This window comes from Pan paniscus, chromosome 1 (genome assembly GCF_029289425.2).
Source record: "Pan paniscus chromosome 1, NHGRI_mPanPan1-v2.0_pri, whole genome shotgun sequence".
In the NCBI taxonomy this organism is placed as follows: domain Eukaryota; kingdom Metazoa; phylum Chordata; class Mammalia; order Primates; family Hominidae; genus Pan; species Pan paniscus.
Genome location: NC_073249.2, coordinates 169,995,603 through 170,572,318, shown reverse-complemented (window position 1 = coordinate 170,572,318; position 576,716 = coordinate 169,995,603). Strand labels below are relative to the sequence as shown.

Below are 576,716 nucleotides of genomic sequence, written 5' to 3'. Positions count from 1 at the left end.
GTGCACTGTACTCCACCTTCCCTCTATTGAAGTTCTCTTCATCTGATACAAAAGCAATGCCATGACACCTTCTCTGTGGAAGTTTCCCTGGTAAGTCTCCCTTCCTCCTCTGAACAAATCTCTCCTCCCTTTCTGCTTCTACTCCCCATGTTTATCCTTCCTTTTTGTGCACACATGATTCTGCTTAACATCATGGTTTATATTCCTGTCTTTCGGTAGCATGTGAGCTTCTCCAGGTCAGAAGCAGCTCTGAAACTCTCCTAATGTAGAATAAGCCCTCAATAAATGTTTGCTGAATTGAATGACCCCTGATCCATCCACACAGGAGATCCACTTCTGTTGCCCTTAGCTTCCCACAGTGGGCCCCTACAAAAGCATCATGATGCCATCCTCTTGAAAACCAGACTTCAGCCTTCACTTCAACTCCTCTAATTCAATTTACTTATTCATAAAATAGTTATTGAGCACCTGTCATATTTTAGACACTCTTCTAAGCACTAGGGATGCAGAAAATAAATCTTTGCTCCTATGTTTACTTATATTTAAATGGGTGAAAGACAAATAATAAATAAGTTAGTATAATATGAAGTGCATCAAGTTATGAAAAATACTATAGGGAAATAGCATAAAAGGAGATAGAGTATACATTTTGTGCTGGGGGAGAAGGAAGGTGATACCTTAAGGAGTGTTCCTCCAAGACCTCTTACGGAAGTTGCCTTTGCAGTAAAGACTCAAAGGAAATAAAAGAGTGACTAGAGGGATACCTGGTGTAAGGCATTAAAGCAGAAGAAACATCGAAGGCCCAGAGGTGGCAGTAATGTTAAGGGTCCAAGTTAGAAAAATGATCATCTGCTACAGTCAATGGCCTGAATGTATCCTCCCCAAATTCATATGTTGAAACCCTAACCCCCAATGTGATGGTACCAGGAGGTGGGGCCTTTGGATGGTGATTAGATCATGGGGGGAGCCTTCAAAAATGGGATTAGTGTCCTTATAAAAGTGACCCCCAGAAAGCTCTCTTACTCCATAGGAGTATATAAGAAGTTGGCTGTCCATACCCCGGAAGAAGGCACCTACCAGAAACTGATCAAACTGCCACCTTGATCCCGGACTTCCAGCCTCCAGAACTCCTGAGAAATTTATTGATCGCAGCCCAAAGTGTCTAAGTCACCCAGAGTGGTGTATTTTAGAATCAAGTCTGATGCAAGTGTAGGTAGAGCAGTGTAAGTGAAGGAGATGGTGGGAGCAGATGAGGCCAGCGATGGGAGGTGAGCGTACAGAGCATTGAAGGTCATTGTAAAGATTGACCTCTTCTCTGTATGGGATGGGAGGCCATTGGAGATTTTGAACAGCAAAGTGAGATCAACCGGCATGTATTTTAAAAGCATTAATTTGGTTGTGGAGTTGAGAAGAGTCAGCAGGCGAACCAGAACAGAAGCACAGAGACCTATTGATGAAATCATTTAGGCACTAAACAATGGCGGCTTAGCACAGAATGAAGGCAGTTGTGGGATAAGAGGTGGGCAAATGCTGGGTGTATTATGAAGGCACTTGCTGACAGATTAAATGTGGGGATTAGGAAAAAGAGAGGACATGGGAAAGGCAATAAGTTTTCTGGTCTGAGCAGCTAGATGAAAGGGGTTAGTGTTTATTAAAATGAGGAAGACTGTGAGAAAAACAGATCTTGTGCAGGGGCAGGGGGATGCTGGAGTTCAGTTGCCGGAAAGCTGAAGTCAGGTTCTTTTATCACCCAGATGAGGTGTCAAATTGGCATTTGGAAGAAGAGTCTAGAATTCACAGAAGAGGTCCAGGGCTAGAAACATAAATTTGGAACTTGTCAGCATAACAATAACATTCCAATCAATGAAACTGGATGACATTGTCAAAAGGGCGGAGAGAGACAAAGAAGATGGGGCCTGGGACTGAACCCAGGTACACTTTGATATTAAAAGGTCAGGGAGTTATAAGGAGCCAGCACAAAGGAAAAGTAGCCAGCAAGCTGAGAGGAAAACCAGAGGAGTGTGGTATATAGCTAAGTGAAGAAAGAATCAATGAAATCAGCTATTGGACCAAATAAAAAGTGAGCAGACAATTGACCGTTATGTTCAACCATGTAAAAATTGGTGACCTGGACGATAAAAGTTCTTATGAACAATGGGGTGAAAACCTCATTGGGGGAAGGCTCTAGAAAGAATGGGAGCAGTAGAATTGGTGACAAAATATAAGGTTGCCATTTATTTTGGTTCACCCATGGCAATCTCAGTTTTCACCCATAGTCCAGTGTTCCATGCAGTTAATAGTTTCTCTGCCTGGGTGATATATTACATAACAGTTCTAAGTCTAGATAGCTCTGTCTAGATATACATTAAATACTGCACGCTTTCATCCATGCAACAGTACACTTTTCCATTTCTAGCTTTCCTGATGTAAATAAATGCCAAATCTCTCCCAGCCCAGAGAGCAAAGGCCTGGGAAACTCTCCCTAGGATGATCTGTTCTCAACCAGAGCTAAACAAAGAGAATCACCTGAGAATCAGGACCCTGCCCTTAATGATTTTGATTCAGTTGGTCCGAGGTACAGTCTAGGCCTGCTTCTCCTCCTGGAAATTCTAATGTTTAGCCAGGGATAAGACCACTGCCCTAATTAATGAAAAAGCAACAGGTCAGTCTGGTGGAGGTTATTATAGATCTCACTTTAGCAGTCTCTCCAGAATTTTCCTCCCTGTCCATCCCCATTGTCAATGCTCTGGTTCATATGGTCATTTCCTCTACCTTGGACTATTGAAATTGCACTTCAAATAGTATCTCTGCCTCTGGACTCACCTCCTTCAATCCATTTTTTCTCATTTTACCAACCGGTTCTTTTCAACAGACTCCATCCTTCCTTTGAAAACTTCTGATGTGTCCTTATTGACTTCAGGTTGAAATTTAAATTTCTTAAAATGTCAACTGCAGTCTTATCAATACACATTCAAGAAAGGGTAATGCAGGCAGACTCAAGAGATATTTGCACTGTGGAGTTTGAGTTTTCCACTTTTATGGGTTTCTTTAGCCAGGAAGATTCCTGGAAAAAAAGGTGAGGATATCTCAGAACTGTGATGATATCCATTTTTATACCAATTATAGGTGTTCCCGTACTGATATGGTGCTAGGTGGGTGTGTGATTTAATGTGTTAATGAGCATATAATGAGGTCCTAGGTGAAAACTAGATCAATTCCAGTGCCATGTTTTGTCCAGTCGGTCTTAGCCAGCTTGGTCCACACCCTGGTTTTTCACAGTCTTATCAGCCTGTAGCTTCTGCAGCTATTTTAACAGTTTCCTTTTGCTAGTCATGTGAAACTGCTGCCTGGAATTTTCTATTCTCCTGCAACCACCCTGTATTATTCCTGTCTCATTTTCCCCACTGCAGAGATTTCCATCCCTTTATTCTTAAGGGTCAATGAGGGAGAATGTTAGTCTTCTGTATCTACTTCCTGCTGATTAGGGGTGATGGCCTTGCCTAGTGAGGGCATGGAAATCTCTGTCTGCCTGGTCTATGTGTTCCCAGCAGGGGTCATCAAAAGAGTCTGAATCCAAGGCAGCAGTTAATTGGAATCCTTGCATGACCACCATTTTGACATGGAACTGTTGCCACCTAGAAGACACAAACTACAAGGAAGCTAAACAAACAAGGACCAAAGATTAGTAGGAATAAGATAGCTATTAAAGGTCCCAGGAAGTTAGGAACCATGTTACACTTGGTAGGTACCCTTTGATGGAGTCCCAAATGGCTTGAGTAGTTGGGGTTATTGAAATTATGTAGCCAGATAGCCTGTTGGTAAATCTTTTGAACTTGCAGTTCAGCTGACCCTGATTGTTAATATAAGAACAGCAGGTATGGTTTATTACATGCAAACCCCTCCTAGCAGTTCATGCTCTGGCTCTGCTAGGGCCTCATACAATGGCTTAGTAATAAGCCCAAATCCTGGGATCCAAATCCTGCAAAATCCTGCCATACCCAGGAACGTTCTGAGCTGCCTCTTTATTTATGGATGTTTCACCTTTAAGATAGCCTCCTTTCTGAATGGGTAGCTTTTAAAGTCCCATTCGAACTTTAAGAATTTCTAAATCTATGAGTGTAAGGAATTTCTCATTTAACACGTATATTCCTGAGCACATTTTGCTCAGGCAAATATTTTAGTAAAGGGAAAAGAGGGAAAAAGTTGGGAGTGAGTGCCCACATCTCTCTCTTGTCTTCACCTCATCTTTGCCTACACCCCAGTCCCACTCAGAAACTGTGTTTGTTTCTCAAACATGTTATGCTCCCTCACCTCCAGGGTTTTACACATATTATTTCTTGTCCCTGGATTACTCTTCCTGGATTATTCTTCAACTAGCTAATTTCCTTTCATTCTTTAGATCTTAGCTAAGTGATAAACTCCTCTGACAAGTCTTCCCTGCCACCTGTCACCTCCATCTTCATGACCCCCACCAAGTCTGGATGGAGGGCCTTTCACACAGCATCTCATAACTCTCTGGGCTTCCCTCACTACAGCCCTCATCACACTATATTTTACTTGTCACTTTACAGGCCAATGTTTCCAACTAGACTGTCAGGGCCATATCTATCTGTTTCAAGGCTCAATAATTCTTTGTTGAATGAACAACAAGGTGAATTCAATCTAAAGTGTTATGGAAATACCTTTTAAAACTACTAAAAATTCACAGGTGCAGAACTCTCCTTTAAACTGTGGCAGCCCCAAGGATGTCACATGTATTTCCCACTTTGCTTTGCCCCCATCCTCATTGATGGACATATGCTCCATATTGGCCTTGGTGCCTGCAGCTTGTGATTCATGCTGAAAGCACATCTGAAACCCTCATCTTTATAGCTCTTTTCTGAGAAAATTACCCAATCTGGCAATCTGTCTGGCCCCAAGGATACTTGACAGATCAAATTGAACCAGGCCAGATGGAAGCGGGAAATGAACTCCACCATCAAATTGTCCAATGCCTGAAAAATGTTGGCTTTGAAACAATGCAGGTCCTCTCGTGCATTTCCTAGAATCAGAGGAAGGTGTTCTCTGCTGGGTCAAGGCAGTGAGGCCTCTGTGTTCCTGGCTGAGGCCCCCAAGTGAGCTCCGTGTCCACAGCAGAGCTCCCTGCCAGGTGGAGTGTCACAGCTGTGGAATCAGAGAAGTTGTGCAAGAGGAGAAGGAAGTTTTCCAACTCAGCAAAAGAACAAGTCTTGGAGAACAAGCTCAGGGAGAGTGGGAATCGAAAACAAGGGCAAGAATTATGAAATAATGTACACGTGGCAAAAACTAAGGCTCTTTAGTAACTGCAAGATCTAGAGGGAAGTGAATGAGCAGAAAGTTGGGAGGAAGAATGAGAGTGGTCAGGAACACACAAGGAATTGCAGTGCTTTCTTACAACCTGGCATTTGTTGCGAAGTTTTCTACAGCGTTAAATTGTATGTTAATGTATTCACCAATCATTTATGCAGCTTTTGTGCTTAGCATAACTCTCTGGATCTGCACTGCTACCCTAGGTTCTATTATTATTCCCATTTTAGAAATGAGAAAATTAAACTTCAAAGAGGCCCTCAAGTGGTCAGGTCAGGCTTTATGCCCAGGACCTGTGTTATCCAAAGCCCCTGTTCTGGATTTGAGCCTGCCCTAAATTATCTTATAAGCTGAGCAATCCTGAGCAGTCTCTTTCCTCACATGCAAAATGAGAGTGTTATAACCAATGACATAGTTGATATTAAATGATTTCAACTATAAAGCACTATGCAAATTTGAGTTGCATGTATTTGTTTATTTGCTTGCTTGCTTGTTTATACACTATTTTATTTCACAATAAGGCCTGAGTGAGACCACACACGGTAAAATAACACTGTATGATAATTTGAATATTCATGCAAATAGAAGTACAGAGCAGATACGATTTTCTGCCTGACAAATCTTCATGCAGAGTCTATGCACACAAACAAACATAATGACTCCAACATGCAATGCAGAATAAAACATGCTGCATGGCCTCAAGAATCTCAGATTCTACAAGAGAAAACAGAGCAATAAACAGGCCTTTTTAATAGTACATTCAGCACTGTTGAAAAGAAAAACAGAGCAACTTGCAAGTTTGGGGGCTGTGACAGGACATCTAACCCAAGAAAGCACCCCTGGGATTTCTGAGCTGTTTCCTGAAAAATGGACTGGGTTACAAGGCTAAGCCTGGAAGTGAAAGAGGAGCAGCGTATTCACACCCAGGGCAAGAGGGTGTGCTGGCTGGCAGGGCTGTGGAACTGAAAATAATTGGCCTGACTGAAACTTAAGTTATAGAGGCAAGTAGGATATATATGATAAAGTTACCTGACCTGAAATAATCCCTGGCTCTGCTCACAGATGTCCCCATTCCAGAACACACTGAAACATAGTGGGGTCTTCCAGAGCCTGATGCCTCACTCAGATCTAGTCTCTTTTCTAGTTGCTCCTATGTGTACATCAACCTTAGCAACCTCTTACCTACACCACATCTCATTTCTCTTATAAGCAAAGACAAGATACCTAAGGTTTAATTAGGCTATGCCCATTTCTCTTGTTTCTTGGGAAGCTTAATGCCTAATGGTTCAGGTGTTAGGTTCTGGAGTCAAACTATCCCATCATCAAAGTCTGACCTTGGCAATTACTTGCTGCATAACATTGGGCAAATCACTTATTGTTTCATGCCTCAGTTTCCTCATCTGTAAAAATGGGACAATAATATCACCTACCACTTAAGGTTTGTGTGAAAATTAAATGGAAAAATGCATGTAAGGGACTTAGAACAATGCCTCACACATAGCAATTACTCAATAAGTGTTATTACTTCACAAATTAACTTCTATAATACCGGACACTTTATTTCTTATTTCAATTATATCCTATGACTGGGTTCATTAGCATAAAGAGTAAGAATGAGAGAAAATATACATAAGAATCATTGATTAACGTGGGGAAAGAACACAGAGCCCAAAAGCCCACACCATAAAGTCTCACTTGCTGCGATGGTACAGTTTCAAGTGTGACTTCCAGTTTCCTGGCAGCCAAAGCACAAAGGAGAGCCAATCCATAATTATTTCCCCAGGATAATTCTAAAAGAATTTCTTCCATGGGCTTCACACAGGAGGCACTGTGTGATATAGTCAACAATATTCACAATGGTGTCCCAATGTGGGACAGAGGCCATGAAGACACAACGCAGCTTGATTCTGCACAGTTCACTGATCTTCGGATGGCTCCGTTTGATTCCAAAAGGGAACCTCAAGCATCCAGAGGGGCAAATGGACTGTTTACCTTCCAGGATCCTTTGGAAAGACCACATCCCTCAGCCAGTACTGTGAGGTAAGGATAGGTGGAGAGAAATGAAAACCCTGCTCCCCAGTGTGAGCCTGGAGTGGATGAGGTCTTGAGTGATGGTTAAGGGTTTTAAAGTAAATATTTTTACCAATGTTGCTCCAGCAGTAGTGTATGACCAAAATGAAACGGGGAAAGCAGTTAGGAAAGGGTTGTACTTACCTAGGTAAGGGATGCGGACCGAAACCAGGCTGTGTCTATGGAGACAGTTGCCAGGAGATGGAACTGCCTCATGCAACCTGCTTCATGGCTACAGTTTGAAAACGTCTCCACTGGGTTCACACTTGGAAAGAGCTGGCAGAGACAGCGAATGAACGGGCTCAGAGAAGAGGATTCAGTCAGCAGGAGACTGCGTTAGAGCCTCTGGAATTAAGACAGCCAGCACCTGTTTTGCCTCTCATTTGCTGGGTGAGCTGCCCACATCACATGTTCTCCCACAGCAGCAGGTGATGTGCCTGTGCAAGGATCACCGCGCCACTTTGAGCCTCTACTCCCTGCTAGCCCCAGTTTTATGCACTGTTCTTAACATTTTTTCATTTGATGCCCAAGTAGCCCTAGTCATTTGATATTATTATCCATATTTAAGGATGAGAAAAACCGAGGATCAGAGGAGAAAATGGGGTTACCCAAGATAAGTGTCAATTATCATTGTCAGAAATATTTATGACTTCATGTTTTTATGTTGCCCAAACAAACCCTCCAATATGTTTTTAGGTCAATCAGCAGTTACTGACACAAAATTGTTCTTGCCCTCTTGATGGCTGAAGTCCCCTGAAACCATTGTCCTGCATGCAAGCACCAGAGGCCTTAGCCTGACTGAATTTCCATAAACAGAAATAAGACAGAAAAGGTGGCAAGCTGTGAGTAACACCAGGGCTTCAACACCTCCCATACTCCTTTTCCTCTGGTCTTTAGCTGGCCTTTTAAAAATAATCCCAAACAGTGGAAAATAATGTAGTAATAGTCTTGCCAGCACCCATGACGGGCAACTCCACAATGACCCACTGTCAAGTCCTAAGAAAAAGCAGGCTGAGACCACTGGCAGTGTGGGTCCCTCACAGAATTCTCATTCCCAGAAGAAAATGTCCATCACTTTCAGCCCTCAAAAAACCGGCTACTGTCCCAAGTCTTGAAGTCCTCTAGAGCAACAGCACCTGTTGGCTGTTTTCCTGTGAAATACGAAGACAGGAATAGGGCTGGAATGGGCTGTTAATTCATTTAACACTTAGGTGCTGAGCCCCAGCTCAGCAAATATCCTGAGCAGCACAGTGGTAGAAGGAGCAAGGACATCAGAATTAGGCTAAACCTGGGTTCAAATCCCATCTCTGCTATCTAGTGCCTCTATGACCTTGAGTGAGTCATCTACCCTCTTTGAACCTCATATCTGTATCAAAAAGTAAAAATAGCAATGCTGAAAGGATGGGGCTGATCAAGGAATATCTCCTGTTGGAGTAAGGCAAACCGAGGGTCAGTATGCAGAGGCAGAAAAAGGTAGGGTTTACAATTAAACTGACTAGGGTTCAAGTCTCAGTTTCACTACCTGTGAGCTCCAGGCCTTGAGATTTTACTTAACACATCTGACCCTCCATTTCCCCACTACAAAATGGGTTAAGAATGCCTGCCTTCCAGGGTTGTTATGCCGGTGAAAAGACACTTTTGCAAAGCACCTGAAACACAGCAAGTGCTCAAAAAGTAGTGATTCTTATGGTTTACCAGATGCCATGCTAGGCACTGGGAATGCAAAGATGAACACCCAGTGATGCACCGTACCATCAGAGCGAACTAGTTAAGTCACATCTCTGCCTTTCTATTTCCTTATTCATAATGTAGTGTAACACTCCCTTCCCTGCCTTACCAATGATAAAAGTAATAACAATACAACAATAGCAATCATAATACCTAACACTTATTGAGTAATTACAGTGTGCCCAGGCATGTTACCAAGTGTATTACATGCATTATTTCATTTAATCTTTATGGCAGGCAGAATAATGACCCCCAAAGATGTTCATACCTTGATCCTTAGAACCTGTAAATATTACTTTACATGGCAAAAGAGACTTCGCAGATGTGATTAAGTTAAAGATTTTGAGGTGGGGGGTTATCTGGATGGGCTTAATCTGATCACACAAGACCTTGAAAGTAGAGAACTTTCCTCTAATTGGAAGTAGGAGAGAAGAGGCAGAGGGGGAAGTCAGAGAGAGTCGAAGTGTGGGAAGGACTTGACATGTTGCTGGCTTTAAAGATGGAGGAAGAGGCCACAAGCCAAGGAATGCAAGTGGCCCCTAGAGGCTGAGAATAACTCCTGGCCAACAGTCAGAAAGGAAACAGCAGCTTCAGCCCTATACCCACAAGAAACTAAATTCTGTCAACAACTTAAATGAGGCTGGAGGTAGACTCATCCCCAGAGCTTCCAAAATGGAGCACAGGACTACTGACACCTCAATTTTAGCCTTGTAAAGCCCAGGGCAGAGACACGGCTAAGCCACAGAGCTATGAGATAATACATGGGTGTTATTTTTAAGCTACTAAGTCTGTGTCATTTATTAGAGCAGCAGTAGAACATAGAAAATCCTCGACACAGCCCTGTGAACAAAGAATCATTAGAATTCCCATTTTACTGAAAAACTAAGACAAAGAATGGTTAAATTCACCACGACCTTACAGCTAGTAACTGGGAGAGCTTCTTGATCCATTCTGACTCAAGACCCTTTGTTCCAGAAGACAGTCGATGGAGGCTCATAGGAAGTGTTCAATAAATATTTGTGAAATAAATGGGTGAATAAATGGATGGATGGAGAAATACTGGGAAAGAAAATGTTAAGGACATAGAAAGAATTTTCAGGCTAGGCATGGTGGGTGATGCCTGTAATTCCAGCACTTTGGAAAGCCGAGGCAGGAAGCTCACTTGGAACCAGGAGTTCAAGACCAGAATGCACAATATAGTGAGACCCTGTCTCTACAAAAAACTTTAAAAATTAGCCAGGTATGGTGGTGTGCACCTGTAGTCCCAGTGAGTCAAGGAGGCTAAGGTGGAAGAATCACTTGAGCCCAGGAGATTGAGGCTGCAGTGAGCCATGATTGAGCCACTGCACTCCAGCCTGCGTGATAGAGTGAGACCCTGTCTCCACCTTCTCTCCAAGAAAGAAAGAATTGTCACTTTTGTTTCATTAAACAGAATCCCCATCTGCCATTTCAAGAATAACCTGAGAAATAAGAGGCAATTTGAGCAAAAAGCACTGGACTAGAAGTCAGGCAGCCTGTGCTCTGTTCCTGCTTTTACAATTCACTTTCTCTGTGACTTAGACCAATATCTGTACCGCTCTGATCCTGTTTTCTCATCTGTAAACTAGAAAGTATAAACCTGGTACAAGCTCCTTCTCATGGGTGCCATAAGGTTCACATGGGACACAGAGATGGAAAAGGAGTAACAGTGCTGTACAACCCATCACTCTACTTGGTCATTCAGTGTCTTCTGAGTGCTTTCCCTTGCCAGGCAGTGAGAGAGGTGCTGGGGATACAGCAATGGGTGAAGCAGGGAGCTTGTCGTGGCAACAGATGCCGAAACACGTCACTAAGGAACACATGCTGGACAAGGAAGACAATTCTGAACCAAGGTGGTGGATGAAAGAAGGAAGTGTGCTAAAGTCTAATCTACATGGTGCTTAGTGTGCATTTCCCAGGTAGCTGTGGCAGTTTAAAGCCTCAGGAACTAGATGAGGTGTTCAAGGTCCTATTCAGTCAGGACAGTAGTATGACCAACCCTTCACAAGGTATGTATGTTGATGGGGTGGGTAGGTAGATGGGATCCAGAAGGACCTTCCAGTAAAAGTTACATTTGAGCCACCTTCTAAAAGAGGGATAGGAGTTGGCCAAATGTATGTGGGAAGGGAGGATCTTTTAGCCAAAAGCAATAGCCTGTCAAAGTCATCTATGCCCTGTTCAGAAATCCACTGAGTTAATGGGTAATCATTAGGGATGGTCATGAATACACCTCATCTCCTCTCCTTTCAAGCATATGTTAAGACAGCACTATCCGGCTGTTTTAAAGTTAGGTAGGGCCTGGGACTGGCTTTGGCTGATGAAATGTGAATAGAAGTGACAGCTGTCATTTACGCAAGGAAGGCTTTTAGAGTCAGTACCCACCCAGTATGTGACTAGAGATACTAGCACTGTCCATTGGAAATATAATGTAATCCATACATTTAATTTGAAATTTTCCAGTAGCCATATTAAAATAAAAGGTAAAGAGAAATAGGTGAAATTAATTTTAATAATATAGAAAATATATTAACTCAATATATTCAAAGTATTTTAATATGTAATCAATATATAAATTATCAATGAGCTTTTTTTTGTACTGAGTCGTTGTGAGATGCTGTGTGTAATTTACACTTACAGAGCATCTTAGTTTGGACTAGCCCCATTTCAAGTGCTCAGTTGCCATATGTATCTGGGAGCTACTGTGTTGGACAGCACAAGAATAGCAGGTAGAGATCCTGCTACCTTGGGCACATGAATGAAAGACACATGGAGCAGGGGCCCCAGCCAACACCCAGTGAACATGTAGCATAAGCAAGACATAATCCACTGAACTTATGTTTGTTATTGCAGCTTAACTCCTCCCAACCTGCATACACCTGATGTTTCTAAAATATAAAGCAAACCAAGGGAGCCTGCAGAGTGAAGCAGGAGTCAGTGCTAGCCTTTTATGAGACACTCAAGCATTTGGATTTTATCCTGAAGGAATGGTAATGGATTTTATGACATGATCAGATTTTGAGGGGCCATACTTGAAGCAGGGAAAATAAATAGGGGACTGGTCCAGGCAATAAGGCTGAGTACAAAGATGGAGGAAAGCTCAAGTAGAAAGGCTGACATGCAGTTCCCCATCAACCTGCATAAGAAGGGGACTTTTGTGATCAGTGTGAGGGGACCATCAGCATGGCCTCCTACAATCTGCTGTGGCTTCAGTTTCATTTGTAGCTGTTGGCTACAAGGAATTATTCCACAGGTCCCCCATGGTAGATGGCATGGCTCTCATGAAGTATTCTGAATCCATTTTCAAGGTCATTTTCCTCTTATTTTTCTTCCAGCCCAGGCCAGACTTCAAAACCTGCAGATTTTCAAGCATCCCAGATGGGGTGGAGATTTTTTCCTCCTATAATTTTTCCCCACAAATGATGTGGCTAAAGAAGAGACAAAGAATAAAAGCCAGTGATTGTTGGAATAATTCTGTACCATCTATAGAAAGGGGATCAGAGACAGGGGTGGGTAGGGAAGACTGTGCAGATAGATTGGTATTTATTTGAAGTCATGATGTCAAAATATATTCCATGGATCTTGATCTATTGTATTTTGACAATTCCAATTGTTTATCTTTGTATGTGGGGTAGAAGTGAGTGTGGGGACAACTCAAGACTGCTACAGGATGTTACCATGAAGAACTCCATAGGAAACATTTTGGTGAAATGAGAGTAATAATCACAAGAAAAGCTCTTTTAAAAACTACTTTGAGCCTCTTTTCTAAGATTTGTGTATTAGAATGCTTTCTGTCACAGTGATTTTCATATCATTTAATCAGGCTTGATTGTGAGCAAGTCATAGTAATATGGGGACAAAACCCTTGCACAGGCTCATGGGTATCATAAATCATTTGTTAACTGCTATGTAATGATGCAGACCTCTGAATGGGGCTGAGTTCTACCATTTAATTTCTGTGTGATCTTGGGCAAATCTGGTAACTTTCTGAGCCTTGGTTTCTTCATCTGTAAGTTGAGGGCAATAATCCCTATCCTCTGGGGTGGTTGTAAGGATTGAGTGGTAAAACTGTCATGTTATTACATCTGAGTAAAGAAGTACATGGATTTGGAGCCAATAGACTTAGGATAAAAATCCTGTTCTGGCACTTGCTGATCACGTGATCTTGAACAACTCACACTCATGATTTGTCTATATTCTATAAAATGGGATGACAGCACTTCCCCCAATTAAACAACATGGTGTATGTGACATTTAATTTAGACTTTGCCCTCTAGAAAGTGGTCTGAGTTAGGGATCAAAGTGCTGCTAATTCATTTTGTGGGTTCAAGCCAGGCAAGGCCAGTGTGAGAAAGAAAGCAGAAATGAGGGAGAAATGTTTGGATGAATGTGAGGTGTGCATGGATGTGATGCAGCTCTTCACAATCAGCTGCAAAGAGATGCTCATTCTACAAAGGTTTGTTCAGTTCTTCAGCAGATATGACTTTCCAGAAGGTTTTCAAGCAGACACCACAATTCAGAGCACTCTGCAGAAGGGATAAAGGAAAGAAATGCATCTGCCTTCCTCATCCTGGTCTCTTTTTTCCCATTGGTCAAGTTCACCCGGTAGGGAGCTAACTCCCTACATATCTGGGTTGTGTCACTTAGCCCCTAGACAGCTGATCAGGGAGCATTTCATCTCTCTCAATGGAGAGGTGCCTCCATGTGGCTCAGCCCAGCTTGTGGGCCATCTGGGCAAGGCAGGCCTGGGATTCATGACCTAAGATGGCTCAGGGAGCTCTGCCAACATGGCTGGACCCAAATGCTCCAGCTCCTTCATACTGTGTTCTATCCTGGTGCTAGGGAGGAGACAGCATCCATAGCATAGTCCAAGAGAGATTCCAATGTTAAGAAGTACTTTGGAAGCTTAAATGTGTCTCTTGCATCTTACAAATGAGGAATTGAAGGCCCACGGTGGGAAATGGACCTCCCTGAATCACCCAGTTGCCATTGGAAAAGTCCCTTAGATCTGTGCTCCTTAAACTCTAATGTGTTCCTCAATCTCCCACAATCTTGCTAAAATGGAGATTCTGATCCAGTTGGCCTGAGATGAAACAGAGATAGTGCAGCAAGTCTTTAAACTGCCATAGCCACTGGGAAATCCACACTAAACATCATGTAAATGAGACTCCAGCACACTTCTCTCTTTTATGCACCACCATAGTTCAGAATTGTTCTTGTCCAACACTTGTCCCTGATTCTATCCTGCTACTACTACTGACTTATTATTTTCTCTTTGCATTCTTTGCCTTAATAGATTGTCTTAATGCTTCATTCTTCTTTTTGGCTAATATATTTCTTGGCTACCCTGGACAGTCTCAGTATCACTTAAGCTATGCTGCTTCAAGTTTTAAGTAAATACCCTTGCTCCACAACTTGGGGCCAGAATCTTCTAACCCCAAAGCACTCCTGTGGTCAGAGCCTCTGATGGGCTTCCCCCAACTTCTCATATGTGAAAACTAAAATGATGAGGGCCCAAGTCTTCTATGCACTTCCCCTATACCACCCAGACTCAATTCTAAGAGTTAATGAAATCAAAGGAGATTGGTACAGTAGTGGAATAGTAGTTGGGCTTGTTCTTAAAAAACAAAGTTTATATTTAGTTCACTTGTTTCCTAAAAATACAACAAAAATAAACCTTCTTTCCAGTTTAGCCTACATATAAATCAGATTGTCTTCAGAGTTACTGGTTTACTGAATAAATGATTACAAGTAGATCTGAAAGTATTTATTAAATTTCTACAATCTTCAATAGCAAAGCATAGAGAACAAAATGGATTAGGTTTAGTCAGTACTGAAGGAGAAAGAAGTGGTAGGTGTGGACTGAAGAGCCTTGGATATTAGATTTCTCAACCTCTTTTTCTATGACCTAGAGCAGATGGCTTCATACAGGCACTGTTTCTTCATGGTTGAGAGTAGAAGCTCTACAGCCTGATTAGTCTATCCAAAGTCCAGCTCTACCACTTACCATTTGTGTAAACTTGAGCAACGTATTAAACCTCTTGGTTCATTGGTTTCCCCAATTCTAACATGGGAATAATTACAGTACCCATCTCCAGGGATTGGTGTGAGGATTAAATGACTTAACAACTTAAACATGGGCCAGTTAAAATTTTCCCATCGCTTAATACGCACCTGAGAAATATTAGCAAGCATTATGCCAGCTGGAACTTTCCCCCTTTGACTCCCAGTTAAGAAATTATATTGGAATGCAAGTGAGAGTGAAAAGAGAATAAGAATATATTATGGACATAACATGTAAGGACTTATGCGAATTTTATCAAGAACCAAGATTTTCAGTATGGGAGAAGAGAGATCCAAATGTAAATTCAATAAACAAGTTAAACCATATATTGCTATATTTGAGTTGAAAATTACTAGTTTAAACTCGTGAATTTTTAAAAATAGATATTTTCTAGCTCTGCCTACTAAAAGGGCCTAAAAGCAATTACAACCGCATGGCAGTGAGCATAACTAGCACCCAAATTGTGACTTTTAAATGCTATTCCTGTCCAAAAGAAACAGGAACTTCTCCACGACTCAATGATGATTAAGGTCTGGAAAGAGAAAGTTCCAGGAACTTCTTTTACCAGAAGATAGGGAAGTTATCAAAGACTAGCAAGGATGTAATAAAAGAACTCAGGGCCAAAATAATGATGACTGAAATGTATTGAAACACTGCATATAAGACCCAGGCACTCTTAATGATAATAGGAAAATAAAATAACCTCCATGTTCTCAGTGTTTATCATTAGTTTTAGTTCTTTTGTTGTTGGTTGTTGTTTTTAAGACAGGGCCTCTTTCTGTTACCCAGGCTGGAGTGCAGTAGTGGGATCCCACTAGGCTCAAGTGATCCTTCTGCCTCACCCTCCCCAGTAGCTGAGACTACAGGCATGTGCCACCACACCCAGCTAATTTTCATATTATTTGTAGAGACAGGGTTTCATCATGTTGCCCAGGCTGGTCTCAAACTCCTGGGCTCAAGCGATCCTATTGTTTTGGCCTCTCAACATGCTGGGATTACAGGCATGAGCCACCACACTCAACCATCATTAGTTTTAACTAAGCACAAACTCTGTGAAAATAGGCATTTAATTGCTGATTAAAGGCGAAAAAAAGTATCCTATTTTTGCTTTATAAAATATGTTTGAGGGTAATCAGATATTCATAGCTGTGAGCATAATGGCTCTTTACAGAAGAATTATAGCCAATAAATGTAAAAGGAATTAGAATTAGAAAGATTGTCATTTTTCAATCCCTAATGAAATAATTGACTCAAGCAAAGATTACCCATAGATGAAACCATCTGATGAAAGATTAAAGGGAAATTTTAGAATAGAGATACCAGACTGTCACCACCTGAACCCTTGATTAAATTAGCATCCTGAAAAATGGGACAACCAGACTTTATGTGCTCTCTAATATGATGCAACAAGGAAGTACACGGCCCTGACAATTAAATATTCTAGGAAATAGACCTTGGACTTAAATCAAATCAAGACTTTAGAATGAATTTCTAAAGTTTGCTACAAATAGGAGAGTTAGAGAACTCAGTTAAATGAAACCCCAAAGAGACAAACAGAAAATTCAGAATGTGAGTCTTTCTATAAGACATGGTTTTGTCAATAAAAAATAGAATAAAAATGGAGGGATCGGGGAAAGAGGGCAAGGAGGACAGGCTGTTTTAGATTCCAAGAGACTTAAGAAACACAACTAAATGCAATATATGTGGATCTTGTTTGATCCTGATTTGAATAAGTCAACAGTAACATCACATTCTTGAGATAACTGGAGGAATTTGAATATTGCACCAGGCATTATAGTGAGTTTCTTTAGATGTGATCATAATCCTATGGTTAGCTAAGACAATGTCCATATTCCTAAGTGATATATCCTGGACTCTGTATGATGAAAGGACATGAGATCTGGGATTTGAAAAGGCAAATAATTGGGCAGAACTGGGGGTGGAGGGGTTGATGAAGCAAGGGAGAAAAAGTTCTTATGTATGTATCGGGTGTATGGAGTTCATTACTCTATTACACAACACTACTATTATCATACTGTAGTTATTCTTTCTACTGTTGTTGTTACAGTCATACTGCTTTTGTGTATGTCTGAAAGTTTTCATAATAAAAATATGCTACCATAAGAAACCTTGAATCTGACTTAATGTATATTTTATTTAAAATAATTAATGAACTTTGATGTTTTTAATCAATAGCAGCAAAGTTCCTGTTCCATCACTCACCATCATGTCTTGAAATAGTGCTTATTAATCTAATGAGTGTGCTTCACCCCTACACTTATCAGTTTGGATAAAATGAGTGTGTTCATCTGTCACCAACAAGACTGTGGCTTGGGAGCCAGAACTAACTGTGTCTCATTCAACTTTGAACCCCAAGCACTGGTACTCACGGTACTCAGAGTAGATGCACATAATAGGTGAATATTAATAAGAATCAACCAGAGATTAATACGCTGATACTTGGGCATTAAATCCAGAAATTCTGATGCAGAAAGTCTGTGTGGGGTCTGGGGAATCATTATTTTGAGTAAACTTTCCAGTGATTCTGATGTGTGTATGTGTTGGAGTCCACACCTTGAGAAACACTTGTTTAGCTGGACTACATGAAACTAACATGTGGTAGAGTTTCATAGGGAAACTAGAGAATAAGTAAAGTTAATAAACAAATGGATGGCAGGTATGCAGTTCCACGCATCAGTTTCAGCGGCTCTGGTTTCTGAGGTTAAATAATGAGAAGGGCTGATTAGTAAATGACAAAGAAAGCAGAGCAGCTCGAAATGCAGCATTTGATTTCAATTTTATTTTTATTTAAATGAAAACTGCTGCAAGAGTCAAAGGCAAAGCTTCTGGATTGCAGACGGTGCAACCATGGATAAATATAAATCCTAGTTTTCCAGGCGGCTTTGTGAGTGGGATAAGGAGCACACGGCACTAACTAAAATGATTATACAAGGCATGTGCTTGCAATAAGACTTAAACGCATATGGGCTTCTTCAGAATCCACTTTATAAAATCTCTCATTCTTTCCCATCAGCCCCACTGGAATCTGTTTGAGTCTTTCAGATCATTGGTTGGGGCAATATTGTTTCCATACAATTCCTCATCATATGCCAATATATTGTTATTGAGTGGTTACCTTGTGAGCTGAGAATTGCCCACCACTAGAGGAGTTCAAGTAGAGGACAAGGAGAGGATTCTTTAATGACTATGCTTCCTAAGAGATCTTGCATTGGGTCTTGGAGAGAAAGGGCCCTAATTCCTGCTAGTTCTCTTCCGCAGTTTCCTCTAAGTCCTACCCTGCCTCCATGCTTGGCAAATGTTCTGTTTCTGCCTAAAATGTCCTTTCCCATGTCTCTGCCTGAGAATCCATTAAGCCAGAGCCCAAGAGTCAGCTCTCGTAGGTTTCTCTGATGCCAAGCTAATGTAGAAGGCCCCTTCACTGTTCTCTTGTAAGCAGCTCCAGCTTACCTTCATCATAATATAATCAACTGTTTAGTTTTGTTATCCCTGCCTAAACTATGAGGACCACATCATTATTCATTGCCGTTTCCCAAGTATCTTGCACAAAATCTGACATATTGTAGATACTCAACAAAGGCAATAAACTGAATGAATGGATGAATGCTTAACTAGAAGATTAAAGTTATTCAACTAATCCAGTTCAAGTGAAATCTGTCCCTGAGTTGAGATATTAGAAACACTTTCAGGACTTTTTAAAATGTTGAAGGGCTAGAGAAATGCCACAAGACAGGAGATGGAAAGTGTTTGTCTTCTAAAAGACAACTAAGGATGAATTTAAAAGACTATGGGCAGACTCACTGATTACTAGCAAAATTTAGAAGCATTTTAAAAATAAAGTCATTTTGGGATATAAATGATTCAAATCACAGATGCTGCCAAACTCTCTCTCCTGCTCAAGCATTTGACAAATCTCACATAACGTTCACGTGAAAAAGATAGAAAAAATTAGCAGGAAGATAATGCCATTTAGACACATTTGTAGTTGATTAAATTTGTCAATGAATGAATAGTATTAATGAATAAATTAAAATTATTCTGGAACAAAAGCATCATCATCACTTCTTTGCCTTTTCTCTTTAACAACTGTACAAATTACTTGGTGAGGATTTACATGGTAACTCTATACGATACATTTATTCATTCAACAAACTACTGTTGAGAATTGTGTGCCTTGAGAAAGTCACTGCATAGTAAATAACTAATTATAACACAATACAATGAGATGGAGCTATAAACAGATTCTGAGATAGAATCTCCAGAGGCATGCCTACAAATCATTGTAAATAAGAACCCCGGGTAATCCTTGTCATCAGACATCATTTTGGAAACCATGATAGATGACAAAATAAAGTTTAAAATATCTCCATCCAAAAAATGAATAAAACTAATGAAAATAAATTCAGAGCAAAAATGTAAAATATCTCCACTGGGAAGATAAATGGGTTAAAAACCTAAAAGAATAAGTGTGATGATTAGTAATATTAAAATGTTGCAAAAATTAGGGTTTACCAATTATACAAGAAAATAATGTATGTGACCTAGTTCAATAAATCTGTTAAAGGAAGGTATATCCATATACTCTCCCACTTACCATTTTTACAATGGTAGTAGGGAAAAACAGAAGATGACAGTACCAATAAGATTCTTTTCTGATCTTCAGTGACTGCATAATAATAGGACCTGCTATTTAGAGTTGTGTAGGGTCTCCAGGTATGGCTATGCAGCAGAAAACTAAATGAGATTACTTGCTCATCAAATATTTATGGACAGTCTATTGCATCCCTGTGATTGGCTCTGAATGCATGCAAAGCACTTTGCACCATGCTTAGCACATAGTATATGTATAAAAAAAGATAGCCATTGTTACTATTAATTATTATTATTATTAAATGCAGTTGTAACTACTCTAGTTATCCACTCTGTCTTTAGAGACAGAAACTGCATCTGCTTTTCCAGGGGTTGCAATCCTAGTCTCTGATAAAACAGACTTTAAACCAACAAAGATCAAAAGATACAAAGAAGGACACTACATAATGGTAAAGGTATCAATTCAACAAGAAGAGCTAATTATCCTAAATATATATGCACCCAACACAGAAGCACCCAGATTCATAAAGCAAGTCCTTAGAGAACTACAATGAAACTTAGGCTCCCACACAATAATAATGGGAGACTTTAACATCCCACTGTCAATATTAGACAGATCAACGAGACAGAAGGTTAACAAGGATATCTAGGACTTGAACTTAGCTCTGGACCAAGCAGACCTAATAGACATCTACAGAACTCTCCTCCCCAAATCAACAGAATATATATTCTTCTCAGCACCACATCACACTTATTCTAAAATTGACCACATAATTGGTAGTAAAAACACTCCTCAGCAAATGTGAAAGAACAGAAATCACAACAAACTGTCTCTCAGACCACAGTGCAAACGAATTAGAACTCAGGATTAAGAAACTCACTCAAAACTGCTCAACTACATGGAAACTGAACAACCTGCTCCTGAATGACTACTGGATACATAACGAAATGAAGACAGAAATAAAGATGTTCTTCGAAACCAACGAGAACAAAGACACAACATACCAGAATTTCTGGGACACATTTAAAGCAGTGCTTAGAGGGAAATTTATAGCACTAAATGCCCACAAGAGAAAGCAGGAAAGATCTAAAGTTGACGCCCTAACATCACAGTTAAAAGAACTAGAGAAGCAAGAGCAAATACATTCAAAAGCTAGCAGAAGGCAAGAAATAACTAAGATCAGAGCAGAACTGAAGGAGATAAAGACAAAAAAAAAAAACCCTTCAAAAAATCAATGAATCCAGGAGCTTGTTTCTTGAAAAGATCGACAAAATAGATAGACCTCTAGTAAGACTAATAAAGAAGAGAGAAGAATTAAATAGACGCAATAAAAAATGATAAAGGGGATATCACCATCGATCCCACAGAAATAGAAATACAAACTACCATCAGAGAATACTATAAACACCTCTACACAAATAAACTAGAAAATGTAGAAGAAATGGATAAATTCCTGAACACATACACCCTCCCAAGACTAAACCAGGAAGAAGTTGAATCTCTGACTAGACCAATAACAGGTTCTGAAATTGAGGCAATAGTTAATAGCCTACCAACCAAAAAAAGTCCAGGACCAGATGGATTCACAGCCGAATTCTACCAGAGGTACAAAGAGGAGCTGGTACCATTCCTTCTGAAAGTATTTCAATCAATAGAAAAAGAGGGAATCCTCCCTAACTCATTTTATGAGGCTAGTATCATCCTGATACCAAAGCCTGGTAAAGATACAACAAAAAAAAGAGAGAGAGAGAGAATTTTAGGCCAATATCCCTGATGAACATCAATGCGAAAATCCTCAGTAAAATACTGGCAAACTGAATCCAGCAGCACATCAAAAAGCTTATCCACCACGATCAAGTTGGCTTCATCTCTGGGATGCAAGGTTGGTTCAACATACACAAATCAATAAATGTAATCTATCACATAAACAGAACTAACGACAAAAAACACATGATTATCTCAATAGATGCAGAAAACGCCTTTGACAAAATTCAACAGCGCTTCATGCTAAAAACTCTCAATAAACCAGGTATTGATGTAATGTATCTCAAAATAATAAGAGCTATTTATGACAAACCCATAGCCAATATCATAGTGAATGGGCAAAAACTGGAAGCATTCCCTTTGAAAACTGGCACAAGACAGGGATGCCCTCTCTCACCACTCTTATTCAACATAGTGTTGGAGGTTCTGGGTAGGGCAATCAGGCAAGAGAAAGAAATCAAGGGTACTAAGTTAGGAAAAGAGAAAGTCAAATTGTCTGTTTGCAGATTACATGATTGTATATTTAGAAAACCCCATCATCTCAGCCCCAAATCTCCTTAAGCTGACAAGCAACTTCAGCAAAGTCTCAGGATACAGAATCAATGTGCAAAAATCACAAGCATTCCTATACACCAATAATAGACAGAGAGCCAAATCATGAGTGAACTTCCATTCACAATTACTACAAAGAGAATAAAATACCTAGAAATCCAACTTACAAGGGATGTGAAGGACCTCTTCAAGGAGAATTAAAACCACTGCTCAATGAAATAAAATAGGACATAAACAAATGGAAGAACATTCCATGCTCATGGATGGGAAGAATCAATATCGTGAAAATGGACATACTCCCCAAAGTAATTTATAGATTCAATGCTATCCCCATCAAGCTACCACTGACTTTCTTCACAGAATTGGAAAAAATTACTTTAAGGTTCATATGGAACCAAAAAGGAGCCCGCATTGCCAAGACAATCCTAAGCAAAAAGAACAAAGCTGGAGGCATCACACTACCTGACTTCAAACTATACCACAAGGCTACACCAACCAAAACAACATGGTGCTGGTACCAAAACAGAGATGTAGACCAATGGAACAGAACAGAGCCCTCAGAAATAACACCACACATCTACAACCATCTGATCTTTGACAAACCTGACAAAAACAAGCAAGTGGGAAAGGATTCCCTATTTAATAAATGGTGCTGGGAAAACTGGCTAGCCATTTGTAGAAAGCTGAAACTGGATCCCTTCCTTACACCTTATACAAAAATTAACTCAAGATGGATTAAAGACTTAAATGTAAGACCTAACACAATAAAAACCCTAGAAGAAAACCTAGGCAATACCATTCAGGACATAGGCATGGGCAAGGACTTCATGACTAAAACACCAAAAGCAATAGCAACAAAAGCCAAAATTGACAAATGGGATCTAATTAAACTAAAGAACTTCTGCACAGCAAAAGAAACCATCATCAGAGTGAACAAGCAACCTACAGAATGGGAGAAAATATTTCCAATCTACTCATTTGACAAAGGGCTAATATCCAGAATCTACAAAGAACTTAAACAAATTTACAAGAAAAAAACAAATGACCCATCAAAAAGTGGGCAAAGGATATGAACAGACACTTCTCAAAAGAAGACATTTATGCAGCCAACAGACACATGAAAAAATGCTCATTATCACTGGGCATCAGAGAAATGCAAATCAAAACTACAATGAGATACCATCTCACATCAGTTAGAATGGCGATCATTAAAAAGTCAGGAAACAACAGACGCTGGAGAGGATGTGGAGAAATAGAAACACTTTTACACTGTTGGTGGGAGTGTAAATTAGTACAACCATTGTGGAAGACAGGGTGGCGATTCCTCAAGGATCTAGAACTAGAAATACCATTTGACCCAGCAATCCCATTACTGGGCATATACCCAAAGGATTGTAAATCATTCTGTGTTAAAGACACATGCACATGTATGTTTATTGCAGCAATATCAACAATAGCAAAGACTTGGAACCAACCCAAATGTCCATCAATGATACACTGGATTAAGAAAATGTGGCAAATATACACCATGGGATACTATGCAGCCATAAAAAGGATGAGTTCATGTCCTTTGCAGGGACATGGATGAAGCTGGAAACCATCATTCTAAGCAAACTATCACAAGGACAGAAAACCAAACACTGCATGTTCTCATTCATAGGTGGGAACTGAACAATGAGAACACATGGACACAGGGTGGGGAACATCACACACCAGGACTGGTCAGGGGGTGGGGGACTGGGGGAGGGATAGCATTAGGAGAAATACCTAATGTAAATGACGAGTTAATGGTTGCAGCAAACCAGCAAGACACGTGCACACCTATGTAACAAATCTGCACGTTCTGCACATGTACCCTAGAACGTAAAGTATAATGAATAAATAAATAAACAAACAAACAAACTGCATTTGCTTTTCAAGGCTCAACAATAGGAGAGTCTATCATGGGCTACTGTAGTTAGCACATAGTGAAGCTCTTCAAAGCTCTTTCCTTATCAATTGTCATTGAGCTTTCCATCCAAAGACAGACTTTCAGGATTGTGTCTGCTGCTAGACTTCTTAGGAGAATCAAGTATTTTCAACATCAAGTCACAATTTCTCCCTGAAAGCACACTGAATTTCATTGAAATTCTTTACCTCTGAGTTTCTGAGCATTGTTAGTCTATAACATACAATGCAGCACTTAATTTTACCATCTTGGTGTTGAAAGTTTTAAATTGTCTTAAAATATAGTGGTTAAGAGCATTGACTTTTTGGAGTCAGACAGCACTATGTTCAAATCCCTAATTGCCTGACCTTGGGAATGTTATTTTGTTTTGTCATAAATTAAATGCAGTACGGTGAAGCTCTAATGAGATTATGTACCTGGCAGGTACTCACTGAATAGCAGTGGTCAGTAGTATGACAGCTACTGTCATGATCTGTTTTTATCTACTACCATCATAAAGATGGTAAGTGGGATGTGTCTTTCTTTAACAGATCTATTAAACCAGGTCACATACATTACATTATTTTGTTGTATAATTGGTAAACTCCAATTTTTACGACATTTAACATTACTAATTGTTGTAGACAAAGATAGCCTGCTCACTGATTCACAATTTGTCATTAGAAAATGCTCCATGTAGTTCTCACTTGTAAGTGGGAGTTGAACAATGAGAACACATGGACATAGGGAGGAGAGCAACACACACTAGGGCCTGTTGGGGGTGGGGAGCAAGGGGTGGAAGAGCATTAGGACAAATAGCTGATGCATGTGGGGCTTAAAAATCACATGACAAGTTAATAGGTGCAGCAAACCACCATGACACATGTATACCTCTGTAACAAATCTGCATGTTCTGCACATGTATCCCAGAACTTAAAGTAAAATAAAAAAAAAAAACCTAAGTCCATTATATAAAAAAAATAAAATAAAAAATACTCCATGTATTAGGCCAAACTTTTTTTTTCTCTAACATGGTTCCTTTCAGTGGTCTAAAACCTGCCCTCTGAAGTTGCATAGAGCCAGTTTAATTCCTCTTTCTCTATGAAAGTTCTTTACATAGTTGAAGATAGCAATTATGCCTCCCTAGGTTGACCAACCATCCGTGGTTTGTCCTGGACTAAAAGGATTTCCTAGGAGAAAGGACTTTCAATGCTAAGATTGAGAAAGTTCCAGGACAACCAGGAGAGTTGGTCACCTACCCTCCTCTCTGTTCGTCTCCAGGCTGAAGATCCTCAAGGTCTTAAAACTTTGTTTCATGACATATTTCATAGCCCTGTCATCATCCTACTCGCTTTCCTCATGGGCATTATTTTTTGTCAATGTCCTTCCTTTTTTATTGCACAGAAAAAGTTTATACTGCATAATGATGTGGTGTTAGAGATACTTAGAAGTATTTTATCTTGTGATATATTACATTGGTTCTCTTTCCCTCCCCCATCCCAGGTGCAAAGATTTTTATAAATCATTCTCCTAAATTCCTCAAGAGTATGTGAAAGGGCTTCTTCTTTATTTATTCTTTGTTTCTGCATTCACTGCTTTTGTTTTTCTTCCCCAATTAGTCACTCATTCTATTGCAGGAAAGATTAAATAAGGATGTATGTCATTTTCAATCATATCATTGTCTTTTATGCCTGTGTTTCTCAATTTGAATAAATGGCATTATGCTATAGCATCATCTTTTTCTTTTTTAACTAAGTGCTGTTAAGATCTGTCCATGTTACTATGTGGAAATGTGGCTCCTTGCTTCTAATTGTTGCATAGTATTCTTGAGTGTCCACCCATCTCATTTTATAAATTCATCCCCTCAATGCTGGTAAACAATGGCCTCTAACTCCCAGCTACTGCATGTAACATTGTAATAGACATCCTCATTCATATCTCCTTTAAAAGAGGTTCTCCTTAATCATTTGAAGTTGTCAGAATCTCCTCCACCTAGTATAACCAAAAAGATATCTAATTTAGAGAATTCATTATTTTTTAATTACTATTATTTTTGATTGACAAATTTTTATATACATTTTTGGTGTACAATGTGATGTTTTGATATATGTATACAATGTGGAATGATTTAATCAAGCTAACGAACATATCTATTATCTCATTTACCAATCATAAAAAAGATTGCTAAATGAGATAATAGATATGTTCATTAGCTTGATTTAATGATGCATTAGATATTTACTGTCTTTGGCAGGGTGCAGTGGCTCACACCTGTAATTCCAGCACTTTGGGCGGCTGAGATGGGTGGATCACTTGAGGTCAGAAGTTCGAGACCAGCCTGGCCAACATGGCGAAACCCCATCTCTACTAAAAATAGAAAAATTAGCCAGGCATGGTGGCCTAGGCCTGTAGTCCCAGCTATTTGGGAGGCTGAGGCAGGAGAATCACTTGAACGTGGGAGGTGGAGGTTGCAGTGAGCAGAGATCACCCCAGTGCACTCCAGCCTGGGCAACAGAGGGAGACTCCATCTCAAAAAAAGAAAAAAAAAAGAAATTTACTGTCTTTGTTTTTTTGAAACGCAGGTATACTTCAGAGATACTAGCTTTGGTACCAGACCATTGTAAAAAAAATAATAATAAATAAAACCACAATAAGATGAGTCACAAATTTTTTGGTTTCCTAGTGCATATGAAAGTTATGTTTATAGCAGAGTGCAATAGCATTATGTCTTAGAAAACAATGTATATCTCTTAATTTAAAATTGCTTTATTGTGAACAAATGCTGACAATGATCTGAGCCTTCAACGAGTGGTAATAGTTTTGCTGGTGGAGGGTCTTCCCTTGACATTGATGGCTGCTGACTGATTAGGGTGGTTGTTGCTAAAGGTTGGGGCAGCTGTGTTAATTCCTTGTTTTTCATTAATAATTGTCTATAGTGATACACATTGAAATGATAACATTTTAGATATATTGGGTAAACTAAAATATATTGCTGTAATTCATTTTAACTGTTTCTTTTTTGCTTTTTAAAATGTAGCTGCTAGAAAAGTTTAAATAAAATACACAGCCCACATAGTATTCCTATTAGACAGTGCATTTTTTCAGACTCTTTTAAAATAGTTTCAACTTTTATTGTAGATTCAAGGGGTATATGTGCAGGATTGTTACCTGAGTATATTTCATGATGCTAAGGTTTGGGGTATGATTGATCCCATCACCCAGATACTAAGCAGAGTACCCAATAGTTTTTCAAACCTTAGTCCCCTAGCCACGCTTCCCCTCTAGAAATCTGCAGTGTCTATTGTTTTCATCTTTATGTCTATAAGAACTCATTGTTTAGCTCCCACTTATAAGTGAGAACATGCCGTATTTGGTTTCTGTTCCTGTGTTAATTTCCTTAGGCTGATGGCCTCCAGCTGCATTCATGTTACTGCAAATGACATGATTTCATTCCTTTTTATGTCTGTGGTAATTTCTTAAAATAAGAACAATGAAGTTTGCTGCTTCAATTGATTCTTCCTTTAATAAAAGATTTCTATATAGCACGCAATGGGGTTTGATAGCATTTTACCCACAATAAAGCTTCTTTCAAAACTGTAGCCAGTCCTTTCAAATCCAGATGCTACTTTATCAACTAAGTTTATGTAACATTCTAAATCCTTTGTTGTCATTTCAACAACATTTATAGCAGCTTCATCATGAGTACATTGTATTTCTTTGCTTGTCCGTAAGAAGCAATTCCTCATCCATTCAAGTTTATCATGAGATTTCAGCAATTTAGCCTCATCTTCCAGGTCCACTTATAATTCTAGTTCTCTTGATTCTTCCACCACATTGGCAGTTCCTTCCTCCACTGAAGCCTTGAACCCCTCAAAGTCATCCATGAGGATTGGAGTCAATTTCTTCAAAACTCCTTCTAATGTTGCTATTTTGACCTCCTTCCATGAACCATGAATATTCTTAAGGGTATCCTAAAATGGTAAATCCTCCCCAAAAGTTTTCAATTTACATTGCCCAGATCCATGAGAAGAATCACTATTTATGGCAGCTAAAGTCTTATGAAATGTATTTCTTAAATAATAAGACTTGAAAATCGAAATTACTCCTTCATCCATGGACTGCAGAATGGATACTGTGTTAGCAGGCATGACGACAACATACATCTCCTTGTACATCTTCATCAGAGCTCCTGTGTGACTAGGTGTATTGTCAAAAAGCAAGAATATTTTGAAAGGAATCTTTTCATCTGAGCAGGAGATCTCAATAGTGAGCTTATAACATTCAATAAACCATGCTGTAAACAGATGTGCTATCTTCCAAGCTTTTCTGTTGCATTTATAGAATACAAACAGAGTAGATTTAACATAATTCTGAGGGGCCTTAGGATTCTCACAATGGTAAATAGGTGGCTTCAACTCAAAGTCATCAGCTGTATTATCTCCTAATAAGAGAATCACCCTGTCCTTTAAAACTTTGAAGTTAGACACTGACTTCTCCTCTCTAGCTTGAATATTCCAGGTGGCTTCTTCTTCCAATAGAAGGCTGTTTCTTTTACATTGGAAATACAGTGTTTAGTGTAGACACCTTCATCAAGGATCTTAGCTAGGTCTTCTATATAACTTCCTGCAGCTTCTACATCAGCATTGCTGCTTCACCTTGCACTTTTATGTATGGACATAGCTCCCTGCTTTAAACCTCATGAACCAACCTCTGTTACCTTCCAACTTTTCTTCTGCAGCTTCATCACCTCTCTCAGCCTTCATAGAATTGAAAAGAGTTAGGGCTTTGTTCTGGATTAGGCTTGGGCTGAAAGGAATGTTGAGGCTGGTTTGATCATTTATCGAGACGACTAAAACATTCTCCATATTAGCAATATAGCTGTTTCTTTTTCTTATCATTTCTGTGTTCACGGGGGTAGCACTTTTAATTTCGTTCAAGAACTTTTCCTTTGCATTCAAAACTTGGTTAACTGCTTGGCATGAGAGGCCTAGGTTTTGGCCCATCTTGGTTTTTGACATTTCTTCCTTACTAAGCTTAATCATTTCTAGCCTTTGATTTAACATGAGAGATGTGTGACTCTTCCTTTCACTTGAACACTTAGAGGCCATTGTAGAATTATTAATTGGCCTAGTTTCAATATTGTTGCATCTCAAAGAAGAGGGCGGCCTGGGGAGAGGGAAAGAGATGGGAAAACACGGGGTCAGGGGAGCAGTCAGAACACACAAATTTATTTATTTATTTATTTATTTTAATATATTTTTTCTACTATATTTTAAGTTCTAGGGTACATGTGCACAACGTGCAGGTTAGTTACATATGTATACATGTGCCACGTTGGTGTGCTGCACCCATTAACTCGTCATTGACTTTAGGTATATCTTCTAATGCTATCCCTCCACACTCCCCCCACCCCACAACAGGCCCTGGTGTGTGATGCTCCCCTTCCTGTGTCCAAGTGTTCTCATTGTTCAGTTCCCACCTATGAGTGAGAACACATGGTGTTTGGTTTTTAGTCCTTGCGACAGTTTGCTGAGAATGATGGTTTCCAGCTTCATCCATGTCCCTACAAAGGACATGAACTCATTCTTTTTATGGCTGCATAGTATTCCATGGTGTATATGTGCCACATTTTCTTAATCCAGTCTATCACTGATGGACATTTGGGTTGGTTCCAAGTCTTTGCTATTGTGAATAGTGCCGCAACAAACATACGTGTGCATGTGTCTTTATAGCAGCATGACTTATAATCCTTTGGGTGTATACCCAGTAATGGGATTGCTGGGTCAAATGGTATTTCTACTTCTAGATCCCTGAGGAATCGCCACACTGTGTTCCACAATGGTTGAACTAGTTTACAGTCCCACCAACAGTGTAAAAGGGTTCCTATTTCTCCACATCCTCTCCAGTACCTGTCATTTCCTGACTTTTTAATGATCGCCATTCTAACTGGTGTGAGATGATATCTCACTGTGGTTTTGATTTGCATTTCTCTGATGGCCAGTGATGATGAGTATTTTTTCATGTGTCTGTTGGCTGCATAAATGTCTTCTTTTGAGAATTGTCTGTTCATATCCTTCGCCCACTTGTTGATGGGGTTGTTTGTTTTTTTCTTGTAAATTTGTTTAAGTTCTTTGTAGATTCTGGATATTAGCCCTTTGTCAGATAAGTAGATTGCAAAAGTTTTTTCCCATTCTGTAGGTTGCCTGTTCACTCTGATGGTAGTTTCTTTTGCTGTGCAGAAGCTCTTTAGTTTAATTAGATCCCATTTGTCAATTTTGGCTTTTGTTGCCATTGCTTTTGGTGTTTTAGACATGAAGTCCTTGCCCATGCCTATGTCCTGAATGGTATTGCCTAGGTTTTCTTCTAGGGTTTTTATGGTTTTAGGTCTAACATTTAAGTCTTTAATCCATCTTGAATTAATTTTTGTATAAGGTGTAAGGAAGGGATCTAGTTTCAGCTTTCTACATATGGCTAGCCAGTTTTCCCAGCACCATTTGTTAAATAAGGAATCCTTTCCCCATTTCTTGTTTTTGTCTGGTTTGTCAAAGATCAGATGATTGTAGATGCATGGTATTATTTCTGAGGGCTCTGTTCTGTTCCATTGGTCTACATCTCTGTTTTGGTACCAGTATGATGCTGTTTTGGTTACTGTAGCCTTGTAGTATAGTTTGAAGTCAGGTAGCATGATGCCTCCAGCTTTTTTCTTTTGGCTTAGGATTGACTTGGCAATGTGGGCTCTTTTTTTGGTTCCATATGAACTTTAAAGTAGTTTTTGCCAATTCTGTGAAGAAGGTCATTGGTAGCTTGATGGGGATGCATTGAATCTATAAATTACCTTGGGCAGTATGGCCATTTTCACGATATTGATTCTTCCTATCCATGAGCATGGAATGTTCTTCCATTTGTTTGTATCCTCTTTTATTTCGTTGAGCAGTGTTTTGTAGTTCTTCTTGAAGAGGTCCTTCACATCCCTTGTAAGTTGAATTCCTAGGTATTTTATTCTCTTTGAATCAATTGAGAACGCACACATTTATTGATTACATTCACCATTTTATATGGATGAGGTTCATGGTGCCCCAAAATAACCAGAACAGTAACAGCAAAAATCACTGAGCACAGATTACCCTAAGAGATATAATAATAATAAACAAGTTTGAAATATTTTGAGAATTACCAAAATGTGACACAGACATGAAGTGAGCACATGCTACTGGAGAAATGGAACCATTAGACTTGGTTGCCATAAATCTGTGATTTGTACAAAATACAAAATCTGCAAAGTACACTAAAGCAAAATGCAATAAAATGAGGTATGTCTATATACAATACATTATTATTGACTATAGTTACCATGTTGTGTAAAAGAATTATTCATTTTTAAGTGGCCAAAACAAAGTAATATCTTGATGAGCTTCCAAGAATAACCCCCAGAAATACACAACTAAACTGGTACACCAAGAAGCAATGGCCTCTGCCACCATTGGAGGGCTATGGGGCTTGGAAATCAACAGCACCTCTACTGCCATCACAACTAGTAAAAGGGATGTCCAATGTCCAGCTTCTCAATGCCACCATGTTAGAAACAGACACTAGAACCTTTGCTACATCTTCCAAAAAATAAATTGCAGCAATTTAAAGTCTTTGTGATTATGCATACTAGCAAAAACAGCAGAAGCAGCGAAGGCAAGGTCTCTGCCTCATGATAATCACCTGCACTTTCCAAACATCCCATGCATGCATTTGTACAACCTTAGAACACAGTTTCCTGCACACTAGGGGATAAAAGGGTAAAATTCAATAAATGGACCCTGAGCAATAAACACATCTGGAGAATATTGATTTTTACCTTTGTGTCCCCTAGTGTGCAGGAAACCATGTTCTATGGTGAGGGAGAAGGAAGTTGGGTGAACTAATTTGTAAAATTTGCCACAAACCAAGGGTGAGACTGATGAGTGATGGGCATACACAAATTCACCTGTTTAGTAGTACCAGACCGTTCTCCAGAATGACTGCACTACTCCCCACAGCAGTGCATGAGGGTTCCCAACCCGCCTTTCCCTGATAACACATCACATCACACATCAAATTTCTTACCAATCTAGTTATAATGCCAGAGGAAAAAGTACATTTTTAGTGTCCCATTAACCCATTGGAGTGATTGAACTTAATTTCTAATAATTTTGGAGAGTGCTTCTGACATGAGCTGCTACCAAATTAATTCACTTCAAGCCAGTATTTCTATTATGTATGTGAATTCCAGACTTAATATTTATATATTTATTTTATCATTATTATTTTTTGAGACAGATTCTCACTCTGTCACCCAGGCTAGAGTGCAGTGGCGCGATCTCGGCTCACTGCAATCTCCACCTCCTGGGTTCAAGCCATTCTCCTGCCTCAGACTCCCAAGTAGCTGGGATTACAGGCAAGCACTACCACACCCAGCTAATTTTTATATTTTTAGTAGAGACGGGGTTTCACCATGTTAGCCAGGCTGGTCTCGATCTCCTGACCTCATGATCCGCCTGCCTCGGCCTCCCAAAGTTCTAGGATTACAGGCAAGAGCCACCACGCCCAGCCAATATTTATCTTTTTAAAATTTTATCTAAATAGTGTTAGTCCAGTGCTCCAGCCTATCAGGGTTATTTAAAAATCTTTATTATTTTTATTTTTTAATTTCCTCTTTCAATTTTGAAAGGATAGAAGGAAAGCAGAAGGGTGTTCATTTTCTATTTTACACATGGCAAACTGAGGCATAACGAATCTAAGTAACTTGCTCAAGGCCACCCAGTGAGAGGGAGAAAAGACATGATGTGACCAGGTATGTCCGAAGCCAAAGCCTTTCACACACTTTCAGAATCATATCACACTTTGCAAAGCCATCCAGTGTATGGGTTATCTAAGGACTAATTTGGGCTGTTTTTAATTTTAACAATTAAAAACATTGTTTTCAGAATTAGAATAGTCCCTTTTCTGGCCTTTGTAACTAAATCGTAATGAAAAACTATCAATCATGGCCTTACTAAAAAATGTTCAAGACCTCAAAAGTTATCATTGCAGAAATGATTTTCTCAGGTCAGGTGCAGTGACTCATGCCTGTAATCCCAGCATTTTGAGAGGCCAAGGCAAGAGGATTACTTGAGCCCAGGAGTTTGAGACCAGCCTGAGCAACATGGCAAAACCCCATCTCTACAAAAAATTAAAAAATTAGCCAGGCATGGTGGCACACACCTGTGGTCCAAGCTACTTCAGAGACTGAGGTGGGAGGATTGCTTGACCCCAGGAGGTTGAGGCTGCAGTGAGCTATAATTATGCCACTACATTCTAGCCTGGGTGATAGAGTGAGATCCCATCTCAAAAAAAAAAAAAAAAAAAAAAGATTTTCTCATTAAAAATGGTACAAGATGGGGGAAAAAAACTGTTTTTCTTTGACATCCACACTTTTGCACCTGCTGTTCACTGGGAATCACCTTTTTTATTTTAATCCGGACGACTCTTACTCTTTCAACTCTCTATTCAAGTGTTTTGCCGGACCTGACTCATAAGATTCAAATATAGGTACTGTGACTCTTTTTGACCCCTATAAGTATAAGCTAGTGTGGGAAGAAACACAAAAACAAACACATAATATGAAATGGTTCATCTTATAATCACTTGTCATATCACGAAGTCACAAAGGGAACATAGAGGAAGAAGCAAGAATCATGAAAGGTTTGCAGAGGCAATGTCTTGATCCGGCTGTTGAAGAAGGAGCAAGATCTGCCAGGTAGACGAGACAGGTGGAGAATTTCAAGCAGGAAGAACAGCAACGGCAAAGGCAGGGAGCAATGACAGAGTGTCTTTCCCCTAAAAACATGATGCATTCTTCCCCTAAATTCAGTCAAATACAAGGTTTAAGAAATTTAATAAATCCAAACCTTGGAGGTCATCTGTGTCAAAAATATGTATTTTACTCACACAGAGACAAAAACTAGCTTCCTAAACACCAATCATTCAGAAGTGCAGTAAGCAATAACTGTGTTTCCCCAAATTCCCTGATGATAGGAATTATCAGGGCCTCTTATTAAAAACACAGGTTCCTGGTCCTCCTAGAGCTTCTTATTCAATGGGTCTGGGATGAAGCCAGAAACTTGTAATATTTAACAAACACCCTCAGGAGATTCTCATCATCAGAGAATTTTGGCAAACAATGATCTTTGGGCCCTGATGTTCAGCACTCCTCCAACAACCCTTTGCAGAGGAGGGAGATTCCAGCACCGTGGTCAGCCTCCTGGTCAGTTAACAATTAAACCGTGGGAACTGTTGCCCTGGGTTATGCAAGGAGATCTTTTACTAAAGAATGTTGCTTGTACCACATTTTCCTCTATAGACCCAGAGCCTGACAACTTTCCTATGTTCTCCTCTAATCCCCTTAACAATCCTGCAAGGTAGATCGTTTCTGCATTTTACAGACATGGAAAACTGAAGCACAAGAGGTTTGGAAAAATTGTAAACTGTCATGTACCTTATAATAAGTAGCCGCATGGGAATTTGAATCAGGTCCATCTGAATCCAGGCCCAAGCTCTTCCCAGAATCCTAGCATCTGGAAGGGTCAATGGTAGATTTGGCCCTCCCACAGCCAATCTATACGAATGGCTAGCCATAGTTGAAATCTACAAGCCTCAACTTCAGGATCTTTTCCATTTTAGGTTGACCCTTCACTGACCTCCACTTCCTCCACCCCACCTGCTTCACCCCAAGAAGCCATCCTGTTTGTGCCTGGCCACTCTGTTGCAATTTTCCACCAGGATTATTTGTGGTTATAACAAGCAAGGCCACGCCAACGTCTGGCATTAAAAGAAGTTTGAGCCTTCATTCCTGAGGTAATGAGACCATTTTTTTCAAGTTCCTTCCTCTAAAGTTCATGAACTTAATAAAAAATAAAATAAGGCCAGATCTATTACAGCCCAGATCTGTGCTGCAGGAAGCCAGAGCTGATTGGGTAAAGGCAGAGCCTGGATGAAAAAGAAAATGTACTTATGAACTAACTCTGTCTTTACCTTCCACTGAATCCAGAGAAAGCCACAGTGGGAGGCACCACCACCCACATCTGAGCTTCCTGGTTACACACCACAGGCAGCACTAACATCACAGGAGCAAAGTGGACCTTGATATAAAGATGTTTACAGCCTTGTCTCCCTTTTGGAAACTGAGCTTTGGAGAAACCTGACACTTGGCTCTTCAAAGTGAGGATTCACATCCATCCTACCCCTGTGTACACCAACCACCCAGAAGAGTGTGAAATACTCAGGAAATGAGTGGAAGGAGTCACCCCAGGCTATGCCCTCTTTAGCCTCTTGCTCCTCAATGCCAGGGGCCATTGCCACATGTCTCTGCAGCTGCCCGGCTCATGACCCCACATTGGTTCTTGTCATCATTGCAAATGTCTCCCCCTCTAAGACCCTTAAAGTCCACCATTCCACTCTAGAATCTCAACTCCTAGCAGCTCACTCTCAAAACTAATGCTTTAAGGCCTGTTAAAGAAAAGTTATTCAGTGATACTTGTTAAAGATTGGTAAGGCAGACTTTATCCAGGACAATTACCATACGCATAGAGGGACCACTGCAATGGGATGTTGCAGTAGGGTAGAGAGATTGGGGTCAACTCCTAATACAGCAGGGGCAACTGGGAATTTATAGCCAGAAAGCAGGGTGGCAGTCATGCCACCTGATGGAAAATTGCTAAGATGGAAAATTGCTAAGCAGAAACATCAAGGGTAAGGGGGATTTCTGGCAAAACTGACCTAACAGGATTCTTGCTGAAGATAGACTACAGTGGTCAGTCATCACCTGGTGGTGCAGGATGAGGAACCTACCAGATATCAAGAGGGACCAGGTATTGAGGGCAGGGAGTTCTTTCAAAACTGACTTAGTAGCATTCTTGCTAAAACTAGATTTTACAACAAAGAGCGCAGATAGGCCTAGGAGAAGGTTTAGAAGACTGATTAAAGTGTGGCCAAATGAAGACTCTCTGTTAGACCCCACTGGATCCTCCAGGACCTTCCCTGTCCACCAGCCTCCTGCTAGCATTCACACATCTATTCAGAAGACATATTCTGAGTGCCAGTCACTCTCCAGGCAGAAGACTCACCTTAAATAAGACCCATCCTTGCTTTTACAGACTGCCCTCACTCCCTCTCCAACCTAGGCCTTCCTCTCACCAGCCTACAGATCACTCATTCTGCACCACCCAGTCACTCATTTTCCCTGCTTTGGCTGCCAATTTTGCCTAGTAATGCTGCATTGCACCATAACAAAAGTAACAAACTTGTCTTAGCTTCAGTTTCTGCATCACAAGGTTGCAATGAGAAATACACAAGAAAAAGAATCTAAAACCCCTAATACATTGTGTAATACAACTAGGCGTTCAATAGGTACCATCACCACTCACTCTGCTGTTTGAAATCAGGCAGACTTACATTTGAATCCCAGCAATCCATTTAATTGCTGTGCATCCTGAACCCCAGCCCCCTCATCTGTAAAATGAAAGCTAACCAATAGCCAACTCTTAAGGGTATAAAGAAGATTTAGAAACAAACATGCCAACAACCCATTAGTGATATTGTGATTTCCCCAAATGAAAATGGTATCTATGGGCTTTGGATCCTACTAATATTGCCTAACTTCTAGGTGATTTTGTCAACTGCAGCTACGCCCTGTTGGATCAGAGGAGCCCGCTGATGACAGGTTTAAGACCTGCTAGGCTCCTAGAACTTGTGCAATTGCCTCCTAATTCTCAGCTAAGACCCCTGGGAAGATTGTAGAGATATTCAGAAAAAAAACACTCAGGAGCTCCCAAAGCCTGGGAAGTTTATGCAAGGGAAATGTAACATTTTTGTGTCTGAAGCTCAGTATTCCCAGGCCCCCAGACCCCATCCCAGATGTGGTGGGCAATCATGATGAGGAGTGTGTTGCATTTCCTATGAATTAAGCCATCGAGCCTGGAGAACAATGTCATCATTGATGGGAAAAGGTCGCTGAAATTCCAAGGACACTTGAGGCCTTTCACTGGGCTGAGACAGAGATGCCTAATATTAATCCTACGTAATACGAGTCTCTGACAACCCACTTTCTAATGGACCTGCTAGTGGTTCAATTGACCATTCACTGTGATTCAGTGCATCCTCAAGGAAGTGCTTTGAAGGGGGGAAAACTCTAATTTTTTATCTGTGATCCAGCACTTGCCAAAATTTATTAGCAGAGGCCATTCTGATTCTTGGGGAGAAAGTGTTTTACTCCATTAGAGGTTTACTTAATTTGGGGGGATATGGTGGTTCAAACGCCAAGCACAGTGAAATCAATACTCTTTCATTTATTAAACACACATTTTGGGGGCATAGAAACTAACAAATGCATAGGCTATTGCTGCTGCCCTACTGACAGTGGCTTCTGGCCTGTGACTTTGTATGGAGTGGCCATCTTTGTTTACACTCACTTTAGAGTGGTGCTCTAGAGTTCATTCATTTATTCAACAGATATTTAATGAGTGCTTCTCCTGTTTCAGGCACTACAGTGAAGGATAAAATGACAAGCAAGACACAGCCATTCTCTCTCCTTTATGCAGCTTATAAACTAATAAGGAAGTCAAACCATGGCTTATACTCATGACTACTAAGCATAACAAGTGCATTGCTAGGGGAAGGCAGGACCCCATGAGGAAATATAGCCAGCACTCTAACCTGTAAGAGGAATTTTAGAGAATCTTTGAAGAGGATCTTTGGAGACACTGGCCTTTCAGCTGAGACTGGACAGAAGCTGAGTTAGCCAAGGGAAGGGAGAGCAGGGAGCAAGGGGCATAAAGGGAGCTCAAGGTAACTGGGTCCCAGAGGATGTGGAGTGAGTGGGGTGAGACGTGACTGCAGCAGAGCCAGGTTATGCGGGGAGGGCTGGCTGTTCCACTCACTTCCAACTTTCTACACCGCACAGTTTTCAGACATCCTTCGGCTCCATGCTTTGCAACGTACAGTCCTCAGTGAGACCCTAGCCCTAACCCACCTTCCAGAGTCCCAGTCAAACCACAGCTTCTTCCCAGGAACCCATTTGTCAAGTTGAATAATTCAGACCACACTTACCCATATCTCCACAGTCCAATTATTGTGAATAGAAGAATCAGGGTGAATTGGGAATATGAAGGTGGCCTACTGATTGGGACCAATGGTGTAATGCTTAGGAAATGGTGAGGGGAAATTGAATCGCCCCACTGCTTTTTCTTCTCTGGCCAGGAAAATCGTCTCCGGGAGATTGGGGTACTATAAGTGAACGCTTCATTTTTCTAATTGAGTTCTCATACCTTGGCTGGTATTGAACTCCATCCCAAAAATGGGGCTTTGAGGACACACAAAGAGTGAGAACATCACGAAAGGATAGGAACTTAACCAACATTATTTTCATTTCCAAAAATGAGAAAAAAGTAGTAGACACAGCAAACTTCAACAGTGGCTTTGACATTGGGACCAAGCAATGATGCAGATGAGGTGATCAAAGGGGAGGTCTGAGGATATCAGAGAAGGAAGCAGAGGTGACCAGGAGATGGCATAAATGTGCACAGAGCATGCCACAGCAAACTCACTCACCTGCTGCCTTTCTGTGAACAGTTATGGGTTGTCAGTTTAGTGGAAGTTCTTAGCTTCTCTGGGATTCAACAAAACATGTGCCAAACACTTCTTTAGAAATCCCTTAATACACATTCAACAAATAGATGCTAAATGGAATATGTCTGTAGAGTTGGGCCAGGATGTTATAAAAGCATAGAGAGGTGTTACCTACCCCTGCCTGTGGCAGGTCTGAAAGGCTTCCTGGAAGAGGTGACACCTGGGCATATAAAGTACACCATATGGCATATGGTATGGTACAGATTGAAAGAGTGTAGTGTAGCATGGTGCAAACTCACTTAACCCCACTGTGCTTCCATTTTCTCCTATATAAAATAAGACGACAATAATACATAGTTCACAAGTTTGATGTGAGAATTTTTCCAATGAATTAATATGTGCAAAGTGCTTAGAACAGTGAATGGTATGTGGTAACTGCTATATAAATGTTAGCTATTATTAAGATGTGTGGTTCATTTTTTATTAATAAACTTTATTTTTTGAGGAGTTTTAGGTTTACTGAAAAATATAGCAAAAACTACAAAGAATTACTGTAGACCTCTTTCCTTTCACACATAATTTGCCCTTTTATTAGCATCTTGCATTATTTTAGTGGGTTTGTTATAATTGGTGAGCTAATATTGACACATTGCTATTAACTAAAATCTGTAGTTTACATTAGGGTTCACTCTTAGTGTTGTGCATTCTATGGGCTTGGACAAATGTATAATGATATGTACCCACCATTATGATACTCTACAGAGTAGTTTCACTGTCCTTAAAATCCTGTGCTCTGCCTAATCATCCCTCCCTCTCCTTGAATCCCTGGCAACCACTGATCTCTTTATTGTCTCTACAGTTTTGCCTTTACTAGAAAATCATATCGTTGGAATTGTATCAGGTGTAATCTTTTCAGGCTGGCTTCTTTCACTTAGTAACATGCATTTAAGTAGTCTCCATGTCTTTTCCTTGGTTGCATTTTTAAAAGGATAGGTACATTCATACCAAGTCAAATAAGGATACTCGAGGGAAGCTGAATAGAAGATCTCTACCTTGTCATTCTGGAGAAAGTTCTTTGAATCTTTGCCTTTGGAACTCTGCTTGCTATGTCATCCTCCACTAAAGTCCCACCCCTAAGGCTTCTTGCCTCTAATTAAGTGAACCCTTTAAAATGCAAATGTTTCTGGGAGGTCACATTTTAAATATTTCAGACCTGGGACATAACATTTTTCAGCTAGAAGAAGCTTGAGCGTCACCTGTTTCCAAACCCGTATTTAGAGATGGAAATCAAGAGAGTGGCCGTCCTGAGGAACACACAGTCAGAAATGAGTGAGTGACATGTGATTCATTTACCATGTCATTTGAATGCAGGTTAACCATACACCATGAACTAAAAAAATAAAACACAAAGTTCAACAAAGTTCTTGTGAATTTCATCCAGAAACCTATACAGAGAAATCCTATTTGTTTATTTAATGTATGACTTTTATCCAAAATAACATTAAAGTACATCAGGACTATTCATTTTACCAACATATATTTACTGGGCACCTATAAAACGTATGATGATAAGTTAGGTGTGAAGGTATGCAGGTAAAAGTAATATGAGCTCAGCAGAAAGTAGGTATCCATGATGGCAGGCTTCCCCAAAGAAGTGACATTTGATCAGGCCTTTGAAGGATGCACAGATATGTAGAGAAAGAAAGGGTGTGACAGCGAACCTGGGACAGTGTAAGTGGGTTGTTTCTTCAGGGATGGTGAGCCATTTTGCCTGGCTCGAAACAAGGCACACTGGGCTGTGGCAGAAGGAAGACTGGAGACTCCCAGTTATAAGTCAGGATGCAAGAAGACAGGGCTGGTGCTTCACCACCATTCCCAGGCCAGACTGCTCGACCAGGAACTCCTCCTAGAGCACAGCTCCATGAACACTTGCCAAAAGGCAGTCTGCAGTAGGTTCTTAGAGAATTCAAGGACTCCTCGCTTCCTCCCTTGGCTGCTGGTGTTCTCATTGTGCCTGCTAAGGAACAAGTTTCCTTGCATTCCTGAAGATCAGACAATAGAATTCTTATGAGAGGGTTTTCTCAGGAATGAGCCATCCTGCGGCAGCCCTAATGCAGCCTGGGTGGTGGAGGGCGGGCTTTCCTTCCTGGAAATTCATCTCACTAACAAACTGCCTCCCCACCCTTCTTCCGCCCCTGCTCAATGCCCTGCACTTCCAGCTGCTGCTTCCTCTGCTTATGTAACAGCTTCCCAATGGCACTTTCAGCCAGGATGGGCCTCAAATGACTTTCTGCACTAAATCCCAGACCTTTGTGTAATGCAGTCATTTTGCAACCAGCCTCCCCAAGCTTGCCAGAGCAAAGAAGGCTCTAGGTCTGCAGTCCACCTCATTCAAGTAAACACCCAATCAAGTAAATTCCTGTCAAGGAAGAGTTAAGAGTGCCATTGACAAAGAAGGGGACTTGGAATAGTGATGACTGTGGGATGATCTCTCACCAGTCCCATCAGCACATATCTGGCTCCTGATTGCCTCCTCACCTCTGTGGATGACCACACAGAGACATACACATACACACACATGTGACACCTAGCCCTACGGTTCCCTGTGCTCTTACCATTATCTCCCTACTGCCAATCTTTCCCTCCATGTCCCCATTAATTCTTATGCCATCACGCACCTCAATACCACAATGACACAGTGGGGATGGAGTACACAAAAAGGGGCTATAAAATCAGACAGACAGGGATTGAATCACAGCTCTATTAACTATTGTACCACCTGTATAAACCCTTCTCCACCTCATTTTTCTCACCTGCAACCCAGAGATAAAGAAAGCAAAGAGTTATGTTGACAATTAAAGGATATCACATATATAAACATTGTAGAATAGTAGCTGGCATGTAGTATAATCCCAGGTTATTTCCCTCCTTCTTTTTTCCTTAACAAATTAAATTTGATTGCATTCAAATAAGCACAGCATTGGACTGTCCCTTAGCGATGATAGAGAGGCAGTATGATAGGAAGAGCAAAGGCTCAGTAACAAATCCTGTCTCATATTGGGGGAATTTTCATTGCTAAGAACAGAAACCCAAACTCCAGCTGGATTGAAGGAAGAAAAAAATAATTTATTGTTTTGACAAAAACTGATCAATACCCTCAAAAGCTTGACTCCTTTTCTTTCCTTTTGTAATAGATCATCATGTCTCCAAAGACCCAAATGTTGTACTCATCTCTTTCATACACACTCCAGAGTCCACCTTTCCCAGCCTGCCCTGCATCTAGGTGTGACCATGCTGTGGAATTTAAATTAAAGAGATAAGTGCAATTCTCAAGCCACTGTCTTTAAAAGGGAAGCTGATAGCTTTCCAGTTCTTCTTTTGCTGTTCCCATTGGCTGAGAAATGGGTCAGCTGGGGCAATCACTATGAACCTACAGATGCCAAGCCATGTGTTGCAGATGGCAGACTTCTGGACTGTTATGTTAACAAAGACATGAACTTCTATCACATTTAAGTCCCTTTATTGAGGAGTCTGTTATAGCAGCATAGTCTCTAACTTACTAACACAATTCTTTCCAGTGGACTTGATCCAGAAGTTTCCAACAATGCCACCAAAGATGCAATTTCTTTCATTGTCTCTGGTCTGCCTTCTATGGTGTCTGCCTTATTCCAAGACTCTACATGTTCTCGTCCCCCAACTGCTCTGTATGGCCCCAGCCTACCATAATCCCAGCCCAAAAATTGCTTCAGGGGCTTCACTGATAGTAAGAAAAATTGCTGTAGTGGGTACAGACCTCAAATCCTCACATATCACACTCTTAGAAAAGGGTGATATTTTCTTCTATTGAAAAATATATTGAAATATTGCATTTAAAAATGGCAGTAGGGAGACCAGAAGACAGAATGATGGCCAGCAAACTGAAATGGCCTATAGTTGTTCATTTTCTTCTTTGAATGTCTTGCTTAACTGTTGAGCTAGAACCATTATATCAAAATTTACACTGAGTACAACAATTGACTTTAGATTCAAGCTCTGATATTCAGTGTGTCCTTCCAGGGCCCTCTCAGGTTTCTATTGTGGGAGGCAAGGCACCTATTTCCCACACAATGTCCCACCAAGACACACAATGGTGTAAGCTAATGAAATTTCCCCAATGAAATTGAGTGCTGTTAGGAAGTAGAAATCAATGCTGGGAAGCTAAACAATGGCAAATGTCCACTCCATCACTGATGCTGCTATCGTCCCAACTTATAATTCCAACCAGAACCTCTCTCCTTTACCTCCTATGGAGCTGGGACTACAGTGAGGTAAGCAAGGCCCCTAGGGTACAATATTTAGGGAGACACTCATTCTCACATGCTAACCTGTGCTTACAGGACCCTGAGAGTGAGTGCCTCCTTAAATTTTGGTCCCTGTGTGCCTGCTTGCCTAACTGTAGTCCTGACACTTAACCCTCAGGCCTGTGTATTGGCCATTGATCCATAGGCCTCTCAAGTTCATCACGATTACAATGGATCCTACCACCTTCCACTGACAACCTTGTCCTCTTATACTCCCGATCACAGGGAATGACACCACCACTTACCACCTATCTGTTTGCTCCAGCCAGAATCCTAGAACTCATCTTTGACATGACTGTCTCTTCCCCTCCCTCCAGTGGATCACAATTCCTAATCACTCAACTCCATACATATCTCCAGAATTCACCAACTTCTCCAATCCTTACCACCCCTAGACACGAAACTAAGCTGCCATCATTTTTCCTCTGGACATCAGCTACCATCTCCTAACTGGTCTTCCCACTTCCACGCTCACTTCCCTCCAATACCTTTTTCTTACCATAGCCAGAATGCTCTTTTCTAACTTGGCTTACAAAGAAGTCCTCCATCATCTAGCCCCATCTACTTCTCCAGCCTTAGTTATCACAACTAGGACCTCCCCACCATACAAGAGCTCTATTGATCTCCTCTTAGCTCCACAACCTCTCCAAGCCACCAGGCATTCTCAATGTGCTTTTCCTCCTCCCACCCATCCTCCATTTCTTATTTATTCTTCAAGTATTGGCTTAAATTTCATTTCCTCAAAAAGGCCTTCCTAAGCCACAAACTAGATAAGCCCTCCAACCTCATGCTCCCATAACACAGAGTTCTACTTTTAAAACACTCATCAGATTTTTAAAACATACTCATTTACTGTCTGCCTTTCCTGATTGGCTACAAGCTTCTTAGGTTGCTTATCATAAGTTGGATGAATGTTTAAGGTAAGAATCAACCCTGAAGAGCCTCAAATTACCACTTTGGCAACTCATTCATTTATTCGGCCATCAACTTCTAAGGACCCAGAATGTGCCAGGGCTTTGCTAGTCATTAAAGCTGCAGAGACTAAGGAGACATGATTCTCACCCTCTGGGCACTTAGAATCTACTATACTACTAAAGAGCCCAAGCTTCAGAGTCAGAGACATTGGTTCCCTCACGTGTAAAATGCGGCTATCTGTTATGGCAGAGGCTATCTGCTATGGCACCTTCATCACATCCTGTTGACCTACACCTTGTTCCAGCCGCAGCTGTGATAGATATTTCCATGCCAGCTCAGAATCACCTTGTACTATCAGCTTCCCATATCAAGCAAGTAGCTCCCATCTTTCAGCATTCTGTCCCAGGACTTTCTCCAGTGTTGCCATAATCTGCTTGACTTGTGTAGGTAAGTTCAGCCCAGAAGTGCAGGGGCATTAACAACTCCCAGCCCTCAGGACAGCTCCTGATCAACAGGGCATGGTGGCTGATGAGTGAATGCACCAGCCTCCCACTCTCCTAGGAGACAGAATTTAACACCCATTGCCTACAGCAGTGACCTCAAAAACAAAACAAACTTATTTTATCTTTTCCTCCTCCCCCGTCTCCCTCTCCCTGTCCCTCGCTCCTGCTTCTTGAGATCCCCTGTACCGGTTCCTAAATCCTTGTATCAACCTTCAATTTGAGGGAAATTCAAATTAAGGCATCAAATTTACAAGGTTATGGCAAAGATTAACTATGATAACATGAGTGAAATTCTTCATGCATTTCCCAGCACATTGTCAGTGCTTAACAAATTATAGTTATTAATGGTAGCTATTATATTTTTGATGGGGGAGATGGATAGTATAATCCAAAAAGATAGATGCAATGATGGACTTACAAAGAGTTGAAAGTGCAGAATAAAAATGGGTAAAGAAGCCCTCAAGTTTGGAGGAATTAAGGCTGCTTCGCAGAGGAAGTAACTCTTAAACTGAACTTTCTTAAAGGCCCAAAAATCAGTAGAGAGAATTCCTAATAAGAGAGATGACGAAATGGAAAACCTGGCAGTATGATGGAACATGGCACACTATGGGAAGCACACACAGTTCTGTATTATAGGAGAGGAGAGACAGGATTTAGGAGGGGTCCATATTTAAGGCACAGATACTGGCCTAGTCTCAAGGAACCCCTGCTAAGGCAAAAGTCTGAGGCAGCTACAGAAAGAAGCCACTGAAGGCTGTCTTGCAGACAGCCACACAAAGAGAAGGACATGCCATCCACTCTCCATTCACACATGTGCTCTCCCCTCTTGCTTATTTGCACTCTGCTTGGCTGTATGGAATCAAGGCACAACTCATGACCCACCCCTTCAGCACCCTGCAGAGATGGGGAAGCAGGGAACATCCTTGTCAAGTGCCAGATGTTAAGCAGGGGCCTAAGGCCTGCTAATGGCTTTGGAGGTGAAACAGGAAACTTTTCTGGGGCAGGAAGCCTGGAAATGCAGAAGTTTGCTGAATGAAAGACAAGCAGTTTCAGAAAAGTGGTGGATGATGAGATGGAGTGGAGTCAGACACACCTGGGGTCTAAACCTAGCTTGGCTCCTTCCTAGCTGTGTGGCTCTCAACAAGTCCCTTCCTCAATCTGAGCCTCAATTTCTTCAGCTTCCTAGTGTCCCTTCTAGCTCTGAGGCTCAAGAACTCCATGAGGCAGAACATGAACCTCACTTGGAAGGTTCAGAAGGATTTTGTTATCCCCAAAGCTCCTCTTTACTTTGAATGAGTAGACAGAATAAAATGCCTTTGAACTAAAAGGAGTTATTTAAAAAACCAAAAATGCTCAAAGGTCTGTCCACCTGCAGACTTAGAGTAGACAAGGACTTCAACCGCAAGACAGGACGTAGGAAACCACAGATGGACTCAGGGTGTTGGAAAGAGTCAACCTGGACATTTAGAAATGCTGCTTAGCTAACTTTCACTTTCCTCTGGTTCAAAATTGGTAGCTAAGAGCTAGCACATTTTTGCTCAAATTTTTGCCAATTCCAGGTCCCATTCTGCATTCTACTCCAGATGTGTTGAATAACTTGCTCTGTGTTCCCCTAAAGTGCCCTTATCTCCTGTTTCTTTGTCTTTGTTCATGCTGTTTGTCCATTCAACATTTGCTGAGCTCCTTCTCTGACCTGAGTTCTGGTTAGGGTAAAAAGAAGGATATGGCCCCTGCCCTCATTGGACGTAAGGTCTAACATTAACTGGATAAACTAAACAGACATGAACTAGGAAATGGTACAAAGAAATGGGAACTTCAGAGATGGTACATGCTTCATTGGGGAGGAACATTGTTTATGAGAGTAATGGTAGAAAAAGTTGACTTGGTTATGGAGATCAGGGAAGGCTTCCTGAAGTAAGGAATACCTTTATGTCCTTCCTTTTAACGAGAAAATCCTATTCAGCTTTATGAGGCAGCTTAAATATTTTCTCTGTGGAATTGTCTGTATCTCCCCAAGCAAGACGGTCACTCTTTTCTCTGGGATCTGTAGGATTTTTTTGTTGTGAACACTAACATAGCTTTGGGGGCACTGCATGTTTATTTTTAGTTGTGTTCTAGTCTATCTTCCCACAAACTGTGAGCTCCTGGATAGCAAGAATGCTCCAGCACTGTGCCAGATGCAAAAGAGATGTTCGGGAAATTTGAGTGAATTAAAATGTATTACATTATACATGTAATACAATGACTGCAAATTCAAAATTTTTCTAAAAATGAGTAACTTATTTCACAATTAGCAATCCAAATAATCTTCTGGTTCATGCTTCCCCCCACCCCACCTTAATAAAACAGATACTTTTCTAATGAGTTTGCATGGACATTTTATACAATTTGTATAAATAAACCATGTATGAAAATTCTAGACCTGCTATTCAAGTAATGGATCATAAAAGTCTTTCACTGGATTTTAAAGACATTCATCTGTAATTTCTCCATAAGCCCAAAGTCTGGCTGCCAAAGTGACTGGAAGCAGTGAGGTTTCTTATTTCAAATATGAATTTTTATGATGTGGTCTATCTAGGTGGGCAGGAACACTTCGGAAAAGGCAGGTGGGTTTCTGAGCATTGAAACAGAACTGAAAAAAACTTGGGACTTGGTGAAACTGTGTCTCAGAAGAAAAAACATCTGTTTTCTACTCAATGGGTGGAGTCGTTACAAAACGGGCCAGAATTACAGTATTTGGTTTGGTATCACTCTGGGTAGAAAAGCATCTTGGACTTTGCCCATTCAATTGCCTCCACCTGAAACCTCTTTTCTCCTATCAAAACCCTGTGCATACTTCAAGCCTCATCTCAAACATATCCTTGTTTATTTTACCAGTGATTGGATGTTGGAATTTGCCTACAGTCATAAAACATATCAGTGTCAAACCTAGAGAAAAACAGGCCTTTGGCCACCATCCTCTCCTACATTCTTTCCTCCATACCAGGGCTGTCCAAAGTACCTGAGACGCTGAGTGGGAAATGTTATCTTCTACCCCTTTCTAGAGAAGTCTTGGTCCCTATGAACAATAAAAGCCTGTAGCATATTCTATAGTTTTACTGCAATTGGGAAACAATTTATTTTTATTTAATAAAGCATTTTCCAACTCATTTGAGCCCTTTCCCCCATTACACCCACTAACTTGCCCTTGAATTATTGTTCCAGAAAACACAATTTGGGAAATACTGCTCTCTATCATGATTATGCTAACTCACTTCCCCCTCATCTTTATACATGGGGAAGCCAAAGAAAGACAGTTATTATATAGGTGAAGTGCTAAGATATTTGGACAATCGCCTCTTTTCATGGCTTGTAAGAGAACTCTATTTTCAATATAAATAAAAATTTTATCCAGAAAAAGAGGGGCCAAAGGAATAAAAAAGCAATTTATGAAAGAAGAAACAAATTGTCAATTCATGTATGGAAAGGTGTGGGAGTCTCCCTGAGTATTCAAAGCAATGCAAATTAAAACAATAAGTGATGGTTTTTATGAACCAAATTGTCAAAGGTATTTTTTTACTACTAATGTCATGCTAAAATTCCTAAGATTTTGTCTCTTTTATTCTTTTTTGTATTTCTCAAATGTTCAACAAGTATTCATTTTCAATTTTAAAAATATTTGAAAATTATGAAAATTCAGTTATAAGGCTGAGCACCTCTTAATAAGAATTTGCAGGTCTGAAACTGGGAAAATGTGTCTTTTACATTTGTAAGACTGGGAAACTATTACTTTAAAAATCTTTACCAATAACCTGTTGCTCTCCCAAATTAGCCCTCACAGGGGCCTAGGGTCATCTGCTCTTCTGTATAACCAAATGAGGAGGTCCACCCCTGGTTGCTGACTTAGTGTTAAGGCCTGGCCTATGAACTAAGACCTGGACCATCCCAATACCCAGAGATACAGAATCCCCACCACTGAAGTTGCAGTGGTCTCCTCGAGAGGTTCAACGGAAAAGCAAAACCAAGACAGAGGAGGCAGCCAGGGTCCCGGGAAGCCACGGGCTTTGTAATCCATTGGACCAGCCTGGCTTTGAATCCCAGCACTTCCTTTTCCTTGTGGACCTGAAGAAGTTCTGTACTTTCTCTGAACACAGTTTATTTCTTTTGAAAAAAAATGACCGGAGTGAGAGATTACAGGATGGTCAGGAGATTTAAACCAGATGAAGTAGGTAACTCAGGTGTTGGCTGGGGCCTCTGTTCCTTGAGACATCTAAAAAAGATTTCCTGGAGCCCCCAGTTCCAGACACTGAAAGTCTAAACACACCCCTACACAAACACACACACACATACACACACACACATACACACACATTTCTGCAAATTCCAGGGGCATTTCTTGATAGTATGTATATGGTTCTAGGATCCCAGTTTAAATTTGTGGACCTTGTTTCACACAGTGTTGAGCCAGATACAAAATTCAGGCCCTTCTTCAATTTCCAATAACAAAAACAACAACATAATCATACATTGTTTGTGAGCATAGTAGTACTTACTGACATTTTGGAGGGAGAAATTTACATTTAAGACACAAATAACTTCAAATTGAAGTGAAGGTGTAACCTGCTCTCTCATGCCCTTGGCCTCCCTGCATTCCATCTCTGCCCCTTGCTCCTGCTTGCTGGCTTTCCCACCCATGCTGCAGTCTCTGCACGTCTCCCTCCCTTCTCCTTTTCTAGAGCGAAAAACAAACTCCTCTCACTTTCTCAGGCAGAGAAGCTTGACTGTTCTTTTGTTGCTGAAGCTCTTGCTAAAACTTTTATTCCAAAATAGTTTATTGAGGGTTTTGTTTTGTTTTGTTTTGTTTTGTTGAGACGAAGTTTCACTCTTGTTGCCCAGGCTGGAGTTCAATGGCACGATCTCAGCTCACCGCAACCTCAGCCTCCCGGGTTCATGCGATTCTCCTGCCTCAGCCACCCGAGTAGCTGGGATTACAGGCATGCGCCACCACGCCCAGCTAATTTTGTATTTTTAGTAGAGAAGGGGTTTCTCCATGTTGGTCAGGCTGGTCTCAAACTCCTGACCTCAGGTGATGCGCCCACTTCGGCCTCCCAAAGTGCTGGGATTACAGGTGTGAGCCACCACTCCCGGCCTATCGACGTATTTTAATAAAGAAAGATAAGGCTGGGCTTGGTGGCACGTGCCTGTAATCCCCACTACTCAGGAGGCTGAGGCAGGAGAATTGCTTGAACTCGGGAGGTGAAGGTTGCAGTAAGCCGAGATCGCACCACTGCACTCCAGCCTGAGAGAGCGTGAGACTCTGCCTTAAAAAAAAAAAATTCTGGGACTAGCCATTAAGATTAAAAATTCCTTTTTTACTTCATTACACAAGTATCCAGAGGCAGTATTGCATGGTAGAAAGCATAGTGAGCTGTATATGTTGTCTAGCTGTGTCATCTTGGACAAACTATTTAAGCACAGTGTCCTCATATGTAAAATGAAGACTGTAATAGTACTAAGCTTATAGAGTGCTATAAAAGTTAATGTAAAAAAACTTAGAATATTGCTTGACACATGATAAGAGCTCATCAATATTATTTATCACTTTTCTTAAACAAGTTATTACTGCATTTTCTATGAATCTTTCTCCTGCTCCTAGGACTTTTTCCCACTTGAGTCACCTACTTAAAATGCAGTCAGCATCTATAAGGTATTACCAAGAAGATGTACCATTTTGACTTCTGGAGTTCATTATTGTGAAAAACTTCTAGCCAGTGACATATGACTAGAGACAATGATGTGAGTATACAAAAGTAATGCACTGACTGTATAGCCTCATAATTTGGAGTCACATGTCCTGGGTTCAAATCTCAATTATGAAATTTACTTGTAGAATAATCTTGGACAAGTTGCTTGACCTCTCTGAGCTTTGGTTTTCTTGTCTCATAAATGCAAGTAAAAATAAAACTTTACAAAGTCAAAAGGATAAAGAGACATACACTGTAGGAAAAAATTGTAGATGCCTAATAGATGGTACCCATTCAATAAATTCAATGGTGGTGGTGATGATGGTGATAAACAAACAGCATAAAATATATGTTTAAATGGTAGGGGTCCCGTTCAATGATTTTCACTTGGGAAGTTGTATACTTATCTTAATGATATTACCAGCTCCCAACTCCTATTTACAAATGATCTTTGGAACAGCCTGAGAATATCGGTCACCCACAATGTCATCAACAGCAATAGCTATGAATAAGATTTTGACATCTTTGTTTAGTTCATATTATTTTTATATATTATTGAATCATTTTATATAGACATTTTATATCCTATTTTTTCACTTAACATATTAAAAGCATGTTCCTGCACCTTTAAACTTTTTGTATATTCTGTGTTAACAACCACATAATATTCTATTGCAAAGACCTGCCATATTCTTTTAACAACTCTTTTGTCACTGGGCATTTAGGTTGTTTCCAATTCTTGGTTATTATAAATAATGCAGCAATGGATGTTTTTGGCCAGAAGGTTTTGTCTGCATTTTGGATTATTTCCTTCAGCTAAATTCCTAGACATAGAATTCTCAGGCCAAAAACTATGAACTCATGATACATAGTGCCATATCGTTATCCAGATCCTCCACATATTTGAAGACGACGATCATACTCCCAAGTCTTTTCTCCAAGATAAACACGCACATATCCCCTATCACTCCTCATATGACTCATTTCCCAGTGTGGTCACCATTCTTGCCCCTTTTCCTCTGGAAGAAAGCACAAACTCCTAAGCTGGCATTCAAAGCTCTTCCACTCTGACTCAACTTCATCTTTGCCCCTTCATCTCCTGTAGTACCTCACCTCCCTTGTCAGCCCCCTCCTCTCCTCTCAGTCGCTGCTCCCTACAAATGCCCTGTTCCTTCACTCTGCCATTCACTTATTTACTCTGTTCCTTCAGTCCAGGATGCCTTTCATACTTTTGATGCCTAGGAAACTCCATCTCATCTTGCAGTACAGGGCTCCAGTGCCGCCTCTTCTTCTTCTTGATCCCTTCTTCCCTGCCCCAGGCAGAACTAACTTTTCTGTGCCGCCTACTCCTGTGCCACTTTGTACAGAGTAGTCAGGGCCCCACCATGAAATGACAACCTACTCAAATTTGGACAATGCAAACAGGATTTAATAAAGGATGATTTAGGAAGATGTGTGCAGAATGTAGAGAAACCACAAGGAATAGCATCATACTCAAATGCTAGCAAGGCTTTTAACATCTCTACACCTGAAGGAATAAGGACAGGAGGGGTTACTGGAATGCAGAAGGAAAGAGTTTTGTGGAGAGGGCCACCTTAAGAGAAGCTATGACTTCCATCAAGGAACAAAATCAGCCCAAGGTAACACCTCAGGGAAGCACCCAAGGGAATAAATACCTTGACTTCACTCTCCTCTCTCCTTTCCATCTCCCTCCTTTCCATCTCCCTCCTGTGCTTCTATGAGCAGAACCCAACTAGACCCAGAGGGATAGGAAGCCCATCGGAACAGTCCATACAGGTCATCCCCCTGGGGCACAGAGCATGGTGAAGAGTGGAGAGAATGATTTGAGGAGCGAAAGGAAGAGCCCCAGCTCACTGTATTAAAGCTCATTACCCTGTATTATAGTTAGTTGTTGGCAGCTGCACTTCACTCTCTGGACTAAATATTTATTGCCCCACTCACCTCTAAACCACTTTCTACACTGTAGCATGACCATGTTGCTCTTCCACTAATATGATTCAGTGCTCCACCGTGTCCCCTCATTGCCTACAGAGCCAAATATAAATTAATTAGCATGACTAATGCCCAGAGGACTTGGCCCTTGTCTTCCCCCAAGCCACCTCTGCCTTCCCTCCCACTTCACAATCCAGCCACGTGAACAACTTGTCATTCTCCAAACACAGAATGCTCTCTAAAGGGTCTATGCTTCTGTCCTGAACATACTTCCCCCTCTGGAAACTGCCTACTCATTCTTTAAGACTCAGTGCAAGGCCTACTTCTACTATAAACTTCCCCTGCCTCTTCCAGACAGACCCTGGGGCTCCTTCTCCAAAGCTCTTTTGCAGCTTATAGCACTTTATATTATAGATGTTTATAACTCTGTCTCCCCAAATAAACCATAAGCTCCTTTATGGCAGGGGCCATGTCTTATTTCATCTGTTCCCCTAATACCTGGCAAAGTCTCTGGCACATAGTAGACACCCAATATTAAACTAATGAATGAATCATTAAGTCAGATATTTGCAATTAATGTGGATTCCTCACTTGTGCATGTGTTTTTCTAATGTATGCTTGTTTCAATGTATTCACTTCTTAAGTGTGAGTGAATGACAGAGAACAGAAGCTTATATCCTGGGCATTTCAGCATCGGTTGGCACTGGATACCATCTGCCATTGGTAGAACTGCTGCATGAAGGCAGGCATCCTAGAGAGGTCAAGTTGGAGACGGTCCATATGTAGCCTACCCATTGTGTATCCATTTGACAGACCCTGTTAACAGGTAACTTGCCAACAAGCCCTTAGGAGCTCTTCTGTCTGCTTCCTAAATCCATTTTGGAGCAAAAATCTATTTTATTAGCTGAAGACAGAATAGACCAATTCCAAATATTTGGAAAAGCTTAATCTTGCAAATTAGCTAGCTGTCCTCTGGCCACATGGTGGCCACTTGTGTGGGAGGAAAGTAGGCCCATCTCAGGACAGACCTTTCTCTGTTTCTTGAGAAAACACAATAAAACACCCTTCCTCTTTCATCCACATCTGGCGGCTGCAAAAACAGTGACCCATGGAATTCACATTTTCATACTTGACTATGGCAGGCCAGTGTCCAGAGGTTATTCTTGCTGTGTTTATGAAAGAGTGAAGCCTGTCAGGATAAGAAGGCTTCTGATAGAGTGCTTATTGAGAAAACATGCAGAGGTTTCTGTTTCCCCAAATTAGAGAGGGAGCTTATGATAAGAATCCTTTTCATTAATTTCTTCTCCTCAACTGCTTCCCTGCTGTCCTGTGGCATAATTAAGAGCCTTGAGGTTCAGCCTTGTGAAGAAAGTCCTAGAGAAAATTCCCCAAAGAACAGCTCAGGGGATCCTGTCAAAATTTTACAAGACTTCAAGGAAATCATATTATACCCATAATAGGGCCACCATGCTAAGAGAACTGAAAAGAATTTTTCTTACCACCATTTTTGGCTGGAGTTGTATCAGTTCATCATGCTCGTATTATAAACTGAGTGCTGACTGTTCACTCATCTTCCTTGGGTAAGCAGGAATGGCCTAGAGAGACGAGAATGGCACCTTCCAAAAGTTCCAAATTGGAGACTGATCCATCCCACAATGAAACGGCACATCAGTCTGAATAGGATTCAGCAAAGAAGTTATAAGGACAAATAAGCAGACGGGGGAAGTGATGAGACAGAAGGTTCCAAGTGGACAATGGAAGGGATTCTTGGGCTATAGCATCTTAGAAGCACTAACATCTAAGGGAAAACTGAAAGCCAAGAAGGAGTTGGTCAGTACAGAAGGAGAAACACCATTCTAAGCACAGGGAAATCCTAAGTGAAGGCCTGAAAGCAAAGATGTCTGGGTGGGTTGGGGTGCCGCAGTGAGGTTGGGGAGGTAGAAAGAAGTCTGACACATTGGGTACAGGGTACACCACTTGGGAAATGGGTGCACCAAAATCACAGAAATCACCACCAAAGAATTGACTCATGTAAACAAACACCACCTGTTTCCCAAAAACCTATTTAAATTAAAAATAATAAATAAATAAATAAAAAGAAGTCCTTGTGTAATACTAAGGAGCTCAGATTTATTTCCTCTTCACAAGGAACAGCCAGTGCAGGGTTTAATCTGGGAATGGCCTGGCCTGCTTTGCGGTCTAGAAATCTCTGCCTGTAGAGTATCATAGATAAGAGAGTGTCAGTTACGATATAAGCACTTCCAAGTCCATGGTTGAAATACAATCAAAATATCCTAAAACGGCCATCACTATTCCTAGCATCTGCTTACTCTAGGACCTCGAGTAAGTTTCTTAAACTTTCTGAAGGTCCATTTTCTCATGTGTAAATGAGAGTGTTGGTAAGAATTTATTTAAAAAATAATGTATCATTGAGTGTTTACTATGGGCCGGACACTCTTCTACATGCTTTCCAAAAACAGACTTATTTACTGCTCTCAACAACTCAGTCAGGTAGGTACTATTATTACTCTCTTTTACAGAGGATAAACTGAAGGCTAGAGAGGTTAGTAACTCGTTTAAGGTTTACAGTTAGTACTAAGTGAACCTGGGATTGCAAACAGGGAATCTACCTTTCAGGCATTTCTCCCCCACTTCCCTCACTACCACCCCATACCATCTAATTAAATAATATAAGCATTTAAAGTATTGAGTACAGGGCCTGAAACACATAGTGTAAGAAACCTGCAAAAGTATCATACAAGAGAGCTAAGCATAGATGTGACATTAATAAAGCTATGCTTCAGAAATACCAGACCAGAATGCCACCTCTTCTTTCAAAGTTAGACCTGAATTACCCTCTTTAAGATGTAGGAAGTTAGAATATAAAACAATAAATTAAGACCATAGGATATAGATCAGGAAGGGCCTTTACATGTCAGCTGGTCCAGTCCACTCTTACTCAGATAAGAAGGAGATCCTCTAGAGGCAGGTACTGGGGAGGGCCAAAGGGCAGAAAGCAAGTTAGCAAGGTTCCCAGGTGCTATCACCTAAGTGCTGGTTCAGTATTCATACCAATTGCACTATGCTTTCTTGCTGATGCTTGGGGGCAAAAAAAAAAAAAAAGTAAAACCCAAGCACAGTAATCATTGTGTTCACAGTTCATAGAGCCCACAGGCACACATCTCAGCCCTTGCTCTCCCCTTCAGAGTGCTCATCAGCCTTTCCCTGAGAACAGAGGTACTTCAAGGACATCTGCTTCTGACTCTCAGAATAAGAAAAACATTTGAGACAGTGCTGAAAGCAGAGTAGATACAATGCTCCAGTTTTGTTTTGTTTTGTTTTGTTTTTTTGAGATGGAGTCTTGCTCTGTCACTCAGGCTGGAGTGCGGTGGCACAATCTCAGCTCACTACAACCTTTGCCTCCCGGGTTCAAGCAATTCTCCTGCCTCAGCCTCCTGAGTAGCTGGGATCACAGGTGCCCGCCATCACACCTGGCTAAGTTTTGTATTTTTAGGAGAGATGGGGTTTCACCATGTTGGCCAGGCTGGTCTGGAACTCTTGGCCTCAATTGATCTGCCTGCCTTGGCCTCCCAAAGAGCTGGGATGATAGGCTTGAGCCACCTCTCCCTGCCTTGATATTTTTAATCCCTATTGTAATCCAATCCTACTTGTGGAGCCCTGCAAACCCATCGGAATCCTCCTATTTTTCTGCTCCCCATTTCCCTGCCTCCTCTTCTTCCCTAGCCATTTCCGGAAGCACCAGGGCTTTAGAGACAGCCAACTTGGGTTGGGATCATAACTTTGCCACTTCATAGTTGGGTGGCTATTGAGCAAGCTACTAAATTACTTAATTTACCTGAGCTTCAGTTTCCAAATTTATAAAATAGGCTAGATATATCTTCCTCAAATAGCTGTAGTAAAGATTAAATGAAATCACATTCGCGAAGGACAAAGTTTGTGAATTCTCTATAAATTATTCTCCTCCCTTTTTTATAAGCCTGAGCAGTGTACCCCCTATATCAAAGTGGAGAAATAGAAGAACTAAAATGCTAACTTATATTTTTATGGTGCTTGAAGTTTACAAATTACTTTTACTTGACATTTCACATTTGATTTGATTTACTGATAGGTTAGTAACATTCCATTCCCCAAGTACCTGTTGAAATTTAACAGTACCTATCTCACAGTACTGCTATAAGAATTGAGTGAATTAAGACATTCAAATGTTTAGGGGAGAATCATATATTATGATTTATAGACATACCTCATTTTATTGAACTTTTGCTTTAGTGCACTTTGCAGATGTTACATTCTTTACAAATTGAAAGTTTGTGGCAACACTGCCTTAAGCAAATCTATCAGCACCATTTTCCAACAGCATGTGCTCACTTTATATCTCCATGTCACATTTTGGTAATCCTCACAATATTTCAAACATTTACGTTATTATATGTTTTATGGTGATCTGTGATCAACGCTCTGTGATCAGATGTTACTGCTGTGGTTATTTGGGGGTGCCACGAACCACATCCAAGATGGTGAACTTAATTGATAAATGTGCATGTTATGACTACTCCAACCACTGGCCATTCTCCCTTCTCTCTCCCTCTCCTCAGGCCTCCCTATTCCTTGAGATGCAACAATATTAAAATTAGGCCAATTAATAACTCTACAATGGCCTCTTAAGTGTTCAAATAAAAGAAGAGTCACACATCACATCTCTCACTTTAAATCAAAGACTAGAAATGATTAAGCTTAGTGAGGTAAGAATGTCAAAAACCAAGATGGGGCCAAAGTCTAGGTCTCTTGTGCCAAAGAGTTAGCCACGTTGTGAATGCAAAAGAAAAGTTCTTGAAGAAAACTAAAAATGCTACTCCAGTGAACATACAGGTGATAAGAAAGAGAAACAGCCTTATTGCTCACATGAAGAAAGTTCCAATGGTTTGGGTAGATAATCAAACCAGCCTCAACATTCATTTAAGCCCAAGCCTAATCCAGAGCAAAGCCTTAATTCTCTTCAATTATATGAGAGAGGTGAAGAAGCTGCAAAAGAAAATTTGGAAGCTAGCAGAGGTTGGTTCATGAGGTTTAAGGAAAGAAGCTGTCTCCAGGTGAAGCAGCAAATGTTGATGTGGAAGCTGCAGAAAGTAATTCAGAAGATCTAGTTAAGATCATTGATGAAGGTGGCTATACTGAACAACAGATTTTCAATGTAGAAGTAAATGTAAACAATCTTCTGTTGGAAGAAGATGCCCTCTAGGAATTTCTTACCTAGAGAGGAGAAGTCAATGCCTGGCTCTAAAGCTTCAAAGTACAGGCTGACTCTCTTGTTAGAGGCTAACGCAGCTGGTGACTTATGTTGAGCATGACCGTTTCCTAATGCTAATGCTTATTTACCATTAGGGAAATCCTAGGGCTCTTCAGAACTATGCTAAATCTACTCTACCTGTGTTCTAGTAATGCAACAACAAAGCCTGGATGACAGCACAATTTATTCACAGAAGAGTTTACTGAATACTTTAAGCTCACTGTTGAGACCTACTGCTCAGATAAAAAGATTCCTTTCAAAATATTCCTGTTCATTGACAATACACCCAGTCACCCAGGGGCTCCAATACAGCTGTACAACAAGATTAACATTGTTTTCGTGCCTGCTAACACAACATCTATCCTGTAGCCCAAGGATCAAGGAATAATTTTGACTTTCAAGACTTATTATTTAAAAAATACATTTAATAAGGTTATCGCTGCCCTTGATGGTGATTCTTCTGATGGATCTGGGCAAAGTAAATTGACAACCTTCCGGAAAAGATTCACCATTCTAGATGCCATAAAGAACATTTTCAATTCATGGGAAGACGTCAATAATTACTGGGAATTTGGAAGAAATTGACTCCAACCCTCATGGATGAATTTGAGGAATTCAAAACTTCAGTAGAGGAAGTAATAGCAGATATGGTGGAAATAGAAAAAGAACTAGAATTAGAAGTGGAACCTGAGGATGTGACTAAATTGCTGTAATCTCATGCTAAAACTTGAACAGATGAGAAGTTGCTTCTTATGAATGAGCAAAGAAAGCAGTTCATTAAGATACAATCTAATTCTGGTGAACATCCCATGAACATGATTGACATGAAAACAAAGGATCTAGAATATTACATAAACTCAGCTAATAAAGCACTGACAGGGTTTGAGAGGATTGACTCAGGCCCTTCCAACTGCAGAGCTGGAGCTACTGAAAGGTGCTTATGTTAGTGGCCTGTTTCACATTGGCCTACCCAGATGTTTTAATTCAGAATTTCCCGTGTGGTAATCAGTCTCATCATGTTATTTCCTGCCTGCACTTCTAACCTCCCTCATTTGGGATCATTTGTATTGCTTTTCTGTGCTGCTCATGTTTACCCAGGGCCTGATTTAGAATCATCTGCAAATTTCATCAAAGGGCATTTATTCACCACCTACCCAGGGAAACATCAGGGGCCAAATGAAATGCCAATGGCAGAGCTTGCATTCTGATCACCTTCTTCCTTTTCACATTTCTCTAAATAACTGCCCTCAAAGTAGGTTAGCACTATCCTGAAAACCTGTGGCTTTGGGTCAGAGAGACCTGGGTAGGAACCTTGGGCAAATTACTTAACCTTTACATAACCTTTCTGAACTTCAGTTTCTTTCTATCTGGGAAGCAGGAATAATTACATCCACCCCAAAGGTTTGTTTGGGGTGTTAGAATTACATGTGGCATGTGGAGCAGTCTAATACAGGGCCTGGAGCAACCTACTCCCTGTCCCTGGCCCCCTCTTTAAAGGCTCTGTGAATAGCTCTCTAGCAAACAGAAGTTTTTGCTTCTGAAAAAGGTTTCTTTCTCTTTATCTGAATAGCATCATAAGGAATTTTCCTAGCAATGACATAATATTGCCCATGTATTTGTTAACACACCTTTATGTATAGAATAATTACCTTTGGTGTGCAAATAAAGAGGGAAAAAGAAAGCATAGGTCTCTGATGAGTGACCTTGGGGGAGTTATTTAATCTTGCTAAGCCTCTTTTTATTTAGCTTCTATAAGCCTTTATATTTTACATTGCTTTCAGGATTAAATAAAGAAGTGTGAGTATAATGTCAGGCTATAATAGGTGCTCCATACATCACTTGGTTCTGAGTTTGAATTCCCCTCTTCCATTTACTAACTTAGAGACTCCTATGAGATCTAATTTCCACATCCATCAGATGGACATAATACTTATCTTTAATGTGGTTGTGAGTGATGCAGGATAGACGAGCCCAAAAGTGGAGCTTAGCCTACAAGGGTTCTTGGCTTTGCCCAGGGAAGAATTCAAGGGCAAGCCAGAGGTAGAAGAAAACAGCTTTATTGAAGAGGCACTGTTACATCCCTGGTGGTGTTACAGCTTCATGACTGCCCCTGCAGAGCAGGGCTACCCCACAGACACAGGTTAGCAGCTCAGGGCAGTTTTGCAGTCATATTTATACCCACTTTTAATTGCATGCAGATTAAGGAGCAGTTTATGCAAAAGTTTCCAGGGAAGGGGTAGTAGTTTTCGGGTCATAGGGTCATGCAATGGAGAGAGGCAGTAACTCCCAGGTGTTGCCATGGCAAAGACAAATTGACATGGCACACTGGTGGGCATGTCTGATTGCAAAGCTGCTTCCACCCTGGCCCTGTTTTAGCTAGTCCTCAGTCTGGTTGGGTGTCTGAGACCCACTTCTGGCGTTGAGTCCCACCTCCTAACTCATGAGAATCTATGCGATAATATTAGTGGACATGCCTAACATACAGAAGGCACTCAGTATATGGTAAGACCTATTCCCTTTCTTTTCATGAACATTTTTGTGTGGTGTTGTCATTGTTAGGGACAGTAAATAATCACCATGATACAGTATAATCCACAAAGGCAAAACAGTGAAATGTATTTCTTTCTTTGCTGGGTTCTTAAGAGTTAAACTTGGGATGTGGCTGAAACATCAAGATGGTTCTGCATAGATAAAACCTTTATTAGGCGATCACATTTGTTTCATATCAAAATCACTCAGATCCAAATATGCATTCCAAGCAGTTGACATCCATTTCAGTTGGATGCTAATCCAATTTTTAAAAATCAAACCAAATCGACAAGAAGCTGATATTATGTATGTTACCAGGACATCCTCCTGGGAATGAAGTGGGTAGACAGGCTGTCAAAACAGAACTGAAGATGCACCTTTTTCTCATTTCAGCTAGAATCTGCAGCTTCAGAAAAGATGGAAACAACCCGATGGAATCTCGTAAATTACTCCAGCCACAGCCTTTCTGCCATTCACTTTACATTGACTAAAAACCAACATAGCTCATGTTCTTTCTGTAGTCATTTGATCCTGGAACCCCAGCACTGGAAGGGCCCTCAGAATGCTTGCCCCCTTTCCTCTCCAGCAACTCCTGACACCAAGCAGCCACCAAACCCTGCCCATTCTAGCCTCTTGCCATCACTTAAATCTGTCTCTCTCTCTGCATCCCAGCCCATACTTCCCTGGTCAATCCCTCATCACATCTACCCTGTACTACTGCATTCAAGTCCCAAATCTTCGGGACTCTGCCAGTCCATCCTCTATATTGCAGTCGAAATCTTTATATCAATATGATCATGCCACTCTCTGATTAAAACCTTCTGGTGTCTCAACTCAGGATAAAAGACAAGTGTTTCCTGGGCTGCCAATGCTCTTGGTATGCTCTAGCCCCTTCCTATTTCTTAGGACCCCTCCCCTGCCACTGCCCCCATTATACTTTACACCCCAGCCATAATTAACTTTGAATTTCTCTTTTGTTTCTGGAAGGCTCTAATATACCCAATACTCCCGACAGCTCCTATGCGCCCTTCAAAACTAAAATAACATAACCTTGGGCCTTTACTGACCTCTATACCCACCCCAGGCACAGTTATCTGTTCTCTTGCTTGTGGGCCCATACACTTTGTACCTGCCCTATTTACACTGTCTGAAGATTATTTGTTGTCATGTCTGTTTTCCTCCATATGCCTTGAATTCCTTGAAAGCTAAAGCTATATGATGCCATCCTTGATTCCCCATGTTTATTAAGTAGGTGTGCATGCATTCAATCTGGAAATATTCATTGCACATCTACTATGTGTGCAGCTCCAGAGATCTAAAGATGAACATGTAACCTACACTCAAAGGCCTTATAACCTGGAGGTGCAGCCACTACAGAGAGAGTCAAATAGTAATGTGATGTGGCATGGTAAACAGAAGCACAAGGTGCTCCCATGGGAGCCCCAACGAGGGGTCTTGACCAATCTGGGTGGAGAGGAGGGGAGAAAAAAACTCCTTAATGGAGGAGATACATGTTATTTCCTTCAAATTGAATAGTGTTTAGACTTTTAGAATTTCAGGTTTATGGTTCAAGATAGCAGATAAGGCAACCCACTCATATAAGAGCCCATTAAACAAAGTTGTACAAAATAGAATACATAAATCATTATTAGTTCTAATCAAAAAAAAAAGAGCATGATACCCACACAACAGAGATTTACTCGGGTTTCCATGGAAGGCAGAAAGCAAACGGGATCATTGAGGCTTAAACTGGAGCGTAAGAACTCAGTGCAAGACACAAGCAGAGGACTGTGGTGTGTGCACTGTGTCACCTGATGGAGCCCTGGAAAGCTGTCAGCTAGGGAAGGTCATGAGTGTGCTGATCTTATTGAAGAAAAAACAGGATAGCCAAGAAGGCTATGGAATGGGCCATGGTGAGGGAGTCAAGCCTAGGCTGGAGATGGCCCATATTCTGGACAGGGGCTATGGATGGAGGCAGAGAAGAGTTCAGCGTAAATCCCCAACCTTTCCTTGACCTGAAAAAAAAGAGGAAGGATGCTTCTATCAAGAAGGGAAACGTGCTGCAGTGCTCCAACCCAAGGATCAATTCAGTGTGGACACTGTGGGGGTGCAAGCAAACTGGCCTGCTCCCCATCATGCACAATAAAGACAAGCCTGCCACTCAGCAAGACACACTCGTCTGCACAGAGCTCACCATCAGCTCACCAATCTAGAGAAAAGGCATTTTGGGTAAACAACCTGCAGGATTGCAGGATTACAAAGGGAACCTATGCCAGCTACGTATGCTATCAAGCAAGAGATTCACAAATAAAAGGAAGTCAACTGGGTCCACCTTTGAGGAAAACTGATGAGAAAGAAAAAGACAAACATTAAGAAAATGCAAACAACAGAATCTGGAGGAATAGAAATAAGCAAGAAACAGAAGATAATTTTCAAAATAAATTTAATGTGTAATCTCTGAGAAATTTGAAGTTATTGTTGCTATGAGAAAGAGGGAGTCAAGGGTTCTTGGAAATGTAAACTATGTTTGTCAACATTTTTGAAATTTAGTGGAGGTGCTAAGTAATAGATTAGTTATGGTTAAAGACCAAATTAGTAATTTGAAAAATGAAGTCAAAAATATCTCTTGGAACATGTAGCAAAAGGTGAGGAGAAGGAAAATACAAGAAAATTAAAACTTAAACTAAATGGAGAATAAATCCAGAAGGATCAGCATTTCTTTAATAAGAGTTTCAGACATGAAAAAACTAGGTGGAGAAATTAGTGAAGGCTGTGAGAGTTCCAATGTTATCAAAGAAAAAACAGGAAGAAAATATTTCTTATCTTAAATAGAGATGCAATTCTTCATGTTGAAAGAGCTATTCCAATATGACATGTGATGGACGTAAAAAACAAACAAAACAAAAACCCACTCCCAGTCGTAGTCTGATAAAATGTCAAGGAGACAGTCCTAAAAGCTGTCAAAGGATGTGAGTGTAAATGTATTTACAAAGGACAAAAATCAGACTGCGCTCAGATCTTGTTTCAACAATACTAGACCCCAAATGACAAAGGACAAGTGTCTCCAAAGTTCTGAGGAAACATGTTTTTGAACCTAGAATTCTATAAGCAGTGTGAAGTTTAATTAAAGAAATTCCAGTATTTGGGAGGATTCTGAAATGTTAGGTCGTAGGAAAAACAAGGCTCCTCTTAGCCTCCACCACGGATAAAGTTATCCACATTGTATTTCCAGAAAACTGTGAATATGTTACCTTTCATTACAGAAGAAACTTTGCAGATGCAATCAAATTAAAGACCTTGACATGAGTCATTAAAAGCAGGATACTTTAATACCTTTGTTAATTAGCTTGATTTAGCCATTCCACAGTATACACATATTTCAATACATCATTTTATACACCACAAATATATACCATTTTGATTAGTCAATTAAAAGAATCAATGTCTTCTTTAAAAACCAATAAACCTTCAACACTGTGGTTAGAGGGAAATGTTACTACAAAATCATGGTCAGGGACATGTAATGTTACTGGTGTTGAAGATGGAGGAAGGGGCCACAAGCCAAGGGATGCCAGTGACCTCTAGAAGCTGAAAAAGGCAAGGAAACAGACTTACTCCAAGAGCCTTCAGACAAGAGCTCATCCCTGTGGATACCTTGATTTTAGCCTAGTGGGATGCATATCAGCCGTCTAACCTACAGAACTGTAGATAATAAATCTGAGTTGTTTCAAGCCACTAAATTTGTGGTAATGTGTTAGAGCAACTAGAGTTACCTCCAAAACTCCACTTCAAAAAACAATTACTTAAGGATATAATCTAGCAAAATGAAAGTAGAAGCTAAGAAGGAGAAACATACTTGATACAAGATATGATGGAAGTAATTCAGAAGTAAATGTAAAGACAGGGTTGACAGCTATGCAACAGATCTAACAAGCATTCCACCAAAATTAAAACAAAAAGCTAAAGGTTTTGTGAAAATCTTAAAGGAGAAAGTAAATTTCATTTCAAACATTATAGGTTTGAGAAGTACAGGATCTTAAATATTTGATGAAGACATTTATATCTTCTATGAATTAAAAAAAGATTAATTAGGGACTTTGGGTAAGATTAGAAGGCATATACAAAAGTCATGCCCCAAATATGTATGATTTTAAGCAATTGACAGAGTTAGAAAAGCGAATCCATTTACCCCTGACAACAGACATGTTGCCCTTTATGCCCATGGCTTAGAGTTATCATTTCTTCTCCATGGGTTCAATCGCATACTTAGATTCTGTAGTAAATATTGCTCGCCCAATTACAATATTTGATATGGCTTCTTTGGAATATTTAGAATCAACCTATAGGCAAAACAATTAAGGTTTAGTAATAATGATAGTACATGATGTAATTGGTATAAACACTGAAAATATAAAAATGATGTTGGCCATCAGGAGTCAGGAAAGGTGGAAGGAGAGGGGAAGAAAGTGCAGTCCAAGAGTGTCCTCTCACTTGGTGGGAAGTCACTTGATGCTGTCTAAACTGCTGACAAAAAAAAAAAAGTTTAAATATATATTTTTTAACTTGTAAAAATAATTATTTATTTAACAAATATTTACTGAGTGACTATGCTAGGCATCTTTCTAGGTATTAGGAATATAATAGTAAACAGACAAAACCCCTTTAATCGTGGAGTTTACAATTTAGTGAGGTGAAACATACAATAAACAAATAAATGATTGACTTATCTATTTATAGTAAGTCAAATGGTGGTCAATACTACAAAGCAGGGGTCAGCAAGCTTTTTCTGTAAAAAGCAAATAAATAGTAAATATTTTTAATTTTTCAGGCCATAAGTCGTCTCTGTCACACACTTAACTTTGCCACTGTAGCAGGAAAGCAGTCATAAACAATATATAAACAAATGTCTGTGACTTTGTTTTAATAAAACTTTACTTACAAAAACAAGCAGTGGGCTCAAGTTGACCCACAGCCCATGAGTCATAGTTTGCACACTATTGCTATAAAAAATAAAATAATAATAAGCAGGGATGAGGACTAGGGAAAGCCATAAAGAGAAGGGTTGCCATTTTAAACAGGGAGATGAGAGAAGGCCATGGGAGAAATGGATATTTGGACAAGGAGCTGAAGAAGGGGAGGGAGTGAGCCTTAGATCTCATGTCTGGGGGGGAAAATGTTCTGGGCAGAGAGAACAGCAAGTGCAAAGACTGAGGTGGGAGCATGCAACAAAGGAACCACGAGGCTGGAGCAAGAAGAGGGAGGAAGAGAGCAATGGGGGGCAGACCCAAGGCTGGATTTTGCAGGAGGATTGCAATTGCAGGTCTGAGCAGGAGATTGTGTAGTCTTGCAATACAAGTGTGGTCCTGCAACCAGCAACATCAGATCCCTTGGGATCAGAATCTGCACTTTAATAAGATCCCTAGTTGAATCCTATGCCCATTAAAGTTTGAAAATCACTGGTATGGAGCCCCCTGGGCCATTATAAAGACTTTGACCTTTATTTGAATGAGATAGAAAGTGATTGCCTGATTCTGAGCAGAGGAGTGACATGATCTGACTTTCATTTTGGAAGAACCACTTGGGTTACTATTTTGTAATTCGACTACAGGAGGGAAAAGGAGGATGCAGAAGACAAGCTGGACTATTTCGATATCCATGTGAGAGGTGACGATGATTTAACCTAGGGCAAGTTAGTATGAAATGGTCGGAGTCTGGATATATTTTGAGGCAAAGTCAGCAGGAGTTTTCATCACTTTGGATGTGAGATTTGAAGAGGACAAAAAGGACTGGAAGATGATTACAAGATTTGAGAGCTGAGCAACTACACAGATGAAGTGGCATTCACTGAGCAGGGAAGACTAAAGTGGAGACAGATTGGAGAGGGTAAGTGGGATAAGGCAAAAGACCATGAATTTAGTTAGCTGGGGACACTTTAAGTTTGAGATGTTTATTAGACTGCCAGGTAGAGATAGCAATCAGGCAGTTGGGTATGAGTCTGGAGTTCAGAAGAAAGGAACACCTACTTGAAGATCTAGAAATAATAGCATGAGAGATGAAGAGTGTAAAGGAATTTTGGATGTGAGGTAATTATGCTAAATCTTTCGTTGCAAGGAATTAACAAATACTGTTTAAGTTTGAGAGGTTAAGTGACATGATATAAGCATATAATTAGAGTTATGGTAAAAATAGTTTAGTACCTAAATAAAAAAAAAGTCAAAAATAAAGAAAATATAGGTTAGTACCTAAATAAAAAATAGTCAAAATTTGTTTATGGTAAGTGAAATAAGTCAGTCACAAAAAGACAAATATTATATGATTCCATTTATCTGACATACCTAAAACAGTCAAACTCATAGAGACAGAAAGTAGAGTGCTGACTACCAGGGGCTAGTACCAGGGGAGAATGGGAAGCTTTGTCCCATGGATACAAAGTTTCAGTTTGGGAAAACGAAAAAACTTGTGGAGATGAATGTGGTGATAGGTACAATAATGTGAATATACTTAATGCCACTGAACTGGACACTTAAAAGTGGCAAATGGTAAATTTTATGTTATGTATATTTACCACAATAAAATTAAAAAATATATATTTTAACTCACATACTAATCACACACACAAAGAAATAAATTATTATCCCATGAGACAGGATGAGAAGGGAGGGAGGAAGAAAGACTTGCTCTTTTTATTTTGTACTTTACTGTAGTGTTTGCATTCTTTAATAATATGCACACATTATTTTCATATTTAAAAATAAAATATTTTAAAAGAATGGGTATGAAAGGGAAGAATTTCAATCCATGTTTCTGTTTGACTTGCACTCAAATTCTCAAAACATCATTTTATAGAAACTGATTTCCAAGAAGTCATCAAAGCCCTTTTTATTATTATTATTATTACTAGAAGCCATTCCGTTGGAATCAAACACTTGTGTTTTTCCGATGGAGCTGGAATTCAAAGTCTGAGAGGGTAAGTCCATTTGGAAACCTACTCAGCACAGCCTTTGAACTGCTGTGTTTTCCAGGGCTTCGCACACATCCCTCATCCAACTGGCTTCCCATCCAAGACATCGTCAAGCAGCCAGTATTTACTGACCTGCCCACAGGGGTGCCCTGAGCCTGCTGGAACATGCCCAGTAATCGAAGCCTACCCACCAGTGAAGTCGACCTCAGGAAAATCCCAGACTGCAGCTGTCTGTCACCTGGGCTCCAACCAGCAAGCTGAAGGATGCCAATATGGAGGCCTCGAGGAAGGCCTTCACATCTCACAGAATTTACTAGAAACTCTAGATTCCTGTCAGAGGACTCTAGCATGTCAGACTTGGAAGAGATCTCAGAAATCATGTTGTAAAACTGTTTCATTTTATAGAGGGAGAAATGAGGCCCAAATATGCACCATCATGGAGCCCAGACCCAAACATAGGTGTGAATAGCAGGAAACATGCCACGTTCTAGATTTAAGTCTGAAAGCGTCTTCCATAGTGTCAGGCCTGTCCTTTTTCAGGTTAGGTTGAGTAATAGATGGTGGTTAGGGAAATAGGAAGAAGTGAGGAGGCAGGAAGGAATACACATAGTTTTAGTTACCTTGGCAGATGTGATAATAGCATGACAAGTAAGCCAGAACTCGTAGATTGGCCATGATGTCATTCAATTGATGGATGAGTTCTTTGCTCTGCCAGACGTTGCTTTACGTACTGTGGATGTGGAATTGAATCAAACATGGCCTTGCCCTTGAAACACTCATGGTCCAGCCGACCAGATGGTAACCAGGGTTGCTAATAGAGACAGTTACAGCACAGTGTGATAAGCATGAGATAGAGCAGTATTTCCTAAACTTTTCTGATCATTAGAATTGCCCACCTCAGACTTACTGAGTTAGATTGTTTACGAGAAGGAGCAGATAATCTGCATTTTTACCAGGACGCACTCTCCCAACACCCCAAGTGATTCTCATGATCAGTCACACTGGCTTTGAAATTGTTTAGAGCTGGATCCAATTCTGGTTCAGGCCAATGGTGTTAACTCCCTAACAAAATTGCTCCCTGGACATTTATCTTTTTTCTGTTCCTAGATTCCTTAAGACTATACCTTTCCATCCCATCAAGACCCAGGACCACTTTGTACTGCTGTATAATTATGTTCAGCACAGACACATTAGCTGAGGAGCTGAATGCTTGCTGAGATCCGGTCCACACTGTACTAATTCTTCTGCTCAGAAGAATTTTTTAATCCAAACACTCAGCCTTGATTCTTTTGAGCTGTGTTCTTCCAGAGGGAGTAACCTTACATGATTCATCTGCCCAAATGGAGCATTTTTTTCTAATTCATACAAAGGCACCAAATAGACCAGCAGGACCCTGAAAGAACCATTTCCAGATATAAGGTCCTTAACACAGGTGTGTGCTGGTACTTGTACCTACCACCACTCCCAGATTTTCGTGCCACACTGGACTACTTCCACCTCTTCAGTGCCTGCACCAGCCTAATGTGGCGGTAGCCCCTGATCTGAGTCCTTGCCCATCCTCTCAGACCTGGAATAAAGAAGGGACTATCCCAAATACTGTTTGTTCCATGCCTGGAACAAGAGGCAGTGTAGTTTGTCATTAACAATATGAGCTTTGGAGTCAGGCCTGAGTTCAGTTCTCAACTTAAGCTTTACTGTGTGACATGAACAAATTAAGTATATCTGTATAATGTAGATTTAAATTTCCTATGCATAACTTTATTGTAAGGTTGAACAAGATAATGCATGTGAAAGTTCTTAGCGCATAATGAGCTTCTGTTTTCTGGGTGCTATCTCATTCAATATGAGCTTCCCCTCAACACCTTTAGATAGCTATTATTATGATTATCCCCATATTACAGATGAAGAAAATGAGTGTTGGAGTGAGATAGAGGAAAGTGTTACAGAGCTGATCCCTAAACCCAGTTGTAATTTTCCAATCCCTGTTCTTTCTTTCGACTTTTGCCTCTAGATCCAGACATTAACTCTTATCAGGGTTCCAGGTCTAAGGAGTGAAAAGATAAGATTTCACCCTCAATTTATAAATGTACCCAGGTTAGGCCTAGCAACACAGGTATTATGCAAAATAGGCTTTGATATCTTGAATGCCAACTCAAATCTGTTAGTAATTACTGCCCAGAGGACCATGTTACGGAGCATCACAAGGGCAAGTCAGGGTTCATAGAGCATCATGATTGATTAATGATGCCAGCCATGGGAATGGGATCCAGGAATGACACCAGGTCCTACAGAAGACTTCCCATCCCTTTAAGATTTCAAAGTACACCCAAAGCCAAGCATGCTTGATAAAAAGGGAGATCTAAGGGCACTAAATAAAGCTGTTAAAGACCATTAGCACCTTATTAAGACCCTTTCCCAGATGCAGCCAGAAACAGTCAAAGAACATAGAATGGGGGAACATTTTGGAGAGAAAGCATGGAGCTGTCTGAAGCATTTTTTTCAAGGAGCAAAAACTCAGTTCTATTTTCAAGGCTTTAATTCTAAGCTCCATCTACATGAACATTAGGTAATGGAGGGAGGTCATTGTGGAATTTGGAAACCTACTTCTCACTAGAAGCTGATATGTGACCTTGGGCAATTAATTTAAGCTCTCAAAACCTCAGGTGTTTCATCTGTAAAATGTGGATAATAATCTCTATCTCATAGTCCTTGGCAGGTATTAAATAGAATAAATAACGTAAAGAAGCTACAAAGAACCCCACCCAAAGGAGATGTTTGAAAGCATTCATTCCCCACTCCTTTTTCTCCCTCAGAAAGAACATGGTGACACATTGTTTGTAAGTCAGGCATAATTTACATATAGTAGTAAGATTCATACATTTTAGGTGAACTGTTCTACAAGTTTTGACAAACATATGCAGCCATGTAACCACTACCACAGTAGATACAGAATGCTGCTATCACCCCAGAAAGTCACTTCACACCTCTTTCCAGTCAATCCCTTGCACCTACCTCCAACCCTTGGCAAACACTGATCTTAACTCTGTTCCTATAGTTTTGCTTTTTTATTACAACCCATTTTAAAAGCATAAATCCAAACAGCAAATAATTCTCCAGAGTTTTTCCTTCACATCCTACTCAAAAATAGCTCAGCTCTGACGGCAAGCTCTCTGTTCCAGGAAAATTCTTCATTAAATAAATGAATTCCATGTGCATATTAAAAAGACATTCTGCTTCATATTCCTTCTATTTATAACCAGAGTTCAACCACTGGGGGCCCCAGGAGCCTGTCAGGGTCTCTGTGTGCTCTTTAGCTCACACTCTCTACTCCCTGCTCCAGCCCAACTGCATATCTGGCTCCAGGCCCAGGTGGCAGGAAAACCAAGGTGCCAAAAGGGGCTTGTGGAAGTGTGTCCTGAGGAGGTATGCTCCCCAAACTTTTGGTGCAAACTTCAGGATGTCCTGCAATTCCTTGGGGAATACGTGCCATATATTAATTACTAACAGCATGGAGAAGAAAGGAATCAGTCTAGAAACAAGAACAAAGAGAGGGGTGGAAAGGGTTAGGTGGTTTCTAAAGTCTTTCCCTGCGGAGAAGTCCCATGACCCAAGTAGATCATACAATAATTCCTGCAGCCACTGCCCCCTCCTCACCTTCATGTGCCAAATACCATGATCGGCACAAGAATTAAAAGTGAACAAATAGAAAAAAATAATAATAATTATACTTAATTTTTGCCCATAGATAACTTACTGCCTAATCGAGAAACAAAACATGCACAGAAGGATGTGGTTGAGTAGGGGAGAAATAGCATGGAGTATTGAACTAGAGGAAACAGGGTTTTAACCTGACCAGTCATTTGCTCGTTGTGTGACCTTGGATATGTTGCGTCTCTCCTCTGAGCCTCAAAGTTTCCATCTATAAGCTAGAAATTACATCCACCCTCAGAGGAGTGTTATGTGGACTAAATAAGGTTATGGCTATAAATCACCTAGCCCAGTACCTGTCATGTTTTAGCTCAAGAAAGGGTAAGTTGCTGGGTGCGGTGGCTCACGCCTGTAATCCCAGCACTTTGGGAGGCCGAGGCGGGTGGATCACGAGGTCAGGAGATCGAGACCATCCTGGCTAACACAGTGAAATCCTGTCTGTACTAAAAATACAAAAAATTAGCCAGGCGTGGTGGCAGGTGCCTGTAGTCCCAGCTACCTGGGAGGCTGAGGCAGGAGAATGGCATGAACCCGGGAGGTGGAGTTTGCAGTGAGCCGAGATCATGCCACTGCACTCCAGCCTGGGTGACAGAGCGAGACTCTGTCTCAAAAAAAAAAAAAAAAAAAAAAGAAAGGGTAAGTTTTTGTTTGTTTGTTTGTTTTATTTTTTACCACCTATATTAGTCTGGGTTCTCCAGAGAAACAAAACCAACAGGAGATAGATGGATGGATAGATAGATAATAGATAAACAGACAGACAGTGTGTATGAGTGTGTAAAGAGACTTATAAGAAATTGGCTCACATGATTTGAAAGCCAAGAAGCCCCAAGATCTGAAGTCAGTTAGCTGGATTCCCAGGAAATTCAATAGTGTGGTTCTAGTCTGAGTCTGAGGGCCTGAGAACTAGGAGAGTGAATGGCGTAAGTTCCAGTCTGAAAGCCAACTCACGACTCAGGAGCTGAAGAGCCAGCTTTTCAGCTGGAGCCTGAAGGCAGGAGAAGATCAGTGTCTCAGCTCAAGTGCCAGGCAGGAGGCGTTCCCTCACTCAGCCTTTCTGTTCTGTTCAGGTCTTCAATTGATTGGATGCATTCTGTCCGCTTTAGGGAGGGCCATCTACTTTACTCAGGCTACCAATTCTAAAGTTAATTTCATCCAGAAACACCCTCACAGACACACCCAGAATAATGTCTGTTCAAATATCTGGTCTGGTCAAGTTGATACATAAAACATCACAACCTCCAAGAAAGGAATTGGTATTCTAAAAGGGATTCGGAGAGAGGCCTATAGCATTTTGAATGAAAAAAGGTTACTTCTGGCTGCGTGGTGTAGAGGAGTTGATATTCGAACCTTTTTTTTTTTCCATAATTGCAGCTATACCATCTACCAAGAACCTGCCCATTCTAGAGGAAAGGCCTGGGTTTAAGTCTCATTCACTCCTTGTCAGTCTCAGCTTCATCTCAACATGCGACCCCTCATTTTTTACCTTGCATTATAGTCCCTGTTTCAATTCTACTAGTCTGTAGTCTTGATGCCACTGTCCATGATTGATGCAGGCTCGGTGTTTTTTGTTTGTTTTGTTTTGAGACAGAGTTTCGCTCTTTTTTGCCCAGGCTGGAGTGCAATGGCACGATCTCAGCTCACTGTAATCTCCGCCTTCTGGGTTCAAGTGATTCTCCTGCCTCAGCGTTCTGAGTAGCTGGAAGGACAGATGCATACCACCATGCCCGGCTAATGTTTTATTTTTAATAGAGACGGGGTTTCACCCTGTTGGCCAGGCTGGTCTCGAACTCCTGACCTCAGGTGATCCGCCCACCTCAGCCTTCCAAAGAGCTGGGATTACAGGTGTGAGCCTCTGTCCCCGGCCTGGCTCAGTGCTTGACACATGGTAGAGGTTCAGGAGATACTGGTTGAGTGACTGAAATCTAATTCAACCATTTCATGCAACAGATAAAGCAACTAAGGCTGCAGTCCGGTGTGTTTGTTCATTCAGCATCTGATGAGCCCTTTCTATGTTCTGCAACAACCTATCAGGGTAAATATGTAGAAATAAGCAAGACATCATATATACCCCATGAAAGCTCAGGCTGGCACAAGGGAGGCAAATGAGAAAGGGGGAATGCCCATGTGCAGGGCTCTTACTTATATCACTTCACCTTCTATTCCTAATGTCCATTCATTCATTCATTTATCTAAAAATATTTATTGAGCATTAACAGTTCTAGGAATTGTCCTAGGTTCTAGGGATACTACAGTGAACAAATGAGGAATAGCTATCATTATAGAGTTCACAGTCTGGTGGGTGACACAGACAAACAGAATGAAAAAAAAAAATAGTCAATTATGAAAATGACAATATTTGCAAAATGCAGAGGAATCAAGAAAGGAAAAAAATATATAATCTGCCTGGGGAAGTCAGGAAAAGTTTAATAGTAACTGATCTGAGAATTGAAGGAAGAGTGTGTGTTCTCCAATCAGACATATAAGGAATACTGTGGATACTGGATATGCATCTTAGGCCATGAGAATGGCCTATACAGAATCTTGCCAACATGGGAAAACATAAACAAATAAAAGCTTTTGTGTGTGTGTATTGAAGTTCTTTACAATTTAATTTTTCCCAAAACATTATGTTAAAACATATGACCATAAACCTTTGCACACCACAGTCGAGCTCTGATTCTTTACTTGCAGACAGCTGGTTAAGTGTAACTCTTTGTGTCTGACATTCAACAGCTTTCAACATTCATTGTCAGAAAATCATGTCAGGTTGGGATATAACGGCTGGGTCAAGGAGTGCTGGTGGGCAGAGGAGACTTCTTCACCACCGCTATGTATATCTTTATGGCCCTGTGGCTATTTGCCTCAACCAGTCATTACGACCTCTCTTGGATGAAATCCTGCTTTCAAGGATCATAGGCATGGAAAACTATCTGAGAGCTGATTTGGAGCCTCGGTGCTGCTCCTTACTTGTTCTGTTACCACATTCAAAACAACCTCATTGACCCTCAGTTTTATCAATTAATTTTTCACAGACATGGAAACTGAGGCCTAAGAGTGATAAAATGATATGCTCAGAGTCACACAGATAGGATCAGAATATGGTCCAGAGCTCAGCAAACACAGCTCCTCACTCTATCAATTCCCTTCTAGTATCAGGGGTAACTACAGTTCAACTGCATTTAAAAAAGGATGTGTTAATATTAATTAGGCCATTAAGCCTTATTCTGCTGTTTCTAGACTTAAATGCTTCCTCAGTTCCTCCTTCAACAACCACAAAATAAAATCCCTTCTACTTACATGGCATTCAACATTCTTTACTCTCTGTCTTCTTCCTACCCCTTCAGCCTTAGTGACATTCACCCCCCAATCTCAACACCAAATATTGCATGTTTTGCCCCTTAAATCCCAAATTATCTACTGTAGATAATAGATGTATAGTTCCTCAGTTGCCTAATCTGTAAAAATAAGAGGTTTGACAAAGGACTAAAAGAGTCCTAAAGAAACTATGGAGATATCTACTTCTGGCCAAAATGGAGTAAGAGGGACCAGCTTTATTCTCCTACCTGAAACAACTGAAAAATCAAACAACAACAACAACAACAAAAACAATGGTTCTCAAGACATTGGACACTTAGGCAATGTAAGATAATGATTCCTGCAAGACAGCTATATTAGGCTGTTCTTGCACTGATATAAAGAAATACCTGAGACTAGGTAATTTATATGAAAAGAGGTTAAATTGGTTCATGATTCTGCAGACTGTACAGGAAGCGTAGCAGCATCTGCTTCTGAGGAGGCCTTGGGAAGCTTCCAATCACAGTGCAAACCAAAGGGGGAGCAGCCCCACTACCTGGCAGGAGGAGGAGCAAGAGAGAGAGTGGAGGGGAAGGTGCCACACACTTCTAAGTGACCAGACCTCATGAGAACTCACTCACTATCATGAGGACAGCATCAAGGGGATGATGCTAAACCATCCATGAAAAATCTACCCCCAAGATCCAATCACTCCCACCAGGCCTCACCTCCAACATTGGGGATTACGTTTCAATATGAGATTTGGGTAGGGTAAATATCCAAACTATATCAACAGGAAAAGAAGGTACGTCTTATGATTGCCCCAGTTTACAGCCTTGAGTGAATTTCTAGGCCACAGCATAGGATGCGGCACCCAGATGGAGGCTAGTGGACACCCTGATTTGAGGAGACAAAACTGATAGTCTAGGCAGACCAAGGTGACTAGGGTTCGAGGGGTAGTATTCTAGAAAGAAAGGCCAATGAGAGAGGGAACTCCTGAGATGTGCTCTCAGTTCCCCTTAAGTATTCAGTTGATACTGCATCTTAGGCCATGAGAATAGCCTATATAAAATGTTGCCAACAAGGAAGAACATAAACAAATAACAGCTTTTTTGTGATGAAATTCTCTACAATTTAATTTTTCTTTACAAGCAGCATGTGCATGTAAAGAAAACTATCTGAGACAGGAGGAAGGGACCTCAATCTATTATGAGAAAAAAAATCAATCAAATGACAGTAACCCAGATGACAGAATAAACAGACGAGGGCATTAAAACAGCTATTGAAAGGGTATTCTGTATGCTCAAGAAGCCAGAGGAAAGGTCAAACACGTTGAGACATGAAAGATGTAAAAAGACCCAAATTGAACTATAACATCTGAGCTGAAAAACGAACTGTGTGGTTTAATGGCAAATCCAACCCTGAGAAAGACAGTGAATATGCAGATTATCCAAAACAAAACATAGAGAGAAGAAAAAACTTTAAAAAAAAATGAATGAATCATCACTAAGTTATGTGAGAAGACCATTTAGAGAATGGAAAAATAAACCACAGACTAGGAGAAAATATTTTCATAATTTATAAAGAATTCTCAAAACTCAGTAATGAAAAAAATCAAACCAGGCCAGGTGTGGTGGCTCACACCTGTAATCTCAGCACTTTGGAAGGCCAAAGTGGGTCAGCCCAAGATTCGAACCAGCCCGGGCAACATGGCAAAACCTTGCCTCTACAAAAAATACACAAATTAGCCGGCGTGGTGGCATGTGCCTGTAGTCCCAGCTACTTGGGAGGTGAAAGTGGGAGGATGGCTTGATCCCACGTCGAGGCTGCAGTGAGCCATGACCACACCGTTGCACTCTAGCCTGGGTGACAGAGAAAGACCCTGTCTCAAAAAATTAAAAATAAAATTATATTTGAACACTCTACCAAAAACAAGATATACGAATGGCAAATAAGCACATGCAAAGATGCTCAACATCGTTAGTCATTAGGAAAATGCAAATGAAAGCACAGTAAGATATGCTAATCACCTACTAGAATATCTAAATGTTTAAAGACTAACATACCAAGTGCCAGAGAAAATATGGAGCAAGTAGAGCTCTCATACATTGTTGGGAGAAGCATAAAATGTTACTATCAGTTTGGAAAACAGTTTGACATCTTTGTAAAGTTAAACACACCTCTGTCATGTGGCCCAGCCATTCTACTCCTAGGGATTTAACTAAGAGAACTGAAAGCATATGTCCATACAAACACTATTGTTCCTAATAGCTTTATTTGTAATGTCTAAAATTTAGACACAATTAAAATGTTCATCAGCAGGTAAATGGATCCGTGAATATGGTATATCCATATAATGAAATAGTATTGCAATAAAAAGAAGGAACTATTCATACATAGAATAACATGGTAAACCTCAAAATAATTATGCTGATTAAAAAGAGCAAAATGTAAACAGAATATTTACTGTTTGATTTTGTTTATGTAAAATGCTAGAAATACAAAATAATCTACAGTAACAGAAGGCAGATCCATGGTTGCCTGAAGATGGAGATGGGGATGGGGATGGGGATGAGGATGGAGATGGATTTGGGGACAGGGATGGGGGTGAAAATGAGGACAGGCTGGGGAAGCGGATGGGGATGGAGATGTGAATGGGAGTGGGGATGGGAATGGGAGTGGGGATGCAAATGGAGATGCAAATGGGGATGGGGATGGGGTGGAAATGTAGATGGGGATGGGAATGGAGATGAAAACGGGGATGTGGGTGGGGATGGGAATGAGGTTGGAGGAAGCAAGTAGAGAAGGACAGGAGAGGACCATCAAGGGGTACAGGGAAGCATATGGGAGTGATGGATATGCTCACTATTTTAATTATTTTTGATAGTTTCATAGGTGTGTATATACATGTATCATATTGTATGCTTTCAATATGTGCAGTTTATTGTACATGAAGAAGAAGGAAGAGGAGGCAGCAGGGGATCAGGAAGAAGCAATAGTAGCTATGATGCTAAGAGTCGCTCTTCTGCGTCATCCAGAGGCAAGCAAATAGTGTCTTCTGCCTTCTTTATGGCTCTCAGCTCCAGGCTAAAATTAGAATAATAGATAAAGCAACTATAGAACAAGGCAGTTGTCCAGAATATTGATTTGGCAAACACTTTTCCAGTGCTTTCTGCTTGCCAGGCTCTCTACTAAGTGCTTTGCATTACTTATCTCACTTAATTCTCTTATCAGTCCTCTGTGGTAAGTACTTTTACTATCCTCGTTTTACAGATGAGGAAATAGACCAAAAGTGTTAAGTGCCATGTCCAGGGTTATATGGCAAAGCCAAATTAAATAAAGTTATATAAAAGCAACTCATAGGGCCCAGGACAGAGCAGGCACTTTATAAATATGAGTTGAGACCACTCTACTTGGTATATGTCGGTGAAGGTGACCTTGTCCAGTGATTGAGAATGCAAACTCTGAAGTGGAACAACTTTGGTTCAAACCCATTCACCAGCTATGGGAACTTTGGCTTAGAATTTCACTTCCTGTGCTGTTTCCTCATTTGTAAAACAGGGCCTGATTTAAAGGTTTAATGGAGTAATATATATAAAAAATATGGAATGATGGTTGATAGGCAATAAATTCTCAAAATATGGCACTTATCACATTAGTTGAGTCTTGGTTTGTGCAGCATTTGTTGATTGATTGATGAGAGAAAACACATAGCAATGTTGTACCATCCTCAATAAAATCCACTTGAGAACTCACCAAAACGGTAGTCATATTCTCATTTACTATGCTATTCAGAGCAAAAAAGAGATCTATCTTCCAAACAAAACCCATCATTTGTGTCCTAACAAATTTACTTCTCATCATCAATTCCTCTCTGGCCCTTCCTGGCCATCTCAGGACTCCCTCAACACCCTGTGAGTGAGCCTTAACCTGAGGTCACTTTCTCTTCCTGGACAGACTCCCATAAGCCAGTGCCTCTCTGCCTTCCACTTCTTCTCTTCTTGAACATCCTCATCCTTGGGGCTCTTAAGCTCTCGGGATAAATGGTTCAGAGCCATCTGTGGTATGCTGTCCTCTTTGGACAAAGCTTGTAGCCTAACATTCTACTTTGCTCACCAGCCACATTAATGAGATGACTGTATTATTTTTCCATCCAGTAGAGATGCTTTAGGGAGTGCAAAATAGCCCTATTAATAAGGACTCTGGGTTTAAATGGGACTATCCCCAGAAAACAGCCTATATCCTGTTCATATGACCACCTTCACAGACCTTCTCTCCATTCTCGGTTTGTGCAAAACTCCTTTGCAACTTCATGCATGCTGCTTTACTTAAGCAAGACGCCCTTCCTCTCCCCTTTAATTCCACCACCTATGACTCATCCCATTTCACTTTCAATGACACTTTCAGGCACAGGCCCTCACATCACCCTATATTCCTTTCTTATAGTACTTTTCATAAAACTGTTTCATAACTTATATAATGGCAAAGAACCCTGGCTTGGTGGCTCTTAGTACCAACCCTGTGACCTTTGACAAGTCACTTAATTATTTTCAGGCGCAGTGGCTCATGCTTATAATCCCAATGTTTTGGGGTACTGTGGTGGGAGGACTACTTGAGGCCAGGAGTTCAAGACTAGACTGAACAACATAGCAAGACCCCCACCTCTCCAAAAAATAAATAAATAAATAAATAAATAAATAAATAAAAAGTTACTTAATTCTCTGGGCCTCAGATTACACATGTGTTAAATGGTGATGACAATAGTGCCTATTTTGTGGGGTAATTTTGAAGGGTAAATGGAAAAAAATTTCCATAAATCACTTAACACAGTCCTTTGGTAAGAAGAAAGCTCCTAACAAAGGTTTTTCTTGGGTTTGGTTGTTGTTACCACTATTGCATTTTCCAGTTCGCAGGGCCCTTTCACATTTGGTGTCTTCTTCCTGGTAAAGGACTAGGTTTGTCCTGTTAGAGAGTTGTCAAATGGATTCTGAGAAAGTGAAGTGGCTTTACTCAGGTCACAGCTGGAAGGACCAGGGCCTGAATCCTAAATACTGATGCCACAGTGGGTTTCATTGCTGCTATTTTGACGTCCGTTCTAGCACTCAGTTCTACTGTTTCATAGAGTAGGGAGATGTTGCTGTGAAGGCTTCAATTTACTTCAACATGCCTATATGAAAGTTGGCTAAGTGCTCAGAAAAGAAGTAGCTTTTGAACAGAATGCATTTATAGCTAAAGGCTTCCACACTGGGAGTCAGTGTCAGAGAGATTAAATACCTAGTCTTGGGAATGACATCTGGCTTTAAATCAGCACTCCGCCACTAATCATCATGTGGCCCTGGGCAAGTCCCTTGATCTGTACAAGGCTCAGTTTCCTCGTATATAAAATGGAGATTGCAATGGCACCTCTGTCTTCTAAAGCATATTGCATAATACAGGCATGTAGCAATACTAAATAAATGTTAACTAGTATTCTGATCTAATTTTTAAGCTCCAGTTGGTGCCTACTGCTCTTGAAGTAAAGACCAAACTCCTTAATATGATCTACAAAGCTTGGATCTATCTAAGTGAACCTGTTTAGCCTAACATCCCACTTTGCTCACTACACACCAGCCACATTAATGAGATGACTACTATTTCTCCATCCAGTAGAGATGCTTTAGGGAGTGCAAAAAAGCTCTATTAATGAATACACTGGGTTTACAAAGGGACTATCCACAGAAAACAGGACCATATGGTCATGTTACACATTGACTTTCTCTCCGTTCTTGGTTTGTGCAAAACTCCATTGCAACTGCATGCATGCTGCTTTACTTAAGCAAAATGCCCTTCCTCTCCCCTTTAATTCCACCACCTATGACTCATCCCTCTAGTTTCATTTTCAATGACACTTTCAGCCATAGGCCCTCACAGCACCCTATATTCCTTTCTTATAATACTTTTTCATAACTTTTGTTTGAACAACTACTTCTCCATCAAGATTGATTTATATCTATCTCTCCCACTAGACTGTAAGCTTCATGAGCATAGACTATGACTGTCTTATTCATCATTATATCAAGTTTCTAGCAGTTACTGAATGAATGAATAAAATTATTATTATATATGACTTGCACAATAACTCTGTAAGATAAAGAAGTATTATCATCTCCATTTTATAGATGTAAAAATGAAAACAGAGAAGTTAAGCAACTTGCCCAAAGTGACACAGTGAGTGAAGTATTGAATACAAGGGACTCTGACCTAGAGTAAGACTCCCAGCTCAATACATTTTCTGCTACTCCATATTGTCTCTTAATATCCTATCTCCATGTCTTTTGGATCTGAAAAACTCAGCCTCTATTACCGACAGCTAATGAATACAAGAGAGATTTCTCTGAACACAGACAAGCCCTCTATCCCTTCTCTTTTAGTGGGGGCTGTTGGAAAGGAAGCTTACTTCAAGTAGATATAAGAAATAAACATTTTTGCCAGCTTGAATGCAGCCTAATCCAGTGGTTATTTAGATTAAAACCCCAGGGCAGTGTCCAGGCTGACCTCATCTCTATGTGGCAGAAGAGTGCCACCAGGTTCAGCCACACTCAGGAGCCTCAGCCCAGGAGAAGTACATAAGGAAATAGTTCAGAATCCCAGTGCTCCAGGGGAGCCTTGATGACTGAAACTTGAGAGGCCTCCTGAACTTGGAAGAGAGGTCAGGCCACCAAATGCTCCATTGTCCATTGAATGTTACATCCCGTGCAATTCCAGATAACTCAATACTACAGTATTCTCTTACAACTGAGAGTATTATATTTTTCAAATGCTTCCATAAACAGCTTTGTTTTCCTTTTAACCTATCAACAACTAAAAAAAAATCTGGGAACAAGTAATGCAGTAAAAAATGGTTAAGTGCATGGGATTTGGAGTCAGACAGGTTGAATCCCATTTCTGCTGCCTTCTAGCTATGGAACTTGAATAAGCCACTGAGCCCCTGTGAGCCTCCGTTTTCTCATGTGTAAAATAAAGATACTGTATTACATACAGAGATATCATAGAGTCAGTCAGGTGATGTATGTAAAATGCTTTTCTCAGAAGTTCAATATTAATAGTACTTAAGTCAGAATTTCTGGACTCCACTTTGTTGAGTGGGATTTCTTTACAGTGAGGCCCACCAGCAAATATCCACCTCCTAGTTCATCTCCATAGTTAAATAGCAGGCTGAGTAAATATTTGTGACATGAATCAATAAGCCAGTGAACCTTTGTCCAGTTATGGCACCAAGAAACCTTTCCCTCTCTCCTGGTTTTGGGCCTAAATGCTTCTGGAATAATGAGCTGTCATGGATTGATGAATCACAAAGCAGTGGACTTACAATGCCTTCCAAGCAATCAGGTTTAAAGAAAAATCCTTTAGGGCACATTGATGGGGGGTGAAAGAGAGCGAGGCTGGGTCCTGATGAATCCCACACGCAGCCTGACAGAGTGAATGGCAACCTCTTCAAATCGGTTCTTGGCGGAGGCACTCTGGGAGTTCTTACTTACCAGCCTCTCCGGACCTGTCTGTCCGTCCACCGCAGACTCTACCTCTGATTGGGGAGGCCTGAGTCAGGCGACCAGGGGATCCTGCTGATTGGAGTCAGCTCAATGACTCGTCAGCTGGAAAGAGGGGGATATTGAATTCATCAGTCATGTTGACAGGGGGCGTGGGGTGGAGAGTGCAGGGGAAAACCCAGTGTTGGGCAAAGCTGTGAAGAACGCTGGGTTAGACTTGGGCACGATAACCCCTTGAACCAAATTAATGACCCACAGGCTCCCATTGTTTTGTTTCAAATTGTACTGAATGATGGATAATAAATGTTAACCCTTGGGTCTCACTCAAATATCTAAGAAAACAGTAGGCAATTTCTTAAATTTTTTTTCCGAGTGTTTTCATGTATCTTTAAATGTTATACAACATTTATATTTCAGTAATTGGACACGCTGTTACTACCTGGGATGGTAGCAGCCAATTGGGATTTTTTTTTGTTTTCTTTTCTTTTTTTTTTTTTTTTTGAGACAGAGTCTCACTGTCACCCAGGCTGGAGCACAGTGGTGCAATCTCGGCTCACTGCAACCTCCACCCTTCAGGTTCAAAGATTCTCATGCCTCAGCCTCCTGAGTAGCTGGGATTACAGGCATACACCATCACACCCAGCTAATTTTTGTATTTTAAGTAGAGACGGGGTTTTGTCATGTTGGCCAGGCTGGTCTTGAACTCCTGACCTCAAGTGATTTACCCGCTTTGGACTCCCAAAGTGGTGGGATTACAGGCGTGAGCCACGGCACTTGGTCAACAAATTGGGATTTATTAAACACCTATTTTGTACTATATATATATATATATATATATATATATATATATATATATATATATGTTATTTTACTCATTTCTCTGAGAGGGGTGCCTACATAGTTCCCAAATTATAGATAAGAAAACAGGGAAAGACAGGGGACTAATTTGCAGAGTCACTTTACAAGACAGTGACAGAGGCTGAACACAGTGGCTCACACCTGTAATCCCAGCATTTTGGGAGGCCCAGGCAGGAGGATTGGTTGAGACCAGAAATTTGAAACCAGCCTGAGAAACACCAAGGCCCCATCTCTACAAAAAATAACAATTAAAAAATTAGCCAGGTGTGGTGGCAGATGCCTGTAATCCCAGCTACTTGGGAGGCTGATGCAGGAAGATCACTTGAGTCCAGGAGTTGAAGGATGCAGTGAGCTATGAATGCACCATTGTACTCCAGCTTCGGTGACAGAGAAGGACCCTGTCTCTGAAAAAAAAAAAAAAAAAAAAAAAAAAACAGTGACAGAACCAGAATTTTAACTCAAAGCTATGCAACTCTAAAGTATATCAGTCCATGCCCTGCCCCTTTTGCCTCTGCTCCAAGAATCAGTAGCAGGGGTTGGTTTGGCCCATTGCTCACCAGTTGATACCATGTACCTGTGTTTCACTGGTTAAGTTTTGAAGTGAATTGTTTCTCCCAACAGCCTTGTTAAGTGACCAAGCTAAATTTGAGGTCAAGTGTCTTTGGTGTCAAGAGAAGCTCTAGTCCAGCTGGTCTCTGTAAGAGTCCCTCCTAGAACTTCCTCCCTGACTGGTCTACTCCAGGAGCCACCAAGATGTACCTTTTTCCAGATATTCAGAGCCAGAACAGTCCTTGAAATTCTTCTTTTTCAGATTGCTGGGGCTGTCCTAATTAGCACAATGGTAATTGTTGGGAGGGGAGTTTGACAGTTGGCCCAGGGACCTGGGCCAAGGCCCCCTCTGGCTATGATGTTCTGAGATTATGTGAATTAAGGGTTCCCTCTGGTTCAGAATCCATATTCCACACTCTGCTCTCTCAGCCTGGCTTCCATGTCCAGAGATTATATGCTAGCTTTAGTACTTTTAGGCTAATGATACTGAATCACAGGTTTGGAAGGGACTTTAGGACTGTCAGGTCCAATCTACAATTCAATAGTTGGATCTCATCTGCAATATCCCTGCCAATTGGTTTCCCCTCTGCTTACCCTTCTCCAGCAATGAGGAGCTCATTACCTCATTCCTTCTTTGGATAATGTGGCTGTTAGAAAGTTCTTTCTTTGCTTTAAGTTGTTTCAGGCAGAAGGGACAACATGAGCAAAGATGTGGAGGAGAAAACAGCTTGCGTCACTCAATGAGGATTTGGAATCAGGAGACTAGGGTCAAGACCCACATCTCCTACTTCTTAGCTGGTGACCTTGGATAGGAATTTAACCCTCGTGAACTTAGGTATTTCTTTTCTTAGCTATGAAATAGGGTTAATACCTGCCCTATCTACCCCCAAGGACTTGCTGTGAGGATCAAATGAGAAAATGAATAGCTACTTTCAGAGAAAAAGGGTGTGTACATTTGTAACAGGATAGTTATTATCATTGACAGTTTTTTTGTTTGTTTGTTTGTTTGTTTTTGAGACAGAGTCTCACTCTTTCATTTGTTTGTTTGTTTGTTTGTTTTTGAGACAGAGTCTCACTCTTTCATCCAGGCTGGAATGCAGCAACATGATCTCAGCTCATTGCAACCTCCGCCTCCTAGGTTCAAGTGATTCTCATGCCTCAGCCTCCTGGGTAGCTGGGATTACAGGCATGAGCCACCATGCCTGGCTAATTTTTGTATTTTAGAGATGGGTTTTACCATGTTGGCTAGGCTGGTCTCAAACTCCTGACCTCAGGTGATCTGCCCACCTCAGCTCCCCAAAGTGCTGGGATTACAGGCATGAGCCACAGCACCCGACCATCACTGATAATCTTTTATCCAACTTTTTCCACTTTAAATAAGAAAGGAACCAAAGCAGTTGTCTTTGATTTGTTTTGTTACTATTTGCAAGGCAAGAGGTTTGACACTTGCCATAAAATGCAGGAGTAGCACTTGCCCAAATTTTGTCCTATAGTGGACTCAATATATTTTCAGACAGCATCATGAAATGGTATCTCACTCATGCCCAAATCTCCTTCCCAATTCAGGCACATTGTTTGGGTCTCCCTGGGGAAAGGGCTGACACTTGTGCTCATTTGCACCCAAGCTGCTGAGGGCTTGCACTGACAGAAACAGATGTCAGCAGGGTGAAACCAACACATTAATTTTGCCTGATGACCTAAGCCAGATGTGGATAGAAGTCTCCAGAGGTAAGAAAGAGGGCGAGAAAAGATTATGGCCTCTCCCTGCTGTACCACAATCCATTCTGATTTTTCAAGATTATCTTTCAGCCATCAGCCCCAAAACTGACTAAATATCTCATGCAGCCTTTCTGAGCCAGCATCCCCAGGCTCTCCAGATTTGACCATCTCTGAATAATTGTGAGTATCACCTTTTAGGAAAGACCTCCCTGACCATTTCAAATGCCACAGTTCTTGATCTAGATGATATATCATTTCATTCTCAAAATAGTCCTCTGTGGTAAGTTTTATCATTTCCTTTATTTAGATGTGGAAAGTGAAGCTAAGAAAGGTGAAAGTGCTTATTTAAGTTCACAAGGATAGCAGAACCAAAGCTAAAACTAAAGTATTTTAACTTTAAAAGAAAAAGAATTATTAAAGACAACTTATCATAAATGTATGTTTCAACAAAGATGCCAACATTAATTAAATTCCTTCTCTGTTCAAGACTCTACATGAAATACTGGAAACGAGATGAGGGTATAGATGAGTATTTCACTCTGTTGAAGAATAGTTTGGGGAGAGGTTTCCTTTTGTAAGCTATAAAGTATGTAATTCTTGGGTCTGCTCATTCAACAAGTATTTAATGGTATCCACTAAGGTGCCAACCAAGGCACTTGATGGCTCCTGGAGTAGACCAGTCCGGGAGGAGATTCTAGGAGGAACTCTTACAGAGACCAGCTGGACTGGAGCTTCTCATGACACCAAAGACACTTGACTTCAAATTTAGCTTGGTCACTTAACAAGACTGCTGGGAGAAACAATTCATTTCAAAACTTAACTGGTGAAACACATGTACATGGTATCAACTGGTGAGCAATGGGCCAAACCAACTCTTGCCATTGATTCTTGGAGCAGAGGCAAAATGGGCAGGGCATGAACTGATACACTTTAGAGTTGCATAGCTTTGAGTTGAAATTCTGGTTCTGTCACTCTTTTTTTTTTTTTTTTTTTTTCAGAGGCAGGGTCCTACTCTGTCACCCAAGCTGGAGTGCAACGGCGTATTCATAGCTCATTGCATCCTTCAACTCTTGGACTCAAATGAGGAGTCCAGGAGTTGGATAATACACCATTATAACTATCTTTTTGCAAATCCAGAGATGAATAATCCATGTGCACAAGATGAAGAAGAAAGATTAGAAGGAAATCATTTCACATGGTTAAAGAAATGCAGCAATCAAGGTCTATAAAGAGCAAACTTGTCCAACCTGCGGTTGATGGTCCACGGTCCACACGTAGCCCAGGAAGGCTTTGAGTGCAGCTCAGCACAAACTGGTAAACTTTCTTAAAACATTATGAGATTTCTTTTTGCAATTTTTTTAGCTCATCAGCTATTGTTAGTGTTAGTGTATTTTATGTGTGGCCCAAGATAATACTTCTTCCAATGCGGCCCAGGGAACAAAAAGATTGAACACCCCTGACACAGAGTATATGGAAGCACTGAACAAGCCTTATGTATCCCAGATCCAGGGAGGTGGGGATGTAGGAGGGTGAGGTCAGAAAGCCTTCTGGAAGGAGCTCTCATGTGACTTAAGTCTTAAAATTCAAGTATGTCTTTGCCAGGTTAACAAATGAGAAAGGGATATTCCAGGGAGTAGTAATACAGCTGACAGGGTGCTGTGCATACCAAACCACAAGCTTAAAGCCTGATGAGAGAGTTGGCAAGTAATGAGATGGAACAGAACGGCAAGGGTTGGATCATGAAGGATCTAAGGAGCCAGGCCATGGAGTTTGGACTTCATCTCAAAAACAATAGGAAACCACAGAAGGGTTTTAAGCCATGGAGTTAAATTACTTGACCTAAGTGGATTATTATTTATTATCTTAGGATATAATTACATACACAGAGACTCAGGAATGCACAATGTTTTGATTTGAGATAGTTTTCTTCTCCAGTCATAATGTGTTTCTAAAAATTGATTGATATTCATGATGGATCCTAAGTTAAATTATTCTGTTACAGGGGAAATTTTTGAAGTTTTAACAATTAAAGCTATTTAATAAACCAAAAGACAGTTGCCAAAAAGCAAAATTGGAGCTAATGGCTAGCCTCTCAGCATCACTCTGGATTTGTTAATACATCTTGAGCACCTACAATGAGCCCTGTACTGGCAGGGGGGCACATAGAATTTTAGGGTACTCTTGCCTTCACCTGGAAAAACACGGGTCCTGAAAGAAGAGGAACCTGGTCTGAAGGGAAGGAGGAGAACTTAATTCTCAGTATCTGCCTTGTCACCTATCCATCATGGAAGTCCCTGGAGTCTAGACTCTGACCTTTAAAAAAAAAATCAACTTCATTGAGATATTTATATACAATGAAACACCCATTTGAATAACACAATTTGATGAATTTTGACAAATGTATTAACTCATAAAACCATCACCACAACCAAGGTATAAAATATTTCCATAATCCCAAACAGTTGGCCTGTGCCCTTTCCAAGTTTCCCTTGTAATCCAGGCCCTCAAGATGAGGAACTTTCCTACCCTGTTCCCTGCATATGCCCCACTCCCACATGCCATGTGACCACCAATGTTCCTTCTGTCCCTATCAATGGAATAATACAGTATGTGTCCTTTGTGTACATTATCTTTTGCTTAGCATGATTTTTAGATTCTTCCATGTTGAGTTGAATACCTCAATAGTCCCTTACTTTTTATTGCTAACTAGTATTTCATTGTATGAATTTACCAAAATTTGTTTATGCATTCATCTGTTGATGGATATTTGGATTGTTTCTAGGTTTGGGGTATTATGAATAGAGACGTTATGAACATTTGTATACAAGTCTTTGAGCTATGATTTCTTTTCTCTTTTTTTTTTTTTTTTTTTTCGAGATCAAGTTTCACTCTTGTTGCCCGGGCTGGAGTGCAATGGTGCAATCTCAGCTCACTGCAATCTCTGCCTCCTGGGTTCAAGTGATTCTCCTGCCTTAGCCTCCCAAGTAGCTGGGATTACAGGCATGCATCAACCTGCCCAGCTAATTTTTTGTATTTAGTAGAGATGGGGTTTTACCATGTTGGTCAGGCTGGTCTCGAACTCCTGACCTCAGGTGATCCACCCACCTCAGCCTCCTGATTTCATTTTTTTTTAGGTAACTACTCAGGAGTGGAACTGCCTAGTTGGCAACACATGTTTAACATTACAAGAAACTGTCAAATTGTTTTTCAACATGGGCGTTCCATTTTACATTCCAGCCACTAATAGACAACAGTTCCAGTGCCCCACTTCCTTACCAACATTAGGCATCATCAATCTTTTGAATTACAATCATTCCAATTGGTGTGTTGTGGTATCTAATTGTTGTTTTATGTTTTCCTAATTACTAATGAGTTTGTCTGTTTTAACAACTACATGAGAAAAAAATTTTTACTGACTGAATAGGTAAGATCCATGGCTATAGCTCAACACTCACATGATACTGCTTTACTCATCTTGTGTTTTTGCAAGACACTGTGGTAGAGACTAGAAAACTTGGGAGGACTTGCAAAGAAATCTTGGAATAACACATGAAGGATGATGTGAAAAGTGATTCCGAAGCAGACCACCCTTTCCTGTGCTTATTACTCATTTGTACACCTTGTTTTATGAAAAATCTTCTCTAATCTTTTGCTCACCTTTTTTATTAAATTGGTAATAATATTATTGAATTGCACAAGTTCTTTGTTCTGGATACAAGGCCTCTGTTAAATATATGTTTTGTAATAATTTTCTCTTAGTCTATGGCTTGCCTTTTCATTTCTTAACAGTGTTTTTGGAGATACTCTTAAGTGTTTTTGAGTGTTTTAGTGAAATTAAATTCTCCTTTTTTTTTTTTTTGAGATGGAGTCTTGCTCTGTCACCCAGGCTGGAGTGCAGTTGTGCAATCATGGCTCACTGTGGCCTTGACCTCCCAAGCTCAAGTGATACTCCCACCTCAGCTTCCTTGGTAGCTGGGATCACAGGTACTTGCCACCATGCCCAACTGATTTTTTAAATTTTTTTGTAGAGACAGGGTCTCCCTATGTTGCCCAGGCTGGTCTGGAACTCCTCATCTCAAGTGATTCTCCTGCCTCAGCCTCCCAAATTATTGGGATTATAGGCGTGAGTCACTGCACTTGGCCTAATTTCTCCTTTTAAGTGTCATGCTTTTTGTTTCCTGAGAAACCATTGACAATCCTATTGAAAAAATATTCTCCTTTCTTCTAGAAGTTTTGTAGTTTTAGGTTTTACCTTTAGGTTTTTATCCATTTCAGTTAGTTATTATGTATGGTATAGTGAAAAGAGCAAGGTGAATTTTTCCTCATATAGGTAATACATGAGGAAAAATTTTTTCAACACCATTTATTGAAAAAACTATCTTTTCTCCCATTGAATTACCTTAGCACCTTTATAAAAAATCAATTGATTGAAAGGAGAACAGAGACTTCAGCAAGATAGAGAACAGAGACTTCAGCAAGATAGCTAATTAGGGTTACCTGGTGCTCACCCCCTTCACAAGACCAAAACAAATAAACAACTATATTTCATGCTTTCTTAGTCACCGGAGTGACTGAGAAAGCATGCTGGAGAGCACCAGGGGAAAGTTGATATCACTGTGGAGCACAGGAAACCCAGGACAGCGTCACGGAGAGGGGAGCAAGGCGTTCTGCCTCTGCCCACACTGCCTCCTCCATTGGGATAGGCTCAGGGTTAAGGGGACTTCTTACAGGGAAATGGTAAGCTGGAGATCCCCAGTGGTCTTCATTGTCACTACCAACGCCATCCAACCTTACTACAGGAGAGTCCTCCAGTCCTTGCAGGCACTGAATTCCATCTGGAGAGTAGCCAGGAGTTCAAGCAGCAGCCTTGCATCATAGTAGGAGCCTGCCTTGAGCATCTCCCACCCTGTGAGCTAAGCTGCCACAAACAGCTTGGCACCATCTTGAAACTGGAACCACTACTAGCATCAGTCCCCTGGGGATTAGTAGCAACTGACTGTCTCCATCCCTGAGGCCCCACTGTCATTCCATCACATTCACATGGTTGACTGCTGGCTGCCTAGAGCCTAGGCCAGATATAATGACCAAGACCCTGGTGTCTAAACTGATGCAGCACACCACCACCCCAGGGACAAGGCAGACCTGCACAGCGGAAAAGCCAACACACAGCCACCCAGCATTGTTGCCTGCCCACACCCACACCACAGGCAGGCAGCCCACCCAGTCCATGTGTGCCCGTGACTAGCTAGAATGCCAGTCCAGCCATCACCCTCACCCTCGGGAAAGACTGCCACAGGGCCACCTAGCCCTGCAACACCACAATGGCACAACAGCTGGTCAGCAGCAGCCTTGCCTTTCTTGACAGACCACCACTGGGCTACCCAGCATCATGCACCCATGCACACCCACCTGGCCCAACATCCAGCTTAGTGGTAGCCCTGCCTCCCCAGAGAGACAGCACCACAGCTGCCAGGCTGACTGTACCCTTGTGCACCCAAGCCTAGTTTGACAAGAAATTTAAACTCAATAGCAAAAAGACCCAAAAACAACCCAATTAAGAAATAGACAAAAGTCTTCAATAGGTATTTCTCAAAAAAGACATACAAATGGCCAAAAGGTATACAAAATATGCTTATCACTAATAATCAGGAAAATGCAAACCAAAACCACAGTGAGATACCACCTCACTCTAATTAGAATGGCTATTACCAAAAAGACAAAAGAAAACAAGTGTTGGCAAGGATGTGGAGAAAAAGGATACCGTTGGTGGGAGTGTAGGCTAATACAGTCATTACAGAAAACAGAGATAGAGATACAGGCTAATACAGGCTAATACAGTCATTACAGAAAACAGTATAGAGATTACCTCAAAAATTAAAAATAGAACTACCATATGATCCAGTAATCCCATTGCTGGGTATATATCCAAAGGAAATCAAATCAGTGTGTCAAGGGTATATATCCAAAGGAAATCAAATCAGTGTGTCAAAGACATACCTGCACTACCATGTCTATAAGCAACACTATTCACAATAGCTAAGATATGGAATCAACCTAAGTGTCTAACAACAAATGAATGGATAAAGAAAATGTGGGCTGGGCATGGTGGCTTACGCCTGTAATCCCACCACTTTGGGAGGCCGAGGTAGGCGGATCACCTGAGGTCAGGAGTTCGAGACCAGCCTCACCCACATGGAGAAACCCTGTCTCTACTAAAAATACAAATTAGCCAGGCTTGGTGGCACATGCCTGTAATCCCAGCTACTTGGGAAGGCTGAGGCAGGAGAATCACTTGAACCTGGGAGATGGAGGTTGCGGTGAGCCGAGATCGCGCCATTGCACTCCAGCCCAGGCAAGAGCAAAACTCTGTCTCAAAAAAAAAAAAAAGAAAATGTGATATATATACCCAATGGAATACTACTCAGCCATAAAAAATAATAAGATCCAGTCATTTGCAACAACACTTATGAACCTCAAGGACATCATGTTAAGTGAAATGATCTAGACACAGAAAGACAAATACTGCATAATCTCACTCATATGTGGAATGTTAAAAAAAAAAAAAAAAAGTTGATATCATAGGAGCAGAGTAGAACAGTAGTTACCAGAGGATGGGGAGTGGTGAGGGGCGGGGAGGATAGGGAGAGGTTGGTAAGTGGGCACAAAGTTACAATTAGGTAGGATGAATAAATTCTGGTGTTCCATTGCACAGTAGGGTGAATATGGTTAACAGTAAAATATTGTATATTATTAAATAGCTAGAAGAGAGGCTTTTGAATATTCTCACCACAAAGAAATGATAAATGCATGAAGTGATGGATACACTAACCACCCAGATTGGATTATTCTACGATGTAGATATGTATTCCTGGACACAGGAAAACAGTAAAAGAGGAATCCCCAGAACTCTGGGAGAGACCCTATACCCAAGAGGCCTTTGTTTCCGACATGTGGAGCTACCTAAAGACTGCACAGGGACATTGCTTCAGAAAGAGAACCCACACAAAATTCCACAGGTATTCAAGCCTAGGGCAGCCTCAGCCAGGTGCCATTTGGAGAGTCTCCACGTACCAATGATCTACAGACATGGCTGCAGCCACTGTGTTTCTCCAAGGAGAGAGAGAAGAGAACAGGCACTTCCACACAATCCTTGGAGGGTCCCTGCCACCCTGCTGTGACCTGCTGTTGAGGATGAGACATTAATGGAACACACTCCCCACAGCTTCTTGTTCACATTGCTTGTCTGTGTGGTGCCCCACCCTCTCCAGTCCCAGGCTCATGGTACTACTTTGAGAACAACCCTTGGCCTGAGTTTAGGCTGATATGGCTGCAACCACCACCCAGCCAAGGAGGGACAGGGAAGCCAAGTTCTCCTATGCATACATAGGACAATGCCCAACATCCTGCTAGGAGCTGCTGTGAGACTGAGACTTTAACAGATCACACTCCACACAGTTTCTTGCCCATGCTGTTTCCACCTGAGAAGGGTCCCACTCTTTCCAGTCACAAGCCCACATATGGCACTCTTTTGAGAAGTTAGAGATATTGTTTGGCCACCTGGCAGCAGCAGCCACAACAGACATTTTAGTCTTGGGCCAGAGATTGGAGAACTTGCTCTGGAATGGTGGAAGGGCCCCCATAGCCAGAATTTAGCAGGGAATGTGGAGAGTGGCCCAGCAGTAGCTGTTGAAATTAAGTCCTCTCCCATCACAGGACTGGAGCAAGAGGAGAGTTGCTGAAGCTGAGTTTTTCCTGGGCAGTGAGACTTGCAGCCAGGGACAGCTTTATGACCTGGAACCCATCTGTGGGTGTCATTGCTGGGGGCCTCAGCCTTCTCCCTAGCTCTTTTGAGGGACAGGGCCCCAGCAGCTCTGAGAAGAAGGAGGGGCCCCACTCCCCTGGAGATCCAACCCTCAGTGCAGTCTGCCCCTAAGGACAGGGGAACACAGTCTACCAAAGCCCTCCTTAGGTCAAAGAAAAGGCGAGCATGGCATCAGCTACTGAAGGCAGCACCACCAAAGCCCAGGAGCAGATGTGGAGAGGGGTCATATCTCATATCCGAGCCCCTTCCTCAGTACACTGTTGCTGACTTGGCGTTGGCTCTTCCTGTCAGGGCCTGGGGAGTGTAGGCTGAAGGAGACTGCTTCTCGGGCTTCTCCAGTGGCTCCACCCCCACTGAAGGCAAACGCATACCTGGGGGAGGGTATGCATTAGAGAAAGCCACTGCAACTTATTTGCAACTAAGGAACCTGTGCAGAGCATTGGTACCTTGAAATCACCCATAAATGAAGCCAATCAATCTTGCAAATATATACCACAGCCATACTGCCATAAATGAAAAAATAAATAAATAAAATAAAATAAAGAAGACCCATCCAAACAATATCAAATTTTTTAAAAGTGTCGGCTTTCTCAAATGAGAAGAAACTAGCACAAGAACTTTAACAATACAAAAAGGCAGAGTGTGTCATTGCCTCCAAAGGATCTCAGTAGCTCCCAAGCAATGGATCCTAACCAGAATAAAACGTCTGGAATGACGGATATAGAATTCAGAATATGGATAATGAAGAAAACAAGATCCAAAAGGAAGCTGAAATCCAACACAAAGAAGCCAAAAAACAGATCCAAGATTTGAAAGATGACATAGCTGTATTAAGAAAGAACCAAACAGAACTTCTGGAATTGAAAAATTTACTACAGAAATTTTTAAATACAGTTGTAAGCCTTAATAACAGACTAAAGCAAGCAGAATTTCAGAGCTCAAAGGCCTGTCCTTCAAATCGACCCAATCAGAAATAAACATATAATAATAATTTTTTAAAATGAACAAAGCCTTCAAGAAATATAGGATTATGTTAAGTGACCAAAGCTGTGACTTATTGGCATGCTTGAGAGAGAATAAGAGAAAGTAAGTAACTTGGAAGACATATTCAAAGACATAATTCAGGAAAATTTCTCCAACCTTGCTAAAGAGGTCGACATGAAGATACAAGAAATCTGAAGAACTCCTATGAGATACTATACAGTATGACCATCCCAAGGGCACACAGTTATCAGATTATCCAAGGACAATATGAAAGAAGAAATCTTAAAGGCAGCTAGAAAAAAAGGGTCACATTACCTATAAAAAGAAACCCATCAGACTAACAGCAGACTTCTCACCGGAGACCTTACAAGCCAGAAGGAAGTGAGGGCCCATTTTAGCATTCTTAAAGAAAAGAGATGCCAGCCAAGAATTTCATATCTCACCAAACTAAACTTCATAAACTAAGGAAAAATACTGTTTCTCAGACAAGCAATCACTAAGGGAATTCATCACCATCAGACTGGCCCTAAAAGAGATGCTTATGGGAGTTGTAAACATGGAAACAAAAGAACAATACTTTCTACCATAAAAGCACATGCAAGTGTACAACCCACAGATCCTATAAAGCAACTACAGAATCAAGAATGCAAAGCAACTAGCTAACAACATTACAAAACCTCACATAACAATATTAAACTTGAACATAAGTGGCCTAAATATTCCACTTAAAAGACATAGAGTGGACAATTACCTTAAAAAAAAAACAAGATCCATTCTTCTGTCTTCAAGAGACCCATCTCACACATAGCAACACCTGTGAGCTCAAAGTAAAGGGATGGAGAAAGATCTATCATACAAATGGAAAACAGAAATAGAGTAGAGGTCACTCTTCTTGTATCAGATAAAATGAACTTTAAATGAACAACAGCAAAAAAAGACAAACAATTTTATTTTTATTATTAAATAATAACAAAGGGTTTAATTCAACAAGAAGACTTACCTATCCTAAATATATAAACACACAACATTAAAGCACACCTATGTATAAAACAATTACTTCTAGACCTAAGAAAAGACTTTGGCAGTCACATAATAATAGTAGGGAGCTTCAACACCCCACTGACAATATTAGATCATCAAGGCAGAAAACTAAAAAAGAAATTCTAGACTTAAATTTGACACTTGACCAATTAGATCTACTAGAATACAGAATACTCCACCCAACAACCACAGAATATACATTCTTCTTATCTACACATAGAACATACTCCAATACTGGCCACATGTTTGGTCATAAAGCAAGTTTCAATAAATTTTTTTAAAAAAGCAAGCATTTCTTGGACCATGGTGGAGTAAAAATAGAAATCAATACCAAGGGGAACCCTCAAACCCACAAAAATACATGGAAACTAAACAACTTCTCCTGAATGGCTTTTGGCTAAAACAATAAAATTAAGGCAGAAATAAAAAACTTATTTGAAGCAAATGAAAATAGAGACACCATTTATCAAAACTGCTGGCATGTAGAAAAAGCAATGTTAAGAGGAGAGTTTATATTGCTAAACACATACATCAAGAAGATAGAAAGATTTCAAATTAACAACCCAACCTCATACCTAAAGGAACTAGAAAAATAAGAGCAAACTAATCCCAAAGCCAGCAGAAGAAAAGAAATAACTAAAATCAGAGCAGAACTAAATGAAATTGAGACCCCAAATACTATACGAAGAATCAACACAATGAAAAGTTGAGTTTTTGAAAGAGACTAGTATGAACATTTCTATGCATACAAAGTAGAAAATCTAGAGGAAATGGATAAGTTCCTGGAAACACAGGATCTCCCCAGTTTAAAACAGGAAGAAACAGAAATCCTGAACATACCAATAATGAGTAATGAAATTGAATCTTCATCATAATGTAAAAAAAAAAAAAAGCTACTGTCCAAAAAAACCCTGGACCAGATGGATTCACAGCTGAATTCTGTCAGACATATAAAGAAGAGCTCATATCAATTCTACTGAAACTATTCCAAAAAATCAAGGAGAAAGGGCTCCTCCCTGATTCATTCTACAAAACCAGTATCATCCTGATACCAAAACCTGGCAAAGACACAACAAAAGAAAACTACAGGCCAATATCCCTCATGAAGATAGATGCAAAAATCCTCAACAAAATACTGGCAAATCAAATCCAGAAGCACATAAAAAAGTTGATTCACCATAATCAAGGGGGTTTTATTTCTGGGATGCAAGGGTGGTTCAACATATACAAATCAACACATGTGATTTACCACTTAAAAATAATTAAAAACAAAAGCCATATATATGATAATCTCCATTGATACAGAAGAAAAGCATTTGATAAAATCCAATATCCCTTTATGATTTAAAAAAAACCCTCAGTAAACTAGGCATCAAAGGAACATATGTCAAAATAATGAAAGCCATCTATGACAAACCCACAGCCAACATCATACCAAATTGGCAAAAGTTGGACACATTCCCCTTAAGAATTGGAGCAAGACAAGGATGTCTAGTCTCAGCACTCCTATTCAACATAGTACTGGAAGTCCTAGCTAGAGGAATCAGGCAAGAGAAATAAATAAAAGACATCCAAATAGGAAAAGAGGAGGTCAAATTATCCCTCTTCACTGATAATATGATTATATACCTAGAAAACTCTAAAGATTCTGCCAAGACTCCTACACCTGATAAGCAACTTCACCAAATACTTGGGATACAAAATTAATATGCAAAAATTGGTAGCATTTCTATACACCAATAACATTCAAGCTGAGAGTCAAATCAAAACCACAATGCCATTTGCAATAGTCACACAAAGATAAAATAAAATAGTTAGTAATACATGTAACCAAGGAGGTGAAAGATCTCTAAAAGAGGAACTAAAAAACACTACTGAAAGAAATCATAGATGACACAAACAAATAAAAAAGCATTCCATGCTCAGGGATTGGAGGAATTAATACCATTAAGATGTTTCTACTGCCCAAAGCAGTCTATAGATTTAATGCTATTTTATAAAATTTTCATCATTTTTCACAGAACTAGAAGAAAACTATTCTAAAATTTATATGGAATCAAAAAAGAGCCTGAATAGCTAAATCAATCCTAAGCAAAAATAATAAAGCCAGAAGCATCACATTATCTGACTCAAACTATACTACAAGACTACAGTAACCAAAACAGCATGGTACTGGTTAAAAAAAAAAAAAAGAAAGAAAGAAAAAAAATGACACATAGACCAATGGAACAGCATAGACTCCTGAAATAAAGCTGCACACTTACAACCAACTGATCGTCAACAAAGTCAACAAAAATAAACAGTAGGGAAAGGATATCCTATTAAATAAATAGTGCTGGGAAAAATGGCTAACCATATGCAGAAGAATGAAACTGGACCCCCACCCCCATCCCACCTCTTACCACATACAAAAATTAACTCAAGCTGGATTAAAGGCTTAAATGTAAGACTTCAAATTATAAAAATCCTAGAAGAAAACATAGGAAATACTCTTCTAGAGATTGGCCTAGGCCAAGAAATTTATGACCAAGTCCTCAAAATCAATTGCAACAAAAAAAAAAATCACAATTGAGATCTAATTAAATGAGAGAGCTTCAGCACAGCCAAAGAAACTATCAACAGAGTAAACAGACAGCCTACAGAATGAAAGAAAATATTCGCAAACTGTGCATCTGACAAAGGTCTAGTATCCAGAATCTATAGGGAACTTAAACAAATCAACAAGAAAAAAACAAATAACACCATTAAAAGGTGGGCAAAGTGAACAGACACTTCTCAAAAGAAGATATACAAGTGGCCAGAAAACACATGAAAAATTGTTCAACATAACTGATCATCAGAAAGATGCAAATTAAAACCACAATGAGATACCATCTCACACCAGACAGAATGGCTATTATTAAAAAGCCAAAAAGTAACATATGTTGGTGAGGTTGAAGAGGAAAGGAAAAGTTATACACTGTTGATGGGAATGCAAATTAGTTCAGCTGCTATGAAGGGCAGTTTGGAGATTTTTCAAAGAACTAAAAATAGAACTACTACCGGCTGGGCGTGGTGGTTCATGCCTGTAATCCTAGCACTTTGGGAGGCCAAGGTGGGAGGATCATGAGGTCAGGAGATTGAGATCATCCTGGCTAACATGGTGAAACTCTGTCTCTACTAAAAATACAAAAAATTAGCTGGGCATGGTGGTGGGTACCTGGAGTCCCAGCTTCTAGGGAGGCTGAGGCAGGAGAATGGCATGAACCCGGGAGGCAGAGCTTGCAGTGAGCTGAGACTACACCACTGCACTCCAGCCTGGGCGACAGAGCGAGACTCCATCTTGGAAAAAAAAAAAAAAAAAAATATATATATATATATATATATAACTGCCATTCACCCCAGCAATCCCATTATTGGGTATATACACAAATGAAATAAATTGTCTACCAAAAAGGCACCTGCATTCATATGTTTATTACAGACAACACTATTCAAAATAGCAAAGACATGAAATCAACCCAGGTATTCATCAATAGTGATATGAATTTTTTTAAATGTGGTATATATACACGGTGAAATATTATGCAGCCATAAAAAAGAATAAAATCATGTCTTTTGCAGCAATGTGAATGGAGCTGGAGGCCATTATTCTAAGCATATTAATGAAGAAACAGAAAACTAAATACCACATGTTCTCACTTACAAGTAGGAGCTAAACATTGGGTATACACAGACACAAATATGGGAACAATAACTATCGGGGATTCTGAAAAGAGGGAGAAAAGGAGGAAGGCAAGGGTTGAAAAACTACCTATCAGGTACCATGTTTACTACTAACCTCAGCATCACACAATATGCCCATGTACAAACCTGCATATGGACCCCATGAATCTAGAAAAAATATATATATAATTGAGTAACATGTTCCAGCTTTGCTCACCTTTTTTAAAAAATATGAATCTATTCTAGGTCCTTTGCATTTCTATAGGTACTTTAAAATCAGCTTGTCAATCTTGATAAAAAGCCTGCTAGGGTGATTGATTGTGCTAAATCCATAGATCAATCTGGGAAAAAACATATATCTTAACAATATTGAGTTTTCCTTTCCATAAACTTGACGTCCCTATTTATTTAGGTCTTCTTTAATTTTTCTCAGTAATATATTTTTTATTGTCCAGGTCTTATGCATATTTTGCTAAATTTCTCCATAAGTATTTCATCTTTTCTTAATGCAGTTGTGAATGGACTTCCTTTTTAATAATCTGTTTCCAGTAATTCATTGCTAGTATATAGAAATACATAACTTCTTTATATATTGATCTTTTATTCTTGATACATTTACCTTTTGTTCTGTAAATTATTTATGATTTTCTACATAGACAATCATATACTGTATGAATAAAGACACTTTACTTTTTACTATACAATCTGTATGCCTCTTATTTCTTTTCTTTTCCTTATGTTATTGCACAGTACAGGAACTCCAATCCGAGGCTGAATAGAAGTAATAAGACTGGGTATTCACTGTTCATTCCCAATCTTGGTTGGAAAGTGTTGTCTTACACTTTTACATAGCTGTAAATTTTTCATATATTCCCTGTCTTAGCCAGTTCAAGCTGCTACAATAAAGTGCCGTAGACTGAGTGGCTCATAAAGAAAAGAAACTTAATTATCTCTCTTCTGAAGGCTAAAAATCTGAGGTCAGAGTGCCAGCACAGTAGGTTCTGTGAAGGCTCTCTTTCAAGTCACAGACTGCTGACTTTCCATTGTATATAAATATGATAAAAAGAGATGGAGTTAGCTCTCCAAGCTCTTCTTATAAGGGCACGAATCATGAGGGTCCACTGTCCTGATCTAATAATTTCCTAGAGGCCCCACCTCCAAATACCATTACACTGAGGATTAGATTTCAACACATGAATTTGGGGCAGACACAAACATGTAGTCCATAACATGCCTCTTTTCTCCAGGAATAATATTGTTTTTGGAGTCTTTTTCATGTTATATTAAATAGCCACTCCAGCTTTCTTATGCTTAGTGTTTGTATATCTTCATCTAATCTTTAAATATCTGTGTCCTGATATTTAAGCGGATTTCTGTGAACAGCATATAGTTGTGTCTTGCTTTTTTATCCAGTATGGCAATCCTTGCCTCTTAACTGTAGCATTTATACTATTTACATATATTGATATTGTTGGGTTTAAATCTACCATCTTGCTATTTGTTTTCTACTTTTCTTCTCTGTTTTTGTGTCTATTTTTCCCTATTTTCCTGGTTTCCTTGAATAATTTGGGGATTTTTATTCTATTTTATATTCAATATTAGCTTCTTAGCTAAACCTCTTTAACTTTCAATATTTTAACTAGGGTTTCCAATATGCTTCTTGAACATAGTATAGTCTACATCCAAGTAATATACCACCTAGTATATAATGTCAAGACCATTTAAACCTTTAGTTTCATCCCCCACCCTTAGCCCTTTATGGTACTATTGTCATGCATGTTGTTTTTCATATTCAATTTCCCTATTTTTAAAATAAGAAAAAATGTATGTAATATATATCTATATATTTACCATTTCTGGTATCCTTCATTTCATTGTGTAGATCTATGTTACCCATCACCTGATACTTTTTTTCCTGAAGAACTTTCTTGGACTTTTTTAGTGCAGGTTTACTGCTAATAAATTCTCTCAGCTTTTGGTTTTTGAAAACTTTCAAAATTTTACCTCAATTTTTGAAAGACATTTTCCGGGAGGGGGCATGGTGGGTCAAGCCTTTAATCCCAGCACTTTGGAGAGGCAGAGACAAGCAGATCACTTGCGGTCAGGAGTTCAAGACCAGCCTGACTAACCTGGTGAAACCCTGTCCCTACTAAAATACAAAAATTAGCCGGGCGTGGTGGCATATGCCTGTAATACAAGCTACTCGAGAGGCTGAAGCAGGAGAATCACTAGAACCCAGGAGACAGAGGTTACAGTGAGCCGAGACTGTGCCACAGCACTCCAGCCTGGGTGACAGAGTGAGACTCTTTCAAAAAAAACAAAAGAAGTATATTTTCACTTTCAACATAGAATTCTAGGTTTACTACTTTTTCTCTTTCAGCACTTAAAAAATGTCATTTAACACTGAAAAATACATAGCACTATATTTTGGTGTCGAAAAGAAGTATGCCGCCATTCTTATCTTTGTTCCTATATACATAGAATCCTTTTCATGTCAGTGCTTTGAAGATTTTTTTAATCTCTGGTTTTGAGCAATTTGATTATTATACACCTTGGTGTGATTGTGTGTGTGAGTATGTGTGTGTGTGTGCTCATGCGCTGGGGTTCTTTGATCTTCTTGAATTTAAACATTTAGAGTTTCCATCAAATTTGGAAAATGTTGACCATTACTCTTCACATTTTTTGTCCCTTCCCCCACCTTTTATTTTCCAGTACTACAATTACACATTTATTAGCCTACTTAATAATATTCCACAATTTATTAACACTCTGGTTTTTGTTCCTCAGAGAATTTTTCTCTCTGTGCTTCAACTTAGATTCTATTGCTATGTCTTCAAGTTCATTCCAAGTTGACATCTTTTTTGTCTAATATTTAATCTATTATTAATCATGTTCACTGAAATTTACATTTTAGATATTGGGATTTTTTTTCTAACTTCTAGAAATTTCATTTGGGTCTATTTTATATCTCCTCTTTCTCTCCTTAACTCCATGTTTGCCTTTTAATACCTGTACATAGATATAATTGCTTTTTTTTTCTCGAGACCAAGTCTCATTTTGTCACCCAGGCTGGAGTGCAGTGGTACGATCTTGGCTCACTGAAACTCTGCCTCCCAGGTTCAAGCAATTCTCATGCCTCAGCCTCCCAAGTAGCTGGGAACGCAGGTGCCCACCACCACACCCGGCTAATTTTTTGTATTTTCAGTAGAAATGGGAGTTTTGCCATGTTGGCCAAGCTGGTGTTGAACTCCTGACCTCAGGTGATCCGCCGGCCTCAGCCTCCCAAAGTGCTGGGATTACAGGCATGAGCCACCGTGCCTGGCCCTTATAATAGCTATTTTAATGTCCTTCTCTAATAGCTCATAATTGTCTCTGTTATTTCTGGGTCTGTTTCTACTAATGGATTAGTATTTGTTTGATTTTTTTTTTCTACCAGCTGAAAGTCACATTTTCTTCTGTCTTGTTATGTCTTGTAAATATTTTACTAGATTCTAGACATTTTGACTATTATGTCAATGAGGTTCTGGAGTTTTCTGTTTTCCTTGAAAGAGTGTTGTGCTTTATTTTGACGAGTAGTTAAATTATTTGTGGATCAGTTTGATTCCTTAGAGACCTGTTTGTAAGATTTTCTGGTGCAGTTCCAGAACAGGCTTTATTACTGAGGTTGTTCAGCCTATGACTATGGTATGATTTCTCTGGGGTTTTCACTGAACGTCTCATATGATCACCAAGGCTTGCAATTTGACTGGCGGAAGCTTGAATGTTCCTCTGCCTTCTGTGACCTCTGGGAATAGTTCTGATTACAACTCCTGGTCATTCTTTGCCTGGCTTTGTGTCACCTCACTCTATACAAATGTGACTTTTTGCTCAGCAAAGACTTAAGGGGACCCTATGCAGATTTCTGGGGATCTTTCTTTACCTAGATCCATTCTTTCTATAGCTCTGCCTTAGAAACTTTGAATATCTCAATTTCCTCATCTCTTATATGGTCCTCAAGTGGGGTCTCCAGGCTCCTTTCAGGTTCTCCCTAAGTTCACAGTTTAGAAGTTACCTGCAGGCAGAAAGCTGGAGCCACTTTAGGGCTCACCTTATTTGTTAACTTCTTTTTAAGGATCATAGCCCTGCACTACCTATTGTCCAATGTTGGAAATCAGTTCCTTCACCTAACTGATCCTGTTGTTTATTGTTTATGAGCAGGTTAAGTTCATGTCTTGTTACCTCATCAGGGTTGAAAGTGAAAACACTCTATCTACCCTGGTCTTTTACTCTCTGGCCCTCTTGCTCACATATTCCCCTCCCTCACTTTCCTGACTCAAATCAGGTCCGTGATTCTGCAAACCACTTAAAAGTTTCCTTCCTACCCAAATTTCTAGTATCGTCAGTGTAAGATGACCTTTGCTTAGGGCTATTTTTCTCCTTTGAGGAATATTAGGGCTATTTTTCTCCTTCAAGGAATATTCTATGTGATTTATTTTTACTTTCTCACTTCCAATTCATGCTTTGATCTAAAACAATTTGAATTTCACTAACACCACTCCATGATCACTGCTGACCCTGTGGACAGAAACCAATAACCTCCTCACTTTCAAATCCAGCGGAAGCATTTCTGCTCCATTTTATTTTGGTTCCTCTGCAACATTTGATGCTTCTGACTCCTTCCTCCTTCTCAAAATCCTCATTCCCTTGCACATAACATTGTGGTTAAGAGTACAGACTTTTAGTCAGAGACATTGTTCCAATCCAAGTTTGCCACTTATACAGATATAAGACCTTGGACGAATTACTTTCTTGTTTCTTATTTTCCTTGTATGTTAAGAGAACATAATAATATCTATGTCTTAGTATTGTCGAAAGATTAAGTGGAATATATTTATAATGTGCTTAGCCAAGTGTCTAGCACATAGAAGATGCTTCATCAATGATAGCCATGATGATTACCTTTCTTCTAATTTCCAAGACATTCTTCCATCCTGGCTGTCTCTCTGGCCATTGGGTGAGTCCCCTTTAAAGGTTCCTTGTCCTCTGGTTACCATTTAAAATGTATTATGCCTGACAGTTTAATCCTCCTTTATTTTGTTTTTCATCTGTTTGTTTTTACATTTTAGATTGTTACTTTAAAAAATAAAATAGTAACAAGTATTAAGTAGAAGCAAAATAAAATTTATGAAATACACGTAGGATATAAAAGAAACATGAACAACTTGCACCCCTTTTCCTACCACCCTTTTGAAGAGATAGAATATTACATTCATCTTTGAAACCTCCTGTGTACTGCTGGGATCCTATCCCCAACCCTTTCCCAACAGAGACAACTGCTATCCTGATTTTTGTGCTTATCTGTTCCTCACTTATAAGTTTTACCACACGTGTTTAGTTTTGCAAGCTTTTGAACTTTATATAAAAAGAATCATCATGGACATTCTCTTCTGCAACTTTATTTTTCCACTTAACATTATGTTCGTAAGGTTCATACATGTTGTTTCTGCAGCTCTGACTTACAATTTTTACCACACGTGTTTAGTTTTGCAAGCTTTTGAACTTTATATAAAAAGAATCATCATGGACATTCTCTTCTGCAACTTTATTTTTCCACTTAACATTATGTTCGTAAGGTTCATACATGTTGTTTCTGCAGCTCTGACTTACAATTTTTTGTTGCTGGATTATTCCATTGTATGAATACTCCACATTTCTTTAGCTTTTCTATTGTTGATGAATATTTGGGTTGTTTCCAATTTTTTTTGTTGCTATAAACGTCTCTTCTATATCTTCTTTGAAATTTTCTAGGCTATATATCCAGAACTGGTATTGCTGGGTGAGAGTGTTTGCACATCTTTAATAGTTAATTGAAAATTGTTTTTCAAAATAGTTGTATCAATTTGTACTTCATCATCATTGCATAAATATTCCAATTATTGACATCCTTACCAGTACATGACACTGTCATACTTTTCTTATTGATTTTTTACTCTATCCACTCTCCCTTAGCTCCGTCTACCGCTTCTGAGCTGATGACCACCAAATGTTTATCTCAAGCTTATATCTTTCACCTGAGCTCCACATCCATGCATTCGACTGCCTATTTGATATCTGCTCCTGTTTGTCTTCAGGCATAGCAAATGTAACATGTCTCAAACTAAGCATATCTTTTTCGGTGGATTGTACCATCTTTACCCCATCATCAAAATGAGGAATCAAGACATCATCCTGGACTGGCTTGGGCAATGAAACCTGTGTTAATAGGATAGATGTCATTACCAAGCAGAAGTTGTAAGACTCAGTGTGTGCTTCACCATGGCCTATACCCCCAGCCACAATGAATAGGGCTTTACATCTGGTGGAGCCTCTGTCAGCCTCAACTCCTGAGTGAAAACAACATGGAGCAGAACCCTGCTTGCACATAAGCAACATGTAGCATAAATAAAATAAAATGTTTGCTGTTTCAAGTCACTGGAAGTTTGAAGTTATTTGTAACTACAACATAACATAGATTATTCTAACAAATATATCCTTATTTCCATCTTCATGGCTGCTGAACACATACAAGCAGCAGGGCGGAAGAATTTTCCAGTTCTCTTGGAGTCTACTGCTACTAGATTTGATTTTTTTTTTTTTGCAACTTCCTGAATATACTCTTATGTTGGCATACAAATAATAGCCTTTGAATGCCCAACTTCAGAGTGTGCTGAGTTCTTTCCAAGTGGCATTAGTTGAGGTTTTGGCACTTTCTTTCAGAACACAGCTATCCTCTATCTGCATAAAAGTCAGCTGTTATCTTCTTTCCAAAGCCATCAAATCCCAAAATAGCATGAGTTGGAAGTAGGTTAATATCTTCCTGGCAAAGTCTAGTGTCAGGTTTCAAGGGCACCATTTAACATTCAGCTGACTGGGGGACATAACCTAGACTCTGTCTATAATTCTCAAAGACCTACAGAATTTTGCTTTTAAGGAACTAATCGAATTGAAGCCATATTATGACATTAACCAAGTAAAAGGAAATGAACATTGAGCACCTTCAAGTGCCAAGCATTTTGTGTATACCATCTTGTTTAATCTTCAAAACCACCCTGTGTGTTAGATATTATTAGTCTAGCTGATAAGTCATTCCAAGAAAATAGATTCAAAGTGAGTGAGCGACTGGCCAAGGTCACAGTAAAGATTCTGGATATAAAGATATAAAGGTCAGAACATAGGGCTTCTTGTAAGGTGTTCTTTTGAATTCAGCATGGACTCTTAATTGTGTCACTTCATTTAGTGTAAGATTTAAAAATAACACAAATGCAGCCAGATGAGTTGCCTGAGCCTTGACTCACCCGTCTAACAAACATTGCCTTTTACTTAGTCTGTGTGGATAGCAGTGCTAGAGAGAGAAAACACAGAAAAAGAAAAGATAGAATAAATTAGAGGAACAAATCCCTACCCTCAGGGGCTCACGATATACAGTGGTATACAAGGTTACACAGGCAGGCTAATTACAATGTGATATGATAAATGCATCCATCCATTCATTTCCCAAACATGTACCAAGGGCTGAGGATTTGGAGACAGAATCACAGCGTCTGCCTTCAAGGAGCGCAGAGCTCCACGTCACAGGTGGAACAAGGGAAGTCTATTGAGTGGAAACATCAAGGAAAGCATGGCTGCTTCTCTCAGAGGAGTCAGCAAAAACTTCATACCTGGGATAATTCTGGAGATGGATTTTGAAAGATAAGTTGATGACAACCAGAAAGAGAGCATTTCAGGACACTAGAGTGGCATAAGCAAAGGCCCGGAGGACAAGGTTGTGAATTCTGTCCTGGAGAGCAGGAAAAGCTTCCCAGAGGAAACTCCGGTGCACTGAGACTTGGAGGATGACTAGAAACAGATCTAGCTGAAAAGGTGCAGAAAGGCACCATGAGAGCAGACAGAACAGCAGATGCCAAAGCATGCAGTCTTCTTCAGGGAAAGTGCAAGCAGTTGAACATGACTGTGGGGCAAGGTTCACATGAGGAAGTGGTAGAAAAGGAAACAGGAGAGCAATGGCCAGAGATGCACTACGAAGAATGTTGAATGGTTTGTAAGGAAAACTGATACACCTTGTGAACTCCAAATATCTGAAACAGGTCTCAGTCAATTTAGAAAGTTTATTTTGCCATTGTTAAGGATGAGCCCGTTACACAGCCTCAGGAGGTCCTGACAACATGTGCTCAAGGTGGTCGGGGTATAGCTTGCTTTTATACATTTTAGGGAGGCATAATACATCAATCAATACATGTAAGATTTACATTGGTTCAATCTGGAAGTGGGGGGACAACTCGAGATAGCAATGATTACTTTAAATGATTGTCTTAGTCAGCTTGGGCTGCTATAACAAATACCATAGACTTCAAACCACGGAAATTTAATTCCCACAGCTCTGAGCCTGGAAGTTTGAGAGGGAGTGCCTACATGGTTGGGTTCTGGTGCGGGACTTCTTGCTTTATAGACAGCCACCCTCTCACTGTGTCCTCACATGGTGAGGAGTCAGAGACAAAGACAGAGAGAGTGAGAGAGAGAGTGAGTGCAAGCTCTGTGGCGTCTTTTCTTACAAGGACACTAATCCCATCACAGGGGATCCACCCTCTTGGCCTCATCCTACACACCTCCCATGGGCTCCACCTCCAAATACCATCTTATTAGGGATTATGGCTTCAATATAAATTATGGGGAGACACAAATATTTAGTGCATAGAAATTATCATTTAAAAAAGGCATTGTAAGAAGGAAACAACATGGCCACATTTGCAGTTTTAAAAAATCACCCTGGCAAATGTGTGGGATATCATGAGCAAAGCCCCCTCTTCCACACTGGCAGTCACTATTCATGCTGGCAGATTTGATCCAGCTTCTCCTTTGAGCTTCCTCAGCACCTCTGCTTCCCTCTCTCATCACACTTAGAACATGTTTGGTGATTACATGCTTGTATGCTGGTGTCTCACAAGAGTGAGTTTCCTGAGGACAGAGATTGTATTGATCTCTGTGTCCTCAGAATTGTCTGGTAGAAAGTGTGTATTAAAAAATATTTAAATGAATGTGAATCTATTACACGACCACACATCATAGCAGCTGGTCTCCACTTCACTTGGGAGAGATTTTCTCTTTTCATATTCCACATTCAAGTGCCTTATCACTGAAGCCTGACCTGGTCCCAGGCCTATGATGTCATGTTTCAAAAGTTCCTCCTTGGACCCTGGGTGGTATGCATGGTGTCCATGTCCCCCTCACTTCCCAGAACTATTCACATCCAGTTTCCAGTTTCTTTTTACTTGCCTTGAAATTGACGACAAATGAAATTTGCAAGCCCATCTAGGAAATGACCTCAGCACCCAAGTCATTTCCTGGGGCCGTTAATATTCTTAAATGTATGAAGAAGTTGAGGTGTTTTTTTATAAATTCCCAGGACCACTGGTAAACAATTTTCACCCATATAAATGGATAAAAGATGATGTCACAGCACAGGAGAAGGTCTTGTTGCTTTAGCCCTCCCTTCTTGTTTAATGACTACCTCAAATTTCTCTGACTTTGGCTCCCTTCTGGAGGCTGACATGCCAGATCACTGGGGCTTGTCTGAGACCTTTTGCCACTTGAAACGATGCACGTTCAGAGAGCTCATGGAAGGAGGGATTGATTTTTCAATATCATAGCATTAGGCTGCACATCCTCTGACACATCCCAGATGGATCCCTTAGCCATTCATTAGTTCAAGCAATATTTATAGAGTTCTTACAGTGGACAAGCCTGTGCTGGATTCTGCAGTCACAGAGGTGAGAGAGGAGGCAGAGTATTTCACTGGTTCCAAGTTAAAACAACCATGACTAAGACCTGCTTTACTCATATCAAAGAATTTTCAGGGTAGGTAAAGAATATGTATAACCACGTGGCTATGATACAATTAATATTGAGGGTAGCAAGAGCTTTAAGAAAAACAAAATATATAAACACACATACTTTATATTTACCATATATAAGCGTATATATTATATATATCTCTCATGTATAGTTATATAGGTATTTATAACTGTGTATGCCTATTCTATATATTTCCTATATATTATATATAAATGTATATCTTATTTATTCACTATAGTGCTTCCTATAAGCCAGATCCTATTTTGAATGTTTTTACAAATTAATTCATTTTTAAATTCTCACAATATTGCCATGAAATAGGTACTATTATCATCATCTCCATTTTATACATAAGAAACTTGAAGCTTAGATATTTTAAGTAATGTACTCATGATCAATTAAGCTGCTGAGTAAAGATTTGAATCAGGTAGAATATCTCCCATGGCTATGTTATTAATCTCTGTGCTATAAACTGCACAGGGGATTATGAGGGGAGGCTGCACTTGTGTGCAGGCATTAAGGCGTGGGCAGAAATAGCTTGAACAGATCCTTTGAGTTGGGGCCTTGGCAGACTATTCTCAATGACTGGCAAGTAAAATAGCATGGTTTGATCATGATGTAGTTTGGATGTGTGTCCCTGCCCAAATCACATAATGAAATGTAATCCCCAGTGTTGGGGGTGGGGCCTGCTGAGACGTAGATTTCTTATGAGTGGTAGAGCACCATCCTCCTTGATACTGTCTTCACAATAATGAGGGAGTTCATGTGAGATCTGTGTGGCACCTCCCCTGTCGCTCTCTCCTCCTGCTCCGACCACGTGATATGCCTGCTGCCGCTTTGCCTTCTGCCATAAGTAAAGTCTCCCTGAGGCCTCCGCAGAAGCAGATGCTACCATGCTTCCTGTATAGCCTATACAGAGTCATGAGCCAATTAAACCTCTTTTCCCATAAATTACTCAGGCTCAGGTATTTTTATTTATTTATTTATTTTTGAGACACAGTCTCACTCTGTCACCCAGGCTGGAGTGCAGCGGCACAATCTCAGCTCACTGCAACCTCCACCTCCCGAGTTCAAGCGATTCTCCTGCCTCAGCCTCCCGAGAGCCTGGGACTACAGGCACGTGCCACCACACCCAGCTAATTTTTTGTATTTTTAGTAGAGACGGGGTTTCACCATGTTAGCCAGGATGGTTTTGATCTCCTGACCTCGTGATCCACCCGCCTCAGCCTCCCAAAGTGCTGGGATTACAGGCGTGAGCCACCACACCCGGCCAGGCTCAGGTATTTCTTTATAGCAAAGTGAGAATGACCTAATACTGGGCATAAGAAGATGATGCCTGTCTTCAGCTCTGTGAAGGGGACATATGGAAGAGGGGTCACATTCTCAAAGCCATCATGAAGGCCAGTAGGTAGACAGTGCAGGCACATTAGAGGCTGGCTCACTGGTTGTCTATCAGTGAGGCCCACACAGGAGTGAAATCATCTGCCTCTTTTTCACCCAGCTTGGCTGTTTAAATGGTCTAGCCTGCATGTTTATCTTGGTGGTTAAGGACATGTCTCTGGGATTCCATTAGGTTGAATTGTTTAACTCAATCATACTAGAACTTCAGTACCATCCTCCTGTACCTGAAGAGACCAGCAGTGCCCACAGCTGACAATAAAGACACTAAGTACCTGTTTCAGTTGTCTAATTCTGTGAAATAAACTACCCAAAATGCGATAGTGTAAAACAGCAACCATCTTATTGTGCTCATAGACCCTAGGTCAGGAATTGGGAAAGGGCATAGCAGGTACAGTTTGTCTCTGTTCCAGTGTCTCAGGCCTCAGCTAGGAGACTCAGGCTGGGGTAACTTGACGGTAGGAGCAGGAATCCTATGAAGGCTGCTTTACTCACACATCTGGAGTTGATGCTACCTGTTGGTGAGAACCTCAGCTAGGGCTGTCAATTAGAACACCTACAAAAAGCCACTCCATGTGGCTGCCTGTACTTCCTCACAGCATGGCAGCTGGGTCCCAAGAGTTACCATCCCAACAGATGCATATGGAAGCTGTATTGCCTTTTATGACCTGGTCTCTAAAGTCCCATAGAATTACTTCTACTATAGTCACAAGATTCAAGACAAGGAAAGATTCAAGAGAAGGAAACTAGATTCAAGAGAAGGAAACTAGACCCCCCACAAATGAAATTGCCAAGAGATGAAAACCAGACTCCCACAAATGAAATTGCCAAGGCCATTTTGTAGAAAGGAAATGTGGGATAGGAGATATTACTATGGACATATTTGGAAAATACAGTCTCCCACATTCAGAATTCATAACAGTTGAGGCCAGCAAACTCCACTGCAATGGAGCTTGCTAAGAAATGCCAGAGGTCAGGTGTGGTGGCTCATGCCTGTAATCCCAGCACTTTGGGAGGCCAAGACAGGTGGATCACCTGAGGTCAGGAGTTCAATACCAGCCTGGCCAACATGGTAAAACCCCATTATCTACTAAAAATATGAAAAATTAGCTGGGTGTGGTGGTATGCCTCTGTAATCCCAGCTACTTGGGAGGCTAAGGCAGGAGAATTGCTTGAACCCAGGAGGCAGAGGTTGCAGTGAGCCAAGATCATACCAATGCATTCCAGCCTGGGTGACAGAGCAGGACTCCATTTCAAAAAAAAAAAAAAAAAAAAGTATGATACACAGAATACTGTGCATGATTGCATGGTTTTTTCAAAAATCTAGAAAAGGAAAATACTACTTCTTAAATTACCTCTCTGGAGAATTTCAGGTGGGTGGTTCAATGTATTTTACTATGAATTCCCTCATATGGAATTCTTTTATCTTAATAAGCATAGCTAAAAATATATAATGAGAATTCACACAATATAACATATTTTTTATTTATATACTTATTGTCATAATTGTTTTACATTTAATATATTTATATAATATACAAATGATTTCAATATTTATAATATTAATTTATATTTACATTTTTAAAAATAAATTGTATATGAATACCCATATTTATAACAGGTATATAAAATATAAATATGTAATAAGATATAATAAAAGCTAAAAATGTTTGCTCATTCCTTTAAGTATTTGGTTTTTCTTAAAGACTTCACTTTTTTTTTTTTTTTTTTTTTGAGACAGGGTCTCACTCTGTCACTCAGGCTGGAGTGCAGTGGCACAATCTCAGCTCACTGCAACCTCTGCCTCCTGGGTTCAAGCAATTTTCCTGCCTCAGCCTCCCACGTAGCTGGGATTACAGGCATGCATCATCATGCCCAGCCAAGAGTTCACTTTTAATGAAAAATACTGTAATTTATATCACAGTGATACAGAAGTCTATATTAAAGAAATTATAAATAGCAAAAACACTAAAAATGGCTCACTTGAATTAAATAAAACCCATCAGTTTGAAAAACATCAAACACAAATAAAATAAAAAGTCAAAGAGCTACAATAGAAATTTATCTTCATGCACTTCGTTCACACGTTTCTTATTCTCTGAAGAGAGGATTCAACAAATATGGAGCCTCCCTGAAATACATGTACTCTTTTATCCAAGATTCTTATAAATGATCATCTCAAAGAAGAGGGGGCTCTTGCATGAAATACACTCCCTGAGTCTTGTCTTTCCATCTGGCCTCCACCTCCCTAATACACACACACACACACACACACACACAGAGGCACACACATGCACGCACACACAAGCACACACATGCATTGTCCACTAATGACGGAGCAGCACTCATTAGTCACCTGAAGGTGCACTGACTTAGGCACATCAGGTTTTACCCAGCATTTTTCACAGGAGTAAAATTATATTCACCCACACACCAGAAAGGAGGTCTGCTAGGAATCTTTTAAAAACCGGGTGCTTAATTTATATGAGACGGTGTCTAGACATTTATTTTCTGGAAATATTTAACTTGGATAAGACACGTGGCCCCCAAGATGAATGCAGGATTGAAATATTTCACTTGAAAATCTGTGCAAGGAAACGTCTGGTTGAGTGCAATGAGGTTAAACATAAAAATATTTTCCTAGGATGGAAAGGTCATCCTGTTTGCTATGTGCTAAAAGGACATGGCATCGGAATACTCCTAGTTTCCAAAGCAATAACTACTTTTGCTATACCTATATTTCTGTAATTATATATTCATTTACATAAGTCTATATGTGAATACACAACTTAGTTATTGGGGGACAAATACTAGAGATAGAAATTCCAGAGATTATATACAATGGGGGCTTTATTTGACTTTGAATTTGAAATTTTTGCTTTAATATCCTAGGCTATAAGGGGACAAACACATTTTTCTGTAAAGGACGAAGTAACAAATACTTTGGGTTTTGCAGGCACTACAGTGTGTCACAACTACTCAGCTCTGCCATTGTTCTATAGAAGCTGCCAAAGATAATACGTAAAGATAATATATACACAAGTGGGTATGGCTATGTCTCAATAAACTTTGTTCACAAAAACAGGCATTTGCCACCCTCTGTCTTAGATCAGCAGCTTTAGAATCATTTTAACTGTGACTCATAAGAAATAAATTTTATACCATCACCCAGAATAGACATCTATATGTGTCTGTCTGTGCACTCACAAAACAATACCTACCTTTATAATGAGCATGGGTGCGGTTATTTTCTACTCTATCCAATTTGATTATAAATCATTTTTTAAATGCTGACAGCCACCATCTCAACTGATTTCAGGACCCACTAATGGGTCATAACCCCCAGTGTGCAGAAGACTATACTGGGCCAACTCTACGCTTGTGTTTAAAGTGAATAGCGTGCAAACAGCTCGAGGCAGACAAAGAATCACTGTCCCTCTGTTAATGAATAGGAATGCTTGCCCTTAGTCTGAAGCTTCTGCGCCTGCTTGGGTTTTCACATCTCTGGAATCTGATAAAGTTGTGACCCAATAACTAGAGAGAGCATGCATTGCTGAGAATAATGAGTATAAAAGGTCTGGGTAAAAGCCAGAGGACAGGAAGCTGGATGCTTATCTTTTTTAATGGGGAATAGGGAAACAATCTTTTCTCTTCAGAATGAGTCTAGTAGAGCTAGCAGAAATCTTTCTCTAAATGGAACCAAAGTGGGCAAGAAAACAAAGGGTAAAAACCTTTCTGATGCAAGGGATTGAGCCCCAGAGTTAGAATCAGATGTTGTAGTCCCAGTCCTGCTGTGGTCACTATCTAGTTGATAGCCTTGGCAGGTCATTCCTCTCTCTGGTCCTCAATTTCCTATCCTGCTAGCTGGGTGAATTTAGGCAAGTTCCTTTACTTTTCTGAGCCTCAGATTCCTCAAATGTGAAGTAGGGTGATAACGTTACCTACTTCAGAGGATTGTAGTGAGGATTACGGAAACAAGTTAATGAATGATGTTCATGAAGTATTTGACACATGCCTAAAACAAAGTTAACATTTGGTATATAATACCTGCACAAGGATATATAAATACTTGATACATAATACTTGCTACTGTTTCCCCCATCTTTTTATTTTGAAAACTTTCAAACAGAAAAGTTGAAAGGATAATCCAAGTAACTCCTAGTTTTCCTAAACTTAGATTTACTTAACTGTTAGTATTTTGCCATGTCTTCACATGTTCCCCCCATCACACACAGTCTTTCCCTCCCTCATTAATCAATCTGTCTATATCTATTTACATACATATGTTTTTGTGAACCATTTAAGAATAACTTGCAAACATCAAGACATTGCATTCCTAAATAATTCAACATGAATCTCTCATCTCTTACAATGATATTCTTCCTTACAATATCATTATCAGACCCAAGAAATTTAATTTCATAAAATATTATTTAATATTCATTCCATATTCAAAGTTCCCCAGTAATGTTCAGAATCCAAACAAGTATCACACCCTGCATTTGGCTGCCAGATCTCCTTAGTTTGATCTAACACAGAACATTTCTCCTGCCTTTTTACTTTCTTTTTTTCATGATATTGACAGTTTTAAAGATTCTAAGACAGTTGTCTTGTTATGTATATTTGGACTAGGACAAAAAATGAGTAAATATATTGACTTTAATTGGAAACCATGATTCTCACTGTAAAAGATGGGAGATGTAAATATCAGTGAGGAAGGTGAGCAAGAACACGGTATTGTATTGTTTCAGACTTTGTATTAATCAGGATTCTTAATTAGAAACAGAACCAATAGGATTTGTATACACGCACACACACACACAAATATATAGAGAGAGATTTATTCGAGGAATTGGTGTACAGGATTATGGAGGCTTCCAAGTCCAAAATATGCAGGGTTGGCCAGCAAGATAGAGATCCAGAGAAGAGCCAATGTTGCAGTTTAAGGCTGAAGGCCATCTGCTGAAGAGTTCCCTCTTGCTTGGGGGACATGAGTCTTTTGTTTTATTCAGGCCTTCGACTGATTGGATGAGGCCCATTCACATTAAGTAGGGTAATCTGCTTCATGTAAAGTCTACAGATTTAAATGTTAATCTCATCCAAAAACATCCTCAAAGAAACCTCCAGAATAACGTTTAACCAAATATTTGGGCACTGTGATCCACCCAAGCTGACATATAAAACTAACCATCAGAGACTCCAATAGATGAAGATAGAGACAGAAATACATACACATACATTTATTTATTTTAGCTCTGTAATGGAAGGGCCCAGAAGCAATGATACCCCAGTAGCAGAGAGCACATATTATGTCTACATCTTGATTTCTAAATACCATTCTCCACTAAAAAGAACCACTGCCTCTTAGAGAAACAGCTGATTCTGGCTCTGGGGCAAAGAAAATATAAGGTAAGTCGAGAATCTCTTGTTGTCAGAAAACAAAGAGGTACTCAAAGATTGATGGCAAAATATCAAAAGAACATAGGAATTGGTTTGAAGGAATTCCCACCGGTCAAATCAATTGGGAAATCAAAAAGAATAGTGATAATAATTCACAGTCCACTTAAGAATAAGAAAGAAAGAAGAATCCATAAGATCATGATAATAAATATAAAATTTAAAGTAGGAAAGAAGGAAGTTGTTCTTAGAAATAGTTACTACTAGGAAAAGGAGGAATATTGGGTTCAACTCTATGGTCTTCAAGTTTTTTCTTTTTAAGTGAAAGCAAGTTTATTAAGGAAGTAAAAGAATAAAAGAATGGCTACTCCCTAGGCAGAGCAGCCTATGATCTTAAAGTTTTAATGTCATAGAACTCCAAAAGGAGCAAAAATAGGCCTGTCTTAAGTACTCACAAATAAGAGCAATTTTTCTTCCTCCATAATACTAAGTTCTTTTTAAATACCTTGGTCTTTTCTCCTTTTTCTAATCAAGATTCTTCATTTGAGTTAGAAAACCCAACTGTATAGGGTGGGCAAATTTTAAGTCATATTAAAAGATTCAAGGGCTTTAGTTGATAGGAATAGTAATATATGATTTGGCTGCTCCCAAAATTGATGAGACCTCAGACTGCACTCATAGGAAGAAGGACTCCAGAGAAAAGGAGGTGATCTTTCTGCTTGTCTCTCAGTTTGGTAGATTTTATCGGAATGCTGAGACTAATTCTTGGACAGAGATAAACCAAATTCTCACCCATAGGAAACTGTCCCAATTTGGGCTGGGGAAAGAAGGAAAGAGGGTAAAAGAACAAGTTATTGAGAAATGGCTGAAAAAAATTGGAATGATGCTGCTGCTGGTGGTAATAACTATTCTTTATGGAGTGAAATGCCAAGAGTGCTGGTCCCACTGAGTCCCTTTGTACACATTATGTTATTCGTTCTCCCAGTGACACTCTAAGAGAGGCAATAGTGACCCAAGCTCAGAGAATTAGGTGGGGTGTGTAAGGCCACACAGACACTAAATAGCAAAGCTGTGATCTGACCAAGATCTGTCCAAATCCAGTGCTCATGCTCCTGTCCCTAGCGTACACTTGCCTTTGACTTAAATATGAGGTTAGGTAACCAGGAGCAGATTCCAGCTCTATCCCTACAGGACACTGGATTTATTACTCTCCTTCTCCGAACCTTGGGTTCCTCAGCCTTTTCTCAGAACTTGGGCACCTTTGCCCTCCTGATTCTCTTCCACTTTTCCCTGACTCCACTCCACCCTCACCATAGCTGCAGACCCTTTCTAATGAAAATCAATTCATCTCTACTCCACCTGACCAGCATTCCCAATCAGCAAAACAAAAGCAGGTGTCAGGAGAGACATGCACTGAAACTCGAGAGTTTAACATCTTCTCTTTCATTGCTGTTTCCAAGGCCTTAATGAGGACAAAATTAGATAAGGTTTGGGGAAGAAGCTCTGGGTTAACGAGGTGTTTGTATGTGTATATCCTGTATACTCAGAAAATATCCCCCCCACACAGAAAAGTTCAAAGACAAGTATAACAAACGCATTGAACGCACCACCTGGATCTAACAATGTTAATATTTTGCCATGTTTGCTTCAGATTTTTTTAAATTAAAACATTTAGTTGAAGATCCATAGAAGTTCCCTCGATAAGCTTTCCCTACCTCTACCCTAGAAGTAGTTATTACCATCTAGAAGCATGTATTCTTCCTTGCCAGATCTTTATGGTACATAAAGAGTTAATTTTAAACTTGTGGCATTGTTTTGCATTTTTTAAAATATTAAGTCCCAGGGTACATGTGCATGATGTGCAGATTACATAAGTAAACATGCGCCATGGTGGTTTGCTGCACCTACCAAACCATCACCTAGGTATTGAGCCCGGCATGCCTTAGCTGGTTTTCCTGAGGCTCCCCCACCTCCCTGCCCTCCCCTAACAGGCTCCAGTGTGTGTTGTTCCCCTCCCTGTGTCCATGTACTCTCATTGTTCAGCTCCCACTTATAAGTGAAAACATGTTTTGCATGGGTTTTTGTTTTTGTTTTTTTGAGACAGAGTCTCGCTCTGTCGCCCAGGCTGGAGTGCAGTGGCATGATCTCGGCTCACTGCAACCTCCGCCTCCTGGGTTGAAGCGATTCTCCTGCCTCAGTCTCCTGAGTAGCTGGGGCTACAGGCATGTGCCACTATGCCGGATAATTTTTTTTTTTTTTTTTTTTGTATTTTTAGTAGAGACTGGGTTTCACCGTGTTAGCCAGGATGGTCTCAATCTCCTGACCTCATGATCCACCCACCTCAGCTTCCCAAAGTGCTGGGATTACAGACATTGAGCCACTGCCCCTGGCCTGCATGGTTTTATTTATTTATTTATTTATTTATTTATTTATTTATTTATTTATTTATTGAGACAGAGTTTCACTCTTGTTACCCAGGCTGGAGTGCAATGGCGCGATCTCGGCTCACCGCAACCTCCGCCTCCCAGGTTCAAGTGATTCTCCTGCCTGAGCCTCCTGAGTAGCTGGGATTGCAGGGATACACCACCACGCCCGGCTAATGTTTTTGTATTTTAGTAGAGACAGGGTTTCTCCATGTTGGTCAGGCTGGTCTCGAACTTCTGACCTCAGGTGATCTGCCTGCCTTGGCCTCCCAAAGTGCTGGGATTACAGGCATGAGCCACGGCGCCCGGCCAGCCTGCATGTTTGTAAATACACATAAATGATATCTTGTCTGTGCCTTTCTGCAACTTGGTCTTTTTTATTCAATAATGTTTTAGTGATTTATCATATTGCTAAATGTAGCTCTAATTTATTCTTTTAGTTGCTATTTTATGTTGCTTTATTTTTGCTATTTTATGTTCTATCTAAAAAAAGATCCATTTGTTTATCCATTCCTCTATTAATGTACTTTTAGATTATTTCCAATATTGCACTATTATATACAATGCTAACACTGAACATTATTGCACATCTCCTTTGGCACATATGCAAAAGTTTCTCTAAGCTATTACCTCATAGAGGAAGCCCTGGTTGTGTATTCATATTGACTGCTACTATGTATTGCCAGTTGCTCCCCAAACTGTTTTACCAATTTATAGTCCCACCAGCATGGTATGATAGTTCTCATGTCTCCTTATCCTCCTCAACATTGGGTATCTCAGACTGTTATTTTTGCCTATCCGACAATGGGAAATAGTGTCTTACTGTTCTCATTTGAATTTCCCCAACAGCTCATAATGTCAAACATCTTTTTATATGATTATTGGCCATTCCAGTTGCCTGTTCATAATCTGTAGATTTTTCCATTGTTTGTCTTTTTCTTATTGACTTGTATGAATTATTTATATATCCTGGGTAATAATCTTTTAAAACTTGAATGTATTGTAAATATTGGGACAAGCTTTGTAAACTTCAAAGCAGCACCAAAAAAATGGTTTTTATTAGTGTTCATTTTACTCTTACATATGTCTTATCACCTAAACCAGAGCCTCCAGAGGACAGAGAATGTGGCTTCCTTATGTTTATTTATCCAGAGTGAGTGTTAATAGGAAGCAGCCTGGAATTATGGGGGAAAATTACGGCTTTAAAAATAGAAATGGAGTTAATACTGCCTCTGCCACTGAGTAGCTATGTAAGCTTGTTCAAACCACTTAATCTCTCTATTTCCTTTGTTCTAAAATGGGAAGAATATCTCACAAGGTTGTGAAGAATAGCATAAGATAATGCATGTAAAAGTGCTTGGTGTAGGGGCATAGCATATACTAGATTCTCAATAGATATTAGAATAGAAATATTGATAAATATTTGTTGGTGGTTAACTTAATTCTTCAATAACTGGATAATAATAGCTTTATTGACCATTTCTTATTTCTAGACACTATTCTACACAAACAGCTCCCTCTACTATATTTTTATCTTTTTTTTTTTTTCTGTTTTGAGATGGAGTTTTGCTCTTGTTGCCCAGGCTGGAGTGCAGTGGTGTGATCTTGGCTCACTGCAACCTCCGTCCCCTGGGTTCAAGAGATTCTCCTGCCTCAGCCTCCCGAGTAGCTGGGATTACAAGTGCCCACGAACACACCCGGCTAATTTGTATTTCTAGTAGAGATGGGATTTCACCATGTTGGTCAGGCTGGTCTCAAACTCTAGACCTCGGGTGATCCACCCGCCTCGGCCTCCCAAAGTGCTGGGATTACAGGCGTGAGCCACTGCGCCTGGCCATCTTTTTTTTCACAGATAAAGAATATGAGACTAAGAAAGATTAAGTAATTTAGACAGTTATACAGCTTGTAAATGGTGGCTTTAAGCTACAAAGACTGATTTATCTTAGTCTTGTCACAAAAATGTATTCATCCATCCAACAATATTTGTTGAATGTCTACTATGTTCCAGGTACTCCACTAGGCACTCGGCTGCATTGGTGAACAAGATGAACAGACTTCCTACCCTCAAAGAGCTTATATTTTAGTAAAGGACCAAAACAGCAACCAAATAGGCAAATAAATTGTGATATATTATGAACAAATGCACAACTAAGATAGAATATGGCAAAGAGCTTGGAGATTCTTTCAGGGAAGTGATCAAGAAAGCATTTGCCAAGGAATGACACTGAAGCCAAAATAAAACAGATGAGAAATAGCAAGCTGACCATTTGAAGAACATTTCAAGCAGAAGCAACAATATGCAAGTTCAGTTCCAGTCCATAATATGAACTAGACAGAAACTATTTCGATATTCCATATCTCCCACTTGCGAGTCCTGCTCACTCTTTTTAGCCATGGCAAGGAAGAAAATACTGTGAGCCCGAAGCAGCTGGTAAAACCATCATTCTACCCTGAGCCCGGATCACCCCCAGCTGGGCAGCGGCCATCTGGACATCCTCCAGCTGCAGCCACTCTTCTCCTACCAACTTCCCTTCCACGGCACTGTTCCATCTCCCAGGCCCAAGCCTGTGAACTTGGCCAGATAGGTTTGGCTTTGTTTCTCAGGTAAAAACTTTTCACCCCAGCATTCCCCACACCGTCAATAATGGTGCACATTTGCAGATTGGTCTGTACGTGCGTAAGCTGAGACCCTAGAGGATTGATTCAAGTCTGGGAGGGTGCCAGGTTTTCATTAAACCCCTTATAAACCAGCACTGCAGTTCTACAGGGCCACATCTGCCGAGGAAGCCATCTGTGATTCGTATCTTCGTGCTCCAACAAAACGCCAGCAGTGTGAAAAACTCTCCCCTCTGCTCTGCAGTGAACTGGAAAAGTAACATTAGTAATCACTTTTGCAGGCTCCATAATGACATAATGGGCATTGGCTTAAGTCTTAAACCACAGCCAATAGCCCCTGCCAACAATCTGGGTGGATCCAAGCTGTCCTAAAAATATAGGTCATCACTCATGCCCTTCTCGAACTAAGAGAATAAAGATAAAGAATTTGCACTTTTAGATACAGGGAGAAAAAGTAACTAATGTTTAATGAGTGTCTGCCAAGCATCAAGCACTTTGCAATGATGACAACCTTAAAAAGCAGGCATGATTGTACTCATTTTACAGAGGAGGGGCCTAAGGTCAGAGATACTAGATGGCTTACCCAAAGCCACACAGATCAGTGGCATGGCGGAAGGTTGAACTCAAGCCTCACAATCCCCAAAGCCTGTGAGCTTTCCACCCCAGAAGGAGAACCTTGAGGATGGCATGCAAACTAAGTGTTTGGATTTTTCTACAAAAGCAATTCAAGACTGCATTAAAAATTAAGCACAGGACAGATAGAACATCTTTCACCTGTAGTAGCCTGGATCTGGGTAAAACCACTAAGTAATAGAACTGCACATGGGTTATTTAAATCCATAATACTCACTTTGAGTTAGATGAACAGAAAGGAGCTCGCCTTCTCTGCTTGATTCTTGCTTCCTCCTCCCCCAACCCCAGCCCATCCTGTCAAAAAAAAAAAAAGAAAGAAAGAAAAAGAAAAAGAAAAGATACTGCCTGCTCCTAATGTCTGAGCCCACATCCAAAAAGAGAACCATCCAGCCGGTGTTCATTTCATTAAGAGTACCTTCCAATAGGGTGCTTGCTTGCATTTTCTGCTAAAGACCTTTGGAGGTCCCAAGCAGTCTTAAAGCGAAAAGTCCTTTTTCTTCTGAAGATGCAGGATCTCTCTGGGGCTATCCAGGACAAAAGGACGGACTCCTTAAACAAAGAGGAAACAACTGCTCCCCTCAGGAGACTGCAGACTCAGAAGCAGGGAGAAGAAGAAAAAAAAAAAAGCCTGGGCTTTAGGACCAAGCAGGCTGCGGTTTGAATCTTGGCTTTCCTGCCAAATCATTGTACGAACTCAGACAAATATTTACCTTTCTGAGCATCCTTATGTGGAAGAATGAATCTAATGATACCTACCATACGGGGTTACTAGGAGGAACTGAGAAGACAATACATCAAGACACAGGCACATGGTGGGTTTCAATAGAAGTTAATTTGCTTTCCTTACCTTTTACATTTATCTTCTGTTTGGCTAAAGCTTCAAAGAAAGATTCAAAAAATGTTGAAAGGGTTGATAGTTTTCTTTTGGAAGGATAGTTTTTGATATTTCAGATTCTGTTGGATTGCCTAAAAGATTAACTCTCAGCAGCTTTTCCTCTTTCCTCATATAAACACCTAGAAATAATTTCCTGATCCATGTCCCATTGATGCCAAAGAGCAACAGGACAAAGAGAATCAAATCATGTTTAAATCACTTAGTGGAACCCCTCTTTCGTAGATTTCCAGGTTAGCCAAAGTTTTAGTTTAAAAAAAAAAAAAAAGTTGGGGGAAGTTGGGAAAGAAAAAGCACTGACAATGAAGGAACCCTGCTGCTCTTGGAGAATTTTAGACCTGACAAAGATTTATACAATTTAATCATCATGTCCATATTCATATGGTAACCTTTGCTGAAAGAACCTGGTTGGAATTCTGGCTGTATCACTTGAGCAAATTGCTCAATGTCTCTGAACTTCAGTTTCCTCAGCTCTGAAGTGGAGACTAGAGATGATAATCACTACCTTGCAGGATGATTAGGGGATTACTAATTATATCCATACAGCTACTAGGCTCAGTGCCTAGTAGAGAGCGGGTGCTTAATAAATGGCTGTTTTATTACTCACAAAACACTCTTTTGATATCCACAACAACCCTGTAAGGTAAGAATCACTGAGCCCATTTTTTTTAGATGAGGAAATGGAGATTCAGAAAAATAAAACATGACATTCAAGACCCCCCAGCCCTGGCTTGCACTGAGAGGACCTGCAGATTTATTTGACTGCAAAGCCTGTTTTCCTTCCAGCGTGCATCTGCTGCCACGTCTGTTCCTGCAGATGCAGAGAGGGGAAGATTTTAAGCACCTTTCGTCTCCATCTGAGTTGCTTCCTCTCCTCTGACTCGTTCCTGCCTTGGCAGTCCTGGCTGCCGTCTTCTCTATGCTGCCAACATCCCCTGACCTGACTCTTGCCGCCAACTGAGGCTTTCACCCAGCCAAAAAGGCATTTGGGAAACCACATCCCCTTCCCTCCCCGCTGCGTGCCTTTGAAGTGAGCGTGTCATTTGACCAGTACCTACTCAGGCTACAAATTCCAGACTCCTTTCCTACCTGGAGCCCTGGGTCCCCCATGGTTCAGGGCAGACATTAGGCGAGTCTACCTTATTTTTCACAGTGCTTTATTTCAACCCAACCTGAATTTACTAAGTACCTACTCTGTGCCAGACACTAATCTTAGTTCTGGAAAGAGAGAAATGGGTAAAACACAGGCTCTGCTTTCAAAGAATCCATGGAATATGACAGAATCTAATTTGGTTCAGTTTAAATAATTGCTAAGCACCTACCATAGGCCAGACCCTGTGCTAAACACTAGAGAATACTAAGATAAATAAGATGTCAGTCCTCTGGGAAGAGCTTACCATTGAATGGAACAATATCTTGATTAGTGTACTAAGCAGGATATCTGGCAGGTTTTACTAGGTCGGTGCAAAAGTAATTGCAGTATTTTTCCATTGAAAGTAATGGCAAAAACTGCAATTACTTTTGCACCAACCTAATACAACCTGCCAGATATCCATAACCTACTATGGGTTTCACATTGTGCTTCATAGGCATTCTCTTTAGTCCTCAGAATAAAATAACTTTTGAGATAAATGTTTGAAAGGGCAGAAAAATTCCTCTGTCCAAAACTAATCATGATGATGAGGATTCTAGATTTTAGGTCTGCTTTTTGTCTCAAAAGCTGCTGGTTTCTTGGCAGGATGGTAGCAGATCCATTTTCCTATTATTACCTCACATTTGAATGGTGTACAAGGATTTTCCAAAGCATATCCCTCCATTATCTCATCTGAGCACCAACATATCTATCCTGAATAGTGCAGGGTTTTCTGGGAGGCCCAGAGAGGGCCACGAGTCAGGGAAAAGTGGACGACCAGCAACAAACCCTGCAAGGGCATTTAACCCTTACAACACCCTGTAAAGGAGGTCACATATTTCCCTCTCCCCATTTTATACTTGAGGACTGATGCTCAGAGCAGCTCTCCCAAGTTCATAGTGCTAGTCAAAAGAAATCCTTTGTTTGAACTCGAGTCCTACAGCAACAGTGCCTCTGACAGCCGGGTCTGTCCTCGAGACAAACCAACACTGTCATCACTGAGCTGGGATTTCAAGCATGACTTTGTGGGACCTCAGTTCAAGCATGCTCCTTTGCCTGTATGACTTTCGGGGACTCACCCAGTTTCTCTGGGCCTCAGTTTTTCATTTGTCAAGAGGCCATGCTAACCTCTGCCATCTGCATCATAGGTTCTGTGAGGGGCTGGTGAGATGCAAAATAAAAGGGAGAAAGACTTTGGAGGAGTTAGAAATGTGAGAGATCATTGTTAATAACAGGTCTTCCAACATGTTACTATGGAATCAGAGGTTCAGGAGACAAATGCAGACAGGCCAAGATCCCCTCTGGGAACCCTGCCCTGAAACCAGCACCTGCTCCTTAAAGGACTCCCAGCAAGGCCCACTCCCAGCACAAACACCCTGCCCTGATGATTTGCCTGGCTCTGCCCCTTCAGCCAGGCTCAACTAGCAGACCCGGGAGGGGAGGGGCTTTCACAGAAACAGATGGATCTGGTCACAGGGTGACAGCGTCCATGCCAAGAGCCCACTTTGTTTTAATGAATGACACCAAACATTTAAGCCATAAACTCTTCAGATTGCTGTGTCTGGCAGTAATTACAAGCCTCCCATTAATAAATCCTATTTCTGAATGGTTTACTGCATCCCTTTCTGCAAACACTGCAGGCTGAAACCTGTCAGATGGAGCCAGAGGCCGACTTGTGGAGAGAAGGCAAATAAAGTGGGATGGCTTTCTGGACCTAAAAGGGTGACAGCCACAGGAGGAAAAAAGCAACAGGATGTCCTCCAGCGCCCAGGTCCCCAGAAAGCAGGGGTGTGCCTACCACCCTCACATTCGACCAATCTGACTCATAGATTCTGACCCCATAATTTATCTTGATGCCATCTCTATTGTCACTGAATCCTGTAGATTCTGACCCCCTAATTTATCTTGAAGCCACCTCTATTGCCACTGACTTGGTTGGAAATCCATGAGCTTCACCTGGAATATAGTGACTGTCATCCCAACCATCCTCCACATGCTGCCAGGGAGATCTTCCCAACATAAACGAGTGACCATGTCACTCTCCTGTGTGAAAAGTCCACAGCAGTCCTCAGCACTCCAGGGCAAAGTCCAAACACTTCTGCACTCAAGGTCCTTCAGGATTTGAATTCTGCTACCTGCCCACATTCATTTTCCAGAAATTACCCTTTCTACTACACTTTGCCACAGTGGTTTTCAAAGTGTGGTGCTTGGACCATCAGCAGCAGCATCACTTGTGAACTTTAGAGAAATGTGCACTCTCAGGCCCCATCCAGAGCTACTGATTCAGAAACTCTGACATGGAGCCCAGTGATCTGTTTTTGTTGTGGAGGTTGTTATTGTTGTTGTTTTTTAACAAACCTTGCAGGTGATTTGATGTGTGCTAGAGTTTGAAAAATGCCTCTTGCCCAGTTTTTCTGAAACATTAACATGCATAGGAACTACCTGGGGATCTTATTATAATGTAGATTCTGACTTAGTTGGGCCAGAGGAGAACACCAGATTCTGTTGTTCAGCAAGTGTCCGGGCAAAGTCAATGCTGCTGGTCCACTTATCAAACCTTGAGTAACAAAGCTCTGAAGACAGTTAATTACAAACTCCTTGCCATTTCTCAAGCACACTTACTACTCCTTGTTTCATGCCTTTGTGGATGCTGTTCCCCCCATCTTCTTTCTTTCCTCTCTTTCTCACCTCCCTTATCCATCAAATAATTCTATCATGTATCAGAAGTCAGCATAAAGAGCCTCTGCATGCTTCCTTAACCTCCTTCTGCTGCCACATGATTTTGCCCACACACCCCCAACCAGAACACTGATCCCACTACACTATTTGTCTGTCTGTGCTTCCTCACCCACAAGGAACAGGACCATCACTCTACCTCTTGTATCTCTGTAACCATAGCACCAACACAGTGCCTGGCACGGGAACAATGGACAGTGAGTGAATGAATGAATGAATGCATTAGTCTGTGGATGAATGAATGAATTAATCCTTAACAAACAGTTCTACAGGTGGGTAGACTAGCAAACGAAGTATTTGTGAGTGGAGCTGTGCCCTCACTAGCAACCTGATTTCTCCCAGGGGACTTTTGTTGACTGCTAGGTTGCTTTTAAAGCAGGTAACAGCAAACTCTTGTTTTCTAAACCAAACCAACTGCCTAATCCTAGAAGACACAAAACATAGAGTTGGTCTCCCTGAGCCAGGAACCCCAGAGAAAATTTCTAAGAGGAAATATTCAAACAGCAAGTATACACATATAGGTTTCTCAGATAGGAAGACTCTACATACTGAAATTTCACAAAGAAAGCTCCTTCACTTATTAAGGTATGTATTACCTCCACAAACATTCATCGAATGTTGACTATACAACAAACGCTGTTAAGAAGTAGGGATATAAGGTAAGTTGGATATTGTTCTTGTTTCTAAGAGGTCAGTGCAGTGGGGGAAGTAGATATGAAAACAGATCAGGACCATGCAGAATGGCAAAGGCTGCAACTTGGGTGTGCACAGATCATGGGACAGATGCTTTTAATTTTGCTAGGAAAGATGGGAACAAGCACCAAAGAGAAGATAATATTTGAACTGAGTCTTGAAAGATGAGTTTGTTTCTCAGGAGGAAAATAGGGGAGAAGGATACTTCTGGCAAGGGAACAGTACACGCAAATGAGCAGCAGCCAGGAAGAGTGCTGGACCTGGCAGAAGCTGCAAGACTCGGACATAGTTAAGTGTATGTGGGTTGGGATAGGGGTTGACATTAGGAAGTTGAGCAGAACCAGATCGGTCATTTAGCAAACATTCACTGAGTATCTATTATGTGCTTGGCACTGAGGGAGGCCCTGGTGACACAGACTACAGTAAATAACATAGAAATGGTTTCTGCTTTCCTGAAGCTGAGCATTCACAGCGGGGTAGGGGTAGTAGGGGAAAAAAAAACACATAAATAAAACATTTGCACATTTTGATGTGCAAGGAGCTGAGCCAGAAAAATAGTGAGAGCTTTAACTTTAGATAAAGTGTCCAGGGAAATGCTTTCAGAGGCAAACTTAATCAGAGGAAGGAGAAAGGAATGGGAGAGAGAAGAGTATCCGCAGCAGAGAGAAAAGATTGGGTAAGCCTCTGAGATGGGTGAAAATGTGGCAAACTCAGAAAACCAAAAGTGGATGAAATTAATGAGTGAAAGGAAAATGATGCAATTTGACAAGAGATCAGAAGGGGAGACAGGTGAAGCCACTTGGGCTTGCAAGCCATGGTGGGTGTCTGCATCAATGCTAAGTGCTATGGGAGCCTTTGGAGGCCTCATCAGCAGGGCAGTAACGTGACCTAATTTGTTTGAGGAATTTTCAGCTCCCTTTTATTTATTTATTTTTTTCTAAAAGGTAACTCTATTAATAGTTCCTTTACAGAAAATGAATTGGAAGCAGACTGAAGGCAGGTCCTCACTTAAAAAGGAGGCTATATAATGGTTCTGCAGAGAAAAAAAGCCAGGGCTAGAACTAATATGGTGGCACTAAGGATGAAAATTCACTGGACTCTCTCCCTTAGGAAAATTCTGCACTGGAAGCTCCCCAAAAGGGACTTCCTAAACTTAAAGTAAATACACAGCAATTTCTCTTCCAAGAGGTATCCAGTGAAAAAAGCACCTTTTCTTTTTGCAACATGCATACCAGCAGCCCGAATTCTGGGTTGGGGCACCCACAGATCCATCCTTCATCTGGCTCAAAGCATGAGGACGCTCCACAGTTGCCATATTCCTGGCTAACATATGCACTGCTTCTGGCAGGCACTGAAATAGGCAAAGGTAGCTCATATATCTTCCACTTTGCCACTGTTGGGCTACCATAGAGAATGACCTGGGCTAAGTTTCCTGGAAACTGCCCAGCCAGGTGTTCCATCGAGCTGAACTGCTGAGCAATTAGAATCTGTGGAATATTGGGGTAGGGGCTGGTTCCACAAAGAAGATGGCGGGTTTCACACAGCAGGCATGCATCTGCTTCGGTTTCCTAAATCCTCTGGAACACCTGTGCTATGAAAAGCACATCTTGACATTTAGTAGCATTTTAGGAAGGGGATTATTTTTTTAACTGAGGCTTTTAGACCTTTAGACAAATTCTAATCTTAGATCTAAAATATCTCCAAGGATAATTTAATTCAACCCGATTTTTGACAGATGGGCAAACTAAAATCCAGAGAAGAAGAAAGAGGGAGGGATCTGTCTAAAGTTAGAAGGCCATTTTTTTTTTATTTTTTATTTTTATTTTTGGCAAAACTGTAGCTGCAATGCTGTTCTCCTAATTCTTTTTAATTTTTTGGAGATGGAGTCTCACTCTGTCACCCAGGCTGGAGTGCAGTGGCGAGATCTCCGCTCACTGCAACTTCTGCCTCCCAGGTTAAAACAATTCTCCTGCCTCAGCCTCCAGAGTAGGTGGGACTACAGGTGTGTGCCACCACACCTGGCTAATTTTTGTATTTTTAGTAGAGATGGGGTTTTACCATGTTGGCCAGGCTGATCTCGAACTCCTGATCTCAAGTGATCCACCCGCCTCAGCCTCCCAAAGTGCTGGGATTACAGGCATGAGCCACCACGCCCAGCCAGGTCTCCTAATTCTTGATTCTGGGCCCTTTCTCTATGACTCCACACATGCTTCAAATTCAGTGAATAACCTATTGAATATTTACTACATACTGGGCTCTAAATCACCACACCATTATAGAAGCGAAGTTTTAAAAGATTAAAACATACATACCTGCAGCATTTTTAAATGGAGGGCTTGGCTTGTTCAGAATCTTGAATATAATCATGGCCTCTGCAATATTCTGAACTCCTAAGAGCAGGGGAACTGCTTATTTATCTTGACATACCTAGTCGAGGAAATGGGCAGAGAGTAGACTACCAGTTAATGAAGGAATGCATCTTATGCTTGTTTGAGGATTGTTCAAACAATCCTGATATTGAGTGCAGATAGTTCCAAGCAGCTCTGCTTTCATGGTGGGACTCAACGGAGACTCTGCCGGTAGTGGGTGGGTGGCGATGATTGTTTTTCCCTGGCTGGTCAATTGCCTTTTCAGGTGGTCTTTATTAAGCCATCAATCTTTTAACCCTGACAGTCACTGTGACCCAGTGCAGCTCAGGAAAGGAATCTTTCTTAATTACTAGCCCTTTCTTGCTCCCTGGAGATCCTTGAGTACTGCACCAGCTGGAACTGATGGATGTAGTCTGGTTCTACCAGCAACTGAAGTATCTTATTTGCTCAAACCTGAGGGCTTAGCTTGCAATCCTGGCGTATTGAGAGGTGAGACTGGCAAGCCACCTACGTTTTATGTCTCCAGGAAAAGACCTCTTTGCTCCAGCATTTGGAGTGTTGCTGAGGGGTTAATAACACAGACTTCAGAGTCAGACCCATAGAGCTTGGATTTCCATCTCTGCTACTCACTGTGAAGCAAATGGCTTGACTCCCCTTGCTTTGATTTTTCTCATGGGTCGTAGGTTTCCCTCACCTGTGCCATGTTGAAATGCTACCAGCTTAGTCCTCGGGCCACTTCTGTGTTCTGTCTGTACTCATTTCCTTGGCGATCTTACCCATGGCCTTAAATATTATTTATATGACAAACAGTAGTTATATGCAAAAGGCTTCCAAATGTTTAGCCCAGACATCTCCCCAAAACCCTAAGCTCTGATATTTAAGTACATACCTAACATCTCAACTGGACCATTAATAGACATCTCAAATTTAACATGCCCCAACCAACCTCTTGATTCCTGCTCCACCCTGTGTTCCCCATCTTAGAAAATGGCAACTCCTATGCCACCAGTTACTCAGGTCTAAAACCATCATACTGTATTTACACCCCCACCTTCCAGTCCATCAACAAAGCCTGCCAGCTCTACCTTCCCCAACCTGACCTCTTCGTGCCACCCACCCCATTAGCACCGAGATCCACATTCCCATTATCCCTTGCTTAGATTACTACAACAGTCACCTCGCTGGTCTCCCTGCTTCCACACCCTCACCCTTAAAGACTTTTCTCATGCAGCAGCCATAGTGACACTTTGCAAAGTCAGATCACGTGTCACTTCTCTACTTCTTATTTCCCTCAGTAAAAGCTAAAGAACTCACAATGCCCTGCAGAGCCCTACTAAATATTTTCTCCCACAGCCAGTACTTCTTCTCTCACCTCTTCTCCCACTGCACTCCCTGTCACTCACTCCATCCCAACCACAATGCCCTCCTTCTTGTGCCTCCAACCAGTGCGTTCCCACCTCCGAGCCCTTGCAGATGCAGGGCCTACTGCCCGGAGCGTGCCTCCGCGGGTTATCAGCATGGCTCACTCTCTCACTAATTTCAGGTCTCTGCTCAGATTTACACTACTGGAGGCCTCCTCTGATCCGCCTTTCACAGAAACAGATGGATCTGTATAATAGCAGCCTCCCCCTGTTCTGCTCTGCTATCTTCCATGTCCTGCTCTCTCCTCCCTCATAATCTTATCACCCCTTGAAATAGTCATTCACTTACTTGTTGCCTGTCTCCTTCAACCTGAATGTAAGCTCCATGAGAACAGGGGCTTTGCTCTGTTCACCAACATCTGTGTCTCCAACATTCCGAAATAGTGCCTCACACGCAGGAGGTGCTTTATAAATATTTGTTGAATGAATAAATGAATCCATAAAATGGAGGGTAATAATTTATCTAGTAGGGTGGCGGACAGATTAGATGGGATGGCCTGTGTAAATCATCTTGCATACTTTGTAGGCTATCCTTCTGCCAGAGGAGCTTCCAACACAACTGCAGGTCATGATCAGTGCTAGGGTGAAATCACCATTGCAACCCCTTATGTAATAAGAGCTGCCATATATGAGGTGCCTTCTTTGAGCCAGTTCCTGGACTAAGCTTTTACCTTCTCTCTACCATTTATTCCCATGGCAAATCTACAAAATAGGCATTATTATTTCTACTTTTACAGATACAGTAACTGAAGTTTGGAAAGATTGGAGAATCTAGAGTGGTTAAATGTATATAAAAGAGTTTATCATATAATAAGCACATAAGTGTTCCATCCAAAATTCTGCCTCTGACAAGGAATTTAGGAGCTATTGGCCTGCTGAGCCTCATTAGAACCCATCTATCCCTATAGACCAAATTTTTAAAAGGCTAAGAAGAAATGAAGGAGCCATAAGAACAGAATGAGGCTCCCCTTTCATAAATTGAGCCTATGAAGAGAGCTTCCCTTGAAACTTTAATTTTTCAATAATGGAAGTCAATAATAGAAGTGTTGAGATCAGTCCGACATGAACTTTTTTTTATCACTTTTTTGGAGAATATCTACTAGATTACACAGATTTTCTTCAAAGAAGTCACGATGACTATGAGCACACACATGAGATTTACCTTGTGTTTGTCCTTCCAGATCTAGCCAAGTTGCCCTCCGCCAGTCAGAAGCACATGATAACAAATAGAGTCAGGTTTAAAAAAAGACACAGAAATAACTGTGGCCAACTGTGTGGCTTGGTTCAGATTCCATAAGGACTCCCATAGGACCTTGAAGATGTGACCCAAGGTCTCAAGTCTCTTAAGCAATTCTGAATAAGGAAGTGCAAACAACTGCAAGATCAAAGGCATTTGAGCTGTGAGGGAGAGTGACAGGGAAAGGGAAGGAAGGAAGAGCAAGAAATTCATGGTTAAGAGAAGAAAGCTCAAAAGAGACACTATTATATAGAGGTGTATGTGTGTTATATTTTCTATACAAAGAGGGAGAGAGTATACAATGAAATGTTAAAGGATTGTCTGAATGGTGGAAATATGGCTGATTTTTATTTCTTTGTCCTTATTTTTATTTTTTTCTGCAATGAACATACTTTATTTGTGTAATAAAAAGGAAAAAGAAGATATTAACCAGAGGATAGCAAGACTCACCACTTTCTGGACAGCACTGAAACAGGTTCCAAGTATTCTACCAATGACTCCTGCCTCCCCTCTGTTTGTTTAGGCTGGGGGTGGCCTTTCTTCCAGTTTTCTAGGTTCAAAAATCTCCTGGTCTGCAAGTTTACCCCCTCTTTGCCCCGTTATGTACTTCATTTATCCTAACATGCAAATGTTTGTTTTGAAAAAATTACACTCACCAAAAAGTTTTTTAAATCATGAAAGAGGGACCTCGTGAGAGAAAATGATCAATCCCAATAATAAGTAAAAAGATGCAAATTAAAATTCACACAGTCTACCATATTTCCCTAATAAATTTAACAAAAAAATAAAAATAAAAACACACAATGCTGGCAAGGATGTAATTAAATTCATAGCCTCCTACGTTGTTCAGGATACTATAAATGTGTTCAACCCTGTGGGAAAAGCAAATTGGCAATATGAATGAAGAGCCATGAAATTGGCCACTCTATTTCATTCAGTAATTCAACCTCAGGAAATGCATCTTTAAAACATAATAAGAGTTGCTGTCAAAGATTTGTTTCCCAAGGTGTTCATATTAGCAGAAAAAAATAGTTCTAATATACCCACTTAATGAAATATTAAACCAACATTTAAAACTATAGTCATGAAGACAAGAAGCAATATGCTCCTGATATATATAAATGCACACCATGATTGCAATTACATATAAGTAGAGAGTAAAATAATCTAAAACACTCTCAAAGAAAACGCACCAACATAAATTGAATATAAGAGAACCGTAGAGATGGAAATCTTTTTCGAATTTTCTATAATGAGAGCATGTTTCTTTAAGGACTTTTTAAATCCATTTTAAAAGTAAATTTAGGTAGATGCATGCATTCTTTGCATGCACCTTCACCTGGCTGTGCCTCAGTTTCCTTACTTCCAAATACACATAAGAGCAGCTTCCACCTCAGGTGTGATGTGAGTACTGGACAAGTTAATTCATCTGATGTGTTAAATGAGCTCAGGCTTTAAAGCATTTAGAACAATGCCTGGCACATAGGAAATACTCAGTAAATGTTGATGGTTGTTGTTTCATGCCCTGTCCCTACCTTTCCCCTTCATTCTTCTACTATATCACAAGAATTTCTCTTCTCATGTATGTCCTTTAAGTACCCCCAACCTGGTCTGCCTCCAGACTCTGATTTATTACCTATCTTGACCACAATTTTCTAAAACAAATGAACAAACGAAAGTAAACACAAAAATTATTTCTTTATGTCTCACAAACCACCAACCTTTCCCGGTTTGGGGACACTATTCATACTCCTTTATGCTTCATGACTGGTGCTAAGCTTCCTTATAGACTTTGCATCACAAAGCCCCTTTTATGGTTGAAGAGCAAGTACTAATTTATCTTGAACACCTAAAATCATCTGGGAATGGGCCAACTATGCTGTTGACATGCATAGTGACATTTAATCCTTGCAACCACCTTGCAGTAGCTAAGTATTATGCTTATTTTAAAGAAGAGGAAACAAGCTGAGATAAATAATTTGCCCAAAGTCATATAGCTAGTAAATTACCAAATGGAGATTTGGATCCTATCCACCCCACACAAACCACCCCTGGGCCTGTCTCCTTCCCCCTTCCTGCTCACTGGCTTGCCTCATGAATACACCTTCCAGCTTAGGACTTCAAACTCATCATTCAACAAACATACCATGCTTCATGCAAGGCCCACTTAGGTTATTGCCTCCTTCTGGAATGGCCTAAGCACACACACACACACACACACACACACACACACATCTTTCCCCTCTACACACATGAGCATGCATGCACACACACACATACACACACACATATTTAATTATTAACCTCTCTTCTGAACACTGTTCCTCCTTCTAAGACAATTTATTTATTTTAAAATTAGCTTTATGACATACTTTAACGCAATAAAATTCACCAATTTTATGTACAATTCAATGAGTTTTGACAAATATGTACAATAATGTAACCACCAACACAAACAAGATATAGCACACTTTCCTCTCCCCCAAAAGTAACATCGATACTCTCTTACAGTGAATTCCCTACCATAGCCAGTCCCAGGCAACCATTCACCAATTTCAGCTGCTATGGTTTTGCCTTTTCCAGAAGTTCATCATTATTAGAATAATTTTGTATCTGGTTGCCTTCCCTTAGCATCATGTTTTTGTGATTCATCAATGCTGTTACAAGTATCAGCAGTTCCTTCCTTTTTATCACATTAAAATTGTTATCCAATTGTTCCAGCACCATTTAATTAAAAGGCCATCTTTCCCATTGTATGGATGCACTGAAATGTATTTAACCAATCACCAGGTGATGGGCATTTGGATTGTTTCCACTTTTGAGCTATTGTGAGTAAAACTGCCATGAGCACTCATATACAGATATTATTTTATTTTTCTATGCTTTCATTTTTCTCTTGAGTAAAAGCTCAGGACTAGGATTGCTAGGTCCTATGGTAAGTGTATGTTTAATTCTCAAAGAAACTGACAAATAGGTTCCAAAGTGCTGTACCATTCTCCATTAGCACTAGCAATGCATGGAAATTACAGGTTCCACTTCTCTGCCAACCCTTGGTATTATTTGTCTTTTTATTTTTAACCACGCTAGGGTGCAATGGTATCTCATTGTGTTTTATTTTATCTTTTATTTGTATAAATTTATGGGGTACAAGTGCAATTTTGTTACATGCATAGATCATGTAGTGGTCAAGTCAGGGCCTTTAGGCTATTCATCACTCCAGTAACATAGATTGTACATTTCTTTGTCTGTTCTCACGCTGCTAATAAAAACATACCCAAGACTGGGTAATTTATAAAGGAAAGAGGTTTAATTGACTCACAGTTCCACATGGCTGGGGAGGCCTCACAATCACGGCGGAAGGCAAAGGAGGAGCAAAGTCACATCTTACATGGTGGCAGGCAAGAGGGCATATGCAGGGGAACTCCCCTTATAAAACCATCAGATCTTGTGAGACTTATTCACTACCATGGGAACAGCATGGGGAAAACCAACCCCATGATTCAATTACCTCCCACCAGGTCCCTCCCATGACATGTGGGGATTATTACAATTCAAGGTAAGATTTGGGTGGGGGGGGGGCACAGAGCCAAACCATATCAGTACCCATTAAGTAATTTCTCATTATCCACCCTCCTCCCACCTTCAGACCTTTCCCAGTCTCCAATGTCCATCATTCCACACTCTATGTCCATGTGTCTATATTATTTATCTCTTACTTACAAATGAGAACATGTGGTATTTGTCTTTCTGTGTCTGATTTGTTTCACTTAAGATAATGGCCTCCAGTTCCATCTGTGTTGTTGCAAAAGACATAATTTTATTCATTTTTATGGTTGAATAGTGTTCTACTGTGTATATATACCACATTTTCTTTATCCAATCATGCATTGGTGGATACTTAGGTTGATTCCATATATTTGCTATTGTGAACAGTGCTGCCATAAACATATGAGTACAGGAATCTCTAAGACAATTTAAACCCTTCCTCTTGCATGACCTCTTTCATCAAATTTCCACTATTTTAATAGATGGTTTACCTGCACACTTGCATCACACTTTTGGGGTTTTATTTGTGCACAACAGTACAATACAATAGGATGGTCACAAGGTTGACACTCAGTATTCAAGTCTCCATTCCACTATTTGCTGAAAGAATTTAAGAAAGTCCTTTCTGAGTCTCAAGTTCTTCACCTTAACAAAAAAGGAAATAATAATACTTAATGCCAGGGCAATCATGAGAGTTAATAGGCAGATATGTGTGAACATATTTTTCATACTAGAAGGCTGAGTAAAGATTAGTTATTGTTATTAATATCAGTTACTATGAATTATCCAAACATTAGATTATTACTAACTTCCAGGCATTGAGCCCTTGAACTAAAAATTTCTGTTTGAATATGTATTCAAATATTTTTGAATGAGTCAACGCAGGTACTGAGATTCCTGAGTGGCTTGAAAGGCCAGCCAAGAGGTGACAGGCATGGTTCCACATTCAGGAAACTTGCAATCCCGCAGCTAAAACTCGGAGGTGCCCTAAGGAGAGTCAAACTCCCAGGAGAAAACAGGGAGGGTGGAGGGGAAGCATTTTATGGGAGTGAGAGTGGGCCCACAACCTCACTAAACCTGTTGTCCCAGATATGTGACTTCTTCCCTTGGGGCCCCAGTCTCTTCCCGTATAACCTGGTATTAATGACCAGGAAGTCCTCTAAGTACTCCCATTACCACCCCAAGCCTAGCAAAGTCTCCGGCACACAGTAGGTATCCAATAAATATTTGTTGAATAGATGAACTCTGATATTCTAGGATGCAATTTAAGATTAGATCCAGATATGTGGAGAAGAGAGAAAGAAAAGTTCTTCTGGAGAGGAAAAGGCCCACCAGCTTTAGGCTCTCAGGAAATGATTCTTGGTACAGGGGTAAGGGATAAACCTTCTCCCCTTTCCCACCGGATCCAGCCCAGGTTTTCTCTGAGACCCTGACTTTCTTAGGCAGGGAATGTTTAATTATTTGTCTGTGAGTCCGTACCCCAGCTGGATAGAGTTAATAAACCAGCCAGGTCTTTATCTTAACAAGAAGTCTTAGGATCAAATTCTCCCCTCATTAAAGGCCCAGAAATCTCCCTGACAGCAGTGGGAGTTTTGCAGGCAGCCTGAAAGTGGAATTTAGTCTCCTAGTGAATTCCTCCATGGGCACAAGCCTAGAGAAGTGGGAAGAATTATATCATTGGAAGGGAAGGAAGGAAAGAAGGGAGTGAGGGAGGAAGGAAGGGAGGAAGGGAGGAAGGAAGGGAGGAAGGAAGGGAGGGAGGGAGGGGAAAAAAGGAGGCAGGAAGAAAAGAAGAGAGGACAAGCCCACTCCCTTTTCCTTAAAACCCTAGCCTAGCACAGTGCCAGGTACCCTGGAAATGTCAGAAAATATGCCTGGATGTTGTGTAAACACGTCTCCTTAGAGCTTGAGGAAGACACTACACCCTGGAGTGTGAGTTGAATGGAGCTGACTGAGTGGCCAATTGTTTTGTTCTTTTATTTTTTTTAATTTACAAATAATAATTGCAAATATGTATGGCATACAGTGTGAAGTTTGATACATTTTTACATTGTAGAATGATCAAATCAGGCTAGTTAACGTATCCATCACCTCACATACTTACCCTTTCTTTGTGGTGAGAACATTTAAAATCTACTCCTTTTTAGCATGCCGCGTTATTCACAAAAGCCAAGATATGGAAACAACCTAAGTGGCCATCAATAAATAAATGGATGAAGAAAGTGTGGTATATGTACACAATGGTAAACTATTCAGCCTTAAAACAAAAAAAAAAAAAAAAAAAAGAAGGAAATCCTGTCGTTTTCGAAAACGCAGATGAACCTGGAAGTCATTGTGCTAAGTGTACTATTCTTTACCTTAGTTACAGCTCCTGGGGCTTGCAGGGACTCAGTGAGATATCTCTGGGGTCAGGAGACTGCTGAGGCTGATTGGGTCCCAGGCACAGGCCAAACCAAAGCGACCAGAATTCAGGGTTGAGAGGAAACCCCAGTGGTGGCAAACAAAATAAAGATGATTTTCAGGGTCAAAGGGCAGGGTAAGTCCAGAAATTGAAACGGAAGCAATGGATTTGAAAGCAGCGTGAAACAAAAGTAGTATGGAAAACAGCACCGAATGGGTCATACCAAGTAGCTCAGATCCAACCCATGAAACGGAAGCAAACAGTGAGTTTCCCCTTTAAAGCAGTGCTGGGGACAGGACTAGGCTTAGGGAGACCGCAGGGGAGATGCTTAGCGTGTTTCCGAAATGTACCTTTAATTATTAAGTGAGACCCGTGCACCAGCCTATGAGCCAGGGCTCAAAAAAGATTACTTCACTATAAGCGCTAGGGAAAAGGGCAAAGCAAACCAGTAGTATTTTTCATCTTATATAATGCAGTCCCTAGTCAGCCTTAACTACAAGAGAAATACGGTTTAGGTGTTCCCTTCTGTCATTCGTGCTTGCTGGAAAAGGAATCTTTGGTGTTTCTGAAAAATTGGACACAGCTAAGGAAGCTGTGCACTGGCCAGAAGACACATTGTGCCAGGGAGTGCTGAAAAGGTGGGACTGTGACCATCAGCAGATGGTTTGGGGCCTGGGGGTGTCTTGGGTCTGGGTGAGCTCTCTTAGCCCCTTCCTCTGGCTCTTTCACTTCTAAGACAATGTTGCGGGGAGATGGCTGTGGCTACATCCTTGTCTGTGCTCCTCTCTCAAGCCTTGCATCTTCATTATCTGACGGCCACAGGAAAGGTGTTCTGGCTAAACCAGAAGTTTTTGGTCCAGCTCTTGCTCTTGCTCCCTTGCCTGCCAGGCTATAGGGAAATTGGGAAAATAAAGCTGCCACAGTCATGCTTGTATCTGGGTATTCCACGAGTCCTTGGGGAAATGGTACCATGAGAATACAGCGTAGACTTAGACAAGCGCTTCTCAGTTTGCAAAGTTCTTCTGTCTATCTATCTTAGTGAGAAGGAGGCTCTCTACACTTAGCAAGTGAGCCAACTAAAGCCCTCCAACATGCCCCTCCAGGCTCATTAGAGACTACACTCCCCTAGCACACACTAGGGACCAGCTATAGTAACTTTCCCCTGTTCCTTGAGCACTCCAAACTCATGCCCTCCTCAAGGCCTTGGCAGCTCCTGTTCCCCACTCCTGGAAAGTGCTTCCCTCGGCTATTCACATGCTAGCTCCTTCTTTTCCCTCAAGTCTCAGCTCAAATGTCATCTTCTCAGAGAGCCTTCCGTGTTCACTCTCAATCAAGTAACCCCACTTCCTTCAGAATAAAAAGCACCAAAATTCAAAGCCAGACCATTCTTCTTATGAAGGAATGGGAGGGCCATTGGGAAAGAACCCAATGGTGAGATCCAATGGGAAAACTTGTTAGTCCTTTTTAACCTTATAAAGTAAGAGTGAATTTCCCAGTTACACGGTCACAAAAATTTGAAAACTGATCATCTACAATTGCCTAAATTAGCACTGGGCGCCACCTTGATGGATAAGTGAGTCCCGCTTCTGAATGGCATGAGGGCAGTAGTGTTTGCGTCCCCTGGATGCTCCTACCTAATGGCATAGGGTGCTGACGGAGAGGCGGCAGATAGCATGAAGCTAGTGGAGGAGGCTTGTGAGGAATGTTCTGATTAATTCTTGCAAGAACGCTTTGTCTAAGACCAAGAATTCTGTGATGAGTTAGGTGGGAGAACTTTTAGGCTGTTGCCTGAAGAACGTGGTTTTAGTATTCTAAGGGTGGTGGTTGTAATCCGGAATCCTCTCCCACATAGCCAGGGTGGAGAGCAAGCAAAGGGAGACTTCTTGTCTCAGCATTTATCCTACATACTTGCATTTGTCACAAAACATCCACACTCAGTGGTGAACTCCTACCTCCTGGCCACCCATACAGGTCCTCCATGCCGTGCCTTTTACATGTGTGCACAAAAGAGGGAGCCCATCAGGTCCCTAGAAAGAGCTAACAGCTGAAGAGAGGGACATGCACTGGATTGAGAGTCAGAGGACTGGGCTTGGATTCTAAATCCACACCTTCCTAGCTGAGTTATTTAAGCAAACCATGTTAGCCCTCTGAGCCTCACTTTCCTCACCTATAAAACAAGGGCTTGAATCTAACCTTAATCTGCAATTCTAGATTGCTCAAAGAGCAAATGAGATAATATACTCAAAAGTCCAAGGTAATCTGTAAAGAACTACACCAATATGGGATTCAAAAAACAATTCTACTTAATAAAAAAGAAAGAGTGCCAAAGAGTTTCTGAAGATATACAAATAATCTCTTTCCTTTAAGAGCCCCTGGTGATTTGGTAGCACTGTATAATAATCAGTAGCAGCATCAATTTTACAAAAAGACTCACACTGGGATACCTGTAAATAAGAAACCTCCTCGAGGTTTTGAGAATGATTTGGTTTGGAAATATTCAGAAGCTCTATTCACCCTATATCCCTAGATGCATAAATTGAGCATGGTTCTATCGTTATAAGTGTATTCTTTATTTGTCCTTTTATTTGATAGTTGGCCTTCTGCCTTCCTTCCACCTCCCCAACCATCTGGGAGCTGTATTTGTTAGAAAGTTATGACTCTTCAATCAGTAACTACCACTTATTGACTTTCTAGAAGGTGCTGAGCAAAGTACTAGCAGTTTTCATTCATTATAGCTTATCCTTGCAATGACCTAGAAGGTGAGTACTACATGTATCTCCATTTTACATAAAAGGACACTTGTCTCAGAGAAGTTAAGTGACTTTGCCAGGGTCACACAGTGCTGAAGTGACAGAGCAGGCTATTTTGGCTCCTAAGCCCTCAGTTTATCCACTGCCTGGGAAAGACAGCAGGGTTTCCTACCAACACAGTGTCTTCTGCTTCCTCTACCATAGACTTGTTCATGAAGTGCTATCGTACTCTCCCACCCATCCCCGGCTCCTCTTTGCCAGTGGCTCCAGGCCCAGACCCATGCAGCCTTCCACGCAGCCCGTTCTGACTTCCTCTGAAGTCAGCCATCCAAGGAAAGTTCACTTGAAGCAGAACAGCAGGAGTTTCCACTCCGCAGAGGACTCCAGTCTTGCCAAGTTCTCCACCAGCCAGGCTCCTGGAGGTGGGCCTCGTGCATTCCCATTGCATAAGTGTTATTCCAGCTAGTTCCTGGAATTGGAAACATGGCAAACCATTCACCTGGTGGGGAAACTCTTGCCTGGGAGGGATAGTTGTTTGGTTAGCTGTGCCTTCAGAGCCCTTTCTAGGAGACCAGTTTGTGAAAAGATTTGTTTAGCAAAGCCCATTTCTTAAGTCAAAGTTGTATTATTTTCCCTATTCTTCAGTAACCCAACACATACTTTCCCACCCAGTGAGCTCTCAATCCACATTAGCATCTTGGGTCCTAGTTCAGGCCCTCCCCACCTCTGACTGAAATCACACCATGGCCCGCTTGCTGGTCTCTGAGACAAGACTTCCTGCTTCCTGTACCGTGCAGCTCTGGGCCAGCCTCCACATGGCAGCCAGGAAGATCTTTCCAAAGGCTAATCCTATTACACGAGGCTCTAGCATAAAATCCTTCAATGGCTCTCCAGCACCTGAAAAAGAAATATGTCCCTACTGTTTGAATTGTTTGCAATGAGAATGTATTATTGTTATAATTTGAAAGAAAATGTTTTAAAATGCTTATTGAGCTATGCTCCCCCTTTCCTAGACTACAATTTTCTTGAAATGGGAAAAGCATCTTTTTTGTCTCTATATCTGTAGAACACAGTTCAGTGCCCTACATATAATAGATAAGTACTCAAGATATGTTTATTAACATTCAATAAACTGATACCAGTTAATCAGAGCTCATGATGAGTAATGAGATATTCAGTGTAACTAGACTGGATTGATATAATTCTAGCCAAAACAGTTTAGGCAGTGTGTGCAACACTATCTGAGATAAAGGTATATTTCCTTTATAATTTTTGATATTGAAAATGGTTCTGCCAGATGCAGTGGCTCATGCCTGTAATCCCAGAACTTTGGGAGGCCAAGGTGGGAGGACTGCTTGAGCCCAGGAGTTTGAGAATGGCCTGGACAACACAGCGAGAACCCATCTCTAAAAAAAAATACAAAAAAATTATCCTGGTGTGGTGGTGCGTGCCTGTAGTCCCAGCTACTGAGTAGGCTGAGGCTGGAGGATCCCTTAAGCCCAGAAATTTTAAGGTTACAGTGAGGTATGATCATGCCATTGTACTCCATCCAGCCTGAGTGAGAGAGTAACACCTTGTTCCAAAAAAAATTAATTGTTTTAAAAAAAGAAAGAAAATGGTTCTTAGACCTTCTCTGTCAATTCATATTAGACTAGAACTCTAGATTAGAGTTCATTAATTTCTCCAAGTCACTCTTTTACTGATGAAGGAGTTAGTGCTCTTCACATTGCCTAGGGCCTCTCATTTTTATGAGCTCCCAGAGCAGAATCAGGTAACGAATGGAAATTGCTAGGAGAACAATTTCAGCCACATGCCCTATACGCTCATCTATTTAGATCTTCAATTATAGTCTTTCCAGCAGCTTATATCTCAGGGGGTCAAATCTACATTCTGCCCTACTAGCTCTGTGACATGTAGCAAATTACTTCTCAAGACTTCATGTTTTCATCTGTTCATGGGTTAGTTGCTAAAAATAAATGAAATGATATATATAAAATGTTCCCTATATTGGCTGATGCATTCTAGGAACATAGAAAACCCTTGAAATTATCAAAATTACTTATGCACAAGTCTATTTCTGTATTGCAAGATTGGGCACCTGAATTGGAGGAACAGTGTTTCTCTCATCCTACCTTCCTCTTCACCTTCCTAGGTGATGATCCTGAATTGATTGGGTATTCAGCTAATTATTTTGGAGAGGAATTGACATAAGGTTTGGATGTACTGCACCACTGACCTTTAGCAACAACAAGGCCAAGGCTACAGGAATAGCAGTGAACCCTAATTTAGGCTTGCATCTGCCAGGCAAAGAAAACATGCTGCCAGGAGAAAGCAGTAGATGGTTTAATCTTCCAAGAGGTCTTCCTGAAGAACATTTTATTCCATTTCTTAATGAAATTGCCCAAATTTTGGATTTATCCTGCAGTTCCAGAGGCTCAGAAACCTGACTTGATCAGCCTCCAAGAGCTGTTTCTTCTCTCCTACACACCAACAGTAATCTCCTGGAAGCTGTATTACTCAGATGTTACTACACAGTGAGATTAAGAAGCTACCAACACATGAACGTGGAATCCTCACATTGGCCCAGCCAAGGCATTCTCTCACCCTGGGCTGCAGTGCTTGAGATGTCACGTTCACACTCTGAAGGTTGCCAGGTGAGTGAGGTATCAGCACAAGAGGAGTTACGTAAATAAACCATCTAATAGCACCCAATTAAGATAGCAGCACGTGATTCCTAGCTCACAGCATGGATAAAACACCAACATTTCCCTCCATTGGACTCTGCTTTTCTTTTTTCTTCAAATAGATTTAAGATCTGTGGTTGGATTAAGATCAGCTGACTCTCACCGACCTGGGAGCCATCCTGTCTCCTCACTAATCCTCTTGTCCCTATCTTAAACTTTAACTCTCAGAGGATAATTTTGTCACATTTCCAAGGTCTCTCAAGAAGTTCCTTGTGATCCTGCATACTGGTAACAACGGTTCTCCTTAAAAATAGTCTGCTACAGTGAAATGAACATAAAAATCTATAGTCTAGAAACCCAAGTTAAAAATAAACTCAGACACTTTGACTTTGATAAAATGAACCTCATCATCTGTTAAATGAGAATGAAATGCTAATAACTACTCCTCCAGCGTAGCGTCAAGGGTCAAGTGAGGTCAGGAGTGTTGTCTACCCCATACAACATGTTAGGCATTATTTTTCTTCTTCTTATAGTCTGGGAATAAGAAAGACACAATTTGACTCTCATTAAAGCAGTTTGTAATTGACGCAAGCAGAAAAACCACCCTTCAAATATGAGACAGGATGAAACACTCAGCCACTAAGGATCTGTCCTCTTCCAGACCATCCACATCTCTTTTGTATCTGAAATACTGGCCCCAGAATTCCCTAGAGGATATGTCTGAGGAAACATCCAATTGGATGAATTTCCTAAAGACCCGTCTGGGGAGAGGTTCAATGTTTTTGCCCCATCTTGCATATAAACTTGAAGTTTCAGAGATATGAAAGCCAAGAATTGGGTGGAGATTCAACCAGAAAATAGCCAGACTTTCTAGATACCAGAAGGAGTTCACTTGGGGTTGGACTGATTTAGCCACCATGTAGTAGCAGACACGTGGATTTTTTTTAATGAGTACTAACCAGCCCACTCCTCATAGAGTATGAACAGTATTTGGCAAATGAATCTACCAGCTAGATGGTCATCATCTGGGGTCAGCTTGAAAGTGGCCACCCAAAAAAAAAAAAAAAAAAAAAACGCGAGATCCTTGCAAAATAGCAGCTGTTTTTAACTGCAGAATGGTATGCTGTTGAAACCAAAGCAGATGTTGTCTTATAGCTTTTTCATTCTATGACCAGCATTGACTCTGATGCCTCATACTTCCTAACATTGCTTCAGCAAGATAGATCTTGTGACCATAATCCCCTGGTGCCAAGATCATTTTCTGTCTTCTTATCTTTGCTCATCCTGTTATCTGTCAACAATTAGCAGGGAAGGAGGGAACACAGTGTCTTATCTATAAATCCCTAGTATCTAGCATGGTATCTAGGGCAAGAAGTAGCTTGAGTGTTGGGTGGGTGAATGAGTCAGTGAATGAATAAATGGCAAGTAAACAAATGACTAAATTAGTGAATGAATAAATTAATAGAAGCCTGTGCTTTCCTTCCTCAAATATAAACTAATTGACTTTCTTATTTTATTCTACTATGGACCAGACTGTGTGATTTTGATCACACAGTAGGAAAACACGTCATTGAAACCTAAAAGATCAAAACAAGTTTTATATTTATTGGGTTTAATTCCCAACTGTCCAGTGATAGCCTAGGAAACCTGGCCCCAGAACTAAGCTCTAGGTACACTGATTAGGTATGAGCTCTGAACAGCAACCCATTCCCTTAAGGTGATGGATTGATTTTTAATCAATGGAGACATCAGGCTGTGTCTCCATGATGAATGACCTAAGTCAATGCCACTTCTCTTCTTATGTCAGAACAGGATCCACAGAGACAAAAACAAACTGATATTTTTCAAGTGCCCAGATCCCTGTGCTTTTCTGACAACTGCTGTGTAATATAAACATCGTTATCCTTCATTTTACTACTGAGAAAGCTGAGTATTCAAGAGATGATGTGACTTGCCCAGAGGCACATCCTTAGTTCACGGATCTGAGGCCCCAATCTAGACCTGTCCTTGTTCTTTCCACCCAATACTTGAGACAGCTAGGCCAGTGATTCTCACATTTGAGATACCTGGGGGTATTTTTAAAAACAAATTTCTGAACTTTCCCCTCAGATGTTCTTATTTGATAGCTATGAGATGAGGATGAGAATTTGTATTTCTAACAAATTCCCCAATGAAGGTAATGATGGTGGTCCAGGGGTCACACTTTGAGAGCCATTAGCTAAAGTGTTAGAAAGAATTATTAACTATAGTTAATAGAAACCAAGTGGAAATAATGTGAGCCAAAAGGAGCATTTTATCATAAGAATGTAAGGGTATGTCCTGAAACACAAAGCAAGGAACATAATTTGGGTCTCAAGTAGGTTCTGGAACCAGAAACTTGTCTCTAACTCCATCTTTCATTTCTATTTCTCCGTGAAATGTGTTTCATTCCTTCCCCTGCACTTATACTTGTTTCCAAATCTGTCCTCCTGTCCAGATAGACAACATGACTAGCAGCATCTTCTAAGGTTATACCATTCAGAGCCATCAGCCCAAAGGAAGTCTAAGCCTCTCTCACTAGATCACTTCCAAATTCCCAGAGACTGACCTGAGTTCTTGACATTCTTGTGCACCCAACTATGGTATGAATGGGATTGTACAAAGTAGCTACCAGAGTCTCATCACTGTAACCATATAAGTTGATAAAGTAGGATAGCTGGTGGAGAAAGAGATTAGATAGCAAACCCAATAGCTACCCACGGGGGCTGGGGTGCATGAAGTATGCATACAGATAAGTAAGAAGTGAGGGAGTTCTCCTGAGCCAGCATACTGACTAGAACACAGGTGAACAATGGCTAGGAAGCCTTTCAGAACATGGTGCTATAGGCTTCAAAAATAACACTTTTCTCTTGGACTAGAGGAGATGCCATAAACAGTAAATCCATCTGGTTTGCAAATTCTCTTAAACAAGCCTACGCAGACAATTCCTAGGGCTAAATAGAGCCAGTTTTGTTTTCTTAGAAGGAGAACAATGGAATGTGGAATGTCAATCCAGTGCTGCTAGCCAAGCTGGGTCACGGAAAAGGCACAGAATACATTCATTAATGTTCTGCAAACCCACCCAATCCCCACCCCCTCCTTGCCGATCTTCACTCCACCCTGCAAGGGAAAAGCCTGAAGTTGCTAAAGAAGGGTTGAAACTGAACTTGAGGCAGATCCGGTCAGATGTGCAGTGAGGACTCACCACACAGGCACCAGCAAAGGCCCGGTACTCCATTTCCAAGAAGGAGGCATTTCCACTAGATGCTGCTCTGTGTGTGGCTGAGCTCGGATTTCTTTCCCTGGGTTCCATAGAATAATAGCTGGGCAGCTCCTCTGAGTCACAAGTTTACTTGCTGGGAATTCCCATATTGGGAATCTGGAGAAAGAAAAGTGCTTGTGGGAGGCATAGTGGAAAGAACACTGAACTTAGGATCAAACCTTGGTAGATTCAACTGCTGGCCCTGACAAACCAAGAGACAAGAGACTGTCCCAAGTCAGTCAGTTAAACTCTCTGCACTTCCATCTCCTCCACTGAAATTGGGGAGCATAATTCTCAATGTCCGTTTGATTCACTAGGTTGCTGCAAATAGCAGATGTGATTGGCTGAGAATGTCATGCATGAGGTTTAGCTGCTGGCCAACACAAGACTACCACTGGCATATATGAATTATTTGAATTAGTAAAAGAAGCCCCTTTCTACATGTCAGGGCTCATGGCTTAGCAAGCTGAGTGTGGGCTGCATTTCACCTCTCAGCTAGGCACCCTTGCACAGTGTTAAAAGATAAACTGGGGCACATTAAAATAGTAAAGAGTTTATTTGAGCAAGCAGCAATTCATGAATTGGGCAGCTTCAGACTACAGGTGGTTTGTGGGCTCCACCAAAGTGGCGGAAGGGGAAGAATTTTATAGGGTGAATGTAAGCAGAGCAAAGAAATATATCAATTAGTTAAAGTTTAAACAATTGCCGTATTTGGACTACCCTGGTAGGAAGTTCATGACAACATAACTAATGCCCAGTTGGTCACCTGTGATTGACTGAGCTTGAGTTTTGTTTTCTTTTAAATTCTGAGTTAGGTTTCAATTTGATTATGTAGGAACCTGGAGCATCAGAGCCACCTAGTCTAATGGCCTCCCATGTAATTATTTTAACAACACCTCCACAGTCTTTATGGTGGCCCCTGGGTCACGGTGCCTTCTATAAGAATAAGATAAATCTTCACAAGTATAGAAGCTTCAAGGAGGTCTCAATCAGCCAAGGTGGTAGCAAGAGGCAAGGAAAACAGTCAAGACAGCCATACCACTATTGTCCTGATCCAGGTTAAAAACATTTGTCCAGAATTCTCCCCAGGTAGAAACCCACCCCTGAATCAAAGGAGAAAGGCAGAGGAGAGAGTCATAAATTTGCTTACACTGATATACTTAGCTGGAAATTTCTGAGCCATCAAGAAAAAACATGGTCCTTTAGACCTTTCAAGGTGGCTGGTTTGAATTTGCATGTTTTCACAAAACCCCCTCCAGCATCTCCTTCCTGGGTCTTACTATATTAGGTCTATACTTACAGTTCTTTCGATTATCATGTCTATATCATGTGGATAGGAGTTTAGTGTTTAAAATTATGTAGGAGCTATGTATTCCCAGCATCTAGAGTCCACTAACCCCAGTGGGTGTTAAACCTACTTATCTTTTTTTTCCCCTTTGGACACCTATTTTCTTTTTACTTTCTTCTGCTTCTATCTTTGTCTAAAACACAATTAGACCTATATTTCTATTTAAATTTATGTTCTATTCCAATGCTCTACATGGTTCTATTAGTCATGACGCCTGAACCTAGTACATGGAACCACAAAGAAGGGGCACACAGCACAATCATGTTCTTTGTGCACTTAGTTCTGAACTCCTTATCTTTTCCCCAAACCTCACTCTGCCTTGCTCTTGACCTAGATTCTGACTTTATTGCTTCTTTTTTATTTTTAATTTTATTTATTTATTTATTTATTTTGAGACAGAGTCTTGCTCTGTCGCCCAGGCTGGAGTGCAGCAGTGTGATCTCGGCTCACTGCAGCCCTCCACCACCTGAGTTCAAGTGATTCTCCTGCCTCAGCCTCCTGATTGGCTGGGATTACAGGTGCATACCACTATGCCTGGCTAATTTTTGTATTTTTAGTAGAGATGGGATTTCCCCATGTTGGCCAGGCTGGTCTCAAACACCTGACCTCAAGTGATCTGCCTGCCTCAGCCTCCCAAAGTGCTGGGATTATAGGCTTGAGCCACTGCACCCAACTTATTGCTTATTTTTCATTTATATCTTCACCTTTCTAATGAGCTTGATCCTCTATACCTTCCCCACTACTAAAGATATTGATATCACCTCCCAGATGACATCATACTAGTTCTCTCCTCACAGGCTGATTTTTGGGTAAATACCTCTCCTGGTTTGGCTGTGCTCTGGAGGCCTCCCACATTCATCAAACCCCCTTCTCCAATGAGTTATATGCCCAAGAGGCCACTTACCCTCATAAATAGGAAGAGAATAAGTAGAACTTAGGGGAAAATCTTGGTGAAATTTGGAAGGAGGAGGAAGGTGTGCCTGCTTCATGAGGGGAGAACCCGCACCCATATCCTTGGGAAGAAAGAGATCATGAACTTCCTGGAAGTAGAGCCTGAACTCTATACTAGGAGTGGACTAGTGGAAAGCCCTCCACCATAAGACAAGTTGTAGGAGGCCCAAGAGAGATGTAAATATGTTCCATATAGAATCAAGTGAAAAATCAATATAGGTACTCTTTAAAGATTATCTGGCTGGGTGTGGTGGCTCATGCCTGTAATCCCAGCACTTTGGGAGGCCGAGGCAGGTGGATCACTTGAGGTCAGAAGTTCAAGGCCAGCCTGGCCAACATGGTGAAACCCCATCTCTACTAAAATACAAAAATTACCCAGGCATGGTGGCACATGCCTGTAGTCCCAGCTACTTGGGAGGCTGAGGTACTAGAATCACTTGAACCTGGGAGGCAGAGGTTGCAGTAAGCTGAGATCATGCCACTGCACTCCAGCATGGGCAACAGAGTGACATACCATCTCAATAAAATTTAGTTTAATTTAAAGGTTGAATTAAACTAAAGAGTTTTTGCATGGCAAAAGGAACAGTCAGAAGAGTAAGCAGACAACCCATAGAGTGGGAGAAAATCTTCACAATCTATACATCTGACAAAGGACTAATATCCAGAATCTACAATGAACTCAAACAAATTAGCAAGAAAAAAACAAGCAAATCCATCAAAAAGGGGCTAAGGACATGAATAGACAATTCTCAAAAGAAGATATACAAATGGCTAACAAACATATGAAAAAATACTCAACATCACTAATGATCAGGGAAATGCAAATCAAAACTACAATGCGATACCGCCTTACTCTCACAGAATGGCCACAATCAAAAATAATAATAATAAAAATAGATGTTGGCGTGGATATGGTGAACAGGGAACACTTAAACACTACTAGTGGGAATGTAAACTACTACAAGCACTATGGAAAACAGTGTGGAGATTCCTTAAGGAACTAAAAGTAGAACCACCAGTTGATCCAGCAATCCCTCTACTGGTTATTTACCCAGAGGAAAATGAGTCATTATACGAAAAAGATACTTGCACACACATGTATATAGCAGCACAATTCACAGTTGCGAAAATGTGGAACCAACCCAAATGCCCATCAATCAACGAGTAGATAAGGAAACTGTGGTGTATATGTATGTGATGGAATACTACTCAGCTATAAAAAGGAATGAATTAATGGCATTCGCAGCAACCTGGATGAGATTGGGGACTATTATACTAAGTGAAGTAAATCAGAAATGGACAATCAAACATTGTATGTTCTCACTCATAAGTGGGAGCTAAGCTATGAGGATGCAAACACGTAAGAATGACATAATGGACTTTGGGGACTCAGGAGGAAAGGGTGGGAAGGGGGTGAGTGATAAAAGAATACAAACTGGGTGCAATATATACTGCTTAGGTGATGGGTGCGCCAAAATCTCATAAATCACCACTAAAGAACCTACTCATGTAACCAAACACCACCTGTTCCCCAATAACCTATGGAAATAAAAATAAAAATAAAAGTTTTGACTTCAGAAAAAAAAAGTTGATTGTCAGTTAATGCTTTCTGGATTATGTCGCCTATATCTTTTTAAGCTCTGTATGTCTTTCTTCAATTCTTGACTGTTTCTGACAACTGGGATTCTCCCTGCTTCCAGGATTGTTCCACTCAAATTCAGCCTCAGAAGTAGCCAGAGAACTTGCTATTTGCTTGCTGAGAACCCATCAGTGGTTTCCTGTCTCCTACATGGTGAAGCCTCAGCTCCTTGGTCTGGACACACGCCCTGCAGGATTCAGGCCTGCCTACTTGTCTTATTAGGCAGCTGTCTCCATCACAAGACTGTCAGTCCCTTGAAAGCAGGGACTTAATCTTTTTCATTTCTGTGTTCCTATCACTGAGTGCCACACCTGACACATAATGGACACTCCAAATGATGATTGTATCAATTGATGAATTAATCGGTATCACACAAAAGTGCTCCCAGTCGAAATCCAATTCTGAGTATTTAATGTCTCATCTTTCTGTGAGAAACAAATCAAGGTGCTTCATTGTTTTCAACCCCATCAGTGGGCCCGGACCTTGCCAAAGCAAACCACAGGCCTGAGGGATTCTGCCAACAGGACTCCCTCCCACATCCATGTCTGTAAGACTGAGGTCCTTGAAAACTTAGCCTGCTCAGCTGTAGAAGTGGAAAATATCTAGTAGCCACTAAGAGCCTGCAGCCAAGGAGATGTTTTTCTAGTCTGAACCCACACACCCAGATAGCCCCAGGGGACACTGAGGCCAAATGAACGTCCACTCACACAGGAACTTGACTCCCCATGGAGGCCACCCTAACACCAAGCCCACCCCTGTCTTACTGCCCAACACCCGGTGGTCTCACACCCACTTCCTCTTCCACGTTCCACAACAATGAGATCTCCTGCAGTCCAGTCTAGCTTCTGTTCCCACTTGCCTTCATTCCAGAATGCCTCATGGAATGGTTTCTGTTTCCAAGTTTTCTCCCAAGAATGAGAAAATACTCTGCTGTCCAGCAAAGCCAGTGTCTTTTACTGCACTCAGCAGGCTTTAATTGAAGAGTTCTCTCAGTGGTTCACTGCTCTGTGAAGCTGGTAGCTGCTTTCTTACCATAGATCCTCCTTACCTCTCCAAGGCTCAAAATAGCCCAGAAAGGGATGCATGAAGCAAACATCAGCCAAGTAGACACTTGTCAACCTGGTGACATTTCTGCCAACTTGTGACTCTTTACAGGGGGAAACCTCTCTGGCAGGCAGTTGGAATGGGGATGCTAGGGAAAGGCTATATATGTGCTAGAAAGAGCAAGGACTACAAAGCCAGGAGGCTTAGGGTTAGGTTCTTGCAACTGGTTGTGGAATCTCTAACAACTCATTGAATCTTTCTTTGTCTCCTTTGCCAACAATCTACGAAGTTAGGCAGAAAGTAATCTGCCACATATTAGCAAGTAGAGGATGAGATAGGCTATGTCTTCCCTGGCTACCAGATCCTTTCTTCATAAAAACTAGAATAATTTTCCCTTGAATCGTCTCAGCAACTTTCTGAGATTTAGAGTGGTTTAACAACTTTTCAAGGTCATATGTCTACTGTATAGAACTTGGATGGATCACTATTCTATCTCATTTCCAAACCTCATCTCCCAAGTTTCATGTTTTCAAAGTAAAATAAGATATATCCATAATCTCTGCCTTCAGTGAACTCAAGTTTCGGAGGAGAAAAGCTACACTTGCATCTAAAAGTGAGTGTTTTGTGCCTCTGTATAGTTAGGAGAGTCTTCTTGGAGGAGATGAGATATATGGGCTTTGAAGAATGAATTTGATCCACCCCTTTTTTTCCTGACTACTGGAAAAACCGGATCAAAATCTGCGGCTTCCCAGTAGCAAGTATAATGGACTTGTTAACATCTTTAATATAAGTACTTTTCTCACCTGCCTATAGCTTTTTCCTCCTTTCCTATGTTTTGTTTATCTTCTCTTTGCTACACAATTTTACTTGAAGTGTACTTTATCTTGTTGTTTTGAGTGTATTGAAAGTAAGCTGCATTTGGCCCGGCACAGTGGCTCATGCCTGTAATCCCAGCACTTTGGGAGGCCGAGGCGGGCGGATCACGAGGTCAGGAGATCGAGATCATCCTGGCTAACACAGTGAAACCCCGTCTCTACTAAAAATATTTAAAAAATTAGACGGGCATGGTGGTGGGCGCCTGTGGTCCCAGCTACTCGGGAGGCTGAGGCAGGAGAATGCAGTGAACCCGGGAGGTGGAGCTTGCAGTGAGCTGAGATGGTGCCACTGCACTCCAGCCTGGGCGACAGAGCGAGACTCCATCTCAAAAAAAAAAAAAAAAGTAAGCTGCGTTCAACTATTTTGTAAACCAAGTAGAGGAGAGGTAAACAAATTATTCACAGCATGAGAGTAGTTCCCTACTCCACCCATACCTGAGTGTAGACAGGCAAATATAGACGTTGCTTAGCCAGTTACTGGTTTCAGTGCTTACTTTTTGTCAGCCCCCTGCCTTCAAAGCCTTCTCATTTCTGCAGTTGGGACCATTTGCCCTTGCCCACTCTACCTATAGCTCCCTAATTACAGATCTTGAGGCCCCCTGATGTGGGCAGTTGGGGTTTGGAGGAACAAGTACATTAACCTGCTAGGCCTGCTATGAGGATGTTCCCACTTTCAGTGAAAGCATTCATAGTGCTTCTTTCAGGCCACAGCTCAGCCCTATCAGAAGTGCTGGGTCCTCAGCTATCCCTGGACCTAGCGTCTGCTGAGATTTCCTGCCCAATCCCCAAATTCCTCCTGGATTAGCATTTTACTCTTGCCAGACCCCATCCTGGAGCCTTCAGTCCTAGCACCAACCCAAAAGCCTTCAGCTGTGGTAGGATATGAGCACAAAGTAGCGAACAGGAGACATCAGGCACAAACTTGGAAGGAAAGGAGTCAAGGCTGTGCTAAAAGTTGACCTTTAAAATCAGTGGGTCAGAGCAGAGATATCCAGTCACCTGAAGAACACAGAAGGACTCCTCGACACAAGAGGCTGAATACCCTCCATGAGAATGTCAACATTTCTGAAGAAACATGAGTCATGTTGCACAGGAGTTGGCCCACCATTAAAAAGAGAAGGTCATAAAGTCAAACCAAGGGGCTCTGCCTGTAGAGAAGATTTAGCCAAACAACTTATATTGACAGCCCCATTGGTAAGACCATCCCTACTATGTGATAATTGAGATGTCTTATTCAGATGGCATTAAGCATTTCACATATCCATTTCTCCTTGTTCCCATTTCATGCTTGTCACACAACCTTGCATACAGGTTTTCGTTTTCCCAGTAGGTCTGATTTCAAGGAAAGCATGAGTTTTCAGGCCAATGGGAGACTTCCACCTCTGGAACCTTGATTTAGCAAGCTAATAATTTGGTTTCTGAGATCTCCTTCAATCTTATGAGCATAGTCTATCCCTCAGAAGTTATCCCTGAGTCACACTGCCAGATACATCTACTCACAATGGAGATGTCTATGTCTAAAAGCCTGCAGGAGTATGGAGAATTCACCAAGGGACTGAATGTCAAATTGTGGAACTCTTTGCCAGCTGAGTCATTTGGGGACCTTGGGTAGGACATGCAGCTCCCAAGAAGAGCACCCTTTCCTACATTTGAGATTCTATTTCTCCCCATTTCTTCTCCCCAATTCCTGTGGGCTGCTGCCCACAGGAATGGATGTCTGCTCCCTACTGTCTGCCTCCTGCTGGGATGCCAGTACACCTCTTTCCCGTGATCGACCTTGCTCCCCTGGTGGATTTCTTAGCACCAGCTCTCTGTCTGGACTGCCCAACAGAATCTCCAGGGAGCAAGCACACTTTGGCAGGTGAGTCCTGTGTAGTTGGACCACTCTCTAACCAGTGCGTGAGCACAATTACCAGCACCCAGCCCCTCTCCATCCAACCTGTCCTACTGCCTCACCAAACTCAGACTCATACCTTCCCTCCCACCTGGCTCCCTCACCACTTCTACCCAACTCGGCTCAGGCAGGAGTGGTTACCTGGTTACCTTGGGTAACCAACATATTAAGACTTTTCATATCCTAATACAGAGCATTACTCAAACTGGATCAAGAGGCAAGAAAGTGAGATTGAAAGAATATGGACTTACTAAAACAAATATTTTGTTTGGCTATCCAACAAGCAAACATCTTTTTATACCCACTTTTTGTTGAAGGTGCAGGGAAACAGGAATATTCACACACTTGTAGTGGGAAATAAATGTTTATAAGTTTCCTGGGGGGTGGGGCAAGTTGGCAATATAGTATATTGAAATGTCTTTGAAACCAAAATGCACTTTTAATCATCAATCTCACTTCTAGGAATTTATCCCAAGGAAGTAAAAATACACACAAAGATTAAACTACAAGGATGCTTACTGCAGCATTTTTAATATTAGTAAAAAGCTAGATATAACCTAAATATTTAGCAACAGAAGATCAGTTAAATAAACAGTTCATTCATAAAATGAAATACTATGCAGTCTTTTTAAATGATACAGAAATACGTTTATAGATGCAGAAAGACATTTATGATATATCGTTAAGCAGAAAAGCTGGTTACAAATATATACATGGGGAAAAAAAGTCTGGAAAGACATACCAATGTGATTGTAGCTCTTATATCTGAATGGCAGAATTTATGGATAATTTTTATTTTTTTACTTATCGGTATTTTCTCAATTTTAGATAATATGCCTTACTTGTGTAATAGAAAATAAAATAAAATTTGCTTTTTTAAAGGGTAGGGACATGGTATTCACACAGACTTGGGTTCAAATCCCAGCTAGACCACCAATTAGCAGTGTGACCACAGAGACATTACTTACATCCCCTGAGCTTCAGTTTCTTCATATCCAATATGGGTATAAGGGCACTTTCCTCATGAGGTGGTCTTGAGGTTTACATGTGAAAGCATTAATCAAGTGCTTGACGCAGGGTAGGTACTGAGCTACATTTTTCCCCTTTCTTCCTGGATGTCCAAAAATAACTGAGGTAACCATTTACAAGTACAACACGGTCAAACACGCCAAGTCATGTAAAATGTAGATCCGGAAATTATGAGAGACTAATATTTAGTGCTTCAGCCTAACTCTTCTCTCTCTGATCTCCCCAGCCCCATACAGTGCGGCGGCAGATGCAGAGATTCCCGTTATTAACCAAGGTGTCTTGAAGGTTCGGAGGCCATCCAGGTGGAATAAAGCAGGCTGTGTTACCCAGCCCCATCAGCAGGTGGGGCCAGTCTCACCTGGTGTCTTCATTCAGCCTGGCACATCTCCTCACCAGGCATCAGGCTGTATGTCATAAGGGGCTATTCCGTCAGTTACTGCACATGTTTGAGACTCTCACTCTACCTGCTCCCACCTCAATCCAGTTCCCGTTTGTGCCTCCACCTCCACTTACAGTCTCACTCTTACCACTTAGGATTTTAGCCTCTTCATAGGGGAACTTCGTTGTCTATCAGGAATGTCTGGAATTTGTCCTGCCTTCCCCCAACTACTCATTCATTTCCTCACCAAACTTTATGACCACCTAATGGGTGCCAAGCTTTGTGCTAGGACTCAGAGATCAATCAGAGACAGCAGACCCTGATCTTGGGGGAGCCACACAGCATGCCCCAAGGCCTCAGGTGGGGAAAACAGACTGGAACACAGACCATAACCAATAGCTATTATAACACAGCACTACAATGCTGTGTTATAGTAACTATTATCATTAGAATCTTTATATAACTCTTGTTATATACCAGGAGCTGTTCTAAGCACTTTATATATGTTAAGCTTAATTATTACAACTTATCTATAAGAGATAGGTTAAAATTATCTCTATTTGATTGATAAAGGAATTGAGGCACAGAGCAGTTAAGTAACTTGCCCAGGATAGCACAGTTGGTAAATGGCAGAACCAAGATTTGAACTGAGCCTCCTTTACACTCTTAAAAATGACAGGATTCTAAAGAGGTTTTGTTTATGTGGGTCATGTCTAGTGATATTTATCAAGTCAGAAATTAGAGAACTTTTAAAAACATTTATCAATTCCCTTAAAATAACAATAATAAATCTGTTACATGTTAATCTAAATAATAAATTTTAATGAAAAAAAATCCGTAGCAAAATTAGTAAGAAGAATGCCATTGTTTCACGTTTGCAATATCTTTAATGTCTGACTTATTAACATACAAAGCAGATTCACATATCTTTTGCATTCAGCCTATTGTCATGTGTTATTTGATTAAAGGATATGTGTGGCCTCACACATCATGAAGTTGAATAAGGGAGAAGTATTTTAATAATCTATTCAGATAACTGTGGACATTCCTCTTTGATAGTACACCAAAACTTGACAAGTGGTGGATTTTTAAAGGGTCACTGCCATGTGGAATCTGAAACCAGCTCACAGTGAAGGATACAAGTTTTCCAAAATCCCAGTTTTTCATTTGAACTCTCAAATTTTATAATTGGCCGTACATACTGTCATTTGTTTTCCTCGAAGTAACAGCTCTGACTTCATCATTTAAATATATATATGTGTGGGTGGATGTGTGTGCGTGTGTGTGTGGGTGTGTGTAGGTGGGTGTGTGGGTGTGTGTGAAGGTGTGTGTCTGCCAACTACCCATGGCTGAATAACTGCAGTGTGTCTGTCAATCGTTCTTTCCAGGAAAATGGTTTTCCATGGAGAAAATGGCTACTTCAGCTCCCAACTCACTCACTCACTCCGGTGCTTTTCCTTGAGACCACCACTGTGCTTTTGTAGGCAACAGAAAAGCTTTACCCATACTCTTATCTCATCACACCAATCATTAAAAAGACAGGCCAGACACTCGAAGGCTGAAGTTTAATAAATTTGATCATTTTTATTGCTTCATCAAGGACATTAAGTGAAACTGACTTTTTTCTTCCTACCATGCACATGTGGTGGTGAATAATACAATGATAACTACTGCAGTTTGCTACCACTACCTTGATCCAAACTAAAGCACCAGCTGTTTACCACTGTTGCTTTTACACCATCAGTTTAAACATCAACCAATGAAAAGGGAAAATTACATCTTAGTAGCATTATAAAAATAGTTCTGATCTCATGAACCTCTAAAAGTACCTCAGGTTCCTCCAGGGTCCTCAGGCCATGCTGAGAACCATGGCTCTATAGTATACAATCCAGGATAAACCTGGGGCTATGTCAGCTTCCTCACTGATCAAAGTTCAGATTAAAGCCCAACCCTGAGCCCAGAGGCCTTGGGATCTGGACAATCTTTCTTTGGCCAGCCCGTGTCCCTCCTCTCTCAGAGCTAGGCCGAGTCTCTTGAACTCCAAGCTCTAGCTTAGATTCTCACTGAAGACCATCTTTCCCTCAAGTCAGACCAACCATAGGCTAGACAAAACCTCAGTTCACCTCACCCTTAAGACACTCATTAGACTTCTAGCCACTCAGGGAAAGAAAAGAGAGGAGAACTCCCATCCGGAGCCCTTACTGCGTGCCAGGCATGACATTCTTTAATTCAACTCTCATCACCTCCACTCTGCTAGCAAAGAAACTGAGGCTCAGGGAAGCAGGGTGCCCACGCAGATCTGTCTGACATGAAAGCTAAGCCATGGTGCCGCCTTCTGGTCAATTCCCACAGTCTCATTCCTGGCCCTGCCTGGACTTCCTCCCCTTCGTGTCTGCTGGCTGGTAAGGTTCCAGCATGCCTCACAACCAAAATTTCCTGAAATGAGAAAATTCCCAGCACCAGCGGTTTTAATCATCCAGTGTCTGAATTCCTAATAGTCACAAATCACTCAGATGTTGGAAACTATGAGACACACCACTCTCCGGAACAGATCATTGATAAAGTCTGAGCTGGGTTCACTTCTGCCATTGTTGGAGACCAGGCGGCGCAGGCTCTCCTTTGGGGAGTATTTCCACCGAAGCTGATGGTTCGTCATCTCTGTCTGTGTCCTGCACACGGGAGTTGACATCCTCTGGCCCCTGCCTCTTCCTCAGCACCAGGGGCTCCCTGGAAGAGCCAGGGCCCATTCAAAAAAGTCACAAAACAACTCCCCAGGATGTGACCAGGATAAGAATCACATCCTAAGATTCAGCTTCAGGAAAGTTTATCCCAAAATAAACCCAACACTGAAGTAAATAAAGCATTAGGAATATTTTGGGAGAGCAATTTCACAGAACTACAAAAAAGGAAAAAAGATGCTATTGTCAACAGCCTTTGTTCAGACATTCTGTATTTCTGGCACATCTTGTTAAGTGGCGGTTTTGTATCTGACATTTATGCAAGGGGGAAATGACCCATGTTTATGAAAATTATACCATTTCTTCTAAGGGTAAGAGTGTCCTTTAAGCACTGGTTCGAGATAGGCAGAGAGTTTGATGAGGATTCAAGGTTGTGATGATTAAAGCCAGGGTAGGAGGAACATGTAATTTGTGCAAAAGAACCCGGAGAACAACAGCAAAGGGAGAACTCTGTTGAATATATACAAAGGGGATGCTGCTTTGCAGTCTTGTTTCCCTAGGAGGAAGAGGGAACACAAACAGAAAGTTTTTATGATTTCACAGAACAAGAGAAGGCTCAACACTTGGCATAACAAAAGGTAAAATGTTTGGGATAATGGACACCAACTAAGCCTTATCTCCACTTGCACATTCAACCAAAACAAACAGATTCTATTAGTATCACCTTCACTAACGTGATTGCATTCATCCATTCATCCAATATTTAACAAATACTGTGTATTATACCCCACTAAGCATTGGGAATGCCACAGTGATGAAAACACAGTCTGTGCCCTCGAGAAGCTCCTAGGACAGCGAGAAAAACAGATCTGTGAAGAGGCGATGATAAGAAGGTAATGAGTGCTCTAAATTTTGATGGGAGGCCGGATGTGGTGGCTCACACCTGTAATCCCAGCACTTTGGAAGGCCAAGGAGGGCAGATCACCTGAGGTCACGAGTTTGAGATCAGACTGGCTAACACAGTCAAACCCCATCTCTACTAAATATATATATATATATGTATTAGCTGGATGTGGTGGCATGCACCTGTAGTTCCAGCTACTCAGGAGGCTGAGGCACGAGAATTGCTTGAACCTGGGAGGCAGAGGCTGCAGTGAGCTGAAATTGCACCATGCACTCCAGCCTGGGCAACAGAGGGAGACTCTGTCTCTAAATTAATTAATTAATTAAATTAATAAAATAAAATAAATGTTGATGAGGAAGTAGGAATCCAGGGAGACTTCCTAGTGATAATGACACCTGACCTCAAAATCCCAGAGAGGATGGTGGCTGGGGTTTTCACAGAAGGAGATGGATGCTGATGGTCATTCCAAAGATATCAATCAACAACTTTCTTCAGTCTTTTATCTTCAGTGCATTTATCACTCCATTTAAATTTTCCAGAATTGGTAAAACTTCTATGGGTCTTAATTTAAATATGATAAGCAATAACTTGTTACATTTGACTTAGGAAAACTGCTTGATCCAGTGGTGACAAACCACAGGTCTGGGGATAGGCAGACCTGGGGTTGAGTTCTGCTACTGCCACTTGCCAGCTGTGGGCACATCACTCACCCTGTCAGATCCATGCCCACCTCACAGGGATGTTACTAGAAATAACATGAGGCAATTGAAGCATCTGGCACCTAATAACATTCTGTTCTTCCCCTAAGATCCTGTGACCACATCACAAACATCCCCCAGTTCCACGGGTGACTGTTTATCATAACCCCACAGCCTTCCTTCATCCCAGCTGCCACCATCTCTCACCTGTACTATGTGATAGCCTCTGGACTTTTGTCCCCACTTCCTGCCTCATTCCGCTTTGGTCTGTTTTTCACAAAGCAGCCAAAAATGCTTGAAAATGCGTGGTGCTCATGCCTTTCCTCTGCTTCACACCCTCCCACGATTCTCCCTTGACCTCTGATAAAGTCGAAACTTTAGAACAGCTTTCATGGCCTTAATTGTTCAGCCCCTGCTCCCTTTTCAACCTGGTCTGCCTCCCGCTACCCCATTCCACTCCATGCTCATGTTTGTCCACAGACTTCTGCCTGGAACACCATCCCTGCTGCACACCTCTTCTGCATGCTAATGCCTCTCCCTTCTCAGTGCTTCCTGGAGGAAGCCCTATGCTTTGATGCTTCTTCCAGGAAGCAACCCATGATTTCTGACCACCACAACCACGCCAAGCAACACTGGATTCAGTGCTCCCTCTCTGTCCTTCCTACCTTCTGTTTTTTCCCCATTTATCACAGTCTGTTACAATCTACTTCTCCGTATCCATCACTAGATAGTCATTTCTTAGGAATAGCTTTTGAAGCTTTTATCCCATATCTGACCTATTTTGAATGAATGAATAATCTCACAATGAATGAATGGCAGGGATGAGATTAAAACTCAGGTCAATCTGATCCCCAAACGTATGCGTTCCCATCATCCCAGTTGAAACCTAACTAAAAACTGAAGTAGTGCCATCCCCCCTCCACTGCCCCACACCCGCAATGGGTCTGCTCCCACCAGCCCCCCACCCTGCCCCCCACCACACACACACACACACACACACACACACACACACACACATCCCTAGCTTAGGGTCCCTCTATTTGGCATGGACTCATTTTCTTCCAGGAATGCATATCTTCCTTGCAGGCTGAGGCACTATATGGACTGTACTAAAAACACTCAACCCACTGATTCTGGTGAAATTATTTTGGAGTGACAGGGATAGGCAGGGGCTTTCCTGGGCTCAGGACTCTAGCTGGGGAGTGGCAAAAGCCACAGTGCAACTCAACTCAGGAGAAAATAAATGCCTGGAAATTTGAGCCAGCTGTTTTTTTCTTACTCATCAAAGTGCATTGAGTCAACCCTTGATCTTTTGTCAATATTTGCGGACTGAAAACACGACAAACCACCCCCTGTGCCACTCAGAGTGTAGACACTGACTGATGGGACCAGGTACAAAATCCCCTGGGACAAAACAGAACTTTCATAACTGGCTGTAGAGTTATTGTTTTTGCCTTTTGGAAGCTTCCACCTTGTGACGGGAAGAGCACTGTCAGCCCAACACAGAAACTCTGCCACCTGGAGTCACATGGATCCAGATGCGAAGGGACTCCAATGTCATGCTGAGGAGTTTGGGTAATAACAATGATAAAATGCACTTATTGAGGTAGTGTTTAATGTGTTTAATGTATCTTCTTTACACGTGTTTAATGTATCTTCTTTAATCCTGAAGGCTAAGAATTTGTACAGCCATATTACAGATTTGGAAAATGATGTGAAGAGAAGCTAAGGGATTTGCCACTGCCACTCAGCTGCCAAGGATCAGAGGCAGGATTCTAGTCTGTCCCCTTTGTTCCATCACCCCTGCCTCCCCCTGGGCCCAGCCACCATCACCTCTCCCAGGGGGAGATCCTAATTGTTCTCCCTTCTTCCTCTTGTGCCCTCCTCCAAACTATCTCCAGCCAAAGTGATCTTTAACAATGTAAATCCAGTTATATCACTCTTTCCATTGTAACAGACATTACTTCTACTTCTCAACGTCCATCCTCCAACCATTGTCCAGTGATTCAGGCAGAATTCCCTCCTGCTCAGGAGGTGAGTCGACCCAGTAGTGCCACTGGCTCTGCAACAGGAATTGGTTAGCAGGGCTTTGCATCTCCTTGGCCACAGACGTTGGGCAGGTGTGGATAAAGGCCATCAGCTAGATGCTCAAGATTGAATTCTGAGATTGTGGGGGTGATGCTCTTGCTCTCATCCCTGTCTGCAGGTAGCCATCCTGTGACCCTGGAAGAAACCAGCCCAAGGAAGGTGCTAACCTACAGAAGAAGGACATGGCCAGGGTAAACACATAGACCCGGAGTTGAAGCCCTGACTGCACCACACCCGAAGCCTCCCCACCTTTCAACCTCTCAGTGATGGTGAACCAATAAACTCTTTTTATTGTTCAAGCCAGTGTGAGTTAGGTTCACTATAACTTGCTGCAGAAAGTCTCCTGAGTGATTCAGATGCCTGTTGGTGCTCCTGGAATTGCATCCAGATGCCCTACCTTAGTATTAAAGTCTCACTCAACTCTAAGATCAATGAGTGGGGAGGGTGAGGGCTAGATTTTCATTGACCCTGGTGTTGCCAGCCCCTGCTAGACATCAATCTGGCGCAAAGCAGACAATGTTAATTTTTTTTTCCTTGAAGGAGTAAACCCAGGTCTCTCTCCAGTGTCTTATCAGCTTCCCAAAGGCGGGGAATCCCACTGGGGTCCCTGATCACCTTCCAAAGCCACCTCTCTGCAATCAGCTGCATTTTGCTAGAATCGGCCTTGCTGTCCACCTTCCCCATCAGCGTCCTCATGGAGACCACCATGAGGGAGGGGCCAGCGGGTCTGAACTTGAGGCTATGTCTAGCAGTGTGTCTGAGCTCCAGGTACCCAGGAGGGGGCCATGGCCGAGTGATGCCCAGGGCACAGGATGGTGCAAGCAAGATGTAAACAAGATACAAACAAGATGGTGCAAGGAGATGCAAACAAGATATTTGCAAGGAGATGTTTGCAACAAGATGTTTGCAAAGAGATGTTTGCAACAAGATGTTTGCAAGGAGATGCAAACGAGATGGTGCAAGGAGAGCCTCCAAAACAGCCTGGAATTCACACAAGTAAATGGGAGGGGCCTCAGAGCCACTATGATTTGGGCAGCAATAAGTATGACCAGCAGGGTGACCAGTGGACCATGAGAAACATCCACATGTGGGTCCAAAGAACATTGCATTCCTTTGTTTATCTAACCCACATCCTCCTTCCTGTCTTAGGGCCTTTGCACTGCCCTTTCCTTGGACTGATTACCCAGTTACTCTACCTCATGACCAACCTCTGTCTTAATTCTCTGCAGAGTGCTTATCAATGGCTGATTGCATTTGTTTGCTTTTGTTTCTCTGTCCATGACAGCAAGGACCTTGATTGTCTTATTTATCACTACTTCTCTCATATCAAAAATCCCTCCATAGTCCTGGCTCAGCAGCTCTTGCCTATAATGCCAGCACTTTGGGAGGCTGGGAAAGGAGGATTGCTTGAGGCTAGGAGTTTGAGACCAGCAACATAGCAAGACCCCATTAAAATAAAATAAAATAAAAATTAGCCAGGTGAGGTGATGTGTGTCTGTAGTCCCAGCTACTGAGTGGGGCTGGGGTGGGAAAACCACTAGAGCCTGGGAGGTTGAGGCTGCAGTAAGCCCTGATCACAACGCTGCATTCCAGCCTGGGTGACAAAGCGAGACCCTATCCCCCCCACCAACAAAAAACAAACAAAAATAAAAACTCCCCCTATAAACACACATTAAATAAATGAACAGCCCTGCCCCCTCCCACTCAGAGGCCCACCCCCTTCAATTGCGAACTTGGTCCCATCAGTCAGGTACCATTCAGATGTGACCTCCACACAGGGGCCTCCACCTCCCTCATCCCGAGTAATCCCTCCTCCCCCAACTCACTTATTTCCTTCATGCCCTTTATGGCAATATAAAATCATCTCATGTATTTGTGTTTACTTGTTCGTTATCTGCTTTCTCCTGTGAATGTAAACTATATCTTTCCTTGTCCCAGGGGAGATCACTTCCAGTCTTTAAGTAGGTGCTCAATAAACTTTTGTGGCCAGAATGAACAGCAAGGGAGAAAATGAATCTCCAGGGCTCTGGAACCAGTGGGCATAAGAAGATAAAGAAAGAATCCTAGTTGATTTCAGAGTAATTCTGTGAGGTAAACAGGGTGGTTTTTTCTACCATGGCTGTTGAGAGATGAGGAAGGCAAAGTTTACAATGTTGTGACCTCATCAAAATAGCTTGTCTGGTGAAGTCCACATTTGAACTTGAGTCTGATTCCTTTTCCAGCTCCTTTTCTTCTGAATCATGCAGCTTTCCTGTTGAAACTCATCTACATAGATACTAAAAGTATCAGCAATCTCCTCTCTGCAAATCGCTCCAAATTCTCGCAAGGTGGAGCCCGGCTGTTTGAGAAGCCATCACTGAATCTCCTGATGTGTTGACCCTCACAGTGCTGCAGTTATATCGCTTTCATGAGGCACCAGCAACCAATAGCAGCTTGGCATTGTAAAAGTTTCTCCATGCCTTCATGCTACAGCCAGGCCTCTGGTTTCTCTCTTTCTCTCAATTATTACCTTAACCATGCCCTGGAGACCTAAGGAGCCGGTTTATTTTGACTGGGAGATTGTTAAACTGCAGGAGGCAAACCAGAGACAGTGTCAGGCTGTGATTTCCATTGCTCCACATGGCCAGGGGGTGCTGAGAATAGCCAAGGACGCTTCCTGCTGGAGGAGGAAATGGCAGTTTCCTCAACTCCAGGAAACCTTACTTCCTCTCTGGTGCCTAGCTCCGTGTTAACCAATTAGACAGCTTCTTCCCACCCCAGACCCCAGAGACCTGGCCCAAGCCTGGAGAAGACATCCTGTTTCCCCTGAGGAAGTGGCCCAGATTGAAGGAGCCACTAGGGTATTTGAGGGGGGAGTGAGTAGGAAGTAGGGCAGGAAGGGGCTGACAAGTAGTAATAACAGTGGTATCCAGTGACCGCTAAGAACCGCGCCCCCACTGCCACCCCCACTGCTTTGTCCTGACCCTCGGAGATCTCAATAAACTTGGCAAACTCTTACTGGCCTTTGGAGTCCAAAGTCTTCCCATGATCCCATCTCATCCTCAAGCTGGCTCCTCCATCCACCATCTCTCTTCTGTATACCATCCCAGTCCAAAAAACAATGCCGGCCCTTTCTTGGTTTCTGCAGAAAACAGGCTCACACCACACATTCCAGGAGTTTAGAAACGTTGTTCAGCACTAAATGGGCACCAGGCACCATCACATTGCCTGGCAAATATCCTCATGGAGACAGCTCTGGAGCCAGACTTCCTGGGTTCGAATCCTGCTTCATATCCTCTGTCCCCAGCTAGCTATGCCTTGTCGGGTGCGTCATTTAACTCCTCTGGGTCTCAGTTTTTCCTCTATTTCCCTCTATCTATGGGAATAGTGGTAACTAGCCCTTCAGGGTTATAGGAATATGCAATGAGACAAAGCCCTGGGCTTGTAGCTCAGTACTCAGTGATGGCCATTATTGTTTTACTCTGCTTCCTCCTCCGTTTCAGAAGCAGGGAAAAAAACCCACAAAATCCTTTCCTTGTCTCTTGAAGAATAATAGTACCCTTTCAGGGGAAGGGTACTAATGAAATAATCTATTATCTCATTTTTTAAAATAAACTTCATATCTTAGAATAGTTTTAGACTCACAGGAAAAATTGCAGAGGTAACAGAGAATTCCCAGATACTTCACACCCAGTTTCCCCAAATCTTAACATCGTGTGTGAATGCGGTACATTAGTTAAAATTAATGAACCAATATTAATATACTATAATTAACTAAAGCCCATGGTTCCTCCTTAGGTTTTACATAATGTCTTTCTTTCTCTCTTTCTTTTCTTTTCTCTTCTCTTCTCTTTTCCTTTCTTTTTCTTTCTCTCTCTCTCCTTCCTTCCTTCCTTTTTGAGACGAAGTCTCCCTCTGTCACACAGGCTGGAGTGCAGTGGTACGATCTCAGCTTACCGCAACCTCCGCCTCCCAGGTTCAAGCAATTCTCCTGCCTTAGCCTCTCGAGTAGCTGGGATTACACCGCCACCATGCCCAGCTAATTTTGTGTATTTCTACTAGAGATGGGGTTTCACCATGTTGGTCAGGCTGGTCTCAAACTCCTGACCTCAGGTGATCCACCGCCTCAGACTTCCAAAGTGCTGGGATTACAGGAGTGATTTCTGTTCCCAGATCCCACCCAAGATACCACATTGTATTTAGTTATTAAGTCTCTTCAGGATCCTCTGGCCTGTGACAGCTCCTTGTTTTCATGACCTTGACAGTTCTGTGGAGTATTGGCCAGGTATTATGAAGAGTATCTCTCAATTAGGTTTTGTCTCATGTTTTTCTTTTGACTAGATAGACTGGGGTCTGGGGCTGAAATGAAGAACACCACAGAGGTGACATTTTGGTACATACTATAGACATGACTTATCACTGCTTATGTTGACCTGATTACCTTGCTTAGGTCATGTTTGTCAGGTTTCTCCACTAACGTTACTTTTTTTTTCCTCCATCTATACCGTATTCTTTGGAAGGAGGTCACTATGCACAACACACATTTAAGGATTAGGGAGTTATACTCCATCTCCCACAGGGTAGAATATCTATGTAAATGATTTGAAATTCTGCTGCACAAAAAAATTGTATATTCTCCCCTATTAGTTTATTTCTTTAATTATCTATTTATATCAGTATGGACTCATAGGTATTTATTTTATACTTTGTATTATAATGCTACATCATTATTATTATTATTATTATTATTATTATTATTATTTGGAGACAAGGTCTTGCTCTGTAGCCCAGGCTAGAGTTCAGTGGTGCAATCTCAGCTCACTGCAATCTCTGCTTTCTGGGCTCAAGCAATCCTTCCATCTCAGCTCTGCCAAGTAGCTGGGACTACAGGGATACATCATGATGCTCAGCTAATTTTTCAATTTTTTGTAGAGATGAGGTCTCACTATATTGCCCAGGCTAGTATCAATCTCCTGGGTTCAAGCCATTCTCCTACCTTGGCCTCCTGAAGTGCTGGGATTACAGGCGTGAGCCACCATGCCCAGCTACCTTATTTATTTTGTTGTTCAAATGTTCCAGCTTTGGCAATTGGGAGCTCTTTCAATTAGTTATTCCATCACATTGATACACCCATATCATTGTTTTTGTTTTGCTTTGCTTTTGAGAAATTTCTAACTTTCTGGTACTAGGAGATGCTCTAGGATCGTCTTATAAACGTCTGGCCCCAGTCATAGATTCAGCCATTTCTCCAAGGATTGCTGGTTTCTTGTACTGCACCATAGTACTGAAAACCAAAATATGGATTCTAGGTATACTTGCAGCTACTGAGATGTCATTGCTTCTAGGCTCTCTCAGCTGCCAGAACCAGGAAATATATATGTGTGTATACTAACCTGTGTATATATCCATGTCTATACATTTTCTATATATAAACATCTGTATCTATATTAAGCTAAACATGATTCACACTGTACCTCCAACTCGAACACATTATCATGTAGATCATTCTAGCTTCCTCCTCTTGCTTATCTATGCACTCCCCTCTAAGAGTAAAAAACCTGGCTTCCACCATCCACCGTCTTTGTATTTATTTGTTCAGTCCCAGCATACCTGTACAGCAGTATCATAATTGTTAACCCATATCCCACAGGAAACAACTTTTCAACTAGAGTGCAGTACTTATATATAGTTTCTTTTGCCTTTAATTTTATAGACTCTATTTCCAAAATTACTTAGGTCCACAACAATTTCATCCACCCCATTGCTGTGGTTGTTTTATACATTTGTGATACAATTAGATTGTTTTATCACTTTATGCATCTGGTCCTGGGTTCCCTTGACATCCTAAATGGTTATTTATTTATTTATTTATTTTGAGACAGAGTTTCGCTCTGGTTGCCCAGACTGGAGTGCAATGGCGTGATCTCAGCTCACGGTAAACTCTACCTCCTGGGTTCAAGCAATTCTCTTGCCTCAGCCTCCCGGGTAGCTGGGATTATAGGCGCATGCCACCATGCCCAGCTAATTTTGTATTTTTAGTAGACATGGGGTTTCTCCATGTTGGTCAGGCTGGTCTCAAACTCCTGACCTCAGGTGATCCACCCACCTCAGCCTCCCAAAATGCTGAGATTACAGGCATGAGCCACCGCGCCCAGCCCTAAATGGTTTTTTTAATTCATTTGAATACAAAAGGTTCACTGTGTGCTGTGAAGTTCTATAAGTTTTCATAAATGCCTGTTGTCATATATCCACAATTGCAGTATCACGCATAATGGTTTCACCACTCTAAAAGATTCCCTGTACCTCATCTGTTCAGTACTCCCCCAAATCCCTGACAACTGCTTATCTTTTTACTCCCATTACAGTTTTGCTGTTTCTAGAATGGCATACACTTGGAATTGTACACTATGCAGCCTTTTCAGACTCTTTCTTCATTTAGCAATACACATTTAAGATTCATTCATATCCTCTCACAGCTTGATAGCACCTTATTTTTTGAATCATGAAATAGTATTCCATTGTGTATACGTACCACCATTTGTCCACCAATTCACTTATTGAAGGACATTTTGTTTCGTTGTTTTGTTTTGTTTCAGTTTTTGGCAATTATTAAAATAAAGCTGCTATAAACAATAGTGTGCAAGTTTTTGTTTGAACATTTGTTTTCAAATCAGTTGGATAAATACCTAGGAGCATATTGCTAGATCATAGAGAAGGATTACATTTAGCTTTGTAAGAAACTGCCAAAGTGTTTTCTCAAGTGGCTATACCATTTTGCATTCCCACAAGCAATGAATGAAAGTTCCTATTGCTCCACATCCTCATCAGCATTGAGTATTGTCAGTGTTTTGGATTTTGGCCATTCTAATAGGTGTGTAGTGATATCTTGTGGTTGTTTTAACTTGCAATTCCCTAACGACAAATTATGTTGATCAACTTTTCACATGATCGTTTCCCTTCTGTACATCTTATTTGGAGAGGTGTCTGATTGCACCTTTTGCTCACTTTTTAATTGGATTGTTTGTTTTCTTATTGTTGGGTTGATGTGTCTTTTGTATATATTGGATATAAGTCCTTTCTCAGACATGTGTTTTGCAAATATTTTCTCCCATTCTATGGCTTGCCTTTTGACTGTCTCAATAGTGTCTTTCACAAAGCAGAATTTTTTAATGTTAATGAAATCCAAGTTACCAGCTTTTTCTCTCATGCCTTGTACCTTTGGTGTTGTAGCTAATGGCTTATCAGCAAACCTTGAATGATTTTAAATACATTATCTTATGGAATTATTACACCACTGCTCTTGGGCAGGGGATGTCATTTTCATTTCATAGAAGAAACAGCTTTCTGTCACATTTATCTCTGCAGGACCTTGAAACAGGGAAAAAGAGAGAATGGGTAAGCACCAAGAGAGAATATATAGGCAAAAGTAGGCCAAGGCAAACATTAAGAGGCTTCAAAGCTCCCTGTTCAGCCTTAAAATTCATGAGCATTTGACTATCTCTTCCACTAAATAGCTGTATTTGTTTGAATGTAAATATTATATTATTATTGCCAAGGTACACACACACACACAACCACCACCACCACCACCAATGTTTTGATAAAACTGGTGCTTCATTAGCAAATGCCATGTTTATTGATTGAGTGACTTTATATCCTCCAGCTGTGACACACTTCTCTCAGGAATATTTGTACCTCAGTTTGGAAAGCAAACTAGACTGAAGGAAAGGGCAAGGTTGAGCACCTTGTCAAATGTCACACAGCTAGCAAGTGGCCGACCCAGGATTTGAGTCCTGAGTAAATACAGTATATCTGCCAGCATACAGTGTCTGTGTCCTTGACCAGACACAGCCTGGCTCAGGGAGGCTGACACCATCTCCATTTCAAGGAGGCACACTTCTCCCTTCACCATTGACCTGGCCTTCCTCTGGCCTTCACAGCCCCTAGCGTCATACCATATCATTTAGGCTTCCCTCTCTCTTCAAAGCATGAATTAGGAAAGGGGGGAAAGCAACCCCAGGATCTGTCTGTCACGAATGTGGGAAAGAACCAGCCCTAGGGGGATGATAAAGACCTTGAAAAAAACAAACAAACAAAAAAAAGATTTTTCTTTATAATAAAAAACTTTTTATACTCAAACAATTTTTTGCTGAAATAACAATGCACATCACGAAACCTATTGAGGGAATGTATAATTATGCCAAATTAAACTGTGTAGAAGCGTCTCCCTGGCCATGAGAACCATTTATTTCTTGGTTCAGTTGTGTTTGATGGCTGGGGCTGGAGTAGCCACTGTTCTAAAAGAAGGAGCTTCTTGAGAGAAAGAGGTCATTCTCTCAGAGGAATGGCCTTTGCCCTCCAGAGCTGGGATCTGACTGGCTCCTCTAGAAAAAGTGGGAGCTGCAGGCATGTCTCTGTGAGCACCTGACCACAGAGTCTAGCACTGGGCCAAGCAGTCTCTTTGCCCCCACCCGTCTCATCTGGATCGTATGCATTCAGCAAACATGCCCATGTATTGGGCATGAACCCCCCAACTCTATCCTCCTCCTAAGGGCTCAGTGGCCTTAGAAGTGTTCCGTTTGTCCTACATGCTGTCCTGGAGTCCAAGCCCTAAATTCAAGTCTCTTCTGCAATGATTAATTCTGTGATCTTGCTTGACATCTCTGCACCACTTTCCTCCCATTCATCTGTGAAACATGAGAGAGAGGCTTCCAGGTGGGCATGGAACAGGATGCTTTCACCTACATCATTTTAAGGAGATTGCTATTCTAGCAGAAAAAAATGACAAGGAAGTGACTATATCATCAAGACGAGTCTTTGAAGCTTACTGCAAAATCTTCATGTCCTTTGGTGGCAAATGTTTCCTCTCAAATGTATGTAAATTTGCTATGCTAGGCACAATGTGCTAACTCAGTCAGTGTGGATGCCCTTTCCTTCCCTTTTTTTGCAACTGCTTCAGAGAACCCCCACCCACTTTTGTATGCCTCACTGCCTGGGACAAGGCAGCTTTACCCTGTGCCCCATTTAAGCCCTGAATCTCAATGCATCTTCAGGGAAAGCTTCAGAGTGACTGCTGCCATTCACTTTTCAAAGACCCCAAAATGGGGCTCCAAGCCTCAGTCCAATCAGCGTAACTAAGGGAAGGAGCTGGAACAACAGGGATTGTGGGAGATTAACCAGCTCTCCCACTGAGAGGCCAGGCAACCTATGTTACTAAATCCTTCTACCGGATTAAGCCAGAGCCCACAGATCACCCACAGGTTTGAACAGATGTGACACAATGGGGCACTTTCTGGGCCTTGGTCCAAGGAAAGAGCTAAAAGTAGATGGTGCATGGGCACAAGGCACTTGTCACTCTCTCCCTTGTAGAGGCAGTGGGCTGTCTCAGAAAGAACATGAGTCAAAAGACCTGGTTAGCCCAGCTTGGCCATGTGCCAGCTGTTTGACCTTGAGTGAGTCACTTCACTGCTCTGGGCCTCCGTTCCTTCAATGGAAAAATGGAGCTCATTGTATGGATTTCACAGTCATGAAGGATTATGAAATAATCAATCCAAATTTTATTTCTTCAAAGACCATCAAAATGAAACATGAATGGGATTGTCTCTGGCAGGATAAAGGCCTGGCTTTAAGGATGAATCATGTCTGTGGCTTCCCTAACTCCTCCCCTCCTTCCTCAATGCTCCTCGGTGCCTTGCACATGCTTCCCCCGTAACACTCTGCTTCAGGAGTTCCTCTCCTGTAATTCGGCTTCTCGGAAACAGGGATTCTGCAACGTTTATCTCTGCTTTCCCACACCTGGCCACACATGGGTTCCTAAATATGTATATCCAACTAAATGCACTTTGTAAATGATGCAACCCTCTGATCATTATCTACAGTCTAGGAGGGGAAATGGAACATATCCATAGATATTAACATATCTGTCAATATTAGCATATCAATGAACATATCTATTAAAATATTCCATTTTCCCTCCTAGACTGTAGATACTTTGAGAGCAGGGGTCAGACCTACTTCATCCACGTATCTACCACAGCGCCAAACTAGACACACAGGTAGTGTTCAGTGAGTATATGTGGAAAGCAAGGAGAAAGATGGGTATGTGGAAAGCAAGGAGAAAGATGGGAAGGGGAGAGAAAGAAATAGAAACTCTCCCTCCCCAACAGCAGCAGCTAACCCAGCCAGTTCACCCACCCACTCAGCCACTGGGCAGACCCATACTCTCACTCCTCTTCCTGAGACCAGAATTGAGATGGTTTTTAGTCTTCCTGGCCCAAAACTACAAAATCCACAAGGGCCAGCTATAATTTTTCTTTCCACCAAGATTTTCCTGTATGATGTCTAAAGACTCAACAGTCACCCAAAGGTTCTGATTGCAATGGATTGTCAGGGTTACAGATCCCCTGTAGAATTTCTCTACTAAGATGGGTGAGAAGAAACCATCTTCCATTTGTTTGCCCTAGACACAATGCTGTTTTCAACCCGTTTCTTTGCCCATGTTGTCTCCTTTTGTCTAAGATGCCTTTTTTCAACCTCCAAACCATATCGTCACACTCTACAATTCCTCCCACCATCATGCTGACGGCAGCCAATTTGCCCAGTGGACTCATACTTACCCTTCAAGATGCAACTGAAATGGAACCTCACTAGCATAGGAGGTGGTCTGCACAGGGGACATACAGAACAGTTGCTAGGAGCCCTGACATTAGAGTTAAATCTCAACACTAGCCCATACAAGCTCTAAGACCTTGGGAAAGTCACTGCCCATTTCTGAGTCTCAGTTTGCCCATCTGTAAAATGGACAGAATAGCAAGCACCTTCTTCATAGGGTTGCTATAAGGAGTAAATTGGAGAAATGAATGTAAAGGGCTTGGCACAGTACTTGGCACATAGAAAGCTGTGAATAAATGGCAGCTGTAGGTGCATATGAAATATTCCTTGTCTCCCAGATTGGATTAGGCACCCCTGCTCCCTACCCCCATGGCAACGCTGTGCTTACTCCTGTAGTGGCCATTTATCGAACTGTTTTCATATCTGCTTATACTTGTGGCCCTAAGCTATGGAGAACTCACAGGCAGGAATTCTCTCTGTCTCGTTATCCCCATGGTCCAGTACTAGGGCTGTTTATTGCATGAGTGAATGAATTAGTGGAATGAATAAATACATGAATAAATAGAGTGGATGAATATATCTCTAGGCTACATGGAGAGCAGTGCTTACTCTAAGCTCCACCAGGGCTGGAGATGGGGCTGCCAGAGTGGCTTAGGTCTGAACCATGCCTAGGATGCCACAGGAAGCCCATGAGGCCAAAGACCAGTGGGGACAGTGGGACTTAAAGGTAAATTTTTGTTATGGCTGAGCTTGCCCCTGTCACCCTCTCCCAAGGTCTGCCAGGTGACTAACCATCAATAAGTATTTGGTTGGAATTCAGAGATGCATTCATTCATCCAACTAATATGTATTGAGCCAGACAATGTTCCAGGAAATAGGGCATAGCCATGGATAAGATGGGTGTATTTCCAGGAGAGATGAAAGAAAGTGGTTGGGTGTGGTGGCTCACACCTGTAATCCCAGCACTTTGGGAGGCTGAGGCAGGCAGATCACAAGGTCGGGAGTTTGAGACCAGCCTGGTCAACATGGTAAAACCCTGTCTCTACTAAAAATACAAAAATTAGTTGGGTGTGGTGGTGGGTGCCTGTAATCCCAGCTATTCGGGAAGCTGAGGCAGGAGAATGGCTTGAACTCAGGAAGCAGAGGTTGCAGTGAGCGGAGATCGTGCCACTGCACTCCTGCCTGGGTAACAGAGCAAGGCTCCATCTCAAAAAAAAAGAAAAAGAAAAAGAAAAAGAAAACAGAAAGAAAGAAATAAAATATTATTCCCTTTTGGATTATATGATGAGAGGTAACACAGGCCAATATCACCTATGGCTGTGGAAGTTGGAAGAGAAAAGAGGAGCAACAGACAGGGAGTCAGGAAACCCAGATCCTTATTTTTGCTGTCAGCACAGTCATCTCAACCAAGTCACTTGGCCTCTCTCTGCCCCTGGGACACATGACTTATACAGGGATGACCTATCTGCCCTACCCACCACAAGACCAGATATTCATACTGAGGATGATTGTAGAAAATGCTCTGGAGTCATGGAAAGAGGACAACTTTTTGGCTCTGTGAACTCAGATACATCATTCATATCTCCAAAGCTCTACTTATTCATCTGTTAAATGGGGATAGCCATACACGCTTGGTCTGCTTTGCAGAGTCACTGGAGGTATTAACCTAGACCTTAGAAGGAAAAAAGGCTTTGTAAGAAATAAAGAACACTGACAGTGTAACTGTCTGGTGTAGACCTGTAGTTAATCTACTCACCCCTCAATTTCAAAGACTGGCTCTTCCTCAGGTGGTTCACTTAGCCTCTCTGATCCTCAGAGTCCTCATCTGAAAAATGGGGATAATAATCACAGCCTAGCACACTCTGTAGTGTTGTGAGAATTGTATGAAATAATAGATATGGAAACCTTTGTCAATGTTACCATGCTATATAAAGTAAATATGAGGGGTGATATGGTTTGGATCTGTGTTCTCACCCAAGTCTCATGTTGAAATGTAATCCCCAGTGCTGGAGGTGGGGCCTGGTGGAAGATGATTAGATCACAGAGGCAGTTTCTCATGGTTTAACCCATCTCCCCTCACCTCCCCACCACCCACCCATGCCGCCACCGTGACAGTAAGATCTCATGAGATCTGGTTGTTTTAAACTGTGTGGCACCGCCCCCTCACTGTCTTCCTCACGCTCCAGCCATGTAAGATGCCTTCTCTCGCTTTGCCTTCCACCACGGATTGGAAGCTTCCTGATGCCTCCCCAGAAGCAGAAGCCACTATGTTTCCTGTACAGCCTGCAGAACCATGAGCCAACTAAACTTCTTTTATTTTTTATTATCATTTTTTTCAGATGGGGTTCCGCTCTGTTGCCCAGGCTCCACCTCTCAGGTTCAAGAAATTCTCCCACCTCAGCCTCCCAAGTAGCTGGGATTACAGGCACCGACCATCATGCCTGGCTATTTTTGGATTTTTAGTAGAGACGGGGTTTCACCATATTGGCCACGCTGGTCTCAAACCCCTGACCTCAGGTGATCCACCCACCTTGGCCTCCCAAAGTGCTGAGATTACAGGCATGAGCCACCAAGCCTGGCATAAACTTCTTTTCTTTATAAATGACCAAGTCTCAGGTATTTCTTTATAGCATGTGAGAACGGACTAATATAGGAGTGATTATCATTTATGTCATCATGAAGAATTATGCTCACCATAGTAGATTTGGACTGAAACTCATGTCTCTGACTCCCCATGTAGAAAGAAAGGTGCTGTGGTCTCAGTGCTTCTGTGCCTCCAGATTTCACATGTTGAAATTTAATCCCCAGTACAGTGGTGTTGGCAGATGGGATATCTGAGAGGTAATTAGGTCATGAGGGAGGAGCCCTCGTAAGTGGGATTAGTGCCCATATAAAAGAGGCCTAAGAGAGCTTGTTTGCCCCTTCTGTCATGTGAGGATTCAGCAAGAAGCCACTATCTATGAAGAACAGGCCTTCACCAGTCACCGAATCTATCTGTGCTTTGATCTTAGATTTCGCAGCTTCCAGACTATAAGCAATAAATTTCTGTTGTTTATAAATTGCCAAGTCTAAGGTATTTCGTTATAGCAGCCTAAATGTAGGGAGGCAAAAGGAAAGAACAATTAAGATGGTCTCCATTTATCCCAAATACATGTGGAATCTCACTTGATTCTTGAGGTGACCCATGTATTATGCAGGAAACAAATTTCTTTCACCATGAGAGAGGAAGGTAGGAGAAAAGATTCTAGGCTGACGCTGTCATACCCACAGTGTGACCTTGTGCAATTTGCTTTTTCTCTCTGAGCCTCATTCTTCCCATATGTCAAATATGGAGCTTAGATTCTAGGTAAGTTAGGCTGCTTATGGCTGCATAAATAAATAAATAATAACCAATAATAATACCTATTATTTCACATAGCTAGTAGTCCAGATGGAGGGGTCCCACGTTGGGTATTGCAGTGTCGCAAAGGTGTCAGGGTCACACACCACTTTCAGTGTGATTCTTTGATGTGTCAAGATGGCTCCTAAGGCTCCAGACTTCACACCCTCACAGTAATGCCCAAAGGCAAGAGGAGGGAAGTGTTGGTCTTGGACTTCTCCTTAAGAAAAGAATAAGGAAAACTTTCCCAGATGTGCCCCTGGTATTTCATGGTGGTGGGGGAGGTGCTGAGGCAAGAAAGGAACCACAGGCCTCTACCTAAACAAATCAGAGAAAGAGAAAACGAATTACAACAAACAGCAGCAGAATCAGTGTTCTGATAAGCAAAAATGTGAAACAGCTGTTGGGTAGGCAACCCTCAGTGTCTAACACAGACTCCATCTAGGTTCTCTAAAATCCATTCAAGCCTCAAAGTGCAATGAGCTGAGATCAGCCGAAAAAGTCATAGACCATCATGGGAGGAACTGAGACACGAACCCCTTCTTCCCACACCCACAGTGTCCAAGTTCTACCCTGTTCCTATTGGATACAGCAGGGTCTTAGGTGGTGCTGATGAATGATCCAGGAGCTCCACGGCTGTGAATCATTCTCAGACCTGCAGGACACCCACTCAGCCAGGCTCCACTGCTGGCAGCTTTCTGGATTGTATTTCTAAAAACAGCCTCGGGCCAATCACACCTATAATTCCAGCACTTTGGGAGGCCAAGGTGAAGGAACACTTGAGGCCAGAAATTCCAAACCAGCCTGGGCAACATAGTAGACCCCATCTCTATGAAAAAATAATAAATTCATTGGGTGTGGTGGTGTGCACCTATAGACTCAGCTACTTAAGAGGCTATGGAGGGAAAATCGCTCAAGCCCAGGAGCTGAAGGCTGTGGTGAGCTATGATCATGCCACTGCCCTCTAGCCTGAGTGACAGAATGAGAGTTGGCCTCTTTAAAAAACAACAACAACAAAGTCTCGAAGTGAGCAATCCAGGACTCCATGGTCTTTAGGAAACTGAGTTATTTCTGTCTTTCAGCTTCTCCATTCTCAGCACAGGTCCACCTTCAAGATTACCTCATGATCCAAGATTGCATCTATGACTTTATCACTGTGCCATGTTCTAAAAGGAAGAGAGAAGAGAAGAGAACAGAAGAGAAGAGAAGAAGGAAGAAAGGAGGGAGGGAGGGAGGGAGAGAGGGAGGGAGGGAGGGAAAGAAGGAAGGAAGGAAGGAAGGGTCTGCTGTATCTGCCATCTCCCCAACACCCTCTTTCTCAAGGTGGTTTCACCAACATTCCACCCCAAAACTTTTTACATCTCATTGGCCAGAACTTAATCCCAGTACCATACCTTGCTGCTAAGGAGGCTAAGAAATGTGCTTCTTAAACTGAGCACACTGCAAGCCCCAATTCATTTACATTAGTAAGCAAGAAGAGAATGAATATTGGCAGGCAGCTACCAATCTCAGCTACAATTCTAGGGCTGATACAGAACAACATGAGTTCTGGATGAAAGATCCGGGTGGTTGAGCATTACAAAGTGTTGGGGGACAAGGGACGTTAGTTGCTGTTGTTGCTTATTTCATTTCGCTTTGGCTGGCTTTCATCTGGCTACTTTTGGGACTTTGCTCATGTCACTTCACCTCTGTGAATTTCATCAGGGCTAATATGGAGGGTGGGACTACTAGATCATCTGTGGTAAAAAGAATCTAAGGACAAGATACAGTCCTTCATTTGTCCATTCATTCATTCAACAAGAATCTACTGAGGCACCTTCTGTATGCCAAGTGCTGTCATAGGCAGAGAATTCAGAGATTCATACAAACCCTGCCTCTGGGAGTTTGTACTCCATTGAAACAAGCCCAGGAAAACATCCATTATAAGAGATGGTGCTAAATTCTATATTAAGGATAAGCACAAAGAAATTGGAGGTTGGAAAAGGAGCACCTAACACAGGCAGAGATCCTCAAAGCCATCTTCAGATTGCTTAAAAGATGAACAGGAACTTGTGGGTAGAGGAGGTTGGAAAGTACAAGGAGATCAGCATGTGAATAGGGATGAACCCATGAAAGAGCATATCACGTTCCGGAAATATTCTCCACCCAACACTGATCCTCAGGTAGAGGCTCTGGTTTCTGAGCTTTTTCTACTGGCTTGTATTGTTTATTCTGTTCTTTTGAACTCAAGCAGATCTGGGATTGGATCCACCACCTAAGAATGTGAACTCAAGCAAAGAGCTTCATCTCTCTGAGCTTCGGTGACTTTGTCTATAAATCCCCTCAGCCACTGGCGGTAAAGACTAAATGGGACCTCATGTATCAACATGCCTAGCATGATCCTAACACACCAGGAGCTTTCAATGCTCCCTCCCTTCCCCGATGGCTGCCCAGAAAGCCTAATTCCTTTCAGGGAACCAGAGAGACGAGACAGCACAGGTAAAGGGCTTAAGGAGGGCAAGAGTGATTTCTGTGTTGGTGGTGTTTTTAAATGCTAACTGGAACAGGAAAAAAAAAATCAGGTGAGAGAGAAATCACAATGCCTGCCAAGGAGTAGCCTGCATTGTTCACCCCTGGAAAAGCTGCTGGCTTAGGGCTTTTAAAGCTGGGGAAAGGTCAACCCCTAGCAAAAGAACAAACTGCATGGCCCTGTGACTTCCCTCCTCTAATTCCCATAACTCCCTGTGCTGGTTGCCTCCTCTGGAACGTGGGAAGGTGATCCCTGCCCTGCCAGGGCTGTTTGGGCTGTGTGCTTGTGCTTGCAGGGCTTTGTGGATTGGAAAGTGTAGGCAACCTAATGAAGAGGGTTGTTTCTGTGTGCTTAGCTCTGCCAGCCTGGCCTCCTGACCTCCCATGCTGTTTGCTCAGCGCTGCCCATGTACCTTCCCTCAGGTCCTCCTCTACCCACTGCTCCCCCTTCTTGATTTCACCTTCCAAATCCTCCCATCCTTGATAACTGCATTTCCAAGAAGCCCCTGCTGGTGATGTCGGTCATGCCCTCAAGATGTCTTCAGACTGGATGGCACCATGAGAGTCGCTTTCTTTCTTCTGTGTTTTGTTTTCTTTTCCTGTTGTTTTTTTCTCACCTCTCTCAGCAAGGACCACCTGGTCTCCCACTTCCCCCATATTATCATTCTCAGAGGGCCTCCCCCCATCTGCCCTCACCCCCACCTGTTCCGAATCTAGCCACACTTTCATGCCCCAGTCAAGGCCACTCCATCTGTGTGCACCACCCTGACAATTTCAGTTCCCCAAATGTGCCATGCTCTAGCTTTCCTTCCTCATCTTCCTACTTCAGGTCTCAGTTTAGATGTCACCTCCTTGATCCTCACCTCCAATTCCGCTCAGATGAGGTGCCACTGCTATGAGTTCCCTTGACACCCTGTGTTTCCCCCATGACTGCACTGATTCCTGCTGAAATTAACCAGTCTATGCCTTTCTCCGGCTCTTGCAAGAAACTGTCTGTGAGCCAGGGCTTGTCTCTCCCATTCTTTAGAGAGAGATCCCCAGCACTCAGGACAGTGCCTCCCCAGGGCAGCTGCATGAATGGCCTACCGTGGATCATCCTACTCTCTACTGCTTCACCCAGCACCGAACTCATAACAAATGCACAACAGACATTATCATGGACCCATTCTGTCCACAAGCATTTATCCAGTGCCTACTATGTGTCAGGCCCTGGCCTGGGATAGAATGATAAATAAGACTAAAGTTCCTACTCTCAAGAAGATTCCAGGCCAAAAGAGGCAAGAAACAACTGCAGTATAGGGGATGAAGCCATGAGTAGAGATACAACCTTATTGCTGTAGAAGTACAGGGAAGGAAGCTAAAACTTCATTTAGGAGTATCAAGGAAGGCTTCTCAGAGGAGGTGGCAGTTGATAGGTTCTTTTAGAAAAGGAGTTTTCCAGGTTTAGAAAAGAGGACTGGGGTTGCCAAGGTAGAAGTAGCAGCACGTGCAAAGGTAGGAAAAGAAGAAAAGGACCACTGCATTAGGGGAAGGATGAGAAGCTTGTGGCATGGGATAAGGAGTCCAAGAGGGGAATGTAAACCATGAGGCTGGGGACGAAAGCAGAGCCCAACTGGTAAGGCAGTGGGAAGCCAGGGAGATATTTGAGCACGTGAGTCATGTCTCCAAGTTTGAGTTTTAGAATGTTGACTCTGAGCATGGTATAATCTCATTTCTTATCCTTCCGTCTCACAAGCTCCACCCACCATTCTTTCTTTCTTCCTACACACCAGTAGTTCCCAAAGTGTGGCCCTAAACCAACAGCATCACATCATATGAGATCTTGTTAAAAATGCAAATTCTCCAGCCCTACCCTTGGCCCCGTGGAATCTGAAAGACCAGGGTGGGGCCGGCAATCTGTACTTTAACTAACCCTCCAGGTGATGCCAATATACCTCAAATTCAAGAACCACTGTGCCTGAAAATCTATCTTCTAAGAAGGGAAAGGACAAAATACCAATGTGCTTCCTTTAGCTCCAGAGTTCTCCTGAAACACACCCACTATGAAGCTCCCCCATCAGGGTGTACTTATTCTTTCCTCCAGTAAACTTTAAACAGCACCTACTGCATAGAAACCAGAGGCAGAAGTGTTCTTCCCCAGTTCATTCTTTAATTCATCCACTGATATGTCTGTAGCCCATGCAAGGTATGTTTCACACTTGACCTCAGACACACCTGATTTGAATCCCAGCCCCACCGTTCTTTGCCAAGAATGAAAACGTGGTGAGACCAGGACTCCCATGGAGAAGTGAGGAGAGCAGAGGGGATCAGTACCCAGTTCTGCCTGCAGGAGGTGGGCGGGTCTGGCGGGCCCCTCTCTAGGTGTGTATAGTTCCATCCCCCTGCACAGGGTTCCTGCAGATGGGGCTCCCAGCTGTGCAGGGAAGGGCATGGGGTAGGGGCACTCCCACAAGCACAAATGACATATGTTTCGTATTATATGCACATTCTTTGTGGGAGCCCCAGTGAAAAATACACATGGCTAACCATCCCTTTCTCAGAAGGAGGGGCCCCAGGAAAGGAGATTTTGACTGCTGGCTTTATCAAGAGTCAGAAAGAGTGAACACTCTGAGTCTGTTAGAAAAACAAACTGACTGTGCTTGGGCTTTTAATTTTAAGGATCAGAAGGTCTGGATGTCAGCGGATACCTTGAAGAGCCCACCTGGGTCTCAAGACAGTGGTGGAAAGTGCAAGAGATTTGGCATCTACCCAGCTCCCTGACTTCCTTGCTGTGTGGCATTAAGAGATCCACCAGGTTCGCTGACCTTCCATTTCCTCGTCTCTAATCTGAGGATAAAAACATTTCAACTCACAGGGCAAGCATCATGGCATTTGCAAGAGTTCTTTGTTAAACATATTACATACAAGGGACTCTTATCATTATTACATTTTAAAAATTCAGAGGGAAATATTGATCAAAAAATTATCTAGCAGCATGATATATAAGGAAGAAGATGGATTTAAAGTCATACTGAACTAAATATAGATCTCACCTTCACCACTCCTAGCTGTGTGGCCTCAGGCAAGTTACTTGACTTCTCTGAACCTCAGCTTTCTCATCTGCAAAATTGGGGTAGAAGTACCCCCCACCCATTAGGGTTGCTGCAAGGCCTAACTCTGATACCCTCTGTAAATGCCCCTGGCTCGTACAAAGTACTGGATATAGGTGAGTAACTCAGCCCAGGGGTGCCCAGAGCAGCATGGCCCACACAATCCAGATTTGGGGATGCTCCAAGAGCCAGCTCTGCTCTGCACATCCCCTAGCTTGAGGGAAGAGGCTGCCTCCTCCCCTGACACTCCTCTGAAAGCTATTCTTCAGGCTCACAGCTCTGGCAGCCTCCCCTCTGCCTCGATCAAGTTACAGACCCATTTGTTTTCCCCTCACAAAGCCCTGCAGTCTGTGAAGCAACTCCCCCTCCTCCTCCAGCCTGGCAAGCTGGGCCAAGAGTTCAGCTCCGGGTAGTACAGCCCCAGCACTTCTCATTAAGGCACACAGAAAATGTCACAGCTGGCCCCATGTTCATTCCCTTGTATGTGTCTTCATCAATTTCCAGGCCCCTGGAAGCAATTCCCAGAATCCACTTCTTTTCAGCTAAGTTCCCTAGAGGGGAGGGGGAGCTTCTTAAGCCCACTCACACCCAGCAGGTGTTGGTGAGGGATCTGATCCAAGGCAGAGGGGGTGGGAACTAATATTTTCAGGCCATCTCTCATGGACCAGGCTCTTTTTATCCATGTCTTTCAAATCTTAACATGAGCATTGCTTTTCTGGGGGCGCTTTCCCTGATTGTCCCACCCCCAGCCAAGACTCAGTGAAGTCCTGTCTCGTAGCAAGCTGTATTTCTTCTTGCAATACTTACATGTGCAAGCATATGTTTAATGTCTTCCTTCCCTTGTAAGCTTCATGGGGTGGTGGGGGTGGGGCACAATCAAGTCCATTTCATTCTCCAATGTTTCTTTAGTGCCTGGCACCTACTCTGTGCCCAGGCACTAAAGAAACATTGGAGAATGAACTACACAGTGCCTGACACGGAGTAGGTGCTTAATAGATAATGAATGAATGAATGAATGCATCAACTTCATTGCAATGCTGTGCAGTAAATAGTATTATTTTCTGGATTTTGCAGAGAAAGTAACTGTGACTCCAAAGGTGAAATGTCTTATCCCAGGTGACACAGCCAGTAAGTGGTTCAGGTAAGATCAAACCTAGTTTTTTACCAGGACTTACTGCACTTGATTTATACTATGATTGAGCTGGAAACAAAACAATTTTTCAAAATAAAGAAGCTGAAAGTGCTTGCCCACAATTCTCTCTCCACCCCCAACCCAGCATGATTTGTACTGAGCAAGAGGAATCTAAGGGCTTTGTGTAGCCCACGCAAGGCAGAGGAAAGGGTACAGGGGCTGCCCTTGTCCCCCAGCTGCCAGAGACTGGATCCTCACATGGAGCCCCGCCCGGCTTGTCCCCACCAGGGCAGGACTTGGATAAAAAGTCTCAGGAGAACAAAGACCACATTTTCCCCTGTGAAGCAGAGAGGCCACTGCCGGGGAAACAATGGCCTTGCTGCGGATCAAAGGAGCTGGGCCTGTGCTGGGGACAAAAGCTGAGTCCCTGCTTGATAAGACTGACAACCGGCTCTTCCCCTCCTTTTAGAAAAGTCTCCAGAGAGTCCACCCCACCTTCCCAGCCTCACCTCCCAACTCCCCTCCCCTCCCCCACACAGCAGAGCTCCAGGAATGCAGGCTAATTGCTCTTCCCCCAGCGAGCCTCGTTCTTTAACATGCTAGGCCTTTGCTTAAGTGTTTCATCTGCCTACCACGAATTTTCCCTCCTTCCCCCTTAAGTGTACACTTACTCAGACTTCAATATTTTGCTCAAAAATTGCCTCCCCTCTGCCCTCCCTGATCCTTTGACACCTACATGGATTGCACGCAGCTGTGCATTTGCTCAGACCCCCAGCTCCTGCCTGGAGTTAGAGCACTGAATTATTACTACCACCTCCAATGCCAGCCTCTCCCTCCAGGTCGTGACCACATGGAGGCCAAGATAATTTCTTAACAATGTTGTAAATGCATTGCCAGACACAAGAGAAGACTGATGGGCAAAAAAAAAAAGTATGTTAATGAATGTTGTAGAGTGAGCTCTCCTAAGCCCTGGAAATTCACTTGGGTGACATGTCTTCTGGATGAATCAAAACCTCCCTATCTCCTTACTTTAATTGTTTCAGTTAATATTTTTTAAGTGCCTACTATTTTGAGGACACTGCTAGGTGCTTAGAATGGAATGATGAGCCAAAACAACAATCCTGCCCTCATGGAGTTACAGTCTAGTGGTTGGGGTCAGGTAGACAGACATTAATCAGCTGCATAATTTTAAAACTATAAGGACTGTGAAAGGAAAGCACAGGACAGGGCAATAAAAGAGGAGATTAATTTATGCACCAATATATGTTGAGAGTTCACCATGTACTAGGCTGAGTTTGAAGCTCTGGCAGAGATGCATCCTTTCTGGAGCTAACCTATCCTATAACAGGGGAAACTGGTCCAGGCTGGGAAGGCTTTCCAGAGGAAGTGATTGCTGAGCCATGACTTAAGGGATGAGTCACCATTAAGGAGGCAAGGGCAGAGGGTGGGAACAATGAACGTTATTTTATGATTGGTAGTGAGATGGGGTTGCCTACAGGAAAATAGAGTACTTCACTAAAATGCCCACAGAGAACTTGACAGCAGAAGTTGGCAGAACAATCCAAAATGTGTGAAGGTCGGATTCAAAGGCCCAGAGAGACTCTGTGATTTGCCCAAGGTCACCCCCATGCCTCTGGTAGATGGAGAGAAACAGAGTCCTAGCTCCAAATCGCTGCCTCACAATGCCTTGCAACTCTTAGATTATTTGGGAAGACGCTCCCTAACCTGAAAAGAGGCCCCTGGGATTAAAGGGCAAAGTATCCCCAGGAAATGCCCTTCTAGAAGAAAGACCAGGTTCAACCTGGAATTTCCTATAAAGAGAATGCTACTTTACCATAGTAGAAATAAGAAGCAATGCCTTCTGATGTTGTGTTCGTTCAATAACTATTTACAGTTTGCAATGCACTTTCACATAAATGGTCCCATTTCTTCTCAGAGTAAGGGTCAAGCCCCAGGCTTTGGGGTCAATGAGACCGAGTTCTAATCAAAGTCTTCCTATTAACTGTGACTTTGGGCAAGTTATTTCACCACGCTGTGCCTGAGTTTCTTCATTTGGGACCAGTGGTCTTTCTAGCAAGGCTATGGCTAAAATGGTGCATTAGTTTGCTAGGGCTCCATAGCAAAGTATCACAGACCTGGGTGGCTTAAACAACAAAAACTTATTATCTCACAGTTCTCCAGGCTAGATGTTTGAGATCAAGGTGTTGGCACTGTTGGCTTCTTCTGAGCCTTCTCTCCTTGGCTCATAGATGGTTATCTTCTCCTGGTGACCTACATGGTCCTACCTCTGTGTCCTAATCTCCTCTTCTTATGAGGGCACCAGTCGTATTGGATTAGGGCCCACTCTAATGACCTCATTTTAAATACCTTTTTAAAGACTCTTTCTCCAAATATAGCCACATTCTAGGGTACTAGGAGTTAGGGCTTCAACATATTTATTTGTGGGGGAACACAATGCAGCCCATAACAGATGGAATCAGGTTTCTACATTTCTGCACAGTGCCTGGTGCACAGCAGATACTGGGTAGGTGATAGGTGGCATTGACATTGGCATTTCTGGGAGGGACTGTGGAACAGATGACTGCTGGTTCTCCCTCTTGTGCTCTAAAGGACAACCGGGGCCAGGCACGCTTGGTTCTAATCCTGCCTCGCTGCCTGGATGACCTTGGAAAGATCTTGGTGCCTTCTGTTTAGTAACAACAAAGGAGATGCACCCCATACTATCTGTGCTCCTTCCCTTCTCACATAGTTCCATTGTAAGGCCCCAAAGCTTGCCACTCTAAGAGCAAGACAGGAAGGAGGCAAAGGTCCTGCCATTTTCAGTACCATTTACTCACAGAAGGTGCAGCTTGCTGCTGCTGTTTCTGTACATGTGAGTGGAAGCAACTTCAGAAAACATTCTCTTACCTTGCCTTTCCCCTACTGCCTTTCCCAGAAGGTAGGAGACAGCAGTTTTCCCAGAGGCAATCAGTTAAAATATTTTTGGACACAGAACACATAACTTAGGGAGACATCCTGATAAGACCCATTGTCCCCGGATTACCCACTGGCATCTTAGGCCAGATTCATTCATCTGGCAGCCTGCCCTGCCCTGGCATGCCCGGGACAGCTGATGCTCCAGGAGCAGGTGAACACGGCCAGAATATCACCTTGGAGGTAATTTTCTCCTTGTGCTCCTTATTCACTGAGATGTTAAAGAGGTTGTTGGTGTTGTGGGTTTTTTTTTTAAAGACTATATCAGCACATCCTATTTGTAGCATGAACCCAGGCAGTTCCTAAAGACTGGCTTTAGTCTATTGTGTTTGCTTCCTCTTTGAACCCAGTCAAATCAAGATAGTGAAGCCAAAAGAGATGAGTGAGCAGAGGAGAGACGCTGAAATGGCACTTTGACACTGCAAAAAAACAAATGAGTTTTGAAAAGGCACTAATTGATCTTTAGGCCAGTGAGGCCTTATTTGGGGGGTGTTCTTTGTGCTCCACTCTGAGCCTCATATTTTGCATTGATTTTCAAAAGGACTCATGCTCATTGCAGAAAACTTGGAAAATAGAAAAATGCAAAGAAGCATAATATATATATACATATGTACACATGCACACACATACAACCCATAAGTCTGTTGTCTTAAGATAATTATTAAGATAATTGCTGTTAATGTTGGGATATTGGGATATGTTTTACTCTAGTCTCACTTCTTGTGAAGTTGAGATCATACTAGAGATAAAGTTTTATATCTCTGTTATTTTAATTTTCCTTCTATCAAAGGCATTTCTTTTCAAGAAAAACTTTAATGTCTGTATAATATTCCAGTACATTGATGTACTGCTGTGACCTAACCATTCTCTTGTCGTGGATATTTACGTTGGTTCTGTTTCTCTTTTAAGGGATAGTTTCCTCTGATTTGTTGGGCTTTTATAAACAATGCTACCTGGACATCTATCTATTTTTATCTACCTTTTTCTAAGAAAATATCACATCATTAATTTCATATGCTGCATTCTTTTTTTTTTTTTTTTTTTGGAGACAGAGTCTCACTCTGTCCCCAGGCTGGAGTGCAATGACGCAATCTCAGCTCACTGCAACCTCCACCTCCTGGGTTCAAGTGATTCTCCTGCCGCAGCCTCCTAAGTAGCTGGGATTACAGATGCCCACCACCATGCGGGGCTAATTTTTTGTATTTTTAATAGAGACGGGGTTTCACCATGTTGGCTAGGCTGGTCTCGAACTCCTGACCTCAAGTGATCCACCCGCCTCGGCCTACCGAAGTGCTGGGATTACAGGCGTGAGCCACCGTGCCCAGCCATGCTGCATTCTTAAAACAACCTTGAGAATTAGGTAGTATTTGCATGTAATGAATTAGGCTCACAGAAGCCACGTGATGAAAGAGAGCTATTAAACTCCAAACTGCTGGGCACGGTGGCTCACGCCTGTAATCCCAGCACTTTGGGAGGCCAAGGTGGGCGGATCACGAGGTCAGAAGTTCAAGACCAGCCTGACCAACATGGTGAAACCCCGTCTCTACTAAAAATGCAAAAATTAGCTGGGCATGGAGGCGCGTGCCTGTAATCCTAGCTACTCGGGAGGCTGGGGCAGGAGAATCGCTTTAACCCGGAGGCAGAGGTTGCAGTGAGCCGACATAGCGCCACTGCACTCCAGCCTGGGTGACAGGGCAAGACTCCATCTCAAAAATAAAAAAAAATAAAAAAAATAAAAACTCCAAACTGAAAAAGAGCCCGCTTTATTACACCTCAAGCCCCATGCTCTTTCTACCGCTTTATGCTTCGTGTTAAAAGGTGAACAGTGGGAACATGAACCATCCGACAGTTGATCCCATTATGAAGAGATGGAGGGACTGGAAATTCTGCACCTGGAGGAGAAAAGACTTGGAAGGCAAAGATGTCTTCTGGCATCAGCCAGGTGGACACACTGGTGAAAAAGCAAGCAGGCTTGTCCTGCGCTTTTAGAGGGCAGAACTATGACATCAATACGGCAATTAGAGATGATTTCCATTCACCACAAGAAGGAAGTGTGAGGCTATGGATAAATACAGGAAGTTTGTCATATAACAGACTTGAATGTGAACCCCTGCTCCATTCCTTCCTGATTGGGTGATGTTGGGCAAGTCACTTGAGCTCTATAAGACTCATTTTATTTAAATTTAGACCATGTGAAGTTGATCAGAGGATTCGAAGCAATATGATTGAGTATATGGGTTGGTATCTATTAGGAGTTCAAAAAATGGTTACCATTACTTTTAACACTAAATTATGGCTGTCCAACCCTGGAATGGGCTACATTGAATATTCAAGTAGATGGGATACCCATCTGTCCAATATGTGGTGGAGGCAGACAGAAGTTGAACCAAGTGATCTCTAAGTCACATGATAGGAAAAAACTGAGACAGAGTTAGGCATCCTGAGCAAAAGACCTTATTCTATTACTTAGTAGCTGAGGCATAAGGACAAACAACTTACTCTTTCCAGGCCTTAGTGCCTAGTTCATAAAGTGGGGATAATAACAATGCCCTCCTTATGGGGCTATTAGAAGGGAGAAAAGAGATTGTGGATATGTAAGCTCTCAATATAGCTGCAAAACTTTCTAACAATATCCATTAACTTTATGATTGTTCTAAATCAATAATGTGATTGCTCTCCTGGGGATGCACATAGAAAATAAATTGTGCTTCTGATAAAACTGCTGCCATCCAGCCTCCAGGGCCCTTCACAGCAGTCACTGTATGGTACAGTGTTGTTTAAAGAGCGAGCTGGCTAAGATGGCCAGTGCATGCCTGGAGTTTGGAGGGGCTTAGGATGCTGCCTGTGGAACTGTCTTTCATCTCCCAAGAATGTCTGCAGTATTTACAGAGCAGACAGGGCCTTATCTCCACTACTGGGTCAGGGACTGTGAAGACCCTTCCCCAGCCCCCTCATCTCTGGTGGAGGGCATGCACAGGTTTCGGACAGCTGACCCTCTGGGCTGGAATGCTGTGAGCTCAGCCTGACACATCTTCCATCAATTTCCTTGGGAAAGAAAGATCCCAGAGAGGCAGGCTGCACCCATCCATCTGATCTCAGCCATCCTTGTGTCTTCAGGGTTTTATCTCTTTATTGAGCATAACAAGTAACTGGTGCACTTCACTCAAATGCCCATTACATGAGGCCAGACATTCCTGATCCTCACTGCATAGGTTTCTATCCATCATTAAAGAATGGACAGGAATTGCATTCAGAGGAAGTGGTGGCTTATAGCAGCTTCACCCCATAAATTCTGATTAGGTGCTTTCTTAGCCAACATGACCTCTCTCCCATTGAAGACTTGAGATTGTCTTCTTTAAAGCAGAATCAGACCACTGAAAACCCCGAAGCCAGATAAGCCTGATCATAAATACCCGTTCTCACATTTATTATGTAACATCAAGCTGTTATGTGAATTAAATGAGATAGTGTACATTAGGGTCTTAGCCCACTGCCCAAGACATAGTGAACCCTCTATTAAAGTTATCTGGTACTTAGCTGTTGTGCTGGCTGCATGATTTTAGGCAAGTCAGTTCGCTTTACTGAGCCTCGGTTTCCTCATCTGGAAAAGGGGAGCATCTAAAAAAGGTGGCTGAGAAGGAAGCAAGAGGTTTCAAACTCAGAGCAGGCTGGGCTCATTTTCTACTTCTTTCAGTTGGTAAACTATGTTTCCTTGGCACACTGTTTATTGGTTTAATGTCTCAGCACTTTGAGTTCCTTATTTGTAAAATATAGATAATAATGCCCATTTTTCAGGGTTGCTGTGAAAACTACAGACCATGTCTGGAAAGGATATTGCATGAAAAACAACTATGACATGATTTCTAATAGGTGACTGGCAGAGTGATTACCGCCTTAATTTTGAGTGACAGCAATTTAAATCTGGTGTCTGAAGCCACTGCCTCCTTCAAAGGGTAAAACAAGATGGTCACCAGCCAACCCAGCAGCAACAGGCACTGAAGTAGACACTGAGGATGCAGGTGATGAGCCGTGTCCATGAAATCAGAACCAGGCTCAAATGACCCAGGCAGCCACTAAGTGCTTCTGTTGGGGAGATGAACACTCTCCCATCTGTCCCTCCCAGCTGCTTCCTGCCCTGCTTTAGGGGTTGAGGGTTCCCGTAGAACTGAATTCATGAGATAGTCAAAATCAAATGGCCTCTTGGCCTCTAGCTTTCATCTCCTCCTCAACCCCCACATCCACCTGGTCGTTCATGACCTAAAAGCAGCTATGTCATATGACACCTTGCTCAAAGAGCAGAGTGGATCCCTAATATCTCCTAAATAAAAGTTCAGACTTAAAGCATAAAGTTAAGGTTTTCTGGAACGTTCCACAGCTTATCCTGATGAGAGCTCAGGACATCGTAGAGTCAGAGGGCTCTGGACTAGGAGTCCAACACACCTAGCTCAAGCCTGGCCCATGCCACATAGTGTCTAATTTGTGTGGAGCAAATTTCCTGTGGGAAACGAGTTAATATTCTTCAGGCACTATAAGATAAGACAGAGTTAGGCACTTCTTCATGTTTTTTCAATTAATTCTCACAATAACCCCTCTGAGGGAAAGAGTCTTATTGTCCCTGTTTTGCAGGTGTGGGGACAGAGCTGAAGACCAAGCAACACAGGTAGCACCTCTGAGGTTGGTGGGGACCCCAAGACCACCTACCCACAGGAAGTAGGACTCCCTCCTAACCGTGTGAGGTACAAAGCTTTTGCCAACATCAGCTGGGCTTAAGTATCGGAACTCTTTCTGGCTTCATCCTCCTTTCTTCTATATCTACAGCTAAGCTATAAAGACCAGCATGGTGCCTGGGATTACTATGGATTCAAAAAACTTTGCAAAAATATTTTGGAGCCTGGACTCATCACCAGGTACCCATCATAAGGTAAAGAACAGGCAACCTCTACGAAGCCTCAACTAGAGCAGGTCTCGCCATTATACATAAGTTCCATTGCATTTACCTTAGAGCACTCATAATTATACCTATTGGGAAGATGAAGCCTGTAGAATTCATGAGGGTAAGAATAATGCCTGATTTGCTCACCACTGCATCCTCAGTGTACTTGATTTATACTTATTGAATAAATAGAAGAATTAATAGGACTGTTTTACCTGGAAGATGTGTGTACAGTATAAATTGCAACAGGAAGGAGTATTTGAAAGAAGTCAGGTAGGTACACATTGGGGAAACTCAGACCCCGCTGGCCAGGATTTGTTAAGTCCATACAGCGATAAGGAGACTAAGGTAAGGTTAGTTACAGGCTCCCACGAGAGCAAAGCTCCACCTGAGTTCCACCTCCACCTCTGCCCCAACTCACATTGCATAACCTTGGGAGGTGCCATCACCTTCCTGGCTCATGTCTTCCTCACCTGAGATGTGCAGAGCTTGGATCAGGCTCACAACTTGCTTCCAGATCTGATATTTACATTTCCCTATTGGCTAATACCTCTTGGCTAATACCTCTTCCTCCAACTTTTAAGGACATTTTGAAATAGTTGAAACTGTTCTAAATATTAGAATATTGAAGACAGCTACTGAGGGTATAACACATATTGACCAACCTCTACCTCAGAATGATCCAAAGACTAAGGTAATTCAAAGGGGAAGAGAAGTCCCAGATATTAGAGTTAGGTGGCTTAAATGCCATCAGAGGGACTTCCAAGTGCCCTCTTGTGAGCGCATGCGTGAACTCTCTCTCTCCCTTTCTCTCTCTGTCACACACACACACACACACACACACACACACGCTAATCTTGCTACACCCATCTGGACCAAAAAAAGAAAACAAACAGACCTAGACAGTGAGTTGCGAGAGGGATTTGCAATTTACTATTCTATCTATTCCCTTCTTTTCAGGTCTTTATTCATTCAAAGCCTTGATCAACTGAGCACTAAGCATCACCTCATCAAAATCACCTGGAGTGCAGTTGGAGGCTGCAGTGAGCTATGACTACACTACTGTGCTCCAGCCTGGGTGATAGAGCGAGACCCTGTCTCAAAAAAAAAAAAAAAAAAAAAAAATCACCTGGAGGAGTAATAACAAGTTCGTTAAAATGCAGATTTTAGGCTCCCCCAAAGATCTTCTAAATCAGATTTTTTACCCATACCTCACTACCCCCACTTCTTTTTTTTTTTTTTTTGAGACAGAGTCTCGCTCTTGTTACCCAAGCTGGAGTGCAGCGGCGCAATCTGCTCACTGCCACCTCCGCCTCCCAGGTTCAAGCAGTTCTCCTGCCTCAGCCTCCTGAGTAGCTGGGATTACAGGCACCTGCCACCACGCCTGGCTAATTTTTGTATTTTTAGTAGAGACAGGGTTTTGCCATGTTGGCCAGGCTTGTCTCAAACTCCTGACCTCAGGTGATCCACCTGCCTCGGCCTCCCAAAGTGCTGGGATTACAGGCGTGAGCCACCACACCCGGCCTCAGCCCCCATTTCTTAAGCCTACTAAAGTTTTAGATTATGTAAAATGCTTAGCACAGTTAAGAGACTGTTCATATATGCCAGGCACCTTATCTAGTAGCTGGAAGCATACGAAATTGCCAATTGCCAATAGTCTATCATTTTTGACCTTTAAAAATGGCAATTTCATATGGCTCAACCTAATGCATTGGCTAGATCTCATCCCAACCTTCCAAGCAGACATAGTTATTCCTAGTTTACAGTAAAGACCATGAAACTCCAAGGGGTTAAACATCTTGCTGAAGGGCACAGCTCTAATGAAAGGCACAGGTGGGATTCCAGTGCAAGTCTCTTCTGCCTGCAGCCTTGGTTCCTCCCTCTGTTCTCCAGCAATCCACCACTGCTCCTCAGGACAACTGCAAACACCAGACGGAAGTGCATCATTTTGGCCACAGTGTCCCAGGTCGAAACACCACCTCTGACTCCAAACAGAGCCATGAGTTTGTCCCTTGAGGCTCGGGCTATGTGCACAAGTTTTCAGAACGCCTTGTTTCTTGTCAAAAACTAAACTGATGTTTTTCCTGGAATGGCTTTTGGAAGGGAGCATGATTGCTGATTAAATATGAAGTGGTTTGAAACCTAAGTGTCTCTCTGAATAACGTAATGTTTACTCCCCACAAGGAAGGCATGCCAAGGGGCTGTCTCATAGGGGTTATTTATGTGTCCAAGTCTCCAACAACCCCTCTGGAAACTGTTGCAGTGATCCTTTTTGGGTTTGACACCCCCTGAGGGATCTGTGTCCTGAAGTGGCCTGAGGGCTGGAAGGGAGTGTCCTGTCCCCAGCACCACCAGCTCTGCTGATGAGCCCTGAGCTGGGTACACTGTACCTGCCCAGAGAGGCTAGAGACTTGCAGACACATTTCCCTGTTCCCTTAGCTCAGAGTAGGGAACCCTAGCCTGTGAGGCTGCAGAAGGAATCCCGGAGGATAGTGGAAGGAAGGAGAGCAGCGTTGTCTAGGAGGGCTCCTATGTGACATCTGTCATCTCTGATTCCTCAAAGACCCTCAACGTGGTTGTTCTTGTTGCCATTTCACAAATGAGAAAACCAAGACCCATAAAAGTTAATTCTTTTCTCAAGTTCACACAGGATTTGAACCCAGGCCAGTCTGATTCCAAAGCCCCTCTTTATTTCAGGAAGGAAGGAGAGGCAGGAGGAAAGGGGAACTTATTTTATGCCAAGTATATGCTAGGGGCTTCTCTTTCCATTATCTTTTCTATGCTTTCTGCTACTCCTGGGAGGAAGGTATCATTACGCTTATTTCACAGGTAAGAAAACTGAGGTCCAGGGTATTGGAGTTTTTGCCCAGGATCACTCAGGTGATAAATAGCAAAACCAGGCTATAGCCCAGGCTGGTTTACATTTCCTACTCCTTCACGCTGACTCTTTAGTGATGAGTCCCACAGTCTGGGTCTCTTCCCAACCGTGACACTTGACCTCAGTTTCCCCTTCTGTATCATGAAAAGGGCGTAAGCATCTCCCAGGTTTATAAACCTGATATAGCATAGGCCCATCAGTACAGTCTCCCCAAGTTGGAGAGACAACATGGCTCCTAACTGAATTATAAAATAGTATTCAAGTTGCTGGCCTTTGAATTGTCTTTCAGAGAAAACATATCTCAGAAGATATAAAAAGAATTAGCCTCATTCCCCAAGGAAAGATTGAGAGAGGGACTGGCAAGAAGCTTCCAGAATTCCTTGGAAAGTCCCTGAAATAGCTCATATGGCCACCTCTCTCAAGCAGAGCAGGATAAGTGTGGCAATTTGGGGCTGTCCTGAAGTGATTCTCAGCTTGCTTAGAAGCTGAGCAATATTTTCTACCCACCTGCCTGTAGCAAGCCTACTCTCAGGTCATCACCCCCAATTTCATCATCCTTTTCCATGCTCCCATATCAGCAAGAGTTGGGGTTTCATGAACCCCTTGAAAACATTCAGCTCTGGGGCCATGAGTCATAGTAGAGGCTACACTAGACTAACCCCCAGAAAGAAAAGGACTAATAAAATGAAACTCCCAAAAAGAAAGGACAGTCACTAATTGGTCATCGTCCTAGTATATGCCAGGTGCATATTCAATAATCAAAATAACCCATAGTGCAGTACTTTCTTTTACAAAATAAGAAAAAATAACAATGAAAAGGATAATAAAGGCAATAAGAATGGTGGTAACAGTAACCAACATTTGCAGAGCTCTTTCTTTGTGCCTGTGTGCCAGTCTTTTTGCATGCATTAGGCTGATCCTTAAAATAACCAGATAAAATATTTACTATTACTGTGCCCATTTCACCAATAACACTCTTGAAGCTCGGAGAGGTTGAGTAACTTATATCACACAGCAGGTAGCTGGCAGATTGAGAATATGAACCTAGGTCCGTTTGATCTGAAAACTTTGGCTCCTCGTCATTAAACCATGAGGCCTCCTGGAGAAACTGGATTCACAAGTATTACCTTCATTGAAGCATTTATCCTCTCTGAACCTCAGTTTCCTTATCTGTAAAATGGAGTTGTGTGGGGAACAAGGAAGATGCTAGATCCAGTCATGTATTTGGTCCGTCATTCCACAACCACTGGGACTCCTTTGGGTTATCAGGCACAGAACTGGGTTCTGGGGTTCAGGGGTTAAATGAGAATCTCCACTGACAAGTACAAGAGGCACAGATGTGACTGATCACAGAGTGCAGCATGCCGAGTGCCATCAGAGCATGCGTGCACTCCCGGAAGCACCAAATAAACGTTCTTAGTTATGACAGACCTTAAATAAATTATTATTATTATCATTGCTATTCATTGAAACATTAAAGGCATATTCCCTTCTGAGTCTCACTTCCTGGGGTTCTCCCACTAGCTCCCGCTGGTTTCCCAGATGGACGCCTGGGTCAACTTGCGACACATTGGACTTTTGTTTTTAACCCTCCAGGACCTTATGGCCCGGAAAATCCCAAAGGTGACTCAGAGACTTTCAGGGAAAGTGATCAAAGCTGAGGCCCCTAAGGGCACTGGATTCTATACTCTGCAGCTTCCCCTATCCCAGAGCAGGAGAACAGGCTGGAGCTGAATCCCACCAGCCTCCTCATACCCTGGGGCTGCTGAAGGAGAGGCTGCCCAACCCTCAGAAGAGGGCAGCCAGCTAGGGGGTCTCACTTCCCAGGTTCCATGTGTCCCTCAGCTCTGTGTTAATTGTGGGTCTCTGGGCAAGTCCCTCCAAGCTTTAGGGTCCCCATCTGAAAAGTGGGAATAGAATTTCTGCCTTCTGTCCCCCACAAGGCTGCTATAAAAACTAAATGAGAAAGAGTATTGTGCTATGACATACCTATTAGACATAATTAAATCATTCTCTATTCATCGAGCACACACAATTTGGTGTCACAAACTGACTACATACCTAACATTTTCCATGTAGTAATCCCATATGTAAAACTAAGTATTTTATGTATATGAGCTAATTTAATCCTCACAATACTATAGGTAGATATTATCTGTATCCCCATTTTACAGATGAAGTAACCATTCATACAGAGGCTAAGGACCTTGCTTAGGGCTACACAAACACAGCTGATGAGTGACAAAGCGGGTAGCCTCGCTCTGGAGTCTGTGCTCTTCACCTCTCCTTTCTCTGAAGGTGAGACATGGTTCCTGTCCTGCCCACAGGGGGTTACAGTCTGGTAGGAAAGACAGAGTAAGCAGACAATCATAGTATATACGGTGCATGTTGTGATGGGGAGTGCAGGGGATCAGAGCCAGAGAAGGGGCTCACACCCAGCCCAGGGAGATTAAGGAAGACTTCTTGGAGGAAGTCAACACAGAGAAATGAAGTCATCCTGGGCAAAGCACTAGTTGCGGGAGAGCTCTGGGTTGAGAAAGAGGCTGTTGCCTTTGAATAGTGGAGAGAAGTTGGAACACTGGGTGCAAGGGCAAAGATAGGCCGGGGCAGATCCTGTGGGACTTTGTAAGCTGTTGTCAGTCAGGGACCCAGCAGCAAAGAGATGGCATGCTCACCTGAGTGGTTTAAGAAAAGTTTAGCAAAGGAACTTTGCACAAACTGTGGGCAGGGAAGATGAGAAGTAATAATGGATGCTGCACTACTCCTGGGCTAGTAGCCATTACCACCCCGAAGCCTGGAGGGGCAAGAGGAGGAAGCAGCATAGGGAACACTATGGCAGGAGCTGTGGCCTCCAGGTAGAGGGAAGACCAGACAAGAGGGAGGCAAAAGGTAAACACTGACTGCTCTCCTCCTGCCCTCCCGTCTCTTGCTGGGCTTCACTGGCTGAATCCAACTGAAAATGCAAATGTGTGTGGGTCCAGGAATGCACTCCATACAGGTCAGAGTCTTGGGGCACACAGCAGGGTGGGGAAGGGAGGACAATGGACCTCTGCCAACAGTCAGAAGATACTCTTACTCAGAGGCTTATTTTTTATCCCAAGGACAGGGGGAGCCATCATAGTGATGCTATCAAATCTCTACTGTCTTTTTTTTTCTTTTTTTTCTTTTTTTGAAACAGACTCTTGCTCTGTTGTCCAGGCTGGAGTGCAGTAGCGCAATGGGCTCACTGCAACTTCTGCCTCCTGGGTTCAAGCAATTCTCCTGCCTCAGCCTCCCAAGTAGCTGGGACTACAGGCGCGTGCCACTACACCCAGCTAATTTTTGTATTTTTAGTAGAGACAGGGTTTTGCCATGTTGGACAGGCTGCTCTTGAACTCCTGGCCTCAAGTGATCTGCCTGCCTCGGCCTCCCAAAGTGCTGGGATTATAGTCATGAGCCACTGTGCCTGGCCTCCATTTTAGAAGGATGACTCTGATCACAGCAAGAGTGAAGGCAGGGGACCAGGGAAGAGGCTGGTACAGGTGTCCACGTGGAAGGGGTGTGGGCCTGAGCCCTGGCAGGGAAATTTAAGCTAAAGATACTTGGACATGTCGTTGGATAAGGCCTTACCAAACCTCAAGAAACTGCAAACCATCCCTCTTTCTCCTTCCCCACTGACACTGTAACACACCCTTATACACACACACACACACACACACACACACATATTACCACCACCACCACCAAACACCCCCCGCTCTTTGGCCTGCCCTGGTGCTGTCACAGGCCATAGCCTCCTGTCTTCTGATTCTGATTCCACTCACTTCAGCATCCTCATCGTAGCCAACACTGTGCCATTATTCCATTCACACTATCTGCAGATCACAGATCTGGATACTATGTTCTCATCTGACAAATGAGTGACAAGAAGGACAGAAAAATCCACAGACTCATCCAAGGCTGCCACAACAAGTGAGTGTAACATAGCCAGGATGTGAACCCATGTCTCACCCAAAGCACACCATACTCTGACTGTATGCAGAGGAAACCACCTCCTCTGCCCCTCCTTTCTTTTACTTTTCCCTCTTCCCTGCCATGAGACAGTGTGTCTTAGACTTTGACCCCAGAGAGTTTTCCTTAGCAAGACGCCTCCTCCCTGTACAGTCCTCAATGGACAGAGTTGGTTAGGTACAAAGTCCTCTTCCCCCTGCCATAGAAAGCCTGGTGCATGACTGAAGCCTCGCAGGCTGGCCATCCCCACAGCAGAAGCGCTGCTCCTCCCATCCTCCTGCACAGAGGGCATTGCCTGCTCTGGAATGGGTGAGCCTTCATAATGTGTTATGGCAATTTAGTCACATAATGGCTTGTACTTGGAGAGCATTTACTTTATGCCAGGCATTATTTTAAGTGCTTTACATTTAATTGTTACAAAACCACATGTGGTTAGTCTATTCCCATTCTACAGATGAGAAAACTGATGTGCAGAGAGTTAAAATAAATCACCCAAGGACACAAAGACAGTGAGTAGCAGGGCTGGATCAGAATTCAGGCAGGGTGGCTCCAGCATCTGTTGGCTTAACCTCCTCATATGCTTTTTGTCTGAACTGGAAAGCCCCAAAGCACATTCAATACTACCCCTCATTTTGAAAACAAAGAAAATGAGGCCCAGGGAGAAGAAGTGAGTGACTTGCCCGGGTCAGTGACAGAGCCTGGAATACAGCCCCTGACTCCCAGGCCAGTGCTCATCTCATCTCCTGACACTGCACTTCCCCAGGACTCTCTCCCCAAACTCTGCATGTCCTTGGCTGCAAACAGGCTGAGTTTCTCACTAACAGCTCAATTATACTGGAGTGAGCACTCCCCTCCAGGAAGCCAGTTTACGGGACATTAAAATCTCTTACTAATGACCTATATTCCTCACATTCAAACTGGAGCTTGGCCATGTACTCCAAGCAACTCCTTGCAGGAGTCACAAAGCTTTTGGCTGGGGAATAACCAAAGCCAAATATTTCTAGAGGCAGGAAAACCCCTAGGGTCCCATTCCTCAGCTCCTCCTCAGCCCACAAGGAGGTTGTTCTAATGTCAATGGAAGATACTTTCTTTTTTCTCTGAAACTTTCAGAGATGATAACCTGGTGAGCCTGGGGCCACTATCACCTCCTCATCACCCCCACCCCATATTTATTCTACAGATGAAAAACTTCAGGATGGGAAATGTCTCTATTCAACCCCCTTGTTGAACCAATGGGGAAACTGAGGCCAGCAAGAAGACTGGGCCATGCTCCAAGGCACACAGTAGGGCCAGCAATGGCCAGAGGCAGGGCTGGAACCCAGATCTGTCCACTCTGAATTCTAATTCTTTCTACCACCCCTCACAGGGTCCTCCCAGCACCTTGTTTGTCTAGAGTACATAGTTCTTTTAAAAGTGGTTTGTATAATTCTTAAAATCCTGAAGAGTTGTAAACAGCCTTTGTATAAATACAGAAAAACAGTTCGGGGAATAATTTGTCTCTTTCTTCCCCTGCTTAATTTTTTGATCTCAGGATGACAAGGCCAGTGACCAATCTGTCCTCTTCCTTTCCCCCTGGGGGCTCGAAGGAGGTAAATCTAGGGCATATCAGTGAGTTCGGTGAACTGATGTTTGTGAAGTGCTTCAGCTGACACAGTGATTTCGTGTGCCATTTTCAACAGCCCTGTGAGGTAAACACATGCCTATTGCAAGGGAGGCCATGTGGCCTGCCGCGTGGCCACTAGACATTGGAGTGAGGTCAACCTGGGGCTGGATCCCAGCCTCAACACACACGTGTGAGCTCAAAGTTACTTATCTTCTCTACTTTCCTCATTTATAAAATGGGCATTATACACACCTTGCAGAGACATTAGGCAGATTGAATAAGGTGAGGCATCCGGGACTTTACAGCACTCAGTAAATGTTAGCAGACATTATCTCTGTACTGTCCTCTACCAGGGAGTGCATTACAAAAAAAAGTAGTTAACTCCCGGGGTTTGTTATTCCAATACAGGCAGAAAGTATAAATTAGCATCAGAAAGGCTTTGATAGACTCCAGATGACAAAGCCACAGTGGGAGCTAGTATGCTCAGGACTGGCTCGGTACTCTGGTTAATCTAATCAGAGTGAAGCCAGGTCGTGTGTGGGAGCTAAAGGGAAGATGCAGTATTTTTTTCCTCTAGATATAAACCTGGGGAATGCAGGCCTGGAGCTGCTGGCCCATCCTGGTGCTATGTGGAAACTGAGACTGAAGCCAACATGGAAGAAAGGAGTCCTGAGAGAGGAAGAGAGATCATGTGAGACCCCTCCAGCCAGTCCCAGCCCAGGATCTCGAAACTGTATGAACTGATACATTCTTTTGCAGAGCAGGGGTGTGCGTTATCTATCACTGTTGTCTATCACTTGCTCGTGAAAGAGTTCCACTCTCTTCAAGGGTTGTCGAAAGAGCCAAAGAGATACTAGCCTGCTGGTTGATGAGGGTTGGTGCACAGGACTTTTCAGAAGGGCTGTGGAAATGTTCTATTTCTTCAACTGGATAGTGGGCGTACCACATTTATTTATTTATTTATTTATTTATTGAGATAGAGTCTTGCTCTGTCGCCCAGGCTGGAGTGCAGTGGCGCCATCTCGGCTCACTGCAAGCTCCGCCTCCCGGGTTCACGCCATTCTCCTGCCTCAGCCCTCCAAGTAGCTGGGACTACAGGCACCCACCAACACGCCAGGATGTTTTGTATTTTTAGTAGAGACGGGGTTTCATCGTGTTAGCCAGGATGGTCTTGATCTCCTGACCTCGTGATCCGCCCGCCTCAGCCTCCCAAAGTGCTGGGATTACAGGCGTAAGCCACCGCGCCCGGCCTTAAGGCATATCACATTTCTTATGCTATTCTTCATGCTTTGAATGTATAACATATATATATGTAATTACATAAATATATAATTCTACCTAAGAAGTATAGCTTGGAACAACTTTTCTAGAGACAATTTGGCAATACCTATCCATTTAAAATGCACAAATCTTTTAGCCTTAAAATTCCTCTTCTTATCCTAAGAGAATATTAAATTGTGCACAAAGATTTCTATACCACAGTGTTTATAATTTCCAAAGAAATTTTGAGTTTTGTCAATAAAGAATTGAGTAAATTTTGATAAATCCTTGCAATGGACTATTATGAATATTATGTTATTAAAAAGAATATGGTAGATTTTTTATGCATTGACAGTGGAAAATATCTATAATACAAATTTAATTTAAGAGGGCAGGAGGACTGTGTATCATTTAGAGATTGTATCCAAGTACCAAGTACAAGTCATAGAAGACCTGACCACAGTGACATAAAATCACAGAGGATTATTCTCCAGTGATAAGGAAGGCCTGAGGAAGGACAATCAGGTCTGGCATGGCTATTCCATTAAGTTATCATGATTCATGTGCCTTTCCCTCGGTGTCCAGTGTGTGGTTGCCTCCTCAGGGTCACTTCATGGCTTAAGATGATTGCTTCAGGCTGGGTGCAGTGGCTCAGCCTACAATCCCAGCATTTTGGGAGGCCGAGGTGGGCAGATCACCTGAGGTCAGGAGTTCGAGACCAGCCTGACCAACATGGAGAAACCCCATCTCTACTAAAAACACAAAATAAGCTGGGTGTGGTGGCGTATGACTGTAATCACAGCTAGTCAGGAGGCTGAGGCAGGAGAATCGCTTGAACCTGGGAGGCGTAGGTTGCAGTGAGCCGAGATTCAGCTATTGCACTCCAGCTTGGACAACAAGAGCGAAACTCCATCTCAAGAAAAAAAAAAAAAAAAAAAAGATGATTGCTTCACATCTGTTCTGTAGTCCAGAAGAAAGAGGGCAGAAAAAAGCATAAAAAGACAAACCTCTCATCCAAGAAAGCTACTTCTATGGTGCTCCACAACATGTCTTCTGTTCTGTCAACGGCCAGATATTAACCACATGGACACATCTAGCTGAAGGGGAGGCTAGGACATGTTGTCTTTATTTTAGGCGGCAATGTATTCAGCTAAAAGTCAAGACTGCACTAAATGTGTGTGTGTGTGAGTGTGTGTAGAAGGCAATGCAACATATATGCTTATATGAGTATAGAATAAAATCTAAAAGCATATATGCATAAAAGATGGTTATATCTAGGAAGTCAAATTAGAGGGTATTCTTTCACTTTCTACTTCATAGCACAGTGAGTTCATAAATTATTTTTGGCCGGGCACGGTGGCTTACACCTGTAATCCAAGCACTTTGGGACGCTGAGGCAGGGGGATCACTTGAGGTGAGGAGTTCGAGACCAGCCTGGCCAATATAGTGAAACCCCATCTCTACGAAAAATACAAAGATTAGCCGAGGGTATGTACACCTGTAATCCCAGCTACTCAGGAGGCTGAGGCAGGGGAATCGCTTGAACCCAGGAGGGAGAGGTTGCAGTAAGCTGAGATTGTGCTATTGCACTGCAGTCTGGACTACAGAGCAAGACTCTGACTGAAAAAAAAAAAAAAAAAAAAAAATCAACAAAATTTTATTATTCTTAGAACCAGGAAAAAATAAATAAAGCTATCTCAATTTTGAAGAAAAAAAGAGATTATGGTGTTAAAAAAAAAAAAACCCAAAAGTCCTATAATGTAAACCAGAGTGCATTATGTAATTAGCAAGAATATTTTATGCCAGGGTTTGAGTATATAAATACAGAATCATTCAATTATTAAACATTCTTAAAGTCTTCAGAGTGTGGCAGACATTAAATAAGGAAAAGACCAAATGCAAGCAACATGAAAACCTCTTTTCTAATATAAAGAAATTAGAGACCATTGGCAATACTCTTATCATGATTCACTGAAGACTTTTTTTTATAAACATGTGCTCTCTCCATGAAGATTCATTCAATGACATTAATTGAGTATCCATCTGGGCCACGTAATTTATTAGACCCTTTCTATATTTTCTCATTTAACTCTGGGGAAAAAAACGCTATTGGGTAGATACTATTGCCCCATATTATAGATGAGGAAACCAAGGCTCAGACTGGTGAAATTAGTCACTCAGCCAAGTTCAGCTCGACCCTAGATCTATCTGACTTCAAAGCCCACGGGGGATGCTTTTCAGCTGAATCAGCCCCAACCCCTCCTCTGGAAGCCAAGGCTGAAAAATGATAAATAATCCTCACCCGAGTTTCCACGTCTCATACCTTAGGAGCCTCAGAGTCTGAGTCTTTCTAAAATTAGGTCGATCGCTTCCTTCCTTACGTCGAGCCAGTTGTAAATATAGGCTCTCCTATCCATCTTCCTTGCTCTGCTATGTTTCCTCTGCACTCCATGGTCCATCAGATCCCAGTAGTATTTTTCCTATTGCCTTTTAAACTTCCTTTGGGTGTCTGATTTGTTACTCATTTTGGACCCACTATACTGGGAACTTGTTCATGGTTCTCCGTCCCTGTCAGCTCTGACGCAAGTCAGGAAAAGCCTCCCAGGTATTAGTCATCCCTGCTCTGGGATGTCATGCAGCCCCTAGAAGGTGACCTCTAGCTAATTTCCTGGAGGCAGCAGGTATGATGGAGAGAGGCTGGGCTTTGGACTCAAACAGATTTGGATTTGAATCTTAGCTGTGCCATACTTCTGAGTCTTACTTTCCTTGTTTCTAAAATGCAGGTGAGAATACATCTTTTCCAGGCCAAACATGAGCATTATTGAGATAATCTAAGTATTTTTATAACCTGGAACCTGAGAATTGTTTAATAACTTTTAATCACTTTTATTATTTAGCTTGTTTCCGGTTTTCTTGACTGAAAAAGTCCCAAATGTTTACCTTGTAGCTAGTGAACATTCACATCAATTATAATTATGGCTACAACTACCTAGCATAACAGTTAAATGCACAAGCTCTTAGCATAGACTGCCTGAGTTGGAATCTCAGCTCCACCACTTAGTAACCATGTGATTTTAGGCTTTTACTTAAACCCTCCAAACTTGTTTTGTCAACTGCAAGAAGAGTTTTATGATGCGCCGACCTCAAGGGTGAGCAATCGGAATAATGCCTTGCCCATTATAATCCCTCCATTGGTGTGAGCTGTTATTATGACTGTTACCATGCATTGAGCTCCTTCAAATGCCAGGCCCTATGTTAAATTCTCATGCATTCTCCCATTTTCACAATGGGTTATATTATTCCCACCTTTGAGCAGGGGAAACTGATTCACAGTGGGAAGGTGACTCGCCTCAGATCCCACAGCTAATAGGAGGAAGAGGCTGGATTCATGTCAGGCTGTGTCAACACCAGAGCCCCTTTTTCACTCCACCATTAGGTTATCTCTCCCGACTTCCAGCTCATTCTCCAAGGAGCCCCCTTGGCTCCTTCGCAACTTCCTATCCTGATATCCAGGGACATTTCCACATTAATCTCGGTTTCCTTTGCTATTTATGTTGTTACCTTGCCCATGCTGTATCACAAGGGTTATTAGTCAGAAATTGTGTGTCAGTGGTTATGACCCTAAAGGAAACATTCCGGAACTCCCACCAACCCTTCCCTGATCTCAGCTCATGAATAATAGACTATCAGCGGGCAGAATACAACCTATTGTTGGAGTATAAAGGAACAGCGACCAGGTTAGAAGGCCTCCGTACAAGATGTGTGCCTCAAGGACCTGCTGAGTAAGCTGGTGAACACGTGGCTTTTGGAAAACAGGATGATGCCAGCCCAAATTGCTGACAGGTCAGCCCCGCTTGCTGTGAACTGAGTCTTCTAGGAGCAGGAATGCATTGCCCCAGAGAGAGTCATGCATTCACCTAATGACAAGTAAAAATGAAAATTGTAGCAGCTACCATCTGAGTGCTCCCCATGTGCCAAGGAGGCGCTACATACACCTCCAGGTGTCAGCCCTCACCACTCCCTGCCTTGCTCTTTTTGAGCCAAGAATCCCAAACAACCCAGAGCCCTCTACAGGCTCCCTGCTAGTTCTTGCCTCCGTGCCTTTGCCCATTCATTCCTCCATTCAACAGACATATTTACTATGTGTCGCTTATGGGTTGAATTGTGTCCCTCCAGCATTCATATGCTGGAGTCTTAACACCTGATATCTCAGAGCATGATCTTATTTGGAAATACAGTCATTGCAGGTGTAATAAAATGAAATATGCTGGGCCCCTAATTCCATATGAATTGTGACTTTATAAGAAGGGAAAATTTGAACATAGACACACACTCACAGGTGAAATGTCAATGTGAAGATGAAGGCAGAGAGTGGAGTAATGTGACTATAAGCCAAGGAACACTGAAGGAACCACTAGGAGCTAGGAGGGAGGCAAGGAACAGAGTCTCCCTCATGGCCCCTAGAAGAAACCAGCCCTGCCCACACCTTGATCTTGGACTTCTAGCTTCCAGAACCGTGACAGTTAATATTGAGTGTCAACTTGATTGAACTGAAGGATGCAAAGTATTGTTCCTGGGTGTGTCTGTTAGGGTGATGCTGAAGGAGAATAACATTTGAGTCAGTGGAACGGGAGAGGCAGACTCACCATTGATCTGGGTGGGCACCATCTAATCAGCTACCAGCAAGGCTAGAATAAAGCAGGCAGAAGAATGTGGAAGAGGCAGACTTGCTGAGTCTCCCAGGCTTCATCTTTCTCCCATGCTGAATGCTTTCTGCCCTTGAACATCAGACTGCAAGTTCTCCAGCTTTTAGACTCTTGGACCTACACCAGTGGTTTGCCAGGAGCTCTTGGACCTTCGGCCACAGACTGAAGACTGCACAGTCAGCTTCCCTACTTTGAAGTTTTGGGACTCGGACTGGCTTCTTTGCTCCTCAGCTTGCAGATGGCCTACTGTGGGACTTCACCTTGTGATCTTGTGAGTCAATTCTCCTTAATGAACTCCCTTTCACATACACATCTATCCTATTAGTTCTGCCCCACTAGAGAACCCTGACTAATACAAGAACTATGAAACAATAAATTTCTGCTGTTTGAGCCACACAGTCTATAGCACCTTATTACGTCAGCCCTAACAAACCAATACACTGTCAGATCCTAAGTGACAAGGATATCGCACTAAACAAGACAGATAAGGTCCCTGTCCACATAGAGCTTACGTTTCAATAGGGAAGACAGACTATAAGTACACAAAGTGTATATAGTATGATTTCAGTGATAAAAAGGACACTAAAGCAAAGTAAAAGGATGGAGTGTGTGACCAGGGTGCATAGAGAAAATGCCTATAATGAGACGACATTTTGAGCAAAGGCCTGGAAGAAGTCAGAGGCAAGCCATGTGAAGTTATGGAGGAAGAACATTCTATGCCAGCCCTTTTTCCTGAACAGTGGTTCACTTTTCCGATGCCCTGCCAAGCCCCACACCTGGCCGACTCATCCTTCAGGTCTCAGTTCAGTGGGTACCAAAAAAAAAAAAAAAATTAGAAAGAATGAATAAGACTTACTATTTGATAGCACAATAGGGTGACTATAGTCAACAATAACTTAATTATATACTTTTAAATAACTTAAGAGTGTAAGTGGATTGTTTGTAACTCAAAGGATAAATGCTTGAGGGGATGGACACCCCATTCTCCATGGTGTTCTTATTTCACATTGCATGTCTGTATCAGAACATCTAGTATACCCCATAAATATATACACCTCCTACATACCCACATAAATTTTAAATTACAATTAAAAAGTCTCAGCTCAGGTGCCATCTCCTGTAAGGAGCCTTCGACGACACCCCCCAGGCCCCCAGGCTAATCTAAATGCTACTCTCCCTTGGGATCTCCCATACCTCCAATGGAGGTGTTTCCCTGAATTCTCATGTTCTTTTATAACTTTTTGGTTGGTTTCGTATCTCCGTGCCTGGATTGTGCTTTCCTAGAGGACAGGATCATGTCTTATTTTTGTATCCCCAGAACTCAGCATAGAAACAAGGGTAAAGAACAAGGTTCAACACAAATCTATGGGTGGATGGATAGATAGATAGATAGATAGATAGATAGATAGATAGATAGATTGACAGATGGACAGATGGATGGAAGAAGAGGCGGGTGGAATTATGTTATTTATTACTCACCACAGCCTTATAAGATAGTTACTATTAGACTTATGGTACAGATGAGGAGATCTGGGTCCCCATGAAGATGGGTCCTGGTTATTTACACACTGCCCAAGTTCTAGGCCTCCAGGCACAGTTCAACTGGCATAAACTGGTGAAGCAGATGTCTGGGTAAAGTCACCAGTTAGGTGCAAGTTCCTTGGAAGCACATAGCCTTTTACAGACTAAACTTTAACATTTCCATTTGATTCTCACAACAGCCTACAATGTATACACACAGGATAATTGTCCTCATTTGAAAAATCAGAAAATCTAGATTTAGAGAGGTAAAATGAATTTCCCAGGGTCTCAAAGCAGTCACATAGAGCAAGAACTCCTGACCTACTGCTTTTTCCATTCATGGTGGTGCCTCCTCAACTAACTGACGCCTAGAACCGTATCTTAGATGCTCAGGACCGAGAGGACCTTCAACTTCATCTAGTCCAACCTCCACCAGACCAGGAAGAGGTGTCTCAGGATTTCACTAGCTCCAAAGAAATACCAGAGATGCTGTTCTGCCCCAAAACACCAGAAAACACCTGCCCTTTAAAACAAAATAAAGAGGCAAAAAGAGAAAGAAAAGGAAACCAATATCTAGACATAGCCCTAAAATCCATTTTTCCCTGATAGCTGCACTTTATTCTTCAAAGCCCCTTTTCCTTTAAGACCATAAGCTCTTCGGTTGGATTGAGTTGGAGGAGGACAGAGTGATGATAAATCTACCAACAACGCCAGCCCCTTCTATCAGTCGTTTAATGAGAAGCACGTGGAAGTGGAGGGGAATGAAGGCACGGATGGGCAGAGTTCAAAAGGTTCCTCCCCCTTCTGGTGTAGAGGGGGATTTGTTGTGTAACCCAAACATCCCAGCATTCCTAGCGGGAAGAGGCAGAGCGCAGGAGGCCCAGCACAGCCAGCCTGCAAAGTTACCAAAGGCTCCTCTCAGTCTGACAGTCCCTGTGACTTCGATCCTGGCTGTCCACGTTGCTTAATAGTCTACGGTCTGCCCTGAGCTTTTGTCCCCACTTCAAGGGTATAGATTCAACCCCCAGAGGACAAGGTCAGATCCAGGAGCTGCAGTCAGCCCCATTCCCTGTGTGAAAAACATCTTTCAAGCTTACAAAGCATTCTGGGGTATAATATCTCAAAACTGGTTTAAAATTAAAGGTACTCACTCATCATGCTCAGCTTGTTTCCGCACCTGTGTTTTCAGTAAACCACACTGATTTTCACCTGTCATTCAGCTAGAAAAAAAACCTCACTATCTTTATTCTACCTCCGTGTCATTCCTACATTCAAATGATGAGCAAAAGCAGCCGATTCTACTTGAGAAATGTCTTCCCAGTATCACTCGCCAATATCACTTCCTGTAATCTCCCTGGAGCACCTGCCCTAGTTTAGGCCTGTTCCTCGCTCTCTGGGCCTTCTAATTGCAGCCAGCCCTGCTTCCCTTGCCAACCTTCTTTACCTGTTATCATGATCTTCCTGCAACAATTAACCTGGTCAAATCAGTCCTTGCTCAAATTGTTGGATCACTATTTCCAATGGGATAAATCCAAACTCTTTATCAGGGAACACAAGGCCCTACATCATTCAATCTCCTCTCCTCATCCCCAGCCACTTCTGCATTTCATTTTTCTCTCCTGCAGCTCTGACTTGCTTGTAATTAAATGCAAGTCAGAGCTGCAGGAGAGAAACCATGTATCACCCCCATTCATTGCCTCATGTTATTCCCTTTCCCTGGAATGCCTCCCTTTCCTCACCATCTCACACCCCTTGTTGCCCTGCCAAACTCCTACTCATCCTTTGAGGATCAGCACAGGCATCACCTGCTTGAGGGAGCTTTGCTCGACCTCTGTCACCCCACCCCACCCACCATCGTTGGTGTAGGTGTCTTTTCCCATGGTCCTCTGTTGCTGCACTGTGCACCAAGAGTGACAGCCACCTGTTCATGTGCATTTGTTCCCATTTGACTGTGAGCTCCTCAAGGGCCAGGACTCTGTTTCACTCATCTCTATATCACCTGCTGTTAGCCAAAGCCCTGGCAAAAGGAAGAATTAAATAAATATTGAATCAGTGAATGAATGGTTGATAGACTTGGTGTAACCTATGAGGGAAAGTGTAGAGTCTAGGATAACTTGATGTTTGAGGATACAGTGAATAGCTGGATATGAATGCTCTTCTTTCTTTCTTCTACTTCTTTTGTTTTTTTTTTTTTTTGAGATGGAGTCCCACTTTATTGCCCAGGCTGGAGTGCAATGGCATGATCTCATCTCTCTGCAACCTCCGCCTCCCAGGTTCCAGTGATTCTCCTTCCTCAGCCTCCTGAGTAGCTGGGATTGCAGGTACCTGCCACCACACCCAGCTAATTTTTTTTGTATTTTTAGTAGAGATGAGGTTTCACCATGTTGGCCAGGGTGGTCTCAAACTCCTGACCTCAGGTGATCCACCCACCTCGGCCTCCCAACATGCTGGGATTACAGGCGTGAGCCACCGCGCCCGGCCATGAATGCTTTCCATAAGCATGGGAAGTAGAGAATGCATGAAAGTTTAGGGAGCAGATGGCCACTCCTATCAGGTAGAGATGTCCACTAGCTGGATCCATGTACACATCTGGAGTTCAGGATAGAGCTCATCTGGATGAGATACGTCATTTGGGGTATCGCTGCTGTGGAAAAATTCCTAGAGAGGAGTCTAGAGTGAGAAAAACCGTGGAGGGAACCCTGAGGAACACTGGTATTAAAGAATGGGCAGAGAAAGACAATCTCGTACAAACAACAGAGGGGAAGCATCCAGAGAGGTAGGAGCTGCTCCATTGAGGGGAGTGCACTCCAAACCAGGGGAGGAGTGCATTCCAAGAAGTGACCAGTGTTTCCAAATGCAGCAGGCATGGCCACCCTTCTTCAATGATGGGCAAGACTTCATCCCCTCACACTGTGGGTTCCAGCCTGTCTGCCTGGTTTAGGGTTCCCTGAACAGGCCACACCATTCACCCTCCCATACCTTTGCTTAGTCATTCCCTCTGCCAGCAAGTTCCACAACCACACACCCCCAAACTGTCATCATCCATCAAACACCATTTGAGCTTTTCCTCTCGCAAATCCTTCCTAACCTGCCCCTGCCCAGTGGTGAGTTGACCACCCCCTCCTCTAGACCTCCACTTTTCTATGAACTTGGCTCTTATGCATCAGCTGTAATAATAGTTTTGTTTTCATGCCTATTTTCTCCACAAATTTGAGTTCTCTGGGGGCACAGCTTGCCTTATTTGTCTAGACAATGCCAAGACCAGACACAGGGTCTGCCATAAAGTCAGAAGTCTATATATTTTACTGAGAGAGAAAGAAAGAATAAAAGACTTTGCACATCAACCTCACTCAGAGAACAAATCAATAGAAGTGCACAACTCAAAATCCGATTAATTGCCCATCTCCTCTGTTGGTTTTTGGTTGACTGAGGTTCCTTGGAAATGCCTGGGTTAATATTATACAAGATGCATTAAGTGGCTTTTGCCCTGGCCTCTATGAGCTCCTGAATGTAGTTACAAATGAACTCATCTGGGTGGGAGGGAGCACCTTCGGGGGTTATATAGAAACATCCGCTTGTGTTGAAGCTGCCAAACTGCCTTTCTCTTGCCCCCACTGCAGCAAGGGTGTCTCATAAATGTTAAATAATCATAATGACCATGCTCAAGGGGGTGTCAGTGGTCATAAAAGCTAGTTTTTATGGATGCTTCCCTGCGTCTCCTGGTGGGTGGTTAGAAATTGAGCAGGACTGATGGCCAGAGGTCTCCATATAGCCTGCATCTGAGAGACCTATAAGCTTGGGTGGCAAGAAGGAGCTCCAATCACAGGCCAGGACACTCAACTATTGATTGATAGAGGAAGGCCACCCACACCGTGCCTTCTGGAATCCATTGGTGAGTCACCAGCCAACGGATTATGTGTTCAATATGGGCCATTGGGCCTGATACCAAGGCATTTCCTGCTTACAGCTTAGGGGAGCTGTCCTTAATGAGGGTGATGACCTATAGGTCCAAGAAATAACCAGATGAGAGGGAAACCCTGGTCTTATTTACACCTCATGGGATGTGGCTTCCTAGGCCTTTTCTGTTTGATTCTGTATTTTCCAGGACCTCACTTTATATTCATTCCATCACTTATCTGTTGTGTCCATTAATTCCGAGGCCATTAATTAAGCACCTGGGCAGGATGCCGGAAATAAAAAGATAGATAAGACATGGTTAACACCTTTATTGGGTCAACTTTGGAGAGATAAAAAACCAATTCCTTTGTGATATTTAAGTATTTACAGCCATAGAGGTATGTACCAAAGGAAGAAAGAGCTGTCATGGAGGTAATATTTGTACTGAGTTTTGAAGGATCAATAGAATTTCACCAGGAAGGTACAAAGGAGGAAGGAGGATGCCCAGGTACTCAGTGGGTGGAGGAGGCACTTTACACAATTAGACACGTAGAGTGAGAGGAGTGCTAAAATGAGGGTCAAGAGCAGGGCCTCCACCTTACACAACTCCAGGGGAGCACCAGTCACATGGGAGTGTATGGAGTCATGCAGGGCATAACCTGGTGGCCGTGTACCCCAAGTGGCCCTAGTCAGGAGACCTGGGTTTGATTCCTGGCTCTGATATTAACTAGCTGTATGACCTTGGATGATGTTTTTCACATTTCTCAGTCTCTTTTTTTTTTTTTTTGAGATGGAGTTTCACTCTTCTTTCCCATGCTGGAGTGCAATGACAGTCTCTTTAAGTGTGGAATAAAGAGGTTGGACTGGATGGTTTCCAAATATCCTCTCCTCTCTAGTGTCTTCTATGAGTCTACGCATCCAGACTGAGATAAAATGGGACTTGGAGTTAAAGCTTGTCATTTCAGGAATGAATTAGGCATTGTCTTTGGAAATGAGACCTTAATCTTCCCCTGACTCTTAATCTCTGTGCATTTTTTATAAAAGTTAGTTAAACATTGGCACATGGAATATTAACACTAAAAGGGAAACTAAAGATCATTTAACCCAAGTGGTTCATTTTTGAGAAGATGAGACTGAGGCCAGAGACAGTAAATGATTCAGCAAGTTGGGTCAAGACTCAGGTCAAGACAGAAGTGTTCTTTGCCCCAAGCCAAGTAGTTCCCAAGTTTGACCTCAACTCTCTCCAAGATATTGTAACCTCCTTCACCCAAGTTTTGGGTTTATTGAAAAAAAAAGAAAAAACACAAAGTACGAGGCAAAACCAGCATCCTATTAAGAAGTGTAATGTTGCTAGGAAAGCCTGCCAGTAGATCTTCTCCCACACCTCCCGGCCATCCTGTTTCTACTTTGCTGGCTCCCAAACAGCACAGCATGCTGTTGACCTGCAGATCTAGGAGAATAGCACACCTCCACTTGATAGTTCTTTGAAATATGAGAAATCCAAGCTCTTGTCCTAACATAAGTAAATGAATTCCATGAATATATTTAAATCATTTTAGACATAGGTCAGAATATTCCAAGCACTATCCACCCCAGGTACCCAAACGAGGAACCCATGTGTTGTTCTAGCTCTTCCCCTTCTCTTTCCCTTGCTCTCATTCCAGTTCCAAAACATAGCCCTATCTCTATCCCCATGACCTACTTCAGGGCCACACGCTTTCTTACCTGAGCTCTTACATTAGTCACCTAATTAATCTCCCTCTTCTCACCCAGACCCCTTCTGCCACCATGAGGATTCTGACTCTCCCTCTGCTTAAAGGCAAATCAGGTGCACCCCATACCTATCAGATAAAGCCCAAATTCTTCAGCCTGGCATGCCATGCCTTTTGTGACTTTTCCCTGCCCGCTTGTCATCATTCATCTTTCAGCCATTCCTGCTCTGCCTTCATCCTCCACAAAAATACACTATTATTTATGGTTCCACAAATATATTATGTTCTCTCAAGTCTCCCTACCTTTGCTGGGGCTATTTTCCCTGCCAGAATTGCTTCCCCCATCCTCAAATCCATCCGATTTGTATCACTCTGCTTGGGTTGCCAGAACAAAATACACAAACTGGGTAGCTTAAACAACAGAAATTGATTCCTTCACAGTTCTGGAGGCTAGAAGTTCATGATCATGGTGTCAGCAAATTCAATTCCTGCTAAGGGCTCTCTTCCTGGCTTGCAGACAGCCACCTCCTCCCTATGTCCTCACAGGGACTTCCTTCTTTGTGCAAGTGTCTTTGGTGTCTCTTCCTTTTATTTTAAGAGCGCTATTAAATTAGGGTTATAATTAAAGTTAAATGTGACCTCATTTAACCTTAACTATCTCTCTAACAGCCTTATCTCCAAATGCAGTCACATTAAGAGTTAGGGTTTCAACATATGAAGTGGGGCAAGGGAATAATTAAGCCTGTAACACTTCTATTATAGCGTTTATTTTTATGTATTAAGTTTATTTGTTTTCAGCTGGGCTCAGTGGCTCACGCTTGTAATCCCAGCACTTTGGGAGGCCGAGGCAGGCGGATCGCCTGAGATCAGGAGTTGGAGACCAGCCTGGCCAGCATGACGAAACCACGTCTCTACTAAAAATACAAAAATTAGCCAGGCACAGTGGTGGGCACCTGTAATCCCAGCTGCTTGGGAAGCTGAGGCACAAGAATCACTTGAACCTGGGAAGTGGAGGCTGCAGTGAGCCGAGATCGTGCCATTGCACTCCAGCCTGGGTGACAAAGCAAGACTCCATCTCACAAAAAAAAAAAAAAGAAAGAAAAAAGATTATTTGTTTTCACATCTGTCTCTTCCACTGGCTTCTGAGGGAACCTGGAACGCCTTTGAATCTGTAGCTCAGTGAGGGTCCATCTAGATTTTGTGAGACCCATCCTCCCTACCCCAGGCTTACAAAATGCGGTAGGCCCTCATTGGGAAAAAGATTAAAAATTAGGTATAAGGTGAATTTAGAAAGGTCCCATGCAAGTGAAGCGCCCTGGAGTTCAAGCCTCGGAGCTTCATACTTTATCTGTCTCTGGGCTCAGTAAAGATGTATCACAATAAAAAGCTTCAACAGCCTCAATATGTACTAGAAAGACTGGATTTAAATCCAATCTCTCATCTCCCTTTGGGCAGGTGAGTTCATTATCTGCACGTTGGTATTTCTGCATATGTAAAAATGAATTTATAATACCTGCCGTGTTAAGGTTGTTTTGCATTGAAGATATATTTAGGTAACCTGAAAATATACCAAATATTTGTTTACTTGCTTATTGTCTGTGTTCCCCACCACAGTCTAAACCCCATGAAGAAAGAGACTTTGCCTTCGTCATTGCTGAATGCCTCTTGTCTAGAATAATGTCTAGAAATTGTTGGGTGTTCAATGAATGTTTATTGATTGAAACAATATAGTACCTCCTCATATCTGAAACAATGGTGCCTGGTATCCATTGATAGGTTAAGTTCTCCCAATTTTAACTCTTACTATTATTAATAAATTTTAGTTAAATGAATAATAAGGAGAAAGAAAATACAAATATCAGAAGAGACAAAAACCACTCATAGACTCTGGAGAGCAAAGTAAATCAAATTTCATATGATCCTAAATGTTTTCAGACCTAGAATTTTTTTAAAAAATCTTTAAAAGAAAAAAGATCGGAGGCTGAGGCAGGCAGATCATGAGGTCAGGAGATCGAGGCCACCTTGGCTAACATGGTGAAACCCCGTCTCTACTAAAAATACAAAAAATTAGCCGGGCGTGGTGGCGGGCGCCTGTAGTCCCAGCTACTCAGGAGGCTGAGGCAGGAGAATGGCATGAACCCAGGAGGCGGAGCTTGCAGTGAGCCGAGATTGCGCCACTGCACTCCAGCCTGGGCGACAGAGCGAGACTCCATCTCAAAAAAAAAAAAAAAAAGAAAGAAAGAAAGAAAGAGAAAAGCAAACAAAGGAACAATACACATGTATCCACACAAGGAACACCGAAAATCCTTCAGGCAGTAAGTTGAGTAAAAGATAGGAAAGCCCCAGAAATCTGACATGGCTTCACTGGTGACCAAGACAGCATGTTTATTCATTGTTCAGCAGCTCCCTTCTTATTCTCCAAGGAGTGGAAAGTGTTGCTGAGTTCTGGACGAAAGCCTCTCCCGTCAGCTGTTTAAGAGCATTGCTGTCATTAGACAACCTCAAATCATGTCAAGCCCCAGTCTCTGCCAGCACCGAGCTGAAAAGCCAATCCTCCAACTTAGCTCTGAACTCTTCACCCCAATCAATTAAGAGCGATCCCATCAAAAACCCCAAATAAGTTTGCTTGGCCTGACCTTGACGATTCTAGTTAAAGAGACATCGCTCCTCCTGGAAGAATCTATCATTTTTAAATGGCTCACATGATGGCTGAGGAATTCAGGGAGAGTTAGACTGAATCCCAGCACCCGAGAGCTGAGAGGGACCTCGACACTCAGAGTCCATTTTTCACTACAGAAGAGGAAACTGAGGCTCAGAGACAGCGACTACCTTTCTTGAGGTCATATAGCTTGGCGATTATTGTTGTGAAAAGGTATTCCTTACACCAGTCAGAATGGTTATGATTAAAAAGTCAAAAAACAACAGATGTTGGTGTGGATGTGGAAAAAAGGGAATGTTTATACACTGTTGGTGGGGAAGAAATTAGTAAACTAGTACAACATCTAGGAAAAACAGTATGGAGATTTCTCAAAGAACTAAAAATAAAATTATCATTTGACCCAACAACCCCACTACTGGGTATCTACCCAGTACTTGTACCTGTACTTGTATGTCTATTGCAGCACTATTCTCAACAGCAAAGTCATGGAATCAACCTAAGTGTCCATCAGCAGCTGAACTGATACAGAAAACATGGCTGGGTGCGGTGGCTCACACCTATAATCCCAGCACTTTGAAAGGCTGATGTGGGTGGATCACTTGAGGCCAGGAGTTTGAGACCAGCCTGGCCAACATGGCGAAATCCCATCTCTACTAAAAATACAAAAATTAACCAGGCCTGGTAGTGCGCACCTGTAATCCCAGCTACTCGGGAGGCTGAGGCAGGAGAATCACTTGAACTCAGGTGGTGGAGGGCTGCAGTGAGCTAGCTGAGTTCACACCACTGCACTCTACCCTGGGTGACAGAGCAAGGCTCTGTCTCAAAAATAGATGTATATGGTACATATACGCCATGGAATACTACACCACCAATTAAAAAGAATGAAATCATGTCTTTTGCAGCAACATGGATGGAGCTAGAGGCAATTATCTTAAAAGAAATAACTCAGAAACAGAAAACCAAATACTGCATGTTCTCACTTACAAGTGGGAGCTAAAGAATCAGTACACATGAACATCTAGAGAGTAATAACAGAACTAAGGGCTCCAAAAGGGGGAAGCGTCAGAGGAAGAGAGGGTTGAAAAATTACCTGTTGGGTACAATGTTCACTGTTTGGGTGACAGGTACCCTAAAAGTCCAAACCCTACCACTACACAATATATCCATATAACAAACCTGCACATGTACCCCTGAATCTACAAAATAAAACTTTTTTTTAAAAAAAGGATTATTTAGCTTTCTATTCAGTTCATTAATCATCACACTTGACCGTGCCAGTGACTGACTCATGATTCAAGAAGAGCTTGCTTCCACTTCCCAGAACTTGTTCCAGTTTCTCATTCTGCTTCCTATGCACTGTGTGAACTTGGACGAGTGACTTCACCTCCTGAACCTCAATTTCATCCTTCAAAAGATGCGATAATAACATTTATTTCACACGTGTGTTATCAAGAGGAAATGAAAAAGCATTTAATTAAAACTGTTACTTTTAGTGCTTAATAACTGTTAGTTTCCCACCTTTTTCCTTTCTTCCTTCCTCTCTCTTTCTATTCCTTCTTTTCTTTTCCCTTGCTTCCATGCTTTCTTTCTTCCTCTGTTCTTAACAAGTACTGTAATGAATACAAAGAAGCTTAACAGAGGATCCTTGCTCAAAGGAAGTTAATCTCCAGGTGGCTTCAGTTTCCTCATCTATAAAATGTGAAGGTGGGAATGGATAACTTCTCCAGATATGTCCTCCCCTCACCAATTTCTCTGCAGTAACACGTGTACATACGTAGTCAGCACAGATTACCAAGTACCTCTTTTCAGCCAGATCCTGAGCTAAGCTACACGGATAGATAGATTTACACTCCCTGTCCTCCACAAGCTCACAGAAAAATTGTAGCTGAAGACAAGGGGGAAGACCCTACAGTAGGCATGCAATTTATATAACTATTTTAAAGAGTTCAGATGTCAAGTAGAGAAAGGGGAAAATAGCCACGTCAGAGTCTACTGATGAGACAATCAGAGGGGGAAACACACAAAGTACTGTAGCTCTTGTCTGATTAAAAAGTACATGCAAGTGTTAAAAGGAAGTAAAAGTTCACCACTCAGGGCAAATTATTTACAGGCACCAAATATTCTGAAGGAAATCTAAGGCATACCAACTACTAAATGTATTCAGTCTTCTAGGTTCTATGGTTAAGCTTGGTAGGAAAAAAAAATACAAAACCATACGATACTGGAAAGAGAGAAAGAGAGAAAGAGAAAGAAAAAGAAAGAAAGAAAGAGAAAGAAAGAAAAGGAAGAGATGGAAGAAAAGGAAGAGGAAGAAAGGAAGGAAGGAAAGTAACTTTGGTTTACACTTCTATGTACTCAGTTCCATACCAGGTCCCTTCACTGATATTATTCCATGAATGAAAGAAAAGAAGGAGAGAGGAAAGAAGGGGAAGAGAGGTGTGGGGTAGGGACAGGGAGGATGGAGAGGAGGGAAGAAGGAGGGACAAGAGGAGTGAAGGAAGGGAAGAAGGGAAGCGAAGAGAAGGTAGAAAAAGAAATGGAAGAAACCTGCAAGATGGATATTACCTTCCTTTTAAACGTGAGAAAACTAAAGCCAACAGATGATTTCATCTTCTTATTATCTGTGTGGCCTCACACAGGCCACACAGATAATAAGAAGCAGAACCAGGATTCAAAGCCAGCTATGTCTGATTTCAAAGCTTGTGCTCCTTTCAGAATATCCTAATCACCAGGGCAGAGTCCAGTGTATCCCCCAAATGATGGTATAATTGTAAAGTATAGTCCAAAAAGCAGTAGCCAGGACCTCATAAGAATGGGAATAAAAGAAACAGAAATAAGAGCCCTTCCAGGTGCCCACAGAATTCCACCACTCCTGTGATTAGCTACGCAAGATTCACCTCTCCCTTTGCTATTTATTGACTGAGTTAACCCTAGGCAAGTCACTGCACCTCTCTGGACCCCCAGTTATCTGCAAAATGGGTGTGTAATATTGTCACCATTTGATGAAGGAGACTGCATTCGCTAACCTCTTGAGATCCCCTTCAGCTTTAAGCCCTTGATTCTACTCACATCACAGAATCTCATACCTGGAAAGGACTATAGGAATAAGTGTTTCTCAAGCTTGAGAAGTAGACAGACCTTGAAGGAGAGATTTTTATTTGCCCCCTTTATCTGTTCTCTTCTTTTACATAGTGATAGAATTTTTAGTTGGTCGCAAGACTTTGCAGCTAAAGAGATTTCTTGCAGCTAGGTGTAGCCATATGACCAAATTATAGGATGTGAAAAGAAGTGATTTGGGCAACTTCTGTCCCTGAAAGAAAACAGTAGGCTCTCCCCCTCTCCTCCTTCCTGCTGGATGGAATGCAGACTTGATGGCAGGAGCTGGAGCTGCAGTCTTGGATCACAAGGTGGAAGTCAAGTGTTGAGCACTACAGAGCAACATGAGGGAAAGAGCAGGGGTCTTGATGATTGTGGAGCCATCGTTCTAGCTCTGGATCACCTACCTCGACTTTTTATTTGAGAGAGAAATAAATTCCTATCTTGTTTATGCCATTGTCTCCTAACAAATTCATTCCTTTTAAAGAAAAAAAAAAACTCTCTAATTTCCCAATTTGGGAAACACACCACATGGAAAGTTAAATGCTAATACTCCAGATGTTTTCGTGGTGCTGCTAGAGCCATAAATACAAATTCAAACAGGACTGCTGAAACCTCACGTCTATAAATGGAAATCGAGGGGAAGGGTCCTTAAATAATTCCGATTGTTTTATATTGAATGAGAAGAGGTTTGGATAATTATTTCAACGTAAACACAAATTTATACAAATTACCGCAGAACTTTTAAATTGCCCTCACCCCTACCCTGAGCCTGGAGGCCCAAGGAACTCAATTAGAGAGAGAAAAAAAAACGATCTAATCCATTTGTTTTATAAGAAATTTCTCAGTGACTCCAGGGCAATATCTGGTGGAGACAGAAGTCCTGAGAGCAGGAGGCAGGACAAGGTGGAGGCAGAAGAAGGAGAACCTTGGGTCCCCATCCTCGCCTCAACCACAGCACCACTGCTTTAATCTAGTTTATAAACTAGGGTTTTATAGGAGAGTTCAAAAATCTCTGTTGTTAAAGTTCACATATATCCAACCTCCTGGTTAACAGAGGAAGGAGCTAGAGTCCAGAAAGGGGAAGTGGTTTGCCCGAAGTTTCACAGTAAGGGGGAGGCCAAGTTCCCCATGCCTAGAAACCAGCCTTTCACCTGAATCAGACCTACCGATCAAGCCAGACCCAGTGCCTAACCTGGAAACAACCCGACAAGGCTTCTTGAAGTCCCTCAACCCACTTTTACCCCATAGAGAGAGCTTCTCTTTTGCTCATAATTTTTCAGTGACTGTCTTGTCTCCATCTGTATTTCACTCAGAAGAGAAAGAGCCTTTAACCACTACAGGTACCATACCCTGAGGATGTGCTAGTAGATTCCTAAACAGGCCAGGGAAGTCAGGGGCCAGCCAGCCATCTCAGCTGACCCAGACAGTTCCTGCAGCATCATGACCAAAAGTGTCTTCTTCCCAGAAGGAAGGGTCAGGTAGGTGCCTGGTGTCAAGAACAGGCTTCCAAATTCTTAGGCATTAGTGTTGGTCACACAGATTAAAGTCAAAAGTGATTATTCATAAGAATAATCCAGATGTTCCCAGTTGTCAGAGGGCTTTTACACGCATTATCTCATTTGGGGACTCACACAATGTTACAAGGAACACTGGGCAGAAATTAATATGCCCTTCTATAGGTGGAGGCCCATCAGGATCTCACCAGAATGTGAGACTTTCAAGGGCAGGAGATTTTGTCTATTTTGTTCACTGCTATTTCCCTAGTGTTTACAACACTCAACTTGGAATGATGTTCAATATCTATTTATTTAACGAATGAGTAATAAACAGCCCTTGCCAATCTTCCTAATCTCATCTCTCTTCACTTTTCCCATATGCCACTGACTGTGATCACACTGAACCGCATCCAGGTGCCCAAGTGTGAGAAACTCCTCCCCAAGCCTGCAGTTTCTGCATGAGTTTTTTTCCTCAGCCTGAAGTGGGCTCCTCCAACTTAGCCTCTATTGGACCTTTATGTCTCAATCTTGACATTCTGGGCTACAGATGCCTCACCAGGCAAGAGCAACCAGCCTAGGGGACAACTAAGGGTGAAAAATCTCCACTTGTGCTCCGCTTGCCAAGCTGGGCATCCTGCCATGGAGCTACAGTCACCCACAAAAAGGGGTGCCTTTTTCAAATTTTCACAAAGGCTCCAACAGAGCTAACTGTGGTCCTGTTGACAAGTTCCTCTGGGGGTTTTTGTTCACACCCCAAAATAGTTTGGAGTCCACTCACAATCTCTGGACTTGTCTGTTTCCCTCTCAAGGCGGTGAGTTCTTCCACGGCAGGGGCTGTCTGGTTAGAAGTTCTCAGGCATCAGTACCATGCCAGGCCCACAGGAGGGGTTCAAGAAATGTTTATTGAATGACAGAGTAAATGAATGAATGATGAGTGAGGCCTAGAGACGTGAACTGACTTTTCCAGAGTCAAACGGCCAGTAAGCGGCACAGCTGGCTTGAGTCCCCTAAACCTCCTGAAATCTAGTCTAGAGCTTTCTTCCATAGTGGAAATCTTCCTTCCAAATATTCCTTCTGGAAGTCAAGTCCTCAGAGACACCTTAACTAGTGGTGAAGACAAGTCAGGCGAACTTAATTAATTTTGAACACTCTCATGCATCGTATTCGCCAGGTCAGTGAGGGCATTCAGAAATATTTAGGGAGACTCATTTTTCTACCTCAATTCTTATTTCTGTCTGCTCGTCACTCTTCACCCAGAATTAAGACACGCTGGGCCGGGAGCGGTGGCTCACACCTGTAATCCCAGCACTTTGGGAGGCCGAGGAGGGTGGATCATAAGGTCAGGAGTTCGAGACCAGCATGGCCAACATGGTGAAACCCTGTCTCTACTAAAAATACAAAAATTAGCTGGGCATGGTAGCAGGCACCTGTAATCCCAGCTACTCGGGAGGCTGAGGCAGGAGAATTGTTTGAACCCAGGAGACCGAGGTTGCAGTGTGCCAAGATCGGGCCATTGCACTCCAGCCTGGGTGACAATGCAAGACTACGTCTCAAAAACAAAACAAAACAAAAAAAAACACACAACCACAACAACAAAAAAGACATGCTAACTAAGTTCAAGCAGGTCCCATGCCTCCAATGCAGGCTGTCCCGACCCAGCTTTGCCCCTTCAGTTCTTATCCTGCAAACCTAAAAAGCTGCTACACCAAGTGGCTTCTCTAAAAGACCCCAAGAGCCAAAAGCGACTCACATTTTGGTCTCTGGGGGATAATGTGATCCAGATTCCCTTACGCCATGCTGAACAAGGGAAAGTGATGAGTATAGAAAATCACTACATTGGCAGCAGGGAGACCGGGGTTCTGATCCCTGCCCAGCTATTCACACAGTGAGTCATTTACGCAGGTAATTTTTCATCCAGGAGGCGAAGGAGATTTGAACATGCACCTGGACCAGGACTAGGACTATCTGTAAAAGATCTGAAAGATACCAAGAGAAGGGGAGCTTTGATTGCTTCTCCATCCAAGGTGGGGGCTGAGCTAGACAGAGTAGAAAGAACTCAGGTATAGTCTCCAGGGCTAGGCCCACCACTTTCTCACTGTGTTCTTGGGCAAGTCACTGGACATCTCTGAGTCTCCGTTTCCTCATCTGAATACAGGGGTCAAAATTTCTACATTGAAATGGTTTTTCTTCACTTGCCTGTTTTATGATCTTAAAATTGTTAACTGCCTTCTCTGGGCCTCCCTTCTTTCCTTACCTACTTATCAGCGCTGTGGCAGAGTAGGAAAGGGCATGGGTCCTAGGGCGTGATTTGCAGTGTGATCTTGAGTCAGTTTCTTCTCTGTGTCTCAGTTTTCTCCTTTGTAAAACAGTGACTACCTCATGAATTTGTTACAAGGACTAAAAGAGAGGAAAGTATATCAAGTGCTTGGCCCACTGTTAAGTGCTACACAAGTGTGAACTCGCTTACATTGTATGTGTGACTACTGAGTTAAGAAATACCACAGATGAAAGGGTAGAGCATCTGGGTTCCAGTTCCAGTTTTGTCAATCGCTTGCTTTGTGATCTTAAATAATTACTTACCTTTCTGGGTCTCCTTTTACGTCTTCAGTAAAATGAAAGGGTGGGAGCTTCCTAAGGGCCTTCTAGTTCTTGCATTCTGTGTACAAGAATTGTGTACAGAGATTCTGGTACAGAATCCATCTTTGAACCTGCTGCTCCCTGGACCTGATATGTCTAGCAGTGCTTGTGGAAAACCTACTCCCTTCTCATCCTCTGGCCAGGTTAAGTTTAACCTCCTATGGGAATATTTCCCTGAGTCACTCAAAAACAAACAAACAGGCCGGGCGCGGTGGCTCACGCCTGTAATCCCAGCACTTTGGGAGGCCGAGAGGGGCGGATCACCTGAGGTCAGGAGTTCAAGACCAGCTTGCCAAAATTGTGAAACCCCGTCTATACTAAAAATACAAAAATTAGCTGGCTGTGGTGGCACACGCCTGTAATCCCAGCTACTTGGGAGGCTGAGGTAGGAGAATCACTTGAACCTGGAAGGTGGAGGTTGCAGTGAGCCGAGATCTCGCCACTGCACTCCAGCCTGGAAGACAGAGCAAGACTTCATCTCAAAACAAACAAACAGGCTTGGCACAAGTGGCTCACACCTGTAATCCTAGCACTTTGGGAGGCCCAGGCAGGTGGATCGCCTGAGGTCAGGAGTTCAAGACCAGCCCGGACAACATGGTGAAACCCCGTCTCTACTAAAAATATAAAAATTAGCCAGGCATGGTGGCGCATGCCTGTAACCCTAGCTACTCAGGAGGTTGAGGCAGGAGAATCATTTGAACCCGGGAGGCAAATGTTGCAGTGAGCCAAGATCGGGTCACTGCACTCCAGCCTGAGCAAGACTCCTTCTCAAAAACAAACAAACACACTCCATTGGCTTCTTCCTATGCTTCGAGCATTTACCTGGATACCACTCTTCTGAATCTGACTTATCATTCTTAGTTTCCCTCGTTCTCTCCCTGCTTACCAAGCTGGGTACACCTCGAGGGCCTGGTGGGCCTGGAGTGACAAAGTGCCTGGGCTTTGAAGGCACATCCCAGCCTCAAGAAAGCTCTGTCCCATACTATCTGGATGATGTTCTAACTCTCAACTGCCTCATCTATCAAATGGAGACAGTAATACCTACAACACAGGGTCGTGAGGATGAAGTGCCCGAATATCCACTTCTGGCAGAGGACACTTAGATGCAGTCACGTGAAAGGGCTGGACGTCACCTTTCTCTTTGGAAATGTCCCCAGGGTGTGGCACAAAGGAAGCAAGAAATACAGTATTAGTGGACTGCATGTTCTGGGGTGAGCAGCTTGGAAACCCCCAACTCCCCAAACGCCAGGCCCACAAGGAGTTAATGTTCAGCACCCTTCTGACCCGGTTCCTTTCCAAACCAGGCCTGCAGAAGCCGACGGCTGCTCCCATTGGGCCCATGCCTGCCCCGCCTTCCCGCCCGGGAGGTCTTCTGCGCCCAGCACTCCTCCAGCTTCTTTTGCTCTCCCCAGAAGAATTTAAAAAGCCAAACAAAACCCTTTTGCTGTGATCTCACCCCAGACAAACGCACGGCTCCCAGACAAACGCACAGCTACAAAAGCAGCCCGCATTTGCATTCTAAACCTTCCCGGCCTGGGATGAAAAGCAGAAAATGAAGTCAAAGCGGCCGGCAGAACAATGAGCCCCTCCCGGCAGCCGCCGCCCCGGCCGCCCCCACCTCGCAGGCTGAATCCCAGGCCCGAGACGTGGGGCGTCCGGAGCAGCCCCCGCCGCGGAGGAACGGCCGAGGCGCGCCCACCTCCGGGGCCGTCCGAGCCTCGTCGGGCTCGGTGGACTGGCCCCGCCCGAGCGCGCAAGCTTCCCATCTCTGCTTTCTCTCCTCCAGGGTGAAAGGACGGACGGCCCCGACCCGCAGACCCGGCAGAGCCCCGGGGGGAGGGCCCCAGGCCAAAACTAGGAGGAAACCGACCAAGTGGGCTGCGGCGGCCGGGAAAGAAACCACGTGCGCTGATGTCCTCAGAAACGCAGGGAGATGTTCCACCCACGGAAACCATTTGGAGGCTGCTAAAGAAGGGGGTCAGGGGTCAGAAAGGGCTCTTGGAGGGGTCGGGAAATATATATGAAATTTTAAATATCTGTTTATATTTTTATATATACATATGTATATATGTGTGTATACATGTCTACGTGTGTATACATACATATGTGTATATACATATTTTATATGTGTAGTATATATGAGACCAGGTTAAGTTTAACTTCCTCTGGGAATATGTGTGTGCATATATGCAGATAATATATAACATATAATAACATATATAGCATGTAATATATAATTTCAGCGTATATGTATATATGCTGAAATCTACAAAATAAAAGTCAACACTCCAGCCGCAGCATTCGACAGCCCATAGGGACACAACAATCCGTTGATCCTACCCGCCTTTTCACTGCCCCCCACCCATCCCTATGCCATCGGTTTCTCTGCTTCCTCAGCATAAAGTCCATGCTCCGTCATTTTAATTATTCGGTCTAAACTCCCTTGCCACTCGAACCCATAGGTGTACGCACCTGCCAAACCCCAAGCAGGTTAAATTCAACTCTCGTCCACCCTCACCTGCGTCTGCCGGGCAAGGCACACCACCTTGCTGACTATTCCCAATAAATTCTTGACACTAACCCCAAATGGGTGGTTAATGCTGACTTACATCCCTACTACATTTTCCCAGTGGATTCTCTTCCACTCTTCTAAACAAATATTTTACATTTTCTCTTTTCTCAGCTCGCCCCTCTGCTCCCCCATCCTTCCTCACTGCTGCTAACTTTGTTGCTATTTTATTGAGGAAATAGACGCAATCAGGCCAGAACTTCTGCAAGCTTTCCCCAGGCACCCACCTGATTTGTAGCGTGGCTTGCCTCGTGGCCATCCTGTTCTGCCCTCCGACCTGTGATTTCGCATGAAAGCTGTCTTGCCCTGCCATAGGACGAACCTCCACCTGTATTCGACGCCCAAGCCCTTCACAGCTCTGAAACCCCTCCCAGAGCTCTTCTCTTCTGCACCATCACTTTTCCTCTGTCTGGATCATTCTCCTCAGCTCACAGACACTAACATTTCTACCATCTTAAAAACAAAAGCAAACCAAAAACAAGAGTCTCTTTTGGCTCCCTATCTTCCTCCAGCTATTAACCCATTTCTCAGCTTCCATTTACAGGCCAGCTCTTCAAGAATTGTCTATGTTAAGGGGCTTCAAACTTGTATGGTTCACCTGCCTGCAGAAGAGAATTTTGAAAAATTGTGTACTCTGGCCGGGCGCGGTGACTCACACCTGTAATCCCAGCACTGTGGGAGGCCAAGAAGGGCGGATCATGAGGTCAGGAGTTGGAGGCTAGCCTGGCCAACATGGTGAAACCCCATCTCTACTAAAAATACAAAAATCATCTGGGCGTGGTGGCAGGCACCTGTAATCTCAGCTACTCGGGAGGCTGAGGCAGGAGAATAGCTTGAACCCGGGAGGCGAAGGTTGCAGTGAGCCGAGATTGCGCCACTGCATTCCTTCCTGGGTGACAGAGCAAGACTCTGCTTTGCAGGGGAAAAAGAAAAAAGAAATATTGTGTACTCTAACACACATTTGTAAGTTGTATCTAAAACTGCTCAGTATAAATTTACATATAAGATCCAGGTGCAGCTAAATAATCAGCCACACACTCTGAATTTTATTATTATTATTATTATTATTATTATTAAGCTTAGTAACATACCCACGATGTAAAAATTTACCATCTTAACCATTTTAAAGTGTACAGTCGGGTAGTGTTAAGCTAAGTCATAGTCGCATTGTTGTGCAACCAGTCTCTGGGATTTTTTATCTTGCAAAATTCAAACCCTAATCCCATTAAATGACAACTTTCCAGTCCCTCTTTTCCCCAGCCCTTGGCAGCAACCATTCTACTTTCTGTTTATACGAGTTTGACTGTTCTGGATATCTCATATAAGGAAAATCATATAGTATTTGTCTTTTTGGTGACTGGCTTACTTTACTAAACATAATGTCGTCAAAGGTCATCCGTGGAGTGACATGTGTCAAAATGTATATCCTTTTTGTGGCTGAATGATACTCCATTACATGTATACACCAAGTCTGAATTTTATTTCACTCTGAAATGAGGTTTTTGTTTATTCAACAAATATTTACTGAGTACCTACTATGTTTGTGTATATACAGCTCTGGACGGACAATGTGAACCAGAAAGATAAAAAGCTCAAAATCTAGCAAAGATTTAAAAGGAGACTCACTCTCCTGTCCCATCTTTTGATTCATCACTCGAGCCTGTGGGTCAGAATATCAAGTTTGCACCTTAATCCCAAATCCCAGTGTTCCAATTTAGAACCCGAGACTATCTAGTTCCAGACTTCATGAATACAAACACATCTTGAGATCCTTCCCTGTACCAACTCACTCCCTCAGAAGGGCTCCCTTATAAGGGCTGCATATGTGTCTGTATCTCTCATGAGATGTAAAGCTCTTTGCAAATAAGAAACAACTGTGACTTTGTTCTATATCATCAGTCTTTAACAAGGTGCTTGGCACCTAGAAATGCTCAATAATTGTTTTTTAATGTTTACTCCTAAAGCTGGTCTTATTTGTTTAAAATTCTTCAAATAATTCAAAATTCAAATTTAAAATTATCCCAAAATTATTTCTTGCTACTATGTGTCAGGCCCTGTTCCAGGAGTCAGAACTAAAACAAAGAACAAAACAAGCTTGATCCATACTCTTATCACACATTCTAGTTGGGGGTTAGAAGAGCAATAATAAGTAAAAATAATAAGAGAAATATCAGAAAGAGAAATGATTAGAATAGGGTGCTAGAGTCATAGGGGCTTGGGTTCATCCTGCTTTATACAGGGAAGATCAGGAAAGTCTTCTCCGCAGAAGTGTTCGTTGAGCAGAGATATGAATGACAAGAAGGAATGAAGGAGGGGAAGGTCACAGGGAAGAGCACGCTAGGCAGAAGACACAGAGTGTGCAGAGGCCCTGCGGAAGGAAGATCATATTGAAGCAGGTAAAATTTATCGTTTTCTTAGTTTAGAGGTGTGACAACCAAGTCTAGGAGACAGACAGTGATTTGTTCACCTCTCACAGAAGGGAATTGAGTAAAATCAGAAAGTAGTTATCATAGTTAAGGGGTTAGCAGATATTTAACAAAGCAGTTCAATCCTCTGAGCTATAGAAAAGAAATAGCCTGTCTGAACTTGATCCAAACTAAACCCACTCTTCTCATTTTACAGCCCCCCACACTGGGCCATCTGTTTCATCCACCTCTCAAGGCTTATCTCCCCCTACCGTCTCTGAGTTGTTGACTCCTAAAAGCCTATCTCCAATCCCAGATGTCTATTGTGAGCTGGAAGTTCCAGCTCCAAACTGGAATGCAAGCATTATTCTCTTTTGTACATTGCTGTGTGTCCAAACGCAACTCTGAATTTGTATTTGTCTGGCACATAGTAGTTGCTCAATAAATATATTTGAATGAATACATGAATAATGAACTTCAGACCTATTTATCCAACTCTTTACCAGATTTGTCCACCTTAAGATCCCACAAACACCTCAAGTTCAACATATCCAAAACAGTAATGATCTCTACCACTTTCTCCTCCAAATTACCCTTTCCCTGTTTTCCCTCTGTCTCTGAGATCAGTACAAACTCCACCAAGTCTAGGAGAGAAACAAGACAGAAACATGAGCAACATGTTTGATTTGTTCTTTTTCCACCTGTATCCAATAGTCTTCTCAATTCTAACTCTTTATATTTCTAGAATCCATATCTGGTTCTCCCTACCTTCTGGGTATGGCTTGGCTAAAAATCTCATCACTTCTCCCCTGAATTATTATGATAGTCATCTAATTGTTCATTTCTTTCCGTCTCTCCTATGTAAACCATTTTTCAACTATTCCGTATAATACCTACCAGGGTGATCACTTTAAAAAATATTTTATTAATTTGTAAAAGCTACACATTAATTCTTATATGGAAAATGCAGAAAATTTTGAAAAAAAAATAGAAATCACCAGTAATCTCACTATACAGAAGTAACTACAGGTTTAAAAATTTTTTTGTACTGCTACTGGTAATAGTTTGGCTGTACATATAGATATTTCTTTTTCTTTCTTTCTCTCTTTTAAACTCAAACTGGGTCATTGTATTGAGCTTTGAAATTTTTGTTGACATTTTATTATGAATGCTTTTCTATACCCTTAAATGTTGTTGAATACATTTGAAATCTTTAAAATATTACATCAATTGACTATGTCATAATTCATTTGATCATTTCCCAATTATTTAACATTTAGATTGTTTACAATTTCATTATTATAAAATGTTTCAATTCTTGTACATAATTTTTTTCTTAATCTCTGATTATTTCCTTATAAATTCCTAGACGTAAAATTATTAGATCAAAGGTTCTTGGTAAGTTTGCCAAGTTGCCTCAAAGTAACTTTTAAAAAATGCAAATCTAAACATGTTATTCTCTTTTTAAAATATCTAAATATAGATTTCAGAAAATAATTCAGACTTCTTAGGTAGATATCCTGCATGATTTGTCCTCTATTTACTCTGACTTCAGCTTCTACCACTTGTGCACATGAGCCCTTTACCTCAACCACATCAAACTTCATAACATGACCTTTGGACGATGTTGTGTTCTTTGTCTAGAACACCATGCTTCATTTCCTTCATCTAGCCAATTTCTACTTGTTGCTTCAAAATTTAACATTAAGCACCATCTGTATAAAATATATAATAAAATATCTTCCATTTTAATACTTGCAGTGAGTTAATTTCTATGCTAGAAAGTTCACTGTATTTAATCATCACCACCATTCTGCATAGGTATTATGTCCAATGTCCAACTGAACAAATGGATGCTCGATTAGTGAGTGGCTTATGTAGTTAAGTGGTAGAGAGGAGATTTAAAATCAAGTTTATCTCACTGTAAGCCCATGCACTTTATCAGTGCAATTTGCTTCCTCTCTGATCTTCCTGTATTTTAGATTCATCTTATCTGGGTTTTTCATAGCATCCTAGGCTTACTTTTGTCTTTCTTTTTGTCCATAGGTCAATCTTGCTGGTTAGACTGCAAATTTCTTAAGGGAAGGAACTATGGCTAATTCTCAGTGTAGGACCCAGTGAACATTTATTGAATGAATGATGAATGAATAAACAAACACTGATTGTACTCTTAGAACTCTGACCTTGGTTTTCCTTAATTTCCTTTGCCGTCACTGATGATGACTTCATGAGCTTGTCTTCTTGGAGGATCAGCACTCATTTCCTCTGATGTCTTGATTCATGTTGGGGTCTTCCAACTGAGCAGACATAACATCATGGTCATGAAACTCCTCTGCCAATAAAGGTGGACCCCAGACAGCATCCCATGAATCAAGCTGAAAGAGAGAGTGCCAGCAGTTAAGTTTCTGTTTGCCCACACGTGCCAGAGAATGAGAGGAAAAACCCCACAGAAATAGAAGGCAGAGACTTAACGGGTTAGAAAGAGACCCCTGTGTGCAGCAGGAACTGGCCTCAAAGGATTAAAGAGAAAATGAAAAGTGAAAACTGGGCACACAAATTTTAATTGGATTTGAAGAGATCAGGTCTATGGGAACCATTGTCCACCAAGGCTGTCCATTTGTGTCAAAACTCATTCCACCCTGTCCTCCCAACACCCTGAACCCAAGAGCAGTGTGGTGTTCACACAGATAGAAATAATTCTGGACCCCCCACCTCCATAGCAGTCACCTTCCATAGCAAGAGTTTCTGAATGAAAGCTGCTTGGACCACATATTCCATGGTTTGGCCACTAAAGTGGCAATTATCCTTTATTTCCCTTCTCCACTTTCACCACAAACATTGCATGCAGCATCTCCACAAATGCCACCTAATAGTTTGTGTCACCCACTCAGGAGAAGGAGAGTGAGCATATGCATACACATGTATACTTAGACACACACACACAGACACACAAAGTTGTGTGGATATCCAATCATAATATATTTACAAGTACGTATACATATTTGCACATATAATAACATAACACACACATACACTTCTGCATATAAACGAAAGGGGAGACTCTTCAGTCATCTATTCAATCAAAAAGTATTTAACAAGAACCTACTCTGTGCCAGCTACTATGTTCTAGCCTAAGGAAAAAATGAAGGATAAGACACTGTCATTGACCAGAAATAAAGCCTCACACTTACAGCCATCTGATCAACAAAGTTGACAAAAATAAGCAATGGAGAAAGGACTCCTTATTCAATAAATGGTGCTGGGATAGCTGGTTAGCCATATCTAGAAGATTGAAACTGGACCCCTACCTTTCACCATACTCAAGATGCATTAAAGATTTAAATGTAAGAACCCAAACTATAAGAATTGTGGGAGAAAATCTAGGAAGCACCTTCTGGACATTGGCCTTGGGAAAGAATTGATGACTAAGTCTTCAAAAGCAATTGTAACAAAAACAAAAATTGACAAGTGGTACCTAATTAAACTATAGAATTGCTGCACAACAAAAGAAATGATCAACATAGTAAACAGACAATCCACAGAACAGGAGAAAATATTCACCAATTATGCATCTGACAAAGGCCTAATATCCAGAATCTATAAGGAACTTAAACAACTCAACAAACAAACAAACAAAAAACCCCATTAAAAAATGGACAAAAGACATAAACAGACACTTCTCAAAAGAAGACACACAAGTGACCAACAAACATATGAGAAAATGTTCAACATCACTAATCATCAGAGAAATGTAAGTCAAAACCACAGTGAGATAACCATCTCATACCAGTGAGAATGGCTATTATTAAAAAGTAAAAAAAAAAAAAAAAAAAAAAAAAACAGATGTTGGCAATGCTGTGGAGAAAAGGGAGCACTTTTATACACTGTGGGTAGGAATGTAAATTAGTTCAGCCACTGTGGAAAGCAGTCTGGAGGTTTTTCAAAGAACTTAAAACAGAACTACTATTCAACCCAGCAATCCCAATACTGAGTATATATCCAAAAGAAAACAAATCTTTCTACCAAAAAGACACATGTGTTCACATGTTCATTGCAGCACTATTCACAATAGCAAAGACATGGAATGAACCCAGGTGCCCATCAATGGTGAACTGGATAAAGAAAATGTGATACATATACACCATGGAATAGTATGCAGCCATTAAAAAAATGGAATCATGTTCTTTGCAGCAACGTGTCTGCAGCTGGAGGTCATTACCCTAAGTTACTAATGCAGGAACAGAAAACTAAATACCAGATCTTCTCACTTAAATGTGGGAGCTAAACATTGAGTACTCATGAGCATAAGGATGGCAACAATAGACATTGAGGACAACCAGAGCAGGCAGGGACAGAAGAGGGCAAGATTTGAAAAACAAACTATTGGGTACTCTGCTCATACCTGAGCAATGGGATAATTTGTACCCCAAACCTTAGCATCATGCAATATACCCAGGTAGCAAACCTTCACAGGTCCCCCCTGAATTTAAAATAAAAGTTAGGAGGCCAGGCATGATGGCTCATTCCTGTAATCACAGAACTTTGGGAGGCTGAGGTGGGCGGATCACGAGGTCAGGAGTTCGAGACCAGCCTGGCCAACATGGTGAAACCCCCGTCTCTACTAAAAATACAAAAATTAGCTGGGCATGGTGGCACGCGCCTGTAATCCCAGCTACTCAGGAGGCTGAGGCAGGAGAATTGCTTAAACCCGGGAGGCAGAGGTTGTAGTGAGCCGAGATCGCGCCGCTGCACTCCAACCTGGGCAACGGAGCAAGACTCCAAAACTCCGTCTCAAAATAAATAAATAAGTAAAAGTCGGGGGAAAAAAAAGACTTCGTCATTGCCCTCAAAGAGTTCACAGTCAATAGTTGAGATAGATAGATAGATAGATAGATAGATAAATAGATAGATAGATAGATAGATAGATAGATAGATAGATAGTCAATTACAGAGCAAGAAAGAAGTAGAAGGCCAGCAAAGCCATTCAATCTAACCTCAGGGCTCAGTTTTCCTGGTGAAGGTGGAGGTGGATCTGATCCTTGAAGAGGACTAGGAAGAAGTAAATACATATGCCAAAGCAAAGTGGTATGAGTTTGGGAAAACTGCAAGTAGTTCAGAATGGCTGGATTTTAGGGGACAAAAGGAAAGGAGGATGTGTTGAAAGAAATAGTGGTAGAGAGATAGGCAAGTTCTAAATCATGAAAGGAATCTCATGCTGAAATTCCAAATCTTTTTTTTTTGAGACAGTCTTGCCATGTTGTCCAGGATGGAGTACCATGGCACAATCTCCACTCACTGCAACCACCACCTCCGGGGTTCAAGTGATTCTCCTGCCTCAGCCTCCTGAGTAGCTGGGATTACAGGCATGTGCCACACATGGCTAATTTTTGTACTTTTAGTACAAACGGGGTTTCTCCATGTTGGCCAGGCTGGTCTTGAACTCCTAACCTCAGGTGATCCTTCAGCCTCTGCCTCCCAAAGTGTTGGGATCATAGGCATGAGCCACAGCGCCTGGCCTGAAATTCCAAACCTAATAACATGGCAGACTTAGCTAATCCAGAACTACCTTCTCCAAAAAGAAAAAAAAAATACATAAAAAAACAACTTTCTCTTCCCATTAATATATGACCAGATCCAAAGAAGCTTCATAAATCAGAAAGAAAAGAGGAGTATAAAACCAAAGTAAGGCCGAGTGCAGTGATTCATGCCTTGGGGGCTGATCACTTGAGGCTAAGAGTTCCAGACCAGCCTGGCCAACATGGTAAAACCCCGTCTCTGCTAAAAATACAAAAATTAGCCAGGCATGGTGGAACGTGCCTGTAATCCCAGCTACTCAGGAGGCTGAGGCATGAGAATCCATGAACCTGGTAGGCGGAGGTTGCAGTGAGCCCAGGTCACACCACTGCACTCCAGCCTGGGCTACAGAGCAAGACTCTTTCTCAAAACAAAAACAGCAACAAAAACCTAAGTAATACCTTCAGGCTGAAGTTGAAGTTAGAGAAGTAGAGGCCAAATCATTCAGTGTTATGTATCTATCTAAGCAGTATGCACTATTTTTTGTAAGTTTTCTGTAAAGAGTTTTGAAAGAGAATGGCGTGATTAGATTTGCCTAGCCCAGGGCCAAAGAAACCCCTGTGTCTCCTTCCTGAAAGAAGCAAACACAAAACTGCTTTCTAGAGATCAGGCCATATGAGACTTGCAGAGAAAACACAAGCCCTGCTATAGATAAGCTCACAATAAAAAATTATAAACCATACAAGTGCATCCTATTTAGTGTCGAAAATGAAAATTAAAACCCAAAAAGATTTTTCTTATTCATCTTTATCAGACTGGTAATATTTAAAAGTATAACAATAACTTTGTCATACTTTCAAACAGTTGAGAATGGAAGTCAATTGTCAATCTCAGATGCTGCTGCTAAAAGTATAAATTTGATACAACTGTTTTGAAGAGCACTTTGGCAATATTTATTAAAGTCGAGATGTATATACTTTACCATGCAGTGATTTCATTGCTAAATCCATTGAGACTAAAACTCTCTCTTACTTGGATAAGGAGAAAACATAAGGTTTCTGTTACTTCATTGTTTGTAACAGTGAAAAACTGGAAACAACTTAAATGTCCATCAATATTATAATGAATAAGTTATGGTTTATTCATATATAATGACACCACAGAGTGGCTAAAATGAACCACACCAGGTCTGTGTGCCATCACGTATACAGTGCAAAATACAACATGGAATGATCAGAATATATAGTCAAAATACATACTACTTTAATAATATTTACATGTATATGCATTTAGAACTCACAACTGGTTCTTTATATGGCACGTGGATGCATACATATTTTGGATCAAGTAAGAAAACCTGAATTTAAAAGACACATACCAAAATTCAGGATAATGGTTACCTTGGGGAGGGACTCTGTGGAATGGAGTAAATGGGCTTAAATGTTATCTCCATGTTTTATTTCCTAACAACAACATTTGATCCAGAAAAATAGGGCCCAATGCTAATTTGTTATAGCTGAGTGCTAGGCATAGGGGTCTCATGTTATTCTCTGTATTATAGTATATTTTCAAAATAAAACAAAATTTAAAAATAAGAATAAATTCCATGCTAAGCATTTTATTCCCTAAGCAAGTGAGTGACATAGTTTAGATTTGTGCTTTGGAAAGCTCCCCCAACCTCTGAGTGGAAGAGGTCTTAGCAGACGGTAAATGGAGGCAGGAAGACCCCGTAAGAAGGCTGTTTGCAATAGGCTAAGAAAGAGTTAATGAGGTCTGGCACAGGTTAGTGGTCAGGGATGGATTTGAAAGCTATTTAAGCGGTAATATTGCCAATATACTACCAGTCTCCTTTTTCTTTTGGTGTTTAAAAATTTTGTTTATACAAGTTTCCCTCATTTCTCCTTTTCAATGAAGTATGACCTACAAATAGACAAGTGCATAAATCATAAGTATGCAGCTTAACACATTTTCACACAGTGACCACCACCCAGATCAAGTCTTCTCCCAGTCAATGTATAGCCCCAAAAGTAACCACAAATCAGAGTTCTATCACCATAGATTAGTTTTGCCTGTTTTAAACTTTATAAAAATGAGCCCATATAGTATGTATTGTTTTGTGCCTGGTTTCATTCATTCAATATTCTTTTTGTGCAATTCACTCATATTGTTGTATGTCTAAGAGTTTGTTGGTTTTTATTGCTAAATAGTATTTCTTCAAGTGAATATTTAATTCCATTATTTAATTGGTGCTCAGTTGCGAATGGGGACTTGGGTTTCTTCCAGTTTGGGACAGTATTGTCATGAGCACTCATGTACATGTCTTGTTGTGCACACATATTTCCTTCTGTTGGATATGTATTTTAGGAGTGAAATTTCTGGAGAATAGCGTATGTGTATTATTGGCTTTAGTAAATACTGGAAAGGTTTTCCGAAGTGATAGTACAACTGTACATGCCCAGCAGCAGTGAATGAGAGTTCCAGTTGTTTCACATCCACACCAACACTTGGTACCACTCGCTGTTTTTTGTTTTCTGTTTTTTGACTTTCGACAAGAATATCATAGATATGCAATGATATTTCATTGTAATTTTAATTTGCATTTTCCCATGACTAAAAAGTTGAGCATGCTTTTATATGTTTATCTCCCACTTGTATATCCTGTTATGAAGTTTTAAAAATAGGTTGTCTCTCTTGTTCTTATTATTTACACAGTTTGGGAATCAAAAGAATACCACCAAAGCCTCCCTGATACTAATATTTATATCTGATAATTCACTCATTTGTTGTTTTCTTTTAGAAGACTTGGAGAGGCTGAGGTGGGTGGATCACCTGAGGTCAGGAGTTCGAGACCAGCCTGGCCAACATGGTGAAATCCTGTCTCTATTAAAATACAAAAAATTAGCTGGGCGTGGTGGCGCGTGCCTGTAATCCCAGCTACTAGGGAGGCTGAGGCAGGAGAATTGCTTGAACCTGGGAGGTGGAAGTGGCAGTGAGATGAGATTGCCCAACTGTACTCCAGCCTGGGTGACAGAGCAAGAATCTGTCTCAAAAAAATAAAAAAGCAGGAGGCCTGGATCAGCAGCACCCCACTCTACTGGTGCCAATTTACTGTATTAGCCCATTTTCATGCTGCTGATAAAGACCTACCTGAGACGGGACAATTTATAAAAGAAAGAGGTTTATGGGACTTACAGTTCCACATGTCTGGGGAGGCCTCACAATCATGGCGAAAGGTGAAAAGAACATCTCATATGGCAGCAGACAAGAGAACAGGGATTGTGCAGGGAAACTCCCCTTTTTAAAACCATCTGATCTCGTGAGACGTATTCACTATAACGAGAACAGTGCAGGAAAGACCCGCCCCTATAATTCAATCACTTCCCACCGGCTTCCTCCCACAACACGTGGGAATTCAAGATGAGATCTGGGTGGGGACACAGCCAAACCGTATCAGAGGGGTTTATGCAAAAACAAACAAACAAACAAACCTGACATTTCTTGTCAGAGTCAGATGTTCTAGAAGGGATGCTTACACAGGGTCACAGGATAGGGAGCAGATCCAGGTCTTTCTTTTCTTTTCTTTTCTTTTTTTTTTTGAGACAGTATCTTGCTCTGTTGTCCAGGCTGGAGTGCAGTGGTGCGATTTCGGCTCACTGCAAGCTCCGCCTCCCAGGTTCACGCCATTCTCCTACCTCAGCCTCCCGAGTAGCTGGGACTACAGGCGCCCGCCATCATGCCCGGCTAATTTTTTGTATTTTTAGTAGAGACGAGGTTTCACCGTGTTAGCCAGGATGGTCTCGATCTCCTGACCTCGTGATCCGCCCGCCTCGGCCTCCCAAAGTGCTGGGATTACAGGCATGAGCCATTGCGCCCGGCCAGATCCAGGTCTTTCTGATTCCTTCCATGTCACAGCACTTCATAAAGGCCCCTCCTCCCCATCACACTACTGGGATTATTTACTCATTATTTACTAGACCTACATTCTAGGCTCTCGGCTCCTGAAAGGCCGGGCTCTTTTCATTCATTTTGTTGGGTCAGTGCCTTAACCAGACTTTAGCCCTAGATGGGTCTCAGGGAAGCCCTCCTCAATAGCAGGTCCTCCTGCTGAGAGCTCTCATAGCTCCTCCTGCATTCTTTCTTCAGAACATTCATCCCAGTTCTTAATTACATATTTGTAATTTGACTGTTTGTATTCCCCTTTAGACTATAAGCTCCTTGAAGCTGGCATCCCATTTTATCTACTGTTTTACTTCTGGTGTTTACCAGTGCCTGGTACACAGGAAGTGATTAATAAATATTAGTCAATGGATAATTGAAGTCATTTAGATCAGAATCCCAGATCTATCCTATATTAGATGTGTGAACTGAAACAAGATTCTTAACAGCTTCAGTTTCTCACTCAGTAAAATGAGACTATTAATAGCTACATTTTTTATTTTGTATTTTTTTTATTGATATATCATAGTTGTACAAACATTTGGAGTACATGTGATACTTTGATACATGTGTGTGATATACAATGATCAAATCAGGGTAATGGGGATATCCATCACCTAAAACATTTATCTTTTCTTTATGTTGGGAACATTGCAATTCTTCTCTTCTAGTTATTTTGAAATACACAATAAATTATTGTTAACTACAATTTCTCTAATATACTATCCAATATTAGAACTTACTCCTTGTATCAATTGTATTTTTTTACCTATCAACCAACTTCTCTTCATTTCCCCCCAATCCTATCTACTTTAACAGTGGTTTTTGAAGATTTAAATGAAGCAGACTGCATGAAAGTACCTGCGTCAGGATTTTGCACATAAACAGTTCTTTGGAAATACTTTGGAATCAACGAATGAATGTATGAATTTATTCTAACTGGCAGGAATCTTATGCAGATTTGTAGCTGTTAAAGTTTTTGTTTTTTTCCATCTCTACCTCAGAGGAAATTTAAGTCCTCATTAATTCCTAAGGACAGGGTCAATGTTTTGCAATTCTCTATGTCCCTGCAGCCTGTTTAATTGGATGGTTACCAAGAATCGTGTGACTTTTTGACCCGGGTGATGATTAATTGGTTCAAAATTGCCGGGAACTATTCAGTGCCAGGCAGACATGCAGGATTTGCAGAGGATAAGACTTGCTTCTGCCCCTGAGAATCTGACAGTCTTGATACAGATCTTTATGCATGCAATTTTGGTACATTAAGCTAAGAGGTTACTGATGTCTGCACCCAGCATGCTCCGAGCCAAGCCCCGGAAGAGTGTGGCTTGGGGGAAGCACACCTGAACAGAGTCTGCAGGTTTAATGAGCAAAGAGTGGGGGTATTTCTCAAACTTTATTGTGCATGTAGATCACCTGGGGATCCTACCCAAAGGAAGATTCTGATTCTGTAGGTTGGGGTGGGGCAGGGGTCTCCTAGGTCTATATTTCTACCAAGCTCCCCAGGGATACAAATGTTGTTAGTCCGTGAACCCCATTTAAAGAAGCAAGTCAAGGCTCACAGACTGCCATGAGCAACGAGGTATAAAAACAGATCTTGTAAATCTCATCTTTAACGAGCAATAACCCAAGGCTCAGAGAGGTTAAGAAACGTGTCCAAAGTCACATCACATAGCCAGGAAGTGTCAGAGCCAAGACTGCAACCTGGGTCTGAGTCCCCAGGTCCTTGTTTCCTTCTCCACATCATGCTGCTCCTCACAATACCACGCAGCTCCATTGTTTCCTTAAGTCCGCATGAAACGGGGCTACTTCTCAAGTTTGGTTTGTCAAGTACTGTTGGAAGATAAAATGGAAAGACTGGGGTACTCGGATCAGGAGGCTTGGGCTCTGGTCTCACCAGTCCCTCCACTCCCTGGGTGCCTTCCCTCTCCTACCCCCACCAACAAGAGTTGTTCTGCCCCTCTGGACACTGGTTCTTCAGATTTGAAGTGAAAATTTGGCCTCTGGCCTTAAGGATCTTACTAGCTACATTTTGGGGCTCAAACGGACATCACCACTTATATAAAAATGCTGTGAAATTGCTGAGCTATTCCAGGGGCTGGAGGGGACTGCATTGTCCAGCAGCAAAGAGCAGGCTGACCTTGGTGGCAAGAAACCAGACATGAGCCACTTGGGTCTATTTCCAGGCCTTGAAGCCAAATGGAGCATCCCTGGCTGGATTTTTCTTTCCTTTTTTTTTTTTAGACAGAGTCTCACTCCACTGCCCAGGCTGGAGTGCAGTGGTGCAATCTCGGCTCAGGGCAACCTCTGCCTCCTGGGTTCAAGTGATTCTCCTGCCTCAGCCTCCAGAGTAGCTGGGATTACAGGAGTGTGCCACCACACCCAGCTAATCTTTTGTATTTTTAGTAGATGAGATTTCACCACGTTGGCCAGGCTGGTCTTGAACTCCTGACCTCAAGTGATCTGCCTGCCTCGGCCTCCCAAAGTGCTGGGATTACAGGCATGAGTGAGCCATCATGCCTGGTCCCTGCTGGATTTTGAAGTTGCTGGGGACTGATGACTTCTTTTTTCCGTCTATTTCTCTCTCTCTCTCCTTTTTTTTTTTTGAGACAGTCTCACTCTGTCGCCCAGGCTGGAGTGCAGTGGCGGGATCTCGGCTAACTGCAAGCTCCCCCTCCCGGGTTCACGCCATTCTCCTGCCTCAGCCTCCCAAGTAGCTGGGACTACAGGCGCCCACCACCACGCCCGGCTAATTTTTTTGTATTTTTAGTAGAGACGGGGTTTCACCATGTTAGCCAGGATGATCTCAATCTCCTGAACTCGTGGTCCGCCTGCCTCGGCCTCCCAAAGTGCTGGGATTACAGGAGTGAAACACCACGCCTGGCTTCTCTCCCTTTTTAAATAGGAATGTCTATAACTGTCATTCTATGCCTGTTCCACCAGTGAATTTAGGGAGCAGATAACTTGTTTCTTAAGTTTCACAGGTTCATAGAGAGCAATGTATTCCAGGGTGGATTAAACATGGAGCCTCCTTTTTACCTAATTTGAATGGGTTAGTTTAGATGATGAGATTTGGGGTGTTTAAGTTGTTAAGATTTAGGATTTTGACTTGATACTGCCATATCCTAGGTCTTTAGGGGATGTGGGGATAGGGTGATCTGTTTTGCATTTGGGATGGATGTGAATCTTTTGAGGGCCAGAGGGTGAACTCTGGTACTCTGAATAATGGTTCCCGAAATATGGCCATGTCTTAGATCCCTGGCATCTGTGAATATATGTTCCATGGCAAAGAGGAATTAAGGCAGCAGATTGAATTAAGTTTGCCAGTGAACTGACTTTAATATAGGTGATTATCCTAGATTATGAGCAGGTCTGTGTAATCACCAAGGAGGGCCCTTACATGTGAAAGCGGTGGCAGAAGAGGAGAACCAAAGAGACGGCAGGGTGAGGACTCTACCCAATGTTGCTTCCTCCATGTGAACATGAAGAGGGCCACAAGCCAGGGAAAGTGGGTGGCCTCTAAAAATGGAAAAGGCAAGGAAACAGCTTCTTGCCTAGAGCCTCCAAGATTGTAAGACAATACATCTATGTTGTTTTACGTTTGTGGTAATTTGTTACAGCCGCTATAGCAAATTAATATAAGACCTATCCTACAATTTAATGCTCTAGGATCTTAGACTAATCATTTCATCTTTGCATTCTTTAGTATTCCTTCTTTCTCAAAATAACTGCTGTGAAGATCAGACAGAACAAGTAGGCAGAAATCCCTGGCACACAGGTGCTCAATAAATGTGAATTTCTAGCTTCCCCTTTTCTTCCAGGTTGGAGAAACACAAGGAAGGGAAGCAGGAGCCACAGGCCATTCTCAGCCTTCCTTTGATGTGGGCTGTGTACAGGATTCCCTCAGTAAGCTCCCCTAGCATACCTTATCTAGAGTGAGGGCTGCTTATCTGCCCTCGGGGTTCCTACAGCTCCTACCTCTCTGATGGAAAAATCCTCTTTAGAATACAAAAGCTCTTTAGAAGAGCCTGAGATGAGGGTAGAGCCAGGGCCTCATTCTGCAAACAGGCTTTCAGAGATGAAAGAGCAGGGCAGACATCGGTATCTACCCTATGACCACCACATTTCCCACTGAAAAAAATCATGAGTTGGTGCACTGAGATGAGGCAAGCCCACTCAAAGAGGCCAGCCTGCGATGCTTCCTTCTCCTACCCACACACCTGAGACAAACATCTCTCAAACACTCCAGGCTTGCAAGTCCTTAATTAGTTGTGTTACGAGCTTTTATTTAAAAAGCACATTTAATACAAGTATAGTTTCGCAGATACAAGTTTTCACTTTGTATGCTACAAAAGTCTTTGAATATTATTCTCTTTACAAAATGGAACCTTACAAAAATACTGACAATTTAATGTTTTTATACAGTTTTCTCTAGTTGCAGTTATTTCTTTCATTATAAAACAATGTCTACCACAGAACTATGATATTTTAGTTGATATTTAAAAAAATTAACTCAATGCTTTTTTAAGCAGCTAATGTAAATAACACAGGTCGAGACACAGTTTATAATCATAGTGGATATAGCTAAATTGTTTCAGAAATAATATCTTACATAGTTAACTTTTAATGTTTTATACATTATTTATATAATATTTATATATAAAAATCATAGCTTGCTATAAGTTGAAATGAAAGGACGGATTCTGTAGTAAGGATGTGCATGTGGTTGATCCATATGGTTACATTTAACCCTTTGAAAGGTCTGCATCCAAGATCTAAACGCATTTCTTCCTTCCTCCTTTCCTCAAAGGTTCAGTAGAAGGGGTCCCTGTCTATCACCTAGAGTGGGACCTTGCATGGAAGGACACTTACGGATAGAGGATGAGGAAAACTCTCTACCGAGATTTAACCCATATGTTCTGCCCAGCAGAACCTACCAAGAACTGCCCTAGGGCTCAACCCCAAGACAATAGTGCTTTACACAGCAAGAGCAACTCCTACAAAGACCCTCAGCTCTGTCATCCTGAAGGGTAACCTCTCATGCATGAGACTGCCTGCTTCTCTGGCTCCTTCTGATTTGCAACAGCTAAAAGGTTGGTTCGATTTTCATTCTGCCCCCTTCACCCTCCCATCTGTTGTACAGAAGGCTGCTTTCCGTCAGCTGGTGGCAGACCATGCCTTGCTCATTCCCGGGCCCTCACAGGAAATCCTGGTGGGCACGCAGCAAGGATTTCAAGGGAGAAGGCAGTAACCAAAGTCGAACTGTTTCTAAGAGTGTGCAAATGCCCGGTGATTGACGTGCACAACATCAGCATCCTGCAATTGACATTTCAACATCACAGGATGATGCGTCAAAAGAAGAAAAGTGAGGGCCTGTGCCCTCGATTTCTTCTGAAATTGTGCTGTTTGTGAAATTCACTCGTCCACAAAGAGTCTGCTAATCACTAATGTGAGGAACTATGGTTGTTGGCCTATGGGCAGGGGAGGTGATAAGGCCTTAGAACTGGGAATCTAGATTCGGGATCTGATCACTTGACTGAGCAAACTTGCTCTTTCCTTTTATTTAAAACACAAAACAAAACTTCCTGAACTAAAGTCACAGTACAGAATAGAATGGGATGGACAGAAAGACTCAAGAGGGCAGCTCCGCAATGGCTATTTTCTTGATTCAGTGCTATTTCTGGCATCATGTGCTGCAATGTGAATTTTTGCTTTTCTCCCAGGCCTGGGATTCCTCAGGTCACAAAAGGTGACCAGCAGCCTCTACTCAAATCATTTTAGTGTTTGTTCCTGAACAAGCTGTGTTCACTAGAACATGAACACTTAAACCAATTGCACATCCAGGACTCTGGCACTTGGTGTTAGTTTGCTGTTGTTTCCACATAGGCGAACACTACCTATTTTGGAAGGCCACATAGTAAAACATTTTTTTTTTCTTTTTTAAAAATCAGTCGGGCAAAAGTTTTTCCCTACATTCTACTGTCTGATGAGATTGGAGAGCAGCAAGAACTTGCTGTCAGCAGTCATTTTACAAAAACAGCTCAGGAGGTGGGTGGCACCTACACCATGTTGTGGTGATTGTTCCTGTCAATAATGTCCACAGGTGAAAGGATTTCCTTCCGGATAGCAGGGGCAGGCAGGGAGAGCGTCGTCTTAGTCTTGAAGAGGTCAGACACGAAGAAAACCTAGAAGCACAAATCAGAGATCGAAGTCAGTAACTGACATCAGGGGTCTGGGTACAGAGGGAAAAGGAAGGTCAGAGGAGCGCAGACTTCAGGAAAAGGGGCCCCAAATCATAACTCTTTGAATAGGGAAGGACAACAGAGATCATATCATCAAGGTTTATTGTACAGATAGGGAAACTGAGACCCGGGAAAAGGCAGTGACATGTCCCAGGTTGCACAACACTGGTTCAGTAGAATCCACTTCTAAGGACTCTCAGTCCATTGCCCATATCTGCAACCCATACTTCCTTATTTCTCAAGGCAAACGAATAGCAATGAAAGATAAGTTCCTAAACAAAGGAAGCAGGTCATAATTAGTTATAGTCATTAATTCACACTACTTTCCCTTTCCTCACAAAGGAATCCAGGGTGTAACCGAAAAAGATCAGCCAACATGAACTCCTATCAGCAAGAGCTGAAGTCAGGCAGTGGTGACTACTTTTTCCTGAAAACTTAGTGATATCAACCATTTGATGGGGGTCAAGAAACCAGGTTCTCGTTGCTGAGAAAGTTGGCAACTAACGTGGAGGAACAGTTAATGACAAATCTCCTATCACTTATTCCCAGCGTCCTTTTTCCTCCTGGGGATGTGACCTCACTGAGTCTGAACAATACTTGAGAAACATTTATTGAATGCCACTTGCAAAGGTGTGAGGATGGCACAGGCATAGTTCCTGCCTCAGTGAGCTTATGATGAAAGATTCAAGGGCTTGATGAGCTACTGGAGTAAGAAAAATTTATGCTTTGTATTAGATGGCAAAAAAAACACACAGACATCCATTTGAGCCATTTAGCAACAGGAGTTTTTACTAAGTAACCATAAGTGGCAGCTATCAGTCATGTAATTTATTAGGAAACACTTGGCTGGATTTCAAAATAGCGACTAAAACACTATCAAAGTTTCTACACCCAACAGCTTTCTGAATTGATGAGTCTTTGTCCTGCAGATGGTAATGTGCTCACTACTAATGACAGCACTGTGGTTTCACTCTGGCCACATTATAGGCAAGAAAATGAAGTTCTTAATAAGATTTTACCAAAACTAATGCTCTAGCGATCCAGGGCCTGGCACTTGAATTATTTGTTAAACTCATTTTCACAATGTCCCTTCTGTAGCAACATGGCAATCAAGAAAGTGCTATAAAAATCACAGCAAGAAATTGGTGATGCTGGTTACCTCAAGAGAAGGGAACTGGGTGGCTAGAAGGCAAAGGTGAAACAGACATTTACTGGTCACTGTAAAACCTGTTGTACCTTTTGAATTTTGTACCCATTGCATATATTACCTACCAAAACATATAATAAGTATTATTTTGTTGTTAAAAAAAAAAAAGCTAGGCTATTTCTATGCTACTACAAGAAAATGAAATATTAGCCAAGAAGTGTAACATCTTAACACATTCACGGTTTGAGTGCTATTGATGTACCACTTTGCAAAGGAAAAAATTAAGTCTTTTCTCCCTTTCTTTTGTCAGGAGGTTTGAACAGTGAAAACCATGGTACCAAAAGATTCGTCTCCTAGTCAGAGTCAAACTTGAGGATGAGGAAAGAAAAGATCTGTGCACAACCTGCCAGTAGGCTCTAGGCTCCCCTGCCAGAAAATTCTTTGTAGTTGGTTTGGGAAACTGTTTTCAAGTGTCCCCAGTATAAGGAAACAGACTCGATTAAGGTTCAATGAGAAGATAATTAAACTTTTCAACTCTTCTCTGCCCCAGCCCCAGCTCCACATTTTCCCTCATCTCCCCCAGTGGCCTTACTTCTTTTTGTACTAAAATGATGTTATCATCTGAGAGATGCAGACAACAATGTCCTCATCTGTAGCTCAAAATTATCCTCCCCTTTATCCTTCACTTTGTCTCAGACGAAGAGGTTTTGATCAATCCCTCCCCATCACTACTTTCTTTTTTTTTTTAAGACAGAGTCTCACTCTGTCACCCAGGCTGGAGTGCAGTGGCATGATCTCAGCTCACTGCAACCTCTGCCACCCAGGTTCAAGGGATTCTCCTGCCTCAGCCTCCTGAGTAGCTGGGATTACAGGCACGTGCCACTATGCCTGGCTAATTTTTATATTTTTAGTAGAGACGGGGTTTCACCATGCTGACCAGGCTGGTCTGGAACTCCTGACCTCATGATCCGCCTGCCTCAGCCTTCCAAAGAACTGGGATTACAGGTGTGAGCCACCGTGCCTGGCCCATCACTACTTTTAACTTCACTTATTCCAGCTTAGCAGCTAGATTCATGAAAATAAGTCGTACAGGCCTGATTTCTTAGAGCTTTCTCCCAGAATCCATCCCATCTGCCAAGGGCAAATATAGCTGGGGACAGCTCCCCCGTCCCCCCCCCACCTTCCCCCCTTCAAGATCTTGAAGAATGTACCACCTCAATCTACTGGCTTATCTCCCAACCTAATTTTCTGAGCTCATAGTCACTATATCCTAGGGTTTCCATTTCCTAACTGCAGGATAGGAATCATATGAAGATTAAAGGCAATAATAACTTGAGAAGATCTAAACCTGTGACTGTTACATAGTTCAATAGAAGGCATTCCGTTCTCTAATGATCTGGATACCAAAGTAATTACTGGGCCCAGAGAAAGCCATGCTCTCCCATGTGTCCAAAACTATGCTTATCGACCCTTCTTCCTAGATGGGAGGCTTCTTGAAGATGGAATCCTACCCCTAATCACCCTGAATCACCCAAAGCACTTAGCTTTGAGCCCTGTACACAATAAGGGCTTAATAAATGTTTGTCGTTGAATTTCAAAAATTCTCTCTACTTACTAGAAAGCAAGCACTCTGGCCTTGGACTTTATTGACAATACAACTCCTACAGACTTGAGGGGGAACCACATACTCAAATACTGCCTGCACGAAGCCAAGCGGTGAGGTGAAAAGTTGAGTCAGGTCCAGCAGAATCCCACTTTAAGCTGTATTTCACTTTCAGCATGACTTGAGGTTACACAAACACTTTTTTTTGGGATCACGAAACGTAATACTGTCAAGACCGAAACAGGGTTCAGTCTTCCTAATATTTGAACAGCAGGACACAAAAAGACCTAGTAAAAGTAAAAGCTTCTTGGCTTGAAGCAGTTCCATTTCCTACAGAAGATGATCTCCACCCAGAAGGAAAACCCAGAGGCCCAGGCTGGGAAGGGTCTATACAAATTAAGTAGCTGTCTTAGGTCTGTGGGATAAACCCACTCCCAGCCCACAATCCTACTCCACAGATCTCTGCTGTGCGAAAGGACACATTGGACAATAAATACAGTTCCAACAAACAAGAAAAACTATACCCTAAGCACAGAGAAGAGATCTAAGTTACAATGCGCAGAACATTTGTTTTCAATTCCGTTTCTCCAATTCTTTGAATTTTATAAATTACTCTTTTTTTGGAAAATGAATGAATGCAATCAATAAATACTTATTGGATTCCTGCTATGTGTTAAACTCCAAAAATATGAAGATGAATATACATAAGACAGTCTTTTACCCTCAAGGAGTTTATAGGCCAATGAGTTAGACAGCCAGGTAAACAGATGACCACAATACAGCATATTAAGGATTATGATGGAGGGAAGCAAGGGTGTTGAGGAAGCACAGAGAATGTGGCATTTAACCCAGACTGAAGGGGAGTGGGAAGCAGGCCTTAGAAGGCTTCTCCTAAAGGTTGTCTATTTGATCTTAGCTTTGAAGGATAAGGAGGAGTTAACCAGGCAGTGAATGCTAGGATGTTATAGGCAAAGGGAATAGTGTGTGCAAAGGCACAGGAGAAAGGGAGTACAGCACATCCAGGAGCTTCAGGAAGCTCAGTATATCTAAGGCGGAGCAGTCAAAGAGGCTGGAGAGGAGAGGACTAGATATTGAAAAGCGTCTTGGGACATGTTAAAAGTTCAGATCTCATTCTTTTGGCCCTAGGAATCATTGTCAAGGTGAAAGCGGGGAAGCAACACGTTGGAAAGACCTGCATTAAGATCATGTTGGAGGTCAGGTGCAGTGGCTCACGCCTAAAATCCCAGCACTTTGGGAGGCCGAGGCGGGTGGATCATCTGAGGTCAGGAGTTAGAGACCAGCCTGGCCAACATGGTGAAATCCCCTCTCTACAAAAGTACAAAAATTAGGTGGGCATGATGGTGGGTGCCTATAATCCCAGCTACTCGGGAGGCTGAGGCGGAAGAATCACTTGGACCTGGGAGGCGGAGGTTTCAGTGAGCCAAGATGGTGCCATTGCACTCCAGCCTGGGCGAGACAGCAAGACTCTGTCTCAGACAAAAAAAAAAAAAAAAAAAAAATCATGTTGGTAACTAAAATGGAGATGGAGTCAAAAAAGCATGCAGTGAGCCTGGAGGCAGGGATTACAGAGTCTAGGAGAGGAGGAGTCCTGAACAACACCTATACAGTAAAGACAAAGAAGAAGAGATGGATTTTGAAATGTTGAGGACAGGACTGCAGCTGATAGAGGTGATATGTTTGGGGTGGGTATGTGTGCGAGGGAGGCAATGTTTTTCTTTCTAGTTCTGTTTTCAACTCTAGAAATCTTTGCACTTATTCCCATAAAAACTCTTAAAATTTCGATAACTATGCTAGGAAAGAAATATATATAACTCTGCTTTCCTATGCCTGTGACATTGTCTTGGGGGAGTGATTGCCCCCCACGCCAGTGGCATGTAGTACTGTATAGTGTTGTACCACCATCACTTTTATCTAATTCCAAGACATTTCATTACCCCAAAATAAAACTCCATAAACTTTAAGCAGTCATGTCCCATTCCCTTCTCTCCCCAGCCCCTGGTAACCATCAATCTGCTTTCTGTTTCTATGGATTTATCTATGGGGAAGTGATTCTGACCTCCTCCTGAGTCAAAAGGAGTAAACTGTTCTGTGATCCCAGGGTGGAATATGATCTAATTTACCCAAGCACTGTGGACAATGTAGCCCCTTCCTTCAAGAGCATGAGTACACACAAACAAGACAACTCTAAGCTGTAAGAACCCCATTCACCGTGATGAAGAGATAAAACAAACAAACAAACAAAAAACTGGAAAAAGATAAAAAGAGAGGGGGGAAAAAAAGAGTGGTTGAGACCATGAATGAACATGTGAAATCTGACACATTCTAGCTGGATGTAGAGGCAATATGCTGATGGGAGTTTTCTATAGGACAAACAGAATCTGCTCTCAAAGTTCTTACAATTTCTAGAGCTATCTTTGGCCAAGAGTTGCCACACTCAAAGAGGAAGATGCTTCCGATGTCTTACTGCCAGCATTCACACTCCGGAAATGTCAGCCTTCCAGGGAGCACACACAGTCCAGCCCTGCTGGGGTGCTGCCTGCCTAGAGGTCACCAAGAACCAAGTACACCAGAAATAAGAAGTCTGGTAGGTAGCCAGGTTCCTCCTTTCATTGCTAGGAATGGCTGAATCAGCAAATTTTGAGGGTCATTTTGTTAATTTTGTTAAGGGCAGATTATGACAATAAAATTATCCTTTAAATGTTCCTAGGGTCCCTGAGTGTAAGTGAACTCCTTGAAAATAGGAATCCCATCCTTACATAACACATTGAGCTAAAATGCTAGCAAAGGGTAGATAACTATAAAAGCAGAAGAATTTTAGAATCTTAGAACCTCAAGAAAATTGAGCATCAATCTATTCTGGTATTTCTTAAAGTGTTGTCCTCAAACCATCTGTTTCAGAATCACCTGGGAGCTTCCTGAAATAGCAGATGCCTGGGCCCATCTAAGACCTACTGAGAATCTGGAATCTGCATTTTAGCAAACACTACAGTTATTTGTTATCCAGAGTACAGTTAAAAGAGCCATTAGTGGACAATCTGTGGAGATGAACAGGTGGGCTCAAATCCTAGATCTGCCATTGCATGGCTGTGTGTCTTAGACAATCTACACTGGGCACAACATTACCTTTCTTGAACCACCCTTCTCTTCTCTCTTTGGTACCCATATTGAACTTTTAATAACCTTCCATCTTAGTGTTAGGCCATAGGCTTTGATACGTGACGCTTTAAATGCTGTGTCATATTTCCCCTTCTAGACTGAGCTGGCTACTCAAGGGCATGGATTGTGTTGAGTCATCCCTGTTTTCAGAGTTCAAAAATTGTAGCTCTTAATAGAGCTCTACCATGTGAGCGTAAAGACCATGGCTGTTGCTTCTTTTGCATGCATTCCCATGTGATTTGGCCCTGGGATTTCCTTTTAGCTTTCTGGTCTACCATACTGAACAATCTCATGGATTAAGGAAGGAATAACCCTCTTTGGAGGAGAAAGCCTTGGGACCTGGCTCACCCTCATGCCCTAAGTACAGTAAGTGCTATCTAAAGAAAAGCCATCTTTGGCAGCCGTTTTTTTTTTAACTAGATGGGATTATCCAACTGCAATCATTATTTTTTGACCTCAATAAAGGGCTTTCAGCAGCTTTTGGCACTGGGAATTTGTGAGCATTTCTGTTGAGTGACTTCCTAGTATATCTGAGAGGGAAAATGATGAGGTGGAAAAGAGTGTGACACTGGAAATCAGACAGCAGAATATAGTCCCAAAATTTCTACTGGTGTGTGATCCAAGCTGTTACACTTGTCTTGAATTTATACAAGATTAAAAGGTTTTATAGTTGCAAATGATGGGTCTGCCCTGTATTTGTGTGCAAATGTTATTTTTAAAATCCACCGGCTGGCTGCGGTGGCTCACACCTGTAATCCCAGCACTTTGGGAGGCCGAGGTCGGCGGATCACTTGAGGTGGGGAGTTCGAGACCAGCCTGACCAACATGGAGAAACCCTGTCTCTACTAAAAATACAAAAATTAGCTGGGCATGATTGCACACGCCTGTAATCCCAGCTACTTGGGAGGGTGAGGCAGGAGAATCACTTGAACCTGGGAGATGGAGGTTGTGGTGAGCTGAGACTGCACTCCAGCCTGGGCAACAAGAGTGAAACTCCATCTCCAAAAAAAGAAAAAAAAAAAAAAAAAAAAATCCACCTACCTGTGGTTCCTGTAAGGCTTACATGGAATATATGTGAAAACACTTTGTAGCTATGAAGAACTACTCATTCATTCATTCAGTTATTTATTTTGAGACAGAGTCTTGCTCTGTCGCTCAGGCTGGAGTGCAGTGCACGATCTCCACTCACTGCAGCCTCCACCTCCCCAGTCCAAGTATTCTTGTGCCTCAGCCTCCGAGTAGCTGGGATTACAGGTGTGCACCACCGCACCTGGCCAATTTTTGTATTTTTTTAGTAGAGACGGGATGTTGGCTGGCCTGGTCTTGAACTTCTGAAGTCAAGTGATCCACCCACCTCGGCCTCCTAAAGCGCTGGGATTACAGGTGCAAGCCACTACGCACCCAGCCTTATGAAGGACTATTCACATCATCACTGCTATTGAGGAATGTGAAGGAAATTAGTCCCACAAAACGAACAAAGAGGGTTTAGAGGAGCAAAGAAAGTTGAGAGCAATTTTGCGGAGCATGCTGCTGTGTGCCTGTGGTCCCAGCTAGTCAGGAAGTTGAAGTGGGAGGACGGCTTGAGCCCAAGAGTTTAAGGCCAGCCTGGGCAACATAAGAAGACCCGCCCCCGCCCTTTAAAGAAAGTTGTGGGCAATACTGATGGAGAATAGGAATCTATGCCAAGGAACCTTCCAGGAAAATATTCATAGGCTATTAGGGAGGGTGTCTGGTAAGGAGTACCCAGGGGACTGACAGCTCTGTCTATGGGGTGCTAAATGCAGTAGGAGCTGGAGCTTAGGAACATAGTACCCAAAGATGACTAAGGTTCAACAAAGGCAGGGGACCCCATTCCCAGAAACCATCCAACTTTGAAGCTGAAAGGGAGAATGAGGCTACTATTCATTGAGGTCACCTCTCCCCATTATCCCCCAAGTTTCGTTGTTCTGCATTTCTAGGGTCACAAAACATATCATGTTCTCACCCATCGCCATGTCTTCGTGGTATTCCTTCTGCGTGGAATTCCCTTCCTTATCTTTTGTATCTTACAGCAAATGACCATTCATTTTTAAAGAATTACCTACTCAAAAATTCTTTCTAGTCTTCCAACACCCTCAAGAAGAATTAATCACCCCTTCTCTTGTAACCCCACTGTCCTCAGTAGTGTATCCCATCCCAGCAGCCGTGCCCTTCTATCATACTTGTCTGTTTACATGTCTATTCCTACTAGATCATTCTCAAGCCATTAGCAAGCTACAAAATCAACTAACTAGGTGGTCACCACCAGCATTTTTGAAGGTTAATAGAAAATATCAGAATTTCTCACACAGTAAGGGCAAGTCTTATTTTGTGAAATATTTGTTTTAGTTATGTGGGGGTGCCTCTATTGGGTTATGATATAAAGTGTATTTCTTATTATAGATGGCGGTCAAGTCTTGGAAAGCTACTGCACTAGATAAGCTCTTTAGGGACCAACTCCTTTTAGCTCTGAATCTTTAAACAAAGCATAGTACTTAACGCACAATTCACAATCAATATGTTGCATGTGCCAAGCATGATGTATCTTTAATTCTCTGAATCCTCAATCCAAAAATCATGTTAGGTATTATCATCCCAACCTCATGGGATTGGAAAAGGTGGCTGAGAGGTGAAGTTACTTGCCCTGACAGCCTACCTAGCAAGTGGCAGGAATACAACTTCCCTCTCTGAACCTCTGCTTCGTCAGCTCATCCATCTTAGCAGGGGAACAAGAAAGGAAGTTTTATAAGTACAGTTGATCCTTGAATAACATGAGCTTGAACTGCATGGGTCCACTTAAACACAAATTTTCTTCTGCTTCTGCCAACCCTGAGACAGCAAGACCAACCCCTCCTCTTCTTCCTCCTCGTGAGCCTACTCAACATGGAAACAACCAGCATGAAGACTTTTATGATGATCACTTCCACCTAATGTATAGTAAATATATTTCCTCTTCCTTATAATTTTCTTGATAATATTTTCTTTTCTCTAGCTTACTTTATTGTAAGAATACTGTATATAATACATAAAACATACAAAATATATGTTAATTGACTGTTTATGTTATCAGTAAGGCTTCCAGTCAACAGTAGGCTGTGAGTAGTTTTAAGTTTTGAGGGAGTCAAAAGTTCTATTTGGACTTTTTATTGTGCTGGAGGTCGGAACCTCTAGTCCCCATGTTGTTCAAGGTCAACTGTATTTTGAACAGTTGTAGAGTACTACAAAGATAGTGTCGTTATCTATTAGCGGCCGAAGTTTATTTCTTTGCTTCCTTCTCTCTCCCACATCCATGTTTCTGCCTGCCTAAGAGTGGGGGCCAGCAGTGGCAAGATCACATTACCTCAAGGTCACATTACTGGGCAAAGAGCTAGACTTTTGCAGGGCCAGAAGAGGTTTGGGAGCTCATTTCATCCATTCCCCTGTGCCCAGGCAGCCCTGGAGTAAATCAGAAGGGAATAGATGGGACTCTCTCCTGTTAGAGAAGGAAGAGGCCTTGCAAATCCATGGCCAAGCATGCTTGGAATTTACTGTTTAGCCCTTTAGATGGAATCAAGAAACTGGGGATTTGGTTCCTACTCTGCTACTATGTGTCCTTGGGCGTGTCCTGGCCTCTCCCTGCACTGCAGTTTCCTTTTGCAGGGGTTGTCATCGCTGAACTCTTCTTCACACTGGCATTCTTGCTGGTGTCTTTTCCCAAGGTCACCTCACTGGGGCAGAGACAAAGAACGCCCTTGCCCTTCCCTACATCTGGAGGAAGATAGCAGCACACAAAAGAGCAACGGCAAGCGAAGCCACACCCCCGGGAAGAGGAAAACCAGGAAAGACTCTGCTGTGTATTTACAAAATCCATGAGCAGCTGCTTCCTCTGCTGAACCCACAGCAATGGCAGCCGGGCCCTCCCCGACCCCTCCCAGGGGCCCCTAATTTACCATCTGTTAGAGGGTCAGGGAGGAGGTGACCAGATATGCAAGTTGTCACCAGACAGGAAATGAACCAATGTCTGTTCCTTCGTCCTAGTCCCTGTGTGAGTCCAACTGTAAAGTTCACATCTTTGGTAGGGGTAACTTAGTGAGTGTGTAGGCGGGAGGGGGCTGGGAGAGTCAATATGAGCCTGTTTTTTTTTTTTTATTCGTCTGTCTGTTTATGTGTGTCTGTGATTCTGAGTACGATTGGGTCTGCCCATGCACCTCATGGTCTATCTGGGCTGTGGCCCTCTCCTTTGTCCTGTGTACCTCTGTCCAGATCTCTGAAGGTGTGCAGGCAGGCCTATCCGACCCTAAGTGCTTGTGTCTTTGTGTTGAGTTCATGACACTGTATAGGTTTTCTGTCTGTGCTGGCTTCCATTGTCTTCCTTTTCTGGAAAGCATTCAATTAGTAAGCAATGGAGGAGGAAACCAGACTTCCATTTGACATGTGATTTTTGTCTAGACAAGTCTGCCTGTTGTGACAGGATCTACCCTCAACAGACCCAGGTAAAAGTTCTCGGCTGTCATGCCTGTTGCCTAAGGCTCTGCAGTTATGGAACCAGCATTCTAGGGTTAATGCACTGTACCTCAGTCAGTTACTACAAAGTCAGCTGTGCCATAGAATGTCTGTGCACAAAGGTCATGGAGCTACAAGGCCTCCAGCTTCAATTCACAGGTGAGGAAACTAGGCCCAGAAGGGAAGTGTCTGGCCTGAAGCCACAAGCTAATTCATCATTCACCATTTACCCAATGCTGATGAAACACCTATTGTGTCAGCTGCTGTACTACATACCGAGAATAAATAATCAGAAGGTTAAGCCATGGATTCTGCTATTAAGGCACCCACAATCTAGCTGAAGAGACAGACATATGAGCAGGCCATGAGTAGATGAGGCCTAAAGCCATGGTAGGAAGAAAGTGCAAAAGGCCATGGGGGACTGGAAGGAAGTGAGACAATACTGTCTCCAGGGACTGGGGAAGTTGTGGAAAGCTGAACAATGTCCCCCAAAGATGCCCGCATCCTAAGTCCCAGAAGCAATGAATGATGCTACATGATAAAATGAGATTAAATTAAGATCTTGAGATGGAGAGATCATCCTGGGTTATCAAGGTGGTCCCAGCATCTGTAAAAGAGGGAGGCAAAAGGACAAAAGTCACAGAAGAAGGTGTGACAATAGATGCAAAGGCCAGAGAAAGTATATGTGTGTGTGTGAGAGAGAGGGAGAAGTGAAGATTCTATGCTGCTAGCTTTGAAAGTGGAGAATGGGGCCATGAGTCAAGGAACTCAGATAGCTCCAGAAAGCCAGAAAAAGCAAGAAAACAGATCTCCCCTTAGATCCTCTAGATGGAATGTGTTCCACCTTGATTTTAGCTCAGGGAGACCCTTTTCTAACTCCCAACTTCCAGAACTGTAAGAAAAGAAACTTGCATTCTTTTAAGCCACTAAATTTGTGGTAATTTGTTACAGCAGCCAGAGGCAACTAATACAGAAGGTTTCATCAGAGATGAGGTGACACTGGAACTGTGTTCCATCAAAGGGGACAGGTATCTAATATAGAAATTCAGGTGTTGGAAAATATTGAAATGTTTGACATGCCGGGAGGTGATGGGGTGGAGAGATGAGAGGAGACCTGCCAAAGCCTGGGTCTTGGAGTGCCAGCTCTGTGTCAGGCTGTCTGGGGTCAACTCCAGCTTTGCTACCTTCTCTCTGAGTGCTTGGGCTCTCAGCAAATGTCAGCGAAGATTACAACTCAATTAACAGGGAGTCCGTAGAGGCTTGGCTCAGGAGGTTATCTGGCAGACTGGAAAATGGATTCTGTGTTTCTTGGCACCTCAAGTGGTGGCCTTTGTGCCATACATGCTACTTTTTTATCAATCCTCTTAACCTCAGGTGATGTCTCTGTGTTTCAAAAACCATTCAATACAGCCATAGTTGTGAGTAAGAAGAGAACTTTGGTCCTTCCTGGGATTCCCTGGGACAGCGGCCCTGATTCGTGGGGAAGAGTTCTGTCATGTGGCACAAGCAGAGCAGAGGTCACAGACTCCTGCCTGGCACGTGACAGCTACATTGCACAACCCTGATAAAGCTGCAAAACCCATGAGGCAGATGCCTGTCATCCTACTCACAGTTCCCTCTCCCGGGCACCTGGTGCCTTCATCACATGGTCTCTGGTTCCCCACACCTCCTCACAGATCTACCCATCTCTGCTCAATCCAGGGTCCTGAGCTTTGCTTCTGTCTCCCTCACAATCAAACCCAGGACAACAGAATCCTGGGAGCTTACGGCTGGAAAAGACACTACCTTCTATCCTCCCAGCTGAACATTTCCAAACTTTTATTCTGAGTAGCCACAGCTTCCAGGCACTTCCCTGTCCTGGCCTCTCAGATGGCTTCAGTGAAATGAATCTCTCAGTGCTGCGATTCCAAGCCATTCTGGACCATGAGGTCCCACTGAGCACAAGGCTGGGTGTCAGGCATTTGGAGAAAAATGATAAGTAAGATTGAGTCCCTGTTCTTGCATGTTCACAGGTGAGTGAGTGAAAGGCAGGGAAAGAGATTTATCACCCCTTTCCAAACCATCTTTACATTGTAAATCAGGCTTTCAAACTCAAAGCAATAACTGGATCCACCCAAAGGGTTAGGAAGGACTCCGTGACACAATTAAATGATACTCTTTAAGCAGCTAACTATGGAGCTTCTGTTTTGGGTTAACTGCAGGGCCTTCAGCTTCAGGGACCCCTTCTCCTGGCAGAGTGCAGAGGGCATAGCTTTGAGTCCATGAGACTCATGGTGCAGCTGTCTATTAGCTCTCTGACCCTGGATGACTTAAGTTACCTCTCTGAGCTAGTTACTTCTGTAAAATGACTGTAGTACAATGGCTTAATGTGACTAAAAGAAGACAGTGGGCAGCTGGGCACAGTGGCTCACACCTGTAAACCCAGCACTTTCAGAGGCTGAGGCGGGCGGATCACCTGAGGTCAGGAGTTCAAGACCAGCCTGGCCAACACAGTGAAACCCCATCTCTACAGAAATACAAAAATTAGCCAGGCATGATGGTGGGTGCCTGTAATCCCAGCTACTTGGGAGGCTGAGGGGGAAGAATCTTCAACCTGGGAGGGCAGAGGTTGCAGTGAGCCGAGATCGTGCCATTGCACTCTAGCCTGGGTGACAGAGCGAGACTCTCAAAAAAAAAAAAAATGGAGGACAATGGGTAAAGTATCAGAATGGTACCAGCAGAGAGTAGGTGCTTTGTAAACGCTAGGATCAAATTCCTATACTGTGCTACAGTCAGTGAGAGCCAAACAGGACACAAGTCAGAACCCTCATTTCACTTCTTGGAAATAAGCCATAGTCCTCCCGAACACTCTGTCTAATTGCTTATGGCCCATGTTTTAGGATATAAAAGAGAGGAAGGCTAGTAAGGATCCCCCAACCTTTTAATTTTTTTAATTGGGGGTGCAGGGGACTCCAATTAGGGCAGTGGCGCCAAGAAGGAACCACAACAGCAGGCCCCCGCGGGCTGTCCTCCTGCTGAGAGCAAAGCTCAGAAGGGCACAGTCAGCAAAGGGTTACCCTTCAGTGCAAACACCCATCCCCCACTGTCACCTCACATTAAAGGGCCAGGCACCAGAGAACAAGCCGGTCAGTGACAGCTGCTCTCATTAACGGTTTGCTCCCCCAGTTTCTCTCCCTTCTGGCCTTTACTTTTAAAAAGAAAAAAGAAAAATAAAGCAAGGGAGAAAGCCATTAAAACAGCCAGTCCAGTAGGCTGGGATTCCCATGTCAAAGGCTGCAGGCAGTTCACACACTGCTTTCTTTGTGGCGCCCACTCTGATTGCTGCAACTCCTTCTCCCTCTTCTTGACCCCTGCACATGGAGTCAGGTGTTTCCCTGCCTGCTGAAGGCCCCTACACATGTCACTATGACAGCCCCCATGGCATTGAGCTCCTGTGCTTGGCCTGGCTGTGAGAGGAGCAAGAATGGGATTTCCTTGGGAGGGCTGAGCCCTATTCATTCCTACACCTTCAAGAAATACTCCCTACAGTGTTCTCAAGAAAGGTTAGATCAACTCATTGATTCTGGCTTTTTGCTTGTTAGGCACACATTTGCTTAGTCTGAGCTAGAATCCCTGAGAGGCCTTGATAAGACAGGGAAAGTAACATATATATTACACATGGTCCCTGCCCCCAAGAACTTACAGCCTAAAGGAAGACACCCATCGACAATTTCAATCCACAGTGTTAAGTGCTGTTACAGAGGAGCTGGGGAGAGGCTGCATAGGGAGACATAAGCCTGCAACCAGGCTCAGAAACCAGGAAAGGATAAGAAGCTGGTTTAGATCTCTCTATTGTTCATAATTCTTACTGTGAATGAGCAAGGATAATACTAACAACAATACAACCTACATGTGTGGTGCTTAAATATCCAGCCATTATTGTACTCTGGGATTCCTGCTGGGCTGGGGTGAGCTCCCCTCAGTAGGGCCCAGGAAGTCACAATATCAAAGTAGGTGCTCAGTCATGTTCGCTGAATAAGCCCCTCAAAACTCTTAGCAGGCAGGAAAAGCAGTGCCTACAGATGGAGGCTCAGAGAAGTGCAATGCCTTCTCCCACCTTCACCGGGAGTCAGAGATGAAGTATGTGAAAAGGTAACCCGTTCATTTGGGGCAAATCAGTATGTGGTCCATCCCAAGTTATCCCTAGGAAGTCTGTGACTCGATGTACGAGGCCCTCAGGCTGAGAGAGGGCTCAGCCTTCAGATAACCTCCTCTTCTCCAATGAACACTGAGATTAGGGTCTGTGTGAGTCACTCCCAAGGTCACAGAGGGAAGAGGAGGCATTTTCCAAGAAGCGGAGAAGTCGCATTGCGTACTGTGTCCACCAAAACAGCATGTGAGCACTCGAGTCAGGAGACTTAGATCTTACTACTAGGTCAACAGACTTAGCATGACACTAAGCATGACCTGCTGACACATGACCTTGGGTAAGTTTCTTCCCTAAATTTCCTCATCTATAACATGAGCAAGTTGGACAATATCTCAGCTCCCTTCCAATTGCAACATTCTACGAGCCCAAACCCTCTGTATTTACAGAGATTTACAGACCCTATCAGATCAAAACTCACAGGCTGGGAAGAAGCAGGAATTATTCTCATTTTACTGAAGGAGTCCTAAGGCCTAAGGCCAGGTGACTCTTCAGACACCAAGCAGAGGACAGGAACGAGGGCTCTCTAGCTTTAGTCACTGAGCTGGAAACATTTAACAAGCAACAGTCCAGGGCTCCACTTGCATACTGAGGACAAGATGCTACTTACTATGCAGCAGGCCACCAGGGCTCCTTGAGCAAATCCTGCCAGCACATCACTGGGATGGTGCTTGTGGTCTGATACGCGAGACAGTCCCGTGTAGAAGGCCATCATGATCAAGGTGAACTGCAGGAGGGGCCGGAGCAGGCGGGCTCCTCGCCAAGTGAAGCGGGCCTGCAGGTATAGCTGGAGAAAGGAGACAAAAGGAACAGACATTAAGTGACTCCCCACTCACATGCACTATAACCCCAGGTGACACACACTACATTTCTACGAACAGGGATCATCTGGACCTTGGGTGGCATGTTGTAGATACAGCAATTTGAACATGACCTCAAGCCAGTTATTTAAATGCTGAGCCTGGCTAGGCGCGGTGGCTCACGCCTGTAATCCCAGCACTTTGTGTAGCTGAGGTGGGCAGATCACCTGAGGTCAGGAGTTTGAGACCAGTCTGGCCAACATAGTGAAACCTCATCTGTAATAAAAATACAAAAATTATCTGGGTGTGATGGCATGTGCCTATAGTCCCAGCTACTCAGGAGGCTGAGGCAGGAAAATCACTTGAACCCAGGAGGCGGAGGTTGCAGTGAGCCGAGATCGCACCACTGCAGTTCGGTCTGGGCAACAGAGTGAGACTCTGCCTCAAAAAAATAAATAAATAAGTAAGTAAATAAATAAATAAATAAATGCTGAGTCTTAGTTCTCACACTAAAAAATAGGAAAAATAGAGTTTATCTAGGGAGATAAACTAGGGAAAGCTGAGCAATATAATATATGTAAATGGCCTTAGCACACTGCCACATAGTAGGAACGTAATAAATGATAGTTTCCTTTTATCTTCCTCTTGATTGAAACTAATAATTAAAGAGCAGTAACCAGGGCTTGTAAAGGTTTCTTTTTTTACAATTGATGACAACTTACTTAACACATTTGTGTATTTCCCTTGGGATTATGGCTATATAATCCCTACACTACCTGGTGTCAGCACGGAAATTAAATATGCAATGATAAGAGGAAGTTATTATATCCCCAATGAGATGCTTCTGCTTCAGAAGAAAGCAACTCTATCAAGGACACATTTCTAAGTCACCACTTGGAACTATGGATATTGAATGAGAATATAAGGAAACAATAAACCAACGAGACAATGCCAGGGAATTTTCAAATAGAAGTTGACAGACACTAGACAGGGTGGAGTAGAAGAGTAACCTGAAGAAAAATGGAAGATTAAAAAAAAAACCACCTCTAGCTGAAGCAAAGTAGTTGAAATGACGTCAACTGGGCATTGTCCCCTCAGAGTTATCTTGCTGCAGTTTCCGTTCTAACCTCTGGGCACAACCTATTCCCAGGTTCCTGTGGGAACTTGGGAAATGAGGGGGAAGAGGCAAGTGGACAAGAGGAACTTCCGACTACAAATCAAAGCATTTGGAGAGGCAGGAGAAGGGAAGAGAGCGGAGGGGAGGAGTCTGATGGCCTAAAGATAGACCTGCGGCAGTGCTGAAGACATGAGTTTGTCCTTCCTGGGACAGATGGACACCTTCCTTCGGTGGCAAGAAAAGAGCAAGCCAGTGGCCAGTCTTGATGAGACAGAAGAGTGGAAGATCCCAGAATCATTCTTAGCCATAAGTGTCTAGGACTGAATCCTCAACTACGTGGAACACTATTTCAAATAAGCAGACATGGAAGACAGCAGACTACTTTATAATCATTTTGAAATTATATAAATGTATTATTGGAAAAACTTAAGAGGAAAAAATAAGAATACTGACAAAAAAGATCACACTGAGGCCGTTGCCTGCTAAACAAGGGATAAAAACAATGGTTTTCTCATATATAAATAATAACCAGTTAAAAATGTAAAAGAAGATAGCATAGAGCCTTTATGGAATAAAGGAGGTAAAGGACAATTTGAAGAGACAGAGAGTGAGAATTTTACTTAGAACACTAAACTTTTAAATTCAGAAGTTGATATGTAAATACTATTAGATTGCCATGGACATCCGAAAAAGATGTGGGGAAAAAATTATTCTAAAGATAATCTAAAAGACCAAATCTGTAGTACTAGGCAAAATAAATAAATAAATAAATATGTTAAATTAAATTTAAAAAAAAGAAAGAAGCTAGGCACTATGAAAAGTGCTAAAGACAAAGAAAAATGAGGATTTATAAATCCTGACATATAGAGCAGACAGTTGAGGGATACAAGAAAATAAATAAGTATACTAATGTGTTTTATAGGAGCTATGAAAGAAGTTAGAGGCTGGGGTCAATTACTGTTTGGAAGGGATGCTTGACCAGAATCCTAAAGGTGAATGAGTATTTGCTGGGTTTAAGGGGGCAGGAGTGGGGGATATATATTCCAGGCAGAGGGGTGGCTCAGAGGCCTGCCACAGAAGTTCCCCAAAACTTCAAATAGTTTAGTATAGCTGGAGAAGAGGGTGTTGGGGAAGGGGGGTGAGCAGTGGTGAGAAATAGGGCTGCAGGGACAAGGAGGGCCTAGTTCACGAAGGGCTTTCAGTGTCAAACTAAGCAACCCAGACCTTATTTTGGAGGCCGGTCTTTCCCAAACCATATTCCACTGAATATTAAGGGTTTCTTCAAAAAAGATAAGTGAATGTTCTATACTAAATCCTTATTTTTGTCAATTATCATGCTTATAAGATTACTAAAGGCTCTGAGAAGTCCTGAAGGAAAGAATACTTATTTGACCTTTAATCACTATTTTCAGAGAACATCTACCTATTTGAATCACAACTGGAAAATATTACTGTAAGCAATGGTGAAAAATTAAATGATTTCATGCAAAGCACTGAGTACCACACTCTCAGTGCTTTTCAAGAGCTCTAGGCAAGACTGGGTCACTATAGGCAATACCAAAGTCAGTGAATTGGAGCTATAGGCCAAAGACTACTCCCTTAATGACCTACCAGTGGATGAAAATATGCCTCCTTTTGGAAATGGGGATGAAGATGGTGTTAGTCTAGCTCCAACTCAACACAAGTCTTCAGGACAATGGCAAATTCAAGAACAAGGAATCATCCACTTGCAGTGTACTCAGTATGTTTGGCCTTCCCTCAGCTATTCTTGGCAGTGGACAAGGGTGGGGTGCATAACAGACAGAGCACAGATTTTAATCAGGAAAACCTCCCTGAGCCTCCATTTTCTCACATATAAAATAAGTGTAGCAACCACTCTCTTAGAGGCTGTGGTCCAGGTTGGTTGATAATGTAGATCAAGAGGATAGCATGAAATACTACTCAATAAATAGGTGATTTTATTCTTTAATCACATTTCTTAATTTGGAGCGGCAAGATTTTCTAACTTCCCTTGCTGAAAAATCTGTAGGTCCTCGGAAAATGCTTGTTACGAGTCCTTCAACCATTCCCCCTGCCCCTGCATGCAGGCTTAGATCACAAGCCTTGGAAATCAAGGGTGGGGCAGAGGAAGGGCGTGTTTCCCAACCGGACAAAGCCCACATCTCCCCTTCCCCTGATTCAGATACTTAAGGTTGGAGCTTAATACAAGAAAAAAATAAATACACCAGAAGAATTTGAGAAGAGAGGAAGAGACCAGTCATCAGAATAGCTCCAGAAAGGAAGGGAGTGCTTATGAATGAGAAAGGAGTAGGGAGCCAAGGGAAAAGAACACCTTTGGGAAGCAGTCAGTCAGACATCACAGTAAGCAGATGAGAGCTTGTTCCCTGATATCCATCAGTAACTAACACATTTATGGAGGAATGCCTCAAGGTCAGCACTGATCCTGGTGTCTGCAGCAGGGGACTTTGGGGAAAGCAGTGCAATAGTAAAGTGCATTTTGGGGTACAATAGCCCTGATTCCAGTCCTGGCTCTGTCACTTACTAAGTGGGTGGTCAGTTTACTTCTATAAGCCTCAGTCTCCTTATCTGTAAAATAGGTAGAACAGTCCTATCTCCTTCTCTGGGTTGCCAGGATCAAAGGAGATGACATGGAAAGGAAACTGTCCGGCACAGGACGGGCACTCAGGATACTTTTCAGAAATCTAGGTTACCTTTCTGCCCTGGTGAATGACATTTACTCAATGACTGTGGCAATTTCACCAAAACAAGTAAGTTTTGGTGAAACTTAAAGAAGAGTCGAGAATGAGATTGCACAATGACTTTCCATCCAGTGGCTACATCTGATATGAGAAAAAAGCCGGTAGCAACAGGCTTTGGGATTGATGAAAGGATACGATGACCTTCTCCATCCCACTCCAATTTCACTGCTGCCAAATGGATTGGATTTTGCCAGTGTAGAACCCAGTTCACACGAGCCACTCCAGGCCACAGGTTTGGGCCTCACTAGGATCAGTGAGTACATTCTGGAGCCTGGGGACAAGTAACTCTGGAGGCTCCATTTATTCCCACTCCACAGGAGACAGGTACAACTTATTCAAGAAAGGAAGTCAAGCCCTGCTGATAGATGATGTCATCCCCCTATTCTGGACCAAAACACACTTTCCCAGATCAGAATACCCAGAGGGGCTTTAGTAAAGTCCTAGGTGCCCTGAAAGGGTAAGTAGAGCTGGACAAAACCTGAAAGTCTAATCATCTTGACCTCTTCTAGTCTACTGCTGACATTCTGGCTTATCCGCATTCACTTCCCCATCTGCATGAAGGCCTCTGGGCTAGAGAATCAGCCCTCTGAAACTACTTCCCAAGCCCCACAATGACACTGCAGAAAGTGATTTGCAGCCACAGCAACTAGATTGGAACCTTTTCTCTGCTACGTACAGCTTGTATATAATCTTAAAGGCCTTTTCTTGTATTAAGATTTCGCTTTCTGTTGCTAAAAAAAAAAAAAAAAAATTGCTGATTGTGGATATGAGAAAAAGAAAGATGTATGTCTGTTTCCCATACCCCAAAATGATGTATGTAAGGCCCTGGCATGTAGAACTCACTCTGTCAGTGCAGTTCTCTTCTCCTTCTTTGTCCTACCTTCAGAACTGGGGTCTTGTGGAATTCCAACAAAACCTCCTTAGAAAGGTCCGACTGAACTTGAGGCTGTTCCTCTGGTCTGAACCAGCAGAGTCAGATGAGTGTGTGAGTCACATTCGTTCTTGCTAAGTCATTTGTGTTTCATTACATGATTTGCATACTGGTGGAACAGGTCTGTACTGTCTTCTCACTTCATTTCCATTGCTCTTGGGACAGCTCCGCTAAGAGTGAAAAGAAGGCTTTTGTCCTTCCTTAGGTCCCTGCCTACCCTCTTCCTGGAAGCCAGTCCAGACCACTGACACCCAGTGAGAAACTTTCTCCCTTCTCTAATTTCCTCTATGGCTTTCACTGGGCTCTGGTTCATGTGCCTGGTGGGTAGCTTGCAAACATATTGTAGAATCTCTCTGGAATGTTCTTTAACTACTTTCAGGACAAAAGAATTTTCGATTGACTTTTCCTTTAGAAGAAAATCCTATCTTATCTTCTGTCACTATCAGAGGGAGGAAAGAAAACCACCATTTTGCTGAGCATTGGTGTAGCCCCTGGGCCAGGTGCTTTAAATTACATTACCTGCAATTGTCACAACAATCCTGTTAGGTGGATACCACTGTGCCCATTCTACAGATGAAGAAATCAAGGCTAAAAGAGGCCACAGTACTTGCTCAAGGTAACCAAGAGATATGATGTACATTGAGTATATTTGCCTCTTTCTGAGTCTGTGCTCTAAGCACAGAACTGCCTGGCTTCCTTAGGGAATTACTGCTTCACATAAAGTCTTAGTCTTTTTATACTGGACCTCTGTCTTTGGAGAAAAGAGGCAGTTTGAGGGCACTACACCAAAGGACAACCTCCAGGGGACATTTAGAACTTCAGACTCCTCTAATTCACCTGCACACACTTCCATCAACCTCCACATTTGAAACACAAGTGTACAGCTTTTGTAAGAGTTACAGTGGAATAATCTCTGACCTGATCTGAAGCTGAAGGGAGCCTAAGAGCTGACTCATTATACCTCATAGCAGAGGTGAGGGCCACTTCCATCCCCTCAGTCCACCCCTAAGCAGAGAATGCATCCAGCTGTTTGGCCACTATTTACTTCTCTGGCTTTCCACACAAAATTATGAGCTCTTTTGGTGTCCCCAGGCACTCACACAGGGTCTGTCACAGAAGAGGTACTCAGAATTAGATGGATGTGTGGTGGGGTGAGTGAATGATATAGGGAGAAAAAAGAGGAAAAACATCTGGTACAGATTCCCCTTGGAAACAACAATCTTGCTCCCCAAAGGAGTTTCTACAGCTGCTCCCAGGATCTGTGGGTACACCTCGTGGGCATACCAGACCCCAGGCTCCAGGGCACCATACATGCTGAACAAAACCTCAATGGCTAACAAGCACAGCCCAGAGAAAGGGCTGTCAGAGCACAGCCACTTCCATTTCCTTGGCACCCAACAAACCCTCTGACACACAAACAGTTCTCCTGGGACAGCACAGTAAAGGGTCAATAGGGAGAGAGCTCAGCAAAGAGGCAGCAAAGACTTTCCCTACATTACACAGGCCCTTAGCAATCTATCAAGTCCGTGATGAGGAGACAAAAAAAGTTCTGATCGGAATGGAAAGGCGGATGGCCTGAGTGTCAGAAGACCTGAAATTCATTCATTCATTCATTCATCCATCAAATATTTATTGCACACTTACTAGGTATCAGGCATTATTTTGGGAAGTAGGATATAGCAGTGAATGAAGAGACCAAAAAATCTCTCCTCCGGGGAATTTACAGCGTTTTTAAATCATTTTTTTAAAATATATATATAGACAGGGTCTCACTATGTTGCCCAGGCTGATCCTGAACTCCTGGGCTCAAGCAATTCTCCTGCCTTGGCCTCCCAAAGTGCTGGGATTACAGGCATGAACCACTGCACCCAGCCAGAATTTATAATTTAGTTGGAAGAAACAAAAAAGCAAGTAAGTATGTAGTATGTCAGATGGTGAGACGTAAGGCTGCAAAGGGGCATAGGGAGAACAGTGTCAGAGGAGGGGGTTGTCATTTTAAACAGGGTAGTCAGGAAAGGCTTCTAAAAAAGGTGAGGGGGGGCAAGGTGCAGATTTCGGGGTGGGGTGCGGGGAGAACAGCAGCTAAGGAAAGGCCTTGACACAAAGTGGCTGCCTAATGCACCTGCAAAATGAGGAGCTGGGACTGATCCCAAAGGTATTTTCCACTCTCAAGCGTGCCCTCCATTCCCTGGTTCCTAGCAGCCATCCAAGCTGTACTGAACTGAATACCTGCAGTTCTCCAAATCACCTCCTCCTTTTCACCTTCACACATGTAGTTCTTCCAGTCTCCTCTATCTTCATGTGACTAACTACCTCTACTGCCACTCTCTGCTCCAGGTAAGCCTAGGGGTCATAATTCTGAGAGTCCGTAATATAACCTACATATCCCCTTGCCCCTGAGGGACAATATATCAGACTATTATCATTGTGTACTGTTTCTCTAGACTAAATTATGCAAGGGCTGTAACCATCTCCCCATTCCCACTCCTAGCCTGGTGCTTGGTGCATCATAGTCCCTCACTAAGCATATACCAAATGCTCAATGTTGGATGCACAGGTGAGTTCCTTAAGGGCAGGGCTCAGCACAACACAGCAGACATTCAGCTGCATGAATTGGTGTCTGCCCTGGTGTTGACATTTTATCCAGATAGCATGACATCCTCAGTCTCCGACCATGGAGGTGCCGGGTCAATCCAGACGTGGTCCTCCGAGGTTCAGGCCAGGGCTCACAGATATAAAGCATACTTTATGCTTATATATGCTGTGGGTTTTTTTTTTTTTTTTAATTAGAACTTGCGTTAATCTCTAACAAGCCTTAACCTCACCCATAAGCTTCTGTGTGCAGGATAATTTGGTGTTTGGGGCATGGTTTTTCCAAGCTCATCATTTGGCAAAATTTATTCATTGACCTAACATGAAGTGCCCTTAAAGTTATGGAGGCTCTAGAAGTGGCTGCTGCTGAAAGGCCTGGAGTGGAGCTGGCTGGTGCTTCCGGTCTGCCATTCTCTGAACTCGATGGTAATGTAGGCCTAAGTTTGTCTTGATGGCTCCCCATCTTCCTTTTTAGCACTTAGGGCAGTTCAAACTTTTTTCAAATAGAGCCATTGTGATTGAGAGATAAATAGACAGGCCATCTCATCCCACTCTTTCATCTGACAGATGGGGAAAGTGGGGTCCAGAGAGGAAAAGTGGCAACAACTCTGCAAAATAGACATGATCACTTCCACTTTCCAGATGAGTATGCTGAGGCTCTAAAGCTATGTAACCCACTCATGGCTTCAGAGCTGGTCACGGATACAGCCAGATTTGATTCCACATCTGCTTGATTCTAAAGACAAAACTGTCAATGCTAAACCTGGCTGACCCAAATGTGATTCTCCCCAACACCCCAGGGAAGCTATGAATCACAGGCTGCATGAACAAAAAAACAGCACTGGGTACACCGGGGAGTCCAGTCTCTTTGCCCAACTCCAGAACTTCCTGAAGCCCAACATAAAAGCCCTGGGGGAGGGTCTAAGGGCTTCTCGGACTGACTGCAGAGTTTCCCACCTCCTCTGGTGGGCCGAAATGGTGTCCTTTCAATTTTCTTTAGAAAGTTTTGCAAATCAGCCAAGCCTAGTGGCTCATGCCTGTAATCCCAACACTTTGGGAGGCTGAGGTGGGTGGATCACCTGCAGTCAGGAGTTCAAGACCAGCCTGGCCAACATGGTGAAACCCTGTCTCTATTAAAAATACAAAAATTTGCTGGGTGTGGTGCCACACACCCGTAATCCCAGCTACTTGGGAGTCTAAGGCAGGAGAATTGCTTGAATCTGGGAGGCAGAGGTTGCAGTGAGCCGAGATTGCACCACTGTACTCCAGCCTGTGCAACAGAGGAAGACTCCATCTCAAAAAAAAAAAAAGAAAATTTGCAAATCGGCCTAGCACGGAGGCTCACATCTGTAGTCCCAGTACTTTGGGAGGCCAAGGTGGTTGGATTGCTTGAGCCCAGGAGTTCAAAACCAGCCTGGCCAACATGGCAAAGCCTCGTCTCTACAAAAAAAATACAAAAATTAGCTGGGTGTGGTGGCATGTGCCTGTGGTCCCAGCTACTCAGGTGGCTGAGGTGGAAGGATCACCTGAGTCCAGGAGGCAGAGGTTGCAGTGAGCCAAGATGGTGCCACTGTACTCCATCCTGGGTGACAGAATGAGACTTTGTTTCAAAAAAAAAAAAGAAGAAGAAGAAGAACAAAGAAAGTTTTGCAGATCAGATGTTACAAGAGCTGGGATTTCTCTGTAATATCACATAAACACATGCCCTGGCAGAGAGTGCTGTCCTCACTTTTTGACCCTTATCTTCACAGGTTGTTTTAGGGCAAGATAACCGTAGAGCTAAAAATAGAGCTGTGTATATATATGTTGTATATGTGAGTTGTGAGTGTTGAATGTGTGTTTGCACAAGAGTTCTGAAGAGTGTATGTGCACAGTGGGGTGGGAGATGGGGGATATAATAACATGCTGAGGAGAGGATGGATTAAGGAGGCTTTCCTTCTTTTATTTTTTTAAAGAGACAGGGTCTCCGTACGCTGTCCAGACTTGTCTCGAACTGCTGGCCTCAAGGGATCCTCTTATCTTGGCCTCTTAAAGTGCTGAGATTACAGGTATAAGCCACCATCCAGCCAAAGGAGGCTCTCCTCCCTCCCTCTCTCTTCCTTTCCTCTCTCCCTTTTCTCTTCCTTCCCTCTTTCTCTTCCTTCCTTCCAGCAATATGGAAGCACTACAACTTTTTCCTCCCTCTGAGGGATGCAAATAAACCTTCAATCAAAATATACCTCTCACCCATCATCCCCACAGAGATCTCTAGCTGGTAAGGAGGTAATTGGAGTTGGGGACGGGAGGGAGGGGACATCTCAACCATCAAAGCAAAAGGAGACAGGTCTCCTTCAGGCAAAATTTAAGTTAGGGTTAAGAGGTAATATTCCTTAAGTTCAACCTGAAGAGGTCTGGTTTTTGTTTGTTTTGAGTTTTGTAGCACAGTACAATGAAAAGAACATAAAACAATGCTGGAGTCTGGCCTGCAAATACCTTTTCTGCCTCTGACTGATGGTAGAACTTTTGTTACTGAATTTCTTAGATTCAAATTGGATAGGATAATCAAAGTGCACCTCATCAGGTCACTGAGAAGCAAATGTCACAGAGTAAGTAGATATGGTGCCTGGCACACAGAAGGCATCCAAAGTGTGTCAGCATCTTCACCTGCTGCGCAGCTGTGAAGGCTACAGTGCACAGTGCTGGCTTCAAAACAATCCAGTATTTTTCATTTGGAATAAAATGAAGGGATATGAAAAAAATGAACACATAGCCAGTTCCTCTAAGCACTTTTATAAAACATCGAAATTACATTTTTAAAATTGTTTCCAGCCCTGGGTAAAATACACACAGGGAGCAGGAACCTAAATATCTTTGCTAAATTTTCCTTTCTAAGAGCAAAACAAAAAAAAAAGACGAAGAATGGAGGGAAGTGCTATTCATGCACACATAAAATCCATGTTTAATGTTGTCATAGGTTGGGGCTCATCTTTCAGCTCTGCATCCTCGGTAATGGGAAGCCAATGTTGGCTTAGTTTAGAGGCCTCTAAACTTAGAAAGGATTGGGGGGAAAAATAAATAAATAAAACAAACTTTCTGCTGTTTTTCCCAATTCCTAATTGTGCTTTTTCAATAAGTTGAAATCAAAATGTTCTTTTTTCAAACAGCTTGTGCTCCTCTGAGCTATGTCTGACCTCTCAGCACCTTCTCGCTCTGAATTCTATCAAAGCGGCTGAAAGCAGGAAGTGCCTTGGCACACACGGACCTCATTCAAGGGGAAAGGCAAGGCAGGGAAACCCACATGTAACTGACAAAGAAAAACAGACCAGCCCTCTGTCTGTCCAGCAGCTGGAGGCAAGCAGGGCACTTCACCTGCATTACCCAACCGTCTCCAGGAAATCAGAGCAGACACGGCCATGAGAAGAGCATGGGAATCAAATCATGGTTCCACTACTGGTTGAAGGAACTCAAACATGCTGCTTATCCTCTCTGGGCCTTGGTCTATGGATTTGAGAAATGGGGCATGGATTTTATACTTCACAGTGTTGTTATGAAGTCATGCGTCCTCATGGAGCAGAAGTATTTTGCAAAACTCAATTATTCTAAATACTTAGGTAATGATGATCCTTAAAGCCCTTCCATCCGTAGAATATAGAGGACTGACATGGTGAACGTTGCAAAAAAATTTATCAGAAGGCTTGGGCTTGAGCAACAGTCCTGCTGTTATGTACATTTTGGCAGTTCACTTTAATTCTCTGAGCCTTACTTAGCAATCTTTTCCCACCATAGATTTTCAGAAAACAGTGCTTGTACCCAAAATGTTATATTTAGGTTGGTGCAAGAGTAAGAGGTTTTTGCCATTTAAGTAATGCAGTCCAGGGGTATTTGTAACGGCAAAAACCTCAATTACTCTTGCACCAACCTAATACAAGTGTCTTTATCACTTTAAAATTCCAAAATGTGTCCACAATGCTTATCAAGCAGCTATGGCAAATACTATTTTTATTTGAAAAATTGAGGAAAAAACTAGAAAGTAAAATAACTTCTGCTAAGGCAGTGGCAGCGCTCAGAATTAAACCTAACTTTTCTAGCTAACCTCTTTTTCAAGGATTTCACAGTGATGTCATGCCCCTAAACTATTTTGAGGGCTATCATATCAGAAGGGATCGAAGCTGGAACTGAGCACTGCTCAAATCAAAGGGTGGGTACTTACCACCAAATACAGCATAGTGTACATGGAGAAGGAGGCATGGCCAGAGAAGAAGGACTTCCTGCAAGAGCAAGAGAGGGCCATGAAAGGGCCGTATTCACATCCCTGATACACACTTGTCTGTCTGTCTTCCCTCCCTAGACTGTAACCTTGAGAGCAGGCACTATGCCCTGTTCATTTTTGCATCCTTGGTAGTGCTTTGGACCCATGCCTGGAACATAGCAGGCACCCATGAATTCATGAATAAACAAAAGAATGAATGAATGAATGTACTTACCCATGCTATATTGGAAGTATTGATTTACATATCTGTCTCAATCATCTGACTGTGAGTTCCTCAAGAATAGGAACTATGCCTTATTCACCCATCTAAACCAGGGCCCAGCTAGTAAGTGCTCACTGAACTGCACTGTATCAAAGGGGTCCAGGCTCTGGCCATGGGGAGGTGGTGTCTCACCTGGCTTCCTGGACTTTGCTGTCATCACCTCTGCATCTGTAGTTCTGAATGTAGCCTTCAGAGCAGTTGATCTGGCTGAAATCAGGGTTGCAGACACTCAAGAAGTGAGGACGCAGGCGCCCTATGGACACTTTGGCAATGTCTGTGAAAGACTGGCTGATGGCACAGCCAAAGAGGAAGCAGCCCACTTGCTTATAGAGTGCTGCCACGTAGGGGTTCTGAATCGTCGACCGCGACTTCTTCAGGTAATAGATCCGGTAGAATTCCCCCGTGATGATCTAAAAGGAATCCAACAGGGGAATTAGGCAGTATCAAGATTCATCATCAACACTGATGCCGTAAAGGATATTCAACAACACAGGAGAATATTCAGTATTTGCAAAGGAGTGTCCTAATTTTTTATTTATGAAATATACAGACACAAATATGCACAGAAGAAAAGATCAAAGCGCTAATATAGTTGGGTGTTTTAAGCCCCTTTGTAACAACAAAAATATACAATCAAATATATTTATATGTATATATGTGTGGGTGTGTGTATCTTTTTTTTTAAGGGAGAGACAAGAACTTAACTATAGAAAAGAAATACTAAATGAAGAATCAAGGACAAGGTAAAGGGTAGCTATGATGTCACAGGGTCTGAGCAAATCTCGAGATTCTGAGATTTGGGGTAAAGGATCACCAACAATGACCTGACTCTAGTAAGGGCCTCAGCCTTGTGCTGACATTGGCCATGGTGAGAGTTTCTGTAAGAAGAGCTGGACACACCATGGTTAAGTCCTGGGGAATTCAGACTCTGCCACCAATCTGGTATCCTTCAGCAATAATCTACATCCTCCAAGCTTTGGCCTCCCGCTCCATAAAAGGAGGCTGCTCACCTTTGCAGTTGTTGGTTCAAATAGGATAACATGAATGGGAAATGACCTGGATCACAGAAAGTGATGCTTTTACTTTTTAGAAGCAGAGTGTGATGAATAGAATACCAGTCTAACAACTAAGAAACTTGTAGTACGATGCCCTTCAGTGTTTGTGAATTTCCTCCAGTCAGCCTGTGCTGTCTTCTCTGAGCCTGAAGATCCTTCTCAAATCTTTCTTGATTTTCATACTGTATCTATGATATGATGCTTAGAGGAGATTTATCACTACTGAAAACCATCCACCAATTACTGATTACCTATTATATACCAGACATTGCTTTTATATTCTTTATGTCACGAAATCCTGATGCTCAAGATAGATATAGTGACATCATCTACATTAAGGATGGGGGACAGCTGATGTTCTGTAAGGTAAATGCCTATGATGTGCACAACCACACACCCTGCTGCCTTTGTCTTAACTCCACAGCCCAGCCATGGCCACTTCCTGCTTGTAACCACAGCCCAGAGACAGTGATGGTCAACTCATCACTCACCACAAAAGTCCCTTCACACTTCCTCCCAGGGCAGGATGATGAGTTACACTTGCCCTTTCAGAGGGAAGAGAGCATGTGCACAGCCACAAGGGAAGCAATAGTCTGGCATATCCGGACACTCCTTTGCAAAGGCTCCCAATATTCTTTTACAGTGGAGGAAAGCATCAAGGCATGAGGTCTGATCAAGGTCCTCAAGGGCTCCAAAGCCTGGGGGAGGACGACCACGTAGGAAGGAAACACCAGCTGGGCCCAGGGACAAACAGGTGCAGCAGTGAGAACAGCTACTATCACTGCCAACATTGACACAGTGACTCTGTGTTCATAAGTGCTTTATATATAAGAGCTACATTTTGTTTTCCCAGAACATATTGAGTACAATTCTGTATTAGAGGAACATAGGCAAAGGCCACTCTAGCCAGCATCTTGGCATAGCCGTTTCCTGAGAGAGCAAAACTAGTATGGGACCCTGCATAGATGCTCAAAGACTATCAGTTGAAGGAACAAATGAATGAAAGAGAGCAGCACGGTAGTCCTCAGAGTTGCCTTATTACAAAATTGGAAGTATCCCCTCAACATTACCAAGAATGCTTTGATAACACGTTGCAGAGATTAAACTCCAGGAAGCATGGCAAGTCATTAATGAAAGGGACCATTATATTTAGAAGAAACTTAGGTCCAAATTAGCTCCCATCTAAAGATTAAACCCAGGTGCACTGACTCCCTGTCCAGCATTCTTTCCTACCATTCATGATCTAATTCCCCTTTTGAACCTGTTTATACATTTACCCTATGTAACCTCACAGGCAAACAAGTTCCAGATGTTTATTACCACAATCATGTTCTCTTAATCTTTTTTATTATTCCTTATTTATAAGTCATACAAGATTTTTTATGCAGGAGGAAGAGCACTGAACTAGGAGTCAAGTAGCCGAGGTTCAAGTCCCTACTTGTTTAGTGAATTTGGGATAAATTGGTTTCTGCATTTGCAAAACGAGGGTGCTACACTCTGATTTATGACTTCATAACTGCAATGACATTTATTCTCAACTCTCCTGGGCTACGTCCACCATCCACCACTAGCCTGCCAACCAAGCACAGGTAATAAGCAATGGCAGAGGAAAGTTACTTGCTCAGAGATGACACCAGAAGCAGGGAGCAGAACCAAGGCCCCAGATAAAATCCCTGACCTCAGATTGCTCTCTGGTTCCCTGAACCAGCCACTGCTACAGATTAAGGAACTGTTTCTAAGCAGGTGTGGCCTGAGGATCAGTCAACACGATTTCCTGTTTGATGCTGAGAAAGAACATGTGAGTTTCCAATGCAAATTAGCATCTCTTTTATGAATTTACTGATTAATCTCAGATGAGTCACCTTTCTGCTCCAGTTACTTTAGGGAGACGGGGTTTGATTACAATTCAGGGATTCTTTTCAGCTCTAATGTCCCATCTCTAAAACTTCCATTTTTAGTGCCACAGTCTTAAGATAGTAAATTGCAAAGTAAAATGTTTCCCTCACTCAAGGGAAAACAAGGAGATGAAAAGAACATTTTGCAGTACCTCAAATTCCTAATAATAATGTTAACAGCAGCCACCTCTTACATTTATTTTGTACTGTAGTTTCATTGAATCTTCTCTGTGAAGAAGATATTCCATTCTACAGATGGAGATACTAAGGCTCTGGGAGACAGTGACTTTTCTGAAGGATTTGAGGCCAGTAAGTGACAGAGTTAAGAGTAGAGCCCAGGTATTCTGACTCTTAAGCTCAAAGACCCACAGCAGACTACACTGAGATAATTTTATCATTTCTATTGTTATTAAAACCAATTTCCACTGCAGAAGAGCAATTGCAGATTTTTAAGGAGAGGGCCAGGCTGAAGCCATTTAGCAGACACATGACTCCAGGACCACATGGCTTCTGGGGCAGCCTTGACAGATTTTAGAGTGAATGAGCAACAAATTATGTATTTTCTCTATCCCCTTGTACAGAAGGGTTGGGGAGTCGACAACACAGCCATAAATCATCATTATGAACCAGCCGGACTTGGCTTCTTGTAATCCTAACCCTTAAAAGTCTATTTAATGAAATTTGGGTTGTGAGAGGCAGCCTGAATACCTCACCTCTACAGACGAGGCGAAGGCTTAAATTGTTCTCCGACACGTTACACACCTAACTCTCGAGTCCCAGATTTACTGCTTTCGGACTTTATTCATTACTCACAATGTTTTTATTCCTGGGTAAGAAAATAAGCTCTTCCCTCCCCCTCCTCCTACAAAGACTCTGTCCCCACTTCCAGACTCCTGCCCCTAGAGCCCTCATTTCTGCCTCAGTCAGCAAGGTTCTGATATGTAAACTTCACTGCTGAGAAAAATGCCTTCAATGTTGATCCCTTTCTGAAACAGCAAGCAACAGATTCTGGGGGTGATGGCAGGCTGCCAGGCAAGCAGAGAATTCTCCCCTACCTGCCTTTTAAAGCACTTGGCACAGAATCTGGAAACTAATAAAATGGGAAAGCATTGCAATTAAGCTACAAGGGGACAGAAAGGGATCACTCCTTGCTGAGAAGGGCTGCAGTTTGGAGAGAGGTTGGCTCCAACTGCAAGACAGCTCCTCTTCCTGTCTTTTCTGGTGAAAAAGAGCTCAACTGCCCACATATTTACAAATATTTAACTGTTATGGAGAGGAAATATGAAGAAAAATTAGGAAAGATTTTTGGGAAAAGATAGAGCAAGAGGTGGTGAAAGAAGCAACAACGTTGTAGCCAGAAAAACCTGTCTGAATCTTGTCTATTACCTTAGGCATATGACTTTACCTCTCTGGGCTTAGATGTCCTCATCTATAAAATAAGGTTAATAATATTTATGTGGCAGGATTGCCAGGGAATTAGATAAGGTGATATGTCAATCGCCTGGCACCTAGCAGGAGAGCCCTCCAAAAGTTAACTTTTTTCTTCCCTCCATTGGAGAAGAGGAAAGCAAACAAACAAATAAAAAACATGTTTTGTAGAGAATATCTCTTCCAAGAGCTCCTTGGACGATACTACACCTAAATGAAGAGTTTGGAAATACCACCCCTCCAGGGTAGGACCAGAAAATGTATGTATGGATGACATTGCTTTTGATCATTTTATCTAGTATGTATTTTTCAGCAGATCAAGACAGAAGCAAAGTCTAAACCCAAAGCAGAAGGGACAACCCTACTCTACTGTTTTGTGTTATTTTTAACATTCCACTCTATTTGTAAATTATCCCAAGAAAAGTAATATTTTTGCACAGCAGCCTAACAATCTCTCTTTCAGAGACTGAGAACTCATCTTCCACCGCTGAGTCTGAAGGACAAACTTTCCTATACTCTGATCTGCTTTAATAATATTGGCTTAGTACTTTACAGCTTTCAAAGCACTTTCACATCCACTATACTGTTTGCTTCTCACAACACCATATGAATTACTAAATTATTACCAACACTTATATAAATGAGTATGATGAAGGCCAGAGAGGGCAGTGAATCACTCTGATAAAAATGAGACAGCAAGAAGACCATCACTGAAGCTGGGGCTTCCTCGTTCTAATTCCTGTGCTGTTCCCAATGGCATCGAGCTGGCTTTCTCTTAGAAGTCCTACTAGGCAGTAGTATGTATGTCTCCAGAGAGACAGATGTTCACAGAACACCCAGTAAGGGCCTGCCATCTTGAAAGGCACCTGCACCTCTAAGTTCCTGCTAGCCACAGAGGGTCAAGTTGTTCTTTTACATCTCGGTTACATGAATTGATGAACTTCTTTTGCCCAGAAAAGATTAATTCAACAAACTGTTGATGATGGAGAATCGTGAAGGGAGAATCACATTTCTCACTTTAGTTCTCAGTCCCAAGGGAAAGGAAAAATATAATGTACTGGGTCCTGTTTCTAAGGATGGAGACAGATGTATGGCTGTATTTTCTCTGGCACTGATTGCTCCATCTACTGCAATAAAGTGCAGCGTCTTTAGTAACTAGAAATAGTTGATTGGAAATTTATTCTCTGATTCTTCTGTCACTTGGTTATCATCTTCAGCCTTTTTCAGGAGATCAGTGCCTCACCGTCTGGGAAAGGTAATGAAGACAGATCTGTCCAAAGACACCAGTATAATTTCTGGGCTTTATGGGTAAGTCAGAACTCCAATATCTAGAATAAAGACAGCAAAGAGGCCAGAGAGGGGCTACAGAAGTTATTTATGGTTGAAATTAGCAGTGGCTGCCCTGTGGCCACAAGTCTCATGAAGAAGAGAGTCTGAGGCATAAAGCATCATTGTTTTCCCAAAAGTCAGGGACTCAGAGTCATGGGTCTCCTGAATGCCCAACTCTGCCAGTCCATGCAAGAATCTCCTGGCTGTTCTTTCTGCAGCATTGCCTACTGCAATCTCTTACTCTTTTTTTTTTTTTTTTTACCTTGAATTTCCTAGGCTTCCTTAATATCACACCACTATGCTTTTGTTACTATTTCTAAATGTATGTCTGCTTCTTCTAGTGGTTCCACATCTGACTTCTACCCAATAAATGTGGGTCTTCCCTAGGATTGTGTTCCTGGCTTTCTGCTGTGATCTCAGCTGCTTCAATAGCTTCAATTGTTACCTCTGTGAAGATGACCTTCAAAAGGGCATCTCTCTGTCTCTCTCTAGCTTCAGCCTACCCCTTTCCCCTAATTGGCCTAATTCCAATCTTCTGCTAACTCTCCCAACTGGAGATGTTATTAGCATTTCAAATTAACCAAGTCTAAGGTCACACCCATTCCCACTCCTGTCCCAAACTTCACTTCTCTTCCCTTTATTTCTGCTCAAGATGCCACCAAGCATATGACTGACGAAGATGTGCAATCTTAGACTCCTTCCTCTCCCTCATCCCATTGTCCATCCGGCTTTTGCAAGGTCTTTTGCATCCATCTTTTTCTATTTCCCTTGCATTGCCACCACTGTGGTTCAGGCCTCATCTTTACCTTGATTAGAAAATTGACCAAGCTCACTTAAAATACTCTCATCAACCTCTAGCCAATTAGCTGGAGTAAAAATTCCTCAGCATTCAAGGGCCTTCACGATCTTGCCACAATCTTCTTTTCCTACTGTAACCTTGTCTACTCCCTTATATTCCATTCATTCAGCCAAACAGGTCTGCTCTACATTCCCTGAAAACACTTCATTGTTTTGAAGTCTCTAAAATGGCTGAAGCAACTCCTTCTGCCTAGGTCAGGTTCTCTGACGAAAATCCTACTTATGCCTTAAAGTAGAGCTCAAGTGCCAACTAGTGTTCTGGGTTAGAGTTTGGCTCTTTGACTTATGAGTCTTGTACAACTGAGCTCTCTAAGTCTCGGTTTCCTCATCTCTGAAAATGAAGATGATGACAGTATCGAAAGCAAGGTTGTGGTGAAAATTATATGGGACGAGTGCTCAGTGAATGATGATGATGATGAAGCCTTGGCATAAGCCTTAGCCTTAAGTGCTCTTCCTCTGAACTCCCATAGCACTTTATTTAGACCTCAGACAATCTGCAGCATTTGATATGTTTCGTCCTTGAAGCTCTCCCCTCCCTAGCAGCCACCACCATGCACTGCCCTGACTCTCCTCTTATTCTCAGACTAATTATTTCCTTTCCTTGAGGGTCTAATCCTATAGTCAGACTTGTACTTGTCTTGAATTCCCTTTAAACCATAAGATCCAAAGGCAAGATTTGTATTTTACACATCAGCTTATAGGCCAAGGTGCCTACCACAAAGCCTGCTTGCTATAAGGGAGGTATCACCCTGCACCTACCTACACACAGCAGGTGATCACCATCTCTACAAACCATTGATGCACACTGTCAATCTTGGGCAGTCATCTGCCCAGTGGTCTAGATGTTTTATCTTCCTCCATACATTTAACTCTCCAAGCCCAGTAACTAAAAGCTTTTATAGCTAACTAAATAAAGAGCACTCTACATAGCACCGACCAGAGTGGGCCTTCATTAGCATCTGTTAAAGCACTTAGGCTTGAAAGCCAAACAGACCTAGGTTTTAATTCGTGTTCCCCCATTCACTAAGCAGAGTAACCTCGGGCTAGTCACTTCACCCTTATAAGCCTCAGTGTCCTCCCTCATTTGTCAAATGTGGTAAATAATAGCAACCTCACATAGCTGTTGAAGAGGATTTAAGATAAGACATGAGTTTCTGGTCCATTAAATAGCTCATAAATGTTATCTGACTCTCCACCCCATCCCCAACACACACTGCCCCTCACAGAAAGTATTTCTCGGCCTCCTAAGCATTATGACTTCAAATGGAGCATATCATCACCTCCGTATTGATACGTTTTTCAAACAGTCATGAATCCCTAAGAGCTGTACCTAACTAAGGAAGAATTGCTGCTGTTCTCACTTCTTCCAGGACATGAGAGTGAGTGCGGGTGGTGGAGAAAGGGAACAGATGAAAATTTAGTGCAATCTCCATGCCTGTGTTGTTAAATCACAAATAGATGCCCCCTCCCACTGTTCCCCTAGGGATAAGAAGGTCTCAGAAGAACTCTGTAGCCATCTGATCAGGGGACAACACAGTTGAAGGATTAATGTGGCCTCTCTCTGTTGGTGGTCTTGGTAATTGCACAGATGTAGTGGATTGTAAACTGGGGGACTGGGTCTCCCACTAATGCACCACTGGGCCAGCACAACTGCACATTTTTCAGAGTTGAAAACTCGACTAGCCTTTAATGAGGAGGCAATGTTGGGGAACCTTGTTTTCTTGGCAGGGCTCTTGTAGATAAAGGGAGATGGAGGGGTGGGGAGGAACTAATGAAGTCCAGATGTGGGCAAAGTGAAGCACGATACTGAATAAACAAGTCTTGCAGGTACTAAGCTCTTCTTCTTGTCTCTCCAGCAAGAAATTTGCATGTGGTACAGAGTGTGTTCCCATGTGCCTCCTGGAGCATAGTTGAGATTTTAAGGAAGAAAACAGGACATTCCCCTGCTCTGTGAATCCTCTGATATCTTTTGACCTAATGCTTTTGATTTTCTGCCCCCAGTTTATGGCCTCTTCTGTGATTTTTCACAAACATATATTGAGCACCAAGGTCTATGTCTCACACTAGCAATACCAAATCAAATCAGATCTGTCTCTCCCCTGTGCAGCTAACAGGGTAGCCAAGAAATATACAAGTAAACAGACATGACAATCAGCACAGTGACTGCAGCCACAGAGGTGGGCCCAGGGTTCTCTGTGACCTTTGGAAGGTGGGGGAGGAGACAGCTATGGAATGCTTCCTGGAGAAATGTCCGCCTGGTGTTTAAGTACCTACCATGTGCCCAGAGGAAAAGACCTGGCCCCTGTCTTCCAGCAACCTATTATGTAGCTTTTTTTTTTTTCTTTTTGATACGTTGTCTCGTCCTGTCACCCAGGCTGGAGTGCAGTGGCATGATCTTGGCTCACTGCAACATCCACCCCCTGGATTCAAGCGATTCTCCTGCCTCAGTCTCCCAAGTAGCTGGAATTACAGGCACGTGCCACCAAGCCCAGCTTATTTTTATACTTTTAGTAGAGACAGGTTTTCACCATGTTGACCAGGCTGGTCTCGGACTCCTGACCTCAAGTGATCCACCTGCCTTGGCCTATGACAGTTTGTATTAAGGTGTTATTTGCCTCCTCGAGATGGGGTAGCTGCTAAGTTTCATGACAAGAGACAGCATGCAGCTGGTTGTGCTGAGGTTCACTACTGTGTGGTGAACACCTGACACATCATAGGCACTTGATAAGTAATTGTGGAAGGAGGGTAGGCTGCAGAAGACAGCAGTAGGAATCAGAGGACTCCTGGTCTGGCCATGCCACTACTTAGTTATGAGAGAGTCACTTAATATCCTTGAGCTCCGGTTGAGTTAGCTGTAAGAATCAACCTCCCAGGATTACTACCAGGTGCAAAGAAGAGCGTGCACATAAAAGCCACGCTATAAACTGTACAACACTACAGAAATATGAAGGATGATTCTCACTTATCACACACATAATATCACATGATTTGACAACCAAAACAAGCCTATGGCATTGGTGAACCATTGTGACCAATTTATAGAAAAGCAAAGTATAGCTCCAAGGGGTCCAATGGCTCTTCTGAGGTTGAAGGACAAGTCACAGAATGAGTAAGCACGCAAGTTGGGACATGTACCTAAGTCAGATGATGCCTAAGTTTGACTTTTTCTCTACTTAGGAATATTATTACAGAAGTCAGAGTCAAGTTAGGTAGCATTTTTATGGCTAGGGAGAGAAGGGGATTCATCCGTGACTCAACCATGCATCAATTCCTAGATATTAAGAATCTGTATAAACCCCTTTTAGGTTCTGAGCGAGGCAAGCACGGAGCCCATGTATATTTAAAATGAATACTTAGCATGTCTTCCCATTTTAAATCTTTGCTCATGATACTCTTTGTAATACAGTGCAAGACAAAACTGAGAGATAGGAGATGATATTTTACTGTTTGCTCCTAGTCTTACTGCTGCTAGAGTCATTAAGCCTTTGCAAGGCAGGGATAGGAACCATTGCTTTGTGGATTTGGAAGGAATTCCTATTATGCTATAATTCCAGAATCTGAGATACATCTGAAAAAGAGGTCAACATGACTAGGTTTTTCCATATCTCCTGCCATTGAAAGGTGTCTGCTTTCTCCATAACGCCTGATGATTTGCATCTCTAAACCACACTGGTCTCCTCCACTGCCATTCCGTTCCTTTGTTGTGGGGACCATCCGAATGGGAGCAGGGGCATCCAACTCAGTCAAGGCCTCTCTTGCTGTTTTAAACAAACCTGACATTCAGCAGGAGAAGGCTCAGGACAGCAAGCAGCAGGATGATGGTTCAATTTCCAGCTCTGGGCCCCTCCACCCTCCACGACTGTCACTCCTGCCCTCTAATCAGAACCGGGTTCTGGATGGGGCCAGCTGGGAAAGTGGGAAATGTGTCGCCGTCATCGTTGTTGTTGTTGTTAAATTTAAACTCTATAGCTTTTCCAGAACTGAGAATGCAAAAGTGAATTATCCCCTCCACCTCTGAGGTCTTTGCTTTTACCTTTTTCTGTGAGTACCCTTGATAGTTATGACAGGTAAGCAGGCTAGGAGGCTTCAGTAGGAGCCCCCAATTCACCTGTCTCCAGCTGAAATGCAACAGCAGTTGGACCAAGAGGTAAGAAAGTCCTACTGCAAAGCGGAGTGAGAATCAAGAGACCTGGGTTCTAATTAAATAACTATAAGATAAGAGTGTGGGGTGTAGCTAAGGCTGGGGTTCCTTTCCTTACTGTATTTTTGCCAGATATAACATCTGGCTGTCACTTCACCATTTTTTGACTCTGTTTACTCATTTAGAATAAAAATAGTTAACATTTACTGGGCATACCATATGTGCCAAGCACTGAGTTACTTTATATACATTAGCTCATTTAATTCTCAAAACCTTAGTAAGTAGACATAGTATCTCTATGTAACAGATGTATTTCCGGAGGCGCCATAAGGTTAATTTGCCACATGGTCCACAGCAGAGGGGTTCAGGTCTGAACCAGGGCATGTGCTTTTAACCCTGTGCTAAACTGAAAACCCTAAGAATATCTAGCTCTTGGGGTTTCAAGGGTGAAATGCATCCACATTTTTCAAGTGTATCTCCCATACACAGTGGCACTGGACAAGAGATAACAATTATTGCAGTAATTTCTTGGCTTGTGTTTCTCCGGAACTATAGGAAAGCACTATCTAATCCATTTTGCTGCCATTGTATGGGTTGGGGAAGCAATGCTGTTGCTCATTGTATAATGAGGCCACAGCTCATGACTGCTTCAAGAAAACCTGGGAGGTCAGGAAGCATTGTAATTAAAATATCAACATAGCACAAGGAAAGAGGCAAGCCACAAAGAAGCTCTCAATAGCACATTTTTTTCTAAGAAATGCTCACATCCCTTAAGGAGAAAGGGATTGGCCTTGGCAAGCAGCAAGCGAAGAGCTGCTGACCTGAAGCTCTGCTTGGGGAAGGAAGGATGGGAGGAGACACATGAACTCTAAAGAAGCTACTTTAGCATTTTCCTTTGCCCATCCTGGGGCCAGGTCAGAAAACCAGAACCATTCCCAACTAAAAGACTCTGAACGTTCCAGTGAGCCCACTGCTACAGAGTGCAATTCCAGGCATTATGGCATTCATTTGATTCTTACAGCGATCCCCTTGAGGGAATCCAAACAGCAATCTCATTTTACAGATGAGGAAACTGAAGGTTAAAGAAATCAATGATCCACCTAATTCACATAGCTACGAGAGGCTCTGAAGAGTGTCTCTTTCCACTGCCCTGTGTCTGGGAGCAGCCCACTAGGCAAGCTGGGAATAATGCCACAGAGAGTGACGAGCATGTGACATTCCTGTCCCTGTGCTTTTCTTATCTCACCACACTCTTGGGTATAGCGGGCTCCTTTGAAGCGTTCAATTAACTGATCCTCCAACTTTCAAAAACACCTGTTCAAACCTCAATACATGATACTGTGCAATTATTTGCTTTCCACGACAAACACCTTTTTCAGGGAAAGCCATTCTTCCTAGAAATTCAAACCCACAACTGTCAATTTGGAGCACACAGGAAAACTAGACCTTTCATTTTTCAGTTTTCAAACACAAAGATCCTTAGTCCACCTTTAAGAAACTACTGCCAAATGGACTGTTTTTCTTTTAAAGGTTGGAAAGAATTCTACTAGCCTCCCTTCCCCCTCCCCAAATTCAAGCTGTTGATTGTGTGCCTGGTTTACGATGCTATTAAAAAACAAAGAGGGGTCTCAAAGTTTACAACCAACCTCCAGAGTGGGCAAGTCAAAAGAAAACTACATGAAATGTGGTACATGTAACATCAGCAGCTTACATTTGATCCAGAGTAGGCAAGATAAGCTAACTGCCTATCCCCTTGAGCAATTCATCTGGACAGGTTAACCTTCCCGAACTGTAAGTCTGCGAGATGGAAAGGGGGCTTTGAAATCAGCCAGGCACAGGCTGAACCTGAATTTTTTGTAGCTGTAGTCTTTGAGTATGTCATTTAACTCTCCCATCTGTATAATGGGGGTGATAGCACTTACTTCACATTTAGTGTTCTCAGGATTAACTACCTTCCTTCTTGGCTAAATATAGGCCAGAGAAAGTTGGCTTCTACTTGGTATAAGTCTCTGTTGGCTCAGACATTCTATAATATGACAATACAGGAAGAAGTCAGACAGGATCCACCATAGCAGAGTCTGGACACTTACCGCGAGGATGGCAATGACGATCCCCACGGCACAGAGCACAGCGTCATTTATTGTCTCACCAGTTTTCAGTGGGTACTTGATGCTCTCATCATTGCAGTAAAACCCTCGGTGGTAAGGCTTGATGGTGCTTGTCTCGATGATGAGGAAGGGGAGGCCCGCTGGTCCAGGTGGAACCATGGCATATACCAGAAAAAAAAAAGAAAAAAAGGAAGGGGAAAACATCAGTGCCAAAGAGGAACTTCAAGAAAAGACCATCCCAAGTATCACTGAGAGTGATAATCATTCCTTCCATTTGTAGAGATCTACTGCCTAGAGAGAGCTTTCGCTATGCACAACCCCATTCCTCCTTTCCACATCCCCATGTGGAGAGAGGCATTATCCTCTTCTCTTCCCCAAGAGCTCGGAGGTAGGCAGTGAAAGAGCCAGAGCAGGGGTTTTCCCGCTGTTCTACAATACCCTGCTAAAAATTAAAGCCCGAATCGCAACATTTACTAATATAGCCCCAAATCTCATGATTTATGCTTCCAAGGGCATTCATTTCTTAGCTCTTAACCATTTCCCCTTTGAGAAGTTCACTAAGGCTGTGCTGCCCGGGGTAGTGAAGGCCTTGGAGTAAAAAAATCTGGATGTGAACCCCAGATCCAGCACTTCCTCTGGTTCCCACTCCATTTCCCTGAGTCCCAGTTTTTTCCCACAGTAAAATGAGTTGTGGTGATGACTAAAGGAGATCAACGCACACACAACCTCTAGCACAGTGCCTGGCACATAGTAGCTGCTTCATGAATGCCATTTTCCAGGCTTTTCTTTCGCTGTTCAAAGAACTACCAATAAGAGTGAGCAGAGCTGAGCTTGGCCCTGCTGCCTGCAGACCTGGATAGAGGGCCCAGGGCACCCAGGAGAACCAAGTGGCTCTTGCAGTTGCTGCTGGTTATCAGTGGCCAGCTCAGATACTATTCTCTCAAAGGTCATGGCAAATGGATTCCATCACCTGCCAAGAAAAGTCCCTCACAACCTTGACTTAAAAAGCAAAGGCCCATGATAACTCTTGTCTGGATGCTACAAGAGCCTCCTAATCAGGCTCATGGCCCCCATTCCCTTCTACAGATAGCCACCAGTTTGCTTCCTGAAGGGCTTGGACCATGAGCATGTCAAAGCCTTGCTAAAGCCTCTTCAATGGCTTCCCACGACACAGGGTGAAATAAAGTCCCTAAGTATGACTTTAGGAGTTCCCATGACCTGGACATCTCTCCAGCTTCATGCTCTGCTGCTCCTCTTCAGTAAGCCTCCAAGAAACCAGTACACAGAGACTGTGGATTCATGCTATTCTCTTAGACCAAAATACCCCTTCCTCCCCAACTACCCAACTGCAATACCAAGCTCCAATGACACTTCGCAAAGTAAAAGGACCAGCTCTTTTACAAATCTTGGAACTAGGGAAGACCACCAAAAACACAGTGGCCTTTCAGCTGGAACTGCCATCTTCCAGTAATTCACCAAAATGACGAACACAAAGGGAAAGAGAAGAGGCACCCGATAGATGTTCTCTAGGCCTTTTAGAAAACATGGAGTTGTTTATTTGGCCACGTATATGAGAATCTATGAGAAAGGTGATGCTGTAGACATCTAAGGGAATGGGTACCGCTCTAAAAAGAATGCCCCACAAGTGTTACCATGGCTAAGCTGGAAGAGTCTGCAGTGTTCCCCAGCATGCTGTTGGTACTGTTGTAAACAAAAAAGTTAAGGGGAAGATTCTTGCCAAGAGAATTAATGTGCATATTGAGCACATTAAGCACTCCAAGAGCTGAGATAACTTCCTAAAAAACATGAAGGAAAATGATCAGAAAAAGAAAGCCAAAGAGTTCAACTGAAGTGCCAGCCTGCTCTACCGAGAGAAGTGCAACTTTGTGAGAACCAAGGGGAAGGAGCCTGCTGCTGGAACGTATGAACTCATGGCATAGTAGATGTTAAAAAAAAAATAATAAAATAAATACAAGACTTCTGGACTGCAAAAAAAAAAAAAAAAAAAAAAAAAACACACAGTGGATAATACAGCCACTATTGAATGCACACTCACAATGTGTTGGGTTCTTTATATCCATTTTTGCATTGAAGTATTATTTAAGCACTACCACCCATTTTCAAGTGGAGGGAACAGAGACTCAGAGAGAATACTGAGCTCATTTAGGGTCTCTTAGTCTACCTCCAAATGCTTAAATCCCTAATTTAACTTTGCAAATTGATTTCATTCAAATGTGAATTTCATTAGCTGAAAAATCCCAAGATAAACAGTTGTTTAAAAGATAAAATCCCATTTTTCATGTTTTTCAAAAAGAATTAAATTCACGTCATGTTGCTTGAAGTCCCAGACCACCTCTAAAAAAAAGTACCATGAACTCCACAATTTTTCAATTACTTTGGTCCAGACCGGCAGTGATAAAAATGCTCACTTTCTAAAAAGTGTATTTATGTATCACTGTGCATACACACATGGATTTATTTGGTTTTATTCTTTGGATTTATTTGAATTCTATGGCTATTTATTTTGTGACCCCTAACTGCTTCCTGCTAGAACAACAATTTACTTTATCAAATTCATACTGGTGCTTTGAAAAGAAAGAACAGCAACACACCACAGTATTGTGCCTGACCTTCTCAAAGTAAACACAGAGGGGCCGTGACAGGCAATAACCATTAGGTTTTAAAACTTTGTCTCTGCAATGGAGGAGAGGGGGGCAGGGAAAGGCAGTGGATAAACGTTCTGGCTTAGAAATGATCTTTAGGGGTTAGGAGCCTGGGAGAGAAATCATATGGTCCCGAACCATCTTCATGCCACTGCCTAAACATTTTGAAATGCAACCAAGTTGGCTATGAAAAGTAGCTGAGAAGCCAGCAGTATGATATTATTAATAGTCTGCTTTTAAAGTTCCACATATTGAGATTTAAAAGTTGAGCTGCAGTTGCTCTGGTGCCTAGGAGCCAAAGTGTTGCTAATAAACTCAGGAAGGGAACAGACCCCAAGTTCCTTACGTTTGCACTCCACTCTCAGACCTCCAGCTTCTATTTTTAATAGTGCTCACATGATAGGCCTGTAAAACATATGTTTCTATGGACAATAAAACACATATAAAAGAGTTTTGGAGTTAGACAGAACTGGGTTAATGATCTTGACTCTGCTCCCTACTACTTGAGTAAGTTATTTCACATCTCCGAAACTCCCTTTCTCATCTGTTTAATGGGAAGAATGAAATCTAACTTTAGGGTGGTTGGGATTATATAAAAATTAAAGCATTCATTCAACAAATATTTATTGAGGCTTAACTATATATATTAAGTTACAAGGAACACAAAGATGACCCAGACCCTGCCCTCAAGAAGCTTACAATCCAGCAGGGGAAGACACATATCATCAAAATCAGTTGAGAAGAAAGTCAAGGCAATAGCACTGAGTAATGCCAGCATAGAGTCCGGGACACACTGTGGACACTCAATGAATGTTAAAAAGAGAAGGGAAAAAAGCCTCACAGAGAAGGCAAGGGAAAAAAATCTGGTCAGTCCTTTGCCCACTTTTAAACTGAGAACAGTCCAAATCCTTTTTCCTCTTTCTTTGCCTATGGCTTGGGGAGGGTTTCCGGTTCTGATTATGTGGATGAAGACCACAAACAGACAAGAAATTGGAGCTGAATATGTTCTGTTTATTTTCTTGAAAGGCATGCAGATGGCATTTACAAAACCCGATGGCTTTTTTTTGTCTCCCCTATAAACTTGTGGTATTATTGAGGGTGATGCCAGTCAAATCTTGATTTTGATCCAGGAAGAGTAACCACAGATTTCCTTCAGTTGATGGGAAAAGCATAAACATCCCCCCAACTAGGCAGCTAGTCCAACTAGGCAACTAGGCAGAGATATAACACTGTGCCTTGCCCTTCCAGGACACAGAGAAGAGGCTGTTCTTCTCCAACAACCTTTAGTTCCAATACCATCACCATCTTTATTACCAATTACTATAGTCCCTTATCACTTCATTTGGAGAAATTTCCCAGTGCTAGACATTGGAATTCTGGAAGTGAATACATCATAGTACCTGCCCCGGAGGAGTTCACAGTGTTGTAAGATAGTCAAAAAAGCAAGAACCCTGAATTATTTCTAGTGTGATGACTGACATATGCATAGAGTACACCAAGGACACAAAGACTATTCTACTAGAGTCTTTCAAGGTGTCCAACAGAGGGTGGGAGACTTCAGTTAACCCTTATATAAGTAGGAGGGGTTTCTAGAGTCCACGGGCTAAGTACAACCATAAAAAAATCAGTGCAGTTTAGGGATTTCAATATTGTCAGTCACAAAACTGATGGCTATTAAACGAATACAATTTTAAAGTTTGCTATAGAGCTAGAGGAGATGAAGGGAATGAAGGAAAGAAAGGCGAAAATAGCACAAAGCATAAATAATAGGTAACATTTACTAAACAGTTAGTAAGTTAGTATGTGCCCAAACTGTCTTGAGGGTCCCCATATAAACTATTGTAGACTGACAAACCTGGCTGCCTACCACGGTCTAGGCATTGACTGGGCCACTGAAATGAAAGAGGCTACGTTCCAACCTTCAAGTGGCCCAAAGGCTAATAGGATAAACAGTCATAAAAACTAATACATTAAGCCACCTTAAGGTTCAAAGAGATTAAAGTGACTTACCAGTCACTCTGCAAGTAAGTTATGGAGCTGAACAGGTTTCAAATGATCTGACTCTGATTTTGGGTGCTTTCTATAAAGTAAGTGAGTCACTCTTCAGAGAAGGAAGCACCTATAAGTATTAGTAAATTAACTGAAGCTCAGCAAATCTCATGGCCTCTGATGAAAAAGGCACTGTTCAGAACAATCAAGGGAATGGCACTGGCTCAAGTTCACTGAACTTTCACTGTGTATCACACATGTGCTAGGTAACTAATTTCATCAAACTCTGAAGGCAATAGCCTGGAGTTTAAATGTATTCATAATAAAAGGTGCATTACAAAATTTTTGCAAAGCATGACCAAAAAAAAAAAAAAAAAAAGAATCTAGTGAGTGCAGACCGAGACCCAGACCCAAGCATTTCTCCTTCCTTTAATCAAGGATCAATTAACTTCCTATACCTCTGGGGATTTCTTGGGATGTGTAGGTTGCAGAGGAGGTGAAATACGAACTCACTGACAAACACTTAATGGGCATAAAATCAAAGCATGAAGAAAGGCCCCTGTGTTGGGTTCAGGCCTTTGAAACTTCTCTGGCTTTGAAAAACTAACACTGGGGCAGGTTGGGTGGTTTGGGGGTGGAGTGTAAAAAAACACAGACTAAGTTTTTGTGGCCCACCCATTGATAAACTCATGTGGGAAGTGTTACCCAAGTGACCTGGCCCCAAAGCCCTGCTCCCTGCAGCCACAGTTCACCTTTGCACAAAATTAAACACAGCCTCCTTCTCACAAAGTGCTTTTTAGAAAGCCCTTGGTGAGGCTAAGAAGAGAATGATGGGAAGGGTGAAGAAGGAATCTTTGCATTTTTTGACCAAAATCAGAGCACCAGGAGGGGACTTTTATGTCTTCTACATACCAGGTCCCTCATGTCCTTTTCCAGAGTTGTTCAATTTTCCACTCAAAACAATCCATAGTCATTATAAAATATGTGAAGTCCAGGATCTGCGAGAATAATAATTAAACTAACATCTGCAGAAAGCCTACACATCTATCCACAAAATAATACTGGTTGCACAAAAACAGGCATCTGGTATAGCATAATTACTCAAATTGGGCAGCTATTAGAACTCTGTGACAAGGCCAGCTGCGGTGGCTCATTTCTGTAATCCTAGCCCTTTGGGAGGCTGAGGCCGTTGCATTGCTTGAGCTCATAAGTCCGAGACCAGCCTTGGCAACATGATGAAACTCCGCCTCTACCAAAAAAACAAAAATTAGCCAAGTGTGGTGGTGCATGCCTGTAGTCCCAGCTACTCAGGAGGTAAGAGGATAACTTGAGCCCAGAAGGCGGAGGTTGCAGTAAGCCAAGATTGCACCACTGCACTCCAGTCTGGGTGATAGAGCCAGATCTTGTTTCAAAAAAAAAAAAAAAAAAAAAAACTCTGTGATAAAAAGTTTATACATCTTACCTACAGTACAGAGTTATGAGTAGGTACTGTTCTACCCATCTTACAAATGGAAAAACTGAGGATCAGAAATGTTCATCAGTTCACCTAAAATGCAGAGCTAGCAATGGTCCCAATTTGGACCACCTATTCAAAATATAGACTGAAGACCCTGGACCTTGAAGGAGTTTAGACTTTAGGAATTAATTAATTTAATCTCCACGATAGCTATGAAACGTTGTGGGTTATTATTTTCATGTATACCCAACAGAAAACTGAGGCCAGAAGTTTTATAACTGGTACAAGGTCCCCAAGTGAGTAAATTGGTCACTGGGTTTTGAACCCACATTTGTCTGTCTTTTGGCTTATATTTTCTTACTCTATGACCTGACCCTCCCTTTCTTTATAAACATATTCCCTGTTAAAATATCACTCACTGATTTTTTTAAATCACTTAAGGCCAGAATGGTCAACACAACTATTACTTAGAGGTTCAAAATACAAATATTTATGTTGCTTGTAAGTGACAGGGCTTCTATTTAAAGTAATTAATTGCTACTGGTCTTAGAAGTGTGCACACTTTCTTTGGTTTACGATATTTGTCCAGATTTTTAGACTGGACACAATCCAGATGAGACAAAACTAAGTTTACTGTGAAGGCATTTTTCTACCTTTGAAACAGGCTGCCATGAAAAACACTTGCTGTTGGCTGGTGTGAACACGCAATATTCTGGGTCTAGAGGTCTTCCTTGGCAATTGCTCATTCTTCAGTACTGGAAAGTTCAGGCCCTTTCTCCACAAAAAGAAGACTGTTGGAACCAAAAGCAACTACGTGGTAGAAATGGAGAAACCAGTGGCAGATCTAGTCCTAGTACTTGGGTTTCCTGACCCCAAATCAAGGTCTTTAGTCCAACTCAACAAACAAGTATGGCTCTTTCCTAAGTACTGAGTACCGTGTTAGGTGCTGGGGAAAACAAAGGTGAGTAAAATACTGCAGTGCTTTTGAGTTCCCTGCCTTCTGAAAGTCTCAGTTTTCATGACAAAGAGAAACCTGTTTTAGTTTCACCATGGGCGCTAAAAAGAACTTTGGATGTCCTTTCTTATTTGAAAGTGCTTACAGTGAAAACATTTTATTTTTAAAATAATTAACATCAGCTTCCTTAAAATCCCCAGCTCTAGCTGTTTCAGCCCTTTCTGTTGGATTTTTAAAGGGTTGCCACATTCATCTGCAAATAAAACAAACTGACCAGCAACTCATGGTTCATATCTTTAATTGAAAGAACTCCAAACCTCTTTTGTCATCATTATATATTTCACAAATGAGGTGTTTTATTTCTAGTGAAACACAACTACCAGAGCCAACAGGACTCATAATCCTTCCATCCCAGGTAAAGCTGAGTCACTTCCCAAGACCTCCTTCCTTTTGAATCCTCTTTAAATAAGGAAGAGTAAGTATACATTTATTGGGCACCCACTATGTGCTAGGAGCTTTGGATACATCAATTGATTTAATTCTCAAAACAATTTTCTAAATTAATTATTAGGATATAGACAAAAGACCAAGGGTCAGAGAGGTTGTAATCTGTTTCAGTATCCACTCTGAGGATAAGAGGCATAAACAAGATACGTAATAGAACTGTCTGACTCTAGAATTCATTCAGAGATGGGACCAGTTAGCCTTTATTGCTAAGGATACATGAACTATGTCTATTCACATATTAGCAACCTAGAAAGTCAGCTACGAAACTCTTGAAAGTGGACAAGGGCAGAAACCAAGGCTCCTCTTTAGATGTTAAGATGGAACCATACAGATCCAGCCACTCTCTCTCTGTCTCATAAGTCTCCCTTATGACCCAAAGGCATTCATTTGCAACACGGCTGCCCAGAGTTAAGACACAGCAATAGTCCCATCCATGCAAAGTATTTCTGAGCTCTTACATAAATCATCACATTTGATCTTCCTAACAACTCCATGAAGTAATGTCTTTAACATCTGAATTAAAACAACTCCTATTTATCTTTCAAGACTTAAATATCCTTCAAGACTTAAATCTCTCCAACAAAGGATTTACTTAGCCATGTAACCCACTCTAACAGGATTAATTGCTTCTTTATTTTTTCCAATTTAATCATGATCTTTGGAGTCAGGCAGACAAGATTTCATATTCCACTCCTATCAACTGTCATTCTTGCTGTATGACCTTAACTCTCTGAACTTTATTTTTATCACTGTACAATAAGAGTTGGCACATTAATTCCCAATGTACAGAGTTGATTAGGAAGACTAAGATGTAGTTGATAAAATAAGTTATTTCTTGCTCTTATATGTGACAGGGAGCCACCAAAAGCTTTTATGTGGGGGTAAGATGTGACCAGATTTCTGTCCAAAGCTCATGCAAGTAGCCATGGGCCCACCAGCCACTTCCCATACTCAATCTAATCTGCAGGGAAAAGCATGCTCATAAAGTCCTATAATTCCAGGAACTTCTTGGGATTGGGTAGACAAATGGGGCTTTGACAGTGGTTAGCAAGACCCGGAACCCTGACATAGGGAAGAAACATCACAGTGGGAACCCTGCCATATATTCTCAAAAGATCACATGATGCTGTATCGGAGGCAAGTCTATAATAAGGTTGAGAAAAATACATTTATTTTTATTTTTCCAGCAGTTAAAAATTCATTCGTCAGCATGTGCACTCCCATCCAAGCCATGCTACCCAGGTGTACACAAAACACCCCGTCTACGTGGCAGAATAAACAACACGTGGACTGGCAGGACATCAGACACCAGGGACAGCCAAAGTTTGAGATAGTCAAAAGGCAAGACTGGAGCCAGATGCAGTGCCAAAAGCGAAGAGGTGAGCATTATGGGAGGCCCTGCAAGAACAAAATCACCCTGGTGAGCAATCCAAGGGCACTCCAGGTATGCCACTGAGCTATATGGCCCGCGATCTAGGTCAAAGGTCACAAGCTGGCAGCCCATGGCCAAATCTGGCCTGTAGAGATGTTCCATTTGGCCCACCCAGGGTTTAAAATGTTTTAAATTAGTTGTTAACATTTAATAACAGGCAGATAACATCCAGATTCCCAGCTTCTTAAACCAGCTCTAAAGTGTGTGGCAATGCAGGCAGTAATAACAGCGGCTGCCTTCCTGCAGGGAGCATATACACATTCTCCAGGAGCCACCTACTCCCCACTATCTCCCTGACATGAAGGCTGTCTGTGGGTTGCCATTCTCATTGAGCTTGCACTGTCAATTTTCTTATACCTGGTCCACTGTAGTCATTTATGTTAATTGCCTGGCTTTGTAAACATTTGACTTTATCCTTGCTGTAGAGAGTAAGAGTCCTTGGTTAATGACTCTTGGGTAAACCTATGAAAATAGAAATAACTCTTGATGCCGTAATGTCTCCCATAGTAAGTAATGGCCACATTAGACATGTATATATATGTGTATATGGTTATGTGTGTGTATGGATTTATGCGTATGTCTTAATCTTAACCCAAGACTGAGCCTCCTATCTATGTTTTCAATTATAAACCCAAAGATCATGTCAAGTCACCAGGGCAAGGTAGTTCATTTCTGCATTTTAGTTATGGGGAAACTGAGGCTTAGAAGCTAAGTAACTTGCCAAAGGTCACACAGTAAAATGAACAGGGATGTGAAACAAAGCCTTGCTGAAATAGAAAGCCCTTACCAAATTGACTCCATGAGGCTGGTGGTTAGGTCAAAATGAACATCTACCTTACTGGCCAGGTAAACAGCTTATCTTAATAAATTGCATGGTTATGCTTCAGAAGATACAGTGGACCCAACTTATAGCTCTCTATGTGATACTAAATGGGAATATCAGAGAGTTTTATTTTTAAAAGCAATAGCTATCTAAAATCAAAACAAAAACAATCTTCTGATAGAAGCCCACTAATTCTAAAGAATAAAAAATAAAAGCAAGGTGAGAAGGGAGTTAAAAATTAAAGTCCATCAGATATTTGTTGGCATCACAAATCTTACTCAGAATGGAGTTAGGTGCATATCAGTAATATCCTGATGAAAGTTTAGAACTGTAAGAGATCTTAATGTCATTTGTTTTCATTTAATAGATGGGAAGGTTGAGGGCCCCCTCTGTCTAACATCGTAATTATTCCTTTCCCATAAATCTCCTGCACTAGCTAAGATCCTCAGAAAAGGGTTCATGTTATTTATCTCTGTGTCCCTGATACAAGGAACGATTCCTGGCACATAGTGGGAGTTCAACAAATGTGTACTGAATAAATGCATAGGAAACAAACCAAAATCTGGAAGACCTGGCCCCCTACCAAATACACTCTAGGACTTGTGGATCGTTTTCTCCCCACTTTCTAAATTTTAACCTAATCTCTCCCACATCCCAAATCCTGTTTTTTAATGCAATCCCCCAAAACAGCACAACATCCCATACCCTAATAAAGAGTAGACAATTCCATCAGGAATTGTTTACAGGGATCCTAACCAGCTTCAAGTCTCAGATGGGTGGTTAGGCCGGATGGCTAAGAATAAGACACTTATCTTCAGTTTCCAGCCTTTTCCACATAGTGATACTATTAGAAAATACTCTATAGGGCACTCCTAGGCAAGCTGAGGAGACTGCTGCTCAGTGATTCAGCTGCCATGCCCCACCCTGCCCAGCTGCCCAAGGGCTAAGGGATCCATTTCAGCACACCCCTAACCCATTTGCTGGGATCCTCTTGGGAATTTCTGCCCTAAAGACAGCTCCAAGTAAGAGGAAGAGCACAGATCTCAAGAAAGCAACTCAGACCTGGGTATGAAAACCAGTTTTGCCACTGACACTCTATGTGATCTTCAGCAAGTTGCCTAATTTCTCTGAGCCTCAACTCTAAAAAGAGGATGCCAATATCCACTTTGAAAAGCTGTGAGGATGAAATATCAGAAGGCAGGTATTTAACAAAGATTAGTTCTCTTCCTTCCCAGTCCTGAAAATCTACTATCAAGCTGTTTACATGATGCCAATCAACTGGCTTGACTGGTTTCCTCACTAAGGTGGTTGGAGTAACCTGGACAGGGCTGTGTCAGCTCAGACAAGGACTGTCACTTGCATTGAGCAAGACTGGAGCCGTTCCAGGGTGCTGTGGATAGGACAACCCTCACCCTGGGAGCACACTCCCCATTCCCAGTCCTGTCAATGTTCCTTTTGTAAAACACAGAAACTTTCTTCAAATCTGACAGCTGCCACCTGCACAAATAATTCAGGGATGTAATTTTGTAACTGAATACAAACCTTGAAAGCTGAAAAGTTTGAAGTCCAAACTAATCCCTTTGACCTTCTGCCTAAACACTCACTAATCACTTTTTAATTCGTAGTTGATTTCCTCTCTCTGTGCTGTCCTTACAGGCTACATTTTCATTTTAGAAGTATCCAGGGAGTAAATGGCATTACAAAATACCCAATTGAAGTACAACGCAAACTTCTTTTCCCAGAGATCTAAGGCTTCTCCATGGCCCACTGAGTTTTCCAAATGGCAATGGGTGGCAAGAAAATGAGGGAGAAAATTCCTCCTTTGAAGGGGAAACTCCTCACTGGGAGAATTATGAGCTACAGAAGTTAATAAGATGTGGTCTCTGCCCCCCTAAAAATGCATACTCTGGGAATAACCACCCATCAACAATGTGACAAGAACTTCCACAGGAGCATTACTAAAGTGAGAGCACTGAGGATGCCCTCAGCACACGACCTGGCAGCCAGCTGGCATGCAATACCTATTTCCTGACTAATCCAGTAAATGAATTTGAAATACTCCTTGCTGTCATTTGAATGCCATGTCATTTGAATGCCAATTGGTATAGCCAATTTAAGGCTATACCAAAAAAAAAAAAGATCCAGAACTGAAAAGGTTTTCTTCCCAAGAAGTTAACAAAACTGCTGCTTTGTTCAGTTCTTATTATCTCCCAACCTTTAATGCTAAGGAAAAAAATTAGAAAAGTACTTTGAGGGAGCCCGTCTAGTTCCTAAAACAATAGATGCTGAAAAGATGCTTGCTAAAAAGGAAGCGAACTGGCAGTGAAAGATGTTAATGTTGTTAAATCCAGAAGAATTTTCTTACTTGGGAAAAAAGGTTTCTACTTTAGTCATCACTAGGATTATTGTAAAATGAAATAAATTGAAATCCACTGGAGGCGTTCTATTCTGTGTGGCCGTTCTTTTTGCCTACTGGGTAATGGAAGCCTCAAGTGGTCCAAGGTGGATCAGCTCCGTCAATATCCTGGCAGGGAAAGTAAGTCAACACTAGTCATTGGTTCAATGAAGAAATGTCTGATATCAGTAAGACTGCACAAGCAAGTCTGGGAGTTAAGTAATAACTTTATGTTATTATTACCATCAGTCTTAGCTCTGCCACCAACTACCAGTGTGATCACAGGATCACACTTCCTCATCTGCTCTCTGGGGTTAATTTTCTCCATGTGCAAAATGAAAGGGCTGGTTTTCCCAGGTGTGTTGTGGACCTTTCTTATTTTAAGAGTTTTCATCTTTATCCAAGGACTGCAGAGTATTTTGTAAGCAAGGTTTCATTTCCATAGCATCTTTACATGATAGAGGGGCTTCACCACCTACCTTTGTCCCAGCTCGGGTAACTGAGGAGCACTCAACTTTCTTTTAGGTTTGTGAAGGCAGACTGGCTGAGTAGAGACCTCTGGACTTCAAAAATGCTCATTTATAAAGAACAGCTCCAGAAAACACCCCAAAATCTGCAGACCTTCAGATAAAAATTGAACGAATGTTTGGCAGCTCTTGGCTCTGCTGAAGTAGTAGGCATCAGCAAAAATGGGCGGTGGGTTGGAGGGAGGTGAGAATTAACATTAGCTACCGCTAGACACTTTCCTGGTCACTTTATTGCTGCACCTCCCTTATTCTGCCCAATAATCCTTTCTGGGTAAGGAGTATGAGCCTGATTTTACAAAGACTGGAAATGAAGAATAGTGAAAAGGCCACAGAGAAGTAGGCCAGAAAGGGACGCTGGGTCCGGCTGACTTTCCATGGAACTGTGAAGCCACCAGATATTCTATCTTTAGGTGCTTTTAACTGGAGCTAAGGAGGGGAGCCACTCACAAACTGGGCAGCTGCTTCCTGTAGTCAGAAATCCAGGTACTCTGGGACCATCCTCAGTTGCTCCTGCAGCGCTGCCCCTTCCCCCACCAGAATGGGAATAACAAAATGTAAGGCATTCGGATACACTGGGAGAACTGGCTACAGTAAACAACTCCTAGGTGGTTTGCTATAGGAACCCTATTGTTCCAGAGGGAGGCTCTTTTGCCAGAACTCTCCAGGAAGCCACTGCTGGGTAATGCATTTTTCAGCTGTTGAGAGAAAAGGGTAGTTCCTGGGATGTTTCTTCAATGGTTCTGGAAGCCAGGCCCTTAATCCTTGCAAAGCAGCAAGGAGCCAGCTTCTCTCAGAGGGACAGAATGTCTAGAGTCCCTCTTCCAAATCAAAACATAAAAACTCCCCAGCTTCCCCTTTACAACCTCTCAAAACGTGTGAATCAGGCAGAGGGGAGGAAGAGGGTTGCGAAGCCCAAGGGGGGTTCAGGCCTTCTCTATGCCCCTCCTCCCCTTGTAACCCAGCCCACCTGACCCCTCTATTGCAGTAAATTACAAAGCCCCCACTGTTCTCTCTGCCCATCCTCCTCCTCCCACCCACCCCCACACATACACTTTTTTAAAGGGCGAAATGCCAAATAACATTATTCCCCTTCACCATGGTATTGCCATGAGAGCTGCCTGGTATGTTTGCCTGAGAAATGGAAGGTTTTCATGGAAATATCAGCTTCCACGACAGCTCCCCCTTTGTGGAAGTGGCCTTGAAAAGAAGTGGAAGAATCCCCAACTGGAATCTAATTGGAAGGACAAGAGGGGAGAGCAAGGCCCCCGGAATTGTTCAAAGGCCTGAGGAATACTTGACTGTGGCTTTGGGAACCCATAGGCCTTTGCGAACTCTGGCAAAGCCCCACTCTCCACCCTCCCTCCCTGTCCTACTGCACAATGTTGTACTCTGTTGTGGGTAGCCTCACCTCAGAATGGAAACTCTACAATATAATGTGAGGGGGAGGGAAGCACTTACAGTATATACATATTATCCACAGATGTACACAGGTATCCTTGCGCACAATGTGAACTGCAGAAAACCATTTCACAGCCCATGTTAATCAAGCGAACACCAGAGAAATCAAAAATGGCTTTCTGGGTTTGGTTTGGTTTGGTTTGGTTTGGTTTGGTGGTGGTGTGCAATTAGCAGACCTAGATACAAGTCCCTCCCCTTCCACCTCTGCCAAGTTGTGGCAGTGTGACACTTGATTAGTGAATTCTCAGGACCTTCATTTGCTCATCTTCAAGACAGGTCCTGCAGTCTAGAAGGGCTGACATGAGGATGGCAGAAGAGATGGCGTGGTAAGCAGCCTGCCTCGAACAGGTGCACACACACGTTTCCTCCTCCCCTCCCCACTCAAAGCATGAAGGAGAAGATGCCTGGGAATGGGACAGGATCCGTGAGAAACAATCTCTCCTATCATACCCCAAGTACTTCTGAGAGCAAACGGCATATGTGAGCTCCTACTTGTCCATCAAGATGATAGAATGGGTCTTGGCGAATTAATTATTCAACAAACTTGCCCTTCGCAAATCCCATCCAAAGAAATGGTTTGATGCCTTTCAGTGCACTGACTATACAAAATACTGAAAAGACCAGTGCACTTCAAAAGCCTCACAAAACCCAGGCCGGGGTTTGGCAGGAGTTCCTCAGCCACTGGGTTTTTCTGTGTGTGGTTTATAATAACATGCAAACCTGATGCCAAGTCCTAATCTATTAAGGGACTGCCAATTAGCAGAAGGCTTAGAGCTGCAGGTTTGAGAACTGGGGAGCAGGTCTAATTAGGCTTGCAAATCATTTCTCTCCATAGCCCCTTGCATCTGACACAAGGTATTACTGGCTGACTGTTCCGGATATGTTCTTTCTATATTCCTATGCACATTGGTTTTTGTTTGTTTGTTTTAAGGTTTCAGACCTGAAGGCTAAGGCATATTTTCATGTCTGCCTCCTAAATGTAAAATTGGGGATTATCCTCTGGACAGTGATTTTCAGATTTAGCCATTCACCATCAGAGGCACTTATAAAAAAAAAAAAAAAAAGAAAGAAGGAGAGATAGATAGATAGACTGATTCCGGGCCCTGCCCAGATCTACGTGACCCGAATTTCAGGGGAAGGGCATGAGAATTCAGATTTTTAATAAGACTTCCAAGTGATTTTATCCCAAGGTGATTTGAGAATCACTACTCTAAAACTTAAAAATTTCATTTTTAAATAAAAGGGCTTAAAAAATTGATATATAATTTACATAGCATGCAATTTACATATGCATATACCAGGTCAACACAATTTTAAACCACACTGAATATACAATATTTACTGAGAACCTTATTGTGTGCCAGGAGTGAGAAATACTGAGATGAGTAAAACAGGGTTTCTGCCCTCAGAGAGCTCCTGGTTCTCATAGAAAAATTGATCTTTCCCCTACAGGGACCCTGTGAGGACTCAAACCTGCAGTTCTCCTCTCCCTTTCTCATCAGCCTACTTGGGAACTTAGCTTTCCAGTATCTTTCCCAGGACAACTTTAAGAAAGAAACAGGATGATTTCAGATGCTAAACATTAGCAGCCTATCTTAGAAGAGGAGAAAAGCCTGAGAAACATATGGCTTCAAGATACAGGAGAAAATATGTGCCTCAGGACTGCCTAAAGACAAAAACTGAAAGAGGGGAGTAAAATGCAGAGGCCCTCTGTGCAGCAGAAAAAGTCCTGGGCTGGGGGTCTCAGGAGCTCAAGGTTGGATTCTTCTGCGAATGAAGAAAGTCCCTTTTCTTCGCTGAACCTGTATTAAAGAGAAGAGGCTAGACTAGCTGGTCATGTCCCAAAGCAAATTCAACATGGACATTTCATCCTAGGGCCTTCATCAGAGTTTATTGTTAAGTTTTACCTGGGAGATGTGCAACCCAGAAGAACTTGGTTTCCTCAGAGCATTCTCTAAGAAATGCTGGCCTAAATAACCTCTAATCAGTCCTAAAAATATGATTCATGTGTGTGGCTTTCAAACAAGACTGATTTCCTAGCTGCAGGGCCAATGTTTAATATTTATCCTCTCCACAGTCCTGGATATCCCAGCAGGGACTCAAAATATGACTATGTCTGGGGAAGGGAGTGGCACGGCAAGGCTGTGTTTTAGAAAGTACACCCTGCCAGCCAGACATGTGGAAGATAAACTGGGGTATGGGAGCTTTAGTTAGCTGGCTCCTGCTAACCCAGGTGTGACCAACCACCTTCCCAAGGAAAAGCCTTCTGCACTTGGAGACACATCCCATCCACCCTGAATGAGGTGCATTAAGGCCTCTTACAGCCATGACACCACACCAGGTCCTGGACAGCACAGCTCAAATAAACACTGCCTGCTCTCCAAGAGCATCTGGGGCTGGTTGCCTCTTTCCTTCAAACACCTCTCTGAAACTCATTGCTGGAGTTTCCCTACATAGATTCCCTCAGGTTATCTTAACACATATATTCAGGACCATACCTAAGACTAAATTCGAACTAAATAGCAAGAGAAGGGCAATCTATCCACTGGCAACTGACGTACAATGGCAAACAGTAGCATGTATACAGCTGTGTATGTGGATTTTGGAGTCAGATATACTTGGGTCCTAATTTTAACCTAAAACAAGCCGACTAACCTCTCACAGTGATGTGGGAGGAATAAAACCGAGTGTGCAAAGAAGGTTCATACAATGCCTGGCACACAGAAAATGCTCAGTAAATGTTACTCTTATGAATATGGAATGATGTGCCTTCTGTAAGAAGGAAAGAGACAAGTGTTGTCTTGGCCCATAAAGAGATCCATTATTTATTTCACATACTGACCACGTATTATGAAAGTCATCAAGCCTTTGGCTTTCCCCCTCCTTTGGCTTTTTTTTTTTATGAGACTTGAGTGGGTGATTGAGAATATGGATAGCAGAAAAAGCACAGGTTTTGGGGTCAAATAGATTTGTGTTTAAAGCTTAAAGCTTAGATCTACCTTTTTTTTTAGTCCTGTGACATTAAGCAGGCTGCTAACCTCTCTAGGGCATCTGTAAAACAGGCTAGAATCAATCTTGACGGGTTACTGTGAAGTTTAGAAATACAGTGCCATGGCCGGGTGCGGTGGCTGACGCCTGTAATCCCAGTGCTTTGGGAGGCCGAGGCGGGTGGATTATGAGTTTAGGAGATAGAGACCATCCTGGCTAACATGGTGAAACCCTGACCCTACTAAAAATACAAAAAATGAGCCGGGCATGGTGGCGGGCACCTGTAATCCCAGCTACTCGGGAGGCTGAGGCAGGAGAATGGCGTGAACCCGGGAGGCGGAGCTTGCAGTGAGCCAAGATCACACCTCTGCACTCCAGCCTGGGCGACAGAGCAAGACTCCATCTCAAAAAAAAAAAAAAAAGAAATACAGTGTCATATATAAAGTATACTCAATCCATGGAAAGTATTGTTATTATTCATGGTCTTCTCTCAAAATACATTAGAATAAAGAAAGATGACTAGGGTAGCTCTTTGTCTCTGTGTGAGAGTATTTCCCTCCCTTTAAAGCAGGCAAGGGAAACAGCCTATGTAGAGTTTTAAAGATACCAATGTCTTTTCAATGTTCCATTATTTCCAGCTAAAGGAAAATAACTGGGGATTTTCTTAGCACTCCACATTGGTTTAAATAAAATGTGTCTTGGAACTTCCCAAGTTCACTTCACACTCATAGTCAATCCCTATCTCTGTTTCACAGTATTTTTCACTCTCCCTTCATTCATTTTTTTTTCCCAATAAATATTTATGAAGCACCTATGATGAACAGAGCACAGACTTAGGAGCAATGGGGTATATGTGGTGATCACAGTTCAAATGTTATTTTGTATTCATGTGAGGAAATTAAGAAAAGGAGTTGTAATTTGCCAAATGATACTTAGTGGAAAGGGACAGAGGTGGCCATGCCCTGCACAACTCCAAGGACCACCACTCACAGGCTTCAATCTCAGTTAGGGCTGAAACCAATGCTGTTGCCATTTCCACTCCTCCATCATGGAAGCAGCTGAACCGGCCCCATCCAATCCCTCCTGCTTGGTGACTTCCCCGGGGACTTTTGTCCGTCCCCTGCACATGGACACCGTAAGGACCATGGGCTGGCTGGTTACATTAGCTCGTTATTGTTATACTGGTTCTGGCCTTCCCTAGTGCCTGTTGGGGTGTGTGTGTGCAATTTGCCATAATCACTTATGCAGGAGAAGGAAGGCCAAACACTAAAAAAACAAACAAACAAACAAACAAAAACACCCAAAAACCCAAGATGAAGAAACAAGAGAAAAATCGATGATAAGTATCCAACACTGCCTACTTTTACTATGGAATGTGGTCCAATTACCAGGGAATTATTGGCATGCCAGTTAGCCTCTAGGTCACTGTGTCCCTGAATGGAACAATTTGTGAAACATGCTTAACAAGGGCCATCATGCTTGGCTAATTTCTTAATTTTTTGTAGAAACAAGGTCTTGCTATGTTGCCAAGGCTGATCTTGAACTCCTAAGCTCAAGCAATCCTCCTGCTTCAGCCTCCCACATCGCTGGGGATTACAGGTGTGAGCCACATATTTTAAATTCAATAAAAAGTTTTAGGTAAGTCTAGTGTGTGTGCTTAACCTGCTTTTTAAATAACATGATGATGCAGGCTTCAACTGGCCAAACTTAGTTAAATTTAGCCGTTAATAACCATCAAACAGTCTCACACTAATCAAATTCAGATCGAGGAAGACATTTTTTTCCCCCTGGTTCACAGTATTTTCTATTCATGAGTAGGAAACAGGATGTGATGAAAATGTACCATTTTAGAGTCAGGCCTAAATTCAAATCAAACTACTTGGCTTGGGCCTCAATTTCCTCACACATAATTTGAGGGGTAGAGAGAAGAGGTTTAAAGGTAAATTGTGCCCTCTCCCACCAAATTCATGTTGAAGTGGTCACCCCCAGCACCTTACAGTATGAAGTTATTTGGAGATAGGGTCTTCATAGAGGTTAAAGTGAGGGCATTAGGGCAGGCTGTAACCCCATATGACTGGTGTCCCTATAAAATGGGGGAATTTGGTCACAGAGATATATAGAGAGGTGAGATTACACAAAGATACAGGAATACTTAATTATGAATGATGTTAAAGGGTCATTGATCAAGTAATGATAAAATAATTTTAATTATGAAAACTATTAGAACATAGAAGATCATATGTATATATACCTAATAACTGAAAGAAAATCAACATGAGTAAAAAGAAATATGCCAAAATGGCAATAGTATTTATGGTAGATTATGAGTGATGTTCCCTGTCTTTTCCAAATCTTAGGTGGTATAGTTTAAAGCATCAATAATGATAAATTAATTTACCTTTAGAAAAAAAGCAACATTTTTATGCTAGTGTCAAAAATGACTTGGGTTTTTGAGACCCCGTCTCAAAAGAAAAAAAAAAGTTTCACTTAAGGAAAGGCCAAATTTAAAAACTAGTCTGGGTGGTTCAGGGAGGGACAGTATAGGTGAATGTAGTGTGAAGTATTTATCAAGAAGGACTGTCCCTGGGCAGGCAGGTACAGTAGCTCACGCTTGTAATCCCAGCACTTTGGGAGGCTGAGGTGGATAGATTGCTTGAGGTCAAGAGTTTGAGGCCAGACTGGCCAACATAGTGAGAGAAGAAAGAAAAAGAGGGGAGGGGAGGGGAGGGAGAAAGAAAGAGAGAGAGAGAGAGAGACAGAGAGAAAGAAAGAAAGAGAGAGAGAGAAAGAAAGAAAGAAAAAATGAGAGAGAGAGAAAGAGGCTGGGCGCAGTGGCTCATGCCTGTGATCCCAACACTTTGGGAGGCCGAGGCGGGTGGATCATGAGGTCAAGAGATCAAGACAATCCTGGCCAACATGGTGAAACCCCATCTCTACTAAAAATACAAAAATTAGCTGGGCATGGTGGTAGGCACCTGTAACCCCAGCTACTCGGGAGGTTGAGGCAGGAGAATCGCTTGAACCTGGGAGGCAGAGGTTGCAGTGAGCCAAGGACGCACCACTGCACTCCAGCCTGGTGACAAAGCGAGACTCCTTCTCAAAAGAAAAAGAAAAAGGAAAGGAAAGGAAGAGAAAGAAAGATTGTCTCCTTTACTTCAATCCTCCAGTTTTGATCAACTAGATTTTGAGTTCTTTGAGCTGAATCAGAATTGATAGAATCGTATCTTTTAACTTCATAGCTATAGCAACCTGGCATACAGTAGGCAGTTGATACACGTATAATTAAGTGGGTGAATGAATGCACTAATGAATGCAGTTGCTTTGGGTCTTGTAAGAAAACCACTGGCTTTCAGGTCGGACATCTTTACTAGAATGGTTATGTGTATGTACCTCCATGGATCATTTCCCTTTTCTGCTCAAAGACATATAACGTTGTCAAGTCCACATTTTATAGACATGCTGGTGAAGCTGACAGAGGAAAGATAGCTTCTGAAACCAACTTTCGAGGGTTTTGAAATCTAAACCCTCACTGTATGGAGAAACCTTATACTTCCTCCATCGATCTCATAGTCCTTCTTCTCTGCAAGTCCCCGGGGTGCTTTTCCAACCCCATATTGCTCTGCGCTGCAGCCAAAGCCCAGTTTCTTGCCTCAAAAGGCCCTTTGTTTGGGCTCTCTTTCCAAATCAGCGTATCCTGAGCTTGAACCCCCTTGCTTTTGAGAACTCTGATGCCTTGGCAGCAGAAGGCTTTGCCAGCAGGTTTGTGGTCCTTAACAGCTTTCAGAAACCTCAATGTGAGGGCATGTCTATAGCTAAGAAACTCTTTTCACGGGAGGGAGGAGAGGGAGTATTATTTTAAGAGTTGCAAAAACAACTTCAGATTGACTCTTTGGTCTTTCATTGCTACCAGAAGACTGAGAACTTCTTGTTCTCTGGTATTTAATTAAGATGATAGTTTTAATCAACTTGAAATGATATTGGTTAATAAGCTCTGCTCAATCTCTCAGGTAAGTTTCATCTCCCAACACTGGAATGCATTAAAGACAAATTTCCAGCATCTTCCTTCCCAACTGGAAAACACACGCTTTAGTAAGCACAAATGGAAAGGTAGCTCCATCTGTGCAGCTGCCATATGATTCTCTGGCAGGACTCCAAGGTAACTTTTCAAAGATCAGATAAACTATGTCTAATCCATACTTTGTACTTACACATTTTATAAACCCAGGTAGCACTCTCTTATGCATTTATTTGTTCCAAAGCTTGCCAATTATTTATGACAGATAACAGTTTCTAAACACTTAAGGGTCAGGGTATATTCATGTCAAAGAGCCCACTGTCTGTGAGGTATTTTTTTCTCTCCGGACACCTGTAAAGTAGAAATCATTGTCTCCATTTTACAGGTGAGGAATCTGAAGTTTACTACAACACTTGATCCAGGTTATAAGCTACCAAGTGATGGGGCCAGGATCGGAACCCAGAACTGTCTGGCCCTAAGACATATCCTCTTTCCACTGTGTTCCAATGTCTCCTAAACTTCAAAACTTTGATTCTGGGTTAAAATTGTGGTAACTCATGGTGGTGAATCTCTTCACCTCTCCTCCTATTTGTACCTTGTGACAGGTTTAATTCAACACAGTCAAGACCTCCAACTGTCAGGCACTGTCCTAGAGTCTTTTATACTTGATGACCTCTGCAGTTCTGAAAGACCATTTAATTCAACTGCCTCATTATTTAGGGAAGAAAATTTAAACCAACAGAGTTCAAGTGACTTGTTTAAGGTCACTAACTAGTGCCAGAGCTGGAATGGCTTGAGATTAGGAGGTGAAATTACCTCAGGTTGGAGTAGTGAGGGGGTAGGGTGAGCAGAACCCAGCTTAAAGAATGGAAACTCTTCGTATAGGCAGAGAAGAAGGAGCGGGTGCATTAGCAGAGGAAAGAGCATAAACAAAGGCTGGAATACAGATTTCTGTGTGTTGCTTCCAGGAAGCAAGGAGACTAATATGGATAAAGGTAGTTATCAATGAGAATACCTGTGCATTCAAAATAAGGATAGCAGAACCAAAAACTGTTAACAATAGATGCCTCTGGGGAGTGGAATTTAGAGGAACAGTAAGCAAGGGGCTATTCCTTTTAAACATAATCATATGGTTAATTTTTTTTTTAAGAGACTAGGTCTCACTATGTTGCCCAGGCTGGTCTTGAACTCCTGAGCTCAAGTGATCCTCCCACCTCGGCCTCCCAAAATGCTGGGATTACAGGTGTGAGCCACCACCCCCAGCCTTGAATTTTTTTTTTTTTTTTTTACACTAAGAATATATTACTGTGCTTTGGCATTTTATGTTAAGGTACAAATGACTGTAGATTACTGACACATGGGGCTAATATCTGTTTTGCAAAATAACCAAATCCATTGTGTAAAGGGATGCTTTAAACTATGGTATTTACTGGATTTGAACTTGAACCTGCACAAGGTAAGAGTTTTGTTTTCTCTATATTTTACTCATTTTCCAAGACAGTTAATTTCTCTGAGCCTGGTTTTCCCATCTGGAAAATGGGGATGAGGAAGGAAGAACTTTTGATGCTTGTCCCCTTCATCTCCTGTATTCTAAGATTATTCTAAAGGATGGTCACTGGTACCGGGCAGAGCTGAGGCAAATAAACCATTCTGCTAAAGGGAATTCTTCAGTGCAGTCCCTTCCTTGACAATGGTGCCTAAAAGCATTCTGCTACTTTGCCTGTCCAAACAACCGTGATGTAACCACTTTCAGAAGCCTTCCCCCAGAGCCCCTCAAACATAGTGTTAATAATCCCTTCAACTCGGCTACCTCTATACAGAGTATACATTGTATTTCTACAACTGCACCTGCCCAACATCTACTCCAGAAGATTCAAGGACTGAAACCTCTCCCCATTCATCATTAGACCTCGACACCCAGCACAGAACCTGGTGCATTAAAGGTGCTCAATGCATATTTGTGGAAATGACTCATCACCATCATTTATTCAGGTGCTTTTAATTATAAAATTGTTCAGGTGCTTTTAATTATAAAATTGATAGATACTATTATTAATGCTACTAATTACCAAAACTGTACCAAACATAGCTGATGCTGGGTTAAAATTATGGGAAGGTTGATTTTATATCAACATAACCTTTTGAACAATTAGAACTGCCTCCATGGAATAATCTCAGCATCACTGAAAGTATGTGCTGGTAGATTCAGTGTCTGGTGAGGACTTGCTTTCTATTTCAAAGATGGCCCCTTCTAGCTGTGTTCTCACGTGATGGAAGGGCAGAGGGGCTAAAAAGCTCCCTCAGGCCTGTTTTATAAGGGCACTAATCCCATTCACGAGCACTCTGCCCTCATGACCTAATTACCTCTTAAAGCCCCCCCACCTTCCATCACCTTGGTGATTAGGTTTCAGGATATGAATTTTGGCGGAACACAGACATTCAGACCATAGCAGTTAGTAACAAAGTTAAGATGTAAACTCAGATTCCTTGTCTCCCACCTTGCCTATGTTTTCCCTTCAGGGGGTTTTCCTCTCCCCATTCAGAGTCCTTTTTTTTTGAGACAGAGTCCTCCTCTGTCGCCCAGGCTGGAGTGCAGTGGCCTGATCTTGGCCCACTGCAAGCTCCACCTCCAGGGTTCACACCATTCTCCTGCCTCAGCCTCCCAAGTAGCTGGGATTACAGGCGCCTGCCACCATGCCCGGGTAATTTTTTTTTTTTTTTTTTTGTATTTTTAGTAGAGATGGGGTTTCACCGTGTTAGTCAGGATGGTCTTGATCTCCTGACCTTGTGATCCGCCCGCCTCAGCCTCCCAAAGTGCTGGGATTACAGGCGTGAGCCACTGCACCCGGCCCAGAGCCCTCTTTAAGGCAAGAGAGGAGGATGAAAAAAGTAATGCCTTCTAAATACAGCCCTAGCTTTTAGGGTAGGTTAGAATTTTTTTTTTTTAATAGAAGCTATCATGGTTAGCACAAATTTTGTTTGTTAAACAAGTTCAAAATACTACATGAATGCAAAACTGAATGTAAAATACCTAGCTGTTCTTAGGTTAGTTACATATTCTCAATTCTCTCAGGTTAGTTAATACTTTATTATTGACCGCTGCAAACTCTAGCAAGTAAAGGATTTTTCCATTTCATCACACTGACTTACAGGAAGCAGGCCTTAAGCACCCAGTGTTTAGCTTTATAATTATACTTAATAATAATTCAGCTATTTATAGAAAAGATAAACTGTACCAGTGGCTACCTCAGGATTGTGGTATTATAGGCAACAAAATTTTTATTTTTCTTTTTACTTCTTGTTTATATTTTCTAAAATATCTTTATATACTTTTTTTCAATGAAAATTTTTCAGCACCTATTATGTACAAGGAGTTCAAAATCTATTTAGAAGAGATTTCAGAGAGGAGGCAGGCAGGATTTGAAGTGACTATCAAGAGGTAAGTAGCTTCTTTTTTGGCTGAGCACGGTGGCTCACGCCGGCAATCCCAGCACTCTGGGAGGCCAAGGCGGGTGAATCACCTGAGGTCAGGAGTTCAAGACCAGCCTGGGCAACATGGTGAAACCCTGCCCTTACTAAAAATAAAAAAATTAGCCGGGCATGGTAGCACACGCCTGTAATCCCAGCTACTCGGAAGGCTGAGGCAGGAGAATCACTTGAACCTGGGAGGTGGAGGTTGCAGTGAGCCAAGATCGTACCATTGTACTCCAGCCTAAGTGACAAAGCAAGACTCCGTTTCACAAAAAAAAAAAAAAAAAAAAAAAAGGAAGTAAGTAGCACATACCAAGCAAAGAGAAAGAATGGCATGGTAGAAAAGGACCTGGAAAAGCCCCAGAGTGGAGATGTCTGGGAGAAGGGTGTGAAGGGGTTGGGAGAGAGTGGGGTAATGGGGATGAGAAGCAAGAAATTGAAAGGTTTGGTTAGGGTTAGATTCTGAAGAGTCTCAAATATGCTGAGAAATGGATTCTGTAGTCAACAAGGGGTCAGAAAGTCCTGTTCTGAAGAGACAGGCCTATGTGATCGGGATTGTAGTAGTAACAAATGACCCTGTAGACTCACTGCATAAAGAATACATGGGGGAGGAGAGACTATCAACCTAGAAATAAAATCTGTAAAGACATTTTTTCAGATCTGGGTAAATGATAGCATTTGCCTAAAATGCAGTCGAAAAAGGAAGAATGGAGAAGAGAGAGCAAATTCAGAAACAACAACAAAAAATATTCATTGTACAAACAAGAGCTTGCAGTTGCAAAATATTTTTCTATACCTGTGGGATACTATACCATTTGGTCTCAAAAGCTCTGTGAGGTAGGCAGGGAACAAATCATCATCCCCATTTTATCATTCACAAAATAGAAAACATTTGCCCAAGGTCACTCAGCTAATACAGCAAAGCTGAGACTGGAGGCAAGATCAGCATCAAGCTATCTCTTAGACTCTATATTTTTAAAATTTCATTTAATTATCAGCTCACGACACCTGGCCATGGTTTTTCCATCTGTGTGTCCATCTTCTCATCTTGTCACCTTCTTCCTTAGGGCAGGTTCCACCTCTTATATTTCTTAGACTTTCCCTCAGCACTTTGTATTTATCTCCACAAATACTGGGAGAGAGATAAGATAGGCAGTGGACTCACAGGCATATGCTTATCTGTCATTTTCTGGTAATACAGAAAATGATCAACAGCCCAGGATATACTTTCCCATTGGTCTTGTGGGTGTTTCCTATTCATCCTTGGTCCACAGTGGAGGAAGAGCCCTTGCTATGATTCCTATGGTTTGAGGGGCCTCTTGCCAGCTGCTTTCCTGCTCTGCATTCTAAGTGTGTAGGATCTGTACAAAATGGACCGACTCTAATTCCTATTTAACTTTTCCATGGGTCTGTGTTTGTCAAAGCTTCATGCCAACTCTGTCAGAAAAAGAAATGCCACAAAACTTCTCTTAGGAAAGGGAGAAAAGACCTACTTTATACACTTGCTTTCATGCTAATCACACCACCATTCAAATCCCAACTGAATAGGGGCCCTACAATAGCCTGGGAAATACACGGAGCGTTTTCCAAAGTGCAGGCCCCTTCACTCAAAATGTTTCATTTCCCTGGCTTTTTAACACCTTTGGAGAAGACTGATAAGAAGAATTAACAATACAATCTGATATTGCTGTCTCTCTGCAGAAAAGATATTCCATTTCTATAGAAAATTGGCCAAGTATTCTCCTACCATGGCTCCTGACCTTTTCTTCTAAGGCTCTACAGAACTGGAACTGAGATTCTCTCTGATATATTTTCAGTAAAAGTGGATAGATGGCCCAAGTGACCAGCTCAAAGCAGATTCTAGCAGAGCATTTTCCCTGAAATGTTAGTAAATGACCTCTGCTACTGATTAGCTGAATTATTAACAGTGTGTCACCAACCCATCAATGAGGATTGCTATAGACATTGCTGACCAAGTTCTGAGAAAAACAGAATGAACTTCAACCTCCACCTTCATAGTGTTGTTGTGAAATCCAAGTGAGTTAATAACGTATGAAAAGCCCCTAGCTCACTGCCTGCCACATATTAAGTATTCAGTAAAGTTCATGCCTCTCCCTTCCAGTGTAAAGGTTTGGAGTTCACGTCTATCCTCTACGGATTTACAAAGAAACAGGACATACTGAAATGGACAAAAGACTTTAAACTTCAAGTCAAATCTGAACACTTTACAAGGTGTGATAATTTCATTTTTAAATTTTCTGACTTGCTTGCTTTCTTCATATGCTCATTATTGAAACTAATAGTGAAAATTCAAATTGCAATCTTAATTCTTGGAGGAAAGAGCATAGGTGTTGGTTGGGTCATAGCCTACAAGCTCCACCATTTTCTAGTCCCAAGACCCTGAGCAAGCCCCTCAATCTCTCTGCACAACGACTGTCTCATCTATAAAACCAGTTAGAGGAATACCTCCCCTTCAGGCTTGTATGATTTGATGAGATTCGTGGATGTGTCTGACTATACTGTCAATGCTCAAAAAGGTTAGTTTCCCAGCTTTGTTCCAACTGACATGTGAACAATGACATTTTGCATGTGGTGGTACTGATGTTTTGTTTGCTTTGAGGGGCTAGGTAACTGGAGATCTACAATGAGAAAAATTAATTGAGGCAAGAAAGAATATATAAATTCAAACTCTCAGATGCAAACGTTATCATTTGGTAGAATTGTTCAGTAAAAGGGATTATTAATTAATAATAAATCCTTGGATTTCACAGCTAGGGCAAGCACAACTGCAACAACAAATTTATGGCAAAATCATAAGTAAAGGTCCCTCAACTCCATTAATAGCCTTAGGAAAATTAAACCTAAAATCAAGACAGCTTATTATTCCCCTCGAATTGAAAGCCCTGTATTTTGAATGCTTTGACTCAAGAAGTATATTTTAATTTCCCAGCCAGTCCCTAGGAATTCTGCTTTCATATAACATCTATAGAGCTGACCTTTCAAAGCAATCAGTCACAAAGGTGAGTGCAGCCCAAAATCCCTCCTGCGGTGTCACTGGAGCTGCTACTACTCTCCAGACAGATTTAAATGACAAACCCAATAAACAAAAGATTCTCCAGTAAGTTGGTATTCAACTTTGGAAATATTTTTAAAATCTCAGCTTGCTGGAAGTTCCTCTCTCTGATCATATGTGCACTTGCTTCCAAGGAAGACACTGTGCTTCTAATCAAAACATCCATTAAGGCTAAGATGACAGCAAGACAAATGTAACAATGAGAAATAATGGATTAGGCCATTCTTCTCTATAAACCTACTGAGGCCAAATTGACCCAAACAGCTACTCTGGGAGAGTGTCTAATGAAATCTGCTGTGTGGCTGAGACGCATTCTGCCACTTCCTGTCAGTGGTTGCTAACTTTACAACAATGTGGGTCATTTGTGGGGAAGAGGCTACTGGTAGAAGTTCCATGTACTGCATTTAATGAAGGAGCTGCATCCGCAGCCACTAACCAGAGAAGCTCAAAATCTTTCAATGTGACTTAAAGGTTACACCAAACCACAAGGACAGTAGCTCGAGCCTAAGGCACAAAAAGGGTCACAAACAGAGTGACCCATTACCACTGCCTGATGTGAATGATAAAAGGCCTAAAGTCCCTTCTTTTTTTTTTTAAATGATACAGAGTCTCCCTCTGTTGCCCAGACTGGAGTGCAGTGGCACAGTCTCGGCTCACTGCAACCTCTGCCTCCCAGGCTCAAGCGATTCTCCTGCCTCAGCCTCCCGAGTAGCTGGGATTACAGGCACCCGCAACCGCACCCGGCTAATTTTTGTATTTTTATTAGAGACAGGGTTTCACCATGTTGGCCAGGTTGGTCTCGAACTCCTGACCTCAGGTGATCTGCCCGCCTCAGCCTCCCAAAGTGCTGGGATTACAGGTGTGAGCCACTGCGCCTGGCCTAAAGCCCCTCCTTTCTTTAGAAAGCCTTCTATAGGATCCAGGACCCAGTGGTCTTCCTTACCTCAAAATTTAGAGCTGATGGTCCATTCTAGGGTGTCCAGCCTTTTCAGCAACAAAAATCCCTCATAGTTAATTCTTGCCCCTCTATGACACATCTAGAAGACATCTGTACTTACCAAGTAAACTATATTTCACATCGTTTATTTTTGCTAATCCAAGCACAAAAAGTGTCTCATCTCATGATTAGCAGAAATAAATAAGACCAGAGTGAACTGACAGCAGTCATTCACATCACAAACACAGCATGCTGACACTTTGACTAGTCTAGGCAGAGGCTGATGCTGTGAGTTAGGCTTGACAAGTTAATCACTGGTTAAAGTTCAGTATGCCTAGATATTTCTGAAGTACTGAAAATAGCAGAGGATGCCCCATGATTGACCTAACAGACCTTCACAGTTCCAGAGAACCACTAGTCCAACTCATTTTGGACGACGCTTCAGGGGTTGCCAATGCGAAAGCCAGCATGGAGTAGTGGAGAAAAGCGTGGGATTCAGAAACACGTGGAGAATATAGGCAGTAGGGCCTAGTAGTTAAGAATGACCTCACCAGGCAGACGTCTGACCCCACCTCTCAAACTCACTCACTGCACCACCTTTGGTAAGTTATTTTTAACCTCTCTTACCTCCGTTCTGTAAAATGGAGACAATAGTAACAAGTACTTTATAGGCTCATTGGGAGGATTAAATAAGAGAATGTACACACGCTGCTTAACCTGGTGAGAGGTACCTAGCTAGCACTCAATAAATGTCAGCAATCGTCATTATTTAGTCAAGCTTGAGTCCAAATTCCAGCCCCGATACATATCAGCTGTAAGAACTTGGGCAAATCATTTGCCGTCTCTGAGCTGCAAAACCAGGTTTTACACATTTCCCTTATTCTGTTATTAAAAAGGTTAAGTGAGAGATCATGTGAAGCACCTAACAATAAATGGGGATCCCTTTTCCTCACCCTTTTGTAATATTTGAGGTTCAATTTTCACATACTTACAACTTGATTTTTTAGTGCATTTATAGCTCAACTCATTATTCAGGATTTGTATTTGTGTCTTATATTCTTTAATATTTCTTGGCATCCAGCACATGAGTCTAAAAGATACATGGTAATTTTAGTTCCTAAGATGACAACTACAGATACGCAGCCATATATCCAGAGGTGGGGAAAAGGGTGAAAAATCAGCCTCATCAGAAACTGAAAATAGATGGGTTTCTATTTCATGCCTTTAAAATATTGTAAAGCAGATCCCAGGGATATATAGGTTTTACTATTTGCATGTTTAACTGTTTTCAAAGTACTCTGAAGATCCATTCTTTGTTCTGCTGAGACAAGAGCCTGTACGTCACAGTCACAGCCTGCTTTGTGGAAGTGCTACTCAGTGGGTGAGCGGGTCTAGCTGACCACCCAGCATCGATTTCCCAGTCAGCTTATTGTTCTCTGTTCACTCATCTTAAACCCAGTGGCACCACTAAACTGATTCAAAACGTGTTTCTTTGTGAAAAATCCCTCTAAAAACAAAGTGACGCTTTAGTGGTTTTATGAATATGTTAATTCCAAATCTTCAGGAAAATTCTGGCATTGTTTCCCTTACATGTTTGCATTAATCTTAAGGTATTTCTTTTTTTTTTTTTTTTTTTTTTTTTGAGACGGAGTCTCGCTCTGTCACCCAGGCTGGAGTGCAGTGGCGCGATCTCGGCTCACTGCAAGCTCTGCCTCCCGGGTTCACGCCATTCTCCTGCCTCAGCCTCCCACGTAGCTGGGACTACAGGCACACGCCACCAAGCCTGGCTAATTTTTTGTATTTTTAGTAGAGACGGGGTTTCACTGTGTTAGCCAGGATGGTCTCAATCTCCTGACCTCGTGATCCACCCGCCTCGGCCTCCCAAAGTGCTGGGATTACAGGCGTGAGCCACAGCACCCAGCCCAATCTTAAGGTATTTCTAAAATGATGCAGCCTCAACGGAAAACAGTTTGGCAGTTCCTCAAAAAGGTAAACATGGAGTTACTATGTGATCCAGGAATTCCACTCCTAGGTATACAGACCCAAGAGAACTGAAAGCATTTATATGGATATTCATAGCAGCACTATTCATAATGGCCAAAAAGTGGAAATCACCCAAATGTTCATCAAGTGGTGAAGGTAAAAATGAAATGTGTTATATCTACATAATGGAATATTATTTGACAATAAAAAGAAATGAAGGATACAGGCTGCAATATGAATGAACCTTAAAAACAGTACGCCAAGCGGAAGAAGCCAGTCACGAAAGACTACATATTATATGATTATACTTACATGAAATATTCAGAACAGGCAAATCTATGGAGAAAGAAATTGGATTCGTGGTTGCCATAAGATGTGGGAAGGTGGAGGAAAAATAGGGAGTGACTGGTAGTGGGTATCGTTTCTTTTTGCAGTGATGAAATGTTCTAAAATTGGTTGTGGCGATAGTTACCTAACCGTGAAGATACTAAAAACCAAAAAAAAAGAAAAGATACTAAAAACCAATGAATCGTGTGCTTTAAAGAAAGGAATTGCATAGTATGTGAATATCTCAATAAAGCTCTTTGAAAAAAATACCATTGCAACCCAGGAAAAACCCTTTCTCTAAGCCAAGAGGATTTATAGCCCACTTATTTTAAGGGGCATTTGAGAAACTTAAAAAGTCCAGAACAACAACAAAAGAATATAACTCACAGCCTCGTCTTCATAATAAGGCTATGCACATAAAAAAGCATTTACTAATAGATTTCATAAATCTCCTATAAATCCTGCATTTAAAGTGTTTCTGGAAGGAGTGGCCTCACCATAGTTCAGAGGCTCCCAACCTGGAGTTCAGGAAGTACCTGTCATGTCTTTCTTTTTTTTTCTTTTTGAGACGAGTCTCGCTCTGTCGCCCAGGCTGGAGTGCAGTGGCATGATCTCGGCTTACTGCAACCTCCACCTCCCGGGTTCAAGCAATTCTCTGCCTCAGCCTCCCGAGTGGCTGGGACTACAGGTGCCCACCACCATGCCTGGCTAATTTTTTTGTATTTTTAGTAGAGATGGGGTTTCACCATCTTGGCCAGGCTGGTCTTGAACTCCTGACCTTGTGATCCACCCGACTCGGCCTCCCAAAGTGCTGGGATTACAGGCGTGAGCCACCGCACCCGGCCCTGTCATGTCTTTCTTATCCAGCCCTCTCTGCTCCCACCACAATACCCTCGGTTCAGCTTGCACTTGCCACCCCACTGGTCTTTAGCTCCTCTGCCTCTCATTTGCCTACCCTCAAATCCAGTCATCTCTCCCAAACCCAAATAAGATTAAATTAATTCCCTCCTCCAATCTTCTCATGAATATGTTCATTCCAAAGGTCTTTTATAAAACTATTGTATTTTTCTTACATACTGTAACTAGCCTTTAGTTTTTTGTTTTTATTTTTGTTTTTTTGAGATGTAGTCTCGCACTGTCACCCGGGCTGGAGTGCAATGGCTCTCTCAGCTCACTGCAACCTCTGCCTCCCAGGTTCAAGTGATTCTCCTGCCTCAGCCTCCTGATTAGCTGGGATTACAGGCGCCTGCCACCACACCTGGCTAATTTTTTGTATTTTTGTTAGAGACGGGGTTTCACTATGTTGGCCAGGCTGGTCTCAAACTCCTGACCTCGTGATCTGCCCGCCTCGTCCTCCCAAAGTGCTGGGATTACAGGTGTGAGCCACTGCACCCAGCCGCCTTTAGATATTTCTAAAATGGTGCAGCCACTATGAAAAACAGTTTGGCAGTTCCTCAAAAAGGTAAATGTGGAGTTACCATAGGACCCAGCAATTTCACTCCTAGGTAGTAGGTTTCTCTATGAAATCTTCCAAGATAAAAATAAAAAGAAAAACAAAAAGAAAACTTCATTTGCTCTCCTGGTTCACCAAAATAAAACTCAAATTCCTTAGCTGCCTGCCATACCCAGTCCCCTTTCATAATCTAGCTCTAACCTATCTCTCCAGCCTCATCTCCAATGTCCTCCTTTCCACCCCCGCACAGTGCAAACACACAATATTGACATTCCAGCCTCCAGCTACTCACTCTTCCCAAATACGTCCCTGCTTCCAAGTCTCAGCACCTGTGCTTCACTCTGCTGCAATACCTTCTCCCCCTTCCTGGCTTGTGAGCTATTATTCATCTTGCAAGACCCAGCTCCACACCCTCAGGCAAGCTTCATCACTCTTCACTGTGCTGCTAGAGTAGGCCCTCCCTCAAGGCTCCAAAGTCATCACTTATATAGTGTTCGTCATTAGGCAAAAGCCTGTTCCACTTTCACCAGCCTGGGAATTCCTTAAGGCCATGGAAACCCTGGGGCCTGGCATATAGTAGGTGCTCAAGAATCATCTGCAGAAGACAAGGCTTATACCTGAAAGACAGGTACAAACATAGGCTTAATAGGCTCTCTAGAAATTATACTGATTGATACCACAAACTAATTTGGGGGCCAGATATAAAGAAACCATCAATGAGAATGGCTTCCTTCGTGTCAATGTAATAGTGTATTATGTGTTTTAGGGATACATAAACAGGAACCAAAGCACACTACTTATTATGACAAGGCGCTTACAATGATTTGCATTTCTCTGCAAAACTCTTTAGGCATATAATTTTGTTAATTTGTGACAAACCTCAAAAACACACTTACCACCAATACCTTGATTGCAATATATACTTTCAAAGCACACAGAAATCAAGTTCCTTTCAAAGGTTTCCAAAAGAGTCTGAAGTGCGTTGTTTTGTTTGGTTTGTTTTAAATTTGGGAATTTAAATGCAGATCATAATTTATAATTTAACCCAGACTTAAGGTAAGAATAGTTTCACAAGGATGTTCAAGAACCTGACCTAGCCTTCTTTTGAATGTTGGCACTGACAATGCGTGACCTTGAGAAGTCTGTTTAATCTGAGACTGTTTCATCCTCAGTCACATGGGAATAAGGAGAGTTTGTTGAGAGGCTTTTAAAAAGCAAAAATAAATAAATAAATAATAAAAAGCAAAAACTTTGAAAACATGGAGTCTCTTTTTTCTCCCCTGAGATACATCATTTGAAAAAGGTGGCACCTGTTCCAGCTCAAATCATTCAGCAGTGATCTTGGTAATAAGTACTTTCCTGAAAAAATACCAGTTTGAAGAAAAGTAATATTTCAAAACACTGCCTAGCCCTTCACATTTGTCCCACGTATCTTTGGCTTCACTCAGCTAACATCCACTGATATGGATTAAAAGTTAAACCTGTTTGTCTTGTTCCTTTTTCTACTGACGCATGCAAGAGAGAGAGCTCTCCAGGGAACTCTCCTCATGAATAATATCAAATTTCAAACCAACAAGTCCACATCCGAAAAGCAGAATGGTAGAAAGGCAAGACCTTGGTTCTAGGTCCTCCTCTTTCACTATCACTGGACAATTACTAACCAACCAAGACCTCTAGTTCCCATTTGTGAACCAAGGGCATTGACTAGGATGTGGTGATGATAATGACTGCAGCAACTACCTCTTGAGTGTCTCTATGCACCAGGCACTGTACTAGGCATGTCCCCACCACGTCACAGTGCACACAGAATCTCATTTCGTAAATGAGGATTTATGAGGCATCACAGAGATCAAGTAAACTTGCTTAAGCTTCTATGGCCAATAATAGTGAGCAAACTCCAGTCTGACTCCAAAGCCCGTGCTATTCCCCTCACACCTCTCTCCCTTCCCCAGCTCAAAAAGGCCTATTTTTCTAACTGACATTAAAAAATGACCTTGGTATCGTTGATAATGAAATCTCCAAGGTACTTCCAAATTCTAAAGATTCCATGAATCTAGGCAATGAGGAATTGCTCCAATGGTATTCTCTTTATTATGTCTACAGAGAAGCTTATTCATCAAGCTTTAAGCTGTTTTGCAATTATTTACATATTACTCTGTCTACTCCACTGCCCAATAATATCCTTAAGACCAAAATAAATAAAATGGAAAGAAATGAAAAAGACTGCTTTGATTGCATTAATTGCAATCAATTAATTGCAAATTAAAAAGTGGGGCAGCAAGGTAACCTGACAAGAGCTCTGGAAAAGTTGGTGACTGCTTTCTAGCTGGGTACCCTTGTGCAAGTTACTTAACATCTCTGAGCTACAGTTCCCTCTTCTATAAAAGGGATCGTCTCTATACCACATGATTGGCCTGTATAATAAATATGGTAGCCTAGCTCAGTACCTTCCTTCCTCAGCAAATACAGAGGGTCCCCTAGATGACCAGCATTTCGATCATTTCCAATCATTTCTGTTCTTTTTTTTTTTTGAGACAGAGTCTCGCTCTATCACCCAGCCTGGAGTGCAGTGGCGTGATCTTGGCTCACTGCAGCCTCTGCCAACTGGGTTCCAGCAATTCTCCTGCCTCAGCCTCCAGAGTAGCTGGGATTACAGGCACACACCACCATGCCCGGCTAATTTTTGTATTTTTAGTAGAGACGGGGTTTCACCATGTTGACCAGGCTAGTCTCGAAATTCTGACCTCAGGTGATCCACCTGCCTCAGCCTCCCAAAGTGCTAGGATTACAGGTGTGAGCCACCACGCCTGGCCTTGCTGTTCTTTTAGTTTGGTTTTCCTCTGGGCTGTTGAATGACACGAATGACCCAAGTGAGAGTTGACCCTAAAACAGACCACGTGTCTAAATTCTCTCCCACCCTTCCTAAGGCATATCTGTCTTTCTCTCAAGATAATATGGCCTTCTCCCTTTCAAAGGGGAAGAATGCAACCACCAAAGCCTATTGAGGTTCCTGCACTTTGACTTTCCCAGAAAGGGTCAGGAAACCTGCCACTGCTTTTCTTTAGCTAATGGAAAACATTTGTGTCCACTCTGCTTGGTGTTTTCTTGGGATTCTTCTCAGAATCTTTTTCCTTAATACAGTTGAGGCAACTTTGCTGCCAAGAAATAAGAGGATTTTATAGAACCATTGAGGAGTAAGAAAACTGGGAGGAAAATGAAAATTCGACTCTATGAAGAACAATAGCAACTTCATTCCTACCTGATAATGATAACGTGATTTTGAACTTTTCAAAATGCTTTCAGTTTCATTATCTCACCTGGGTTTCACAACAAACAAGTATTACCAGGTTTGCTTATTTCACAGATGAGGAAACTGAAGCCTGGAGGAGGTTAAATAATTTTTGCCCAAAATTACATGCTGGCAAAAGGTGGCTGTTAGCTTTATGTCAGGATTCAAACACAGATTTGGGGAAATTCAAAGCTTGTATTGTTTCTACACTACTTTGCCAAGCTTATTTTATCTTCTAAAGGCTCTATTTAGGAATCTAATTTATTCCTGCTTCACCTTGCACTCATGCACAAACTTCAATATCTCAAAAGAAAATATTTAAAATTAACACCTCATTTATCCAAAGGGGTCACATGGCTGGCAACTTCAATTACATAGAGTTCGGTTTACAACCAGAAAATACATAAAGATTTTAGCCTCTTGGCATTAGAAACAACACCAAGTCTTTGCACTGAAAGACACAGGACACCTTCAGGTCTGCATCCGGGGTAATTTTCCATTCGGAAGAATTCTTGCAAACTTGATTATCTTTACTGAAAAAGACAGGTGCACTGGTCACAAACAAACAAACAAAAAAAGTACAGACAACCTAACAATGCAGAAAATGCCAGAACATTCAGTGCAGGGACAAAAAGCCCACTACATAATTAAATTGCCCTTAAGATATCAGCTGTTAAACAACATAGTGATTCTAAAATTGGCCTGATAAGAATCACCGGCAGCGTTTATAAAACACAGAATCCCAGGTCCTGGCTCAAAGCCAGCTGAATCTGAATATCCTGGAGAAGAGTCCAAGAATCTGTATTTCATACCAGATAGGCCCCATGTTAGGTGAGTTTATGAAATACTGGTGTAATAGGCAACCCCAAAACAAAGTATTACTCCTCACATAACGTGTACTGGATTGAACTGACACACAGGACAGGGTTTCTCCATAAATATAACTGCCTACACAGGGAAGAAGCCCTTGACTATGGTCTCATTAGCATCACGCTATGACCAACTGGGCTTTCTAGCCCAAACAACTGCACAGGAAAGGGTAAAGGAAGAATCTAAAATTGACAGGTAATCAAAAGGGTTAAAAGCAGAAAAGGGGCCTGGCACGGTGGCTCACACCTGTAATCCCAGCACTTTGGGAGGCTGAAGCGGGCAGATCACAAAGTCTGGAGATCGAGACCATCTTGGCTAACATAGTGAAACCCTGTCTCTACTAAAATACAAAAAATTAGCTAAGCATGGTGGCACGTGCCTGTAGTCCCAGCTACTCAGGAGGCTGAGGCAGGAGAATCGCTTGAATCTGGGAGGCAGAGGTTGCAGCGAGCCAAGATCACGCCATTGCACTCCAGCCTGGGTGACAGAGAAGACTCTGTCTCAAAAAAAAAAAAACCCTAACCATTATGGACAGTGAATAAAAGCTTTTAACCATATTAGAAAAGTCAACAGGGCTTACCTACTAAATGATCCTAGGCTGGAGTGCAGTGACACAATCATGGCTCACTGCAGCCTCCAACTCCTAGTCTCAAGGTATCCTCCTGCCTCAGCCTCCCAAGAAGCTGGGCTACAGCTACAGGTTTGCACCACCGAGCCCGGTTAATTTTTGATTTTTTTGTAGAGACAAGGTCTCACTATATTGCCCAAGCTGATCTCGAACTCCTTAGCTCAAGTAATCCTCCTGCCTCTGCCTCCCAAAGTGCTGGGATTACAGGAGTAAGCCACTGCACCCAACGAGGCTCTTTTCTTTATTTTAGTCTACGAAGGATGGTTGGCTAGGCAATTTACCGGTTGATTAATGAAAATATGTAAATTTCAGGAAGCAGGTGAAAGGACACATCTGGCGTAGGAAAAATCTAGTCAGTTTCTCAACGTATTGCCTTAACCTTAGTAAAAGCAGTGCTTACCTCCCCTCCAGAATTAACACCAACTTAAGCTAATTTTCAACATTAATTCTTTGGTCATACATATATAACAATTCAATTAATGACAAATGGTCTAAGAGGGGCAGTGGGTAGGTTTCTACATCACAATATCTACCAGCCTAGACTTATAAAATTGTTACAGCTAGAAGGACACTGAAAGATGGTCTAGTTCCTTCCCTTTTTCGCAATGGTAAAGAAACTGAGACTCAGAAAATTTAAATGAATTTTTCCAAAGCTGTACAGTACAGTGGCAGTACAAGACTATAATGACTGTCTCTAGTTTGTGATGATTCACAGAGCTAATATATAATGAAGAGCTCAGCAGAGTAGATGCATAGGGTAGACATTCAGCATATGTCAAGTCTCTAATGTCAAGCCTCTACTAGAAATCGGTCACCGCATGTTTAATGGCAATAATAGACATAATCCCACACAGTCATTTTGCAGGTGGAAAAAAACTGAGACACACAGAAAACCAACTCATCCACACAATGCAACTCGATAGTGGCACTGGCCAACCTGGAACCTGAAGCTTCTGACTCTAAGTGTCTTTTTTTCACTATACCATGCTGCCCCTCTCTCACTATTTAAAGTAAATAATAATAAATGATGACTCTATGTATCCCATATATAGAACCAGTTCTAGAATTTTAGCTCAACCATTTAGTTGGAAATCAAAAAACATCCAAAAACGTGGTGGAGCAACCAAATTAAATAGCACGGTTGCTGACCACCCAAATTCTGTATCACTGACTGGAAGACTGGGACCAACTTTATTTTTCTGCTTTGGTGCAAATGGGTAACTGGGAAATCGGGACAGGCAGAACTTTCTGCAAACCGAGCTTCAGAATTTTCTGATAAGAACCTGAATTTCAAGATTCTTCAGGTGGGGAAAGGACTCCACTCATGCTAAACTGAGAATTGGGGATCAATTCAAATCGACTTCAGTGTTAGTCTATCCTTCCCTTTTCTGAGACATGGTTTCTGGTTTATAAAATGGAGATAATTTATTCATAGGGGTTGCATTAAAGCGTGCATATATGAATTTATATAAAAAAGAGACTAACAGAGCTTAAAAAGACAATAATTGTTCCTCCCTTCTTACCTGGGAATCGTCTGTCACTCTTCTGTAACCCCATACACCACAATCAATGTACAAAAACCAGGAGGTGATAAATATTACTTAATTAAAAGGAAAACAAAATCAATTTCAGGAAAACTATCACGCAAAGATTCATAACTGTATTTAAAAGCAATTAATCGGTAAAGATAGCTGTCCAATGAAAGGTAAACTCCCACTGGTGTTATTTGACACCAGATTGTCTTGGCTTTCAAACAAGAGTAGACTTCTGCTTTTTCACCAAGAATTTAACGTTCTAAAAAGGTATGTGAAACAAGTTAAACTACTTGCATATTTCCACTTACATAACACTGACATAGCACATCAGCTTTTATTTTTTCCAGATACTAGATGAAGTTTCGTACATATTCCTGTGAGAGAATAAACAGAAAACTGTCTCTCTTCTTAATATATTAGTGCCCTGTAATCCAGACCGTATGATCAATAAACTATATAAAAATTAAATTATACTGACGGTCTTAGGCAAAAAGTGGAAACAATTTTTTTTAGGACTGTGGTGTGCGGAATATTAAAATCACATGTTGTGCTATTAATTTTTCTTTTGGAAGCCAAATAGAGTTCTCCTGCATAAATATCTCACCTAAATATTTCTCTTACAAAGAATTTTTCCTGTTAAAGGTGTTTGAGAGACATTTAATTAGTGATATTGTAATTGGCCTGTGCTCACGGGAAACATTGATCAATAAGTCACTTTGAAAATGTTGCCATGGTTTTAATGGCAAAGCACCCCTTAAAACAAGTAGCTATGTGCCTCTATAACAAAATACATGGTCCTGACACCTTATTGCTTTTTGGAGATAAACAAAATCATTTTGTTCAAACATAAGACCAACAGTGAATAAATATAATAAACAGGTTAGAATATTAGCTTTGGGGGGACGGGGGATAGTGGGGCAAATGAAGAACTGAAACGTGCATGTGCACACACCTTTTTTACACCTCCAATGTACAACAGAGTAGCTTGGGTTTTTACATCCCTGGCTAAACTATAGCTGATGGTTGTGTCTTTTTGCAAATTCCTTTACATCTCTTTCCTTTTCACTTTCATAAGACACCATCTCTTGGGACTGCCTTCTAAAATCACAAGGGTGGAAAGGAAATTGTACAAAGGCTGTCAAGCATGTTCCAGCTCTGCTTTCTTAATCACAAAGTAGGAGGTAGGAGGGTATCCTGCACAGGCACTCTAAGAAAGAGCTTACCCTGCCACCAACAAAACACACTGAGTAAACACAGGGAGTTCCAGGCAAGTTTACAGCAAACAGCTTCCATGTGTTTAGTGCTTCCTTGTACTCCCCTGGGACCAGGGAGGGTCTTTTAAAAATTCAACAGCTTGATTATAAGACTTTAAGTAGTAATCTGTCCCACTGTGCATGATAATAAGCCAGCTGCCTTCAGGAAGGTAGGCCCCCCAGTGACAATTCCTTTACATAGCATCTTAATGTTGAATTAATGTTGAGAGATGTGGAAATGGGATGTGCCACCTGAACTACAGTGACTTTTCTTCCTTTCCACCCCTCCACCCTTCCACAGAGCACAATTATACCTTCAGCTGTCTCTTCTTACCTGAAGGGGGCCGTTCTTATTTTTAAACTCTAAGAATCCTATCTTTCTTTACTATGGACCATCAAGAGGACACTGCACAGTAAGGACAGTGCTACAGAAAGAGTCATGAATACCAGGGAGGTATAACTCTAGCCTAAGAAGTCTCTGGTCTGCAAAATCTGCATGGACAAATCCATTTCAAAGGGGACTTAAGTCTGTGCAGGAGCTGTATTTTAAGGGAACTGAATTGGGAACACAGATGTTTCTTCAGTTAGCAGAGTTGGCAGAACAGCTTCTGGACCAAATCCGAGTTCTTAATGCGGGAAGGGGCCTTGGAGAGCATCTACTTCAACCCACTCATTCAACTGCTGAGGAAACTGAGGCCCATGAGGCAGTTAAGTGGCACACCCAGCAAGTGGCAAGAGTGGCAGTGTTCTGATGACAAGTACTGTGCGTTTTCCATTACACCATGATTCGCTTTAAAAAAAAAAAATCCTAGGCTGACTTCAACCTTGGAAGTCCTGTTCATTCGTGTGAAGCGCTTTCTCCCTCCCCTACCGAGTTCATAAATCCTCCTCACCCTCCCACTCCAATTCCTTTAACTCCCACCGCTCTTCCAGCTGTGGCTTCCAACGACTTTGGAAAACAGAAGTGGACCATCGCCTCAACTTTCTGGGGGCGCAATTAAATTTGTGGTCCCCAAACAAGATCGCAGCTGGCTTTCCCAGTGCCTCAATGTGCCCATCAGGGAAATGGGGCTCATCACCCCTGCTGCACCGAGTCAGAGAGTGGGCGAGCTAAAACTGATGCCCGTGAAGCCGCCTACCACCTGGCACACAGTAGGCACTCAAGTGATTGCTGAAGCCGTGCCCAGCACCAAGCCCGGGGAAAGCACCTACAGGAGAGAAGCAAGTGAAAAGGCCGGCTAGCCAGTCTGGCGAGCCTGGGCAGCAAAGGCGGAAGGGCTGGATGTTTACATACAGCCGCCGGGAAGGCAGCTCGGCTCCAGGCAGGAGCCCGACTCTCGGGGCGATCCATTTCACTCGGATGGAGGGCGACCAGCTAGCTATACGCTGGCTCTAGAGCACGGCTCAACCAACTTCCCCTACGCTAAAAGGACGAACCCACACCTTCCGCGGGATTCCGCCCGGGCTTCCAACGTGGAGACGACTTTTACTGAGCTGGTTTAACAGTTGCCCACGAACGCTTAAGCACGCCCAGACCCACTCAAGTACAGGCCAAGAAGTCGGTGGGATCGGGGAGGGCGGGGGCTTCGGGCCTGGGCGGCGCGAAGGCTCCCCAGGAAGGCTGCGGGGGCCCCCCGGAGCTGACGGCGCGGCGCGGCGCTGCGCGGCCCCGGACTGGGCTGGGACGCGCGCCGAGGGACGAGGGGCCGAGGGGCCGAGGGACAGCGGGGCTGGGCTCACCCATGAAGAGGCAGAAGAGGTCGAGGCAGATGAGCAGCACCCGCTTGCTGCCGCTCCTCCTCGGGTTGTTGTTGAGCGCCGGGCTGCCGCCGTTCTTGCTCTCCGGGACGATCGCTTTGTCGTACTTGTAGTTTTGCATGGCGCTGGCTGCGGCGCGAGCCTCCCGCCCCGCGAAGACGTCCCGCAACAGCAGCCACACACCCAGGCGCCCGGGTCGCCTCCTGGCCGAGGCTGCTGCGGATAGTGGCGGGTCGGCCCCGGCTCCGGGCGCGGCGGCTAGAGTGTAGCCGGGGCTGCCTGCCTCCAGCTGCAGAAGGTGGTGTTTTCTGCTCCTCCTGCGCGCCTCTGCTTTCCTCTCTCAACCCTAAATCGTTCGAAAGTCCAAGGGGAAGAGAGCCAGATCCCGAGCAGAAACTTTTGCAGAGCTGCGCAGCTTGGGGCGCGCTGTTCTGGCGCGCGTCTGAGTGCGCGAGCGAGCGAGTGGGCAGCGCGGGCGCTCGGCCACCTTCCTCCGCAGCTGGTTCCTTAATGAATGGGAGCTGCGCTGAGCCCAGCAACTCCGGAGCGCCAGCCCCAACTCTAACTTTGCCTCCTCCTCCTCCTCCTCCTCCTCCTCCTCCTCCTCCGGCTCCTCCTGCTCCTCCTGCTGTTGGTGCTGCTGCCGCGGCGGCTGCTGCTGTGATCGCCTGGGTTTGTTTTCTGCACTTTTATTTCACGAGGTCCTTTAAAAAGAGAAGACGTGGGGGGAGAGAGAGAGAGGGACCTCCTTACTTGGCTCGGATGGGATTCCGAAAGCACAGCCCCTTCCTTAAGCTGCCTAAGACGTAGGATAATTAAGGCCACATTTTCCCCCACCCCCTTCAAAAAAAAAAAAAAAAAAAGTCCTAAAAGGAAAAGTTACTCTCAAACCAGAGAAACCGGGAGCCCCTAGCGTTCAGAAACACCAAATTGTCACCAAAGAAAAAATATATATAAATAAAAAGAAACGTTTTCTTGCTGGCCTTGGGTCAAGTAAAAGTTAGGGCTGTACAGCTAAAATGCATTTTTCCTCACCTACAAACCTGAGGCTTTCAGGTCTTTATTGTGACTTGAATTGTATTACCCTGAAAATATAATTTTTAAGGAAAACGAGTTGTTTGTTTGTTTAAGATCTTAACATCCAACACCGGGTACTACGCTAGATTTTGAGAATACTAAAATGAAAAAGACTGCACGACTGTGGAACCACATCTCCTGGATTTCAATCCTGTGACTCCGTGCCTCAGTTTCCCCGTATGTAACTAGAGATAACTGTTCCTTTTCATATACGGTGGTTGTGAAGACTTAATTTGTTAATCCGTATAAGCTCCTAGAACAGTGCCCAGTACATAGGAAGTGCTCTGTGAGGGTTAGCAATTACCTTTTTTCTGGGTGAAGGAGTCTCAGGCAACCCCTCTCTTGGCCCCAAGGGTAATTCTACTACTATGGGGAATTCCAGGGCAGCCAAAATGCTCTCTGCTTGAGTTTCAGACAATCTAACATTTTTCCTTAGAGGCTGGCATCTTATTTTTAATTATTTTATGTGAGTTAATCTTTTTTCCAGATAGAGAATAAACATTTCCTGGGCAAGGGCCTTCCCTTGTATCTTCTATAGTGCCTAGCATGGACCTGGGCACAGTGGACAATAAATGGATGTTTTTTCCAGGTGGTTCTTTGTGTGCATTCAGAAATGGAAATATTTGTAGCTTTTTGATACATTATATGAATCATGTTCTTTCTTACACTGACTTGTTTTGGGTTTTGATAACTTTATATGCAGCCACCATCAACCCTTTCTGGTACAATTGCCCTTTCTGGTACAATGCTTTCACACTCCACACCCCTGCTCTCCTGCACGCTCTGCCTATAATGCATACCCTTTCCTCCTCTAGTTAGGGAAATGCTTCTCTTGCTTTAGTATCCTCTGAAATGTCACCCCCTCTCTGAGTACTTTCTTCATTCCTGCACAGAATTAACTTCACTGTCAACTCTTTGCTTATAACTATTTTTTCCCCCCGAGATGGCGTCTCACTCTATCGCCCAGGCTGGAGTGCAGTGCCTCAATCTTGGCTCACTGCAATCTCCGCCTCCCGGATTCAAGGGATTCTCTTGCCTCAGCCTCCTGAGTAGCTGAGACTACAGGCTCGTGCCACCACACACGGCTATTTTTGTATTTTTAGTAGAGATGGGGCTTCACCATGTTGGTCAGGCTGGTCTCAAATTCCTGACGTCATGATCGCCTGCCTCGGCCTCCCAAAGTGCTAGGATTACAGGCATGAGCCTATCTCAGCCTGATTTGGTGTTACAGATGGTAAAGACTAGCAAATTGTGTAGGTTATCAGCGCCGCGGCATCTCTCTAGTACCTAGCACGGGATTTGCTGTGTACTGAATTAAGCTCAAGTTAGGACCGGTTAGTAAGTGGGGCTTGCAAAGAAAGACAACATTGCTATCTTCTGGAAGCAAGAAGATCTGACTCTCCCAAGAAGTTTTGGAGCTGAAGCATCCAACTGCAAATCACACACAGCACTCTCAATTCAAATAGCACAGGTAAAAGCCAGGGTAGTTCAGAAGGCAGATGCTTGAGATAGCTTTTTCTTGAGAAACACCTTCTCTTGAAAAGTTAAAAGAGTGGAAACAAAACAAGGCCAGGTTCATAATTATTGACATTCTAAGAGGAATTCAGGATTCCAGGGTCTTTGCCTACTCAATTGTCTTTGTAATTATAGTCATCTTTGAAATTCTTAGTCATCAAACCATGCTTTTGGAATTCCAATCTAAAAGCAAGCTTTCTTGAAACTGCAGGCCTCTCTGATCTTTCCCTCCTTGGAGCTCTAAAAGACCTTGAGTATCTACTCAAGGTCTTATTCCACTGGACACGGCCCTATCTGATTACTTCACTTTGCAAATCATGAAATTACCTGCAAAGTGAAATAATAAGACAGGGTCATGTGCAGTGGAATATAGTGGCTTGTCTTACTTGCAAGTGGTCATAATTTGTCCCTCAAACATTGTTAGCTCCATGAGGCGAGAGCCTTGACCTTAATACCACAATAAATAATGGTGAAATCCTAAGTCAAAGAAAGAAATAGTAACTACATGAATTTTATAGGTACCTCCCTGTATGTTTCCTGTCTGCTTTTCCTTATCTGTGAAATGACTTTTATTAATTTAAGAATACACATATTTTTAAAAGTCAGACTGGCTGGGCGCAGTGGCTCACGCCTATAATCGTAGCTCTTTGGGAGGCCAAGACAGGCAGATGGCTTGAGGCCAGGACTCCAAGATCAGCCTGGCCAACATGGTGAAACCCCATCTCTACTAAAAATACTGGTGTGGTGGTACAGACCCATAGTCCCAGCTACTCCCTGAGGCTGAGACACGAGAATTGCTTGAACTGGGCAGGTGGATGTTGCAGTGAGCCCAGATCATGCCACTGCACTCCAGTCTGAGCAACAGAGGGAGACTCTGTCTCAAAAAGCCTGTTATTCCAAAAGCAGATAAAAGGGATAATAAATGGATGTTTAAATAAGACTTTTATATTTCCATTTATAAGGCTCTGTGGGCTATTTTTCCATAACTAAAAGATCATAGTGTTAATTGATGTATGTAGTTCTATGCAAACAGGTATTATATTTGGGTAACTCTTCAAAGGACCGCTACAAATACTTGTTATTATAAAACTGATTTGAACAAGTAATAAAATATAGTGTCAACATATTTCTTTAGATAATGGGAAATAAAGCAGCTAACCAGACATATAAACTTGAAGGCCTCTTTGCCTTAAACCCTAAAGTTGAATAATCTTACCAGCAAATAAATTGCAACAAAACAGACTTGATAATTTAGAATGGTGTCATTTCAAGGTAATTAAGTAATTAGAATTTCTGGCAAACAAACTTACCAAAATTCACACATCAAAATGACATCCAGTTCATTAAATTGGTCTGTATAAAAACTATAACATCAGCAGGGATAAATGCCTTTTTAAGATTGACTTATTGTGTGTGACAACAACAGCACATCATTCTTACATAACTGATACCTCCCAACATTTAAATGGCCTTCATTTCTAAGATCTCTCGTTACCTCATAATTTTCTTTCTCTCTCTTTTTGACTCCCAATATTTAATAATTAATTATTTTTAGTTTTGAAAAGGTATGAATTGGCTCTAGAAATATTGAAGAGGAAAGTAGCTGAGTCCCTTTTATATAAAATTGTATGGTCAAAAAGTAAGAGCCTAAGTTTCTTAAGCCATTGAAATGAACTTAAGAAGACATAGACATTTTGACTAAGAAGAGTCTGTTTATCCAGATTCTTCCAAACTGTTATATTCATATTCCACCTCTGGTTTCTACTAAACAAAAATTGCTAGCTTGCTGCTATAAGTGTTGGATTTGGTATCACGAATGCTTCCAGAGGACTGAATGGAAACATCTACAGTAATACTCCTGAGAAAAGGCAGGAAGGGGCAGGGGATTAGCAGAAGGGTTTCTGCTGTTTGACCTGAGGCAAGCTGAATAACCTCCCTGAACCTCAGTTTCCTCAACTTTTAAATGGGGCTGACATTTTCTGTAGTTGTGAGGAGGGTTTAAAAGTATAAAATGAAATAATACATTTGAAAATGCTTGGTACACAATAGGCAATCAATAAATATTAGTTGAATGTTAATTTTGTTTTTTCTTTGAGATAGAGTCTTGCTCTGTCACCCGGGCTGGAGTGCAGTGGCGCGATCTCAGCTCACTGCAGCCCTCCTGAGTTCAAGCGATTCTCGTGCCACAGCTGGGATTACAGGCATGGCCACCAAGCCTGGCTAATTTTTGTATTTTTAGTACAGACGGGGTTTCGCCATGTTGGCCAGGCTAGTCTTGAACTCCTGGCCTCAAATGGTCCGCCCACCTTGGCCTCCCAAAGTGCTGGGATTATAGGCACGAACCACTGCGTCTGGCAAGTTGAATGTTAATATTTTCAATGAACACTTTATTTCTACAAAATACCTCATTTAAATACAGCTATTTAAAAAGCATTTATCAAGTACCACCTTGAATATAACCATTTAATTGTAGTCATCCTTCCCTAAATAAAATAACATCTTCAGCCTCTCAACTCCTGTCTTTTTAAAATATGCAATTTCTTGAGGTTTCAGAAAGTATTAATTCAAAATACTTATTTTCTTGAACGATTTACTTATATGTTGTTTTCTTCAGGATTGTTTGTGAAATCCAAGAAAAGCCATTTGCTTAAGCTAATAATCTTGTGAGAGTACAAGTGAAAGTACTTTCATTTTAAAAGCACTTTCACATCTATTATCTTATTTTTATCTTTACAACTCACTGAAGTAGGTGGAGTTGCTATCATTAGTCCCATTTTACAGATGAGAAAACTGAGGCAAGCTCACTTAACTGGATAGAACTGGTTTTCCCCATAGGTAAAATGAAAATGATTCTAACATTAGCTCATGCAGGGTGAAGTGTATAATGCTTTACAGTTTATAATATTTATAATACAGTTATACCCCTTACAGTTTATAATGCTATTTACATTCACTGATCTTGTTTCCGAATAGGTAAGGTGGAGATTATTATCCTTGTTTTAGAAATAAGGAAATTGAATCTTGGAAAGATAGGAGATTTGATTAAAGTTGGTGGTGAGGAGATTCCTGAAGAGCCACTGGAATCCAGGTCTCTTAATTTCTAAACTAAGGTTTTTTTCTTTACCCCACAAGGTCTCACACTCAAAGGTGCTCAGAAATTTCTGCTGTTCAACAGTGAATTCACCAAATAACTTAGAGGGACTGAAGAATTAGCTTCATGTCTTTAGTAAAAAGACAGAGGGGAAGTTGTATTTTGTTTGTAATTTCTTACAGGCTTGGAAGGGAACAACATTGTTGCACCTTGTGTCTCTGAAACACATTTGGCTTCATAATTTGTCAAGCAGTTTTTTTGTTACAAAAAGGGAGCTTTAAGAACACAAAATCGTAGTGGTACTGGAAAGCAGTCTTGGATTCATGTCAACATTTTTACCTTTTTACCAGTAGTAATCTTTTCTTAGCTAGAAATTAGAGCAGTTAAGAGCTAATCTTATGGTAATTCAAACAGTTAATGTTGTTCATTAAAAAACAAATTAGAATGGATGGAGGAACTTGCAAATAAAGATGCTTCAGAGAATTTCCAAAACTGGTCAAACTAGAGCTTGGCTGATAACGTAAAAGGAGAGTGATGCTGCCATCTTGTGTCATTATAGGAAAGTGCCATGGCTCCCAAAGTGAAAATGGCAGTAATTGGGGGATGGGGAATGATTGAAATGGGAATTAAGAACTTTTATAGCATACATAAAATAATAGCCAACAGCTATTCGATTTTGACTATCCTAATATTGGTTATTCATTCAATAGAAATTTATTGAGCATCTGTTATGTACCAAAGACTCTTCTATAAGCTAGGGATATGGCAATGAATAAAACAAAAATTCCTGTCCTCATTGAACCTTTAGGCTTTAATTATTTGATATGTGTTAACTCCTTTAATATTCCAAGCTTCCCTGTAAGGAAGGTTTTTTCATTTTACAGATGAGGCTACTGGGGCACAGGAAAGTTAAGTAACTTTAACTGCCAGGTGATAGAGCCTGGATTTGAACCCAGGCAGTCTGAGATAGGAGCCATCAAGTCCTTATTACTATTACTTTTAAATGATTATTTTTCTGGTGAATATTTAGAATTAGCCAGCTGGACTCAGCTTAGATGATCCCAGTTTTTTTGGCCACATCCGAAACGTAAATCAGGAGGCAATTGAACATATGTGTTCTCTCCACCGGGCCTGATCAGGGTGTTGACCTTGGCCACATCAGGGTCATAGAGCTCGTTCATAGCCTGTTTGATCTGGTGCTTGTTTGTTGGCCTTGATATCCACAATGAACCCAAGTGTATAATTGTTTCCTTTTTTGTTTTTGCACATTACTTCCTTTATAGTTTATTATGAAGACTTTCAAATATACAGAAAAGTTGAAAATAATTTACCATGAGCATTCATATGCCCACTCCCTAGAATCCACCATTAATACTTTCTTCTACTTTTTTTATCACGTATCTATCATTCTGTTATCCATCAATCCATCTCGATTGTCATGTTGTTTTCTATCTTCTTCATAGCAGACTCAGTGGTCAGTGGAACTGATGAGGCAGAGTGAGTAAGCTTGTTTCTCCTGGGGGTGCTCATCCAAGGATATTTGGGCTGCTTCCACAACCACAGTGCCTTGGGCCACCAGAAAGAGGGTGACATATGGATCTTTTTTTTTTGTGGCCAAAGCCTTTGTTTTGGCATCAGCTTCGGAGGGGGCAGGAGCATCCTTCTTCATCTTCGGCGCCATCTTGTGAAAGACGTTAATAATTAATCTGTAATGAATAAACTTTGTCTGTGTAAGGCAGCAGCCCCCAACCTTTTTGGCATCAGGGACTGGTTTTTTGGAAGGTAATTTTTCTGTGGACCGGGGAGGGGAGTGGGGGGATGGTTTCAGGATAATTCAAGCACATTACATTTATTGTGCACTTTATTTCTATTATTATTACATTGTAATATATAATGAAATAATTATACAGCTCACCATAATGTAGAATCAGTGGGGCCCCTGAGTTTGTTTTCCTGTGACTAGATGGTCCCATTTGGGAGTGATGGGAGACAGTGACAGATCATCAGGCATTAGATTCTCCTCCTTGCAAGCGCGGTTCACAGTAGGGTTTGTGATCTTATGAGGATCTGATGCCATCGATGATCTGACAGGAGGCAGAGCTCAGGCAGTAATGCGAGCTATGGGGAGCAGCTGTAAATACAGATGAAGCTTTGTTCGCTGGCTGGTGGCTCACCTCCTGCTATGCAGCCCAGTTCCTAACAGGCCACGCATCACTACTGATCTGTGGCCTGGGGGTTGGGGAAGCCTGGTCTAAGGCACACAGGAGAAAGATTAGTGGTTTCTGAAGTGGTACTTTAATTGTGTGCATCTGGGAGAAAAGAGCAGAAGGTTGTTTGTGTGCATGATGTGCACATATATATAAACATTTATGTATTTATTCACTGAATTCAAATATACGTATATATATACACTCACTGTATACATATGTGTATATTTATTCAATGTATACGTGTATTTACTTGCTCATTTAATCATTCATCAAATTTCATGATCACCTTTTCTATGCTAGGATTTATGCTAGGTGCTAGAGATAATCAAATTAATGCTTATGGCTTCTTTCTTCAAATGACTAATTTTTAGAAAAACGTGAACAGGGCCAGGCATGGTGGCTCACACCTGTAATCCCAGCACTTTGGGAGGCCAAAGCGGGTGGGCGAATCACGACTTCAGGAGTTTGAGACCAGCATGGCCAACATGGTGAAACCCTGTCTCTACTAAAAATACAAAAAATTAGTTGGGTGTGGTGGCAGGCGCCTGTAATCCCAGCTACTTGGGAGGCTGAGGCAAGAGAATCACTTGAACCCAGGAGGCGGAGGTTGCAGTGAGCCGAGATCACGCCACTGCACTCCAGCCCAGGGATAGTGCAAGACTCCGTCTCAAAAAAAAAAAAAAAGAAAAACATGTGAACAAATACTTGCAATATTATCATATTTCATTGTAAAGTTTAAATTGTTTTCTTCAAAAAACTATAATTTTCTTCATGAAATTTGATGAAATCATGAAATTTGATGAATGATTAAATGAGCAAGTAAATACACATATCTTCAGACACAAACCACACCATGTTCCTAACATGGTACATAATAATAAGGCTTCAAAAAGTAGTTGTTGAAAGAATGACTAGAGGAAAGTTACAAGCACAAGGTAAGGGTATCAGGGAAAGCTTCAATGAACAGATAAGTCATAGTTGCATATTAAAATTGAAAAAGATGTATAATAACTTAAGTACATAGAAGCACATGTATGAAACCTGTATTTTACATCATTCATAAAACCTAATCCCAGATGGATCATAGACATAAACATGAATAATAAAATAAAACTTCTAGAATAAGATGAAGGATAATATATTCATGATTTTGGGATAGGCAAACATTTCTTAAATAGTAATAAAAAAGCATTGATGACAAAAGAAGAAACGGATAAACTGAAATTCATTAAAATTCATAATTTGTATTTATAAAATACACCAGAGCTGCCAAACTATGGACTGTGTATTAGTCTGTTCTCCCGCTGCTATAAGGATATACCCAAGACTGAGTAATTTATAAAAGAAAGAGGTTTAATTGACTCACAGTTCCACAGGGCTGGGGAGGCCTCAGGGAACTTCTAACCATGGCTTAAGCGGAAGCAAACACGTCCTTCTTCACATGGTGGCAGCAAGGAGAAGTGCAGAGCAAGTGGGGGGGGTGAAGCTCCTTATAAAACTATCAGATCTTGTGAGAACTAACTCACTATCACGAGAACAGGATGGAGGAAACTGCTTCCACGATTCAGTTATCTCCACCTGGTACCTCCCATGACACATGGGGGTTATGGGAATTACAATTCAAAATAAGATTTAGGTGGGGACATAGCCCAACCATATCAGACTATAAACTTAATCCAGCCTGTCAAGTGTTTTTGTACAATATGTGAGCTAAGAATAATTATTAAATTTTTACATGGCCGAAAAACAATCAAAAGAAGAATGATAAAGTTTTTGCTTATTCAGTAAACGTATTGTGTGTAGCTGCTTTTGCACTAAATGGCATAGCTGACTAGTTGCAAAAGAGACCACATGACCTGCAAAACCTAAAATATTTATTATTTGGCTCTTTACAAAAAAAGTTTGACCCCTAAAACATAAAATTAAGAAAATGAAAAGGTAAGCCACAGATTGGAACAATACATGGCCAAAAAGGATATTCACTAAAAGGATGTATATTCAGAGTATGTAAAAGAACTCCTACAAACCAATAAGAAAAAGACAGACAAGCAAAAATGTGGTCTTTCTTTTTTTTTTTTTTTAAAAGAGGGGGCAAAATTCTTGAATAGGCAGTTAACAAAAGAGGATATACAAGTGACCAATACACATATGACAAAGTGCTCAACATCATTAGTCATTAGGGAAATGCAAATTAAAACCACAATGAAATACCACTCCACACCAATATATACCCATCAGAATGGCTAAAATTTGGAAGCTTGACAATATCAAATGGTGAGGATATGGACCAACTGGAGAGATAATTGGCATAGCTACTTTGGAAAACTCTTGGGTAAAATCTACTAAAACCAAACCTATGTCTATTCGATGGCCCAGTAATTCCACTTCTAGGGATGTGCCCATCAAAAATGATGACATTTGTCTACCAAAAGACTTGTACAATAAGGTTCATAGCAGCTTTATTCATGATAACTCACAAATGGAAACAACACAAATTAGAATAAATATATATCATACAGTGATATGCAGTGAAATACTATGCAGTACTGAAAAAAGTAAACCACTGCTACACAAAAGGGCTTGGGTGCATCTTTCAGACATATGTCAAAAAAAAAAAAAAAGAAATTTACACAGGAGTACATACTATATCGCTTTAGAAGTTCAAAAACAGGTAACTTGTCTATGGTGATAGAACTAGATAGAATAGTGGTCACCTTTGGGGAGGGGATTTTTAAGTGGGAAGAAGCCTTCTGAATGTTTGATTTGAATGATGGTTACACGGTTAAACAGATATGTAAAAACAGTGTGAGATTAATATGTGAACATAATAAAGCTTTTGTACCTATTGCACGTATGTTATACTGCAACAAAGATTTAAACAGTCAAAAAGTAGAAAAAGTATAAATGAAAGTATGAATAAGGATGGCAACATAACTTAGCTATGTATGGTATGAATGGGAAAAGGGGTAAATAGAAGAATTTGTTCAATTTTCCAAATTGTGAACATTGGTTATATTTATCCATTTCCTGTTTGGCCAACAGAGAAATAATTATTCTGAAATTTTAACATACTTACTCATTGCAATTCCCGAACAGATGCCAACATGATTTTGCCCTTGAACCATATTAATGGCTGTGGCCATATGAAAGTCTCTATCTCAGATAATTCTCTGTCATCTACCTCACTTATGTCTGTATAGACACTCCAAGAAAGAGAAAGAGAGAGAGAGGGAGGAAGGGACGGAGAGAGAGAGAGAGAGAGAAAAGAAACAAGAAAAGAAAAGAAAAAACATTTCTCAAAGACAACTTTTCAACTTAGAGAAAAAAGATGAGGAACGTGAGAAAGTCCATAACATGGACAAAGAAGAACTGAAACGCCTTTATTGAGTGTAGTGGATTGAATGGTAGCCCCCCAAATGATCTATTCATATCCTAATGGCCAGAATCTGTGACTATGACCTTATTTGGAAATGAGTCTTTGCAGATGACTCAAAAATTAAGTCAAATTTTTGAGTCAAATAATGCAAAAAATTAAGGATTTTTTTTTTTTTTTTTTTTTTTGAGACGGAGGCTAGCTCTGACGCCCAGGCCGGAGTACAGTGGTGCGATCTTGGCTCACTGCAACTTCTGTCTCCTGGGTTCAAGCGATTCTCCTTTCTCAACCTCCCGAGTAGCTGGGACTACAGGTGCGTGCCACCACGCCCAGCTAATTTTTTGTATTTTAAGTAGGGACGGGGTTTCACCGTGTTAGCCAGGATGGTCTTGATCTCCTGACCTTGTGATCCACCCGCCTCAGCCTCCCAAAGCGCTGGGATTATAGGCATGAGCCACTGCGCCTGGCTTAAGGATCTTTAGATGACATCATCCTGAATTACTCAGGTGGACCCTAAATCCAAGGATAAGTGTCCTTATAAGAGACAGAAGAGAAGACATGGGCACACAGAGAAGGCCATGTAAAGACAGAGGCAGAGATTGGAGAGATGCAGCCAGAAATGCTGATGCAACCCCCGGAAGCTGAAATTGGCAAGGAATGAGCCCTTTCCAGAAGTTCCCTGAAGGAATGTGGCCCTGCTGGATTTTGGACTGCTGGCCTCCAGAACTGTAAGATAACATATTTCTGTTGTTGTAAGTTACCCAACTTGTGGTAATTTGTTACAGCAGCCCTAGAAACTAATACTAAGAACATTACCTTCCTCAGCCCGGTGAAACTTTTCTATTTCTTTAAATTTTGGAGGATGGGAAAATGGGATTCAGAATGACAGAGATACAATGAGCAGGGCCTTTGCACGAAATGTTCCCTCTGTTGGAGTGCTCCCCTTCTTCAAACTTTTACTTTGCTATCATGTCTGCATCTCCCCTGATGCCCTTGCTTTCTTTTTCTCCATAGAATTTATCTGACACTGTATATTCTTTCTTCTTCTTTTTTTTGAGACAGGGTTTCACTCTTATCACCCAGGCTGGAGTGCAATGGCATGATATCGGCTCACTGCAACCTCCGCCTCCCTGGTTCAAGTGGTTCTCCTGCCTCAGCCTCCGGAGTAGCTGGGATTACAGGCGCCTACTGCAACGCCTGGCTAATGTTTTTGCATTTTTTAGTAGAGACGGGGTTTTGCCATGTTAGCCAGGCTGGTCTCGAACTCCTGATCTCAGGTGATCCGCCTGTCTTGGCCTCCCAAAGTGCTGGGATTTCAGGCGTGAGCCACTGCGCCCGGCCTGACACTGTATATTCTACTTGTCGTTTCTTTCCTGTCTTCCCCCACTATATTTCACACTCCATCGAGCTAAGAACATTCACCTTTTTCCCCCTTCTGTCTCCCTGATGCCTGGTGCTCAGTAAATATTTGTTGAATAAACTAGAAAATAAACAAATGCGCAAGTGAGTGAATGAATGAAGGACCAGTGGGGATGGCACACACACAAAGCTCTCAGGCGGAGTGCATGATGCTCTTACATATTGTTGAAGTCGTGTCCTCATTTGAAGAGGCCTGCTTCTTTGTTATTCATTAGATAAAACACACAGCTGTGGGGTCCATCTCATAGCAGCCAATGTTCCAAACCAATCCCACTTTTCTCAGGAATTATATGGTCTGGTCCACTGTTCATATTTGCTGATTGCATTCTGTCTCCCCAACCTGGATTGTGCCTCCCCATTTAGACATTCTTTTCTTCATTTTCCGCTCCTGCGGCAATGTTCATTGGCCTTTATCTCCCATCTTAAACTGGTGGGCAATTTACTGGGCTTTACCATACTAAGAAAATGTCTAGGTTAACCTAGTCCAAATAAAAGTGGAAAGTTTAATTAAGACAAAATTCAGGTGAAAAATGAGGAAGGAAACTTTAGTAACATTCTTTGAATATCTAATACGTCCTGGTTCCTTTCGTATGTATTATCTCATCTCTTCATGTCAACCCAGTGAGATAATATCATTAACTACCACTTATATCTGCTTACTATGTGCCAGCCCCAAGCACTTTGCATATATTATCTAATGCGTATCTTTATTTAACAACCCTATGAGATAGGTGCTATTATTATCCCCATTTTGGGATTAAGAAAATGAGACTTAAAGAGATTAAGTAACTTCTCCAAGATCATACAACTATAGTCATGGCAGAGCCAGGATCCAAATGCAGGCAGTTGGAGGTTCAGAGTCTGTGCCTTAAACCAACAAGCTGTAATAAGCCAGTAGATTATTAGTTGGCTACTGCAGGTTATGTTATCTCCATCTTACAGATGAAGGAATCCGGAAAAATAATAATGGTTTTCAATGTCACGTAGCTAGTAAATGGCAGAGCCAATATTTAAACCCAATCTAAACCATATATCAAACTGTTGATGTGTGTGTCTACAGGGTTATTTTCAAACGCATCTCAAATTTAGTGTAGCCAGAACTACACCTAAAATGACTCTTCCCCAGGGTTTCTCAATCTAAGCAAGTGGGATCTCCATCTACTCATATCCTTCATGCCGTACATCCACTCAGTTTGCCAACTTTCACTGATTCTCTCTCCAAAATAGACACCAAAGTCCATCTCTTATATCTGCCTTCACTTCAACCATCCTTTCTTCCTAGTCCACTGCAATAACTTTTAATTGCTCTCCCAGTTTCTACACTTTCCCACTTCTAATTCTCCCCACGCCAGCCAGACAGAATGATTTTTTAAATGGAAATCTGATTATGTCATTTGCTTGCATAAATCCCTCTAAATCTTTCTTTTGGGGCTTCTGGTAAAATTTAAAATCCTCATACTATGGTCCTTATCTAACTGCAGCTTATTTTCCAACTTGTTCGTACACCTTAGGGATATTGGCCTTCTCTCTAATATCATAGGTACCATGATATCTATCAACTCATAGATATTAAGTTCCTTCCTAATATGGGGCCTTATTATTACTATTATTATTATTATTACTGCCCCTTTTATTATGTTCTTTCCTTCCTTTCTATTACCTAACTCTCTTTTTTAAAAAACAGATTTATAGCAATGTAATATAGAAATGTAATTCACATACCATAACATACACCCATTTATGGTATACCATGCAATGGTTTTAGTACATTCACAGAGACCCGTATCATCACCACGATCCATTTTAGAACATTTTTATCATCCCTAAAAGAAACCCTATACCAATTAGCAGTCATTCCCTGTTTCCTCCAACCCCTCTAGCCCTAGGTAGTTCCTAATCGACTTTATGTCTCCATGGATTTGCCTATTCTGGACATTTCATCATTTCATATAAATAGTGTTATACAATGTGTGATCTTTTGTGACTGGCTTCTTTCACTTAACATAATATTTTCTTTTCTTTCTTTTTTTTTTTTTGAGATGGAGTCTCACTCTGTTGCTCAGGCTGGAGTGCAGTTGTGCGATCTCAGCTCACTGCAACTTCCATCTCCTGGGTTCAAGAAATTCTTCTGCCTTAGCCTCCCGAGTAGATGGGATTACAGGCACCCACCACCAAGCCCAGCTAATTTTTGCATTTTTAGTAGAGATGGGGTTTCACCACTTTGGCCAGGCTAGTCTCGAACTCCTGACCTCAGGTGATCCCCCTGCCTCAGCCTCCCAAAGTGCTGGGATTACAGGCGTGAGCCACCGTGCCCAGCCTCATAATATTTTCAAGGTTCATCCAAATTGTAACACATATCAGTTCTTCACTTTTTTTAATGCTAAATATTATTCCGTTGTATGGATACAACACATTTTTGTTTATATGTTCATTTAGCTTTTTCCACTTCTTGGCTATTATGAGTAATGCTGCTATAAATATTTTTGCCACTGAAAGGACTTCAGCTTTTACTCTAAACAAAATGAATGTCCATTTTAGATGGCAGTCAGAAAAGTGATGATCTGACTTAATATTTTAAAAAGCTCATTCTGGCTGTTTGGAGAACAACTGGATATGGACAAAGGTAGAAGCAAGGAGTTTGGTTCAGAGGCTATTGCAGTAATCCAAGAGAGAGATGACTGTCCATTGAATTAAGGTGGTCACAGTAGAGAAGGTGGTAAGGATGGTCAGTTCCTGGATATATTCTTAAGACAGATTCCACGGGATTTGTTGACAAAATCGGTATGCAGTAGGATAAAAAGAGAGGCATCAAAGATAACTCCAAGGGTTTTAGCCTGAATAACTAGAAGGATGGAGGAGCTGCCATCAAAAGAAATGAGGAAGACTGAGAGTGAAGCAGGTCTGGGGAGGAAAGATCAAAAATTCAGTTTTGGACATATTACATTTGAAATATCTATTAGATATCTAAGTGTCAAGATGTCAGGTAGACATATATATATTTTGAAAGTGGATCCAAAAGGACCTACATATATATATGACATCTCTTGTATATATAATAGATATCATCCTGGTAACATTAAGTAACCAGTGTTGTTAATTTAATTTTGAGGCATAACTGTCGATTTTTTTTTCTTTCTTTCTATTGAGACGGAGTTTTGCTCTGTCACCCAGGCTGGAGTGCAAGGGGGGAATCTCGGCTTACTGCAACCTCCGCCTCCCAGGTTCAAGCGATTCTCCTGCCTCAGCCTCCCAAGTAGCTGGGATTACATTTTTGTAGTTTTTAGTAGAGACAGGGTTTCACCATTTTGGCCAGGTTGGTCTCGAACTCCTGACCTCAAGTGATCTGCCCGCCTCAGCCTCCCAAAGTCCTGGGACTACAGGCGTGAGCTACCGTGCCGGCCAACTGTAGATATTTAATAAGGGTAACCTAACTCTTTGCCTCAGATGGTATTCTACATATTTCAATGAGAGCAATGTGGGGTCTGGAGATCTGAGTATGAGTTCCCTTTCTATTTTGATAGATTATGTGATCTTGAGCAAGTATCTTTACTTATTTATGCCTTAGTCTCTTTAACTTTTTTTTTTTTTTTTTTTTTGAGATGGAGTCTCACTCTGTCACCCAGGTTGGAGTGCAGTGGCGCGATCCCGGCTCACTGCAGCCTTCACCTCCCAGGTTCAAGCGATTCTCCTGCCTCAGCCTCCTGAGTAGCTGGGATTACAGGCGTGTGCCACAAGCCCGGCTAATTTTTGTGTTTTTAGTAGACACGGGGTTTCGTCATGTTGGCCAGGCTGGTCTTGAACTCCTGACCTCAAGTGCTCCACCTGCCTCGACCTCCCAAAGTGCCGGGATTATAGGTGTAAGCCACTGCACCTGGCCTCTTCAACTTTAAAATGGGGAGTTGTGCAAGATAGTAGCCAAGACCCACTCTGCCCCACCCCCTGCCCTGCAGCCCTAAAAATTCTTCATTTTACTTATCTTAACTGAAAACTGATTTTCTCAAGGTGACAGCATTTTTGGAATTTTACCAGAGAAGGCAGCTTCTTTTCCTTCTCCTGTTAACTCAGTGGGCAAAGAAACAAGAACTTTGTGTTTATATATGCCTGTCTCTCCATGGCCACTTTTTATTTATTTATTTATTTATTTATTTATTTATTGTTATTATTTTCAATACTTTAAGTTCTGGGATACATGTGCGGAATGTGCAGGTTTGTTACGTAGGTATACACATGCCATGGTGGTTTGCTGCACTCATCAACCCATCATCTACATTAGGTATTTCTCCTAATGCTATCCCTCCCCTAGCCCCCCAACCCCCAACAGGCCCAGTGTCTGATGTTCCCCTCCCTGTGTCCAAGTGTTCTCATTGTTCAACTCCCACTTATGAGTGAGAACATGCGGTGTTTGGTTTTCTGTTCCTGTGTCAGCTTGAGAATGATGGTTTCCAGCTTCATCCATGTCCCTGCAAAGGACATGAACTCATCCTTTTTTATGGCTGCATAGTATTCCATGCTGTGTATGTGCCACATTTTCTGTATCCAGTCTATCATTGATGGGCAGTTGGGTTGGTTTCAAGTCTTTGCTATTGTGAACAGTGCTGCAATAAACATACATGTGCATGTGTCTTTATAGTAGAATGATTTTGAATCCTTTGGGTATATACCCAGTAATGGGATTGCTGGGTCAAATGGTATTTCTGGTTCTAGATCCCTGAAGAATTGCCACACTGTCTTCCACAATAGTTGAACTAATTTACACTCCCACCAACAGTGTAAAAGCTTCTCCACATCCTCTCCAGCATCTGTTGTCTCCTGACATTTTAATGATCGGTATTCTAACTGGTGTGAGATGGTATCTCATTGTGGTTTTGATTTGCATTTCTCTAATGACCAGTGATGATGAGCTTTTTTTCATATGTTTTTTGGCCACATAAATTTCTTTTGAGAATTGTCTGTTCATACCCTTCACCCACTTTTTGGTGGGGCTGTTTTTTTTTGTTTTTGTTTTTGTAAATTTGTTTAAGTTCTTTGTAGATTATGGATATTAGTCCTTTGTCAGATGGGTAGATTGCAAAAATTTTCTCCCATTCTGTAGGGATATGTAATTTTTAACAAAGTATAACTATACATTTTTTCCGAAACACTTCTTATTGAAGAATGAAATACAAACCTTTTTCTTTTTTCTTTTCTTTTTTTTTTTTTTCCTGTACACTCTGATGATAGTTTCTTTTGCTGTGCAGAAGCTCTTTAGTTTAATTAGATCCCATTTGTCAATTTTGGCTTTTGTTGCCATTGCTTTTGGTGTTTTAGTCATGAAGTCTTTGCCCATGCCTATGTCCTGAACGGTGTTGCCTAGGTTTTCTTCTAGGGTTTTTATGATTTGAGGTCTTACGTTTAAGGCTTTAATCCATCTTGGGTTAGTTTTTGTATAAGGTGTAAGGAAGGGGTCCAGTTTCAGTTTTCCGGATATGACTAGCCAGTTTTCCCAACGCCATGTATTAAATAGGCAATCCTTTCCCTATTGCTTGTTTTTGTCAGGTTTGTCAAAGATTAGATGGTTGTAGATGTGTGACATTATTTATTTTTTTAAATTTTATTTTATTATTATTATACTTTAACTTTTAGGGTACATGTGCACAATGTGCAGGTTACATATGTATACATGTGCCATGCTGGTGTGCTGCACCCATTAGCTCGTCATTTAGCATTAGGTATATCTCCTAATGCTATCCCTCCCCCCTCCCCCCACCCCACAACAGTCCCCAGAGTGTGATGTTCCCCTTCCAGTGTCCATGTGTTCTCCTTGTTCAATTCCCACCTATAAGTGAGAACATGTGGTGTTTGATTTTTTGTCCTTGTGGTAGTTTACTGAGAATGATGATTTCCAATTTCATCCATGTCCCTACAAAGGACACGAACTCATCATTTTTTATGGCTGCATAGTATTCCATGGTGTATATGTGCCACATTTTCTTAATCCAGTCTATCATTGTTGGACATTTGGGTTGGTTCCAAGTCTTTGCTATTGTGAATAGTGATGTGTGGCATTATTTCTGAGGCCTCTGTTCTGTTCCATTGGTCTATGTATCTGTTCTGGTACAAGTACCATGCTGTTTTGGTTACCGTAGCCTTGTAGTATAGTTTGAAGTCAGGTAGTGTGATTCCTCTAGCTTTGTTCTTTTTGCTTAGGATTGTCTTGGCTATATGGGCTCATTTTTGCTTCCATATGAAATTTAAAGTAGTTTTTTCTAATTCTGTGAAGAAAGTCAATGGTAGCTTGATGGGGATAGCATTGAATCTATACATTACTTTGGGCAATATGGCATGGCCAATTTTATACCATTGTTTTCCTACCATGAAATTAATAATATCTCTTCTTTAAACAACAAATAATCTTTTATTATTACTACAAGAGTAATACACATTTAATATGGACAATAATTCAAATTATGTTGCCTCTCGTGTTTCTCTGCTAATTTCTCATAACATTATGTTCACACCTCTGGTATAGCATTTATAACATTCTGTCTGCTATTACTGTTCCTTGTGGACTCTGAGATAGTTCATTTCATGATGCCAGTGATTGTCTCTGACTCATTTTTGCCAGTCACAGACTGTTCAGGTAAATGTCTTATCAATCATGAACACTAGAAAAATGTATGGTGAATTAATGAGTGAGTCAATAAACCAATTATATAATAATAAAATAAATTTTCTAAACTGTAAAGTACAATAAAATTAAATTTCCCAGAAGGACCCTTCTGATATCCATGGGTGGGTTTTCTGCTCTTTTGAGCTTTTATGTAATATCATTAAACAGCTCGTGATTTCATACACACCTATGAGGTCATTGAAATTCTCTCTGGCACATGCAACTTATTTCTAACTTTTATAAAAAGTAGCATAATGAAAAGATTATTGCAATTAAAAGCAGCAGTTGGAATCCTAGGTCTATCCCCAAGTAGCTGTGTGACTTTGGGTAAGTTGCTATCCCTCGCTGATCCTCAGTTCTCAATTTGATAAAGTGAGAATTGCAGATCCTATACACTAGGTTAATGTAGAAACACAATGAAATAATGAAATTCTTTGTAGACTAAAATGACTCTATTAAAAATATCTTCAAAAAGATTTCTGAATCAGGCAGTGTGGCTCATGCCTGGAGTCCCAGCACTTTGGGAGGCTGAGATTGTAGGATTGTTTTGAGCCCAGGAGTTCGAGACCAGCCCGGGCAACATAGGGGTGACCCTGTCTCTTAATAAAAAAAAGAAAAGAAAAGAAAAGAAACAATAAATAACCGCATATTCTCACTCATAGGTGGGAACTGAACAATGAGATCACATGGACACAGGAAGGGGAATATCATACTCTGGGGACTGTGGTGGGGAGGGGGGAGGGGGGAGGGATAGCATTGGGAGATACACCTAATGCTAGATGACGAGTTAGTGGGTGCAGCGCACCAGCATGGCACATGTATACATATGTAACTAACCTGCACAATGTGCACATGTACCCTAAAACTTAAAGTATAATAAAAAAAAAAAAAAAAAGAAAGCTTCAAAGACAAAAAAAAAAAAAAAAGAAAAGAAAGAAAACAATTTCTGAGAAGACACACTATTAGTACATTATTTTTATTGTTAAAATGATCAAAATTCTTAAATAGAATAATTTAGCAGACTCCCAGTTTAATGCTAAGATATGATAGTGATCTAACCTGAGAGTTGTGCTCTATGATTTTTCAAATGAGGGGATAGAAAAATATGTCCATAAAATTTTTGGAAATGTATGCTAGGGTTGCTGCATGTGGCTGCACCACTCTGGGTTCTCTATTCACACAGTCTCCAATAACAGCACAGTGTTCCTCGTGGTCATCCAAGCAGTTAGTCACAAGAATAATTGAGAGACCTAGTATGGATCACCTAATACATTCTGTGAGTGTTTGGAGAGATACCATGTATTTATAATAAATTATTAAACTGTGTGTGTCCCTCCTTGTCATTACTAATACTAAAAACGTGAAGAAAACGTTTTGAGTCAGGCCGGGCGCGGTGGCTGTAATCGAAACACTTTGGGAGGCCGAGGCAGGTGGATCACGAGGTCAGGAGTTCGAGACCAGCGTGGCCAACATGGTGAAACCCCATCTCTACTAAAAATACAAAAATTAGCCAGGCGTGTTGGCAGGTGCCTGTAATCCCAGCTACTCAGGAGGCTGAGGCAGAAGAATCGCTTGAACCCGGGAGGCGGAGGTTGCAGTGAGCTGAGACTGTGCCATTGCACTCCAGCCTGAGCAACAGAGTAAGACTCCATCTCAAAAAAAAAAAAAGTTTTGAGAGAGAGAGATTGAGTTGAGAGGGTATAGCTAACTAGATACAGAGAGAGCGATATGGATTCATCCCTCCTTGACCTAGGTTCTTCATGTCATGTTATTAACATAGATCTGTATCTCAGTTGGGCACAGTGGCTCATGCCTGTAATCCCAGCACTTTGGGAGACCAAGGTGGGTGGAGTTTGAGACCAGCCTGGGCAACCTGGTGAAACCTCTATCTCTACCAAAAACACAAAAAAATTTAGCTGGGAGTGGTGGCACATGCCTGTGGTCCCAACTACTTGGGAGGCTTGAGGTGGGAGGATCGTGTGAACCTGGATCACGATGGATGGGGAGGTTGCAGTGAGCCAAGATTGCACCAATGTACTCCAGCTTGGGTGACAGAGTGAGATCCTATCTCAAAAAAAAAAAAAGAAAAGAAAAGAAAAAATGATTTGTATTTCATTCTTCAATAAGAAGTGTTTCAAAACAAAGGTATAGTTATACTTTGTTAAAAATTACATATCCCCAATAAATCATAATGTCTAAAAACGTGCAAATGTATTACACAGGTATATTTAAATACATAAAGGCTGCACTACACAACTTTTCTTATGTTACCTAAATATTATGTTTCATGGATTTATCCATTTATTCAAATAAACATTGATTAGACATTTAGTCTGTGTTCAGTCCTAGGAACAAACAAAAAGAAAAAAAAGAAGGGAAGAAATAATGATCATTTCTTTTTTATATGGGGTAAAATCATCCCCAGGTAAGAAAGAGTTCAGACACATGAGTCAGGGTGGTGCTGAAGTTCATCATTTGAAAGGAGTTGTTTGGCCTAGGACACTGAATCACTATCAAATGCATTTCACTCCAGCCAGAGGGAAGACGTTTTAAAGTTCTTTGTGAACCAAATACAACTTTTCCATTCCCCGGCAGGCCAGTGATACCAGTAAGGGATAAAGCAACAGTGTTGGCATGAGCCCAGCAAGTGCCAGAGCAGTAAGGTACACCTGGAGTAGCAGCAGCAGGAAGGAAACTTCATCCAGGACCCCATAGGAAGGGTGGACATGAGAAGCTTGGGATCCTAGTGAATTCACTGTTTCACTGTTATTAGTATTAAAGGTAGACTGGCTGGGCGCAGTGGCTCACACCTGTAATCCCAGCACTTTGGAAGGCCAAAGCAGGCAGATCATCTGAGGCCAGGAGTTTGAGACCAGCCTGGCCAGCATGGTGAAAACCCGTCTCTACTAAAAACACAAAAATTAGCTGGGCCAGATGTGGTAATCCTAGCACTTTGGGAGGCTGAGGTGGGTGTATCACCTGAGGTCAGGAGTTCAAGACCAGCCTGGCCAACATGGTGAAATACCGTCTCTACTAAAAATACAAAAAATTAGCTGGGCGTGGTGGCGGGCACCTGTAATCCCAGCTACTCGGGTGGCTGAGGCACCTGTAATCCCAGCTACTCGGGTGGCTGAGGCAGGAGAATCGCTTGAACTCAGGAGGTGGAGGTTGCAGTGAGCCGAGATCGCGCCATTGCACTCCAGCCTGGGCAACAAGAGTGAAAGTCCATCTCAAAAAAAAAAAAAAAAAAAAATAGCCTGGTGTGGTGGTACGCGCCTGTAATCTCAGCTACTCGGGAGGCTGACCTCTGGATTATTTGATAGCATCTAAATTTGAGGAAGGGTGATAGAATCTAAATTCCTCCCCTCTGTGACTTACAAGTTGCAAAACTGGTCTGAATGTCCACCTTTGCTGTATAAAAAAAGGCATGTCAGAAAAATTATTCCTTCAATGCATAAAAATAATCCACTCTTAGAGCTAGAAAGACTCTTGATGGTAGCTTGGACCATGGCCTCATTCTACAAGAAGGAAATTAACCCACAGAGACTAAGGAATTTGCTTACGATAGAGAAAAACCAAGATCCCAAGTCTTCTCATTCCCAGTTCTGTGCATCTTCCACCACACCACATTGCTTCTGTTTTGTTTTTCATATGAAGGATTCTGTTTTACCAAAGAATTGAGAGCAAGAAAGAACCCTTACCTTCATATATCTATTCCTATACTTTTAAATTCACAACTCTTTCACATGTAGTTTTCAGCCAAAAATATTTGGAAGTATGTGATAACTTTTTTTATAGTCACTATGACTACATGTACATAGTGATTGGGACCCAGGAATATTGCATAATACAGCATAATAAATATCCCACATGAATGCAACAGTGGTCCTGGTGAAAAAAAAAAAAAAAACTGACACACTGATATGGGTTGGCTGTGTTCCAACCCAAATCTCATCTTGAATTGTAGCTCCAGTAATTCCCATGTGTTGTGGGAGGGACCCGGTGGGAGATAATTGAATCATGGGGGCAGTTTTCCCCATACTGTTCTCGTGGTAGTAAGTCTCATGAGATCTGATGGTTTCATAAGGGGTTTCCCCTTTCAATTGGCTCCCATTCTCTCTTGTCTGTCGCCGTGTAAGACATGCCTTTCACCTTCTGCCATGATTGTGAAGCCTCCCCAGCCACGTGGAACTGTGAGTCCATTAAACCTCTTTTTCGTTACAAATTACCCAGTCTCAGGTATGTCTTTATCAGTGGTGTGAAAATGGACTAATACACACCCTGAATATGGATCATGGATTGTGCTGCTAAATGCTTATATAAATACATTATATCCCATTTAATTCACACACAAAATAAGAGACATACTATCAAAATTTCCACTTTACAGAGTAGAAAACGAAAGCACTGAAGGGAAGAGTTGTATGTATGTAGGTATGCATGTATGTATATGCATTGACATTTTCCTCAACAACACCCTTTTTAGTATCAAAGCACAGAATACAGGCATACCTCATTTTATTGCACTTCACTTGTTTGTGCTTCACAGATAGTACACTTTTACAATGCAAAGTTGGTGACAACCCTGTATCAAGCAAGGCTATCAATGTCATTTTTCCAACAGCATGTGCCCACTTTGTGTCTTCATGTCACATTTTGATATTCTCAGAATATTTCCAACTTTTTCATTATTATTACCTGTTAAGATGATCTGTGATCAGTGATCTTTGATGTTACTATTGTAATTCTTTCAGGACCACCACAAACCATTCCCGTATAAAATAGCAAACTTAACACATTTTGTGTGTGTTCTGACTGCTCCACTTTCTAGCCATTCCCTTCTCCTCTCTCCTTCTCCTCTGGCCTCCCTATTCCCTGAGACACAATAATATTGAAATTAGGCTGGTTAATAACCCTACAATTGCCTCTAAGTGTTCAAGTAAAAGGAAGAGTCACACATCTCTCACTTTAAATCAAAAGCTAGATATGATTAAGCTTAGCGAGGAAGGCAAGTCAAAAAGTGAGACAGGCTGACAGCTAGGCCTCTTGCACCAGTTAGCCAAGTTGTAAATGCAAAAGAAAAGCTTGTGAAGGAAGTGCTATTCCAGGGAACACACGAATGTTACAAAAGCAAAATAGCCTTATTGCTGATATAGGAAACGTTTTAGTGATCTAAATAAGAAATCAACTCCAACATTCCCTTGAGCCAAAGCCTAATCTAGAACATGGCCCTAACTCTCTTCAATTCTATGAAGGTTGAGAGAGGTAAGAAAACTGCAGAAAAGTTCAAAACTAGCAGAGGTTGGTTCATGTGGTTTAAGGAAAAAGCCATCTCCGTAACATAAAATACAAGGTGAAACAGCAAATGCTAATGGAGAAGCTGTAGCAAGTTACTCAGAAAATCTAGCTAAGATCATTGATAAAGGTGGCTACACCAAATAACAGATTTTCAATGTAGATAAAACAGTCTTCTATTGAAAGAAGATGCCATCTAGGACTTTCCTAGCTAGAGAAGAGATGTCAATGTCTGGCATCAAAGCTTCTCAGGACAGGTTGGCTCTCTTATTAGAGGCCAGTGCAGCTGGTATCTTTTAAGTTGAAGCCAATGCTCATTTATCATTCAAAAAATTCTAAGGCCTTAAAATTTATGTTACATCTACTCTGCCTGTGCTCTATAAATGGAAAAACAAAGCCTAAAGGACAACAGATCTGTTTATAGCGTGGGTTACTGAATATTTTAAGCCCACTGTTAAGACCTACTGCTCAGAAAGAAAAAAAAAAAAAACTCTCTTTCAAAGTATTACTCTCATTGACAATGCATGTAGTCACCCCAGAGCTCTGATGGAGATGTACAAGAAGATGAGCGCTGATTTCATGTCTGCTAATACAACATCCAGTCTGCAGTCCATGGAGTAAGGGATAATTTTGATTTCAAGTCTTACTAATTAAGAAATACATTTTATGAGGCTATAGCTGCCATCTCTCCAAATTTTTTTTAAAAGTTCTTCTGTGGGTAAAATGCTATCAAATAATATAACATGCTACAGAGAAATCTTTCATGAAAGGAAGAGTCAATCAATGCAGTAAACATTCTGGTCTCCCTATAAGAAATTGCCACAGCCACCCCACCCTTCAACCACCACCACTCTGGTCAGTCAGCAGCCATCAACATTGAGGCAAGACCCTCCCCACAAGCAAAGATTACAACTTGCTGAAACCTCAGATGATCATTAGCCTTTTTTAGACATAATGCTATTGCACACTTAATAGACTACCAGATAGTCTAAACATAACTGAAAACCAAACAATTCGTGTGTCTTGCGTTAATGAGATCTGGTTTTATTGTAGTGGTCTGGTTCCAAATCTACAATATCTCCAATGTGTGTCCGTATCTGAAACATTAAAAAGTGAGGGAAAACCGTTTTCTGTGTAGTTCCCTCTGCTTTGGTACCCTGCTCTGAAAATTCCAGCCAGCTCAGCTTCCCTAACTTTTGATCTCTTTCTCTCTTCAATTCAGTGAAACTTCTGTGCTTTGTCTGTGCTCTTTCCTGAGAAGGATCATACCAATATCCACTATTCTTTATTTTTATTTATTTTAGTGGATATTCACTATCCTTTTTTTTTTTTTTTTTTTGAGACAGAGTCTCACTCTGTCACCCAGGCTAGAGTGCAGTGGTGCGATCTCTTCTCACTGCAACTTTCGCTTCCCAGGTTCAAGTGATTTTCCTGCCTCAGTCTCCTGAGTAGCTGGGATTACAGGCATATGCCACCATGCCCAGCTACTATTATTCTTTATTTTTATTTATTTATTTATTTATCTATTTATTTTTTGAGACAGGGTCTGCTCTGTCACCCAGGCTGGAGTGCAGTGGTGCAATCTCAGTTCACAGCAACCTCTGCCCCCCTGGGCTCAAATGATCCTTCTTCCTCAGCCTCTCAATTAGCTAGGATCACAGGCACACACCACCATGCCCGGCTAATTTTTGTATTTTGTTTGGTGGAGACAGGGTTTCAACATGTTGCCCAGGCTGATCTTGAACTACTAAGCTTAAGCAATCCACCCACCTCGGCCTCTCAAAGTGCCGGGATTATAGGCGTGAGCCACTGCTCCTGGCCAACCATTATTCATTTTCTACCACATTTGTACAATTTTTTTGGTACATTTCCTTATGATGTTATTTCCTATGCATCTGATTTTTTTTTAAAATATGATATTAGTATATGTACAAATGTTTACATTCTGATGTTTTCATGTAACATATTATAAACACCCCCTCACTGCTATATAGTTTTCATAACCGTCACTTTACAATTACACTGTAATTAAGAAATTACAATGTTCAAATCACTGCCTATACCTTAATTAAGCATCCTTTTTTAGTCCACTTTGCTATATTAAATACAAAAGGAAAATATTCATGATTGATGTCCTCCTAAATAATCTCTCTTTATTTCTCTCCTCGCTTCTCTGCAAGTCTTATTGTAGGCTTCAGCTATATTTTTGATAGTTCTAGGATGCCTCTCTGCCTCTGTGTATGCTACTTCCTTATCTGAAATATCCTAAAATATCCTTTACCTCTTCTCCTTTTGGCTTCTCTTTTAGAGGAGGCATTCTTTTCTCTAGAAAGTCTTTTTGCAAGACTGCTCTAAGACCTATGTGGTTGGATTAATTATGTGCCCATATCTATCAAAACACTTACTCTACAAAACTTCCACTTCCATCATAATGGGATAGCTAGTATTGGACTTGCCCTACTGCCATTAAAAAAAATTAGAAGAATGGACAAAATATATGAAACAATTGTTTTCAGAATTTGGACATTAAGCATAACAAATCTCTGACCCCTAAGGAAAGGGAAACAAATGAGAAAAGCCCTATGATTGCCCCATTTCTTTTACTTGGGGGTACTCTACAGAATATGAAGCAGGGAGAAAGAGCACAGTTGTCTCACTGAATTGAAGGAAGGCTGAAATGGCTGGAATTTTCAGAGTAGAGTACCAAAGCAGAGGGGGCCACACAGAAAAAGATTTTCAATAAACTGCATGGGAACCGACTGAGTCTGTTGTTGAATACTAAGTTTTGAATATGTAGAGTAAAACTCCGTAAGGCTGGAAAACAGCAACTGAAGGCCTGCAAGCTGAACGATTCTCAAAACCCACAGAAGAGCGGAGAGATATTCAAGTAACAATAAACTAAAGAACAGAGACATTATTGAACACCTACAGCATATGATAGAAACCTGAGAAGGCTCATACCACAGTAGTAAAAGGTTCATACCATAGTAGTAGAATTCAACTAGTCGTAGAGTAAAGGCTACAAAGTACTGGGTTCACCCCAATAAAACTTAAAACAAGCCTCAAAAGTATTAAGCTGATCTCAAAATAGCTTAGCATTCTTTTTAAAAAGACATCAAAATTTACATATTGGAGATCATAAAATCTCAATGTCTAACGTCCAATCAAAATGTCTGGACATAGAAGGAAGGGGGAAAAGATGACCCATAGGCCAGGCGTGATGGCTCACACCTGTAATCCCAGCACTGTGGGAGGCCAAGGCAGGCAACTCCCTTGGGGCCAGGAATTCAAGACTACCCTGGCCAACATGGTGAAAACCTGTCTCTACTAAAAATACAAAAATTAGCCAGGCGTGGTGGCACATGCCTGTAATCCCGATTACTCAGGAGAATGAAGCATGAGAATTACTGGAACCGGGAGACGGAGGTTGCAGTGAGCTGAGATCGCACCATTGCACTCCAACTTGGACAAAGAACGAGACTCTGTCAAAAAAAAAAAGGAAAAGAAATAAAGGTGACCCATAATCAGGAGAAAAATAAGCTAATATAAATCATCCGGAAATAACAGGTGCAGGCAGGAATTTTAAAGCAGTTCAAAAATTTAAAGAGAAATACAAACATAATACAGAAAAAAAATTCTAAAAAGAGTAAAATGGAAACTAAAACACAATATTCTAAATAAAAGAATTCACTGAATGGGCTTAACAGATTAGATACTACAGAAGGAAAGGCGGGTAAACTTGAAGACATAGTCAACTGAAATACACCCAAAGTGAAGCTCAGAGAGGAAAAAGAACAAAAGATAATGAACAATTACAATGACTTGTGGATAATATCAAGCAGTGTAACATGCATGTAATTCAAATCTCAGTGGAGTCGAGAAATAATGGTTGGAAAAGTTTAAAATTTTTTGAAAACTATAAACCCACAGATCCAAGAAGTTCAACAAATATCAAGCCCAATAAATACACACATAGATACACACACACAAGCACATGGCCCAAACCAAGGCACATAATAAACACATTGCCGAACAGAAGTGTATAAACAAAGTCTAAATGCAGCAGGAAAAAAAACAGACATATTACACACAGGGCCATTTTCATAAACAATGCAAGCCAGAAAAAAATCTAACAACATAAAGTATTGAAATGGGACAGAAACTGTCAATCTGGAACTATATACCCAGAAAAAATATCCTTTAAAAGTGAAAGTATCATAAAATAAAATTTAGAAAATAGAAACAAATTTCTAAAATGCTGGCAGATTAGACATTCATAAAATAAAACTTAAAAAATAAAAATAAATAAAAGTTAAGGTAAAATATAGATTCAGACAAATAAAAGCTGAGAAAGTTTATTGCCAATAGACCTGCACAACAAGAAATGTTAAAGGGGCCGGGCTTGGTGGCTCACACCTGTAATCCCAGCACTTTGGGAGGCCAAGGCAGGTGGATCACCTGAGGTCAAGGGTTTGAGACCAGTCTGGCCAACATGGTGAAACCCCTTCTGTACTAAAAATACAAAAAAATTAGCTGGGTATGGTGGCAAATGCCTGTAATCCCAGCACTTTGGGAGGCCAAGGCAGGTGGATCACCTGAGGTCAAGGGTTTGAGACCAGTCTGGCCAACATGGTGAAACCCCTTCTGTACTAAAAATACAAAAAAATTAGCTGGGTATGGTGGCGCATGCCTATAATCCCAGCTACTTGGGAGGCTGAGGCAGGAGAATTGCTTGAACCCAGGAGCCAGAGGTTGCAGTGAGCTGAGATGGCGCCATTATACTCCAGCCTGGGCAACAAGAGCGAAACTCCATCTCAAAAAAAAAAAAAAAAAAAAGGTTACAGGAAGTTCTTCTGACTAAAGAAAAATCACACAAGGTAGAAATTGGATCATGGATGATCTGTAATACAAGGTGGTGGCCCAGTTGCCAAAACTGTCACCAGTGGTAACTTGAGAGGATGTTCTGGTGAAGGGGGGTGCCTCGGTTGGTGTAATAATTCAGGCATGGGGAAGGAGGCAATGCATGTGAGACCACTGGCTTGTTAATAAGTTATATTTACACTTCATAGAGGGATATATATATAATGAAAAGCTGAAGGCAAAATTAATTGTGACGGCAAGAGAGCCTTGTTAGAAAGAGGCTCTTATCTCCTGTAGTGAGTCGCAGAAAAAGCTGAAAACCAGATTCAAGATTGAATAGTTAGAATTGCCTAGCTCAAAAACACTTAACCAAAGAAGTCTGTTATGCTAATGTCAGAATCTTGGTTGGGAAAAATCTGGGATTCTGAAACATGGGATGGAGAAATCTGGTTGAGTGCCTCTGAAGATTTGTGTTACCTAGCCTTAGCTAAACCTTTAGAACCGCAGAAGTGGCCTGCCTCTCCTTACTAAGAGCTAGTACTCTCTGTGGGAGACTTGTCCTCTACAGTGCTACTGGGCCTGAACATCAAAGTCAATAGCTATGTGGAGTGACAGCATAATGTAGCTGGGTTTATGCTGACCCTGAGAAGGGAAGATAGGGTCACTGCTCTAAATAAGCAGGAAGAATTAGCATTTTCCAGATAGAACTAGGGGAGTACTTGTGGCCAGGCTATGGTGCCTAGATATTTTGTCAAATACCAGTCTACATGTTGCTGTGAAAGTATTTTTAGATATGACCAACTTTTTATTTATTTATTTATTTTGAGACAGTCTCACTCCATCATCCAGGCTAGAGTACAGTGGCACGATCTTGGCTCACTGAAGCCTCCACCTCCCAGGTTCAAGCAATTCTCATGCCTCAGCCTCCCAAGTAGCTAAGATTACAGGCATGTGCCATGCCTGGATAAATTTTGTATTTTTAGTAGAGACGGAGTTTTGCCATGTTGGCCAGGCTGGTCTCGAACTCCTGACCCTCAAGTGATCTGCCTGCCTCAGCCTCCCAAAGTGCTGGGATTACAGGGGTGAGCCACCATGCCTGGAATTTTTTTTTTTTTTTTTTTTTTTTTTTGGGAGAGGAGACAAAACCAAACCATGTCATTCCACCCCTGCCTCCACCCAACTATTATGTCCTCACATTTCAAAACTAGTCATGCCTCCCTGACAGTCCCCCAAAAGCTTAACTCATTTCAGCATTAATTCAAAAGTTCACAGTCCAAAGTCTCATCCAAGATAAGGCAAGTCCCTTCTGCCTATGAGCTTGTAAAATCAAAAGGAAGTTAGTTGCTTCCTACATACAATGGGGGTACCGGCATTGGGTAAATACAGCCATCCCAAATGGGAGAAATTGGCCAAAACAAAAGGGCTACAGGCCCCACGCAAGTCTGAAATTCAGCAGGGCAGTCAAATCTTAAAGCTCCAAAATTATCTCCTTTGACTTTATGTCTCACATCGAGGTCAGGCTGATGAAAGAGGTGGGTTCCCATGGTCTTGGGCAGCTCCACTGCTGTGGCTTTGTAGGATACAGCCTCCCTCCTGGCTACCTTCATGGGCTGATGTTGAGTGTCTTCGGCTTTTCCAGGCAAATGGTGCAAGCTGTCAGTAGATCTACCATTCTGGGGTCTGGAGGATGGTGGCCCTTTTCTCATAGCTCCACTAGGCAGTGTCCCAGTAGGGACTCTGTGTGGGGGCTCTGATGCCACATTTCCCTTCTGCACTGCCCTAGTAGAGGTTCTCCATGAGGACCCCACCCCTGCAGCAAACTTCTGCCTGGGCATCCAGGCATTTCCATACAACTTCTAAAATCCAGGCAGAAGTTCCCAAACCCCAATTCTTGACTTCTGTGCACTTGCAGTCTCAACACCACTTGGAAGCTGCCAAGGCTTGGGGCTTGCTCCTGCTGAAACTACAGTCCAAGCTCTACATTGGCTCCTTTCAGCCAATGCTGGAGGGGCTGGAATGCAGGGCAAGAAGACTCTAGGCTACATACAGCACGGGGACCCTGGGTCCAGTCCATGTAACCACTTTTTCCTCCTAGGCTTCCAAGCATGTGATGGGTGGGGCTGCTGTGAAGACCTATGACATGCTCTGGAGACATTTTCCCCATTGTCTTGGGGATTAACATTTGGCTCCTCGTTACTTATGCAAATTTATGCAGGCAGCTTGAATTTCTCCTCAGCAAATGGGATTTTCTTTTCTGTTGCACTGTTAGGCTGCAAATTTTCTGAACTTTTATGCTCTGCTTTCTTTATAAAACTGAATGCCTTTAACAGCACCCAAGTCACCTCTTGAATGCTTTGCTGCTTAGAAATTTCTTCTGCAAGGGGTTGCAATCCTAGTCTCTGATAAAACAGACTTTAAACCAACAAAGATCAAAAGAGACAAAAAAGATCATTACATTATGGTAAAGGGATCAATTCAACAAGAAGAGCTAACTATCCTAAATATATATGCACCCAATACAGGAGCACCCAGATTCATAAAGCAAGTCCTTAAGACCTACAAATAGACTTAGACTCCCACACAATAATAATGGGAGACTTTAACACCCTACTGTCAATATTAGACAAATCAATGAGACAGAAGGTTAACAAGGATATCCAGGACTTGAACTCAGCTCTGCACCAAGCAGACCTAATAGACATCTACAGAACTCTCCACCTCAAATCAACAGAATATACATTCTTCTCAGCACCACATTGCACTTATTCCAAAATTGACCACATAGTTGGAAGTAAAGCACTCCTCAGCAAATGTAAAACAGCAGAAATCAAAACAAACTGTCTGTCAGACCACAGTGCAAACAAATTAGAACTCAGGATTAAGAAACTCACTCAACACCACACAACTACACGGAAACTGAACAACGTGCTCGTGAATGACTACTGGCAGAACAAAGATGTTCTTTGAAACCAATGAGAACAAAGACACAATGTACCGGAATCGCTGGGACACATTCAAAGCAGTGTGTAGAGGGAAATTTATAGCACTAAATGCCCACAAGAGAAAGTGGGAAAGATCTAAAACTGACATCCTAACATCACAATTAAAAGAACTGGAGAAGCGAGAGCAAACAAATTCAAAAGCTAGCAGAAGGCAAGAAATAACTAAGATCAGAGCAGAACTGAAGGAGATAGAAACACAAAAATCCCTTCAAAAAATCAATGAATCCAGGAGCTCGTTTTTTGAAAAGATCAACAAAATTGATAGACTGCTAGAAAGACTAATAAAGAAAAGAGAGAAGCATCAAATAGACGCAATAGAAAATGATAAAAGGGATATCACCACCGATCCCACAGAAATACAAACTATACTATAAACACCTCTATGCAAATAAACTAGAAAATCTAGAAGAAATGGATAAATTCCTGGACACATACAGTCTCCCAAGACTAAACCAGGAAGAAGTTGAATCCCTGAATAGACCAATAACAGGATCTGAAATTGAGGCAATAATTAATAGCCTACCAATGAAAAAAAGTCCAGGACCAGATAGATTCACAGCCAAATTCTACCAGAGGTACAAAGAGGAGCTGGTACCATTCCTTCTGAAACTATTCCAATCAATAGAAAAAGAGGGAATCCTCCCCAGCTCATTTTATGAGGCCAGCATCATCCTGATACCAAAGCCTGGCAGAGACACAACAAAAAAAGAGAATTTTAGACCAATATCCCTGATGAACATCAGTGCGAAAATCCTCCTTAAAATACTGGCAAGCCGAATCCAGCGACACATCAAAAAGCTTATCCACCAAGATCAAGTTGGCTTCATCCCTGGGATGCAAGGCTGGTTCAACATACACAAATCAATAAACATAATCACATAAACAGAACCAAAGACAAAAACCACATGATTATCTCAATAGATGCAGAAAAGGCATTCGACAAAATTCAACAGCCCTTCATGCTAAAAACTCTCAATAAACTAGGTATTGATGGAACATATCTCAAAATAATAAGAGCTATTTATGACAAACTTACAGCCAATATCATACTGAATGAGCAAAAACTGGAAGCATTCCCTTTGAAAACTGGCACAAGACAGGGATTCCCTCTCTCACCACTCCTATTCAATATAATTTTGGAAATTCTGGCCGGGGCAGTCAGGCAAGAGAAAGAAATAAAGGGTATTCAATTAGGAAAAGAGGAAGTCAAATTGTCCCTGTTTGCAGATGACATGATTGTATATTTAGAAAACCCCATTGTCTCAGCCCAAAATCTCCTTAAGCTGATAAGCAACTTCAGCAAAGTCTCAGGGTACAAAATCAATGTGCAAAAATCACAAGCATTCTTATACACCAATAACAGATAAACAGCGAGCCAAATCATGAGCGAACACCCATTCACAATTGCTTCAAAGAGAATAAAATACCTAGGAATCCAACTTATAAGGGATGTGAAGGACCTCTTCAAGGAGAACTACAAACCACTTCTCAATGAAATAAAAGAGGACACAAACAAATGGAAGAACATTCCATGCTCATGGATAGGAAGAATCAATATCGTGAAAACGGCCATACTGCCCAAGTTAATTTATAGATTCAATGCCATCCACATCAAGCTGCCAATGACTTTCTTCACAGAATTGGAAAAAACTACCTTAAAGTTCAAATGGAACCAAAAAAGAGCCTGCATTGCCAAGACAATCCTAACCAAATAGAACAAAGCTGGAGGCATCATGCTACCTGGCTTCAGACTATACTACAAAGCTACAGTAACCAAAACAGCATGGTTCTGGTACCAAAACAGAGATATAGACCAATGGAACAGAACAGAGCCCTCAGAAATAACACCACACATCTACAACCATCTGATATTTGACAAACCTGACAAAAACAAGAAATGGGGAAAGGATTCCCTATTTAATAAATGGTGCTGGGAAAACTGTCTAGCAATAGGTAGAAAGCTGAAACTGAATCCCTTCCTTACATCTTATACAAAAATTAATTCAAGATAGATTAAAGACTTAAATGTTAAACCTAAAACTATAAAAATCCTGGAAGAAAACCTAGGCAATACCATTCAGGACATAGACATGGGCAAGGACTTCATGACTAAAACACCAAAAGCAATGGCAACAAAAGCCAAAATTGACAAATGGGATCTAATTAAACTAAAGAGCTTCTGCACAGCAAAAGAAACTACCATAAGAGTGAACAGGCAACTTACAGAATGGGAGAAAATTTTTGCAATCTGCCCATCTGACAAAGGGCTAATATCCAGAATATACAAAGAAGTTAAACAAATTTACAAGAAAAAGTCAAACAACCCCATCAAAAAGTGGGCAAAGGATATGAACAGACACTTCTCACAAGAAGACATTTATGCAGCCAACAGACACATGAAAAAATGCTCATCATCACTGGTCATCAGAGAAATGCAAATGAAAACCACAATGAGGTACCATTTCACACCAGTTAGAATGGCGATCATTAAAAAGTCAGGAAACAACAGGTGCTGGAGAGGATGTGGAGAAATAGGAATGCTTTTACACTGTTGGTGGGAGTGTAAACTAGTTCAACCATTGTGGAAGACAGTGTGGCGATTCCTCAAGGATCTAGAACTAGAAATACCATTTGACCCAGTGATCCCATTACTGGGTGTTATAAATCATGCTACTAAAAAGACACATGCACACATATGTTTATTGCAGCACTATTCACAATAGCAAAGACTTGGAACCAACCCAAATGTCCATGAATGATAGACTGGATTAAGAAAATGTGGCACATATACACCATGGAATACTATGCAGCCATAAAAAAGGATGAGTTCATGTCCTTTGTAGGGACATGGATGAAGCTGGAAACCATCATTTGAGCAAACTATCACAAGGACAGAAAACCGAACACTGCGTGTTCTCACTCATAGGTGGGAATTGAACAATGAGAACACTTGGACACAGGGCGGAAAGCATCACACACCAGGGCCTGTCATGGGGTGGGGGAATGGGGGAGGGATAGCATGAGGAGAAATACCTAATGTAAATGACGAGTTAATGGGTGCAGCACACCAGTATGGCACATGTATACATATGTAACAAACCTGCACATTGTGCGCCTGGACCCTGGAACTTAAAGTATAACAAAATATTTTTAAAAAGAAATTTCTTCTGCAAGATACCCTAAATTATCTCTCTTAATTTCAAAGTTCCACAAATCTCTAGGGCAGGGCAAAATGCCGCAAGTCTCTGCTAAAACATAACAAGAGTCACCTTCGCTCCAGTTCCCAACAAGTTCCTCATCTCCATCTGAGACCACCTCAGCCTGGACTTTATTGTCCATATCATTATCAGCATTTTGGTCAAAGCCATTCAATAATTCTATAGAAAGTTTCAGACTTTCCCACATTTTCCTGTCTTTTTCTGAGCCCTCCAAACTGTCCCAGTCTCGCCTGTTACCCAGCTCCAAAGTTTCTTCCACATTTTTGAGTATCTTTTCAGCAGTGCCTCACTCTACTGGTACCAATTTACTGTATTAGTCCGTTTTCACGTGGCTGAAAAAGACATACCCAACACTGGGCAATTTGCAAAGGAAAGAGGTTTAATGGAGAACTCATAGTTCCACGTGGCTGGGGAAGCCTCACAATCACAGCAGAAGGCAAGGAGGAGGAAGTCACATCTTACATTGATGGCAGCAGGCAAAGAGTGAACTTGGGCAGGGAAACTCCCCCTTATGGAACCATCAGATCTCATAAGACTTACTCACTAACATGAGAACAGCATGGGAAAGACCTGCCCCCATGATTCAATTACCTACCACCAGGTCCCTCCCACAACATATAGGAATTCGAGATGAGATTTCAGTGAGGACAGAGCCAAGCCATATCAGAGCCTTGGAAGTGTAATTGCTAAGTCAAAGAACTAATATATATGTATAATTTTGCTAGATATTAACTGGTAGTCATTCTTGTAAACCTATTTCTTCTCTTTAATTTGTCATCTTCCTTCAAGGAACCTCTAGATATTAAGTCAAACAACTCAAACATTTGGAGATTACCTCCAACCTTCCTCTTATTCCCTGCCACCATCAAAATAGACATACAATTAAAGTAATTTTACCTTGTAGGAATGTTTCAAATTGAGTTCTGACTTTTAATCCCTGAAGCCGCTGCTTTAATTCAAAGTCCTGTGAACTCTTTGGACATGCTCTTACACATATTATTTGTATCTTAGAATATAGGAGAGGCCAGGCACAGTGGCTCACACCTGTAATCCCAGCACTTTGGGAGGCCGAGGCAGGTGGATCACTGAAGGTCAGGAGTTAGAGACCAGCCTGATCAACATAGTGAAACCCCGTCTCTACTAAAAATACAAAATTAGCTGGGCATGGTGGTGCACACCTATAATCCCAGCTACTTGGGAGGTTGAGGCAGGAGAATTGCTTGAACCCAGGAGGCAGAGTTTGCAGTGAGCCAAAGTCGTGCCATTGCACTCCAGCCTGGGCAACAGGAGAAAAACCCTATCTCAAAAACAAACAAAGAAAAAGACAAAAACAAAGCAAAACAAAAAACATAGGAGAGAGTATATAATACTAATTGGAAGACTGAAGAGGCACTAACTAGAGAAAAGGCATTCTAGGCAGAGGAAAAGGCATTTCCTAAGATACTGTGGTAGGAATGTGCATGGAAAGGAAATAAAAGAAAGTCAATGTGTTGAAAACACAAAGAGCAAAAGAAAATCAGTTGGAGAGCAAGAATCAGTTGGTAGCAAAACAGGCAGGGTTTATAGGCTATGTTAAGGATTTCTTATTTTATTCTAAAATATATAGAAACCATTTAAGGAGTTTAAGCAACTGGGTGAAATAATGAGATTTGGGGATTGGAAACATCATTCTAGCTGCTGGATGAACAAAAATTGGAGTAGTCCAGGCAAGAGATACTGACATACTCTGGTGGCAGTGGTTGTGGCAAAGTAGAAAGATTGAGTAAATATTTTTAATAGATTTAATATATGTAAAAATAGATAGAACCTAGCGATGGATTGTTTAAGGGAGTGTTTCCCTTAATCATGTTTTTTCTTTTATGAGTTGATGGACAGTGATTCCAATCACTAAAACAGGAAAAACTGAAAGACAGCCAGGTTGGGGCAGAGTTGGCGTGGGGCAGGGGTGGAAATAGCGAGTTGGCTTTTTATTATGTTTATTTATTTATTTTTTGAGACGGAGTCTCACTGTTGCCCAGGCTGGTGTGCAATGGCAATATCTTGGCTCACTCCAACCTCCGCCTCCCAAGTTCAAGTGATTCTCCTGCCTCAGCCTCCAGAATAGTTGGGATTACAGATGTGCACCACCATGCCCTGCTAATTTTTGTATTTTTAGTAGAGATGGGGTTTCACGGGCCGGGCGCACTGGCTCACGCCTGTAATCCCAGCACTTTGGAAGGCCAAGGCAGGCGGATCACCTGAGTTCGGGAGTTCGAGACCAGCCTGACCAACATGGAGAAACCCTGTCTCTACTAAAAGTACAAAACTAGCCAGGAGTGGTGGTGCATGCCTGTAATCCCAGCTACTTGGTAGGCTGAGGCAGGAGAAACACTTGAACCCGGGAGGCAGAGGTTGCAGTGAGCTGAGAATGCGCCATTGCACTCCAGCCTAGGCAACAAGAGAGAAACTCTGTCTCAATAAATAAATAAATACATACATACATACATACATACATACATACATAAGTAAATAAATAAAATTAAAAAAAAAAAAGAGATGGGGTTTCACCATGTTGGCTAGGCTGGTCTAGAACTCCTAACCTCAGGTCATGTGGCCACCTTGACCTCCCAAAGTGCCGAGATTATAGGCATGAGCCACCATGGCTGGCCGAGTTGGCTTTTTAATGTTTTGTTGTTCTGTTTTTTTTAATCTTTTGAGATAGGGTCTCACTCTGTCACCCTGGCTGGAGTGCAGTGGTGCGATCACGGCTCACTGCAGCCCTGACTTCCCAGGCTCAAGCGATCCTCCCACCTCAGCCTCTGGTGTAGCTAGGATTACAGGCGCGTGCCACCATGCCCAGCTAATTTTTTTATTTTTGTAGAGACAGGGTCTCCCTATGTTGCCCGGGCTGAGTTGGCTTTTTAGACATGCTGAGACTGAGGTGCATTTGATATTCAAAGATATGTTAGTAAGCACTACATGGAAATAAAGTTCAGGAGAGAGGTCTCGGTTGTTGCTATACATTTGTGAGTCATCTGCAAATGGTGTAATTTGAGTCATGGGTGTATATGAGAATGCCTAAGTATGTAATGAGGACAGGAGAGGTCTAGACCAAGCCTAGAGGACTGACAACAGAAGCAACAGAAAGAAAAGGAGGAGCACACAAAGGAGATGGAGAAATAACAGCACGTGAGCAGGGTTAAAAGGAAGGCATGTAAAGGGCCTATACAAAGGAAAGAATGTTTCATTGTGTTGATTGCTGCTTGAGGCCGAGTTAAAATGAAGCCATAAAAAATGATCATTAGATTGAGCAACAGAGAAGTCATTAGTGACTTCAATAAGGGCAGTTTCACTGAAGTGATGGAGGCAGAAGCCTAATTAAAGTGGGTTGAGGAGTAAATAGAAGGTAAGAACATGGATTACAGCTTTTCCTTCAGAGAAGCTTAACTGGGATAGGAAATACAGAAGTGTAGAAATAGCTGGAGGAGAATGTGAGATGAAGGGAGGTCTTTTAAAGATGAGAGAATATTTTGAATACAGATGGGAACAATTCAGTGAAGTGAGAGGGTGAAAGAAAAAGTGGAAAACAACAAGGAACCAACCCCCTGAGGAGAGCAAAGGGAATTAGATCTATATTGAAGAACTGGCCAACCATAGGAGAAAGAACCCATCATCAGATGAAACAGGAAAGAAGGAAGAGGTGAGGGCAGATACAGATGGGTTCATGGATCTAATGATAAGATTATGAGACTGTGCCCATCTGATGGTTTCCACTTTCTCAATTTAATTTGAAGAGAGGTTGTCAGTTGAAAGTAATAGGCATGGAGATAGATATTCTATGAAACAGATATCTCCATGAATAGGAAAGTGAGCTTATAGGAGAAATGTGGTATGATGGTTGGACAGTGCTGACAGCTCATTTTACTTGCCAATTGGCAATATGATTGTTCTTGTGTACTTAACTTCCTGTGTTGTAAATTAATCCAAATTGATCTCCGTAAGAGATTGGTCTGAAATAACCAAATGATGGTTTCAGTTCTCCACTTCACTTATGTCTTAGCTGAGATCTTCCAAAAGCAGGTCTGAAGCAGTGAGTTTATATTCTTTTATTTTATTAGGGAGTACAATCCCATGGAAGAAGAGTTAAGGACAAAGACAGTGAAAGAAGGAAGGAGGAAGAGTCAAAGTGAGGATGTCATGTGTGAGTTGCTGCCAAGTGCTGTGCTCCTAAGAATCAGAATACACTGTATCTCAGGACTGCCCACTTAGTGGGGGAGGCAGTAGAAAAGAGGAAGATGTTATCCATTAGCTGTGATCTCTAACATCATAAGTTCACCTGTTGGGCTTCCAGGTTGCCCATGTCTGGATGCCTGCCCCTAGTAGTGCCTAGAAGGGGCTGCAAGGCAAAGGAAGCCCTGAGATGGGAGGAGACAGGTGTAAGGAAGAGCCAGCAGAAAAGTTCTTTTAACTTAGGCCTTCAAAGAGACAAAGAACGTCTACGTCCAAAGAAACATCTGATACAATTTACAACTAGGAATATGGCTTACCTGATTTGACTAAAGCCAAGTAATACTTTAGAAACACAGACAAAATGAAAATCAGCTCATCTATTTCTAAAGTAATTAACAGATGTCTCCTTATCTGGCTGGTGAGCTGATCAGAGATTTTAAAGATCTTTTCTACATAACAGGAGAATTTCAAATTTTATTTGGACAGACATGCAGGAAACAATTTTAAAATTATTATCTTAGCGGGGCAGAAAAGTCTCAGGGATTCTGAATGGTTTTTCGTTTTTTTTTCTTTCTTTTTTTCCCTGTTTTTTTTTTTTTTTTTTTTTTTTTTAGACAGGGTCTCACTCTGTCACCAAGGCTGGAGTGCAGTGGTGCAATCCCAACAGCTCACTGCAGCCTTGACTTCTTGGGCTCGAGCGATCCTCCTGCCTTGGCCTCCCAAGTAGCTGGGACATACAGGCACACCTCACCAGGTCCAGCTATTTTTTTTCCATTTTGTTATAGAGACAGCTGGTCTTGAACACCTGGGTTCAAGCGATCCTCCCATTTCAGCCTCCCAAAGTGCTGGAATTACAAGTGTAAGCCACCATGCCCAGCTTTTTTTTTGTTTTTAAATCATAAAGTGCTCCCGTTCTGCTATCTAGTGCTCACTAGTTTATCAGGAGAAATTTTCTTTTTTTTTTTTTTCACGCTTAATTCACTTTATTTTTCTTGTATAAAAACCCCATGTTGTAGCCACAGCTGGAGCCTGAGTCCGCTGCACGGAGACTCTGGTGTGGGTCTTGATGAGGTGGTCAGTGAATTCCTGATAGGGAGACTTGGTAAATACAGTCTCCTTCCAGAGGTCGGGGGTCAGGTAGCTGTAGGTCTTAGAAATGGCATCAAAGGTATTGCTTTATCTGTTTATCAATAACATCACTACCAACATTTTGTGGCAGGACAATTGCTAGTTAAGAGGGACTGCTCCAGGCATTGCAGGGTATTTATGTCCCTGCCCTTCACTCCCCTTAAACTCAGTCTCCTCATTAAATAGCAACAACCACTCACAGTTATTGTGAGGACTGAAAACACTCCTGTACATTTTTAAGTGTGCCCCATGACCCCAATCATTGGGAACCACTGCAGGAGGGGTTGACAGCCTCTACTTTACAGATGGGACACTAGGGCTTAGAAGCTCGGTAACAAGGTCATATTACAGATCAGCAGTAGAGCATGAACTCATAAACATAAGTTATTTTCTAATGCCCTTTTCCTCTCTACAAAGGATCTTTAAGAAACACTAGGGACTGGCCACAGTGGCTCACACCTGTACTCCTAGCAGTTTGGGAGGCCAAGGCAGGAGGATCGCTTGAGCCAGGTGTTTGAGACAAGCCTGGGTAACATAAGGAGAACTCATCCCTATAACAAAATTTAAAAATTAACCGGGCATGGTGGTGCATGCCTGTGGTCTCAGCTACTCAGGAGACTAAGGTGGGAGAATTCTTTGAGCTGGGGAGGTCGAGGCTGCAGTGAGCTGTGATCGCACCATGGCATTCCAGCCTAGGTGACAGAGTGAGACCCTGTCTCAAGAACAAAAAAAAGGAACTGTAGCTCTCTTAGTGGATTTGTAATATGACACAATTTATACAGATTCTATTTTCACATAGCTTTATTTAATAAAGTGAGGGTGACTTGTGAAATCATCATAGTAACAAAGATAGCTAAATAATAGATCAGACAAAAGTCACAAAATACAAAAATCATTAAGGGATTAAAAAAAGAGATTGAGAAAGAGACCGTAGGAGGAAATTTTAAATAAACTAGGTTTATTCAGACTGAAAATTGGAATGAGGATTTGAGGATGGCCTTCTAGCACATGAAGGATTTTCACACATGGAATGGTATGTATAAGTGACGTACTATACTAGTTTGGGATGCTTGCATTGGGATAATGTATGCACAGTGCTTGAAAGCTTACCAAGCACTTTCTTTTTAAAATTTTTCTATTTTTTAAGTTTCTTTTTCCTGACCTATACCAGTTGGTTCACAACCAAGCACTTTCATATGCATTATCTTATTTAAATAATTTTGTAGCATCGAGTGGAGTTAAAAATGTAACTTTTATATGCATCTTGTTATGTATATATGTTAAAGAATAGAGAAAATACAAACATTATTGATAAAGATAAGAGACAGGATTATTGAATACAAATATTTCCAATGATCCAGGTTTTAATTATATAGAAGATGGGAGTTCGTATAGGTACATTCCCTATTACCTAACATCTAGGTAATGTAGATAATTGCTTAATTTCATTGAAGGTATGTATTATAAGATGTAGCTGAACAAATGAACAAAACATCAATCAAAGTGAAATCAAGTTTAGGCCAGGCACAATGGCTCATGCCTGTAATCCCAGCACTTTAGGAGGTCAAGGAGAACAGATTGCTTGAGCTCAGGACTTCGAGACCAGCTTGGGCCACATGGTGAAACCCCGCATCTACAAAAATGCAAAAAAAATTAGCCAGGCATGGTGGCACAAACCTGTGGTCCCAGCTACTCAGCAGGCTGAGGCAGGAGGATCCCTCAAGCCCAGGAGGTGGAGACTGCAGTGAGCCAAGATTGTGCCACTGCACTCCAGCCTGGGTGACAAAGCGAGACCATGTCTGAAAAAAAAAAAAGTGAAATCAAGTTCAAAGAGTAAGTATGTATGTATGACAAACTGCAAATTTTTAAAAAACAGTGAAGCTGGAACACAGGATTATAGGGAATACATGAAGCACAAGGAAAAGACAGGACAAAGAGGATGAGATAAGAGAAACGTCTGGAAAAAAGAGAATTTTGAGAACAAAACTATGTATAAGCTGCAAGCCTCTAATTCATTATTCGTGAGGAATTGTCCATTTCATTACCTGTACATGTTAGCTTACATAACTAGGAATGGGTACTTAATGTAAGACATGAAAAGGATTGACTATGTAATTAATATTATTCACATTCATTCAATGTAGTACTTAACATTATCTAATCTACTTTTAAATTAAGATATCTACTGTGATGGTGCCATTATACCTTCCCCTGTGAGATTGTTCATGCAACAAATAGAGTACCAGCCATGGGCTCCGCACTATTTTAGGCACTGGGGATACAGTAGAGAACAAAATAAATATATTCTTATCTTCATGGATATTATTTTCTTGTATGTATATAGAGGAGTGGGAGAGGAGATAGACAAAGATTTTAAAAAGTGCAGCATGTAGGTGGTGATAAATGTTAGTAAACATTAGCTACTAAATACCACATACTAGAAAATAAAGCAGAAACAGACTATAGGGATTGTTGGGACATTAATGAAAAAGTAGTATTTGTTGCTTTGGATAAAACATCAGGTGAGTTCAGTCATGGGGGCTCACACCTGTAATCCCAGCACTTTGGAAGGCCGAGGCGGACAGATCACTTGAGGTCAGGAGATCACCACGAACATGGTGAAACCCTGTCTCTACTAAAAATACAAAAATTAGCCAGCCATGGTGGCGAGTGCCTGTAATCCCAGCTACTCAAGAGGCTGAGGCAGGATAATCACTTGAACCCGGGAGATGGAGGTTGCAGTGAGCCGAGATTGTGCCACTGCACTCCATCCTGGGCGACAGAGTGAGACTCCGTCTCAAAAAAAAAAAAAAAAAATCCGGTGAAAAGAGCAGAACTGAAAACTACATATAAGTCCCTTGTCAATTTTTATTTAAAAATATATTTAATACAATATGCATAGAAAAGAGAATTAAAGGAAATATATCTGTTATGGTTTGGCTGTGTCCCTACCCAAATCTCATCTCCAGTTGTAATTCCCATGTGTCAAGGCAGGTGATTGGATCATGGGGACAGTTTCCCCCATGCTGTTCTCATGATAATGAGGGTGTTCTCATGAGACTCATGAGATCTGGTTGTTTCATAAGTGTCTGGCAGTTTCCCCTGCACACTCTCTCTCTCTCCTGCCACCATGTAAAATGTGCCTTGCTTCTCCTTTGCCTCCCACTATGATTGTAAGTTTCCTGAGGCCTCCCCAGCCATGCAGAACTGTGAGTCAATTAAACCTCTTTCCTTCATAAATTACCCAGTCTCAGTTATTCTTTATAGCAGTGTGAAAGTGATGAATACAGGAAATGCGTACCGCAAAGAGTGGGGCATTGCTATAAAGATAACGTGAAAATGTGCAAGTGGCTTTGGAACTGGGTAACAGGCAGAGGTAGGAACAGTTTGGAAGCCTCTGAAAAAGACAGGAAGATGTTTGGAAGTCTAGAAAGTCCCAGAGACTTGTGGAATGGTTTTGACCAAAATGCTGATAGAAATATGGACAATGAAGTCCAGGCTGAGGTGGTCTCAGATGAAGATGAGAAACTTAGGTTTAAAAGGGAAGCAGAGCATAAAAGTTTGAAAAATTTGCATCCTGACCATGTGACAGAAGAGAAAAACCCATTTTCTAGGGAGAAATTCAAGCTAGCCACAGAAATTTGCCTAAGTAATGACTAGCCAAATGTTGGTAGCCTGGACAATGGGGAAAATGTCTCCAGGGCATGTCAGATATCTTCATGGCAGCCCCTGCCATCACAAGCCCCATGGGAAAAATGGTTTTCTCACCGGAACAGCTTTAGGACTTGGTGCCCTGCATCTCATGCTCCAGCTCCAGCTCTGGCTAAAAGGGGCCAAGGTACATCTCAGGCCATTGCTTCAGAGGGTGCAAGCCCTAAGTCTTGATGGCTTCCATGTGGTGTTGGGCCTGCAGATGAGCAGAAGATAAGAGCTGAGCTTTGGGAACCTGTGCCTAGATTTCAGAGGATGTAGGGAAACACCTGGATGTCCGGGCAGAAGTCTGCAACAGAGGCAGAGTCCTCATGAAGAACTTCTGCTAGGGCAGTGAAAAGGATAAAGGTGGGTTTGGAGCCCCCACACAGAGTCCCCACTGGGGCAGTGCCTAGTGGAGCTATGAGAAGAGGGCCACTGTCTTCCAGACCCTAAGATGGTAGATCCACAGACAGCTTGCACTATGCACCTGGAAAAGCCACGGGCACACAATGCCAGCCCATGAGAGCTGCTGCAGGGCGTGAACCCCGCAAAGCCACAGGGGCTGAGCTGCTCAAGGCCTTGGGAGCCCATCCCTTGCATCAGTGTGACTTGGATGTGAGACATGGAGTCAAAGGAGATTATTTTGGAGCTTTAAGTTTTACTGACTGCCCTAGTGGGCTTTGGACTTGCATGGGCCCTGTGGACCCTTTGTTTTAGCCAATTTCTCCCATTTGGAATGGGAACATTTACCCAAAGCCTGTACCACCCATCTTGGAATAACTAACTTGCCTTTGATTTTACAGATTCATAGGTGAAAGACACTTGCCTTGCCTCAGATGAGACTTTGGACTTGAACTTTTTTTTTTTTTGAGATGGAGTTTCACTCTTGTTGCCCAGGCTGGAGTGCAATGGCACAATCTCGGCTCACTGCAACCTCTGCCTCCCAGGTTCAAATGAGCCTCCTGCCTCTGCCTCCCAAGTAGCTGAGATAACAGGCGCCTGCCACCATGCCTGCCTAATTTTTGTATCTTTAGTAGAGACGAGGTTTCACCATGTTGGCCAGGCTGGTTTCGAACTCCTGACCTCAGGTGATCTGCCCACCTTGGCCTCCCAAACTGCTGGAATAACAGGTGTGAGCCACTGTGCCTGGCTGGACTTGAACTTTTGAGTTAATGCTAGAACGAGTTAAGACTTTGGGGGACTGTTGGGAAGGCATGATTGGTTTTCAAATGTGAAAAAAAAAACCATGAGATTTGGGAGGGGCCAGGGGCAAAATAATATGGTTTGGCTGTGTCCCCACCCAAATCTCATCAATCCCCACATGTTGAGGGAGAGACCTGGTGGAAGGTGATTGGATCATGGGGGCTGTTTCTCCCATGCTGTTCTTGTAATAGTGAGAGAGTTCTCACAAGATCTGATTGTTTGGTAAGTGTCTGGAAGTTTCTGCTGAGCTCTCTCTTGCTCTCCTGCTGCCATGTGAGACATGCCTTGCTTCCCCTTTGCCTTTCACCATGATTGTAAGTTTCCTGAGGCCTCCCCATCCATTTGGAACTGTAAGTCAATTATACCTTTTTCTTTCATAAATTACTCAGTCTCGGGTAGTATCTTTATGGCAGTGTGAAAACAGACTGATACAATATCTAAATATTAAAGTTATTATCTTTTCTGGATGATGAAACTAGGAGTGGTTTTTAAAAATGTTTTGCTTTATACTTTGCTATTTGTGTTAGGTTTCCTATTATTAGCATGTGTTACTTTTATAAATCAGACACAATAATATTTTTTAGTCACTTTTCTAAATACACGTTCCGTATCTCCACTAAATGGAATGATTTGAGGTCCAACATCATATATTTGGGTTAGATGTATGAAAGAATCATTTTCTAAAGTGATAAAACTTTCCCAAAATGCCCTATAGTATCTCTCTTCATCATTACATTTCTTTCTATTAAAATGTGATTAGTTTTTCAGGTTCTGGACCAAATCCCCTGATTTCTCTTCTCTCATTCACTTACTGCTTAAACTACTCATAAAACAGTTACAGTAATTTTCTTGTACTTAATAGCCTCCTCTTGAGAGGCAGTGAGGTATGGTGATTAAGAACGCAAGTTTCAGAGACAGGCGCCTAGGTTTGAATTCTACCTTGCTACTCACTATTTGTGTGACTTCGGCCAAGTTAACTTTCTGTGCTTCTGCTTCCCCATTCAGAAAACATGATGCCTACAATTCCTTTCTCATGCATTATTGTGAGGATATGTGAGTTCATCCATTTATAGTGCTCAGAACAGTCATTGGTATATATCAAATGTTAGTCATTATTATTCTAAATGTAATCTTCTAGAAGGCAGGAATATCATTTGTTTTTTCTCTATATTCTTAGCTACAACTAAGCACAGTGCTAGAAAATGTATCCTATCAATTTATACCTCTAGGACCCAACATATGTAGGGAACAGTGATATTTGGGGTGGGGGTGGAGAACAAAATGTCAAGCAGTTTTATAGGTTATCTTTGTAATTCACTTTCCATCATTCTTTGAGGTAGATAGGAGATATGAAAGCTAAGGTTCTGAGAATTTAAACATCTTGCCCAAGATGAAATGCAAATTAAATTCATGTCTGTTTGACTGTTTTCATTGTATTACGTGTTGGAAATAAACAGGAATAAATGGATCAGTAAATCTGAGAAAGATCTGGAATTGTCTTTGGAGCTCCTCCAAAATAAATTGTCTTTATTTACCACTGTATCCCCAAAATTTAGCACAGTGCCTACTTCACGGGAAGAGCTCAATAAATATTTATTGCGAAATGACTGAATAAATAAAGAAACAGAAGGACAAAGGAACAAAACAAAGAATGAATGGGCAAAAATGACTTCTTAAAAGGGTATTTTCAGTCTTAATATTCAGTCTCATACATTCAGTCTATGATGAATTTATGACAAATGCTTCCATTCAGCACCTTGAGAAAGCAGAGGAAGTAATTTATACTTATTTGCTATAAGTATAAATTCAGACCAACTGGTTCACAATCACTTGCGGTTTTGTTTTTATAAAATGAAGAAGTAATAAGCCTCCAGCTGTGCAACTATAAGTTTCATTCGTTTGGCTGTGGATTCACTTGGAATTGGCAAAGGAATTCAAATAAATTTGTGTATTGTATCCCAAACATATTCTTTTCTTTTTAATTCGGAGAACTTTAGGAAAACACTTTTTTTGTTTGCATTTTAGATGATTGTATCCTGACCCCCTCCCCCTCAAATATTCAGTCTCAAGCTGGTAAAAGTCTACAGGGACTCCTGGAGGAACTGTTAGAGATGCTTCCTTGATGCAAATTAGTCCCCAACTTCCTCTTAATACATGCATGGGAGAAACACCTAAGTTTAACATAAAATGGATTTGTTTATAATAAGATGTCAACATGATAAAAACAAATTAATACATCTGCAGGGTACAATGAAAAGCTATTGCAAAAAATCAGCTGCAAAAATACTTTTCATTTAGATCACAAATACCAGATACTTGAGGAATGAGTCAATATATGTCTTTGTGAAAAGAAGTTTGTATCCCACTGGTGCTTATAAAACATTTCTCAATTTATAAAAGCAGGCTTTCTTGCATGATTTTAGAGTACATAAAACTATTCACCCTGGGAATGGCATAACATCATTTTGGTTTATACAGTTACATGTTTTCTGCCCTCACACACACAGATCTTCAACATTATAATTAATTTTAGAACAGTCTACTTTGAGATAGCCAACTTCCTATAATACTGCAAATATGGTCTAGTGAGAATAGCAGAAGCATATGCAGGATAAATGTTAGTCATAGATGCTTTTAAAGTTTTGGGATCCATTACTAATGTACAATATTGAACAAGAAATATTTCTCAGTTTTTGAACCAGAATCTTGCTACAAATGAGGGAAATTACTCATGTTTGGTATTCTTGCTCTTTTTATTATCGCACATATCCATGGTATATAGTTATGTAACATTGTAGTCATACAATACTTATTATTTTTTTTTTGTGGTCACTGGTACATAGAGAAAACTGTCTGAAGCATTTACTAAGCCTTAAGTTCTATTTTATTAGGGTAAAACAGACTTTCTGTCCCATCTAAGTTATTTGGGTTGAATTAGAATGATGGCAATAGATTTTATTATAAAAATGACTCACTGTCCTTTTAAATTTTATAATGTAAGAAGAATCATGACAGATCCACAGCTATTAATCACACAAATATATAGACACATAGACATACCTATAGGTTACTGTCTGGCTCCTAAATATTCGCATCTTATGCATACACTCTGGTACTAAAAGGTGAAAAAGTAGCTGTGTTAAGGATGACACAATTGTAGCATATTCCACAATCTGTGTATAACATTAGCATCTTTTTGTTTTGAAAGTAAATTCAAACATCCTGCCTTTTGTTTATATTGCTTATGGCTTTTCTTACAGTGTGCTTATAAAGTCAACACTTGTATTAGTCAATGTTTGCTATAGTAAGAAACAACCCCAAGACGTCAGTGGCTTATAATAATAAAGATTTATTTCATGCTTACAGGCCTTTGCGTTGGCTACAGCTTTGCTGGGCTGTGTGTGTTTTTGCAGTCCTGGACTGCCTGAGGAAAGCGCTTCTTTTGGTAGAGATCAGAAGCTCAAGAGACCAAGTCAATTCATGCAGGCACATCTAAAACTTCTGCAAGGATGTGGTAAATTACATCTACTGACATTCCATTGGCTAAAGAAAGTCACATGGCCAAGCCTTTTGTTGATGAAGTGACATATATTCTTTCCATGGGGTGGGTGAGGATATAGGAGAGTAAATATTAGCTGAAAAATAACACAATCTACTATGACTACAGATTAAAAAGCTAAATCATGTGCCTGAGTTGCAAAAAGAGTTAAATACTAAAATGGCATTGTAAATTTAAGGAAATTTTAAATATTTCTTTGGACAACTCCTTGCAAAGAACATGATTGCTTGGGAGCCAGAGTGGAAATTTAGAGAAAGAAATCTAATACATTAATTAAACATAAGATAGCATAAAACAAAAGAGTATTTATGCCTCTTCCGGGCTTCTTTCATACCTTGTGCTTACCTCTATCATTTTACTTGTCATTATGCTTTCTGATTTTTCATTTCTGAGATAAAAATAAAGCTTTTTTTTTTCTTCATATACACAAGGCCGAGTAAAATCCTTAGCACAGAGTGGGCACTCAATGAATGTTTGTTGAATGACTACATGAATGCATGCATACATAATCCAGAATATATTGTTCTTACTATTCCTTTTTCAGTGCTGAAATTATTTATATTACATAACATGGAAGAACTAACATACTGTATTGGTTTTTTCCTCCCCATTTTCTTTTTCTACCTGAGACTTTTCACTTTTCCTTCCCTCAGTGAGATTATTTGATTTTAAAGAAACAATGTTGAACATTCTCTGTTACATACTGAAGTATTTTCCTGCTAAGCTGTGTGTGTGTGTGTTTGTGTGTGTATGTGTGTGTATAAGACAGAGATCTGTGCAAACAATTTTTATATGTTTAGGAAATATCACTGGAGTACTCACTATTCATTTACTATACTACTGATGAAAATCAGTTCTTGAATTTGTTCTTTCTACATTTATTTCTTTTGTGACTTCCTTACTGGGAATACCTTCAGAGATTGACATCCTGTAGTTATGAGACTGTCAGGAGGACTGTTACTGTACTAACACTGTTAAAAACATTTCAATTAGGTTGTATAATGCAGTGCCTTCACAGTAAATAGCAGACAACAACAGAAACGAATGAAAAAGCTGATAATTTTTTAAAAATGGAAATAGTAGAATGCACACTGTTTTCTATTACCATTCAATACATATAATAAACATTTCAAGTTCTATAAAATTATTGCTAAACTCACTTGGCTCAGCTGCGTATTTTTTATAATTTAAATTTCACACTGAAGTCATGAAGTACTTTAAGATGAAGTTCATACAAAATCGCATCTTTCCAGTCATCCAGAAATAGTATAGTGATATCATCTCTACAATTCCCCTTGCTCCTCCAAACCAAGATTTTACAATTCTGTAGTTATAGATAGACTAAGCATGTGTCAAAAGTAGAAAATATTGGCCGGGCGCGGTGGTTCACGCCTGTAATCCCAGCACTTTGGGAGGCTGAGGCGGGTGGATCACAAGGTCAGGAGATGGAGACCATCCTGGCTAAGATGGTAAAACCTCGTCTCTACTAAAAATATGAAAAAAAAAATTAGCCAGGTGTGGTGGTGGGCGCCTGTAGTCCCAGCTACTCGGGAGGCTGAGGCAGGAGAATGGCGTGAACCCGGGAGGCAGAGCTTGCAGTGAGCAGAGATCCCGCCACTGTACTCCAGGCTGGGCGACAGAGCAAGACTCTGTCTCCAAAAAAAAAAAGTAGAAAAAATTATTTTAATGTGGTTATACAAAAGGAAAAGAGATCTTGAAACTTAATTGTTCATGACAAAACTTCTGAGGACTCAAATGGATGTGATTTCTTAGTGAAGTGTTTAAGTGATGTTGGTTTTTTTTACCTTATAGGTCAAAATGGAATAACAGTACAGAGACTAGATGAATTATCCAAAAATTGACAAAAAAGCTGTCTTGTTTCATGAAATATCAGATTTGTAATGAATATTCAGAAAATTTAAATTTAGAATCTTAGACATATTATGGAAGAAATAGTAAAATGATTTAAAATAGTTAACATCTGAATTCTCAAAATTTTTGTTTAGTGCAGAAAAGCACTTGGAATATAGTAAGATCAAGTTCTTTTTATCTGATTATTGCATTTAGTGGAAGGATTCCATCAGATACAATCTAGGCTAAGACTCGTGACACAAATAATATAGAGCTCCCAACAGCAAAGGAGTGAGAACATGCAAATTCTTGTAGGGATTTATTTTTAATTTATATTTGAAAAATGTTTCTAACAGATGGGAAAAAGTAAGGGACTATTCATAAAACTTTTGGCTTTTTTCCACGAAAATGCTCCATTTATTGAACAGGAAATAAGGTATAGAATATGCTTTTAACCAAACTAGGAATTCATTTCCCCAATTCATAAAGTTATTCATTCCCTCTACAACTAATCTACATATATCTTCATCTGATACCTCTCAATAGATTTGTCTTTAAATAGAGTCCAAGAATAAGTGTTTATGGCACCCTCTTTCAGGAAAGAGGAAAGAGCAATCTCTCTTTTCAATGTCGATAAATGCTAGGTGATGACCAGGTTAAGGATATTACTTGTTGTGACCAAGAAACTTGACAGAGTGGTATGTTCCTGGTTTATCTGATATTATGCCAACTTCAGGTGAAAGCCTAGAGTTTCCTAGGGTGAGTCCAAATTTCATAGAATGAGTTTTGGACTGATGGAGATGATCAAGAAGTTGTTGAGCTTTTCAGATGTTGAATAAAGTAGGAATGGAAAACAGGGCTAAGTATCAAGAATGCAGATTAGACTTAATCAGTAAACTAAGAGGCAAAGTAAGAGGCAAGTGATAAGAGTTAACAACAGGTGTCTATACAACCAATGCTGAGAGCCTTTCCAGCAATAATTCAGAATGGAAGCTGAGTTTGGATTCAAGGAACATAGTCCAATGTTGGGACTTAGAAACATGACATTTGTTAAAGACAGTTTTGATTAATTCTATCTCAAAGAAAAAAAATTCCTCCTTGTCTTCAAGGTTGTTTTCATTAAGAAATTACCACATGACTTAGCTTTTGCCCTGTGGGCATCATAAAGATCCCATTAGATTTTAGAATGGGGTAGTAAAGAAAAGGGCATAAAGGGTGTATAATCACACTCTTATTTTATAAGTCTATGACTCCAAGTGTTTTGTAATAGTCAATGAAAATAGGTAGCAAAAATCCAGTTAACTTCTTTCTTATATAACCAAAGAGAGCTTGGTGAAAGGAATATAATGAGGTGCCATTTAAATTTATGAATTAAAAAGTAAGTAACTTGTTTTAAAATTATTTCATGGGTACAAGTCTTCTCCTTGAGAAGGTAAAAGCCTTGAGGGTGCTGTTCATAGGATAATTCTTTTGTATCTAGCATGTTAGACACTAAAAAATTCTCTCTTTTTTTTTTTTTTTTTTTGAGAAAAAGTCTTGCTGAGTCGCCCAGGCTGGAGTACAGTGGCACGATCTCGGCTCACTGCAAGCTCCACCTCCCAGGTTCACACCATTCTCCTGCCTCAGCCTCCCGAGTAGCTGGGACTAAAGGCGCCCACCACCACACCTGGCTAATTTTTTTTTTCATATTTTTAGTAGAGACGAGGTTTTACCATCTTAGCCAGGATGGTCTCCATCTCCTGACCTCGTGATCCACCCACCTCGGCCTCCCAAAGTGCTGGGATTACAGGTGTGAGCCACTGCGCCCGGCCAAAAAATTCTTGAGGCTTGAATTACATTCTGAAAAACTAGCATTTAGTTTACTAAAAAATATTTCCCCAATGAGTAAACTTTATAGCAAACCAAATTATAATTAACTGAATAAAGCATACTAAAAGAAGTAGATGTTTTATAAAGTGACTTAGAATCAATACAAAAAAAGAGAATACCTCTCAATTTATTTTTTATTGTTCCTAAAACATTTGAGAAATATCAGAAAAGCCTTTAAATATACATTTTAAAAATAGAGGAAGATAGGATGATTTCTTTTTATTCTTCATGGGAGCATTTTAAAGCCCCACTTATGAGAATACAGTTGAAGATAGCTTTGACCTCTATTTTTTTTTTCCTGGAAAAACTCATGAGAGATGGCATGATAAGCGTCTCAGTATACATTATAATTTTTGTTACTTCCCTAAGTGTGCCTGAAATTCTACACAATTTATTAAGTAATCTATGTTAGTAATCAAGTGAATAAATAATGAAAGAACATAAGAACAGGATTATGGGCTGGGTGCGGTGGCTTGTGCCTGTAATCCCAGCACTTTGGGAGGCTGAACTGGGCAGATCACTTGAGCCCAGGAGTTTGAGACTAGTCAGGCCTATGTGGTGAAACCTCATCTCTGGTAAAAATACAAAAAATTAGCTGGGCATGGAGGTACATACCTGTAATGGAGGCTGAGGCACAAGAATCGCTTGAACCCGGGAGGTGGAGGTTGCAGTGAGCTGAGATCATGCCACTACACTCCAGCCTGGGCAACAAAAAAAGACTCTGTCTCAAAAAAAGAACAGGATTATGGTGGCAATGCCATCTGCATGGTCACTTTGGAACACTGGCAAGGGTACCAAAGTGTCAAATTTGCATGGGGACCTCCTTGAAACATGCGTTGTTCTCTCCCTGCCCCCTTTAGGAGAAGCTTTCTGGGGCACTAGGATGATGATACAAAGAGGAAAACCAAACTGGGGGGAAAAAAAGCTGCCATCAATTTGGGGGAAAGTGGAAGATGTTCCCTGAGAAGGTGAGAATTACCCAAGTGGCAAAAGAAAGAAGAAAGGTACACTAGACTCGGGCAACTCAATTATGGTTTGCAACAATAACTACTCATCACTGTTCGTGCGTGATATCCCTCATGTGTTGCTCAGCCCGTTTCCTGAGAAATTTGTTGCAGATCCTGCTTCGTAAAGGGCTGTAAAAAGGAATAAAATAATCTTTTCTTTTAAAATTATTTAAAATGTTTTGTTATTTTTCATAGAGAAGGGGTTTCACCATGTTGCCCAGGCTGGTCTCAAATTCTTGACCTTAAGCCATCCACCTGCCTCGGCCCCCCAAAGTGCTGGGATTGCAGGTATAAGTCATCACGCCTGGCCCCAAATCATCTTTTCAATTGGTAAATGGTTGTAGGCAATGTGAAGAGAAAACAAAATCCCTTCTCCTAAAGTTTAGGACTTGGCAATGAGCACTGGATGGATGAGCAGAGCCAAGGAACACTGGAAAATGGAAATGAGTATGGGTCACTTGGGTTCCATAGAGAACAGAGAGCAGAATTTTGTAAAACATCAGGAAAAACTCAGTTCCTGCAACATTTCCATTTGTCGCCAAGGCTAGCATGGTCTGGGAAAAAAAGCATAATTTTTCAAAATAAAGTTATTATTTTATTTGGGATTTAGTTTATGAAGGACAATATTGTGTTCCTCTAGCCCACACAAATAAATTATGCCTGGCCATAAATAGTAATATATTAAATGAGCAAACCAGTTTTGCATAAAAGGCATGGTCTGACTTCCCTGTGGACGTGACAATAGAAATAGCATTCCTTCCTTTTTTAAATTCATTCATCACTACTTAAAGAATGACTATAACGTGGTCATTCTCAGTGGGGCAAGAGGTTGTTATAAATAGAAGCAAGTAATGGTGCAAATGCAGTAGCTTATTGTTTATTTTGATAAAATAAATCATATCAGATTCGAGGGTGTTGCTTTTTTACCTCTTCCAGTAGGAAAGGGTAGAATGAATCTGAGCACCCTGGAAATTGGTATGGCTGTGTGCTACTCAAGTATAGCAGTACGCAAAAAAGGAGAGTTGAGAGCCACAACTGTATAGCAATATAGCGAAGAATAAGTTTTCTTGTCCTTGGGCTTTTATAGTCACTCTAAATCAAGAACTGTTCCAGAGAGTGATAATTACTCAAAAGAGAGAAAACTACAGGTAATAGAATTCCAGAGAGAAAGATTAACTCAAGCCAGGAATGATTAGAAAATTCTTCACAAAAGTGGAAAAAGCTGGGCATAATTACATGATGTATGACTTTAAAGGGTAAGGTGGCTCTTTAATTATGAAATAATACTTTCTTAAAACACTTATTGGGTACCCAAGTGGTGGGGATATAAAGATAAACAGGATAAAATCCATGCCCTTGAATATTTTAGGTAGGGGACACATACACCAAAAAAAAAAAAAAAAAAGGAAGAAAAATAATGTCATGGAACAAATACAATGTCATACCACAATATAGTGCTAGAACAGAGGTGATATAGGGCCTCAGAACAATACATAGGAAAAATCCTTCAGTGCTACCTGGGAAGGGATAGGTAAAATAAGATGAAGTTATTTCTGAGGCTGAGCACAGTGGCTCACATCTGTAATCCCAGCAGTTTGGGAGGCTGAGGTGGGTGGATCACTAGAGGTCAGGAGTTCGAGACAACCATGGCCAACATGGTGAAACCCTGTTTCTACTAAAAATACAAAAAATTAGCCGAGTGTGGGGGTGCTTGCCTGTGGTCCCAGCTACTGTGGAGGCTGAGATGGGAGAATCACCTGAGCCTAGGAGGCGGAGGTTGAACTGAGCCCAGATTGCACCACTGCACTGCAGCCTGGGTGACAGAGCAAGACTCTGTTTCAAAGAAAAGAAAAAAAAGTTATTTCTGAACTGAGATTTCATTCAGTTATTACTCATTAATTTAACTAACATGCATTAAGTGCCTACTATGTTCACAGTGCTTGCTCTCAAGGGATTGATAGTCAAATGGTGGATAAGACATGTAAACAGATAAGTACAATGATGGATTTAATTAAATACCCAAGGTGCACAGCATTATTAAAGATACGGAGGTCAAATGTGTGTGGGAGGTTGTGGAAATGCTTCATAGAGGAGGTGAGTTTTTAAAGATGTGGAGGTTATTTGTTAGGCAGATTGTAATGGAGAATATCAAGGATGAAGGAAGTACCAGACAATAAAAGTGGGAGTAAAGGTGCAGTGGCCTGCTCCAACTTGGTGTATACACAGGACTGACAGAAACTTGATATGACTAGAGCTTTGGATAACAAAGATGAGACAAGAAATCAGGTTGGTAGGGACCAGATCATAGAGAGCCTTGAATCCAGACTTAAGGACTTTGATTTTTCTCTGTAGACCAGTAATTTTCAAACTGGAACCCACTACTTCCTTGAGTTTCAAGGAAGTACATTAGGAAGGTGATATGGTTTGGCTGTGTCCCCACAGGGGAGCTCAAATTGTAGCTGCCATAATTCCTATGTGTCATGGGGAGGACCTGGTGGGAGGTAATTGAATCATGAAAACGGCTCTTTCTCATGCTGTTCTTGTGATAGTGAATAAGTCTCATGAAATCCGATGGTTTTATAAAAGGGAGTTCTCCTGCAAATGCTCTCTCTTAACTGCCGCCATGCAAGACATGACTTCGCTCCTCCTTTGCCTCTCACCATGATAGTGAGGCCTCTCCAGTCACATGGAACTGTGAGTCCATTAAACCTCTTTCCTTTATAAATTACCCCATCTCAGGTATGTCTTTATTAGCAGTGTGAGAGTAGACTAATACAGAAGGTAAAGAGCATACCAAAAAGGCAGACTTTTTGGGGGCTGTGAACACTAAGCTAAAGAGTTTTAAACACTAATCTTTAGGTTATGTTAAATTATTGAACACTTTTAAGGAAGGAGGTGATAGGCTACGAACTGTTTTTGAATGATCAATCCATCCACAAGATTTCTGTATCATTCCAGAAATCTGTAAGTCATCCCAAATTGCTTCACTGTTCTTCTAATTAATAACTAAGCAATTGCTAAATCCTATTTATTCTTTCTCCTAAACAATCCTTAAATCCATCCTTTCCCTTCCTTCTTTACTGGGACTACCAGTGGTTCAGGTCCTCATCATTTTTCCCCTTGTCAAATAAAAGAGCATTTAACTTACTGCTCAGTACTCTTTAGTCAATCCTATATGTAACTTTGTCATATCACTTCTTGCACCATTTTGAAATTTATTAGATTTTTTTTTTTTTTTTGGAAACAGGGTCTCACTCTGTCACTCAGGCTGGAGTTCTGTGGCACAATCATAGCTCACTGCAGCCTGGAACTCCTGGGCTCAAGGGATCTCTCCACCTCAGCCTCCCAAGTTGCTGGGACTATAGTCCTAGCCTCACTTTGTTGCCCAGCCTGGTCTCAAACTCCAGGCCTCAAGTGGTCCTCCTGCCTCAACCTCCCAAGTCTCTAGGATTACGTGCGTGAGCTACCGTGCCCAGCTGAAATTTATTTCTGAAGTGTGTATGTTTTCCATTAGAGTACAAGTTCCTGGAAAACTGATGTGAAAGGTCCTGAAAGACTGTCATTTGGATTCACTGCTAAATGTTCTTCAGTTATTCATTCTCTCTCACAGATCAGTTCGTCCTTTTCTATGGATCATACAAGTAGCATACAAACATGCTATACTTTTCCCCATCTTAAAAAATCTACCCTTGTTTCCATATCCTCCATTTGCTGCTATTCCCCTCATAGCAAAACTTAAAAGAATTGTATAGAACCACTTTCTCTATTTCTTCACTTCAATTTTTTCATAAACTCACTTCACTCTGACTTTCATCTCCATCACTCCACTACAAAGTCACTTGTCACAGTCATCATATCCAGTAGTTAACTCTTCACCCACATCTTCCTTGACCTTTGAGTAGCACTGGATACAGTTGATAATAATGTCTTACAATAGCTGAAAATATTCTCTTAAGTTTCCTCTTGGCTTAGTGGATATTTCTTTTCAGGATCCTCTTCCTTTTTTTTTTTTTTTTTTTTGAGCCAGAGTCTCACTCTGTCGCCCAGGCTGGAGTGCAGTGGTGCCATCCTGGCTCACTGCAAGCTCCAGCTCCCAGGTTAATGCCATTCTCCTGCCTCAGCCTCCCAAGTAGCTGGGACTACTGGCGCCCGCCACCACGCCCGGCTGATTTTTTGTATTTTTAGTAGAGACGGGGTTTCACCGTGTTAGCCAGCCAGGATGTTCTCGATCTCCTGACCTCATGATCCGCCCGCCTTGGCCTCCTAAAGTGCTGGGATTACAGAAGTGAGCCACTGAGCCCGGCCAATCCTCTTCCTTTTATAGGTCTCTAAGTCTGGGATGGTTCAGCCCTGGAGTCTCTTCCTTTTGCTGTCTACATTCACTTCCTAAGGGATCTCCAGTCCTGTGGGATATACGCTAATGATTTTGAAACTTACATTTTGAATTTGGGCCTCTTCCCTGAATGCTGATGATTTTGAAACTTACATTTTTGAGTCTGGGCCTCTTCACTCTGGTCACAAACTACCTATTTGGTGTGTCCTTTGGGATTGCTATTAAGCATCTCAAACTTCGCATGGTCAGATCAGAATTTTGTCCCGCAACCTCCCTTCTTTTCCCCCAGCTTATTTCTCATAAAGTCTTTGGCATTTCAGTCTATGGCACTCTTATTCATCTCATTGTATGGGCCAAAAATCCAAGTCTTTGATTTCTCTTTTTTGATTCTTTGCACACTTTTCATCTAACCATCACCAAAATTGCTTGGTGTTAACTTCAAAATCTTCATGCCAAATCTGAATGCCTCTCACCATTTTCACTGCTACCATCCTAGTGTAAGCTACTATCAGCATTCATCTGGTCTACTTCAATAGTCTCTAAATTAGTTTTTTTGTTTACACTTTTGACCCCTTAGACTTTCTTCCACACAACCATCTAGAGCCATCTTTAAGTTTATAATTCATATCGTGTCACTCTCCTGTTCAAAAATTCTCAGAATATACTTGACTACACTTTTTTAAAAATCTAAAGGTTTTAATACAGCTTACCCATTATAATCTAGCTATAGGCATTCTAACCACAAACCCTTTCATTCTCCTCCTTGTCCACACCACTCTGGACACACCAACCTTCTTGTTATTCCACCAATATGCCTTTAGCACTGTCTCAGGACCGCTGCACTTGCTATTCCTTCTGCCTGGAATGCTCTTATCCCAACTATTTCAATGGCTCCTTCCTGCACATAATTCTTAGATGCTACATTCTCAGAAAGACTTTTTGATGACCTATATAAAATGCCTGCCCTCCCCCATCCCCACTTTCATCTCTGTATTCATTTATTCTGCTTTTCCTTCACGGCACTTAACACTAACCTTACATTATATATTTATTTGACTCCTTATTTTCTGGTTCTTACAGTAGAATGCAACAAAACACTCTTTTCTCGACCTAACTCTAGTCAGACTCCTCTGACCCACTAGGTCCTGTCCTTGGGCATGTCTTCAAGAGCCCAGTTTTAGCAAGAATTCTGCTAAGCCAATTTAGCCAAAATTCCCCACCCTCACTACCTGATCACTCTTGATGTCTAACCAAATTTCTCACCCCTACACCATTCCCCGGGTAATAGCTGATCACCCTGGCCTGCCTTCAACAAGAATCCTGTTAGGTCCGTTTAGCAAAGAATTACCCCATCCTCCTAGTAATTTTCCATTCATCAACACATCTTGTCCCTCCTCCTTGGCTATAAATCTCTACTTTTCTTTGTTGTATTTGGAGTTGAGCCCAATCTCTGTCTCCTACTGTAAAACCTCATTGCAGGAGGTCCTATACCTTTCACAATAGTCCCAAATAAAGTCTGCCTTACTGTCTTTAATAAGTGTCATGAATTATTATTTTCTTTAACAAAAACTACCATTATAAGTGGTAAATAAGATAGGCTATACTATCTGTTTTGTTCATTGCTACATTCCCAGTGCCTAGAAGAGTAGTGTGCCACTCAGTAGGTATTCAATATATCTTTGCTCAATGAATGAATGTACTTAGAACAAAGCAATGATATACTCCGAGAATCTAGAAATCTTTTGTCTGTGGAATAGCTAGTTGTGTAACAATTTAAAAACATTTCAATATTTTAAAAGTAGAAGGTGAAAAGTTTATTACGTAATGCTTTTAAAAACTATTAACAGAATTTTACAGAATTGAAACCCCAGAGTCTTGAAAGGGCACCTAGTCTAAGCCTATATACAAATTAAAAAAAGAAATTGAATTATCTGATTTTTTTAAGGTCCTTATTCTTGGAAGGAGAATTAGTTTATTATTTATAGAGCATTTAGAACTTGAAATTACCTAATTTATCTAAAGTTTGCATTAATCATGTCAAAGCTTAATAGTTAATGTTAACGGGATTTTGCCAACAGCCAAAGCACTAACACCCACTTGAGGTCATTAAAAGAGTATTATAAAAGGCTTCAAATAATAGTATATTACACAGTTTTGTCAAGGGGTGTTTTAATTCCAACAGACAGCCATAACAGAGATGATAATCAACTCAAGGTGACACTGGTATCTCCTTACTCCAACTTCACCAGTTCAAAAGTATTCAGTGCAGATAGTCACTGAATCCATGCCAAGAGGGAAATAATTGATTTAACTGATCTAAAAGTGTGTTTGAGCTTTTTTTCAGACAAGCTGTCAACACACACATGAAAGCAAGATTCTAAAAGTGCTGTCAGATCCATAATGTTTATACAGCAAAGCAAACAACCTTTGTTATTCCAATTAATGCATCTGCTCATGAAGGAAGTCTGATCCAAAATGTTTTATTTTTTCTCAGCTGCACTGAAAATTATAATGTTGACTCATATTGAAGCAATTTAGAAATGTACTCAGCCACAAAATGAAAATGGATTAAGTATAATATTTGTTACTAGGGTACCTGCTAAAAATAACATCTCAAAATTATTTATTACATTTCCTTTAAAGGGTTTCAAGTATTGTCATGTGTATCTACTTATCTCTTTGAAGGGGGCTAGGCCCATAATAGTATTCTCTTAAACTTACAAACCAATGATGATAAATATTAGGAGATAAACTGTGTATAGGGAAAATAATGTGGCAAGATCAGCTTGTTGAGATACCTTGGACGGTGACCTACAATACTTTATAGTAATTACTCTATCTTTTTCCCTCTATTGTTTAACTCTAAAACAGGGAGTGGAGTTTGGGAGTTGAATGTCCCAACACCTGACAAGTACTTTAGTACTTTATAGTCTAGTTCAACACTATTAGTTTTACCAATAAGAAGTGAAATGCTCAGTTTAAGGACACATTGCTAAGAGGCTGAGATGGAACATGAACTCAGGATATATATGTACATATACAAATATATACACATAGATAATAGAGAGAGAGAGTATATGTATGTATATATACACATATATACGTACATACATACATACATACATATATGTATATATATGTATACACACATATTTAATTATACATATAATTTTGAGACAAGGTCTTGCTCAGTTGCCCAGGCTGAAATGCAGTGCTGTGATCTTGGCTTACTGCAATCTCTGCCTCCCAGGCTCAGGTGATCCTCCCACCTCAGCCTCCCTAGTAGCTGGGACTACAGGCGCACTCCACCAGTCCAGTTATTTTTTGTACAGACACATTTTCACCATGTTGCTCAGGCAGGTTTCGAACTCCTGGACTCAAGAGATCCACCTGCCTCGGCCTCCCAAAGTGTTGGGATTTCAGGTGTGAGCCATTGCACCAGGCCATGATTTTTTATTCCAAATACTGAGCTTTCTCTACTACCTCTTGTGATCATGAATAATTATTGAGATAAATCCAACAAGATCGGGATATTCAACAGTTAAAATAATTCGATGTTTCAACAAATAGATGACATTTTTTAAAAAGAGTGGGAAGAGAAAACACTACATATTAAAATAGATGTATTGACAAAATGGTAAGTATGACTTTTTTGATTCTGATTAGCATAAACCAACTGTAAAACTACATTCCTGAGACAATCAAGGGATATTCACCACAGAGTGGGTATTTCATAACAGTAAGGAATTAGTGCTAATTTTGTTAGATATGTTAGTAGTAGTATGGTTGTGTTAAAAAGAAGTGCTTATCTGTTAGACCTATATACTGTAGTATTTGCCAGTGAAATAATCTGCTTATTTACTTTAACATACTCCTGAAAATAAATTTAAAAAGTGCAGAGATAGATGGGTAAATGATGACAATTGTTGATCATCACAGATGCTAAGGTTATTTATGTTACTCTACTTTTGTGTATGTTTGAAATTTTTCACACAAAATTTTAAAAATGTAATTATTGAGCTTGTACTTCCTATAAAATACCATAAACATCCTTTATTATTCATCGAGTGTCCAACTTTTTTATTTTAAATTGGAGACAGCCATAGAAGCCCTATATCATGAATCTATAGACTTCAAAGGTGCTAACTCATGCCTCTCTAACCTCACTAATGACTGCTGTGCTGAGATGGAAAATTATGCTTTGCCTTTAATATGTGTATACATAAAATAAAACTGCACTCTTCCCTGTATTGTTGTTACTTGATTCTCTAGCTTAGTAACTAACCCTTTCTAAAATTCAATTTAGCAAATATTTTTGGAATGATATACCAGGTTCCACCAGGCCCCAGAAACAGCAAGTGGGGTATGAACATATCATTTGCATATATAATATGTAAATATAAATACATATATGTATCTATCTATAGGTATGTATAATGTATATGATAATAGAATTGATAAATTCTATATTAGCTATATTAAACATGTACAATGGAAAACCTAAAAAGAAACATGTAATGAAAAACGTAATGAATCATGCTTAATGTCAGAATTATCTTTCTATTCTATTTAAAAATTTACAAAATATAAAGAGGTAATCAAAGAGTATACAGCCAGAAAATGTAGAAAACAGGTATTATAGAGGTATGTTAGATAATTAATTTATAAAAATATTGTTATTTTTCTGGATTTGGGGATGTTTGTGGCATTTGTCAGCTTTTATAAATTTGTAGAGAGTTGTTTTTCACTTCAAATTCTCACTTTCATACCCAATTTTGCATTTTTTTCCCTTAAAGAGATTCCCCCACACTGAATAAACTTCAGGTGCCACATTCTGAATCTGCTTGGATATCTATATTTTGTCAGGCATTGTCCCGGGAGCTAAGGATACATCAGTGAACAAAATAGAGAAAAAAGGCCTCTCTTCTTTTGTGAAGTTTAGATTCTAATTGGGAGAAACGGACAAAAATATAATAAGCACATAAATTAAATAGTATGTTAGATGGCTAGTGCTATGTAAAAAAGTTGAGGAGGGTCAGGGGACGAGAGTGCAGGGCAGAGAGCATGAGTGAGATAAAACTGCAATTTAGGCCTGGTGCGGTGGCTCACGCCCGTAATCTCAGTACTTTGAGAGGCTGAGGCAGGACAATCACTTGAGTCCAGGAGTTTGAGACCAGCCTGGGTAACATGGCGAGACCCTGTCTCTAAAAAAAAAAAAAAAAAAAAAATTACAAAAAAATTACAAAAAAAAAAAAGAAACTGCAACTTAAATAGGGTGGCCAGGGTAGGGTTCACCAAGAAGGTGACTGTGAGCAAAGACTTGAAATAACTGGTTACTGATAATACCAATGGTGTCTAGTACAGTATATTAGTTTAGTGGTCTTGCATTAATGTCCTATTCAGGACTTATTTTAGAATATTTGAAGGTAAAACAACCCCAAAGTTTCAGAAGCAGGAGGGTAAAGCAGTAATAGTTGGACCAGCGCTAAGAACTGAACATCTCCCTGGGGCACTGGTCTTAGAGATTGGTACTAAACAATAGCGGCGTGAAACCTTCATTGGAAGATAATAAAATGGGAACATTGCATTTACCAGGTCATCTTTAGGGGTGAGACCTCCAAGAGGCATGACCCTTAAGGAGATCTACTCTGATTAACTGTCGGGTTTTCTACTGCTGAGTAGGAAGAGGCAAATATGGAACCTTATCTTGAAGTGTCCAGGACAACAGAGGGCTGAGTACTGCCACCAAGAGTTGTCCTTCTTACCCACTTACCATTCAACCTTTCCTCTAAATAAAAGTCAAAAAAACAACAAAAAGTAGTTTAAATACTTACAAATTTATAGGATATATTATCGGACTGCCCAAGAAATAATAAAAATATGAAAATGGAACCACAACTGTGACAATTTTTAACTTTCTTAGAGCACCATACTTTCTTTTGGCATAGGCAGCTGCGGTATAGTAGGCAGACTGAAGGACAAGTCAGAACTGGATATGAGTTCTGACTCTGCCACTTTTTAGCCCTGGGCAAATCAGAAAGGGAAAAACTAAGTTTTATCGTCTATAAAATGGGAATAATAATCTTTCTTTTATGACAATTAAATAATTGTGTTTAAATGAACTTCTTAATCAACAAAGTATCATAGATGTTTCACATAGTAACAAAACTATAAGGTAGTCCACAATAGCTATGTAAGAATCATAGTTATGAAGTATATAATAATTTAACTTACAGTATTTATCAACAAATAGTTAAGACAGTACGAAATGCTTTGAAATCTCAATTTACAGTTAGTCTTTATGTAGCTTCAAGAAAGCAATCATCTAACTTCAAGTGAAGACTTTTCAACATCTTTTAACGGGATATTAGAGCAGAAGACATATACATCTCATACCTCAAAAGCAGAATAGGTCTTTTCTTACTCACTTGAATGCTGAAGGAATGACCCTTAACCAGATGAAAGTTCAGCACAAAAATAACTGGCTATTTTCTCAAAATTGCCAGCGAGGTAGAGTGATTCCTAGATGATACTTGTCAGCAAGGAAGATGATCTGAAGAATGAACAAAAATAGCCTCTGTTTAACAGCTGTGATAACTATAATTTATAAGCTGTGATCATCTCTCATCAGATTGTCTTGATGTTTGGATGAAAATGAATGTTTGAAATTTCTATATTTAGTACTTATCAGAAAACAAAGTTTTGTTGTGTCCTATTCTTTTTGATCAATACATTTCAATTTACATATAAACAGTGTTCAAGAGACTTCATGTTTGAGGAATGTGACCTTGAAACTCTACTGGCATGCAGTGCTATAAATGTTTGACTAATCCTTAATTACTTAGCCCCAAACAGAATTTTTTTTTTTACTGTTTTAAAATTTTTTATTTCATTGGCAAATAAAAATTGTATATATTTAGTATGTATATGTTTTGAAATATATTGATTGTGGAATGGCTATAAGTCAAGCTAATTAACAAACATATTGTATACGAATCTTTTTGTGTGTGTGGTGAGAAGCAAATAAACTTTAATCACTGAAAGACAGAACAACATTAAAGAATGAGACAACATTAAAGGAAGGAAGGAAGGAGGGAAGGAAGGGCGGGAGAGAAGGAAGAGAGGCAGAGATAATCGCTTTATTACCTAATTCTTTGCCAGTCTTTTTTCTTTTTTTTTCTTTTTGTGGGGGGAGGGTGGGGAGGTCAGTCTTTGAACACGCTGCCTAGGCATCATGCTTCTAATTTCCTCTTACCACTCTTTTCACTTCTATATCACATTTATTCTTCCTTTAATATGTGACCTTGTACTGGCCTCGCCCTTCACAATTCCTCTGTAGCTTACGTATTTTACTTTCTGTGGGCAGAATATTGTTTCCCTTTCCACGTCTTTCCCATTTCCTTCTTGTACAGCTGTATCACATTTCGGTACTATATGTTTATATAAGCGCGTGGTAAAACTACATATTTATATAAGCATGTGCTAAAAAACACTCGAGCAAATACCGTGACTGAGATTTTTTGGAAAACTGTGGGCAAATTAGTTAAAATTGAGAGCTCTGGCGGAGAGGGTCTCTTCCATCTATAGGACAAAATAATTGGGAATTACAGAATAAGTAGAGGAGGACAATTCAAGAGAGTACAGAGCTGCGTGCGTTCTCCCTGTGCCGCGACCCGTATCCAAAAGCCTCAGACGAGACTTGAGGAGCTTCCTAGAGGCTCTCCTGCCACTGCCCCTTTGGCCAGGGCCCTTCCCGCAGTCTCCCCTCCCGACTCTTCCCTTTTACAGCCCCTCGCTCCCAACACCCGAGGCCCGTCTCTTCTTCCAGTCTGACTTCCAAGTCTTTCCATTCCCTAGGATCGGGCCCCAGTCTCACCCCCTATTTTCACCCCCTTCGGTTTTCCTCAGAAAGGGCCTCCTGCCTCCCTCGGCACCCTCGCCTACCCCCCTCGCAGCACCTGTCGCCTCCGCCCCTCGCTCGGACCCCGCGCATCTGGCGCGGCCCCTCCCGCACTCCCGCCCAGCGCCCCGCGTCCCCTGCCCCCGCTGTCGCTGCTTCGGGTTCCGCCGCAGGAGCCTCTCACTCCCGGGAGCGGGCGCCTCGCGCTCCCTCCCTCGGCCCCGCCCCGCCCCGCCCGCCGCTCGCCCGTTGCTTCCCACCTGGGTCCGAAGCGCCCAGCGCCCCCTCCCGGGACCCCGCGCCCGCCCCGCGCCCCTCGCGGCTCGGGGTCCGCCCCCTCGCCCGCAGGGCCCGCTGCACTGTGGGTAGGCGGCGGCGGCGGCTGCTACGCGGAGCGGCAGGCGGCGGAGCGAGGCCGCGCGCGCCGAAGATGGCTGAGAAGCAGAAGCACGACGGGCGGGTGAAGATCGGACACTACGTGCTGGGCGACACGCTGGGCGTCGGCACCTTCGGCAAAGTGAAGAGTTGAGTACGCGCTCCGGACCGCTGTGCGGGGCTGCCTGACTTGCGGGAGGCCGGGGGGAGAGGCGGGAGCCCCGGGCCTCAGGCGAGCGCGGGGCTCGGCGGCAGGTGGAGCGGTCCCGGGTCGCGCGGAGCTGGGGCCCCGGGAGGGTGGCGCTCACCGCCTCGCCTGGCACCGGCTCCCGGGCCCCGCAGGGTCCAGGGAAGAGGGCGGGGGTGTGAGCTGAGGATGGGCGTCCTGGGTTCCAGGTCCCGCTCCCATCTGCCTTTCTGGAGGTCGGAGCAAGGCACTTCTGTGTTCTCTGGACCTCAGTGCCCTCCTCTGCAAAATCGGGAGAACTGGACTCATTCTGCGAGGCGCCTTCCAGCTCTGAGCCTGTAGGCTTGGGGCGGGGATCATCCACGCTACTGAGGACTGAGGCGCCGTTTCGTGCCGGGTGCCCTGTTAGGTGCTTTACATGGAATCTCATTGAATCCTTACAGTGACTTGGTCAACATGTTGTCCTCACCCTAAAGGTGAGAAAACTAGGACCCCTAGAGATGTAGTAACAAGCCCAAGGTCACACAGAAATGGGCAGTACCAGAGTGAAGTCTAAGATGTCCTCCAATTCTGGTCTTGCTGGGAGGTCCCTGCCATCCCCAGATTCCTTCACGTTCCAGGACTCTCGGTTGTTGGGGGTGACTGTTTGGGGGATGCTCCAGGGGCCAGAGGTTGTGAGTCTTTCTTCCTGGGGTGTTGTTTAACGCTGGAATGCAGCTGGATTGGGTCAGAGGTTAATTAAAACAGAGAGGTCTGAAGGTGTTTGTGTTTGTAAAATGGCTATGGGAAGACTTCTAGGGTAAGGGAGAGAAAAAGTTTCCTTGGTGTTTGGAGGATTTGAGGCTGAGGAGGTCAGGACTGCTAAGGCATATTCTGCTAAGGTCTGTCTTCATGGAGATAGGATCCCCTTTTGGATGTAGAAAAACAGGCTGCTTTTGAAATGTTATACTTTATTCGAGTTAAGTAACTAGTAAGAATAGGTAAGTATGGAACTTTCATTTGTTTTCTTTTCTGTTAATTAGTCACATGGGATTTAATTAACCTGCCTTCTCTCCAGAATAGAGACAGTTGTTTATTAAAAATACTTTGTTGCAAGTCCAGAATTATAAGTGAAATATTGACTTTTTTTTTCCTCTTTGCTGAAGAAATGCTGGGTAGGCAGTCTGGAAATTTTATTCTGAGGTCTCTATTTCCTTGTAAAATTCATATTTTAACCCCAAGTCAAGGCTGTTGAATGAGTAGAAGAGACTCATTTTTCATTCCTGTGGTAAGAATCAGCTCCTGTTTTCTTGCACATATTTAATACTCATTCATTTGTTCAAAAAACGCTGAGCACCTGCAACGTGGTAGGCACTGTTCTAGGCAATGAGGATACAGCAAGGAAAAAACAGATCTTTTTGTTTAGCTTTCTAGTAGGAGAAGGCAGACAGTAATCAGAATATATATGTAAAAGGTATGTTTAATTTTATTGAGAAAAACGAATCAGGGAAGGGAAGATAGAGAGTTTTGTGAGGTTGGCAGTTTTCAATAAGGTGGTCAGACAAGGTGGTATTTTTGCAAAGACCTAAAAAGTTTGTAAAATTCTTTGCTGTCCTGTGAGGGTTATAAAGTCCTGGGTTATTTTTGAAAGACCTTATAAGTAAAGTGGATAGTTAGAATGTATTTAAGATGAATACAGGACAATCCAGGGATTGGATTAATGCCTGTAATGTTACTTGTCATTTAGTATTATTACTAAGGACTATTGTGTTACAACATTATACAGTTGCTCAAGCAAACAGCGCCTTTGACATTTGGACATGTACACTCAAAGTTATATAACTTAACCCTATGTCCTTTCATATTGTGTTAAAAGTTTTTGCTTGTCTTTTTAAGTTCATATACTGTAATCTGAATGTACAGTAGAATACTCATCAGATCAATCAGTCCATTGCCAAAGACAACTTAAATCTCTTGTATGTACTTTTGAATTGTTTCCAGGCACTGGCTTCTTAAAATATAAACAGAAAGAACTTTGATTTATGAGAAATTCTTTTCCTGGAGAACCTCTGTCCAATGAACAACCAGTTGAAGGAGTTTTCCTAACACTGTGTTAGATCCTCTCAAAAGTGATACCATGGTTTCCTATCCAAGATTAGGATTAGTACAATTGTTACTCATATAATTCTTCAAGGGACAAGCGAAACAAAAAGTCATGTTTTTTTTTTTTTTAGAAAACGGCTTTATGGTTGGGCACTGTGGCTCACACCTGTAATCCCAGCACTTTGGGAGGCTGAGGCAGGCGGTTCAATTGAGGTCGGAGTTTGAGACCAGCCTGGCCAACATGGTGAAACCCCGTCTTTACTAAAAATACAAAAATTAGCCGGGCGTGGTGGTAGGCGCCTGTAATCCCAGCTACTGAGGAGTCTGAGGCAGGAGAATCACTTGGACCCGAGAGGCAGAGGTTGCAGTGAGCCAAGATTGCATCACTGCACTCCAGCTTGGGTGGCAGAGCAAGACTCTGTAGAAAACAACTTATTTAGGTATATTTTATATATGAAATTCATCCATTCTAAGTGTACAATTCAATGATTTTTACTAATTTTGCCAAATGTTGCAACCATCATTATAGATAGGTTTTAGGACATTTGAGGACACCACAGTAAGATTCTTTATACCCATTCACAGTTAATCTCATTTCTACCCTCAGTCCCAGGAAATCACTAATCTGTTTTCTGCCTGTATAAATTTGCTTTTTCTAGGCACTTCTTCATAAACGTGATCGTTCAATATGTCATCTTTTGTGTCGAGCTTCTTTAACAATGCTTTTGAGATTCATGCATGACATAGCATGTGCCATTAATTTGTTCCTTTTTATAGTTGAATAATATTCCATTGTGTGGATATGCCACATTTTGTCTATACAAAACCAGTTGATGGTCATGGTTTCAAGTTTTGGGCTATTATAAATAATGGCACTACGAATATTCACATGTAAGTCTTTGTGTGGACATATGTTTTCATACACCTTGGGTAAATAACTAGAAGTAGGATTGCTGGGTCATATCATAGTTTTATGTTTTACTTTTTGAGAAACTGCAACACTTTTCCAAAATGGTCACACCATTTTATAACATTCCCGTCAAAGATGTATGAAAGTTCCCTTTTCTGAGTATCTTTGCCAACATTTGTTATTGTCTGCCTGATTTATTATAGCCATTCTAGTGGGTGCGAAATAGTATCTCATTGAGGCATTAATTTTGCGTTTCCCTAAGGACTAATGATGTTGAAAATTGTCTCACGTAATTACTAGTCATTTATGTATTTTCACTGATGGAATGTCTGTTTATATCTCTTGCTCATTTTCTAATTGGGTTACTTGTCATAAGTTGAGTTGTGAGGATTCTTTGTAAATTGTGGATACAGATCCTTTAATGGATATATTTTGCAAATATTTTCCTCCAGTCTGTTGTGTCTTTTCATTTTCTTGTGTCTTTTGAAGTATAAAAGTTTTGAATTTTCATGAGGTCCAATTTATTAGTTTTTAAAATTATTTTATGGACTATGCTCTTGATGTCGTAGGCAAGAAATCTTTGCCTAGCCCGAGTCTCAAAGATTTTCTTTTATGTTTTCTTGTAAATATTTTATTATTTTAGCCCTTATGTTTAACTATGTGATCTATTTTGAGTTAATTCTTATGTATGGTGTGAGATGAGGTTGTAAGGTTAACTTTTTGCGTGTGGATAACCAATTGTCTCAGCAGTTTTTGTTGAATGCAGGTGCATTTTTAATTGTTGTAGATTTTAGACATTGCAAAATGAATTTCTACTAAAAAAGCTAATAGGAGATGATGTAATTTTAAAAGGTTGGCCAGGTGTGGTGGTCCATGCCTATAATCCTAGCACTTTGGGTGACCAAGGCAGGAGGATCCCTTGAGCCCAGGGGTTCAAGACCAGCCTGGGCAGCATAGGGAGACCCTGTCTTTGATTGATTGATTGATTGATAGAAAGATAGATAGATAGATAGTTAGATAAATGGTTATAAAAACATGGAAATGGAGAAGTAAGGAACATTTTATGTGCTTTCTCTCTTGACTTTTCTCCTTTTTCTTATTTGTCTATTAATTAGATTTTTTTAGGGACTATGTTGACCAGGCTGTTCTCAAACTTGTGGCCTTAAGCAGTCTATCTGCCTCAGCCTCACAGTGTTGGGATTACAAATGTGTCCCACCATGCCCAACTTTGACTGTTATGCTAATTATAGATTTAGAAATTTTAGGCCAGGCACGGTGGCTCACGCCTGTAATCCCGGCACTTTGGGAGGCCGAGGTAGGTGGATCACTTGAGGTCAGGAGTTTGAGAACAACCTGGCTAACATGGTGAAACCTCGTCTCTACTAAAAATACAAAAATTAGCCGGCTGTGATGGTGCGCGCCTGTAATCCCAGCTACTTGGGAAGCTGAGGCAGGAGAATCACTTGGACCCGGGAGGCGGAAGTTGCAGTGGGCCAAGATCGTGCCACTGCACTCCAGCCTGGGTGACAGAGCGAGACTCCGTCTTAAAAAAAAAAAAAAGAAATAAAGAAATTTTAACTTCAGTTGTTGATATATCAATTTATGGACCAAAGTTAGGGACAAAAAGCAAAAATTGAAAATGGAATATTTTAATAGCAGTAGTTTTAATTTGTTTTTTAAAAGTATATGGAAATCTTTGTATTTGTTAATAAAGCCTTATTTAAAATGTTTTAAATTTTGTCCTTCATTAGTCTATTGTATTATCAGATTGCTGGGGGACTGTTTTTGGAAACAGATTATATGGGCTGACAGAGTTTAAAAGTAATGCTTTTTATCTATTTAAAATTTTTCTCTATATTGACTGTTTAGGTTCTCACTCTGGGTAGGGTAAAACTGTTAGAGAGTTCTTGTAATTAGATTTGTTCATTTCTTATCTAACTTCTCTAAAGGTGATAGAAATTCTAGAAGAATAGTCCTGTTGTTTGTGTTATATAAAGACTGGTTGAAGAAAAAAATTATAGTGCTAATTATTTATTTAAAAAGAAGCCTGCATTTTCAAGATGAGTAGTAGTATATATGTGGTTTATGATTTAAACAAATTTTTTTCAACATTTTACTCCAGAAATATGTTTACCCATATGTGGTTTATGAAATAAATATTCTTCATTGGAATTGTACACCAAGGGATACTTAGGTTCTTTCTTGTCGGCAAAGTCTCACGAAGAAGTTACCCTTTCCATTTTTCAAATAGTTACATGACTGGCCTACAGACTGCTTTCAAGAAATTAAGTAAATATTTTACTAATTCCCCACTTGTTTTTGAGATAACAGGAAGGATAAACCAAAACTTAAGACAAACAAACAAACAAAAAGTGTTACCTTATTTTGAAATGTAAATATCAAGTCCTAAATGATAAATCAAATTTCGCACAACTGTCCCATCAATTGATGGAGCTAAAAGTTATGTCTGTGGTATTTTGGTCCCTTGCTAGGATTTTTGACTTGTGTGCTAGTGTGGAAGCCCTGAACAATTTAACTCCCTGGGCCTTGTTTTCTTCCCCTCCTAAAGGATAACACTGGAGTAGCGAATCTGTGAGGTCCTTTACAATGCTATCATTAAACCGATTTTTAAAAGATTTAACTCCAAAAAAATGGGTATATTTAATTATTCATCCTGGTTAATGAAAATTTGAGTTCCTGAATCTGAAACGTAGACGTAATGTAGAACAGGGGAAAAGGAAACATATTTGCAACACTTCAGTGATAAAAGGTACAATTTGATTAAGTTGTTACTATATTCTAATTACTGTATGATATATGCACTTGATTTTTTTTATTCCCAGAGTAATCCTCTAAGTTTGGTATTATCTCCATTTAACAAATGAAGAAATTGAGAATCAGATACTTTAAGTAACTTGTCCAAAGTTCCAGTGCTATTAAGTGGTAGAGCTAGCAATCAAATTCAGGGTTCTCAGACTGCAAAGTCTCTGCTCTATGGACTGTAAAGTCAAAATGCCTAGTATGTTCTGAGTTTCAAACCTACAAGGATATAATTTTCTATGTCTGCTCATATTTATCAGAATTGAGAAAATAAGATTTAAATGTCTTTCAGTCCATATTTAGAGATAAATAATGTTTTTTGAAATGCCATATATAGATGATTAAAATTTATATTTTTACTTCTCCAACATTTACTTGGATGCCTCAATCTTTCATTTCTTATTATAAAATGTGCTGAATTCTACCAGTTTTAACCCATGTTTCTTAGAAATACTAGTGATTTCAGTGTGTTTACTGATATAAAAGTAATCTTTTTTTTTTTTTTTTGAGACTAGTCTGGCTCTGTCACCCAGGCTGGAGTGCAGTGGTGCTATCTCAGCTCACTGCAAGCTCTGCCTCCTGGGTTCACGCCATTCTCTTGCCTCAGCCTCCCGAGTAGCTGAGACTACAGGCGCCTGCCACCACGCCCGGCTATTTTTTTTTTTTTTTTTTTTTTTTGGAGACAGAATCTTGCTCTGTCGCCAGTCTGGAGCGCAGTGGCACGATCTCGGTTCACTGCAACCTCTGCCTCCTGGGTTCAAGCGATTCCACTGCCTCGGCCTCCCGACTGGCTGGGACTACAGGCATACACCACCACACCCTGCTAATTTTTTGTATTTTGGTAGAGATGGCGTTTCACCATGTTGGCCAGGATGGTCTCGATCTCCTGACCTCGTGATACGCCCGCCTCACCTTCCCAAAGTGCTGGGAGTAAAGGCGTGAGCCATTGCGCCCGGCCTCGCCCGGCTAATTTTCTGTATTTTTGGTAGAGACGGGGTTTCACCGTGTTAGCCAGGATGGTCTTGATCTCTTGACCTCGTGATCCACCTGCCTCGGCCTCCCAAAGTGCTGGGATTACAGGCTATAAAGGTAATCTTGACTAGTGATCGCCAGTAACCTTTAGTAACCAGACTAAAGAGAACTTGTACAAATGATTTGATGTTCTAGAAGAAAACATTGTTATAAGAAGGTATTAGCTCTGGAATTAATTCCATTTCTACTACTAGTTGTCTCACCTTTGGGAAAAACCATTAGACGCTGAGCCTTTGTTTCCTCCTTCGTAATATGGCAATGATCATACTTGTCCTGCCTACCTTCTGGAATAATTATGAAGATCAAATGAGTTGAGGTATATAAAATGGCTTTGGAAAAGATAAAATGCTATACAGATAGATGACACTTGTGGAGATGGTGAGATGCATGGCAATTGTAGGTAAATTCTGCACCCTGTGTTAGAAAGTACTTACTTTCCATTGAAATGCCTTCAGTTCTCACACCAACATTGAGATAGAGCTGTAGTAATCTGCCCCTATTTTATGGTTGCCTAGGTTGAAGAAAGCTCTTAATGACTACTTTATCTGTGCTTTATGATACTTATTAATGTTTATATTAAAAACGATATCCTGTATAAGTCATGTAATTTGCTTTTTCCCAAATATGGAAGATGAATAAAATAAGAATGAAATGGAAGTAATAGTGAAATAAAAGTGAATGTACACACATTCACAGTAAATTGATTTTACTTTTGAAATTATGCAAATTCTAAACAAGTGTTAAATATTGGTTCCAAATAATGAAATTATGTTTCTTCTCAAATACTAGATTAGTGATTGAATTAAAATCAGTTGAATTATTCTCGCAAACAATTAGGTAAATACATGCTATTTAGGTTTCTCTTGCTGATATATATAGATATATATAATATATATATAATTTATATGATTTTTGAATTGTGTCCTTAATATCTGAATGGATTTTGTTCATTTGGTGTAGCCAGTTGATTGACTTTCAAAGGGTATTTTAAATAGGAAACAATGTTATAAATGGTAGCTATTTTCAGAGTATGTCCACAAAGGCAGCATGATGTAGTATAAATACTCTCTGTAGTATGTTGAACTTAGAAGACCTGGTGTGGAACCTTTGTTTTGTCATAAACCAGCTATGTGGTCAAACTCAATCTGTAAAAATGGGAATAATACCATATGTTTTCTTCTAGTGTTGTGAGAAGTACAGGAGAAAATGTACATAGATGAAAAAGCACTCAGAAGTACTTATGTACTTTTGTGTATGTAGACACCATTATGTACTTAAACCCACAATTAGCTGAACTATGAGAATAATCTGTGATCTGGTTCTGAGACCAGAAATTTATTGATGAGAGAGAGGGAAGAATTCACTACCTCCTGTCTTGTTTTACTCTGGTCTTCTTTCTGCAAATGAATGTGTTCAGAAACCTGTAATTCTCTAGAAGCTGCTCACTTTTCACCGTCTTCTGTACATCACTTGGAAGGCACAAACACATTATATATATTTTGTATACATACATATATATATATGTATGTATTCCAGATCCCATGGTATCCATCATAGAAACTCTTGGAGGAAAGAGGCATAAGCTGGGAAGGGGGAAAGTGTGGGCAGCAGATGGCATTTAGTATGAATGGGTCATTTTAAAGTCATGGTCCACTTGTAGTAGAACCAAAATGAGGCTATACATATATTTTCAGTACAGATAATACACTCTGAGCTAAAAATGCTTTTCCACCAAACTTTATCTTAACATATCCATATAAATTAGAAAGGATTTTGTAGTTTGGTCATATATTGAGGTAATTACCTCAGTTCCATGAGCTTTCTCCCTTTTTCATGCTGACACAACCATGCTTTATCTTGCTTCTTTTTGTAAAAACATCCCAAAATGTCCACTTACCTTGTGGTCCATGTTAGCTTTCTTGAAAGCATTTGGTACTGCCTTGTAATAATAATACCACCCCATTTATTCTTCTGAGATTCCTGTGGTTTCTTAAATGATAGGGAAAATATTTTGTAGAGGAAGTATTAATAATTTTTGAAGCCAAGCAGATAATTTAATTTGACCTAGCAGGAAGATCTAATCTCAAATCCTTTAAGAGATAATGAGTAAGTGGCTGGCACAAGACCCTTAAAGCGTTAAATATGTTATAAAAATGAGAGCAAATCTACCTAGTGTATTTATCAACTACAAATAGAAATGTAAACCTTCAATCAGGCTTTTATTTTTATCTGTTATTGAAGTGATTGAAATGCGTATGAAAAGCAATGTGTTTATTTTGAAATATGATGAACCTTTTTATTTTTAGTATGGTGTTATTAAGGAAAGAATTTCAGGCAGTTATCTCTGCTAATAATAGAAGCCTTCTTCACCCCTTCAAGGGAACAGTATTCTTGCTTAAGTGGTGTCTTATGTTTGGCAGTGTTTGCCTCTGATAAATTTTATGTATTTCTTTGGGTGGTACCTTTGTTTTTAAAATATTCATAATTCTCTTTTTAATCTGCCATTAGATCTTTTTAAACAGCCTTTTATATGATTAAAGATAATTTATAAAATCTTGCTATATGTCTCTTACTCTGAATGTTAGTATGTTATTAATATACTTTGTTTTTTCAGAATCATTTTTCTTCAGATTATATATACTATTAAAACAAGAACAGTGTGTTCTTATTCAACATCTCAGTTTCTAAATTATAAATGAATTATAAGGTAAGTTAAACTGACTGTCATAAAACAATAGATCTAACATTTTTAAATATACCATACTTTTTTTTTCTAAATGCTTGTTTTACTTGGGCAATATGATAAGTATAAGTTATTTTCATTTTCTTTTTAAAACAATCATTTTACTGTTTCTCACAATATATGTATTTATATATATGTATATATATGTGTATATATATATATATATATATTTTTTTTTTTTTTTGTAGAGACAGGGTCTCACTGTATTGTTCAGGTAGTCTCAAACTCCTGGGCTCAAGTGATCCACCTACATTGGCCTCCCAGAATGCTGAGATTACAGACATGAGCCACCATGCCCAGCTCTTTTTTTTTTTTTTAATGTGTTTGAGTATAAGTTGGAACTATATGGTATTCCATAATTGATTCCAGTTTTTCCAGTCTTAATTAATGGAATAATACAATCAATATAAAGTATTTGCTGTGTTTAGTCATACGGGATTTTAAGCAAAATGTTTTTTACCAGTGTTCATCTGCTCATGAGGGATCTTCTCCTATGACCCAAACATCTCCCATTAGGCCCCATCTCCAACATTGGAGATTAAATTTCAGTGTGAGATTTGGATAGGACAAATATCCAGACTATGTGAAGTGGCTAAAAGGCAGAAGAACTAGGCAGAGTTTGAGTCTTGTGAGGCAACAGTTGGAGTTCGCAGTTTATCAAGGAGAGTCTGATAAACAGTTGGGTTTTTGGCTGCAACCCTCTGAAGACGGATATCCTGCTTAGAATAAGCTTAATCTCAGATTGATCTGCCTCTTACCTTTCTTCTCTGGGGGAAGATAAAACTGTCAGAGCCTCTACAGGTTTTCATACACAAAGTTCAGCATTCTAAGAGACAGGGTGAAGATAATAGAAACAGGTTTGTAGGGGATGCAGATAGTAAAGATATCAAACACAGAATTTTAAATAACTGATACTTTTGTTTAAAGTGGAGAATATTAGCAGAGGACTGGAATCTATAAAAATAAAGGAAATTCTAGGACTGAAAAAATACAATAATTGAATTATCTTTTAGATGATTAATAGCAGATTAGATTCCATTGAAGAGAGGATTAGTGAATTAGATGATGGGTCAGAAGAAAATATCCAGACTGAAAGACAGACAAAAGGATGAAAAGAAAGTATAAGACACATATGAGAACACAGTGAAAAGTCTAATACATGTATTATTGGAAGCTATATAGAAAAAGTTAATTGCAAGCCTCCATTTTTTTTTTCTGTAAAACGGTAACCCCAGGTTTACCTTCTTTTAATACAGTTTCTCTGGACATAGACTAAGATAAATGTGATTTATCAGTTCTATTGCCAACAACAATATTTATTGTAAAAATAGCCTGTGATTGGGTAACTGCATTTGGACTGGGAGGACTACGAATGGACATGTTATACTCCCAAGAGACTACATTATTCACCATTTCTACCAGCATAAAACTTATAGGGAAACAGACGTCCAGTTTCCCTTTAAGGTGTCTCTTCAAACTCAAGCACTTCCTGATGGGAGGCTTAGAAGTTGCAAGAATGGGCTTATTATATGAAGTATTTCTTGTTTGAGGCTTGTATATGCTGGAGTGTACTGTATCCACTGATACGGGCTTCCCAACTTCATGTACCCCTGTGTGATGAGGAGGCACGGAAGTAGCAACTGAATATTTTAAGGACTTCTGATGAAGATGTTTTTGGTTATGCCATCCTGACGTTCTGTGTTTCTGTCCTAAGTTCTCATAAAAAGCTAAGTAAAACTGATGTAACATTACCACCTTTTGTATCCTGGGGTATGAATGTCATCTTGAATCCAAGACCACTGATGGTCATACACAGCAGGTAATACATAATTCCAGAAGAAGAGGACAAAGGGAATGGGGCAGAGGCAGCATTTGAAGAGATAATGGCAGAAAGTATTCTAAAACTGATTAAATGCCTCAAGCCACAGATTCAGAAGCCCCAAGCAGAATAAATATAAGAAAACCATTCCTAGAGATATCATTGTGCAACTGGTCTAAACCAATTCCCTTTTCTTGAGCCTCCCTTATGCTGGTGTAGACTGTATTTATCCTTGCAGAAATGGGAAAAAAATGTTGAGAATATCTTAAAAGCAGCCAGGGGGTGGGGTAAAAAAATGAAGTGTATTATCTTCAAAGAGACAGTAATAAGTTGACTCCCCAACTAAAACAGTGAAAACAAGGAAAAAATGGAATGGAATTTTTTTTTTTACCTTCAAAGAGGTAAAAGAAACAAACTGCCAGCGTATAATTTTATGCCCAGCAAAAATGTTCTTCAAAAATAAAGGTAAGCTGGGTGTGGTGGCTCATGCCTGTAATCCCAGCACTTTGGGAGGCCAAGGCGGGGATCACCTGAGGTCAGGAGTTTGAGACCAGCCTGGCCAACATGGTGAAACCCCATCTTTACTGAAAATACAAAAATTGGCCAGGTGTGGTAGCATACATCTGTAATCCCAGCTACTCGGGAGGCTGAGGCAGGAGAATTGCTTGAACTGGGGAGGCAGAGGTTGCAGTGAGCCGAGATCGTGCCACTGCACTCCAGCCTGGGTGACAGAGCGAGACTCCATCTCAAAATAAATAAATAAATAAATAAATAAAACTCCAGCCTGGGTGACAGAGCAAGACTCCGTCTCAAAATAAATGAATGAATGAAAGAAGGAAGGAAGGCAAAATGCATTTTTATGCAAACATAAATTGAGACAATTTGTCAACAGAAGACATATAATAAAGGGAACACCAAAGGCAATTTTTCAGGAGGAAAGAAAGTGACCCCAGGTGGAAGGAAGAAATGCAAAAAGAAATGAAGAGCATTGGAAAGTCTAAGTATGTGGGTAACTAAATAGATACTGACTATACAAAATAATATCTTGTGAGATCGAAAATATATGTAGGAATGAAATGCAAGAACAGAAAAGATATGAGAAAAAGTAGAGTTATAGTGTTCTAAAGTCCTTGCTTTGTTTGGGAAATGTAAAAACACAAATTTTTATTAGACTGAAGTTAAGGATGCATGTTGTAATATCTGGGGTAGCCATTAAAATGAAACCTGAGGGCTCTAGAGAAAAAAACACAGATCATGTTTCTTATTTTGTTTTGGAGAGAATTCTAGATCATTCCACAACTCTACTTTAAAAAGAAATTTTATGGAATGTAAAATTATGTAGTCAACAAGAAAACATTCAGAGGTGGTTAATGAGAATGGAAGGGGAGTTGTCTGAAGACAGGAAAATAAAGGGGGACGAGTAAGAAGGAGATGAAGCATGTGGAATAAGAGAGACAAAAAGAAAATAGACACATAAGGACCAGAGTTGGAAAGACATTAAGAGAGGGCATGGTTTATGATGCTTTGGGATAAGTGTTGCTGGCAGAGTCTACTGAATGCTAATACATTCTCCAACGGTGTTAAAGAGTCTACTGAATGCTAATACATTCTCCAATAGTGTTGAAGAATTTATAGTGGTAAATGTTGTTGTTGTTTTTTCTCCCCCTCCCCCGCCATTTTTTGTTTGTTTGTTTGTTTTGTTTTGAGTCTGGGTCTCACTCTGTCGCCCAGGCTGGAGTATAGTGGCACAATCATAGCTCACTGTAATCTCGAACTCCTGGGCTCAAGTGATCCTCCGTGATCCTCCTGCCTCCTTTTTTTTTTCTTTTTTGGAGGCAGAGTGTTCCTCTGTCCCCCAGGCTGGAGTGCAATGGCATGATCTTGGCTCACTGCAACCTCTGCCTCCCGGGCTCAAGCAATTCTTGTACCTCAGCCTCCGCAGTAGCTGGGACTCCAGGTATGCTCCATCACACCCACTCCTGCCTTCTCTTCCTGAGTGGCTGGGAATACAGACGAGTGCCACCATGCCTGGCTAATTTTTAATTTTTTTTTTTTTGTAGAGATGGGGTCTTCCTGTGTTGCCAGGGCTGATCTGAAACTCCTGGCTTCAAGTGATCCTCTCGCCTGGGCCTCCCAAAGTGCTTGGATTACAGGCATGAGCCACCATGCTTGGCTGTAAACAGTTTTCCTGACTCTATTTTTTAATCTTAAATGATTATGTAAAAAGAAAGTTGATTTTCCTGCGGAATCCTAGATTAACTTAAATTTTAAAGAAGTATTTTATTGGCTGGGCACGGTGGCTCATGCCTGTAATCCCAGCGCTTTGGGAGGCCGAGGCAGGTGAATCACATGAGAGGCCAGGCATTCAAAACCAGCCAGCCAAGATGGCAAAACCCTGTCTCTACTAAAAATACAAAAAATGAGCTGGGCGTGGTGGTGCATGTCTGTAATCCCAGCTACTTCGGAGGCTGAGGCAGGAGAATCGCTTGAATCTGGGAAGCAGAGGTTTCAGTGAGCTGAGATCATGCCACTGCACTCTAGCCTGGGTGACAGAACAAGACTCTGTCTCAAAAAAAAAAAAGGTATTAAATATTTTATTTATTTATTTTTCTTTTTATTGCTGCTGCACAAATTAACATTTTAAAGAAATATTTTAAAGTTATAATCTAAAGCCAGTATAAACACTTATTTTAAAAATAAAGCAGAGGTGTCATATCTCACTCCTGTAATCCCAGCACTTTGGGAGGCTGAGGCGGGTGGATTCCTTGAACCAGCCTGGACAAAATGGCGAAACCCCATCTCAACAAGAAACATAAAAATTAGCCAGCTATGGTGGCACGTGCCTATAGTCCCAGCGACTTGGGGAACTGAGGCGGGAGGATCGCTTAGGCCTGGGAGGTTGAGGCTGCAGTGAGCTGTGAGCGTCCTACTGCACTCCAGCTTGTGTGACAAAGAGAGACCCTGTCTCTAAATAAATAAAGCAGAATACAGCATATCATATAATTAAAGAAGTTAGGTGTAGAGCAAGTCTTTACTAAAATAAATTATTTTTATAAGTCTTTACTGATCTATGTAAAATAGCCCATTTTCCTGTCACCTTGTCACTCTGCTTTCTTCATGTATCATCATTACATCACTGTTTCTTCTATTAGAAAATTTCCTTATTTTTTGTCTTCTAACATACCAAGCACAACTATAATGTTATATATTTGTTTATTATTTATGTTCTCCACCAGAAGGCAAGTTCCATTTATTTTCACAATTCAAGGCAATGCCTAGTACACATCAGACACTCAGAACATATTTGTTAAATGAATGAATGAGCAAATGAACGAAAGACTTCAAGGATGTACAAGTTCATTCTCTTAATAACATTTAAGTTCATTTTACATATTTTATTAGGGGATTTAGAGACTCTTAAGACTTTCAGTTCATGTGTTATTTTCTTGATTTTTCAGCACCTCTTAATGAATAACCTTAGTATATCTGATCCATACAAAGGCCACAGCCCTACCCCAGCCTTACTCTCTAACTGAACACAGCAATTCTCTATACTTGATTATTTTCATGCATTGTCCCTCCCTCCTTAGCCTATCAGTACTAGACTATCCCTTCACTGTGACCTCATTTCTCAAATCTAATGCTAGAGATAATGCTTATCCTCTTAAGCATGCAAGTGAGCACCCTTGATACGTTGTAATCAAGGAGACCTGATTATTGAAGGGTAAAATTGTGTGAATTTTGAGCTTGGGCGTTAGAGGCAGATACACCATCCTGTCACTCACCAATTTCTAATTTCCAGTTTGCTCACTTGTAAATAGGGCATAATAATATTTACCTTGTGGGAGGTTTGGGAATTAAATATGTACGTAAAGTGCTATTTAATAAATATGGTACTTATTTAATAAGTTGTAGATAAAAAGGAAAGGAAGTCTCTTGCTTTCTTGTGAGAACCATCCTTTAGAGAACTTTAAAGGATTTTCAGGGAAAGGAAATTTGGAGAAGAGCAATGAGATTGTTTTGTTTCACCATGGGCAAAGGTGAAAGGAGCGTTGTGTTGTTTTGGCAGGAGTCTGGGGATGGTAGGGGTCGGAACATCTGTGCATTACATAATGCTGCTGATCACCAGAGTTATGGCTCTTGACATGAATGAGTAAAGGTTGCTGACCACCCCATGAGGCCCAACTGGCTGATACATGTGTGATCTCTTGGCTTGTCACAGCTTAGGTATATAATGTCCTCCAAATGTTCTTTTTTATTGTACTCCATATACAAGAGTATACTGGCATCTTTTACATAAATTCTCAATAAATTTTCACAAACTGAACACATCCATGTAACCACCACTTTGATAAGGACATGGAAAATGACCAGTATCCCAGAAGTCCCCTTGTGTCCCATATTCCCTTGTTTCCAACCTCCACCCCACCAATGGGAACCACTATCCATGGATAGTATCACCTGTTTTTGAACTTTATAGAGACAGAATTCTACTGTATCTGGCTTCTTTACATGGGATTATGTTTATGAGATCTATCCATGTCATTGCATGTAGTTGTAATTCATTCTCATTGCTATATAGTATTGCATTAAGACTATACTATTATTTGTCCATTCTATTACTGATGGAAATTTGGTAGTTTTTACATCTTGGTTGTTATGATTAATGCTATTTTACACATTCCTGTACTTGTCTTTTTTCTATTTTTATTATTTTAGAAAAACGTGAATTTAAAACCATATATAAAAATATTATTTTAGAAATATATTTTTTTCTACTGTCATATTTCAGATTCTTGTCATTACTGGGAGTATTTTTTCAAGTATCTACCATGGCTTTCTAGAATACCATATTTATTGTTATTTAAGTTGTTTGAGATCCAATACTTTTGAATCCATACACAATACTGTAACAGGTACCTGCTAATATAATGTTACAACCACAGGTGTTTTTATTCACTTGTCTTTTTGAGTTATAAGCTTCACTATGTTGTAACTATTTAGTATACTAATTTTTAAAGTAATCTTTAAAAGACTTTAAAATGATATTCTACATTTGTATGTGTGAAATCATTCTTCAGGGATAATTATCATATTACTATATCCTTGATAAGTATCTTTTTTGTTGTTACTGATTCCATCAGAAGTTTTCTCCCATGTAGTAAAGATTGATACATTTGTTAGGCAAGTGTGTCTTACATATAGTCATTTGTTGTTCAAAATAATTTAGAAAGTGCCTTCTTAAGATGAAAGTGTCTTCTTAAGATGAAAGATTTATGAGAACTTGAATTTAGGAAGAATCTCTTTTTTTCTGCAGTTTAACTTTTGATTAAAAAGGAAACATCAGATTATATTTGGGACTATATATCTTTGAGAAAAAGATATGACAGCACTTCAAAAATTCATGGAAAATTGGAATTAAAAGATAAAAATAAAATATAAACATTTTTAATTTTAATTTCAATTTTTTAATTAAATGGAGATGATTTTTTAAAAAAAATTAAATACAGACGAGGTCTCACTATGTTGCCTAGGCTCGTCTCAAACTCCTGAGCTCATGTGATCCTCCTGCCTTGGCCTCCCAAAGTGCTAGGATTGATTGCAGGCATGAGCCACCATGCCCGGCCAACTTTATTTTTTAGCATAAATGCCATCAAGGTCAAGATACTTTTGTAAGCAATGATAGCAGCCATTTAGTCCATTCCTAAAGAATTTACAGTCCTCAGAGTTTAACCATGTCAGTGCATTTTTTTTTACATGAGTAACTAAAAGAAAATGGGTTTGTTTTAAAGGTGTGTGTGTGTTTTTTTTTAATATTAGGAAACAAAGTCAGAAGGAGCCACATCAGAACTATAAGTTGGATGCCTAATGATTTTCCTTGAAAATTCATGCAAATTGCCCTTGTTTGATGAGAGGAATGAGCAGGAGCATTGTCATGGGAGTTTTTCTGCTGAAGTTTTGGCTAACTTTCCCAAAACACTCTAATAATCAGATGTTGTTGTTCCTTGGCCCTCCAGAAAGTCAATAAACAAAATGCCTGAAGATCCCAAAAAACTGTTGCCATGAACTCTGCTCTGTTTTTTGTTTGTTTGTTGTTTTTTAAGAGACAAGGTCTTTGTGTCACCGAGGCTGGAGGGCAGTGGCGCAATCATAGCTCACTGCAGCCTGGAACTCAAGTGATCCTCTTGTCTCAGCCCCCTGAGTAGCTGAGACTGTAGGCCTGTGCCACCACACTTGGGTCATTTTAAACAATATTTTTGAAGAGACGGGGTCTTGCTATGTTGCCAGGCTGGTCTCGTCCTCCTGGGCTCAAGCGATCCTCTCGCCCCTGTTTCCCAAAGTGTTGGGATTCACAGGTGTGAGCCACTGCGCCTAGCCCACCTTTGCTCTTCACCAGTCCACTGTGCTTTAACTGGACCACTTCCACCTCTTGGTAGCCATTGTCTGGACTGTGCTTTGTCTTCAGGATCATATTGGAAAAGCCATGTTTCATTTCCTATTACAACTCTTCGAAGAAATGCTTCAGGATATTGAAACTACCTATTTAAAATTTCCATTGAGAGCTCTGCTCTTGTCTGCAGCTGATCTGAGTGCAACAGTTTTGACACCCATTGAGTGGAATGTTTGCTCAACTTTAACTTTTTAGGCAGAGTTGTGTCAAACTAAATCGATTGACATGCCTATGATGTCGGCTATCATTTCTGCCTGTCCTTTTCAATTAAGGCATGAACAATATTAATTTTTTTTCTTACAAATCTGTGAGGGTGGTCTGCTGCTATGGGCTTCATCTTCAAAATCATCTTGTCAGCCAAGCATGGTGGCTAACCCCTATAATCCCAGTACTTTAAGAGGCAGAGGTAGGAAGATCGCTTGAGCCCCGGAGTTTGAGACCAGCTTTGGCAACATAGCAAGACCCTGTCTCTACAAAAAATAAAAAATTAGCTGAGCATAGTGGTGCACGCCTATGGTTACAGTTTCTCTGGAGGCTGAGGTGGGAGAATCACTTGACACAGAAGGTCAGGGTTGCAGGGAGCAGTGATTGCATCACTGCCTTCCAGCCTGGGCAACAGAGTGAGACCCTGCCTCAACACAAAACAAAAAACTCTTCTTGTCCCTTCTTAAAACAAATTACCTATTTGTAAACTGCTGATTTCTTTGAGTCGTTGTTCCCATAAACTTTTCATAAGGCCTCAATGATTTCACCATACTTCCATTAATGCTTTGATATAAATTTGATGTTTGTTTTTGCTTTAACATTAGCAGAATTCATGTTGCTTTAGTAGGGACTCTTTTCAAACTGTTGCTTATCCTTCTTAGTGCCTCAAACTAGATCCTGTTCAGACATGTAATAGTTTATTTTGGTACAAAAGTTTTTTGATATCCATGCATAGTTTTTTCATAATATGCATTTCCATGAATTTTTTGAATTTTTAAAATATTTTTCTTTTTAGTTCAGATGTTGTTTCAGGTCTAATATTTACTTGTTTATATTTAATAAGTTATTTTTAACTTTAAAAATATTTTGATCTTTTTTTACATGCATGTTTGTGTGTGTAGTTTCTGGTGTATTTTTAACAGTAGCAATAGGACTGTTCAGGACTCTTAGGAAATGCAAAGAGAGCAAATTTTTTTCCCCTTGAGACTTGCTTTGGAGAACAAGGTATAGCTTTGAATCACAGCTCCAAAATTGATTGCTTATATGCAATTTGGTTAAGTGTCTTAAACTCTGCGAGCCTGGGTTTTCTCTTTTACAAGAACTCTTGTAGAATTTAAATTAAAAAATATATAAAGTGCTTAATGCATTTATATACATAGAAACACATGTATGCATAAGTATATGTGTATACACACACACACACACACACACACATATGTATACATACATACAAACAGCCTGCTAAGTATGAGGCACGCATTACCATTATTATTAGCTGCCTTTCAGAATTACCTATTTTGTATTGATATCATAACTACCTTTCCTCAATTGCTTTATCTTTTAGGCCCCAGAATTGTGTGGTCTTTCCTGCCTTGGATACCCACTCTAGCTAGTTCCTATCTTTTTTTTTTTTTTGAGACAGCGTCCAAAAAAAATCCAGGCCAGAGTACAGTGACACTGTCTTGGCTCACTGCAACCTCCGCCTCCCTGGTTCAAACGATTCTCCTGCCTCAGCCTTGTGAGTAGCTGGGATTACAGGTGCCCACCGCCACACCCAGCTAGTTTTTGTATTTTTAGTAGAGACAGGGTTTCACCATGTTTGCCATGCTGGTCTCAAACTCCTGACCTCAAGTGATCTGCCCATCTTGGCCTCCCAAAGTGCTGGGATTACAGGCTTGAGCCACCGCACCCGGCCTAGCTAGTACCTTTCTAAAGTACAATGTACGAGTATTTTTCTTTCCATTTCTTAGATCTTTGCTACCTAAAGTTTAAGTACATAGATTAGCAGCATTGAAAGCTTCTTATAAATACCTCAAAGCACTTGAGCACTTTTAATTTAAGCATTTCTGTTGGTTATAATACTTGGGAGTGAAATCACTGAGTCATAGAGTATATATATGTTCAGTTTTGGTAGTTATGCATTTTGCATCAATTTATTGTTTTCCCAAGTGTTTGCACTAATTTACATTCCCTCCAGCAACATATAAAAGTTCCAGTTGCTCTATTTCTTGACTAATACATGGCATTGTCTGTCTTTTTTATTGTGCTATTCTGGTGGGTGTATTATGGTATTGTATTGCATTGTGGTCTTAATTTACTTTTCTCTGATGACCCATGATATTGAGCACCTTTTCATGTTTATTGACTATCTAGATCTCCTCTTTTCTAAATCTGTTTTCCTGTGAGACATGTACCTTCTTTCGTAATGCCCAGACCTTGAGTAAATTGTAGTTCTGGTGCTGATGGTTATTATTTTTTCTTCTGATTCTTTTCCATATTTAGAAGCTTCTGGAATGCAGTACTACATAGGATTCTTTAGGACTTGGAATATATACATAATAACTCTCTTTTGATAGGTGTTTGTTGGTTTGCTCAGATATGAGAGTGATTAGCACACCAAACTTACATACACCTCATATTCTAAAGCAGCAATACTAGTAGATTGTGAAGCCTGTATCGTATATTCATGCGCCCCAAGTATTAGAGTTAGTCATGCATTTTTTTCCATACAGTAAATAAATAGTTACTGAGTGTTAGTTATGTGTTAAGTACTGTGCCAGATGCCAAGGATCAATGATAAATGAGACACAGAACCTGTTCTGAAGGAGCTAGCCACCGTAAAGGAGATCAGTAACAACAACAGCAAAGTAGGTAATTACAGCACTTGATGTTAAGAGCCACCAGGAAGAGGAGCTGTGGGATTACATTAGAACATCACTTAATCAGACTGTTGAGTTGGTGGAATTAGTTGGGGAATGGGGTGCTAGTTAGGGAATGCTTACTGAAAGACGGTACTTCATTTGAAAGACAAATGAGACATAGACATGTGATGCATTGGAGATTTGGTGAATGGGAATTTAAATAGTTCACATATTTAATGGCATTTATTTATTCCATTGAATGCAGTTCAACTGAAATTTGCTGAATGCTTATCATAAACTGGGCATGTGTTGGCTCTGAAAATGAGAGAAAGCACAGTCCTTATGGGAAGTTCCAAATAGTTCTAAATGACTGAAGTATAACATTTGAGGTGAGGGAATAGTGAATGATGGTACAGGAAAGACAGGCAGAGACACATATATGTATTATATAAATACTATATGTATACCTATAGCACTATATGAAGTCCTTTAATATTCAACCATTCTGATTACCTTCTTACTCCAATTTTCCAATTAGGTGCATAACATGCTGTGAGTGTAGAATGGGTTTCAGCTTCCCAATATCAGTGGAGCCTCCATTCTATATGGTACCATAATTTGTCCTGACTACCAGAGCTTCTGTCCAACACCATCATACAAAATTCTTGAATCTTCCCCTTGCTTTTCATTTCAGTCAGCTTGCCTTACCTGTAATTACAGGGTATACAGAAGACTAATCTTTCTTACTACTAAAGTATTTCATAACATATGGACACTTTGGTCAAAAGCAATTAGTGGAAAGAGAAGTGTTTCTAATTCAGGGTCTACAGAAAATAAGATAGTGGAGCTGGCTAGGACTGATACACATGCCTTCCATCAGAACCAAAACTTATCTATGCTCGTTCCTCATTTCATTCATTCTTGCCCCCAATGTTTTTTTCCCCCACTTCTTAAACTTAGGGCCAATTTAAAGGTCTGGCCTTCAGACTGTTTAGGGTCGTGAGGGGAACATTGTAACTGGTAGCCAAAAATGCCACTCCAACTGGAAGGCTATATCTCTAGCATCTAAACTTGGAATTCTAAGTGTCACTTCTCCCAAACCCAAATTATTATTACATATGGTGTGTATTAATAAATTCTATAATACCTTTAATATGATAGCATTATTTTATATATTATGAGTTAAATCTTTCATTGGGTAACCACAGATTGCATTATAGTGTAATCATTAGGAACATAGGCTTTAGAATCAGATAGATCTGGATTTAAATACTGATTTTGTCCATTACTAGTCAGTTTGAATTTCTCTAAGTCTTAGTTTCCACATCTATAAAATTTCCTCATACAGTCATTAAAAGCTTAAATGAAACAATGTATATAAAATGTTAAACATGTATATATACATATAGATACACACCTGCTAAGGTATCCCTCACAGATTTGTGAGAAAGAATAATTAACTGTCATTGAATAACCCCTGCTACAAATCTGGATTATAAATTGACTTCTGTAGACACCCTGAAGGATGATGTCCATTTCTTGATAGTCTCTCTTGTGCCTTCACTTGGAGACCCTCCTGAAGGACTTAGTGCACATTTTCTTTTTAGTCTAAATTTTAAGTCAGACCACCCCAAATATGTCCCAAAAGTTCTAAGAAACTTTTTAAGCTATGGTAATACAATGGTAGGCTTGATTTTATTTATTTAGATAAAATACGATGATAGACTTGATTTTACTTATTATATAGACTAATAACTTCCTGGGAGCACTATGATTGCCACACTTCCAAAGAGAAGAAAAACTTTTCAAGCACCAAAAAGGTAGCTTAAAAACAAATTTTGTATACCAGTCAGGGACTCTTTAGAGTGCACTCATAGGTGGGAATTGAACAATGAGATCACATGGACACAGGAAGGGGAACATCACACTCTGGGGACTGTTGTGGGGTGGGGGGAGGGGGGAGGGATAGCATTGGGAGATATACCTAATGCTAGATGACGAGTTAGTGGGTGCAGCACACCAGCATGGCACATGTATACATATGTAACAAACCTGCACATTGTTCACATGTACCCTAAAACTTAAAGTATAATAATAAAAAAAAAAAGAAATACCACCTTCAGCACCTTGTCCAGTGGAGCATGTGAAATTAAGTACTTAGATTCTTTTTGTGGACTGAAACTTCATTTTCTTTGAGCTAGTTCAAATTATTATGCAGCATTTCCATAGCCTTTACATTTTGGCAACTCTTTTCTTTGATCCTAGCAGAAACATAGGTTATAATTTAGGCCCCAAATAATTATTTTTTAATTGTTCCTTTTGTTTTATTAGATATGATAATATCCTAAACTATATAATATATTAAAATAGAATGAGGATGTATCTGATATGAATTACTATGGGATGATGTACAGATACAGAAGTGTTCCAAACTATGCCTTATGAAACTGTAGTGTCTTGCCTGTGGTAAAAAATGCTGGACTTCATATGGGAATGATATTGGAAATTTGAAAACTTTTAATCTTTGTGTAAAACAATTGTGTATTTATACCTGTATAACACAGCTGTGTGAAGTTCTGTGTCTTGTATATAAAGAAAAATGTGTCAAAACTGAAAAGCATCCAGAAAGTGGCAACCAAAATCGTCAAGAGGCAGGAGTGGCTTAAAAGCTTTATACCCTTCAATGTGGAATGATCCTCAGGGATATCATTAGGAAAGTCTTAGAGTTGGAAGGGGAATTAGCCTTGATCTACTCCAACCTGTTATTTAATGCAGTAATTTATCTTATGATAATCCTGATAAATGGCTGAGCTTCCTCTGTTTGAATACTGGATGATGCATTAAGAGTGCTGATTTTGGCTGGGCACGGTGGCTCATGCCTGTAATGCCAGCACTTTGGGAGGCTAAGGCAGGCAGATCACCTGAGGTCAGGAGTTCCAGACCAGCCTGGCCAACATGGTGAAATCCTGTCTCTATTAAAAATACAAAAATTAGCCAAGTGTGGTAGTGCGTGCCTGTAATTCCAGCTACTTGGGAGGCTGAGGCAGGAGAATCACTTGAACCCGGGAGGCAGAGGTTGCAGTGAACTGAGATCGTACCACTGTACTCCAGCCTGGGTGACAGACTGTCTCAGAAAAAAAAAAAAAAAAAAAAAGTGCTGATTTTGGGGACATGCTGCTTGGGTTTAAATCCCAGCCCTGCCTACTGGGATCTACCATGGTCACTCACCTACTAGTTGAGTGACCACAGGCAAATTCTTAACCTCTCTGCAAATTTTTACCCAGCCCCATTTCCTGGCTTATTATTGCCAGCATCTGTGTTCCTGACAATAGGCGAAGACACAAGGGATCTAGCCTCTGACCCCATCCCATCTAGCATTGAGAGATGAACTGAGAATCAAGTAAATGTTTGCATTATACATCTGGTGGAAAAAAAGTATATTCAGCATATAGTAGTTACCTTAAAAAATGAAATTTTCAGTATAGACCAGAGTGGTGAAAAGCAAGTTTAGGGGAGGCTTCATGGATCAGACAAGTCTGTTAGTTGAAGGAGAGTCTATTGACAGTTCCCAGTTCTGCCTTCTGGAACAACATAAATCAGTTTAATTCCTTCTGTGTGACAATTCTTCACCTTATCAAAAGTAAAATATAAAAGGCATAGTTCGGGTGAGTGTGGATTTTTCCCCTCTTAAAATTCCATAGCTTTAGAGAGTGTTTTGTGTATTTTGGCTAAAATTTAGGAAAAACAAAATGAACCACTAATGGGTGATAATTTTGTAGAGCTCTTTAACTTTTTAATCCAAAAAATTGTGTGGACTATAAATTAAAATTTGTTTCCATCAACTCATATATGGTTACTCAGCAAAATTGGAAATTTGAACTAGATTCCAAACCTTTTGAGTTTTAAAATATTCTAAATAGTGTATTATTTAGATTCAGCTTTGAGTGACAGAAATATCCAAAATAAGAATGGCTTAAACAAATAGCAGTATTTTGCTGTCTTGTAAAAGTCTGAGCAGGTGATGTAGACTGTTGTTATGTCTGATGGTGTAAAAAATATGGTTTTCTCTTTCCTATTGCTCTCCCCTTCTTAAGTCTGGTCTTGAGGTGCAAAATGGTGGTGGCTTTGATAATTCTAGGCTTCAGGATGAAGGAAGGGATGAGGAAGAAGTTGCCAGGGACATTTCTGCTTTATATCTCATTGGCTGGAACATACTCATGTGGCCACATCTATTAATAGTTACAAGAGAGGCTAAGATGCAGGCTGTACGCTGGGTAGCCATGTACTCAGTTGTAATTTGGGAGTTTCATGTATGGGAGAAAGAAGGATGCAGAAGATATTGGGGGACAACCAGCAGTGTAATGTAATTAGTATAGCTACTTACTTGAGTAGGCCTTCATTAAATCATTGTTCAACAGATGAATGTTCCTAATTGCTCCTGTCAAAGTAGGTATTGATCTGGATATTTATGTATATACATGATAAATTATGGCAAGATTATTTATTATTGGTGTTTTTATAATTTTATTTCTCATCTACTCTTTACGAATATGGTATATCTGACAGTCTTCAGGCAGATGTAATACTGTACAAGATTTATTTCAGTTTATTTATTGCTGTCTCCCCACCCCCCAAAACTTGGAGGCGTATTAAAAAATCTCTTCTCATGTGTCTATGATCAACGTTTCTTGCATATGCTCGGCAAATGTTTTGAGATTGAGTGAATGAATGGTAATAAAACTTTGAGGCATCCAAGCCTTTTCTTTTAATTTCTTTTGTTTCGATTTACACAAACAAAAGTTTATATCTGTAATATACATAGAAGAAATTCTTGACCTTAAATCTGTATTTATTACAAGATTTTCAGGAACATTCATTCAGCTTTCAGGTGGAATGTGGTTAGGTTTGGATTTAATTATGGTTAAGTACCAATTATGACGTTATTAGGCAAAAAAGGCTAAATCCCCATTGTAGGGATTTCAGTGCTAGTTATTTCATTGAGGCTATTGGGGATTTAAGGAGAGAGACGTATTTGTTAGACCAGCCTGGCAAGGTGTTTGGGTCTTATAAAATTCCCAAAGATGAGTAATAAACTACCCAGGTATCAAGAAACCAACTTATTTTAATTGAATAGAAAGTTCCTAGAAATCGGTAAGGTTTTTCTGGAGTCCTAGAAACATATTTTGAAATGTTAGCAAGTTATATTGCTTGAACTTGATATGTCTCACTTTGTTTGTTTTATATGCTGAGAAAGTAACTTTCAAGCTTCATTAAATTTTTTGACATAATTTACAGTTTGCAAAAGTTATTAAGATAAAAATAATCTCCAGCAACAGAAACTCAGTTCTTCCTAAGTCATCACATTACATGTTTGGAGTACTCTGACTGAGGGTATTACTCTGTGGCAGTTATGCTGGCTCTGAAGTCAGACAGCCCAGGTCAGATGTTATGCCATCACTTACTGTGTGACCTCGGGTGACTTATTTAGCTCCTCTGTGCCTCAGGTTTCTCATCTATACACTGGAGGGTAATAATACTTCATAGAGTTGAGAGAGCAGGGAAGCTAGCACTTAGAATAAAGCTTAGTACATAATAAACAATAAATGTCATTAATGGTCACTTTTGTCATCGTTATTAATGTTTTTCTCAAAACGAGTTAAAATATGACTCCAAGAAATATTTAGGAGATTATGTCAGTTGACTTTTTCATTTGTAGCATATATGCTATGTGCTACCAAGTGAAATAGAAGACACAAGATTGGTGAAGAAGAGGAGGAGAATGCTGAATGTGGTTTTTTTGTTTCTGTTTTTCATTTTTTTAGAGACAGGGTCTCACTCTGTCACCCACGCTGTATTGCAGTGGCACCATCTTGGGTTACTACAACCTCCGCCTCCCAGGCTCAAGGGATGCTCCTTCCTCACCCTCCTAAGTAGCTGGGACTATAGACATGTGCCACCACACCCAGCTAATTTTTTATTTTTAGTAGAGATGGGGTTTTGCCATGTTGCCCAGGCTGCTCTTAAACTCCTGGGCTCAAGTGAACCACTTGCCTCAGCCTCCCAAAGTGCTGGGATTACAGGCATGAGCTGTCATGCTTGGCCCTTGAATTTAGTTTTGAATGCGTTGAACTTGAGTTGTTTGTGGGATATTGATCTTGAAATATGAATTTAAAGGAGGGACAGAGGTCACTGGCATATGGGTGATAATTAAAACTATGGGAGATGAATGACATAACATAAGGGTCTACCTTGGGCCTAGGTTTGAAACCTGGGGATACTAACCTTCAAAGAACAGGCAGAGGACATAAAGGAAACCATCTGAGAGTTAGTAGGAGAAACAGGAGAGAGAAATACCACCAAAAAGAGGTATGGTGTCTGATGAAATAGAGATTATAGTAATCTGAGAACTGGAAAGTATCCATGGCTTGTTAATTAATGGGTATTTTGTGACCGTTTGGTATCCGTAGAGTGGAGGTGGAAACCAGATAGCTGTGAATTTAGGGATGGTGATAAGGGAGGAAAAGAAGGCAATAAATGTAACTACTGTAACTACTCTTGAGAAATTTTAATGAGACAAGTTGGAAACTAGAGGAAGATACAGGATCAATGGAAAAGTTTTGGAGGGTATATGATTTGGATAGGCTTAAGAGAAATAGCCATTAGAAAAGGAAAAAGGTTGAATATGAAGAGAGTGTAGAAAAGATGGGTTCAAGGCCAAAGTTGATGAGACTGGCTTTGAATAGGAGGAGGGATGTGGACAGAAGTAAGCCTTTAAGATAGAGGAAATTGGGGTTCACCTGTAATCCCTGCACTTTGGGAGGCTGAGGCAGGAGGATCACTTGAGCCCAGGAGTTCAGGACCAGCCTGAGCAACATGGTGAGACCCCACCTCTATAAAGATTTAAAGAAAAATTAGCTGGGGATGCTGGCACATTCTTGTAGTGCCAGCTACTGGGAGGCTGAGTCAGAAGGATCACTTGAGCCCAGGAAGTTGAGGCTGCAGTGAGCTATGTTCACAGCACTGCATTCCAGCCTGGATAACAAAACAATACCCTGTCTCAAAATAAATAAATGAAAAGATAGGGAAAGTCACTCCAAATGACTTCCATGTTCTCTAAAGAAATAAAAAGGGTGTTTGTCACTGAAAGGAGGGTTAGATAGATGTTTTGAGGAGAATAGTGAAAGATTAGATTAGAATTGAGGAAAATGGGAGAGGTAGCTGACAAATTTGTTCCTCGACTGAGGGATTTTTCACCTGAACAGTATTTAAAGATACCATTGTTAGTGTGGATGCCATGAATGTGTTATATGAAAAAACAGAATGACTATATTTATCATAGAATATATTGATTTAGCACCTCTGTGTACAAAGCACTGTGCGCATATACTTCCTGAGAGATTCAGATGAGCACTGGTCATCTTGTCCAAGGAGAGTATGAGCTAATAGCTCAGGTCATGTGATTTGTCACAAATGCAAATGTTTATAAAAGATTAAAAATGGTAAATGACATATGAGTTTTATAAACATTCTAAAACAGTTTGAAAGAGATAGAGATTCCATCAAATGGGGGAAAATAAGAGGACTTTATGAAAAAGGCACAAAAAAGGGCTAGGTGTGAATTCTCTGTTGAAATAGTAATTATTGTGAATTTTTGATTTATTACACTATTTATTCTTCTATAATACAATGACTGGCATTAAACAGAAGAAGAGAAACAAAGAGATTAATGAAACAGTGAGTTCTCTCCTGTCCAAACAATGTTCTAAAGTTGATTATGTTTTTAGTAAGAATATAGAATTCAGTAATCATTTTCACAAATATTCCACAAATAGGAACATCTCTGTTAGGTGCAAAAGATACAGAGATGACTAAGATACAGTTTCTGTCCTCAGAGAGTGCATACTCTAATAGAAGAAATAGAAGTAAAAAGAACTGTAGTTTTGTACAACAAGGGATGTAAAGATGGTATATATGAGTAGAGAAGTTTAGGGCACAATGGAAGGAAGCATGAATAAATGATTATGTTGATATGATACCACATTTTTTTTCCTTTTTCTTTTCTTTAGTTGGAGAACATCAATTAACAGGCCATAAAGTGGCAGTTAAAATCTTAAATAGACAGAAGATTCGCAGTTTAGATGTTGTTGGAAAAATAAAACGAGAAATTCAAAATCTAAAACTCTTTCGTCATCCTCATATTATCAAACTGTAAGTATTTTTGTATCTAATAATACCAAAGAGACACCTATCTTAAAATGTTTTTTAGGAATTTTATTATAATTGTTAATTGTTAACCTTTTACAAAGATTTTTTTTCATGTTCATATTCAGCAAGTGTTAATTCATTTAACCTTTATCAGTCCTTTTTTTTTGCATACTCTTGGTTAGAATGAACAGACATTGTTTCTAAATTAGTACTCAATTTATGTTTCTAAATTAGTACTCAATTTATGTTTCTAAATTAGTACTTAATTTATGTTTCTAAATTAGTACATCAATTCTCAAGTGATGAATGAAGTTGATTCATCACATTTAGAAGTTGATTCTTATCCAACTTTAAATGTCATTCAGGGCTTTGACATTTCTAGATTCATTTTTATAATTTTTATCTAGTCAATTTTCACTAACATTCAGGGTATTTTTTTCTTTGGAAAGATAGAAAGTATATGTCAAAGATTATTTCACATAGTATGTTACTTGTAGAACTGAAAGTAGTACTATAACCATAAAGCTTTTAGGAAGGCAAATGTGTTTTTTTCCCCTTGGAATAAATTATAAACTTAAAAGTTAGGTAAATATTGAGATAAATAAGATAAGTAATTGAAAGATAAATAGATTATTTTAAAATTGACTAGACCCTAGAAAATTTAAATATTCATTGTGCAATAATGTGTTTCTTTCAATCATTTAAAGTTGCAGTTTAATATTTGTTGGGAAAATGTAACGTGCTAGACACTGAAAATTGTCTTATTTATCTTTAAGCTTGGATACAGTTTTATAAAATAAGTATTGCTCTTACTTATTGAGTACCTGATAGTGGTCAGGAACTGTACCAAGCATTTTTTTTTTTTTTGTCAAGATTCTGCTGAATGTGTGGAGCATTTTACTTATTTAATTTAATATTATCTTCATGATCAGTGTCTAAAGTAGGCTTACTTTATAGACAAGGAAACTGCATTTTCTAAAAAGTAATAGCGGCTTATCCAAGGCCACACAGCTAGTAAGTCACAGAGCTGGTAGTTGAGGTCAAACCTGATTCCAAATGCCATGCTGTTAATGCTCCAGCATTCCAGTTTTTCTTAAAACTGAGAGTTATATAAATTCCTTTTAAAGAAAAAATAAATTTATGGATCCCTCATTTTGACTTAATTATTTTTAATATACCATTTCTTAAGAAACAAAGCCCTATGTATAAACTTTATATGCATATAGTTCGAATACAACTATGAAACCAAAAGAAATTCACAATTTAAATACAAAAAAACAATGGAATCAATGGAATTCAAAGCAGTATCAATAGTATAATGTGACAAATAACAGTGTTTTATAACAACCAAAATCATTGTTAGAGAGTTTAATAGTGGAAACAGTAAGAGGAGATCAAATACTAAATTTATATTGTGAGTCAAATAAGATTGGTACAGAGAAAGCATGTTCATATAAATATACTATTAAAAAAGCAGTATTAATAACTCTGAGATGTTATTTGCTAGTTCATTAAAATCAGGCATTATATTTAGGCTGACCTTTGTCAGTGAGCAGTCTTTGAATGTCAGCATTAATGGGAACAACTTGATAACCCTGTGGAGTTATGTTGTTTACTTGATGACAAGAGTAGCATATAAGTGTGGTAAGTAGAGTAATACCTGCCCCCCATGTCTATTTCCTAATTCCCAGAATTTGTGAATATGTTAGGTTGCATGGCAAAGGGTAACATTGCTAAGCAGCTGACCTTAAACTAGGGAGGTTATCCTGGATCATGTAGGTGGGCCAAATATTAACACAGTGGTTCTTAAAAGTAGAGGAGAAGAGTAGAAGAAAAGAGTCAGAGAAAAAGGTCTAAACATAGAAACAACATCAGAATGATACAATGGGAGAAGGACTCAACTGGCCGTTTCTGCCTTTGAAGATGGAGGAAAGGGAGCATGAGTCAATGAATGCAGTCAGTCTCTACAAGCTGGGAAATGCAAAGAAATTCTGCCCCAGAGCCTTCAGAAGGCAACACAGCTCTGCTGACACCTTGATTTTAGCCCACTGAGACATATGTCAAGCTTTTAAGATAAAGAACTGTAAGATAATACATTTGTGTTGTTTTAAGCCACTGAGTTTGAAGTATGGCAGCAATGGGAAACTAATACAGCATCATTCTTGAAATCCTCAAATAAATGGCTGGTCCAATTATTGTTGAGATTTGGAACATTCATTTAGTCTTTACTGCTGTACTTATTGTTAGTGAACTGTGGCTTATTGGTATTTTTAATGAAGGGACCCATGTGGTGCATCTTACCGGCAGCAAGAGTATGCCACTGACTGTTCAGAGCAGGCTTTTATGGGATTGGTGTGGATGACCGGTGATGACTCAGTTCTCACATCACTGCTAGGAAACCTTCATTCTTAGAGTAAGCTTCAATGTCATATGATCTTCACTTGAAATTCACTTAGTCATAAACCTAAACAAAAAAATGAGGTTCCTGAAATTGCATGGCAGTACTTGATTATAAGGTTATCATCCAGGACCTATGTATTAGATGGTCCAGAGTATGTATATAGAGGTTTTTAAAGATTGTCATAAGAATTAAAATTCCACCCGTGAGCTTGGTGACTTACCTCTCCTATCCTTTGTTTCTTTAACTTTAAAATGGGACACCTCATTTGAGGATTAAATGTGTTGGCACTGGTATAATGCCTAGTGTTTGATAAACATTGGCCCAGAGCAGGAATTAGCAACTTATAAACTAATTCCAGTCCTCTTTCATTATTCCAAATGGTTTTCACTTAACTGAAACAGTTAGTCTCTGACTTCAACTCCGTATTATTAATGACTTTGTTCTAGTTACTGGGTAACATCTAAGCTAAATCTCTTTGCTCTTCCCCACTGAGTGTCCACTTCCTATGAGAAGAGAAAGCTGAAATAGTCAGACTAAAAGTGTCATATGCTAGAATGAAAGTGGAGAAGGGAAAGATCTTTCCATATTTGCCTTATACCTTGACCTCATCACTTTTACAATGCCAACCCTGAAAGACTTTGAGGAAATTTTACCCATTTGGGTATGAGTCCTACTATCTGTACAGTTCCCAGTTCCTAAAAACACAAATCAGATTTTATCAATAAGCAGTTGCAATTGTCATAATTGTCATGAGGATTCTAAGGCTTCTTTTCCTTTTTTTTTTTTTTTTTTTTAACAGAGCCTAGCTCTGTTGCCCAGGCTGGAGTGCAGTGGTGCAATCTTGGCTCACTGCAACCTTCGCTTCCCAGATTCAAATGATTCTCATGCCTCAGCCTTCCAAGTAGCTGAGACTACAGGCATGTGCCACCACACCCTGCTAATTTTGTATTTTTTGTAGAGACAGGCTTTCCGCCATTTTGCCAGGCTGGTCTCGAACTCCTAAGCTCAAAACCATCAGCCTGCCGCAGCCTCCCAAAGTGCTGAGATTACAGGCTTGAGCCACTGCGCCCAGGCCCGAAGACTTATTTTTGATGTCATATTTATCAGTGTTTTCTTGCCTCCATTTCTATATTTACTTTCAATCATTTTATTTTTGTTTGACTGTCTCATCCTGATATAGGATTATTTAATTATTTGCTATTTTCTGAAGGAATTATAGAAGATTGTCAGAGTTGGTCAGAAAATAATTGGCAGAGGTGAATTTGCAGTTTAAAACTTTTGGCTTCCAGCCTTGAGATTAATTCATTCAGCTACATTGCCTCTTTAATTGTAGATCTGATCTTAAAACAAAAAACAAACAAACAAAAAAACACTCATGTATTTTTGCTACAGAAGAAGCTTATTGACATCGTCTGTAACAGTGTTAGTGATTTAAACAGAGAGAGCAACCTTACCCTTTCAGTGGTTTTCTTTTGTGTAGCCTTGGACTGTCAGGAATAGTTTCCTTATTGCAAAAATGGGACTCTATAATTAGCAAGAAAGTTTGAGCATTGAATGCCAAGAATGAAGGATATTTATTGCATGATTTCTTTATTAACCCAAATTGAAAAAAAAAATTACAAATGAATGACCTAAAACCCACTGGTAGAAAATTAAAAGGCGCAAATAGGATTTAAAGAGAAATCCAAACTTTCCTATGAAGTAGAATTTGTTGAATTGATTTTTGTCCTTGTTTTTCTTTCCTCCATAATTCTTAATGCAACTTGATTTTACTTGGTCAAAAGATGCTTGTTAGTCTGGTAGAGATGATCTTGTCTAATTTTTGTTTTTGTTTTTTTTTTTTTTTTTTTGAGACAAAGTCTCACTCTGTTGCCCAGGCTGGAGTGCAGTAGCATGATCTCGGCTCACTGCAACCTCCGCCTCCTGTGTTCAAGCGATTCTCCTGCCTCAGCCTCCTGAGTAGCTGGGACTACAGGCACACACCACCACACCCAGCTAATTTTTGTATTTTTAGTAGAGACAGGGTTTCACCATATTGGCCAGGATGGCCTTGATCTCTTGACTTCGTGATCTGCCCACCTTGGCCTCCCAAAGTGCTGGGATTACGGGCGTGAGCCACCATGCCCAGCCTAATTCTTTTTAGTCTATCTTATTTAACCTATGGCCTGCTTTTTAACATCATTAACCTCCAGCACCACCTTGAAATGTTGTCTCTAGGTTTACATGACACCTCAGGCTTCTGTTTTCTTTTTTTCATTCTTGTTTATTCTGAAAACTTTCTTTTATGGGCCCCTCTTTATCTTCCTGGCTGTTAAGTATTGATGCAGTCAAGTACACTGAGCTAGTGTAATTTTCTTAGTGAACCCTCTTTTGATGATTTCATCTACTACCATGGTGCCATTTGCCATCTCTATGCTGAAGATTTCCAAATCTTTATGATTTCTGGCCCTTTTGTTTCTCCAGATTTCTGAGCACATTTATCAAATTGTTTATCGGATGTTCACATTCTAAAGTCACAGAGTCACCTGAAGCTGAACTTTTCTCTCTCTTCCAAATTTACTTCTCTATTTTTGGAGGGTGCGGTGGGAGAGTGGAGGGAGGTAAATGAAAATACCATTCATGCAGTTTCCCAAGTCCCAAACTTGGGCAAAATCTTTAATTTCTTCTTTTCCCTCATTTCTTACATACAATAAATCACTAAGGTCTGCACTTCTTTTTCCTAAGTGTCCTCTGAATTTATCCATTTTTCTTTGCTCTGTCAGTTTACCATCTTGCTTGTTGTACTTCAGCTGTTTCCTCTGCTTGGAATACTTTATCCACATCTCCCTTTCCCTAGGCTGCCAATTCCAACTTGTCTTTTAAGTGCAATTACATTTGACCCTTGAACGGTATGGGTTTGAACCACATTGGTCTACTTATGCTTGGGTTTTATGCCGCCTTTGCTATCCTGAGACAGCAAGACCAACCCCTCCTCTTCCTCTTCCTCCTCAGTCTACTCAATATGAAGATGGATATTGACCTTGATGGTGATCCATTTCCACTTAATGAGTAGTTGGTATATTTTCTCTTCCTTATGATTTTCCTAATAACATTTTCTTGTCTCTAGCTTACTTTACTATAAGAATACAGTAAATAATACATTTAACATGCAAAATGTGTGTTAATTATTTCTGTTATCTGTAAGGCTTCTGCTCAACAGTAGGCTATTAGTAGTTAAGTTTAGGGGTAGTCAAAAGTTAAACGTGGATTTTTGATGCACAGGGGTTGACACCCTAACGCCCACATTGTCTGAGGATCAACTGTACCCCTGAAAACCTACTTTACTCACTAAGACTAGGTTAGGCTCTAACTCCTCTTTGCTCTCAAAGCACTCAATGTTCACCTTTTCCAAAGCCCTTAAATTGTGTTGTAATTGCACATTTTCTTATTGGTATTTCCCACAAGACTGAAGTACTTAGGAGCAGGAATTATGGCTTTTTTTTTAATTCAAAAAAAAATTTTTTATTATACTTTCAGTTCTAGGGCACATGTGTACAATGTGCAGGTTTGTTACATATGTATCCATGTGCCATGTTGGTGTGCTGCACCCATTAACTCATCATTTACATTAGGTATATCTCCTAATGCTATCCCTCCCCTCTCCTGCCACCCCACGACAGGCCCCGGTGTGTGATGTTCCCCTTCCTGTGTCCAAGTGTTCTCATTGTTCAATTCCCACCTATGAGTGAGAACATGCGGTGTTTGGTTTTCTGTCCTTGTGATAGTTTGCTGAGAATGATGGTTTCCAGCTTCATCCATGTCCCTACAAAGGACATGAACTCATCCTTTTTTATGGGTGCATAGTATTCCATGGTGTATATGTGCCACATTTTCTTAATCCAGTCTATCACTGATGGACATTTGGGTTGGTTCCAAGTCTTTGCTATTGTGAATAGTGCCACAATAAGCATATGTGTGCATGTGTCTTTATAGCATCATGATTTATAATCCTTTGGCTATATACCCAGTAATGGGATGGCGGGTCAAATGGTATTTCTAGTTCTAGATCCTTGAGGAATCACCACACTGTGTTCCACAATGGTTGAACTAGTTTACAGTCCCACCAACAGTGTAAAAGTGTTCCTATTTCTCCACATCCTCTCCAGCACCTGTCGTTTCCTGACTTTTTAATGATCGCCATTCTAACTGGTGCGAGATGGTATCACATTGTGGTTTTGATTTGCATTTCTCTGATGGCCAGTGATGATGAGCATTTTTTCATGTGTCTGTTGGCTGCGTAAATGTCTTCTTTTGAGAAATGTCTGTTCATATCCTTTGCCCACTTTTTGATGGGGTTGTTTGATTTTTTTCTTGTACATTTGTTAAGTTCTTTGTAGATTCTGGATGTTAGCCCTTTGTCAGATGGGTAGATTGCAAAAGTTTTCTCCCATTCTGTAGGTTGCCTGTTCACTCTGATGGTAGTTTCTTTTGCTGTGCAGAAGCTCTTTAGTTTAATTAGATCCCATTTGTCAATTTTGGCTTTTGTTGCCATTGCTTTTGGTGTTTTAGACATGAAGACCTTGCCCATGCCTATGTCCTGAATGGTATTGCCTAGGTTTTCTTCTAGGGTTTTTATGGTTTTAGGTCTAACATTTAAGTCTTTAATCCATCTTGAATTAATTTTTGTATAAGGTGTAAGGAAGGGATCCAGTTTCAGCTTTCTACATATGGCTAGCCAATTTTCCCAGCACCATTTTTAAATAGGGAATCCTTTCCCCATTTCTTGTTTTTGTCAGGTTTGTCAAAGATCAGATGGTTGTAGATGTGCGGTATTATTTCTGAGGCCTCTGCTCTGTTCCATTGGTCTATATCTCTGTTTTGGTACCAGTACCATGCTGTTTTGGTTACTGTAGCCTTGTAGTATAGTTTGACATCAGGTAGCGTGATGCCTCCAGCTTTGTTCTTTTGGCTTAGGCTTGTCTTGGCAATGTGGGCTCTTTTTTGGTTCCATATGAACTTTAAAGTCGTTTTTTCCAATTCTGTGAAGAAAGTTATTTTCCAATTCTGTGAAGAAAGTTATTGGTAGTTTGATGGGGATGGCATTGAATCTATAATTACCTTGGGCAGTATGGCCATTTTCACGATATTGATTCTTCCTATCCATGAGCATGGAATGTTCTTCCATTTGTTTGTGTCCTCTTTTATTTCATTGAGCAGTGGTTTGTAGTTCTCCTTGAAGAGGTCCTTCACATCCCTTGTAAGTTGGATTCCTAGGTATTTTATTCTCTTTGAAGCAATTGTTAATGGGATTTTTATTGAGCACCTACTATGGGTTGGGTGCTGTTCTAGGCATAGGGGATATAATCATGAAGGACAGAGTCTCTTTCTTGTGTTTTTTATGTTCTGGACAGTAAGTAAACAAATTAACAAGATCATTTTAGGCAAAGATAAGTGCTATGAGAATGAAACATCGTGCTGTCACAGAGTGTGACTAGGAAAGAAGAAGGGCTAATTTAGATTAGGTATGAGGAAGCCTCACTAAGAAGATAGGTTTGACCTAAGACCTAAAGGATGATAAAGATCTGACATGTGAAAATCTGGGGACAGAGTGTTTTCAAAGCAAGGGGAAGAGCAACATCAAAGAGGTGAAGCAAACTTCAAGTGTTGTAGGCAAAGGAAGATTATGTACTCTCAGGAGTGGAGTGAGGAGAAGAGAAGTAGTTCAGGAATTCTAAGAGTAGATGGGGACCAGATAACAAAGGGATTTGAAGGCCTTGCTAAGAAATTTGATTGTGTTCTAAATAGGAACTTTTGGAGAGTTGGAGAAGTAACATGATATGAATGTAGTGTAGAATGGGTATGGTGGCAGAAGTAGAAGCAGACAGACCAGTTGGGAAGCTATTGCTATAGTCTACCTGGGAGATTATGGTGGCTTTAACCAAAGTGATAATCTAGATTAGTGTTGGCTAATACAGTAGCCACTGGCCACATGTGGCTGTGTAAATTTAAATTAATTAAAATGAAAAATTTAGTTGTCTGGTCACACTAGCCACATTTCAAGTGCTTAATAGCTGCATATGTTTAGTGACCACTGTGTTGGACAGAGCAGATAAAAAACATTTCTATCGTTGTAGGAAGTTCTGTTCAACAGTCCTAGTCTAGGTGGAGAGAAATGGATGGATTTGATATCTATTTTGGAGGGAGAAGTAATGTATTACTGATGGGTTAGATAAAGAGGAGAAAGAAAGGATTTTTTTTTTTTTTGCTTAAGCAACTGGGATTTTGGGTTTTGGCTTGAGCAAGTAGGTAGTGATAGTGGTGTCATTTTCTGAGATGGAAAGAATGGAAAAGAAACATTAGAGAGATGTGAACATTAAGGATACTGTTTTGGCCATGATAAGCTAAGAATCCATTAGACATGTAAATGGAGATATCACCTATCATCTTTATCTCTCCTGCAACCAGCACAGTAGTAGGTATTCAATAATTACTTGTTGCTCCATGAAGAGGTGACGTTTGAACAAGGTCCTGATGGCTCTAGGAGTCCAAGCAAGAACAAAAGAATGAAAGTGTAAGGAATATGGTGTATTGGGAAAAAACAGTCTGGTTTGTTTGGTGCACAGAGTATGTATAGGGAAGTGGAAAAATAAAGCCAGAAAGGCAGGTTGTTGTTTGATCCATTCATTCAACAGATGACACCATTTAGGCACTAGGGATACAGCAACAGACAAAAAGGCAACAACAACAAAATCCTTGCTATTATAGAGATTATATTAGTGTGTGGTCGAGGGGTGGTGGGGAAATAGACAATAAATCCCTTATTATATGTCATATGTTAGACAGTGAAGAGGTGAGGGGATACGCCATGTAGATATCTGAAGGGGGTGAATGTTACACATAGAGGGAAGAGCACATACAAAGGAAAGTAGAAATTCCTGCAGGCCAGAGATCAAGGGAGCAGAATGATCTAGGAGGATTAGAGTGAGAGATGAGGTCAGAGACATAAAGGGCATTATAGGCCATTGTCAGGGCTTTGGCTTTTACTCTTGTCTAAGATGGGAGCCATTGGAAGGCTTTGATTAGAGGTATGATGTGATCTGACTTACATTTAGACTATAGGTGAGCAAGAGTTGAAGCAGGGAAACCAATTGGGAGTCAATTGCAGTGATCTGTAAAAGACGATGTTGGCTTGGAATACAGCATAGTGTAGTAGTGTTTAGAAGTAAGCATGTTTTGTATGTACTTTCAAGATAGAGTCAACAGCATTTGCTAACAGATAAAATGTGAGTTGTGAGAGGAAAGAAGTTAAGGATGACTCCAAGGCATCTAGCCTTGGCGAAAAAACAAGGATGGAGTTGCCAGTAACTGAAGTGGAGAAGATTGTAGGAGGAACAGGTTTGAGGTGGGATGTTAGGGGGGTGGTTTCAACAATTTAATTTTGGTTTTATGAAGTTGAAATGCTTATTAGACATCCAAGTAGAGATGTAAGTAGGCTGTTGAATAAGTGAATCTGGAGTTCAGGGGAGAGGTGTAAGCTAGAGAGATAAATTTGGAAGTCATCAGCAGACAGACTGTATTTAAGATATTTAAAGCCCTAAGACTGGATGAAATCACCAAGATAAACAAGAAGTCCAAGGACTGGGCTGTAGAACACTATGATGCTAACATGTCTGAAAAATGAGGAGGAACCAGTAAAAGACAATGAAAATGATCAGGGAGGTGGGAGGGAAATTAGGGGAATCGGGTATCTTGAAGCCAAGAGAACAAAGTGTTTTAGGAAAGATCACCAACTGTCCCTTTTACTGGTGAATATTGAGTAAGATGATAACTGAGAATTGACTGTTGGATTTGGCAACGTGGAGGTTGCTGTTGTCTTTGAAAAGAACCAATTTATTGGAATGATGAGGGCAAAAACCTGATGTAAAGGGTTTAAGAGGGAATATGAGATAAAAAAGGGGAGATAGTAACTATAGGCAGGAGAGGAGAGACATAGGAGTGGTAACCAGAAGGAAATGAGGAGTCTAAACAAGGTTAGCTTTTTAAAATGGAAGATATTGTAGAATGTTGGTATGCCAAAAGGAGTGATTCAGTCAAGAGGAAGGAATTGATACAAAAGAAAGAGGGGCTAATTATAGAAGCCAAGTCCCTTCGTAGGTGTGGGAGATAATCCAGTGCATAATTGGAGGAGTTAGTCTTTGAAAGTATATGACTGTGGAGTGGTTGGCTGTGTGTGGTGGAAGAAAAGATAATTAGAAATGAGGCATTCAAATAACTTAAAGGCCATATGTTAAGATATTTTAAGCCTTAAGACTGGATGCGGTTACCAAAGATATGAGTACAGATAAACAAGAAGTCCAAGGACTGAGCTCTAGAGCACTATGATGTTAACATGTCTGTTTATATCACAGATTATCTATAAAGATATCACTTACACCTAAAACAGTGACAGTAGTAGCAATGGGGAAAAAGATATTAATTCAGAATGAGAAGGAGTTAGTAAGAAGATTGATTGATGACTATAATGTGAAAAGGTATTAGGAGGTATTATCTGATGGCCTGCACTTAAAAGACAATGAGATTTTTGAGGGAGGAAGTTTTGGGTAAGAATTTCTTTTAGATCAGAATTCATTCATTACTAGACTATGCAAATTTGCCAGCATTTAAAATTTCATTAAATTAATGTGAATTAATGCATCTAGGCTCTGATCAACAGTGGCTTCCAATGTGTCAGAAAAAGAGACACATTATATGCCTTTGGCTAGAGGTACACTACACTACTTAGTCTTTCAAATGAAAACAAAAATTGCAAAAATGAAACAAATCTGATCACGTATCTAGATTTAAGAGTGGGTTAGAAATTGTGCATTTTGCTGCTATAAAGGATGGAACAACAAAATTCATACTGTGGAATCCTCTTTAACAAAGTAACTGGTTTCTTCAACAAAAGAATGCAAGAAAAAAACAACAGAGATAGAGGAGCAACCTATAAATTAGAAGAGACATAAGAGACAAATGAACCAATTACAATATATTGATTGTGTTTGTATCAATAAATCTTCTGATTGGATATTTGATGACATTCATGGTTTTTTAAATTTATGCATGATAACAATATTTTGCATATTATGCATACACACATATATTTTTAAGTTATCCTTTAGAGACATGTACAGATTTATTTACAAAGGAAGTGAAATCCAAATTCAATGTGAAATCATGACTGAAAACATATACTTTTACAAAGTTAATAACCAAGACATTAATTACCTTAGACTCTAGAATGTTATAGAAAGTTTGACTTATTCTATATGTCCATACATAAATAAGAAAAGTACTGTCAACTCAATAAACATGGGCAAAAGACACAGCATTTTCTACGAATAAATGTATATGGTGTTTTGCAACTGTTGGAGAATATATAAATCCACCAGTTTTCTAAATATTTTAGCATTGCCAAACTTTCTTTGGAAAACTGTCTTTGGTATTATCTTTTCAATTGGAACATACACAATAACTATGACTCAGCAGTTACACTTATCAGTGTATATCAAGGAGAAAATCTTGCCATGTAGAAGAATGTTCGTGTTAGTCCATTTTTACATTACTATAAAGGAATACTGAAGGCTGGGTAATTTATAAAGAAAAGAGGTTTAATTGGCCCACAGTTCTGCAGGCTGTACAGGAAACATGGTGCTGGCTTTTACTTCTAGTAAGGGTCTCAGGAAGCTTACAGTCATGACTGAAGGCAACTGGGAGCCAGGGTGTCACATGGTGAGGGGGAGCAAGAGAGGAAGGAGGAAGAGCCAGTCTCCTTTAAACAACCAGCTCTCTTATGAACTGAGCAAGAATTCACTTATTACTGAGGCAATGGTGCTAAACCATTCATGAGGGATGGATCTACCCCCATGATCCAATCACCTCCCACCAGTCCCCATGTTCAACGTTAGGAATCACATTTCAACGTGAGATTTGGAGGGGATGAACATACAAACCATATGAATGTTCACAGCAGCAAATAATAGCAACATTGTAGAAACAACCTAAATACTCTTTTTTTTTTTTTTTTTTTGAGACGGAGTTTCACTCTTGTTGCCCAGGCTGGAGTGCAATGGCGCGATCTCAGCTCACCGCAACCTCCGCCTCCCAGGTTCAAGTGATTCTCCTGCCTCAGTCTCCCTAGTAGCTGGGATTACAGGCATGTGCCACCACACCCAGCTAATTTTTTATTTTTAGTAGAGATGGGGTTTCTCCATGTTGGTCAGGCTGGTCTCAAACTCTCGACCTCAGGTGATTCGCCTGTCTCGGCCTCCCAAAGTGCTGGGATTACAGGTGTGAGCCACCGCGCCTGGCCAAAACTCTTTAGTGGTAGAGTAGATGAATAAATACAATAGGATATAACAATGGTCAAATCAAATAACTATAGCAAACACAACAATAGGATTGAATCTCAATAAAATAACTGCTAGAATATTACATAGAGCGTGATACCTGGTTTTTAAAGCAAAGAACAGTTTAACATATATATGAATTTGAATTATTCATATATATGAAATATACATATGTAGAGAGAGGGGATACACACACATGCATATGTACATATATAAACTGTATAAAAGAGGTGGGAAGGAAAGGATAAACAGGGTGTTCAGGATGACAGCTGCATTGGGTGAGAAGCAATGGGATGGGGAAGGCGGATCCCTGTATTAATTAGTTGGAAGCTGTTGTCAAGGTCTTGGCCTTTTGTCTGAGTGATGGGTTTGTAGGTATTACATTATTAAAATTAGTAATTAAATAAAAGGTCATTCATGGACTACTGAAGACAAGTGTCATCAACCAAGCATGATTGCTACATTTCTATGTAACTGAGTTCTAACTAAAGAAAAATCTTATGTGTATGTAGCTACGTAAATAATATTCTAAAATCTCAATAGATTTGACCACCAAAAAGGTGTACTCATGAATGTTGATTTTTGGCTAACTTTGGAAAGATTTCTATTTTTTTTGGTTTTCATATACTATTTTATGTGGCTATTTCCTAAAAATGCGTATAACTTGGTCAACTGGAAAATGCTTAGGATTTTTCTGGATTATTAATTTATTTTTACCAATTAGAAATGCTGTTTCTGAAAAATTTTTAAAGTACATCAGTTTATTTCTCTGCTGTACTAAGAAAATAATACTGAGAAGTATGAGTGATTCATGATTGAATTTCTTGTAATGCTTCAATATACTTGTATTTTAGACAGCACAAGAGATTTGACTTACTCAGGCCAGGCTTAGAATGTAATCCTGGAATTTGCCTTTTCCACTAAATCCTTAATGTAAAACTGTCTTTTTAAGACGTCTTCCTTCTGAAATTTGTTTCCCTTTGTCCCTACCCCATTGTGGTTAGGGGTGGGGGACAAAGGGAAATTTTATTGGTTGAAGTTTTGCTGTAATTTTGCTATGACTTTTCAGTTTCAGATTACTCTGGTTTTGGCTCTAAGCACTCACGTTATTTAAAAGTGCTAATTTATACATTTACTTAAATACCTACTTTGTTATAGGCACTTTACTAAATACATATTCATTAATCAAATTATTGTAATAATAAAAACATATAATTACAAACTGAGGTGCGTGGTCTGAAGCTCAGGAAAACGCATCTGTGAGTGCAAAAAGGCACCTCACCTGGACTGAGGAAGTGACTTTTAAGCTGAGATCTAAAGGATGATTAGGGCTCAGGTCATAGTATAGGATTCAGGTCAGTGAAAACAGCTTATACAAAGGAGCTGTAGCAGGAGGAGGTACAGCATGACTAACACTGAAAAATGTAGTATGACTCAGTGTTGTGACTCAAAGTTGAGACCAAACAACAGAGATGGCAAGGGCCTGATTTATTCAGGACGTAAGAGCAATGGGAAACCTTTGAAGATTCTAAATTGAGAGGCTACTGGAGATCATATTTGTGTTTGAAGAGAATCTTTATTTAATGTCTGTCTTTCTGGCTAAACTGTAAGCTCCACGAGTAGAGGCACCAACTTTTGATCTCACCGAGTACAATACAAGTAGGTACTCAATAAATGTTGTGTCACCATTTAATAGCTTAGTGCCTGGCAGACAGTAAGTGCTTAGTAACGTTATGGTTTTCATTGCTCTAGACTGGCCTTTAGTGTAAGACAGTGGCTGCTAAGGATTTAGAGGTTTCATGAAATAATTAATTCCAAGAATATCTGTTGAAGACTTGTGATATACTCAGAAATGGCAGCTAAATTTATTTATTAGAATGTCATCACTTCTTTTGTGCCCCATCTAGGATGTACAGAGCACAAAAGTGATTGAAAATTGTTACTAAATCAGACAAACCTACAGTGAGGTGCTACAGTAGATGCACCTGCCCTACAGTATTCAGTTTACGTGATCACTTTGGTGCTTGTAAAGATAGCTTTTATAAAACTATTTCTTCTAGAGTTCTCAGTATAATTACCTTTCCAAAGTTCATTTGAAATAGTCTCAATTCTTCTTCAGTCATATTCGTTTATTTTATATAAATTAGAATACCTTGCCATGTTTCTTCCCAAAGACTAATGATTGCCATTCAAAATATTTCTTCTGGCCAGGCTTGGTGGCTCATGCCTGTAATCCCAGCATTTTGGGAGGCCAAGGCGGGCAGATCACTTGAGGTCAGGAGTTCGAGACCAGCCTGGCCAACACGGTGAAACTCCCTCTCTACTAAAAATACAAAAATTAGCCGGGCATGGTGGTGCATGCCTGTAGTCCCAGCTACTCGGGAGGTTGAGGCAGGAGAATTTCTTGAACCCAGGAGGTGGGGTGCGCAGTGAGCCGAGAGCATGGCCGCTGCACTCCAGCCTGAGTGGCAGAGCGAGACTGTCTCAAACAAAAGAAAAAAAATAACTAATTTTAACGTCTCCAAAACTTGGTTTGGTAAAATTGTGTATAGGGGTGTAAGTTGTAGTTTTTGGGAAAAAAATTTATTTTATCAAATAAAGCTAATTTTTTTTCTTAGTTTTTAATGTGCCCAGCTTTGGATGCCTAGAAGCACAGACACACACACACACACACACACACACACACACTCTTAATTTTTCATGATGGGAATTGTTTAACATTTACAAAAGTAAAGTGGTGAAACCCCACGCATGTCTTATTCAGCTTCAACAATAGTCAATTCATTGTTTTATCTGCTCCCCCGATTTCCCCTACGCCAGATTATTTTGAAACAAATCTCAACATTATCTTTTTAATCTGTAAACTCTTCAGTATCTACTCTAGAAAATACTTTTTTAAACTCTAAATAACATAAACATAGTATCATCACATCTTTTTTTTTTTTTTTTTTGAAGCGGAGTCTCACTCTGTTGCCCATGCTGGAGTGCAGTGGCACGATCTCGGCTCACCGCAAGCTCTGCCTCCCGGGTTCACGCCATTCTTCTGCCTCAGCCTCCCGAGTAGCTGGGACTACAGGTGCCCGCCACCATGCCCAGCTAGTTTTTTGTATTTTTAGTAGAGACGGGGTTTCACCGTGTTTGGTTTAGCCAGGATGGTCTCAATCTCCTGACCTCGTGATCTGTCCGCCTCGGCCTCCCAAAGTGCTGGGATTACAGGTGTGAGCCACCGTGCCCGGCCTATCACATCTTAATTAAAATAATTAACAACATTATCCACCACTAATCAGCATGTAGACTTTCCTGATTGTTTCATAAATGGTTTTTAAAGTTGGTTTATTTGAATCAGAATCAAAATAAGTCTATACAGCATAATTGGTCAATATGGCTCTTAAGTTACTTTTAACGTATAGTTTATCCTTTCCCTTTTTTTCTTGCATTTTATTTGTTGAGGAAATGGTCATTTTTCACTTTCTGGATTTTGCTGAATGTATCCCTGTAGTATCATATTACGTGTCCAGGAAAATATATGTATGTTTTACAGAAATGAGGTCTTGCTATGTTGCCCAGGCTGGTAAAATACTGACTTTAGAAGATATATTCCACTTAATTGCCAACATGATGCCTATGCTTTTCAAAATCGGTTCCATAAAATCATGTTGAAGATCAGTCATTTTCTTTTCTTAGCACTTTCATGTATGTTCTGTTTTAGTTTGTTTTACTGTCAATTCCCCAAAATGTTGCCCTGAGCTCAAGTGATTCTCCCACCTTGGCCTTCCAAAGTGCTGGGATTACAGGCGTGAGCCATAGCGTCTGGCCCAAGTATATTTTCTGTTTATCTTTAAATATGTGATACCTCATCTCCTTTGACTGTAAACAAATTTTTGTTTATATGGAAAAATTAATGCTTAACTTAGTTGTTGAAGAGGGAAAGATTTCAAAAATTATGTAAACTTGAAAGGGAGGATCTAAAGGAATGGCCGTGAGCCTCAAGAAATAGAATAATTTTGTAATGGTCCGTGTTTATTGCTCTGTGATTATTTTGATAACATGTAATTTGTTGCCATCTTAAAATATTATAAAACACTGAAATATAACATTGTAGCAAGAGTAGATATACCAGTTTGATTTTGGTTAAAGTAACATACTTTGTTAACTTTTTTTAATTAACAAAAAAGATACCAGGTGATCAGCACTCCAACAGATTTTTTTATGGTAATGGAATATGTGTCTGGAGGTGAATTATTTGACTACATCTGTAAGCATGGACGGGTGAGTAACATACTATCTGGTACACTAAATCTCTAAACTAATAAAAAGGAAAGTATTGGGACATAGAACAATGCAAAGATATCTTCAAGGTTGAAGTTGCTTTTATGGTAATGCTCAACTAAACATGTAGACTGTTAGACAAATTTTCTTTCTTAAAAAGCATTCCTTTTGAAATACTGATTTTAGAAAATATGTTTCACTTAATTGCCAACATGATGCCTATGCTTTTTAAAATCTGTTCCATAAAATCATGTTGAAGGTCAGTTATTTCCTTTTCTTAGCACTTTCATGTATGTTCTGTTTTAGTTTGTTTTACTGTCAATTCCCCAAAACATTGTGCACATTTAATAATATTAATTGAAATTTAAATATTTCTGCTTAGCAACAAAGACAAACTTGTCTTTTGACATGTTGAGCTTTGACAAGCTTTTGGTTGGTTTATTTTGTCTGATTTGTTGAGAATTCCAACATAATTCTAGCTTGCTTAATTATATGTAGCCTAATTATGAAATTAAAACTCTTGTCAAATAGATGTCTCAGATTTTTTTTTTTTTTTTTTGAGACAGACTCTTGCTCTGTTGCCCAGGCTGGAGCGCAGTGGCATGATCTCAGCTCACTGCAACCTCTGCCTCCTGGTACAAGCAATTCTCCTGTCCCACTCTCCTGAGTAGCTGGAACTACAAGTGCATGTCACCATGCCCGGCTAATTTTTGTATTTTTAGTAGTGGTGGAGTTTCACCTTATTGGTCAGGCTGGTCTCAAACTCCTGACCTCAGGTAATCCACCTGCCTTGGCTGGGATTACAGGCATGAGCCACTGTGCCCAGCCCCAGATACTCTTAATGCAGTTTCTTTTATGCTTGATAGGTTGAAGAGATGGAAGCCAGGCGGCTCTTTCAGCAGATTCTGTCTGCTGTGGATTACTGTCATAGGCATATGGTTGTTCATCGAGACCTGAAACCAGAGAATGTTCTGTTGGACGCACACATGAATGCCAAGATAGCCGATTTTGGTATGTAACTCCAGGGTTGTTCAGAAATGTACTAGCTACCTTTTAAAGCAAAACAACTCGTTGAACTAAGAACTTTACATTTCAACCTTGTACGTTCTGTACCATGAAAAGGAATTAGCTGAAATCTCCTCAGTAGCTTTTTTTTTCCATTTAATTAAATTTTCATTAATTTTCATTAAATACGCTTTAAAAATGCAGATACCTCTAGAGAAGTTAGAAGGTTGTCATCAAGATAAATCCATTCAATCTGCATTTTCTCCTAAGGAAATGATGCATAACTGTTTTTTTTTTTTTTTTGAAGAGAGGGGAGGAGTCCCAGACTTCTTTGAAAATCTCATGAAAGTATGGGCACTTTCCCTGATGAATGCATATAAACCAAGGTACCTGAAAATATGCATGCAGTTGGAAAAAAGCCCTTCTGAATTGATCCACAAAGAGGTCCTTAGGTGTAACGTCTAATAACTTGATTAGAGAACAGTTTTTGTCAGGGTTAAAAGGTACATAAAATGTGATTTTTATACTCCAAACACTTTCTGGGATAAACATACATGGAAAGGATGCCTTAATAGGGTATTTGAGAAAAAGACTAGGAAGTGAGAGATTAAAGAGAAAGAGATAGAAAGGTACAGGCTATTGTTGCCTATTTGTGGTCTATACCTTGTCTTTAATCTAAAAACCTGGAAACTACTTTCTCTATTTCTCTTCCTTCTCTAAATCATGAAACTTATTTATTACTATAGCTCAACTAGATTTTTGGTTCAATAGATTATTTTTTCCATGTTGAATTAAATATTTCTAAATTAAAAACTTTTGGAACATAATCTCTTTATGAGGTGGGGCCCATCTGGTTTCTAATTACAGAATTTAAAGAGGCTTTTGAAAGCATAGGGCAAAAAAGTAGTAGTCTCTATTTTATTCTTTCGACTATGGAAATAGGTAAATAATATTTTGATGTTTTCATGTTTGGGAAAGTTAATATGCTTCAGAATAACCTCATTTGTGATGGGAATCAACATTTTTATTTAGAAAGGAAATTTAGTTTCATTCATATATGTGATGTTAGCCTTTTGTTATAGTGTAAGCACTCTGAGACAGTCTCTTTCCAGTTAAATGCTTTCCACTGCTTTTTAAAAATAACTTAAAAAAAATGATGTATGGAGTATCCAGGACTTGAAATTTTGCTCATATTTATATGACTTTATCTACTTTTAAAAATATCTAGCACCAAGTAAACATTACTTTTATTTTTAGGATTATCTAATATGATGTCAGATGGTGAATTTCTGAGAACTAGTTGCGGATCTCCAAATTATGCAGCACCTGAAGTCATCTCAGGCAGGTAATAATCAGTGAAGCATAAGCTTTTTGTAATCTTGTGTTCATTTTGATAACATTTAATTACAATATATTCTCTATGGAAGGTAAGATTTTAACATGGTAGAAATGGATTATTCATTTATTTTTCCACTGTTAAAGGGATAATGGTTATATCAAAAAATGTTAAACATTTCATTTAGATGTCATTATAAATATACTTACGAAGTTTTCCCCATTAGAAAAATAACTGAAGTAGATCCTGATTTAACATACCTTTCATTTTACAAAAGTGCAGATAAGAGAGTAAGAATTTGCTAAATTTAAGCTAGTGTCATTTATTTATTAGATATAGTTCTTTAATAATACCTTGCATATTTTCCAAAGTATATAGAGCATTGTTTTATATTTTGTGTTTGGAAAAACAAGATTTTGGGGGAAAATATTGTTTCATGAAATTAAACTACACAAGTAGAGATTGTGTAGTTACTCATATAACTTATTCATTGGTACATTATAAAAATGTTTATAGATTGCAGTGGTAAACTCAAGTCTTTCTACAGTGATCAACATGTGATTTTAAAAGTTAACAGAATCCTATAAGAGAAAATATGGTTAAAGTATTATTGCAAATAGCAGATAAAGAATTATCTTAGTCCATTTGGGCTGCTATAAGAAAGATACAATAAAGGTGATAGCTTATAAACAACAGAAATGTATTTCTCACAGTTCTGAAGTCTGGGAAGTCCAAGATCAAGATTTGGTATCTGGTGAGGGTCTGCTTCCTAGTAGACTACTGTATGCTCACTGTAACTTCACATGGTGAAAGGGACGAGGGATCTCTCTGGGGTCGCTCTTAGAAGGGCACTAATACCATTCATGAGAACTCTGCACTAGTGACCTAATCACCCCCCTAAAGTCCCCACCTCCTAATACTATCTCCTCGGGGGTTAGGATTTCAACACATGAATTTTGGGAGGACATAAGCATTCAGTCCATTGCAAGGAGTTTGAACAATACAGCAAGTGATGTAAACAATCACCATTTTTTATATAAACAGATTATATTCTTTTCATTAGAATAGGAGAGATTTACTTTGTTACCTCAGACCCAGGTTTGAGTATGGTAATATGCTATCATGGGAATTGTAATGCTGTAGAAATGTAAGAGAAAAAAGGAATAATACTATAAGCATAGGTTATCTGGATCAAAGATGATTTTAGTCATGAGTTAGGAAGTGATGAGAATGGAAGTAGTAAGTACTCAGGATAATGTGATACAGGATAAATACTGTCTACACAGTACTAATTAAGTACTTTAATGTTTTAAATCTCTCTCTATATATATAATATATTTTATATATATATTATTATTTTTTTTTTGAGATAGAGTCTCGCTCTGTCACCTAGGCTAGAGTGCAGTGGCACAATCTCAGCTCACTGTACCACCTCCTGGGCTCAGATGATCCTCCCACCTTAGCCTTCTGAGTAGCTGGGACTAAGATGTGCACCACCATCCCTGGCTATTTTTTGTATTTTTAGTAGAAACAGCGTTTCCCCATGTTGCCCAGGCTGGCCTCAAACTCGTAGCCTCAAGCAATCCGCCCGCCTCAGCCTCCCAAAGTGCTAGGATTACATGTGTGAGCTACCGTGACCAGCCTTAATATTCTTTAAAGGTGTGCCAGGGGTAGAAATTCTATTATATGTATACATTATATGTATGTTTTCTTTCTTGTAATAGTTCTTTGGGAAAAAGATTTAACCTATACACCATAGTATTTTTTCAAGTTTGTGGTCATCTACTTTGTTTCCCTCAAAAATCAACCACAGAAAGTATTATATGTTTTAATTCATATGTTTCAGTTAAATGAATTTGTGACAAATAAAAATACCCTATTCACTTGGCAGGCTTGAGTAGTAGTTGGCTAGCCCCATTACTCTCTTTGGGGAACAAACACTGAATATTGGGGAGCAGCCATGGACTTCATTAAAGACCTTGGAAATAAATATGTACTGAATGTAGACTACCTATATATAGAAGTAGGGTACATAGAGAAAAAGTGATACTTGCATTTCAGGTTTGTGTTGTCATCTTTTTTCTTAGATTGTATGCAGGTCCTGAAGTTGATATCTGGAGCTGTGGTGTTATCTTGTATGCTCTTCTTTGTGGCACCCTCCCATTTGATGATGAGCATGTACCTACGTTATTTAAGAAGATCCGAGGGGGTGTCTTTTATATCCCAGAATATCTCAATCGTTCTGTCGCCACTCTCCTGATGCATATGCTGCAGGTTGACCCACTGAAACGAGCAACTATCAAAGACATAAGGTGATTTTTCTTTTTGTTTCTGTTCTGCATATTTTCTCATAGGAATAATAATGTTAATTAAATGATTCTCCCAAAGTCTCATTTCCTGCCCTCACCACCTCACCCCAGTACTTGTGCTTCAGCCACATTGAACTTGTCCTTGTTTCTCAAACGTAACATAGATTTTATGCCTTCATATCTTTGTTTATATTATTCACTTTGCCTTGATGCCTTTTCTTGTTTCTTTTTTGACCTGATAGACTTCCATTCATCCATTAAAGTTCATGCCACCCCTTTTGTGATTTCCACACGTGCTTCCATTTCTGTTTTATCAACATTTTGTTCATGCTTTTATTATTTAATCCTCATCCTGTATCTAGTTATTTCTCAGTGTGTCTTTTTTCTGTCTTAAATTATGATATCAGGGTAGAGAGTATGTCTTATTCATCTTTGACTACACAATGCTAAAAGGCCTGGAAAGATGGTATGCTTAGAAAGTGTCTGAAGAAATTTCAAATGGAGAAATAGGGTGAGATTTTGTATTTTACATATGGTTAAAGACATAAAGCATAAAAAGTTTTGCTAAGTTTTTGAATTCAATAGCTGCTAGTCAGCTTACTGTGAAGGCTTTTTTGTCACTTGAGAAAGTTTGGAAAGTGCCATTGCTGATGCGCCTATGAATATGACCTTTGTATATCCCACACCTGTGTATAGTAGCAAGATGATTCACTGCATCCTGCCTATGACTTATCAAGGCATGTTTCTTAGAGGTTTTTTGTTCTTACCTAAGATTTCATCCGTGTTCGTTTACAAACATGTTCTTTTGACATCTTTCCAGAACTCTTTCCCCTTTTCATCATTAGCCAGCAAAGAATTTTTTTTTTTTTTTTTTTTTTTTTTTTTTTTTTTTTTTTAAGGCAGGGTCTCACTCTGTCGCCCAGGCTGGAGTGCAGTGGTGTGATCACAGCTCACTGTAGGTAGCCTCAACCTCCCAAGCTGAGGTGATCCTCCCACCCCAGGCTCCTGAGTAGCTGGGACTATAGGCACAAGCCACCACACCCAGCTAATTTTTTTTTTTTTTTGTATTTTTAGTAGAAATGGAGTTTTGCCATGTTGCCCAGGCTGGTCTTGAACTTCTGGTCTCAAGCAATCCACCCACCTTGCCCTCCCAAAGTGCTGGGATTACAGGTGTGAGTCATTGCACCCAGTTCCAGAAAAGACTGTTTTGAGACCCCTGACCTTTGGAATATTTAAATGATGGCTGAGATGGCTGTTTATGTGACTGCTGCTGATTTCATACAGGCAAGGACTGATGATTCTTTTTGCATTTATGTATCATTTTCTTTTCCCAGCCTTTCTTCAGTGTTCCGGACCTCATGTATAACAATGTAAAAGTGTAAATTAGCCACCAGATTTAATTATAAAAATGAACTTAGCAGGAAAAAAACTCTTTGTGTTTATAGTTCTTTAGCATATATACTTCTGTTAATGACTTTTCCTTAGAAAATTAGACATGCTGATATATTTGCAGCTGCTCATATCGGCATATACATTTAGAATAGTAATAGGCTGGGGGCAGTGGCTCATGCCTGTAATCCCAACACTTTGCGAGGCTGAGATGGGAAGATTGCTTGAGCCCAGAAGGTCAAGACTAGCCTGGTCAACATAGTAAGCGCCCATCTATATTAAAATTTTTTTTTATTAAAAAAAAAGTCAAATGGTAATACTGATTCATTGCTTTAAAACAGATGTTTGTATATTTATAGACTTCAGAAGAAAAAATGTAAATATATTTACTGGGAAGAGTTAATTTGTACGTAGGTAGATGGCATGAAAGTATCATTCATCTCTATACTTTAATATGATAACTTGAATCTATAGTTTTCATCTTTTTTAATTTATGTCATATATATATTTACTTATCTATATTCAATTTTTTAATGTTTGGGAATTCTTCTCATTTTTTAAATTTTTTTTTTTTTTTTTTTTTAAAGAGATGGGGTCTTGCTATGTTTACCAGGCTGGTCTTGAACTCCTGGCCTAAAGCAGTTTTCCCATCTTGGCCTCCCAAAGTGCCAGGATTACAGGCATAAGCCACCACGCCTGGCCAATGTTTGGGAATTCTTGATTTGATAAAATATAGTTCAATAGGGAAAAGAATTACTAATCATTGAAAAATTACAAAATACCAAGCATTCTGCTTTATGGCTTAACTTATGTTATTGCATTGACTTTTCATAGATAGCTATAAACCATTTTACAAACCATGAAACTGAAGCTCAGAAAGGTTACATCATGATTTATGTATCTGTTTGCCCCTATTAAATTATAAATTACTTTAAATTAGGGACCAATTATTAATTCATAGCAAAATGCACAAGGTCTAACACATATTAAATGTTAAGTAAATCTGTGTTTGTTGAAAATTACACAACTAATAAGGAGCACAATGGGGCTCAACTTGGAACTTTACCTGAATTCAAAACCTGTGCCATTTCTACTATTCCAAATTGTTACATCAGTTCTGTGATGTCTATCCTTTCAATCTATCATATTTTATTTATCTCTTATGCTACTACATACTTACTGTCTCAATATTATTTTTGTACATCTATTATTTTCTTGTAAGATAGCCATTGGAAGTTCGGAAATATATCTTCATATTTATTTGCTTATTTAACCATTTTCACTTTTATTCATTCAACAAATATTTATTTCACATCTGCTCTGTGCAAGGTCTTGTGCTAGGTGCTGGTAATATAGTGTTAAACAAGATAGATATTATCTTCATGGAAAACACATCTTTGTGTTCTCCAGGTATCTTAAGCTTAGTAATAGTATTAATGTTATCATAGTTAAAGTGAGCGGTCTGAAGTTCAACTGAGCACAAATCCCAGTGCATCTGTTTATTAGCTATGTGCAACTTAGTTACTTCCCACATATATTAGAATTTTGGGGAGCGTAGTCATAGATCAAACCTTGTGAAATTGCCATTTAGGTAGGTCTGAAAATGATTGAATATCAGAAACTGCAAATATTCGACTTAATATAATTAAAGCTTTTAGAACAATGTCTAGAACATAATATTAGCTATTATTATTTTTGAGGGAATATTTGAAAACCTTTTAGCTGCACTTAAATAAATTTGGGCATATCATGAGGTTTCTAAAATTTGATAGTCTTTATAATCTAACCTTAAGTCATATATCAATTTCAGGTATCAGGTAGTAGTGATAGAAAAATATAATTTCTGATGCCTGTATAATAGCCCATGTGAAGTGAATTGCTTTTGTCTCAGATGAACCTTCATAAACATCCTAGTTACTGCTCACTTTGGTAGAGTTAGTTCAGAAACCGACTCCTGAAAATCAAAAGCTAGAAGGATGGCTTTTAAAATTGTAAGTTATTACAAGCAATTATGGCCATTTGACTAAATTAATGAATTAGAAATCAAATTTAGATTGTTTCCTTATTGTTTTTTAAAATTAATTTTTAAAATATAATTCACATATCATAAATTTATCCCTTTAGATTGTATAATTCACTGGCTTTTAGTATATTCACAAAGTTCCATAATCATTACGGCCATCTAATTCCAGAACTATTTTATCATCCGTGAAAGAAACTATACACACTAATAGTCACTCCCCATTTCCCCTTCCTCCTATCCCCTGGCAACCACTAATCTACTTTCTGTGTTTGTGCCTGTTCTGGACATTTCATATAAATGGAATCATACAGTATGTGGTCTTTTGTATCTGGCGTCTGTCATTTAGCATAATGTTTACAAAGTACTTTCCTACTGTAGCATGTATTAGTACTTCATTTTTTTTGCTTGAAAAATATTCCAGTGTATGAATATACTACATTTTGTTTATGCATTAGTTAATGAAGATTGAATTGTTTCTAATTTGTGGCTTTTATGACTACTGTTTCCATGAACATTTACATACACAATTTGTATGGCTATGCTTTCATTTCTCTTGGGTGTATATATCTAGAGTTTATAATTGTCGTATGTTGTTGCTGCTGCTTCTGTTTGTTTAGTGATTTTTCTGATCTGATTCTGTAAAATCTGTATTCTTTTTTATATATGGCTACTGAAATCTCTCTTTGGTTAGCTTAATGATCAGCTAGTGATTAGATAAAAATTTCCTTAAATGCCCTGATCTAATAAGTCTCCCATCCTTTGCTAATGGGTTTTGTGTGATGTTGGGGTATATCCTTAGTGCTCCAACAGGCAGTTGTAACTCTGCCTTAGCCTTCACTTCCTGCTTGTGCAGAGCCTCAAAATCTGCCAGTGGTGAGAAATTATGGCCCTTTCAGTTTTTTCTCAGGCAAACACACAACCCTGCATTTGTTTCTGGCCTTTCTGAGTCCCAGAAATATATCAGAGCTTTCCAAAGACCCCTCTGGAAATTGTGTTTCCTAATTTTTCCTTTTAAGTGTTTTGGTCAGCTTTCCCTTTACCCAGCTTTCGCTGCTGCTTCAGGCAGTTGTGATGTTAGACAGTTGCCATTGATTTTTGTTTTTTCTTTTTTAACAAATGCCCTGGGGAGAAGGCTGTTTGCAGGAGTAAGCTCTGAGTCAGGTCACATAAAAACCAGGCTTGTGAGTGGAGGTTTCCAGAGAACTGCTAGACATGTAAAATAATCACAGTTCTCTCATGGTAAGATTTTTGGGGAGCTCTAAACTATTCTGCTCCTCTATTCTCCCCACCTCAATGCCCCAGTGATTGTTAAGCTCCTGTTTTCTCAGCTCTGTGATTATGAGGCTGTTCATTTTCAAGGCTGCCAAGGAGCTGGACAAAGGGAAGCAGACTTAGGGCAACTTAAAAAGCCACAAATCTCACCTTTCTTATTGAGATTCAGCCATTTTTCTTGAATAAACAGTCTTCAGATTGTTGCAAGCCTTTGGTTAATTTCCAGGGTTCTGAAAAAATTGATTTTCACAGTTTTTGGTTAATTTCCGGTGTTCTGAAAAAGTTGATTTTCACAGTTTTTGCTGGTATTTTATTGTTTTATGGAATAATAGATTTTTTGAGTTTATTTTGAAAGTGCTTAACTTTTCTATTTGTCATTGATATTTTAAAAATATTAGACATGTAACATAATTTTTTGCCTTCTTTTACTTCTTTTGTAGCTGGGTGTGGTGGTGTGCACCTGTAATCCCAGGTATTCGGGAGGCTGAGACAGGAGAATCACTTGAACCTGGGAGGCAGAGGTTGCAGTGAGCCAAGATTGCGCTACTGCACTCCAGCCTGGGTGACAGAGCGAGACTCCATCTCAAAAAATATATATATAGAAAAGATCTATCTCAAGTTATTTTTATTGCTGAACATTAATAGGTGCTTAATATTATTATATAGCCAATAAACACATGAATGAATTGTTTTTTGTGTCCATACTTTGTCTATTTATCATATATGCAGCATTTATTGAGCATTTACTCTGCTAGGTAGTAGGGTAGAGCTAAATAAGGTATGGTCACTATTTCAAGAAGTTGTCGCCGGGCGTGGTGGCTCACGCCTGTAATCCCAGCACTTTGGGAGGCTGAGGCGGGTGGATCATGAGGTCAGCGACCATCCTGGCTAACACGGTGAAACCCCATCTCTACTAAAAAAATACAAAAAAAAATTAGCTGGGCATGGTGGCAGGTGCCTGTAGTCCCAGCTACTCGGGAGGCTGAGGCCGGAGAATGGCGTGAACCCAGGAAGCGGAGCTTGCAGTGAGTGGAGATTGAGCTACTGCACTCCAGCCTGGGTGACTGAGCGAGACTCTGTCTCAAAAAAAAAAGGAAGTTGTCAGTTTACTGGGCAAGATTAAGAAAAAAATCAACAACTAAAAGCATGTATTGTGATAGAAAAGTCTAGTAGCTGTAGAAGTTTTATCTTTGTACATATCCTCAGGGCCTGACACACCATTATTTCTTACTTGGACTATTGCAACTAGCATCACCATCATCATTTTTATCTTTTCTTTTTTTTTTTTTTTTTTTTTTTTGTGACGCAGTTTCACTCTTGTTGCCCAGGCTGGAGTGCAATGGCACGATCTCGGCTCACCGCAACCTCCGCCTCCCAGGTTCAAGTGATTCTCCTGCCTCAGCCTCCCTAGTAGCTGGGATTATAGGCATGTGCCACCACGCCCGGCTAATTTTGTATTTTTAGTAGAGACAGTGTTTCTCCATGTTGATCAGGCTGGTCTCGAACTCCCGACCTCAGGTGATCCACCCGCCTCGGCCTCCCAAAGTGCTGGGATTACAGGCGTGAGCCACCGCGCCCGGCATCATTTTTATTTTTTCAATTCATTTTCTATACCACAAACAAAATGATCTTTACAGAATGATAACTAGGTTATGTTACCCTGTCTCTTTAAAATCCTTCAATGATTTTCATCAACCACCAGTTCAAATCATGAGATTTCCTTTTTATGGCCTACAATTCTTAGAAATATCTGATTTCATTTGGTACTCCATCTCATAACTCATTCTTCTTTCATGATGTTGAGCTCATTCCAGTTCCTAGAGCACAGCATAACTCTTTCTTGTCTCATGGTCTTTGCACATATTGTTTCTTTTGCTGGGAATATCTGTTCTGCAACTCTTTGCATAGCTGACTTCAGATCATTCTAGTGTCAGCTTAAATATTACTCAGAGTGGCTTCCCTGATCACCCGCTTCTCATTCTAAATTATATACTCTCATTTTACTCTATGCAATTTCTCTTGCAGTCTTTATCACAGGATTTGCATATTTGTATATTTGTAACTATATTTTATGTATATTTGTTTAATCTCTATGCAGCTAAAATAAATCTTTGCAAGGAATGTTTCTTTTTGTCCATAGTATGTCCTCAGTAAATATTCAAAAATAAATTAATCAGTGAATAGAAGACATTCAGTCAAAATATATCTTCATCTGAACTTAGGGGATGCCCAATTCTACCAGGTAATAATGCCTAAACAATCTCGAAGGAGTAGTTTGTGTTAGATGAAAATGGTTTGGTATTCTAGGATAACAATAGTAACATCAAGCGCAAAGGCCCGGAAGTGTGAGAAAATAAGGCTTAGGGGAGCAGTTCTCAAACTTTCTGATTTTAAAATCTTGTAACTCTTAAAAATTATTGAGGACCTCAAGGGGGATTTTTTAAAATGTAGGTTATTATCTATCAATATTTACTATATTAGAATTAAAACTGAGAAATTAAGAAAATATGTAATTTACTTAAAAATAACTATGTTAAATAATACATCTTTCATGAAAAATAACCATATTTTCCAAAAAAAATTGTGAGAAGAATTACTTTATATCAAAGACAGCTAGGTTCTCATACCTTCTTCAGTCAATCTGTTGCACTATTTTGTATTAGCTGAAGTGTGGTTTTCATACCTTCTTCATTCAGTCTGTTGCATTATTTTGTATTAGTTGAAGTGTGTAAAGAAGGTCTGACCTCACTCAGATAAGTGGTTGGAGAAGAAAAAAAGCATATTTATTATTATTAACACCAACTTTATCAGAAAGTCTTTAAGTATTGAGAAGCTGTTAAACTCACACAAATAATACAAAATTTGAAATTTTTGCTTGAAAGCTTGAATTTTATCATTGGCAACAAATATTGCTGGTTGTTTTCCTTAAAGCGATGGGCTCGCTTTTTTCATTTTTGAGAAAATGTCATCCAAATGCCAAGTCTTAATAACCATAGTTATTCAAGGGTGGTGGGTAATTAACTTGCTCAGGATCACATAGCTAGTAAGTGGCAGAGCTAGGTCTAGAGACCAGATCTTTTGATTATATTCTATTATATTGCCCTATGTCTAAATTATTTGGACTTGCCAAACCGTGTCTTACAATAATGTATTGTGGTGTTTTTCCTAGAGAGCATGAATGGTTTAAACAAGATTTGCCCAGTTACTTATTTCCTGAAGACCCTTCCTATGATGCTAACGTCATTGATGATGAGGCTGTGAAAGAAGTGTGTGAAAAATTTGAATGTACAGAATCAGAAGTAATGAACAGTTTATATAGTGGTGACCCTCAAGACCAGCTTGCGGTGGCTTATCATCTTATCATTGACAATCGGAGAATAATGAACCAAGCCAGTGAGTTCTACCTCGCCTCTAGTCCTCCATCTGGTTCTTTTATGGATGATAGTGCCATGCATATTCCCCCAGGCCTGAAACCTCATCCAGAAAGGATGCCACCTCTTATAGCAGACAGCCCCAAAGCAAGATGTCCACTGGATGCACTGAATACGACTAAGCCCAAATCTTTAGCTGTGAAAAAAGCTAAGTGGCATCTTGGAATCCGAAGTCAGAGCAAACCGTATGACATTATGGCTGAAGTTTACCGAGCTATGAAGCAGCTGGATTTTGAATGGAAGGTAGGAAATTATAATGTAATAAGATCATTTGTAGAAGCCATTTTTCTATATTATAAGCTGCTCTGAGCTCCTGAGTTGAGTATTAAGCCCAACTTTTTCTAGTAATATGCTATGCACATTAAAAACAAAACAAATAACCTCTATAAGGATGAAAAGTGGTTGATACTGGGAACCAACATATTTTGAATTATAGAAGTGTTCTTGGTCAAGAAAAAAGTAATCAACTAGAAATCATCTGAGAAAATAGCTTACCAGTTTCAGCATGCATCATAGCAATGAAAAATCATGAGTGTCTTCAAAGATAGTATGTTTTTACTTTCTCTTTTTTTTTTTAGGGAGGTTATTTTTCTTTTCTCTTTTTTTAGGTGACAGAGGCAGGTGGCTGTAATAGCTAGTGGTCGATACAAATTATATCATCAGAACATATTTATTCAGTCAATAAACACTTTTCTCCAAGTTGTGATATTCTCTTTTATTTGGCTAGTGCTTTTAATACTTAGAGTACATTTTCCTTACTCTCAGCCTACAGTTTGCTTTTCTTAAAAATTAGTGCTCAATTTCATTTCAGTTCTATTTGAATATATGTGTGGGGAGGGGCATTTTTTCTTTTCAGATATGCCTTTCACTCTTGTTCTTTTCTTGAGGATTGTGAACTTTTAAAGGAAGAAGAAAAATGTGCAAACTTACCACATAAATATGCATTTGATGTGTTCAAATAAATCAGTCATTTTCATTTTATTATTTGTACATGAAATGAGTATTTTCTTAAAATCATTTAAAAAACAGATCTCTCTGTTTTGGAGCAGTCTTATTTAGTTAAAAAAGAAACGTTAACATTTTTAAAATTCTGTACTGAAACATTTTGAAATTAGTACCACAGATGTTTTGAAAACCCAAAGCAGTGTTGTTTTTTTGTTTGTTTTTTGTTTTTGTTGTTTGTTTTTTTGAGACAGGGTCTCACTCTGTTGCCCAGGCTGGAGTGCAGTGGCGCGATCTTGGCTCACTGCAACCCAGGGTCAGGCTATCCTCTCACCTCAGCCTCCCTAGTAGCTGGGACTACAGGCGCCTGCCACCACACTCGGCTGATTTTTTTTTGTATGTTTTTGTAGAGATGGGGTTTCACCATGTTGCCCAGGCTGGTCTGAAGCTCCTGGGCTCAGGCAGTCCACCCACCTTGGCCTCCCAAAGTGTTGGAATTACAGGCGTGAGCCACTGTGCCTGGTCCTCTTTGTTCCTTCTACTCCATAATCATCCATGAACATGTTCAGGCAGAGACTGGACAACCAAATTAGAATTGATGTTTTAGAGTTGATGCTTATCTAGAGTGAAAGCTGGACCCTATGTAATCTCTGGGTTCTCTTTAAGTTTTTCTTTTATCTTTCACTTTTTTCTTCAGTACCCCAAATTTATTCAAGTAGCTTTTCCTTTAAATCTTAATTGCCATACAGTACTGCTTAGTGGGTATTAAATAAATACTAACGTGAACTACCAGTAATATAAAAAAATTATTTGATATTCCTTTCCTACCTCACCCCTATTAATTGTTTTGACTTTTTTTGCATAAAAAGGTAGATATTTTGTAGTTTATTATTTTTATTGATTTTTCACTTTAGGTAGTGAATGCATACCATCTTCGTGTAAGAAGAAAAAATCCAGTGACTGGCAATTACGTGAAAATGAGCTTACAACTTTACCTGGTTGATAACAGGAGCTATCTTTTGGACTTTAAAAGCATTGATGGTAAGGAAGCTATGCATGCATGAGCTCTGAGAAGATAAAACTTGGCACTAGTTGACCAGATGTTAAAATCATCTCGAAGACATCCGGTGGGTAGGTCCTGCACTGGTTTTTAAGCAATCTAGACTTAACCAAAATGTAAGTGAAGTGAAAAGGATGAAAGACATGTTGAATACCTCTTACCTGGCATCTTTCCACAAGAAGTATCTCCGTGGCATAAAAGAATCATTTGAAGTGTTGCCGTGGAGCACAAGTAAGGAACAACAGGGAAGCAGGTTTTACTTTTTAAAATTAACTGACTTGTCAGATTCTTTGTCATATTTCTCCATTCATATTTTATTAGTATTATAGTGTCTAAACTTTCCCCTTCATCACCTTTCCTCATCCTGGGTGGCCAGGGCGACCAAATAGGTCTCCATTGGGATTTGGGTTGGATTTAGGTACCCATGGCAATCAAGGAGCCAAAGGCGTCAGGGAAAATTGTCATGTCCAAGAACTTAGTGTGTGCCAAGAATTAAACTTGGGTAAACCAAATCTGATTATTCATTTCAGAGGCCCAAGTGGGATAAAACCAGAATAAACCAAGGGTCAGGTGCTGGATGGAACAAGAATGGAACTGAGTTTAGAGTTAGGGAAGTTGTTTTAAACAAAGCATTTAAATTTTACTCTTGAACTACCATCAACTATGTATGGTAGTGTTTATATGGATCCCAGACCTCTTTCATCGAAATTACGTGTTGTTGTTATTAAAACGCAGATCCCTGGGAACCACTCCAGACCTATCAAATCAGAATTTCTGGAGATTGGTCCTGGGAATCGTAGAAAATGCAGTTTTAACAAGATTTCTCTCACTTTGCCCTCCACCTCCCCAAGGCAATATATGATGGTAACTTTTGTTTTTACCTTAATGATTTTTTTTGTTGATATGCTAGAAGAAAATAAGTTGTCAAGAATATGCTTTCTTCACATGCAGAGATATCAGTTTGATTCCAATATCAATGCCGATTACTCCGATTTGAGAAGGACTTAGGGGCCACATTTTGACTGTGTGCAAGTCTTGTGATTGGTAGCGATGTTTGTTATGATTGTTGGAAGGAAGAGGACTGTGCTTCTACAACACGGAAACATGACATTCATTATTAAGTTGCCCTTGCTCAGATGTGTTTACTTAATATTCTGAATATCATAAATTCATAGGAAGGGCTTGGGCATATATACTTTCCATATAAATTGCTCTTCTTTGGTCCATTTCAGATGAAGTAGTGGAGCAGAGATCTGGTTCCTCAACACCTCAGCGTTCCTGTTCTGCTGCTGGCTTACACAGACCAAGATCAAGTTTTGATTCCACAACTGCAGAGAGCCATTCACTTTCTGGCTCTCTCACTGGCTCTTTGACCGGAAGCACATTGTCTTCAGTTTCACCTCGCCTGGGCAGTCACACCATGGATTTTTTTGAAATGTGTGCCAGTCTGATTACTACTTTAGCCCGTTGATCTGTCTCTAGTTTCTTTCTGTTATTGCACTATGAAAATCAGTTATATTCTTTAAATTTTTATCTTACTTTTGGATAATATCCACTGCAATACTAATTGAGAAACATGAATTATTTCCAGAGGCACACAATGCTATTGAAATTACTGAAAACAAAATATCTGACATCTTATTTACTTGTAGAAATCTGTAATTCTATTGTGCCTATGATAAATTCACATAGGCAATATCTTTAATAGGTTAATATCGATGAAGATTTTTAATTACAATAATGAGTTCACTACAGACGATTAACACACCACACTGGCGAACCATCTCAATGTAAGGGTGGTTTGGCAACACCTCCTTGCTTTGCTGTTTGGTGTAGGTAAATCTAGTTTACTTCCTAAATTTCAGTAGGCTTTATGCTGTGTTTATGCCCCCAATTTATTTTAACAAAAGAAGATTAAAAAGTAAAAGAACCACGAGTAAGATATTATTTAAATGTTGAAATCTTAAAAACCTGCCTCCAAGATTTCAGAAGCCAAGTTTTTCTAACAGTATTTGTACAAATACTGCCTAGTGTATTCAACAGAAGGACTGTGGTCATGTAACAGGTAACCACAATTTTCAGGTTTCTTAAAAACAGCTGTAACTAACTCAGGATTTTTATCTTGAGATTTCCCTGAATAATATATTTATCTTAAGAGCCTTCAAGTTTCAAATTAATATTGGAACATCTGGAATTGCAACAACTTTTGTCTTTTACATAAACTTATGTCATTTAAAAAATGTCTTCAAAATCTACCTTTCTCAAATTCTTTTTGCCTCTATTTATTTTTGTATTTCACCAACAGTGATAAAATAGTTAAATGAAACAAAGCAAAGTATCAACAGTCCCTTAAATGAGAATCCTTATCTTTGATCTTTATTTTCTGTGTTAGGTGTTAGGGTCCTGGTGCAGCTCATAATGCTAATTCTTCATTGGAAGCCACTCCCTTCACTTCACCTAACCTAGTCACTATTGTCTTTGTTCATTGTTTGATCCTGAGTGGTTGATTGATATAGCTTTGAATCTTTTCTAGTCCAAGTTTGAAAACACTGTTCTGGCCCTAAGGGCTGGCTATGACCTTTACTGTTGAACCTGATAGGGCAGGGAAGCTTTGAACATCAAGAAAAAATTTTTATCTTAAATAAATATATATATATATTCACAAACCAGTGCTTTTAAGCAAAAACCAGTTTTTTTGTTTGTTTGTTTTGCTTTGTGCAGGTTTTTTTTAAGATTAAAAAAACACAAACTATAGCAGGGTAGATAATAGTTTATTGATTATATTTTGTTTTAGTAAAAGTATTTAATTTTAAATTCTGTGTAATTTATCTAATTTGTATTTATTCTTTTGTTATTTTTATGTTGTAATTAACACTTATTTACCTGGATTACCCTAAAAAATTTAAGCTCTTGAAAACAAAAAAATGACATTACCTTGACAGGCTTCTCTTTGCCAAAAGTAATGTATGTTCTACCAAGAAGCAAATGAGAATATTAGACTAAGTTTCTCCTGTGTCAGTGGAAAACAAGTGTGTCTATCTTTAAATTTTCTTTGAATCAGGAGTTTGCGTTGTGTCACATCATATGGCTTTGCAGATCTTTTAAAAACTGATGTTAAATAACTTATAAGTCCAACTTCTTAATATCAAAATAAATGAATAGTTCACCAATTTGGGAAGGAGGGCGAGTTGCAATTTGAGGTAGTGTAAGGTTTAATTATTGAAAGACTGCCATCTTGTGGCACCTAAAGGTAATTTTTATGTGATTATTTGTATAGTGATAAGCAGTCCTGCTGTGTTAGCCTGGTCCATTATAGATATGGCATAGTTTTGGGTTCTCTAAATGGGTCCATACCTCTTTTGGGAAAAAACAGGGCCACCTCATAATATTTGCCTGATTATGAATGGAATTACCTTAGAAATAAGGAACTAATCAGATTACTTAACCCCAATGACAAAATCCGCAAAAATTTTGAAGGCAGAGAAACAGAAGGAATCCAGTGATGTTTTAGCTCCATTAGTCTAATAGGTCAGATATTAAAAAATTGTTCATATCAAAATTACCTTATATGGATGATTGCCATGTTTTTTGAGAGTTAATTATTTACTGTTTTCTAATTCTTGCCAGTATTTATGAACAGCTGTAGTTTGATATTTACCTACTGAATTTTAGGAGAACTAATGGTCACAGTTTGGGTTCTTTTATGTGTATGTTTTTAAAACAGCTATTTTGTGAATCTAGGTGGTTGGTTTTTAGAGAGAAGATTTCAGGAGATGCAGTCCAGCACAATTAGAGCTAGAACATTGTTACAGCAGGCTTTTTGTTGCTCATGGGCAGATAGAGGGAAAGAATCAGTTGTTAGCCCCAAATTTCCACATTTCAGTCTTGTAAACTCTGGATGTGGTAGGTAGATGTGGGCTAACAATAATTTCCTCCAGTTAAGACACGGGAGAAGAGCTTCTATTATTAGGTTATAGATAAGGCCTTAGTTATATCTTGGAAATGGACTCCATGTAGTTCTAGAACTGCATTTCCCAAAGTATATCCTGTGAGATGCTCCACAGAAAAAAAGATTGCATGGACTAAGTTTGAAAAATGTTGCATGCTACTCTTCCCCTCGAAGATGACAGTGGATGTCAGCATTAAAGACTTTGACAGGTCTTTCTGTGAAAAAAAAGAAAGCCATATAACTTTGTTGAACTTTGCCCAAATTAATTTTTCATTTTAAAAAACTTAATATCCCATGAAAAAAGGCAAATTTGGGAAATACATTTTTTAGGAAAATACTGTCCCAGAATGCCATAATTAGGGTAGTTAATAATTAACACTTCCATTTCTCTTACTGGTTGTTGGGAGAATCTGATTGAAAATTAGAATTACTTTGTTTTAACTTGCAGACATGTTCATCATGAGTGAATGCTGGATTAAATAGAATTTTCTGTGTCTGCAACTTGTTTCATGACACCTTGGTTTTCTTAATCATCTTGTATTATTATTTGAGTGCAACATTATTCTTATGCATGGGTGACTGAAAAACCTGAAACAAGATTACTTGTTAAAAAAAAGTCTAAGAGACTAGTGACTCATGCTTATGGCTCTGTGGGTAATGAATCAGTGTCACTGATTCTTACTTTTAAAATGTGTAGTCAGTGAACATTTTCTAAATACTTTTCTTTGGGATACCATATGAAGATCTAATTCCTTATGTTTCAATGTAGGAACAGCTACCTTCTCAAATAGAATATGCAGGGAGGGAAGTAGGCAAACCATTTACAAGTTGGGTTTTTGTTTTGATTAACCTGTTAAGAGACACTTTTGTAATCTCTAGTGTTTACATTCCTTTATACTAGCTATCTATAAAGAGAATCCAGAAGCCTAAATTAATCAGAAATAATTGTATTTCTATGTCAGGGTATTGGCTATATGTAGCATGAACAATTCTCCATTTTCTGCAAATGGGTTTTTCAGGACAGTTTTATAATTCTGAGTTTGCTTTTTCTTATTCCCTAGACAGTTTGTACTCAGGGAATACAAATTGATTTTTACTGTTAAATGAGACATAGTTTAGAAAAAATCATAAGCAACTATTGTAGATTTTTGATCTGTTTGGATTTATCAGTAGCATTGAATAATGTGCAGTGTACTGAGTTAATGTAGGCACCTCACTTTCGATTTATAAAATGTAAAAACCTGGAACATGCCTGCCACAGACACCACTTTGTCTATTCACCGGGTAATAATTTACATCCTATTAATGGTTGTAAAAGCTGAGTGTCTAAATGCTAGACATGTTCACAATTTTGTCTGTTTTTGTTTATTTGTTTTTAAAGACCCAAACCTTTTCAATCTTGCATTTATTTACTTGGTTCTCCTGTGTCACCCTGTGGCTTTTTAAATAGGGAATGTAATTTATTTTAATAGTAGTTCTCAAAGACTCTATTAAAAACTCTGGACGAGGGATATGTGCAATCTGTTGGTAAGTCACATCCTATGTTTGGCCTCATTTTTATAACTCCTAAAATGAGAAAGGTAGATTTTAACACTTCTAAGGTACCTTTGAGCTTTAAAGTTCTTTTCTGCTTTTCCATATGATTTGTGTTAGTGTTCACTTTTTATATATTTAGAGTTTTTATATGAGTGTGAATGTTTCTGTTTTGATTTGGTGAGGCATGTCAAAGGTATATACTTGAATATTTTTCTAAATACAGCTGCTGGAGGAATGCAAATGGCAAAAATCATCCAGAAAACCAAACACGGTGAAACATCACGTCCATTTGGCATGAAGAAAAGCATTACAAATTTGGAGTGATGAAAGTGTTCCATATATTTTTTATAGTGATTTTTCGATCTAGAGACCCTTCATATTGTTTACTTACTATTACAATAACTTGGAGAGGTAACCAGAGAAAGCATTTTTGCCATTTCCAGATGAGGAAGCAGGACCAGAAAGCTCTTCATAAAGCTTTAACACCATACAAGTATCCAGCAGTGATCAATTGCTCTTTATAGGAAACCACCTTTCCTCTGGGGAAGAACAGTCTGAATTAATAAAACATCAGAGTGGTTGAGTAATAAAAATAAACACAGATGTATTGCTTTCAAGTCTTAGAGTGACATAAAGTAGTCTTAAATAAATAGTTCTTAGTTTATTTTAACCAGTTGATTGTACTAACGAGATGTAATTATCTGAAGTATTTATGATTAGCATATTGGTTTTTATAAGTATTTCTGAGTTATTGAGGGTGCTTAAAAATGCTGAAGAAACTTTCAAACATGATTCTTCTTATAATTTTATGTGATTCTTATAGCACAATCATTTTTGAAAAAGGAAAACTAGGCTGGGTGTAGTGGCTCATGCCTATAATCCCAGCACTTTGAGAGGCCAAAGTGGGTGGATCACCCGAGTTCAGGAGTTTGAGACCAGTCTGGCCAACATAGTGAAACCTCGTCTCTACTAAAAATATAAAAATTATCCGGTGTGGTGACAGGCTGCTTGTAATCCCAGCTACTCGGGAGGCTGAGGCATGGGAATCTCTTGAACCTGGGAGGCAGAGGTTGCAATAAGCCAAGATCATGCCACTGCATGCCAGCCTGGGTGACAGCACAAGACTCTGTATCAAAAAAAAAAAAAAAAAGGAAAAAGAAAACTAGCCCCAGTCCCTGTCTAAATTGTTATAGTTTTTGACTATTATCTGAATTAGTCTTATCCAAATTTCATATGCAGATTGATAATTTTTCATTTTGTATGTATATTACATGATATAACTATTTTCATAGAATATATTTCTAATTTACAAACACTGAATTATTATTAGCTTGATAGAGTTTCTCCCAAACCTTATAAAACTTTGAAATGTACTTATGTTTGAGCTTTAAAAATTATAAAAACTTCACTTAAACAAGTTGCTGGCATCATTACTAGCCTTTCCACCTATAATTATGATGCATTTGATGCCACTGAACAGTAATAGCACAAAGAACAGGTCACACAGTCTAGACTGGACTGAGTTTTAATTAAACTTCTTCAGCCATAGCCTGATAAGAATCAGGCTGGGTCTAGAAGAGTTATCAGACTGTAGGCCTGTATTAATTTTGCAAGCTAATGTTAATGTTTACTGCCAGCCTTGCATAGCAATGCCAGTTTGCTGTTGTGACTATGATGTGACTTTTGGTAAAAATGGTTTATATCTAAAGTAGTTTAGATTTTATGGAAGTGGCTCTTGATTGTTTGGACAAGCAGGGTAGGTAAATTTCAATTACGTTTGAAGTGTAATTAAATCCTAGAATAGAGCACTCTCCAGAAAAAAAAATGAAAAAAGAATTTGGAGACTATCCTGGCATGAAGACTTTTTTGAATAATATGTAGAATTTTGACAAGGTTCATACAGTGTGAGCTTTTTTGAGGTGGGCAGGGAGGGTTGCTACGTTGTGTTGATTTAAAATTTCAAGGAGGAACAAAAACATTCTAGCCAAGGAGAATTGCATTGTTAATTTTTTTCTACTAATTTAAACGTGCATTTTTCACAGTTACACATTTGTTTAAGTTTTGCTACCAAAAATGGCCATTTTTCTAGACAGATAACATTTTCCTAAAGTGGAAAAGAGATCCACTGTTCTAAAAAAAAAAAAAACACTAAATTGTGCCTTCTCCCTTAAATTATAAGAAGAGTAATAGTAAAAACTTGTTTAAACTATATTTTCTTTTTTTCTAATCCCTCTCAGTTCTCCTTAGATCTGCCTCCTACAAATGATCATGTTGTTTGCATCTGCCTGATTGAGTTCCCTTGGTCAAACCTCTCACTATCACTATCAGAAGTTGTTCACTAAATGTATTTTCCTACTTCTTTCATGTTGATTGACTTTATAAGTCACCTTGGTAAACATAACATTTGGCCACCTTCTCATGCTTTATAAATGAATTTAATGAATGGCAGTTTTTATATTTAACCCCTTTAAAAAGTTTGTCAAGGAAACAACTCAGAGCTAAGAACAAAATCTAACTTGGAATCAGTTTCTTCCTTTGGCTGCTGAAGCAGCAGCAAGTCACATAACCTCATTTAGTTTTTTGATTTACAAAATGTGGATAATAACCTACCTCACAGATGTGTGTGAGCAACTGTTTGAAAGCCCTTGTTTAAATACAGGGTTTATATCCCCACATTCAATGTAAATTCCTTTTTTTTAAAAAAATAAGTATCTTTGATACTGATAGGATGAGTATCTTGATTTTTAGGTAAGATCACAGTTTCACAAATTGCGGTGTTGTTAGGTGATATTTAATATTTCTTGAGACCTCAAGTATTCAAATATCAAACTTGTCCTGTGTTGTAACAAATATTCAGAATCTCTTAAAATGTTGGCTGAAGCTGCCTTAATGTACCAAAATACAGCTCTCAAGACTGTTCACAAATATCTGTGGTTGTACAATGTTTTGAACATTTAATGTAAAGTTGTTATAGAACTGTGAACTCTAAGGATAGTATCTTTATTGTTTTAGGAAGAATGGTTGTGTTCTTTGTCATGTATGCTTAAATATACAGTGGATTTTGAGTGCAACAAATAAAACTGAAAACAGCCATTTGGTTGTGTCATGACAATCATAATATAGGATATAATATTTACTTTTTTTCAAAAACATCCTGCATTCATTCATTCTTAGCCTACCTTTGAAAAAGAAAAAAAAATCCATAGGTTGATACATTGACCCATTGAATACTTCATTACGTATTTATTGAAAATTTTTTTTAATTGTTGAAATTGGGACCACTTTTTATAATTGGTTTCAAGAAAAAAAATGAACAGACTTCCAGTGCTTTTCTGTTCAAATAAACTCCAATTCAAATTTCAGTTTTGTTTGTTATATACTTTTTGTGAGTGTTAAATGATATGGGAAGGATTTGTCTTTCAGTAACCGTATGGAAAAGATGTCTTCCTGAATTACATAGCATTTCATAGTTACAGATTCTTCCTAATTAATGTTTGCACCGTATGAAACTCATAGGTAACAAACACAAAGGAGAAAAGCAGCCTGTCTGATTGCTTATAAGCTTTTTTCACAAAATCAAATTAAAGTCTCTGATTCATTTGAAAGCTATTTTTGTTTCTGCTCCATCATTATGCTGGTATTCTGCACACCAACTAATAGTTACAGGAAAGTTGTTAGTGGAAAAGATTGCCTATACTCATTGGTGATTTCACACCATCTTTTTTCATTTTTGTCATCTTAGTTGTACATTATAGTTTTTAACTTGAGTTATTGCATTGGTTTTCTACTGTTGCTGTAACAAATTACTACAAACTTAACGACTTAAAATACAAATTATCTTATTGTTCTATATGTCAGAAATCCAGCAGGCTTAGCTGGTTTTTCTGCCTCAAGTCACACAAGCTGAAAACCAAAGCATTGATAGGGCTGGGCTGTGGAGGAGAATCTGTTTCCAGTTGCATTGAGTTGTTGGCAGAATTTCGTTCCATGGTGCTGTAGGATTGAGGTCCCTGTTGCCTTTTTGGCTGTTGGCTAGGAATCATTTAAAGCTTCTAGAGGCCATCATCCCTTGGCCCATGGCTCCCTTCATCTTCAAAACCAGCAACAAGTGGCTTATGGGTTGGATCTCTTCTTCCTTCTCTTCAACTACATGTTTCTGACTTGCTGAGACTGACTTTACTGCCTTCCTTTTCAAATTTTAAGGGCTTATGTGATTAAGTTGGGCCCACCTGGACTATGTGCTTTTTGAAAAGCATACTTTAGCCCTCATGAAAAAGAAAAATGCAAGCATATTAAAATCAGGATATACAGGTAAAGATTTCAATTTGCTTTTTCTAAACTTGAAGGAAAAGAATGGATTTGTTTTTATTAGTGAAAATATTTTTTATTTCCTAAATTGCATAGATAATAGATGCTTCCTATAGGAAATTTGAAAAGTGAAGGAAATTTAAAGAATCAGAAAAATCTCACCCATAATAAGAGGCAGCCACTTCTTAGTTTTGTTATTGTATGTTCATATTTTTCCTCTTCCATTTCTTCCCCCTAGAATATACCTTTTAAAAGTTTTGAAGATTTGCAGGAGAGGGCCTGGTCAAGAAGGTTGCTATGACATCTTAGAAGAGTGAGTATATCACAGAGAAACTCAGAAGCGGGAAGGGAGGTCTTGGGACATCTTAAGGTTGCTGGAGGGCCTGGCCTATATGTCAGTGAGTTTATGAGTAGGCCAGTGTTAAGCCTCTGTTACAGTAAAGTGCTTTAGTATGCTGCCTTTTATCTGATGATGCCATTATCTTTACTATATTTTTATACAAAATTGAAAATAAAAGGTAAACTTAGTCTTTCCATTGAAGCTTTATGCTCAATTAGGGTTTCTTGGAGACAGATGACATCTGCTTAGAATATTACTGAAGTCTTAGTTACGGTGTTTACATTTTGAAACCTTGCAGATTAATAATGTGAAAAATATAGTTTTGATGCTTTGAATCCAAGAATGGAGGAAATGTGGCTGATATTAGTGAAATAGAAACATAACTGCATTAAGTATGGATAGAAAGGATAGAAAAACAATCATTTTTTCTAAAAACCTATACCATATCAATAAATAATAGTTAGGTACTAGTTTATATTAGACAAAATAGTTTATACTTTAGTATACCATATTTAATAGGCTTTTAACCCTGAACATTTTTCTGTCTATGCAAAAAAATTACTTAACAGCCATTCTTTCAAGTCTTACAATTTGAATTTTAAAAATGTATTTTTGTTTTCAGCATCTCCAACTTCAGAAAAAGCCAGGTACAAAAATGACACCACTTATACAGTAGTGTGTATTCAGGATTTTAGACTACTTTTATATTATTACATTATAGCATAACAACTACCCTTTGAAGTAGACGAGATGAGAGTTATTAGCTCTGTTTTTTTTTAAATTATTATTTATCTTTTTTTTAGACGGAGTCTTGCTCTGTCACCCAGTCTGGAGTGCAGTGGCGTGATTTCAGCTCACTGCAACCTCCGCCTCCCAGGTTCAAGTGATTCTCCTGTCTCAGCCTTCTGAGTAGCTGGAATTACAGGCGTGCACCAGCACACCCAGCTAATTTTTGTATTTTTAGTGGAGACAGTTTCATCATATCGGCCAGGGTGGTATCGAACTCCTGACCTCAAGTGATCCGCCCACCTCAGCCTCCCAAAGTACTGGGATTACAGGCGTGAGCCACTGCGCCCGGCCTAGCCCTGTTTTAATAATGAGGAAATTGAGATGCAAAGAGCTGAGTGAGTCAAATTAGAACAAGGGGCGGAACAATGAGGCGGAAAATTAGAACAATGAGGCGGAAAGTGCAGGGGACAAACTTATCTGAATTCAAATTTAGTCCCACTGTCACTCCAAGATTTAAAAGGCTTAATGGCTTGGTGAAGTGGCAAGAGTGATGTATGGTATATGATTCTCTGTTGGACAGGATTACTGCATGAAAGATTTCTGCTCAACGTAGTCATATACTCTTCTTGCCCACAGACCATACTTAGCCTTGTCTTCTACAATGCCTACTCTAACAATTATTGTCCTGGAGAGCAGGAGAGGGCTGCAATTGCCTCTCACTGGGTAGTAGATTTAGTTCAGGGGGTCCAAACAGAGTTTGGTCTCTAGTCTAAGCAGAAATAAATTTCCAATCTTTGGTACCAGCCTTAATTTCATCTCCCAGAAAAGAAGTCTCAAAGCCATTCCCTAATTCTCCTTCTCTGTCATCGCTACATCTAATTAGTCACCAAGACATTCTGTTTTACCTCTGTAATATCTCTAATGGGGCTCCTATACCATATATTTCTGTTGCTGCTGTCTTAAGCTGTAATGCCCTTTTGCCTAGAATATTGCAAAAACGATTAATCTCTCCTCTATTATCCATATTGGTGATTGCTTCCCATCCCCCAAATAGTTGGCATTTTCTTCCTGTCCCCCAAATAACTGGCATTTTCTTCCTGCTTAACCCTTAAATGACTCCTTACTCTCTAAAGGAAAAGGTACAAGTGAAGTCTGTCACATTCTAGCCCCACCTTACCGCATTCCAAACAAACAGCTCTTGCCATTCCCCACCAGACATTCTACACTCCATTTACTTTGAATTTCTTCATAATCAATCAATCACCAGACAGAGCATGGCTCTTCCATCTCTGTGCCTTGTCTAATAAATAAACAAACATATTTAAAGAAAGACGAAGCTTCAGTGTTACCTTCTCTGTAAAATATTTTTTAATCCTTTAGCTGTTCCATTCATATCTTGTTTAATTATGTTATTTGTAATAATCTCTACAGATTTCCTTCTCTAAACTCTGAACTTTTTGAATATCTTTGATTCCTGTCTTTTAGAATAAGCTTGGCCTTTATTGACAAATGTCATTTGGAACATGAAAAGGAAGATAAAAGAACCTAGAAGCTTAAAAAAAATGGCCTCAATATAAAGAACAAGGCCATGGAAACAAATTCCATCACACTTGTGAAGGCCAGAATAACCCTGCTTAAAGAACTGAGTGAAATTCTTCAGTTTTTCAGCGCCGAAAAAGCCACTTTCAAAAATTTGAAACTGTTAAATGCATATGTAGAATTTATTTCTCTTATTGACATGCAGTGCACTTCATTTAAAAAACAGAATAGATGTCAGCTTTGAAATTTTTATTTAATTCCATATAAATGAAAGTACATATGAATGCTATTATTTGAATAGTTATTTGGGCATAGACAAAATAATGACAATTGTTCTTATTTTGGACAAAAAGATGTTTTAAAGTAATACAGCATATATATTATTTTGTTAAATATATTTGGGCACTTCTTAAAATGATGGGTGAATTTAGGAATAAATTATTTTTCTGCAAACTATTCCCAAAAGAAACAAATGTGGAACAGTATTCATATGAGTTTATTTTTGTGATAAAGTAAAAGGACATTTATACTTGTTTAAAGACTGAGCCATAATTAAGATTATACCTTAAACTTGAGTATTTAAAAGACCTTGGTTACACTGTTTACTGTTCAGAATTAAATTATACCAAGCTTGAATGCACATCTAGAAATTATTACAAATGCTCATGTACTAATATTAGAAGCAAACTAACCATCTGCACAACTGACTAGGTGCCATAAGGCATGATTTCTAACTTTGGATATGGCTCATTAAATAAGTGCTCAAATGCTAACACATACTGTTTCACATTCTCTTGAACTGGCAGTGAAGTAGATACTGAAATAGACATTGAAAGATAACCTTTTAGGAGTAGAACCAACATCTAAATGTTGAGGATTTGTTTTTATTTTTCTCTTTTAAGTTCAGAACGAAAGTTTCCACAGATTCCACCATCTCAAAATTTTGACATGTAAACTGAAACTGATGTAACGCAGGACTAGGATCTTAGGACTAGTTCTCCCTTGTGCAGTCCATAGCATTTGATCTTGATCTTTCTAAGGTGACCAACTTTGATGCCTGAGAAAAAATAAAAATATGCAAACATTTTAAAATATAGGACAATGAAACAGTTGAGTGGGAGATTTCTAGGGAATTTCTGATCTAGTTTAATATGTTTGTGTTCTTTTAAAATGTTTATAAAGCTGTGTAGAGAAGTTTGATAGCATACTCAGGAGAGACAATAATAAAGTCTCTTCCAACATAATCCTTATAGAATAGGGCACTGCATGTCTAATTTTTAAAACTTATCCTGAATTTCAATAAATTCAGTAGTCTTCTCTTGAGACTAATGTATACAACAATGTATTAGGAACTCATGATTTAAAGTATAAAATCAAACAGCTTACTTGAAATCTAGATGTTCAATGAGCACATATCCATCTAATAGAAACAAAAGTCACTGTTAATTTGAAAGTTATAGAGAAAATGTTTTTTTAAAGCATTTTAAGATTTTTTAAAAAGAATGAAATGTTATGAAAGATAAGCAAATAAACTTACATTTGCCTTTAGAATTACGACATATCACTAGATTTTGTTCAGCGGTATCAATGACTTCCAATTCTTCTCCAGGACTTATTGGCAAATCAAATATTCCATTTCTTGAATTATTGGAACAGGCCACTGCTGTGTTGATGACAATAATCTCTTTGTCATACTGAAATGAGAAATTACTAATCAGACCATTCTTGCATAGTTGTTATTTTTCATAACAAAATTAATGGAGGATATAGTATAGTAACTTCAAAATTAACTCAAGATACTATTGACTAGTTAAATAACACATATGGGAAGAGAAAATAGGAAAGTATGCAGTTAATGGAAAGTCGTTTAAGAAAATAATAGTAAAATGGTGCAATCTCACATTTGTTTGGTATGATTATACTTTCAAAGTGTTTTCACAACCATTATTATTATTTTTTCTCTCAAATCTTTTTTTAAAATTATTCTTTTTAGGTATGGGGTACATGTGCAGGATGTGCAGGTTTGTTACATAGGTAAATGTGTGCCATAGTGGTTTACTGCACCTGTCAACCCATCACCTAGGTATTAAGCCCAGCATGCATTAGCCATCCTTCCTAATACTCTCCCTCCCCGCACCCTATCCCCAGACAGACCCCAGTGTTTGCACAACCGTTATTTAATTGTACTAGAATGAGCCCTGCTGGATGAGGTGGTAGCATAGGTATGAATTAAGCACCATAGATGGTAGTTAACTGTTCCATTACTAAAACCTCTGTGTAGTGCCTTAAAGCTTATAATATTCTTACATACCTATCATTTCTAGATGACACTCTTTCCATGCTTTTTCTCTGTGTGAGCTTATGTGTTCTTATATATAGCTATACTACATGTTATTTTAAAGTAGTAGGAATTGACTGTATCCAGTTGGGGGCAATTCCCAGTCTCCTTTTGTATTCACAGGAAGGCAGGCATTTTGTTAGAAACTCCTGAGAAATTCAATTCCTGACCTTGGGAATCTTTTCCTGACAAACTGACCTATACATCTTCAGCACATCACTTTCTAATGCACTGAAATCTGTTGACCACAAATAAATAGTTCCAGAATACACAGCTTAGATTACATGTACCTACTTCTCCAAATTAGTGTGACCAAATATCTCCTTTTGCCCAGGGTATTGTCTGTTTATAACTAATGCATCTATCTATAACTATTTATTATTATGATTAAGAGTGCCTCCTTCCACTCTTAGAAGTGTCCTGTGTTTGGATCATAAATTACAAGATCAACCTATACCAAATGAGATCAGAAATACAAGATAGATTTTTCCTTTACTTAACAAAGTAATCGCTTCCTTACTGGCTTTTTTATCCTTTACAGGCCATTGCTCACTGTGAATTCATAGTGATTTCTTAAAATACAAATCTAATTGGTCACCCTTCTATTTACAAAGTTCTAAAAACTCCTTATTGCTTTCAGGATGAGATCCACACTGCTTAGCTCGACATTCGGGGTCCGTTGCATACTGTCATTCCCCATCCCTCTATCTTTGTCCCCTTTACTGAAGCTGCATCAAGCTACATGACAATCCTTGAATACATGCTGTTTACTTGAAATACTCTTATGTCTCTTAACCACTTCACATGAAGACTGTTATGACTGCCATATATAATTTACTGTCTTAACTATACTTTATATCTATTCCTATTATAGAATTTAATAACATACTGTCTTATCAAATGAAAATAGTAGACAGTCTTATTCATCTTTGTACCCTCAGTGCCTGGCACAAGTGAGCTATCCAACGTTTTATGATTTGAGCTGGATAAAAATTATTGAAATGGCCTATCAAGGAAACCCACTACAGGTAATAAGAATGGAATTATACACATATACAGGAAATGGAATATCTTTCACACATGAAACAATAAAAAACACACAGAGATGGAAAAAAGGATTGGATGGAATATAAGCGTCTTTTCAACAAGTAATTGCCTCACTGTTGTTTTTCAATTAATCAAATAACATCAGGGTTGCAGTAGATAATAACATATCACAATTTCTAGATATAGTAACCCCAATCAGCTTTGGTTCAAACAGGAATTATCAGTGATGAGAGATTTGTGTACATTCCTATTTTAGTTCATCTCAAAAAATATTTTATGCATGTTTACAAAATGCTAAGCAGCCTTATTCTGCTCTGCACATGGATATAAACATAAATAAAATAACCATTGTCCTCTAGGAGCTCATATTTTAATATGATGAACATGTAATTCCAATTACTTTAATGTGTGATAAGCTAGAGATTGCTGAAGTATATAGGTAAACGGAAGAAGAGTAATTTATTTAATTAGAAGATTTGGGCAAGTCTTCCCGGATAAGAGGAGATGCCTCAACTGGGTCTTGATAAATGAACAAGAGCTAGTCAGATACAGAAAAGTGCAAAGGTGTACCAGAGAGTTGGAATAGACCAAGGAAGCACTTAGAGGGATGAAATAGCAAGACAAAGATAGAGGTGGAGGTTCATTCAAGGGACAGAACTATGAGCAGTTTGTTGCCAAAGCAGAAAGTGCAAGGCAAAGAGTGGCAAGAGATAAAGCCAGGAAGATATGCAAAGGTCAGGACATAAAGAGCTTTCTATGCCATGTTAAGAAGCCTAAACTTTAACCATTTTGCAAGGGGGAATTTTTGAAAAATTTTAGGCAGCATAGTGACTATGAGGAGGATGCACACTTTGTCTCTCTCAGTCCAGTGTCTAGCACATGGAAGGTGCTCAGTATGTTTCATAGTTAATAATCCTCACTTTGACAATATATGAAATCAGGGAAGTTTGAGCTTTAGAATAATGAAAAAATGTCCCATGGACTCTTAATAACAGAATAAGAAGGCAGAGAGCTTCGGATGCTGCATCATTCATTTGTTCATTTTGTCATTCATTTGCTTGTTTATTTAGGCATTCATTTACCAAACACTGTGCTTACAGTTTTATGTCAGGCCCTGGGGAACAAACTTGAATGAGACAGGGTTTCTTTCTCAAAAAGGACTCAAGAGATTAATTAAAGATTCACAGACACACACACACACACACACACACACGCACACACACACAAATGCTTTAATACAACTAATCAGTGTTACAAAAGACGTGTAAAATAGATATATAAAATGTGCTGAAGGAGTAACTTAACCTGGACGAGTTAGGGAGGAGTGGGTGACATTTGAACAGAGCCTTCAAGAAGAACTTAGGAGTTTTTCCAGGAAGAAGGAATAGCATGGACAGACATAACAATATAGAAATGTACCAGGAAAAAATAGGAATGAAATGCTGGCTTTTTGTGTCAAAGATCATGTCTGTATCTCAGAGAGGCAGAGGCACAGCATACTTACAGATTTTTTTTTAAATGAAAGCTCCTAGCTGTTAATATTGCTAATTTTTACCTTCAGAAGAGAACGTACCTTAAACCTTTCTCTAAATAGTTTTTCTTCTCTTTTCATTCTGTTCTTTTCTAAGTTTTGCTTCTTGGTTTTGAAGAAATTTCTAGGAGAGAAACTAGCGAGAAATGTGCAGGTAGGGTAAAACGTACTATAATAAAACTTTTTAAGTTTCTGAGCCTACAAAGTCACTTCATTTCAGGATAAATTCAGGTATAATTTTTTGTGATCATAATTTTATATAAAATAATACACAAAGTCATGCATCTGTATTTGTGTATATGTACACACACGTATGTAGGTTCATAATACAAATACACACATATATTTCCATTAGAGCAAATTGTCAAACAACTGATCAGGGTAATGTCAATTGCTTTTCCCTACAATTAAAAAAATATTTTTGATGGCAAGATAATAATGGGATAAAATCACATTGGTTAAACAAATGAAGGTAAACAAGAAACTTGTCTGAATGAGACTTAGAGATATAACTTTTTTTTTTTAGGTTTAGGAAATTTATAAATGTTCCCATTCACCTTCAGACTATTTAATGGAAACCAGTAAGAATAAGTAAGCAGCTTACTTTGTGTGGTTTTCTAAGTTGTTAAACCTAATTGGGGATCACAAGTCTACATGGTTCAATCGAAGAGCTCTCCAGTTTGCTGAATGTTTTGGAGGATGAATACCATTAAGAAAATAAAGAAAGATGCCACAAAACGTGTGAGAATTTCAGCACTTAAAAATAAATAACCCTACAGAAGAAGCTGATTATACTTAGTCCTCCCTCTTGCTCTTCACGTGAGATTGGGTTCTTCTTTTTAGCAGTTTAATGTATTGACAGAAGTAAAAAAGTCAACCAAGTCCTGTTAGTCTTATTCCTAAGTGTCCCCTACATTTATTTATTTCCAAGATTACAGCCACTGCCATATTTCAGATTATCACTACTTATTGCCTGAGATGCCATCTTCGTCTTACCTCTCCTTCCTCAAATTCATTGGCGTATCTGCCTGCAGAGTCATTTTTCTAAAATTTAGTTATGTCACTCTCTTGCTTAAAACCTTTCAATTTCTCTCTATTGCCAATAGGATAAAGTCTAAATTCATTAGCATTTTATAATCTGGCCTGATCATCTTTCCAGCTTCATCAGCTGCCCATTTCCCTACACATTACAATGTCTACTTGGGTCATCTTAGAAAGCGGGTTATCCTTTTCATGCTGTTATACGTGGGATACTGCTATGGTTTGGATATTTGACTCCTCCAAACCTCATGTTGACATTTGGTCCCTAATGTTGGAGGTGGGGCCTAATGGGAGATGTTTGGGTCATGGGGTTGTCTCCCTCATGAATGGCTTGCTACTGTCCTCTTGGTAATGAGTGAGTTACCACTTTCACAGTTTCCTAGAGCATGGCATCTCATTTGTTAAAATGAGCCTGGCACCTCACTTGTCTGTCTCTCTTCCTTTATAGCCATGTGATGTCTGCACATTCTCCTTCACCTTCTGCCATGAGTAGAAGCAGCCTGAGGCCTTCACCGAAGCAGATGCCAATGTCATGCTTCTTGTACAGTCTACAGAACCATGAACTAAATAAACCTCTTTTCTTTATAAATTACCCAGCCTCAGGTGTTCCTTTATAGCAACACAAACAGACTAAGACAGATACCCTTACCCAACTTTTCTTTAAACTTGCCATCATCTTTGATTGATAAAAGAATAATAAAAGGGTTGAACTAATACTTCTTACTTACTGGTAGAATACATTATGGTAGAAATCATTTTTAAAATGATACAGAAATTGATACAGAAATAACTAGCCTTACAGTAACGTTTTCTAATTTACTTGGTTCAGAATACAATTATACTGTTATATCACTCTGTTGTAAAAAAATAAAAAGGCACTGGAAAATTGTTTCCTAAGAAGACTTATTTGTAGTTATCAACATACGAAAAAGCTTTTTGGGGGGCAGATCAAAAATGTTACTAATAGTTCATCTCTTGGAATTCTGTTTTGTTATGCTGTGCAAATGTATGTAAAAGTATGAAGTTTAAGATAGAAAGCTGCTTTTCTAGTCTGTTAATACATCTTTCCAGCCTGAGAAAAATAAATTACATCAAGTCTAAACTTAAAGAAATAAACTTACGAGAAGGGCCATCCAATGCCATCCTCTGAATCTCAGACACTAATGTCTGGTTTCCTTTGGTGCACCCCAGTAGGACTTTTCTAACAGGTTTCCCAGAGCAGACAGACTACACAATGTTCACATGTCAGTGACTATTTAAGCAAATATTTCCCCAAGTCATTTGTAGAGAAAGTACCTCATATCCTGCCCCATGTCCTAGCAATTGAGAAGATGGGATCAGAGAGCAGTAAGTAACCACCTGCCTCAGTAAAAACATCCTCTCACAACCACTTGGGAAATTTAATTACATGAATGCAGGTTAGATCTTGACTCAGTAAAACATTTTCTTGTAAAATTCTAACACTAATTGTAGTCATAACTAGAATTATATTTTAGGGAAATTAGTCTTACTATATGATACCTAACTTTTTTTTCCTCAAAGTTATATTTAAGTTCTAATTAGTGTTTTATTTACATTATATCTTAGAGAGGGAAGTTCTTACACCTAAAAGAAAACTGGAAATTTGTCATTGTTTGAAAATGGCTTACTTGAAATCTCTCACTTCCTATCCACCAAAAGTAGAGAGGAAGATGATGAAGATACATGGGTATGACACTTAATATTTTTATATTCTTTGTCCCTTTTAATCCTCTCAACTGTACCATGATGTAGGTGTTGTTATTCTCATCTTGTAGATGAAACAGCTGAGAATCAAATTTCATTACTTATCTGAGGCCACACAGCTAGTAAGAGGTATAAATTGCAGCAGATAAGCTATAATAGAAGTGCCTCTGTGTTCCCACCTTTCTGATTCTTCAGCACCATTTTTCTCTTTTTTTTCCTTTGGTGTCAGAAACTTGGGCTTCCACATTTTCAGTTTATCTTCATCTCTGAGGAGAAATATATTTTGAGCAAGTAAATTAAGACTGAATTATATATTCATGGAACCATCAACACTTCATGGGCAATTATGTTTTTCAAAAAATTAAAAAGTCATCTAGAAATATATTTTGATAATCCATGGAAAGGCCGTATAATAAATATTTTAGGCTTTGCAGGCCATATTATCTCTATGGCAGCTCTTCAACTCTACTGTTGCAACTTTATACACAGAAACAAGTGGCAGGCCATATTTGGTCCTCAGGCCATAGTTTGCTGACCCCTGATGTGTGGTAATCCAAATTTGAATCCAGATGCAAGAGATCAGCCTGCTTATAATCATATTTCATCTCCTTTATGAGCCTCAGTTTTGTTTTGTTTTGTTTTGTTTTTTGCCTCTAAAATGTGAACAATGTAACTGAACTCCATTGTGAAACAAGGCTAAGCCAACTAGCATGTAACATTAGTGATTCCAGGCAAAAGAGAATGCAGGGAAGGGAGAAGGTATTTATTATAGGAGGAACTAGTACTTTTTAGCATGTATGTGTCAGGTCTTATGCTAAGCATCTTACATATGTTAACTCATTTGGTTTTCAAAGTAAGTATTGCAACAATCCTTTAAACTGATCACTCAAAGTTTTACAGTACAAGGGAGGAAATGGATGAGCAGAGAGAATGAAATGGATGATCATAGTGGTATGACCACTTTGGAAAACAAGTTGGCATTTTCTTATGAATTTGCATTCCCTATAATTTGCATTTTTTCCCCTTCTAAGTATATCTTCTAGAAAAATTCCTGCACACATTCACAGGAGCCGTAAGAATATCTGTGGCAGTATTATTTGTAAGGGCCCCAAATTAGGATCTACCCCAATACTTATCAACAATCGAATGGATAAATGAATTATGGTATACACATACAATGGAATACTATAGAACATTAAAATGAAAGGAAAAATGAAAGATTAGATTTGAATAAAAAAAGTTATAGAACTCTGTATACAGTGTCTCATTTTCATAATGTTCAAATCCCAAATGAAACAATATTTGTATCATATGTTTGTTAAAACTATTTTTATTTTGAACAAGGAAATGAAAACACCAAATTTATGAGAACAGTTACTTTGAGGGAAAGGATACATGATGTATACAAGGGAAAGAGGCCAAGGTATTGGTTATGTTCTAGTTCTTAAGTCGAATGATAGGTTCAGGGCAATTCATTTTACCATGTTTTACCATGCTTTACAACTTTTTGTTTTCTTTTGATTTTTACAAATGATTTTTTAAGAAAAAGAATTTATCCAGATTCAGTGGTATGCACTTGTAGTTCCAGCTACTTGGAGGCTGAAGTGAGAGGATTGCTTGAGACAGGAGGTCAAAGTGCAGTGTGCTATGATCACGCCTGTGAATAGCCACTGCATTTCAACCTGGGCAACATAGTAAGACCCCATCTCAAACAAAAGAGAAAAAGAATTTATTCCTTATCCTAACTTGATATTTCAGGGTTCTCTTCCATCTTATGCCAAATTACATCTCCTGTTTGTAACACCACTTTCCTGATCATATATGCCTTATGGTCCAACACAACTTCCCAAACACAAGTGTTTTCCATTTACAGTTGTCTACTCCCCCTCTTACCCCTCCCTTTTCTCTCATCTTCTTTTGCTCCCAGTCTTCACCTGTCAAAACGTTACCTGTCTTTCCTGTTTCAGCTTGGCACAAAGATTTTTGATCGCCTAAATAACAGTAATGCATACCTATTCTGAGCTTCCAGGTTATCTTGCACATTTTTATAGCAGGTCCTTCTTTGTTAACTAATTTATCAAATTATGTTTTGGTATCAGGCACCTGATACAGATATGAAAGCCACAGTCCCTACCTCAAAGAGTTCCCAGTCTAGCAGATGAGAAAGTCAAGAAAACAGACCATTACAATTCTGAGAAAAATATCTTGATAAAAAAGGGAGTACCTAACTTAAATAGATAAAGTTAGACAGGGCTTCTTAGAAAAAGTGAAATCTGAATTCAATTTTAAATAACGAGGGATAAAATAGCCAGGCAAAAAACATGGCAAAGTGTGTTACAGGTAGAACTATTCTTTTCTTCTTAAATTATCACCTTCTTGAAGAGGCTTTCCACTGCTATCCATACTTTAAAACCCCTACCATCACACACCCTATATCCACTCTCTTTCAAAAAATCCTGTTTCAAAGCAACCAAATTCCAATGTGTAATTATAGACTTATTTTTTCATTTGTTTATTGATTTAGTCACTCTAAGCCCACAGGAGTAGGAATTATATCTCTTTTGTTCACTGCTCTATACCCAACACCTAGCACAGTGCCTTGCGCAAAGGACATGTTCAATAAATATTTGTTGAATGAATTGATGAAGTTGGAACAAATGTGAAGGTTTGGAAATGCTGGACAGCATATCCAGTCTAAGGAACTCCAAGTAGTACAGTATGGATGGAACACAGGAATAGTGGGTAAGCAGGAAGAACAGCCGAGGCTAAGAGGTTGCCAGGGGCTGGATTATGAATAAATTTTATGTCTTCCTAAGCAGTTCTGACTTCATTCTGAAAGTGATGGTTAACCACCAAACGGTTTTCAGCTGTTGGCTGGCAGGTGGTCACATTTGCACTTAAGAAAGTTTGGAGAATAAACTGAAATGGAGGTAAGATGGCCATTCAGGGAGTTGTAGTAATCTGGTTGAGAAACAATAAGACTGAATTGTGGCTGTGCATTGGGGATGGGAAAAGTGGGAACAGTTTGAGTTATTGGAAGAGAGTGATGGGAAGGGAAAGGCGCAAGAGGAGAAGGAATAACAGATAACCTAGGGTTTCAGCCTGAGCAACTGTGTGTTTGTTGAAACAGTCACCAACATAGAGATCAAAAGGACCAGATTTGGGGCTCCATCTTCAGTGGACCCAACACTGGAGCACCCAGATATATAAAGCAAATATTATTAGGTCAAAAGGGAGAGATACACCTCAATACAATAATAGTTGGGAGACTTCAACATCCAACTCTAAGCAGATTATCTAGAAAGAAAAACAGCAAACATCCTATTTAAACTGCACCATAGACCAAATGGACTTAACAGACATCTACAGAACTTAATAGACATCTACAGAACATGTTACTCATGTTCTGTATGGTACACATTCTTTTCATTATTAATGGAACATTCTCCAGAACTGTTCATAAGTTAGGACACAAAACAAGTATCAACAAGTTTTTAAAAATCAAAATCATATCAAGTATCTCATCTGAGCACAGTGGATTAAAACTAAACATCAATAACAAGAGGAACATTTGAAACTATACAAATATATGGAAATTAAACAACATGCTCCTGAACAACCAATGGGTGAAGGAAGAAATTAAGGATAATACTTAAAAATTCTTTGAAACAAATGAAAATGGAAACACAACATATCAAACTTATAGGACACAGCAAAAACAATATTAAGAGGCAAGTTTATAGCAATAAATGCCTACATCAAAAACTAGAAAGATTTCAAAAAATAATCTAATGATTTGTCTCAAAGAATTAGAAAAGGAAGAACAAACCAAATCCAAAGTTAGTAGAAGAAAAGAAATAATAAAGATCAAAGCTGACATAAACAAAATTTAGATAAAAAATACAAAAGATCAATGAAACAAAAAGCTGGTGTTTTGAAAAGAAACAAAATTGACAAACCATTACCTAGACTAGAGAGAGAGAGATGGGGTGAGAAAGGGGGGGGGGGAGGGAGGAGGGGAGGGGAGAGGGAATGGAAGAGGGAAAGGTAAACGGGAGGAGAGGGGGAAAGGTAAAGGGAAGGGGAGGGGAGGGGAAGGAGGAGAGGGAGGGGAGGGGGAGAGGGAGGGGATGGCAAGTTCAGGTAAATAAAGTCAAAGTGAAAAAAGAGACATTACTTAGAGACCACTGTGAGCAACTATCTGCTAACAAATGGGAAAACCTGGAGGAAATAGCTAAATTCATGGAAATATACAACCTACTGAGATTGAACCAAGAAAAAATTAGAAAACTTGAAAAGACCAATAAAAGTGATGAGATTGAATCAGTAATAAAGAGTCTCCCAAAAAAGAAAAGTCTAGGACTAGATGGCTTCCCTGCTGAATTCTACTGAACCTTTAAAAAAGAATTAATACCAAATCTTCTCAAACTATTCCAAAACATTGAAGCAGAATGAACTCTTCCTAACTCATTCTATGAGGCCAGCATAACCCTGATACCAAAAGCAGACAAGGATACAAAAAAGAAAATTACAGGTCGATATCCCTGATGAACATAGACACAAAAATCTTCAACAAAATATTAGCAAACTCAATACAACAGCTCATCAAAAAGATAATACACCATGATGTAGTGTGATATATCCCAGAAATGCAAGAACATATTAGTGGGATATATCCCTGAGCCCGGGAAGTCAAGGCTGCAGTGAATCATGATCATGCCACCGCTGCACTCCAGCCTGAGTGACAGAGTGAGACCCTGTTACAAAAAAACAAAACAAAACAAAACAAAACAAAAAAACCCAACTCACTCCCAGGGCATCCTCCCTGCACACAACCAGGCTGCTGTTCCTCTGTAGCCTCACACACTGACCCCTGGGCTCACTTGGTGAGCACATCCCCAGAAAGAGGGTAGGTGGCAGGAAAGATTGCTGGCTTGGGGGCAGGCCACCTAGATCTCAGACCTACCTCTGTACTCAATAGTGTGGGCAAGTTAGTTACCCTTAGCCTTGATGTTCTCATCTGAGACAATTTAAAATATTTTTTTAAATTATAAAAATAGACATGGGGTCCCACTATGTTGCCCAGGCTGGTCTCAAACTCTTGAGCTCAAGCAATCCTCCCACTTCTGCCTCCCAAAGAGCTAGGTTTACAGGCATGAGCCACTGCACCTGGCCAACTGGGAACCATTCTAATCTATCATGGAGGGTTACTGTGATAGAAAGGGAAGTATCAGGCTGGGGAGATTTCAGCTCAGCTCATGAATCACTGGCTTCATGATGTGAAGCCGGAAATTCTCTAGCCATCACCCCCTCCATGGTCATATTGATGCCCATCAATCAGACCACCAGGAACATGCCTGCAGTCAACAAAGTTGGGTCATTCAACATAGGCAAATCAATAAATGTGAAACATCACTGCAACAGAATGAAGAACAAAACCATATGATAATTTCAATAGATGCAGAAAAAGCATTTGTCAAAATTCAACATCCTTTCATAATAAAAGCTCTCAATAAATTAGGCATAGAAGAAAAGTACCTCAACACAATAAAGGCCATATATAACAAACCCACAGCTAACATCTTACCTAACAGGGAAAAGCTTCCAGCTTTTCTGGAATAAGACATGGATGCCCACTCTCTCCATTCTTATTCAACAAAGTACTAGAAGTTCCAGCAGGATCAATGAGGCAAGAGAAAGAAATAAAGGACATCAAAATGGGAAAGGAGGAAGTAAATTGCCCCTGTTTGCAGACGACATGATCTTATATCTAGAAAAATCTAACAACTTTACCAAGAGACTCTTAGAATTGATAAATTCAGTAAAGTTGTAGGATACAAAATCAACATATAAAAAATAGTAGCGTTTCTATACATGAACAATGAACTAGCTGAAAATGAGATCAAGAAGGCAATCTGGTTTATAATAGCTGCAAAAAACAAAAATACATAGGAATAAATTTAGCCAAGGAGGTGAAAGACTTCTACAAAGAAAGTGACACAACACTGATGAAATAAATTGTAGATGATGTAAACAAATGGAAGGACATCTCATGCTCATAGATTGGAAGAATTAATATTGTTAAAATGACCATACTACCCAAGGCAATCTACAGATTCAATGCAATCCCCATCAAAATATCAATGCCTTTCTTCACAGAAATAGAAAACACAATCTTAGAATTTGTATGGAATCACAAAAGACCCCAAGTAGCTGAAGCAATTCTGAGCAAAATAACAAATCTGTATAAAGCACAGTACCAGACTTCAAAACATTCTACAAAGCTCTAGTAATCAAAACAGCACGGTGTTGGCATAAAACAGACACACAAACCAATGGAACAGAATAGATAACCCAGAAATTAATCCATGTATCTACAGCCAACTGCTTTTGACAAAAACTCCAAGAACACTCAATGGGGGAAGTACAGTCTTTTCAATAAATGGTGCTAGGAAAACTGGATATCCATATACAGAAGAATTAAACTAGACCCCCCCACCCACCACTTACACTATACAAAAATCAAACAAAAATAGATCAAAGACTTAAAATGTAAGACCCAAACCTCTAAAACTGTTAGAAGAAAACAGGGGAAACACTTCAGGACATTGGTCTAGGAAAAGGTTTTATGACTAAGACCTCAGTAGCACAAGTAACAAAGCAAAAATCAACAAATGGGATTTCAGCAATCTAAAAAGCTTCTGCACAGTAAAAGAAACAATCAACAGAGTGAAAAGACAACTTACAGAATGGAGAAAAATATTCGCAAACTATTAATCTGACAGGTGATTAATACCCAGAATATACAAGGAACTCAAACAGCAAAACAGAAAAAATAATTCAATTAAAAAATGGGCAAATGAACAGACATTTCTCAAAAGACGATATTAAAATGACCAATAGTTTATTTGCGTAGAGGTGTTTATAGTATTCTGATGGTAGTTTGTATTTCTGTGGGATCGGTGGTGATATCCCCTTTATCATTTTTTATTGCATCTATTTGATTCTTCTCTATTTTCTTCTTTATTAGTCTTGCTAGTGGTCTATCAGTTTTGTTGATCTTTTCAAAAAACCAGCTCCTGGATTCACTGATTTTTTGAAGGTTTTTTTGTGTGTCTCTATCTCCTTCAGTTCTGTTCGATCTTAGTTATTTCTTGCCTTCTGCTAGCTTTTGAATTTGTTTGCTCTTGTTTCTCTAGTTCTTTTCATTGTGAAGTTAGGGTGTCGATTTTAAATCTTTCCTTCTTTCTCTTGTGGGCATTTAGTGGTATAAATTTCCCTCTACACACTGCTTTAAATGTGTCCCAGACATTCTGGTACGTTGTGTCTTTGTTCTCATTGGTTTCAAAGAAGATCTTTATTTACCCAGTAATCATTCAAAAGCAAGTTGTTCAGTTTCCATGCAGTTGTGCAGTTTTGAATGAGTTTCTTAATCCTGAGTTCTAATTTGATTGCACTGTGGTCTGAGAGGCAGTTTGTTATGATTTCTGTTCTTTCACATTTGCTGAGGAGTGCTTTACTTCCAATTATGTGATCAATTTTAGAATAAGTACGATGTGGTGCTGAGAATAATGTATATTCTGTTGATTTGGGGTGGAGAGTTCTGTAGATGTCTATTAGGTCCGCTTGGTGCAGAGCTGAGTTCAAGTCCTGGATATCTTTTTTAACCTTCTGTCTCATTGATCTGTTTAATATTTACAGTGGGGTGTTAAAATCTCCCATTATTATTGTGTGGGAGTCTAAGTCTCTTTGTAGGTCCCTAAGGACTTGCTTTATGAATCTGGGTGCTCCTGTATTGGGTGCATATATATTTAGGATAGTTAGCTCTTCTTGTTGAATTGATCCCTTTACCATAATGTAATGGCCTTCTTTGTGTCTTTTGATCTTTGTTGGTTTAAAGTCTGTTTTATCTGAGGCTAGGATTGCAACCCCTGCTTTTTTTGCTTTCCATTTTCTTGGTAGATCTTCCTCCATCCCTTTATTTTGAGCCTATGTGTGTCTTTGCACATGAGATGGGTCTCCTGAATACAGCACACTGATGGGTCTTGACTCTCTATCCAATTTGCCAGTCTGTGTCTTTTAAATAGCAAAGACTTGGAACCAACCCAAATGTCCATCAATGATAGACTGGACTAAGAAAACATGGCACATATACTCAATGGAATACTATGCAACTATAAAAAGGATGAGTTCATGTCCTTTGCAGGGACATGGAATGAAGCTGGAAACCATCATTCTCAGCAAACTATCACAAGGACAGGAAACCAAACACCGCATGTTCTCACTCATAGGTAGGAATTGAACAATGAGAACACTTGGACACAGGGTGGGGAACATCACACACTGGGGCTTGTCAGGGCGTGAGGGGCTGGGGGAGGGATAGCATTAGGAGAAATACTTAATGTAAATGATGAGTTGATGGGTGCAGCAAACCAACATGGCACATGTATACCTGTGTAACAAGCCTGCACATTGTGCACTTGTACCCTAGAACTTAAAGTATAATAAAAAATAAAATAAAATGACCAATAAACATATTTTAAAATGTTCAACATCACTAATCACCAGGGAAATGCAAATCAAAACCACAATGAGGTATCATTTCATCCCTGTTAGGATGGCAATCATCAAAAAGACAAAAAAAAATCACATGCTAGCAAGGATGTGGAGAATAGGAAATTCTCTTCGTTCTTAGTGGGAATATAAATAGTACAGCACCTATGAATAACAGTATGGAGGTTCCTAAAAAACTACAAATAGAACTATCATATGATTCAGCAGTTCCATTGCTGGGTATTAATCCAAAGGAAATGAAATCAGTATATCAAAGAGACATCTATGCTCCCATGTTTATTGCAGCACTATATGCAATAGCCAACATATGGAATCAACTTAGGTATCCAACATCAAATGAATGGTAAAGAAAATGTGATAAACATACACATGGCAGAGCACTATTCAGCCATAAAAAAGAATGAAATCATGTCATTCACAGCAACATGGATAGAAGTGGAGGACATTATGTTAAGTGAAATAAGCCAGGAATAGAAAGTTAAGCACCACATGTTCTCACTCATATATGAAAGCTAAGAAAGGTTGCTCTCATAGAAATAAAGAGTAGAACAGAGAATGCTAAAGGCTGGGAAACTAGGGAATAGAGAGAGATTAGTTCAGGATACAATATACAGTGAGATATGAGGAATATGTTCTAGTGTTCTATACCACTGATATGGTCAGGCTTTGTGTCTCCACTAAACCTCACCTTGAATTGTAATCCCCATGTGTCGAGGGAGGGAGGTGACTGGATTATGAGGGCAGTTTCCTACATAGTGTTCTCATTATAGTGAATGAGTTCTCATGAGTTCTGATGGCTTTATAAGGGGTTTTTTACCCTTCACTTTCTCTTCTCTCTCTTGCCTGCCACCACGTAATATGTGCCTCTTCCCCTTCTGCCATGAGTGTAAGTTTCCTGAGGCCTCACCAGCCACGCGAAACTGCGAGTCAATTAAGCTTCTTTCCTTTATTAATTACCTAGTCTCAGGTATTTCTTTATAGCAGTGTAAAAATGGACTAATACAACTACCATAGGATGACTATAGTTAACAATAATATATTATATAGTTTTAAATAGCTAGAGGGGAGATATTGAATATTCCCAACACAAAGAAATGATAAATGTTTGATGATGAATATGCTAATTACCCTGATCTTATCACTATATATTTTGTGTATCAAAACATCACTATCTCCCTGGAAAATATGTACAATTATTATATGTCAACTTAAAAATAACACCCAAATGACAAAGAAATAATAACATAGAAACCTAGGGAAAAACTAGTATTTTTTTTCCTTTGGAGGATGGCATAGTTCATATTTTAAGATATAGAGAAGACAAATAAAGACTTAAAAGCATCTGTTGGATTTAACAAAGGAGTTATTAGTGACCTTACCAAAAATAAGTTCAATTGTATAACAGGAACCCTAATTGCAGTGAGCAAGGAAAGATGAATCAAACATGAACAGAGGAGACTTTTATTTTTAACCAATTGATTAAGAGGGAAAGTATAAATAATAAGTGACTGGAGAGGGAGCATCAAACTTAAAGATGGCTTTCTTTTTTTTGGAACAGAGCCTGGCTCCATTGCCCAGGCTGGAGTCTAGTGGTGTGATCCCGGCTCACTACAACCTCTGCCTCAAAGGCTCAAGCCATCCTCCCACCTCAGCCTCCTGAATAGCTGGGACTACAGGCATGTGCCACCATGCCTGGCTAGTTTAGTAGAGATGGGATTTTGCCATGTTTCTCAGGCTGGTCTTGAACTCCTAGACTCAGGCAATCCACCTACCTCTGCCTCTCAAAGTGCTGGGATTACAGGCATGAGCCACTGCATTCAGCCATCTTTTTTGATAAATTATAGTTATTTAGTCCTTGAATACAGACGTTCTGTCACATAGTGCTTGCTATCCTTCATGTTGTCATGTACATTGGAGATAATTTTAAAAATGTGTTGAAATGAGTTTCAAGTCTGAATTCAAAAATAAAAAACAGAAACAAACTCAAAACCTCCAATGCCTTTTGTGGTCACCTACCACTTTTGGATCATATATGTTATTCAGTGTTTTCCCCTCTTAGTGAGAAGACTATCTTAAGTTGACTTTTCATTCAATCTCCAAGGATCTGAAAAGATGGTTCTGTGATCATAATTAAGAAAGCATCAGGAAATGGGTCAAATATCAGCAGGGATGACCAATAAGGTAAATTACTTACTTTGACTCTTTTTCACTCAGGTCTACATCATCATAGATAATAACTTCCTGAGACTTACGTTCTAGGGTCAAGACAGAATCAAAATAGTCCATTATTAAGCATGGTTTATATAAGCACTGACTTTCCAAATTATACCCAATTACCTAATTATCCAGGTGCATCTTCAGGTCTGTTTTAGCAAAATCTGATCATAAAATACAGACAGGCTAGAAGAATCAAAGAATAAAAATATTCTCTATTTGGGAAGAAATTCAAGTGAAAGATTAAAAAAAAGTGTGATGTCCCAGTATCTCAAAACATATATATTTATATTAATTTGCTTTTACATAGAGTTCCAGAAAAATATGAGTTGCTCAAAGAATCATTTTTAGACTAAGTTCCCATCTTTCTGGAATTGAACAAATATGCTATACTGCTAGAATAGTGAGAGGTCTTTTCTTAACTCCTAGGGGGGAGAAACAGCTTAATAGAACAGTAATGTTGACTTTTCTTCCATGGTTTTTATTTCAAATCATTGGCAATTGCTCCTATACAATAATCTTGCATAATGTTGAATCTGACTTAGTGCATAATAATAATTAGGCATTTTCATTTTAGGATATTCACATTCCTTGGCACTCTACATAGAATTACATGATTTTCATTTGATTCACCACTGAACAAGTTTGAGACCTTCTAGTATAATTATTCATCATTATTCACTCCCTTATTTTATTAAATAACTTCAAATGTGGGTGGGGATACAATGCATGTCTATTCTAGGTCAGCTTTTTTCTTTTAAACACAGACCAAGGATATGTTGAGATGTGGGATTTTATCAGGTATATACAATTGTCATTTGTCTTTTAGTTCAGCAAACTCATATTTATGAAATATAATATACTTTTGAATTGTCAAGTTCGAGTGACATCCAGGTAGCCACATAGCTAGAATCCCCAAACAAAAACTAACAAACAACAGAACACATGACCCTCTTTTATTGACAAATTCAATGTACTGAACATGTATTGACAGCCTACTATGTGTCAAGCACCGTGCTAATTTATGCACTATTATTTTAATGGAAAAGCAAACAACATTCCAATGATCCATTCTCAATTCAGTTAGTTTGCTGGTGGCAATGTGATCATATTCAGTTAGTGTCTTAATTAGGATGAAGGATATCAAGTCCTTCAAAAGGCAGTATGGTAGAATGCAAAATGCATGAGTTTCATAGTCAGAGAGCCTGGAATACAAATCCTGGATCACTTAAATATGGTCCTACAGCTTCTCTGAAAAGGGATGATAACATTTATTTTTCTGGGATTTTAAGAGGAACACATCTGCCCCAGGGCATGGTATGTAGTAGGTACTTGAGAAACACTACTCATCTTCTCCAAAGTAAAAAAATACTTCCGTGTGAAACATCTTCTTTGATTTTGGTAGAGCAATTTTTCATCAAATGTGGGAATGCAGGAAGGGTTACCATTTCTCTTTCCCTGCCTCTGAATATACAAAAGCTGAGTACTTTTGGTCTGCAATAAGCAAATGGCACTTACCTAAATCAGGCAGCAAAATGGAAAATGCACTGTTGATTGACAAAAGACACAAAAGAGTTAAGGAAAAAAACCAAGTTTGGAAAGATGAGCTGACAGATCTCCAATAACATATTGATGATGCTGGATTGCCCTTCTTGCCCTGGTATTCTCTGACTCCAAGAAAAATGGTTTCTATGGTATTAACAGATGTCACAAGATGTGCACAAGATGTTATGGGAACACAAAGGAAACGGGTAATCCAGGTTTGGGAAGAGAAGTTCAGGGGAGGCATTCAATAAGGGACAATATTTGATCGAATTTTAAGGGAAACCTAGAACTTTGAGAACAAAAGAAGGCTGGAGGAGGGCAGGTACATTCCAGACCATGAGAATGTCATGTTCAAAGCATGGAGGCATGAGACACCATGGCAGAGTCTGAGATCTATAGCTATGTGGATGGGATGGTAGTGAGAGTTAATTTTAGTGAGAGACAGAACTAGAGAAGTAGAATGGGGACAGCCATGAAGTATTTACTTGCCAGGGTAAGGAACTGGATATTTATTCTAAACGTAGTATGTAGCCAATGAATAGTTTTGAGAGAAAGGTAATCAGATTTGCATATTAAAAACATTAGCATTCTCATCTTGATCAAATATTATGGGACTGCCGGGTATCATGCCAATAATTTTCTCTCAGAAAACATCTAATCTGCTAAGGCCAGGGTCTGCCTTTGTGCACAGGGTCTCGTTGATCACACTCCCTCTTCTTCCATATCAGGACTACAATTTATAAACCTCATGTTTTGTAAGGTCTCTTGGTAGATCTAGATCCAATTGACAGTTGAACTTCAAGCCACAAAACTCTGAAGCTTTATAATCAAAAACGACTTCAGGGTAGAACAACATAATTCCATCTCACTATAGGTAATTACCTTGGACAAATTATTTTAGCATCTTCTGCCCTCACAAAATACATCTCTATGTCTGTATATCTACACAGATGTTCCCAGCCTTACAATGGTTTGACTCCCAATTTTTCTGCTTTACAGTGGTGTGAAAGCAATATGCATTCAGTAGAAACCTACTTCAAGTATCCTTAAGACCATTCTTTTTCCACTTTCAGTACAGTATTCAATAAATTACATGAGATAGTCAACACTTTTTATAGACAGGCTTTGTGTTAGATGCTTTTGCCCAACTGTAGGCTGATGTAAATATTCCAAGCATGTTTAAGATGGGCTAGGCTAAGTGATGATGTTTGGTAGATGTATTAAATGGACTTTTAACTTAACATATTTTAGAGTTGCAATGAGTTTATTGGGACACAACCCCATCATAAATTGAGGTGCACCTGAATATCTACATCTATATCTATCTATTGCCTGCAAAGCGTCTCCAGGGTCCCCCTTCCATTATATGCAGGAGAAAACTGGAATGCTGTGGGTGTATAAAGGAAGTGATATGCCCACAGTTGTACATGGAATAAATGGCAGAACTGGTACTAGAATCTAGAATCCAGGTCCCCTCACATCTCTTTCTAGTGCTAGTGAATTTGGAATCTCTCTCAAAACTGGCAGTTAGCCTAGGTCATCTCAGAGGGTCTTTTCCAGGTCTAAGACCTTGCAATACATGAACTGTTCAGCTGAGCAGCTCATCTCCGCCTTCCACATATTGCTGCTCTCAAGGGAGATAAATTAAATATGGAACGTAGACAAATAAAAACTACCGGGGCTTATAGGGCCCCAAAAGCATAAAAGGACATGGTAAGTAATGCTTAGTGGTAACAACAGGAATAGGATGTTAAGGCTGATGAGGAAAGTTTCCTTTCTGGACTTTGCTTAAGATTTTCCCTCTACCCTCATTTTCAACCCTTTCTCTGCCATTTTTTCAAAGGAGCATACCACTTTCTCATTAATTAGTCTCTGTGCATGTAGTTCAATCAAAAATTCAAAAGAAAGGGGCAGATGATGGCCAGACCCTTGGTTTTAGTTTCTGATATCCCCTTCACTGTTTCTGAGATTGGATGGAGAACATCAACTTGTGTATCTACCAGGTTAATCCCCTCATGGAAAGGGATTTAAAGGGACTTTTTACCTTAAGTTTTCTTTTGACTTGGTTTTCTTTATTTTAAATCTATCCTTTTCTTTCTTGAAGAATTGCTGCAGTCTTTTGAGTGCTTCTTTTCCATCTAAACTGAGAGGAATCACAGGATATAAGTAACATGGCATTTAAGAGAGTACTAGAGATAGAAAGCTGTTGTATTATAAAATCAAATGCCACATGTTCTCACTTGTAAGTGGGAGCTAAACAATAGGTATACATGGTCATAAAGATGGAAATAACCGACACTGGGGACTCCAAAAAGCGGGAGGGTGGGAGGAAGAATGAAGGTTGGAAAGTTCCCTATTGGGTAAATGTTCACTGTTTGGGTAATGGGTAGACTAGAAGCCCATACCTCATCATTAGGCAATATATTTATGTATCAAACCTGCACAGGTACCCCTGAGTCTATAAAAAAAATAAAGAACCAGAGGCTTTGTTTTCATGTCCAAAACACATCTCACTCAAGAAAGAGCAAGAAGATGCCTTATTGAATTCTATGCTTTTCTTTGTTTAGATGTGATATGATGTAGCACACACCAGTCAACTATGAAGGGAGTAATTATATTTCAAGACAAACTACTGCAAGTAGTCTCTATTTTGCAGATTGTATGAAGCAGTCTTCCCTTTAGAGGAAAAGATAACTCAGGGAAATGTACTTTGCAAACTGTACTAGAAATACGTTATAGAAAATCCTGGCTCTTGAAATTCTTATCATTGATTTTTAATTTACTGAATAATATAGCAATGATGGTACACTGATTACCCAGCTGATGATTACAGTTCTGTCAAATATCCTTTTGGGGCCTTTAGGGGGTAGAGTGAGGGAATGATATACCCACGTCGTGCCAACCAGCATGCCCAGTTCAGGGTCTTTTTCCCCTTGAACCCTTAAACTCCTTGCTTTTGACCATTGCTGTTTTCTTTTCCACAACATGTCCTTAATAACTAAACTTGTAGAATAATACCCATCTGAACAAATTTTATTCTTGATAACACTGAATCACACTACATGTTATATTAAGCCCAAATCCCCGAGATAGCCTTACTAACTTACAGAGACACAGGTAAGTCATAACCATTAATTTGTTCCTGGAAAAACAGCTATAAAATTGAAGCAAGTTTTATTAATATTTACATCTCTTTTATTACTTATTTTCTAACCCAATATCAAAATCATTTACTCTGGGAAATGGGTATTTCTCAAAAGCGAGAACAATGTGATTTAATATTGATAGTATATAATTGTACACAATTACAAGTATCCTATTGATCACAATTGTAATATTACAATAGGTTATCATAACTCTCAGTGTGAATCTTTCCTAAAAGATGATGATGGGAGTCGGGGGTGGCAGTGGGGCTGGGGGGCGGATGGTGGGTCCCCACTTAAACTCTGGCTTTACTAGACTAACAGGAAGTACCATTAGCCTACAAAGCCAAGAAAGAGAGAAACTCACTCTATCTTTGGGTAGTTGTTCTTTGTTTTGTAGACATCTTCATACAGTTCTCTATTTTCTTCTGAAATTAAAAGAAAACCCTACTTATATTCATTATAATAGCCATAGTTCAGATTCATATTTAACAAAAAGTATTAGATACTTACTAGATGCTAGGTACTTTGATCTTTCTTTTGTTAAATAGTTTTTACTGAAACTCACCCACGTTTTTAAAAGCATATGGTAAAAATACTTAAACCTCTATGAAAGTATATATAAATGAAAATTAAGACTCATTTCCACCTGATTCCAAATTTGAACTGATTTAGTCAAAGAAAGTTGGTTCTTCAATAGATTCCTTCCTTCCACCCTCCCTCCTTCCTGTATTTAATACATAACAATCAGAATTTACTAAGCATCAGGCATTGCGCTGAATGCTGGGGCAACCATGGAAAATGAGATATATCTTGAATAATCTCTCCCTTCACAGCATGGCTTTGGCCTAGCCCAACACATAAGCTTAACATACACAGTTATACTTTAATTCAATCCTGAAACAGAGTCTAATGGAAAGAACTTTGAATATTAGGGTCAGGATTTTTAGGTTCAAAACTCAACTTTAACACACAATGATCTTACAGGAGTCACTTCTCTATGTTTCAATTTTCTTTTTAAAATGAGTGTACTGGGTTTAATGATATTTAAGGTTGTTTTTCCCTCTAAACTTCTGAGATTCTAAGATCAATCAGAGTAACATTTGATTCTCTCCATTCCATTGCTTTTTCTTTTTCTAAAATTTATTTTAAAATTGACAAATAATAATTATATATACTTATGATGTATAACATGTTTTGATAATTGTATACATAGTGGAATGACTAAGTCAAGCCAGTTAACATATTCATTACCTTACATATTTTTTGTGGTGAGAATTTTAAAATCTACTCTCTGCAATTTTCAAGTATATAATACTTTGTTATTAACTATAATCACTGTTGTACTATAAACCTCCTGAAGGTACTTCTCCTAATTGAAATTTTGTATCCTTTGACCAATACCTCCCCATTACTTTTTCATTCATGAATTCCTTCATTCAACAGATTTTTTTGAATATCTAACATGTACTTGGCATTATGCTAGGGGCTGGAGAAAATGGTATGTATAAAGAAGGTAATAATCTAGGAGGGGACACATTAATTAAAAAGTCACATAAGTATAAAATTACAACTGTGACAAGTACTATGAAAAAGAAGTCCATGGTACTATGAGATTGTACACCAAGGAGAATATTCCCTGTGGAAATAATGATTGAGCTGAGATTAGAAGATTAAGAGTCAGTGAAACAAAGGGACCCAGGGGAGGAAAGAGCATTCCGGAAAGGGAGGGAGAAGCATATGAAAATATCCTGCTGTTGAAGCTTGGCAAATTATACAAGCTAAAAGAAGGTCAGCATAACTGGGTCTCAAAGATGAAGATTGAGTATAGTGTGAGATGAGGCTCCAGAGGTCTGTAGGGGTAGGTTAGTCAAGGACTCTAGATCATGTCAGAAGCCAATCTTAAAAGTATTGGAAAGCCAAGAAAGTGTTTTAAGTAAAAACAGTCCTATAATCAGACTTACACTGTGAAAAGATCAGGAAGGAAGTAAACTCACTTTTACCATAAGAATGCTCTTACCAGCATCTTCATGTTCCTGATTCTAAATGCATTTATTAGCACATACCTTGGTATTGCTGTTAGCACATATCTTGGTATTACTTCTCTTAGCTTCCCACAAATTGGCATTATTAAAATATGAATAATTAAAAGACATCTTATCACTAATCAGCCATAGAAGCATTCTGCAATTCCTACTGGCAGCTTCAGAAATGTCTTCCTATACTTACCACTATTTGAGGCAAATGAGCTAGAGTAGTTCAGCTTCGGTCTACGGGAGAAAATAACAAAGACCATTATTGTACCTTTAAAGTCTCATCACATTCATCTTGCTGAAAGACTGGAATGTTACTTACACCTCTTTCCTGGAGTACTCGACATCATCATATATCTCCTCCGAGATGGAACTTGTCTTAGAGACCCCTAGGTCTGGAGTTTCTTTAGTTGACTCCAAAACCTCCAGATACCCACCTGAAAGGAAACCAGAAAACTTGAAAAACATCACATCAGCTGCCATCATAAAGTCATTCACACACATCACTGGCAGTGGAGGCAAGCATAAGAAAAGGCAGATTAAATGGGCTAAAATTGGATTACAATCTTGGTATGTATGATCCTTGGGCAAGCCACCTCACTTTGTAGAGCCTCAGTTATGATTCTCTGAAGTTGAGGATAATGATGCTAACACCGAATCATGTGGTTTTGGCAAGGATTAAATACATATTTATGAAGGGTGCTGGTTACCTAGTAAACTAGTAACTCCCTTCTTTGATGGTTCTTCCTTTAATCCCTGACCTCAAACTTTGAAGTCTACCAGGGTACATCCCTGGGGCTTATCTCTCTACATCTAGATGATCTTATCCAGTCTTACGGCAGTTCTTAAAGCAAAATTTCTCAGACAAGTCGATTGAGCACATATCAATATATATTATTCATTAATTCATTCTGGAGTTAGCCAGAAGATAGTGTGCCAGGTTAACAAATGTATAGGGATTGTTTGCACAAGTAGATGCTGGCTTACTTCACAGAGTTGTAAACTTGTCATAACCATAAAACTGCCACCTCTTTATCTGTTGGCATAAGTTAATATTTAGGGTATGGGTAATTCATAGCCATATTCAGATATGAACTATTAATCAGAAATAGAAAGTAATATACTTGAGAAATAAACAACAAGCACATTAACTGGTATCTATTAATTAAATGAACCAAGCAATAAGATTTTATCCTCTGACAAGAAGTCAGTGAGCGTGTAGGCCCCAAACCATCTCAATGAATGTCAGCTCTCAGAGGCATAAGGTCCTGCTTTTTCTCAAGGAGTTATCAGTAAATTTCTCCAATACAAAATAAAGATGCTGAACACACACAGTTGCTTCTTAGTCTGCAGCATTTATTTCCTTCCTCAATCCTTCCTTTTGGCTGAAGCAAATGCAAAAGTTTATGCCTTCATTTTAAAAACACTGACGACTCTCAAATTTACATCTCCAATTTAGACATCTCTCATGAATTCCAGATACTTTATCAGCCTTCACACCATTTCCTTTTGGTTGTCTAAACATATTACATTCCAAACCAAAATCATAATTTCTCTCTGCAAGTTTGCTCTTCCTGAAGTTTATTCAATCTCATAAAAGGGGCAATTCCATCCTTTATGTTGCTCAGGCCCAAAACCTTGGAGACATCCTCGATTCATTTCTCTCTCATTTCTCACTTCCAATCCAAAGCCATCTGTCCACTATAGTTTCAAATTATATTCCGATTTCAAATACATCTCAGCAATTCTACCATAGTATCCTCCTCCAAGCTACCACCATTTCTCACCTAAATTATTGCAATAACCTCCTAACCGGTCTCCCCGATTTATCTCACATTTTATTTTCAAGACAGAAGCCAGATGATTTTTTAAAAATGCAAATCAGGTCATGCCTTTCTTGTACTTTCAAAAGCTTTCAGTGGTTTTAAAAATCTCATTTATGGTAAATGCTAAAGTTCTTGCAATGATCTACAGAAGTCCCTTGTTATTTCTGTGACCCCATCTCCTACTATACTCTTCCTCGGTTACTCTGTTCTAGCCACACTGGCCTCCTTGCAGCTCCTCCAACATATCTGGCCAACTTCTGCCTCAGGGATTTGCACTTTTTTTCTCTTCCTAGGTCATTCATATCCTAGATACACATATGGCCCTCTTCCTCAACTACTTAAGGTTTTTGAAGTAATCTATGAGCACTTTAAAATGGCAACCTCTATCACCTCTACCTGCTTCTTTAATTCTCTTAGCTTGCTTTATTTTTTCATAATATTTACTATTAACACCATTCAATATAGATCTTTTATTATTTATTGTCCGTCTCCTCTGATCCGAAAGTAACCTCTGTGAGAAAAGGAATTTTTGCCTGTTCACTGCTATACACCCCCATTTCCTAGAACAGTGCTGGGCACATAAAAAGTACTTAATATATTTGAATTTCAAATGATTTGAATGCATGTGTCTTCTCACTGGTGAATTTAGTGTATTACATTTATAGTGTTTACTGATATTTTTAAATTTTTATCTATTATCTTAGTACATATTTTTATTTGTTCCATGTTTTTCTTATCTTCATCTGACTAAAGTTTCTTCTCTTTCTGCCATTCTGTTTTCTTTTCTATTTGTTTTCTTTCATTTGTTATCTTTTAATAGTTACCCACAAGAGTGACCACTGTCCTGACTTCTAATACCAGCGGTACTTATTTTTGAATGTTTTAATAATGGAATAATTTAGTATGCACTCTATGGTGTCACCTACTTTCCTTCAATATTATGTTTGTGAGATTCATCAATATTGTTGCAAATAGTTTTTTTTTGCTCATTCAGATGACTTTATTCTATTGTGTGAATAGGTTACCATTTATTTATCCATTCTACTTTTTACGGGCATCTGGACAGTTTCCAATTTGGGGCTATTACAAAAAGTTTTGCTATAAACATTTTGTATGTGTGTTTTGGTGCATTAAACTGTGCACTTACATTGGGATATATACATAAGTACTGAATTGCTAGGTCATAGGATATGCATATGTTCAACTTTAGTACTGCTAAACAGTTTTCCAAAATGGTTGTCCCAGCTTACAATCTCCACAGTGAATGAGAGTTTTAGTTGCTCCATATCTTTACTAACACTTGATATTTTTAGTCTTTTTTATTGTAGCCAATTTGGTAGCAGAATTGAATTTTCATAGTGTATTTGCCTTTTGGATAGTCTCTTTGGGGAAGGGCCGTTTCAATATTTTTCTAATTTCACTATATTTCTTTTATAAAAAATTGATTTCTAGTTTATATTTTCTGAATACCAAGCATTCACAGATGTATATTCCAAATATGAGTCATTTATCAAATATGTATATATTTGATACATAAACGGTATATGTAAATAATGGAAATATCTTCTCCGACCCAGTGACTTACCTTCTCACTCTTTTTTAACTTTTTTTTTTATTTTACTTTAAGTTCTGAGATACATGGGCAGAATATGCAGGTTAGTTGTGCCATGGTGGTTTGCTGCACCAATCAACTCGTCATCTAGGTTTTAAGCCCTGCATGCACTAAGTATTTGTCCTAATGCTCTCTGTCCCCTTGCCTCCCACCCCTGACAGGCCCCAGTATGTGATGTTCCCTTCCCTGTGTACATGCGTTCCTCATTGTTCAACTCCCACTTATGAGTGAGAATGTGTGGTGTTTGGTTTTCTGTTCCTATATTAGTTTGCTGAGAATGATGGCTTCCAGCTTCATCCATGTCCTTGCAAAGGACATGAACTCATTCTTTTTTATGGCTGCATAGTATTCCATGGTATATATGTGCCACATTTTCTTTATCCAGTCTATCATTGATGGGTTGTTTCCAAGTCTTTGCTATTGTAAATAGTGCTGCAATAAACATACGTGTGCATGTATCTTTATAGTAGAATTATTTATAATCCTTTGGGTATATACCCAGTAATGGGATTGCTGGGTCAAATGGTATTTCTGGTTCTAGATCCTTGAGGAATCACCACGCTCTCTTCCACAATCGTTGAACTAATTTACACTCTGACCAACAGTGTAAAAGCATTCCTATTTCTCCACAGCCTCACCAGCATCTGTTGTTTCCTGACTTTTTGATAACTGTCATTCTAACTGGCGTGAGATGGTATCTCATTGTGGTTTTGATTTGGATTTCTCTAATGACCAGTGATGATGAGCTTTTTTTCATATGTTTGTTGGCTACATAAATGTCTTCTTTTGAGAAGTGTCTGTTCATATCCTTTGCCCACTTTTTGATGGGGTTGTTTTATTCTTGTAAATTTGTTTAAGTTTCTTGTAGATTCTGGATATTAGACCTTTGTCAGATGGATAGATTCCAAAAATTCCCTCTCATTCTGAAGGTTGCCTGTTCACTCTGATGATAGTTGCTTTTGCTGTGCAGAAGCTCTTTAGTTTAATTAGATCCCATTGGTCAATTTTGGCTGTTGTTGCAATTGCTTTTGGTGTTTTAGTCATGAAGCCTTTGTCCATGCCTATGTCCTGAATGGTATTGCCTAGGTTTTCTTCTTGGGTTTTTATGGTTTTAAGTTTTCCATTTAAGTCTTTAATCCCTCTTGAGTTAATTTTTATGTAAGGTGTGAGGAAGGGGTCCAGTTTCTGTTTTCCACATGTGGCTAGCCAGTTTTCCCAGCACCATTTATCAAACAGGAAATCCTTTCCTTATTGCTTGTTTTTGTCAGGTTTGTCAAAGATCATATGGTAGTACATGTGTGATGTTACCTTCTCACTCTTTTAACGGTATATTTTAATGATTGTATCCTAGCTCTTCTAATTCTTTCAAGGCTAAAGCAAATTAATACCATTACTCTCTTCCCAAACAATTATCAACCTTAGGACACTTTAATCACCTTCTCAATATAAGCACTATGAATGTTCAATATTTTATAATATTTTACTCCTTCCTCAATTTGACGTTATTTTGTCAAATTAATGCTTTTGCTTAACTTTTTTTCTTGCATCCACAACTTTCTATCTGTGATTATCTTCCTTCTGCCTGAAGTACATGCTTTAGAATTTCCTTCAGTGCATTTTATCTGGACAATAAAATGTCCCAGTTTTTATTTGTCTGACAACATCTTATTTTTCTTTCATTTGTGAAAGGCATTTTTATGAGACATAAAATTTCAGGTAGACATTTAATCTCTTTCAGCAAAATTATATTCTTGTTACACAGGAGAAATCAGCAGTCAGAACTCAGTTGTGTTTTTTTTTTCTTTTTGTGGGTGATTGGTTTTTCCTCTTTGTCTGTTTTTAAGGTCTTTTAAGATATTCTCTTATTCTTTAATGTTCTTCATTTTGCATGGCTAGGCATAGATTTGTTTTTTATCCTGCTTGAGAACTTTAGGGTTCCTGGCTTTGCAAATTTATCTCTCTCAACAATTTTGGAAAATTCTCAGATAGTATTTGTTTTATCTATTATTTCCTCTTCCTCACTTTTCCAGTATCCTTTTATGGAATTCTGATTTTTCTGATTTTATTACAATTTTAGACTTTTCACTTTATCTTCCATGACTTTTATCGTCTCTTTTACTCTTTTTAAAATCATTTTTCCCTATAGAATGAATTTTGGATAATTTCTTTAGATTTATCTTTTAGTTCACTAATTTTCTCTTCAACTATAGGTAATGTGATATAAAATGTAATCATTGGCATTTTATCAATTTATCAATTATTATTTTTTCCTTTTCAAATATTTTTAAAATATGGCTATTCTCTATTCATATTATTCTCTATTTTAAAAACATATTAAACATCTTATGTGTTATACCTGATAATCCTAATATCTGCAATATCTTGTAGGTTGGTTCTGCTATCTGTTCCACTGGTTTTCCCTCATTGTGAGTTGTTTCCTTGTGTTTGGTTATTTTTGACTATCAATTGTTAACATGTAAAGAATATTTTGAGGGGATTATTTGAAATCTGGGATGAAACTAAATAGGGATTTGGATCTCAGTAAAAATCATCAAGGCAAAAGTTAGCTTTGGCATGCACCTCCCAGGTTTCCTGGTTACTGCAGGCCTGTGGGTGCTTTTCTTTATAAATCAGCTCTGTGGTACTTTTATGAATGTTTTAAAAAATTTATTCTTCACTTTGTTTTAGTCAAGAGAGTCATTCATATTGCCTAGTCCACCATATTTTTAGACACTGAAGTTTGATTAATCCTTTCATTCTACAAAATTAAATTGGGTTTCTCCTGTGTGCTCGATACTGTGCCAGGTTACAGAGATACAGAAAAAAATACCAAATGATCTGTGATTTCAAGGTGCCTACGGCGTGCCATGGGAGATAACACATAAATCATGAATTGAAATGTAAGGCATGGTATAATTTTTCAAAATAAAAATAAATGAAAAAGACTAATAGTTACTTAATATATGTTCCAGAAACTTTATATGCATTGACAAATAGCCTTAGGAAATTAGTAGTAGTATCACCATTTGCACATGAAAGTAAGTACATTTTCCAAAATCACAGGGTTAGTATAGAAATGCTTTATTCCAGATCCTATTACTGTGGTCGTTCTGTTGCTATTGAAGTGTCAACTGAAAGGGTAGCAAAACCAGGAGTGGAAAAAGTGATACCAAGTCACTATGATATTGTTTGTGTCCCTGGATCCATCCATGGCTAGACTTTCTGCTAGGTGAACATCCTTTTCTTTTTGTGTTTAACATAGTATGGTTTGATCACTGTTGCTTCCAATCAAGGGTACCGACTAACACGCAGGTAAAATGCAACCTGAATAAAGTCAACAAATGATACCACAGTGTATCACCAGTACATGTCAATGATGATGTGAGCCTAGACAACAGGAGCTAGTATATATATAAAAAAAAGAACAAACATTTGCTGAGTACCTATCATATAATATACTGTCAGATTTGGTCCTCATAAAAGCCCTGTGAGGTCCATATTATGGTGATCTCTTTTTATAAATGAAGAAATTGAGTTGCAGGAATATGAAGTCACTTACCACACAGCTTACTAAGTATTAGAGCTTAGGTTTGAACTCAAGACTTCTGCTTTTCAATTCAGTGTTTTTTTCCACTACTGCACAGCTTCCTCACTAGGGCAAGTTGCTTGGCACAAAATAGATGTTCAATAAATATTGGTAAAATAAATTAAAATTTTGGCCATGCTTAGCTATAAAACAAATTGTAATGATGAACAAGATCAGAAAGAAATGCAACTTACAGTGGCCTTGGGAGTGCCTGGCCAGCTTTGGGCCCTCAGGGCAGGGATTTGTCTGGATGATGTCAATCATGGCCTCTTGCTTTCCAGCCAACATGTTCCTTCTACCTGTGTGGATGTTGGTCATCTGAATTTTTTCAGGTGTCCCTTCACAGGCATCTACCTAAACATATGCAAAAGGGAGAATACTGTAGGGCTGTGACTTACCTAATCAGTTCTTTGCTTACTTGTACAGTTTTTCATTCATTCCTCATAGATAACAATTATTTATCATTTATTTAACATTGAATAATATCTTACTAGACTCTAAGTTTCCTGAAGGTGCATACTATATCCTTCATTACCTCTGAATGTTCAATGAATGCCTGGCACAGAGGCAGCTCACAGGAAGCAGTCAGGATATAGGGTGTACTGACTATAGGGCAGGCTTTTTATATTCCATATAATTTAATCATCATGATACCTCATGAGAAAAGTATCATCAGTTCTCCTGATAAAGAGTTTAGAGAGGTTGAGTAACTGGTCACTGGTTCCACAGTTAGTAATCTACCTAGGCAGGACTTGACCCCAGAACCTTGTTCCAAGGGATGCTATGTATTCCTTTTCATTTCCTTCTTTTTGCCTACATTTTGTCTTCCCACCCACCATTCTTCTGTTCCTTCTCACTTCTTTCTTCACTCCCTTTCTCTAGCATTTGTCAAGCACTTACAGAAGGCAAGACAACATGCTAAGCTCTAGAAGTAGAGACAGAGTTTCTTAACACATTGGTCTTGGAGATAATGCATGCAAATGATTAATTAGGGTATAATGTGATGAGTGTTATTTACAGCAGTATTGCTCACTGTCATGGAAACAGAGAGGATGAGGAGGTTGGTTCTCTTGGCTGGGAGATGGGTTAGAGAAGACCTCGAAAAGCAGATTTTATTAAATTGTATTTTCCAAATGTCAGTAGGAGATTGACAGAGTGGATAAAGGAGTATCTGGCAGATAAATCAGCACAAAAAAAAGGCACAGGGGATTTGGGGAAGTGTTCGTGTCCTTATAAGGGTAGCAAGGAGGCTGCTGCTAAGGTAAGAGTTGAAGGAAAAAGATATGGGAAGACAGCCTGGCAATGAGGTTGAAAAGGTAAATGAGAATAGGGCTGAGTTATGAAGGGTCTTGCATGCAAAGCAAAGAGTTTGGGCTTTATTTCTTAACCATTAGGAGTCAGGCCAGGGAAAACCCTGATCACATTTACATTTCAAAATGTTCTGGATAGACTGACAGGAAGAGACCCTGGAGAGAGAGAAAATTAGAGTATTTTTGGCCATCTAACTGTTTTATAATTGTCCAATGAGAGAAAGGTAATTGTCCTTCTGACTACAACAGAGTAGAGATGAGGATTGACTATGATAATACATTTGAAAGTACTTGGGAAAAGCTAATGTAATTAATAGACATAAGGAGTGGATTATCCTGAGTTTTGGGTGGGATCTTAGGGAAACTGTCAGAAGAATAAGAGGAGGGGCATTCTTTTAGGTCATAGTACCAAGAATTAAATGTATAAATGGGGAAAATTGACAAGAAAGTAATGAAGTCAGTATTTCGCAGAAATATAGTGACCACCATCCTTCAATGTAGTCCCATAATGAAGGCAGCCCCTCATTCACCTAACATATTCTAAATAACATTTAACAATTTCTGGAACCCAAACTCACTCCATAAAAGAAGGAAGTGACCCTTTGTTAGTAGTTTGAGCCCATATCTGGCTTACGCCACATAGCCAGCATTGAAAAAGAGCAGAGCTTGCGATTTTTCATGGCTAATATCCTTAGTCATGTATCTCTCCTGCCCTCTCATATGCTCCTAATCAAACCATTCCTGATCTCTAACTTGACAGCCATTGATGGCTTGGCTTTCACACCCAGTGCTGCTCCCCTGGCTCTGGACCTTGTCTTTCTTAATTAGCAACTTACTCCATCCTTTGAATTATGCTGCTTTCTGATGCTCTCTGAACACCCGACATGGTCCAGCCCAACCTCTGGACCTACACGCCAGTTCAGGCTCATACAGCCAACATGCTGTTTGACTTACCCTACTTCTGCAGATGGGACTGGGACAACTGCATCTTAAAAGATAGGCACATCTCAAACAGGTATCTAATGTGAGTACTGGCAATAGCCCTAGTGGTGTCTATTGTTTAAGCCTCCTGCCACCCAACTGCTTTGAAGCAGATGGGGTCAGTTGGATATGGATATACACACATTCACCATATTTAATATTAATGAAAGCAACAAGAATACATTTCATTTGTATGGTAGCTTATGGCTTATGAAACACTTTCTTGCACATTATTTTATCACCACAAACAAGGTAGAATTGGCATGGAAATGGGGATGGTAATTGGGTAGGAATCATTTATTTTCATTTATAGATGAGGTAACTGAGCTCAGAGACAAGTCACTCTTCTAAGCAGGGCCTTAGGGCACAACGTTTAAGGAAACTCTCACTCCAGGGTAGTGCAAGGGCAGGGATGGCACCTGAGAGTGGGTACTGCCTTATAGTTTGCACCCTGGGTTTCTTGTTGGACTTAATCTAGTCCCAGCCCTGCTTCTAAGGCCGGCTTCATGGCTAAAAAGTGGAAAATTAGGGGCTGGAGCGTAGTGTCATTGTTACATTTATTTCCTTGATACAATATCAAATGCCCATTGCCTTTTCTGTCTCTCTGAAGAGCTCTCTCAGGCCATATAAAGTCACCCCCATGAACTGATCTGTTATATGTCTAAATTGCAGGAACCGTAGAACATAGGTACCTTGAAAACATGGTTTGAATATGGTTCCTTTTCTGTGTTTTTAGGTTTCAATTCACATGGTTGTTTTTCCTTCATTTTTTTATCTTCATGTTTAGCACTGAAATGTGAAGAGATACCAGGAAAAAAAATGAAGCTTAGAGTGTTTAAATGATAGTGTACTGTCCAATCCTAAATGAAATGAATGGGAAAAATAGATTTGAACAAATATGAATCATTTATCTTAGATGAAGGGACTAGGATCAGATCAATTATATACATAGCTTTCTTGAGTTTCTGCCTGTTCCAATTAATGCCACAGTGTCAATTGCTGCTTAAAATCTTCTAACTCCCTATTGCCTATAGGATAAAACTTAAGTTTCATCGTGATCTGGCTCGTACCTTTCTTTCCAAACTCATCTCCTGCTGCTTTTTACCTCCACTTTGGCTTGAGTCTAGACTCTCATAATTCCTCAAACCCACCACCCTATTTGAGCAACTCTCCTTTTTTATTATTTTTCTTTAGACATGCCTTCCACATCTTATACTGCTGGTAAATACAATGCCCTTCATGATATAGCTAAATCATCTTACCTCTGAGAATGCTTCCCTGATTCTCCCAAGCAGTCATACCTTCTCTACTCTTCTAACACTTTGTTCTTCCATATTGTCTTACAATACATCTATCTATGGATCTATCTCCAGTCCCTCCACTTTGCCTTGTCAACCACTAAAAATCAAGGCAGAACTATCTTATTCACACGTGTAACTCCAGCATTAATGCTGTGTAATCCATGATAGGAAAAGCTGGTTTTCGCACCTCACTTCTGTGTTGTTAAACTTCCATAGCAGTGATAATATTTTATTGTGATTTCCTATTTATTTGGTCATTTTACCCTCCAAGTAACCCCTCACTCCCAACTACTCTGGCTTCCCCTCCCATCTTGGATCAAGGGTAGAAAATATATTCTATTCAGTTTTGTACCTCAGAATCTAGCAGCATCTGAAGAGTAAAAGCTCAATAAATGTTGAACTAAATAATGAATCATTTGACCTGTGCCTTACCATGTGACCAGCACTGTGTTAGTGCTACAAGGTATTTATGAAAGTCATAAATTTAGGGACAGGCAGGAACTCAGGGAGAGAGAGGAAGGTAGCCCATCCAGCTAAAGCAGGTTTTCTCCATGATTCAGCACACGTTTTTAGATTCAACCAGGAAATTTTGATATTTGCTTCTCCAGAGCTCATCAACCATGCTTTTAAAAAATATATTAGAATAACTCCAGGGAGAAGGGCTAGAAACAGACTCTGAAGAGGCAGGTAAGAGCACTACTATGTGCCAGGGCATTCCTCTGGACCCAAGAAGTGTGAGAGGTACCAGGAACACCAAAAACATTAAAACATTGGCCCTACATACAAGGAGCTCCCAGACAGGAAGGGGAGTAGGGAGGGGAGGATGAATTCGCATGTTAGCAAACTACATACAGTGGCATTTGTGCAAACATGCTGTGCAAACAGACCTTACAGTGGTACCACAGGCAAGGGATTGGTCACTTCTCTCAGGGAGTGGAATGAAGGAAGGGTTCATACATGAGGGGTGCTTGATGGATTAGTAGAAGCTTGCCAGACTGTTAAATTGGGGTGAATCAATGACTTAAAAGAGCAAAGGCAAAGAGACTTCAAACCACATGGTGCATTTCAGAAATTGTCAGTTCTTTGGAATTCATGTTATTATTATTTTCCTGTTTGAGTGTGTGACTCTCCCACTAATTCAGGAGATCCTGAAAGCAATAGCGAGGTCTCCATCACTGCCAAAGCCCCACTGGTGAGCACATATCTGGCACATGTTGGGTACTCAGCAAATGTTTGCTGAGTGCAGCATGGGCTAGAACAAGATGAGAGGGGGAGGCAAGGCAGGATCACGGATCACTTCCTCTGTACTAGGTACCTTGCAAGGTGCCGGGGAAACTGAACCAGGCTAGCTCAGTTTGGAAACATAGCTGGCCCATAGAGGAAAACTAGTTCAGTCATCAGAAAGTCAGTGCTTGGACAGGTGCTTTTCTTTTTGAAGATAAAACTCACCTAGGTTCTGGATAGGGAAAATTCTTCCCAGGCTGAAAGTAAAGTGGAAAATGGTTATTTTCATAAATCAACCTGAATCAGGCTCTGTTGTTTGGTTACAGATCATTAGAGACTACACCAAAAGGTGAGGGGGATGAAGCCTCAGTAGAGAGCAAAGGCAGACACTGACCACAGAAAGTTCCAGGAACTGTTGCAGTGGGGCTGAAGATCAATCAGAAATGCAAACAAGCATTTCTGAAGTTATAGGTCATGCCCAAAGGAATGTATGATGTGACTCAGAAAAATTGTTGTATGCACACCTTTCCCAAAATGCATCGGAAACGTAAATAACTTCTAAATCCTATGAGAAAATATGAATTTGTGGGATTTAAGCAATATTTTACTGGGCAAATTGGTATTCACAAGTGCACAAGTAATGCTGGAATTTCTCCATTACTCGCTGATCATGTGCCCTGTGATCACCGCTCAAATCTTGCAGGATCTAGATTTGGCTCCATTAAAATTATGTCCCAGTGATCACAATGTAGCCCCTCATTTATTCAGTGATTATAGATCTGGTGCCATTCATTATTTGGAATCTGTCTAAGAACTCTGAGAAGAATAGAAAATATCTAAGCATCTAAAATGCCATCACAAAATCCAGGTATCATAGCTCATTATACTCTCCTTTGAGGGCAGCCCTGGAAACCATTATTCAGAGACTATTGGTTCTTATTTTACACAAAATTCTAGCAAATTAGATGCAGCACTGGTAGAATGACAAGTCAGACAGACCTTGTTTTATATCTTTGTTACGTGATTTACAGGTTACTAAACCTCTCTGAGCCTTAATGTCATCTGTAATATGGGAGCAGTGATATCAGCTCACAGGGTAACTATAAGGGTTAAGCACTACTGTCTATGCACAAGTGCTATCACACCAGAGGGACTTGGTACATGTTTGACCACATGAAAAACTCATTGCTAGACACAAAGATCGTGACAGTAGAAAAAAAGGGAAAAGAATACAAAAAACTGACTTGTGGTAGTTTGGTGTGAAGGGAACTAGTTCTTCTGCAAAGGCTCAAGAGCATCTCAAAAGAAGAGTATAAACTATGTTGACTCAGTCCCTTATAGTCAAGAATATTCCAAGTCATTAAGAAAGGAAGAGATCAGATTCCACTCACCGAGCTTAAAAATACAGAGATAAACACAAAACATGTATGAGAGTTAAAAGATTTAAAAATTAAAAATAATTGTATGTTTTACTTAAAACAGAAAATTGGGATAAAATGGGATAAAATTCATTTACTTGGCAAGTTCATTTGTGCAGAACAGTTTATTATTTGTTGATGTTGCCAGGTACATGAAGCATTTTAATAGGCTATTTCTACTGCCATTAATAGAAATAATAATTATTCATATTTTTCTAGTGACAAAGTGTATCCACAAATGAATAATCCTTACCAGCAAGCATAAGAAAACTAAAACAGAGAGATGAAGGATCTAGACTAAATGTACCCAGTGAGAAAAGAGTAGAACCTTAACTGATCCCATTAAAACACTGGGTAAGGGCCTTCTATGAGCTTACACAGTGCTTACATACTGTGTTTGCCTTACTTCTCCCAGATATTCAGTGAAACAAGTATTGGTCCCTTTATTTATTGAGCATCTACTACTGCAGATACAGTAACCACAAGACATATGCTTCCTGTCCTCATGGAAACTATGCCTTTTCTTTCCTTCTTTTCTTTCTTTTCTTTTCTTTTCCTTTCTTTCTTTCCTCTTTCCTTCCTTCTTTCTTTCTTTCTTTTCATTCTTTCTTTTTCTTTTTCTTTTTTTTGATACAGGGTCTCAGTCTGTCTACTGCCCAGGCTAAAGTGTAATGGTAAAATATCGGCTCGCTGCAACCTCCACCTCCTGGGCTTAAACGGTCCTCCTGCCTCAGCCTCTCGAGTAGCTGGGACTACAGGCATATACCACCACTCCTGGCTAATTTTTGTATTTTTTTTTTTGTAGGGACAGTATTTCACCATGTTGCCCAGGCTGGTCTTGAACTCATGGGCTCAAGTGATCTGTCTGCCTTGGCCTCCCAAAGTGCTAGGCTTATAGGCATGAGCCACTATGCCTGGCCAAGAATACACCATTTTATAGAGGACACATCTAAGTCTCAGAGAGGTGAAATGCTCTGTTTCAAGCACTTACTAATAAGCTGTATACCTTCATTTATCTTATTTTCATTCTCACAAGGACCTCAGATGTGAGTTCTTTATTATCCCCATTTTGCAGGTGAGGAAATGGGCATTCAAGATCACATAGTCAGGAGTTGGGATTGAGGCCAGCAGTGATTCTGCTTGGGCCCTAATCAGGTTGCTATGCTGCCTCCAGGTGGCACCTGACACCATGTCTAGCAGGAGCCCAGAAAGCATGCCCTAAGGGGTCTGAAAGCCAGGATATACAAACCTGGATTGTGCCATAGAACTCTTCTCACTGGAAGTCATAGTTATTAAAAGCTAGTTGTCACTGCCCACCACAGAAAAGGGCTATGGATGAATTGGGACCATTTCCTCCCATCCTATCACACATTTTTGTCTCTGACAGTAACGGGGCTCAAAGTGCAGACTCTTAGAAGCTGGAGTGTGGAAAAGCCTCAGAAATAGGAGGAAAAATGAAAACAAAGACATTTTTTCCCTCTAAAAGATACTACTTTAGAATCAACCTTGCATGCTTATTTTACTTTTAGTTACAATGTTGGTAAGGAGAAACAATACCTTTTGGAGTTCTTCAATTCCAACTTCATAAGTTGCTAAAATAAACATAAAAAAATTATTTCAAGGCAGTTCATCCACCCATTTCTTATAGCACCCAGGATTAAAGCAGTTATAAAAGATTCCAGAATTCAGTTTTCTCACCTTTAAGAACATCAGACTATGTAAAGCTCTATCTACAAAGTTTGGGAAATTATGGGGTCAGTGATCATGGTTTTAATTTCTGTGGGGATTTCCAGAATGGAATTTACAGTCGATGAAGCATGTGAAACCATTCCAGTTTCCTGTTTTGGCAAACAGATACACACTCCATGCTTAAAAGAAAGCACTAAAATTTAGTGGCAGCTCAGAAGGCAAACGTGAAAGGAAAGGAAAAGGAAAAAGCCTAAATCCCACTTCAACAAAATGAATTCTCTATCATGCCCCAAAGTGCTCTGTTCCACAGCCATGTTTATTTCCTTAAATACAGTTTGAAAACACGAGCACCCCAACTAAGGCTGACCCACCGTTTGACTTTTCCAATAGTTCTGTGGATTTCATTTAATGACATGATGCCAATCTTAATTACAGTCATGCATCGCTTAACAATGGGGATCTATTCTGAGAAATGCATCCTTAGGTGATTTCATCATCACGTGAATACCATAGAACATACTTATACAAACCTAGACGGTATAGCCTACTACCTTCCTAGGATATAGGGTATGGCCTATTGCTCCCAGGCAACAAAACTGCATAGCATGTTACTGTACTGAATACTGTAGGTAATTGTAACACAGTTATAAATAGTTGTGTATCTAAACATAGAAAAGGTACAGTAAAAATACAGTATTATCATCTTATGGGACCACGGCTGGATACACAATTCATTGTTAACTGAAACATTGTATAGCACATGACTATATTAATAAATACAAGTAATGACAAGAATTTGAGTTCAAACACTGTTCTGCCACTCCTACATAGGGTGTTTCAGACAAATTACTTCATTTCTTTGAGCCTCAGCTTGCTCATCTATAAAAATTGACCAATTGGTACCTGCCTTACAGAGTTAATGGGGAGATTCAAGGAAATAATTTAAGAAATTTGGCCAGGTGTGGTGGCTCATGCCTGTAATCCCAGCACTTAGGGAGGCCAAGGCAGGTGGATCACAAGGTCAGGAGTTCAAGACCAGCCTGGCCAAGATAGTGAAACACCATCTCTACTAAAAATACAAAAATTAGTCAGGTACAGTGGCAGGCCTATAATCCCAGCTACTCTGGAGGCTGAGGCAGGAGAATCGCTTTAACCAGCGAGGCAGAGGATGCAGTGAGCTGAGATCGCGCTACTGTATTCCAGCCTGGGCAACAGAGTGAGACTCCATCACAAAAAAAAAAAAAAAAAAGAAAAGAAAAAAAAAAAAGGAAATTTAACATACCTAGCAGAACACTGGACATTGCATAGAAAATGGCAATGTTTTTTGATAAAATCGCTTGTTTGGTTTTCTTTGCTTAAAAGTTATTTATAAAAGTTTTATCCCTACTGTTAATGAACATATGTGCATAAAAGTAGGACTCCTCCCTCTGTTTTTCTCTTTCTTGCTGCTAAAGTCCTGAAGCTTTAGAAAACTGACTGAATAATATGTTGCATTTGCAAGCTTTTATTATTCTAAACATACAATACACTGACAAAATCAATGAAATGCTAGGTTTTGTTTAGGGACTATCAGCATAAAATTGTTGACAAAGACCTAAAATTCTACATGGATAATTAATAATATGTATTTCAACTTGGGTAATTGTACACATAATACTTTAAATTAGGTAATTGTACACTTATTAATACTTTAAAAATACCTGTTTGTGATACAGTTTGCCCAATATCCATTCGTGATATGAATTTGCTTCCCAATTTTAAAAATAATAATCTCCTTCTTTCTACTCCAATTTATTTACTTGTCTATGCTTTTCAAAAACAAACCATGAGCTTATTTGCTTCTCCTAACCACCTTGGGATGGATATTATTACTTATTCTGTCTTAGAAATGATGAAACCAAAGCCAGGAGAAGCCTTACTTGCCATGGCTAGTAAACAAAGATAATACACATTCAATTAATAATGTATTCATAATGTTGTTACTGCTTTTTAACAAAGTGGAGGTTCTTTCGTGGCAAGCTAAGCTATCCAAACTTAGGTAGGAATTCCAACATATATTCCAAGGTAGGAATATAGAGGATAAAGGGCTACATCTCAAAGGATCAGAAATGGACTAGGAATTATGACAAGAGCATGTGATCCACAGCATGAGAGTCCTCGCTTACTTTCTGCACAGAGTTATATAACCCTCTCTCCACTGATTAGTTTTATTGTGCGGGGAGAGAAAGGAAAAATATCTGAAGATGGTCCTTAGCAACCCTCCAACTGCTAGTGTCACAACACGGTCATGTCTTGGAGGCCTTTTGTTCCTTCTCCTCATCCTGTCTGTATGATCTTGGAAAAGTCCCATTACCTCTTTTACACCTGGAGGTGAAATGTTTATTACTAACATAATAAAAATAATAATTTAAAAGAAACTAACATTTTTTATACTTATAGATAGCAGGCACTATGCCAAGCATTTAAATGCATTATTTCATTTAATTCTCAATGACAATCACTACTAGTATTCCAATTTTACTGACGAGGAAACAGCCAGCCAGACAAGTGAAGTAAATTGTCTAAGATCATTCAGGTAAGAAACGGCTTGCAAATTTTCTTCCATCCATGGCTTTATTAATTTAAATGGAATGTTATGCAGAAGTGTAAACACAACTCTGAAGGTATCTGCAAGAGTCTCCAAGACTCTTCAAAAAATTCTCTGGGGCCTAGAAGTACAGTCTGCAAAGCACTACTCTATATGACCTCTGAGGACAATTCTGCAGAGCTTTTAGAACAGCCTGAATCATGTATGCCCAATGCCAAGTTCCGTATAAAAGAGATGAAAACTCACCAAAGGCACCAGTGCTGAGCTAAGCACTAAACAAGGATGGTCTTCCCTGTTTTCTTGGCCTTGTTCAAGGGACAGTCACCCAAAGGCAACAGCAAAAGCCAACCACCTTGACCTCTTTCTCCTTCCTTCCCTCTCTCCTTCCCTTCCGTCTCTCTCTCCCTGCCTCTTTGAAAGGTATCATTTAGATGTCTCACCTTTGGTGTACAAAAAACAAAGAGGAAACATTCATTTTAAGTTAACTTTTGTATAAGGTGTGAGACTTAAGCCAAAGTTTATTTTCGTTTACCTATGGCAATTGGTCCAACACCATTTTTTAAAAGGCTGTGTTTCCTCTATTGAGCTGCCTTTACATCTTTGTTAAAAAAAATAACAACAACAGTTGGGCATATCTGTATAATTCTATTTCTGAATTCTCAATTCTGTTCCATTGTTCTACATGTCTCTCTTTGCCAATACCAGATAGTCTTGATTATTATACTGATAATTCTTAAAACTGATATACTAATGCCTCCCTTTTATTTTTCAAAATTGTTTTTAGGTATTCTAACTCCTTTGCCTTTCTATATGCATTTTAGGATAATCTTGTCTGTATCTGCAGAAGATCCTACTGGGATTTTTATAGGAATTTTATTAAACCTGTGTATCATTTTGAGATAATTGACATTTTTACTGTTAATTTTACTGTGTTGTGTCTTCCGATCCATAAACATGGTATGTCTCTCCACTTATTTAGATTTTCTTTGATTTAATCAGAATTTTATAGCTTTAAGCTTTTTGGCCTTATCATGCTTTGTAGGATTTAAATATAAACACATATCTATTTTTAAGCAATTATAAATGATATATTTTTCAATTTCAGTATTTGTATGTTCATTCCTGATATACAGAAATATAATTGATTTTTTTGTACATTTATTTTGTATCCTACAATCTTTCTGAAATCATTTATTAGTTCTAGGAGGGTTTTTGTGTGCTTTTTTGGTAAATTTCTTGGGAATTTCTATCTAGATAATCATGCCACTGTGAATAGATAGTTTTATTTATTCCTTTTCTATCTGTATACATTTTATTTCCTTTGCTTGCCTTATTGCACTAGCTAGAACGTCCAGCACTATGTTAAAGAGCAATGGTAACAGCAGACATCCTTGCCTTGTTACCGGTAGTAGGGGAAAAGCATTCAGTGTTTCACCATTAAGTATCATGATTAGCTGTAGGCTTGCTGTACATGTTCTTAATCAAGTTGAGGAAGACAATAGAGTCCCCATCTATTCCTATTTTTTGACAGTTTTTTAAATCATAAATGGAGGTTGTATTTTGTTAAATTATTTTCTGCACAGATTGTCTAATTTTTCTTCTTTATCCTGCCAATATGGTGATTTTGTTGATTTTTGAATATTGAACCAGCTTTGCATCTCTGCACCCTTATATACCACAACCAAATGAAGAATAAATCACACTTGATCATAAAGAATAATTCATTTTCTATGTTGCTGAATTCTATTTGCTAATATTTTGTTGAGGAGTTTTATGACTATGCTAATTAAGGATATTGATCTGAAGTTTTCTTCTTTTGTACTGCCTTTGTCTAGTTTTGATATCATGGTCATGGTAACACTAGCTTTAAAAAAATGTGTTTTCTCCTCCATTTTTGGGAAAGATTGTATAAAATTGGTATTAATTCATCTTTAAATGCCTGATAGAATTTTTCAGTGAAATCACCTGACTTAGAGTTCATTTTGGGGGAGTTTTTAAACTATGCATTCAGTTTTTCTTGAGAGTTACAGGGCTAATCAAATTACTTATTTTGAGTGAGTTGTGGTAATTTGTGCTTTTTGAGGAATCGTTCCTTTTTTTATCTAAGTTGTTAAGTTTAAATGTGGAGAGTTGTTCATAATATTCCCTTATTATTGTTTTGATATCTACAGGGTCTATAATGATATCCCTGCTTCAGTCTTAATATTGTATCTTTTTTCTGTTTCTTTTTCAGCCTTGCTAGAAGTTTATCTATTTTTTCAGCCTTGCTAGACGTTTATCAATTTTTTCAACCTTGCTAGAAGTTTGTCAATTTTATTGATTTTTTTTCAAAGAACACATCTTTAATTCCACTGATTTTCTCTATTGTTTTTTGTTTTCATTTCATTTCATTTATTTCTAATCTTATCCTTATTGTTTCCTTCCTGCTACTTGCTTTCAAGAATTTTTCTCTGTCTTTAAGAAGTTTGATTATGATTCTTCGCGAGATTGCATTTCTTTTAGATTTGCTTGGTTTCTTGAATCTGTTGTCATATTATGTCTATTTTTTTTTTTTAGATGGAGTTTTGCTCTTATTGCCCAGGCTGGAGTGCGATGGTGTGATCTCGGCTCACTGCCACCTCTGCCTCCTGGGTTCAAGAGGTTCTCCTGCCTCAGCCTCCCAAGTAGCTAGAATTACAGGTGTCCACTGCCACACCCAGCTAATTTTTTTGTATTTTTAGTAGAGACGAGGTTTCACCATGTTGGCCAGGTTGGCCTTGAACTCCTGACCTTAGGTGATCCACTCGCCTCGGCCTTCCAGAGTGCTGGGATTACAGGTGTGAGCCACCGCTCCTGACCCATATTATGTCTTTTGCCAAACTGGGGGAGTTTTCATTCACGATTTCTCCAAGTACTTCTTCAGTCATGCACGCCTTCTCTTCTCTTTCCAAAAGTCTAATGACATGAATGTTAAATCTTTTGTTATAGTCTCACAATTTTTTGAAGCTCTTTTCATTTTTTTTTCAGTTTATTTTCTCCTTGTTCAGATTTGGTAGTTACTATTGTTTATTTTTAAGTCATTGATTCTTTTGTCCCTCCATTCTGCTGTTGAGCACATCCACTGACCTTTTTATTTTTTAGTTCTAACATTGTCATTTTTTTTTTTACATTTCTCTTTCTCTATAGAGACATTTTATTTCTTTGATAAGACTTTTCTTCATTTATTTCAAGCATGTCCATAACTATGCACTGGAAAATTTTATAAAAGCTGCTTTAAAGTCTTAGCCAGAAAATTCTAGTATTTCAGCCATCTCAATTTTGGCAGATATATTTTTTTTCAGCTTCAGCTGCCGTAACAAAATACCATAAATTGCATGGCTAATAAATAACAGAAATTTATTCCTCACAGTTCTGGAGGCTGGAAGTTCCAAGATCAAAGTGACAACAGATTCCTGGTTCATAGACAGCTGTCTTCTCACTGTGCCCTCATATGGAGAAGAAGAAAGCAATCTTTCTTGGGATGCTTGTAAAGACACTAATCCCATTTGAGAGGGCTCCACCCTCATGACCTGGTGTAATACTAACTACTTCCTAAAGATCTCACCTCCTAAATACCATCGCATTGGGGGTAGGTTTTCAGCATTTTAGAGGTAACAAGCAATCAGTTCATAACAATACCCAAGTGAGAAAACAGCACCTCATCACTGCTGGGCAGAAGTAGGAAGGAGTTTGGCTCTCCAGTAGGCTTCTGCTGATAACATCTTAGCTGGAAAGAGTAGGAGTGCCCTGTTATTACTTCCCATATGGCCTTTGCTGACACTACAAGGAGAGGGTGGCCTTCTTACTGCTGGGTGGTTATGAAGATCCTTTCTACTAGGTCTCCTCTGACACCATCCTTTGAGGTAGGGAGAAGGGCATCTTGTTACTCCTGGAAGGGGAGTGAAAGTCAAAGTTCCTCACATAATCTTTATGGACACTAAGTGGAATTTTATTACCACCTGGCAGGGGTGGAAATCCCAGCTCCCTACTTGACCTTCTCTGATATCACTCCAGTGGAGGAGTTGGGTGCATCATTGCAGCCTGCTGAGGGTAGATGTCCAGTCTCCCCATTCAGCATTGCTGTTGGTGGTGGGCCACATTTTTTTCTATGATGTTTGGCTGGAGTAGACTAGTTATTGTCTAGAGGTTTTCTGTCTTTCTAGGTTGCCCTTTTCCTGGTCGTTTGGCTAGAAAGAGCAGGCTTCAGCTGAAGCTGTTGTTGTGCCCACTGGTGTTTCTGAGTTGCTAACTTTTTTACCTCCAAAACTGACATATTCGAGGCAGGAAGAAAACCAGGGAACTCACCACCTTATCCTTCCTTGGGGCCTGATGTCCCTAGCTGGTCTACCTTCTTCTCTCTACCTTTCAGAGTCATCTAGTCTTCTTATGTTTGTTTTACATACATAATGCCTGGGGCTTTCAGCTGTACTTAGCAGGAGCAATAGGACAAAAGTACATCTGTTCCATCTTCCCAGAAACAGAGGTCCACTTCACTTGAAATGAGCTACTTGCAGGGGGGTGGATTCTAGGGGCATCACGTGGTCCAGAGAGAGAAGGAGCAGGCTCTGATTGGAGCATCCATTTGGCTCTGTGAATTCTTAGCCTTGTAGAAGGGCATATAGTTGGAACGTGGCCCAAATGGTGCCCACTGCCTTTCTTTCAAAGTGTGGTCTGTAGACCAGCAGCATTGATATCACCAAGGAACTTGTTAGAAATGCACAATCTCAGACTCCATACCGGAGCTGCTGAACCAGAATCTACATTTTAACAAGATCCCTGCATGACTTGTATGAACGCTAGAAATTGAGAAGCCCTGCTCTAAAGAAGGGGTCCATATACTCTGAGTATGGGGCAGCACTGCATTTTGGGGGTGCTGGGCAGGGTCAAGAGTTGCTCTTCCTATGGCTAGTATTTTACAAACCATTTAGGAGAATCTAGACTGCCCAGTCTAAAAGAGAGGCAGTTTTTCTAATAGTTCTCCAACCCCTTATTTTTTTTTTTAATTTTTTTATTTTTTTTGAGACGGAGTCTCGCTCTGTCGCCTAGGCTGGAGTGCAGTGGCGCGATCTCGGCTCATTGCAAGCTCCACCTCCCAGGTTCAAGCCATTCTCCTGCCTCAGCCTCCCGAGTAGCTGGGACCACAGTCTCCCACCACCGCCACACCCGGCTAAATTTTTTGTATTTTTAGTAGAGACGGGGTTTCACCGTGTTAGCCAGGATGGTCTCGATCTCCTGATATCGTGATCCGCCCATCTCGGCCTCCCAAAGTGCTGGGATTACAGGCGTGAGCCACTGCGCCCGGTCCCAACTCCTTATTTCTTGAGGGAGAAGAGGGAAATTTCAATAGGTCCTGATCCTTACCTCATGAACTTCCTAAGTATGTATTCCCAGGAAAATGACTTCCTTTCCCAGAACCTTGAGGTTCTTGTCTATACAATGAAGAAGTTGCACCGGATGATCTCTTTTTAGCCCTACTTTCAGGGAAGCCAAACTTCCTTGAATAAGAAGTAGCATAAACTTGTGGAAAAAGCATAGAATTTAGAGGTAGCCTGAGCCTGTTTCACATTATAACTCTATTCCATGTTATATTTATGGCTTCGTGCAACTCAATCTTTCTGATGTTCAGTTTCCTGTATCAAATATTAGGGGTGATCAAACCACTCTATCAGCAGGGCTGTACACGGGGAACCTAACACAGAACTACAGTATCCTATAGTACAAGCTCACTAAATACTAGTGTTTATTCCAGTACTAAAATGTATGCCTTTTATAGAGAACTGGCTGATACTATAGGCAGAACAAGGACATTGTACCTTGTAGAAATGCAATAATCTCTGCTCCCTCATCTTTTTACATGAGAAGGTCTCTTTACTCACAAAAATGTCCCGAGCATTGTCAGCAATGCCAGAGGCAGGAAGACTTAGCTCTGAGCCAGTGGTCAGATCCATTAAATAAATCCCCTGCTCCTATTCAGACTGAACACAGGGGCCTAATTCTCATGGTCTGTTATCTCACTCTCCACACACCAAGTAACCAGGGAACTTCAAGAAAGACACCAGGAGAAAAGAGATGAAGTTTCTATAGGAAGAGAAGGAAGAAAAATGAATCATCATATCTTGATTTTCCCTCCCTCATATCTACAAAAGGCAAAGCAGCTGAGTCGATTGGTAAAGGGGAGAAAAGAAGAGGCTGGGAAGGCAGCAACAGCTATTGTGAGATAGCACTGATGCCCAGCTGGATTTATTTATATTTTTAAGACACCAGACACAGAAAAAAAAGAAAAAGAAATAAGATGGTAGTGCAGGATGGCTGTGCATTTTTAAACTTACAGTTAGCTAAAGGGAAAATATCATTTTTGACACATTTTCATTCCACACAGGGTTACACTATTAATTGGCTTAGCAGACTTACGATCAGCAATTTCTTTTGCAGTGCACAGGTTAATGGAGTTGCCAGAGTGTCTCAGATATGAAATTGTTGCCTCGTAATTATGTGGTTCTTCAAATTCTGCATTGAAAAGCCTGGAGAAAAAAGGGTTACTTAAAATGTAACATTTCTAAAAACACATTTTGAAAGCTTTTTGTATTTTTTCCTCATTAGAGAAATAATATGTGTGTCTGGCCAATATGGTGACCTAAGCATATATGGGAGGCACACTACCCCTACTCCAAATGCATAAGAATTCTAGATGAAAGATAGCAATGCAAAGACTTGTGTAAAGATTATACAGTCCACACAGAAATCAATAAAGTAAAATCCCCAGGTGCCAGACATACAGAGGAAATTCACAAATAAGGATGCAAGTGAGAACTGCAGTAAGGGACACAAAGGGAAATTGAGACCAGATAAAGAGAAATCTTAATGACTGGGCAGCTGGGGATTTAATGTCTGAGTCAGAAGGTAAGTCTGAACCATAAGCCTCATCTGAATAGGAAACTGAAATGGAGCTATCAGCATCAAGTCCAGAGTTACAATATGCTGTTCCATCTGTAAAACGAGTACTAAACGTATCTGTCCACTCTCCCAGGGAATGAGCTTGGAAGTTTGCTATCTGACTATGGCCATAGGAACTGAAAGAGTCACCAATGAGAAATCAGAAACTTGAAAACCCAGCACCAAATACAGAGGTGGGGTTTAATAAACAATCTGCCCATTTCAGAGACACAAAGCCAAAATTGATGCTTGAAATTCAAATCCCTCTTCTAAAGGCAAATCTGAAATTATTCTGTAAAGATGCTTCCACAATCCACGGCACCTGTAGCTTCCAAAGAAAACAAATTCCGACTCAAAATAAGCTGATAGTGAAAACTGAAAATCATACAAGGAGATGAGCTGCAATAACTAATGGGGGACCTAAATAATAGAATAACATGAACGTTAATTTAAAATACATGTGTTTTTAGTATTCCAAGAAATAAAGTGAAGAATAGAAGCCATTAGGTAAAAACAAGAGACAGAGGGAAAAGAATGCCCTATAGATTTGGAGAAAGGAGTTATAGAGATCATAAAATATAGTTCTTAAGATAAAAAATTTAATGTAGAGGCTGAAGAGTAGACTAGATGCAGCAGCAGAAGGAATTGGTGAATTATTATTATATTATTATTATATATTTTTTGAGACAGGTTCTCACCCTGTCACCCAGGCTGGAGTACAGTGGCGCAATCTCAGCTCACTGCAGCCTCAACCTCCCAGGCTCAAGCAATCCACACACCTCAGCCTCCTGAATAGCTGGGACTACAGGTGTGTGCCACCACACCCAGATAATTTTTTTGTGTGTTTGTAGAAAGGAAACCTCGCCATATTGCCCAGGCTGGTCTCGAACTCCTAGGCTCAAGTGATCCACCTGCCTTGGCCTCCCAAAAGTACTAAGATTACAGTCATGAGCCACTGGCCTAGAATTGGTGAATTATTTAGATATGAGGACATTACTCAGAATGTAGCATAGAGAGATAAGGAGATAGAAAATATTTAAAAAGAAGAGATAGGGAGGATAGAATGAGAAAGTCCAACATACATATATTAAGGATTATAAAAAGAAAGAAGAAAGAGAATGATGTAAAGGAGTCAATATTCAAATTATAATAGCTAAGACTATTATTTTCCATAATAATAATATGGAAAGTAGTGGAGGAGGGCTATGAAAATTATTCTCAAGTCTTTGCATTATTTACGAGCAGGATGGAGATTTTGATTAACATTAGACTTTGTAAATTATAGATGTCAAAATTTAATTGTAACTACTAAAAAAAATAGAAATAGAATATTTAACTTCTAAACTGGCAGAAGGGAAAAATGCAATGAGAAAGCTTAAATATTTTTTAAAAAGAAGGAAAGAAAAAAATGCAATTATAGAAATTGCATAGTAAATCTTAATTGGGAAAATTCCAAATAGGTCAAGGATTGTAATAAATGTACATAGATTAAGCTATTCCAATAAAATAAAGAGTATCTGAATTGATATATTTTTTAAAAGCAGCAGACAAGCCAAAGATCCAAGGTAAATGGATGGAAAAGACATACAAACCAAATAGTACCAAAGAAAACTGAAGCAGGTATATTAATATTAGACCAACTTCAGTGTGACTGATGAAGAAAATGAGAAAGGGTACACACGAATGCGTATACACCGACACAAATTAGAGATAAGAAAGGAAACAAAACTAGAGATAGTTTTAGGCTTTCAGAAATCTAAGAAAGTGTTATGATCAGCTCTCTACCAGTAACTTTAAAAATTTAGAGAAAATTGGCAACTTTATGGGGAAGTAGAAAATTACCATACCGACTGAGAAAGAAACACAAAAACTAATAGGCCAATAAATCATTAAAGAACTTTTATCAGTAGTACACACCTCCACTCTTCCCTGTACCTACCTCCACCCTAACTCGCCTCTCTTCTTGCTCTCTACCAAATAGTTTTATAGACAAGTTTTAATGAGCTGTTTTAGAGGATAGAAAAAGAGGAAAAGCTACGCTACTCGTTTTAAGAAGATAATACAATTTTGATATGAAGACTACAAAATGATCAAAGAATAAGAGAAAATATACTCCAATCTCACTTAAGATTTTAGCCCAAATTCACTAAATGCTGAAAAATGAATCAATCAGTTTTAAAAATAACTCAAGAATAACTGAAATTTATTCCGAGACCTCAAGGATGGCTTAACATCAGAAAATCTATTATTGTAATTAATCACATTGTTTCAATAAAAGTGAAAAAGTTATTTTAATATGCAAAAAAGCATTCCAGGGAGATAAACGTTCTTCACTAGATTACCCTCCAACAAATAACATACTTAATAGTAAAGTGTAACAAATAATATTTAGACTGTATCAGGAACTTTGGCAATAAGAAAAAGACAAACCCATAGAAAATTGGACGAAAGTATATTCCAGTCATCACTGAAGAGTCAAATTGAATAGCTTATAAAGGTAAACTCCTAACCTCATAGTGAACAGGGAAATGGAAATCAAGATAGCGAAAATTTAGTTCACATTCATCAGATTAGCTAGAATCTCAGTTTGAAAATAATACCTTATTTGGCAAGAATATGGAGAAACAGGAAATCTTTACACTGCTTTGAGAGTATGAATTGTCACAACCATTTTGGAGAATAATTTTTCAATATCTAGTAACACTGAAGTTGATTAGTTAGTATTGTTTAGCAATTCTACTTCTAAGTAAATAGCTTTGAGAAACTTGCTTATATTTACCTACAAATATAGGAGAATGATTACTGAAGCATTATTTGAAATGGTAAAAATTTACAACAATCTGCATGTTCCTTAGCGAGAAAATGCATAAACAAATTGGGATGTGTTCATATGAGGAAATACAATACAGCAATTATGATGAACAAATGACATATACATCAACATAGATAGAATATGAAAACACAGCTTCGTAAAAAAAAGTTGCAGAAGGATAACATAAAGTGTCATTTATACAAAAATTAAAAAACTATATCCTTAACAGATACATGAGTTTATAGCTCAAATGTAAGAATATACTAAATGGATACACTCACAAATTCATGATTGGAGTTGCCTCTGCAAAGGGAGAAAGGGAAATGGAATTATGGAGTAAATTCATAATCTTTTCCCCTCTGTACTGTCCGCATTTGGTATGAGGTAGTTCCATTTGCTATAGATGCAGTTGAAGGGGACTAGAGTTAGGGTTAGGGTTAGGGTTAAAGGTGAGGTTAGAGTTGAAGCGACTTCAGCTGCATCACAACTACATCACAGCAAATGTGGATAGTATCAAAGAGAAAAAATTACACATAACCTCTGAACGTTAATACAAACGAGGTCTTAGCATTTGGTAGTCTTCCTGATTTTTCATTTATATGTGTATTCACATAGTTGTTATCACAGACAGTGAAAAAGTTGGAGTTCTCTTTTTTCCCCTCATTTATTATAATCATAAGCACATTCCACCCAATTGTTTTCTCTCCGTTGACTATTTTGCATATTTTCTAGTTTTGTGTATATTCTCTGTAATAATTCTAAAGATGTAATAGTTCATTTTGCTGAAAAAGAAAAATTATAAACTCCAATGCATCAGTAACTTCTCTCATATTTTTGTTCCCCTCCCCCTTCATAAAGTAATCAAGAGAAACTTTCTTAAATTATAGGCTATGCCATAGAGCTCATGCTTCAATAGCCTAACAATCTCATTTGGTCAATGGTAAATTAATTTTATTAATAAGAAACAATTTGGGGAAAAATTGAAAGATGTCTAATCAATTTCTTAGACCACTTTGGTCAAAAGTGAATAAATATCTCATTTCAGATAATTATAAAGAAAATTTTACCAAAGTTTCCAAAAAGGCATCTTTAGGATCAATTGTCTTTACAGAGAATCAGTTCTGGGATTATTGTTAAGAGGAAAAAAGAAGGTTGCAGATGTATTTTAACTTCCTTTTTTGTTACCTGAGAATGTCTTTTACCTTTATCCCTGGTCCATTAAAACTAGATCTGAGATCCACCTTGATTTTATACAATGTGGATCAATATACAGAACTTGGATTGGAGGGAAGAAATAACTCTATGATTTAAATCTATGCTTCAACTTCTTTATTTCCACATTTATGAAAAATGTGTCTACAGGACTATAGACACTACTGGGAGGCAGCACAGAATATGAGACAGACCTGGAACATGGGGTCAGACAGATTTGAATTTGAATCCTAGCTCTCTTCTACATTCTAGTTATAAAGAACTGGGTAAATACCTTAAGCCTCCATTTCCTGCTCTATAAAACAGTTATAATAAAATCTACTTTAAAGGTGTATTATGGATATTGAATGAAATATTTGCCCTCTGCACATAGGCATTCCACAAAAGTGTGCTGGTAATATTAGTGTATTAGAGGACAGAAATATTGTATTTTAAAATAAGTTTTGAGGTTTACATCTTGTAAAATTTTTTATTAGTGGCATAGCATCAGGTTTCTAACTTTTCTTACTTCCTTACAGAAAACCTCCAGTTATTTATATACTACATTATAAAACGTTAATGTTTCTTAGTGATATTTTTGACATTATCTGTGTTCAAGAAGCAAACACAGCTCCTTAAATGCAATATAAGTGTTAAAGATGATTTACAAAACCAGAAAATTTCTAATTTTGTTTGGACTCCTGGAAATCCTATCTTCAAAAATAAATGTTTAAACAAATGGGATCTCTCTAGCTAAAGCATGGACAAGTGACCTCTCATGGTTGTTTCCATTTGCCATGTCTACCTCTGGTCCACAGCCCCGAAAGGTCCCCGCAGAATCCCTCATTGTCCTTTGGAGAATAATTAGTTAACCTCTGTATTAGGCTGTATGCTCTAGAGAAGTGGCTCATGCACCTCATTCAAACATCTGTCCACTTGGTCAAACAGTGAGATTATTAATCACATGAATAGCTACCATTTCTTGAGGGTTTACCATGTGTTAGACACTGTGCATAGATGCATTATATGCACCTCTCATTGGCTGTGTGGTCTTGAGCAGTCATTTAGGTTCTCAGAGCCTTCATTTCCTCATACAGTCACTGTGAGGGTTTCATGTGGGAATAACTGAATCACAATGTGGAAAATGCCTGACAGGCGAGTTTCCTTTCACAGGAGAAGACTCCTGTGCCACACTGCATGATGATGACTCAAAAAGTTTCACTGGAAGAAAGTTCTAGAAGATCTAAAGAAGAGCTTTCATTAAGTAGAAAGATTGAGACTTGAACAGCAAAACCTGTTAGCCATACTTGTACATTTATTTTGTTAGGTTGAAAACACAGTTTCTTCCACTTAATATTTCAATGGGCCATGCATTTTGGAGACAGGATGAACAGGAGTAGCTTAGTCAGCATTTGCTCTGTGTAACATTCTACAGGTTCCTGGTGACAAGGGAATGTGACACCATCTGATTTCTCAATTGTCCAAAGTCCCAAACTGGACAAATTTCTATTTCCAGTAAATAAATTAAGAATACCCTACTCATAGCCCTTCACCCTAAGAAATCCTTCCCTTGAATGAAATGATTGGTGATTAAACTTTTAAAAGTGACATCCATGCTAAATAAAATGGATCTCAAAATTCATTTGTGCCAGGTTCAAAAAAATATATGATGAATTTGGAGTGATTTTTTTTATAAGCTACTAAAACTTGTTTCATATACATATTAGATAATGGTTAGAGATGAACAATCAATGAATCAGTAGAGCAGAATGATTCAGGGAAACATAGGCTTCAGAAAGACAGAGGTGGCAGTGAATTTCAGCTCTACCAGTCTGTGACCTTGGGTGGGTGGTTCGACCTAAGTCTCTTCACCCTTTAATCCTCTTTATATGAGAATGAAATGATATAATTTATGCCATGCTTAGTGTAGTGCTTGGCATAAAGCATTTGCTACTTCTGCTTCCACTACTACTACTTCCACTTTCACTTTTATACTATTTTCCCTTTTACAATTCTACTACTTGTCCTTCGAATTCTACCACCACCTTCACCACTAGTTCTCCTGCTTCTACCATTTTACAGAACACACACATATGTGTGCATACATATACATCTTTTTATGTAATATATATTTTCATTTGTGTATATATGTGTTTACATATATATACGTACATGTATACATACATACACACAATCCTACCACCACATGTACCATAACCTTACTGTGATGGTTAATATTGAGTGTCGACTTGATTGGATTGAAGGATGCAAAGTATTGTTCCAGGGTGTGTCTGTGAGGGTGTTACCAAAGGGGATTAACATTTGAGTCAATGGACTGGGAGAGGGAGACCCACCCTCAAGCTGGGTGGGCACAATCTAATCAGCTGCCAGTGCAACTAGAATAAAATAATAGACTGCCTGAGTCTTCTGGCCTCTATCTTTCTCCCATGCTGGATGCTTCCTGCCCTCAAACATTGGACTCCAAGTTCTTCAGCTTTTGGACTCTTGGACTTAAACCAGTGGTTTGCCAGGGCTCTCAGGCCTTCAGCCACAGACTGAAGGCTGCACTGTGAGCCTTCAAAAAGTAGGGATAGTTTTGAGGTTTTGGAATTTGGACTGGCTTCCTTGCTCCTCAGCTTGCAGATGGCCTACTGTGGGACTTCACCTTGTGATCATGTGAGTCAATACTCCTTAATAATCTCTCGTTTATATATACATCTACCCTACTAGTCCTGTCCTTCTAGAGAACCGTGACTAATCCACTTACCAATTCTACTATGACTTCTACTACAACAACATACAACAAATAGAGCTTCTCTCAGCCCTGGGCACTAGGTATTTCTTTTTTCTATTCATGTATATGTAACCCAGTTATTTCTACAAAGGACCACAAAACCATGATCACCAAGTAAATGTTATTAAAGTGCCACATAACCTTACAAAATATGCCGTCCACTCTGGCTTTAACTTAACTCTGAAGCTACATTGTCAAACCATTGATCTCATTCATAAGGCAGGCATGGGAAGGCATGTAAATAATAATAACAGCTGATAATTGTTACCTGCCAAGTACTGTTTCAATTACATGTATCAATCTTTGGCTCTATGAAATAGATACTATTATTCTTTCCACAATCAGATGAAGAAACTGAAGCATGATCCAAGCTCACAGAGTAGTTAGCAGCAGAGATAAGAAGCCAGATATTTGAATCCAGATATTTGAATCTGAAGTCTTAACCATTATGCTGTATACCATCTTACACAGGGGAAGTACTGGTTAAAGTCAAACATGGCATGAATAGATCACACCGTAATGGAAGTCATCAAAGAAAGAGGTCATCAGAGTATACAGCAAGGAGGATTCCAAAGGACTGACCAGACTATTAGCTAGAGACATAATGAGAGAAAAGTATGTCTGCTAGCGGTATAAAAGAGAAGCTCTCAGATTTCTCATTAAGTTACATACTATTATTCACTCTTCGAACAAACTATATTCATGTTAATTTTATATACATTATCTCACATAATCCTCTCAGTAGCAGTATGAGGCATTCTACAGATGAGGAAACTGAGGCTTGGAGATATTCAGTAACTTGCCCAAGATAGCACTGCTAAGTAGCAGAGGTGGGTCTGGAAACCACACCTTCTGATTCCTAGTCCATTGGTTCTCTCCTCTGCACTACAAGTCACTCTAGAACTGAGGGAAAACTGAAAAATGAAAATAATGAAGCACCAGACGATGGTGAAGGTCAAGGAGCTTGTGAGTGGGCTTTGGACAATATTTTTCCAACTTTTGTTAGGCTGACCCAAGAGTTCACAGATCAATTCTTTTATATATTAGTTATTTATATGGGGAAAATGTTATGGGGAAGTTCTTTTTCTTGTCTTTGCCTGATATTATCACCTATAAAATGAAAAATATTACCATTTAACCTGTAATTTGAGGTTAAGGTGGAACCAGTGGATCAGGGTGAATTTGGGAATGACTTTCTAAAAGCACTTTGTCTTCTAAGTGTTTTAGGAAGTCACACAACAACTAAAGCAGACTCTTTTTTTTCCCATTCATCTAGGAACAAGATCTGATAAAGCAGATTCCTAATAAACCAGTCAAAACTTCAGCAGCATGAAACAAAATGACCACAAGCCCTCATTTTGATCACTAGTCAAATTTTAAAATATCTTTGTTTCAAATTTCAGAGTGTCTTCTTTGAGGTGCACTAATATCTGACCCCATTTATTTTACAGAGAGGGAAGTGAGGTCACCCTCTGAACTAGTGGTAGCCTTTTAAATAGGGGCCTGGTCTCCTGACTGCCTGTTCTGCCACCTACAGCATTCGACCTTGATACAGACAAACGCTGCTATTACAAGCAAACAACAAATCTCTGCCATTTATTAAGAGCTTACAACATTGGAATTCCACTTTGCTGAATTAGAGATATTTATCTCAATCCTCACAACGTCCCTGGGGGAAGGATTTGATTTCACTATTTCCCATATTAGAAAATAGAAGGCTCAGAGATATCAAATAACTTTCCCAGGATCACACAGCTAGTGTGTGGAGCTCAAACTATGAATCCAAGGTTATCTGACTCCTAAATCAATGCCCTTAACTTCATGTAACATACTCCCTGGATCTTTTAATTTTTAATTCATTCAATTTAAACACACTTTAATTATGCAGCTGGTAAGAAAGAAATATTAGACCATCTCTCTGCTTTTGAAGAATTTATAATTTAGTCAGGGAAATGAGATACACCCAGGGAAACAGAAAATCACAAAAATACACTGGATATACTTGAGTCTTAAGCCTAGTGCTGTCTAAGTCCATTCTATTCTTCAGCCAACATTTATTGAACAACTATTAAATGCTGTATGCCCCCTTCCCCATATACACCTTACCACTACACACTCTAATCATGTCAAATTACCCATAGTTCTTGAATACATGAGGCTGTTTCCTGCCTCTTCGCTTTTGTCCACGTTTCATCTGCTTATAATGACCTTATCACCAACATCCTCTGTGCAAACTCGTATTTTTTCTCCTAAAATTCTGATTGTCATTATCCATGGCCCTTCTATAGTCTATTCTCCACACAGCAGCCAAGATGATCTTCTCAAAATATAATTCAGACCTTGTCACAATCCTGCTTAAGACTTTCCAGAGGCATCCTATGGTTTTTAATAATTTTTTTTAAAAAAAGAACCACTAAGCTCCCCACCTTTATGATCTCATCCCTTTCCATGTCTCCAAGGTCCTGTACTACCATTCTCTTCCTCACTCATCACTCTCCAATCACACTGGCCTCCTGTCTACTTTACAAGGATGCAGTGCTCTCTACTACCTCGAAGACTTGGCAAAGGCTGCTCCTGCTATGTAGAATGGTTTCTGTATGACTAACTCTTTCTCAACCACCAGGTCTCACCTCTGTCCCCTTTGGCAAGGCCCTTCTTCAGCTAGCTTTCCCAAACAGCCCTCCTTCCCACCTATTTCTGTACACCACAATACTTGTTGTATACCCTTCTCAGTCACTGTCATAGTCTTGAAATTACTTTATTACTCTTTGTAACTAGTTTAATTTTCTCTCTTTCGCTCTGGGATCTTGAATATCACTTGCTGCTCAGTACCCATTGCCTCATCCAGTGTCTGGCACATTGTAGGCTCCCAGTTAGCAACTGGTTTTTTGTTTATATCCTTTTCTGATGCTCATACAAAAACACTGGGAACTCTTAGACAGGTAGATGATGTCACATCATTAATTTTTCTCATTGAGCTCCCCCTCTCTGTCAGGTACTGTTCTAGAATATAAAAATAAATAGCAGTCAATGTCCTTAAACTCAGGGTTCTCATGGTCTAGAAAAACATAAAAAATAAATCAATCAAATGAATATTATCAATCAAAGCATTCATAAAAAATAACAGGAAAATAAAGCTGAATCATATACGAAATAGATAGCGTCTTAGGTGAGGGAACATGTGCTATAGCCAGGAAAGCTGACATTTCAGCATATATCATTGCCTCATACCATATTTGTTATTTGTTTTTCTTCCCAACTAAAATATATACTTAATGAGGGCAGATACTTTGTGTTCATTTCCTGCCGCATTTCCAGCATCTAGAAAAATGGCGGGCACATAGTTGGAGTTCAATAATTATTGGATGAATAAATAAAAAATGAATTCTGCATGATGAGAAGGAGCCATCAGGTGATGATCTGGGAGAAGATGACACACACAGGAAAATATAAATACTTCTGATTGGTCAGGGAAGTTTGTTGTGTTTGATGATTAGCCAAAGGCCAGTCCATGGGTGGAAGACAGCAAACAAGGGTGAGAGGCCTTAGGAGAGGAGTTTGGAGAATAACCAGCGATCAAAACCCATAAGAAACCTATAAGAATATATATAGGTATAAAGAAGTATAACAAAGCATATTCTTGGCCCTGGGAAAAGTACAACATTTTTGAATTTTATTCCAAATATAAAATGGATGCTAAGAGCTCAATGATTAATTTAATTAAATATTTAATTCAAAAACTAATGAGTCCAAAGAAGAGGAGAGAAGAAAGGAGCGTGCCTCTCATGTGGGCTAATAAATCAGAACAAGCTTCTTGGTAGAGTGTCACTTGGAGCTGAACGCTAGACCAAGAAGGAGCAGAGGAAAGAGGATCTCATGTGAGCCCCCGCTCTCACATGGCAGTAGCCCTTACCTAATATGCAAGGGCAAAGGAAGTGTTCAGATTGTCCTAATTATTTAGCTTTAATATTAGAGGGATATAATATTGGACATGCAAACCAAGGCAAAATGTATAGAGAACAGAATCTTGAAATGTTTTATTTACATAAAAGCTAGTGGAAGATGATATCATTCCTTCCATCCATCCTTCTCCCCATCATTTTGTTTATCTGTTATTCCACTGGCCCATCACTCAGTCATTCGATAATTATTGCTTGCATGCCCACTGTTTGCTAGGTCTTGTAAAAATAAAGGTGAAAAATATATATGATCCTTCTCTCATGGAATTTGCAGTCTAATAGATATCTCCAAAAGCACTTCATGGTGGAAAAATTCAGAATAACGTAGCTGAAAATCTTTAATTTGGTTCTGAGTTCATATCCCAAATAAACTCTGAAACAGGACAAGCCATGGTTTCTCACCTATAAAATGACAATACTAATATTGTGTATATTCACTAATGTTCAATATTCAATATACTAATACTAATAATAATATTGCCATTTTATAGGTGGCAATTAGTATTGCCTCCTAAGATAGTCATTGGTCTAGAATGAGTCTAACAGATATAAAAGGGCTCAGCAATGCTCAGCATGTGGTCATACACAAACAGTAGTTTCTATTCAACCTTACTAAATAAACCTATGTACAAAACTAGGCCCCAAGTCTGCAACTTGTGATTGTCTGTTTCTTTTTCAATCATGACTTTTCTGGCTTATCATCTGAATGCCACTGAAGAGAAAAAGCAAGGCTTAGTTCCAAAACCTTTCATATTTTAGCTCCACCCTAGGCCAGCCTCCCTCACACAGATCCCTCTGCACAGAAAATGAAATCCTAAGGAGGCGTTCAAGAACTCCTGCTCAAAGCATATCCAGGCTCAATGTGTAGAGCAAGCCATGAGTCTATTAAGCCTTGCCCTCTTTTGTTGTAGGTAAAGTGTTCTTTGAATCCTCAGTAAGGCAGCCTGGGGTGATAGTTGAGAGGCTGTGCTCTGGAGCCAGGCTGACCAGGTCAAGCCCTGGTGCTGCTGATCCAGTTGCATCACCCTGGATGACTTCACCTGACTCTCCGTGGTCAGAGAGTGCACAAAGCACTTACTGTACTTCATGGGTGGTTGTAGCTGGGAGTTCTAAAATGAGAGAGAGGACATAAGGTACAACTCTTTATCTATGGGAAGTGCTCAATAAATAGAAGTTATAGGTGAGATTTTTTTTAAGGAGGAATATTTGAACACAAAAAAGAAGAGAAAAACTCAGTAAATTCACTGCTCCTTGTGAAAAACAGGCCAATCAGTGGCCCTGTTGTGTCCCTGAAGTCCAATTAAAAAGGGATAATAAGAAATTATTGAAGTGGCTTAAGCTGAAACTACCTGAATGTTCTGAGTCTGAAACTCTACAGGCAGGACACAGGCTTCAAAAAATTCATTCTCTTCATTCTTTCCTGTAGCGATTCAATTTATCCCAGCATGCTGGGATTTCCTGGCCTGCTTTCACCTCTTGAATATCACTACAAGGAGGCTGTTTTGTTGTTCGTCAATCAGGTCAGGTCTGTACCAGTCTTAATTACCTGAAGTGCAGCCATTCAGGAAAGAGCACTGTAGTTGCAAACAATTTTAAAACTAGCCTTAAGTGATTCTGTCGTACATGTACAAAGGCACAATGACATGCTTTTTGTTGTTGCTGTTATTAAGTAGAAAACAAGCTCAAAGTCCTTTCAGGAAGGATCCTTCTTGTCTTGCACTGATTGTGTGCTAAGCACTTCACCTGTGTTAATATCAACAATGATGGGAACAGCAAATAACCTCCGTATTGTCCTAGATTCCTCTCTTTCCCTCACATCTCACTCCCCACAGCTGATCCAGCAATGGCTGTTTTCCTTCCAAACAAATCTTTAATCCATCAACTTTTTTATTTCATTTCGACTACCCTGTCCGTGTTAAGTTACTTAACTTCTCTCTGACTCAGTGACCTCATCTATAAAATGGGACAGTACTATCTGCTCCTTAAAATTTTCATAAATGAAATCATGTATAAAGTACTTAGAATAAACACTGAGTGTGTGTTGCTAGTTTTACAGTGGTTGTTGTAATGGCTTTCCAGGACATCTTTCTGTTTCCACCTTTTCCCATGAAATTTATTATTTATACAGCATCCAGAATGATCTTTACAGAAGAAGTGTCAGCTCATGTCACTTCCTGGCTTAAAACTCTCCAATGTCTTCCCAACGCATTTAGAGCAAAATCCAAATTACTTCCACAGCTCACAAGATACTCCACCTCCATTTCCTGAGCTCACTGCACTTTAGCCAAGATTCCAACCCCTTTCTCCTTTCAAATGTCCTAAGCGTGGTTCTCCCTTTAGTCTTTGTGCCAGTTATTTTCTTTCCTGGGATGTTCATCTCCTAGATCTTCCTTTAACTGGACTGGGTCCTTATTCAGTTCTCAACTCAATGCTGCTATCTCAGAGAGGTCTTTCTCTGATCGATTCATAGTAGATGTACATATTTTCAGGGTAATATGATATTTTAATACATTCATACGATGTGTAAAGTTCAAATCAGGGTGATTGAAATATCTATCACAATTTTCTTTATGTTAAGAACATTCAAATTATTCACTTCTAGCTATTTTGAAATGTACAATAGATTATTGTTAATTATTGTCACCCTACTGATCTATCGAACACTAGTTCTTATTTCTTCTATTTAACTGTTTAATTGTACCCATTAATCAATCAGAGAGGCCTTTCTTGACCATCCTAAGCTTTATTTCACTCTCAAATCCTCATTATTATCCTAATACTCTTAAATTTTTGTTTATAGTACTTATTACGATGCAAATAAGTACTGTAAATGCATTTTTTTTTGGTTACAGTGTTGTTGTAATTATCATTATTTTACTTGAAGGCCTTTGATAAGGCATCTATTCCTCACTTCCACAGGATCAGCCACTCCCCACTGCCTGACACGGGTCCTAGAGACAGTCACATGATCTGCCCAGCCCTAGAAGACATTGTGTTTCCCACTCTGCTTGGGGTAGAAACTGCAAAAACACAAATACAAATATGTGTTTCCAAGTACTAGGCACAAAAGAAGTCATCGGAAAGATTCAAAATAAGCTTATCAGCTTTTAATAAAAGCTGATAGACTTATTTTAAAAGCTTATGAGCATTTAAAGACTATCATCAAAGTGAAAACACAAAATTAAAAACTTCAAGAGAGAAAATGATAAACTCTTGAGAATTCACCCACAGACCTTCCCCTGAGAAACACTGCTGTCATCTTCCCACTCCCAAAATAAACAGCACCTCCTTTATGTGTCTGAGTCAGATTCCCTGAATCAGGACTATCTCTGACACTTCTTAATGGGAGAAAAGCCATATTTATAGCTAATGAATAAAATATTAGCCAACTCTGCTAAGTACTGACAGAGACCAGTGCTGATTGCTGCCCTGGGACTAATCTACTTTGCTCACACAAATAGGGACTGCTTATTCAAGAGGGATGCCAGCCAGCTTGGTTTGCATAAAAGAGTGATGACAAAGAATAATCTCCAAAGAGCCATCTCACTGTTGGAAACTAATGAGACATTAATATTTCAGAGGTAACAAGGGATGGAGAGGCCAAGGTTTAGAGAAACTGAGACTCATTGAGTTTCTTTTGTGTTTTCCATGCTTGATATAATTTATCTCACTTGGCCTTGATGACAATAAAGTAAATAATAATATTGTGCCCACTTTACAGATGTGTGTATCAAAGATCTGAGCTGTTAAATGGCTTGTCTAAGGTATGGAAAAGGGGTTTAAATCTATGCCAATATGACTTTAGAACCTGCACTTGTTCCTTTATACAATGTCACCTCTCATGTTTTAGACACAAAGAGGTCCAGAAATGAAAGATGGCTATTGTAAGTGTGCTGGGTTAAGATGATTAAAATATGTATATATAGAAATACAGCTAGAACACAAAGACTCCTGTTTTATACATTATGGTTGGAAATAATGAGAGTTTTAATTTAGAGAAGAATGTAGTCCTTAGATGTTTTAAGAATCATCACATAAAGAGGGGGTAAATATGATGTCTGTTGTACCAAAGAGTGTATCTTAGACATATGGTTGAGAGTTTGGGTAGGGAGGTCAATTCTTTTTCCAGATCAACTTGAAGGACTTTGAAATAAATAAATAAACAAAGAAGCGTGTGTGTGTGTATGCATGTTATTTTATTTTGTACACTGCTATATTTTCAATGTATGTAAATGTTTGGCCCATAATGGATGCTCAATAAATACATGTTGAATGAATAGAATTGGCTCTGATGAAGAAAAATATAAGGCTCTCAAGGTGTTGAGCTCCTCATCAATGAATTTTTGAAGAGACTAAAGTTCTGAGCATAGATTCTTGCCCTTGCTGGGAGGTTACATAACAGCTAAGCAAGGTTTATTGAACACTCTCTAGATGCTAGGCCCTGCCCTAAACACTTCAAGATCATTATTTTATTTACCCTCACCACACTAGTATGAGTTAGGTAATAACAACATCATCATTTCACAAAAGTAGAAACTGAGTAGATCTTAAGATGTAGACCTTTAAGATGATTAAAATACATATCCAAAGAAATACAGCTAGAACACAAAGACTCCTGTTTTATACATTATGGTTGAAAATAATGAGAGTTTTAATTTGGAGAAGAATGTAGTCCTTAGATGTTTTAAGAATTTTGCAGAAGTTTTTTTTGTTGTTGTTTTAAGGTTTGCAGAAGCTAAAGCATTTTCCCAAGATTACACAGATGTTAAGTTCTAGGGGTGGGATCAAAACCCAGGCTTTCATTAACTTTGTGCTATGTGGCTTGGCTACATGAGATTATCAGCACATTCCCTTCCAGTAATGAGAGCCTACGTATACCATTTATAATTTAATCTCTGAATTGAAGATTAATACCTTGATCATGGATGATATTCTTCCCAAACGAGCACCAGTTTCCAGGGAAGTTATAGCTAAAGCTATTGCACATTATGACATTTACTTGTTCAAACTCACTTATCATTGGCAAGATAAAGTCTCAACTTTTTACCATGGCACTTAATGCATTTTAGGATCCAACCTCATCTCTTAATTTTATACATTAGAATATTTTTTGTCTGTGTATTTCCTTCTCTTTAGAGTCTCCTTTTGTCTGTTTATTTCCTTCCCAACCTCCTTGCTTTCAAACATGTTCAATCTCTATAATAAAAATCCATTGGTCTGTCTATCTGTTTGTCCATCTGTCCATTCATTCATCCACCCATCAACTACATGTCAGAACGGTGGTTATATCAGGGAACAATACCCTGCCTTACCACTTGATAGTCTCACAAAAGAGAACACATAAGTAAACCTATCTAATTCGTACCTATTATGCAGGATACAGGCCCAGTTCTTTCATCTCCCATGAAGGTGCCCTAAGTTTTCTGGCCCCTCTTTATCTCTTTTGCCTGTCACTCTTTCAGCGCTATGGCCCACATCATAATCACTGTTTAGTGAAACCTCATTTCAGACGGAGGTTAGCTTCCAAAATCAGCATGAAAGGACAGAACAGTCAAAATGGCCCCTGTAAATCCCTTAGGAAGATGGTGCCATGTGGAGACTGACTAATGGGCCATCACAGCAAGTTTATCCTCCATGTTGAAACAGATTGCTGTTTCTTTGATTTAAATGCCAGAGAAGAGGTCAGCTTAGATTAGAACCAATCTGTAGGAAAAATGTGTATCTAGTTAAACACAGCAGTCACCTTACACTCAATCCTACTGAGATGCTCACAATATGAAAGAACCAAGAGCAAGTGAGAGCACAGCAGAAGAACACTGTCCCTTCACACTGTCATACTGGGACCTATGTTCATTGAGTAAATGGTGCAAACCATTGCCTGAGCCAGTTAGATTATTCTCTCTCTTTCACATAAATGCGCATAGAACACGTCTCCACTGACCTGTCTTGTGCTGTCATTTAACTCTTTCAAAGGGATGACTTACCCAGGAGTTCCCAGAGCACATGAATTGCGTCTAACACCACACTACCAGTTCCTTGTTGAATAAGATTGCCTTATCAGTTCCCTGTTGTACAAGATCCTCTGTGATGTGGTTCCTGTTTACCTCTATAATCCCATTTCTATACCATTTCTATACTTTCTACACTCTAAGTGTACTTATTTCTGGTTTCCACAAATTAAACATGTTGCTTCATACCTCCTGCCTCTACCTAGAGTGTCCCTTCCCATGCTGTGCTGCAAATGTGCATCTTCAATACTCATTTCAAATGTTTCCTCTTCGGGGATAGGTTGACTGGATCAATACCCCATTCTTCACTCCTTCCTGCATCCCTGCTTTTTGCCATGAAACTTTCAGCACCCTCCCACTCTGGTTCTGGGCTTGGCCACATTACTTGCTTGGACCAATAAGATGTTAGCAACTGCAACACAGCAAGGGCTTGAAAAGTACTGGTGTGATTGGGCTTGTCTTGCTTGTTAGCAGCGACTGTAGAAGAGTGCCCCTGGGCTAGCTTGCTGGATGAGGAGAGACAGATGGTGCCAAGTCAAGGTGCCCACCATCCCAGCCAACACAATCCTAGATCAGCCAACTGTTAAGCTTCCCCTCAACATGTGAGCCACCCCAGCCAATATTGCAAAGTTGCCTAGATAGCCTGCAGTCTACTGCAAACATATGAGCAAACCCAACTGACCCCAGCCAAGATCAGCTGTACCCCACAGACTCATGTATGCTATGAAAGTTTTATTGTTATTATGTAGCATTACTCTAGCAATGGAGAACTGATACTTCTTTAAAGACTTCCCTGACCCTCCCAAGAAGATGTAACAACTTCCTCCTTAGTGCAGCCTCTGAATCTTGTCCTTTCCTCTATTACAAAATTTAACACAGTTTACCATTGTAAACATTTGATAAAGGAATAAGTAATATGATTATTTGTTGTTAAGTTTGGATCTCCTTCTAAGACTAACCTTTTTGAGAACAGGAACATCTTTGTGTGGGAGGTGAGGTATATAATCAATGTAGTTATGGCACATCTGGGTTGGAATCATGGCTCAGCAAGTGGCAAACTTTCTGAGCCCAAGTATCTTGAGCTGTAAAATGTAAGCGGCAGCAGCAACTGTGCAGCCCTCTTGAGAGAACAGAATGAGAAATCTGTATAAAGTAGCCAGTTGAGTGCCTGACACATCAAAGGTCTCAATAGATATTATTTGGTTAAGTGAGTTAATGAACTGACACTTCTGTGGCAAAATTCTTAGAAGGAGTACACCAAAAATAGAACATCCTTTATCCTATTACCAATTCCTAACATCACACCAGCTGCCCAGAGCATTCTTTAGCCTCTAATTCAATTTATGACTATGAAGGGTGATGTTTCAATTTACTGAACCCAACTGTGTAATAAAAAAAAGGACCTCTGAGGACTATCTTTGCAACTTAACATCAGCACGCGTTAAATGCAATTTATTTAATCTTTTGTTTACAACAAAAGTTGCAGTTTGTTGCTTATAAATTCACTCCTTCTGAAACCCTTCTGAGAAATACAGATTCTTGGTTTGTGCTAATTGCCTGCTCTGGAGCAGGCTAAGTAGCCTCTGTGATGGGCTACGTTCCTACACAACTAAGGAACATGTACTTACCTCTCTGGAGACAGGGAGCCCTCTTCCACAGTCACTGCAAGAGAGAGGCAGAATGAAAAAGAGGCGTTGGCAGCAGCCTGGTTAAAGTGAATGATGCTTGTGCGATGACTTGACCCCACAGATAATGTGGAGAGTGGAAGCTTGCCTGTGCCTGAAACATCCCTTACCTCCACCCCAGCACCCAGGGGATGCCTGCCCCTGCATTGCAGCACTCACCCACACTTCACAGTACAATTTCTTATTTATGGGTACAATCTCTTGCATTAGACTTTGACCTCCTTAAAAACCAGAACCCCTGTGGGGTTTATCTCTTAATCTCTCATTTCCATCACAGGACATGGTACAGAGATTATAGCTGCTCAATGTTTCTTTCAAATAAACTTGGACGTTTACAGAGCACTTCCTGGTATACCAAGCACTATTTAAGCCCTTTCCGGGCATCATGTCTCATTATCCTCACAATAATCCTAAGAGATCAGTGGTATCCCCATTTTACAGATAAGGAAATTATCCCTATTTTATAGATAAGGAAAATGAGGCTCAGTGATTAAGAAACCCAAACTTAAATAGCTAGTGAGTTCAGAAGCTGGGATCTACAAAGCCCATTTTATGGCAAAAGACTTAGTACTTTGTTCTATGTTGCTGATAAACCTTCTTCTCATTCAGAGAGATTATTTGAGGCCTGAATTATTTAATGTTTATAAAAATCACACTTATCCTTCTTTGATTTGGAGCTGTCCATATCAGTAAAGTATACTTATAAGAGCCTATCTCCCCATACAGAATTTTCTTTTAGGATAAGACTTAAGATGACTTGTAGCAGTGGTTCTCAAAGTGTGGTCCATGGACCAGCAGCATCAGCAACCTCTGGGAACTTGTTAAAAGGCAAATTATCAAGCTCCAACTCAGACCAACTGAACCAGAAACTGAGAATGGAGCCCAGCAATCTATGTTTTAAAAAGTCCTCTAGGTGATTCTGATGTACACTCAAGTTTGAGAATCATGAAGTCAGAGTAATTTAACCATGAAGTTGCCCAAAGCAGTTAAAATGAACAAAGACTGTGTTAGCTGTCTCAGTGTACCTGCCATCTGCTGGTGCTGATGGCCACAGTAAAACAAATGTTAGCACAGCAGTACATTTTGTCCCAAAGTGTATGTTCGTCTTGTGTTTCATTAGCGCAAACATAAGCTAAGGCATTTAAAATGTCAACAAGATCAGATTGTGGTGGGAGTGGTGAGGGACGAGAGGTGTTCCTTTAAATAGAAGAAGACACAAAATAGCACAGAAAAATGGCTTCCAAAGATGTTTCAGTTTCTGGAAGGGATCAGAGGGTTGGGGGTTGCAGGCTTTCAGTTAATTACCAAAAGCAGATCACGGAGGCCTGAGGGGCTCCCCCTAAGGATTTCAGGTCAAGTTCACACTGACTTTCTCCCTTTTCACTCCCTCCCCACTTCTCCTGCACAAATGGATTGTGTTGACAACACAGGTTTGCAGGAAACACAAAGGTTCAGTGACTCCCTGCTCAGCGACTTTCTGTTTTCTTCCTCTTGGACAGATTCCCAGGGATCAACTGCAGTGCTCTCAGGGGAAGTGGGCTGGTCTAGGAGCGATAAAGGGCCAATTCCCACAGAGACATCGTTTCATGGGCAAGCTGCCACAGCCTCTAGATGAGAATAAGCAGTGATGGATGTCCAGCCTCATGGAAAAGCAGCAGCGGCATCGTCACCTGGGAGAGGATGTGGAGACGGAGGTGACTCCTGGTTGGCCTTGTGTAGGGCCCTGTGCATTTCCTTACCTTCCCCTTGAGTCTTGGGAACAGCAGCTGGCTGCCTCTGAAAGGCCTGGAGGTTCATGACGGGAGGTCTTGAAGGCTTTGGGGGAGGAGGACCCAGGGAGTCGATGGAGGGCAATGGCTTTGTTTTGGGAAGGTGGTGATGCCTGACATCTGGCTGTTTTTCTGAACACAAGACAGTAAAAAATGTAAGTTATGATTATTTTCATTTCATAGCTTGTTGGGTAAAACTGGTTTCCTTGCCTCCATCTAAGTCCCGTCCAATCTATTCTCCACCCAACAGCTAGAGTGCCCTGATCAATACATAAACCTGATCAGTTGCCATGCTGCTGCTTTAAGGATTTCCTCAGCATGACATTGGTTACTCCATCTCTGCCATTTCTACACCACACAGCACCCATCTGTGTTTCTAGATTCTTTGTTTGGCATATTATATGTCTTGCTTCCCCCCACTTAAAGCCCAAATATTTTTCACACACATCACTGGCTTCTCCATTCTCCATATTTGATTTAGATAGCCTTAAAAACCTCTCATATATCCAAAATTTTGTTCATGTTTTTCTTGGTTCTGGAACACTTTTCCCTTTCTTGGCAAACTTCAATTCATTCTTTTAAGGCTCTGCTCCAATGACACCTCCTCTAGAAAGCTTTTCTTGATTTCTCACAGGAATCAAGGCCAGAATCAACCTCTGATTTGTATTCCCGTAGCACATTGTTAATACCCTTACATCAATATCATGGCACATTGGAGGCACTGGTCTATGTTCCCATTTAACAAAGGCTTCTGTGGATGGGGATGGTTTCGTATTGATCCCCCAGCACCAAGCACAGGGCCTACCTCATAGGAGAGAGGCTGTGACTATTTACTGAAAGTATTCTTCAAGCAGTTATGACATGCAAATAAGTGGCTCTATAAAAAAGGAATAAGAATTGATCTGGGATTTCCAGGGCTCATAGCCTAGGACTGGCTTCAAGGCTGACTTTGTGATATCTGGGCACCTGTGTCCTGGAATTTTCCAGGAAAGTTCCAATTTTACATATATTTGTCCTCTGCAGTCTTAAATCCAACTCCAACAGAAAGTCCAATATTATATATGAAAATCATATCTGCCCTTTACAGTGAAAATAGCACAAAATCTTATGTAATCCAACTGCTTTGATTTTTGATTTACGTAAGACAGTAGTTGACTACATGGGCCATTCATGTGAAAACTTAAGAAGTGGCCTAGCATTCTGCATATACTCCTGGGAGACTTCCTGCTCTCCTCCACAAGCTGGAAGGGAGGGAAATCTTCCTTATTGCTCCACCCACAGTGGGTTACATCCCCAGAAACTCGGGCCCAAAGTTCCTCTCTTCTTAGGCTTGAATTACAAGTAGCGTTGTCAAAAACTTCAGTCATTATCAAATCAAGAAGAAGACATAGTGAATATTAATTATCACTTACTAATTGGGCTCAGAGTTTTTACCACGCACTGTGCTAAGTAGTTTACATCCGTTATCTCACTTAACTTTCTCAATAGCTCCATCTGGTAGATAATACATTCTTCTTTCCTTTCTCTCATCCATCCTTCTTCCTATACATCTTTCTTCCCATCTGTCTTTTCTTCTTCCTCATCCCTTCATCAATAACTATTTATTTACTATATTCCAGGTATTGTTCTAGGAAGTGGGGATAGAATTGAGAACAAGAACATGTATATTCCTACCTTCAGGAATTTTTATTCTAATAACAAGAGACTGATGATAAACAAGTAAACAAATAAACAAGAGCATTACAGAGATCCATTAGTTCTATGAAGGAAATAAGGTAGGATGACAAGTGTGAGCTGTTGATGATGAGGCAGTACACTTTATAGAGAGAGGTTAGAGAAAGCTGACCTTGGAAAGTTTTTTTTTGAACTTAGGCCTAAATGCAGCTACAAAAGCTTAAAGAAAAGAGGAAGAGGGAATGGCAAGTGCAAAGGTCCTGAGGCTTGACAAAGCCTATTTAAGGAAATAGTCTAGTGTGTTGACTATGGGCAGAGAGCTCGGGGAAGACAGGTAGGAGATAAGTCAGACACAAAACAGGGACCAGCATGCAGGGCCATGAAGACCACAAAACAAGTAGTTTAGATTCTATTCCAAGTACAAACAGAAACCATACAAGGTTGTAAGGAGATTCATCCATCCACCCTTCCATCCATTTAATCAATCATTCAACAAATTTTTTTTTAGGACTTATTCAATCTGGCCTTTTTCTTCTAGGTGCTAGGGATATGGTAGTAAAAAACGACAGTCCTTATTTTTTTTATTTTTATTTTTTAGACAGGATCTTGCTCTGTTGCCCAGGCTGGAGTGAAGTGGTACAATTTTGGCTCACTACAACCTCTGCCTCCCAGGTTCAAGCAATTCTTGTGTCTCAGCTTCCCGAGTAGCTGGGATTACAGGCACAGGCCACCATGTCCAGCTAATTTTTGTATTTTTAATAGAGATGGGCTTTTGCCATATTAGCCAGGCTGGTTTTGAACTCCTGAACTCTGCCCACCTTGGCCTACAAAAATGTTGGGATAACAGGCATAAGCCACCGTGCCCAGCCAGTCCTTATCCTTTCATAACTTAGATAATACTAAGGTGAACCAAGAGCTTGGTGGCAAAACCAAGAGCTTGCTGACAGATTCAGTGTGTAGAATGAGGGAGGAGAAGGGAAATAGAGCATGGCTCCTAAGTTTTGGCCTGAGAAATTAGGAGAATAATTGTGTTGTTTACCAAGACAGATGATTGGTGACAGATTTGAGTTATAAGAGAGCACTCAGGCTCTAAGAATCTATATAAATTGCCTAAATTCATGCAGCTTGTCAGAAGTCGAGCTAGGATTCGAATCCAAGTTTTTCCAAAAGCTATCTCACAAAGCAATTCCAGGAGATTAAGCACTTTACTCAAACCCAAGGTTACAGTTTAGCAGATGGGCCTAGAATATGACGTGGAGAGTCTGGAGCCACATTTCCCAGGTCATATACATAACCACTCTGAATCAACAGGTTTTAAAGTAGAAAAACATGATGACCCCTCCCTAGCCCCTGTCCCATGGGGATCACATTTGTTACCTGGGGCCTGACTGGCAAGCTCACACTCATAGATGGGCTGGCAGGGGCTGCTTGCCGGGCTCCTCTCAGGAGGTAGGTTTTCCCAGCTCTTTCTGATATGTTGAGAAATTACAAAAGAGGGATCTTCAGAGACGTTACGTAATATTTTGGGGGCCACCACGTGCTTCTGGGAAGGAAGAGTCTGGGCTCCTTTTGTTTCCAGCTTTTTCCTGGGTTCCTCTGGAGTAAGCCCCATGCCTTTTTGCCCTTCCAGATGGATAGCCTTACTTCCACAGTTGGCAAGGAGAAGGGCTGATGACATTTCACTTTTCTGAGATGAAACCTTCTCCCAGTTCCAGAGTTTGTTTCTGAAGCTATTGGCCACCATTACTTTTTCCTTAGTGATTATCTCAACATTTGATTGAGTCACCTCTAACAGCAGAGAAGCCTTCTGTGAACTTGCTGCAGAACATACAGTAGACTTTCCCAGAGGCCCTGGGGCATTAGAACATTTTGGAATTTCACTCTTCTGAGCCAACTTTATTTTCTGAGGTTGAAGAGGCTGGGACTCACTACTGGAACAGTATGGTGTGCGCTGCTTGTGGTTGGATGGGAGGGGTTTCCCATTGGCCAAAATTTGAGTTGACTGTGTGCCTCCAATGTCACCCTTTGGAGAAACACCTGCTGGGAATTTAATAGGTCCTGGAAGAGGTGGAGCATCAAGATTTTGAAATTTGGCTCGAAGTTCCTTGAAGTTTCTTACCCCTTCCTAAGGCAAAGAATAATCAAACAAACAAACAAAAACAAAAACAAACAAACAACAACAACAAAAACAAGTGTCTCATTATTCCAAGAAAAAAAGTCAGTGTGATTAGATCTCACTGATCTCACCATGTTAAGGGACTCTAACTGCTGATATAACGCAACTGCTTCTGGGCAATGTTAGCCAGCAATGCTATTGTCTATATGAGATACAATGAAAACACTATCTCTTTCTTAAACACTCCAGGGATGTTTAATTTTCACACAGCACATAAAGAACACCTATATATAGTACTAAAAACAGTGGAGAAACCCCTTGATACAAACTTTTGATGGCTCCCCACAGCCTATAAAAATAAATTCCAAACTGCTTTATACAGAATTCAAGGTTCTTCACAATGAGGTCCACCAAAAGATGGTGGAATTATGATCTCCAACCACAGCCAAACACAACTACCCTTAAACCAAACAGAACTGTTTACAATTTTCTTAGACCCTCCTACTCTCTATCACCTGGAGTTTGGTTTGTGTTCTTGCTTCACAAAATGCATCCCCATCAGCTTGTCAACACCTTTCTTGCACTTCGCTGCCTACTAATCCATCAATATTTCACCTAGGGAACTTAATTCAATATGCAAAAAAAAAATAACTCCATTAAAAAATGGACAAAGGACATAAACAGAAAACCAACTACTGCATGTTCTCACTTACAAGTAGGAGCTAAACACTGAGTACACATGGACATAAAGATGAAAACAAAAGGCACTGGAGACTATGAGAGGGGTGAAGGAAGGAAGGGGCATAAAGTTTGAAAAATTACCTATTGGGTACTATGTTCACTACCTAGGTGATGGAATCATTCATACACTAAACCTGAGTGACACACAATTTACCCATGTAACAAACATGTGCCTGTACTTCCTGAACCTAAAACGAAAGTTGAAAAAAAAAAAAAAAAAAAAAAAAGCTTTCACCTGTGGATGACAGACACAGCTAACTTCTTTCCTGTCTCCTTGGTACTTCCATAGCTTTTTATATCTTGGCTGTTGAACTTAATGCTATGGTATGGAGAAAAGAATAAACTTTGGAATTAGACAGACTTATGTTCACATGAAGACTCCACTCTTTATCCTCTAGGGAAATACTCTGAGAAACTTGATCTTCCCTCTAAGTGCTTTATAAAAATAAGTTGTCAAACAGTAGCAGGATTAGGGCCATTATAAGTGAAATGTCCATTACAGTGCCTGACACATAGTAGGCCCATGATAAAGAAAAGTTCTTTATAAGAGGCTAGATGACGCTCTTACATTTTTAACTCCCCTTGGAAAATGATCATGCTCTTCCCTCTAAATTCAGCTCCAATTTGGTATATGAAAATTGTGGTAGTAATGAGAGCCCAATCTTTGTGGCAGAGGAAGGAGCATGACTGGGTTTATATAGTGAGTTGATTAGTGGTCCGGCCAGGTAGGTGTAGGCTTACCTCCTGCTCCATGCTCTTCCTGCTGGTCCTTCTTCCTCCCACTAGACTGCATTAGATTTTGTAAATGTGTTCTGTCATCTTTTGCTTTCGCAGGAAGTAGGACAATGTCTAATGGAGCCATTGCAAAAAATAAGAGCCACTATCCTCTCCTGATCATCTTAAAGGTTTTTAATTTCATTTACACAGACCATCTCCATGGCAGTGACTTTTGATTTTGCCAGCTTAGGAAATGTTGGGCGACCTTTTCTCACCATATTTACAGTTGACTCACACCTGCCTTCTGAAGATTTTGGAAGGGAGGAAAATTGAACAAGAAGCATGAAGCAAGTGTCAGGGAGCTTCAGTACATGCACTCTCCCTCCTTTTTCATCTCTCTGTTCTCTCTTTATCTCTCTAACACACACACACATATGCACAGGCACACGCACACACATAGCCAGCAGACAAGTTAATTTAACCACACTTTCTCTCCCCTGACGTGGCAGAAGCCAGCACTGGGCATGAAATCAGGAGATCTGAGTGTGAAACTCCACTTATCCATTTTCCACTTACGTGCCTTGGGCAATTCACTTCACTTTGTTGAGCCTTATTTTCCTCACTATGAAATGAAACTTATATTTCTGACAGCAGTTCAGGGTTATTGTAAGAATCAAATGAGATAACACACATACACACCTCAGTGATAAATATTTTTTATATTGTGGTAAAATACACATAAGACATGTCATCTTAACCATCTCTAAGTGTACAGTTTGGCAGTGTTATGTAGGTTCACATTGTTGTGTAACCAATCTCCAGAACTCTTTTCATCTTGCAAAAATAAAACTTCATATCCATTAAATAAGTCCATATTCCACCCTCTTATTCTACACTCTGTCTCTGAATTTGACTATTCTAGGTACTGTATAGGAGGAATCATAGAGTATTTGTCTTTTTGTAACTGTCTTATTTCACTTATTACAATGGCCTCAAGGTTTAGCCATGTTGAAGCATGTGTTAGAATTTCCTTCCTTTTTAAGGCTAAATAATATATCGTAGTGTATATATAACACATCCTGTTTATCCATTCATCCATCAATGGAGAGTCAGATTGCTTCTATATCTTAGCTATTATGAATGATGCTTCTATAAACATAGGTGTACAGATGTCTCATTGAGATCCTATGTTCAGTCCTTTTGGTTGTGTTCCCAGAAGTGAAATTGCTGGACTATATGGTAATTCTATTTTTAATTTTTGAGGAGCCTCCCTTCTGTTTTCCATAGCAACTGCACCATTTTACATTCTCACCAACAGTGTACAGGGGTTCCAATTTCTCCACATCTTCACCAACACTTTTTTTTTTACAATAGCCATTCTAATGGTTATGAGTTTGTCAGTGGTTAATATTTTTAAAGTAATATAATGATTATTTTCAGTTGTTCACTATTTGAAGCCACATGGACAACTACTGTACAATGTTGTTGCTTAGATTTTAGTCTCTGTAGGATTAATTAAGCAAAGCCCTAGTATGAAATAGAATTATGGATTTGATAACCTCCAAACCAAGGTCCTGTGCAAGGATCACTGGTTCAGCGGGGAGCAAACCTGATTATACCTGGCTCTTTACTCTTTCAACGCATGTTCATTAAGTATCTACATACAGACCAAACATTGTTTTAGACAGTCAAGGGCTCTGTTGTAATGTCAACGAGAGACAGAAAATAAGCAATTACACCAGAAAATATTAGAGACAAAGTGCTATGTGGAGAATTAAAGAGATGATGCAATAGTGACTCGGTGCCTACCACTGACTTTCAGAGCTACAGTAGAAAAGTAATTTCTTCTCTCTAGCTCAGCCATACATCAAATTAATGGTTGGTTTGGGTGATCTCCGAAGCCCCTTCTGGCACTAATATTTAGATTTTATTTTCCTTACAATTGATGGGAAATAGATGTGATGCCTTTTGTTTTTTATTATCCATCACCCATAGGTGGAAGTTCAGGTTTGAGGACATGAGGAAAACTGCATGAAGATGGTTTGGGAGGTGGCCATAGGGTCCTTCTGGTTAAAACCATGCCCCATTTTTCAGCTGCCGCAGCTAGTCAATCCCCAAATCCCACTGATCTGAACTCTTAAGCAGCCCGTGATCACCTCCCTTCGATTCTTCCTCACTTACTGCTTCGAATGACTTCTTGATGGACTCTCTGCTTCCATTCTGAGCCCCTGTAATCCACCATTTACTCAGCTGTTAGACAAACCTCTTTAAAAACAAATCTGATCATGTACATCCCTTACGTGTTTTAAAACCTTCAATTTAGCATCCCCAAAGCTTTCAAATAAGCTCAAATTCTTTTGCTTAGCACATAAGACCCATCCTAATCCCGACCCTCTTAATGCTCCAACGTCACATTGGGCCTCCCCCCAACATGCTTTCTTCCTTCTAGCCTCACTAAATTGCTGACATTCTCCCAAACCTGTTTTGCCCTTTCATGTAGCTGTAACTTTGAATGTGCTGCCTGCAATGCTCATCTTTCTCTCTAATTTCTTGAACTAGCACATTCCTGCTCGTTCAAAATTTAACTCGTGTCATCTCAAAATATTTGTTGGTTGCCTACTATGCACTAGGCACTAGGGTTACAAAGATGAATGAGGCAACCCCGACCTTTCAGAACTCAGAAAATGAAGGAGACAGACACAAATTGGTTGTTTTAACATAATACAGGGAATTATTAAATATATGGCACAAAGTCTGAGGAGGGAACACAGAAAAGGGGCTTATGATGCAAACCCGGTTGCCAAGCAGGTTTCCTAGAGGAGATTCCCCAGCTTAAACAGTCAGCCAAGCAAAGAACAGAGGAAGGCAGCCCAGAGCATGAACACAGAAGGCACAACCTTGGAAACAGCATGATGTATATGGGAAGCAGCAGCAATTTCACATAACTGAAGCCCCAGTGCACGGTATATGAGGCTGGAGAAGAAAGGAGAGGCCAAGTCTTAATGTCATCGGGCTTAATCTTTACAGTGGGTGAGGAACTACTGATGGGTTTCCTGGTGAGCAGCTAAAGGCAATTTCTAACTGATTCCTCTTTCATGACCATTCTAGGTAAAGCAGCATCTCTCCTTCACTCTCTACCTACCTTACCCTGGGTATACACTGGCTCATCCAACCCTTTCTTGTGAGCCTTCCCCTGGCACAGAGCCTGGGAAGCCTAGAACTACCATGCCCAGGTACTCTTTTATCTGGAATTTTGCCCAACAGAGGTGTCCATAGCTTGGTAAATGAGGCCCTGAGGGTGTGGCCACTCAGGGAATAGCATGTGCTTTGGGGAGCAGCTGTGGCAGAGGTTCCTGGGCTACGTGGTGGGTAGCAGCATCGATGGATTCACATAGGAACCGCCCCATTCCCTTAGCTCTAGCATCTAAGCTTCTTGCCAGTTCTGGAAATTCCTAAAATAATTTCTTGTAAATCCTTTTCCATTCATATTTACAATAACAGGTCTGATTATCTGCAACGACAACAACAAAACACACTGGCCGATACAGCCTGGTTTGTTTTTCTTTATAGCACCTATCAAAACCCATCAGATGGTCTGTCTCCCTCCATCAGAATGTAAACTCTTTGAACGTGGGTACTTTGTTTGTATTTCAGTATTTGCCCACTGCTGTAGTGCCAGTGCCTCAATAAAAATGTGGTGAAGGAATGAATCCTTAATTCACTAGTCTTTCTGAACCCCTTTAAGACAGGGCCAGTATCCTATTTATGTTGGGATCCCCAGCAGTGGCAGAAGTGACCCACAAAATCCCTGGTGAATGAATGAGTCAGTGAATAGATATTTAGAAAAGTTATCTGGTTCACATAATGCAGGAACCGTAACTCAGCAGAATCTTAATTTTTTCCTGTGTCATCTTTGTGAAAGCAGATTAGAATGCCCATGGAAACAAATGATCTAATTGCTATCATGTCAAAAGACAGCCCTAAAAATAGCCCTGGAAAATAGCCTGGTACTTTTGATTTGTACTGGGCAAGCCTCAAATACCCATCTGGGAAGTACAGGCCAAAACAATTCGAGTGATATTGTGGGAACAACCTAAGATAAAAGACAGTGGTGTCCTCTAAACCGAAGGGGTTTATCTCTTTGATATGGAAATTAAGCAAGGAGGAAGCAGCCAAGAAAAACAAAGACATTGCTATTTCAGAAGAATGGAGAGACCAGAGTAAAATAGTTAGAAGTCTGAATCTCAGCTCTTCAAGTGTGGCATTGTTATATTTAGATGAATGTATTTCGTCACTAGGAAAAAAGACTCCATCAAACAGATGCCTTTTATTCAATGTTTACGTTACAGGAATCTAAGGAATAATGATAATAATAACAAAAATGGGCAAACACATGATATTACCATATACCAGGCACTGTTCTAAGCACTTCATATACATTCACTAATTTAAACCCATGTATTCTCAGGTTACAGACAAGGATAGTGAGGCATCGAGGGCCTATGTGACTTGTCCAAGGTCACGCAGCAAGGAAGGGTCAAAGCTAGCAATCAAACTCATACAACCTGGCTTTGGGGCCCATATGCTCTATTCTGGAATCCTCTAACCCAAGAATTTGCTTGGTGGGTCTAGAAACTTCTTTGGCTAATAATTTTCTAGAAACAAGCTAATACCTGATTACATGAGCATAAATGCTGTAACCTCCTCTTCTTGGGAAGATATTTTCCCCTTTGCTAGTTTCAGAGATAACTATATCTTTTCTATCCTCATCATCCTTAACAACACTTATATATGATGTCTTAATTAATTTCCACAATAACCCCACCAATTAGGCGATTGTTACTGACCCTGTATTATAGATAGACTAAGAGAGAGGTTAAGTAACTTCCCCCAGTTTACATAGTTAGAGAATTTAAATCCAAGTCTGTGTAACTCCAGGACTGCTTTTATTTATTCTGCAATAAATATACAAATATATTGACAAATATACCTTTCTTATAAATTTAGCTTCAATTTAAAATTCTTCTATTAATTCATAAAAATATCATAATCAATTTTGTATATGTCACATTTACTTTAGAGATTATGTTAAAAATGTAGCTCTAATCACACCATTGAAACAAACAAAAATCCCAGGAAGCCAATTTGCATTGGCTTTTAAGACACTTTCTCAGACTTTTTATTTATTTATACTGACATGAGCAAAACATTTTACTTAATATAACTGGCATAGGTTTAAAAATTTTAATAAATTACATGGCCATTGTGACCATATATCTTGGGTTTTTCAAGGTAGTTTTGATTTAATGTAATTTAAAAGGTGATGGGAAAATTCAGAACCAAATAACAAAACTCAGTGTTATACCCTTTCAAAGTAAATTTGCAAATGATAATAAATTCTGTGTCAAATCACGTTTTGATCTCTGCTTTATAAAGCATGGCACAGACAGTTATTTCATCCTCTCCTGAGTTTACCCTGCTGCCGCAGGCTGCTAGGTAACCCTCTCTGTGTCACCGCTCTCTGCCTTAACATCTACAATGGCATTCATTACACCGCACAGCAAGCTGCCTTGGACAAGGACTGCAGGTGCTCGATAAGTTAATAGTGACTTGGTGAGTGAATGCGGTCATAAAAATGTACATAAAGTAAGTTCCAAAAGGAGAAGATACTATTTCTATGCACATTTCCTAATTGGAAAATAAAGATTAACTCATTTCTGAATGTCTGCACATTGCTAACTGTTGCCTTCCACAGGGAGAAACAATGGCAACGTCAACAGCAATGGTTTATCACAAGTCTGAACATTCCTCTGTGGTAAGCAAATCCAAGAGCCTTAAGGAATATGTAAACTCAAAATCCAAGGCAAAGAGAAGGCAGCAGAAGCCAAGAAATTACGAGCCCAGGAAGAGAGGCAGTAGTAGCTGTCAAATTCTATCTAAGATGGAAAGAAGTAGAAGTCGATTAAATATAGCATCTGAGTCACCCTTCATGACTAAAAGGGCTTCAATTCAACCTTCACTACTATAAGAGCTATAATAATGGTGAAACTGTCTGTATTCTTGGTACCAATGATTAATTCCTATGAAGGGATAGGAACAACAGAACTGAACTGACACTGTAGTTGTTAGTTAAGGTTAAAGCTTAAGGTTAGAAAGATTAAAAGCTTCCTATGTAAAGGCAAAAAAATAAATTAATTAATTAATTAAATAAAATAAAATAATTGCACCCCCATTATCTGTCAGGTCACATGAGTACTTTTCACCTCCAGGTTGGGTATGAGCAAGAATACCAGCTCCATTAAATGTGTGACCTTGAACAAGCTACTAAATCTCTCTGCATCTGTAAAATGGGGCCAATAATACTCACCACATGGGGTGTAAGGTTTCAGTTAAGTGTTACAAAGTCCCTAAGTGCCCAGCCCCTGGCCAGTGCTCTTGGTGAGACTGCGCCTCCTCTAGTTGCAAGCACATATGCCACCTGCTGTCCCTCAGCCATGACACTGCCTACTGCAGACTGCAAAGGCAGCCCAGAGTCTTGATGGTCCTAATACACCACATGCTTTCCTCATCTCAATACCCCATGCATTACCACTAATGCTGCCTAAGCCCCCATCCTGAGTGGTAGGCAATAGTTAGCCGATGACTTGTCTTCCCCTAAAACATCAGGCCAGTGAGACTTACGTCCCCATTTACCTTGGTCACCATGAGAAAACGAAGCTGGTCTGTTAACAAAGGGCCTTATTCCCCACAGACCTCTATAGTATCACCAATTGAATCCCATTTCTCACCCTTCCCTGACCACCCTGCAACCCTCAGTCTGCAAAATTCCTCATGTCCTCAAGCTCTTCTATGAACTTGCCCTCTACCTTTTTGCTCTAACTCGAACTCATCTCTCTCCTGAAGAAATGGCTCTTCTTGTGCTCTCCCAAGCATGGCTTTCTTCTTCCACTCTCCTCTATTCCTGGGTCAGGAAGTGGAGTAAAGTGTTTTCTTAGCTCATCACTGCTGCTTCCAAATCATTTTTTCTTCCTCAACAACACCAACTCCTGCAAAGGGCATATCAAACTAAACCTACTGCTTCCCATTGATGTCTTCCACAATATTCCTGATCACTCCCTTTTATTTATTAAAGATTTAAGCACCCAGCTCACTCCTCTCTATTACTATTCTTACGACAATAAGCAAATTCCAAATCCATGCAGGTAATCCTTCCAACACTTTGGCCTCATTTCTGATGATCTCATCTTTCACCCTACTTTAGACACTAATTTCCACAGATACACCTTAGACCCTGCTATGAGTAATAAATGAACCGTCTCCACCACAGCAATCTCAAGTACCCTACTCCTGGACACCCCCTTTCATCTTACCCACTTGCCTTTTCTGGTGCCCCAGCTCCAGCAATGCATTAGCTTCATGGGCCTTAGCACTGTTTCTCTACTATCCCGTCCCATCTTCATTTCCCTATGTACCCAGATTGGGTTCCATAGACCATCATGAGAATCAGTCTCTGGAATACATCTTAATTCTTGCCTATCTCCCACTCCACAGTTACTTGGGTATGGATAAAAGGCATGAAATGTGCCTAGAACTCTAACCTTGGTTAAACATTCTTCCTACTCTTTATTTGTACCAGAGGCAGAATTAAACCCAGGGTAGCTCCTATCTACTTTGCAGTTTTTAGGGGCTGGAATTGTCTGTTAGAGTGGGAGCATGCAGAAACTTGGAGTCCAAGTGAAGGAGTTAGGATTTTATTCCATAGGCAATGGGGAGCCTCTAAAAGTTGCGAGCAGGAGAACACAGTGGGCAACTCCTACTCATTCAAGTCTCATGTAAGGCACTGCTTTCCCAATCCTCCTGGCTTCTTCCCCATCTGGAACAAGTACCTCTCTCTGCTTACTTCTGTTTTGGTGCTTATCACATTCTATCTTATCATAACTACTTACTGGTCTGCCTCTCCCACTAAACCTCATCTTTTTCAATACAAGGACTATGCCTTTCCATCATTGTATCTTCAGCTGATAGCTGGGCTGGAACAATTCGAAACACTTCATCCCCATTTAGTGAAGGTAGCTATGCAGGCAATTACCTAACCATAAATACAGCGCATGGTGTCAATGAAAATTAGTGAAGAATTAGTTTAGCTTGGCCCATTCAGGAAATCCTTCCCAAAGGAAGTAAGATTGAAGGATGAGTGAGTTTCCATTGTAGAGAAAAGGGCTATCAAGACATTTTAGGCTAAAGGAACAGCATAGACACAGGCATGGAGGTGTGCTGTTCCATTGTATTTTCAGATTGGAGCAGCTAGAGTATAAAATGAGTTGAGCAGAAGAAAGAAAGCCATTATTCTTCCCAGGAGCCTTCAAAGGTTTAGGGACTTCAAAGCCTTCTTTCAATGAAGTAATGAAGAATCTCAATTGCCTTTTCAAGGCAATAAGAGAGGAGGATATATTTTGGTGTAGGGAACCCTTCGGTGGATTTAAGATCATATCACCTTGCACTTTCTTGTCTGCATGTGCCTACACTCCTTGTCATGAAGGCCTTTCTGTCCATCCATCACCAATTACAGAGCCATTAGAACTTTCATCTAAGAATTCCAATAGTACATTAACATCAACACAATCATCTTCCTAGCATCAACATGAAAATTTGTGTGTTAGCGCCTCTCTATAAAATCTCTTCCATCCATTTCTTTCCCTGCACAAGACCCCAGTCTTCATGTCTTCCTCTTTCTTTGAAACATTGCTTGGATTCTCTGAGATTTAGTTTCAGCACTAATTTAGGTCTACAATCCTTACAAAATCCTCTGACCAAGTATGCTTTGGAATTCAAATTTTTTCCAGTTTTAGAAAGGTAATATATTACAAATTCTGTATACGTAAATCCTAGTGTGGTCTGAGACAGCATGCTGTGATCAAACATGTTACCATTTCTATAGTAAAACATATTAATGTTCATATAATGCAAGATAAATAAAGACCATAAATTGTCTCATGTTGGTTCAGGCAGGCTTTTGAAACCAAAAAAGTTATGAAAAATTAGTGGGTTTCAGAGCTTATTGGATTTTGGAATTGTGGGTAATGAGATCATGAACTTTTCCCTAACCACTTCCTCACATTTTCTTAAGAAGGAAGAAGAAAAAGCAAAACAATTATTCAGCTCCAGGCATAATCAATGGTAGCTGGACTAATAGTTATTCCCTGGTTCAGCATGTTGTCTTCTGCTACTTAGATTTTTGCAATCATTTTCTAACTGGTAACCCAGCCTCACACAAAAATGTTGCAGGGATCTGATGGCTCTAAAACACAATTCCAGTCTAAAATGTCACTCCATTTAAAAAAATAATATAGTGTTTCACAAGTATCTATCAGTTAAAGTGCTAATTCCTTCACCTCCTTGATCTGGTCCCAAACCGCCACCACACAGCTTATGTTGCAGTCACGTAGAACTCCTGGGCTCCCTCTAGTGTGGGCCTTGTTTTCCTGCATCCCATCACAGCCCATGCTTCACCTGCCATCTGGCATGTCCAGAATGTCATAGCACGAAATCTACTGTCCAAATTTTACTCATTCTTCTAGGCACAGCTTACGTGTTTCCACCATCAATGGCCCCTTCAAAACTTAACCTCTTTCTCCTCAGACCTCTTCTGGCAATTGTTCTTAATCCTGGCTGTGCATGGGAATATCCTGGGGACTCCTGAGCCTGCCCCACTGAAATAGAAGCTCCGAGGAGTCCATATTTTATAAACAACCTTGAGTGCTTACTGTGAGGCCAGCTCAGCACCTGGTCCAAGGAACGGATTTGAAAACATGTCTTATAGCACTTCATCTGCAAATCTCTTTTGGTCTTATACCCTTTGCCACTTTCCATATCCTACTACAATTATTCAAGTAGATGCTTCATCTGCCCTATATTCCGTGAATTCCTTGAGGTCAGGTAGAAATACATGCTCACCTTTGTGGAGCCTACAGGTTCAAGCATGAAAATTTGCTCCTAGTAATACTCAATAAGTATTTACCAAACTAACAGCAAAGGAAATGAGTGAATATATTTCTGGAGTAATAACCTCCTGAGGGGATGATCTTTTAAAAGGCTTTCTTTGAGAACTACAAATTAATTTCATGCCAATGATGCATCTAAAGCGCAGGTTCAGGTCAGATGCAGTGGCTCATGCCTGTAATCCCAGCACATTGGGAAGTTGAGGTGAGCAGATCACTGGAGGTCAGGAGTTCAAGACCAGCCTGGCCAACATGGTGAAACCCCATCTCTACTAAAAATACAAAACAAAAATTAGCTGGGCATGATGGTACATGCATGTAGTCCCAGCTACTCGGGAGGCTGAGTGGGGAGGATGGCTTGAACCCAGGAGGCAGAGGTTGCAGTGAGCCGAGATGGCACCACTACACTCCAACCTGGGTGACAGAGTGAGACTCCATCTCAATAAATAAATAAATACATACATAAATAAATAAATAAAGTGCAGGTTCAATCATGCCACTCCTCTGCTTAAAATCTTTCAATGGCTCCTTGTTACCTTATTGGTAAATTATACATTCCTTAGCCAAACACATAAGGTCTTCTCTGATCTTTTCCTGTCTACAGCTCCAGCTTCATTTCCCACCACTTCCTGCCTCTAACTCACCCCTGCAGTAAAACTGAACTTGCCTCTGTGCATCTGCTGTTGCCCCTGCCCGGAATGCCCTTCCTGCCTTTCTTTGCCTGGCTAAATGTATTCATCTTTTGAGATTTAGCTGAGTTACCAATCCCTCCGAGCAGCCTTTTCCAGTTCTTAGGTTGGGCCAACTGTCTGTACTTGCTCCATTTTAGTACCTTCTGCTTCCCTCTGTCTTTCCACTTATCTAATTTTGTTGATTAAAGTGATTTACATACGTGTCTGCTTTACCACACCCCACTCGCACATGTGGATCAGATTTTCTTCTCACTTGTGCTTCTGTCACTGTGTCTAGGCACACAGAGAGTAGATGGACAATACGTGTCCTTTTGAATTAAACTGAGAAGATTAGAAAGCATTTGTTGTATATTTGTGGGTAGGGTAACTGGGGAAAAATTAGGAGTAATTCTTGATAAAAGAAAATGAAAGGTGCTTATTATGTTAATGCATTTCCAGGCACTGCACATAGCAGCTTGTGTATGTTGTCGTGTATGTTGCCTCAATTACCATAATCCTTACAACTGGCTTCTGAGCTGTGCCCCCTGAAGATGACAAAAGTCAGGATCAGAGCTTTCTGAAGCTTACCAGGACACATAGCAAATGGGTGCTAAGCCAAGATCTGAACCCAGCCCTGACACCAAAGCCTGTTGATATGGTTTGGCTGTGTCCTCACCAAAATCTCATCTTGAATTCCCACATGTTGTGGGAGGTACCCAGTGGGAGGTAATTGAATCACGGGGGCAAATCTTTCCTGTGCTGCTCTCATGATAGTGAATAAGTCTCAAGAGATCTGATGGTTTTATAAAGGTGTGCTCCCCTGCATAAATTCTCTCTCTCTTTGCCTGCTGCCATCCATGTAAGATGTGACTTGCTCCTCCTTGCCTTCTGCCATGATTGTGAGGCCTCCCCAGCCATATGGAACTGTAAGTCCATTAAACCCCTTTTGCTGTATAAATTACCCAGTCTTTATCAGCATGTCTTTATCAGCAGCATGAAAATGGACTAATACATCTGTGGTGTTTAAAAATCAACTCTATGCTATACGACATGCCTTTTCCTTAATAACAGTGTTTCCTCTCATCTTTTCCAGACTCATCCAACAATTATTTGTTGTATTCCTACTACAGGTAACATAAATGCATGAGGCAGACACAGGCCTTGCTGTCCTGGGGTTCACAGTCTCATGGAAAAGATGGACACATAAACAGATGATGACAACACCTTGAGGTCCCTGCTGTGATGGAGCAGCACCAGAGGCAGGACAGGGAACACCTAACCAGACTGGGGACAGAGAGAACTTTCCAGAGAAAGTGAGACAGACATAAAGAACAAATAGGAACTTGGCTGTCAAAAGGGGGAATGAGATTATATTAGGTTAGTGCAAAGTAATTGTGGTTTTTGCCATTGAAAGTAATGGTAGAGGAGATGGCATTTCAAAGACCTGAACCTGAGAGAGTCTGGCATGTGTGGGTTTCTGGAGTGGGGAGTGTGGCTGAAATGTGAGATGAGAAGGAGAAATAGGGCTAGGGTGGACCCTTGAAAGGTCTCACAGGCCACTAGAAACAAACTTAACAACACAAATTTACATATTTATGGTTCAAAATTCCTTCACAGAATATACTGGGAGATCATGAATATCAAAATGATATTTTGCAACCTTCAAATCCCCTCACTCAAGGCACAGGCCTATAGAGAACCCCCAAAGCAAAGTGAAAAACAAAGGGAGATAACTATTCATTGCAAACAAATGGGGTTTATGATGTCTTTTAGGAAATCAGCCAAAACCAAAAAATGCTATGGGTTGATATTGCTTCAAGATACTAAAACTTAAGCAACATTTAACTGCATTTTGTGGTGAGGGTAAGGGTTTCAGAGGAAAAATTGGGCCATATATACCCTCAGGTGCCAAGTTCAAAATATAGCTTTCAGCAAAAGGCTCAAGTTTAACTTAGTTGGCAGTCTGGGGATCACGGCCTGAAGTCAGAATTTATGATCTCTGCAAACATGCCAAGTCCTCCAACAACCCAATTACAGCCCATCCCTGATTACATGCCCCACACTCACTCAGCATTGCAACTTGGGCCTAGAACAGGAGGCTTCACTAGAAACTGCCTGCCAGGGAGCTGGAAAAACCGACCACAGAGCGTCCTTATTTGAAAGGGTTTCCTGCTCTCCCTGCTGCCCTCTCCTGCTGCAGACAGAACAGTCACTCAGTGTCTTTTAGGTTTATGACAGTTTTATTTAAAGTGCAATTTAATGAACACTGAAAAAAGAAGGGTTGAATAACCTCTTTGAGCCACTTTATTGCTTTTACTCCACAGCTATGATGTAAACTCCTCAGCCGATGTGGCCATTTTAATTTCTTAGATTTGTTTTCTATATTAGAGTCCCAGCTGCATGAAGAAACAGTAAAAGAAATCAGAGACACCATTCTAAATGCATCTGGGGCAGGTTTTACAGGTGTTAGATGTTTTTGCTTTTTAAAGAAGATAAAGGAGGCCCTGTCTGGTTTTCTGTCTATTCAGGACCCTATTTCTCCAATACTAGCAATGGAAGTCATTTTTAAGATCTGGAGTGCCAATCATTATCATCATGCTCATCATTATCGCCTCTGCTACTTCTATGTCACCCATTACCACACCCCACTAATTACTGAGCTTGCACCACTGCAGTAGATGCAGTGCATCTCCACTTCAGAGATAGAACCTCAGATTCTTCTAACAACCCAGCAAGATTGGTAAGCGTTGGTATTCCCGTTTTATAGATAAAGAAACTGAGGCTTGGAGAGAAAGTAAGTTTGGCTTAGGGATTGAAAACTATGCTCTGGACTTTGGAATCAGATATCTGTGTTTGGATCCCTGCCCTTTCATTTTCAGCTAGATGATTTTAACTTTCATTCCCATCAATAAAATGGCAACAATAATAGTACTTACTGTATTGCCAATTAATTCTGACAATCCAAGTTAAGTGTGAATCACAGTACTTGGTAAATAGTATATTTTCTAGAAATGTTAGCTACTTATGATAATTATTGCCATCATTATTATTACTGGTGTTGTCAAAGTTTGCATTGTTGTCAAGAGGTAAGTTTGGATTTAACAATGAGGTCGGATTCCAATACTCAAGATTGTTTTACTATACCACACTGGGTTAGGCCCTTTTCATACATTATTTTGTTTACTCTGCCACTATACAGCATTAGAGAAGTGATGAACTCCATTTTACAGATGAAGAAATTAAAGCTGGAGGGGTCAAGTCAACTTACTTGACTAAGACCAAAGAGCTAGTAAATAGCAGAACTAGACCCACTGAACTTGATCCCCTAGCTCTTTCTAGCATACTCCTACAGCCTCAATTCTTGGCTGCAAGCAGTCAAGAAATGCAACTAAAGGGTGTTTGAAAGACCCTTTATCTGGGACAAAATGTTTTCAGCCAAAATTGATGCTTGACAGACTTTCTGCTTTCTAAATATGTATTCTTCTAATCCACTCAGTAAACCTCAGGATCTTCTTTACTCCAAGAACTTACAAAGCCAGACCTTCTTGTGAGAAAGGTTTACAGCAGCAATTAGTTACACACCAATACCTGACAAAGACTCCTGGCACCAGCTCCCAATTTCCTTCACCTTGGGAGGTTGCCAGCTGTAAGGGGCCAGCAACACATTCTGCAGCCTAGCTGGTTTCTTAGGAAAGAAGCATCCTTGGCCCTTTGGAGGAAACCATGCACTGCTGGCTTTAAAGAGAAACTGTGTACTGTATGCTGTAATAGAAAAGCATTAACTAGGAGAGCCCTGAGTAGATCTGTATTCTAAGGCAGTCACGTTATATCTCATCTCCATCTGTGAAATGGATATGCTGGTTTACAGCAGAGATTTCACTAATGATCCTTGCATGGAGAAAAAGCCGAATGATGGTAATCTTTGTCTAGACTTCCTGCCTGCCTTCTTCATTCATTAGCTTAATCAATAAATATTAATCCTCTATATTAGATGTGAACCCAAGCTACCAAGTTGTACATCTATTATGTTGTTACACACACACACACATATATAGATATAAATATAGCATACAATAGTTCTACATCACTATTCACATTGTGATCACAGAGACCATTCACATTGGCCACCATGTGAACAGCACCTATTGGAGTTGTGCAACTCAGTGGCCCCACTGCAGACTTCAGTGGTGATAGTGGTGAACAAATGTTCTCTGCTCTCACAGAACTTCTAGGCAAATGGGTAACTTTAAAGGTCTACAGAGATCATTCATTCAATTGCTAGTTCAGTGCCAACTATGTACTAGACATGTGAAAATGCACTGTAAATTGTAAAACATAATATAAGTATATTAACAGCTATTTTCCTCTTCTCTCTCCCTCTGAATTTTTTTTTCTCTACCTCCAGTCTTACCTCTTCTAGTTCATCCACTTCACTAGATTCGCTCTTCCTTTATTCCCTCTTGGGTTTCCTAACATAGTGACCAGAGCAGAGAAGACACTGTGAATATTTGCTGAAGGAATGAATGCCTCCATGCTTTTGCATACATGTCACTCTCTTTCCAGAATGCTCTTACCCATGTTTATTGTCTGAAAAATATTTGTTTTACTTGACTCAACCCAGCTGCAAGTCCCCGAGGAAACTTTCCATCAGGGATGCAGTGAGGGGTGGCCACTCCCTGTGCTCCTAGAGCTCCTGTCCCTGCTCCATTGCAGTGTTTATTACACTCTAATTGTTTTTTTACATTTTTTCCCCTTCCTCCCTAGACTAGGAGCAACTTCAAGTGCAGCAATAGGGTTAAGAACATGGGCTTTGGATTTAAAAGTCTTAAGGCGAAATCCTACCTCTCCGAATTCTGGCTCTTTCACCTTTACAAAGCTATTTCACTTCTCTCTTTTCCTACTTCCTGATCAGTGAAATGGGGATACAGCTTTTCACATCCTAGGAATGCCATAGACATTAACCTTGGCCTGGTGCCTGACACAAAGCAAACCCACGATAATGATATTTTGTTGAAGATAGTTGTGATGTGGATAAAGAGAGAGGAGAGAAAGAAGGAGGAGGAAGGGGAGAAGGAAGAGAAGGAGGAGGGGGAAGAGGGAAAGAAGGAGGAAGAGGAAGACAGTGATTATCATGATGATCATGGTGATTTTTAGTGATGAAATGCCTGTGGCAGAGTACATGTTCAGTAAATATGTTCAGAATTAATCAACCTGATGGTTTCAGATGGGAAAATTGTATCAGTTCTGTTAGGTGGCATTTTAGTTTCCAGTAATAGAAATGCTCCAATTTTGCCTCCTTCTTCTGCACTCACGGACATGAACTCATTCCATGAAGTTTTCTTGGAGTTTTCACTCCAGTCTGTACCCCTTGGCTCTAGTCATTCTGTGAAACTACCCTATGAAGTCCCCTCTTCCCCTCACTCCCCTCTGTTTCCCACCCAGGCAGCTAACAATGCTAGTACAGAACAAGGGGCATGGGACCCACTCTGTAAACATTTAGTTCTGTTCTGTTTAGACTTAGACTCAATTCACACACCCATTTTCCACTCCCTCCCAGAGGCGACCTTTTTCTCTCAGCAAAATCTGAAAGATATCAAAGAGAACTTTAGCAAGATTTTTCTTTAAATAAAGGGCTAAGGAAACCAAATGGAGATGGCCTTGAGTTGGTCATATGGGTACTGGGTCAGACTTTGTTACTTAGCTGAGAGATGCCAGTTTCATGTAAAGAGCCAGAATAATTGAAGGGCAAAATGCATCAGGCACTGCTGCCTGGAACGCACAGCTTAATGGAACATTAACAGAGATTTTTCTTTGGGTTAATTAACAAGAGGAAATAATAAGACTCTAATGTCAGGTGATGTTGTCATTTTTCTGATTTTTTGGAAGGGAGTTGTATTTGGAATACATTGCCCCTTTCCACGATCCTTCACATCCTCTGTGTTTCTCTATCACTGTATTTACCATCTTTTATTATCAATATCTGTTTACTTTTCTGTTTCTCAGTAGATGGTGAACTCCTTCAGTGGATATCATAATCATCAACAGCAGCAGCAAGAGCTAACACTCACTGAGCGCAGGTATGTACCGGGCATGATTCTAAATGTTCTCTATATATTAAATCATAGACGCTCTAGGGGAGGGACCGTCATCAGGCAGGTAGAATCAGAGAGGTCAAATAACTTGCCAAAGTTCACACAGCCAAAAAGTGGTAGCACTGGGATTCAAACCCAGAAGCTGAAGGTTTAAAGCACACATTCTATACGAGTTTCTCTCTCTCAGAAACTCTAGAATAGTGGTATTGTAACCAAGAAATTTAGCTTCAAAATGCATTTTAAAAGTTTTTCCTTTCTTGCTTTCAGGTTGAAACACACTTTAAAACTTTCTTTCCCTCCCTTCCCACCTGACACTCCCTTGCACTGCCAGCTTATCTAATTATGTGCTTACTTAGAAATTCCAGGGGCTAATCTTGAAACAAACCAGCCCATGGCGACCCAGCTGTGAAATTCCAGAGATTACCTCCAGGCAGTTTGTCAACAACCCAGCCATTGTTGAGATGATGCCAGCCCTTGCTCCAGGTGGACCATGACTCAAGACAGTCACTGGAAGAAGACAGGGTTGTCACAGCAAGTACCACAGACTATGTGGCTTCAAACAAGAGAAATATATTGCCTTACACAGGCATGAGTGGCAAAGACCAAAGTCACCCAGAGGTCTTGAGACTCCCAATCCAATGCTATTTCGTCCAAGCCACAACTTGGAGAAAAGGTTGTTGTAATGGACCAAAAACAAACAAACAAACAAACAAACAAAACAGCAGCAACATACACTTTTGGATGATTTTTTTAAAAGGGTGTGGAAGGTGGTTCTTCCCCATTAATCTTTTAAAAGTTTAAGTGATAATGCTGCTTTGTTTTTCTATATCGACTTTTCAGTTGTTAAAAACCTTTCCTAACCATTTTTTTTTCTTTTTCTTTCTTGCCTAAGATCACACTCTGGTCTTTGAGGTAAGCCATTGGCTAATTCATCAAAAGTGGAGGGTAGAGGGCTCAGAAAGTGGTTTGAATTCTGATGTCAGCTCTGCTACAAATTTTGGATTGGAGAATTTTGATTATATCAACAACTATGAATATTAGTCTAGGATTTTATCCTTTTCATAGTACTTTCAAATACATTATTCTATATAATTTTGTAGACAAGTAGTTATTATTAGACACACTTAGAGATGGGAAATCTGAAACTCACAGAAGATAAGTGATTTGCTCAAGGTCATATTTCAAGTAGATGGCAGACCTAGACTCAAATTCAGGTTTCCAGTTTAAAGATTTTTTTAAAAACCTCTGTCCTATATGCCATTCACCATGACTATGGTAAAAAGAACCTAACTAATGGTTAGGAATGGGGACTCTGGAGTTAGACACAGTTTGAATTTGAATACTGATTCTACTCTATCTGTAAAATGGGGAAGATGATTAACAGTAACAATACCATGAAGAGTAATAAGTAAAACCACCACTTTTTCCAGTATTATGATACAAAATTGCTTAATTATTATTTCTGAAGCACTTTATTTGTAACTTCTCTGTATTTAATAGGTCCTAACAAAATGTTTCATTATTTTGATTAATCTTTAAAAATCTCCCCAGGGGCTTGTTATTTCAGGTTTTACAGATGTGAAAAGCTAAAACCCAGAAGTCAGTGATCAGGGAGGAACACTGACCATGGTCGCAGGATCATTTCTGTCCGCTTTCCATGCTGAGGGGCAATAAACACTTCTCAGATTTCTTCTCTGAAGAGATAAGCACAGCTGTCATTTTGGGAAAGGTCAAAATAACAACATGATATAAAACACTTCCCAGGTTGATGGGGGAAGAGTAGTGCACACAGTTATTTACATAAATTCTCTCATTTTATTTGCTGATACGGTTCATTTATTAGTTGCTAGGATTGTCACAGCAAGTACCACAGACTATGTGGCTTCAACAAGAGAAATGTATTGCCTTACAGTTCTAGAGGCAAAAGTCCAAGATCAAGATGCTAGCAGGGTTGGTTCTTTTCTGAGGGTTGTTGGGGAAGGATCTGTACCAGACCTCTCTCCTTGGCTTGTAGATGGCTGTCTTCATGTTCACATGGTGTCTTCCCTGTATCTTCACATTGTCTCACCACTGTGCATCTCTCCAGGTTCAAATTCCCCCATTTTATAAGGACATCAGTCATACTGGATTAACCCTACTCATGAACTCACTTTAACTTGATGTATTAGTCCGTTCTTACACTGCTAATAAAGACATACCTGAGACTGGGTAATTTATAAAGAAAAAGAGGCTTAATGGACTCCCAGTTCCACATGGCTGGGGAAGCCTCACAATCATGGTAGAAGGCAAAGGAGGAAGGGAAAAGGCATGTCCTACATGGCAGCAGGCAAGAGAGTGTGTGCAGGGAAACTGCCTTTTATAAAACCATCAGCTCTCATGAGACTTATTCACTATCATGAGAACATCACAGGAAAAACCCACCCCCATGATTCAATTACCTCCTGCCAGGTCCCTCCCATGAAACATGAGGATTATGGGAGCTACAGTTCAAGATGAAATTTGGGTGGGAACACAGCCAAAATATATCACTTGATCTCCTCTGTAAAGAACCTGTCTTCAAATAAGGTCACATTCTGAGGTGCTGGGGGTTAGGACTTCAACATGAGTTTGGGAGGGGTGGGTGACACAATTTGACCCATAAGAGTCCATCTGTTATTACTATAAGTTATTGTTTGTAGAATTAACTGCACTTTGAGTTCATGGAGCTGTTCTAAGCTCTTTAAACATATTAATTTATTCAAACCTTGGTTGAATGTTAAGATATAGGTACTATTTTTTCCTTTATAAATGAGATAACTGTCACACAGACAAATTAATTAACTTGCTCAACACTGAACAACTAGTAAACAGTGGAGCCAGAAATGTAAACCAGTCATGCTGGCTCAGAGTCTGTGCTCTTAAGCACCAGGATTTTCTGCCTCTGTGAGCAAGAAAAAATCCTTGCTCTCTGGGATCTCACAGTCTAGACCTGGGTCTGATCAAAGGGCCTAGGGTCTCTTGCAAGGCAGGGAAAGACCAACTGTGGCCAAGGGGTAGGGAAGGTTTCTCAAGGAGGTGTTGTCTGAGCTGAGTCATAAATGAAGTGATGTTCAGCACTCTGAAGAAGAGAATGTGCATGGAGATGCAGCAGGCTAGGAAACTGGAACATGAGGGATGTGGTGCGGGTGAGGAGGCTCGAGTTAGAGTATACAGGGCAGGCACCAGAGTGCCTCGGCTTTATCATCCAGGCCACAGAGCTTGGGCTGTACTCTGTGGGCAATGGGGAACAACTGGAGAAAATCTGGCAGTAGACTGACATGATCAGATTTTCCTTTTAGGACCATTTCTCCCCAGGGGAAATGTGGGTGTGTGGTTTGGAGAAGGGAAGATTTGACTCAATGGGAAAGTAATGCCCGGCTAAATGCTGAAGTCAGTATTGCTGCATAAGGCTGGCTGAAAAGGACATCAGCCCTCCAGTAGTACAGGTCACTTAATGTGTCACTGTCAAGGACTAAACAACACAATTCAAGAGGACTCTGAGGTGCAGCATCTCAGCAAAGATGAACAGGATGTGCCCAGTCTTTTGGACTTGTGACTAATTGTGTGATCTTTCCTTTTCTCCTTCTCAGAAATTCTCCCAGAACTCATAAAAAGCCTCACCCTAAATTATCTGAACTTAACCCAGGCCCAGTCTACTCTCCCAAGAACAAGCTAGTTAAAAGCAGACCATCCTTATAGTACAGATCCTCTCAGCAGGTCCACTTGTGTAGATGTTACCCTATCTTGTGACTTATTCCTTAAAAATGGAATTATTCATGAAAAACCCTCCAAAATTGCTCTTGAAGCCTACATGGGGTTTCACAGACATTTAGACCTGGGTTCTGTCAAAAATAAGCCAGGCGTGACCTTGGGAACATACTGCCATCCCAGAATGTCAGAGCATGACAAGACCTCAGTGATATTTAGTTGGACCTCCCATCTTAGAGGTGAAGCCTCTCAGTGGCTCTCTTGGCTTACAGGATAAAGTATATATGGCATTGAAGGCCTTTCAATATCCAGATCCTATTTGCTTATTGGGATTCCACTCTGGATACTCTTTTTTTAAACTTTCTGCTCTAGTAGCACCTTGCTGCCAACTATCCCCAACTATCACCCTGCCATATTACCCATCTCTGCTGCTCCGCCCATGCTCTCCCTTCTGCCTTCTCCCCCTCCTTCACTCGAGCGTTCCCTGATGAAATGCCACTTCCTCCTCCTCTGACATTCAGCTAAGGCACCAGCTTCTCTAAGGAGCCCAGGATGAACCCCACCCCTTGTCAAGCACCCATTCTCATTGCTTCCATCAAAGCTTGTGCCTTCCTCCATCAATCTACTTTTCATCAAATATGAAAATTGTCTGTTTCCTTGATACTCTTCCCGGCAAAGCTGAACAACTAGATGGCATCTAGGATAGGGCCCTTCTCAGAAATTCCAAGATAGGGCCTGAGAGTAGAGTCTACTGAGGAGATCTGACTCTGAGTTTACCCTCAAATTGAACAAGAACATTCATGGAGCAGCCACTGTAAATGGGGCACACTGGATAAGTCGTTATGAAGTGTGTTGGCATTTTCTGCCTCTGTGGCTCAAATTTCCCTGTAAAATGGGAGTTTCCAGACTGGTTGGTATTTGAGAACTCTCCCACCTCCTATATTTTATAATTCCATGACTTGTGCAAATCACTTATAAGAGGCAAAAGTAAACTTAAGTATACTTCAACTACAACTCCAATGCTCATTCATCAAAAATTCAAGCACCATTTTGTAAGCTCCCTGACTGGCCAGCTCTCCCAGCTCAAAAATGCTACAATTCTCCCTTGCAATGACTGTATAACTAAGTGAAAACCTACCTGGCTGAGGGCATGCACTAGGACCTCTGATTTAGGAAAAGAAAAACCCATCAACCTTTTTGGGTGTCTAAACTATACAATAAAACAAAATTCTATAGGGTTCACTTTAACCTTATGTCTATGGGAAGAGAATGACTTTTTAAATAACTACACAGAAAGAAGGATATATCTAATTGTCCTGATATCTGTTAATGAAAACAAACCACCCCAAAACTGAGTGGCCTAAAACAAAAAGCATTTTTCTATATTTCACAATTTTGTGGGATAGGAATTTGGACGAGGCTCAGCTGAGTTCTCCCTCTGTTCCACAGGGTGTTGGTAAAAGTCATTTGGCTGCATCTCACCAGTGGCTGGTCTAGTCTGGAGGGTACTGATTTTAGTCTTGCAGGAATGGCTAGAAGGCTAGGCTTAGCTGGAACTGTCAAGCAGAATGTCTACATCACGTGTCTCTAGCCAGAAAGTATTGGGGTAGAGATTACTCACATGGGAGCTCAGGGCTGCAAGAGTAAGTGTTGTCATAAATGAGGTAGATGGGGTATGACCTTTTATGACACAGTCTCTGAAAGCACAGAGTGTCACATGTACCACACTGTATTGGTCAGAGTAGTCATGATTTCAACCAAGGGATGGGAACATGGGCACCACCTCTTCATGGGAAGATGTCAGAGAATGTGAAGCCAAGTTTTAAAATCCCCCATATAACACATACTAAACATCTACTACACACCCAGTGCTATTCTAGATAATGTAGATATATTATCAAGATGATACCTCCTGCCTGGGCCTCTTCCTTGAACTCTAAACCCGCCTATGTAGACCCCCTAAACATATTACGTCTAAAACCAACTCCTAATCTGCTTTCAAACCTGCTCTGTGTTAAGTCATCTTGGTAAACCTTGATTCCACTCTTCCAGATGTTCCAGCTTTACAAGTTGGAGTCATCAACAATTTTCTTTTTTTTTTTTTTTTGTCTAATCCATTAGTAAATCCTGCTGACCCTACCTTTAATCTATTTCCAGCATCTGACCACTTCTAGCCACTTCATTGCTAAGACTGGTCTGAGCCACCAACCTCTCTTGCTTGGATTACTGCAATAATCTCCTACCTGGTCAGCCAGCTTCTGCACTTTCTGTCCCTAGTATCTATTTTCAAAACAGTAGTCAGATGATCCTTTTAAAATGTAAGTTGGATTGCGTCATTGCCTGGTCCACAATGCCCAGGTGGCTCTCCATTTCGCTCAGAGGAAATGCTCGAGTTTCAACAATGGCCTCCAGGGCCCTATATCATCTGACCCCACTCTCTGAACACTCCTTCACTTCCTCCAGCTCCAGTCATTCCTTGAAACACCCACGACCTTCTGCCTCAGGGCGTTTATATCTGCTGTTACTTCTCTGTAGAATGTTCTTCTCTAAGATATCCACACAGCCCATTAATTCCTATACCTTTTCCAAGTTTCTGCTCAAATGCCACCTTCCATTGACACCTTTCTTGAAACGGTCTCATTGAAAATAGCAGTCCCTCTTCCTGCCTGACCATCCTTATACCCTTCCCTGCTTTGTGTATCTACATTGCAGTTACTGCCATTTGACCCATATATAGATTTTTTTGTCTTCTCTCACTAGAATATGAGGTTTAGGAAGGCAGGTATCTTCAACCGTTTGGTTCACTGCTGCATCTGCAGCACCAAAGCAGGACCTGACCACACAAACCACGTCCTCAATAAATATATATTGAATAAATGAATATTTTGTTAATTTTAAAAAATGAAACAAATCCTTCTTTCAAGATGAGAAACCACTCTTATTTCTCTCTTGATTTTTTTCTCTCTCTGAGCAGTGAAAGTTATATAATCATATTAGCTTATCCCATAAAAATGTGATTAGCTAACAAACATGCTCTTTTGTACATTTTTGTCTAATTTGCCTAACATTCTTCCTGCTGTCCTATTGTAATCCTTGCTAGCGATGCTTGGCTTATAGTTGGCACTGACACATGTAAGCTCATGTCCCAGCTCTGCTGCCAGTGGTATGATACTGAGCAAGTGATAACATTGTCAGTTACCTCATCTACAATAAATGGGGCAATGGCATAGACCACACTGTATTGTCATCAGATAAACTGAAATAATGGATGCCAGTGCGGATCCTGGCCCATCAGAGACAGGAAAAATGTAAGTCAGTTTCCTTTTCTTACAAGCACGCTAAATCTATTCAGCCTGGCACTTTCCCGTCAAGGAGGAGTTTCTTAAAAGTTACTAAGTGGTATGGTCGAGGTGGGGGTGGCGGGGAGAACTCAGAGGAGGGAGATGAAGTCATACCAACATGCCCCTGCTCACCCCTTTCCAAAACTCAGCTATTTGGACTGGAGTGATTTGCCACAGAGAGAAACACGCCCTTTGCCCTGAGACAAAGGGGAGCTTTTCCTGACCAGCAAAAGCTAAAATGGATCCTCTGCCCTGATTTAAAACCAAACTTGTGGGTGAGAAGCCACATGATTCATGGGAGAAAATGACTTGACTCCAAATATATAATAAAAAGTATGGAAGCAACACACACACACACACACGCACACGCGCACGCACATCAAAAGAAACTGACTTACTGAAGACGGAAATAGAGGAGAGTGGAGAATTGGAGAAGGAAAAAGGAAGATGTGGTCAGTCAGGCAAGACGTCTCCAACTGTGCCAACAGCACTCAGCCATCCAAGGGGCAGGGAATGCTGGCGTAGGGCAGGATACTTTTCCATACATCTCTATTTATACAAGCACCTCTGATAGTCTCACAAAGTAGTTATTGTACCAGTAATTCTCTTTCATGAGTGAGGGACCCAGGGCTCAGGATGACGGACACACTTGCCCCAGGCCACACAGTTAACAAGGAGCAGAGCCCGGTCTAGAGCCACAAGCCACAAAAGAGCACTGCACAGCCGGCTTCCTAGCACCAAGCACTGCTCTCTGACCAGGAGGCCCGCTAATCACTGCAGAGGCCGGATACAGTCCACAAGGGCAAGTAAACACAGAGAGAAGCCAGCAGGCGCTTCAACGGAGGATCTGGGAATAGGTCAGGAGTCCAGCTGGCTGGGTAGAGCTAGGCTACATGCTGTCATTCCTCAGCACCTCCTGTCCCCTCACACTCCAGGTGGCACAGGACATGGCACACTCCTCTTCCCTCCCACCCGCGCTGAGCAAAGCCAGTGTGAGCAGAAATGCACTGGCTGACACCTGACATGTTTATTCCTGCCCAGGAGGCAGCACACACAAGCAGTTTTTCCCCAGGGCTCTCAAGTGGGAGGAACTTGTCCTGCAAGAAAAGACACACAGAAAGCCGGCAACAAAACCGAGACAGCCTTACCCCTTCCATTGCTTTCCTCCAAGGCAGAGTCGGGGAAACAAGCCCAGCCTCTCAGAGCTGGGTCCCGGGGCCAACAATCCGCTTTCCTCTGTCTCTGCTAGCCAGGGAGCAATCACTTCCCACAGGACACACCTGAGCCCAGACTCCCCACCTGCCCCATCTGGGCTGAGGCTCCTCCCTTGCCTGGGGCTGGGCCAGGGCCGGCCTCCATCCTCCCAGCTTGGCTTAGACCAGCACCTGCAGGGGGTTGAGGAGAGTACTCCATCTGCAGTCCTGCCAAGCCCACCTCTTCTCAGCAAGCGGCTCTTCCCATTGCTCCCCTCCGGCTGGTCTGACAGTCACTCACTCTCCAGGGCATTTGTGCCCAGGCAGCAGGAGCTGCGAAGGAATGGGGATGGCAGGCTCCTGTTAGTACAGACCATGCAGGCCGGACAGTGTGATCCCCGTTAGTAACAACCTCTGCCAGCTCCGCCCCTGCGGACGGCTACTTAATTTCACAAACCCTTTCTCACGGTCAGGGAAACCAAAGCCCAGCAGGACAGCATGCTAAGCCCACAGGGGGATTTAGTGGAGGCCAGAAAAGGAGTTAACATAAAGCAGCACCCTGTTTTTGGCCTGGTGTTTATTGAGGCATTTGGATTCCCATTTTAAAAGGTGAAGAATGGCTGGGTGCAGTGGCTCACACCTGCAATCCCAGCACTTTGGGAGGCCGAGGTGTGTGGATCACTTGAGGTCAGGAGTTTGAGACCAGCGTGGCCAACATGGTGAAACCCCGTCTCTACCAAAAATATAAAAAAAATTAGCCAGGTGTGGTAGTGGGTGCCTGTAATCCCAGCTACTTGGGAGGCTGAGGCAGGAGAATTGCTTGTACCTGGGAGGCAGAGGTTGCAGTGAGCCGAGATCATGCCACTGCACTCCAGGGGGACAGAGTGAGACTCCGTCTAAAAAAAAAAAAAAAAAAAGTGAGGAAACTGAGTCTCAGAGAGATGGTAACACCTGCCCATGGTCACATAGGTAGTAAGTAGAAGAGCCAGGGTTGGAACCCAGATCTGGCTGACTCTAAAGTGATTTATTTTGCTGGGGTTATTTTTGTTTGTTTGTTTTTATGACAGAGCTGGAGATGGAAACCCAAACCTCAGTTGCCAGTTTTGGGGCTTTCAGCTGTCCCGGGGTGGGGGATGGGCAGAGTGGGTGGCCTGTGCCCTGCTTTATGTGTAACCGGTGTGACTTTTCTTGCTTTGTCAAGTTCTTAGAAATCTTCTCCTGTCCTGACCAGGGAGAGGCGGGGTGGAGCACAGGTGAGGAGACCCCGCCTGAGGGCCATTTCCTCTAACAGGTGATTCCCAAACCTGGCTGATCACCAGAGCTGCCTGGGAATCTATCAAAAATACAGGATTCAAGTCCCAGATAAAACACTGCATCAATGCTTCTGGCCCAGGGACTGGCAGTTTGGGTTTTATAAAAGCCTTTGAGGTCTATGTATTTTAAACTTTATTAATGAATGACTCACAGTAAGATGTACCTTTTACATCCTTCCTCAACACACATACACATCAGCTAAAAGAAAAACTCCCCAAAGCAGTACTCACTCTTACCTTGTGTAATCGTGCTGATATTTTCCATTCTGTTCTGAGCCATGACATGCCATTGAATTAAATAAATGGTAGCACTTTCTTGACTTCATGACTCTCTGTTTGGCCAACACTGCTGTGTAGACTGTGCTCCCAGTCAGCTGGGGGGCCTATTTCTGAAGCTAAAGGGGACCTAGGCCAAAGGTCATCTGTAACTTTCCCTTAGCACTCTGGTTCATGCTCCTATGTGTATAAGTTTGTAAATAAAACAGTGGAGGAAGCTCTGGAGAACTTGGAGCCCTCCCCTCCCCGCAGTCCCAACTGATAATTGGGCTGTCAAATTCCCTTTGCTCCTAGTGCAAGGGCTCCCCCTAGTGGCCTCAGGCCAGCCTACACTGGCAGAGGGGGTGGAGCAGGGCAGCAGGACTCTCATCTCCGCCTTCCTGGGAGGTCTGCGCATTTTGCTTTGGTTTCTGGCTAGTTACAGTGCTAGGTCCTAGGCACTAATCATTGGTAGCTGTTAGGGGTGGGTACTGTTTTGCCAGTCGGCTTAAGAGCTATGACTCTTGGAATGGCAGAGGATCCCTTGCTGTATGTCTTACGATCCTCTAGGTGCTAAACTCAGTTTCCCCACTAGCTGCTGGTCTTGGGAAAGTCAACTCTGACATGTATGTTTCTCATCTGTAAAAGTAAACAAGAGTCTGGCAGCGTTGGCTTAAGGACTAATGGCCATGGGAAAATCTCCCGATAGGGTGGCTTAGCAATGAGTAAACACCAGTAATGTCAGTTCCTCTCTTTCTTTCCCCTCTCCTCCTCAATGGTTGGTGGCTGTGTCATTGTCAAAGTGCTCATGTAGCACTTGGATATACAAATGAAGTAGCATCATTTTATTTCCCTGTAATAATCCCAGTTTTCTCATGGGCCCCCATCCCATAAGTGGCAGATCCTTGTATTCATTTGCTATAAGGAGAACTCATACATGACTACATGGGAGGGTGAAGGCAGAAGAGGTGGGTACAAATTGCTGACATTGTGGGGAGAGTTTTGGATGGGAAATTTGAAGGTTGACCTAAGTTGCAACAGATATCACTACACCTTATGAATAAATATTTCAATTCAGTAAAGCTGTATGAAATCCTGCTATATCCAAGGTGCTTTGGTGACCTCCTGCTAGCTTTAGGCCAGGGCAGATCTTACTGGCCTAAAGCCAGGAAGGTTCACTTAATCATGTATAAAGAAATGACTGATTGAGCACCTACTGCCTGCTGGGATCAGTGCCCCAGACCTTGCGAGCATCATTTTATTTAGTCCTTATTATGATCCTAATTTTCCAGCAGAGGAAACTGAGGCACATACAAGTTAAGTCTCCTCTTCAGGTAACACAACCAGTGGAAGATCAGAGACTTCAATCCAGGAAGGCTGACTTCAGAGACCATGCTCACAGGTGCTCTGTTTGCTTCTATTTAAATCGTAGAGAAATACAGAATCATAAACTCACAGCATTGGAGAGCTTGAAGGGTTCTTTGAAGCAGTTTTTTCCAAACTCAATTTTGAACGTAGTCTGTGAGAAAGCTTAGCAGATACTTAGGCTGAAGTTTGGCTCAAAATCTTCTAGATATTTCTAGTTGTTCAAGCCCCTAGTTCCAGTTTGCTCCTCTGCGTAGCAGGGATGACGTGCCATACTCTCCAAAAAGGGCCCATCCATTCTTCGGGGAACTGAGCAGCAGAAATCAGTATTTCCAGCACATTCTTAATGTTTCCAAACCTTACTTTCAATCTCAGATTCTGCTTGGAGCTCTGCAGTGTCTCCTATTATGTCTCAGTCTTTCCTCTCTCAGCAAACATATTACTTACACTTTGTATCATAAGCAATGGTGTGAAACAGAATACCCCGATGTAAAAAAAAAAAAAAAAAGGAGCATTTAAAACAGATCTGAAAATGGGAAATCACGTGTCCTCACCTCTTTCTAAGGTAAACTTTGAGCACTGTATGTTATATGATGACAAAGCCAGACTGTGTAGATTGATTGTCAGAGTTAGGCTGGTACTGCTAGAGTAACCTATTATTAATATTAAAATTCTTATTGGTTAGATTAATCATTTCTGAGGATTTCCAGCACAACATGTAATTTATTTATGTATAATTTATATCCTGACTGCTTTCAAAAGGGAGAGAAGGAAAGATGAAAGAAGTGAAATTTATTGAGAGTCTATTGTGTAGCAGGCTACACAGTTGCATATATTTTCTTCTATTCCTCATGACAATGTTGTGAGATAAGAGATGCTATCTCTGGTTGATGAATGAAGAAAGTGAGGCTCAGAAAGGTTAGGCAGATGTCCTGGCCATGCGGAGAGTACAGTTCTGTTTCTCCATCTGAACTCTGCCCTGCCCTAATCCATTGCTCTTTCCTCCATTCCATGGCGGCTGCAAAAGGGGTTGAGGGAATGGACCATTAAAAAAACAGGTAAGAAGGATGATACGAAATGAAGATAATAGCCATGTAGAAGACAGGGCAGGTGGGAAGCTAGGAAGGGATGGATAATCAGGACAGAAACATGGGACAATTCGTATAAGGTATACAATTATTTAAAGATAAAATATTTAAGGATAAAATGCCTAGAATTGTCTTGGAGGTGTGTGGGTTCAAGAAAGGTCTTGCTTCCATTTTACCAGTTTTTGAAAAACATTTAATCCAGCTGATCTCTCCTTTGCCTTGAATGAAGCTCACATCTCAATTTTGTGCTCATCTAAGTAAACATCTTAATAAGTGTGTAATAATATAGTAAGAGCTTTTTTGAAGGATGCTAAGCAAACATGACCAAGACAAGTTGCTTTTCTTTTAATAGTCTTTTAATAAGAATCTCAGCACCTGCTTTGAGCCAGGTGCTGTGCTTGGAGCTAGGGATGTAGCAACCCTTTTTGTTCTTGTAAAGAAATGGTCTTCCCCCACTAATGCCAGTTACATTATGTATGCATCACTCAGATGAATTATTAAGATGTTTTCTGATATGCTTGTGTTGTTGAGATCAAAGGAACACCATTCCTCTGTGGGGAGAAGATGGGGCTTGCCTGGAAGTAAGAAATCTTTTCCAATGTCAATCACTCCCATGTTCCATCATCCAGAAAAGTGAGTCTTTAGACAGAAAACTCAAGCAGGGAACCCCTGTCTCTCTTTGGGTTTGTTTTTCTTGGGTCTGGACTTCAAGGCATAGACATACCACATGAATGCAATGTTTAGAGGCTCAGAGTACTAGGATGTAGGAGTGGTAGGTCTCTCCACAAAATCTGCAGGTCAGTTGGTATCTTAGTCTCTTTGTGCTGCTACAGCAAAATACCTTAACTGTGTAATTTGTAAACAGCACAAATTTATTGCTCACAGTCGAGGAGTCTGGAGCAAGATGACTGCAGTTTTTGTGTCTAGTGAGGGCCACATGTCTGGTGAGGGCCGGTCTCTGCTTCCAAGATGGCGCCTTGAACACTGCATCCTCCAGAGAACAGAAGGGCTCAAAAAGGCCCAGCTAGTTCTCTCTGGCTCTTTCATAAGGTATGAATCTCTTAAGGTTCAACATAAATTTTGGAGGAGACACAAACATTCAAACCATAGCAATTGGTATGTGACTTATGACTCATAATTTAGGTAGCTGATTTCATATATGTTGGAAAGTTCTATCAAAGTCTAAGAGTTTGAACTGTTTCTCCTTATGAGGAGTTGGGGAGGCATAGCTTCTCTCTCACACTCTTGCACACTCCCTTGCATGGACTTAAGGCAGGTATGTGCACATCCCAGTGTTTGCAAAGGCATGGCTCCTGCTCTCAGGAGTTGCTGTTTCCGACCCTTTGTCATCCTGAAAGCAGCCCTAGGGATCGTAACTCCTTTTCTGCTTTAATGTCTATTTTTCTTCCTCATGTAGCTACATTTACAGAGTGGCCAGCAGCCCAGGCTCACACTGCCAAGAGCTGGTGTGACAGCTTATAGGGAGGTGGGATGTGGCAGGCCCCACTACCATGGCCCCATGTGACAGATCTCAGTTGGCTAGTTCTGAATGAGGATGCTGGATGAAGACAGGCCATTTGGCCTTTGTTCATATTGCAAGGTAAGAGTCCTTTGTCATCACAATGAAGGGCTCTTGGGAAAGGAGGTGGCCTGTGTCAATGAGATCCTGTTTCCCATTGTCTCCTAGAGCAGAAGATGCTACTCAAGCCACAGGGGAACAATCTGCATGCACATCAGCCAGGCGGAACTGAGCATGGAGGTCAGTGTATTCATTCAAAGGCATCTATTGCTGTGTCAGTTAATCACCTATATAAACATTTGTAGAATTGAATGACCTCATTTGATGCTCACAGCCAGCTAATAAAGAAGGCAGGGCACATAATGAGTCTCCATTTTACAGATGACAGAATAGCAGCTCAGAGAAAGGATTTGATCAGGGCAGGATTTGGGGAGTGTGGCATGTGGAAGAGGAGGAGGGAGTTGGGAGGTCTAGAGAAGAGTGCTATAAACAAGCAACAGAACCTGGACGCTCCATGCTTGATGTGGTCACCCTGCTCACCTGCTCCCTTCCTTTCTCTTGGCTTCCACCTGCATCCTGCCCATGCCCACATCCATGTCTCTTCATCCATTCAGGAAATGCTTACCTAATTTCCACTATGGTCTAGGTTAGGCCAAGATACACAGCGGGGAACAAAATTCACACTATTCTCACCCTACAGAACCTGTAGTCTAGTTAGGGTGTAAGGCACTAAACAAACAGCTGAATCATATGAGTACTCCTACCCTCAAGTGCCATGAAAAAAATAGGGAATACAATAACAAGCGCCCCCACTTTGTCAAAGACAGTCATGAAGTCCGGTCATTCCTGAATGTACTTACTCATTCATCCAACACATGTTTATTGAACACCTACTCAGTGTGTTGGGCTAGGCTTTGTTCTATGGATTGAGGACTCACAGTGACCCACAAAACCAACTACCTGCTGCATTTCTCCCTTGGGTGTTTCATAGATACCTCAAACTAAACAAGACCATAATTTAATCAATGATCTGACCCCCAAACCTACTCCAAGCAGCATCAAGCTCATCCTCTTTCCTGAGCAGAAAACCTGGACTTTCCTGACTCCCATTGATCCTTCACCTCTCAAGTGCAGTGGACTACGCCTCACTCAACAGCACTCAGTGAGCATGCCTGCTAGGCACGCATTCCCACAGTGGGTGCCCGATGGTCACTGGCACAAAGTAGGCATAATCTTTGTATCAAGGGAATGAGAGTCTAGCTTCACCTCAGGAGATGACTAGACTTCAGAAACATCCCTTCAATCAATGTGGTTCCCTCATTCCCCTCTATGGGGGGTTGTAGGTTTAGTCCTGGGAGGGGTACCCCCTGCCTTCAATCCCCCACCTCACACCAAATGAGTCTTCTTAGTTTTACCTGATTGATCTTCCCAAGACAAATCTGACCATGACACTCCACCATGGAAAACATCCTCTAACTCTCTAATGCCTACAGGGGCAAGTCCAAATCCTTCCCAGGACATACAAGACTCTTTAGAATCAGCCCCTTGGTGCTTCTCCAGCCTTGGCTCCCATCACTGGGCTCCCTATACTTGCTAGACTGAATTTCTTCATTTCTGAGCTCTCCATGCTGCATCTGGCCTCTGGATGTTGGCCTATCCCATTTTCTCTACCTGGAATGCTGTCCCTTGCATACCTGTTACCCACCTGTGCCATGTCCCTTAACCTTCCAGAGCTAGTGCCAGTGATGCCCCTGCATTGAGCCTTCTCTGATGACAGCAGAAGGTGATTTACTTAGTTCTGTATTTCCACAGTTCCTTCATCATTCATCCCATAATTGGTCTTGCAACAACACAACTGGTCTTATTCCTATCCATATGGTAGCCTCTGTGAGTCCTTCATAAACTCACCACCCTCCCAAGTATTTCTGAGGATCTTCAAAGGCAGTTTCCCAAGGGCTCCCAAGTCCGACTGTCAGCTGGACCCATCACAAGTGGCATTCACCATGGTCTTTCTTTCCAGCTCCAATCCAGGGCCCACAAAGCTGTTGGAGGAATTTCACTACTGCCACCAGAGGCCATCCATTATGACAACACCAGTGTTCTTGTGTGGGCTTGCATCAGACTAGGCGTGAAGAACTTCTGGTGCATAAACTCATTTTATTTTCACAACAACTGTGAGTAGGCACTCACCCCCCATTTTACAGATGAGAAAGCCAAGACCCAGGGAAATGAGGGTCACGCAGATCAGGTTAAAAGGCTGGTCAGTGGGAGGGCTGGGATTTGCCTTTGGTCAGCCCCATCCAGAACATGTATTCTTACCTGCTGTGCATGGGCCATACACTGAGCCTCTGGACTCCAGCTCAGCTCACCACCTTGCCTTTGTCCCTCTGCCCATGTGCCTGTCTCTGTCAAGTAGGCAGTGGGGCCTTCAAGGGCAGAAATTTGTTCTTACTCATTCTCTACCCAGCTCAGTGTTAACCCTACAATAACTGTTGTTTTTTTTTTTTTTTTTTTTTTTTTTTTTTTTTTTAGTAAACATGTTACCTTTCTGGTGAGATTTCATTTGGTGGGATTATTTTCCTTTTCTCATTTTAGGTCTAAGCTTCTTCTCAATAGCTGGTCAGCCCCATTTACAGCCAAGGCTTTAGAAGGACCAAAGTGATTTGAGAGATGTATGGGTCAGGAAAGGGTAGAACCATCCTCCACTGTAGTGGGAGCGTTAACTGCTGGCCATTCCCAGATCCCTTTTAAATGCCTGGTTTCTATTCATTTGGCCTCCAGACCAATATGGAAATATAATAATGCTCTGGGCAGCATTGAGGAGACCATGCGGCCATGTGCTGGCCTCATGCACAGGGGAGCATTTCTGCAGCCAGCCTGTTATCCAAATCTTCCACTTTGGCCATGAATGTGCATCTTCTCATCATGTGCAAATTGCACTGGGCTCTAGGAATAACTGTAAATTGGCCTCACTTTGGCTAAAGTCACATATGAGACCTGAAGAGCAGAAGGATAATGGATCCTTTGCCATTGTCCTAAGGGCCCCTGCCAACACTCTCAGTTTTTCTGGATTCTCTAACTGTTCTGATTGTGATGATCTCACTCCACACCCAGTATCTCACCATCTGTCAGTGACACAGATGCTATGCAGGACTTGAGTGTGGGTTAACTTGAACAAGAGGATTGGGGTTGGGGAACCTAGTTAGGAAAAGTGGATAACTTTCCCAGAGCCATGAAAGTGTCTTGGAAAGTATAAATATAAACATGATTTATGATAAGTAAACATGTTTCTCCATTCACCCATTCACTGGTTTTATTATTAAACCGACCATTCTCAGGAACTCCTGGACGGGGAGATGAGCTGATGTATCTGCCAGGGTCCAGTTAGGAAAACAGAAATCTTTCTACATATTGGAAGCAGGAAATTTAATATGGACAATTGGTTACACCAGGAGAGCTGTGAGGATACCCAGAGATTAGCAAGAGCTGGGAGCCACTAAGATACAGGGACAAATTGGAGGTGGTGTATTAGGGTCTAGGAGCTAGAATCACTTGGAGGAAGCGTGAGAATCAGTAAGGGAAAGTAATGGCCACCTCTACCTTCTGAGGCTTCTAGAGAAGAGAAGAAGTATGCTGGCTTCTTCCTTCCTCCCATCCTTCAGTAGTCTCCTGTGAGTGCCTTCCATTGGCCAAGCCCAGACAGAAGCCAACTGATGCAGAAGCCTGAGACCTGCAGCCTGTAGGGGTCAGAGGTCCTGCCATATGGGGGAGAACAGAGCAGGGCTGAAGAATGCATCTGTGGGCAATCTCTCTCATGGCAGGCATAAGGGATACATATAATACAAGAGAAAACAGTAAGTACCATAATTGACTTTTCTTAGGCCACTAGAGCAAAATAGAAGGAGCAATGACGTCCTTTTTTTGTGGAAGGAAAGGATTCAGAAAGCTTTTTGGAGGAGATAGCATGAGCTGGGTCTTGATGAGGCATGAGAGTTTGACATGAAAGCAGGGAGAGGCTGTTTCAGAAGAGGCAACAGTGTGATTGGGGCACAGCTTCTGGAATGGGTCTGGCATTCTCAGGGAGCAGAGAGAACTCTGGCTCTGGCAGAAGTGCAGGGTGTGTCAGGAAAGCCATCCCAGGAGGGAAAGACTACACATCCCAGAATGTGTAGCCACAATGCGGGCTTTGAATTGTGTGCTGAGGACTTCAGATTTAGCCTGTAGGCTGGGAGAATTCTGCTGCAGGATGGCTGAAAGAGGGTGGTCCAGATCATCTTGGATGTAGGGGAAGAGTGTGACACCCTGCCGCCTTCCTGTGTCTCCTTCTCCTCCCTGCTCTTCCTCCTCCTCTTCTATTAAGCAGATGGAAAACTCATGCACCCTCCTGAGTGTTTGCTCTTCAACATTTATTCTAATGCTGGGATCCAAAATATTTTTGTAATTCTCCATGGACAGTTGCCTTCAGATCCTAAGATATGTTATTTAAGAAGACAAATCTTTGCTTTGGATTTGCAAACATAGATTCAGTTGTGGTTTTCTTTTCTTCTTTTTCATTTTTTTGAAACATTACAGGGGCTTGGGAATTAAATCAGATGCATAATTCAGTTGATCAAGCCATTATGCTTTTTGTTAAAATTGAGGCATAATTAATACGAATTGAGTTGTGGCTCAAATATTCATTGGAATATGAAGTTCACCTCTCCAGGTGACTGCTCAGAAGAGCAGTACTCATTCGAATATCTAAGTAGTCTGTTTAAAAATCAGTCTCATGATTTTATGATTAAGTGTCATATGATTTACCTTAGGCATGAAGAGCAGAGGAGAAGAAAAATCCCTCCCATTTGTACAGAACCTTATGCTTTCTAAAACACTTGCACAAAATCAAAGGACAGTACAAAGAAATAAAGAGGGAGGAAAAGCAGAAGAGCAAGGAATTAAATTATTCTTACAAGACTTTAAAAAAAAACACTGCACTGTCAAGAGAGACAGGAAGTCAAAATCTGAGCATATTTCAAGAAGTCGATATCTGAGGATATTTTAGGAAACTCATTGTCAGAGGTTAGGAAGTTGAAACCCACAATATCCAGTTAACTTACAGATTTCTGAAAGGTTAAATGACCATTCTGAGTGATCACAAAATAATATTAACCATCTACCCCTACAACTTCTTTCTTACGTCAAGGGAAAAAAACATACCAATTGTGGCACCCATTTTTGGTAGACTTGCTAGAATACACTTATCCCTGCTCCCCTTTCCCTCGGCTTTAAAACATTATTTAAAAAAAAAAAATGTGTGCTTTCATACTTCCCCCACTCCCACTTAAATCCCTCTGTGAGTTAAGGAAAAGCTGGTTCCTCCCCCTCCGTCCCTCCCCCCCACCTCCACCAATCAGATCCCACCAGCCCCAAATGTGGGAACTGATTGGCAGTTCATCAGCACATATTCTCCATCTCAACAAAGGGATGGGTTCAGTTGTAAGCATATGATCTAAGCCAGTCCAATCAGGGGATTTTTTTTCTCGAAATATTGGGATGGGGTTTCCTCTTGCCCTTAAAGCTCACTAGGAACATGTAGTAGCACGAGCTGCTGACAGCCATCTTTGACCATCAGGGGAGTCAGGTTAAGAATGCAGCTTTACCAAGCAGAATAAAGAGTGGTCCTTGAGTTGCTGAATGGATTAAACCAGGTCTAAGGCTTCATCTAGGCTTAAAGTTTCCAGCTCTGGAAGCCAATAAAATCCCCTTTCAGTTCGCCCATTGGAGTTAAATCTTCTTTTTCTTACAAATAAAAACCTGGGTAATAGCCACAAAAATACTCTTCCAGCATGAAAATATTGCTTGTGTGAAGCAAAATGGCTCTTTTTTTTTTTTGAGACGGAGTCTTGCTCTGTCACCCAGGCTGGAGTGCAGTGGCGCCATCTCGGCTCACTGCAAGCTCCGCCTCCCAGGTTCCTGCCATTCTCCTGCCTCAGCCTCCCGAGTAGCTGGGACTACAGGCGCCCGCCACCAGGCCCAGCTAATCTTTTCTATTTTTAGTAGAGACGGGGTTTCACCGTGTTAGCTAGGATGGTCTCCATCTCCTGACCTCGTGATCCGCCCGCCTCGGCCTCCCAAAGTGCTGAGATTACAGGCGTGAGCCACCGCGCCCGGCCTCACGATAGCTTTTAAATCAGCATTTATTCAGCCCTGATAGATGCCAAATGTTTTCACATACATTGTTTTGTTGATTCTTTATATATTTACCCTATCTTTAGATGAGGAAATGGTGGCCCAGGGGGATTCAGTGACTTCCTTTAATAGTCAGGGTAGTTGAACCTGGCTGCTCTAACAAACAGTCATCATATCTCAGCACTTTACCATATATATGAGTATTTCCTGCTCACATCACAATCTAATGAGAATTAGGTGGCTTTTCTGGGTGGGTGTCCTTTAGGTGATGATTCATGGATTTGGTTCACCTCCCTTGTGTGATCCTGACGTTTTGGAATATTTTGTTTCCGTTGGTGTGGATTTAGAGACAGAGTGTGTGAAAAATCTTCAGGGAAGCTTCAGAGGTAAGGCCTGGAAGTGTGGCATCACTTTTGCCCACGTCCTACTGTCCAGAATCTAGTAGCGTGGCCAACTGCAAGGAAGGCTGGGGAACAGTCTTCTTCGTGCCCAGAGGAAGAGGGCGAGCATCTCCCTGTCACCCCTGTGGAGGGCCATCCCAGGATCCCTCCTGGTGCAGCTTGTAAGTGGGGCCGGGATTCTAAGCTAACCGTCTCGTTCTACCGACTCCTTCCGCGTCTGTTTCTCTTGCTTCTCCTTCTTTTTCTCCTCCGCCTCCACCCCCCATACACAGTCGTATTTAGCTAATCCCCTCCATACGTAGTTACACTGCTTATGCAAAGGTCAGCTGATATTTCTTCCCTCAGTATCTTCTTAAGGGAAGAAGAAACCCCCAGCCCCCCTGACATTTGATAGAACCACAGAGGCTGTTGATACTTGAGAAAAATGTTCACCACATAATAATGTATATGAGGAATTGATCATTTACTTACCCTCAAAGCAGATGGACTTTATAAGCAGAAGTGCTCTGTAATGCAGGCATGACTGGGAAGAA

General features: G+C 40.6%; 3 protein-coding genes across 5 annotated transcripts; 1 reads left to right on the top strand and 2 right to left on the bottom strand.

Annotated features, from left to right (window-relative positions):
• Nucleotides 1–239,876: 239,876 nt before the first annotated feature.
• On the bottom strand, nucleotides 239,877–390,598 carry PLPP3 (phospholipid phosphatase 3). 3 transcript variants are annotated; one of them, XM_063601017.1, is made up of 8 exons: nucleotides 390,497–390,598; nucleotides 388,765–388,889; nucleotides 323,758–324,479; nucleotides 281,973–282,130; nucleotides 269,309–269,586; nucleotides 268,855–268,912; nucleotides 257,077–257,253; nucleotides 239,877–241,796 (listed from the first exon to the last, which is right to left on the bottom strand). In XM_063601017.1, the coding sequence occupies exons 3-8, from the start codon at nucleotides 323,894–323,896 to the stop codon at nucleotides 241,671–241,673; spliced, it is 936 nt and encodes a 311-aa protein (XP_063457087.1). In that variant the 5' UTR covers nucleotides 323,897–324,479; nucleotides 388,765–388,889; nucleotides 390,497–390,598; the 3' UTR covers nucleotides 239,877–241,670. The 3 variants fall into 3 exon arrangements, with proteins under 3 accessions (XP_063457087.1, XP_003824259.1, XP_054948157.1); XM_003824211.6 differs by lacking the exons at nucleotides 388,765–388,889; nucleotides 390,497–390,598 and having other exon boundaries at nucleotides 323,758–324,810; XM_055092182.2 differs by lacking the exons at nucleotides 323,758–324,479; nucleotides 388,765–388,889; nucleotides 390,497–390,598 and adding an exon at nucleotides 307,678–307,814.
• On the top strand, nucleotides 390,599–460,604 carry PRKAA2 (protein kinase AMP-activated catalytic subunit alpha 2). The gene is made up of 9 exons (XM_034965951.3): nucleotides 390,599–390,760; nucleotides 419,568–419,709; nucleotides 436,650–436,743; nucleotides 437,610–437,754; nucleotides 439,006–439,093; nucleotides 441,172–441,396; nucleotides 449,247–449,751; nucleotides 451,365–451,491; nucleotides 452,743–460,604. The coding sequence occupies exons 1-9, from the start codon at nucleotides 390,667–390,669 to the stop codon at nucleotides 452,979–452,981; spliced, it is 1,659 nt and encodes a 552-aa protein (XP_034821842.1). The 5' UTR covers nucleotides 390,599–390,666; the 3' UTR covers nucleotides 452,982–460,604.
• A 3,460-nt stretch (nucleotides 460,605–464,064) lies between these two features.
• FYB2 (FYN binding protein 2) lies at nucleotides 464,065–573,414 on the bottom strand. Its single transcript, XM_034952930.4, has 20 exons — nucleotides 571,320–573,414; nucleotides 536,857–537,604; nucleotides 533,776–533,937; nucleotides 531,980–532,013; nucleotides 513,066–513,175; nucleotides 503,918–503,952; nucleotides 501,168–501,199; nucleotides 499,110–499,206; nucleotides 496,321–496,480; nucleotides 489,425–489,539; nucleotides 489,299–489,339; nucleotides 487,437–487,497; nucleotides 485,971–486,069; nucleotides 483,900–483,928; nucleotides 482,362–482,422; nucleotides 471,773–471,859; nucleotides 468,870–468,963; nucleotides 465,449–465,605; nucleotides 465,298–465,331; nucleotides 464,065–464,968 (listed from the first exon to the last, which is right to left on the bottom strand). Exons 1-20 carry the CDS (start codon nucleotides 571,326–571,328, stop codon nucleotides 464,947–464,949), a joined length of 2,187 nt encoding a protein of 728 aa, XP_034808821.3. The 5' UTR covers nucleotides 571,329–573,414; the 3' UTR covers nucleotides 464,065–464,946.
• Nucleotides 573,415–576,716: the final 3,302 nt, after the last annotated feature.

Bases quoted from the DNA above. Each gene is read 5' to 3' on its own strand.
- PRKAA2 (XM_034965951.3), top strand. From the start codon at position 390,667: ATGGCTGAGAAGCAGAAGCACGACGGGCGGGTGAAGATCGGACACTAC. The intron at 441,397-449,246 runs GTGATTTTTCTT...TGTTTTTCCTAG, and splicing joins GCAACTATCAAAGACATAAG to AGAGCATGAATGGTTTAAAC. The intron at 449,752-451,364 runs GTAGGAAATTAT...TTTTCACTTTAG, and splicing joins AGCTGGATTTTGAATGGAAG to GTAGTGAATGCATACCATCT.
- PLPP3 (XM_063601017.1), bottom strand. From the start codon at position 323,896: ATGCAAAACTACAAGTACGACAAAGCGATCGTCCCGGAGAGCAAGAAC. The intron at 268,913-269,308 runs GTGAGACACCAC...TTGCTCTTGCAG, and splicing joins AGCAAAGTCCAGGAAGCCAG to GAAGTCCTTCTTCTCTGGCC. The intron at 241,797-257,076 runs GTAAGTAGCATC...TTGTGCTTCTAG, and splicing joins CCCTGGTGGCCTGCTGCATA to GTTTTCTTCGTGTCTGACCT.
- FYB2 (XM_034952930.4), bottom strand. The intron at 501,200-503,917 runs GTATTGTTTCTC...CTTTACTTTCAG, and splicing joins GAATTGAAGAACTCCAAAAG to CCTGGGAAGAATTTTCCCTA. The intron at 487,498-489,298 runs GTAAGTATAGGA...TTTTAATTTCAG, and splicing joins CTCATTTGCCTCAAATAGTG to AAGAAAATAGAGAACTGTAT.